The 492,344-nt window shown below is 39.6% G+C and overlaps 1 protein-coding gene and 1 pseudogene across 18 annotated transcripts; both read left to right on the forward strand.

Moving 5' to 3' along the window:
• The first annotated feature begins 1,678 nt into the window (after positions 1–1,678).
• On the forward strand, positions 1,679–480,777 carry SYNE1 (spectrin repeat containing nuclear envelope protein 1). 18 transcript variants are annotated; one of them, XM_044243752.1, is made up of 147 exons: positions 1,679–1,746; positions 10,552–10,834; positions 94,136–94,197; positions 112,469–112,564; positions 116,193–116,276; positions 122,849–122,869; positions 123,343–123,435; positions 130,855–131,033; positions 135,553–135,749; positions 139,230–139,339; positions 142,514–142,564; positions 145,129–145,236; positions 148,097–148,234; positions 149,411–149,575; positions 158,760–158,872; positions 159,426–159,594; positions 165,156–165,252; positions 166,004–166,206; positions 168,063–168,227; positions 168,691–168,843; positions 169,850–169,993; positions 172,452–172,625; positions 175,120–175,278; positions 175,582–175,746; positions 177,350–177,484; positions 180,005–180,163; positions 180,367–180,575; positions 181,427–181,535; positions 183,108–183,272; positions 186,360–186,527; positions 188,416–188,586; positions 189,552–189,692; positions 193,692–193,852; positions 195,829–195,979; positions 199,046–199,273; positions 199,671–199,769; positions 201,547–201,734; positions 202,126–202,249; positions 203,695–203,861; positions 206,043–206,196; positions 208,542–209,170; positions 211,763–211,942; positions 213,729–213,879; positions 214,136–214,294; positions 215,934–216,116; positions 218,860–218,961; positions 221,262–221,465; positions 222,468–222,675; positions 223,489–223,601; positions 225,149–225,354; positions 226,957–227,112; positions 230,207–230,498; positions 231,530–231,702; positions 234,376–234,685; positions 237,671–237,835; positions 242,266–242,622; positions 246,766–246,902; positions 247,112–247,289; positions 247,697–247,879; positions 252,101–252,244; positions 252,559–252,714; positions 254,219–254,383; positions 255,862–256,034; positions 257,411–257,564; positions 260,229–260,372; positions 261,179–261,343; positions 264,551–264,868; positions 266,448–266,603; positions 266,743–266,913; positions 267,526–267,852; positions 269,506–269,658; positions 269,968–270,135; positions 272,235–272,411; positions 274,760–274,906; positions 276,862–276,987; positions 278,599–278,775; positions 279,746–280,011; positions 282,131–284,291; positions 288,854–289,191; positions 289,387–289,531; positions 290,748–290,966; positions 292,611–292,870; positions 294,200–294,365; positions 295,069–295,224; positions 297,341–297,493; positions 298,087–298,269; positions 299,195–299,332; positions 303,576–303,761; positions 303,972–304,094; positions 304,353–304,535; positions 306,145–306,288; positions 310,554–310,748; positions 311,871–312,011; positions 318,922–319,089; positions 319,302–319,463; positions 327,707–327,913; positions 330,030–330,203; positions 332,801–332,992; positions 341,817–341,951; positions 342,959–343,068; positions 349,422–349,578; positions 352,440–352,571; positions 352,769–352,924; positions 353,491–353,700; positions 359,823–359,924; positions 364,925–365,044; positions 367,962–368,162; positions 370,526–370,699; positions 371,603–371,734; positions 372,410–372,606; positions 373,341–373,473; positions 373,804–373,986; positions 375,180–375,329; positions 380,642–380,818; positions 381,241–381,396; positions 385,243–385,398; positions 386,634–386,804; positions 388,597–388,730; positions 389,119–389,323; positions 391,249–391,431; positions 392,008–392,154; positions 394,061–394,215; positions 394,704–394,851; positions 396,574–396,668; positions 400,148–400,382; positions 402,110–402,304; positions 405,947–406,072; positions 410,079–410,234; positions 418,120–418,278; positions 421,337–421,503; positions 433,881–434,043; positions 444,299–444,486; positions 446,157–446,307; positions 449,170–449,352; positions 449,597–449,734; positions 452,391–452,582; positions 453,472–453,805; positions 455,993–456,061; positions 457,609–457,751; positions 460,540–460,666; positions 462,593–462,804; positions 465,209–465,409; positions 466,885–467,013; positions 468,809–469,021; positions 470,137–470,229; positions 471,597–471,655; positions 479,827–480,777. In XM_044243752.1, exons 2-147 carry the CDS (start codon positions 10,768–10,770, stop codon positions 480,065–480,067), a joined length of 26,502 nt encoding a protein of 8,833 aa, XP_044099687.1. In that variant the 5' UTR covers positions 1,679–1,746; positions 10,552–10,767; the 3' UTR covers positions 480,068–480,777. The 18 variants fall into 18 exon arrangements, with proteins under 18 accessions (XP_044099687.1, XP_044099777.1, XP_044099696.1 ...); XM_044243842.1 differs by having other exon boundaries at positions 453,619–453,805; XM_044243761.1 differs by having other exon boundaries at positions 341,820–341,951.
• LOC122896965 lies at positions 58,868–58,966 on the forward strand (annotated as a pseudogene).
• Positions 480,778–492,344: the final 11,567 nt, after the last annotated feature.

A 492,344-nucleotide genomic window follows, 5' to 3' on the forward strand; every position in this document is an offset into this window, starting at 1 on the left:
TCTTCTTGGAGGTTGGGGTTTTATAATTATTGGTGTGGTTCTCTGATGAATGCCTATTCCCAGTTATACGGTAAGCTCTGTGAAGGCAGGAACTGGGGCAGGTTTTGTCTGCCCCTGTAGACACAGTACATCAGGCATAGAGTGGGTGTTCAAACAACAGTTGTTGAATAATAGAGGCTACAACAAACCTCCCCTGAGATGGGGGATATGAGAAAGACAAGCCTTTTCCCAACGTCTGTAACACGCTTTGGCCTTGTGCAGGGGACGGAGATGAGCTGAGAGTGGAAGGTCAGCTCTTCAGACAACCAGGACTAGCCTGACAGCCCAGCCTCCAGGCTCCTCCTGAGCCTAGGGGGACAGTGTCTCGTAAGGGAGTTTCACTTGTTGGGGACCATGTTTCAGTCCTAGAATTTTAAGTATGGCCACTAAGAAAGCAACTGCTTGATACACCGAGCATTGAGTTTGTAAACTACCTTATTCTGTCTTCAAAAGCCTTCGGGGTGAATTGGCTTTATAAAGGTGGAGACTGAGAGGGGGAATGGAGTCTGATCCTTTCCTCTTGAGTGGCAGGCCTGGAAGTCTGGAACCCAGTCTCATGACCACACAGGAAGAGGGTGCTATCTGGAATGACTGGGATCTTCTCAGTTTTCTCCACAAGAAGCTCTGGGTATCCATTAAGTGTCACCCTGAGGCAGATGGAGGGTATACATTGAGAGTGAGTCCCTCAAACAGCACCCTCTCCAGGCTTAACTTCCTGGTGTAACAAATTCAGCCATTAGAGATTCATTCTTTGGTCTACAAAAAATGAAAATACAAAGAAAAAGAGCACATCAGATAGGTTTGCGGGATTCCTTTCAGATATTGTTGTTTTGATGAGATCTGGAAGAAAAAGGAGTTTGAAGAAAATGCACAGCTAAATCATGGAGTGTTGGCAGCAAGTGAGGGAAAGGCAGAAAGCAAAGACAGCCCCTCCATCTAGCAAATTTAGAGAATGGAAAACTGTTTCGTCAGATTAAAAATTTGATTCTTGCAACACAGTTTTCATTATTTTGGTTGCCATAATCCTGTTCGACTTGCGCTGCTTTGTTGGGGAAGGGAGACTGTGTTTGACTTTGCTTGGAGACCATAAAACCACAACAAAATAGATTCTGCTGAACGCTACTAGGCAACACCAGGATCTCCTCTGCACAACGGAAGGACTAGTGAAAAAGACAAACGGCTCCCAATGTGTTGCATGCGTACAGGGCGTCTTAAGAAACCGAAGGTGGTTCTGAAGCATCATCTTCATGAATAATCAGGAATAAATAGAACTAAGATGTCAAGTGACTTCTCAGGAAATCTGAGCTTTATAAACAACAACAAAGCCTATAGTCTCACCACTTTCCCCAAAATTGTTTGCAACTGATCTGACAGCCAAAAGGTCAGCTGCTAGGATCTTTTTGGAAGTTGATTTGAAAGGAGTGTGCTCAATGTCCTCGCTGAACTGCATCACTTCCTTCCTGGGACCATCAGGGAACCTCCCCAGCCTTTCAAGATAGGTTCTGCTTAGAAAGGTCAAGCGGGCAGTGGGAACCCCGGGCGAAAGTTGGCGGCTCGTGCAGCGCATCTCTGCCCCGGCGTTCTCGGCCGTTCCTTCTCCTCCTCTCCCCCCGGAGGTGGACCCCGTAGAAAGGTTCCGCCAGAGGGTGGGTCAGGGCTCAGGTTTGCAGCTGTGGAGAAGCGCCGGAGGCCGTGCATCTCCAGGAGGTAGGGAAAGCCTCCGAGAGAGCCTCCAGGCCCCCGCCCCCGGCTCTTCTAGGGACCCGCTCATCCTGGAACCCGGCGCGGGGCTCCCGGCGCGGGGCGCGGGGCCGGGGAGGGGTGTGGCGGCGCAGGGGGTAGGACCCGCAGGCTGCCGGCGGGGCGGGGGGGTCGCTGAGCCCGCCTGGCCGACCTCCGCAAGGAGCTTCAGTGCAGGAGGCGGGAGAGCGTGGAGGGGGGAGGCCTAAAACCTCAGGGTGCATACGAGGGGAGGACTCGATTGCAGAGGGAGGGCAGAGTCGCCGAGCAGCTGGGCGCAGGAGTGAGCGAGCGTGCGAGCGGCCCGGGGGAGCGCGGCTGCGGCTCTGCCGCGGGCAGGGAGCCGGCCGGCGCGTCGTACTCCGTAACCAGGGCGGCCCGGCTCCCCGCAGCCCTGCATCCGAGCCAGAGCTCCCGGAGCCCGCCGCCGGCCGTGCGCTCGCTTCGCTGCCGGGAACCTGGACGAGCCCGGGAGAGTGAAGGTAAAAGGAAAGAAGGAAGAGAGACAGAGAGAGAGATGGAAGGAAGGAGGGAGAGAGCGAGAGCGAGAATATGAGTGTGGGCGCAAGCCGAACAAATTGCAAATTGCAAGCAAGTTTGTACTTGCACGTTGGGGTTGTGCGTGCTTAATGGGAGGGAGAGGGCGGTGATGGTGGTGGTGGTGGTGTGTGTACGTGTCTGATACTCAGGGATGAGGAGATAAGGAGGTGGAGAGCGTCCTCCCCGCATCTCGTACGTAGATATCCCTATTAATATCCCCCTCTCGGATTGTCATTTCCGCTTGTGGCACTTCTTCTGGGCTCCCGTGATGCAGAAGCAAAAGGCAGCCACCCTCTTGTGATGGTCGGTCCTGTTGCTACTATCAGATGGGAGATGCAGGGCGTTGGGCAAATTCTAGGAGCCTCCCTTCCTCCACCCTCGACTATTTTAGGAAGGGCTGGGGGGAGGGGAAGCGGGTAGCACGGCCCAGGGCATGACGACGGCGCGGAGGCCGGGGCTCCAGACTGCTGGGGTGTCGCCGTGCAATTGCTTCCAGGAGGAGCCTTCGCTAGAGGGCAAGAGAACTTTGATCTCCTCTCCGAAAAGACAGGTTTCAGACGGAGATTTTGCAGGGCTGCCTAAGGAGTTCTGTGAAATGGTGGTTCATAGGGCGGCAGGTGCATGGCAAAGGGCAGAAAAACAGTGAGGAATAAAGCAGTTCTCAGCCGCTAAGCAAAGAAAGCCCTTCTGGAAACCGGGTTGGGTGTGCTGTCCCGGGGTGACAAGAGCTTGGAGGCTGCAAGTTCAGGCCCAGCCTGCGGAGAAACATCAGCCGTGAAACCAGGATTAGCATCCTGGAATGTTCATCTCTGAGCTTTTCAGTTTGGGGTGGAAAACCTGTATCCGACAGTCTTCCGTGAACGTACCAAGAAAGTTCTAAGCGAATTATTTTTCTCTTCTTGAGTGTCTATATTTTTGTCTTCATCTGAGAGCTTTTCCTGAAGGAAGCGCTTGTTTACCAAAGCCAGACTTGTGCAAGAGACAGTGTAGTAATTTTCAGTTAAACAACAATCATTAATATGACCCACAGCTGTACAAAATGCTGATCTAATTCTTAGTCATGAAGATTTTTCTTTCAGATGCTTGATGAAAAAGAAATAGTATGGGTAAAAAGTTACTAATATTGCCTGAACAGGGTAATAAATACACATAGCTATTTGTTTCTTGTGTTTTTGAGCCTGTTCCTTACTTTGTGGCAAATTTAGAACAAAATGTACCAGATCAATGCTAACTTAATACGTTTCATGCTGAAGATAAAGGCATGGCTTCAGACTGACTCAGATAGACATATTGCTAGCTTTTGATAATATTCGCTATTATCATCATAGACTCATTTTTATCTCTCTTAACTAATGATTTTTTCAGAAACTGGCTTGTTCCTGTTCTCACTGTCCCCATATAAAAATTCTTGTCACTTGATTCCTTCCTCTTGCAGGGGAGCAAGAGGTGGGAAAAGGCAGTTTATCGTTCAGACTCTTTCAAGAATGGCTTGTAGTTCAATGTGCAGGACAGGCTCTCTGAGAAGTCTGCAGCACACACAGCTTCTTGGAAATGAAAGGAGGTGTAACTGAACAGGATGTAGGAAGCCCTCGGCTAGGCAAGGTTGGTAACGTTTTCTCAGTTCTAGATGCTGCAGCCACACCCGTGGCCTGTGACTGTCACGTGGTTCCCAAGGGCTCCTGGGAGGGAATCTGCATTTCTCCTCCTCTTAGATGTGTTGTAGGTGCCCTTCCTTGTGATCTAATCCAGCCAGAGCTAGTGTTTGGCAGGCGGATATATATACTCTAGCGAAGTAGGGGAGGAAGGTAGCTGATCCCTTGGGGTCTGATTTATCCTCCAAGCTTACCAAAAAGTGTTGAACCATGACACATCGTATCCATCATGTTGATCAGCTCTGTACTTTGTCTTTTGCTTACTTGTTTACATTTTTGTTCTCCCAGAAAAAGGGCTGATTCTTACTTGTTACCCTGCACAGCTCATAATAATGAATAATTCACAGTACTGTTCACTGATAACCCATACACATACTTTAGTCGTGTATTTATATAACTCCAGATGTCCATCTCCTTCCCTACTGCTTAGCCATCTTAGTGTTTATTAATTAGTACCATTGCTAAAGGATGAATGCAGGAAAACAATAATTAAATTTAAAATTAGACACTTCATGTGACTCACTCCAGCAAAGAACTTAGATGTAAGGGGGTGGAGGTGTATTTGTTGGCTTTTTAATTTTTGTTTAATAACGATTTTTAATAGGGGTCTTATCCTTATACATATTTACACATCTATTTTAGTAATATTTATATTTTGTTCTGCTCTGATTCGGTTTGTGTTTTATGCTCTCAGCCCATTGTTTTCAGGTAGAAATGAACCACATCATCTCTGGTGGTCACAGGATTTGCAATTTTCTGCTGTAGTTTCCCAATACCTAACATTGTAGTTGCATTACTTTACCATGTGTTCTTGGGGCCTCACAGTGTTCTTCCCAGTGTTTTCTTCATGCATTTCTTTTTAGGAGCACAAACAAGAAACTCTTTTGGCAGCCTGTTGTCCATTTTGCTTAGAGACTGGAGACTGGGGTTGAGTTTTGATGATTTGCTGATTTGAGGTCAACAAATTTGATGATTTGAGATTTGATGATTTGCTCCAGTGCTTTCCACAGGTGCTGCTAGAAGAGTGTATGGTTCAGATAGGAGAAACCCCCCCCCACCACCACCACCCAGAGCAGACAGCATCCATTCCTCCTGCTTTCTGCACAATCAGTGCAGCAGCAGTGGTCATCGATTGGGCATTCAATTTGCTCACACAGTTCCATGGACAGAACTCACCCTACTTTGTTGTAGTATTATTGGTAACATCTCCCCCTCTAATAGGTGAGCTGGAAGAAGGGCTTATCTGTCTTGTTCATTGCTATTTCCTCAGTACCATTGTCCTTTATGAATAGTTTCTCCATACATTTTTGATGTGCGAAATAAGCATTGGGCTCTTAATTCTCTGCTAGCTGTGGTGGATGAACTTAGCTGCGGTGGGTTCCTAGTTCCTTCTCCTGGAAGGATTTGGAGCTCGTGCTGGGGACTGTTCATTGGTCATAATCTATCAGTGTCTACCTGATCTTCCCTTTCTGTCCCAGTACAGGAGCCGTCCCCACCGCACCACTGCCCACAATCTCCTGCACCTATGAAACACCTTTTAAATTTCCCTGAGAATGGTGAGCTTGTTGATGGTGCTGGACCTTCCTCTGGTGTTCTGGCTCTGTAGGTCCTGCCCACAACCAGAACACTGCTAGGTAATCTGTCACTTCCAGGAGTGAATTTCAAGCTCTTATGACCTTGTACGAGTCATTATTTCAGCTGTCACCTATGCTGCCATTGGCTTTGCAACTGACAAGCACACTGGAGAGCGTCTCTCCATGTTGGACCCACTTCACGTATTGCATATTGGAGAAGCTGAGGCCAGGAGAAGGAAAGTGGAAACCATATTTTTGCTGGAACTCTGTCACATGCCGAGTGATCTGCTAAGAATATTACATATTGATCTTTTTAAATCTAACTATACAGGGTGCCTGGGTGGTTCGGTTGGTTAAGCAGCTGCCTTTGGCTCAGGTCACGATCCCAACATCTTGGGACCGAGTCCTGTATCAACGAGCTCCCTGCTTAGCAGGGAGTCTGCTTCTCCCTCTGACCCCCCTTCACCCCCCTCACCCCACTTGTGCTGGAGTATGTGCACTCTCTCTCTCATTCTTAAAAATAAATAAATCTTTACAAAATTAAAAAATATATAACTTATGCAGGATAAAATCAAACTGAATTGGCAATAAAATAACTTCACTTTACAGATTAAGAAACAAGTGTTCAGGAAAGTTAACTTTTCTTAAGGTCATATGGACAAAATTTAGACTCTGTTCCAGATCTTTCTTAGTCCACAGTACGTGCATGTCCCATAGGTACCACACCCCCTGTGATAGGCCATTGTTGAGGATCTCCACACACACAACCAGCTCAAACTCACCCAGCCGACTGGAACAGAGCTAAACCTAGAACTCAAACCTTCTAATCCCCAGTCTCCTTTTATATTTGTTTTATTAATTTGAAATTTTTATATCATATGTCCCTGTAAGTGAAAGTATCAGTCAAAAAACAAGATACCGTAATTTCACAATGGAGGAAATGTGTGTATACATGAATGATGAAAGCAAAGATTTTATCTTATGTCTGAAAAAGGAAGGATATTGCATTAACTTCTTTTGCAGTGAGGAGGAAGACGTTTTCTGGGGGTTCTCTCATCGAGGGAAAGTATTATGAAGTTGACTCTAAGAACGTATAGATCAAGGGCTTAACATGTTTTTAGGGATGTATTTGCTATCGACAGTTGGGATGTTAAAACAAAGCAAGTTATAGACTCTATGCCTGCAGAATGCTCGCTGTCTACTGAGAGCTGAGGCTAACCACAGTGATGAGTAAAAGACAAACCATATTTATAATCGTATAGATTGCTAGTGCTGAGTCTATACTGGAGTGTTTAGGGACAGGTTCAAGCTGAGTGTGGGTCCTGGGTCAGGTGTTTAGGGATCCTTTGGGTCTGCTCAGCTGACAGTGCCCCACACAGGGGTGGGGGAGAGTTGTTTAGCAAGGATAGGAATGTATAAGGTGAAGAGTGTTGGAAGTAAAACCCACATAACCCTCCAGGCTGCTAAGCTCAGTTGATGGCACCATGGCCCACAGACCCTCAAGTCAGAATCCCAAGAGTCATTTCAGACACTTGGAGAACGCTACCAACCGTTTCCTAGCTCCCCTCCCTGATCAGTCAGCCAAGTCCTGCACATTTTGCCTCCTAACGATTTTAAGATTTTATCCTCTACTCACTCACTGTCTTGTTTCAGTCTGTCATCATCTCCTATCCTGACTCCTCAGATACTTTCCTAACTGAACTTTCTGAATCTTTCAGTCTTGTCTTCTTCAAACACACCCTTAAAAACTGTATCTAGAATAATCTAAATTATACTTGGGCACTTTCAGCTTAAAATCCCTCAGTGGTTTGCTGTTGCCTTCCAGAGAATCAGGACCAAGCTTCTGAGCATAGCACACAAGGCCCTCAACCATCGGTGCTACCTCCTTCTTCAGCCTCAGCTCCAGAATGTCACCTGGTAGAGTCCTTCATGATCTCCCTATTGGTACTCCCACATAGAATCAGGCCATTTCTTGTGTCCATGACTTGGCTTGAGCTATTCACTCTGACTGGCCTGTGCTTTCAGATTTTTCTCCAGACTAGCTCCAACTTGTTTCCGAAGACCCTGCTAAGACACTTTTGCGGAACCTTCTTATTGGTTTAAATCCCATCCTTTGCATTTTTCACCTCTACATTGGCACTTGCTCATGACATTGTTCTATTATTTTCTTCTATATTGTATCTTCCACTATGTTCGAAGCTCCTCAAAAAATAGAATCCATGTCATATTCATCTTGGGACCACCAGCTTTGAGCTCTGACATTCAGAACACATTTGTTATACTGTAGAAGTAAGACTGGATACATAATCTGCACTTCGACATAAGCAAAGAAATTCTGAGTTCAAAAGATAGGTATATATATGATGTATATATATCAAATATGTTTCAAATACTTGATATATGTATCTCATATATACAGACAAAAGAGGAGGAGAAAGAGTTAAAAATTAATCTATTGTGTAGTATGATTGTGAACTAGAAGAAGGAAGAAACATGGTGATCTGTAATGCAGTGACTTAGAGAAATCCTTTTTAATTCCATAATTCTTGATTGATAGTAGGAGCCACATCTTTCATGAACTCCAGTGCTGGGCAGGGGCTGGCTTGGGATAGCTGAGTTAAGATGAATTTCTTCCTTCATCACTATTTAGTATATATTTGTAGTTAGCTAGCTAGCTAGAGTTCAGAAAGTTGTATTCTTGCATTTGGAGAACTTAACTTTCTATTAGTTTAAAGGAGCCATTTGTAAGATTTTAGGCACTTCCCGCTCTTTACTAGTCTCCAAATTATGGTGGATTTTGCATGTGGGCAAGTGGAATATTTTCCCCCAGAGGATGAAGGCTGCTAATGGACACATAATTCCAGCAGGGCTAAAGGCCTTGATACGTGATAGGCTAGCCATAAGTAATTATTTATCCTCTGAGAATGCCTTAGAAAGCTACCCACTGTGTGTCACCTCTCTAGCCCAGAAGCTCACAGGTATTGGGTCCTCCTTCTACCAAATATCTTTTCAAGGAACCTAGAGAAGTTGGTCTGGGTCTTCTCGCCCATTAGGGCTGTTCACTACACCACTTCACCCTAACTTGCTCAGAGACCAGTATATCCTTTCTTGCTCCATATACCTCTCTGATGGTTTTGCACACAAGGAAGCCGCCATATGCAATGTTTTGCTTCCTTTTGGATATAGTATTCTAAAACAGGTAGTATCAGCTTTGCCTTCATGCATTCGAACCAGATGCCAATGTATACCAGTTTTAATCATGCCATTTAAAAATCAATTATAGTTTGTAATTATATTTTGTTACGTAACCAATCTCTCATAAATGATATTGCTTGTATGACCATATGGTCAGGTTACAATATCATTTTTGGTAACACTCCTAGACTCCTTTTGGTCTCTTTTTTTTCCTTTCTGGCAGGTGGACCATCCCACATGTATGTATTTTCTTTACAGGTTTGCCTTTACCATCCTCCCTGCCTCAGCCCCATCCTTTTTCTTTACCTTCATCCTCCTAAGGCAGAGATGCAGTGTGAGTTGTAATAAAGTGTCATCTCACATGGGCCACCTTAGTGTGGCCCCTTGGTTAAGCTTCTTTCCCTGGTCCCTATTCACCCTCCTCTCCTTTCTTCATTATTTATCCTCTCCATAGCAAAACCTTCTCTTCAACTAACACTAGGGTTAGGAAATCCTTATTAAGAGTAAATGTTTCTCAAAGCATAAGAGACTCTCAATCTCACAAAACAAACTGAGGGTTGCCGGGGGGAGGGGAGGTATGGAGAGGGTGGTTGGGTTATGGACATTGGGGAGGGTATGTACTATGGTGAGTGCTGTGAAGTGTGTAAGCCTGGTGATTCACAGACCTGTACCCCTGGGGCAAATAATACATTATATGTTAATTTTTAAAAAATGTAAAAAGAAAAAAAGTAAATGTCTCTCAGTATGAAGTTTTCATCAACTACTCTCCTGTCTCTATTTTACCTTGTTCAATCCAGAATGATGACTTAAACTTGATCAAAATAGAGAATTCAGGAAGGGGGTAGAAGGGATATGGCTTCTCTGTCCAGGCCACCCCCACCCCCCAAAACCTTAGCCTTCAACCTACTTTAGAGTCTTTCTGTATAGGAAGAAAAGTAGCTAAATCAAATCCATTTTGACCACTAAAAACAGAATATTTGATACTGATGTTGTTAGAATGATATACTTTTACATTTTTACTGTTTTAATTCATCAAATTGTTATTAGAAGTTAAGATTATCTTGTTATTTTTATTTTTATTTTTAAATTTTAATTCTAGGGTAGTTAACATTCAGTGTTACATTGGTTTCAGGAGTGCAATATAGTGATTCAGCAATTCTGTGCCTTACTCAGTGCTCATCTAGAAGCTAAGATTTAATCTCATTCCTGGAAAGTGTACAAATGAAACAGCAAAATAAATGTACAAAGCAGGCTGAAATAGCATCGATGAGAGAACTTGGGAATATTGAGAAATAGGACTCCCTGTTTTGACTTCATAATACATTCACTTTCATAGATCGATGGAGAAATTATAGTTTAAAAAGAAAACATGGAAGGGGCATCTGCGTGGCTCAGTTAAGCTTCTGCCTTTGGCTCAGGTCAGGTCAGGTCATGATCTCAGAGTCCTGGGATCCAGCCCAAGGTCATGCTGCCAGCTCAGCAAGGAGTCTGCTTCTCCCTCCTCCTCTGCCCTTCCCCCTACTCCTGCCCACTGTCTCTCCTCAAATAAATAAATAAATAAAATCTTAAAAAAAAAAAAAAGGAAAACATGTAATAAGGAAACATATCTTTCTCAGCAACCATCTTTTTATATATGTCTCCTGTACTTTGTCAGATCTAAAGACTCCTAGCATTTGCCAAGTACTTTATACATGTTTCACTTGGTAATGAATCATCTATTAAAACTGAAGAGAAATAGTTTTCTTTTTAACATTAGGGGGATCTATGTAGATTTTTAAAAAAATATCGTACCTTTTATGTTTGTTTTCCAGGCACCTGAGTTCACTTAACAGAACAGTCTTAAAATAAAAGAAGGAAAAGAAAAAGGGGTCCAGTCTTTGGAAGCGCTGACCCCTCGCTTGCTGCAGTGGGATTCACGTGCGACCCTATAGACCCAGGGAGGCCGGGCATGTTTCCCTGAGTGGTGTGCTGCGCCTGCGCCCTGGGGGAAGAGTCCCTGGTCAGGGTGTCCTGCTGCAGGAAGCACCATGGCGGCTTCTAGGACGGCCTCACGGTCTCCTCGGGACATTGCCAACGTGATGCAGAGACTGCAAGGTAAGGGGCAGAGCGGTCGAGACCGGTTTTGTATTTTTAAGTACACGTTAAAGTTCAAATACCAGCTTCACTCAGGGTCTTTTCAATTTGCTTGCACTTTATTTCCATTTTAGGAGACTGCAAGGAATCAAAAGGTGATGTCTCTTTTCCTAGCGTTTTCAGACTAGTCCCTGCTCTTTCCAGGTGCTGTCTTTTTCATGTTGCAAAAAGACAAAGATCGAGCTCTCTGTTTAGCTTGGCGTCTGCATTAGTGTGACCTTGATGGTTAGTCAGTGGCCTCTTGGGAATTCAGTGATGGTCAAACTGCCCTTCAGTCACCAAGGATGATTCCCCACTGTGACCATGCACAAGGTTATGATGATGGTGACAGAGATTGTACACTCTGGTCAAATAAGTCAACCAGTAGTTTACTTATCCCAACTAGAAAGCTCTACGAGATCTAGAAAGTCTTTAAGGAAAATGAGGCAATGAGGCCCAGAGGGTTTATGACATGACAAGACTAACAGTGAGGGGCAGCATGGGGACGGGAACCACATTCCCCACCACTGTTTTTTCTCTAACAGCAAATGATGTTCTAGAAGAGAATTAGCCCTGAAATGTTCTGGCAGCTTATGGATTAATTCTGTAATGAATAAGTTATGCAATTAATAAAGTCATTGTGAATCAGACATGCATTTAAACATGTATATTCCTTAAACCATGGAAATAATCATCTGTCAGCATATGAAAATATCGCTTCCTTGTCACCATCCTAATGCTGCCTCTCCCCAGCTTCAGAAGTATATTTTTAGAGACAAAAATAGCCAGATTTAACAGGGTTCTCTTCTAGTCTTTGTCAAGAGAGCTTAAAGGTAATGCTACACTTGGCTTGTTGTTTTTCGAGTCTTTCCAGCAAGTGATCACTGTGGTTTCGCACCACAGCCATCATAATAATCTCTAATAGTCCCACTTTCTCAGCTTTACAATGTATTTGATGTGCATAGCAGTCATTTCCAGTGAAGGACTCTTGACTTTCAAATACAGATGAAGACTGTGGATATTCACAGCCCAGGGCGTGCTCTCAACTAGAGAAAGCCAGGGAGTTTCTTCATGTCTGGCCAGGGACCACGAATTTCACTGAAACTTCTGTAATCACAAGGCTCCTGCTCATTTTGGTTGATTGTCTTGGGCTGATTTTTGATGCTTTAGTTCCAGTGATGCTTGTTTCACATTTATTGCTGGAAGACCTCATTGTCATGCCAGAAAGAGCCTAGTGGGATGAAAGATCAGATCCTTGCTGAATACGTGGGCACAGACCTCCTCAGTAGGCTAAAAAACAAACAAACAAACAAAAACAACCCTCTGATTGGGTCTACACAATGCCAAGGATCTCCAACTGAAGTTGTACATCTTTATTTGGGGAGATTGAATTCAGAACGTAGAGTTCCATTTTTCTGTCTGTGTCTGTCTTTGCTGCTTCCTGGGCACAAATTCCTGAACCATTTTGTGCCTCAGTGACCTCATTTATGAAATGATAGGAAGGAGCCTAGCAAGTTCCATACAAAACTGTGGGGAAGATAATTAGGTAATAAAGCAGATTTTCCTTTGAGTCCTTTAAATGTGAAAATTCTCTGGATGACATATATATATACACACACATACACACACAATAAAACAATAGTGTAGAGACTAAATTTGAAAAAATTTCAGAATCAGATTATGATTCTATGAATAGCTTACTCTTTATTCTTATTTTGATTTGAATGAAATTTTTTTTACTTAGGTAGTGGTTGGCATAAGAGGAGCGGGAAGAAGACTGATGCCTTAGTGTTTTATTATTTTCTGTAATGTATAGATAAGTGGTTTTTCTTGAAAGGTATGTGGAGTGGGGGAAAACACTGAGCCCCACTCCCCTCCCAAATCTGGACTGTGACAGTGGATGTCCTATGTAACATCTGGGCATTTGGGGACCCTATTTTAAAAATGTGTTCTGTTCTCACTCTGGATTGTTTCAAGATCAGTGAGATGATGATAAAAGGTCCTTTAAAAATCATAAAGAGTGTCATCTGGTGAGGTGTTCAAATGGTCATGGAAGAAAAGTGGATTAGGAGGCAGAAGCTTGATAATTTGTTGCAATTTTTTCTAGCCATGCAGACTTGAGAACAAACGTTAATGGTTTTATATATTACATGCCAACTAAAACTAGTAATTTTATTATATAATAAAGTGACTATACTCACTGTATTACTTTCCCCTTTCTAGTAAAAGAATGAATTATAACATGTCAAAGACTATCTAACTAGAACAATAAACTTTAATCATTCAGTAGAAGACAAAATTAATGAGCACTAGATATTTATTAGTTTTTAGCCTCAGTTATTTTTTTGTATATATATATATATATATATATATATATATATATGTTATTAATGGCAACAGAGTATAAGGTCTGCACTGCCCTAAGATGCAACGGGTCTAGCCTGCACAGGTGGAAACACATCGTAGAAGTGAAAGAGATCTGGCGGCTTTATCTGTCGGCATATGGATCTGCTGGGTTCCTTGTGCTGATTCAGCTGGCTAGGTCTTTGTCTCCCATGCATCTCACTCCTCATTGTGTATCCAACTGATGCCTGGAGTCCAAACAAGAGTCAACCTCCCTGGACAGAAGAGACCTGTTTTCTGTCAAAAGTATTTAGTGATTCTTCTTGCCTGCTAGAAACTCCAAACCAGTGACCGTGGTGCTAATAAATGGAGGGCTGGCATTATTGCCCAGATAATTGTGACAAATGAGGGGATGTATTTGAGGAAAAATCTATTACCTTAAATAGAATCAGAGTTGCTGTTCAAATCCATAAGAACATTCTTCTAGAATCTCCTTTCCTTTGCTTAGAGTGATAATCCAAGCAACTAATGCCTCCCCCCTTGCATTTCTTGTCATATCAGATCTGTGTATAACTAATAAAAATCATGTAGCTTTGGATAGCGGCAACTTGGCTCTTTGCTCTCTTGCTTATTTGGTTTGCAACCATAATTGTTGACTGTTTTTCTGCTTTTAATTTTTATTTCTACTGCTAGGGAATTGAAGCACACACAGATTGCTTCGTGATTTAGCTGCTACTGTAGCAGTTCAATATTTCACCTTTGCCAATATTTGTGCTTGTTTGAGCATAATGTTTTAGGCTGGGATTCTGAATTATGGATGAGCAGGCCGACTGCAATGCAGAGTTTCATTTGCTCTTAAGAATAATGAACGTTGGGGCGCCTGGGTGGCTCAGTGGGCTAAAGCCTCTGCCTTCAGCTCAGGTCATGGGCCCAGGGTCCTGGGATTGAGCCCCGCATCGGGCTCTCTGCTCAGCAGGGAGCCTGCTTCCCCCTCTCTCTCCGCCTGCCTCTCTGCCTGCTTGTGATCTCTGACTGTCAAGTAAATAAATAAAATCTTAAAAAAAAAAATGAACGTTTCTGTAACTTTCATCAACTTAAATATAACCTTAAAAGCAAATATGAGGCAATAGAATAATACAGGAGTATTAAAATTTTAAATGCTCTTTGAAGGCTAAGGGGACCCATTTCATGGTGACTTATGGAGTGCCTTTAGTTTTTAGTCATATCAGGAAAAAAATGAATGTCTGAACTCCTAAGATTATAAATTTCTTTAGGATACTGACAATAACTTTGTAAATTTCATCATGTTGCTGCATAACATCTGCTTATAAAAGATTTGTTGAGTAGCTTTTGTCAAATAAATATGTTTTCTTCATTTTTTTCATTTGAAGATAAACTGTCAAACTTTAAGGATTTTTAAATTAACATATTTAAATGTTTGTAAGATAGAGCAGTATCCATGCAATCTTACAGAGTGAAAAGATTCAAAATGGGCATACTACTGTGTCATATAGAGATTACTTGGATAAAAAAGGAGGATTATTGGTTATAAGTAGAGTTTTTATTTTTAAATCTGTGAATCAATTCAAAGAAAAAGAAATGAGAAAAGGGATGAATATGTCCTGTTTCAGATATAGCCAAGAAGTTTGCTAACTGCTCAGTAAAAGATAATCATGACCTCCCTCTAAAATTGCTTTTGTGACCAACCTTAAATTCTTTTGGTTAAATATAATATTTCCTATAAATCCATCATACTGTAAAAGAAAACCTCAGACTAACAGAAAGGTTAACTGAAAAGTAGAATCAGTAATAATAAATAGTGAGATAATTTTTGGTATTTTAAATTTTTTAAATTTTAATTCAGTTTAGTTAACATATAGTGTAGTATTGGTTTTAGGAGTAGAATTTAATGACTCATCACTTTCATACAACACCCAGTACTCATCCCAACAAGTACCCTCCTTAAAGCCCATCACCCATTTAGTGCACCCCCCTACCTGCCTCCCCTCTAGCAATCCTCAGTTTGTTCTTAATAGTTAGGATCTTTTACGGTTTGCCTCCTCCTCTGTTTTTATCTAATTTTAATATTTTTCCTTCCCCCCCACTATGTTTCTCTTGCTTTGTTTCTTAAATTCCACATATGAGTGAAATCATATGGTATTTGTCTTTCTCTGGCTGACTTAATTCACTTAGCATAATACTCTGTTCCATCCAAATTGTCGCAAATGGAAAGATCTCATTCTTTTCTGATGGCTGAGTAATATTCCACTACATCTGTCTGTCTGTCTATCTATCTATACTACATCTTCTTTATACATCCATCAGTCAATGGACATTTGATCTCTTTCCATAATTTGGCTGTGTTTGATAGTGCTGCTGTAAACACTGGGATGCATGTGTCCCTTTGAATCAGCATTTTTGTATGCTTTGGGTAATTATCTAGTAATGCATTTGCTAGGTCATAGGGTAGTTGAATTTTTAACTTTTTGAGGAAACTCTATACTGTTTTCCAGAGTGGTTGCACCAGTTTACGTTCCCAAGAAGAGAGTGTGATGGTTTCCTTATCCCTGTATCCTTGCCAACATCTGTTGTTTCTTGAGTTGTTAATTTTTGCCATTTTGATAGGTGTGAGGTGGTATCTCATTGTGGTTTTGATTTGTATTTCCTGAATGCTGAGCGATGCTGAGCATATTTTCATGTCTGTTGGCCATTTTTATGTCTTCTTTGGAGAAATACCTGTTCACGTCTTCTGCCCCTTTCTTAATTGGATTGTTTATTTTCAGGGTGTTGATTTTGACTAGTTCCTTATTGATTCTGGATATTAGCCCTTATTCAATATGTCATTTGCAAATATCTTCTTCCATTCCATAGGTTCCCTTTTAGTTCTATTGATTGTTTCCTTCACTGTGCAGAAGCTTTTTATCTTGATGAAGTCCCAATAGTTCATTTTGCTTTTGTTTCCCCTGCCTCTAGAGACATGTCTGGTAATCAGTCCCTGTGGCCGAGGTCAAAGAGGTTGCTCCCTGTGTTCTTCTCTAGTATTTTAATGGTTTCCTGTCTTCCATTTAGGTCTTTCATCCATTTTGAATTTATTTTTGTGTATGATGTAATACAGTGAGCCAGTTTTATTCTTCTGCATGTCACTGTCCAGTTTTTCCAACACCATTTGTTGGAGAAACTGTCTTTTTTCCACTGGATGTTCTTTCCTGCTTTGTTGCAGATTAGTTGGTAATACAGTTAAAAGTCCATTTCTGAGTTCTCTGTTCTGTTCCATTGGCACTAATGTGTTTGTTTTTGTGCCAGTACCATACTATCTTGATGATTACAGTTTTGTAATATGGCTTGATGCCTCCCAGTTTGATTTTCTTTTTCAACATTACCTTGGCTATTCAGGGTCTTTTCTGGCTCCATACAAATTTTATGATTGTTCCAGTTCTGTGAAAAATGTTGGTGTTATTTTGATCGAGATTGCATCGAATGTGCAGATTGCTTTGTCCAGTTAGAAATTTTAATAATATTTGTTCTTTAAATCTATGAGCATGGAATATTTTTCCATTTCTTTGTGTCTTCTTCAATTTCTTTCGTAAGTGTTCTATTGTTTTCAGCATACATAACTTTTACCTCTTTGTTAGGTTTATTCCTAGGTATCTTATGGTTTTTGGTGCAATTATAAATGAGATTGATTCCTTGATATCTCTTTCTGCTGCTTCATGATTAATGTATAGAAATGCAACAAATTTCTTTATATTTATTTTGTATCTTGCAACTTTGTTGAATTCATGTATGAGTTCTAGCAATTTTCTGGTGGAGTCTTTGGGTTTTTTACATAGAGTGTCATTAATCTTCAAATAATGAAAGTTTGATTTCTTCCTTGCTGATTTAGATGCCTTTATTTCTTTTCATTGTCTGATTTCTGAGGCTAGGACTTCCAGTACTATATTGAACAACAGTGGTAAGAGTGGACATCCCTGATATGTTCCTGACCTTAGGGGAAAAACAAAGTTTTTCCCCTGTTGAGAATGATATTTACTATGGGCTTTTCATATATAGCTTTTATGATATTGAAATATGTTTCCTTTATCCCTAATTTCTTTAGGGTGTTTACCAAGAGCAGATGCTGTATTTTGTCAAATGCTTTTTCTGTACCTACTGAGAGGATCATGTTGTTCTTTTTTTTTCTTCTATTAATGTGTTGCATCATGTTGATTTTCAGATAGTGAAACACCCCCTGAAGCCCAGAAATGAATCCCACTTGATTGTGGTGAATAATCCTTTTAATGCACTATTGGATTTGATTAACTAGTTAGTATCTTGTTGGGAATTTTTGCCTCCATCTTCATCGGGGATTTTAGCCCATAATTCTCCTTTTTAGTGGGGTCTTTGTCTGGTTTTGTAATCAAGATGATGACGGGCACATAGAATAAGTTTAGACGTTTTCTTTCCACTTCCATTTTTTTTTTGGAAGAGCTTCAGAAGAATACGTATTAATTCTTCTTTATATGTTTGGTAGAATTCCTCTGGGAAGCCATCCAGTGCTGGACTCTTGTTTGTTGGGAGACCTTCATTACTGATTCAGTTTCTTTACTGGTTATGGGTCTGCTCAAATCTTCTATTTCTTTGTGTTTCAGTTTTCATGGTTTATATGCTCCTATATATGCATGTCTTCCAGATTACCCAATTTGTTGGCATGTAATTACTCATAAAATTCTAATTATTTGTATTTCTGCTGTGTTGATTACAGTCTCTCCTCTTTCATTTGTTATTTTATCTACTTGGGTCCTTTCTTTTTTCTTTTTGATAAGTCTGGCTAGGATTATATCAGTTTTTAAAATTCTTTCAAAAAACCAACTTTTAGTCTTGTTGATTTGTTCTACTGGGTTTTAAAAATCTCTGTCATTTATTTCTGCTCTAATCTTAATTATTTCTCTTCTTCTGATAGGTTTAGGCTTATTTGCTGTTCTTTTTCTAGTTTCTTTAGGTGTAACGTTAAGTTGTGTATTTGAGACTTCTTGTTGAGGAAGGCCTGTATTGTTATATACTTCCCTTAGGACCACCTTTACTGTGTCCCAAAGGTTTTGGACTATGGTGTGTTCATTTTCATTTGCTTTCATGTATTTTTTAAAATTTTATCTTTAATTTTCTGGTTAACCCATTTATTTTTTAGTAGAATGTTCCTTTTTTTAAAAAAGATTTTATGTATTTGTTTTACAGAGAGAGAGTGAGAGAGCACAAGCAGGGGGAGCATTGGAGGAAGAAGGAGAAGCAGACTCCCCACTGAGTAGGGACCCCAATGTCGGGATCCATCCCAGAACTCTGGGATCAAGACCCGAGCTGAAGGCAGATACATAACTGGCTGAACCACCCGGGTGCCCCTTTAGTAGAATATTCTTAAATATCCATGTCTTTATGGTCTTTCCAAAGTTTTTCTTGTGATTGACTTCATGTTTCATAGTGCTGTGGTCTGAAAATATGCATGATATAGACTCAGTCTTTTTTGTATTGGTTGTCCTGATTTGTGACCCAGTATGTGATGTATTCTGGACAGTGTTCCATGTGCACTTAAAAAGAATGTGTACTCTGCTGCTTTAGGATGTCCATCTGGTCCAGTGTGTCATTCAAAGCCATTATTTCTTTGTCAATTTTCTGCTTAGATGATCTGTACATTGCTGTGAGTGGGGTTGTTAAAGCCCCCCCCATTATCATAATATTATCAATGAGTTTCTTTATGTTTGTTTTAATTGATTTATATATTTGGCTGCTCCAAGTTGGAGATGTAAAAACTTACAGTTGTTAAGATCTATTGGATAGACTCCTTTATTATCATACAGTGCTTATCTTCATCTCTTATTACAGTCTTTGGTTTAAAATCTAGTTTGTCTGATAGAAGTATTGCTGCTCCAGCTTTCTTTTGATGTCCATTAGCATGATAGATAGTTCTCCATTAACTGAATTTCAATATGGAGTTGTCTTTAGGTCTAAAATGAGTCTCTTATAAGCAACATCTTGATGGGTCTTTTTTTTTTGGGTCTTTTTTTTTTTTAAACCCATTCTCATAAAACTTTGTCTTTTGATTAGAGTATTTAGTCCATTTACATTCAGAGTAATAATTGACAGATAGGAATTTAGTGCCATTATATTACCTGTAAAGTTGCTGTTCCTATAGGTTGTCTCTGTTCCCTTCTAGTTTCTGTTGCTTTTGGTCTCTCCTACTCAAAGGGTATCTTTTAATAAATCTTGCAGATCTGGTTTAGTGTTCACGAACTCCTTTAGTTTTTGCTTGTCTTGGAACCTCTTTATCTCTCCTTCTATTCTGAATGACATCCTTGTTGAATATAGTATTTTTGGCTGCATATTTTTCCAATTCAACAAGTTGAATATATCATGCCACTCTCTTCCAGCCCTCCAAGTATATGTGGACAGGTCTTCTGTCAACCTATGTATTTAACCTTGTAGATTAAGGGCTTTGTGTCCCTAGGTGTTTTGAGAATTTTCTCTTTATCTTTGTGTTTTGTGAATTTTACTATGCTGTGTCTTGGTGTTGATCTGTTTTTGTTGATTTTGAGGGGAATTCTCTGTGTCTTTTGGACTCGAATGACTGTTTCTTTCCCCATATTAGGGAAATTTTCAGCTGTAATTTCCTTTTCTTCTTCTGGGACTCCTATGATACAGATATTATTGTGTTTTGTGGAATCACTGAGTCCCCTCAGTCTATATTTTTGATCTGATAGTTTTCTTTCCCTCTTCTTTTCAGCTTTATTATTTTCCATAATTCTATCTTCTATTTCACCTGTTTGTTCCTCTGCTTCTTCCATCCTTGTTGTGATTACATCCAGTCAGTTCTGCATCTCAGTCATAGCATTTTTTCTTATTTCGGCCTGACTAGTTTTTATGTCTTTTATCTCTGTAGCTAAGGTTTCTCTGGTGTCTTCTATTCTTCTTTCAAGTCTAGCTAGTATTCTTATGAATGTTGTTCTAAATTCCTGTTCATATATATTGCTTATATCTGTTTTAAGCAAATCCCTAGCTGTGATTTCTTCTAGATCTTTCTTTTGTGGAGAATTCCTCCACCTTGTCATTATGTCTAGGTTTCTGTCTTTTGCATGTTATGGAAGATTGTTATGTTTCCTGCTTCTGAGAATAATACTATATTAAGGAGTCATACACTATCTAGGGCTTGGTGCTTCAGAAAGTGTTTCTGGTGTGTGCTGTGTGCTCACTGTTAATGTATTTTGAGTGCTCTTTCCCAGAGGCAGTCCTCTGCAGAGTTCCTCCTTACTTACAATAGGGAATGTTTGGACCTTTAACTAGGTGTGCTTTGATTTGTTTGTTAAGGTAAGCCTGGAGGGAGAAAAACCTGATCCAAGAGAGAAAAGGAAAAGGAACAAAAAAGCAAACAAACTGATAAACAAAACAGATAAACAAAAAACTGTAAGCCTGATTCCAAAGAAAAAAGAAATAAAATTAAATTTAAAAACTAATTATGAAAACAACAACAACAAAAAGTCTGGTCCTATTTCCACCAGAACTGAAGGTACTGATTTGGAATACTCTGTGATCAGTAGACTTGGTACCTATGGTGGGGCCAGTGATGGTCTTCTGAGGGAGAGGCCTGATGTGCTGGCTCACAGTCAGACCTGCCCTAGTAAAGATGCCCCTGCAGTGTGGAAGGAGGTGGAGTTTGGTGTAAAGGACATCAGTTTCCACTGGAGGTACTGGGTTTCTCTCCGAAGTCTGACTATGCTGGTGGGCTTGGTGGGGGAAGGGGTGGAAGATGGTGTCACCCGGCATTCTCGTCCCAGTGGAGGGAAACTCACAGCCCCTGATGTTCAGGAGGCCATCACAGAAAACCAAACATTCTCCCCTGCTGTGTCTCAGGCTTTCATTAGATCTGTGCCCTCAACCTCTCTGTGCCCAGGCCATCTGGGAAACACAGTTCTCCCTGTGTTTTATCTCTGGCCAGCCTCTGGGTTCAAAACTCCAAATCTTAAATAACCCAGGAAGGCATGGACCTTATTCCTTCCTTGAGAGAAGAGCCTCACAGCACTGTGCCTGGCACCATTGTATCTCAGAAAAACAGTTCAATGACTGCACAGGTGCCTGCGGTCTACGGCGAAACACAGCAAAAAACTGTAACCACGTTATCTGCCCTGTGCATGCACCTCTGTCTCCTTCTATTCTAGGGCTACACACTGGTGCCCAGTGGGCCTCTTTTCCTTAGAGAGGCAATATACCCTCTTCCAAGTGTGCTCCAGGATGGGGAGCATTCTCTCTCAGTACAACCCAGGGCAGCCCCACACTGTGGCATCTTGCTTGAATCCTACATGCTGCTCTCTCTCCTGCTCCCTTTCTCTCTCCCTGACTTCTTTCGGCGAATAGGGTTCCCTCTCCTCTGTGGCACTGCAGCTTTTCTTGCCCTCGGTTTACATTTCTGAACCTCACATCTATTATGTTCTTTTCCTCCAATTGTGCAGATTGCTTCCTTAATCCTCAGATCAATTTCTTCATTGTTCAAAATGACCTGATGTTGATCTAGTTGTGTTTGAAGGGTGAGGCAATGTCAGGGTCCCCCAGCTACTCTGGCATCTTAACTCCTCCCCTTTAATTTAACATGAAACAAGCATCGGGAAAGGAAAGGCTCACCCTTTATGATGATTTTGGGTTCTTTGAGAGATTAAGTTCCAAATTTTATTGCTCTGACTTAATGACTCTTCTTATTAAACCTCAAAATATTGTCAAAAATCCATCTATTGTATTTAGACTGAAATTCTCTTTTTGCTTTAATCTTTCTTCCTGTAATGATTGTTGTATGCTAGTCCCTCAGGTTTAAATATTAAGCAAAACTCAGCACAAGACAATGATCATTTATTTATATTTTGGGTGATCATGGTTAAATAAATATTTAATGAATAAATGGATAATTCACAATCCCTAAATTAATGAGTTGAAAATGAAATTAGTCAAGACACATGTAAAAGCAAAGGGGAAAAAAACCCAAACTGAGTCCTACTTTACTTGCCCTCTTTAAAAGAAATTTTTTATCTGAGTTTTATTTTTAATTAAACTTGATTTCTGACCATAAAATCAGTGTAAGGACACTTATAAAATCTGAACAGTTTCCCATGTTGACCTTTCAGATGTGTGTGTTTTTTTTGTTTTGCTTTTTTCCTCATTTAATTTTATTAACATTTAAAAAACATTTTTACCTTGTGGCTCCTGGGTAGCTCATCAGTTAAGTGTCTGACTCTCGATTTTGGCTCAAGTCATGATCTCAGGATCATGAGATCAAGCTCAGTGTTGAGCTCTATGCTCAGTGGGGAGTCTACTTCAGATTCTATATTTCCATCTTCTTCTGCCCCTCACCCTGCTCACACACTCTCTCTCTCTCTAAAAATAAATAAAATAAGTCTTAAAAAGAACAAAAAAACTTTTTTATCTTCCATCTTCCATTTTTCGCTTATGTCCGTTCTAGGTTCCCATACCCTCTACTCATTTATCTGTTGTATTCCCTTTATTCTCCTAGTTTTTGTTTAAATTCTAGTTAGTTGATGTTTATGGTAAAATTGGTTTTAGGTGTAGAATTTAGTGACTCATCGCTTACATATAACAACCAGCTCTTATGGGGTGCCTGAGTGGCTCAGTCAGTTAAGTGTCCAACTCTTGATTTTGGCTGAGGTCATGATCTCAGGGTTCTGGGATTGAGCCTTGCCTGGGGCTCCATGCCAAGTGGGGAGTCGGCTTGAGGATTTTCTCTCTCCCTCTCTCTTTGCCCCTCCCTTGGCTGAAATGTTCTCTCTCTCTCTAATAAATTAATTAATTAAAAGCAAAACAACCAATACTTATTGTGTGTTGCTTTTTAATTTGAATGCTTTAAAAAATATTTTTTCCTTCCTAATGGTATATTACATGTTCATATTACTTTTAAATGCATTGAAGTATTCACATTTGAATAATACCCTGTCCTTCAAGCCTTTCTATTTGAAGAGCCATTTTATCTATCACATATCATGGAGAAAGTGCCAGAGGCTTGTGGGATTTTCAAAGGCCTGCACAAGTATTAGCTCTCAGATAGAAAAAGAAAACTGCGATATCAAAATTAACAAATTCTAAAATTATGTCAACTAGTCAAATGTAAATCAAGCTAATTCAAAAATTATGTATTATATGTGTAAACATATTTAAATATGCAGTGTGGGTGTACTTTATTGCTCTTGATATAGTGTGTGGCAGACCCCTAAATATAAGGGTATCTGAGGCCTACAAGTATAACATAAAGCATTCCTACACATTGCTTTCAAATTAATTCTTCTTAAAATACCACTTAATTTTATTACTTCTGTGATGAAAATCTTCCTTCACTTCTTGACCTCCCTATTAATGTCCCAATTTCTTGACTTGGCTTCCTTCTTCAAACTTCATCGTAACTGCCACATCTCTCTCCTCTAGCTCCCCTACTTGTCCCTAGATTAATATCAAATTCTGTGACTTGAAATGCTCTCAAGATGCCTGACTCTTCTCTGTCCTTCTGGGGCACTTCCAGAAATGAGCTCTGTTGATTGCTCCTAAAACTTGACTTACCTGCAAGGGTGACTTAAATTCAGCCTCCTCCAGGAAGGCTCTATTGCTGATATAATTAGAATTTCTGTCTAAATCCCTTTTTCACTTTGTAGCACTATTACTGAAATTATCTAGTATTGCTTCGCATTATGTTACATGTATGTGGCTAATCCACCCACTCAGAATATAATCACCTTGAAGGCAGAAATTGGGTCAAGTTCAGATCAGTGCCCTACACATTGACTAGGCAGTGCATTTCAATGTGGATACTCCATAAGTACTTGTTGAGTGAATACAGTGTAAATTTGTAATATCGTATTGTTTCTCCGTGGGGGAAGCAGGGTGACCAGGAGGAGGAGAATTTGGATAAGTCACAAGAGCGAGTAGAGTGGTACGGACTAGATGTTAAACAGTGGATGGGGAGAGAAGCAGTAAAAATCTAGATATATTTTGAAAGTAAATCTGAAATAATGTGCTCCTGGATTGGAGGTGGTGTATGAGAGAGAAGAAAAAAGTTGGCCCCGTCATTTTTCATTTTGAAATGAGATGAGACAAATGACTGTTGGGAATAGGGTTGAGGAAAACCGAAAGCTTTTTGGGGGTGTGTTACATTTTAGAAGGCTATCAGATAGCCCAGAAAGTAGCTGGGTATATATGACTGTAGAGATCAAGGGAGAGGACACAGCTGGAGAAAACACTTGGAGATCCTAAACACACAGGCAGAATTTAAAGCTGTGCAGTTGATTGACACCACCCAGAGAACAAGGACATAGGAAAAAAAGGTTTGGAACACAAAGCATCAACCATTAGTGGTAAGGGAAGGAGGAGAGTCCCATATAAGAGACCAAGAAGATGCAGCCTATGTGGTAAGAAAAAGAGGAGAGAAGGAAGATCTGGAAGCCAAGAGAAGAGTTCAAGGAGGGAGTGATCAAGTGTGTGTTAATGCTGTTAACATTCTTGATATGTTCCTGCTTCCAAATGTTTATGGTCTAAAAAAAGATGATGTGCTTATATATATAAATATCAGGGCTGAGTGAGCCAAGTACATGTGCATATAGTTTCAAATTCATTTCTGGAGGAGTAAAATAATAGTCTTGTGCATTTCCCAGAAAGACTTGCAAAATTCTTGGAAGTTCATTGGATAGGAGCAATTCCTTAAGAATTTATTAAATATAAGTCTGTACTTCATGTAGAGCCCAATCAGAAATGCATCCTAAGAATAAAATGTCTCTCCCTATGACCCTAATGAGTCCTCCATTCGTATGGAGCAGGGGCCCTGCTGTGAACTGACAGATGGTCCTCATGAGAACAGTGCTCACACTGATGCCATTTTATGTGTGACTGTTGCATCTCAACGCCTTCCTTCCTTGTGTACGTCCTTCCCTCACAAATTTCCACCTGCACCCCTTGACATATTTTTCTAGGTTCTTTACACATAATAAAATTAATACATTCCTCTCGTGTTTTGGAGAAAATCTCTTGGAGTCAGTGTCACATATTTTCATTGTTTTGGTCATTGTTTAATTAGTTTCTCCAGGGCATACTTTCTTGAAAAGAAATGAGAAAGCATGGCATTGTAAGTGTTTGGATTTTCTGAAACATACTGAGAACTCAGATTTTCTCTCCATCAAGAGCAGAATGCTACCCTTCCCCAAAGTACAGTATCTGAATTTGGGAAAATTACATTTGCATTGAGGGAAACCTGCAGTACTGATAGTTTTTTAATCTCACTTTTGTTGGATCAGACTGGGGCCTCGGGGTAACCTCTGGCAAGGATGAAGACCACACTGGTGCCCATGAACTTTAGTTCCATTAATGTATATTTAGGGCGATAGTTAGCCATAAAGGGAGAAAAATACTAGAGTCTAAATTTCACGTGATGGTGTGCCTGGGTGGCTCAGTTGGTTAAGGAGCTGCCTCTGGCTCAGGTCCTGATAGAGCCTAGGATCGAGCCCCATATCGGGCTCCCTGCTCAACGGGGAGTCTGCTTCTCCCTCTTCCTCTGCCCCTTCCCATGCTCACTCTCACGATCTCAACTAAGTAAAATCTTAAAAAAAATTTCATGGGATAAATCCCTCTTGTATCTTAAGAGCCTTACAGAAAACAGTTCATGTTCTGAGTAATTATTTTTTTCTTTTCTTTTCTTTCTAACTGGAGCTGGTGAGACTGTTGATGCATTCTTTACATGGTATTCACCCTAAATACAGAGTTCCTGTTCAATGCGTGACACTCTCTCATTTAATTAAGCAGCTATTACTCACAGATAGTCAGGAAATCATGCACTTATTTGAACAAGTGAGAAGACAGCATATAAGAATAGATGCAACTTTGTCATAATGCTGAGAATGGGCAAGTCATAACTTTTTGTTTGTTTCTATTTAAATAAATGAATGGAAATATCTGGGAGAAGGAAAATTTGGTGCCTGCCTCAAATAGGGTCTAGTCCAAATGATTTATGTAAGATTTTGAATTCCTTAGATATAGTGAAGTTTGCTTCAGTATTTTTAAAATGGTTTCTATGGTAACTTATGTTCTTTTTTTTTTTTTTTCATTGTTCAGAATGACCTTTTGCATCAAAAACAAACAATTCCTTCCTTTACTGATACTGATCTTTCATGTTTAGTAAACACTGGTCTCCACCCATGTTTAAAAAAGTTATTTACCTTGAATTTCACAATTGTTCTCCCTTCTTTTGCTTACTTTCTCCTCATGTGTTACCAGCCTTATTCACAAGGCACTTTGAATCCCTTTTATCTGTTTATTCTTTATTGTACCACTGAGTTGTTTACTAATTTGGGAAGACGCTTCAGATTTCCAGGACGGATCTTGTGTTTTTGTTTTTGTTACTGTAATTATTATTTTATAAGCCACAGTGTTCATTTTGCCAAGAATTAAAATAGTTACGTACTCAATGGCCCATGTTTTCAGCTCCTTCACTTTTCTCAGAGTTCTCAAAGGTTATCTCCTTTTATCCAGCCGTGGCTGATAGGAGCATTCATTGCCTCAATAGTAAACAGCAGATGTAGACTTCTTACCCAGAAACTGTGTATTAAATTAGACTGTACCTTTGATATTGTAACAAAAGAGATCTTTCAAAATGTAAAAACGATTGTGTTCTTTTTCCTGTTTTTTTTTTTTTTTTTTTTTTAGATTTTATTTATTTATTTGACAGAGATCACAAGTAGGCAGAGAGGCAGGTAGAGAGAGAGAGAGGAGGAAGCAGGCTCCCCACGGAGCAGAGAGCCCGATGCGGGGCTTGATCCCAGGACCCCGGGATCATGATCTGAGCTGAAGGCAGCGGCTTAACCCACTGAGCCACCCAGGCGCCCCCCTTTTCCCTGTTTAAAAGCCTACAATGACTCATCAAAACCTTCAAGATAAATTCATCACTCAAAAAGGATCTCTGTCATCTGGCTCCTTTTAGTCTTCTGTCTTCAGGATCATCCTCCACTGATTAAATCGTGGTGTCTCAGTCACTCTGAACCACTTTCACTTCTGCTCAAGCGGACTCTGATCTCACTTCCATGTCTTTTCATGTCCTCCACGACAGCCCCTCTTTTCCTTTTTTACTTACCTGGGCTTTTCCTCGGGCTTAAGACCCAGCTCAAGCATCGCCTCCACTGTGAAGCCTGCCCCAGCACCACCGGTCAAATTAAAAGGATTCCTTCTTTGTGCTCTGAACATGCTTTTATAAAAGTATTGATTACATCAGCTGATGGTTTTGGTTTTTTGGTTTTTTTGTCTTTCTGTGTCCCATTTGATTATTAGAACCTTGAGGTAGAGGCTCTTGTCTTACTCAACTGTGGATACCCAGCACTGAACATGAGATCTTCACATTTAGTGGGTACGCCGTTCATTCAAGTGTACATTCGTGCATTTAACAAATGTGTTTAGGGCGTCTGCTGTGTCCAAGTGCTCTGCCTACTGATGTGAGCATGTACAAAGTTCTTATCCTCATGGGGCTGTAGTCGTACCGGAGTGATGTGATAGTTAATGAAAAATTTATAAACTGGGTGATAGATATGATGATAGTAAGTGCGTGTTTGATGAATAAATTAAATTTCCACAAAAACATGGAGTTGGAATTAATTGACCAGGGTGGCAGACTGTTGAGTGGCCCAAATTATTTATTTTTTTTCTTAAAGATTTTATTTATTTATTTGACAAACAGCTCACAAGTAGGCAGAGAGGCAGGTGGCGGTGGGGGGTGGGGCGGGGAGAGTTATCCCTGCTGAGCAGAGAGCCTGATGCGGGGCTCAATCCCAGGACCCTGAGATCATGACCTGAGCTGAAGGCAGAGGCTTTAACCCACTGAGCCACCCAGATGCCCCATTTTTTTTTTTAAGATTTTATTTATTTATTTGACAGAGAGAAATCGCAAGTAGACGGAGAGGCAGGCAGAGAGAGAGAGAGAGAGAGAGAGAGGGAAGCAGGCTCCCTGCTGAGCAGAGAGCCCGATGCGGGACTCGATCCCAGGACCCTGAGATCATGACCTGAGCTGAAGGCAGAGGCTTTAACCCACTGAGCCACCCAGATGCCCCATTTTTTTTTAAGATTTTATGTATTTATTTGACAGAGAGAAATCGCAAGTAGATGGAGAGGCAGGCAGAGAGAGAGAGAGAGAGAGAAGCAGGCTCCCTGCTGAGCAGAGAGCCCGATGCGGGACTCCATCCCAGGACCCTGAGATCATGACCTGAGCTGAAGGCAGAGGCTTAACCCACTGAGCCACCCAGATGCCCCATTTTTTTTTTTTAAGATTTTATTTATTTATTTGACAGAGAGAAATCGCAAGTAGACGGAGAGGCAGGCAGAGAGAGAGAGAGGGAAGCAGGCTCCCTGCTGAGCAGAGAGCCCGATGCGGGGCTCAATCCCAGGACCCTGAGATCATGACCTGAGCCGAAGTCAGCAGCTTAACCCACTGAGCCACCCAGGCACCCCGATGCCCCATATTTTAATGTAATCTTTGACTCTGCCTTTGCTGAAAACACTTAGTTGTTTTTTTTTTTTTTAATTATAGGGGAGTGTGGTTGTTTAGATTGGAAAGGGACTTAGAGTACATCATATGATGTTCTTTATTTTGTAGATGAAGTAACAGAGTTCTAGAGCAGTAAAGTGACAAGCAAAAGTCATAAGTAGGTTTTTGAGGAATTCCAGTCTCTAACAGAATTGAGGGCTGACTCGATATTCATAGATTACTGCATATTCCTTCAAGGTTATTCTTTTGCACAGTTGCTGGTGGTCACTGGATCATTGTGGATAGGAGGCAAAAATAGCTACGTGATTTTTTTAATTTTGGCCCAGCTTAAAATCTTAAAATAAAACTGTATGGCCCCTTGTTCAACAGTTGTTAAGAATAATTAATAAGCAGCAGATCATTTAGCCATGTGTAAGGCCCATCGAAGTGCAGAGCCCTGTGCAACAGTTAAGTCACACACCAGTGAGGCTGGCACGAATAGATGAGATTTTGGAAACCTTGAGGCGCTAAGGATTTTAGGGCCATCATGAAAGGGAAATTAAGAGGTGGAAAAGGATGAAGAGAGGAAGCAAATATCAGACAGCCCTCAGCCATCTCAAAATTGTATCAGGGATCAGTCATGAATAAAAGGCAGGAGAAAAGAAGAGGACTATCTCTCATCCTCAGCTCAACACAAAGCTAGTCCTCAGGCACTACTGGTGCTACTAGTCACCTGCTCCCTGGGTGAACACGTTGGGGGCCAGGGGACCTTTCTGTCACTTACAACCTTATCTTTCTGGGTTCAAAATAACTTCTCACAAAAACAAATCCATGGCCTCTTAGTGAACTGAATTTGCTCATACATTGCATCAAAGAAAAGACCACTTTGAATATTAATTATTTTCAGAGCCAGTTTTCTACCGAAAACACTTAGGTCATACCAAATAATCATCATGAGAAACTAGCAGTTATTTTTCTTATTTCTAGAAATATTCAAGCTAATTATATCCCTTTAATTTCTCTATCCTTATAACTAATAACACTATAGTCAAATTCATGAGAAATGTGATATATGGTATACACAAAGATTTGGGGGAAATTTTTTGTCTTGCCTTCGTCCTACTCAGTGAAGTTGTGGAAAATCCTTAAAGAGGGCATTGCTCTTGTCTTTACAAGTCAAAAGGTGTTAAAACACTTGGCCGTGAAAGCATTGCCAAGTTCCTGGGTCTCGTACAGGAAGAGTCAGATATTTTGAGGTCATTTTGCACTCTAGTGTTACAATACTTCTTTATGTAATTTTGGTACCTACACCAATGCATAAATAATGACTTAAGTAAATTAATACAAGGCATCTTTAAATTTGACTTTAAATTTGAAATATGTATACAACTAGCACCCTTTAACGGTTTCTGTTTGGTTTTATACTTGTTTTCTGTGAAATACATGTGTCTCACCTTTGAGATAAAATGGCTCCTTTTCAAAATAATAACTCTCACAAGCACAACAGTAATCAGATAAACAAGAAAAGAAAGCTATTTCCGATGTTATTTTTTTTTAAAGATTTTATTTATTTACTTGACAGAGAGAGAGATCACAAGTGGGCAGAGAGGCAGAGAGAAAGGGGGAAGCAGGCTCCCTGCTGAGCAGAGAGCCCGATGGAGGGGTTGGTCCCAGGACCCTGAGACCATGACCCGAGCTGAAGACAGAGGCTTAACCCACTGAGCCACGCAGGCACCCCCCACCCCCGCCCTGCCGATGTATTTTAAAGCTCTGTATAGTCTCTCCTTTTGATACTTTGTACTTTCAAAAAGAATAGTTTTATAACAATATTGAGTCTTAAAGATACTTGTATGGGGATGCCTGGGTGGTTCAGTTGGTCAAGCATCTGCTTTTGGTTCAGTCATGATCGCAGGGTCCAGGAATGGAGCCCTGCCTCAGCTCCCCACTAAGTGGAGAGTCTACTTCTTCCTCTCTCCCTGCTCATGTTCTTTCTCGCTATCTCTGTCACTCTCTCTGTGTCTCTCTCTCTCAAATAAATAAAATCTTTAAAAAATATATACTTGTATGAGTTCAATATAATGATAGCAATGGTTGCATAAAACTTTATGAAATACCTATAAATATTTGGAAGATGGCAGTTATAGCAACAATCCAACTTTGGCTATTTAACTATTGCCCATACAAATATCTGCATTTTTTTAGATTTCCTAATTGATACTTACGGTCAAAATCTAAGGGTTCCAGAAGACTTAGAGAATCTCATAATTTTTGAGGAAAATGATCAACTTGTTTAATTCCAATTTTAAGGATAAATAATTGAGATTCCTAAAAATTAAATGACCTATACAAAGTTGTGCATTTAGTTGAGGCAAAATAGGACCAGAACCTAGACTAACTGAATCTCTCCAGAGTTAGGAAATTTTATGGAATTTTTCCCCTTGTGATAAAATTATATGGGTTTATTATTAAATATTGCCTTTTTGGCTCTGTTTTAAGTTGAAAAGCAAGATTTGTACTTAGTGTGTGCTTAGTTTATATGAAGTTATATACTTTGTATTCACCTCTAATTAGAGCACTTATTACAAAGAGTTGGAGCTGTTGAGGGCATCGCCAATATCTTTTCAACTTTGCAAAATATGGTGAATGTTCACTAAATATTTGTTGAATGGTGTTAGTCAATTCAGAGAGAAGGAGATTTGTGGAGAGGAAAAGAGGGATCTTTAGCTCATCACTTTGTTTTTCAACTGCTTCAGTGGGCTGTTGCAAAGATTTCTCTGTAGGTACAACTTACTTGCTGTGGTCCCTTCAACTAATCAATATCAACTGTTAGGCTGTAGATTAAAATAGAATGCTGTTCTCAAGGATACTTTTTCTTCTAAAAAGCTGTTATGTGTTTGATTCCTTTATTTGCTTTTATGTCATCTTTTGTTGTGAAATGTGTTAATGGGTGACGATCTGGCAGATATTCCATGCCTACAGCAAATATAAATTGAACGCCTCATGTGTTCTAGATACTGAGCTAAACATAAGGGATCTAACTCTGACAATGGTATTCTGGTCCTTCGGGACCTCCAAAGCGAGTGACTAGGTTGTAGCTATGATTGAATTTTGCAATGAGTCACCCTGCACAGAGGCAGAGGACTCGATAGAGGTTAGTTGAGATGCCTCCTGCGCTAGTTCCGGACAGTCCCAGGAGCCTCCCTGGCTACCGCTGTGCTTGGGCTCCAGCTTGGGCACCGGCCCTTCCTCATGTTAATTCTCATGCCAGGTTTTCAGAACTAGGCCACATTCTGACAGAACTGCCAATGAGCTCCCCTTCTTGTCACACTCCAGATGGGCCATTAGGTCTTAGACAACAAACTGTGGCTCCTTCTCTCCAAGCACTGCCAAGCCACAGACGGTGAAGATGGAGGGTTGAAGGATGTTCACTTTCCTCCCCACAGTGCATCCGTAATGTTAACCTCTTCTTCATTATACCAAGGCAAGTGGGCTTTTGGTCCATGTCCAAGACACTTAGTAATAATAATCGTTATTATTACTTTCCTGAACTTCATGTTTTAACTTTGGTTTGGGGAAGGTTTGGACTAGTTGAGTAGCACATGCTCCCCATGGTTTTATTTAAAACAGGGAACTACTGTATGAACCACACAGCTCCAACAATAATTTAAAACAGAAAAACAAAAAAACAACCTTTTTGAATTAGTAAAAGCCCTAAGCCTTAATCCCAACTATAAAAATATCTTCAAACATCTGCTTTTAGAAAAGGAAAGTTGTTCCTGTGTTCAAACTATATGGAGAGCCTTTCTTCCGAGAAAGCTCTGTGCAGTTTGAACCTAGAGCTGGTTTTAATTCACTCAGTTACTGATGCCTCAAAAAGTGGGGTTTTAAAAGAGAAAAGTTGAATCAGACTTAAGTGTAGACCACTGAAATGAAGTGCTGTAATGCATTTGTTCTTGGCAAACTTGCTTTATATGTTTGATAAAGAAAACTATTTCCTGTTGTCCAAAATAGCTTCTAATGTGGGTCAGATTATTGATGCAGAACATTAGACACTCCCTTTACATTTCAAGGACAATCAGTGCTTTGAAGTACCAAGTGGCCTTTGTTTCTGGTTTAAGGAAGGAAACATGAGTCCAGTTCTTCTTTGCTAGTAAGCTATTTAATAATTTAACATAGAAAATGTGATGCCTAGGAAATAGATTTTATCATTACTTTTTAGCCACATAGGCTAAAAGAAATGAATCCAAGTGGAAAACTAGTAAGATGTCTGTATTTAAGCCAAAATATTCTTCATAAACTGTAGTGATTGTTTTTCAGCATTCCATGACGTTAACCAAAGAATGTATTAGATAGGTTTCTGAAATTTTTCCGAAGTTTAAATAACTTGATTTTCCCAAATTATACAAATATATGTTTATTCAAATTCAACCAATATAGAAAATATTCTTTATAGAATAAAGTGGTAGTCTTTCCAATACCACTACATAGATGGGGAGACAGAGAGAGAAGAGATAATAGATGGACAGACAGATGATAGGAAGGAAGGAAAGAAGGAAGGGAGGGAGGGAGGAAAGAATAAATATTTTGGTGGACATCCCCGCAAGCGTTTTTCAGTGTACACACATACAAATGAAAGAAAGTGTTTTCACTATGAATGCTGTTCTATTCTGCTTTTTTTTTAATGGAGCGATGTAAATGTGCACATCTTTACACATTAATAAATACAACTCTACATTGACATCGAATGGTTAAGTACCATTCTATTTTAGGTAAGCCCTGCTGTTGGTTTAACTAATCTACTGTATCTAGTTTTTCACTATTTTAGGTAAGATTGAAAACCCCTTAAAACAGGATACTTTCTGCATTGAATTTTACTTTAAGAAACATTGACTGAGGGCGCCTTGGTGGCTTAGTGGGTTTAAGCCTCTGCCTTTGGCTCAGGTCATGGTCTCCGGTCCTGGGATCGAGTCTCACATCAGGATCTCTGCTCATTAGGGAGCCTGCTTCCCCGACCCCCCACCCCGCCTGCCTCTCTGCCTATCTCTGTCTGTCAAATAAGTAAATAAAATCTTTAAAAAAAAGAAACATTGATGAATATGAGATAGTTTATGACCTTTAAGAATCAGGTTTATAATAATTTTCAATGAACAAATTTCCCCAAAAAAATGAGATTGTGAGAGTCTGATAATCATTATCAGGGACTTAAAGTTTGAACGTAAGTTAAGATAAATTTCCCATTACTTATGGAGTATTTTTTTAAATTTTTAAATTTTTTATAAACATATAATGTATTATTAGTCACAGGGGTACAGGTCTGTAAATTGCCAGGTTTACACACTTCATGGAGTATTTTTTCAATGAAGTCCCCAAACCTTTTCTTCAGATATAGTCACACCTAACCCGGACCGAGTAGCGCTGGCATCTGTGTCCCCTTAAACAGGAACTTCTGAGAGGACATTTCTGTCAAGAGCTGATGCTTCCTTTCCTTCTATCAGACTGATTCGCATGTCGCTAAGGGCAGAGCCTTCAGCAGTGTGTCATTTAAAAGGGCACAAACGCTTTTGCAAAAGAACATGACCTCTGTTGTAATAAAACTGAAGTTCGTCCTCATATGCCGAATGGCACGTTGCAATCAAGGACATTGGCCAAAAAAGTCTCCAACTCCAATGCAATCCATAGGCCACTGAGGTATTGGAGTTTTATTTTCTGTTTCCTTGAATCACCCAGACAACTGAGCTCTCCGTTTTAGGCTGTGAGTGGGAGTGAGGAGTTGTGAGAAGTCATGAAAATAGGCGCCAAGATGCTAACGTCTCGCCTCATCTTCCTGGCAAGGATTGCTTCACCTGCAGGGCAGTTGCTCTGGTCTGAAACCCACGGCTCGTCTTCCCTGCGGGCCCTGCTGCAACACCACTGCATTCAGACCTGTGTCGTATTTACTTGGATTTTGTTCCTGGGCTGCTGGTTAATGGCTGCAAAGGAGCGCCTCCCTCTCCAAGTGAGCCCCTACAGTAAGACTCTGTCCTCCCTCCCTCCCTTCCGAATATTACCTACTTCACACAGGACAGGTATTCACAAAAAATAAAAAGCTCTAGGTCTAGTTTCAGATCATGAGGGATCTTTATTTATATCCTACTTGTTCCAGAAAGGATGGAAAATAACAAACATGCATATGACCAGATGCGATTTGTTTTTAAATGAGAAAGTGAGCAACTTGGGCCCGTGGAAAGTACTAATTAACAGTGCCTTCATTCTTCGCTTAGCGCAGATGTGTCCACATTTTTCTCAAGCTGAGGGTTGAGGGAGTTGGGCTGGTGGAGGAATGGAAAGTGAGGCGAACCACTGAGTATCTTATTTCCAAGCCGCTGACTGCCAACTTTGGTGTTGACCAAAATGAGTAGGAGTCAAAGGATAAGACAATCCAGGACAAATGAAAGTGGCCAGTGAGCCCTGGAGATGAATTTCCAAGGCATGAGTAGCTTGTTGCACATAGCCGGTGACTGATTATAGAGGGGCCAGTATGGAATCAGTAACCACACATGCACACTCCGTTTTGAGATGTCCTCGCATAGCTTACTGCTTAGATCTCACTATATAGAACCATTTCTCTTAGCACTGTTTAAATTCCATTCCTACTGGAACTACTGCTTAGTTTAGTGACTCTCAAGTCACTTCAGGTCATGACTTCAGGTTAGTGTCCAAGGTGCCTCTCTGCTCATGGTTTGCAATTCATCTTCACTCTGGAGCTATTCAGCCGGAATGTATCTCTGGGTTCCTTGTGCTTTGGTAAAGGAAAGCATTTGCATCCTTACCCTGCTGTGGTTTTCCTACCTAGCTTAGGCTGCTGTCTTTCATTTCCTTTGGTTGCCCCTTCCAGAGATCTCAATGGCATTGGTTATGGAAATTCCATCACAACCTATTGTTCTCTTTTCTTTGGCTTGTCTAACTTGTATTGACTAGCTCATGGTTAAGGATGAATACCCAGTTTGGTGAATCTCCGTTTCTTCAGTTAAGTTAGGCCTGTGCCTGGCTAGGTCTGCTGCTGTTCATGGTCTTGAACGTGCACCATTATCCATAAACCCTGCTTCTCCATAATCAGCAAAGTCTTGTCTTCTTTCTATTTTTAGGCATTTAACTCTCTGTTGAACTTCTACCAACGTTCCTGTTTTTGGTATAAATGAGAGCCCCCTAGCTTGGTATAAATTATTAGAATATACCCTGTATATTAAATGAACAGTCAGGTGAACAAGGCTTCCTCACCTTGGACAATCTCATACCAACAATATCATTCTAATTCACAAGTTCTCTTTGGTGTTTCAGATTTGGTAGGTGATCTTACCTTCCCAAATTATTTGGGTTTATGCTTGCAACTGTAAGACAACATAAATACATGGGAAGATTCATAGTAAGGGTTCTATTAAGAGGGAAGCTGTTCATACTCTCCCTGGGCATTGCGTTCCTTACTGAAATCATTTTTGCTTTACCATGGCTATATTTAAGTAAGAGCTTTTAGTTCATGGTGCATAAATTCTTACTTAGAATTTCTGAGAACTCTACAGATTACATTTTTTTTTCTTATGAAATAAAGAGGCATTTAGAGAAAAACTTTCCTCCAGTGATCCAACCCCTTTCCCTCTCAATTTCTCAAAACATCAAGGAAAATTTAGACTGCCAGAGGGCAAAGCCAAGAAGAAAGAGGAAACTAATTATAAGGAATAGAGCTAAAAGACTGTCATCAGTTAAAAGAAAAATACAGTGGCAAACTTTCAGTAGATTCATTTGCTTCCTTTTTTTTTGAATCACTTGCCAGCCAGCAAACACATCTCCCACAGGGGAGAAAGGTTACTATAGCTTCTACTTGGTCATGTCTGATCCTAAAATTCTGCATTCAATTTTCTATGAAAGATAAAGGAGATGCTACAAAAAGATTTTTAGTTGTTTTTTAATTAGGAAACCTCCTTTATTTTTATTTTTTTTACACAATTATCCCCACTTACTAGCCATTGAAATAAAAGTTACTGCTTAGATGGTACATTTTGTACTCTTGAGTCTCAAAGCTCTCCAAAGGTGAGGTTTGTTTGGACTATCAGTTCCTTCTCACATAGGTGGTAGCAGCTGCTCCTTGTTGCCTCTCGCCATCTGTTGTCTTGTTTTGTCACCTCTTCTAAGGTTTTTGCCACAACACATCTCTCCTGTTACTGTTGAACTGTTCGTCTTTGTTACTATATGTGACATTTTGGGGCTTGTCAACTGCTACTACATTTAATATCTTGGTCAGTGCTGTCTAATACTACTGGCCTTTGCTGCTACTCAAGGAGAGACATTTCAAATCAATTATTGCATCTTCTCAAGCTCTCAGTATTTTGGGATTCAACCCAACTAATACTTCCCATTATCCTGTTGGTTCCTATGTCTGTACTTACGTTGTCTTCTGCTTTTTACCCACCAGTTATCATTCCCTGTGCTTAATGCTGATCTGTTGACCTGCAAGAGCTTATCAGAGTGCAAAATACACACTTGAATGCTTGCCATTGCTGTTTTGGGATAGGCAGACAATGGAAGACAGGGTAGTGTAAATAAAATAATAACCCTAAACACACTTGACTCAAATGAATCTGACCCATGGATTTTAATTCTTGTCAGAGACAGGCAGTAGCAATTTAGTTATGTAAATTATCAGTAATGTGTTAAGAAATTGGGAGATTTTTACCAAAGCAAGTGACCAAGTCTCATGAACATTTTGCAGTTTATTCATCCTATCTGCAATTTGAAAGAAAAACACTGATCTATCTGGTTATGGTACATAATGTCCGGAGCACTAATTCCAAGATGCAGGTCTATGTGATGTTTAAAAATAAACTTGCCTCCAGGTACTTAAAGGGAAAACATCACATTGTTTCCAAACTCAACTGTCTGTTGGTTTATTAAAACATCTAGAATCTCCAAGCATCCATTTCACATTCAATTTAATAAAAATCCTCCACATCTTATTCCTTTGGGAACCAAGGGTATTTTTAGGTCTTTGATCTGAAAGAGTCACCTGTGCAGAACTGCTCTAGAGAGGGAAGTGAGGGGAGTCTGGAAAGCGTGTGGGTGTGTGATAACCTAGTGCCATCAGATAAGTAGACCCAAATAAGACTGCGAAAACAAAACAAAACAAAAAACCCCACCACTACTACCAACCCCCACCCACCCCAAAATCCATTCTTCTTCTGTATTCCAAGCACTTGCTAGAGTAAACCACAGTGATGTTTTCCTTGGCAGGCTTACAGAGCATTTATTAGCCCACGGGTTCTCCAGCCTAAAATTTATGGCAGTTTGAGAGACTCACAAGGGTGTGGACTGAGTGCTTTAAATAAATTCAGAGTGATAATTTTTGTCTCCTCTGAATTTTCATTATTGAAATTATTAAACAAACAGTAAGCTTTCCTAGACTGCTTTGCTTATATATCTTATGTGAAGCTTGCAAATCAAATCCCTATGTTTGCTCTCTTTTTTATTTTTTGAATGTTGTGGAAGACTTGGAAGACTCAGAAGAGACCTCTGATCTCTTACAAAAGAGTATGACATCACTTGAAATTACTAATTATTCTGCTTCTCTCTGTGACACAGATGAAACAACAGTAAAACATCTGGCTTAGTAGAGAACAGCTACATGAACAAAAACACTATTAATAATGTTGTAAAAGCTCTTGTTGGTCAGTGTATTATTTGTCAGATATAGATCAGTTATTAAATATATATGTATATATTACTGATGCTAGGTCTACCTGATTCCCTTATGCATAAAACAGCAGATTTACCCAGACTCTTACAAGCTGTTATTAGCTATCAACAGTGATGAGTAATTTACCACTTTGTCCCTTCCTCTCTTTTGTTCTATGAAGGATGAACTTCCTTTTACCCTTATAAATTAAGAGTATACCATGTCCACATGATGCTATTTTGAAAATCTTGAACCTGAAACCATGTTTATTTTGGGAGATCTTGCTAAGACACCATTGAGCTTGTGGAAAATTGATCAAAGTGATTAAATTATTTAAAGAAGAATAATCTTAATATTTTGATGCGTACATTCAGTTCCTGAATCTGAGCTCCCAGCCTGAGCTTTTTCCACCCTCTCAGCCCCAGGAGATATCTTCTCTTTCTTACTTTGCTATATAATTTGTATAATAAAAGGACAGTGCATTTGTTACGACTTCATCAACTTAGTTATTCTACTGAGTTAGAGGGAGCTCATGGATCAAGTCTTAAGTCTCAGAAAAAAGAGAAGTATGCACATAAAAGAATCATCTCCATATAAAGAGTAAATGATACCCAATACCATAGTTGCCATAGGAACTATGAAAAGAAAAGGGAGGTTTTCTAATGGAGAAAACCTTTCCATTTAACTGTAAAGTATATTATATATTCAAGCATGTATTTTACTTTTTTCCCTTTGAATATATTCATAATAATTACAACAAAAGAAAGAATTCCTCACATGTGGCTACTTTCTCATTAGACATATCCTGTACAATTGGATAATAGTGGACGTTGTGCCTGGAGCTTATATGCACTCATTCCGAGCAGAACAGCTATCTGAGCTACTGAATTTAATGCAACTGAGGCGTTTATCTTGTTCTCATTAAACCATATAAATTTCATAAGGGAGAAAATTTGAGGCAAAGAGGAAGATACTTCAGTGAGCTTGAGTCAGTGTAAGATGAGAGTCTGTTTGATGTTTAAAGATAAATTTGCCTACAAATACTTAATGGAAAAACATCATGTTGCTCAAAACTCTAATGTCTGTTCTTTATTAAAATATCTGAAGCTCTCCAGAGCAGTGTATGAAAATAAAATCCACCATTTCACATTTAATTTAAGAAAAAAAGTCATCATGTTGCTAAGATTTAATGAAAATGGTAAGAGTGGTTTTATTGAACTTTATCTACCAATATGATACCTACATTTTCCATAGACATATGGAAGCCCTCATGTTCCTGGCACAGAGGTCAGGCAGTTTTTGCCTGCGCCTTTGTCTGCACTTCTATAGAGAACTAGTTCTTTGTGCAATAAATCAGTGCTCCATTGAGTTAGAAAGCATATAATGCCAGATTTACTTAAGGCTGTCAAAATCAACAAGAAGGAAAAATAATAGGAAGGGAGATCTCTTTTAAGTTAATTTTTAAAAGCTTTGTCTTATGAGTTCCATAGTTAAGAAGATATAAGTGAATCAGTCCTATAAAAATCGTGCTTCTGTACCCTTTCCTTTTCCTCTTCTTGTATCTGACACTTACCATAAGCATAACCTAACTGTTAACAATTCCAGGCACCATATGTAGTGAAGGCTTAAATTAATAAGAATAATAAGGAGAATCAAGTTAAAAATTAAAAGTATAAACTATAACATTTTTAAAATAAGAAAATAATCAAAAATATCTGTGCACAAAGTTGGCCTTTAGGTATATATCAACAATTCTTTGTTTTTATTTTTTATTGAGATATAATTGACATACATTATGTCAGTTTCAGGTAACAATATAAAGATCTGGTGTTTGTATATTTTGTGAAATGATCACCACAATAAGCTTAGTTAATATCTGTTATACAGATAATACAGAATACAGAAATTTTTTCTTGTGATGAGAACTTTTAAGATATATATGCAAGTATCATGTACATAATACAGTGTTATTAACTGTAGTCACCGTGCTGTATATTATAGTCCCTGGACTTATTTATTTTATAACTGGCAGTGTACCTTTTGACTCCTTTTATCTATTTTGCTTCCAACCCCTGCCTTTGTTCACTGCAACTACCAGTGTCGTTATTTTTTTGGTGGGGGGGATTTTTTAGATTTAACATGTAAGTGAAATCCTGTGATATTTGTCTTTCTTTGTCTGACTTATTTCACTTAGCATAATATCCTTAAGTTCCATCTGTGCTGTTGCAAATGGCAAGATTTCTTTCTTTTTTATGGCTGAATAATATTCCATAAGACATATAGCACGTTTTCATTATCCATTTATCCGTTGATGGCTACTTAGGTTATTCTTACGTTGTCTTGGCTATTGCAAATAATCGATAATTATTTCTTCTCTATGGAAGATCCAGCCAAGGCACAGAGATCAGAGGAGCTTTTTTTTTAAAAAAAAAAAAAAAGCTCTCCTTTTGCTCCAGGTATACTTGGAAGAGAAGCACAAGAAATACTGAAGGAGCCTGTTGAATCAACCTCAGCTCTTTACTTCTTTTGGCCATGATTAGACCAGCCAGCTCTGCCCCTCATCTCATACATATGGCAAAGTCCCCAGTTAATTACTTGGGATAAAAAATATTTGAAACATAAAAGCATAGAATTTCAGAACTAGATGGGACTGTAGAGATCATCGCCCCAGCAGTGGCATCTTACAGGTGAGGCAATTAGATCCTTGAAGTTTCATGCTTTGTCAAAGCCTGAACTTTGGGTTAGCTGCTGATACCACATCCCCTTTATAAAATTTCCAAAGTTCCCACTAGGGGCAGACGCAGAGCCAAGTACATTTTTCTGTAACAGCTCTGTTAACAGATTTCTGTTCTAGTGATTCCAAATTCAGGAAAGAATATATAGTTTCTGGCAAGGCAGTTTGGAATAGCTCATAGCAGCATTTTTAAGTATTATGATAAAAAGAGATCCATGATTGCTCACTTATTCATTCACTAACCATTTAATAAACTTCTGTAATACTACTTGAGTTAAGGTTGTCGACAAAGGCTTGTGTCAGAGTTAGCATTTAATCAGAGAGCTGAACAAGAAGGATGGTCCTTGAAATGGTGTAGGACATTCCAACCTATGTGAAAAACAAACATAAAGCTTTGTGGAACAAATTTTGCCAATATATCTGGGGGATGAGGCATGGGGTTAACTGTTGTGCTTTAGAAATGTTCTTGTTGAGATGTTAAGTATCCAGTGGTGATGTTGAAAAGCTATTTCATCAAATGGGCTGGAGTTCAGGGAAGAATTCAAGACTGGGGTTAGATGTTTGTGGTTCAGGAGCCTAAAGATGACATTTCTCGGGATGAGACCTCCTGAAGAAAAACGGTCAGCAGAGAAAGAAGTGATCATTGCTTACTTGGTCCTCACCAGTATTTGCAGTTTGGCAGAAGGATAAGAGGCAACAATGGAAACCAGAAAAGAGGATAAGGAAAACAAAACAAAACAAAACAGGAGGAGAGATGGCTTGGATTCCATGTTAATAGAGTTTCAAGAATGAGGGCATAACTAGCAACATTAGTGTGCTGAGAGGTCCTGGGATAGGATACCTGTGAATTAAGTGTGAGATTTGGTAAGGTGTAGGTGTGGCGCTGACAAGAAAGTTTCATGGCTCCTAGTGGGGATGAAAGTCTGACTGCTGTAGGCTTAAGAGAGACTGGGAAGTAAGGTAATGTGAGTTGGTGTATTAGAAATCCCTTGGGATGTTTTTATTACAAGAGAGTAGGGAAATTGATGGCAGCTGGAAAGAGACATGGGATCATGTCAAGGGAGGTATTTACTCAATGAACTGATTTTAGTTATTTTTAGAGTAAATTTAATGCAGGATTCAATAATTTAAAATAATTACTGTTTGCTATAACTGAGTCCCATATATCACCAAACACACACACACACACACACACAAAGTTTCGTGAAGATTGCATAGATTTATATCAAGTTCAGAATAAATCCAAAAGGGAAGAGAGTCTGACCTCTTCTTAGACCAACACGTCTGTCAGTGAGGCAGTGCATGCTATCTTTGGAGAGACTAAACAGTCAAAACCAAGTTCTTCATGTCTACCCAACAGAAATATCTTCTTGTAACTGCATTTAGGTGTCCTCATTTTATCCCATTAGGCCACACAGACATTGTTGGGCTCCTACTGCTTGTGAGGTGACCCTGGTCTTCTTGGTATTTCTTTTTTCCAGGCTGATGCTTCCATTTTCCCATCCGCTCCTTGTAGGATATGGTTTCACATCCCCTTATCAGCAATTCCTTTCTAGTGGCCCATGTCCCACATAAGACAGTATCTCCTTTGTGACTTCAACTCCTAAAAATGACTCCCTTATTTAGCCGCTTATGCCTCTCCAGCATTCAAGTGAATAGGAATTGAGCAGAATGGGGAAAAAATGAGTAATTCTCTGATCTAAAATGTTCATAAAAAGAAGTTAATGAGAAGGTGGGTGGGTGCTTGTCAGTGATGAGTTTGGTACGAAAGAGCAGTCATTGTCTTCCCCTGACCCGACGAATTAAAGGACACCTTTGTGAAATCCCAGTTTACGTATAGGCTCAGAGTACATTTAGATGCTCTGCTAAGTGATCTTATAGAACTTTCACATCATTTTAAGCAGATGTGTCTATCCTTATTTAGTAAATGAGAAAATATAGGCCCCCAGAACTCTAAATAAATAGTCCAAAGTCACATTATTTGCAAATGGCCCCTTTGACATTAAACCCCAAACCTGTCTGACCTCAGAGGGTTTTTTAGGCCTGGCCTGGGTACTTGTCTGTGTACTCAGATCACAGGCGGGAGCACCTTGGCTGTTTTCCTTGCTCTGTGGTCCTTTAAGATGTGTCATTTCTTAACACATCACATTATATTATACTTTTTGTCGTAGCATGATTTTTATTGTACTCTACTCTTAAGATGTTTTATTTTGTAAAATATTTTTTAAAGAAAAGTAATAATTTTGCTACACATAGGAGGCTCATTTTTTTGGTGTGTGTGGGGGATTTATTTTGGTAGTTAAGAGAAATTATATTTGTAATTTTTTTAAAGATCTATTTATTTAAGAAAGAAAGAGAACATGAGTGGGGGGGGGAGGGGGGAGGGGTAGAGGGAGAGGGAAAGAGAATCCCAAGCAGACTCCATGCAGAGCATGGAGCCTGACTAGGACTTGATCTCACCAACCTGAGATCATGACCTTAGCTGAAACCAAGAGTTGGTGGCTTAACAACTGTGTCACCCAGGCATCCCTTGTAATTATTTTAAGAATAATTGTTTTTGCCTTTTTGACACTATGTAACATATAACAACCTCTTTGGAATATGACCTATTTGTATTTGATGGATTTGCCCCATCACTTACTTTTAACAGTTTTTTTTTGTTTTTTTTTTTTTGTAAGTTGAGACATTGTTATATCTTCAGGGAATTATTCCATAAGGTGAACACAATTTAAAAAATCATTGGTAATAACAAATAAGTGATATTTTAGAGGAAGTTAGTTCTAATTCTCCTATTGAGTGACGTATGTTTTTATATATTGAGACTATAGAATGAAACCAACAAATAAATGAATTGTACTATATATAAGAAAAAATAACTGATTTAACAAAGATTTGCTAAATCCTTTATTTCATTTTGAATTAATATACCAAGTGAATAATTATAATTCATATTTAGTTTAAAAAGCTCACAGTAGGTTGTCATACTGGTCCTTTTCTCTCCCCCCGATGTCCCTCATGATTCTTGCTTGACTCAAAACTGTCAAATAGTAATATTGATATAAATTGATGAATAAAATGCTGACTATAGACTTAGATGAAAAGCCCCCATTTGGTTCTATTTCTGTACCTTTCAGATTGTAATTTATGCCATGTACCTCTATCTGTTTAGATCCATTTCTTACCCAGACTCATTTTTGTGATTGATTTTCTGGTAAGAGGATGAAATTTTTTCAAGTTAATGGGTTTTTTATTTAAAGCCCATAAAAAATAAAAAAATTAAAGTAAAACTAGATTTATGTTAAATTTCCTAGTAGGAAATGGCTTCATGGATTACTAGTAGCCTTTACTACATAACCAAAACTATTAAAAGAATATTTCTTTATTACATATTTCTTCAATAAGCCCATGCTTACAAATGTCTAATAAATGCTCATGATTTCTTTTAAAAGGAAAAATTGAAATATAAGCATTTAAAACTACTCTGGGCTTTTCCGGCACCTGGGTGATTTGGTTAAGCAACTGACTTTTAGTTCCTGCTCAGGTCATGATTTCAGGGTCTGGAATTGAGCCCTGCCTGGAGCCCTGTGCTGGGCACTCCGCTTGGCTCAGAGTCTGCTCCTACATTTCCCTGTGCTCCTCCCCACTCTTTCTCTCTCTCTCTCGGGTAGATAAATAAATAAAATCTAAAAAAAAAGAAACTCTGGGCTTTTCCCAGTTTTGCTTTCACAATCTACTAGCTGAGCATCTCTCCTCCTATGAAAGCTGGCTGTCTCAGGCAAGTGCTTTTAGCTCTAGGTGCCCTTCCAAGGACCAAGCTGCGTGAGTTGTTCTAGGACAGTTGTTCACCCAGACCTCTGTGGATGCAGAATTGGGGGGTGGGGGAGTTACCTAGGAAGCTTTTATAAAATATGTGTGCACGTCTCCAATTGTCCTCCCTTGAACTGCAAGGGGAGGAAGACAAGGCATGTGTGTTTCAAAAGAGCTTCTTTTTTTTTTTTTAAGATTTTATTTATTTATTTGACAGACAGAGATCACAAGTAAGCAGAGACAGGGGAAACAGGCTCCCTGCTGAGCGGAGAGCCCAATGTGGGGCTGGATCCCAGGACGATTCCAGGAAGCTGGGATCATGACCTGAGCAGGAGGCAGAAGCTTTAACCCACTGAGCCACCCAAACCCCCAAAAGAGCTTCTTTTTTTTTTTTAATCTGTCTTTGTAAGTTTATTTATTTTTTAATTAATTTATTTATTTTCAGCATAACAGTATTCATTATTTTTTCACCACACCCGGTGCTCCATGCAATCCGTGCCCTCTATAATACCCACCACCTGGTACCACAACCTCCCACCCCCCCACCACTTCAAACCCCTAAGATTGTTTTTCAGAGTCCATAGTCTCTTAAGGTTCACATCCCCTTCCAATTTCCCCCAATTCCCTTCTCCTCTCAGAATCTTAGTAATCTCTTTGATATCAGCCATAGCAACTTCTTTCAAGATATGTCTCCAAAGGCAAAGGAAACAAAAGTGAAAATAAACTTTTGGGACTTCTTCAAAATCAAAAGCTTCTGCACAGCAAAGGAAACAGTCAAGAAAAAAAAGAGGCAACCCACGGAATGGGAGAAGATATTTGCAAATGACAGTACAGACAAAAGGTTGATATCCAGGATCTATAAAGAACTCCTCAAACTCAACACACACAAAACAGACAATCATATAAAAAAATGGGCAGAAGATATGAACAGACACTTCTCCAAGGAAGACATACAAATGGCTATCAGACACATGAAAAAATGTTCATCATCACTAGCCATCAGGGAGATTCAAATTAAAACCACATTGAGATATCACCTTACACCAGTTAGAATGGCCAAAATTAACAAGACAGGAAACAACATGTGTTGGAGAGGATGTGGAGAAAGGGGAACCCTCTTATACTGTTGGTGGGAATGCAAGTTGGTGCAGCCTCTTTGGAGAACAGTGTGGAGATTCCTCAAGAAATTAAAAATAGAACTTCCCTATGACCCTACAATTGCACTCCTGGGTATTTACCCCAAAGATACAGATGTAGTGAAAAGAAGGGCCATCTGTACCCTAATGTTTATAGCAGCAATGGCCATGGTCGCCAAACTGTGGAAAGAACCAAGATGCCCTTCAACGGATGAATGGATAAGGAAAATGTGGTCCATATACACTATGGAGTATTATGCCTCCATCAGAAAGGAGGAATACCTACTTTTGCAGCAACATGGATGGGACTGGAAGAGATTGTGCTGAGTGAAATAAGTCAAGCAAAGAGCTTCTTTGATAGGTCTGATATAACCCATTTCTCCCTCCTCCCCAGTCACTAGTATCCATAATGTAGGGGCAGCTTAGCCTCGGGGAGGATTGTTTTTTCTTCTCCCAGTTCAACCTTGACCTTGCTTGTCTTAGAACCAAGTCAAACACTGGTCAGAGCTCTCCAATTTGTATCTATTCAGGGCATGAAACCATAAAACAAATGCAGCAAAAGAACATGAATAGTTCTTGCCTTTCTATATGATACTATAATCACTGATCATTTCAATCTTAGGATATTTTATACACTGAATTGTGAACTGTATGTAAATGACCTATTTAATATAGGACAGTGTGAGACTCTCCTAGGTATAGATTATATAATAAACTTATTTGTCCTTGCTGTCTAGCACAAAGCCTCAAATTGGAATTTTTTTTTTTAAAGTTTCTGTGGTTCTTGTTGTCAGCATTGATCTTATTTTAGCCCCTACTGTCTGCCTTTGTGCTCAGTCTAATTTGGGGAATCTATATCTAATGAGGTAGACGGGTGGTCTGTGTTGAAAAGTCTTGAGAGGCAGCTGAACTGTTGAAGTCTATAGGTTCTTCCAGAAAAGGATAAATATGAAGACTTTTGAAAATATTGAGGCATCTATGTCTAAGACAGGTGGCCAGTAAAATTCTGGTATCATTATTCTTAAAAACAACGTAGATAAGCCTAAGATAGGAGCTTGCCTCTTTTATTCAGTGTCTGTCCACCTGACTGTATGTTGATATACTATCTTCATAAACATAATTTATGCTAGCTGAATTCCATGTCATAAAATGAATTCCCTCCAGACAAGTCTGATCTAAAACACATGACTAATGACAGCCTTAGTATCTTAGCATCTTACATGTTGAGTGACAGAGGTGTTCTAATTTCCCACAACAGTATTGCCACGAGAGATTCTGTATGAGAGAGGATGTGGGAAAGAAAACAAGAAGAAGGTACGAAAGAAGAGGAACTTGCTAAACAGATTAAGTTCCCGTTATACTCCTTTTGCCTGAGCAACTCACCCCATCAAATTAGCACACCTTTTTCATTATTCTACTACTCATTATTTTGTGCGCTTGAACTGGATTTTCTCCAGTCCTGGTCTTTTTTAAAAGTTTCTTCTTGTCAGTGGTATTTATCACAGTGAAAATTTGGGGCAACCTAAGTATCTACAAGTAAGGAGATTGGTTAGACAACCAACCACAGCCATCCGTTAGAGTGAAGGTGTAGGAGCTATGGTAAAAGATTGGGAGAAAGGTTATTTTTATATCATATGTCTCCCTGAGATTTATCAAAAACAATTAAAAAAAAAACACAGGAAAAATGATGAGAAAAAAAAACAGACTCTAGTAAAACGTGAAAACAGTCCTAGTCTAACTTCATTCAACATCTCTGACAAATAATACCAACATTTGGATCAGCCCAAGTGGAGGGCATTGAGAATGGGTGCACACTTCAACAAAGCTCAGGCAGAGCTGGGGACCCTCTGTTTTCACTTCCCTTGGGCGCCCCCAGGGCGCGGGGGTGGGGTCCGTGGCCTGCGCCGGTGCAGGACATCCTGGGAGCTTCCCGTGGCCGCCGTAGGCCGCTGGTGCTGCTGGCTGCTCTGTGGCCTCGGGGGCTCGTCCACGTCCTACGCAGACCCTGGTGCTGCTTGGGAGCTCGTGTTTCCCGTAAAAACGTGCAAGGGAACCAAAGCTCGTGCGTTTGTGTAAAGCGGCGCCCCTCGGAAACCGCCAGGCTCCCCCTGGCTGGCTGGACGGCCACCGCGCCACCGCGCTCCCACGCCGCGTGCCAGCCGCCGCACTCACACCCCGCCCTGCCGTGCTGTGGGGACCACGAGGCGCCAGCTCTGAAAGGGGGACGGTATGGCTCCCTTATCGACCGCTGCTTGGACAGCCCCTGGAAGCGGTGACCCGAGGGGTCGCTGGGAATTGGGAAGGATGCCACTGCTCGGCCTCAGGCACCCGAGGGACAGCCTGGAGGCTCCAGAGGCACCACGGATGGCAGGGCCAAGGTGCTGGCACTGAAGCAGAGAGAGCTCAGCACCATGGTCCACCCCAGCGTCGGGAGGGCCCCTCCCGGACACAGCTGACAGCTCCGTGACAGCGCGGCCTCCGAGGACCCCCAATGGCCCACCCAGGAGGCCAAGGCCCTTGGGACAAGTGGGGCCAGTCTGCAGCCGCACCCTCCATGGACGAGGGACAGGCCGAGAGGAGCAGTCCCCTTGGCGTGAATGTCCGTCCCTGGTCTCTTTTAGCTTAGATCCCCCTGGAGAGACTGAGGTCACCACAGTAAGGGTGTCACAGGTCTCTCTAAAAGTAAGCATCACGGTCCGAAACGACCCTTTTCAAAGATTCCACGACTGAGGCTCTAATGAGTCATTGTAGACAGGTTTATACAGATGTGGTTTCCTCACTGAAGCACATCAGATCATCAGGACTGAAAAAAGAAACAGAGAGGTATGTTTAGTCTCTCTAATCTTGAATGGATAGAATGTAGCATTTATTAGAATAATAATAATACACCACCAAATGGGGTTTCTTTCATTAATGTGGGAATGATTCAATATCATGAATGTTCTTAATATAGTAACTCAATGGAGAAAAACCATATAGTCACCCAAATGTGAATTAAGTTATATGAACTTTACCTTTAATTCTATTAAAATATCTTCGTAGCCAACATCAGGCTTAAGAAGTTTTAGAAACATTTTCACTGAAGTTAATAGTTGCACACCAGCCAGTGTAATCAGACAAGGATAAAAAGTATAAAGATTTGAAGTGGTATGACAAAGATTATTAGTTACATTAATATGAATGCATGACTGGAAAACACAAAAGAATCACTTGAAAAATTGCTAAAAACAGTAAGAGAATTTAGTAAAGTGGCAGATTTCAAATGCAGAAGAATTATATAAAGAAAAATTTGAACACCCTTCTGAGGAATATACAAAAGAGGATTTGATTAAATTGGAAGATATATGCTTTCTTAGGAAAACTCACTGTAAAGATGTCATATCTCCTTAAACTAATATTGCACTCTCAATCAAGATATTAGCAAGATTTTTTAAAATTTGGATTAACCAAAATGATTATGTTGATTTAGAAAAATATGCATCATGTAATACACAGAAAAATCTGCAGAAGAATTATGAGAGAATATTGTTTCCAGCGGACATTGGAATATATTTAACAGCCACAGTGATTTACCAGATCCATCCTTACAGCAGAATATGCAATCCAAAACAGGCCCATAGATGTGGGAGAGGGATATTCACCAAATCATTTGGAGACGACTGGATGATCATGGGAACCCGGAGGGAACCCACTGACTTATTGCTGCATGTCCTTACACATGCATAATTACACATTCTCTCTCTCTCTTTTACCCTTCTTCCTCTCTGTCCCTCTCCCTCCTTCCCCCTCCTCTCTCTCACCTAAGTTCAGCTGGACCAAGAATTAAATGTTTGTTTGAAGTTGACTTTTTGTAGGCTAACACCACTTGATTATTAGTGATTTTACATAGTTTAATGCAAATTTTAAAACACAAAACCACAGAATTAAAAGAAATTATAGAGATTATTTTTTCTCTTTTATAATCTGGTAGTGGAGAAATCCTTTCTTAGCATGTCAAAAACCCAGAATTAAAAAGGAATTGATTTGTATATTTCAGTATATAAAAATATCTGCACAAAACGTATAACTAAACAAAAAGCAAATGAAAAATTAGAGAAAAACATCTGTCGCACATGTTACATTACATATGTAATGGACAAAGATTTTTATAAATCAGTAAGAAAAAGAAAATCGAACAGTAGAAAATGGGCAAAGGACATAAGAAATCATCTGCATTTGGGCGACATTCCTCCAAGTGAAGATACATATAAATGTTCAGTCAACTATTTTGTTTGTAGATTTTATCCTATGGATCTATTTGCACTTGTATGCAAAACTAGATTACAAAGTTATTGATTGCAGCATTTTGATAAAAAAAACAAATATATATATACACACACACATATATATACACACACATATATATTTATATTTTAAACCTAGAAACATCCTAAGTTTCACAAATAGTAAAATGCATCCATATAGTGAAATATTATGGATCTGTTTTTAAAAGTGAAGATTTATATGCAATGTAATGTGAAGATGTGGAAGGATTTGTAAATACTTCATCCTAGAAGCAGTGTCTGTATATGTAAGAGTGTGTGATCATATGTCATATTAACTCGTTATATTAAACACTATATAGAAAAAATGTAAGGATAACCAAGAAGCTATTAAAATTTATTGACATCAAGATAAATTAAGTAGAAAAAGTTAGATATAATATGACCCTATCTGTCGTCTCATTTTTCTTCTTTCTCGCTTGCTTGTTTGCTATATTTATTAAAACTGTGTCAGGCACTACTGAAAGTGGTTTACATGGATCATCTAATTTAAACCTCACAATAACCTTATAACTTCTATTATTATGTCCCCAGTTTAGCCAATGAGTATACTGACACGTACAGTTTCATATTTTGCCAAAGATCACAGAGCTATTGAATACCAGAGCCGGGATTGGAAGCCAGGCAGTCTGTCGTCGGAGCTTATGTTCATAATCTTTAGGCAATAATGCTTTCCTGTACATAAATGCATAAAAGTCCATCACAGAATCACATAGAAAAACAGTCTGGAAGATATAGCTTTATAGTCCCTGGGTAGCATAGTATAAGCAATTGTTTTTCCTTATGATTTTTCTCTATATATTATTCTATAACACCAGGTGCATTTTTTACATGACATTTTTAATAGGGTGTTTTTGTTTAAATCATACTTCTGTGTATAAATTATATATTCTATGGCCAGGATACAGTTTTACTGTGCTACTACAGTTTTGTTTTGTAAATCAGGCAGGATCTTCTAATATGTGCTGTAAAAAAGCTCTAGCACACCCGGGCCTGCCTTGTCCTCTAGTGGTGAAATCTAGCATGTTACCCAGCAGCTGGTTGTGGTATTTTAAATTTATACTTTCCACTGAGAAAGCAATCAGATCAGTGCTTCCTTATGTTAGCATTCCCATGTACCTTTTATCAGTTTCTGTTTTCTTGGAGAAAAATTGCACAAAAAGTAACTATCTCTCTATTAAGAGTATCTGGGAACGTTTTTGTTGTTTCAGGCTGATTTTTATCCTTACTGAGTGTTTAAACAGTCTATGCCAGGATGCCTGGGTGGCTCAGTTGTTGAGCGTCTGCCTTCGGCTCAGGTCATGATAGCAGGGTCCTGGGATCGAGCCCCACATTGGGCTCCCTATTCTGCGGGAAGCCTGCTTCTCCCTCTCCCACTCCTCCTGCTTATGTTCTCTCTCAGCTGTCTCTCTCTCTTTCTCTCTGTCAAATAAATAAAATCTTAAAAAAAAAAAAGCCTTTATAAACAGTCTATGTGAAGTGCAGTTTTCTTAATCTTAATCTACGTTTCTGCCTATAATCCATTTTTTTCATTGCTTACTATTCCCGATTTGTCTAAAAATATTGATTTTAATTTTGAGACTCAGTGGAATGGTAGCATCTTGTCTTTGTTTCATGTTCATACTGCACTTTTCAAGGCTTGCCGGCTGACCTATCTTGGTTCATCATTGTCAAAAATACGTTTATTGGCAGACATTTATCTGTGTTTTGATTTGCTGTGACGGTGTGTAGAATGTTATCTGAGGTAGCTGTATTTCATCATTTTGAAGTTACATTTCCAAGTTTTCTGGACTGTTTTACAGATGAACCCCTGACTGTTTCTTGGGTACTGCTTACAGCCAAGCTGCTCCTGGGTTTTGCTCACACAGATCCTATGCAGAAGTCTTTCAAAATTTCTAAGCTTACAGGAAGTATTGTAGGAGTTCTTTGGCACGTGAAGTTCTTTTTTTATTCCAATGTGACTATTATGTAGTTATTTTTAGATGACTTTTTGAGACCTTTCCGTTGGTACAGAGATAGATGCTGAGTTTTTGCTTGTCATGGAATAAGTAAAGCTACTTTTTATCTACCTCAAGTAACTTTCTTTTTCAAAATCATATGCTTATGCCATAAAAGTTACTTGAAGGTGTGACTACATGGTTACAATCTAAAAGTCTTGTCCTCGCTACATACACGTCGCTAATGCTAACCCAGCGTTTGAGACAAAATCATTTTGCAACATCGGGCTAAAACAAAGTGTTTATTTACTTGGTTGACTGGTTGGGGAATGGTCTAGCTAGCCAGAGCCATATATCCATACGAACCTAATGTGTTTAATGTGTTTACTTTATAAAAGCTTTCATGAATTCTTATATAGTTATATTACATTTTTGTTTTTACCCCAGGAGGAACGAGAGGGAATCATAAATAATATGCCACTGGTTGACAAAAATACACAAATACAGTAGTCTCCTCTTTTCCACAATTTTGCTTTTTACAGTTACCCATAGTCAGCATAGTCTCGAGCAGATGACCTACCTCCTGACATGCTCAGAGGCTCCGTAATAGCCGAAAGCTTGATCACGGTGTCTCTGTCGTTCACTTCTCTTCATCCCATCATGAAGGTCATTTTATCATCTCACACCGTCGGGTGAATGAATATAGTACAACAAGATATTTTGAGTGAGAGACACCACAATTACACAATTTTTATTACAGTATATTGCTATAATTCTTCTATTTTGTTATTAATTATTAATCCCTTGCTGAGCCTAATTTATAAATTAAACTTTATTGTACGTATGTGTGTATAAGAAAAAACACAAGGTTTGGTTATATATAGTTTCGGTCATCCACCAGGGGTCTCGGAACATATCTCCCTTGGGTAAGGAGGGGAATTACTATGGGTATTCTACTCCAGTCCCAAGAAAGGTTTGTTTTTTTTTTTAATTTTAAAAATATTTTATTTATTTATTTGACAGAACAAGAGAGCACAAGCAGGCAGAGCAGCAGAGGGAAAGGGAGAAGCAGGCTTCCTGCGGAGCAGAGAGCCTGATGCGGGGCTGACCCCAGGCCCCTGGGATCATGACCTGAGTAGAAGGCAGAGGCTTAACCCACTGAGCCACCCAGGTGCCCCCAAGGAAAATAAGTTTTAGATACAAAGTAACTAAATAGAGAAAAATAGGCAGCATACTTAGAGGGACACTTTATATCCATTTTAGTGAGTGAGAGAAGCTTAATAGGAAAATAAAATAAGTAACATGGATCAAATATACTAATATATCATCATTATTTTGTTTCGGAAGTTCCGTATTTCCTCAGAATTTACAAGCCATGCTTCCATACATTTCCTCCTGCCTTCTCTGTCTCCCTAGTATTATGGGGGGGTGGGGTGGGATTAAGAATACAGGCTCTGTGGCCATCCTGCTGGATTATGACTCTCTCCTTTGCTACTTAATTGCACAACTTTGGAGGAGTTGCTTATCCTCTCTCTTCCTTTGTTTGGACATACATAACAGGGGGCTATGAAAAAGATAGACTTCCTGATTTGTTGTGAGGATTAAATGTTTATCCACATCCAGTGCCCAGAACCCATAAGCAATGTGTTCAGTAAATGATGCCAGTTTCATTATATTGATGTGAGTAAATTCAGCTGTATCTATTGAACAGTCCGTGATTGGAAGAAAGAGAAAAGACATTTATCCAGATGGTACGGTGTTCTGCATCTTCCTCTGATCCTGGAGCAAATTAGACAAGAATTGAGGTGGGAGTCTAGAGCCCGCTCTTCCCTCAGTTGGTCTTAACACCCACCTGTCTCTCAGCGCATGCGCCTCCCCTCCCTAAGTATGATTCTAGGCTTAAAGTTAAGATATTTGGGGTTGGGGGTTGGGTGAGCCTGGCGCGGGTACTAAGGAGGTCACCGATTGCATGGAGCACTGGGTGTGGTGCATACACAATGAATCTTAGAACACTGAAAAAATCAAGTTAAATTTAAAAAGAAAAAAAGAGATTTTCCTATGACGTGGCTAATACAAGCTAAGTATGTCATTCTATGAGATTGCCTTCATGTGACGGCTTTTGACCTACAAATTTCATGTGGTTCAACCTATTACGTTATCGAGTGCTCAGGTGGCAAATTCTTGGGTTCCATTTGCCTTGTTTCAGAATTTAATTATTGAAAAAGATAAGATAGTCTGTGTATTTTTTCCTCACTCCGATCCTGCCCCCAACTAGGGAGTATGTTTTCTGTTTTTCTCCTTCATTGTGTGGAATGTCTGTTTTTGAGGCAATTTTGAGTAGTAGAAATGTGTTTTTGACAACTCACTACCTCCAATCCGTACCTGTTTCTTTCTGCTCCGCCTCAGGGCTCATGCATCACTCACATCTGCTCTCTCAGGAAAACACCTAATAAATTCAGTCATGCAGAGGAACAAATGGCAAATAAGGCAAAGTGTTCTCCAAGAGGCATGCAGATTTCTGTAACCATCGTTTTCTTTAAGGAGGGCATGAACCACAAATTATGGACTGAAAGGCTTTACTTAGTCATTGGGAATTTTCATGGGGCCGGAGGCAAGCAGCAGGGGTTTGATGTAGAAGAGTTCCTGAAACCTATAAAAACACATATAGCCCATTTCCCAGCTTCTGGAGGTATGAGCTTCCCTGCCCCCCGCCTTTTTTTTTTGATAAAGACTTTAAGACCACACATTGAGATTGTGTAATAGATAACATTTATAGATCTCTTATTATCTTCTGTAAGCCTCACAATATCCTTTGGTAGCTGGTAGACATTATCATGATCCCCATTTTAGAAATGAGGACATGGAGACTTATAGCAGGGAGGTAACCCCCTCAAGGCCAGTAAGCTAGTGACAGAGATGTCACACAAAATGTAAAACTATGGGCTGGAGGTGTGAGAAAGAGAATGTTGATGGTGTTACCACTGCAAGCCCCTTCCTTCTGAGATTCCTTGATTTGAGGATGGGACCTTTGAGGCCATTGTGCTCCAGAAGTCCCAGCTTGCAGCTGTCTTTAATGGCGGTCATTATTTAGAATCTGAGTAAAGATAATTAATAACATATTTTCATGTATTCCCTTTAGTAAAAAATAACTTTCGTTTGGCTAATATATTACCAGAGAGTAGCTCTGATAAGCTTTTTCTGACCTGTAATATTTGTAGTAATTCAGAAGCTCTCTGATAAAAACATTTATTTAGTTACAAGAGCACTCCACGATTTTATCCATATTTATAAACAAACAAATGCTTCATAAAATAATTTGATAAAAAACAATTTAAAGTACTGACTGAGTGCAAGAAACTCGTGTAACACAGTTGTGCTTAAAGGAAAGTACACACTCTGTGTTGGAGGCTATAAATACTGATTTATTTATTTTGCCAAAAATAGAAGTATATTTTCTAGAAATTAATAAATAAAAGCCGGTTTCTTATCAGAGTGAGTGCAACCCTAAATTATATTTTGTGCTATATCATTTGTGAATCGAGATAGTCGTTTACACTTCAAAAGCCCTTTGAAATTAGACATTAGTAGAATAAATGATCACAAGGTGATACAACATGATTTGTTTCTGAATTTCCTGCTGAGATTACTTCATGTTTGTAGCTGTCCAGGACTGCCACCATAAATTATACATTTGCTCTTTCTTTCTAAAGTTAACTCTGTGTGTATATGTGACACACACACACACACACACACACACACACACACATCCTTAAGCACTTTTAGGGCATGAAAGGGGAATAGAATTGACATTATTACTACAAGGAAGGATGCACTACTTGGTGCTGTTCTACATAGCAGGAGAACTACTTCAGAAGTGTTTAAAACAAGGTGCTACTTATTTTAAGAGGAGGAAAGGAGAACTTCCAGATGTGATGGTATCTTGGGAGAACTTGCTTTTGTACTAGGTGCTAAGGAGGAGGAGGATTTTTACCAGAAGCCATAGGAGAGCTGGAGGTGTCCAGGGTGGCAGGGCCAGCCTGCATAAAGATGGGGCAGAGGCAGCTGGAGAGAGGAGCCCGGGCTGAGTTGATGAAGTGTGCAGAGGCTGCCGTTTGGTAGAAGCAAGCTGCAGCGCAAGAGAACTCTCTATGTGGGTTATTGGTGACAGGACTAGAAAGTAGGTTGAGGCCAGGCTGGAAAAAGTTTTGAGTCCTGGGATCTGGAAAAGAACCCTGCTAGGCAGTGGTAACCCATTTTAAGGTGGCAAGGGAATGGTGTTATCAGAGTTATGCTCTGAAAAATTAATCTAGTCTTAGTGAGTCGTATGAACCAGGCGGCAGATACTGGAGTCAGGGGGGGCTAGACAGATGCAGAACAATCAGCCGCGTTTATAAAAATACCAAGCCCGGGGCTACCAGTAGTGATTCCACAGTCAAATGCTCTACCACTGAGCTGTACCCCCGTGCCCCAGGAGTGATTCTGATTCAGTGATTCTGGAGTGGCCCAGAGGTCTGCAGTATCAACAAGGACCCCCATGATTCTCAGGCTGGTGGAGCACTGTGTAGTCTTTAAGGACCACCGAGGAAGAGTTAAGAGTATTTAAATCGAAACTGGAGTGGGAGAGGCCTGGGGCGTGACAGGCCTGAAAACAATCAGCGGTGACTTGACGTTGAGACTTGGTGCAGGAGAGAGGCCCCCCTGTGCTGAAGGGAACTGTGTTTTCATGGCCATTTCCCTACCCAGAAGTCCCTGCGCAACAAGGACACGGTGGGCGCTTGGTGAATATTTGTGGAATAACCATACTTTGCAGGCTCAGAAGCACCTGTACAAGATCTGGGCTCTTTCTCAGGAAACAGGTTGGTCATTCAGCTTCAGGTTCTGGTTGCCTTTGTGGCTGAGAGAGCAGTCTGGAGCTCTCCCCTGTCCCTGCCCCTGTCCCTGCAGGTGTCACCTCACTCCCAAGCGCAGGAAAATACTAGCCCACATCGGCCGTACAGGGTTGAGCGTACTCTGGTTGGCCCGGAATTCAATTAGTTGCCGGTGCCATGTGGAGAGCAATTCTTTGCACACCTCAGTTTACCCATCAGCGGTTCCTGAGGCCTCCTAGGAAAACTCTTGACAAACTTTCATTGGCCATGGCCAGCTTTGCAAGGGTAGACTACAGTAGAGTTTACCAAGTGGAGAAAAAACTGGTCAGTGGAGAAAGTAAGAAATTGTTTAAAAAGCCAAGAGAAAAGCAGCGCTATAAGATGTTGGTGAATGTTCCCTGTAAGTGTCAAATAGACCTTGTGTGTGTCCTCGTGTCTAAGTGCACGTGTGTTCTGGTTAGCCGGGTCTCTGTAACAAACTTGGTAGCCAAAAGCAATCTCTTAGGACACCTGGGTGGCTCAGTGGGTTAAGCCGCTGCCTTCGGCTCAGGTCATGATCTCAGGGTCCTGGGATCGGGTCCCGCATCGGGCTCTCTGTTTGGCAGGGAGCCTGCTTCCCTCTCTCTCTCTCTCTCTGCCTGCCTCTCTGTCTACTTGTGATCTCTGTCTGTCAAATAAACAAATAAAATCTTTAAAAAAAAAAAAAAGCAATCTCTTAGATTATGCTCACACATTTAATGGCTCAGGAATTTGGACCGGCCACAGGAGAGACTGCTTATCTCTGCTCCATCATGGCTGGGTCCTCAGTTTAAAGACTTGCTGGAGGCGGGAATCATCTCTGAGCTCTCTTACCACATGTGGCAGTGGATGCAGACTCTTGGCTGAGGCTTTTAGCTGGAGAACCTACATGTGGCTTCTGTGTGACCTGGTTGTCCTCCAGACATAGTGGCTGGGTTCCCAGGGCAAGTGACCCGAGAGAGCAAAGCAGAAGTCTTTTTGCCTGTAAGAGCTAGCCTCAGAAGTCACCTAGCATCACTCTGACATGTTCTGCTTATCACAGCTGTGCGCAAAGGCCACCCAGTTTTACGAGGACAGAAAACAGTCTCCCCTCATGGAAAAGGTGGCAAGGTTCTAAAAGAGCGTGTAGGACCAGAAGTGGTGTGACTGTCTTTTTCAGAAAATGCAATCCTCCACAATATGATTTAAAAAAGTAAACCTCTCAATGTTACCAAATTTTAACCAGTGGAGTCTATTTAGTGAAATGCAGCTGGTAAAGTATTATTATAATTATAAATTTACTTTGTTTGGTTATAGGCATATGAAGTCAAATCTCTTCTGAAACAAATTAGAATATTATATTAGTATCTGTTACCAAAGACTTAATAGATTTTTAGGTGGATAACCTGGAAATAAAATGTGACTCTTACTGCTAAAAAAATGTGAATGAAATAAACAGAGAAGGGACAGTGATGTAAAAAATTATTTAGATGAATTCATAGAAGAGGTATATGCATAGTACTTAGAGGTCAAAATTCTTAATTACTAAAGTTAACAGGAAAGCAAGGCTATCACTGTCACTGGGTTAACTAGCCTGAGAGCCTCCAAAGTTGGGAAACTTAGAATCAAAGAATATTAGAATTAAAGAATATGAAATTTTAAGACTATACTTTCAGGGATCATTTCTATAGTTTGTTACTAGAGAAGTTTCTCTGAATGTGTAGAGTACCTAAAGAATATGAAATTTTATATCTCGTGAGTTTAACTCAAGAAAAATAGTTTGCTATTGTTTTGGGGCTAATAATACAAAAAAAACCGTTTCTTCTATCTAGATTTTAATGATTTGATAGATTTAATAGAATCAATAAAAAATTTAATGTTTTAATAGAAAAATAATAAGACAGACATACACACACACACCTATACACCCACACCTATGCAAACAGTGCGTCACATTATAATATATGTAGGACAGGGAAATGCAGGAAGTAAAGAAGATGTGGGGCTTGTTCCAAGAACTGTGTGTTTCTAATGTTTAGTTTCTGAGTGAGGCATATTAGATTCAGTAAGTCTTCTCATAAGTAGGTACGTTTCAGTGTAATAAATAAGTAAATTATTTTATTGCCATATTGCTTGAAAAGCTAAAAAAAAAAAAAAAACAGTCAAGGCTACAATAATGAGATGTGAGACCAGTAACTGTAGCTCTTTACCCCAAATCTGATATGAAAAATTATCGTAATGATTAGAAACATTTCAAATATTTTATTTATTTATTTGACAGACAGAGATCATAAGTAGGTGGAGAAGTAGGCAGAGAGAGAGAGAGGAGGAATCAGGCTCCCCGCTGAGCAGAGAGCCCAGTATGGGGCTCCATCCCAGGACCCTGGGATCATGACCTAAGCTGAAGAGAGGCTTAACCCACTGAGCCTCAGATACCCCTAGAAACATTTCAGTGCTAGAAAATGTTTTTGATTTAAAATACCACAAATAGGTCAGTTTTAGATTCAGTTTTTTTCTAGGCTCTTAGTGAATTTTCTTTACCAGCAGCAGGATACACAGCCTTTTGCAAAGTATGTGTCAGTATGTCCGTATTTCTGCCTGTTAATATGGGCTTTGGCTTAGCTGGGTAACTTCTAAAGACCCTACATTAATTGTAGCTCCTAATAAAATTCCTTCTATTACTGAGCCATTTATAACAGGCTTTATTCTTGTTAAAGAAAAGAAAAGAAAAAAAAACCCACTTCATTAGCCCCAGTGATTGTAAGTAGCTTGATTTAATTTAAAGAAAAGACAAGAAGAATATCCCTTTTTAATGTAAGAATAATTATTACTGTCTGTGTCTGAAAGCTGGCGTGTCATGTATTCCTCCATTTCTTTTTTAAAATCCCTTCTTGCATAAAATGATCAGTGTATTAACACATTTTTTCTTTGGCTCCCAATCTGTTTTCCATAGATCTTTTGTTAATGTTCAATCACTAAGTTAAATTGTATCTCCATTTCCTCTGCTTGCTTTGAGGGTTATTTACTCTTCTTTAATCTAATAAGATTAGATTTGGGAAACACAGAAAAAAAGCTGGATTTTTCCACTGATTTTTGATAGCCAGATTTGGAATAATGTAAAATGGTTTCTGTACTTCCTCTAGCGAATTTTAATAGGAAGGTTGAGAATCTGGCTATTTATTCTTATACCTGCTGTGACCCAAAGTCTCCTGCCAAGGTTTTGAAATCCTTTTGGTCTATGTGTCATTGTCTCACTTGGAAATACCTGTGTCTTTTGGGGTAAGTCACCATTTCGTAGTAATGCTTCTTTAGCTACCTCTGACAAATTTAAAATAATAATACTTAATATCTAGTATTGTGTACTTTAGAAGTTATTTTGTTGGAAAAAGGAATAGGTTTAAAGAAGTGAAACACCAAGTTGCAAATGATTAGTCATTCATCAAGAACCTGGAGTATAATGTACTCTCAAACACTGATTTATTGAAACAAAAATAACACTGTATGGGAAAGTGTTGTAGAGTTGGCATAGCAGGACTCAAAACTCAAGACTAAACATGGGCTAGTATTTCTTCCCTATATGCCTTCTAGTCAGTTATCCCCAGTCTGTTATGGTGAGCTGTGACACAGTCATATCTTGCTTGCTCTGGACCACTTGAGAATTTGCTTACCCAGAACAGCCTTTATTTTCGATATATCCTATAGCTACCGAATGTGAATACATCCCAGTAACTGCCTGAGGCAAACAGCTAATGCAGATTAGATTTAACATTAGTAAGCAAAGATGGCTTGCACATGTGAAAAAGGGGAAGAAAAGAAATCTCAGCAGGAACAATGTAGTAGCTGGCTGCATGGCTACAAGAAAGGCATGCACAGGCCTGTCTGTGGATTAGTCAAACTCCACTTTGTTTTAGTGGGCAGATTATGCAACAGTTGTTTCCCAGAACATTGCTGATAACGCTGAGGAATTACAAGAGAAACTTTGTTTAAATTGAGCATTGTTAAAGAGATTATATGCACAGCAGGTTGCTAGAATGGAAGATAAGAAAGTTTACTGTAGATTAAGTTCCGGGCATGTGCTCTGTGTTTTATACAGACATTGCCCATTTAGCTTCCCAGCAGACCTGTGAGATAGTTGTTAGTTTCTCCACTTTAGATTAGAGGAAACTGATGCTCAGATAGGTTAAGGCACTTGGTCAATTTGGGAGCTAGCTAGTAATTGGTGGTGAACTTAGGTTATTCTGACTCCAAAGATCACGTTTATTCTCATGATACCATGCTCTAAAAACAGAAAGACATCTTAGATGATTACCAAGGTATATATTGAAGTGTGGTATCACTGCTCCCTTGAATGTTAGGGTAATTAACATAATTACATTATCATGCAGATATTTCAAGGATCTGACCACTGGTTTTTAAGCCTTAGTTTGGACAAGTATATGAGGGGTGTGTCCAAAGAAGACTTCTAAACCTTATCTGAGATCCTCATTTAGAAGATCTGGTGCAAAACCCAGGAATCTCTAGCAAGCACCACATTCTGATGCCAGTGTCCATGAACAGCATTAGACAGTAAAAAATCTCAAAAGCTAAAATCTAAAAAAAGCATCAAGAAAAGCTTCTTTTAAAATTATTCTGCTCCAAATAGTATTTCATTAGGAAAAACTTTAGCAAGTGGGTCTTCTTGAAATAGTGCTTCAGGAAGTTTATTACATTCCCAAATTGAAGACTACAATCTCGTACCATGGGGCCAGAAATAACCTCATCATCTGGCTATACTCCCAGGTGTTTTTCAGAGATATAATTTATGCCTCAAATATAGGAACTCTTACATTTAAGGTTTTGATATGTTCAATTATATTTATTTTTTTAGAAGAACATGATTCCAAGGGTTATTCTCTTGAAGCACTTACATGGTGGCTTAAAAGAACCTAAAACCATAGAGTAACAGAACAAAACAAAACAGAACAAACAGAAACCAGCTCAAAGTGAACTGAACTTCAACGCCCTCCCCTATAGGGACTTGAACAGGTGGAACCCAGAGTAATGCCCAGAATGCTGTCTTTTCAAGGAAACTGAAAGCATTTGTATTCCTGACAAAACCAGCAGTTGGGGGGCGCCTGGGTGGCTAAGTGGGTTAAAACCTCTGCCTTCGGTTCAGGTTATGATCTCAGGCTCCTGGGATCAAGCCCAGCATTGGGCTCTCTGTTCAGCAGGAAGCCTGCTTCCTCCCTTCTCTCTCTCTCTGCCTACTTGTGATCTGTCTGTCAAATAAAAGCAAAAAACAAAAAACAGCAGTTGGCTTACACATTGGGGCAAGTCACTTTGATTACCTCAAACATCTTGAATAATTGTTTAGGAACATAGTTAAACATCAAACCTATAGGTGATGTCCCGCTTGTACCACCTAAGAAACAACTTTGTGGCTGTTAAACAGCTTCAGTGTGGACTCCTCACCTGTCGAATTCATCCCCTTCTCTGCCCTCAAAGCTTCTTTAATGCAGTTAATGGGAGGAGATTGGGACCAGTGACCAGACCCTTCAAGCTAAATCAACTAACCAAGACGGGAAGAGAGCGGGACAGCCGTGAGCGTGAGGGGAGGTAAACGGCGTCTGACTCTTTTGTCCAATTCAAGCAATTAGCAGTCAGAAGAGGAAAGACAGTAACAAAAACAAAGAGGAGATACCCATGCAGTATTGAGTGTGTGGGGAGCCTTTGCTATACAAAGGTGTAGGCGCATATGGTAGACAGCTCTCCGAGATTCCTCTGCAAGTATACACGTATACATATTTCCACACGGTAGGTTTTGTCTCTCTTCATTCTTACCCCTGTTCTGAGGTTCACGTTGTCATTACAGAACACTATCAGTGCCCATTTTCACAGCTTGGAATGAGGAGATTCTTGCTTGCCTGAGCCTTGGGCCTTGTCATTTGTTTTGGAGAAGCTGTCACTGGTCAAGAGATGACTCAGACCTTGGATGAATGTCACTAATTTATTTTTTTCTTTTTGATAAAGTTAAAATATATTCTACGGTTCCAGCAGGTGGAACAGAGCTTCGGTGATAGTCTGCCCTGTTTGAAAATGAACCCATTTGGGCTGCCTGGGTGGCTCAGTGAAGCCTCTGCCTTCAGCTCAGGTCATGATCTCAGGGTCCTGAGATCGAGTCCCGCATTGGGCTCTCTGCTAGGCAGGGAGCCTGCTTCCTCCTCCCCCCGCCCCCCTCTCTCTCTCTCTCTTTGCTTACCTCTCTGCCTCTCTGTGATCTCTCTCTGTCAAATAAATAAAATCTTTAAAAAAAAGAAAAAAAGAAAATGAACCCATTCTGTTTCTTTGTCATGGAAGTTTGCCTTCTCAGATAAATGTTATTCTAGAACAGGTTGATGCTATTATCACAATTACTTTGATAATCAGTTTTTTAAAAAATGATTGACCTGATTTTTGAACATATATATGAGAGTACCCAAGTAGTGGACTTTTATGTGGGAAACCTTGAGCAAATTCATAAGGAAGTTATAATTTGTGAGAGTCCTAAGATTATGTGCTTAGCATTTCCTGAGGATGAGTTTTCTAAAAGTTTCTTGAGCATTTGTTCCTATATTCAAAATTGGAGAATAACGATTTGGTGCCATTGAAGGGAGGGGACAGTCGTGAGAAATGGAATTCAATCTACTTTTTCAGCCTCTCTCTCCAGCTTTTCTCTATGGAGACCTAAACCACCTCGAAGTGCCTCACCCTTAGAAAACTATGCCTTTCTCTTTCTTCACGTCTTAATTTTCAATGCCTGAGGCTATTCAGCGAGCAGTCCTCTAATTAGAGCAGTTGACAGTGAGGTGTGAATGACAAAAAGACCTGCACTTCCCAGCAGGTGTTGACATTCCTGAAATGTTTATCGGACCAAAAGCAACTCCCTGCTTCAGAATTCACTCCTGGCTGAGATATATTTTTATTCTGGGGTACTTTCCCCGCCTACCCTAGTAAGCCAAATGGCCAAGACAACACCTCAACACACATGAAAACACCAGTGAACAAAATTCATGGGATCCATTTTATATTATAGTTTTTTGGCATTACATGACTTAATTTTCTTTACTTCCGTTCCCTCGCCTTCGAGGTGACTCCTCATCCCCTAGCAGCAAGTGAGTCACCCTTAGAGAAAGACTTTTCTGTAGCTAATCTTTCCAATTACAGAAAAAAAGAGCTTTGGGGTGTCTGACAGCAATAAGCATTGTTTCTGGATTTCTGGGGCTTAACTGGTTTTATGACACGGGGCACATCCCAGATTCGAACTACAGGTTTTTCTAACCTGTACAAAGTACTCTAATTCTAGAGTTCTGCTATCCTGCAAGTTCCCTTATTCTGTTTGTTTTGAAGCCCTTCCAATCTGAATAATTTCTCCGTAAGGCCTGTGAAATGTGCAGTTTTACAAAAGCAAGCCATCTACAGCTCAAGTGAATTGTTCTAACAGCTAACTTGATTTCGTGCATTTTGAATGTGTGTAATTAACGGACACCACCTTTAACAGGGGGCTGAGAAGAGCTGAACATTAACAGAATTGGCAAAATACGAAAATACTTTGTAGAAACCTCAGTTTATGCAGATTGTTGTAAAAATTACCTTGGTATGGCTGTAAAATGCTAAGTGTTATGTATTGGCAAAAGAAATATCACCGGGGCATTAAAGAGTGTCATTAAAGATGTAGACATTTTATTTTTAAAAATATCGATTTCTGCTCACTTTCTAAAATGCTTAAGGCAAAAAGCCAGTCCAAGATTGTGGCTTTGAAGCTGCCCTCCCCATCCCTGCCTTATTCAGGAAGTGACAGAAAAGAAAATGGCCATTGCACCTAGAAACATGATAATCTCTTCTCAAGGGCATCGTGAAATTTTGTGATGATGCACAAACTAGCATTACATTTTTCAAAAACCCATTAGAAATAACAATTTAGTTGCTCATAACAAGTGAGAAAGAAGCAATTTAAAAGTTGAGCCCCATGTTACTCTAAATATTTGAGAAAATAAAATGCTGATATTGTTTCTAGCAAAGAAAATGCCCCTTCTGTCATAGTAATTGGTCCAATAAAAATATAGCTATAATTAGACAGTTTTGTTTCCATGACCAGTTTCTCTTCTTCCCTTCTTGTGGGCACTTTACAGTCACAGATTTGCAAACAAGTTAAATTGCACCATTTTTCATAAAAAGGTAGCATGCGTGCTCCCACCCCCACTCCCCGTTTTGGTTAGGGTAAAAAAGAGTGTGTGTGTGTGTGTGTGTGTGTGTACATATATATTTTTAATTTATACATGTATATATATATATATTTATATGTATGTTAAATATATATTCTCCCCTTCATCCTGCAGCTGTTACGAAATGCATCCAAAGGACGGAACTTATGTAGTTCTAACCAGTGTGTACACAAACACATATATGCTCCATTTTTTTAAGGAATCTTTTGGATCTTTTTTGTTTCTAAACATTGTTTTTCTTTCTTCTCTTGATTTTCTTTTTTCTGAATACTCAGATTCAACAGAAGTGCCAGTTCTCACTTAGAACTCATTGCCAAGGCTTGTTGTTTAAAAGAGCAAGTCTAGTCATGGGTACTTTGTTTCCTGTTCTTAAGCATTCTCAAGACAAAAACAAAAACAAAACAAACCTTAAAACAGCATTGCCATTACATTGGGTTAAGAGGGATTTCAGAAGTTAACACATTGTAAGATAAAGTTTACTGGTTAAATTTACTGAAACTAGGTCACTGAAATAAATTGTTGTTTGAAAAAATATCTGTGTATTCTTACCTCTGTCAAAAAGACCAGATTAACAATCAGATTGAAGAGCCAGTTTCATTTCTGACTTCAGTCCCTTCCCTTCTAGTTTTTCAACCAAAGGGATGAATCACCCCATGTCTGTCCCTTCTTGAGACTGGGCAGAGGGGTGTCACTCAAACCCCTTCAGACTGGGGAGTGTCTTGGCAGATGCTCACCTATTGACAGTCTCCATACTGCTGTAGGTAGGAGTTTGGTTTTTCCCTTGTCGGTGATGTAGGGAACAAAGACGAGATTTCATGCCATGGTCCTAGGGTGTGAACCTTCCTAGATAGCACTTTATGAATTTGAAGGAGGAAAGGAATCCAATCATGTCAATTACCTCTGCTCGTGGGAGGAGTTATGAGAGGGTGAGTCTGACTTCATGGTGGAAACAGATGGAGGACCACCCCTCCTGTATTTGTTAAGGGTAAAGGATAGGAAGAACCCTGCATCATTCCTTGTACTATGAGGAGACTAAAGATTCGAGATAGTCTCAGTGAGTCATGTCCCTAATGATGACAAGGCTGGGACTCACCAAAAGGTTAAAGTTGACTGCTTTGTTCTTCAATAACCTCCGTTCTTCGTGAGCCTCAGTGAATTCCCCATCTACCTGACCCTAAAGGCACAGGGAGCTCCCTGGTTACTCTGTTCACATGAGAGAAGCTGAAAATTAGACAGAGATGGAAAGGCATATATTTGGAATGTGATAGAGCAACTGTTTTACGGACAGATATTCAAAAGATTTTAGAAAGCATGACAAAAGATACTGTAATGTTTTAGACGATCAAATATCTACATGATATAGGATAAGTGTTAGTACTTTTTAAGTTTTGTATTATCTTAGTCTTGAGCAAGAATGTTTAAAAATAGAAAATATAAGATTGTGTTTTTCATTTATTTTGCTGTGACTTCATGATGATTTAGTTATTATTAACAGCTAAATAATTGAAGAATTCAGTGGAGTTGTCAGACAGGGTCTAGACAATACTGAAATAATTACCAGACTTGCACTTTTTGTTTTGAAATTATGTCAGTATTAAACTGTAAATCAGAGAAGTAAGTATTAATAGACTGAAACCACTGAGATTACATCTTCTTGACAGGCTAAGATCATACTTGGATCACTTATGAATTAATAAAGGGTTATTTATTATATCAAAGTATGGGCTCAAGCCATGTTTCTACAGCTACTTTATTAGCATAGAAAATCAAACAAACACTTTTTTACCATCAAAGAGAGATGTTTTAAATTCCCAAATTGTTTGAGACAGCGTAAGAATTCACACTTCAGGGTTATCTCTCTGAATTACTTTTATGTGACTCTCGTCAGAGTACCTGAAATTATTTCGGATGCAACCTATAATATCCCTTTGTCTTTCTCTCTCCTGTTCATCTCATCATTCATGAGCTGTTTACTTATCTAGGATCCTATTACAGATATGAACTTGATTTATCATTTTAATAGTATCTGCCTTCGGCTCGGGTCATGATCTCAGGGTCCTGGGATCGAGTCCCGCATCGGGCTCTCTGCTCGGCAGGGAGCCTGCTTCCTCCTCTCTCTCTCTGCCTGCCTCTCTGCCTACCTGTGATCTCTCTCTGTCAAATAAATAAATAAAATCTTAAAAACAACTTTTAATGCGGTCTTTTCCCTTTTTAAATAGAAAATTTTTTGGTTTTTTATTTGTATTTAACGACAGGACTAAACTATATACTACGTACTATTTTGTATGCTTTCCAGATATTAGCTCAAGCTGTCTTCCTAACACCCTTGTGCGGGGTATGTGATTATTATCACCATTTTACAGATGAGGCAACTGAAAGAGTCTGAATAATTTGCCCGAGTTGAAGCTGGAACTTAAACCAGGCATTTTGGACGCATGCTGTTTAACCACTGTGCTACAGCGTTTTATACAGTTTATCATCCGCACAGTGATCCCCATACCTGATTGTGCCTGAGAATCACCTGTCTTGTTAAAACAGATTACTGGTCTGATTCTGTAGGTGTGGGTTAGGCCTGGGGAGTTGACATTTCTGGTACGTTCCTGGTGATGCTGATCCAGACATTCTGAGAACCACCGATCTCCCATAATATTGAGGTTATGGGAAACACATAGCTAACCTACCCTTGTTGTTTAATCTTCATTATAATAATTGAAAATAAGAGTTTTTTGTGGCTCAGAATGTCTTTTTTTTTTTTTTTTTTTTTTAGTAAATGTATAATGTATTTTTATCCCCAGGGGTACAGGTCTGTGAATCGCCAGGTTTACCCATTTCACAGCACTCCTCATAGCACATACCCTCCTCAGTGTCCATATCCCCACCCCCTTCTCTCCCGTCCCCCCTCCCCACGGCAACCCTCAGTCTGTTTTTTGAGATTGAGTCCTTTATGGTTTGTCTCTCTCCCAATCCCATCTTCTTTCATTTTTTTCTTTTCCTGCCCCCTCAATCTTTTTTTTTTTTTTTTTAATTACCCCTCAATTGGGGGCCCCTGGGTAGCTCAGCTCTGGTCATGATCTCAGGAGACTGAGTCCTATGCCAGGTTCTATGCTAGACATGGGGCCTGCTTAAGAGTCTCTCTTTCCCTCTCTGCCTTTTCCCACCCTCTCTCTCTTTGAAAAGAAAAAATAATTCCCCCGGATTTTATGCTTATCTTATTGTTTTAATATCCATTTTTATTGAAATAATTTCAAAACTTATCTCACATATTTTAAAAGCCCATTTTGTGAGTTGCTAGTTCATACCTTTGTTTAACAATGCAATATACCTTGAGGTTTTTATCATTGATTTTATTTAAAATTTTAACTCTATTATTTTTTGGCAAATATTTTACCCATATACTGTTTGTCTTTAATTATGTTTAAAATTTGCTGGGTGTGCACTTTTTATTTTTTTTAAAGATTTTATTTATTTATTTGACAGAGAGAGAGAGAGAGAGATCACAAGAAGGCAGAGAGGCAGGCAGAGAGAGGGGGAAGCAGGCTCACCGCCGAGCAGAGCGCCCAATGTGGGGCTCGATCCCAAGACCCTGAGACCATGACCCGAGCCGAAGGCAGAGGCTTAACCCACTGAGCCACCCAGGTGCCCCTGCACTTTTTATTTTTATGCAATGAAATCTATGTAGCTTCTGTTACTTTTAGGCCATGATTATGCTTCCTCATTCAATAAACATAGGTATTTACCTTATTTTCAAGTACTTGTTACAGTTACTTTAATTCCTTAAACTGCTTGGAATTTATTTCGGTGTGAAGTGAGTCTCTAAACTGATTTTTCTATCTTAATTTGCCTTCTAATTTTGCCTAAGCCATTCACTAGATAATCTTTTTCATTAAAAAAAAATTATTTATTGGGACGCCTGGGTGGCTCAGTTGGTTAAGCAGCTGCCTTCAGCTCAGGTCATGATCCCAGCGTCCTGGGATCGAGTCCCACATCGGGCTCCTTGCTCGGCAGGGAGCCTGCTTCTCCCTCTGCCTCTGCCTGCCTCTCTGTCTGCCTGTGCTCGCTCTCTCTCCCTCTCTCTCTCACAAATAAATAAATAAAATCTTTAAAAAAAAATTAAAAAAAAATTATTTATTTATTTGAGAGCGAGAGCGTATGATCCCAACCGAGCACAAGTAGGGGACTGGGCAGTGGGGGAGGGAGAGAGGGGCAGAGAAGCAGACTCCCTGCTGAACATGAAGCCCCACATGGGTCTCAGCCCGGGACCCTAACATCATGACCTGAGTCCAGACCAAGAGTCAGAGGTTTAAACTACTGAGCCACCCAGGTGCCCTTCTTTCTCATTTTTATTTTCATAGGCTGGGGTCTCTTTCTGAACTATGTTTTCCATTCCATTCTTGGCTTGTTTCTTACCTATTATCACACTGCTTCAACTCACTTAGCCTTTTCTTATATTTGAATGTTTGGTAGAGTGGGGTACAAATATTTGCTGTATTTGAATATTTTGTTTTATTTGAATCTGCTCCCCTCGTTGTTATGTTTCTTTTATAGAACTAAGATTATCTTCATAAAGAATCAGACCTCTTTCATTTTTTTTTTTTAAAGAAAGCATTTAAGAAACTTTTTTGGACAACTTAATAAAGATCACTATTTTCTTGGATTTTTCAGAAAAATCTATAAATTCAAAGTTACTCTTAACAATAATTCTTTGGCACTGGGACAGCTGAAGAATTTCAGACTAAAGACATCATGATAGAAGAAGAGTTTCCGAGAATGGTATAAGGACTCAATGTTTCCAAAAAATGGAGACAAATAATTTAATAGAGGCATCAGAATAATTATATATATATATTAGATTATATAAATATACATATATATACAAATATATATGTATATTTTACTATAAGCTTGCAGTACAATCCACTGATAAAGACCTTTCTAAAAGAAAAATATGAGTTAAGGAGGTTAGAAAAACAAAAGAATATATAATTTTACATTATTGTGAGGAAGGAAAATGTTTCATTGTTGAGTGTTACCATGATTTGGTTAATGTTTAAAATAATATGTCAGCAACCAAAGGCTACTTTACAGGTCACAAGAAAACTGAGTTTGTGGGTTGCTTCTCCAGCCTTGAAATGACACCCTGAAATGGCGAGAGTCCCCCTTATCACTGCACTTGTTTGTGAAATTAATATCCGAGTCAGGCCAAGCTCTACGTGGAGTATCCTGTAAGGACACCTTGCTGAAAGTGAACCTGTGGTTTCTCTTCCTGCCTGATGTCCATTTGGCAGCCACACTCGATCATTCCACTGCGCCTTATCCTAGAGTACCATGAACTTGAGATTTACTGACAAAGTGCTATTTTAACCATGCTTTCAGTATAATTGAACAGTGGTGGATTGGACTAAAATTGTCTCTGAGACATTTTACTGCTCTTGCTTCTTCCTGTGCTTCCTTTGCACATCTTTCCTATCACACTTCGTTGTTGTTGCTATTTTTTAAGCCAGATTTTTTTTTTCTTTTGGTATTATTGTCTCTTCCTGAAAAGAAACAAGATTACCCTGGACAAAACTGAAAAGGGAAGGTCATGCTGTTTCCATGCTCTAGCTTGAGAAGAGAGAACATATTATTGGTAAACAAGCCAACATCTGCTTGCCCAAGTCAGTCCTTCCTTGTCGGCTTTTCTCTCTGATCTGAACACGATGAGGTGCTTCACTCTGGGCTCCCACATGCAGCACAGGCTCAAATTTTGGGAGCAATAAAATCAAAATGAGGCTATTATATTTGCTTCTTCACCTGACACATACATAGTGCTGTGTTCTTGTAGCAAGAAAAAAAAAATACAGAGATATGAAGGTAGTAAGTTCACAAAGAGGCTAGCTTTAGGATCTCTATCTTCTTTTTTTTTAACCCTTGTTCACTTTCACCACCCCCCAAATCATCAGTATACCCAGTTTGTATCTTGCACATAATTTGTGTGCAGTAAATCTTGCTTAAAGCCAGTTAAGAAATTTGGTCTTCCTGGAGGACTACAAACCCTCTTTAACTTGTCTTCTCCACATTTCCTTGCCCTTAGTGATTAATAGCTGCTTAGCAAGTAGAAATAAGGCTGAAATGAGAAATTTGAGAAAATAAGACATCCTATTTGTTGTAAATCCATTGTAAATAATTTCTGTCTTCTTTTCCTCTGTGTTTCTTAAAAATAATGCCCTTTTTTAGAAGAGCCTTTTAAAATTTCCCTTTTTTCAGCAACAGAATTATCTGAATAAGTGGAAAATTTGAAGTGGTAAGTTTAGCAAACTTTGAGTCTTTTGGTCTTGAGTGAATACGAGTGAAAATTTCAAGAATAATAAGGGTGAAAATTCAGTGTTGAATATATTGGGCTTGGGTGAGAAGGGATAGCCTCCCCACCCAGTAAATGATAAAACAAAAGTGCCAAACACAAAGAATATTGTTAAGTCCACACCTTCCATTGACTTTTCATTATAGCATTTGCCATATTGGAGGACAAACCCTTATAGGAAGAGTGGTAAGCCCTGATCTCAAGGCTGGAGGATTACTTCATTCCTAGTAGTTAAATAACTTACTCACTAGCCCTAAACATATCAAGATAAATCAGACTTCATGGCTCAGATTTGTTCAGTAAACCTATGTTGGAATGCCTTACCCTTCACACGAAGCTCTGATTCTTAGTATTTGGAAGCAAGTAAAGATAAAAGACATAAAAAAAAAAATCAAGTTTCTCCTGGCTTATAGAAATTTCTTAATTTTCCTGCCTTTGTTAAATATATTCTAGTAATAAAATCAAAGCAAGCAATGGTCAGTTCTTTTTGCTTAACACAAACTTTTATTATCATATTTAAATTAATGAGCGAAAACAAATGTAACAAAAACCAGCCTTTATTGATGATAAATACTATGTGGAAAGCTTTGGACCAAACATTTATGTAAGTTACCAAATTTAACCTTTACAGCAATTTTGTGGGGATTGTGTTATTTGCATCCACCTTGTGCAAATGAGTCAACTGAGGCATAAAATGACTGAGTCACCTCTTTAAGGTCTCACAGTAAATGCTAACACTGGGGATCCCAAATTAGGTCTGTTGCCTTCCCAGAGCTAAACATTCACTTCTGAGGAAATTAATCATTCCATTTCTGCCTCTACTAAGTGGTAGTTTTGTGGTTGTTTTCTGTAAGTCATGGTAATAGCTAACATTTTTCATAAACATACTTTATAATCAAATTTGGTATCACAGTCAACATCCCTTACTCTAAATGGGACAGAGGAATGAAAACAGTTCCATTACTACTTTCATTATAGTGTCATTTTAACAGGCATGAATATGGCTAAAATTAATTTCTATTTTACCCTGAAATCCCAGGTCAAGAAATTATTGTATTCTAGCTGGAGAGACACACAAATCTCAACCCACAAAAAAAAGTAAGAATTTTTACTTGGGGATCTAGTCTTAAGTTGTTTTAGGAAGCGTTAACAAGGAATTTTTAAAATAGTCTTTGTGGATTCTTGTGCCTCTTTTTTTTCTTTTGTATAACTTTTTCTTTAAAATTTTATGTATTTAAGTAATGTAAAAACTCTTTAATATTGTTTATACACACATACAAACTCTGTGTGTGTGTGTGTGTGTGTGTGTGTGAGTGTGTGAGTGTGAGTGTGATTCGCTTGGTAACTTCCTATAATTATAATGTATATCTCTAATGTGGTGATTTTTTTTAGACATTTTTTTTTTAATTTTTTATTTTTTATAAACATATATTTTTATCCCCAGGGGTACAGGTCTGTGAATCGCCAGGTTTACACACTTCACAGCACTCACCAAAGCACATACCCTCCCCAATGTCCATAACCCCACCCCCCTTCTCCCAACCCCCCTCCCTCCAGCAACCCTCAGTTTGTTTTGTGAGATTAAGAGTCACTTATAGTTTGTCTCCCTCCCAACCCCATCTTGTTTCATTTATTCTTCTCCTACCCACTTAAGGCCCCATGTTGCATCACCACTTCCTCATATCAGGGAGATCATATGATAGTTGTCTTTCTCCGCTTGACTTATTTCGCTAAGCTTGATACGCTCTAATTCCATCCATCTTTCACAAATGGCAAGATTTCATTTCTTTTGATGGCTGCATAGTATTCCATTGTGTATATATACCACATCTTCTTTTTTTAATTTTATTTTATTTATTTGACAGACAGAGATCACAAGTAGGCAGAGAGGCAGGCAGAGAGAGAGAGGGGGAAGCAGGCTCCCTGCTGAGCAGAGAGCCTGACGCGGGGCTCGATCCCAGGACCCTGGGATCATGACCTGGGCCGAAGGCAGTGGCTTAACCCACTGAGCCACCCAGGCGCCCCTATACCACATCTTCTTTATCAATTCATCTGTTGATGGACATCTAGGTTCTTTCCATAGTTTGGCTATTGTGGACATTGCTGCTATAAACATTCGGGTGCACGTGCCCCTTCGGATCACTACGTTTGTATCTTTAGGGTAAATACCCAGTAGTGCAATTGCTGGGTCATAGGGCAGTTCTATTTTCAACATTTTGAGGAACCTCCATGCTGTTTTCCAGAGTGGTTGCACCAGCTTGCATTCCCACCAACAGTGTAGGAGGGTTCCCCTTTCTCCGCATCCTTGCCAGCATCTGTCATTTCCTGACTTGTTGATTTTAGCCATTCTGATTGGTGTGAGGTGATATCTCATTGTGGTTTTGATTTGTATTTCCCTGATCCCGAGTGATATGGAGCACTTTTTCATGTGTCTGTTGGCCATCTGGATGTCTTCTTTGCGGAAATGTCTGTTCATGTCCTCTGCCCATTTCTTGATTGGATTATTTGTTCTTTGGGTGTTGAGTTTGCTAAGTTCTTTATAGATTTTGGACACTAGTCCTTTATCTGATATGTCGTTTGCAAATATCTTCTGCCATTCTGTCAGTTGTCTTTTGATTTTGTTAACTGTTTCCTTTGCTGTGCAAAAGGTTTTGATCTTGATGAAATCCCAACAGTTCATTTTTGCCCTTGCTTCCCTTGCCTTTGGCGATGTTCCTAGGAAGATGTTGCTGCGGCTGAGGTCGAAGAGGTTGCTGCCTGTGTTCTCCTCAAGGATTTTGATGAATTCCTTTCTCACATTGAGGTCCTTCATCCATTTTGAGTCTATTTCTGTGTGTGGTGTAAGAAAATGGTCCAATTTCATTTTTCTGCATGTGGCTGTCCAATTTTCCCAACATCATTTATTGAAGAAGCTGTCTTTTTTCCATTGGACATTCTTTCCTGCTTTGTCGAAGATTAATTGATCATAGAGTTGAGGGTCTATCAAGAATATCTTGAGCCTTTCTCAAGAAACAAGAAAGGTCTCAGGTACACAACCTAACCCTACACCTAAAGGAGCTGGAGAAAGAACAAGAAAGAAACCCTAAGCCCAGCAGGAGAAGAGAAATCATAAAGATCAGAGCAGAAATCAATGAAATAGAAACCAAAAAAAGCAATAGAACAAATCAACGAAACTTGGAGTTGGTTCTTTGAAAGAATTAATAAAATTGATAAACCCCTGGCCAGACTTATCAAAAAGAAAAGAGAAAGGACCCAAATAAATAAAATCATGAATGAAAGAGGAGAGATCACAACTAACACCAAAGAAATACAAACTATTATAAGAACATACTATGAGCAACTCTATGCCAACAAATTTGACAATCTGGAAGAAATGGATGCATTCCTAGAAACATATAAACTACCACAACTGAACCAGGAAGAAATAGAAAGCCTGAACAGACCCATAACCGGTAAGGAGATTGAAACAGTCATTAAAAATCTCCAAACAAACAAAAGCCCAGGGCTAGACGGCTTCCCGGGGGAATTCTACCAAACATTTAAAGAAGAACTAATTCCTATTCTCCTGAAACTGTTCCAAAAAATAGAAATGGAAGGAAAACTTCCAAACTCATTTTATGAGGCCAGCATCACCTTGATCCCCAAACCAGACAAGGATCCCATCAAAAAAGAGAGCTATAGACCAATATCCTTGATGAACACAGATGCGAAAATTTTCACCAAAATACTAGCCAATAGGATTCAACAGTACATTAAAAGGATTATTCACCACGACCAAGTGGGATTTATTCCAGGGCTGCAAGGTTGGTTCAACATCCGCAAATCAGTCAATGTGATACAACACATCAATAAAAGAAAGAACAAGAACCATATGATACTCTCAATAGATGCTGAAAAAGCATTTGACAAAGTACAGCATCCCTTCCTGATCAAAACTCTTCAAAGTGTAGGGATAGAGGGCACATACCTCAATATCATCAAAGCCATCTATGAAAAACCCACCGCAAATATCATTCTCAATGGAGAAAAACTGAAAGCTTTTCCGCTAAGGTCAGAAACACGGTAGGGATGTCCATTATCACCACTGCTATTCAACATAGTACTAGAAGTCCTAGCCTCAGCAATCAGACAACAAAAGGAAATTAAAGGCATCCAAATCGGCAAAGAAGAAGTCAAATTATCACTCTTTGCAGATGATATGATACTCTATGTGGAAAACCCAAAAGACTCCACTCCAAAACTGCTAGAACTTGTACAGGAATTCAGTAAAGTGTTAGGATATAAAATCAATGCACAGAAATCAGTTGCGTTTCTCTACACCAACAACAAGACAGAAGAAAGAGAAATTAAGGAGTCAATCCCATTTACAATTGCACCCCAAACCATAAGATACCTAGGAATAAACCTAACCAGAGAGGCTAAGAATCTATACTCAGAAAGCTATAAAGTACTCATGAAAGAAATTGAGGAAGACACAAAGAAATGGAATAATGTTCCATGCTCCTGGATTGGAAGAATAAATATTGTGAAAATGTCTATGCTACCTAAAGCAATCTACACATTTAATGCAATTCCTATCAAAGAAAAGACCTCGAATAGCCAAAGGGATATTAAAAAAGAAAGCCAAAGTTGGTGGCATCACAATTCCGGACTTCAAGCTCTATTACAAAGCTGTCATCATCAAGACAGCATGGTACTGGTAATTATAATTTTTAACTTGATGTGTCACAATATTAGATATTTGGATAAAATTCCGGCAAGTTCAAAGAACAAGCTAGAAATAAGTAAGAGTAAGAGAAGATTAAGAAATTAAGTAAGAAAATTAAGAAATAAGATGATCTTTTATATAAAAATGAACATGAGAAATTAAAAGTTAATATAATGTTTCCTATAAAGGATTCATTTCATTCTTTCTCCAGAATTCTAACAACTTTACATATACATCTAAGGTTATAATTTGGGACTTTTAATAATTTGAGTGATTTCTTTTCAAGCAAAAAAAAAAAAAACAAAAAACCTTATAAACTTTTAAGACCTTGACATAATAAGCCTGAATTCCTAAGTATAGGCAGAAAAAGGTGTTATTTTTTCCCCTGAAATGCATCTGAAGCACTTTTTATAAATCGATAGAAAAACCGTCTTTGTAGAAATGCTGGCATTGGAGAGTGGTGCATTTGGTCAGTAAGCAGGGGGTAAGGCTAAAGAATGAGAGAATAATATGCTATTATAGAGGCGTTGCTATAGGGATACTTTAGGGAGAACGCTGCTAGCTGAGTTGGAAGTTCCCTTGGTGAAAGCTGTGTTTGATGTTGATACTGATTGAATTAGGACAAGTTCCAAAAGTAACTATAATAGGTGGGATATGATAAAAACAAACTTCAAGACTCCTGGTGCGATAAAAGGTACTTTTGTTATTGTTGTTTGTGTGTGTGTGTATCTGTGTGCATGTGTGTGTGTGCACTTTTTCTTTTAATATAATTGTGTGTGTTACTTTTTCTTTTACTATAATTCCAGTCTGAATCCCTGGCACAGAAACATTAAGATTGTATAAAGTAGATTGTAAAGCAGCTCTAAGTTGAAGATTTTATCTTCTTATTTTATCTGAGTTGAACACTAATAGGAGTGAAATGAATAGTTCTGGTCTATGTTTGTGATTCTGGAAAACCTAAAACCCATATTTACAGTGTAAGTCTGAACAGTAAAAGTTTACCAGGAGTTCTAAGATAAAATAAGAGCCAACTTTCAGTGTAGGAATTTAGATGATTGATACATGTATGTTCTAAAGAAGAGGTCTCTGAAACCCAAGACTTATCAATGCATCAGCGTCTACCATTTATAACAGAACTTAATATCTCTTCAAGCTAATAAATAAAAATACTCTTGAAACCCAAATCTCCAGTCAAGAATTTTCACAGTCTGTTAATGGCTTAATTTTCTTTTTGCTTCCAGTACTATTGTTTTAAAATTCTAATTTTTAAAGTACATTTACTTATTTCATATCTTCATCTGAATGTAATGAAATTATTTCATCTTATTTTCAGACTTTTATAAAATGTAAGGATGAAAAGAAAAATAAAATAAAATAGAATAAAATAAAATAACATGTGAGGATGACTTACCTCTATGCATACATAGAAGGTGGTACCCAAATGCATTCCAGTTTGCCTCTGGGGTCACGAGAACTTTTTTTTTTTAGTGATGAGACCTCCAAACATAATTGGCTGAGAAATTTTTCTTACTAAGAAGCAATCATAGATACAATAGCAAGACTTATGCTAATGTTTGGCTACATGGAATATCCTGATAACAACAAGTTTGTTCTTAACCTAGATTCCGGTGATTCCCAAAGTTTTATAGAAAGGGTACCATGTATTCTTATAGCTCATTGGTATTCGGAATCTGGTGTTTGGTTATATAGGAATACACCAAAATCTTATGTTTATTTATATACATTTATCAAACTGTGTTTCCTTGATTTAAATCTTTACATAATTACAAGTAATGTTTAAGTAATTCTGATTTTTCTGAGTTTCCATGAAATATTTTAGTTGAGATAATGTACTTACCTACACACCAATTTAAAATACTGGGAGGTGGGGGTAGAGAAAGGGAACAGAAAACCTCTTCTACTCTTCTCAAGAATATAACAGAAAAAACCACATAACAACCATATAATATAGTATTTTTAATTAATATGATTATTATAACATATATTAATGTAACATATCACATATTATATTATACATTATATATGATATAATCTATATAGTTTATATATTATATATTCTTTCTCTAAGGATATGATTAAAATAGTTATATTAATATTTAGAATAGCTTCTTTTTAAATTGGGAGAGTCTTTATTCTGCTTGTTACCACTTCCTAAGATTTCTCATCATATTTTCCCCTTACCTGCTTCCAACCTGGGCATATATGGAAGTCAAGTCTTCCTTTTTCCTCGATGTCTGAAAGTCAGTTACCTTCAGGTAGTCCGAGAAGTAACTGGTCTAAGAAAATTGAGTAAAACTGGGAAATGTTAAGTCTCACTCCAAAACATCCTAGTTAAAACATTTTCTTAGAACACTGTTTAAAGAGAACACATTTTGGGCCCAGGTCCTGCCTACAGGTCAGTGTTGGGCCCTCCATTTCTTATTGGCATAGGCTCCTGGCCCTGCCTACAGGTCAGTGTTGGGCCTTCTATTTCTTATTGGCATAGGCTCCTGGTCCTGCCTATAGGTCAGTGTTGGACACTCCATTGCTTATTTGCATAGGTGCCTGGCTGAGCTGGGAGGAGCTAGAAGAGCAGCATCACCTACGGGGGAAAGAATCTGACAGGATGGATGGTAATATGGAGGCCAGACAGAGGGCAGGACTAGCCAGTGGTTGCTGGAGATGTCTGGTTGGAGAAGTAGAAGGGTACCTCAGATAGGAAGGCCCAGAAGGCCCAAAGGCAGAACCAAGCTTGCTTGGCTGGATTGAGAAAGTATATGAATTAGTGAGAATGCATTCAGACTGGTAGGACTAAATCATCTGGATGATTTGGAGAACCTGTCTAATGACTTTCTCATCAGAGGTGTGACCCTGCCCCTTTCTTTGCAATATCATCTTTGTGGCGGATGTAGCTCAAGCTGTGGGGTGCAGTGCAAGTCCCGTCCTTCAGTCCTGGGGCTCTCATTCCCTCAGCCACCCAGATTGTTGCCTGCTGGAGGCTCACTGCTAAACCCTCCCAGGATATGTCCTCAGGTCAAGGGATCTGCCTCATCCTACTTATACCCCTCCCCAGGTCGGCCCATATCCAGTGAGTGGTCAGTGCCTAGGTATAAAGCCCGGGCTCCTTGCCTCAATTTAGGACATCTCTGAAGAGATCCCAGCTTCAGAGACATAACTGCATCTCAGTTCAACATCTCTGTCTGTCCAGTGCTGCTTCCCTCATACCCTTAAAAATATTGTTTCTGAGAGCACATGCCCGAACAACCTCCTGCTAACAAAATTTCTTCACTTTATCTTAACCAAAAGGCCGAGGAGCGATGCAAACAAAATTTCTTCTAAAGTTGGTTTCCCTGTTGGCCTGACCTGTGACACCTGATAATACCAAGGCAGATACAAATATAAAGATGAAGAATAAAGAGGTGGGAAAGGTTGGAGAACTGAAGACAACAGGTCAGGGTATCACTGGGGAGAAGCAACCCTTATAGCATGTAGCTCAGGAAGATGGTACATGACCTAGCTTGGAGGCGCTCTATCTGTTGTCTAGATTCTAGTGAATTAGTTGCTAATATGGTGCAGGGGGACAAGGATTCAGACTAACTTGTTTGGCTAAGACACTCATTTGCTGAGACAATTTATTTATGAAACTTGGTTGTTTTATCTTGAGTTGGGTAGAGTATCACTGTTGAGTATCTCTAGGGTTTGGTAACAATCAGGTGGTATAAATAAAACTATTCTAGAAACCCCAATGGGCAATTGGAGGTGCAAGTAGAGTGACGTGGTTGAAGCCACAGGCTTTGGAAAGACACAGAGCCGTGCTATGCCACTGAGTGTCTTTGTCACTGGAAGCAAGTTGATGAACCTTGTTAGCCCATTTTTTGCAGGTAAAATCCAGGTGAGGGGATATTTTCTCTCAGGGTTGTTGCCAAGTTAAATTAGATTATATATATAATAAACATACATACCATTATGCCTGCCACGTGATACTTTCTAAATAGATGATAGCTGTTGTTACTATTATTTTAAAAGCTTAAGATACTGTATTACTCATAAGTACATGCACATATATTACACATAAGCTTGACCACTTGAGGAAGTTCCTTTGTGACACTCGCCACCTGTTTTCTCATGTGGAAGCCTCTGCAGTTGGCACAGTGGTCATAGCTTCTGTGATCCAGAGGATTGTCGTTTATGACCAAGGTCACTGCTGTCACTCCACTCCTGAAGCAACCAAAAACTGAATACCATCTGGGGCTCTGTTTGTGACTGCACACGGAATTCAGGTTTTCCAAGTGGCTAACTGAACATTATGAGCCAGGGTTGACTATGTTTGAGACTGGAATTTCTGGCATCTCCTCCTCAAACTTTGTGATCTGATTTTTTTTTTTCACTTTCACTGTTTTCAGCTTTTATTATTTTAAAAAAAGATTTTATTTATTTATTTGACAGAGAGAGGGATCAGAAGTAGGCAGAGAGGCAGGGAAGGCGGGGAAGCAGGCCCCCACTGAGCAGAAAGCCGGATGGGGGGCTCGATCCCGGGACCCTGAGATCATGACCTGAGCCAAAGGCAGAGGCTTAACCCACTGAGCCACCCAGGCACCCCTCAGCTTTTATTATTTTACCTTCTTTTCAAATTCTGAAATTTCGCTGTTAGAACTTTAGCTCTCTTTCCTTCTGAAGAGGACATACAATATAAAACAGAAGTGAAATTGTGTCAAATTATTGTATTTTGTGTTCAGATATTGATACAAGTAATGAAGAGGGAAAAAAAGAAATTTAGATCATAGGTCGAGACTAAGAAATAATATTAGCAGTAATTTAAAATACAAAATCCGCAAAGGTGGGATTGTAATCCTAAACCTGCTTAAGACAAAGGGTAGTAATTTAGTGAGAAAAACAAAATACCACAACTGAACTCTGAAGGTCCTAGATAGAAAAAGTCAGATTTATTTGAAAGAACTATATGCTTGTTGGGGTTTTTTGTTTTTGTTTTTATTTATTTGTCCGAGAGAAAGAGAGAATAGGCAAGAGGAGCAGCAGGCAGAGGGAGAAGCAGGCTCCCTGTTATAGGCAGGAGCCCTGTGCCGGACTGTGATCCCAGGACCGGGACTCAATTCCAGGACCATGGGATCATGACCTGAGCCAAAGACAGATGGTTAGTGACTGAGCCACCCAAGCACCCCTGAAAGAGCTATTTCTTTAAAAATTGCGTCTAAATATGGAACATAAAATATGTGTACACTGTGATCAACTACTCTCTGCTCTCCCTCCCTACCCAAAATAAAACACTGTATTTTGATTAATTGAAATTCTAGTGTTGAAGCACAATTTAATGTTTCAATAAAATGGTTGTATGAAGATGGTATTTCATGACATTTTCTAATATTGACTTTCCTTCTTTTGCACTCGTATTGCTAAGCACTCACAACAGGAAAAGATTTCAACATTGTGGTCCTTTCCTTGCAAAATCAGGAGATGTGCCACTTTTACCATTACGGAGCTACGTGTGGCTAAGTTCATCCAGCTCCAGCTTGAAACTTTTCTAAAGGCTTCTGTGCTAATTGGAAGTAATCCTTCAAGGAGATCAGCTCTTCTCACTTTTTTATATATCGAGTGACTTTATTTAAAAAAAAAATCAGTTGCAAAAGCAGCGTTTTCCACATAGCTCCTATGCAAGCAAACAGTTGGTGTTTGCTTTCACTTTTTCTACCGTTCAAGTTGCCTCTAATTTCATAGCTGTGGTCTCTTTTTCTTTATTCTAGTCACATATGCCAAGTTATTGTCCTTTGTTCTGCATGCACAGAACCTGGGCTGTGGTGCTTCTTAATGAGTCCTGTTCTCCCTTCTGGAGTGTAAGAAACCACACCAGCCTCCCAGAGTGTTTCCATAGCCAGCCAGAGTATGGTGTCCTCTCATAGTAGGGACGCAATGGTATTCATTAAATAAGTGATTCAAATAGCAAGTAAATTTAGTGGTAATTAGGTTAGACTAAGACTCAGATTCTTAGTGAGATGTTACTAAATTTTGCAAGAGTAACTTTAATAAAACAGGGCTTTTTAAATCTGGTCATTGGTTTCACTTAAAGAAATGCAATTCCAGTTCTAAAAATCTTAAAAGCTATATGTCATTACTGACATTTGCTTACAAAAAATTGAAGGAATGATCAGAGCACTCAACAGAGGCAAAACTCCCTTAAAATTCTCTTTACTCCATCTTTTTCCTCAAGCCAACTCCTCTGAGAGCTCTTGATCTTCTCCTCTCCTCTTCCCCTCTGTCCTCCTCAGTTAATCTATGCTTAAACATATGGAGAATAACTTTGGGTGTCCTTGTTCCTTAACACACTTTTCTCCTTGACTCCTTGACTCATCAGAACATCAAAGGTCCAGGAAATGGACCCAACCAAGCAAGCCAAGAAACCTATTGCAGAAGACAGGGTAATGGGGAAGGAAAAGAAGGATTACTTGTGCGTCTATCATACAAGTAAATGCATTTGTTGTAGTTAGCTATCGCTGTGTAACAAACCACTCCAATCTTAAAATAATCAGAATTCATCATTTTTCATAATCTGTGGGTTTGTTCACTAGTTCACAGTTAAATATGGATGGTTTCCTAAGGACAGATATATAAGACAATGTGCCAGGCAGTGATTTAGTCTCTAGGGATAGAATGATGGAGAAAGTGCTTTCTTGCCATGAGGCATTTGTGATCATGTATGTATGGGCCTGTGGGAGAGAAGAGGTAAGAGATGCATCAACCCTGAATCCTTAGGTCTCAGTTTTCTGGCTTCATCTGGGATGAGTTTATCTGCAGGCTTGGCTGAACTACATCCTCAATAACCTCACCCATGTATCTGGCAGTTGGCTCTGGCTATATGATGAGGCATCTCAGCTCTTCTCCACATGGACTCTTGTCCTCCCATATAGACTGCTTTCCTTACGTGATATTTTTAAGACAGAAATCCAAAACAGCCAAACTAGAAAGTACAAAACTTCTTAAGGCCTAGAATCAGATGCCATAAAGTCATTTCTGCCATGTTGTTGATCAAAGCAAGGATGATATGTCGCTCTCGCCATCAAGAACGACCCGGGGGCACACAGGGTGGCAAGCTTCTTTATTGCGCTCTCTTCATAGCCTCTCCTCCTGCGCCGCGATCTGGGGGCAGCCCTGTCCCTGGGACGCCCCGCTCGAAGCCGCCCCGTCCGGGGGCCCCGGGGGTCTCCGCTGTGCGCACCGCGCCGCAGCGCTGGGAACCCGTGCTGGTCCACCGCTCCCGGGGCCCCGCGCTCCTCTCCTACACGGAAGTTCACGCATATATATACAGTTTGCAACAGCCAATGAGCAGCCCTTATATGCAGCGCGCGCATGATCATTCCCTTCCACCACCTAAGGGTCACGCAGTGTTCATGCACCTCTTACATAAGCTGTCAGCCAATCACATCTAGTTCCTCAAAAGCGCATGCGCCATCTTGTTCTTGTTCTGCCAGCGTGGCTCCCAACAATGATACAAGATCAGATACAAGGAGGGGGGAATCAGTTCTACCCTTTGATGAGAGAAAGAACAAAGTCACATTGCAAAAAGAGGATGGGACCAGAGAATTTTGTGGCCATAATTTAAAATCTGTCCTCTGGTCACTATTACTTCTATTCTTTCTACATCCAAAGACATTTACGTCCTCTCAAGACATTGGAAATATCCAATGATGTTGACAAGCTCCAAATCCAGTGTCATGTGATCTGCCTTTGGTTCACATACAAATGAGCCTCCTCAGGTATAATTCTTCCCAATATGCAGGCCTATAAACTAAAAAGAGAAGTGGGTGCCTCCTCTTTATCCAATATGCAATGATGAGATGGGCCAGCGCCATTGCACTAGATGTCTCTGTTGGATGGAAGGCATCTAGTGCAATAGCGCTGGCCCATCTCATCATTGCATATTGGACAAAGGATGGAAAAGAGATAATAGTCATGGTCTGAAATAGTTCTGAAATTTAGCTAGGCACATGTGGCTAGTACCTTTAATCCGGGGACCAGAGGTATTCCTGTCTTTTTGATAAGAAGTGGCTTGTGTTATGGCTGATAGTTTTCTCAGCCGTCTTCCTAATCATATAAAGTTGTGGTTCCAAAGTCTTGTCTTCATTTTGAACTGTCCTCTCCCCTTAGTGCAAAGTGGTGGTGTTTTACTTAAAAGATTTGTTGATGTGGGGTCCCTGGTCACTCAGTTGCTTGAACATATGACTCTTGATTTCGGCTCAGGTCATGATCTCGGGGTTGTGAGATGGAGCTTGCCTTGTGCCCTGTGCTTAGCCTGGAGCCTGCTAAGGCTCCTCCCGCCTCCTCCCTCCTCTTACACTCGCTTTCTCTCTGTCTCTCAAATATGTGAAGTCTAACAGATTTGTTGACTTTCTAAAAACTTGCTTGAAGCTCATTCTGTGCCACTCAAATCCAAAATTCATTTTTTAAAAAAAAGATTTGTTTATGTATTTATTTGAGAGAGGGCGTGTGTGTGCAGTTAGGAGAGGGCTGGGCAGAAGGAGAGGGAGAGAATCTCTAGCAGACTCCCCACTGAGTGCAGAGCCCAACACTGGGCTCTCAGTCTCATGACCCTGATATCATGACCTGAGCTGAAATCAAGAGTCCAGCGCTTAACTGACCGAGCCACCCAAGAGCCCCTCAAATCCAAAATTTAAAAAAATTCTGGACCACAGATGAGGGTGCTGTGGGCAGTGCCCTTATGATTCTCAGAAGCTGGCTTATCTAGTTGAGAAGGTCAAGTCCATGCTACCTTTAATCTTTCTGAGTTCTTAAAAATGGGTCTTACATTAAAACCTGATTGATAAGAATGTGAATTGATTTAACCTCTGATAAAGGTAATTTAGTAAAGTTGGTCAAAATTTAAAATGTACATATTTTTTAACTCAACAACTAAAGTTCTAGTGATTTATCCTGAAAAAAAAAAAAATGGGTCTTACAGTCGCACTCTTGATTTATTGTTATGCTGAAGCTACTTTTTACTTTGCATATATTTTTCCAGGAAAGTCTGGGGATGGCAATTTTGTAATCCAACACAAATGAGAAAATGCCTTCTTTGGTTCATCTTTCTGTCTTCTTAGTACCTCATAAGAGGGCAGTTGATGCTTTCAGCCTTCTGCAGGAAAGGCAGTTGATGCTCTTAGCCCTCTCTCTAGCCAAATGCACAAGGTCAAGTTACTGCAGACGACAGGATCTATAATACATAAAATATATGTGGCTCTCCTGATCTCCGAGAGCAGAGTGCCACCACCCTTTTAGTCTCTACCAACAGTCTGTGTCCTTCTAGCCTCCTTCCTACCTGTTCCCAAAGCAATACCCCATGTTGTAGATTTTTGCTAAAGCACCACTATATTCCCCATAGCAGGTTCTGTTTCCCTTAGTTTTTGCTAAACCACCACCAAAACTTAGTGGCTTAAAGCAGTAACACATTATGGTTTCTCAAGTTCTGTGGGTGGGCTGGGTGTTTCCTCTGTTGGCTGTGCCTGAGCTCATTTACATGGATGCATTTAGCTAGAGGATCAGCAGGACTATTAGGTCCACTGACTTGGAGGTCTGACAGTTGGTGCTGGCTGTCACCTCTTCAACGTGTCTTTTTCCCTCTAGGATGCTGGCTCAGCTTCCTTGTGTGAGGTCTCGGGGCAGAGTTCTGAGAGAGCCAAAATGGAGCCTCAAGACTTTTCAAGGACCAACTCAGAAGTCATATAAAATCATGTCAGCCACATTATTGGTCACAGCAAGTCTTAAGGCCAATCTAGATTCAAGGGATGGGGAAATCCATTCCAGGTGTTGATAGGAAGCTCAACAAAATCAGATTGCAAAGGGTGTGATGACCAAGATAAGAGGAATTTGTGTACATAATTCATAATCAGCCACAGCCTGGCTTTGAATTTTTTTTATTTACATGTTTAACTTACAGATTTAAACATTGGATAATTACAAACTCTATTTTTTTATGTTGAAATAGTCAGTATACCATAAATCCTACCCAGGTATGACAAAGTTAGTGATGATTTTAGTAACCGTAGATCTACAATTGGGACCATATAATTCTGAACCCAAAACCAATAATTTGAGGCCATCTCAATGTGGCTGTTATTCAGTTAATAATGATTACATTGTCACCCGATGTTTTTGTTGTTTTTTCCTTCATAGCCATGTTATTTGGTTGTGTCAAAAAGTTCAATTTATGTTGTACTTTAAAATTTCTTTCCAACTTTTACTGAGGTGAATTCATCTGCTTTGGAAATAATGAGGAAACCTTATTAAATATAACTAAGAAATTATGATTTTAAACCTTTGTTTTAAATTAGCATTTATATTTCAGGTAACTAAAATCTGTAAGACTTTTATTTAAGCCATCATTGTCATTAAAGCACCTAAAGAATAAAATGATAATCAGCACACACAAAAAAATATTAATCATAACCTATTGTAAGCTACCAATGTATCAATATGTGATACACAAATATTTTTATAGAAGAGAGCAATTTCAGACTTAACAATTATATTTAGTTATTTTTTTATTTTTTTCTTTAAAGATTTTATTTATTTATTTGACACAGAGAGAGAGAGATCACAAGTAGGCAGAGGCAGGCAGAGAGAGGAGGAAGCAGACTCACCGCTGAGCAGAGCCCGATGCGGGGCTCCATCCCAGGACCCTGAGATCATGTCCTGAGCCAAAGGCAGAGGCTTAACCCACTGAGTCACCCAGGCGCCCCTATATTTACTTACTTAAATAGTCTTTCTTGCTGGTATTTTTATATTAATGTGACATTGATTAAGGATGGGTATACCCAGGAATTCAGTATTTTGATCTTTATGATTGTTCATGACTCTGATAAAAATATACAATTTTAGGTGCATACCCATTTGTGAAGTGCTCTAGCTCTCAGAAATAAGTTCTTAAAGAGATTTGTTAAATATATTGAAATATGTCAACTTCGATTATCGTTAGTATTTTTAAAAACACTCTGTTAGGGGGCACCTGGGTGGCTCCATTTGTTAAGTGTCTGCCTTCAGCTCAGGTCATGAACCTGGGGCCGGGGCTCTAATTTGGGCTCCCTGCTCTCCTTCTGCCCCTCCCCTTCTGCCTCTCCTTGTCCTTCTGCCCCTCCCCCAACACTTGTGCTTGCGCGCTCTCTCTCTCAAATAAATACATGAAATCTTTGAAACAAACGAACAAAAAACCCACCATCTGTGAGAAGGACATTGGCATGTATTTTAACTTTTTAAAATTTAGTAACGCTATTTAAAAGCTAATGAACATAGGGCTCACTTTCACAGTTTTACATATTACATATGGTAAAATGAAAATACAGTTAACCCGTTTGTAGGCAGCAAAATTTTCATGATTGATTGCAAAGGCTCAGAATAATCTGGGCTGCTTTTTACTGGTCTCTTTGCTTGCAGGTATATATGTAAGTCACTTGTGCAAAATCAGCAAGTCACTGTTACTATGACTCATCAGGAGGGAAACTGTTGACTCTAAGTCAGGTGTGACAGCTTGTTAATGGTCAAATTTAATCACTCTTGCTAAACTGGGCTTCGTTTTTGCATGTGTCATGATCTTATCCTAAAATAGCAAAATACTTTAAAAATATATACCAGGACAAAGACATAGAGAAATTGAATGTCAGAGCCGGTTCCCTTCATCTTTCGCTCATTTCTAGAGAGGGATAGTGCCTAGGAATTTTGGGATTATTTCTGACAACACCATTCCCCAGGGCCATGCTTGTACAATAGCCTTCCTTTATAGACATCTCTTAAGACCTAATGATTTCCAACTCCTGAGGTCTGTTGGACGAACTGTCTTTGAGATGGAACCAGTGATGGAGACAAGGGTGAAGGACTTAACTTCCATAACTAGTTTTGCTGTTTCTTGTTGCTTTTGTTATTATCGTTGTTTGCTTTTTTATTTCTTGTTTTTTACTCACACCGTCTGGCCTTTAGAAAGAAATCAAGATCCAAGTTTAGAGGGGAGGAGAGTTTGAGCTGCTTATGCCTGGTAATACCTGGATCAAAGCCTGGCCTTAAGCTGGCGTCTCTTACAGGTTCTTACCTGGGGAGCACCCACCTCCTAATCCAGGTTCTGAATTCTCAGCTCTTCTCTGCACTGACGCTACCATCTGACCCAGACGTTTCATGATGCACCTGCAACGCATCTGGAGCCTACTGCTTTTCTTTCCTTCTTTGATGAGTGACATAATTATGCAGTTACCTGTGATAAAAATCTAGAAGGCACCCTTAGCTCCTGTCTGACTACTTCTAGTAGTTACTGTGCAGCCGTCTCGTGCACCTCGTCCCTCTTGGCACATTTCGAGAACAGAATGCATCCCCTTTAACATGTGTTCTGCTGGTGTATTCCTAAATGTCCTACCTGCGCCCAGCTTCCTCTCCCTTCAGTTAAGCCTCTACACTACCATTGTAGTATGTATTTCTGTGTCTCAGGTCTCATATGATCATTTCCAAAACTGTTAATGGCTTCCCATTGTCCATAGATAAAGACCCAACTCTGGCATGCTATTCAAAGACTTGAATTAACCCGATTGTTGCCTGTTTTCCAGGCTTACTTACTTGTTTACCCTTCTTAAACCCACTCCACTTTATAATCCAGCTGTAATAGATTTTTACTGTCACTTTAGTATATAATGCCATGCTTTTAAAAGACGGCCTCTTTCTCCTAAAAGTTTCTCTACCTGCAAATTTCCACTTATCTGCTGATGTTTGACGTCATGGCACCTCCTTTTTTAGCTTCTCTGAATCTTCTAGCCTGTTCCATTGCCCTATCAAAGAATTACTTGCTTGTGTATTTATATTCCCTCAACATTTTATATGTTCCTCTGTTACAGTAGCTGACACATTGCTTTGAGACATTGTTTACATACTTGTCCCTTCCGTGTAGTACCAGTTCCTTAGAACAGCTCTTGTTTTCTGGTCTTTAGCCCGTCCTTAGCAAATGCATCCATTCGTTTCTTCATTAAGCATCTCCTAAGCAATAATGACTAAGGCGGTGATGGTAAATCAGACGCTGCCCATGCCGTCTCATCTAAAACTTAAATTCTAGTGGGAGAAATGAACAGGCATCCAAAAAATGATGGTTTCTTCACTAGATTGATCTTGATTGAGATGAGATATTTGAGAAACAAAACCAACAATTCCTTATGAATTTGTTGTGCAGGATGAGGATAAGTAAAGATCCAAGAATGACTTCCAACTGACTGGCTTAAGAAGTAGGTGGATTTTAGTTTGCATTAACAGAAATTACAGAAATTACAGATTACATGTAGAAATTAAGATTTATGAACAGGATTAACTTCTTATTCTCTGTGATTCCTAGAACTGGAGATCTAAGTTTACGTGTATGATGTAGACAGACGTCTGTGTTTACAACTAGCATTTATGTTCAGCTAAATGTCTTAATGAATTATTCTTTTTATAATTTTAGTGGAAATATTTAGCATGCATATGTATGAACACTCGATAAGAGCATATCATGTTGTTCTGAAAAGTGTAAGATAGAAAAATCACCATAAGATTAACAGTTAAATATGCTTACATAATGCTTCGTCAAATATAACTATGTATTCACAAGAACTGTAAACCTATATTATGGAGATTAGGTCAGTTCTTCATCAACAGCTTAAAATTAGACTTTATATTTTATAGAAGTTCTGAATTCTCTCAGATCTAGCTTGACTACTGAAGATTATTCTGCTGCTAAATGACTTTATTTATAGAACCTAAGGATTTTAAGGTCAAACTCCAATTGATTTAAGTATTAATTTATCATTTTAACATGATTAATATTTGATATGACTAATATAGTAATTTCTGTGCATCCTTGGGCAGTAGTATAATGGTGTAAGAACCTGACTTGTGGAGGTAAACACTTGGCTTGCCACTAGCTGGCTTTGGTAAAAATGCTTACTTACAGGTATGTGCCTTGGTTTTCTTATTTCTAAAATGGCATAATAGTTTGGGGCACCTGGGTGGCTCAGTGGGTTAAAGCCTCTACCTTCGGCTCAGGTCATGATCGCAGGGGCCTCGGATCGAGCCCCACATTGGGCTCTCTGCTCAGCAGGGAGCCTTCTTCTCTTCCTCTTTCTCTGCCTGCCTCTCTGCCTATTTGTGATCTGTCTGTCAAATAAATAAATAGGATTTTTTTAAAAGATTTTATTTATTTATTTGACAGAGAGAGATCACAAGCAGGCAGAGAGGCAGGCAGAAAGAGAGGAGGAAGCAGGCTCCCTGCTGAGCAGAGAGCCCGATGCGGGCCTTGATCCCAGGACCCTGAGATCATGACCTGAGCCAAAGGCAGTGGCTTAACCCACTGAGCCACCCAGGCGCCCCAATAAATAGGATCTTTAAAAAAATAGCATAATAGTTCTTGCTTGAAGATTTGTTATAAGAATTATATGAGTTTATAAGTATATATTACATATGATAGGTAATTATTGGTTTAATTAAAATATAGGATCTATATAGAGACATAGAGATAGAGATATCCATGCCTGGGTATACCTGAAACTAATATAACACTATATGTTAATTATACTAGAACTAGAAAATAAATAAATAAATAAAATAAGATAAGATAAAGAATGGTTCAGAAGAACAAACAAAACCCTGAATGCTCTTGTGTCTTAGGCAGTTAAGTGTCTGCCTTCTGCTCAGGTCATGATCCCAGGATCCTGGGATTGAGTCTCACACTGGGCTCCCTGGGGAGTCTGCTTCTCCCTCTACCCCTCTCCCCTGCCTGTGATCTCTCCCTCTCTCAAATAAGTAAATAAATCTTAAAAAAAAAAAAAAAAGAAAGAAAAGCAAAGAATAAACAGTACATTGACTTTGCCAGGAATATTTCTGTATGAAAAGAAGACATTAATAATTTTGATGAGGGATGATTGCATACACATAGATTCATCCAGAGTATTTGCTTGCTGAGTCATTTTAAACTGAGCAGTCAATAATTACTTTGATTCGCTGGGGAAATAACACTACTAGAAATAATTAAATGCATTTGGAACCAGAAGTTAAATGTGCATTATCACTTCCCCATACTGCAATACTGCAAATAAAAAGACTTGAAAACATTATGAGTCATAGTATGTGGGACCACAGAATTTCTATATTATAGGTGACAGTAAGCTGCTTTCGTGCCTGTTTCACTTAGCACTTGCCAAAATGATCACATTTTTGATATAATAAATTTTTTCTTCATTTTTTCCTTTATATCCTTCCTTGGTCATAAAAACATACAAAATGGAGTGATATTTTTAAAATTTGTAACCAAAGCATGTCATTTCGTGTTTTAAAACTTACTGTATGTAATTTCTAATAAATTACATATTTTCCTGTATATTTAGTTGTTATCTAATCCTCAATGTAACAGGACATTCATATCATGAAAGGTCTAAAAATAAATATTTTGGTTACAGTCAGTCATATCAGATAACTCAAAGGAAGATATGTAATCCAAAAAAATTAATAGAGCAAATTAAATTATTAGAATTTAGCTTTCAGCAACATTTGACACAACATTGTCAGGCGTCTATCCCATTCCATTACCTATTTTCTTTTTCTGAGAACAGAGGGTATATTTTGAGCTTCTTTTGTAGTTCAATTTGAGATTTTATCTGGGTTTTCCAAAAAGATCTACTTAGAAATCTATCTGCTTTCAAACTCAGCCCTCCACACATCCCATATAATTCTTAAATTCTTTGAAAATTAAAAAAAAAGAACAAAAATAAATATCTGTGCCTAGTACATTGCCTTTTAGTATACTGGTTTGTTTTTGTATGTACTTGAAAGTTTAAAAGCATATGCTTAAAGTACATTAGAAGTAATGGCATTCTGTAAATTCTATGGGTATATCCAAAATTTCTCTAAATTAAAATGCTTTGTTATTAAGTTTCCTCATTTCTTCATTGAACAGTATTTTTTGGGTCATATTTATAGGCATTGGGAACAAAGTTACTGTCCTCATAGGCTCATATTGTCAGATGTTCTCCGCTGAAGCCCAGGAGAGCTCAGCTCTAGGGATGTAGATCTGAGCACCATCCCTGAAAGGGTGAGGAATTGAAATGATGTCTTCGTTCAGCTGTGTTCCTCACAGCATCTGGTCTTGTGTTTTACAGACAGTTGATACTTGGTATATGCTGGTAGAATTAACAGAACTCATCCTTTCTTCAAAGATGTTAAACTGGCTCCTTGCTCTCTGGATTTCCTATCTTTAATGGCTCTGATTAAAGTCTTTCTGGATCCTGTATCCTATCCCCCCCCATATTAATTTTCTCTTGTTTCATAAGAAATTACAACAAACTTAACAAGTTAAAATAATTTTCAGGGGTGCCTGGGTGGCTCAGTTGGTTAAGCAGCAGACTCTTGCTTTCAGCTCAGGTCATGATCTCAAGGTTGTAAGATTGAGCCCTGAGTTGGACTCCACGGTGGGAGTGAAGCCTGCTTAAAGATTCTCTCTCCCCCTCTGCACCACGCTACCACGTTATCTCCCCATCTCTAAAAAAAAAAAAAAAAGAAAGAAAAAGAAAAAAAAAAAGAAACCAACCAATACACAAAACAAAACAAAACCCCCAAAACCCCAAAAAACCAAAAAAACAGTTTTCTTTTGTTATCCTCAAACTTTTGTGGGTCAGGAGACAATGTTTAACTTAGATGGATTCTCTGCTCAGGGTCACACAAGTCTGCAATTAAGTAGACAAGCCCGTAGTATCAGCTGCGTTGCATTTTTATCCAGGGGCTACAGGGAAGAATGCACTTTTGAACTCCGTTGGGTTGTTCGCGCAGAGTTCGTTTCCTTGTGGTTGTGTGACTGAGGGCCCCAGCTTCTTTCTGGCTTTTGGCTGGAGACCACCCTTCTCTAAAAACATCTCCCTCTTCCCTGCCACATGACCCTCTCCATGGGCAGTTTACAACATGGCTATTTGCTTCTTCAGAGCCAGAAGGAGAATTTCTCACTCTGGTCAGCCAAGATGGAATCTAACGTAAAGTAACATCTTTATAGGTAGGACTTGGCCACAGTCTGTTGATCAGAAACAAGTCGCAGGTACTACCGGTAGTCGCTTACACAAAGGTGCAGATTTCAGGAGGTGCTGGGATCTTCGGAGGTCATGCCGTCTGGGTGAAGTCCCTGTAATGCCTCACATACACAGCTCTGTCTTATTACATTACTGTATAATCCTCTACTATACCTATGCCCTTGCTTGTCTGTCTCTACTTCTAGATTTTTCATGGCAAAGATGTTGCCTTGTTGTTTTCTATCTCTGGATCTAACCTAAAACTTGGCACTTAGTTGGTTTCAGTGAACTTTTTCCAAACAGCTTTATTGAGGTATGATTGTAGATGAGCTTTGAATAAGTGAGTGAAGGTTAACATATGGCTAATATATTGAAAATTTGGAAGCATTTTCTGGTAATGTATAAAGAAGTAGTCAAATTGGAGTTTTACTGGCACTTCCTTCAAGACAACAATTGGCAAAATTGTTTTGAAGATAAAATAATATTATGATTACTTCTAGACTGTGTAACCCAATGTCTTTTAGGATACAACTTTATGATATACTGTGTCATCTAACTAGATTCATTTTCTTTTTTTTCCTTCTAGATGAGCAAGAGATAGTACAAAAACGTACTTTCACAAAATGGATCAATTCTCATCTGGCCAAGGTAAAGGAAACTACCTAGACTTCTATATTTTCTTCTTTGGAGCCAATAAATCATTAAATGCCAAATGTACTAAAGGAATGCTGTTGGCATCACTAATACTAATCAATGATATTGGAAGTTCTATCAGTTTAAGTGTTGCCTATCTGTGACATTTGCTAACACTGTCTCCAAGAGGAAATGAATGGATTGTTAGCATCAAGAGCAGTGACTTCATGTCAGTTCTGTGAATTCTGATCAAAATAGTTTGTTCAGTTATTTCTTCTGTACTAATGTGTATGTCAAATGGAAAGGCGAATTCGTGCTCATTTTTTTTTTTTTTAATGCACTTGTTTCTATTTGGGACAGAAAGAAGCAAGGAGTGGTCTGTCTTGAGCAAAGAATTCAGTCTGAGTAGATGATGGCAGCATCTGGGCTCCCCTCTTACGTGCTTTGATAGCAAAGTGACCATGGTGGCAGGACACTAAAAAGATAAATCATTCCGAGATTATCCACACTGACATTAGGATGTATCAGGTGACTGTGTATTTGTATATTGTAATGACTTGAATATAAATGCTACAATAAAACAAATCCCAGTATGGCATACAATCAAATTAGTCTCATAATATGCAGATGAAAAAATATGTGAACCAAAAACCATTGCATTTGTAAAAATAAACATAGACAACAGTACAGTTGTCTGAATTGAGTTAACGGATCCTTTTGCTGGGAGTGGTGCCTACGGTGTGCCAGACATAACCCTATGAGTAGTTTTTTATCAGGGACTTCCCCAAAGCCTCTTTTATAGTTCAGAAGCAAACAAAGCATGGCGATTTATTACAGTCCCATTGTGCGAATTAACTGCTCACTGCGTATCTAAGCTAGGCTTTGGAGACAGGAAAATGGTGAGACACTTTCCCAAGCTTGAGAAGCTCACAGTCCAGTAAAGACAGCAGACTAAAAGATGCATCTAGATACAGGATAAACTGGGATTATCTCCTCTATAATCTCTTTTCAAAAGCCCCTGATGAGAAGGGAATTCTCTCATACAGTGGTTGTCCCCAGAATCTGCCCTGTGACAAGGCAGTAAATGCCCCTGGGGGCTCATTTTCTTTGGTCTTGGCGGGCGCCAGCCGGCTATTACTTTACTACAGAATTGTCATTAATTGGGAAAGATTTCTTTTTTTCCAAATGAAAATAGAATTACTGTTTTTGCATATTGTTAAAAAGATTACATGTTAATTATAAGTAATATTAATGATAAGCCTCTTACACAGTGTAAAGAAAGTAGAAATCACCTTTAAATCTCATGATACTGATAAAACCATCACTAACATATCGATCACCATTTTTCTACACACAGACACATGCAATTTCGCAAAAACGGTTTTGTAGGATATTGTTGTATATGCCTCTGTTTTACTCACTATATATTTCCATGTTAATTCAGAGGTATGTAATAATTTTATTGGCTGAATTGTATTTTATTATAGATATAATTACTAAATAATTATATAGATATATAGATATAATTATATAGATATATAGATATAATTACTAAATAATTAAATAATTATTACTAATAAATTATGAATCATAAATTAGCCAGTTTCCTCTTGATGGTCATTTATGGGTTTCCAATTAGTTAATATTATATAAAATACTACTTTGAAAATCCTTGGGCATATTTCTACTTAGGATAAATTTCTAGAAGTAGGTCAATAGTCAACAGATTTGCATGTTTATAATTTTAATATATACCAAAAGTTTCTGTGAATGCCCATTTCCTTACACTATTAACACTCTGAGGTTAACTATGTTTTCTAATCTGATTGGAAAAAATAACTTATAATTAATTTGTTCAGGTTTTTAAAATCAGGAGTTGAATATCATCAAGTCTTTAAAGTAGAATTATTGGGATATGCTCATCTGTGTACTGAATACTTAAAAAGATGGGAAAATTTGACTGTAAGCCACGGCAGACAGTATATGAAAGGCTTTTGTGAAGGGATTATATGACAAGAACTTACTGTCAAAAATATTTTTGTCATTTTAGCTTTGCTCCAAGTTACTTTACATGTTATGTAATAACTGATTATTAGACTAGGCTTTACCAGTGTGCATGCTTTCCTGTTCTCTTTTCTAGCCCTGCTTTGTAAACTCACCCTGTAATTTCCCTTCTAAAATCTAAGCCCTACCATTAATGTGTGGTGCTAGGCCCTCCCACTCAAGAAGTCTTTTCTGACGACCTGGGAAGCAGTGAGCCTGCCCCCTAGCGGATGCTCTCAGGACGGTTGTGGCTGCCCCTGCACCCCCTCCTCCAGTGCCCATCCCTCTGTCTGCTCTGGTTTTCCTGGTCTGGTGAAGCAGAATCTAAAATGTAGCACTTCTCCAGAACCTATAGTATAGGTGGAGAAGTTAAGCATCACTTAAACTGTTTTGCACTGTGTATCTCTGCTTCCCAACAACCATGTAAAGTCTTCAAGGCCCATGCTGATTCTTAGAATTTCTTCATAGATCTTACAGCTCTAAGCACCGTGCTAAGTACCACGCAGAAGCGCATTTTAATACAACAAGAGCAGCAGAGTCTTTATGTTTTCTCACTTCGTTAGAATAGTAAAGATATCACATGGGGAAAAATGATTAGTTTCTGGTACTGTGCCAAGTGTTTTATACAGGTTATTTTGGCATTTTTATTTTTTTTAAGATTTTATTTATTTATTTATTTTTGACAGACAGAGATCACAAGTAGGCAGAGAGCCAGACAGAGAGAGGGGGAAGCAGGCTTCCCACCAAGTAGGGAGCCCGATGCGGCCCTTGATCCCAGGACTCTGGGATCATGATCTGAGCCAAAGGCAGAGGCTTTAACCCACTGAGCCACCCAGGTGCCCCTATGTTGGCATTTTTTAAAAAGATTCTATTTATCTGAGAGAGAGAGAGAGAGAAGAGAGAGCGCAGAAGCAGGGGGAGGGGCAGAGGGAGAAGCAGGCTCCCCGCTAAGCAAGGAGCCCTATATCAGACTCGATCCCAGGACCCTGGGATCACGACCCTAGCCAAAGGAAGTCGCACAACCAACTGCGCCACCCAGGTGCCCTGCACAGGCTCTTCTGTAGACACGTCTTCATATGCCTGCTAAGGGGCACTGCTGAGATTTTAATCCAGAAATGAATCTAAAGCCCATCTGTTTTCCCTACTTCACACATTTTTGTGTCAAGGGTGCTATTTTGAAAAAACCCAGAAACTTATCACCTCCGTAGCCGCTAGCTCCATCATAACCTTAATGTCATAGAGATTTTGTTTAGTTTTATTTGTTTTTTTTTTCCTTCTACATATTTCAATTTCTTTCTTTCTTGGGTCATCTTAAAACCCCAAAACTGAAGCAGAACAATGATAACTATAGTTGTTCTCCTGAACTTACCTCCACGGACGTTGTAGTATCTTGGAAACATAGCTAAACCCCTCACATTTCTTTGAGGATATGTTCCTTTTCTGATTCACTTATATCTGGAAAACATTTTAAACATCCAGTCTGACCCCCTGGCCCACCTTGGCAGAGTTTTAGGATAGCTGTGGAGTCAGTATTTGTCTGCATTTGTCTCGGCAGCTAATCACAATTCCCCACCATCCCCTCTCTCTTTCCCATCCTTCGCCCACCTTCATCCCTATCTGAGTTTTCATTTCTAGCCCTCTCTCTCTCATTGTCCCTCCCATCTCTTTCCTACCCCTGTACCATCTCTGTTTCTCCCCGCCTGTCTCCTATCCATTATTACTCCACGCCATCTGTCTCTATCTTAATTTCCCCATCCCCGTCCTTATCTACCTCTTTCTGTCTGTATGCCGCCCCTACAAAAACACATGCAACCTGCACATCCTGGGCTTCACGGTCTCACTGAGCTCCCATTTACAGGCACACCCAAACTGAAATGGAAACACACACTTCCCGCACCATGGCAAAGTGCACCCTGACTTCTGAGATGAGAATGATGATATTTCACTTGCAATAGAAAAAAAAGGCCAACCTCATATCTTTGACCTGGCCTCTGGATCGGGACACTGTGTCACTTTTCCAGCTGCCTCCATTGGAAGGCTTGTTTCCAAAGCCATCCTGTGTTGCTTGAGTGTGCTTGGTCCTGTCACTCTAGCACCTCATGGCCATGGACAGCGGGCATGTGCGCACACAGGTGTGCGTGTACACCCGTAGTCAGCTTAGCTTCACAAAAGTATATTTTAGGCCCAAGGTTTTACTAAGTCCCTTATGAAAGGAGCTTCTATAATTTTTGGCCTTCAGCTCCCAATCACTTATCAGCAACATCCAGGCTTTCAGTGACAGAGAAGTCCCAAGTACTCAGGATGAAAACATTTCTCACTAGAAGAAGTGACCCATGAATAAGCAGTTTGACCTGTCTCAACATTTTCTCTTTATCCCCCAAAGCTTTTGAAACCAACTTTCCCTCTTTCCTCTTGCTGATTAAATAACCAAAGCAGTGGTTTATCTTGTAACTAAGAGATAGTCTGCCCCCAAGAAGGAGACATAATTGCTGTCAGCTTTGAAAGGATGTGGTACCCTATAATTTCTTGGATCAGATTGAATCTGGTTTGATGGGTTGTTTGTATGTTAGGTTGTTTACTTTGTCCAACAAATACTTGATAAATTTGGACCCTGCGTTAGTCAACTTAGGCTGTTTTAACACAATACTGTTGATTAGGGACTTAGAGAATAAGCATTTATTCCTCATAGTTGTGAAAGCCCAAGAAGTCCTAAAATCAAGGTGATCAAGGTGCTGACAGATTTGGTTCCTGGCGAGAACCCTCTTCCTAGCTGGGTCCTCACATGGCAGAGAAGGAGAGAGAGAGATCTCTGTCTCTCTTCCTCTTCTCTAAGGACACTAGTCCCATCATGGGGCAGCACCTCTTGACCTCATATACAACTAATTACTTTCCAAAGCCCCCACTTCAAAATACTATCACAATGGTCAGTTAAGGCTGCAAAATGGGTTTGGGGGACATATAAACATTCAGTCTGTAACTGGCCCCAAGTTCATTCTGAGGTCTGGCTTGAAGAACATGAGAATTTCTTCCAAACTTATAAGGATGAAAATTCAATCCTGACCTGAGGATTTCATTTTATTGTTGGTGATCCCTGTAGTACATAGCTCTGTGCTCTGGAATCGTTCAGATAATCTCAGAACCAAACCATTTAAGGGGTTAAAATGCATTTTATTCCTTGGTTGTCTTCTTTTTCCCCGAAATTTTCTGTTGACATCTACCAGTAAAGGTAAGGGAATGACCCATGTCAAAAATATTTTTATGCCAGTAGCCAAGGTATTAGTCTTAATACCTTATTAATAAGTGAATTAGTCTTAATTCACTTATTTCTTATGCTATGTGTCAAGTTATTTTATCTCTAAGAACAAGAAAAGAGAAAAGTGCTAATAAGTTGGCAGAGAAAAAAAAAAGTTTCAACTTTTTTCTAGAATGTAAGTTGTAAATATTTGGCTGGATCTTAGTTGTCTGAGAGCTTTTGCAGAGTAGTCATGGGAATGTTTGGGATTTAAACTGGAATGGTAAACCATTTCACCTTAAGTTCCATGATAATATCTTACTACTACAATGTTGTCTTTAAAATTTTTAAGAAAATTTAAAGAATAAAACTTTTATTTTAAAGGACAATTTAAAAGACTCATTATTTAGATAGAAAACTTGTATCTATTTTCTATAAATTTTCTTTGGAAATTTAGTATATCTAGAAATAGCTTTAATGCTAGGTTGTATCAGGTTTTAACAGTGAATTGAGAAGTAGAGAAATCGATTGTTCTCTCCTAATGTCATTCAATCTTGGCTGCATTAGGAGATGTTTTAAAGATATCTAACAGAGATGGATTTAGGGGAGTGTTTTTAATGGGAAAATTTTAATTTTGTTCTTGGCTGCTCTGCTCAGTTGCAAATTAGCAAACTATTTACTTCTAATTAAATAAAATAACAAGCTCTTTTACTGATGGCGTTCCATTCTATTATAATAATTCTTTATAAATATTTTGACAGCTGTGTGAAGAGATTGGGTGCAAATAAGAGAGCAATCTGTTTAAAAAAATACTTTCCTTAAAACAAAAATGTTACTGAAGCAGGGAGAAAAACCAAGAATCTTCTGTGTATATGTGTTTTATGCCATTTTTAGTACACAGATGTAGATTTTCTGAACTTGTGGATGTAATTAGCAGTTCATTTTTTAAATGTTTGCTTTGTTTTCAAATTGAAGCCTTTATGGTTCTGCAATTATGTAAAACATTACACATCACAAATTGTCAATGTAATGGAATGTAACTAACAAAAATTAGTGAGTTACATTTATTTTATACACCTGATAATTCCTTTCGGGGATGGGGTTTCTTCAGACACGGACTCTATCATTTTCTTTTCAGGAAGATACCCGAATCTTTCTTTTCTGTTTGCCCTATTAGTGAAAGAAGGTATTTGTTTTTTTTAATTAGCCTGATGTTGATTTCAAGTAATGTTTTTTCAAAGTTAGATCCTGATTCAGTTCTAGCTTCTCATCACTCATTGCTAAAAATATTTTTTTAAATTGCATTCATCTTTTACCATGTGCCAGTTACTCTGCCCTCTCAACTCTGTCTTCTATTTAATTTAATCTTTACTATAAGAATCAAATAAAAGTATTATTTTCACCATTTCACAGATGATGACCCTGAAGCTTAGTGTTAATTATTAAATTCAAGATCACATAGCAAGTAGATAAAAAACCCGATTTCAACCCCAAGCCTCTTAAGTTTGGGCATTAACCATTGTGTTACCTATTTTCATGCTGCATTTGTTTCTTTAGCTATTTAGGCAGCAGATACCTTTTAAGAATATTGTATGCGTTAGAGGTTGTGGACACAGTGGTGAACAGACCCATTGTCCGTGCCATCCTAGAACTGATATCTCACAGGAGAAACAAACAATTACCATAAGGTGTGTGGTAGATGCCGTGAGAGGGAACTACAGGGTGTCAGGGAGCCCAGGGCAAGCACAGCCAACCACAGGGGAAATCTGAAGGAAAGCATCAGAATAGGCTTTCAGAGAAGAAACATTTTAGCTAAGGCTTGAGCAATGCCTGTGGGATTTGATACATGAAGGAACCAATGTTTTTAAAGTTGAGAGATGAGAAAAAACATGGTACATTAAAGGAAATGGAGGAAGTTCAGAATACCTGAATATATGATTCCAGGAGTGGGTTGACAACATTGGTCAAAGGCCAGTCATTAGGAGGATTTCACCTGTATTATGGGCAGTGGGAGACATTAAAGAATCTTAGGCAAGAGAATTAAAATTATCACCCTGGCCCTAAGCATCTCTGTCTCTCTCTGTCATAAATTAGAATAGGAACAAGTAACATTAATGGTGAAGTAAGAGAAAAGTAGACACACTGAAAGACATATAGGAGTGGACTCAGTAACTAATCAGAATCTTGAAGAAGAGCCAAGGATGGTATCTAGATTTCTGACATAAGCAATGATTGAGATCATTCTTAGACATAGAGAATACAACAGGCTTGGGGAAACCTAGTAGTTCATTTTTAGACAGAAATTACTCAGAGATAAACCCATTTAATTTGGCAGTGAGAAAATCATTGACCACCACAGGGAGTAGCCACATTGTAACAGAAATCAGATTCTAGAACACTGATGAGTAGATGAGTGGTAAGGATGTTAGAGCAATGAAGGTACCTTACATGTTCATGAGATAGAGTATTAGCTGAAACATAACACAGGGTCTGGTATGAGCTGTTTTAATAAAGGGTAGTTTTAAGTGTGTGTCTACTGAAAGGAATGATCCAGAACTAGTAGAGGGGAAGAGACTTCAAAGAAGGGGAGAAAAGTTGTTTCATGAACACGGGCTCTCAAGGAGGCAAGATGGGAGAGAAAATCAAGAGCATGCGTGGAACATGTAGATTTGTACCAAAGGAGAGATGTGTCCCCTTCTCGAGACCAAAGGAAATAAGAAGGATGAGTGTGGATGTGCCTGAATTTGGGATGCGGTGAGAGAAGGCAGCGAGATGAGGTGGACTTGAATGTGAGGGAATTCCTACCTAATGGCTGTTATTTTTTAGATCTGACAGAATAGCCTTCATTTCTGAGTAAAGAATTTAGGTTGGGGGCAGCTGGATGGCTCAGTTGGTTAAGCCTCTGCCTTCAGCTCAGGTCATGATCTCAGGATCCTGGGATGGAGCCCCACATCGGGCTCTCTGCTCAGCGGGAAGCTTGCTTCCCTGCCCCCCACCCCCGCCTGCCTCTTTGCCTTGTGATCTCTTTCTATCAAATAAATAAATAAAATCTTTAAAATAAAAGAATTTAGGTTGGGGCAAATATTTTAAACATTGACAGTTACAAAGATGTTAGTTCTTTCACATTTTAAAATTTATCTATCTTAGCAAATTCCTGAATTTCATGCACGATTCATAAGCGATGGTAATTGTATCGTGCCACTGTGGCCCCCAAAGGAAGCAACCTAAAGATGTGTTTTTCAAAAAACTTTCACAAGAAGTTAGATTTTTTAAAACAATTTTATTTATTTATTTGAGAGAGAGAGAAAGAGAGAGAACGCACACATGTGAGCACACCAATAGGGGGAGGAGCAGAGGGAGAGGGAAAAGCAGGCTCCCCACTGGACCTAGGCTTCCTAGGTCCTAGACTTCCTAGGACCCTGGGATCAGACCCTGAAACAAAGGCAGCTGCTTAACTGACTGAAACACCCAGTTGTACCCAGAAGTTAGATTTTTATTAGAAAAAGATAATGTAATATTTTTGACATTACCATTGGCTTCAGAATTTTGTAATTTCACATTTTCTCTCATTTCATCAAATGAGATAGAGTATTATATTCATATGTAAATCCCCTGATTCAATCTTTATGTTATTTGCTGTGAAATAAATCTGTGGTTTGACATTAAGTCCTTAGGGAAAAACAAATAGGTCTCAGATATCATTGTTTAGTGTTTCCATAAATGGAGCTGCTTTTTAATAAGAAAAAAACAGTTCTTTCTCCATCTGCCAAACTTAGATCTATGGGGCTATTAAGGATTGGCACTAAATATTCTAAATACGGTCTTTTGGATGACCCCAGGCATGATATGAGCATCTCCTCACTTTTTAGAAGAATTTTTGAAAAGCATTATAAAATGTTATTTAGATTCTGTTGTTCATTTGCCAAAGCTACCCTAACAAAGTACACATACTGGGCAGCTTAACATGGGAAATTTATTATCTCAGTGTTCTCAAGTCTAGACAGCCATGCTCCCTCTGCTACCCTGGGTAGAACCCATCCTTGTCTCTTTCTAGATTCTGGTGGTGGCCTGACGTACCTTCTTGGAAAACGCTGCTCTTAGCAATTTTCATGCGTCATAAAATTATTTTCAGTACATAGCATAAAAGAATCACTCTCCCTAAGTTATTTTATCCCATACAAAGTTGGGGTTATCCTTTCCTCTTTTCCTTTGCTCATACACCATATCTGCCCCATCAACAAACATCGGTGACTTTATCCTTCAGAATTCATTGAGAATCCAATCACTGCTCACCACCTCTGCTACTTACTACCTTGGTTTAAGCCACCGAGTCTGTTGCCTGGATGACTTGAACAGCCTCCTAACTTAAATCCCTCCTTGTGGCCTAGCCCCTCATCAGTCTGTTCTCAATGAGACAGCTTATTTGCTCTCTTTACTGTCCGTGTCCCTCATTAGTATATAAGCATCATAATGCAGGGATTATTTCTTCTGGTTTGTTCACTGCTACATTCTTTGTACCTAGATAAACAAGTAGGTTCTTTTATGCTATATACTGAAAATAATCTTATCATACCTGAAAATTGTTAAGAGCAGAGTTTTCCAAACAGATTTAAAGTTGGGCTGAAACAGTAGTCATTGCCTTTGGTATTTGGAATTAGATGTATTTGGAATTAAACTAAGTAATTAAGGAAGTGGAAATGATTATGCTGTCAGAGGAAATAAAAAAGAATGGGAACTGTCTCCTCACCTTTGACAAGGAGAGATGGAAAATCATCATAGCAGTGTTTTTATGAAGGCAGTGAAAGAGAAACAGATTACACATACAATTGTAATTACTTTACCTTGTTTCTGGAGATATTGGAACATCTAATTCGATTTTCTGAATAATGGCAAAACTTTTAGATATTGAGTTAATTTTATGTGGTCGCCACCAGTGGTTATAATCATGATTTTACCGTTCTGGTCCAGGGTACTTTGGCATTTTTAAACAATTTAGTGTGGTGGGCTCTCAGCCAGTCTTTGGGGAGGTAACTCACTCCAACATCTGCTGGTCAACCCCTCTTCCCTTCCCACTCCTCTCTGTTCCTGTTGTTCAGCTCTTTGCTCCCACCCAGCAGATAACCATCAGGGAATGAGCACGCTATAGACAGGCCCTGTGGTGGGATTTTTCTCTGTACACTTGCTCCTTCAGCCTGTGAAATAGTTCCTACCTGAAACTTACGGAAACCAGAGGTAGTTTGACTGGCTTTAGAAGTAATGGGTCATTGAGTATACAGAGGTTTCCAGAGTGCACGGAACACACCATGAGAACCTGCCTTTCCCTTGAGACCCCTCTACAGCCTGTGCAGAAGGCCATTTTGAGAATATTTTAGGTTGTGGTTATGTGTAATTTTCAGCAAGCCTGACAGTGCTCAACAGTGTGTGTGTATGTGTGTGTGTGCGTGCGTGTGTGTGTGTGTGTGTGTCTCAGTTGGAGTAAAGAGTCATCTGCGCCCTGTGCTTTTACTTCAGGCCTTTTCTAGTTCATTTTTATTGGTATCAATAGGTATCCAGCAATCACAATTTTAAACAGTAGGGTATTTAAAGTAAAATGCCATTGCTTTTTTGTGTGTCATAAAATGTTTTGAGAGCTCTTTCCCCACGTGGGAAAGCATTCAGTAAAAGACTATCCAACGGTTCTGAGATCCAAAGTCATGATCATAAATGAAGACCTGGGTTGGTCCTGGCATAAAACAGGAGATTTTGCCCTTTTATTTGCTCAAGACCAAATTCTTCACACTGTACAGCTCTTTGATAGCTGTGGGATACTTGAGGCTAAGGAACTCTAAGATTCTAGCAGATGTGTAGATATATCTGTTGATAAAGCAATAATATGCTAGTAATGTTTTGAGGTAGATTTGTAACCGTCTACATTTCTGAATGACTCAGACCGAGTGCTTCTTTCACTTTAACTGATGTGCATAAGATTGTCCTCTTACTGCAAAGCTAAAATGGTACAAATATTTTTAGTCTATTGCCATAAAAATGTGTTATTTTTGGATATAGGCATATAGTGGTCCATGTGAAATGGCTCTATTTATTTATTTATGCAGGAATGTATGTATGTTTAACTGTTTATCAGCAACATTCAGCTGTGTCTACCTTTGTCGTTTACCAGTATCAGTTGGTCAAAAGGTTATAAAACATCTTTTTGCACCAAATACAATTAGGTCCCCTGAAAAGGCACACTTTCATCAATAAAGTATTTTTGGTCACTTATGTGGGTCTGATCAAGGGGTAGGAGTGGAGGGGCACTGAGCCGTAAACTGTTACTCTCAAGACGGTGTTTATAAAGTAATAACAAAATGGACCCACGTGTTGGTTGTGCTTTATTTTGTTGCAAGTAAATGAAATGATCTTAAATTATTTAACTAAGAAGTGAAATCTATTGAAAAGACACACTCTCTGACTGGGCAGGAAAAGGTTAGCTCAGCAGGCTTGGGTTGCTCAAGCTCTGTACATTGCAAATAAAGACCTATCTTTAGGAACTGTCCTTAACTGGCTGCTGGGAGCTCACCTCTGAGCCCTTGGGAAATTCTACCTGATAGGAGTGTTTTGTATGCCTGGACCTTGGGCCATGCTGTTCTACTTTGATGAGATCAGTTTAACAATGCGTTTCATGGTGAAAACCTACCTGTTGGGAAGTGCGGGAGTAGCTGAGGCCAGTTATGTAAGTAAGCACTGTAAGCCTAAGTGACAGAGTCCAAATAAAAACCCAGGCAATGGGGTTAGAGCATGCTTTTCTGGTCTGTGACACTTCACATATCAATGCATACCATTCTGGGAAAAATTAGGCATGCCCTATGTACTTCTCCTGGAAGGTTATTCATCCATGAAAACTCATACATGATTTCTCTGGGACCCTACTTTATGAGCTTTGTCCCTTTGCTGATCGTAATGTGTCCATTCACTGTAATTAATTGTGATCATTAAGTATATGAGCTCTTCTGAGTCCTGTGGGTCCTTCTAGTAGAGTCATTGAGCTTAGGATGGTCCCGAGGAGCCTTGATGTACTGAGTGACCCAATCTTGAGAAAGACTGAGGCAAGTGGTTCTTGGGGCCTCAACAGCAGGACCTGGTGATAATCATATTTAGGCCATTGCCATGTGACAGCTTGATTCCAGCCAACTTCTGGATCCAAGCAGAGAATGTGATGGTGCAGCTCAAGTCACTCTTGTAACAGAAGATGGGGCTTTAGCACAAACATGACCACGAGGGGACACGGTGTGAATTAGGCCAACTATTTTCTATGCCAGTATGTATTTATATACATAATACTTCCATTATTACTATTTAGTCTTTTTTTATATCCATTCACATTTAAAAGTGGCCTTTTATTAATAATTTTTTTTTCTAGTAGAATGACCGGTACTTCAGCTGATTAGGTATTACTTTTCATATTAGTATTAGACAAAAATTACATTTACAGGTTTATGTATTATTCTGGAAACATTTATGTTAATACCTGGCTCAAAGTGTAATAAACCTGGGCTCAAATGTAATCACTTACAAGAGGTGTGATCTAAGCCAAAAATTTTTATTTCATGCCAATAGTTATGTCTGATATATTTTTTTGGTCGAAATTATTCTCTTATTCCTTTTCCTCTAAGTAACGTAATTGTTTCTAGGGGCATAAACTCAACATGTGGCAGAGCAAACATGGCCATCCTTTCATGAATAAAAGAATGAAAATAGATGGTAGGTAAGGCTTAAACATATACTGATGCTAATAGACTAGTAAAGTGACTCAAGATACACACACACACACACACACACACACACACACACACACAATATGAGAGAGTGGGTTGTCTTCCCCAAATAGAGGAAATGGTCAGGAGAAATTATGTCAAAGATACCTGTACTTTTATACTCCATAAAGACCAGGGATGGCTTTGAATCTCATCATGTGTCATTAAAGGAGCTGCATCGCAAAAATAAAGGAGGTGGAGAAGAAACAGAGAAAAAAGCTCCATGATGTCTGTTTCATTCATGGGTTAGCTCCCAAGGGTATAGCCAGGCACAGAGCCATGCTCAACTTCCCTGTGTTTCCAGGGACTTTTAGACCCAGGCAGTCCTCTGAGAGCCAGAAATTTAGGTTTAAACCTAGTTTTAGGAGAGCTGAGAGAAGGGAGTAGCTGCAGAAGTGACGTGCCTCCTTCTCCATTCTCTTTCCCATCTCTGTCTCCCTCTCCTCCTGACCCAGTTGGCAATTCTGTTCTTTGAATAGCCTCAGATTCAGCATGAATATATTTTGGTTCCACTATAGAACATCTAAGTGTGACTGTCAAGTCTAAGGAGAATATGATTTTTAAAAATATTGTACCAAAGAAAGATAAATGATAAAAAAGATAAATGATTAAATATAAATGATAAAAAATGATAATTATAGTTTTGAAATGTGCCTGATAAGATTTCTGCCTAGTGCTTAAAACTGAAAATTGGTAGGCAATAGGAGCAAAAGCACATTGTTTTTTTTTTTTGTTTTTTTTTTGTTTTTTTTTTTTTTCCAATTTATTTATTTTCAGAAAAACAGTATTCATTATTTTTTCACCACACCCAGTGCTCCATGCAAGCTGAAAAGCACATTGTTTTTGTTACTCCATTAAGTCAGGCTCCAATTAGTTACTTCCATTCCAACCCTTTCTTTTGGCTGCCAGTACCATGACCTGAATCCTGCCGAAGTATTCAGATTGGTGCTGTAAATATCTATATATGTGACAAGAAAGACTTTTTACCTAAAGGTTCCTTATTAAAACATTGTTCCAAAAATAACTGTGATATAGTCAAAATAATAAAGGTCTCCTCTATTTGATCATTTGCTACATGTAAACAATTCTTTATGCAAAATGGAACACCAAAACTTGTCCAGTAATCCCTAGAATGTTTTTATTCTGATGTAATTTTTGATAAGTGTTTTGTTAATTTTGCACAATATTTACATTATATGCAATTGGATAGAGCTTATAAAAATATGAAGATCATTCTCTATTATTCATTTCTGCCAGCTCTTTATAGTAAGTCTGGCCAGAAGTTTATTATTCCCCCTCTTTTACTAGTTAAGTAAAAAATCGATTACATCATGCTTGGTCCTATAATTTGGTGTGTTGAAAATATGTTACCTGTGCATTACAAATTAAATTGATACAAACATTTTTATTTTAAGGAGAAATATTTTCTCCCAATTTCTATTTAGACTGGTAATAGCCATCAGTCTACATGTCTTTACTTTGTGCAGGAAGACACTGGTGAAAAAATTTCCAGAAGCAACTCGTATTTCCTATAAAAAGAGAAATTCTGCATCATGACCTTATTTCTGTGTATCCCTAAGATTCCCAAAGATATTTGCAAATAAGCATCACATATGGTGTGATTCACTCACCATTTACATGATTATTGCCAACTAGTGCCAAGCACTGTGCCTGGTATTAGGTATATAATGATATAACCAACTTCTTTATCTTCAAGAAACTGCCCCATGATCTGAATTCCTAGAGACACAGATTTGTAAATAACCAATTGTAATGCAACATGATCATTCTAATCTGAACAATATATTTAGGGCAAAAGAGGTGATTTAATTCTAATTGGAAAACTGAAAAAGATTACGTATGATGAGCTGAATCATGAAAATTGAGCAGGAGTTTACGAAGCAGAGAAAGAGGGAAGTGAGGGAATTTTAGGTATCTGTTCTTGAAATAAAAACCATCTTCCCTTCTTTATCATGCACACTGGAAACTTCAGTCATTCCTTCGGCAAATACTTGATGAGTTCTTACTGAGAATAAGATACTCAAAAACAAGAAAGAAGGGCCATCTGTACCCCAATGTTTATAGCAGCAATGGCCACAGTCGCCAAACTATGGAAAGAACCAAGATGCCCTTCAACGGATGAATGGATAAGGAAGATGTGGTCCATATACACTATGGAGTATTATGCCTCCATCAGAAAGGACGAATATCCAACTTTTGTAGCAACATGGACGGGACTGGAAGAGATTATGCTGAGTGAAATCAGTCAAGCAGAGAGAGTCAATTATCATATGGTTTCACTCATTTGTGGAGCATAACCAATAGCATGGAGGACAAGGGGCGTTAGAGAGTAGTAGGGAATTTGGGTAAATTGGAAGGGGAGGTGAACCATGAGAGACTATGGACTCTGAAAAACAGTCTGAGGGGTTTGAAGTGGCGGGGGGGTGGGAGGTTGGGGTACCAGGTGGTGGGTATTATAGAGGGCACAGCTTGCATGGAGCACTGGGTGTGGTGAAAAAATAATGAATACTGTTTTTCTGAAAATAAATAAATTGGGAAAAAAAAAAAGAAAACCCACAAAAAAAAAAAAAAAAAAAAAAAAAAAAAAAAAAAGATATTCTGTGTTGAGTTGCAGTCTGATTGCCCGGAAACGAGAGCTTTTTCTTTACCCATTATTTATGTACCACATTTTAAGAGCCATTAATATGCACATAGGGGCTACAAAAATTTTTTTTTAATTGCATTTATTCATTTATTCAGTGAGTCATTCCACCAACATTATATATTGGGGGCCTGTCATTTACCTGGACAGAAGGATTCAAGAGTTATGTGTATCCAGATAGCATTCTGTGAAGAACAGAGGAATCAGGATTGATCTTGGTGATGGCCACAGTCAGAAAGAAAGGAGGGTGAACAAGGCAGACTCATCAAAGAGGTTTGGGGAAGAATAGATGAGGGAGAGGTTGGTCCCAGCAGTCAACGCAGAGAGGCTGATGAGCTGAGTTGCTCAGTGGTCACTACTGACCCATTGGTTGTGTCCATAAGCCTGTGCAGAAGCAACTGGTGGCGGGGGAAGGTAGACTGTGGGGCAGCCGTCGATTCAACAGGAGATACGTGAGTGGCAGAAGGGGTTCACAAGAAAATGGTCTTCAAAGTGGCAGAGACGAGTTTGTGTTTAAAGGCATGATGGGAGCTGCCTGGGTGGCTCAGTCCGTTGAGCGTCTAACTCTTGGTTTTGGTTCAGGTCATGATCTCAGGGTGGTGAGAGCAAGCCCCAGGCTCCGTGTGGAGTCAGCTTGGGACTCTCCCTCTCCTTCTGCCCCTCCCCCCCCATGCACAATCTCAAATAAATAAGTAAATCTTAAAAACAAAAGTAAACAAAGGCAGAATGAATGAATGGATGTGACTTGTTTTTGTTTCAAATTTCTTGGAATTTTTATCATTTCAAGAAAATTCCCTGCTCTATTTCATTTTCTTTATATATTTTCAGGTTAACACAGTATAAGAAAAACTTCATTTGCATTTGTTCACTGAATATATCACATATTTATTAACTTTTCCCTCGTTATTATGCTGCATTTATATTACTAGGATACAAATGGACATTTTGCATGATAAACAGGCTGCATTTTTAATGATTACATATAACCAATACAATAATTTTGATTCTTATCACACTGAATAGTTTTCATTATAGCTCAGTAATAATTTTATTTACATGTTTAGAATATAAAGTCATTATTACATTTTTGCTATATTAATAATATGCAGTGTGAATAGTGGAATATAAAAGAGAATGCCTAAAAAATGAAAACTCTGTTATTTTTGGACATGTATTTCACAGCATGAGAACAAAATGTATTCAGCTGTTCATTTTATAAAGAGAGAAAATGCATTTAAAATTAGAATTGTGCCGTTCAGGGACCGTAATTCATGCGGTTATAGGAGAAATATAAATGCTCCCTATCAGTGGGTAGAGAAAAAAAAGTCTCATTTCAGTAAAACATTTGGTGATTAAATATCTCTACATAGAACTTACCTGTCTTTTTTCTTTTTTAAAAAGAAAGACAATTGGATAAAGTCAGAAATACAGCATTAGGCTTTTAACATGTTTCAGTGAGAACCAGAAAACTGTAGAGCTTGAGCCCAGGTAATGAATGGAAAAGCTCTCATTCTGTGAGAAGTCTGAAGACCTCAATCCTCCACTCACCATGAACAATAGCATTGTTACTTCTTTCCTCCCTCCCTCCCTCCCTCCCTCCCTCTCTTTCTTTCTTTCTTTCTTTTGAGAGAAAGCAAGCACAAGCAGGGAGAGCAGCCAGCGAAGAAGTAGAACCCATGTGGGGCTCAATCCCAGAACCCTGGGATCATGACCTGAGCCAAAGGCAGACACTTAACCCTCTGAGCCACCCAGGTGCCCCTCTTCCCTTTCTTCTGAGCCAAGAGAGACCTTAATTCAAGGTTTGACAAAGCCTAGTACATAGGTATTTTAGTGATCTTTATTAAAAAACAAAAACAAAAACAAAAAAAAAAACCCTCAATGAATGGAGAATGGGCTTTGACTTATTTTTCCAGTAGTGGTGATGGATTTGTACTGATCAGTCTGTAATCTTGCACTTGTGATCCTCTGGGTTCAGTTCCACGTTCTGAAGGCAGCCGAACTGGATTTGTCAGGCTGTGCAACAGGACATGGCCAGCTCACCCACAGGAGATTCAAACTGCAGCCCTAGTTGTGCTAGCAATGCTCCCACAGCTGGCCACTGAGCTAAGGAGGTTGCTGTGGTGAGAACGGGCTCCAGTAAGCCGTGGTAACGTACTCGCCGGCAGTGAGGTTGGGAGGTTGATAGTTTATCTGGGGCACCTCCTCTTCTGTGTTTGGGCCCTGCATTAATGTCTCTCTTATCTTTTATGTTGATAGTGACTTATTTTCCTTCTCTTACCCCATAACATCTCTTTGACCCTTGCAAAAATTCCTTTATAGAAAGAAGCTGGTATGTATATGAAAGCCCAAGCATTAAGTATCCTGAGGTTTTTGAAGTTTCTCTTCAAAGGGTTGTTTTTCTCCTATAATTGGTAATTGACAATCAGATCCAAAATAATTCATGTATTTAGAAATTGTTCCTACAGATTTCACAAAAATGAGTGGCAAAAGTATGACAGAGAGAGAGAGAAGCATTTTTTGCATTTATTCTTTTTTTGGTTTGTTTTTTTAATCTTACAGCGGAAACCCCCACTGGCGGTAGATGATCTTTTTGAAGACATGAAAGATGGTGTTAAGCTGCTTGCTCTTCTGGAGGTTCTCTCTGGGCAAAAACTGGTAAGGACTTTTCCTATGACCGCACTTGTCAAGTTGTCCCCCTTTGGAATTTGGGGGTGTGGAGTTGGGAGTGGAAAGGGTGCTGTCCCTGTAAGACAAAGTTCTCTTCTTGTAGTTGGTAATACCCTGGAAACGCTAGCCTATCAGCCACTTCTGGGAGCTGAGAATACATTCCCTTTCGCATTCCGACACACCTTTAGTGGATCTGAAATGTTCTATATCATAGTGGCTCCCTGAGAATGCAGAGTAAAAGAATTTCGTCATTAATCTGTCATGTTCGTCTTCTGGCTCTGTGTGGCATCCAGGACGATGACTTGCAGATTAACACTACCTCAGCTCATAGTGTTTGCTTTCCATTTGGGAAGGATTGTTGGTGCATAACTGTGCAGTATTTATGTAGCTGTTTGTTGAAAATTAAGTTGGAAATCAGCATGACATTCTCCATACACTTGTGGACATCCTCCATCGTCAATCATGTGTCACAGGAACAGCTTGTTTTTAGGTGCGGTGGAACCAGCAGAGTGAAAAAAAAGCACATTGACTGTGAACTACAGAATGTCTTTTTCTACATTACTTAATAATAAAGTACAGACAGCCCCCAACCTACAGTGGTTCAATGTCATGACTTTTTGACTTCGTGGTGGTGTGAAAGCAGGACACATTCAGTAAAAAGCATACTTATAATTTTGAATTTGGATCTTTTCTTGGGCTAGGGACACACAGGATGGTCCTCTCTCGGGATGCTGAGCAGTGGTGCGGGCGCAGCTCCCAGTGAGCCACGTGATCATGAGGGTAAAGAGCCAATACACTTGCAAGCATTCTGTACCCACACAGACATTCCTCTTTTTCACTTTCAGTTCAGTATTGAGTAAATTACATGAAATATTAAACACTCCATTATAAGGTATGTTATATGAGATGATTTTGCCCAAATGCAGGTGAATGTAAGTGGTCTGAGCATGTTTCAGGTGAGCTAGGTGAAGCTTGATGTCCGGTAGGTTAGAGCTATTAAATGCATTTTTGGTTTGCAGTATGTCCAACGTAAAATAAGCTTCTCGGGGTATAACCCCGATGTAAGTTGAGGAAGATCTGTATTTCATTTTTCTGGCTTATCTTTTATTATTTCAGAGTAGTAGAGAGGTAAGTAGTTTGCAAAGATGAACTACTTATAAATGTTGTCTGTCATAATTACAAAAAGGTACCTAGGAAATAATCTTCAAAATATTGTCTAACATGTTAGACACAGAGTCCAAAATTGGGAGTACTCATCTTTTCTTTATCTACTGCTTCTTGGCAACAGCTACACCATCATTATTACTTGGGTAATTGAGTTTTTTAAGTGTTTTTGCCTAAACATCAATTTCCAGTTAATTTTGTGCAGAGTCCTCAGAATAGCTTTTGTAAAAGAGTTTGTTGGAAAATTACGAACTGATAATAACTTTGTGTAAATCATTTATCTAACAGGATGCATATTGTGGTGGATGCTTTCAGCTCCCCTTGTGACATCTCAGCTTGCTGCCCTCTTCAGTGAGTGCGATTTCAGACGGTGGAGGGCATTGCCCACACACTGTAGTAGCACCTTGCCTCAGGTCCTCTTAACAGGTCTCCAGGATTCCATTCTCTTGGCTTTTATCAAAGGCACAAGTTGCTTAAGGCAGCCCTGAACTATGGAAGGGTTAGTGATCCCTAAGGACCGTCAGCCAATGGAGATGGGAGTCCATGAATAAATGCTCAGCCTGCAATTTGTAGGAGGGACAATTCTGTGACATATTTTACACATATTTTATAGAGTGCTTGGGTCCCCAGCAGGACTGAGGCCCGGTCGCTCGCAGTGGGAACCCTCAAAAGCACTTTCCTTCTTCCCTGCCTCACTCTCCATACATCTCCTCACTCTCACTACCTATAGTCACCTCCTCAATAAACTACATGCACCCAAGACCTTGTCTCAGACTCTGCTTTGGGGGAATCAAACCAAACCCGTATGAAAAGCTAATCTGCAATATACAAGTATATGCATGAGCTAAATAAACTGGATTGGCATCCAGATGTGGGAGTCAGTAAACTGAAATATGTATAGCCTTGGTTTCCAGATATAGTTGGCCATCTTTATCTATCTTCCTGAATTAAGCTCTTTACTAGAAGGTTAAAGGAACCTTTGTTATAATTCAGTTGGTTATTAAAGAGGTATAACCTTCCGCATCAGTATAATTTTGCCAGTGTACTTGACCAACAAAGTACAGAAATCTTGATGGGCATTTAATTGCCAATCTAGATGATTCTAGAAAAAGTAAATATTTTTACATAAGAGCCTTACTTCTGTTTAAGTGCCATACTCATTCAGACATAGAATTATAAGACCTTGAAACTAGAAGACATTTCAAAAAGAATCTCAGCATTCTTACTTAGTGGGTAAGAAAACTGAGACATGCAATGACAATTTCCAACTTAACCTTTCTTATTTATATATGGGAGCCTTCAAGATTCTGAATTACATGAAATGAGATTACTCTGCAATTATAAATAAACCTTGGAAATGGTTTTTTAAATTTTGTGCACATCATTATGTCCAAGACCACATTAACATGAGAAGTATCATTTGAAGGAATGAGTATCCTTGGCATCTTTTTAGAGTTTTCAAAGGTAGAATGTAGGTAAGACCATTTCTCTCAGGAGCATTAATACTATTCAGGAATTCTATAATATCTCAAAAATAGAACTCTATTAAGAACACTATGCTTAACATCAGGGTTCATGTAGCCTGGGACTCTGACTCGGACCGCTATCATCTGGGAAATGGAGCCAAATGGGTTAATGTCCTTGAGCTGTCAGCATCTCTTGAGAAATCTCTATGATTTTATTTAAAGTCTTAGGGTATTTTTAATTTTTTAATTACTGTTCTTAGATTTCTCTACATTCTTTGATTATTATTTGTGGAACATTTACTCTTTAAATGAATCAGGGATTATATATCTTTAATTGCCCATAAATATAGGAACACTAAATTTAATTTGCACTTAGGATTTTTTTTTCAAAGAATATGATGAATTGTCATTGAAAAATTAGAATAAGAGTAGTGATAGGAAAGAGTTAAGGACTTCAGAGAAACTTACTTCTTACCCATTTGGTTAACCCTGTCCTTAAAAAACTCCTTAACACTTTGCATTCAGCAGAAACCTAACAATCCACTTGAGAGTGCACAATAAAAGAAACCAAGCACCAGTTCAAAAAGATGCATGCAACTCCATGCTCGTTGCTCATTGCAGCTTGATTTACAATAACCGCATGCACGTATGTACCAAGAGCACTTTTCATATAAGTGTTTCCTCACATGTAGGAGGGACGGTCTCAGTAGGCAACATGGGAATTTTGCAAATTTCTGCTCTTGGCATACAGAAACCTGACAGGCAGTTATATCAACAGATGAGCTGGGAATGAGTCTTTGTTGAGTAAATTAGTGTACCTTCCAGCTGCTGTGGCGATAATGCTCCTTTGTGTTTCTACTAAACTTTATAGAAATTGATGTTGTTCTTGAATATTCTTCAAGTCTATTTTTAATCCATTTAAATTCATCTTATAATTATATTTTTAGTGTGTGCATTTTTTTATTCCTATTCCTTCCTGTTTATAGCCTTGTGAACAAGGACGCCGTATGAAGCGAATCCATGCTGTGGCCAATATTGGCACGGCACTCAAGTTCCTTGAAGGAAGGAAGGTAAGAGACAAAACAAAACACCTTTTTAAAGAAGAAGGTGTGGGCATACTGATGTTTTTCAAGTTGGCTGTGCAGTAAAAACACTGCATGTAAATTATACAGTGAGACATTCCATATTATTGTAAAATAATCCTAGATTTACAGAAAAGTGGCAAAAAAGGGCAGAGATTTCCTGTCTATACTTTGGGCAGCTTCCTGTAATGTGAAGAACTTACATACCTAGTACGTGTTTGTGTGTGTGTGTGTGTGTACACACTCATATATTCATATATATACTTGTGCTATATACATAGCACAATTATTTAAGAAGGAATTTAAAATTGGTGTGATACCATTCATTAAAGCATAGACATTAGTCTAATTTCATCCATTTTTCCATTAATGTCTTACTTCTCTCCAGGATCCAATCCAGTACCACACCTTGCCTCTAATTGTTGTGGCTTCTTGGTCTCTTTCACTCTATGACTTTGTCTTTCCTTGTCCTCCACGACCTTGATAATAGAGTTGTTTTTGCAGAATGTCTCTCAATTTGGTTTTGTTTGATGTTTCCTCAAGATTCGATTGAGATTATTTATACACTTGTGGAAGAATTCCAAGGAAGTGATACTGTATTCTTCTCAAGGCATCATGTTAGCAGATCTAGGATTGCTAAGTCTTGCTGGTGATGTTAACTTCAATCACTTGGCAAGGTTTTCTGCGGTGTTTTTTTTTAATGATAAAGTTACTATTTTTTCCTTTATAATTGAGAAATAACTTAGGGGAGATAACTGATATTAGGCTGATATTCTGCTTCTCGGCAAACTTTGCTTACTGATTTTAGCATTGATTGCCTTCAGTAATTATTTCTGTGGCGTTTGCCTACTGGTGATTTTGTGTTTCCCTCAGTCCTTTCACATGTATTAATTGAAATTGTTCTCTGAGTAAAGGTTGTCCTCCCCCCCCCGCCATTTGTTTACTTATTCAGCTATTTATTTTGGCATGGACTTATTCTATAATTATAATTCAATTATTATTATTATTATCCATTAATGATAATAATACTCAAATTGTTCTAGCTTTGGCCATTGAGATTTCTTTCAGGCTGGCTCCTATACTCTTTTAATACGGCCCCATCCTTTTTTTTTTTTTTAAAGATTTTATTTATTTATTTGACAGACAGATCACAAGCAGGCAGAGAGGCAGGCAGAGAGAGAGGAAGGGAAGCAGGCTCCCTGCTGGGCAGAGAGCCCCATGCGGGGCTCGATTCCAGGACCCTGGGATCACGACCCAAGCTGAAGACAGAGACCTTAACCCACTGAGTCACCCAGGTGCCCCAGCCCCATCCTTTTTCAGGCATTTCCTCATTTATATTTTTCCTCTCCTCATTTTATATTTTTCAGCTTTTCCACATTGATATTTTCCCTGCTTCAGTTCTGGAATCTACCACTTCCCTAAGCAAGATTTCTCCTTTTTATTAGTGAGCGACATTTGGGTGCTAGGTGTGCTCATTGCTTCTGACGTTTCATTGCCCCCAGGCCCTCTCAACAGACAGATCTAGAAAATATGAATGTTTATTAATCCAGGCATATGCATATATGTTTCTCTGTCTCCCCCTGCCTCCCTTCTGTGTGTGTGTGTGTGTGTGTGAACCATGAGTTTAAACTGATGCTTCTGATTACAGTCCAATACCACAAGGTTCGTTAATGGTCTTCCATGCTTACGTGTTTCGGTTTTCTCTGACAATGAGATACCTGGGTCTCATCTCTAATGCATTCACCCATTTTTTAATCTGAGTATAGACATAAAATTATTTAAGAGTTGCTCGCCACACCCCTGTGAGAAACAGATATACTCACTGGAGAACAGTGTGTATGTATAGGTCTTTTGGTCTTTAGTATTATAGCATTCGGTCAAAAAGACTATTCCAGATTTACTTGTTACTGTTGTTCTTTTTTACTCCCTTCAGTGTGATTATGTTAGTCTTTTGTAATAGAGTTAGGTAACCAAGGTATATTCAGTTTTGAGTAATGCCTTCTTTCACTCACACACACACACACACACACATTCTAGTTGGTATTGATTATTATTATTGTTTTTATTTTGGGGAGACATTATGATGATTCCAAGAGTAAACGTCATGCTTAAAGAAGGCACCCCTTGTTATCCTTACTATTCCGTTCCCATCTTTCTCCCTTTCATTCCCTATCTCATCTCAGGGAACCAATCTCTAGCTTCTAATTTATTCTGCCAACATTTTTTTTTGCATAAATTAGCAGATGTATTTCCGTACACGCTCCTTTTTTTTTTTTTTACATGAAGGATAACATCCTGTAATACATTCTTGCACTTTGCTTTTCTCATTTAATAGTACATCCTGGAAATCTTTCAGATCGGTTCATGGAGATCCTCCTCATTCTTTTTCAAAGCTGCATTCATTATCTGGATGTGCCAGAGTTCATTCAGCCACTCTCTTATGAGGGGGCATTTATGTTGTTTCTAGTATTTTTCAAACACAGTGATGCAGTGATTGGCTGTCCAACCATACTTTCACTCTATTAGAAGGGTATTTTCTGGGTGAATTCCTAAAAGTGTGATTGCAGGGTCAAAAGTGTGTATGTGATTTGTTAGGTATTGCCATGTTTCCTTGCAAACCAGTTGCACCAACTGGTTTATATTTAGCCTTTTCCCAACTTGTGGGAATTCAGGTGTCTGTGGCTGTACCAAAACCACCTTTACAAATGGATATCTAGATACCCCTAGGAAATAGAATGATTCAACTATTTCCTTCAAAATCTATATATAATAAATTCATCTATTTACTACCCAAATGCATATGTGAGTACTTTCCATACAACAGGAACTCTAGAAAATACAAAAATACTTGATTCTGTTCATTAAATAATTTATATGTTGATCAGCTGGTAGTACAATGAAATGATATAAAGTCCAGTCAGCTGTGCAGACTCTGTGCCAAAGGGAGATTCTGAATGTTATGATGGTGTAGAAAAATGGTATTAGCTTCTTATAGAATATTGGACATTGTTTCCAGATCACTAATATCAGTATTAATGGAGTGCTCCTCTTCTTCCAGATTCTTCCATGAGTTTTTCATAGAAAGCTGAAAAAGCTATGTCGAACAAGATATTTATAGTCTTCCAAGTCATTGGGTCTCCCATTTTTACCTCTATAACTCTAGTGTCCTACTTTGTTCTGAGCTATCCTTCATTGGCTAGAATATAAAAATAAAACTCCTCTTGCTAATGTCTTGGGGAAAATTTAAGGACTTAACCTATAAAGGCATTGTTCACAAAAAAGACCAAAGAATCTTCTTTTCACAGAGGACTTGTTTTACACAAGATCATGTTCACAGAACAGCCCTAAGTAATAAAATTTGACTGTGGGGGAATGAGGTTTTTTGAGGCTCTTTAGCGCCCCCCTTCCTATTTATTTTATTTTTATCATCTAAGAACTTATATCTCAAACATATTTGACCTTTGGACTTAATTTGCCCTCATTTAGATTTTTTACTTTAGATAATAGAAAATCAATTTAGTCCTTGAATTCTGGCTTGATTTAAGGAATAAATCAATAGGATTGGAACCTGATAGGAACCGTGTAAATGTGATTCTAATGAGTAAATCCAGTACCATCTCCACCAGTTTCTTTCTCCAGGAAGGTACCATGTAGGTCATTCCAAACAGTAACGCAAGGAGCCAACCACTGACCAGTTTTTCTAAAACTTCCCTTAGTGTAGACAAGCGACATAAATTTAGGTTCCTGCAAAGTCAGATCAGATAGGTAATCTTGATGATGTGAGTTAGAGGCTAATTATGGAAACAGGAGAATTAAGCAAGTTTTGTGCCCTGTCCAGAAGATGGAAGCGAACATTCAGTTCCAGCTATAGTTGCCTCAGTGAAATGCAAGCACAGGGATCCCAGATTTTCCAATTAAACAAGAGAAGTCAGCAATCTGGATTTTTATTAAAATCTAATTATTTATTTAAGTAATTTATTAAATAATGCAGGTAGTTGGCTGCCTGTATCAATGGCTAGAATGACTTACTCTACACCTCATTGTAGAGAGCAACTAGTATAAAGTGGCAATGCACCCATGCATTAAGCTTTCCAATTTCTTTTTTTTTTCTCTCTCATACTTTTTTTTTTCCAATTTATTTATTTTCAGAAAAACAGTATTCATTATTTTTTCACCACACCCAGTGCTCCATGCAAGCTGTGCCCTCTATAATACCCACCACCTGGTACCCCAACCTCCCACCCCCCCACCACTTCAAACCCCTCAGATTGTTTTTCAGAGTCCATAGTCTCTCATGGTTCATCTCCCCTTCCAATTTACCCAAAAGCACATACCCTCCCCAATGTCCATAACCCTACCCCCCCCTTCTCCCAACCCCCCTCCCCCCAGCAACCCACAGTTTGTTTCGTGAGATTAAGAGTCACTTATGGTTTGTCTCCCTCCCTATCCCATCTTGTTTCATGGATTCTTCTCCTACCCACTTAAGCCCCCATGTTGCATCACCACTCCCTCATATCAGGGAGATCATATGATAGTTGTCTTTCTCCGCTTGACTTATTTCGCTAAGCATGATACGCTCTAGTTCCATCCATGTTGTCGCAAATGGCAAGATTTCGTTTCTTTTGATGGCTGCATAGTATTCCATTGTGTATATATACCACATCTTCTTGATCCATTCATCTGTTTCTAATTTCCAGCGAGGAATCTGAAGTTTTAATTTAAATTTTTTTTTGAAATTTATTCCCAATAATTGGAATATTTTTTGGAAGTATCTGTGGGCCTTGTATTAATCTGTTATGGCTACCATAACATTACCACACACTGGATGGCTTCAATAACAGAAATTTATTTTTTCACAGTTCTGGAGGCTGGAGATTTAAGATCAAGGTACCAGCAGAGTTGGTTTCTTTGTCTCTTCCTGCTTGCAGATAGGCACTTACTCACTGTGTCCTCTTGTGGCCTTTCCTCTGTGTGGGTGTGGAGAGAGAGAGAAAGAGCTCTGGTATCTCTTCTTCTCATAAGAACACCAGTTCTATTGGATTAGGGCCCACTCTTAGTACCTCATCTGACTTTAATTACCTCCTTAAAGGTCCTGTCTCTAAATATGGTCAAACTAGGGATTAGGGCCTCAACATGTGATTTTGGGGGAAATACACATCTGTCCATATGGGCCTCTAGCTTGCAAAATCAAATTTCCCCAGATTCCCTGGGCCATACATACCAGTTGTCTGGTACAGGATTCTCGAATATTGACATGCATCAGAATAAAAAAAAAAACCCTGGAGATTTTGTTAAAGCAGATTCTTGAGCTGTACCCCCAAGGTCAGCAGGTCAAAGGTGACTTTGATCAATGTGATCCCATTCTCTTTCTGGTTCCTGGGAATTCTTCATTCTCTTTTAATGTCTCTATTGCCCATCACACACTCCTAAGCTATTAAGAATTTAATAGGATAAGTTCCATAAGCCCAATAAGAATAAATTCCATAATCCCATTATGGAACACACAGTTTTTAAGAGAAAAAATAATTATGAAAAGCATTTCTTCTTCAGAAGTTGAGCAAAATAGCTTCAGGTTCTAGCAAAAGTTCAATATGTTAACTTCATAGTGAGGTAAAAAATTCAACTCATCATTTTTAAAAAGAAAGATGTATAAGGAAAGATAAATAATCTGCTATTTATGGAAGATATTAATCTTATGGTTATTAGCATGTATTATATAACTGTGTCCTGTGGATAGTAAAATGGATGTGGAGAAAATTCTGGAGAAGCTGCAAACCAGAGTAATTGATTTTGGACATTGCAATAGGTTCTGTCATAAAAGGTTAAAAAAAAATGATGTTCTTTGTTTTCCACAAACATGCATTATTTGTCTCATGTTGCGCTAGGTTTAAAAGAAATAGACACATAAGCCTGTAATCCATGAATTTCTGAATTTTTTTTCCCTGTCTCTAAACCTGATAAATGAATTTCATTCATAGGTATATTTCAGATTATTTACAGTGATTTTTGTGCTAATTTTTACTCTACTCATAAATTTAAACTGATTATTCCAGAGTAACGTATTTGTGGGATGATTTTACGCCTGATTTAACCATTTACAAACTTCTGAACTTTATTATTAATAACACAAGGTATTAAATCTTGTCTGAGAACTATTGAACTAGAAATCTAAGGATTACTTTATTTTTTTTTTCCCACTTTGTTTAGGGATTATTGAAATGATGGTGAGCAGTTGTTAATCATATTCTTTCGAGAATGGCTAAGATAGATGTCCATTTTGCTGGAACTTAGGAAATAACAGTTTTAATAGTTAGGAAGGTAATAATTAGAGACATCTGTAGACAGGTTAACATCTATCCGGAATGCTCAAAAGTCAGGAACTAAACCCTAATGGTCTCTTCTACTTTATTATTTCTTGCTTTCTTTTGTCTTTATAATGTATTCCCCAAATCTTGTTCTAAATTTATACCGACATTTTTATTCCCTTTGAACAAATAACTCTGATTTTAAAAAAATATTTATGTATGTATATCATCTTCTCCCTTTGTTTTTCATGTCAGTCCATGTACAGAGGATCACCGGTTAGTACAAATTTTAGAATTTTTAACTCCTGACTTTTATAGGTAAAAGAGAACATAAGTTTCATGCTATTTGGTAACAAACTTCAAAGTAAGTGCATTTTTTTAAACTACTCATCACAGTTTCTTTTAAGTTCCAGTCAACTTCTAAATGTAAAAAAATAACCTTTTTTTTTCCCTATGTGATGTTTTGTTGGTAATTTCCTGCATGATGTCATATTTTTTCAACTTAAAACAATTTTTTGATATTCATTCTATGGATGTTTTTATTGTGTGCACCTAATGAATGCTCCTGAAATTTCCACTGAAACCATGTACTTGTTTGTTTTGATGGCTCACCCAACTTACTCTTGTGTATCACTATAGAGGCATGACCAAATTGTCCAACTGATGTCTAATAAAGTGCTAATAATTGCATAATTTGATGGCCTATAATCTTCTAGTACATTACTAGTACAGTTTTTCTTTTTAAACAGATTAAATTAGTCAACATTAACTCCACTGATATAGCTGACGGCCGACCATCAATAGTTCTCGGATTGATGTGGACCATTATTCTATATTTCCAGGTATTGTACTGTATAGATCCCTTTTCAGTTGATGTAATGTCATGGATGGAGGTAGTAGTGGAAATTTTAGTAGTACTCTCATTTGCCCTACCTTTGGGGTTGATTCTCAAGTGAGCAGAAACTTGACTTTCCTATGTACATTGTTTTTTGTTAGCAGAAAAATTTCCTTTTCTTCCTTGCAAAGATGTTATATAGGGAACTCTGTCAGAGAACTGTGACATCGATACTTAATCTGAAAAGTGAGCAGGGCACAATGGAGATAAAATATTGGTGTAGAAAGAGTTGAGGAAATTTTTGTTGTTGTTGTCTAGAAGGGACCAGTTTTATGTTCCTATTAGAATTAAGGGGAGCTTGAGCAAATTCTCTCCACTTTCTTTTCCTTCTTTTTCCCAACCAACTTATCTTACCAACTCCTTTTTTAGAATTTTTAAAAATTTTTCATCTTTACAGTCATATCCAATCCTTCATTGTGTTTACCCTTATTTTTGTGTGTATATATATATGTTTTTCTTTCTTTAAAATTTTGGGAAGTAGTTTCTTCTAAGAGACCAAAATACACCCAGAATCAAGTGGGTGGCTCTGTTCTATTTACCAGTCTAATATATATATTTTTTTAACTTCTTTTTACCCCCTTTCTTCTCCCCACAATTTGGGGTCTTTTCTGATTTGGCTAATGCACATTTTTCTGGGGTCTTTGCCATCTTTTTAGTATTGTATTCTCTTGTTCATATATTCTTATTTGGATAAAATGACAAGGGGGAAAAACTCACCACACCAAAAAAAAAAAAAAAAAAAAAAAAAAAAAAAGAACAAGAGGCAGTACCAAAGGCTAAGGACCTAATCAATATGGATATTGGTTACATATCAAATCTAGAGTTCAGAATGATGATTCTCAAGGTGCTAGCTGGGCTCAAAAAAGGCATGGAAGATATTAGAGAAACACTGGAGAAATAAAAGCCCCTCTGGAGGAATAAAGGAACTAAAATCTAACTAAGCTGAAATCAAAAAAGCTATTAATGAAGTGTAATAAATAACAGAGGCTCTTGCTGCTAGGATAAATGTGGCAGAAGAGAGAATTAGTAATATAGAAGACCAAAGGACAGAGAATAAAGAAGCTGAGCAAAAGAGACACAAACAACTACTGGGCAATGAGGAGAGAATTCGAGAGATAAGTGATACCATAAGATGAAACAATATTAGAATAATTGGGATTCCAGAAGAAGAAGAAAGAGGGGAGTGGAAGGTATATTGGAGCAAATTATTATAGAGAATTTCCCTAGTATGGCAAAGGGAACAAACATCAAAATCAAGGAGGTGCAGAGAATCCCCCTCAAAATCAATAAGAATAGGTCCACACCCCATCATCTAATAGTAAAACTTACAGTCTTAGGGACAAAGAGAAAATCCTGTAAGCAGCCCAGGAAATGAAGTCTGTAACATACAGTGTTAAAAATATTAGGTTGATGACAGATTTATTCACAGAGACCTGGCTGGCCAGAAAAAACTGGCGTGATATATTCAGAGCACTAAATGAGAAAGACATACAGCCAAGAATACTATATCCTGCTAGGCTATCATTGAAAATAGAAGGAGAGATAAAAAGCTTCCAGGACAAAAAAAAAAAAAGCTTCCAGGAAAAACAAAAACAAAAACAATTTTCAAAACACCAAACCAGCCCTACAGAAAATATTGAAAGGGGTCCTCTAAGGAAAGAGAGAGCCTAAAAGTAGTAGACCAGAAAGGAACAGAGACAATACACAGTAACAGTCACCTTACAGGCAATGCAATGGCACTAAATTCATATCTCTCAATAGTTACTCTGAGTGTAAATGGGCTAAATGCCCCAATCAAAAGACACAGGGTCTCAGAATGGATAAAAAAACAAAACCCATCAATATGCTGTCTACTAGAAGCTCATTTTAGACCCAAAGGCATCTCTGGATTTAAAGTGAGGGGGTGAAAAACAATTTACCATGTGAATGGACATCAAAAGAAAGCTGGGGTGGCAATCCTTATATCAGATCAATTAGATTTTAAGCCAAAGACTATAATAAGAGATGAGGAAGGACACTATATCATACTCAAAGGGTCTGTCCAACAAGAAGAACTAACAATTTTAAATATCTATGTCCCTAACATGGGAGAAGCAAACTATATAAACCAATTAATAACAAATCAAAGAAACAAATCAACCATAATACAATAATAGTAGGGGACTTTAACACCCATCACTGAAATGGACAGATCATCCAAGAAAAGATTAACAAGGAAATCAAGACCTTAAATGACACACTGGACCAGATGGACATCACAGATATATTCAGAACATTCCATCCCAAAGCAACAAAATACACATTCTTCTCTATTGCACATGCAACATCCTCCAGAATAGATCACATCTGGGTTACAAATCAGGTCTCAACCAGTACCAAAAGATTGGGATCATTCCCTGCATATTTTCAGACCACAACGCTCTTAAGTTAGAACTCAATCACAAGAGGAAATTTGGAAAGAACCCAAATACATGGAAACTAAACAGCATCCTTCTAAAAAAAGAATGGGTCAACTTGGAAATTAAAGAAAAATTGAAAAAAAAATCATGGAAACAAATGATAATGGAAATACAATGGTTCAAAATCTGGGGGACACAGCAAACGCAATCCTGAGAAGAAAATATATAGATACAAGCCTTTCTCAAGAAACAAGAAAGGTCTCAAATACACAACCTAACTCTACACCTAAAGGAGCTGGAGAAAGAACAGCAAAAAGAGCCTAAGCCCAGCAGGAGAAGAGAAATAATAAAGATCAGAGCAGAAATCAATGAAATTGAAACCAAAAAACCAGTAGAACAAATCAATGAAACTAGGAGCTGGTTCTTTGAAAGAATTAATAAAATTGATAATCCCCTGGCCAGACTTATCAAAAAGAAAAGAGAAAGGACCCAAATAAATAAAATCATGAATGAAAAAGGAGAGACCACAACCAACACCAAACAAATACAAACAATTATAAGAACATATTATAAGTAACTATACATCAGCAAATTTGACAATCTGAAAGAAATGGATGAATTCCTAGAGATGTATAAACTACCAAAACTGAACCAGGAAGAAATAGAAAACCTGAACAGACCCATAACGAGTAAGGAGATTGAAGCAGTCATCAGAAATCTCCCAACAAATAAGAGCCCAAGGCCATTGGGGCATTCTACCAAACATTTAAAGAAGAATCAATACCTATTCTCCTGAAACTATTCCAAAAAATAGAAATGGAAGGAAAACTTCCAAACTCATTTTATGAAACCAGTTTTACCTTGATCCCAAAACCAAAGACCCCATCAAAAAAGAGAATTACATCATCATTAGCCCTCAGGGAGATTCAAATTAAAACCACATTGAGATATCACCTTACACCAGTTAGAATGGCCAAAATTAACAAAACAGGAAACAACATGTGTTGGAGAGGATGTGGAGAAAGGGGAACCCTCTTACACTGTTGGTGGGAATGCAAGTTGGTGCAGCCTCTTTGGAGAACAGTGTGGAGATTCCTCAAGAAATTAAAAAGAGAGCTTCCCTATGACCCTGAAATTGCACTCCTGGGTATTTACCCCAAAGACACAGATGTCGTGAAAAGAAGGGCCATCTGTACCCCAATGTTTATAGCAGCAATGGCCACAGTTGCCAAACTATGGAAAGAACCAAGATGCCCTTCAACGGATGAATGGATAAGGAAGATGTGGTCCATATACACTATGGAGTATTATGCCTCCATCAGAAAGGATGAATACCCAACTTTTGTAGCAACATGGACGGGACTGGAAGAGATGATGCTGAGTGAAATAAGTCAAGCAGAGAGAGTCAATTATCATATGGTTTCACTTATTTGTGGAGCATAACAAATAGCATGGAGGACAAGGGGCGTTAGAGAGGAGTAGGGAATTTGGGTAAATTGGAAGGGGAGGCGAACCATGAGAGACTATGGACTCTGAAAAACAATCTGAGGGGTTTGAAGTGGCGGGGGGGTGGGAGGTTGGGGTACCAGGTGGTGGGTATTATAGAGGGCACGGATTGCATGGAGCACTGGGTGTGGTGAAAAAATAATGAGTAATGTTTTTCTGAAAATAAATAAATTGGGAAAAAAAAGTTAAATACACCTATGTATTGGTTCTTAAAAAAAAAAAAAAAGAGAATTACAGACCAATATCTTTGATGAACACAGATGAGAAAATTTTCACCAAAATACTAGCCAACAGGATCCAACAGTACATTAAAAGGATTATTCACCACAACCAAGTGGGATTCATTCCTGGGCTGCAGGGTTGGCTCAACATCCACAAATCAATCAATCAATGTAATACAATACATTAATAAAAGAAAGAACAAGAACCATATGATACTCTCAACAGTTGCTGAAAAAGCATTTCACGAAGTACAGCATCCTTTCTTAATCAAAACTCTTCCAAGTGTGGGGATGGAAGGTACATACCTCAATATCATCAAAACCATCTATGAAAAACCCACAGAGAATATAATTCTCAATGGAGAAAAACTGAGAGCTTTTCCACTAAGGTCAGGAACACAGCAGGGTGTCCATTATCACCACTATTATTCAACATAGTACTAGAAGTCTTAGCCTCAGCAATCAGACAGCATAAAGAAATTAAAGGCATCCAAATCGGCAAAGAAAAAGTCAAACTATCACTCTTTGCAGATGATATGATATGTTATGTGGAAAACCCAAAAGACTCCACTCCAAATCTGCCAGAACTTGTACCGGAATTCAGTAAAGTGTCAGGATATAAAATCAATGCACAGAAATCAGTTGCATTTCTGTACACCAACAGCAAGACAGAAGAAAGAGAAATTAAGGAGTCAGTCCCATTTACAATTGCATCCAAAACCGTAAGATACCTAGGAATAAACCTAACCAAAGAGGCAAAGATTCTGTACTCAGAAAACTATAAAGTACCTGTGAAAGAAATTGAGGAAGACACACAGAAATGGAAAAATGTTTCATGCTCATGGATTGGAAGAACAAATATTGCAAAAATATCTATGCTACTTAAAACCATCTACATGTTTAATGCAATCCCTATCAAAATCCCATCCATTTTTTTTTCAAAGAAATGGAACAAATAATCCTAAAATTTATATGGAAGCAGAAAAGACCTTGAATAGCCAGAGGAATGTTGAAAAAGAAAGCCAAAGTTGATGGCATCACGATTCCAGACTTCAAGTTCTATTACAAAGCTGTCATCATCAAGACAGTATGGTTCTGGCACAAAAACAGATGCATAGATCAATGGAACAGAATAGAGAGCCCAGAAATAGACCTATAGTCAACTAATCTTCCACAAAGCAGGAAAGAATGTCCAATGGAAAAAAAAGACAGTCTCTTCAACAAATGGTGTTGGGAAAATTGGACAGCCACATGCAGAAAAAGGAAATGGGACCATTTTCTTATACCACACACGAAAATAGACTCAAAATGGATGAAGGACCTCAATGTGAGACAGGAATCCATCAAAATCCTTGAGGAGAACACAGACAGCAACCTCTTTGACCTCAGCCGCAGCAACTTCTTCCTAGAAACATCGCCAAAGGCAAGGGAAGCAAGGGCCAAAATGAACTATTGGGACTTCATCAAGATCAAAAGCTTTTGCATAGCAAAGGCAACAGACAACAAAACCAAAAGACAGCTGACCAAATGGGAGTAGATATTTGCAAATGACATATCAGATTAAGGGCTAGTATCCAAAATATATAAAGAACTTATCAAACTGAACACCCAAGGAACAAATAACCCAATCAAGAAATAGGCAGAAGACATGAACAAACATTTCTGCAAAGAAGACATCCAGATGGCCAACAGACACATGAAAAAGTGTTCCACATCACTCAGCCTCAGGGAAATACAAATCAAAATCACAATGAGATACCACCTCGCACCAGTCAGAATGGCTAAAATTAACAAGTCAGGAAAGGACCGATGCTGGCGAGGATACAGAGAAAGGGCAACCCTCATACATTGTTGGTGGGAATGCAAGCTGGTGCAGCCACTCTGGGAAACAGCATGGAGGTTCCTTAAAAAGTTGAAAATAGAGCTAGCCTATGACAAGGCAATTGCACTACCCTAAAGATACAAACGTAGTGATCTCAAGAGGCACGTGCACCCGAGTGTTTATAGCAGCAATGTCCACAGCTGCCAAACTATGAGAAGAACCTAGATGTCCGTCAACAGATGAATGGATAAAGAAGAGGTGGTATAGATACACAATGGAATACTACGTATCCATCAAAAGAATGAAATCTTGCCATTTGCAACAACATGGATGGAACTAGAGAGTATTATGCTGAGTGAAATAAGTCAATCAGAGAAAGGTAATTATCATGATTTCCCAGATATGAAGAATTTAAAAGGCAACATGGGGAATTTTGGGGGTAGGGAAGGAAAAAATGAGACAAGATGGGATCAGGAGGGAGACAAACCGTAAGAGACTCTTAATCTCACAAAACAAACTAAGGGTTGCTGGGTGAGGGCAGTAGGAAGAGGGTGGTTGGGTTTTGGACATTGTGGAAGGTTTGTGCTATGGTGAGTGCTGTGAAGTGTGTAAACCTGGCGATTCACAGACCTGTACCTCTGGGGCTAATAATACATTATATGTTTATAAAAAATAAAAAAATTTAAAAAGAATTAAGGGGAGAAATGAACTTGCCATTCCATCTAGAATAATTGTTCTAGTCATTCTGTTGTTTATTTATTTATTTATTTATTTATTTATTTGAGGATTTTATATATTTATTTGAGAGAGAGGACAAATGGGGTGAAGGGCAGAGAGAGAGGGAGAAGCAGACTCCCCACTATGCAGGGAGCCTGACACCTGGTTTGATCCTAGGACCCTAAGGCAGACAGTTAGGTTTTTATTATTGTTGTTGTTGTTGTTGTTGTTTTTAAGACTTTATTTTTTAGAGTAATTTTAGTTCACAGCAAAACTAAACAAAAAGTCCAAAGATTTCCCATATACCCTATGTCGGCTCCTCCCACAACCAACTCCTCCACTGGAGTGATACATTTGTTACAAGTAATGAACCTCTATTGAGACACCATTATCATTCAGAGTCAGTAGTTTTCATTAAGTTCCCTTTTGGTGTTGTATGCGCTGTAAGTTTGGATAACCATTATGTTTTATTTTAGTCATTCATTCATGTGTTTAACAAGTGTTTATTGCTGTGTACAAGGTAGTTTTAGATGCAGTGGGAAGTTGGAAGAAGAGTACAATGTCAATCACGTCCTTAAGAACTTACCTTGTCAGTGGTGTTAAGGGTGTGAATTTAAATTACTTTTGTTGGAACAGTGACATCCAAGGGAAGAAGAACAAGATAATTCTTATGTTTTTGTCACCTGTTAACTCACGAACAGATTGAGGAGTTGACCAGCAACCTGCCACAGCTGCAGTCTTTGTCCGGAAGCACATCCTCTGTGGACAGCACGGTTAGTGCGGAGACCGCCAGCCCCCCAAGTAAACGGAAGGTGGCCACCAAGATCCAAGGAAATGCCAAGAAGGCTCTATTAAAGTGGGTTCAGTACACAGTAGCCAAGTAAGTACCAAGAATTTGTTTAAATTTGAAACCTTGAATAATTTGAATTACCAATTTATTACTGAGTGCACCTGCCAATGTTGCAAAATTTGAACAGACATTTGAATGAACGGCGTTGCTTCAGCTGTTCTGTTCTTTCCTTAAATTAAAATATAAACAGAAATCATCACTAATACTGTTAGAAAATGCTGTAATCGACCTACTTCCTTCATTATTCATTGACTGGGCCCAATTAAGTTTTTTTAAACACACACTTGAATTGGTAATCTGAGGAGTAATTCTGTTTAGGTCATTGTTTGGACTTCCTGCTTTTATTAAATAATATTTACACAAAAAATTTGAGGTTTAAATGTGATGATCTCTTCATAATACTATTGAGTTCTATTTAATAATAATGTGAACTAAGGCACACTTCTGAAATAATTCTATTTGTTTTTGTTTCCCAAAACTTTCTAGAAATTTTATTTTAAAATTCTTTTTCCTTGGGTCTCCTCTTTTATTGGGAATATAGATTCCTTTATCAACTTCAGTTTTATATACTATGGATTTGATTTTGGGCATATTAAATTTATGTGTGTGTACATTCATGTGATACTCTAGATAGAAAATTACTACTCTTAGTGAGTATCTTTTCATAGCAATTTCAATAGCATTTTCAGTTGAGCATACCATTGTTTTGTGGTCAGATGTGGTCAGTGATAAGATCTCTTCACAAAGAAGTTGTGCTTTTGTGTGACTTCCGGGATGACATGTCAAGTTAACTCACTTTCTGTTTTGTTTTTGCATGCCTAAATCTAATCTGAATTCCCTACTTCTGGAAAATAGTTTTAAACAAGTACTTATCATTATAAAATATTGAAGCACTAAATGTAGGGAGTTCTATTTTTAAAGTGTTTGAAGAGCAAAAATAAAGAGAGAAAAACTAAACATAGAAAAGTTGTAATTAGTGTTACTATTTTACATCAACTTTTAAAGTGTGTTGGTGGTTTTCTAATTTGGGATATATTTTTATGATTCAACTTGTATTCAGAAATATTTCTGAAAGCAAAGCTTTGTGGCTTTTTAGAATCTGTAGTGGAAATGAAATGTTAAAAGCCTGACCACATTGCTGGTACACTGTTTGCATTCCATCCACAGTGGCAAGTACTAATCTCTTTTGCAGCTTAACTGGGCAGAAAGAAGAAATGTGCTAGGTAGGAAGAGACAGGTGACCACATGCTGCAACATTTGTCATCATGTTATTCAATAAAATTTTGTAATAATATCAATGGATACTCTCTTTCCCATTGTGCCACAAAGCATTAAAATAACCAAAAATAAATTGGTTTCCATTTAATATTATAGTAGCTTAAAATAAACTCAAATTTAATGCCGTTGGAGTTTTTTGCATTGGTTTTGTTTTACATATGGTGTGTTAGCTTTCAAAGATGTGCGGGGCTCTAATGGTAGCTAAAAGTCATTCCTGCAACTTGTATATTTGTAACATCAATGGAAGTTGTATTTTGCTTATCTGTATAAATGTCCAGATTTATGGATCTAAAGCATTTCCATCATCAGCTTATGAGTGAGATCCATTTATTTTATAGCTGCATCAAGTGAGGAGATTTGGGGAGCTGACTATCTAAAATAAAAATTCTGTGATGAGCACGTGATTCCATTATACCTGCCAAATTGTTGATAATTTTTCTAAAACCTGTTTTTTTTAATACTATCCCACTGTGTACTCCTCAAGCAACTTTTTACCTGATATGGATAATAGTCTTCAGAATCCGTACTCATTTCAGTTTATGACATGTTTTTAAAATTATAATCTGTGAGAATCTGTAGTCTGAATATTCATCAGCCTCACAATCCTGACCATGACAAGAAAGGACAAAAACATCCAGTAAACACCAAACATGTTGTCAGAATGTATTCACTGTTTTCATGTAAAATTTCAAATTATGTGAGAAATAAATAAGACCTGTCTCAGTAATGCGGCATAATAAAGCCTTCTCTGTCTTTTTAACGAATTTTCTATCCTATCACTATTACTCTCAGACATGAAAGCAGTAAATTGTAGCATATCTGATATTTACATACTTTATTTTGAGATGTCTAGGAAGAATAATTGTATTTTAAGGCAAAAATTAATAAGATAACAAGACAAATGAAAACATATATATCCAGGTCCATTCAAAATCACGTGAAGTAAATATGTATTAGAGATCACATCTGCCTGTAAACTGGATATACTTCATCACTTCTTTAAGTGATGTGTCCAAGTTTCTTTAAGTTATTGTATTGTTTTTTTAAGTGACATATCCAAGTTTTCCTAGATTTTGTATCTCAGATTCTCAAATGAGGGGTTTGGACTAAAACTAAAACTTTTAAGGAATATCACCTATTGCTTTGATATAATATGAAACACAATAGGTGTGTATGTGTGTGTCTGTGTATGTTCAACAAATATAGAAAAAGATGTAACGAAACTTGAAAAATTATTCCAACATAGTAAAATTTGGGAAATATTTTATATATTTATTGTTGAAGCTATCTGAAACAATAAACAAGCTGGGGAAAATCAGAAAATATCTAATACGTGATGAATATTTGCTAGCTCATTGTTTGGCTATTTACACGCGCCTTATTGCATTAAAATTATTGCAATAATTTGAGGTATCTGTGAATATGAAAACATTGTCAAATGAGGAAACGTGAGCAAAAGGAAAATGTAAGTGGAAAAATAAGATGAAGCCGGGGTAAATGTACGAAGCGAAGAGTTGACTGGAGCACGCTGAACTGTCCCGTCCGGGTGGGTTTTGCCTGTGTGTCAGACACCGGCTGAAAATGTTACTTGCAACTCCCAGAGACAGAAACTCTCAAAGAACTAAAAGCAGGTACAGGATTACTTTATAATCACTGGCATTTTACAAAATTGTTTTGAAAATATGGATCTATGAAGGCAGCGCTGAGATCCAGTGATGCTACTTTCAGCATAAGCTGTTTCATCCAAGCTGAATGTACATTGTTAGGAGAGGATTTAAATTGACTCTTAAGTTTGCAGAGATAAAATTTAAGGGCACTTACCAACTTTGTATATTAGTCAACGTATCAGTCAAATAGACCTTACGGTCCCCGGGAATCTTGAGAATATAGTAAAAAAGAGAGTTTGGTGATATTAAGTCTGCTTCATTTACAAAGAATGATAATGGGACTATTTTTAAAAAGATTTTATTTATTTATTTGACAGAGATAGAGAGGGATCACAAGTAGGCGAGAGGCAGGCAGGGGGGTGGGGAAGCAGGCTCCCCACTATGCAAAGAGCCTGATGCAGGGCTTGATCCCAGGACCTGAGACCATGACCTGAGCCAAAGGTAGAGGTTTAACCCACTGAGCCACCCAGGTGCCCCCTATTTTTTTTTTTTTAAAGGAAACTACCAAGATATTTATCCATTGAATGTTACCTAATTCATCACCTTCAAAGGCTCTATACTTAACCAAGAGATGCTGTTCAAAGACATTTTTGCATTCTCCTTTTTGGAGCTGCCTTTATATTTAGTTGATAAGTTACATGGGAAAAAAAATAATTGTGAGCTTGTATCACTTTTATTTTCAACAACAAAGCATTACTACCAATTTGAATGAATTCTTAATTATCATAACTGGCTTTGAATTAATCACATCCACCACAAAAGTGCAGAGATTTGCCACCAAGGCATTTCCAAAATGCCTCTCAAGGCAATTCCAAAAACAGAGTTTAAAAAACAATTTGATCGGGGGGGTAAATGGAAACTTGTCTGAACTTATGTGACGTGTGGGTTCCTGTGTGACTAGCTTAGAGATATGATCACAAGCATTTGCACTTGTTCATTCTAAAGCATTTGATAAAATTCATCCATATAATCTTAGTAGTTAATACCTGTGCACGTAGAACACATTTTTTTATCATTGTCATTAGAAATGTGCTAGACACTTCTTCAGAAATATACGGTGATGAATTACCATCAGTTTTGATGTTTTTAGAATTTCTGTTTTTATTTTTCCAGATATGTTTTCTCTATATTAGTTTCCTTTAAAAATGTGCTTTTAGGGGTGCCTGGGTGGCTCAGTGGGTTAAACCTCTGCCTTCGGCTCAGATCATGATCTCAGGGTCCTGGGATCGAGCCCCGCATCGGGCTCTCTGCTCAGCAGGGAGCCTGCTTCCTCCTCTCTCTCTGCCTCCTTCTCTGCCTGCTGTGATCTCTCTCTCTCTCTGTGTCAAATAAATAAAATCTTTTTTAAAAATGTGCTTTTACATTGAATATCTCAATGACTGAAAAGTCTGATGTAGAAAACTCAAGTATGGAACCAAAATTTCTCCTGCTTCTCTTGTTTCCCTCTAGAACTTTTGTTTTGCCTAATTTTTTTCAAGCAGCTCCCTACTATGACTAACTGCCCTTCAGTCATTCCTGAGGATTAGATTTTGCATTAGTCCTTGAGGACAGTGCATATTATCTCTTCAGAATGTGACATTATTGTAATTTTTTCTCACACTAAGGCAGACAGGAATCGAAGTAAAAGACTTTGGGCGGAGCTGGAGGAGTGGACTTGCCTTTCATTCCATCATCCACGCCATTCGACCGGAATTAGTGGACTTGGAGAGAGTGAAAGGGAGACCTAACCGGGAAAACCTGGCGGAGGCTTTCACTATTGCCGAAACAGAACTAGGAATCCCGAGACTGCTGGACCCTGAAGGTAAGAAGAGTCATTGCTGGTTCTTGCACACACACGTCAAAGCAGTAGTTTTCTATGTCTTAAAGGCAGAAATCACAGATGATTTCCAAGACCTTATCAGACCTTATCCAGAAAACTGTAGGAAAGCAGGAAGAAATAGTACCTTCCTGCACTGATTTTCTTTTGGAAAAAACATTTACTACTAGGTACGGGAGCAAAATATAGTTCTGTTGCCCCAAACAGCATTTTGACATTGGTGGTGTCAGCCAGGTGAAGTGTGGTAACTCCGTAGAGTAAGGGCGGAACGAAAGCTTTAGAAGTGTGCGTGTTAGTGCAAGGAGGGATGTTCAGGGTGACAGAATCACTCTGTTTACATAACAAAGAATCTGGAAGAAGCAAGAGGTTATTAATAATCTAAGATCGTATCTTTAAAATGTCAGTCATGGGGCGCCTGGGTGGCTGAGTGGGTTAAGCTTCTGCCTTCGGCTCAGGTCATGATCTCAGGGTCCTGGGATCGAGCCCCGCATCGGGCTCTCTGCTCAGCAGGGAACCTGCTTCCCCCTCTCTCTCTGCCTGCCTCTCTGCCTACTTGTGGTCTCTGTCTTGTCAAATAAATAAATAAAATCTTAAAATAAAATGTCAGTCGTTAGGAACTTAGAAATGTTGACCACCATCCAGTGTCCCGGTGTCAGTTGGGAAAACCATACAAATGGTCGACTTCTCTTTTTCATTAGAACTGTCTGGCACCTTTTTGGTAAGATTGTGAATTTTAAGATGTTATGGAGGGATGCCTGGGTGACTTAGTGGGTTAAATCCTCTGCCTTCAGCTCAGGTCATGATCCCAGAGTCCTGGGATCAAGCCCCACATCGGGCTCTCTGTTCAGCGGGGAGCCTGCTTCCTCCTCTCTCTGCCTGCCTCTTTGCCTACTTGTGATCTCTGTCTGTCAAATAAATAAAATCTTAAAAAAAAAATCTTTAAGACGTTATGGAAATGGATTAAGCTCTTCCAAGCCTGCAAAAGACCATTTTGATGCCTTTAATAAACTTTAGTAAACTGAATAAATTGTTATATTGAAATAAAAGGATTGAAAGTGAATTTTCCAGGGGCATCTGGGTGGCTCAGTTAGTTAAACATCCAACACTTGATTTTGGCTGAGATCTGATCTCAGGGTCCTGGGATTGAACCCTGATTCTCACTCTGCTCTCAGCAGGGAGTCTGCTTCTTTCCCTCTTCCTCTCTCTCCCTCTACCCCTCCACTGCCTGCTCTCTCTCTCTCTCTCTCTCTCTCTCTCTCAAATAAATAAATCATTTTTTAAAAGTGAATTATCCAAATGTCACAAACAGCTTATTTGGGTTGACTGTTATGGATATTTCTGTTAATGGATGTGCAGGAGTAAAGACAGAGGTGCCTGGGTGGCTCAGTTAGTTAAGCGTCTAACTCTTGATTTCAGCTTAGGTCATGAGATCAAGCCCCAGATCAGGCTCCATGCTGTGTGTGGAACCTGATTAAGATTTTCTCTCTCTCTCTTTCCCTCTACCTCTCCCCTCCAATTAAAAAAAAAAAAAAAAAAAAAAAAAAAAAAAACTAAGTAAATACAATGAAAGCAAGTTCTTTTCACAGATGAGATTTCACGGTGAGCATGCCTGACTTTAAAAGAGTGTCTAAGTGGAGACAGTTGCACCTCCAGGAGTAGGTTATAAACACCTACAAACCCCTGATTGACTTCCCCTGGGATGAGAGCTGCACGGAGATCCCTTGCCGCTTCAGGATCCTGTTGGGGACTCCCCAGATTCACTAGGAAAGCCAAGGTCTTTCCAGCTTGTTTCTGTGGACACACACACACACACACACACACACACATCAAGAGCGTTTAGCTCAAGGAGAAAGCCGTATGCACAACCCAGCCCTCAATTTTTTTGAGTAGGACGACAGGAGGGTATAAATGATTCTTTCATATCCACTGGACTAATGAAGCTTAATGTTCCCTTTGATGATAGAACTGAGGTCGCCCAGATACAAGGCTAGCCCAGATATAAGGTGATCTTTTGTTTTCTTCATACGAAGTCCCCCCCAACAGTTATTGATCTTAAACTTTTTTAATTAAAAAAATTAAACATAAAAAAATTAATTTATTTATTTTATTTTTTTAATTTTTAAAAATATTTTAATTTATTTATTTGTCAGAGAGAGAGCGCGCACAAGCACACAAGCAGGCACAGGCAGAGAGAGAAACAGGCTCCCCACTGAGCAGAGAGCCCGATGCGGGACTTGATCCCAGGACCCTGAGATCATGACCTGAGCTGACGGCAGTGGCTTAACCAACTGAGCCACCCAGGCAGGCATCCCAAATTAATTAATTTTAAAAGGTTATTTAGCTAACCAGGATGTATAAACTTTGAGGAATACGGATTAAATAGATCTATATCTATTACAACAATTAGTTTATGATTTAGTGACACATATGTTTAAATGCTGAATTACTGTATTAAATCATGTGTTACGTGTTTTTTTTCCACATTCATATCTCATGAAAGTTTTACTTGTTCTTCACATCTTCCACATCCTGATCTTGTCATTTCTACAGCCACCTCTGAGACATCCAGTGCTTTCAGAATGCATGACCATGGTTTCCTTTGAAGTCTTTTGAGCCGTAGCACTTTTCCAATCCTGCCTTGATAGTCCGTAGAAATTATTTCTCAAATCACAAGGCACATTTCAAAATATTAGTTTATATTTTGGTTTCCATGTCTTTTGTTTGTTTTGTCAGATATTTGTAAACTCCAAATGTAGTCACCATTTCATTGCCTTTAAAAGGGGTAATTAAAAAGTAATTTAAAACATTCAACACTTTATATGTTGCAGTCTTAGCCCCTCTCATTCTATAATGATGAGTAAACCTCTAATTAAAAATATCTTTTCAGGCTCTGTGTTTTCCCTCAGGGTACTTCACTGTTCAAACTGTAGTAATTTAGAGTACCATGCACAAGGGAGAGGTTATCCAAAGAACTGAGCATAAGGCATCTCCCTCTTTTCTAAAATAAAACTTGTGGAGGCAAGAGGGAGCTTATCTATATTTGTCCAGATACAGTATACAGGCTTTATGGGCATGGCATTTGTTGCCACACCTGTAACATTTTTTTTTTTACTACCTGCTCACCCCAGTTCTGAAATTTACATAGTATTTGTATTGTATTAATGACGCAGAATATCTGAATTACCATATCGTGTCTCAGATTTCTGGTGAATTATCGTTGAGATTATTTAAATGAAACATGTATTACTTTCCCAAAAGTTAGTAATTAAAATGTGTCATCTATCTACATCATAGCATTCCTATCACGTATCATCCAAACTAAATGGGTTTGCCCTCCCTCACCATCTCAAAATATTAATTTTCTTTTTCTTTTGCATTGGTATACTAGCTAGATTCCAAAGTCTGTGTTATTAAAATATAAAGAAGGCTGATTAACCTGTTCATATTTGGTTTTGGTTGTTCCAGATGTTGATGTGGATAAACCAGATGAGAAGTCTATTATGACTTACGTAGCCCAGTTTCTGAAACATTACCCTGACATCCACAATACTGGCACTGATGGGCAAGAGACTGATGTAAGTATTTTTTTCTTCAAGCACTGATAGCACACTCAGTGATAGTGACATAGACGTTTAAGCATGGTGCCTTCTAAAAATTAAATTCGGATGCATTATTTTATTTTATTTTATTTTATTTTATTTTATTTTATTTTGGAATGTATTTCAAAAAGTAAGGATGAGGCATCACCAACGGGGGGTAGATTATAGGGAAAGATTTTTCTGAAGTATATGTTGGATATATGAAAGAAAGCATTATTAATGATAAATGCTGGACATATAACACTGATGAATTAAAAGTGAGAAAGGTAGACATGTTGGGAGATTCATTTAGTAATCTGAGGATTGAAGTAATTTTATATTCATCATGTCATCTGTGCCTGTAGAGCTTGAGACCCCGTATCCTGTTCAATCTGAGAAAATCTGATTTTGACTTTCAGATTTATTATATAAGTCACTACTCACAGCAGACATACAGAAGGAAGGCAGACTTGTAAAAGTCCTAATTATCCACTGTGATTAGATTTTTTTAGCCTCTCAATATTTTAAATAATGTATTTTTATACTAATCCAATGACTTATGTTCATTGTCATAAAAAAGAAAAAGTGAAAAAAGGGAAAAGAAAATGATCTGTACTTAGATTTCTTCTAGAGAGACCCTATCCTAGAAAAAAATTAATATGTTGGTGTAAGCTTCCAACATTTTTCTGTATGTCTATAGAGATGTATAATATTTTAACAGAAATGGAATTATAGTACACATACAATTTCATCATTTTTTCTGTTAACATAAAAAATTCTTCCTATGCCATTCTCTCCAGGACATCATATAGTATACAATAATTTATTCAGTCTTACTTGTTGAAAATTTCTGAATTTTTGCCATTATAAAAAATGCTTCTAGGAACAATTTTAAAATAAAACGTTTTACTATTCTGTCTTAAAAGTGGAATCTCTAGGCTAAAGTGCATATAGATTTTTAATGCTTTTTGAATTTTTTTTCAAATTTTCCTGTAGAAAGTTTGTCCCATTTTACAGTCCAGCCAGCACATCAGAATGCCTGTTTTCACAGATTTTAATAATGGATATTACCATTCTTCTAATTTTTAAGTATTATTATTATTTTTTTAATTATAAGGAGGTGGATTTACTACTGAGTTTAAAATTAATTATAAGGCAAAATGACATCAGGAAAAGAAAGAAATGGAATTTTCAAGATATGTTAAAGAAAATATCTGTCTGACTTCAGTGCTCAGGTCTCACCTAGAGTTTTTAAAGCAGTTTGAGATTATAATGAAGAGAAACACTCCCCTCCCCCCCACAAAACCCTGAAAAACTTCACTTGGCTTCTAAACAAGACTTAGAAACAGGTCTATAAAAGGAAAAAGCCAAGGGTTCATAACCCCAGATTTTCAAATAGGCAAAGGCATTGCACTAATAGAAATCTGTGACTTCATAGAAATTAAGCAAAACTGGTGTTTCCTAGTTTGCTTGGACGATGTTAATTTGGCACTATCAAGTGTTCTATCAAGATCCATGTTTATTTTTTTAAAACTCTCATTCAGTAAACCTGTTTTGTTCCTTGACAAGATTCAGGCGCAAACGTTGACCAGCCGAGTAACTTCTCCGTAGTCAGCAGAGCAAATGTTTCCAAGGAGCATCACATGCAGACTTTCTATACACATCCTAGCATAGATTGATGCAGATGCTTTGGTGTCATTCGGGGCTTTCTGGGTTTTGAGAATATAATCCGGTGTGGATACTGCTGTGTGAATAAGAAACTCTATTAGAAAGCATATTAGACTTACCCTACACAGCCTAGACAAAGTCAGCGTTCCATGTGATTTTCATATCCAAGTCCTTGTGTTTCCCAATCGGGTTTATTTCTGATCAAGTTTCTGCGTTTGTACCGTTTTAATTTCTCTGACATTAATCGTCTCCCCAGATGAGTAAACTCTGTGACTGGCAGTGTCTGAGAAACAGAACGAGGTGCTTTTATTAATGTCCATGAGCAAGAATCAAATGCCAAAACTCCTCAGGATTTGAAAGACACACATTCCTGGCATAAGCTTGTTAATATGCTTTACTAAAGAGGCTTTATTATGAAGAGATTAATTTCATTATCTAGAAAATAAATTCTGATTATCCCTTTAAAACATTCCCTCTATCCCTTCCTGAAAAAAGAGTACATATAATTTCTTCCGGGTTATTTCAAAAATTGATTTTAAGAAAACACATTATAAGCGTTGTCCCTTTTTGTGTGGCATTTATAACATAGGGCATATGCATCTAAAAATGAACATTTTCAATAAGGAAAAAGGAATTTTATGTATTTTATATACTTTACATTTGCTTAATGCAGCTAAATGGCCTTCTAATTTTATCTAGTGAAACTTTTTAAGATTTTTATAGACTACACCCCTATGGGCTATTGATGCCATCATTTCATAATACTTAATATCTGTCTAATCAAGTCTTAGGGAATAGTTCTTTTAATTCACTTTTTAAAAAGCTTGGCAGCAACGTGTCTCCTAGGCTTCCATTTTTGGTGAGTTTGATTGCTGTGTCCTCATTATGAGTATTTAAATTAGATATTTTATAGATAAAATTTTTAAATCTGATTTTCCTATTGGAAATAGACATTGCTATGCCTTTCTTATTCCAACTGATAAGACTGATCTTTTTCCCTAAAGGTTTTCTATCACTCAATCATAAATAAATAAAATAGGCCCATTAGTTCATCTCTCTGAGCTATTCAACTTTAAGTTATTTATTCACTCATTCCTTCCCCTGCAACAAATACTGCCGGCTGCTCTCAGCACGGCACCATCTTGATTGGTATAGGGTAAGAGATGCATATTAGGAGTATATTTAAGAGAAAAGAACCTCCTCTCTACATAGTTCACCATTTAAAATGGTTACTATTTCAATCTATAAATATATGTGAAATGTAAATATTGCCAAAAATTAAAACAAAACATCAAATGCTAGAGTATTACATTGCCTTATTGGATTTGCACAGTTCGATGCTTTCAAAAGTTCCAAAAAGCTCTTAAAGTTACCATACCCATAAAATTACCATCTATTTATTTATGGACAGTTGTCTCTCCATTGTTTTTTTTCTTGTTTCCTGTATAACTTTTGTCCCTGATTTATATTATTTTTCTATATATTATCTTTTCATATTGTTAGGAAATACTTCCAGGTTTTCCATCTTTTGCAAATTCTATCCAAATTTTTAAGGTAAGATTTAAAGAATCTTGAATCAGTGACCTCTTTCAAGCATCCTATGTTCCATAGCTTATTAGCCATTCCTTTGCATGTATTTGTCCTTACCTACACATTTCTTTTAATGTATTAATTCTGTTATTTCCTTTTCCTTTCTAATTGAATAAATAACATACATGTTATTGAATGTTAGTTATAGTCTAAGCCACTCCCATGGGCTAATCTTTAATTATAAGGTAGCATCAATCAATTAATTTCTCTTTAATAACACAATAGCACTAATAAAAGGAAAAATTTATAATAACTATGGTTTCTTTGTATGTGATAGTAGAAATAAAAAATAAAGCTAAAGATTTATTTTTATATGTTAAAATATTAAGCAGGAAATGATTATATGGAAAAAGGTAAGTATTCATCTAGCTTGTATTCTGAGTTTTATCACATCTCCTGCTCAATATTTGGTCATATAGTTTATTTAGTAAAGTTCATGACATGTGGTAAGTGCTCAATATACTTGTGAAATTAATGATTATGAGCTCTTTCCCAATTCCATGTTATCCTGTACTTTTTCCACCTTTCTTTATGTTCCCTCTAGGCCTGAGGTTAATGATCTCTCAACAGAGTAGACTTTATGCCAACATTGGAATAACAATTAAAAGTAATTTTATATCAAATATTAAATTAATTTTTATTTCATGCTCCATGAATCATGAGTTGATGTACATATAAACCTACTACAGAACATGTAAAGATGCCTGTGTGTATGTTTGCATGAAAAAGAGAGAAAGAGAAAAAGTCATGAGAATATCGGCCATTTAGCTGCCTGGAGTTTAGGTGGTCTTCTGTAGGCGAATAGACCCCCAGGTCTTTGAATGCTTATGAAAGTTAACAGTTGAAGAAAAACCACAGACTAAATGCTCTCTGGGAATCTAAATATTGTTTGTACAGTATCTCCTCTTAAAAGGAGAATGTTGAGTGTGTGAATAGCCATATGCTTCTTACCTTATTGCAATTGGCCTGACACTGCCCCACCAGTGGAAAAGTCATTTACTAGATGAACTCTACTGAAGTTATTTTAAGAACATAATTCTTTGTCTCAGATGACTTTGTGAAATAATTTCAATTGGTGAGAAATGGGTCCCTGGAGGCTCATAGTGAGGTCCCATACTCATGTTGATGGTGCTCCCCCCACTTAGTGGTCACATTAGCTTCCGATACTTTGGAGGTAAACCAAGAGCATTTAGTTCCTCTGAGTGCCTAAGAATGTGTCATTTGTGCTTTTATGGGCATGATGGTCAACCAATGAACCTTTCTCACATTTATCTGCTCATGCAGAGGAGCCATCTTAGAAAAAGCTAAAGCTTTGGAGTTTTGGGCTCCTGTTCCATTTCTTTCTCTACTTATCTATATGACCAATCATTTATTCTACCATTATATATTGAGGGAGAATGGGCAGGCAAAACTGAGAGAAGGCATGCATCATGACAGCCCTGTGGGCCAGTCTCTGTGCGTGGTGTGCTGCCCAGGTTATCATGAATTTTCTCCCAAACTGGGAAGCAGTGTGTGGTGTCTACTCAGATGACAGCACAACAGTAGAGAGGATTTAAAAAAAAAAAAAAAAAAAAAGATGTGTCCAAAGTCACAGAGTTGATACTTGTCAGAACCAGAATTTGGACCAGCTTTGCCCACCTCCATGGCTGGCACTCTATCCCGTCTGCCACTTATCCTGTCATCAGTCACCTCGTCTGTGTCACACGGCTGTGACTGAGTGAGATGCTGTAGTTGGAAGCTATTTGTAAGTGCCAAGAACCATGTTAAATGTGTTTTTGATTACTTTGACATTCTTACCAGATAAGAAGTCTTTTGAAAGATTAAGGTATTTTCACTAAATCAACGCTAGAATGGCTTGTTATTATTTGTGGAAATAATGATATAAATCTCTGATGAGGTGGGTTTTTTTGTTTTTTGTTTTTTTTCATGTTTGAGATGTGTGTGGTAGCCTGGATGCATTCATTCAGGAAATATTTTGGCAAATATTCTTTAGGTGCTGTGTTACCAGGATCTGGTAGTACCATATTAAACAAAATAAATATTTTCTGTCATCGTAGAGCTTAAAATATTGAATAGCATTTTAAAATACTACTAGTCCACAGTGTTACGCTGACTTTAATTCCTTGGGTTCAGTCAAAATTTTTCTAATCTGGAATGGTCCTCTGGGGGTACAAATGACCTTGGGTTGAGAAGCACCCTTGGCCTATGTTTTCATAGGCCATTGCTCTTTCTGAGTATTTTTGTATTTAGGACATTTCCTCTTGAGCATATTTTCTTAATTAAATACTGTTTCTTGAAAAAAAAATAGAGGTAGATCATTTCAGTATTTAGCAAGATGATTAAGCTATTTTTCTAGAATTAACTTTTGTCTTTTATTCTCCAAAAGAGGTGAGGGAGAGGAGAGAGAATATTTTTCAGAGACAGTTGGAAGTTATTAAATACTCAGTGCATTCTAGAATCAGCCAGGTATTAAGTAATTAAATCAGTACATAGTTACTAATGAAATTGTGACGTCTGCTGGTTTCTAGAGAGAAGACAGGCTAATTTTGAAGGAAGCAAAAGTTTGGATAGAACAGTTTGAAAGAGATTTGACAAGGGCACAGATGACGGAATCAAATTTGCAAGATAAATATCAGGTAATGTATGAAAATGATTTCAATTTCTTGAATTCCTTTTTATGAGTAATATTAATATATGTCATTTAATCCATGTCCAATCTTTCAAATGATATTAATGAGAAAAACCTTTAAAGAAATACTATGTGTTATCTTAAGTTTGCATGTAATTTAATAATTGTGTTTCTGTATAAATAGGTAGTTCTAAAAAATTTAAGACATTCTCTTATAATATGATTGCCATCGTAGAGATAATTAACACCTCTGTCACACCACTTAAGTATTTCTTTTTTGTGGTTGGGATAATTAAATTCTAGTCTTTTAGCAAGTTGGATGAATATAATACAATATTGTTATCTACATTCACTCTAGGACTGACTTACTACTCGTTGCAAGTTTGTACACTTAAATAACATCTTTCCTATCTCCCCACTACCCTTGGTAATCACCATTTTCTTTCTTTTTATGAGTTTGGTTTTTTTCACATGTAAGAGATACCACAAATTATTGTCTTTCTTTGTCTGCTTTATCTCACTTAGCATAATGTCCTCAAGGTCCATCTGTGTTGTTACAAATAGCAGGATGTCCTTCTTTCTCATGACATTTATAGATGGATTGATCTGTCCATCACATCTCCTGTCATTCATCCATTAATAGGCACGCAGGCTCCTTCCATGGCTTGGCTATTGTGATCAATGCTGCAGTATACAAGGGAGTGCAGGTATCCTTAGAGGTAGAATTAGTAGTTTTAAGTTGTGTGTGTCCATTCTGTACTTAGAGCTCTGAGGGTTCATGACTCTTCTGGAACTCGGAGTCTTATAGATGACCCCAAACATAAACGTCTGATCATTGCTTTTCTATAGCTCATGATCTTGTAGATGTCACATAACAAAAAATTCCACCAAAAAATGACTTCAGTGCAAACAGAAAACTATTATAGAATAAGCCGTGTTTAATCAAGTCTCGCAACATGACTGTTTGGCATGGGCCCATCATGGGATCTGTTTCTGTTGCCACCTGCCTGGTTCAACACTGTAGCTCTCAAATTGAGGCCAGGGTAGTTGCTGCTGTAGTTCCCCCAGTCTCCTTACACCGCCATTACTTGGATTTCGGCTTTCAATTTTCACTCCTCAGACACAAAATCTTAGGTTTTCCCATGAAATTGTGATTTATTGCATGCAGCATTGATGTTTTCCTTCTAGTTACAATAGCATTGCATTTCAGCGGCCAAACTGTAAATATATTCTAGTCTACATTATATTTTAATCAGTCTTGCTACATAAAAGGGGGTGGTGATATGAGACTCAGCATGGCAGATGAGAAAGGATTTCGCCGTTGGCATTAATGTGTGGATTTTATGTAACAATATCTGTAAAGTGGCCCGAATTTAGATGGATGACTCCATCAATATTATATTTGTTGCACATGACAAAGCAATGTGTATGTGCGTATTTAATTGCTTTGACTCTCAGTGTAATCTTTTTATCTGAAATATAATATTTTCTGGATGAGCTTCATGAAAAAATGATTAAACCAGTAAATGGAGAATAGAAATACAAGAACAAATGTGACTATATTTATTAGACCATTGGTGAGTTTTAGTTTGGGCATAAATTATAAAAAAAATCAAGTCCAAATTATGAAGTTACCTGTTATACAGATGTTTGTATAAAGGGAAAACAGAGGATTAGAAAAGTATGAAACAGAAACACTCCTTTCAGGCCAAAGATGATCAGCTGTCTTTTTAAAAAGATCTAGGGACCATCTGAAATCTGAACACAGGGAACATTTTCCTCATTGGTGTGTTTCTTACAGAATCGGCATTTTCTGTTCCCACTTATCAGTCAATAGTTCATTATCCTGTTTTTTCATGCATAGAATTCTGTGGAACAAAACTGAAGATTGATCTTATGTTTTTGTTATTTTTAAATGACATTAAGTTAGAGGCAATGGAAGACAAGTTGTGGTAAACTATTGACTCACCGTCTCCCCCCAGTGTTCTTCTTGTGAACTGACAAGTTTGTTTATTCAGAAATTCTTTCAAATGTGTTACGGTCTAGATTCTGTAGGGACATTCTCATGTTCTTTAACATAATTGCATGTTTTAGTGACATTTTCAATTCATATTTGGACTTGGAGACTTGTTTTAGGATGTGTTAATTTAATAGGAAATGTAGAACTTTAATTGAAGTCAGTAGTTGTTAAGGTTAGTATCAGACATATGGTTAAGTCAACATATTACAGATTTATGTTTAACACGATGATAAAGGGAATGATACAGTAATTAATATTTTAATGCCATAAACTTAAATCAAAATATTATTATATAATTGAGGTCCCTTAAGTAAATATCTTTACCCCGGCTTACTTAAACACAAATTTAGTTATCTTTAAACCAGCATAATTTGGATATATATGATTTCTAACCTAAATTATTTGGTACTTAGAAGTAAAGCAACTATTTTGATTCTTATCATAGGTTTATATTCCTATTTACTATTATTTCTTGATGTACATGGACTGGCACATAGATTATTTAACTAGAAATGAGAAATCTTAGGTTTTCGTCCTACCTCTGCTACTTGTTCTTCCCAAGTTCCCTCTGGGCTTCCTGTGGTAATAAAAATAGAGTACGTCAGTGTTGTAGGGTTATGGAGAGAGCCCAAGGAATGATGTGTAGAGAGGAATTAGCATGGGACCAAGCTCATCATTGGGCTTGGGGCACAGTAGCTGCTCTCAGTATCATGACTGCCATCATTAGGTCAACAACATATATTGAGTGTTTTCCCACTATAAAGGACTGTTATTTAGGAAATGTGGTTTCCTTTGCATTTGCTGTTTTTGACTCATTTCCATGTTGTTGCTCTTTTTCCTCTTTTAGTCATTTAAGCACTTCAGAGTTCAATATGAATTAAAAAGGAAACAGATTGAACATTTAATACAACCTGTACATAGAGACGGTAAACTGTCACTTGACCAAGCGTTGGTAAAACAATCCTGGGACAGAGTGTCCTCCAGGGTAAGTTCTCTCGAGATTAATTTCATGAAGGCTGACATAACAGTCAAGAACATTTTCCATCATGTTTTTCTACAGAGCAATATTTCATCTGGTCCTACAGCCTCTGTCCAAGACAGGAAAGGCTTACCTGTGGGAGTTTTCCTCTAAGTTAGTGGAAGTACTCGGCTTAACAACTCTTCTGCTTTGCCCGCCTTGTACATAGTTCCCCCGTTGAGTAGATGATGGATGGAAATCCTGAAAGACTCGATTCTGGGACATTTAGAAGAGATGACTCTCCCGAGAATGGAGCCTCGACAATTTCCCTAAAGTCTATAACCAGGTTTCACCAACAGTCGGTCATCCGCCTATATGCACAGTCATTTTTACAGCCTTTAATTTAAGTGAATCTTCTTATCCAGTCCTTCACGAGCCTGAAGAAGAACTGCTCAATAACGTTCATGTTAAGATTCTGCAAACTTAAAGGCCAAGTTTTCGAAACCTCTGAAACTCCTATCACTAATCAGAATATTTGCCTTGAACTTACCCTATTATCTTTTTATTTTGTAATCTAATCCTTTTCCCACAAACTCTACCAGAGTCTAGGTTAGTTCTAACTAAGCACCTCAACCTCTCCCACCTGACATTCCAATAAGTCAGGAAACACTGCTTAAGAATTGTATAACGTGGTAGAAATTAAGAAATAGTTAGAAATTATACTATCATGGAAGCAATCCTGAATATTCTACTTCCTCCAGAGATGACTGGATGACCCTGACTTTTCTGGACCTGTCCTCATGTGGCAGATTTTAAAGGATACGCATCAGCTAGTGTATAATAGCTACATCCTTGAGCATTTCAGCAAACACAGTCCCTTCTCTTTCAGTGAAAGCCAGATTAAAACTCAGGAGGGGTTTCATGCTCCTCCTCTAAGAAGAAAATTGTTTAAGCTCTCCATAATGTCCTTCCATGTCTAAGATGTATTTTAAGTTTTATCAAAACTTTCTCATAACTATAATTTTCTCCTCATTCTCAAAGTATCAAATTCAGAACACAGATCTTGTCTTCCTTGATATTTATTAAGTTAACCTGAAATTATTAACTCAAACCCTTATGTGGGCCTTGGAAATTATTTGGGTGAGTTTTAGGAATTGTCTTCTGTATTAAAGATAATTATGTGTTTCTCCTTTTGTATTTCAGCTCTTTGATTGGCATATACAGCTTGATAAATCTCTCCCTGCACCTCTGGGCACCATAGGTGCTTGGCTATACAGAGCAGAGGTGGCCTTGAGAGAGGAAATTACTATTCAGCAGGTCCATGAGGAAACGGCCAACACAATACAACGGAAACGTGAGCAACACAAGGTAAAAATTCTGGTGGGGAAATCTTCTGGCACAGCAGTCCTAGTGTGATCTGGGGACGTGGCTCTTTAGACCTTCCATGGACACGGGTCTCTCAAGCATTGCTCATACCGTTTCAGAGATGCGGAACTTGCCTCACCCATGCTTGTGACTGACGGTCCCCGTAGATTCATTTTCTGAGGTATTTTCCAGTAGCTCCGTGGTATTTTTAAAACTGTGGTTATCTTTGTTATTGCTATTGTTGTATGTTATTTTTCAAAAGATAAGCCCACAGGCCATACACATTTATATCATAATGTGGTTGGCTTTTGGCTTTAGACCTCATTCCTGTCTCCACTCTCAATGAAAGACAAGCCAAGTTGACAAGTTCTTGGGTCCTGCGCTGTGGTGGGGCAGGGGTTGAAGGACAGTGGTGATTTAGGGAAGTGGTGGGATGAGGCCTTGGTGACTTTTTAGTCATTTATAAATGTTTCAGCTTATTGCCAAGTCAGTGGTACTTCGTGTAAATTCCAACATCCTTCCTCTTTGTGTTCTGTCATAGACAGACCTAACTAAAAATGCTATTTTTCATCAACATCAAATTAAACTCAGTCCTGCATTTTGTGCAATTGAATTTGTGAACCATATTTACTGTGTCATGGTGGGAATTACTATATAGGTGGAGAACAGCCAAGCAGAGATGACCACATAGGGGCAATTTATAGCTCATTTATATTTTCTGCCAAAATATTAACATTTTTAACACTGCTTCAAGGCAATAGATTGTTATATATTATAGACCAAACTGTAGAGCAAATTCATGACAGGTTTTGTCCCATGCCCCTCTCGGACCTTATTTTTGGAACCAGAAATGTAGAGGTACATTGGTGTCCTGCGGTTTCAACTCCTGGCCCTCTCAACTCGGTTCACTCAACCCAGACTCGGCCACCAAACAAGAGGGACACAGGAAGATTTTGTTCCTGTACAATTTGGGCCCTTCTTGTGTGGCTTCTTGGCCTCTCTTCAGTTACAATCAGTACCTCCAGACACTTGAGGTTTTGCTGCTTATCTCTTAGCCTTTCCCTTTCCTGCCACCATCAACACGCACAAAACACACAGAAAACTCCTTAGAATCCACTTCTCGGGTAAGAACACCATTTGGGATCTGTTCCATGGGTAGAGATACACACACGTAAAATTCAGGCCTGCTAGTCTGTACTGTCTATGGAGAAGGAAGATAAGAGATCAAGTCCCAAGAGTTTTTCTGGGATTGAACCAGGGTTGAGGCTTCTTAGAATCATAAAAGCCTAGGCTGTGTCCATATTGAGGTTCCCGGGATATTAAAAATAGAGGGAAATTCTGAAACAGTGTTACACAAATGATACCACTTTAACAAATTACAATTCATCCTAAATACCATGTAATGCATCGTGTATCAACTGAAATGATGTTTAACCGATATGAATATTTTACACAAAAGAAGTCACCTTAGGATTTAAAATCAAATGTAGAGTATGCTTCGATTATGGGTTAAATGTGTTAATTTAGCAAATATACACCAAGGGTCTACTGTGTGCTGGCTTTATACTCCAGAGGAACTGGGGGGATGCCTCCAATCTAGAAGCTTGAGATACAGCATGTATTTGTGGTTTACGTAACATACGTAAGTCTGACTTGAATGTTCCACCTTCGAGAAAAAGCCCAGTGATATTAGCTGTGCTCTGTACTAGGTGGTAAGAGTTAGCAGAAATGTTAATTTGCCACGCACTCTGGGCTGCCACAATCCCTGCTCAGGAGTGAGTTTTAAGTTGGATGCATACCTGCTGTCAGGGTATCTCAGGTATTCTATGACTCCAGGCTCCTCATGACCCTTCTGCTCCCTTGAGAGAGAAACCCTGTGCCAACCACCAAGTGTGCAGCGAGAACCATCCTTTTGCCAAAGTGCACTAAACAGCCATAAAAACAAGAAAAGAAATGGAGTAGAGAAAAGGGGAGTGGGAGGAATTGGAGGAGATGCTTATCTGAGACTAAAAATCCGGAGCTGGGGAATGCAGCAAAGAGACAACAGGAAGCAAGCAGAGGCATGTAAGGGCGAAGACAAGGTTCCGGGCAGATCTCCAGAATGATCTTCTTACTGAGGGAGGGACCTGTACTAGGTCTGAACACAGGTCCTTAAAGTCATAGAGTCATAAAACAATGTCATTGTCAGTTAGAACATCAATTCTCTCTCACTTAAAATATATTTATTAGGTGCCTAGAGTAAGATCAGCTTTGCTGATGTGGGCAATTTGAATCATTGTTGAAATAACTAAAATTCTAGGTCCCTTCAATAGTAGAAAAATCAGCCCATCAATTTGGTATTACCACTTTTTGCTGGTATATTGAGCTCATCTGGAAATGCAATATATACATCAAAAAGAGCACAGTATAGGACACATCAATACATAAGCAAGAAGGTTTTAGAATATTATCTTCCTATCGCAGTCTATAAGCAATGACGGCTTTGCCATGAAAACTTAGATATGCTATCAGGATCTAGAATTTTTGGTTTTCTGCACTACTCACATCTTTTAAATATATATACATATATATATATGTATACATATATATATACCACAGGACAATTGTTCATTGCTGAATACATAATAACTGTTGGAAAACTGGATTCAGATAATTTTTAAAATAGGTTTTTTGCAAAGAGGTCATTTTATAAATGGTTTTACCAAAGTTTTTTAATAACTTGCATGTATATAGAGTCATATTATTCTGAAAAGCAAGATACACCTTTGCTAGCTTTTCTATTCTCCAGATGCCCTTAGGCTTAGTTATCTAGGAAGGTAAGAAATAGAGTTATAGCTTACTATGATGGAGCATTTAGCCACATTTCTGTCTTCAGTACTTAATTTTGCTAAGCACTTGACATGTAAGATATGAGACAGGTAGTATTATCCTTATTTTGCAAATGATTAATTGTTAGGCAGAGAGAGGTTAAGTGCCTTGCCCAAAATCATATAGCTGATAATTGAGATTGTTTTATAATTTGTTTATTTATCAGAGAAAGAGAGAGAGAGAGAGCAAAAGCAGGGGGAATGGCAGGCAGAAGAGAAGTAGGCTCCCTGCTGAGCAGGGAAGCTGATGTGGGACTTGGTTCCTGTACCTGGACAGGACTCTGGGATCATGACCTGAGCCAAAGGCAGATATTTAACCCACTGAACCACCTCGACATCCCTAATCCAGATCTTTTAAACACTAAACTTAAACCGTGTCCACAAAGCTATCGCATAATACATGTAGAGCGATTAAAATTCCTAATTTTTAGTAGTAGTATTGCTTTGGACAAGGCTTTCAGTCGTAAGGAATCATAAAAGTAGCCATCAAACTCTACCACCTACTACCCATCCCTACTGTAGTCATCAGCCCTACCTAGATCACTTCTCCTCCTGTTTTGAAGATTTTATTTCTTGCATAACAATGCATCCATAATTCTTAATAACTTCAGTAACCCACAGATGATCCTACCAATAACCTGGCCTTTTAGTTTCTTGGTCTCTTGTCTTCCAGGGATCCCATCCTACACCCTCTTCTAGCCCTTCAAGACATAGGCATAGTCCGCAGCTTGTCATCACCCGTAACTGAACCCAGCCCCCCGACACACAAGCTCTTTTTCAAGCACCTGTCTCACTGTCTAACCAATTTTGCCCCAACTCTAAATTGCATGGACTCTCTGCCCTATAATCCATGATTTTTACTGCCTCTCCCCCTCTTCATGTCATCCTTTCTCTTGGTCTTCTACTTGAATTCAGTGCTGAATCAGTAAAGGCCGTCACTTGTACACACACTAGTTGTCTTGACCAAGTTTCCTCTGTCCTGTGGGCCTGGTTAAAATACAACCCTGGCTATAGCCCACTCACTGCCTAGTGCCCCCCCCACACACCATATGTAGCTGAGTGTGACTGCAGAGAAACACACCCCCAGGCACGATGACTAACCCAGCTGGGTCCCTAATGCTGCCTGGCACTCCAGAGGCATTTCCCGACTCCATCGCCTCCTTATTTTGGGGACAACTGTTCCACCTTTTCTCTTCAAATCTCCCACACCTCCTCCCATATCCTTACTCTCTGCTGGGGACACTGCTTCCTATTTCTCTGAGAAAATAGAAGCCATCAAAAAAGAATTTCCGCAGGCTCCCACGACCACATCAACCCACCTACATGCATCTGTGCCTGAATACTCAGTCTTCACTTCTGTTACTAGGGATGAACCATCTGTGCTCCAAACGGAGACCAGCCCCTCCACATGTGTATGAGCCCCCATCTTCCCTGCCTTCCTCCAGTAAACAATTCCTGCACTTCTTGCCTTTTTAAAATTTTTTTCCCCTCTCTCTGCTGGATTTTTTTTCCCACCCACGTAAAGTATATGCTGTTAATCCTCTTGTCTCAAAGACTCCTTTAAAAAGAATCAACAAAATTTAAAAAATAGAACCTGTCTTTCTTAACCCTCCCTTCCCCTCTGGTTACTATGCATTCTCCTCCCTCCTCCTTTTTCAATGAGGCTCTTTGAAAGAATTACCTGTGCTCATTTAGGTTTCAGGATTCTCTTCTCCAGTTCTTTTGAGAAGCCATTCCAGCCGAGCTTGCTCTTGCCTGCTGTTCAGGCCAGGTTCATGAGAGTCATCCTTCCTCTCTCGGTGCTCAATTCTCAGTTCTCATCCTACCTCGCCTATCAAAAGCACTTCACATAGTTATTTCCTTATCCTTGAACCACTTTCTTTCTTTTTTTTTTTTTTTCAGATTTTATTTATTTATTTGGCAGAGAGAGAGATCAGAAGTAGGCAGAGAGGCAGACAGAGAAGGAGGGGGAAGCAGGCTCCCTGCTGAGCAGAGAGCCCCTTGTGGGACTCGATCCCAGGACCCTGAGATCAATAGCTGAGCTGAAGGCAGAGGCTTAACCCACTGAGCCACCCAGGTGCCCCAACTTAAACCACTTTCTTCGTTTGGTTTCCTCATTTTCTTTCTACCCTTCTGGCTATGCTTCTAACGTTTCGTGGTCTTTCCACAGATATTTACGACATATTCTCTATCTGCAGAGTTATGTTCTCGGCATTTGTGATGCACCCGAAGAAAAACAGAAAAATTCCTACACTCATGTCATTTCCCTTCTAATGGGAGGAGGTGGATAAGAAATACTAAATGTAACTAAGTAATAGGATAAATTAGGTTAGGATGTATTAGGTTAGAAAGTCAAAGACAAAGAGTATCAAGGGTGTTGCAGTTTTAACTAAGGCTGTCACTGAAACCTTGCTGAAAAGATGTTATCAAACAGGCAAGCACATTCCCATCTGAACCCCTTTGCCCTTGCCATTGTTCCGGAATGTTCTCTGTCCTCAGCCTGAAACATTCTCGCATTGATTAATCTCAGTACATTCTTCCTCATTTCCTTTGGGCCTTTACTGAAAAGTCAACTCTTAGTCAGCATTTTTTCATCCACCCCTTTGAAACTACCACTCCTTTTCCCTCTTCCCTGCTTGATTATTCTCTTTGGCATTTATCTGCATTCTCAACCGCTATTTCCACCGCTATTTTAATTATGTATCTCATTTACTGCTTGATTTCCTGTACTCTAGTATCAACTCCCTAAGGGCAAAAATTATTGTTTATTTTTTTCCTGTTTATTCCCAGCCCCTAAAAATGATGAGAAATAGTCAGAATTTTAAGTGGGTCAGTATTACAGATTCATACTTCCTGGGAAATTGTCCACTTGACTAAGTTTTCAAAATCATTGGCATAAAATTGTTCAAAATATTCTTTGGTAATCTTTTTCATGTAGTTAAGCCCCTATTTTCTCCTCAATATTGTTTCTTTGCACTTCCTTACTTTCCTTAATTGTGCTTTTGGCACTGTTGATTTTCCCTGTCATAACTTTCTTTCCCATCTACTTTCTTACAGAAGAATGATGGTATCATTCTGTCTGTTATGTGACAATAGAGACTGGGTTAGTAATAGAGGGTAGAAGCCAGGGAACCAGTCTCAATAATCCACGTAGGGTGGCTTGAGCCCGGATTGTAGTTGCAGAGATGGTGAGAAATGGTCAGATTCTGAATATTGTTAAGGCAGAGCAATTTTTGGCATTCGATACTGATTATGAAAAAAAGGAGAGTCATATGAGACACTGTTTTTTTCAACTGAGCATTTGGAAGAATGGGGTCTCCATCAGTTGAGATGGAGAGACAGTAAAGCAGGTTTGGGGAAAGACCAGGAGTTCAGCCTGGGGCATAGTATATATGTGGCATATATGTATATTATATTATAATTATATTATATATATATATGGCACAGGATATGTGGCATAGACAATAAGAGATAAATGACAGGAGCTCAGGACACAGGTGTAGGATGGAGATAAATATTCAGACTCATCGGTGTATAGAAGGATGTCAGAAGCTCTGAGACTAAAGAAATTAAAGAAGTATATACAGAGGAAAAAACCTGTCAAGAACAGAGCCCTGAAGGGAATCTAACATCAAGAGGTCAAAGAGGAGAAGATGAACCAGCAGAAGAGTATGAGAAAGAGTGCTCTATGAGGTGGGAGGGAATCCAGCTCCTGTGCTCTTTTAGAAGCTACGGGAAGCGGTGACTCATGGGGGGGGCATTACCCTCATGGGTAACATGGCCACAGCAGTGCTTTTAAAATACAAGTCCGTTCATTTCAGCCCTCTCAAAACTTCCCACTGGCTCCCACCTGTTCCAAATAAGCATTCCCAAAGTCTTACAAAAGCCCATGAGGCCCACAGATCGGCCCCCATCTCCCCTTGCCTTCCCTCCTCTCTCTACCACTGCTACCCCAATTGTTCCTTCGCTTCATCTCGGTCGCCGAGAGAGGGGCTTTGGTAGCTCCCACAGCCACGTGGTTTTGTCAGTCTCCCTACAGTTCTATCGGTTTTTACTCTAAATATTTTGAGGCTTACTAGACATGTTCAAGTTCAGAGTTAAGATAGCCACTAGTAAATTAAAAGGCTTAGCCTTAAATGATTAATTACATATAAGGATTTTATTCTCAAATCTATTTTGCCCGATATTGTTACACTCCTACCAGTTTCTTTTTGTTAGTATTTAAGTGTTCTGGCTCATTAGAACTCTGAGTTTCATTGTTTTCACCTTCTCCAAGTTCCAAGACCCAAACTCCTACAGCAGTGGGTATAGATATTTGCCTCAAACAGTTAGCTTTTTCCATTTATTTTTGCTCACAGGTCTGTGATCCAGTTTGGGGGTCATATTTTAATGGGAGTTGGAGACCTAAAAGATTTTCCTTGCTTCCTGTGAGCCCACCCATGAGTGCAAGTCACATGCTGTGCTCAGCAACTAGCAGATTTTTAGTGCAATGGCCAGTGGCATCACACCAGCTATACTTCCTTTATCATATTTTTGAAAACATTTTTGTTTGTTCTGATATCTTGTCAAGATCCTTTTTTTTTTTAAGATTTTATTTATTTATTTGACAGGCAGAGATCACAAGTAGGTAGAGAGGCAGGAAGCAGGCTCCCTGCCAAGCAGAGAGCCCGATGCGGGGCTCGATCCCAAGACTCCAGGATCATGACCTGAGCCGAAGGCAGAGGCTTTAACCCACTGAACTACCCAGGCACCCCTCTTCTCAAGATTCTTTCCATTAGCTAGATACTGACTATAGTAAGGAAAGCTGTTTAGAAAACAACTGGGCATAGGAGTGTTCCAATAGAGTCCCAGAATCCTGCTCATATATTAACATGTAGTCATATATAATACATCAGAGCTGTGTGGGGTAATGGCTCTAAATTTGCTCTGCACTCACTTGTAGGAGTCTCAGCCAAGATCATAAGCCACAGAAGTGTGTCTAGATGTTATAAAGGAGGCAAGGAGTGACTACTCCCAGTCATTAGCTGTTTTAGGTTGGTCTTTTGTCCCCTGTGATCAGCCCCTGCACACAGCGGTCTCTCTCTGGGCATGAGTGGCTTGTGAATATCTGTACAGTTACCCATGCAAATATACCAGGATAGAAATACTATGGCCCTAGAGTTTTCTACAGTGTAAAAAGTAATGCCCTCAAGTTAAAAGGCACAAACACATATGTCTTTACATGAGCAAGCACATATAACCTTAACATTTTTAAATTATTATTTTCAGTTAGTCAACCTATAGTATAACCTTAACATTTTAAATTATATATGGGAGCCTTCATTTTTTCCCCTCCCATCAGTGTTTCTCTTAAGGCTTTAGAATGTTTTTTTGCTTCTCTTTTCTCCAATTAATCCACTAAATCTCAATGTGAGCTAAACACTGTTAATCTTAATGGATCATTCTGGTGGTCTAATCGGTCTTTTCAGTGAGTGACAAGCTATTGGGTATTTATTCTCATACTGAGAAACAAACTAAACTATAGAGAATATGGCATGAACCACATTTCGTCTTTGCTTCTGGGTGAGAAGTTGGCTAGGAACCGTGACATACCTGTAAGTCTTTATACAACTCAGTCTACCGACAGTGAAAAACTCAGAAAACAAATCTAGATAAGTTATTAAAATTTGTGTGGTTCTATATAGCGTACAAAGAATATTTGTAAAGATCACATTTGATCTTCCCACTCTGCTATCTATGGAACATTCCCTGTGCTTGTTTAAAATCTTCTAAACCATAAGAGTATTTTCATAATATTGTGATATTATTGACTTAAAGGGTGAACAAGTAGCACTGTATTGTAGTCCACATGCATTCAAAATAAAATAACAGGAGAGTAATATATACATGTGTGAATGTGTGTGTATTACCATTAAAGGGTTAAGCCAGTTGCCTTTAGTTTACAGCTTCTAAAAACCAGTTTATTCAAAATCAAGGAAGGAGGAAAATCCTAACAAATCTTTGCTTATAGCAGTAACTACATTTTCCTTTGGACCATGTGCCTTTAAAATGTCTGAATGCATTGCCGTGCAAGTGTCATGTGTGTTTAAAAGATGCCATAGTTATTAGATACAGCTCTAGCACAGGCCTTATAGACCAGCACCAGGGCTCCTGGACAAGGTAAAAACCTACAAGAGGCGCCAAGCCGCATATGGATGAGGCTGCACGATCGGATTGTTGAGTACATTGACTCATCGGTGCAGGCTGAAAATTATGCTTCTTAGCCTCCTGTGAACATGTTTTCTCATTTTTTTTCATTTTTTTTTTAAATTGTATCTTAGGATCTGCTTCAAAACACAGATGCCCACAAAAGAGCATTCTATGAAATCTACCGGACCAGGTCTGTTAACGGGATCCCAGTGCCACCCGATCAGTTAGAGGACATGGCCGAGAGGTAAGAGGACGGCAGATTATAAATGAAGTGTCTTTTTTTTAATGCTTGGTGGGTGTTTTTTCCATTTCTTTTCTTTTCAATGAATTGATTTTTTTCTTTACAGAGATGCTTTCATTCGGTACATAAAAATCGAGTTCCCGTAACCTATGCTAAGAATGCCAATGTTCTAATGTATTATTGTTTGAAAAGAGTAGACCTGAATATACCCACAGCCTGGAAATCACAGAAATGGTTTCTTCAGAGACTGTATTTTTATTCAGTACTGTGAGGAACATTATGTAATATTACAAAAACAGCTTATAAAAGAAACAGATGAGAGTTGCCTTGGCAGGGGAAAGAACTAAATTAAATACTTCACTCAATCATGATTTGCCTTTAAATCCAGAGCTAGAAAAGGAGTCAGATCTCCTGATACTGACTGATCAGCCAGAGTTTAGAAGCCCTTGTGCCTGCTATTATATTTAGCACTGACGTGCAACGTGTAACAGGTTAAGTAAGCACCGTTCTGTTACTATTAGTTACATTCTGTAAATTCTCCGTGTTTTATTTCTAGGTTTCATTTTGTTTCCTCCACATCAGAGCTGCACTTAATGAAAATGGAATTTCTAGAATTAAAGTACCGTCTGCTTTCACTGCTGGTTCTTGCAGAGTCAAAGCTGAAATCTTGGATCATCAAGTATGGGAGGAGAGAGTCAGTGGAGCTGCTTCTGCAAAACTACATCGTAAGTCTTCCTGGTGCTTTGAAAAAGAAATCAGAAGACACATGGGTTTAGCATTTTGTACCTACCGGTTTATTTGACACTATTATTTTTATCTTGAGTTTAAAGGTACAAGGGTGTTAAATGGGCTTGATATAAGTTAGCTCTTTGCAATAATCTGAAATATTCACCTATGTCCTTTGGAGCAATAGAAAGATTTTGCTTTAGTAACCATACTAAACCCATGTGACTGGCTTTATTGCTTAGGAAAAAAAAAAAAAAAAGTTTTTACATTGCATACCCATGACTTTGATTGTGAGCTCACCGTTGAAACTGAGTTAAAAATACTTATGTCATGTGTCTAAAAAACAATCATTCTCTGTTATTCACATGGGAACTATAATATGTATGTCTCCGAGTTTCATTGCTTCTCGTGTGCATGCAGGAAAAGTAAAATTCTTGTCTCTGAGTCTCTGTACCAATTTAATTTTTATGGATCATCATGTATTTTGGGCTATCAGTATGAATAATTCCATATCTACATAGAATAGTAGCCCTCTATTAATGAAGATATTAGGTTGTTCTCTAACTAGCAGTTTCTATTTACATGTAATAGAGAATTATTTATTAAAAGTAGTTTATTTCTGTTAAACAACCCTCCCACAAATTTATTAGCAATACAAACTTGCTTTCAAAGTTATTGTGCATAAGTCATCCCAGTCCTGTACTACTCCATTTGTTTTAATCATATATTCTAAATGAGAAATTAGTAAATTTAAAATCTAAGCCCATTTCTAATATGACTAGTCAGAGCAACTCTGTAACTGGTATGACTGAATGTTTGTTGAAACCATATCATTATTGAAGCATTCTAGAATCAGAATATATTTTGCTACATTTTAATGAGATTTTTAAAGTGATGAATGAACAAGATGCATTTGGGAAAAAATACATTTACAGTAGAATCTTTCTTTAGGGTTACTATAATTGTCTTGGAAATATGTGTCAAAAAATGTGAAATCTGTTATGATGTGCTCCCTTATTCTAATTATTTTGGAAAATAATGAAAAATCTTATTTTTTAAGTTTGAGCAATTACTTTAGTCTTTTAAGCATTAAGCACAGATAAGCATTTGTATTTTGGGGTTTAGTCATGTCAGTGGTACACAGTGAGCTCAGCAGGTAATTATGCAGGATCCATCTCTGTTCTTCCTATTTAAGGACAATCAGATTGAATGCCTAATGGGAGTGTTCCACTAGGTTAATGTTCTAATAAAAGGATGTTAGTAATTCTCTTTGAACTTCTCAAGTAAAAGATACATAAGTAGAGAGTTATATATTAATGATTTAAAAAATTAATGTTAATTAAAAAAAAAAAAACAAAAAACCTAGTTCTGCTTTCTCCATAAAGTAAAGAGAAGTTCACTAAGCTGCTGGTTTAAACTGCTTCATCACTTTTAACTACTGGTAAACTTGCCAGTTTCACAACAAATGTAGCACGTTTGAATGAACATTTCTTAATATTTTTATTCCATGGTGAAAAACACCTATTTATTGCTAACCCTTCTTTTTTATGAAGGGCCTTACAGTATTTTTTTTGTTTAATAGTTTTAGTAATTGTGGAATATTGAGTGTCGTCCCCCATGAACCCATTGTGTTCCCTGTGTCATCTTGTATCCTAGTGACAACCCTAGGGCATGGGCATTTCCATGTAGTTTCACTGAGAAAAATAGAGCCTTTCAGCACTCACCCCACATGTTCCAAGTGGCACAGTTGGTAAGAAGTAGACTCTTGGTAAGAAGTTGGTTAAGAAGAAGACTCAAATCCTGAAGAGTCAGGATTTGAAGTCACATCATTCCAAACCAAAAGTTTCGGCACTGAACCTGACTAACAAAATGGGCTGAGAAAGTTTTGTTGTTGTTGTTGTTGTTGTTTAACTTAAAAGACCAAATAATTAAAGCGATCTCCTGTAGCTTGGTGAACTAAGGAATGCAGCTCACATAAATATTAGTTACATTTAATGTTAGTTCATATTTAACAACATTTTACACTTACATACTGTAGCCTGATAGTGACGGTGACAGAAATAATAATTTCTTTTTTTTTTTTTAAGTTTTATTTATTTATTTATTTGACAGAGAGAAAGATTACAAGTAGGCAGAGAGGCAGGCAGGAGTGGGGGGAAGCAGAATCCCCGCTGAGCAGAGAGGCCAATGCGAGGCTTGGGCCCAGGACCCTGAGATCATGACCTGAGTTGAAGGCAGAGGCTCTACCCCACTGAGCCACCCGGGCGCCCCAGAAATAATAATTTCTGTTTAAGCATGATATTGGGGCAGAGTGGGGTGAAGTAGGGGAGATATTACAGTCTGGCCACCAGTCACATGGAAATGTGTTGAATTATAGTTCAACTACTTACAACCCATGTGACTTCCTAAATAACTTAATTTCTAGGAGACTTAGTCTTTTCCAAATTTTTAGTAATGATGATGATGAGGAGGATGATGATAGAATTATAGGGACTTTTGTAGGGAAGATGGAAGCATATTACTTTCCTTTTATCTCACACCCCCTATAGCTTCTCTCATCCCTTTGGAATTTGTGAGAAAATAATTTTCTTTAGGATGGACTATTTCAAGGAGTGAAGACTTCCAAATAAAATAATAAAGTCAGGTTCTTAAATCTAATCCTTTCCTTAGTTTCTAAAAAAATGTATTCTAATGAGCCATATGCTCTTCTACATCATCTATTAACCAACGTAATATGCAGGATGTAAAAGTTCCATAATTATCTTTTCCTTAGTTTGAATTTTCAATTCAATCTTCTTCATATGCAAAAAACCCACCATGTTTTAAAGGGTTAGAGAATCAGAAAACGTGCTTCCTACTTACCTCTGTACTAGGTGCTCAAGTGTGCAGCTGCTGTGTGTTTAAGAAACTCTTGGAACATACTCCCCAAATGCTTGCTAATTCAACCTGGGCCACATGCTATTCATAAGAGATTTCATACTGTACTATAAATCGGAGATCATCGGTTTGGATTTTGCTGTCATACTTGTTCTTGACATGACCATGCTTGTTAACACATGCTCCAGTTTTACTATGGAAGAAATAGGATAATTCATTCTTTTCCATAGAAGGAGAGCTCTTGGAATCGTGGCCTGTGTGAATGCAGCATAAGTAATGTGAACACTTATTTTATTATTTGTGATTATTTTATTTATGTAAGTAGGCAAGTCTGATAAAACCTCTTCTCAAGGATGATTTCTTAAATCTTAAATTACCTGGCTTAGCTCCGTTCAAGTGAAATCAATGAATGAAATTTATGTTTCTCTATATTTATCTTGTGAGAGAAGTTTGGTTTTCTTCCACTAATACTTTGGATTTAGTGGGATAAAGAGAAATCTTTTTCTTGAAGTGCCATCAACTTTAACGTGGCTTATTTGTTGAACTTGATAGCCAAATGTAAAACCTTATTTTTATTTTTTTAATAATTATATAGTTCTTTGTTTTTAAGATTTTATTTATTTGAGAGAGAGAGAGAGAAATGGCAGGAGCAGGGGGGAGGGGCAAAAGGAGAGGGAGAAGCAGACTCCCCACTGAGCAGGGAGCCCTAAGCAGGCGCTGTCCCAGGACTCTGCGATCATGATCTAAGCTGAAGGCAGACACTTAACTGACTGAGCCACCCAAGTGCCCTGTAAGCCTTATTTTTAAAGGAATAAATTAATCCTATCATTATTTTAAATATACATTTGCATTTTCTTTTGCACCCTTCTGAGAGACTGTCTAATTAGCTCATGGTAAAAAGGAGATTTAGCAGTCCTCCTGCTAAAATGATATTAATATGCAAAATAATTCATGCTATGAAATGGGTTTACTCTGTGTTCAGAAAGAAAAAAGTGTCAAAATAAATGAACAGTTAAAAGGTAAAATAACAAATAAGGTATCTTCCTTCAAAAATTAATTGCCTAGTCTTTCTAATAGAAAGGCTCAAAAACACTTTAATGAGTCCCTACAACATTTATAATATTCTTTAAAAATATCCTGTTTTTCCCCTTGGAAATGAAACTGGAAATAAACTTTTCTCTTGTTCATTCGTAATTAATTTGTAAACAATACAAGCAAAAGCATATTTAATGAAGTCTGTCCAATATAGGCATTATTTCCCATTCCTCGCACACTTAGAACAATTGTTTTCTCATTAGCTTCTTGAAATTTGTTCCAAAAATAAACAGAGAATATTTTTTAAGCATTGCCAAATAGATTATCTCTTCAGTTGTCTGCAATGTCTTGCACATTAGGTGTAACTTTCCTTTTCTGATCAAATTATGATATGTTCATTTGGTTTAGTTACTCCAAAATTAAATTGCCGTAAATTACTCTTTCCCTAGTTGGGGAACAGGGAGGAGTTGAACATGAGGCTAAATAAATCACTTAACCAATTAATTGCTTTACTTACCAAAGTAATACAGCCTGTTAAAATATTGAAATAAGTGTTCCTCATGGAACCCTTCATTCCAGGTAACTCACAGCTTTTCCTAGTCACTATATTCCTGAAAAGTAACTTATATATAGGTAAAGTGCTTTGTAAAGATGAAATGTTATGAAATATATTATGCATGGAATGTTTTTAAGTGTTATTTTAAAATATAAAAATTTATCAGTAAAATTGAGGGACGTCTATGACGTTATGAAGTTTTATATCTGCACTCAAATATTTTACATCTGTGTATTAAAAGTATTCATGAACATATCACACTGGACTTCAGCTGGTTTTTAAAAGCTAATTTTGCATTTTATAATAGAGACACTTATCAAGTATTTTACTGGGTTCAAATCATAGGAACTAGTTGTACTATTAAAACGTTGATAACTATATTTGCATTTTTTTTCTTACTACAACAGGACTAATCTTCAAAACAGGGGTTATTTCATATTTCCTGGAGTTAACAATAAAATTTACCTAAGGGTTTCTTGCGTGTTTTAAATTGTATAGTGCCCATTTGCTGATGGTGGTTCTGTTACATATGTAAATTACATATAGCTATAGACATGGCTTATCTGTAATTTTTACACTTGTGGACGGGCTGTGTGATTATTTAAAATTTTTCTACTTGTAAACATTTTTTGTACTTTTTCTTTTAAAGGAAGTGTGCAATGTGCCATTTATTTATAATCCAACTTTCTCAGAGCCATCATTCACCATAATTAATGTTCAAAGAGCAACAAAATCCCACAGCTCAAACACAGTTGGACAAGAAAATGTTCTTCCAAATTTAGTGCTTTCTAAATGTTAGCCCCAGGTTGTCTGGAGAGACTTCAGTCTCTTCTAAAAACAAACCCTTGTGTGGAGAAATAGAATACTTTCTCAATAGTGCTGAATTAGAATTAAAAGTGTGGAATCAATTTATAGCCTCAGAATAACCAGATCATTTTATAGGAGTTGAATTAATTTGCTGGTTTTTTTTTTTACAAGTGTGAGGTTGGCAAATTTGGGCAAAATACCCTTATTCCTCTCTTGAAGAAATGGACTTTGGTATTTCTTCTTATACCTAGGGTTTGCTGTCTTCTAACCACTCCCCCTTTCTAGTCTTTTATAGAAAATACCAAGTTCTTTGAACAGTATGAAGTGACATACCAGATCTTGAAACAGACAGCAGAGATGTACGTCCAAGCTGATGGGTCAGGTAAAACACATGATAGAACTGGCTGAACTGTTGAATGCAGTGTAATTTAGAACCTACAGGTTTCTGTGGTCAGATTTTTTTTTTCCCTGCTGAATCTTTCTGTGACCATGGGCCCAGAGAGCACGTATTGGCTTCAGTCCACTTGACTTTGTGCAACGCCTGTCTGACTTATATAATCGTACTGTGTGTGTGTGCATGTCTCTGTGTGTAATCTTCTGAGAAGAGGCAAAACAAACAAACAAACAAACAAAACCAAAGCATTCATTTTCTAAATTGCTATTTTCTAAACTATTTTCAATTCTGATGATTAGATAAAAAAGAGGTAACTTGAATATTATCAAGTGAATGAAAAGTTAGTGTGAAGTTTACATGTTGTAAAATATGTTTGCTTCATTTTGTAAATATGTCTGTCATGTTTGTCAAAAATGAATTACCGCTTTTGTGACCAATACTAGATATGTGACCATGTATTTGAGTGCATATAAAATGTGAAAAAATACATGTTATTCATTGCATTCCCATTTATCAAAAATTTTAAGTGTATTATCACTTTTAACCTTTATAAATGCCTGTGAATATAGTATAACATATTCCCAGCATTAGCTGAAAGAAATTGTAACATTTCATCTTTCAACTTTATAATCTAAAGAAGAGTTATAATTGAACACTAGTGTATAGACCATAGGGGGAAAAAAAACTTGGTGGATTTAAAATATAAAGTAAGGCTTATAATTTGTTGTATCTGTCTTAGTGGAAGAAGCCGAGAATGTGATGAAATTCATGAACGAAACCACTGCCCAGTGGCGGAACCTCTCGGTAGAAGTCAGAAGCGTTCGGAGCATGCTGGAGGAAGTAATTGCTAACTGGGATCGATATGGCAACACTGTGGCCAGTCTTCAGGCCTGGCTAGAGGATGCAGAGAAAATGCTAAATCAGTCAGAGCATGCCAAAAAGGTAAGATTGCCTCTCACCAAAGGAAAGGGATACACCCATACTTAACAAGGGACACAGCAGAGTTCTCTAGGGAGTGTTACATATTCGCAAATGGGACTCAAGATTCTTGACTTTGCCTGCTCTCAGCTTGATAGATTATTTTAGGCCAAGAAATACACCCTCTCTGATCAGTTCAGTGTTTTGCTTTTGCATTCAGAAAAGCAGGAACCTATGGAGGGACAGCCAAACCCCCAGGAAGCCCAGGGGGCAACAGAGGTTGGTGTACTTACCATTAGGTCTGTACCTGATGGGCGCTGATCTCTGTGGATTTCCTCATTTTGGAGAGGACAACATAATATTGATTCTGTGTAATGACACACACCAGCTGGACATCTGGGTCATCAGATTTTTTTTCTCTTTGGATATTCTTCTTTTGGATTTTATCAGCCCTCAGACAAGGGTTGAGAGTGGCCAAAGTGGGCAAGAGTGATATTTTTTGTTCATTTACAGGTGTATGTATGGGTTTAAGAGGTACCGTTTTACTTTAATGTCACCTACATTAAAATCTTGTATAAAATGGATTGACTTCTGTATATGTACTTTTTAATGGGAACTGATATTTTCTCATGAAAAATTAATTTATATGTAAAAGATATTAAAATTCCAGGCCTCCATTAAAAAGTACATTAAATACATTAGAATTAGTGCTTGCTATCAAGATTGGTTCTTCTATTATTGTGTTATGCAAGTAGATGCATAATTTTTGAATGTTTAGCACTCTATATTTCACATAGATTAAATATTCTTGTGTAGCTGAGGTTGATAAGAACTGTATGCCCATACAGATTTTGGCTTTTCTGATTAGACTGGCAGTGCCCTAGTAGATGTCATATGTGTTCATTTCATCCAAGGGATTATAACCACCAGAAACAGAAGTGTTCTCTTCTATTTATGTGGGAAGTCCTCCCACATATGGCTTATAAAATAGATTTTGAATTATCTTTGGTATCCTTGGTTTTTACTGTGGTGTGTATGTATATGTATGCACAAGCACATATATATTAACTTGAAATCAGCAGAAAACTACTTCATTGCCAAGTGAGTAACCTTAAACAAACAAGAAACAATATTACTGTATTAATTTTCTTTGGCCCAGATTTTTAATTTTTAAAAAATTTCCTTCAATGATTTATATCCATGATTGTTAATTATCTTCATGTGTTATATTCAGATTTTAAACCCCAAAATAATAGGTCAGTTTGTTTATAAGTTTTAAACAAAACTATACATTACTGTAAAATACCATACCTTTTATATGACCCTGGCTCTGGTATTTACCAGCCCGAAGACTATGTACACGTCCTTTACACTTACAGAAATTCAGTTTTTTCATCTGTAAAATAGGTACAACAGAAAATGTCTATCATGTTTCATTTTGTCTTCAGCAAAAGTTATGGCAAAAAATAAAATTTTTTCTTGTAATAAGACACAGCATTTTTAGTGTCTGTTTTTTCTTTAAAGATTTTATTTATTTATTTGAGAGAGAGACAGTGAGAGAGAGCATGAGTGAGGAGACGGTCAGAGGGAGAACAGACTCCCTGTGGAGCTAGGAGCCCTATGCGGGACTCGATCCTAGGACTCCAGGATCATGACCTGAGCCGAAGGCAGTCGTCCAACCAACTGAGCCACCCAGGCATCCCTTTAGTTCCTATTTTTGAACCTCTTTACTGAAAATTGTTTTTGTAAAAAGAGCTAACATTTACCTTAAAATGTGTGCAAATTTAGAACAAAGATACTTCTCGTAGTTTGGTTACTTCCATATCCTTTATTAATTTTTGGTCTGTGGTTTACAGTAGTGTGCATGGTATATTTTATAGGATTTTTTCCGAAATTTGCCTCACTGGATACAGCAGCATGCTGCCATGAATGATGCGGGCAATTTCCTAATTGAAACGTGCGATGAGATGGTCTCCCGGGATCTTAAACAGCAGTTACTACTGTTGAATGGGCGATGGAGGGAGCTCTTCATGGAAGTCAAGCAAGTACGTCCTTCAGTCCCTATATGCTCAGAACATGCACGTGTTATAAACGTGGAGGTGAACAGTCTGTTTAGAGACTGTTTTATTGTTGTAGCATGGGCTTATTTAGGCAGAGTATAGATGTGTTTAGAACCTTTATGTTTATTTTGGGCCCTTTATTCTTTCCCATTTATAATAGAGGAACGTTACAGAAATGTATGGTTTGTTGAAGGATTCTATTGACATATGGAGCCTATAGATATGGAACGACTCATGTTTGAAATCATAATTCTTTGCTTCTATGCTAGTTCCTTTTTTTCTTTTCACAGCAATTGGACTTCCTTCAAGTGTACTAAAATAAGAATCAGAAATTAGCATCTTTCTTAACGTATGACAATTCCAGAGAGTATGTGGATGTGAAGGTTACAGGCTCCCAGAGGTTTGACTTCATGGTTTTTCATGTTGTGCTCCTCCCATTTCTTAACAGTATGCTCGGGCTGATGAGATGGACAGAATGAAGAAGGAGTACACAGACTGTGTGACCGCCCTGTCCGATTTTGCAACTGAAGCCCTTAAGAAAATGTCTGAACCCGTAGAAGTCTCTTTTCTTAATGTCAAGTTATTAATTCAAGACTTGGAGGTGAGGGGGGGTTTCTGGACAACAAAGTGAAAACCTGTTCTGTTGGGAGACGGAAGATCGCCAAAGTTAACCCAGACCATTGCCACGTTGTCCTATGTCTCTTGGGCACCATTTTGACATGTGTGCATAACCTGGTAGGCACTTCAAAATTGAAAAAAGTGCACTTAAATAAAAAAATCTATTTGGATTTTTTTTAAGGATATGTTTTGACATAGATTAACTTCAAAATAGTTTTTTAATTCAGAGATTTTTTTTTTTACAACCGAATTACAAAGGACTAGGTGAAAACAGGAAACATCTACATATTGTACCTCTACGTAAATGCCTCTTCTACAAAGTGTTGCCTAAATGATTTGTGCTCTTTACATATTTTGAATACCTTAGAGCTCTCAAAAATGAAATAGTAAAAGAATATTTAATGACACGGAAAGTTTTTCTAATACACTATTAAGTGAGAAAAGCAAAAAAATTGTATCTTTTTTGGTAAATATAAAAAAATGGGTATAAGAATGCACAGGGGAAAACATTAATGAAGTGTAGTGATGGGGTGTGGGTCTGGTTATCACTGTGTGAGAAGACTACGTAATTAACATTTTTTATTATATCTGATTTATAAATTTTCTTTGATGACAATGTGTCACTTTTTTTAAGAAAAAGTAAGTTGTGTAATTTTGGAGGTCAGAGGAATTGGCCCAAATTAACATAATGTTTATATACTACATTAGCACACATATTTTGAAAGTGTACGGATTACTTCAGCTTGTCCATATGTTAATTTAAGGATTCACAGTGACTTCTGAAGGAAAGGTTTTATCTATTCATGTGATAGTATCGATAGATCATAAATTAGCAGTAAAGGAAAGCAGTAAGTGGAATCTCCAAAAATTTATTAGAAGTATAGCATTTTATACAGTACATATTGATTTTTGTCCAACCTTCTGTGGAATCCAGAAATGAAAAGGAAATGTACCGTGTATTCCTTTGACTGTTTCAATGATTCATGCAGGACATTGAGCAGAGGGTACCTGTAATGGACGCCCAGTACAAGATGATTACCAAGACTGCACACCTCATTGCCAAAGAGAGCTCCCAAGAAGAAGCTAATGAAATGTTTGCAACCATGTCTAGGCTCAAGGAACAGCTAACCAAGGTGGTAACACACTTAAATGCATGACACACTGTGCGGGACCGACTGCCTTCAGTGTGCTTTACGCCTCCTCAGTCACACCCAGGGGCAAATCCTTTACCTGTTAAGAGATCATGCTTTTGTTTTTTCCTGGGATTCTTGATTTAGTAACTCTGTCATTTAGTAACTTTGTCATGAGTTTTAAAACTGAAACTATGGAGCTGATGTCATGTTGATTTAGAAATACTAGGAGCTCTATTTAGAAAGATAGGTCTGTTCTGGAGGAATAAGAGGCCAGTTAAACGTGATAAAACAAAGGCAGGGGGAGAAAAAGAAGGGGAAGGAGGAGGAAGAAATCAGATATTTAAATGAGAAAGAATTCCCAAATGCCCTATTATTGAGTTTTATTTGATATCCCCCGGCTCTAAGACTATTTATGCTATTTTCTGCTGGCATGGCCATGAAGCAGCGAAAAAGTCTGCCCCTTTCAGCTCGTGGAGCTGACTTTAAACTTAAGATCTATACGTTTGTACCACCCGTGTACAGGGAAGCCTGTGGATACCAAGCACTAGCCATAAGACTTTGCTGTTCTGTTGAGGGACTTTCCTTAAGAACTTTGGAAGTTCCATTGGGTTTTTTTTTTTTTTTTTATCTACCTGAAATTGAAGATTTTATGAGGATGGTATTGTTTGTGATGGGGTAATTAATTTCTGACAGAAGAAAGGACTGACTATATAAATGAAGAGGAAAATCTTGTAATGAAGAATTGAGAAACAGAAAAACAAAGCAGAGAAACCGGTTATTTAGGAGACAGAAAAAGGAGAAAGAGAATAACCTACATGAAGTCAGTAGTGGAAAATTAATGAGGAATAAATGAGATCGGTGAAAATATGAAGAATATGGTCTTGAAAAAATGAGAAAATGTCATTTGCCAAACTGGTATTAATTAGAATGTTAATTTCTAATTCTTTTTATTTTAACATTGAAGTTAAGATTATTTACAGAGATTGGGTAAATTCAAGGTCGATGTTGTTGATTTGATAACCTTCAAGCTTTTAGAGCCATATCTTGGGCTTGTACATCTTAGCCTAGGCCACGTTAATGATTTAGGGCAACCTCAGAGAAAGCAAATTCCACCTGTACACCCATCTAAGTTGTTCAGCTTTTTAAAACTGCTCCTTCAGTTGTGGCATCTTAGTTAAGTTTCTGACTGTATCCAGGAAAGATTTCTAAAGCATACTTGATTTTTATGCATATGCAGATTATCTTCATTTTGTTCAGAGTCATTTCAGCAGAGCCTTGTTGCAGTAGCTTTCTTTGGCGAGTTTATCCTTCAGGCAGGGTATCCTACAGCATGAGAATGTTTATAATTTAAGAAAAAAGAGAATGGCGGGGCATCTGGGTGGCTCAGTGGTTTAAGCCTCTGCCTTTGGCTCAGGTCATGATCTCAGAGTCCTGGGATCGAGCTCTGCATCGGGCTCTCTGCTCAGCGGGGAGCCTGCTTCCCTTCCTCTCTCTCTCTCTCTGCCTCTCTGCCTACTTGTGATCTCTCTCTGTCAAATAAATAAATAAAATCTTAAAAAAAAAAAAAAAAAGGAGAATGTTGGACTAACAAGTACTCAGTTTCCTTTCCTTGGTTCCCAAAAGTATGAATAATATTTGGGGAGCAATTCTAAGTAAAATAAATGGGGACAGGGAGTTCTTAGAGAATGACCTGGTCCTGGATTCTAACATAAAGGTGATCAGGCAGAAACTTAATGGATCTCTTGATCCTCAGGAGTGTATGGCCTCAGTATTAAGATTAAAGAATGCAAGTGCATGAAGCAATAAGAATTTTTTCAAAGACAAATCACAAGAGGGCTGAGTCAGTTCAGACTAGAGAGATATTCCCTGGCATGTGGACCTTGTAAATAAGTTGGTACACGACTTGTTCACTTGGAATGAGTTAGCTGACGGGCAGAGAGTGGGGAAGCATGGAGCTGGGGGAGGTGGAAAAGCAGAAGGTCTGCCTGGGAAGAATGAGTCAGCCAAGTTACAGGTTTGACTAGAGTTAAGGATTCAAGTCGTAGAGACCCAGGAAATGATGTTGGAAGGTCAGTCTAGAGAATGTAATTCACGGTCTCCGGTCAAATTCTGAGGCCAAAGCGAAGAGGAGCTGCGTAGTTGAAGAGATGGAATTCGATGCCATCTGCCTCACCAACAGCATCGTTTAGATGGGAAAATGCCATCGAGATGGACCGTTTAGAGGAATCTTCATGGGGAATTTCTAGCATTTATTTGTCTCAGTGATAATAGTGGTATTGTTTTTTATATGAAAATGTAACAATACCTAGGAAATATCATTCAATAAGTGTCTTTGGAGATCTGTAAGCACCAGATGACAATGTCCCTGAAGACAATGTTCCTCAGAACTGTGAACGGTGCCCTGAGTTTGTGGTAATTAATGGCCTTTAATAGAACTTTTGTCTTTGTATTTTTAAAGGTCAAAGAATGTCACTCTCCGCTCCTTTATGAGTCTCAACAGCTGTTGATCCCATTGGAAGAATTAGAAAAGCAGATGACATTCTTTTATGACTCACTTGGGAAAATCAATGAAATCTTAACAGTTCTTGAGCATGAGGCACAATCTAGTGCTCTTTTTAAACAGAAACAACAGGTAAGGAGAATTCCCCTGGAGGAGACAAAGTTATTTTACAGCGTGTGTAACAAGACTGAGATGGTGCTTATAGTGGTAGAAATTCAGTTAGGACAGGAAACATTTTTCTAGAATAGCATCCCTGAGTGGCTGATGGCTCAGTCAGTTAAGTTAGTCATGTCTTTGGCTCAGGTCATGACTCCAAGGTCCTATGACTGAATCCCGCATCACTGGGCTCCCTGCTCAGCGGGAAGTGTGCTTCTCACTCTCCCTCTGCTCCCCCACCCCTGCTTATGTACTCTCTCTCTCTCAAATAAATAAATAAAATCTTTTTTAAAAAAAGAGAATAGCACTGGCATCTCAAAACAAAAATATGCATCTGTCCAAAGATGAAACCCCTTTCCCCTAACAATAGAACAGAAGTTTTATCTATCTATTAAATTTATATAGAGTTAACTTTTTATAAGTAAATTTTAATTTAGATACTTAGATATATATAAAAGCAAACAGTTGCATTCCATTTCTTTTTTTTTTTTTTTTTTTTTTTTTTAAAGATTTTATTTATTTATTTGACAGACAGAGATCACAAGGAGGCAGAGAGACAGGCAGAGAGACAGGCAGAGAGAGAGGAGGAAGCAGGCTCCCTGCTGAGCAGAGAGCCTGACGTGGGGCTTGATCCCAGGACCCTGGGATCATGACCTGAGCCGAAGGGAGAGGCTTTAACCCACTGAGCCACCCAGGCGCCCCTGCATTCCATTTCTATCCAGTGTCTGTAATCTGTGTCTTATGAGATCTTTTCTTTGCATCTAAGATTAAGTCTGATTATATAGTCACAGAATTCTGGAAATGTGTGTCGAGTGATAATCCTTTTTCTTTATGTCTCATTTTTAGTAAGCAGATCTCTGTGCAGAACAGCTTTGCACTCTTGCAGTTAATTGACTTATTTAGTTGGCTTATTATAAATGACCCTACCCATCAGAGGAGTGTGAAATTTAATGGGCAAACGGTCTACCACGCATTCCCTGAAACAGATTCCTGGAGGAAGGGCGGCATCACTTAGCAGAAAGGGCAGAGAGTATCTGAAATGAGTCAGACAAGTATTCAGATCTTAGATCTGATACAATAAATTACAAAGCCTTGATTAGCTTTTATTTCCTCTCCTTAGTTGAGAGCTTATTATGGAGATTACATTATCTATTCCACAATGTAACTGACACATAGTGGCACATAGTTGGCACTCTGTAACTGGTGGCAATTATTTTTATTTTTATTATTATCTTATTATTGTTCATAGTAAAGCCATAATGCTTATACCACCAAACCCTATTCTAGTGGGTTCTTGTCCTATTAGATAATGATTGTCTTTCACTCTGAGTCACAGTGCCATTTCTTGTATTCTCAAATTGCTGTAAATTGCCATCAAAGAGGTAAGTGCAGTGAATTGTGTAAGACTGAGGAATCACAGACCCGTACCCCTGAAACAAATAATACATTATATGTTAATTAAAAAATTGCCATCAAAGAATCCTTCCACAATTAAAATAACATTTGATATTTTAGTAATGATAGTATTGATAATATTTAATAATATCATTCTAACATATATTATTACTCTTTTGTGTCCTAAATCTTCAAAAGGAGAAATATGTCCTGACTTCCTTTTGCCAAAACAAATAAAACCTTGGTCTTAGTACTTGCCTCTGGTTACCAAAACTGGTATCCAAATGAGCAGTTTGAAATACTTTTCCAAAGCTGTTGAGGATGTTGAAATGCAGATAATGTGGCTTCAAGTTAGAAAATGACTGTTGGCCTTGGGCTGGATGATTTCCATGCTGCCAGTTGCAGAAATCACTATGATGCCAGGTTACTAAGCAGAGGTGGAAGGGCATGCATGGGTCACCATGGTTTCTCATCTTATGAACATGGGACAACTGCCGGTCCTCCCACACCCACCTGCCTTTGTGGTTAGGATATGAGGTCCACTGTTTTGTTAATGAGGTTGACAACTGATGAGCCTTAGGAATTCAAATGTTGTGCATTTGGAGATACACAAATAATACATCATTTGCGGCAGCTCTGTCAGTGAAGTATGTGCACTGGCATTAAATTTATTTAGTCAGATTAAAACCTAATACGTTGACTGATTTTGTGATTGTTCTCTCATTAAATCTTAGGCCTGTGAGTTGGACACATTGCAGGCAAATAACAATTTTGATGGCCTTTTGGTTTCTTAATGTTAGTAACACAGGCATGAAATTTAAAAAAAAAAAAAACTCAAAAAAACTCAATGTGACATTTAAATGCGTCATATAAAAAGCACTGACTTTAGTGATTGCTTAAAATTCAGATCTTCTCAATGAAAAGAAACACTTCCCTGTACTTTTGGTTTTACTTACAGCTGACTAAATGCCTAAAAGCTCTATAATGTTGTTCTTATTGTTTTGTAATGGTTATTCTCTTTCCTCCTCTTTCTCACCCTTTTTTTCCTATTGTTATGGGCTTCATGTCCCTGTAGGAGCTGTCAGCTTGTCAAGAAAGCTGTAAGAAAACCATGACACAAATTGAGAAAGGCAGTCAAAATGTTCAAAAATTCGTGACCTTGAGCAGTGTGCTAAAGCATTTTGATCAGACAAAGCTGCACAGACAGATTGCAGATACCCATGGTGCTTTCCAGGTAAGCTTGCTCCCTGCTACGGAGACCTGAGCCAGGGAAAATACAAAGAGGATATGTCGTCCTCATGTTTCATGCTTTCCCTCTTGCTAAACGCCTCTCCTACTGAAGTTTGGAAGCAATCACTTACTTCTTCTTTTGCTAATATTCATTCATGTCAAAAGAAGTTGATTACTCTCATAATAATGAAATGTATTCCTTCCAAGTGTTGTTTTTTTTTTTTTAAAAGAAACAGTACTCTTTAACAAAATGATGCTTTCAGTAACAAGAAAGCAGCATCACGTTGGCATTATTTTTTAAATCAAGAATATGGTGAAGAAGATTGGAGACTGGAAGAAACATGTGGAAACCAATAGTCGCTTGATGAAGAAATTTGAGGAGTCTCGAGCAGAGCTGGAGAAGGTGCTGCGGACCGCACAGGAGGGTCTGGAGGAAAAGGGAAACCCGGAGGACCTCCTGAAGAGACACACCGTGAGTTTGTCCCTCCTGGGGCACTTGACCTGAGGATACGGACAAGTGGTCTTGAGTGAGAAATGAAAAACAAACAAAAAACCAAAACAAAACATAACAAAAACTCTGTTCTAGTATTAAGTTTTTGAGGCAGTGGGGAAGAAGAGGTGAGTTAGGAAGGCCGAGACGTTTTAGATTATTAGACCCCAAAACATGGCAGCAGCAAATACAACAACAACAAAACAGCCTTTAAGAGCAATTGATGAGCTGCCTTATAATTGGACATTCCAAAGCCCCTGAAGTGGTAGAGAGTTACTGGATGTATAATGAGGCTCTCCTGAATTATTTAGCTGAGAAATTCTTGTGTAACTAACATGATCTCTTTAAGAGATCATTTTAGGTGGATGGCTAAGTCTTGGTGCTCATTTCATGAATCCGCCGTATCAAAGTGTGAGTACCACATCCCTTGAAGCTTGGTAGTTGATCCACAACTTGTCCTGTTGTGAAGTCATCTTCCTGTTAATCATACTAGTTTCAAACATACGGGTATTGAAAATGTTAGCAATCTCTTAAATGCTCTGTAGAGATTAGGGGCCCTCTGAGATCATGTCTTTGGAGCTCCGTTTCCTGAAACTCCGGTGGGTACTTGTATAAACCACGCTGTCATATGATTACCGCAATATATTTGTGCCGTAGCTGGCTGAAGTTCGGGTTGATGTCTCTGGCCACTCAGTTGATACCTGGTCATGCACATAGGTACACATGTGCCGTATGGGTCTGTTTGATCTGCCGTTGAAATATACACAGATTAGGTGGCTTAAGCAACAGGCATTTATTTTCTCACAGTCCTGGAGACTGTAGGTCTGAGATCAGAGTACTCGCATGGTTGGGTTTGGCGAGGACTCTTCCTGGCCTGTGGGTAGTCACCTTCTCGCTGTGCTCTCATAAGGCAGAGATACTAGGGAACAAGACCTTTGATGTCACTTGTTATAAGGGCACTGATTCCATCAGAAGGGTCCCACCCTCGGACCTCATCTAACCTGATTACCCCAACGGCTTCATCTCCAAATATCATCACATCGGTGGGCTATGGATTCAATATATAAATTTGGGCAGTTGGGGGGGGGCACAATTCTGTCCATAGCATGTGGGGTCATGTTGTACTTGTTTGAATGTAGAAATGGCTCATAATGAATCAGCAGGGCCTGAAACACATTAAATTAGGGTATGAGGAATTGTGAGGCTAAATGCTCCTTCTACTCTGCTCTTCTGACTTTACCAAAGAGGAAATGAAAACTCTATTCCTATGGAATCAAGGTTTTAGACCCCTTGGCCTTCCAGAATAATCTACCAAATTTGAAAACAGCAAAGATTTTTTTTTTTTCTAAAAAAAATGAAAAGCACTAGTTGAATTTCTGATGTGATGGCTTCTGACTCATAACTATAGATAATTATAGTTCATTCCTGGAAAAAAAAAAAAAAAGAGTAGTTGCCAGGAGGGTTTGAAGAGGGCAGCAGCTGGCTGAGGGGCTTGTGTAGAGGCTCGATTGCTTAACTGGGTAGTGTCTGATGCTGCCTTTTATTCTGCCCGACACTCTTACCCACTTCCTCCTCTCCATGCCAGGAGTTTTTCAGTCAGCTGGATCAGAGAGTGCTCAATGCTTTCCTGAAAGCTTGCGACGAGCTCACCGACATTCTCCCTGAGCAGGAGCAGCAGGGTCTGCAGGAAGCCGTTCGAAAGCTCCATAAACAGTGGAAGGTGAGTCAGGACATAATGGGACACACGCCTACGTAGGTGTCGCGTGTGACGGGAGAGAGCCCGAGAGTGTTAAGGTTCAGTTGGAAGAGAAATGTGGAAATTCATGCAAAACCACCACAGCTACTTCTCCCATTTAAAAAAAACTGAACTTGAATAAAACAATGAGAAAACGTGATAGGATTTTGTTTTTCTTATTTGTTAATAGCATTGATTTTCTCATATTACTCAGTAGTGCTCTCTTTTCCTGAGTATTTTTGGGGATAAGAATGGCAAGGGCATTTTACTTACTCGGTAACATTTGGTAAACTCTTCTCATCTAAGTAACTAAGGTACACTAACATTTTATATACTAAGTATGTACTATACTAAGGTATACTAACATTTTGTTGTTTTTAAGGATTTTACCATCTGGTTTAGATTATTATGATCTAAAAAATATAAATATGAACATTTATTGTTTAAGGGCTCAGTGACAAACACAAAAGCACAATCAATTTCTCCAAAGAGCTTAGAGTTAATGATCTCCATTAGGAGTTAATTATCTCCAGCAGGAGATAATTAGTTGCAGATAATGAAAGTATAATATATAATAAGTCCCCCCAAAATATAGGTAATACTTATGAAAGCTTTGGAAGAGAGAAGTGGCCCCACTTGGAGAGTAGAAAGGAATGAATCACGTAACTAGTTGTGAGCTAGGATTTTATTTATTTATTTATTATTATTTTTTTTTATTACGGCCAGTTAGCCACTGTATAGTACATAATTAGTCCTTGTTGTAGTGTTCAGTGATTCATTAGTTAAGTATAACACCCAGTGCTCATCCTAGCACGTGCCCTCCTCAGTATCCATCACCCTGTTACCCCCTCCCCACACCCTTCTTCCAGATTGTTTCTTGGGTTCTATAGTTTCTCATGGTTCATCTCCCTCTTTGATTTCTCTTTGGATTTCCCTCCCTTCCCCTGTGGTCCTCTGTGCTATTGCTTATGTTTCATATATGAGTGAAACCATATGATAATTGTCTTTCTCTGTTTAACTTACTTCACTTAACATAATCCCCTCTAGTTCCATCCATGTTGATGCAAACAATGGGTATTCATTGTTTCTGATGGCTGAATAATATTCTCTTGTGTATATGAACCATATCTTCTTTATCCACTCATCCGTTGAAGGGCATCTTGGGTCCTTCCACAGTTTGGCTACTGTGGACAGTGTTGCTGTAAACATTGGGGTACATGTGCGAGTAGGGGACGTAGGGATTCACTTGACTAGTCTAACTTGAGTGCCCCACATTGGGCTTGTCACCAGGAAGCCGACTCTAGAAGCTGCATGCCAGGGGAGAACTGCAGTGTAATGGAGACCCACCCAAGGCTGTTGTCTTCTAGCCAGGCTGGAGGAAGCCTGCCCTAGCAGCAGATTAATGAGTGCTATCACAAGGGAATAGCAAGTGACGAACTTCCTGTGCATTACGTGAAGTGCTCACAGGGTCTGGAAGATAGGCAGCTAAAATATTCTCCATCAGTTCTTGATGTTGTTGGTTTTTTTTTTTCACTCAGTAACATAGGCTAAAAAATCAACTCCAAGCACAGAAAAAACACAGTTAAGGACATATTTTGTTTACTTGCTAAATTTGAAAATTAAAAAAAGATTCTTAAAGAAACCCAAGCTTTTTGAGATGTCTTTAAAGCCTAACATATCATAAATATATTATGGAATAGAGATTCTAATGGAAAGCTATATGTATTTAATATATACATGTTACATTACATATACACACAAACATTAAGCTCTGTGGGACATAATCTGTTCTACTCTTTCCAGAGCCCCCGATCATTCTCATCAGTTATCTTGGTATTTTATTTTAAAAGTAGCCTTTTAAATGCCATAGGATACAAGCTGGATAAAATTAATTAATTGTAGGACTGAAGATAAGGATGTAGTTTATGCTTATATCAAAAAGGACATAAAACATTTCATGTTTGATGAGGCTGGCTTGTTTTCTCAAGGAATGCTCTAAGGAAGAAGGACAAGGCAGGTGGTCAAAAGTGTGGCCTGTTTGATCCTGGCTTCTTTACTAGTAAAGTTTTATCTTTGCCCTTTGTGTAGTGAGTATACATACGTTCTTCCTACCACACAAGGTCGTTGACAAAATTAAAAAGGACATATGCCAGGGAGAGGGTATGTGGAATCAGTGCATGGTTTACATATAGATTGAAATCTAGCTTTTCCACTTACCCCTGAGCCTCAATGGTCTAACGTATAAAGTAGAAATAGTAATACTGTGTGGGGCTATGGTAAAAATTAAAAAGAGTAATTACTGTAAAAAATCCGACCGTGCAGGTTGAGAGAATTCATTGCGGTCCCAGTCTTTGGAAAAGTACAAATCACAGCAGCCAGGTGCAGTTGATAGTGATTAAATCACATTGGCCCCAAAGGGAATATTTTTGGAATTTTGTCTCTCCAATTGAAAATGTGTATGATTGGAATGGCATCATATTTTTTGAATCTTCCTATGGAATGCAGGATCTTCAAGGAGAAGCCCCATATCATTTGCTTCATCTGAAGATTGGTGTGGAGAAGAATAGGTTCTTAGCTTCTGTAGAAGAGTGCAGAACTGAGCTGGATCGGGAGACCAAGCTGGTGGCCCAGGAAGGCAGTGAAAAGATCATTAAAGAACACAGGGTACGTCTGACACACCCCAAGTGCAGGCATGCAAAGTCACATTGTTACTTAAAAGATTTATCCCTGATACTTTGGTTGGGGTCTGAAAACACGAAATAGCTTAATTACTGTATACTAGTAGACTAAAGGGGAATTGTCTATGAAAGTATGGAAGTATTGTGTGGATTCTCACAGGCAGTTTATCAACGGTTTTTGCTCATTAGATTTTCTTCAGTGACAAAGGTCCTCATCATCTTTGTGAGAAAAGGCTACAGCTTATTGAAGAACTGTGTCTGAAACTCCCAGTCCGGGACCCGGTAAGGAACACACCGGAAACCTGTCATGCCACTCTGAGAGAGCTCAGAGCTGCCATCGATGCCACCTACATGAAGCTCGTGGAAGACCCAGACAAGTGGAAGGACTACACTAGCAGGTAGTTGGGGAACAGAGATGGACATGGTCTGTCCTAATACTTGTGAATTCAGACATCACCGCACAACAAGAAGTGACATGTGTTTCCTCTAAAGCAATAAAGAAAATCAGATTGTGTGACCTTGCCCGTGCTCTTATATAAAAATGCTTCATTTAATAAAAAAAAGAATGGGTTTCAGTCAGAAACAGGGTCAAACCCTTTATTTCGGGCGCCTGGGTGGCTCCGTGGGTTAAACCTCTGCCTTCGGCTTAGGTCATTGATCTCACGGTCCTGGGATCGAGCCTCACATGGGGCTCTCTGCTCAGTAGGGAGCCTGCTCCTCCTCTCTCTCTCTGCCTGCCTCTCTGCCTACTTGTGATCTCTCTCTGTGTGTCAAATAAATAAATAAAATCTTAAAAAAAAAAAAAAAAAAAACAGGAAAAAACCCTTTATTTCCAAGGGGCCCCGATGTTATCTCTCTGAAGCATGTTTGGCAGTTCCTTCCTCCCGGATATCCTCATATCCCCAGATGGCAACTTCTGCCTCTGGGTTCTGTCTCAGTCTGGGGGAGATCAATGAGGCCAGACCTCAGGTGGTGCCTTCCACACTCCCAGGTGCTCAGACCCCGGGAACACACCTTTTTCCTTAGCTGAACTCCATCTGCTTTGCTTTCTCTTTTCTCCAAGTAACCGCTCAGGAGAGCCACCCCTGCCCTGAGCTTCATGCCAAAGGGGCAGTTTCCAGAAAATGTGTTCATTGACTTGCTAATCAGTTGATTGTTAAATTTCCATGAATAAATTCCAAATAGAAAATGTATTTTATCCACTGAGATATTGTCTCCCTTTAATTAGAGAACACTTTTGATATTTCAGAATTTCCGAGTTCTCATCTTGGATATCTGCAAAGGAGACACAGTTGAAAGCGTTTAAGAGTAAACCCTTCGATACGGCCAACCACGGAGAGGTTAAACGTGCTGTAGAGGTTAGTTCTGGGCCATATTTTTCATAATAAAAAAATTAATGGTAGACAGTCTAACTGATGTATTGTTTTCTATCTGTAAAAAAATTAAATTGCCGAATAAACAATCCTAGGAATCCTCATGTTACTGTGGAGAAGAACAGGGGACTTCCCCATTGAATCATTCTTAGCTTTGAGATTTAGTCCTGCTTAGTCCTACCTCTCATATGTGTTTAGCTAATGGAAAATCCTGAGAAGAAAATCGCATGCATGGACGTATAACACAGCAGAGATTTAAGAATTGTTATGGAAAACAAGAACACTGGAGGTTTTTATACATTTTCAGCCACAGATCACAGAATTGGGCGAAGTTTCTAAGTTTCATTTCTATGTCACAGTTAGTCTGGATTGATCAGCTCTTTGAGCATGGGCACAGCCACATAAACCGAGTCAGGTGACAGAACCCCAAGCCCGAACCCAGTTCACGTTCTTTGAATGACATACAGCAACCCTCTCATCCTTAGTGTGGCTCTGCTCTGTTTTGTAGACACACACCATGGTGAAAATCCTTATCTTTCAGCATTTTGAACTCTTGTAAGTCACATAGCTGCTGTTAATGAGGACATATTTCCTTTCTATTCCTATCCTCTGAGTTTCATGTTTTTCTCTTAAATTTATAATACCATTAAATACTAGAGATGCTCAGTAATATCATGTTATACCTATAGAAGGATACTATTATTGGCTATTGGTTGCTGTTATATTAAAAAATATATATAGGCACAGCTTCAAATGAAGAGACCACTTGGTTCTGGAAGCGGTCATTTTCTGTGGGTGTGAATTTACCCTGTATGGTCTTCTGTAGCAACTTGCAAGGTTTCCTCATGCTTCCCAGAGCTGTGTAGGAGGAAGATGTTGTCCCAGTCAGCATTCCCACGGTTCCCAGACCTCACAAGGGCTGAGGCCCCAGAATCTTTCCAGCATTGTCCTGGTCAATATGCCTTCCCTTCCCAGATTGGAGCTGTGCTCCTTTTTGCACATCGTACTAAGTGGGTTATGGACTTCCAAGCTAACAAAAGCAAGGCATAAAATATAAGTTCATGAAGTTAAGATCAATTTTTAGGGCATCCATAATAGTATTCAACAACTAAACTCTTCGAATAAAAAGGAATCTGCTCTCTAAAAAAGGGATTCTTTCAACCTTTTTTTTTTTTTTTTCTAAAAATACAATGTTCCTACCAACTAACAGAAAATAGTATGTGTTATAGTTCCCAATTTTGGTATCTCATTTTCTTCTACGGTACTTTTAGAGGCATCGTTATTTGTGCTCAAGGGAATATCTGTAAATATCTAACCATCTAATTATGAACTAACCATCTAGTTAACTTTTCGATACAGAGTATTGATTTTACATATTAGGTATTGGCATTGGGGAAATTTTTTTTTTCTAGCACTTGTGAACTTTTGTTAAAGATGTGAACAAAAAGCAAAATAAGCAGGCATTACTGGTGAGTGAAGGGCTCTCTTGCCTCCACTGTATCAACTTTTCTCAGTCTGTGTCCATTCTGGATTCACAGTGTATTCTCTTCATTCCAGGAGATCAGGAATGGCGTTACCACAAAGGGCGAGACTCTCAACTGGCTGAAATCCAGGCTTAAAATTTTAATTGAAGTTTCTTCTGAGAATGAAGCCCAAAAGCAAGGAGACGAGCTGGCAAAATTATCTGGTTCTTTCAAGGCTCTCGCAGCTTTGTTGTCAGAGGTAGATCATTTGCTCACGCTCTAACTAGATAGTTTTGGGTGAGGAATCTGGAGGGTTCTTTGCTTTGGGTTGGGATTACACTGTAATTATATGAAGGAAGTATAGTTCAAACACAGCAGTTAAGATACTTATTCATATGAAGATTGGTGGGGAAGATATTTGAACTATGGTGTGTGCCATTATCAGATATATTAGTTCAGAGTAACAACCTGTATTTAAAGTATGAAACTTACCAGATCTACACTTTTTACTGTTACTAAAAGCATTGTTTCATGGTCAGTTGAAGGTGTACTTTGGAGGTTAAGAACCTAGGCTTAGGAGTCAGATGAAACCAGAGTTACAGTTTAACTCTGATAATAATAAAGTAAATAACTCTGATATAAAAATAAAATACAGTTTAACTCTGGTAATAATATAATATTCAATGTTCACAGACCAGTAAAATCTATTTTATGCAAGACTTACCCATTTTAAACTTCTTGATATATATTTCAGTGTTTATATTCCTATATGAATTAAAATGGACAAACCTCTTTACTTCATTTCTAGTAGACCCCTTCTACCCTTGGCGAGAAAATTTTTACCGACCAGGTTGTCATGCATGTCTAATGAGTCTGTGCATGGGAAGATAACTAAGAATGGAAAGTTGAAGAGACAGCTACCATTATTTCTTGAAGTCATTTATGAACTTGCATGGAAAAATGATCATCTAGGTGACTTAAAGTTCCCTGATTCTGAAGATTTGGAATTCTCTGGAGAATTCCCTAATCTAACAATTTGGTCAATTAACCTTTTATATTTTGAATGCATGTAGATCTGCTTACGACCCTAGCAGTGAATTTACATAAGCCGAAAATACTCTAAAGTGCACATGATTTTAGTTTTATTTGTGAATTTTGATATGATATATCATTTTTTCTGAACAGTTCTTGACAAAATGAAAATAGTGGTAGGATTAATCAAAGTTGGGGATGTGAGTTATCTCAGGCCTTCCATGTCCGTCTTTCACAGCACTAGTCCAGGAAGCGTAGCCACTACCATACTTTAAGTAAAATTCTGACATTATTCTTCTCTACTCTTTCTTTGATCAAGAAGGTAAGGAGAAAAGTAAGGATTGCAGCTTTAAAAAGTAAATACGTGGGGCGCTTGGGTGGCTCAGTGGGTTAAAGCCTCTGCCTTGGCTCAGGTCATGATCCCAGGGTCCTGGGATGGAGCTCCGCATCGGGCTCTCTGCTCCAGCGGGGAGCCTGCTTCCTCCTCTCTCTGCCTGCCTCTCTGCCTACTTGTGATCTTTGTCAAATAAATAAATAAAATCTTAAAAAAAAAAAAAAGTAAATATGCATGCAGGTGAGCTTTGATCCAAGACTTAACAAATAGTTTTAGTCACATTGATAGATGAGTTTATATTTTGTTGCACCCCCCCCACACACATAAAGCACTTTGTCAGCCTTTAAAATTAGAAATTACTAGTCTCCCTAACACTTTACCAAGGCTGTTTATTTACTTTATCTTCCAAGTACTCTCATGACACTGCCCCTGGGACTTGTAGCAAAAATCTGCCCCTAACAAGTACAGACATTAATTCTTAGCATACCTAGCTACCTTTTTTTTGTTTTGTTTTATAGTTTTTTAAAGTTTTTATTTGAATTTGAGTTAGTCAACATACAGTGTAATGTTAGTTTCAGGAGTATAATATAGTGACTCAGTAACATCGCAGGATACAAAATCGAGGTAGAGAAATCTAATACATTTACATAAAACAATAAGGAAGCAGCAGAAAGAAAAATCAAGGAACTTATACATTTACAGTTGCACCAGTAACCTAAGATATCCAAGAATATTATTTTTGTATGTCTCTTTATAAGGAACATAAGATTTTTGTTTCCAATAAATCCACTCTATTTTTTTTCTTATTTCTTTTTTCTTTTTTCTTTTTTAGAGAGAGAGCACACAATCACAGGGGAGAGGCAGAAGGAGAGGGAGGGTCTCAAGCAGACTTAACGCTGAGCTTAGAACCTCACCACCGTGAGCTCAGAACCTGAACCCTAGCTACCTTAAAGGTCATAGTTTATATTCATACCCTCGTATGCTACTCAATCATTAGTAAAACCAAAGAAAGAGGAAGGGAAACATTCATTTTGTTCATGTAGGGAATTTATATTAAAGGATGAATTTGACATTTTCAGTCCATACTTTGATTATAATCCATTTACTATTTAAATGAGTGTTGAACACCAAGTGTTTGCCGTTGTCCATTCTAAGAAAAGGCCGTGGTTAGACGGGCTTTATGTAAGGAGGAGTCACTTCTTTCAACGAAAGCTGTGATTTACTGAGATGTGGAGTCTGTGGTTTTCATCGTGTCCCCTTGCTGTTAGTTTGGAGCATAGCACACTCCCGTCGCCGGGGACAAACTCAGAGGAGAAGAAGATCAAAGAAAAAGATGGGATCAGAGTAGGAGAAACGGAAAGGCTTCCGTGGAACGCAAACGACGAGCCGTGTGAAAATGACGATCTTAATGAAAAGGGAAAGCGATAGACTTTGAATACAAAAGAGGCTGGTGACCCTGAAATAGTGGAAGCAGAAATGAGACAGAAAATTCAGGGAAAAGAATTTACTAAAGAACCACAGAATTAGCCATTGTATCGTGTTTTATGTAAAAATATTGGAAGTGCATTTTCAACAGATACTTTTCATTCTTTTCATTTTTCCCCTCCACAGTTTTTCTCCTTACTTAACCAGGAGGGACTCAGCTTTATTATACTTTATTTTTTAAATTTATGATTAGATTTTAGTTGTGGGACTGTCATGAAAGGGATCCAGGAAATAAGGTATACAGCATAGCGACTTCTATCACCCTGCTTTGACTGTCAGGTTGAGTGGACACAGAGCGCTGTATCCCTCGAGGCATGCAATCCCCATAAATGGCTATGCAGTTAATATAACTAAATAAAGCTCAAAAATATAAAAAAAAATAAAAGAGATCGTGTATATATTTCAGAGTTACTGAGATGGATTTTACACATATTCTTAGAATATTTAAGATTCCATGAGCATCATATGAGTTGTAATTTTTTCATGAAAATCCAGGTTGAAAAGATGTTAAGCAACTTTGGGGACTGTGTCCAGTACAAAGAAATAGTGCAAAGTTCCCTTGAAGACTTAATTTCTGGCTCTAAAGAAGTCCAGGAGCAGGCGGAGAAGATCCTGGACACGGAAAACCTGTTTGAAGCACAGCAGTTACTTCTCCATCACCAGGTAGGAGGCCCGTTCCCCGGGGCACTCATGCAAAGCTCATTAGCCACTGGCAGAGCCAGAGCGGTGACGAGAACTGTATGTCCAAGAGTAAGGACAAAGGGAAGGGGGGTAACAGGGGGGAGTCCATGCGAATGGTTAAAAAGAATCTTGGCACCTCTGTTCTCTGTTAAATATTAGGTATTTCAGAAGAGCCTGCAAGGTAAATTCCCGGCCTGAGTGATTTGATGACATCAAAAAGTTGAAAGAATAATTTAGCTATGAAAACCTTCATAAAACTTGCTCAGTTGTCCTTTTCATAACAGAGAAGGAAAGCGTAGAGATAAAATGATCCATATTTGAGATCACTCTTCTTTGCCGTTATGTTAACAGCCTGCCCTTCAGTTTACAACTTTGAATACGTCTCAGTTGGGAGAAGGATAACTTATATGAAGTATGAAACCTTTCAGGATAATACGCTTTTATGAAGGATTAGAACTGAGAGTAAAGAAATTCTGGTACATGTATTGATAATAAACAATTTTAACAAACTTACTTGCCAAACTCAATGTAAGTAGAAGTATGACTCAAGTATTTTAATGGCAAAACCTTAGCTAACGTAATGTATAGAAAAATGCTAGCTAATTTTGTATATAATAATATATTAAATGGCAGTGGCATTAAAAGTGTGTATAAAACAACAGCCTCTAGGCATTACAGATTTATTTAATAATTATAAAAAGGCTGAGTACAAAAAAATTAATGCTTGGCATTACATTGTTCTCAGTCATTTTAAAAGTTGTGTTAGGGTTCAATTTAAGTCAGAGAAATATGTAATTACAGATATTTACATGAATGTTTTAAAACTCTTACATTTCTTGGAACCGTGCTTGGTTTTATGTAGGCTTACTTCATGTAAATTCATATGTATACACCTGAGATCTACCATTGTTTGTACATTATACCTCAATAAAAAGTTTATTTTAAAAGATAACTTTCCCCATGTGTCTCAGCAGGTTTATCAGTCTGACTATACCCAGGAATTAAATTCTCTTAGTATCAGCATTTTTACAGCACAGATGATTTAAAAAAAAATTAGAGTTAGGAATTCATGTTTTTAGGCAGAAATAGTTCTTTAAGGAGAATCATGTCAAATGATTCAAAAAATGATTCAAAAATGCTTTTGTCAGATTCCTTCTGGAATATTCCATAAAATGCTAAGTGCCTAAATTTGCACACAGTTAAAACATCAATATCAAATTATGTTGTTTACCATTAAAAACATAAAATATTCTTAAATAATGCCCATTTTTACTAACAGAGTCCCCATTGCCATTTTAACTGTTCACATTTAACTTTTTTTGTTTTTAAGATTTTATTTATTTATTTATTTATTTGAGAGAGAAAGAGAGCATAAGCAGAGGTGGGGGGAAAGGGAGAGTAAGAGGGACAAGCAGACTCCACTGAGCCTGGAGCCTGAAGGGTGGCTTGATCCCAAGACCCTGAGATCATGACCTGAGCTGAAGGTGGACATTTAACTGACTGAGCCACCCAGGCGCCCCTGTTCACATTAACCGTTAAAAGGCAGTTGGGGGGGGGTGGTACCTGGGTGGCTCAGTGGGTTGAACCTCTGCCTTTGGTTCAGGTCATGATCCCAGGGTCCTGGGATCGAGCCTCGCTTCGGGCTCTCTGCTCAGTGGGGAACCTGCTTCCTCCTCTCTCTCTGCCTGCCTCTCTGCCTACTTGTGATCTCTGTCTGTCGAATAAATAAATAAAATCTTAAAAAAAAAAAAAAAGACAGTTGGGGCCCACGCTGCCGCGAAGTTGTACGTCTCTGTACCCCTATTAGACTGTAGGTGTTTCTATCCTGCGTAGTCGCTCACAGAGGATCTTTCATGCACCTGTTCTCCAGCAAAAGACAAAGAGGATTTCTGCCAAGAAGCGAGACGTGCAGCAGCAGATAGCGCAGGCTCAGCAGGGAGAAGGCGGGCTGCCCGGCCAGGCCCGGGAGGAGCTGCGGAAGCTGGAGAGCACCCTGGACCACGTGGAGCACAGCAGGGAGAAGCAGGAGCGCCGCATTCAGGTGGGAGACCGGACGTCTAGGGCCCTGTTCACGCCCAGGTCACAGCTGGCGCCTCCTCATGGAGCGGGCGTTGGTTCCCGCCTCTGACGCTCCGGCACTGTGCTAAGTATTGACACGAGTTCTCTCTTTTAATCATCTCGTCCAGCTTAGCAGAGAGGTGCTGTAATTAGCACATTTGCCAGAGTGGAAGCTGAAACAGAAACAGTTTGAGGACTTCACCCAAAGTCACAGAGCAGCGATCAGTGATAAAGCCAGAATGTTAACGCTCACTTGTCTGAGTCCGGGAATTAACCGTTTCACTCTGCTGGGCGGTCCAAACAGTCACATGTTTATTTACTTTTTTTTTTTAAAGATTTTATTTATTTATTTGACAGAGATCACAAGTAGGCAGAGATGCAGGCAGAGAGAGAGGAGGAAGCAGGCTCTACTGAGCAGAGAGCCCGATGCGGGGCTCGATCTCAGGACTCTGGGATCATGACCCGAGCTGAAGACAGGGGCTTTAACCCACTGAGCCACCCAGGCGCCCCCACATGTTTACGTTTTATTGTGATCTTGACACTCTTAAAAAGTTTTCAGTTCTTGCCACCTATCTACCCCCCACTCTCCTCCTTTCTCTTTCTCCCTTTTCTTTTTTCTTTTTTCTTTTTTTTTTTTGAAAGAGACTGGGAGGCTCTATTTTCCTTTATCCCTTATCCACATTTTAAGTAATATCCTTAGACTCCTAGGACTTTATAGTGGAGAGAAAACTCTGAGAATGCTCGTCTACACATCCTAGGTGAATTGAAACACAGAGTGAAATTCTTACAGGAGACATTAGCACCGTCTTTGTTCAGCAGAACTATGTGAACTTGGGGCAGAGTTAACTGGAGGTTGACAGCCCAAAAAATGAATGCAAATATGAACAATATTTTGTGATACATGTTGATAATTCATAACATGATATGTTCATTTTTTTTCAAATTTAGGTCACATTAAGAAAATGGGAGCGATTTGAAACAAACAAAGAGACAGTGGTCAGATACCTTTTTCAAACAGGTTCCAGCCATGAGCGCTTTTTGAGTTTTAGCAGTTTGGAAAGTTTATCTTCAGAACTGGAACAGACAAAGGTATATCAATCAGTCTGAGCGTACAGACCCTTGGTGCTCTTTATTCTGAAGCAAAACTGTTTTCTTTCTTCTTTTTTTTTTTAATTTTGAACCTGTTTTCATCCCTTATTACAATCAATTATTATAATTATTCATTTAATCAGTACTCTTGTTTATTGATCATCCACTCTTCAACACGCTGGTCAAGTTGCTCTGAGGAATGAAATAAATAATATTTAAATATCAAGAACTAAGAAAATCTTTTCTTAAAGTGGGAGAAGGTTAGTTCGCTCATAGATGAATTCTTTAAAAAAAATCTTTCTGAAGGCAGTAATATTTTTAACTGAACCTTGAAGGGCAGTTAAGACATAGAAAAGCAGAATGTGGAACAAAACATGAGCATTTCTATAATGGGAAATGGCATGAAGTATGACACTGTATGGAGATTCTGTTTTAAAGCAGAAAAATGGAAGTACAGCTGTAAAGGAAAGTTGGGCCATATTACAAAGATACTGGAAGGTCTAGGCCACATGGAACCCTTAAAGGTTTTTAAGAAAAAGAGTCACATGATCAGAGCTATACTTTACAGAGATGCATTTTTTTAAAAAGATTGATTGATTTAAGAGAGAGAGAGCATGCGTGCATGTATGTGCAAGAAGGGGGAGGGGCAGAGGAAGAGGAAGAGAGAGAATCCTCTAGCTGACTCGGCCCTGAGCATGGAGCCTGTTGCAGGGCTTCATTCCAGGACCCTGAGTTCATGACCTGAGTCAAAATCAAGAAACACCCCTCACCCGACAGACCCACCCACGTGCTCCTAGGGAGAGAGATTTTTCAGCAGTGTAGAAAATTGAAAGGGTGCAGGGCTTGCGTCATGGGATCCGATTAGAAATGTATTGCATGTCGGTATTAATATGGACATGAATTAGGGCAGTAAGGATGGCAGTGGGAACAGACGCAAGAGATAGAGAGTAAAGGAAAGGAAGCTATCCCGGGTTCTGAGCCCGACAGATACCCTGGGAGTGAGACAGGAACTTGCAGGAATGGCTGTTAGTTGAGGAAGATGACGGACTCAGTTTGGGAAAAATCGAGGTTGAGGCTCCGGTGGGACATCCAACAGATAATACTTAGTAGGCGTGTTTCACGAGCCCAAGCCTATAAGCCCAAACACCTTAGAGAGTCCGAGCAGACCAATACATTGTCTGAAGCATTTAGAGAGTTGTACAGGTTGTTTTGGTTCCCTTTGTACATATTTTGGGTTTACAGAATGACTTGAGTTAGTATAGAAATGTGTTAGCCAATGAATAGGAAAGAAGACTCCTATCCATGAGGTAGTAACCTTCAGCAAGTATACCCCTGTGCTGCTTTTTTCTTACCAGTAAAAGGCTTAAAAGGTTTCTGTCTCTCATCCTGCCAATTTTGTATTCTCTCTCCTATTATTAACTCACTGGGGAGTTTGAAGTCTTATAAAGCCATAGAATTTTTCAATTCTGTATGATTTTCATCATCCATTTAAATTAAACATCATTTTTAATTTTAATTTTAATTACTTTATGTATTAAAACTATATCAGGTGTCTTTTATAAATACAAACAAATCTATTGGGTTAATTACTACGTGGGTGTTCCCCCAGGTTACATCCAGAGTTTCTGATATCTTGTGGTCTGATCCCTTTGAATAGGTAGATGAAGATGTAGATGAAGCAAATGTAATGTTTTTAGTCTTACTGTTAAAATTTTCTTTAGCTAACAATCTTGCATACTTGGCGCTTGGTTTAATAATGAGGCGTAACATTTACTGAACATATATACCTATATATATAGATACATATATAGGTATAGACATATGCTGGTCTATTCATATGATATTTATCATCTTTAATCTCTAAAACAATCCTAAGAAATAGGTGTCACGATGAATCCTGTTGTGTAAGGAGGAAATATAAGGTACAAAGGTTTTTTTTAAATGATTTTATCCGAGATCTCAGGATGGCTCACTGGTGAGGTTGGGATTCAAACGTACGAGAGCTGAGCCCAGAGAACACACCTTCAGCCATTAGGTTTTTCATTGAAAAACTGAGCTACTTTACTGTTTCTGTATACTGTCGCACAAGCACATGCCGTCTAGAATAATCGTTCTCTACTTTTTCGCTCCCTCCACATTGCTAACACAGCCTTCATTCCATTTGTAGTCCTCGTGTGGTTGTGCTCAAGAGCTTGAGTGCATTCTGTCACTGTGGGGTAAGACGTCCATAGCAATATCATGTGTATTCTTTACAGCAAGCCTTGACTGATGAGGAAATGACAATGCAGAGGTCACACTCAAGGTCACACAGCTAGTGCAGGACAGAGCCTGGTTCAACTCTAGACCTACCTGATGCCAGAGTCCGTCCTTTCCTGCCGCATTGTACTGCCACTCATGGGTCTTCTTATTGGGACTTAGAGATACAGCCTTATAATATTATTCTGTTTTGGTTCAATTGGGTTTTTATCAATATCACTCTGTCCTTTGAATTCCTCTGCCTTGTGCTTTCCCCATACCTAGCTCTGACAGAAAGCTCTTAGAATGAAGGTATATAAGCATTTTTAGATTTAACACCACTTTCTCCATGATTTTCTTGAGCTCTGGGAAACACTGGGGAAAAAATACTATTTTATGCTTCTGATTCTGTTCATAGGGTTTGGAGAGATTATGCTGTGAATCAGGCTTCACAAATGAGTTCACCGTGACTCTAAGCCCATCACACCAACAGCGGACATTTATAACCACAGAATTTAATGTGACATTGGCAAATACCGATTTTTGGAATATTATAAATCTATCATGAAAAGGAAGCTGCACTTACCCATTTTTATTCTATCAAATTGCTGGGTCCTTCTCTGAAGTCATGTTGATATTTCTATGTGGACTTTAAGTCTTTCAAACATGAAGATACAGTAGTATTATGTAGTAACTATCTTACATTGGAATTATGTAATAATTCTGGGAGATACTCTGTGGGAAAAGGTGGCTGTCAGAAGTCTCACCTTTGAAAATACTTCCTTTGGATTTTTTCATTACCTATTTTGGAAAGAGGAGTTTCTGATCAAAATTTAAACCTCCCATGAATGTCTCTTACGTGAGAAGAAATGAGACATTAAGGTACTTTTTTTCACAAAAGATTATCTCTGCAATTAGCTTTTTTAATTCAGTTTTCAATACATTTACCTGACAAAATTCAGGTAACAGCTAAAATTTACCAGTGCCTCACCCATATTAAATTCATTTTTGAATTGAAGTAGTTCACTATTAATGAAAATCAATGGGTAAATTTTATAAATCTTTTTGTCCTCAAATTTATGAGACATAAAAAAAATGATAATAGGCACCTGCTAGAGTGCCAGACACTTAAAAATGAAATTGCTGATGAGCTGCTAATAGCAACCTTACAAGAAACCATTACTACCTGCATTTTATATGAAAGTCTGAAAAATAATTCACCAAAGTCAAAGAACTAGCAATTAGCAAATCTAGAGTCCAGGTCCAACTGGTTAAGAACTTATCTTCTTTTCATCATATAGTATAGGTATACAATGAAAGATTTAGCAGTAATGAATAAGATTTAACAATAAATAAGATTTAACAATAAAGATTTAAGATCAGATGATCTCTCTTTTCAGGGAACTAGTTAACAATATGCTTATTTATAGGTAAATATCAGTGATACATTGTATTGACTAAGATATCCTTCATTAAATAAAATATATTTATATTAATTGGCCTAGAAATCTCTTATCTATATGACTGAAAAAAAATCAATCACCATTAATCATTGCCTGAATGGGGCCTGTAATAAACTAACATATTTGTAGAGCAGTTAGTTAGTTATACTGCAGCTGAGAATTCAAAGCAGTAAACCCAAACTAGGGAACCATGGAAAAAGATTTTTGTGAGAATTGTTGGATAACCATGAAGGTAGATAGGATAGAAGATAGGATAGAAGGATAACTATGTCTTCCTAACAATGATAATCTCTTTTTCTAGGAGTTTTCTAAACGCACAGAAGGTATTGCAGTCCAGGCTGAAAATCTTGTGAAGGAAGCTTCTGAGATACCCCTTGGGCCCAAGAATAAGCAGCTGCTTCAGCAGCAGGCTAAGTCAATCAAAGAGCAAGTCAAAAAATTAGAAGACACACTTGAAGAAGAGTATGTGCTTGACAAGTCCTAAACTTTCTTCTCTGAGATAAAGTTTCATACAGTCTTTCCTGTATATTGTATTCAAAGCATTCCTTTAAAATCTCAAAAAGTGTCTGTGTATTTCAGCATGTTTTGAGGAAGCACTCACAGTTCAAAAGAAAGTGTCACCAAGACAGAAACTATCGTCTATATAACAGAGCAGAAAAATATAAAAGATGTGGTTTTTGCCTTGTAAACTGACTTGGTTGATGAGAAAGCCATATCTATTCAATTCTGTGGCCTTCATACAATCTGAAAAAGAATCAATATTTAAAATTTTTTTTTTACTGTATTGTTCTGTTGTCACCAGTTAGAGGGAAGAAGAGATATTTTGGTTGTGTAGATGCTGGGCCGAAATATGTGTGACACAGACCAAGTATCTCCATCTCCAAGAAGCTCACAGAGCATGTTCATAGTGCCTCCATATTTGAATTGTCACTGATTGATATGCTGTTTCCAAAAATTAACTTCAAAAATTTATTTTACTTTTTAACATCTAATATTTGTTTATTGAAAATGAAAGAAAAAATAGTTTAGCTTATGGTATGCTATTACATGCAAAATGAACACACAAAAGAATTGCAGGGAATAAATATATGAAGATATGGCCAATGTTCCTCAACATAATATGGCCATACATTTTTATTAAAGTAGATTTACTGGCAAATCACCGATACGTATTATTCTTAAGATATAGAATGTGATTTCTAAGGTGGATTTTTTAAACTGTAAAATTTGTTTTTAATACTAGTAACACCTTAAAATTAACATTGTACCTTTGCCTAAACCTTAAAATTTGTTAAATAATTTAAAGGAAATTATGACTCAACACCTTGTGAACTTTATATTAAATATTATCCATCAAGTTCTGGAAATAATGAAACTCAAGAGTTTATTAGAAAAGAAGCTGCTTTTATTAGAAATATCCATTTGAATCTATTTCATTTGAAAACTTGCAATATAATTTAGCTTGTGTTACCTGTACTGATAGGAGCATTAGGCACATCCAGGGTATACATTTGAGACTGCAGTATTATTGAATTTAATATTCAGTGATGCCATTGCATTCTTCTTGCTGTCTTCAAGTGCCTTTTGGTAAATAGGGAAATTGTTTCATTTTTTTTTAACCCAAGGATGTATCAGTTCAATGATATACTATTAGTTTCTTAGTCTTTTTCTAACTGAAAGCCATAATCATCTGGTTATATACACATAGCTAAAACAAACTGGACATCTCTAGCTGAAATTTTGTTCACTAGATTTATAACAAATAAAGCCCAGATTTTCTAAAAGCAGTTAGGGTGCTCATGTACAAGACTATATAGAGAGTCTTTTGGAATCAAGACTGGACCAACACGGGAGAACAGCTGAAATCGTTACAGATCATAAATTGCAGGCTTAGCTCCAATGATAGAAACAGTTCCTGTAAGGCAGCATGGGATTCAGAGTATAAGCTCTGTCTTGACTCGCAAAGGTACATTTTATAAAGATCTTTGAGTCTAGAGCATCCCTGCAGTATCTCTGCTCTGAGAGCAAAAGGACCTTGTCCATGAAAGCCGGACTGCTAAAAGTCTCCGTGCACTGGAATCTGTGTAGGCAGCCTTATTAAAGGTCCTGGCAACTGCTGGCCACATGCAGAGTTTACCTAGATTATACCTGGATTCAAACCCCTTTGGACCCAGCTATATTTTTTCGAAGCACAGTTCCATTCATAACATAGTGTAGATACTACCTCGTTAAATGCTCATTCTCAGAGGAGATAGAGAGGAAGACTTGAGGACTAAATACTCAGATCGAATGTGCATTTTTTTCCTGTTCCAGTAGTTTCAACTTTGATATCATCACAAATGCCTTTGCTGTCTTTTCATCTGGTGATTTAAAGGAAAATGTGTTGTTGTTTTCTATTAAAGTGCTTCATTTTATTTACTTAATTTGGTTAATTTTAGTATTAAAACCATGGAAATGGTGAAAAACAAGTGGGATCATTTTGGCAATAATTTTGAGACCCTGTCCGACTGGATAACTGAGAAAGAAAAAGAACTCAATGCCTTGGAAACTTCGTCATCTGCCATGGACATGCAAATCCACCAGATCAAGGTGATCGGCTCACACGTTACATTTATAATCCATGTCTAGCTTTTAAGAACTCCTTTCTTACATTTCATCAAGTGCTAGTTGACCCCACGATAAATCTTTCACTGCTATGTGACTCTATTAAAATTCAATTCACACAAAATGTTGAGCTGAGAGGTCTTGATTGATACTGGGCAACACTTTATAGCTGGAATTATGTATTAATATTTTCTGACTTATGCATTCAAAGTCAGTATTGTGTGCAATATCATTAAAATGTTTTTATGGTTACATTATTCTTTTCCTTGATTCTGAATTAACCCCATTGGAGTGTTCTGTTGATTCATCTATACCACCGGAAATGGATTCATCACCTACAGCTTTACTTTGTAAGTGTCATGCAAATGTCTGCTCCAGTATTAGTGGCATTTACCCTCACAAACCACAGGGGGGAGCAATTCCTTTCTTTAGGGGAAGACCTCAGACTGCACTGCTCAAACGCACAGACTGCATTTGGGCACAGACTGAGACGCTCTGATACCTATTGCTATCCCAGCTCCAACATGACCACATGCGTAGGCTGTCATTGTTCACTTCATTCAAATAGTTTAAGAAAAAAATGGACTGAAAGAAATGAATTCTTTCTTTTACAGTTTTTACGCAACACACTTTCAAAATGCAGCCACTTTCCTATCTATTTTTTTTTTTTTTTTTGGAATGGGAAAACCCTCTTCCATTTCATACAGTTAAAAATAGTAAAATAAATAGCAGGTAGTTCACATAATTGCTCAGAACAAGTCATTACCATGTTCACAGTGGAAGGGTGCTATGTCACTTAACTACGATTACATTGCCAGGTAGATTATCCTGGTTTATCGTGCATCTTTTGCAATCAAGGTTATGTGGAATCTGGTATATATGGAGTCTGCTTATGTCTTGTGTGGTGTACTAGGGAAAATAGATGTCAACCCACTAAGGAATATTCATGAAATATGTTTAATCTCTAAAACTGTTTTTAAAAGTTGTCATTTGATCATTTCACTACCTCCTAAGTAAACAAAGAATAGCGCCTTTAAATGACTTTATCAAAAATTTTCTTCCAAAAAATTTTGGCATACACTTTTTAATGTGTTTACTCTTGCTACAGTTCATCTTATTATTTAAAACTTAATTCAATTCCAGGGCTTCTGAAATATATCAGTGATCAACTGTCACCGCCTCTTTACTCTTTAGGAAACAAAATGATTACACGTTTTATTTTTAAATATATAAACATTCAGTTATAGATTTCCATGGCAGTAGATTAGAAATACATTTTAATATTCCAATATAGTATTTTGAAAACATCTAAAATGTGTTATACGAATATGAGTAATAGGAAAAAAAAAGTATTTGCTAGAAATAAGCAAAGATGGTGTGGAATACACTGGTGCTGTGAAATTTAGGCAAATAATTCATATTCTGTTTCCACTCAGAAGACCACACTATAGGAAACATTAGAAATAAGGTAACAATTGTCATGGTGTTTCCCTTTAAAACAACCTTTGAATTAAAATGAAGGAAGCATTTGCTTGTCATGAAGACATTTTTCTATAAGCCCACTTATAATTCTTCATTGCATGCTATTCCAAATTGACCGGTTTTCTTATTCTTAATTGATAATTTAGAAATAATAAGAACATACACTGGGTACCTCTTCCATCTTCCCTTTTTGGATTAGAATCCAACAATATGATTATTACATAGTTTACATCTATGAATTTGTTGGTAACATGTATTAATTACTCTAAAAACTAAGAAATTTTGTCTTATTTTAGATTGCTTCACTGAGCTAGTGCAAACAACTAGAACAATTTTGGCACATAGGAGACACCAAATATATATTTGTTGAATTTATGAGTGATTTTTCTAAAAAAAAAAACCATCTTGAAAAACAAAAAAGAAAGGCTGTATTCATGTTCAAATAACAAATATCTATTAGCTATACCACGGTAGTCCTGCCTGTGAAAAATAAAAATAAAGTAACGAGCACCTGGCACTAATCTAAATTATTCCTGATGGTCTCATCTAGACCGAATTTATTTTTGACTATGTTGTCTCGTGTAGACATAAGTCACATTTATTTTTTTCCGTAAGGTAACTGAGACTTGTCTGAATTTTTGGCTTTATTGGATTGGAAGATTTGGCTCTTTTTCTCAGAGAAATCATTTTCATTCTCTTATGCATAAATAAGCCTCTGTGTTTATGACAGACATGCCTCCTTGCGCCCACACACACATCCTTGGTGTCTTTCAGTACTTCTCATGTGTTGGCCGATGCATACAGTGTCTCCTGCTCTAAACGGAAATGATACTATGTAGCTTCTTCACTGTGCGCCCACAGCTAATGAGGAAGCAGTGGTTCAGAGCAGCATCGGCAGGATTAGCATCGCCTGGGTATTTTTTAGAAATGCAAAATCCTGGCCTCACCTTAGACCTGCTGAGCCAGGTGATCGTAACGTATTCCAAATTTGGAAACGACTGGCATAAAGACAATACATTTGAAAAGACTGGTTTTGCAAGAGTGGAATCAGACAAGCTTTTAGTTTGGTAAAGATGAAATACTCAGCTACATTTGAGGAAAATTAAACGAATGTCAACATTAGCATTTCTATGAGTTACTGGAACACACTGCTTCCCAGATCAGCTGGTACAAGGCATGACTCGGAGGATAAGCAAGGAATTCTCTTTACCTTTAGAGATACTTCTTGTTTGGTAAAACATGAAATACAAAAATGAAAAATATGAAACACAGGGACATCTCCCTGTTTACTTCTCTGCAACAGGGGTAGGTCTTTCTCTGATTCTTTATGCACGGAACACGACCACCATCACTTCATATTTTCCAACATTTATCTGCATTATCTTTCCTCCCCAAATGAGGTCAGGAAACTTACTGTGTTTGTTCCTAGCTGGTCTCTAATGGTCCAAGTGTGTTGAAATGTCAGCTAAGAAGCCCTCTCCTGATTTTCTCTCTGTGTAGAGAATCTGTTATTTCAGAAAGACAAGCTTACTCAGCCTATATTGTCATTTTTCTTGTTTTAACTATTAGGTCACAATTCAGGAAATAGAAAGCAAGATGAGCAGCATTACAGAACTAGAAGAAGCAGCTCAGTCTTTTGCTCAGTTTGTCACCACTGGAGAATCTGCTCGAATCAAAGCGAAGCTGACACAAATAAGAAGGTACTGGGAGGAGCTCCGGGAACATGCACAGTGTTTGGAAGCAACAATCCTGGGACATTTATCTCAGCAGCAGAAGTTTGAAGAGAATCTTAGAAAGGTAAGAACAGGTCCATGTGTGCGAAAGGTATTATTTCCTATTGCATTTATAATGAAATGCAGTAAGTAATCCAGAAATAGTGAACTAAGGGAAGACACAATTTGCTAATCATTGACCCAGTTGTCAATGATGACTAAGCTTTTAATTATTCATGTGATACCTTTTTTGAGGGAATATAAAAATGTCATTATCCATTGTGTTCAGATAGGCATTAAGGCTTATCTATTTTTTTCAAATAATAGGACACACTGATTTTAGATTTTTTAAAAAAAATGTGTATTTTAATAATTTTATTGAAAGCTATCAAAAGAGATAAGCATGCTGCTTCCTTGGTAACTTTTTCTGCCTCGATGTACATTTTCCCCGCCATTATCATTATATTTCACTGATGTTTTAGATCCAGAAGTCTGTGTCTGAATTTGAAGATAAACTTGCTGATCCACTTAAAATATGCTCTTCAGCCACAGAAACATACAAAGTCCTCCAAGAACATATGGTAAGAACGAGTTGATAATTCCTGCTTGAAAACATAGTAAATGTTTTTATGATGGTGAAAATTGAAAGGATTTTTATGTTACTTGAGGAATGACATATATCAAACATGTTTACCTAACACAAGAAGTGTAAGTTTACAAATAAGTTTTTATTAAAAATGCATAGTAAAGGAATATTCATTTATAGCATTTCTTTCTCATACTTAAGATGTGATTTTTTTCTGATTTTAGCTTTAAAATATAATGTTGTGAGCATTATAAAAAATTAAATGTGCATAAAAACATACATGCGCAATGGCAGATTTTATATTTTTAACCCACAACAGTCAGATATGCAAAGAATATGTCCTCACTAACCTTTTACCAATGGCTACCTTTTTTGGTCTGCTGCCTGAACTAGTGACTATTGATGGGTGTTCACAGAGCGACAGATGCCTTTGGTGTAATTTAGGGAAAGAAGCAAAGAGGGAGAATCAGGAGCAGAGAAAAACCCCAAAAATGTGCTAATTTATAAGAACATATCTGTTACCCCTATGTGCACGTGTGCCGAGGGAAGGAGCTGCAGTGATAGAAAACAAAGGGTTGACAAAAGCACATCTGGAAAGGGGAGCGGAATTTATAGGTTTGAATACTTACAACAAGAATTGGGGGGGCTGGGTTGCTCAGTCCGTTAAGCTTCTGCCTTTGGCTCAGGACATGATCTCAGGGGCCTGGGATCGAGCCCTGCATTGGGCTCCCTGGTCAGTGGGCAGTGGGGAGTCTACTTCTCCCTCTCCATCTGCTCCTCCCACTGGTGCTCTTTCTCTTCCTCTCTCTCCCTTTGTCTTAAATAAATAAATAAAATCTTCTAAAAAATGTGTTTTTGTGCTACTAGGTAATTCTTTTTAAATACCCAAAACCTGAGGAAAGGTGGGAAAACTGAATTTGATGGAATTATTTTTAATAGTTTACTAAGTTAATAATTGAGTATCAGAAAGGATACTATTTTTTTCTAGTATTTAGATTTTGTAAAGCAAGTTATTTTTCCCTGCCTTGATTGTCTGATCTCTAAAATGAGAATAATGAAAGAACATAACTGTTAAGATTCTTATGAAGATTAAATGAGTTACTGTATGAAATGGATTTAACATAGAACCTGCCACATCCTGAGACAGGGCGATATGATTATCACGGATTCCTGATAGTAGCTATGCCAGCCATAACGCGCACACGCACGCTCTCTCTATATATATTGGTATTTATTTATTTATTTATTTATTTTTAAGATTTTTATTTATTCGACAGAGAGATATCACAAGCAGGCAGAGAGAGAGAAAGAGGAGGAAGCAGGCTCCCCAAGCAGAGAGCCCAATGCGGGGCTCGATCTGAGGACCCTGAGATTATGACCTGAGCCAAAGGCAGAGGCTTTAACCCACTGAGCCACCCAGGCCCACCCCATATATTTTTTATAGAGGTTATAGCATGCTACATATAGCTCTTGTAAGTTAAACAGAGGTTTTTTAAGAAGTCATATTTGGCATAGAAGGAATAATAACTTTCACAAATGATCTGAATCATGAAAGGAAAGTTGAAATTATTCAGATATACAGCGGGTAATTCTTATTTGGGGAAGAGCCTTTCCATTTCGTTTTTGATTTCTGCATTCATGAAGTAACTCTCCTCACTTTGACTATGTCTCACAGAAGATCATGGACTGAGGGAAAAATTTTAGTGATGATGGGTTTCAAAAAAACTGTTGGCCTTGTTTCTTGATGTTGTGCTTTCTTGGCCTCCCGTTAGGATCTCTGCCAAGCCCTGGAGGCACTGAGTAGTGTGGTGGCCACTACCTCAGCCAGCGCCCAGAAGGTGGCTAAGGGAGGTTCCTCCGTCCAGGAGGCAGCGGCCCTGCAGCAGAGGTATGAGGAGACGCGGACTCGGGCCAAGGAGAGGCAGACAGCGCTGGAGACCCTGCTGGCCCACTGGCAGAGGTGAGCAGCCTTCCTTCCCGAGTTGGCAGTATGGATTTCAACTGGCACTCTTAAGTAGGAAATTCTGGACCAGCTTTTGGGAAATAATCATCCCAGATGTAAAACACATCAATGCACGCGTCTAATATGAGAAGATCTTGGTCTGTGTCAGAAGATGAAGATCCCTAAAATGGAGAGGATGTATGCATACCTTTCCTATGACATAGATATAAACACAGGTGACAAATACATATGAATGTGAGGGGAATGTTCTTTTTACCTTCATATCTAGGAATAAGAACCAACACTGTATTATTCGCAATGGTTAGTGTTGGACCTTCAAATTTAGAAAGGTTTCATTTTCTGGCATAATAATTTTGATAAATTTGTCTCTCATCTCTGCTTTCTTTAGACTGGAGAAAGAATTATCAACCTTTTTAACCTGGTTAGAGCGGTGTGAAGAAATAGCCAGTTCCCCAGAAATGGACATTTCTGCAGACAGAGTCAAGGTGGAGAGTGAACTTCAGTCAATACAGGCAAGTTCAAATTCAAATTTCTTCCTTCTTTGACTTTAAGGGTTTCCCACATTCTTGCTTCTCAATGACTTTCTAGTTCATTACACACTGACGTTCTGCAGTATTCTCCCCAAAAGTTGCTCCTCAGAAACCCCCAGTGACTGTTTCCTACCCTGAGGATAAAAAGCCATCCTTAGTCCACACTGAGGAAAAAAGTTCTTATCTTTTTTAAAAATATTATTTATTTATTTGACAGAAAGAGGAGACACAGCCAGAGAGGGAACACAAACAGGGGGAGTGGGAGAGGGAGAAGCAGGCTTCCCACAGACCAGGGAGCCCAATGTGGGACTCGATCCCAGGACCCCGGGATCATGACCCAAGCCAAAGGCAGATGCTCAACTACTGAGCCACCAGCCACTTTCCAAAAAAATTTCTTATCTTTTTATAAATATACTGTGAAGTGTTCTAAGAGGGGAAGTCACAGCCCCTTTTCTGAAAAATGACACAAAGCTATCTGGCCATGTAAAACTAGTCCTACACATCTCTACACAGAGAGTAAGTGCTCTACAGGTTAGGGGGCATGGAGGAGGCTGAAGCCTCTGTGACATCTACATCTGGGCCCAGTGTCCACCAAGCTGCCTCCCACTGTGTTCTGAACATCCCTTGTCCATCCCCATATTCTGGTTTTGTGTGTTTTGTCCTGCTTGGCTTAGGTCCCAGTTCTGTCTTGGAGCTCTTCCTGCCATCCATAGGCTGTGGTGACCCTTGTTCAGAAACCTTCAGCAGCTTTGCTTGTATCACACATGTGGCCTCTTTAAGAAGGGGGAGAAAGCACCCTGACAAGCATCTACTGTGTGTCATTCTACACTGTCATCCCATTTGATGCCATGTTATGCTGTTAGCTGTCTATATGTGTTTATCTTTTATATCTTATTAGATAGGGACTGAAAATTTTATGCCGCGCTCACAGCACCTTACAGTTCATTGCCTGATTAAAAATAAGTCATTCTGTTGTGTGAAAGCAAAATGGAGAGCCCTTAAGTTCTCGAGTTTGGCCTAACATAGTCTCTAAATAAAGAAGGAGACCCCATTTCTGGTACCCAGAATTGCATCTCTATTATTGTTAAATATGCACTGTTTCTCTTTAGCAATAGCTTTTCTTTGATTATCTTTACCTACACAGTTTGTTCATCTTGAAAGAAATTCTACAGCTTCTAAAGTTGCCTACCTTAATAGAACTCAGATTCCGGAACACTAATTCAGGTCTCAGTAGTATTTTAAATGTTTCATTAGAGGTTAAGCAGATCCATTCTAAATCAAGTAATAAAAACTCTCTCTAAGCCTGGTCCCAATGACCTCTGTGTTGCAGGAATGCAAAGTCTTTGGAGAGCAACCACCTGTGTCACATGGTCCTTCCTAGTCAATCCTGCTGGGATGAGATCTAGAATGTATTCTGTTTTTCTTAGGCACTGCAGAATGAAGTTGTATCCCGGGCCTCGATCTATAGCAGCCTTTTGCAACTGAAGGAGTCACTATTCTCAGTGGCCTCCAAAGATGATGTGAAAACAATGAAAGTACATTTGGAACAGTTGGATGAGAGATGGAGAGATTTGCCACAGATAATTAACAAAAGGTTGGGTTTTTTAAAAAGAATGTTTTTATATTGTTCATTTTTTTAATGGTAAGCATATAAATTAAGAAAGCAGAGATTTTTTGCTTTTACTTAATTAAACTATTCAAAAAGTATGGAAGGGAAAGAAATTACTTTGTTATTTGTGGTGGGTATTAAGGAGGGCACGTATTGCATGGAGCCATTTGGTGTTGTATATAAACAATGAATCTTGGAACACTGCGTCAAAAACTAATGATGTATTTTATGGTGACTAACATAACACAATAAAAATAAATAAATAAATAAATTTGCCCAGCAAAAGAAACAAGCAACAGAACTAAAAGACAACCTACTGAATGGCAGAAGATATTTGCAAATGACATATCCAATAAAGGGTCAGTATTCAATTAAAAAAAGGAGTTAGGATTCAAAATATAGAAAGAACTTCTACAAACCCATCACCCAAAAACCAAATAATCCAATTTAAAAATGGGCAGATGATATGAATAGACATTTCTCCAAAGAACATGGCTAACAGACACTTGAAAAGATGTTCAACATCACTCATCGTCGGGGACATGCAAATCAAAACCACAATGAGATGTTGTCTCACACCTGTCAGAACAGCTAAAACAACATGGGAGAAAAACAGATGTTGGCAAGGATGCAGAGAAAGGAGGAGCCTCTTTCACTGTTGGTGGGAATGCAAACTGGTGTAGCCAATGTGGATAACAGCTCCTCAAGAAATTAAGAATAGAATTATCATATGATCTAATAATTCCACTACTGGGTATTTAACCAAAGAATGAGAAAACATTAATTTGAAAATATATATTGCCCCTATGTTCATTGCAGCATTATTTACAATAGTCAAGCTATGAGAGCACCCAAATGTCCATCAACAGATGAACGGATAAAGAAGAGGTGGGGTGTATACACACACACACACACACACACACACACACACACAGTGGAATATTACTCAGCTGTAAAAAAGAATGAACTCTTGCCATTGGGAACAACATGATTGAATCTAGGGAGTATCATGCTAAGCAAAATAAGTCAGAGAAAGACAAATACCATATGATTTCACTCATATGTGGAATTTAAGAAGAAAAACAAACGAGCAAAGAAAAAAGAGACACTAAAAAACAGACTCTTAACCAGAGAGGGGTGAGTGGGGGGAGGGGTGAAATAGACAAAATAGACGAAAAGGATTAAGATGTGCTTACTGTGCTGAGCTTCGGATAAGGTACACGGTTGTTGAATTGCTGTATTGTACACCTGAAATTAACATAACACTGCATGTTAACCATACTGGAATTAAAATTTTTTTAAAAACCCTCAAGTGCTCAAAGATCAGCATATCTGATGAACCTCAGTCCCCAATTTTTGTCTCACCATTAGGGAAAATGACCAAACTAACTGAAAAATATTGAAGAGGGTAGGGTTGCTCGTGTTTGTATTATTTTTGCCCAAGCTGTTTGTATACTGGAGAAAAACGGTATTTAAAATTTCGCCTCCCATGGTATTCTCCACTGAGGCAGTGGCAGTGTGGAACAGGGCTGTGTCAGATGAGGTCAGAGGAGTGGATTATGTGGGGTCCCTCATCGGCCACAATAAGGACTTTTGAGTTTGCCTTCCTCTGTGCAACAAGTTGCCTCCGTGTTAGGCTTGGCAGACAATGTTCTGATTACATTATAGCCATTCCTGGCTATTACCTAGAGAGTGAACTGTGGAGACACAACGGTCTCCACTAGTCTCTCTAGTGGTCTCTAGTAGTCCACTAGAGCGTGGACTGTGGAGACAATGGCAGGAAGGAGGCCACGGAGGAGGCCACGCAAGAGGTGAAGCAATTTAGACCCAGGTGGGCTTGTGGAAATGGGGAGGAGAACACAGACTCTACTCTGTGTGTGTGTGTGTGTGTGTTACGGGGGTGGTAGATACAGATTAGATGTGATGATAAAGAACCAGGGGCATGAAAGATGGCTCAGGGGACCACCTTGGGGACAGTGGTAATGCTCAGTGAGATGTGGGAAATTGAGAATAAAGGGTTTGAGAAGTAGAAGACATCAAAAATACCGGTGTGCTCACGTATGACAACATCTTTTTGCCTTCAGTTAAGGTTATTGCGACAACAAACATATCATTTTTTCTGTTAACTTGTGAGACATTTTCACTTGAACACCTTTCTCTCCGCAGGATCACTTTTCTTCAGTCGGCGGTTGCTGAGCACCAGCAATTTGATGAACTGCTGCTTTCCTTTTCTGTCTGGATTAAGCTGTTTCTCGGTGAATTACAGACTACTTCAGAGATCAGCATAACGGACCAGCAGGCAGCATTTACTCGGCACAAGGTAAAGGGCAAACTTTAAGATCCAAAGAAGAATTTATTCATAAAAGAGCTCTGGAATTATAAAGAAAGCATTTTTTCAACCCAGCCATTCTGCACTAGTTTAACCTTGCATTCGTATGCAGATGTTTTAATAATGGGACCTGTGGGTCCTAGCAGTGTGTTACACAGATAAATTAAGCCGATAAAACCATTTCACATGAACTAGACAACCACATTAAGACACTATTTTTTCAAAATGGAGTGAGTGATTTCTAGGGTAAAGTGATGAGACTGTTTGTTTTTAAGCTTCTTGGTTTGTTCTGTTCCAATCTTGAAAACTAATAGGGAATTCCAACGCTTTAATGATGCAATTTTGCTAAATTACTGTTTAACTCAGAAGCTATTTAAAATTCATGATTTATTTTCCTTATTTGTAGATCATGCATACTATCTATCCTGGCATTAAAAAAATAACATTTAAATCAAGTGTTGGGGTAGTTGGAGATAAGCTACGTAATAAACTTAAGACAATATTTAATGATAAAACATTTAATATTTATAGAGTGCTCACTCTGCCCTGGGCTTGCTGATTGGTTTTACCAAAAGAAATAGTACTTTCTCGTATCTTTATGATCTCAAGTAGTTTGTGTCTTGTCACGGGACACACTTTGATTACATGGCCGTGTAAGCATGATGAGCCGGGGGGACCCTAAGGGGGTGTCATCACAGGGTCCCTCTCATTCACTTTTAGTCCTTTCTGCACGACTGCAAAGGTTCTTCCCGGCTTGCTCTCCTCTTAGCTTATCAGTACTCACCAAATGTCTACAAAACAAGCTCATAAATCAGGTCAACCAGAGTTTTCTTAGGGTAAATCGGTCAAGCATTTGTTCACTCACTGTGTTGGTTTCAAAAGGATGACCCCCCGCCCCATTGTCCTTCACAAACTTACTCTTGGGTTGTAGCTGTACAGGAGCTTTGAAAAAAAACGTGTGTCTCAAAAGGGCAGAGAACGAATTGTAAATTTTCTGAAGTAAATGTTCAAAGCTTCTTTCTAGAGTTTAACGGTCAAACAAAGGGGCATTTAAGGCCGTTGTGTTCAAGATTAAGTGGGGTGATAATTTCTCTTTAATGGGAAGCATGCTGAGATTGTTAGCAATGCTCTGAGAGATTTCGAACATGATTTATTGTGAGCAAGCCACATTGCCCACACAATGGTCTCGATGAGTTCATTTTTGTTTCTTTATAGGAGGCAGCTAAAACCTGTGTTCATCTGCCTCACGCACTGCCTCTGAAGAGAGGCTGATGCCCATCTCTTCCTAGGCTCCCTCCCTACAAGCTGTTAAAATTAACATTATTACATACATATTTAAAATTTCCAAACTTCAGTATCTTTTATATAGATAGATAGTAATATAATATATAGTATTGTTAGAATATAGGTATATATATTTGTATATATACGGTGTTGTTAAAAAACAAAAATTGACTGAGTAAATTTGAAGATTTAATTGGCTTTACGAAGTGATTTGTGAATCAAGCAGTATCTTATCTAGCAAGTAGAAAGGAGCTCAGGGGGTTGTAAAAAATGTCAAGTTTTCATTAAAGGAGAGTGAGGCACGGAAGTTATTAGTAAAAGAAAAGAAAGGATCATTTTAGGCAAGGCCACTTTCCCTTGGGGGTAAGAATGGGGGACTTATCTTGGCGGGGCGGGGCGGGGGGTGGGGGGGGAGGAGAGGGCCTCTGTGACAGATTATCTTATCTGTACTGACCAGAAAATTCCTGACTGACAAGCTAATGCTGTATTTCTGGAGGATTCTGAAACCGCAATTAGGTTAGGTATGAAGGACCAATTTGGTGACATGACCTACCATTAGTGACTCCATTTGGAGCCTGTGATTTGCTTTTTGCTGAGATATATAGATAGATGGATAGAGTTAGAGATAATATTTTGTTGAAATATATATAATACTATTATATATAATATAGTATTTAGGTATGACATATTATTTATACTAGAATAACAAACTTTATGTATACATATGTATTTTAAATCTTCCAAATTATACTTATATGTGTATGTATTTATATAAGATTTCCTTCTACAATTTCTATTCATGAAGACATTCTCTTCCATGCAATGAATTAGTTCCAAATCAGAGTTGTGTTTTATGTGAAATATATAGACGAGAAAACAGGAAACTCTAAGACCGTTTCTTAAAAAAGATTCACCACCGATGACCTTTAAAGCCTACAGCATCCATTGCACTGAAAATGGATCTCGCTCGACATGACAGACGGTGAATGTGTCTGTGTCCCTAGCCGCGGTGTATCTATCCGAGGACTCAGTGACCCGCTCTTCCCTTCCAGGACCACACGGCAGAAGTCGAGAGCAAAAAGGGAGAACTGCACCGTCTGCGGGATCACCTCGTCAAGCTGGGTGCTCTGGGTCGAGCTGAGAACCTCCCCGTCCTCCAGGGCAGGGCCGAGGACTGCTTCCAGCTGTTCGAGGAGGCCAGCCAGGTCGTAGAAAGGCGGCAGCTTGCCCTGTCGCAGCTGGCGGAATTCCTGCAGAGCCACGCCTCGCTGTCGGGGGTTCTCCACCGGCTGAGCCACACGGTGGAAGCAACCGACAGGATGAGTAAGAAACAGACTGATTTATTGGAAAAGGACTTAAATCGTGCGATTCAAGACGCTAAAGCGCTGGAATCCGCGGCCATCAGCCTTGACAGCGTTCTGGCCAAAGCTCAGTACCATCTTAAAAGCGGCAATTCCGAGCAAAGGACTTCCTGCCGGACGACAGCTGATCACCTCTGTTCTGAATTAGAGCGAATCCAGAACCTTCTGGGAATGAAGCAGAGCGAGGCAGATGCCCTGGCCGTACTGAAGAAAGCATTCCAAGACCAGAAAGAGGAGTTGCTGAGAAGCATCGAGGACATTGAAGAAAGGACGGACAAGGAGAGACTGAAGGAGCTTACCCGCCAGGCTCTTCAGCAGAGGTAAAAAGAATCGACTGGAACCTGGTGTTCCGTCGACTTTTTTTATTTGTTCTAGAGTTAACGGCAATGCTTTGATGGTGTCATATTTAGCAACTTCTTTTAATATTTTGAGGATAAAATTAATGACTAACTGGACACTTAAGAAGTACTAATATGGGGCGCCTGGATGGCTCAGTGGGGTAAAGCCGCTGCCTTCGGCTCAGGTCATGATCGCAGGGTGCTGGGATCGAGCCCCGCATCAGGCTCTCTGCTCAGTGGGGAGCCTGCTTCCCCCTCTCTCTCTTCCTGCCTCTCTGCCTGCTTGTGATCTCTGTCTGTCAAATAAACAAATAAAATCTTAAAAAAAAAAAAAAAAAGAAGTACTAATATTTTTTTGGTTTCCTGAAGGATTTTCCCAAGGGCTTTATCTATATAAGCCATGCTAAGATCTTATCTGTCACAGACAATAGAGATCATATTATCTATGTTTAAGCAACGTTTCACTGTTAGAAGGGCCTGGTGGTCTGTAGGACGAATGAAGGCAGAGGCGAGAGCGGGTGATCCAAGTAGCTCTGTCGTCCTCGTGGTGAAAGTAGGAGGGAATTCCTTCCTGGTGGCTGCCAGACCCTCAGAAAGCCTGAGCAGGCTCCTCAGACGAGAGTGAATGACAGGATATTGGCAGAGAGAAAATGGCATAAAATGGTTCTTTTGCAGACAGGAAATGGAAATGATATCCCTGGACCTTGGTAAGGTGATAAAGCGGCCATCTGAGATTCCCATTCCTTCACTTGAAGTGAAATCAGTCCGCTGGCCGAGGCGTTTCCAGCAGCCACCTCCAACTGTTTGCGCAGAGGTGTGGCAAAGGCAGACGAGTGGGTTTAAGCAAAGTTGGGGTTTTGTCAGTGCGTTTTATAGAGAAGTTAAGAGGTGATGGGTATTTTTCCTGCAGTACATTTGGAAGTGATTTTTTTTTCCTCTAATACTATAGCCTTCTTCCCAATCTTGTTTTTCCTCCTTAATAGAACTTTCTCCCCATTTGTGTTCTCAGGGATGTTTGTCTTCCATTTTTTCAGGGGGCAAGGAAACAGCTGAAATGCTGTCAAACTAAAGTGTCCACAATTGAGGATTTTGTTGACATGCAAGACCATTGCCATTTGCCTCCTTTAAATTGGAATTAAGCACTTAGCAAAGGCTTACCGTCAGATCGTAATGGCTCTTGAGGTTTCGTGCCTTTTGAGCACTAGGCCCACCAGCTTAACAGTAAACTAACAAAAAGGAGTAAGATTTGAGGAGGAAACGTAGCCTCCAGAATAAAGACAAAAGGAGGAGCCAAACATGGCAAAGGAGCAAACAGCTTTGCTGGCCCGCATCAGCCAAGCAGGCAGGAGATCCTGACATTGCTGGAGAAGAACGTCCAGGCTGGGCTCAAGAGCCACAGCCACATACCTAACACTGAACTCACCAAAGCCACGCAGAGGTGATGGAAAATGTTGCGTTCAGTTGATGGATTTATTAAAGCCCCCCATTCTTACGCGTCACTGTGTGCCTTCGGGCAAATCACTTGTTTTCTTATAAGGTGCAGATCATGCTAATGTGTGCTCCTAACCACTTCGTTTTGGAATTCAATGGAATCATGCATGGATATTCACTTTATAAACTCTACACCACTGTGTACCCAAAAGCAAGAATGCATGAGTCCATGGCCGCCTCTATGGGACCACGTTTTATGAGTACTCAAATATTAGTATATTAGGGACAAAAAAAAATAGTTATTTTTATTTTATTTTAATTTTAAAGGTTTTATTTATTTATTTGTCAAAGAGAGAGCGAGAGAGTGCACAAGCAGGCAGAGTGGCAGGCAGAGGCAAAAAGAGAAGCAGGCTCCCTTCGGAGGAAGGAGCCCAGTGTAGGACTTGATCCCAGGACCCTGGGATAATGACCTGAGCTGAAGGCAGCTGCTTAAACGACTGAGCTACCCAGGCATCCCAATTATTTTTATTTTAAATGAAACAGTGTACCCTTAAATATTATTTTACATGAATTGGACTTTGGGACACGGAAGGCCTTTTTACTAAAGATCTTTTAATAAATACTTACCTGCTTTGCCTACAAGCTCAGCCCTAGTCTTAAAACTCTTATAACCTGAAATCAAAATAGAAAAAGAATACAAACTTAGTGGAAAGTTGAAGATGAATGGTTAGAATGACTTTAAATTTTCCCAAGGTATAGTCTATAGTTCTGAAAAGTTCATTTTTATTTTTATTTTTTTTTAAAGATTTTATTTATTTATTTGACAGAGAGAGATCACAAGTAGGCAGAGAGGCAGGTAGAGAGAGAAGGAGGAGGAAGCAGGCTCCCTGCTGAGCAGAGAGCCCGATGCGGGCCTCGATCCCAGGACCCCGAGATCGTGACCTGAGCCGAAGGCAGCGGCTTAACCCACTGAGCCACCCAGGCGCCCGGAAAGTTCATTTTTAAAGTGTCTTTCACAGTTGCTATACATGAATTCAATTGTTGTGTTGAAAGTTTCTCTAGATACCTATAGGCATGCTTTATGGAGAAGAAATATCAGTCCTTACCCTTGGTAAATTAATAATAAGATGTTTTAATTCACAGATTGAGAGTCTTTAATCAGTTAGAAGATGAATTGAATTCTCATGAGCATGAACTATGTTGGCTGAAAGACAAAGCTAAACAAATGGCCCAGAAAGATGTAGCCTTTGCATGTGAAGTCGATAGGGAGGTAAACCGCTTAGAGGTTACCTGGGATGATACCAAAAAACTAATTCATGAAAAGTAAGTAAAAAAAAAAAAAAAATGGCTTTTTTTTTTTTTTTTTAAACTTTCTATCTTGTGGCACTGCGCTGTTGCCTGTTGATTTGCTTTGGTGTGATCAAGATTTGAATACCTTTTGCCACTTCTGTATTCTGTGTCTCTTTAGTACCGTTAGAGAGTTAGTCATGCAGAATTTTGTTGCGGAAGTTGTTGAGATGGCAATGACAGGTAAAATTCACCGGGGGAAAGCAGGAGCTGTCAACACTTATAAGGTGCTAACCAATGAGACTTAAAACTTTTGAGTTTCTTTTTTTTTTTGTTTTTGTTTTGCTGTACTTATTTGTCATTAAGGTATGATTTGCATATAGTAAAATTCATCCTGTATATGCCCTTAAACGGTATGAGTTTAATGCACATCTAGTTAATGAGTAGATACACATAGTTAATGAGTAACTATTATATCTAGTTAATGAGTACACACACATAGTTAATGAGTAACTATTATATCTAGTTAATGAGTACACACACATAGTTAATGAGTAACTATTACAACTATCAAATCTCATATAATCATTCCACCTCCTGAAAAAAATCATCTCATCGTAGTCAGCCCCTCCCCCACTCCTAGCCCCTGGCAAACTTTGATCAGTTTTCTGTGTCTGTAGTATCTTTTCAGAATCACATATAAATGGATTTTTTCCAGTTTGGATATTATAAATAAAGCATCTAGACATGTTCAGTTTTTTGTGTATACATAAGTTTTTACTGCATTTGGGTAAACAACTTCTTTTACTCAACACACTAGACATTGTTATGTGTGTTAATAAAATCCATTTTTTATAGTCAAATTGTATTCCATTTAATAGGCATACCGTACTTTACTCATTCACCAGTTGATAGATATTCGAGTTCTTTCCAGTTTGGATGACTATAAAAAGAAGCACCTATAAATATTCACATTCCATTTTTCATGTGTACATAGTTTTTATGACACACTGTGGATTATTAATGTAAGCTTCTAAAAATTTAACCATGTTGTAAAATTTTACCCCATGTTATTGAACATTCTCCTAAATTGTGATTTGTTAGAGATTGTACAGTATTCAGTTATAAGAAGGTATCAGAGTTTATTCACTTATTAGCCTATTTTTTTTAACATTTAGGCTATTCCTATTTTTTTCCTCCTATTATAAATATTGGTGTAAAGAGATAATTTTACATAAATCTTGTGCACATCTTTTTCTTTGGAAAAATTCTTATGTGTGGAATTGCTTGTGCCCACGGACATTTTATGCTTATAAACAGAAACCATCTTCTTTGTTTGACAGTTTTCAGAGGATTCATATTCCATGAAAATTTGTGTCATTGAAAATGGGAAAAAAAATCCTTGTGTGTATTTTACTTATTTAGCAGCAGTTTTTTGTTTGTTGGTTTGGTTTGTTTGTTTTTCTTCCCCTTAATATACACCATTATGATGTAGTTAAATAGTGAAAAAATTGAAAAGCAAAAATTTGTTGGCATCTACATAAGTTTTAGTTGTCAAGAACATATATTTTTTCTTGTCACTGAGGTCACAGATTTTGTTTTAATGGCTGTGTGCATTCTTTTCTCTTGGAGAGCAATTTGGATGTTAGAGTTAAGTTGACTTGACCGCATTCTTCATCCTGGTAGGTAGAAATATGGCTTCCTCTTGATTCCAGCATCCATCTAAGAATAAATTTACATAGTTACATATCAGGTCCAGTCATAGGGAACACTTACCTTTCATACATGATAATAAATGATACCTTTTCTTTAATTACTATAGCCAGGGTCAGTGCTGTGGACTTATTGACTTAATGAGGGAATATCAGAACTTGAAGTCGGCTGTATCTAAAGTCCTAGAAAATGCCAGCAATGTGATTGCAACCAGAAATACTATAAAAGATCAGGAAGATCTTAGATGGGCTTTATCCAAGGTAATAATTCAAAATGTATTTATTTTAGTAGACTACTTAGTAGATCTGATTTTCAGATCAGATATATATATATATATATATTTTAGGAATACTGATATCCTAGGATTCTAACAATCCAAAAAAATGTATAGTTCATTAATATCACTGGTTTCTGCATAAGGTCAACCATGAATTAAATTTCTTAGAGGCTAATGGTTTTGAATGATTGACTTATCACTGATTATTTTATTAATTAAGGAAACATTTATGTCCACAGCATGAAACCGTCAAGAATGAAATGTGTAATAAACAGAAAGAATTGGATAATTTTACCAGTAAAGGAAAACAGTTGTTATCCGAGCTGAAAAAAATTCACAGTAGTGATTTCGTCTTGGTGAAAACAGACATGGAGAGCACTGTGGACAGATGGCTGGATGTAAGATAATCCACCTGAATTGTATGAACAGTTTGCATTTTCATGTTTGTCAGTCAGTATTTTTGGGTGAAGGATTATTTAAGGATGTGAATTCCATTTTTAGCTTTTTGAAAATTTTTTTTTAAAGATTTTATTTATTTGAGAGAGAGAACCAGCACAAGCAGGGGGAGAGGGAGAAGCAGACTCCCAGCTGAGTGGGGAGCCTGACTGCAGGGGCTTGACCCCAGGACTCTGGGATCATGACCTGAGCCGAAGGCAGACACTTAACTGAAGGCAGATGCTTAACCGACTGAGCCACCAAGGTGTCCCTCATTTTTAACTTTTAATGCTAGTGTGCAAAATTATATTTTGAAGAAAAACAGTATTCACATAAAGTTTAGAATTAATAAAAAAAAAAGTTGTTTGCTTTATTTTCTTAAAATTTTGTGGGAGATTTTCAGGGGCGCCTGGGTGGCTCGGTCAGTTAAGCATCAGACTCTTGATTTCTGCTCAGGTCATGATCTCAGGGTCCTGTGATCAAGGCTGGGTTGGGCTCTGCACTGGGCATGGTAGAGCCTAGTTAAGACTCTCTCTTCCCCACGCCTTCCTCCTCCACCTCTTAAAACAAAACAAAGCAAAACAAAACAAAAACTTAGTGGCAGATTTTCTCAAATTTCACTTGGTAGCTTTAATTACAACATATTTATAACTCTAAATATTTTTTCCAAAACTCTAGGATTATGGATAAAAATTAAAGAATAATTTATAAGTATCTTACAGAATATGAAACTATAATGTGTAATAATTTGGGGCTATAAGACTATAATTTTGCATTGAAAAACATGAGACTTGTAGTCTACATCCTTGGGTTTTAGTTCTTGCTCTGTCATTTTCTAACTATGTGACAGAAGAACAAGTCACTCGATCCCTCTGGAGCTCTACATCTCAAGCCATACATATTTTATGTAGCATCCAGCTCAAAAATCCAGTGATTCGGTTGCCCTCCTGTTAACCTTCGCTGTATTACTGGAGGTTAAGTTACATAAGCTGAATTACTAAAGTTAGACATTGATAATTATGTACTGTAATCTAATAATCTGGGGACTGCAGAAAACCTTACCCACTTCCACTTTTAAAAGAACATTCTTATTACAGGAAGACTATTAAATACAAATGCTTTACTTTAAATCTACAAAGTTGGTTGATATCTTATGTATTTATTTATTCTATAAATATATTCAGGTCTAAGTAATGTCCACTTTTATGTTTCAGCCTTACAAATAAAAGTGTTTGCCATGTTACTTTTAAAAATAAACCCAACACTCCCCTTGGTGGGTGTCTATCTTATACAACTCAATCTAAGAATATGTTACAGTTGACTCCAATAGACCTGCTCTTAATTTCCCAATTTACAAATGAAAATCAAATGTCTCAGAAATTTGGTCAATTCTCCCAATGACAGAAACAATTTAGTAATGGTTAGCATTTGGTTGAGTCAAGTGCACTAATTCCCTTACAATCATTTTTGTAAAGCTTTGTTTTTCAGTGAAAATATAATTTTTTTACTAAGGCAGCATCAACATTGTTAATACTTTGGTGGGGAAAGAAGCACCTTAAAGCCCCAGATGAATAATGGTGTGGCTTCTGTTTTCCATCCCAGATGTCAGAGAAGATTGAGGAGAACATGGATAGGCTGAGGGTAAGCCTGACCATTTGGGCTGATGTACTTTCAAGTAAAGAGGAAATCGATGGATGGTCCAATAGTTCCGTTCCACAGTTGGCCGAAAGCATCAGCCACCTGAATAACAGCGTCAGAGCAGAAGAGGTCCTTAAGGAATTTGAGGTAAACTGACTATATCTACTTTTGTGAGCTGGTGAGCTCATTAACCAGAATATGAGAAAGTTGTATCCTTTTTGTTAAAGTTCTTTCTTTCAGAGACACATATGTATGCTACCGAAGTCTTAACTATCTTTGGCTATTTACCCGAGAGTTGAATAGGCAATGGTTAAGACTTATTCCTCCCATTTTTATCACTTCTTAGTTGGGGCTCTGTACTTAAAATATTAGTAAAAAAGTGAAAGCCCATAAAATCTGTATTCTTCCCACTTTCCATTCAGCTAAGACTATTACGCCTTCCTGCTGTAAAACCATGTTGAAGGTGTTTGTCATTTAGTAATATTTAGAGGAGTTGTTTTTTTTTTTTTTTTTTCACTCAAACAAGATGTTTACTGAGTACTTACCATGTGCCAAACACTTAACCTTAGGTGCTAGGTTCTTCTACTTCCTCTTCGGAAATGGGAGAAAACTGGAGACCAGAGTGTGACAGGTTTCCCCAGAAACTGGCCTTTGAAAGTTCTAGTCACCAGTTTATTTTAAACTTTTTATTTCCATTTCTTGCATTCATTTATTTATTCATTCATCAGATTCTTAATAAGCACCTAAAGTATGTCAGGCACTGTGGTAGACCCTGAGAATAAACGGTAAGACAGATAAAGTCCCTGTACTTGTGGCATTTACTTTATTTACATTTACACTATGTATGCAAAATGTGCAGTTGTAGTTAGGCTGGGATGAAAAATGAAGTGGATAAGAGGAAACGGTGACAAGAGATAACTTGTTTCATAAAGCATATAATCACTACTCTCCATGAGGGCACAGATTAGTCACCACTGCATGCTCGGGTGTTCAGGACTGTGCCCAGCACTCAAATGGAACAAGACACATACGTGACTGCAAGACACGTATCAAGGCAGATTTCAGACTGCAGTTTGAAAAAATGTAGGGGAATCAACTGTATGCCTACATTATCTACCTTTGATCCAAAAAACTTTCTAGAGATTTTTGAATCAAATGCCTATTTCTTTTTTTTTTTTTTTTAAGATTTTATTTACTTATTTGACAGAGAGAGATCACAAGTAGGCAGAGAGGCAGGCAGAGAGAGAGAGGGGAAAGCAGGCTTCCTGCCGAGCAGAGTGCCCAATGCGGGACTCGATCCGAGGACCATGAGATCATGACCTGAGCCGAAGGCAGAGGCTTAACCTACTGAGCCACCCAGGCGCCCCCAAACGCCTATTTCTAAGGGCAAACAGAAGTCGAGGAAATTAGCCAGACTGAAAATGCAATCAGGAGAGGGATACTGCGGTCTTTTAAGTTCTCTTTGATGTTAAATTAAGTTCTCAGAACAGCAGTACCTGCCAGAATAAGGTTCCTACCAGCTCTCAAAACTCAATTATTCAATTTTAAAGACATTTGCAAGCCGGTGTTAAACATAGCCATTACTGAAAATTAACTTACAATTAAATGATATTAAAAATCAAGCTAATAGTTACTTAAAACTTACCATTTTCAATTTCTCCTCTACATACAGCTATCATCTAGGCTCTTGAGCTGTAGGTATCCACTTGATCTGCACGGTGGGAATGTAAAGGCCCTGGGGCACAGCAGTGCTTTTCACCCTGGGCAGTGACATCATGTGTAGCTCAGAATGCTGGTCGATGCTGCAAGGCAGGGTCTTTTTTTTTTTTTTTTTTTTTTTTTGCGAGCTCGTTGTTTAATCGGCACACACTGCCCACCTACTGCTGATCTTTGGGATCCAGAAAGCCAGTGGGCATCAACCCCACATTCACGTCTAGGTTTAGTCACTCACAGGGTGGGTTTCTTTATGGTACCGACCACCTGTGTGGTACAGCAATCAATAACACGAGCAGACCGGATTCGGCCCAGGGCCTGACTGTGCATTGCTGCTGCAACTCAAAAATAAAGCATGTACATGTGCATGTGTAAACCTTCAGTTGTTCAGCCACTCCTGGAGGAAGCCAGGGGCCCCGGCACTTAGTTCATCACGTCTCACCGGGTAAGTAAGTCACTTTCTGGAATGAGGCTCAGGACGTTTGTTAGTGTCCACCAAGAACCAAAATGCTGTATTTAAGTTGAAAGGGATGCTTTATCAAGTGGTGCTTTGTGGCCCCAAATAAATAATGAAGTTTACAAGCATCTAATTTGTTCAGTAATGATTCTTTGTTCTACTTCTCTTTGTTTTGTGTTAGTGTTGGTGAAATCAATCAATCAATAGCCCCCCAAAAATAATTTTTAAAAGGTTTTTATTTATAATAAAGATATCTTAAATTTTTATTTGAAACATTTCTGATGTATTACGTATAGTCTACAGTAATGAGGCATTCCTAATGTGTATTTGCTTTGAAATGCTTCCTCAGAAGTGCAATGCTGCCATGGTAGCCAGTGATATTAATGCTAATGTATAAATGACGGTACTGAAAATCCCCACTGACTCAAGACTTTTTTAGTTAGTGTTTCATTTTTTCCAGGAGCTTCCCCCCCGCCCAATAAAGGACGGTGGGAAGAAAGTTCCGCACACTCCCTCATGTTCGAAGTAAAAGTTAATGATGACATTTTTCCACATGCATAAATAATGAGTCCTCAGAAAATCAGAGATTTTTTTTTTTTTTAAACTCTGGCTTGAAGTTGGGTTAACTCTTGGAGTTATTAAGTGCCAAATGTAATATGTCCATGTTTGCACAAGTTGTGCTTTTTCTTTTTTTTTTTTTTTTTTTTTTTATTTTGGCAGTCTGAAGTTAAAAACAAAGCCTTGAGACTGGAAGAACTTCACTGCAAAGTTAATGATCTTAAAGAATTAACTAAAAATCCAGAAACTCCACCAGATCTTCAGGTAAGTACTCGGGTTTGTAATAAGTACTACATACTAGACTCTCTCTCAAATATAATCTCTAATATAATTGACATATAATAACAATAAATAAATGTATGTATTATATAGAATACCTATGCATATATTCTCATTATTATCATCATCATCATTTTAAGCAGTCATGTGGATCTTACCATATAGGGGGTTAAAACATTAACATCTTTAGAACGCCTTGTGCTAGTATTAGTAGCATATTTCTAAGAGAAGTATAATAAGATTAGTTCCCCTTTTCCTTACTAAATTTTGGAAGTATTATCATCCAGCTTGCCTCACGGACCGTTTTCTGTCTGTACCAGAACAGAAAGCACACTTATGAATACTGATTTTTTTCTAATTCATTTAGTTGGTGATCGGGTTTGGCAAAATCACTGTTGCAAACCTCATTCGAGGACTCGCGGATGGCACAGGCCCACGGGGCGCACGGGGCAGGCAGGCTAGACCCGCTCTGACCAGCAAGCCTGGACTACATTGGGGGAGCTCTGGGAGCGACCAGTGGGGGGCGCTCTTTGGGCAGCTAGACCTCTAGCTCCAAGCTAAGTGTCTGCTGCCTTACTTTAAGCCGTGCATTTCTTGCTGCCCTCATGGATTTTCTCTACCTTTTCCTTCTTCCTGTTGGGCCTTTGTCCTTTACTCTCTGCTTCTTGCTAACCCTGTATCTTGCATGTTTATACATTCTCTCTGACCCGAGACTGTGCATCTGTCACTTAGTATCATCGGTGGATGATACACACATACCAGAATGTTAGAATTTCACTTGAAGCAAGAAGCAGCAAAGGGTGTTAATCATACAGGAATCGAGAAAGGAGTACTTGTGCCTGTCGCCTGTCACGGGTATAAATGGGCAACGGGTGGCCTCCCGCAGAGTAAAGATGGCGGCAGGGTTTGGGGAGAGAGCTACTGTTGTACTGTGACTCTCGTAACCCCCTGACCCCACACGTACTCAATGAAGAGGTGTTGGGGCACCTGTTCCTTACCTCAAAATCAGGAGAAGAGTTTCATTGGTACCATCTGGAGAGAATGACGTGCCCCTGCAGCTGGTGGACCCCGGAGTCCCCTCTCTGACTGCCTGAGAGACTTTAGGGGTGAAAGATGGGCTGACTCACTGTTGATGCTTTTGCCAAAAGAATTGATTGTTTTGGGTGGCGTGCATCTTAGAATCATCTGGTGTGAATGCCAGAGTGTGCCCCTGGCCCAGAAGTGAATTATCAGAGGAAAGACAAGGAGAAGGCATCGGTGTTGGGTATCTCAGGTTCTCTAGGAAGGCTTTCTGGAGGGGAACGAGCCTCAGCAGCCAGAAGCAGAGCTGCCTACAGGCTGTGGAAGGAGAAACAGGAGAACACTGCTCACATGCCGGCAATGCCAATGGGAGGTCCCCCGAGGTGAAGGGAGTCTCAGAAAACCCCATCGTCTAAGGCCTGTGACAGTAGAGAATGTGAAATGTCACCAGGCCTAGGAGCACAGATGTCAGCTCATAATAGTCCTCAAAAATTTCAGAGCCCCTCACCCACCTCCTGCTGGTCCAGGCCTTTACGGGTCAGAAGCTATAGGACGTATGGGAATAGAAATAAAGTAAAGAAAGACAAAGAGGCACTTGGCTCTTTTCTTCGTACGGGCTTCCTTTTTGTAGCAGATCTGAGCTGGGGATAAGAAAAAAGCCTTAACTTTAAGTTCAGAGTTTTGATTATTAAATGGGCCTAGATGTTTTAATTGTGGAATTGAAACCATTTTGCAATTTATCATGATTTTATAAGTCCTTTTGTTATCTGCAGGGCCAGAGAAGTCAGGAGCCCTCCCAAAACAAATCATTTGGGAGGAGAGAAGCAGCAGCCCCACTAAACACATTAAAGTGGGAGGCAGAAATAAAATTGCTTTATGATAAAATCTTGCGGTGGTGTTTGTTCAAAGTAGTGGTTACATCAGGGGATAAAATGTGTGCATGTTTCCCAGGAAGAAGTAAGAGCAGGGTTTGGGTAACCTCCGTGGTAACTGCGTAGGTTGAACTATGCTTTTGAAAACTGATCTTCCGTATTCCTTGGATCTCCACCGAACTGGCACTCTGGCATCCTTACTGTTTCCACATTCCCATCACTTACAATGTTTGACCACTTGTACACACTGATTTCCCTTCTTAGAAGAGTTGATTTAGCATCCCAGGTTAGGCTTATGTGCTTTTTACAATTAAGCTGCACACGAACAGATTTCCCACAGAAAGAGTGTTCTGGTCTTCACAGATTTTTAATGAAATCTTACTTTATGTTTAGTTTATAGAAGCAGACCTAAGGCAGAAACTGGAGCATGCCAAAGAAATCACTGAAGAAGCCAAAGGAACCTTGAAAGATTTCACTGCTCAGAGTACCCAGGTGGAGAAATTTATTAATGACATGACGAGCTGGCTAGCAAAAGTAGAGGAGTCGCTGATGAACTGTGCCCAGGCTAAGACGTGGGAAGGGCTGAGAAAAGCAAAGGTGGGTAATCAGCTATCATTAAGCCTGCACACCTCCAATGGTAATATTGTTTCTCCTGTTTTGTGGTGACTGGAATAAAAATGCAACCTTTGCTCTCAGTTATACCTGCATTAGCACTAGGCCAACTAATTCACGATGTTGGACACAGCAAGTAAGGTGTGTTTGGAGAAATGAAGGCAGGTAGTAGGAAGTTGAAGATGAATAATCTAGAAATAGAAAGCATGCGTTATTGTAGGACCTGCTCATAAGCTGCGCTTGTTAGTATCTTTTTCAGTAAATGGGTAAAGCCAATAGAAGATCTGTTTGAATTTCCGTGATTTTTCAAATTCGAATGCCAAATAGTTTTTCATTTCTTAATTTTTATTGGCTGGTATGACTGCTTTTATCTAGGGAAGAATATTTAAAAAAAAAAAAAAAGTTGAGAGATAGCATTCTACTTCCATGTCATCTATCCATAGAGAGAATGTTCCTGATCGACTGTCTGTCAAGCTTGTGAGCTGAGTGTTCAACATATGTGATCTGTTCTCTTTAGCACTTTTTCTTACTATACTTAAGAATAAGGATATATATTTTAGAACTACTGGTACTTTTTGTGTGGCTTGTGACCCTGAAGCAAAGCCCTGATGGCCCATCAAAAAATGTGAACTTGGGTTGTGACTCCGCTGATAGTTTCTAGTCATCTGACTAAATCCAAGGTCATGGGTTGGCATCCCTGAGAACCTGTTCCATTTGCTCGGAATCCTAGACTGTAATCCACATCCTAGTACCTTTCAACAACCATTTGCAGTTGGTCCCAAGGAGAGCTGGGCAAAATTCTGCAAGTCAACAGATCTATCACGAACACTTTAAAAAAAAGAAAGAAAGAAAAGAAAAAAGAAAATCCCACAACAATGTGTACATTACTAAGTAGATTTCAACAGCATCAGTTTCCAAAAAGCGCCACAGTGGAGTAGAGGGGATATTTCCCTTGAATATCCCTCATGGCATTCTTTCATTATGTAGGAGATACAAAAGGAACTTCAAAGTCAGCAAAGCAACATCAGCTCTACCCAAGAAAATCTCAACAGTTTGTGCCGCAAATACCATTCCGTTGAGTTGGAGAGCCTGGGCAGTGCTCTGACGGGACTCATAAAGAACCACGAAGCTGTGAGCCAGTTGTGCTCCAAGACACAGGCCACCCTGCAGGATTTTCTGGAGAAGCACTTCAGTGGTGAGCTCTGACGGGGCTTAGCATGAGTCGTTTGTTTACCAGAAAGAATCCAAACCACATGCTGCCTAGAAACTGCCAGCACTAGTTGGAGAAAACTTTCCAGAAGAAGATCCTTTAAATTCATTTGTGTGTCGAGATTTGAGCCGTGTAAGTGCTGTGCTCAGGCTCTCGCCATAAGCTGAGTTCTTCCCCTTTCTCTCCAAGAAAGTAGGAATCCACCATTTTGAGGATTCCAAATTTCATCTGGATTTTCTGCATGTAGCTCAGTTGTGTGGAAAATTACTTCCACTGCTGTGATGAAGTAATACAGTGAACTTGGAAATTAGGAGAGGCCATGAAATAGCAGTTGCCGTATAGTTTAGGAAATTGCCAGTCATACGTCCCCGACTGGGCTCTGTGCATCTGCCGTAATGACAATGCCGAATGATGTTCTAAGTCTGCTTGGCCGGAAGAGGAGATGGCTCCTTCCTTTGCCATAAAAATGGCCCGAGCCTTTCTCCCTTCGCTGTCTTCCATATTCATTCAATTATCTTTCTTTACCAAGAGGAAGACAGTGGGAAATCGGGTATTTCAGGAATACAAATTTCTTTTCAGTCTTTCCCCTGAGGTAATTTCTCAGTCCTGCCATGAACAGTCATGTTGCCGTCTACTCTATATTATTATTATTTTATTTCTGAAATATTTTGTATGGCAAGATGCAGTGAGCTGAAGGGCAGAATTAATTCATTGAGCCTAGAGGCTCATTCAGTGTTTTGGATGTATTTCTCATTTTTGTTACTTTTTTTTTTTTTTCATGTTTGTTACTTTCGAAAGAGTCTATGCAGCAATTCCAAGAGTGGTTTTCTGGAATAAAGGCAGCAGCAAAGGAATCATCTGATCGAACTGGCGATAGCAAAGTTTTAGAGGCAAAGCTCCATGAACTTCAGGTATGATCATCTCTTTCCACAGATCTTCTTGTTTTATTCGAACTTTTCTTCTTCCCTAACAGAACAAGATTTCTTGAGTCATTAGGAGTTTAGCAATATGGAAAGTAAGTTGAGAGAATAAGTCAGAGCGACAGAATTCTAGATTCCGTTCTTTTCTCTTTTAGCAAATTGAACATGTTTTGGAGTTCATTCAAAACTAAACCTAGTTTTCATTTTTCTGGCAGTAAAGACATAAATAATTCCATCTATTTCATATCACTATTGTGGAGGAGGGTTGTTTTGTTTTTAAGATTTTGTTTATTTATTGGAGAGAGTGAGAGAGAGAGAGAGAGCATGAGCAGTGGAAAAAGCAGGGTTTCCCCTGAGCAGAGAGAGTCAGATGCAGGGTCAGTCCCAGGGCCCTGGGGTCATGACCTGAGCCCAAGTCAGACAGTGAACAGACTTAGCCACCTGGTGCCTCATATTGTGGAAGAGTTTTAAAAAGAAGACATGACTTGTGCTTTTTAATAACCTATAATCCAATTTAGAGCTAGGGCACACTGAAAGCTATAGATAATACAGGTTTTACAGGTTTTATTGACTATGAAAAATATATGAATTCAGGAAGGAAAAAGCCATTGAGAAGTAGAGTTCAGAAGGGATTGACTCAACTTGAGTTTGGGACAACTTTTCCAAGTAGCTCATCTGAACAAAACACTGAGTTAAGTATTATTTAAAAACATTTTTTTTAGGGGCACCTGGGTGGCTCAGTTGGTTAAGCATCTGCCTTTGGCTCAGGTTATGGTCCTGGAGTCCTGGGATCAAGCCCCACATCAGGCTCCTTGCTCAGTGGGAAGCCTGCGTCTCCCTCTCCCTGATAAATACATAAATAAAATATTTTAAAATAAAATAAATAACTTTTTTAAATGAATGAGGAATATGAGGATCTTTGCAGTCTAATCAGTGAAGACAGTTATGTAGGTAACTCATGAAAAGCCAGAGTAGCAAGAGCATTATAAAAAGGAAGTTGGTTTTCCAGGAGGCATGGTGAATTGAAATGTGCAGTTGTCCCCTTTAAGCTTGTGTCCACGCATGTGATCTTTCAGGGAAGAGCTGTACATCAAGAAAAGAAGGGACCTGAGGGGAGGACTTTGTGTGCAAGGTGGACCAGAAGTGGGCTGCTCACTACACTGCTCACTACAGGCAGCTCTGTAGTGAGAAGGCATCACGTGACCCTGTGAAGAAGTAGAACCTGGGCTGGGCTGGGACAGTGAGAGTGGGGAGAGGCTGAGAGCAAGGCCTGGATGAGGACAACCTCCTTTACAGACTGGCCTTGTCACAGCTTATTCTTCAGTGGTTCCAGTCCTGGATGGCCCCGTCCTCCGTCATGAGCCTTGAGTCTACCTCGTTGTACCTTCTCACTCTGGCCTAAAGACTTTCTGTCTTCGGGCTCTGAGCTGTCTTCTCTTGCTTTTCTATCTCAACTCAGAATTGTGGTCAGTGCTCACACGCTCCAGGGTCCTTGAATAACAGCAAATATTTTCTAATACCTTTATTTCTTGAAACAGAACATTCTGGACTCGATCAGTGACGGACAGAGCAAGCTTGATGCTGTGACTCAAGAAGGACAAACTTTGTACGCACATGTGTCTAAACAAATTGTCAGCAGCATTCAGGAGCAAATTACAAAGGCTAATGAGGAATTCCAGGCATTTCTGAAGCAATGTCTGAGGGACAAGCAGGCTCTTCAAGACTGTGCTTTAGAACTTGGGAGGTAGGTTGTTTTGATAACATCATCACATACAGAATACGTTTTCAAAGACTTTGAGAAAAGAGCCACTGTAAATAAACAAATAATGTTGGAGAGTACAGGTTCATACTAGGATAACAATTAATTGCTTGAACTTTGATGGGACTGTGGCTTTATTTTCTACATAGAAAAAGTAAGGAACTATATTCACTAGTTATTGTAAATGGCCTACATGCATGTGTTTTTGTCTATTTGATTAAAATGACAAAATTTAATTTAATTTAAAACTAAAAGTCTGAGAGGTTTGACACACAGGTTTTAGATTATCCAAGTCCTTTCTTTGCTTCCACTTTTTTTTTTTTTGAAGATTTTATTTATTAGAGAGAGACTGCAAGAGAGGGATCACCAGCAAGAGGACTGAGAAAGGGAGAAGCAGGCTCCCCACTGAGCAAGGAGCCTGATTCAGGGTTTGATCCCAGGACTCTGGGACCATGACCTGAGCCAAAGGCAGACACTTAGCAACCAAGCCACCCAGGCACCCCTTTGCTTCCACTTCTTTTGGGTTTGAGTAATGACAGAAAACACTGGCCTAATTTCTATGAATGAAGATTCCAATCAGAAAGCTATGTCAACAGGGATGAATATAAAATTAGAAGGAAAAAAACGTAGGGTGGGTAAAGATGTCAGTATAATCAAAATACCTTTCTGGTCACAGAGTAATTTATTCTTGTCCAGGTTTCTTAGAAAACTTATGTTGTTTTCAAAACTTCTAGTCCTTGTGCTCTTTATGCCTATTCAAATCTCCATAAGATACAAAGACATAGAGATGACATTCCCTTCCTTTCCTGGGCTTCCACTGCTGTCCTTAACCCATTGGTACCAATTCAGAGTCCTTGTTGTAAGACACAAAGTCAAGTGCACATTGACATGGGAATGCAGTCTTGCTGATAACTACCAGCTGATTACCAGGAAATCAATTTAAGATAGGATCTCAAGAGAAAGAGTGAAATAAGCCAAGCAGAGAGAGTCAAATATCATATGGTTTCACTTATTTGTGGAGTATAAGGAATAACATGGAGGACATTGGGAGATGGAGAGGAGAAGGGAGTTGGGGGGAAATTGGAGGGGAAGATGAACCATGAGAAACTGTGGACTCTGAGAAACAAACTGAGGGTTTTGGAGGGGCAGGGGGTGGGAGGTTGGGTGAGCTTGGTGGTGGGTATTATGGAGGGCATGTATTGCATGGAGTACTGGGTGTGGTGCATAAACAATGAATTCTGGAACACTGAAAAGAAATTTAAAAAATAAATAAAAATAAAAATTAAAAATACATACATACATACATACATACATACCCACCCAGGTGGGAATCAATAAAGTTTTTGTTTGTGTTAAAAAAAAAGTATACACAGCTTAAATTAAAAAAAAAAGGAGAGAAAGTTCCATGATTTTTCATTTTGTTACTGAAATAAGTGGTAATATGGATGGGCTTATTGTTGAGTTTTCTTCCATACTTGGGAAATTCATGAGATTTTAATGGCCATAGACACCATGACCTCAGATACTAGATGTTACTTATCATAATGAGTGCAGAAGAATTTCTACAAAGTATTTTCTTTTCTGTAGCTTTGAGGATCAGCATAGAAAACTGAACTTATGGATCCATGAGATGAATGAAAGGCTAAGTACAGAAAACTTAGGAGAGAGTAAGCAGCACATTCCTGAGAAGAAGAATGAAGTCCATAAAGTTGAGCTGTTTCTAGGAGAGCTACTGGCTGCAAGGTATGGTGCTGAAAGGGAGCAGGTCTTTCCCTACTAACAAGTGTTTTTTGTCTGGTTGTTTGGTTATTGGGTTTGGTTGTTAATTGGTTGGTTGGTTGGCTGGTTTGTTAATTAGTGGTGATTGTGTATGTTTCTGTCCCTAAATGTCTAGAATACAGATGATTGTGCAGTGTTCTCTACAGCAGAGCGGTATTCTAGAGAGAACATAGGGATGGCAGTGTGGATCTACCTGCATCTGCCTCCCTTTGCTCAACAAACTGGATAGGCCGCCCATTTCCTGAACTTCTTGATATTAGCCTGTAAGCATTACACTGCTAAGGAATACCATACTTTTTTCTCAGGTTGTTAGGATTGAAGGTCCTTATAAAGGCACGCTACACTTACAGAAATAAGGCTGTGGAACCCATTTCCATATATTCTTCACACACTTCAACATCTACTTCCATTTTTTTCTTAAATGTATTTGTCAGAGTGAGAGATAATGAGAGAACAAAGCAGTGGGAACGGCAGACAGAGGGAGAAGCAGGCTCCCTGCACGTCCAGCCTGGTGCTGGACTCGATCCCGGGATCCCGGGATCATGACTGAGCTGAAGGCAGGCGCTTAACTGACAGAGTCACCCAGGCGCCCCTCTAGTTCCATTTTCTTTCTTTCTTTCTTTCTTTTTAAAGATTTTTATTTATTTATTTGACAGACAGAGATCACAAGTAGGCAGAGAGGCAGGCAGAGAGAGAGGAAGGGAAGCAGGCTCCCCGCTGAACAGAGAGCCCGATGTGGGGCTCGATCCCAGGACCCTGAGATCATGACCTGAGCCAAAGGCAGAGGCTTTAACCCACTGAGCCACCCAGGTGCCCCTCTAGTTCTATTTTCAATCCCCACCCTCATCCTAACAATGTCCTTAGTAAAGCAAAAGGTATGGTCCTTAAGTCTGACTATCCTGGAGGTTCCTCTTCTCCTCCGCGGTATTTGTCTCTTCATTGTTTCCCGACTAAGCCAACATTTGTGACTCCTGGCCCAGGCAAAGTCATCTGGACTGTGCTTTTAACTCCACCAGCCTTGGGGATTTGATCCCTAAATTCATAGTCCAACTGGCATTATCAGTTGCTTTGTTGTTACCTGGGTACAGCTAGACCCAAAACTTCTGATCTGTCCTCTTCAAAGCAGATTCACTCATCAGTGAAGCAGCAGAGGCCAGCACCCAGCCTGTTTGACCAGACACATCAGGAGCACCGATCAGTTCCAGTCTAATTCTAATCATACTCATTCCTTGTTTCTGCTGAGTCATCTTTTGGGTCAAACATGCCTAGTATGCCTTGCCTTAAAAAACAAACATTCAAACAAATACACAAACATGACCCATAATGACAGCTCTTATTGGTGTTTGAGTTTAATGAGTGTTACAAAATTTTGCTGGAATGCTCTGGTCCCATTGCTGTGAGCCCTTTCCATGGGGTAAACTCTTTGTTGACTCTATACATGCCAGCCCCGGACAGTGAGTTCCTCAAGGCCAGGGACCTTTAGGTCTTCATCACTGTTACAGTCGCAATGTCTGATATCGTGCCAGAAAAAGGACATATTTGCTGAATTAATAGGATGACAGTATCATTTTAACTATATAGCTTTCTGAAAATGACACTGCATTTTATTGCTTTTTAAATCTTAACTCAGGTCTGGATACAATGTAGCATGACCAGACCTACTTCTCTCTTCCAAACTTCTAAAATGACTTTACACAGTCTTCTGGAATATTCTTCTGTGATATTCCAGGATTGAAGGATAAGAGTCCTTCAGTGTGCTTGCTGCCAGGCTCTTTGTAACTGGTTACTTCTCCAGAGAATCTTAATGTACTCTGATGCTTCCCAGCTTCTCCAGGTGAGTTACCTCTCACGTGCTGGCCGCTTGATCCTCCCAGCCCTCTGGGCTTTCCATCATAATATTTCAAGTACTCAACTATCTTGGGGGATGCCTTTTTTTACAGTACCCCAGATTTGAGAATTATTGAACTTTTATCATCCATTAAGCTGTCCTTCTTGTAGTAACAAGTGGATGCACATTGTCCTGAATTATTTAACTGACATCATTGCTTAAGCCAAGTTCTTGTCTTACCAGATTATAAGAAATGGAAGTCAGAGTGGGTGCAATATTATATGAACAATAAACCTCCCAGAGGGCCCCAGGATGCTATATCCTTGGTAGCTGATCCAAAAAAAAAAAAAAAAAATGACAGACCTTGCAGGAGATAAAGTTTGTGTTCTTTTTCTACTACTCACAAGAGTTCGTGTTCACATATCTGTACTCTCTCTTCTGGTATCCTGGGAAGTTCCCGACACACAAGCTGAACTCTGCCAAACAAGATGAAGCCAGTCCAGCCACACAGGGCTGCACTTTCCCTGCACCTAATTAACATAACTCCAAACTGAGATGAGCCAAGTACGCAAGAGGCAACAAGGAAACCCATCAACACTCATATAATAGCCTTTTGATATGAGATGAATGTGATAACCCTGGTTTCTAGAAGTTGAAAGCCTGTGGATTGAGGCAGACAGGGTATTTGAGGAGACAGAATAAGATAGGGGCAGAGGGCACACAGGGGAGGACCCCTATACTCTCCTTCTCTTGGGGTATCAGGGAGGTAATGCCTGCCTAGGCTTTGAAGGGCCAACTGGGAAGGCAGCAAGGGAGAATCACTGGGTTTTCCCAAAAGAGGAATCCCCACATAGACCCCAAAAAGCAGAGGGTTTGGGGACATTTCAGGATTAGAGCATTCAGCCGGAACAGAGATGTCAGAGATGAGGCTGGAGAAGGAGTCTTGGGCCATTTTCTGCAGTGAATTCCTCATAATACAGCGGCCAGGATCTAAGCACAGCATAGATGGAGTGAAATTCCCTGATGTATACGGACTACATTCGCAGACGTATAGAGAAGGCAGAGCCAGCCTTGTGAGAGTCCCCGGCATCTTCATTTCAAAGGCATGTCAGCTATGAGCTCTTGTCTGGCGACTTCTCCAGGATCAACAATCACTCCTCACTCTGCTGCGTTCTAGAATGTCAGAATTCAATTTCTTTCTTTTTTTTTTTTTTTTACTGTTTTCTTTAGAGAATCTCTGGATAAGCTTTCCCAGAGAGGGCAGCTTCTCAGTGAAGAAGGCCACGGCGCTGGAAAGGAAGGACGCCTGTGCTCCCAGCTCCTCACAAACTACCAGAACTTACTCAGAACGACCAAAGAGAGACTGCGGAGCTGCCAGATGGCCCTGCAGGAGCATGAGGCCTTGGAGGAAGCCCTGCAGAGCATGTGGTCCTGGGTGAAGGGCATTCAGGACAGACTGGCCGCGGCAGAGAGCACCGTTGGGAGCAAAGACACCCTGGAAAAGCGGCTGCTACAGATACAGGTAAGCAGGGACCGGCCACACGCTGACAACTTGTGAAGATCCGTTTGCTGAATTCACAAATGTTCGAGTTGGGTCCCCGTTGCTCTGTGAGCCTCTAAGTGAAGATTTGAGGACACAATGGAGAAAAGATGATGTTGGCAAAAGGGATCATGGAGGGAGCCTGTTTCCCCTTTGTAAAGGAACATTTTTGTTTCAATAGCTTTAAGATAATTTTTAATGTCACTTAGTAAGTATTCAGCAAACGTGGAACCAAGCACCGTGCAAGTTGTTGGAAACGTCAAGGTGAAAATGACTGCTGGCTTTCTAGGTGTTCCCAGTCCAGAGGGAGAGACTAACCTGTAAACTGTAACTTGCAGTACCCCATGTAGTCAGGGGTCAGGGCTGAAGCAGACAAGGGTATCCTCCGAACACAGGGAGGCCACCAGCCCAGACTGCAGTCAGTGAAGGCAACCTTGGAAGACAGAAATTAGCCAGACGGTGATGGTAAAGCTTTTGACAGGTGTGTCTTCATTTTCAAAACAATTTATTTTTACTTTGAATCCAACTTTCAGTAAGTGTACAGTTTCAAGGTTAGTGGCCCCAAGTTTCCCAAGAATTTAAATGGGAGTTAATCCTTGACTCCCAGACTCTTGATATCTAATATTTAAATAAAGTATCATATTGCAGTAGGGTACAGAATTTGTTGTTGTATTTTCATTTTGTTGTTGTTGCTGAGTTTCCGTGTTAAAGGTGGGGCGCCTGGGTGACTCAGTGGGTTAAAGCACCTGCCATCGGTTCAGGTCACGACCTCAGGGTCCTGGGATCAAACCCCTGCAGGGCTCCCTGCTCAGCAGGGAGTCTGCTTCTTTCTCTCCCTTGCTCACCCTTTCTCTAAAATAAATCCATAAAATCTTTATAATTAAATACATAAATAAATAAGAATAAAATGAGTAAGGTATTCCCTACCTTGATTCTCATGGGAAACAACAGTTCCTAAAAACACGAGAAAGTTCTAGTGTTCTTACTGACCTGTATTCACTGTTCCTTCATAGGATATTCTCCTGATGAAGGGTGAAGGAGAAGTGAAGTTGAATATGGCCATTGGCAAAGGGGAACAGGCCTTGAGAAGTAGCAACAAACAAGGTCAGAAGGTAATTCAGACCCAGCTACAGACTCTGAAAGACGTGTGGGCTGACATCATGAGCTCCTCCGTCCACGCTCAGAGGTAAGGGAGCCTATTTTCAGTGTTTATTCGCCTAAATAAAACCCAGTGGCTTAGTAAAATGATGAAACAGTGCAGTATCCTGCGGTAGAGTTACCAAGCATCTTATTTTAGCTAGCTGTATACCTGCTTGTCTTTGCCTAGATTGTGTTTTCTGTGATGGCAAAGGCAGTTTTGTTTGCTTGCTTGTTGTGTGCCTGTGTGTGGGTGAGTGCGTAATATTTTCATCTCCTGTAAATTTCTCATGGCATCTTGTACACAACATGGGCTCAATAAGATACCTCCTTTCAGTTCCTCAAAGCAAGTGTTTAATAACTTTTCCCTTTTTAGAGGAACATACAAGAAATTAATTTGTTAGCCACTATTGAGCTTAAGTATGAATCTTTTTCTCAGCTAGAAGTCATGTCACCCGCAATGGGGCTGTGGAAATGTGCACAGGGTTTTTGATTGTCGCAGTGATGGGTCATCCCTGGCACTTAGAGACGGCGGCCGGGAGAGCTTATGTCTTAAGTGGGGGCGTTCTCACACAGCAATCAGCCTGCCCAGGGTTCCCTAGTGCCCCTGTGGAGAAGCCCTGCACCAGCCGCTCCTGAGCAGTTAGAGAAGAGACTGAGTGTTACACCAGGTGATGGTGTTGCTGTTACATTTATGAGTGGGAGACTCCTACCTTCCTCTCTTTTCCAAGTATCCACAAATAATCTGGCCGGCTGGTTGGACAAATGACCTGCAGTCAGAATTATACCAAAGTACCTTCCAGAAGCCATATCCTGAAAGTTAGATAGAGTGTTAGGTTACTGAAGAAGTGTGTGCTTAATAAAAATAAAGAAACAGCATAATAAAGAAGTGAAGAAAAGAGGAAAGTTCATCCCCAAACTAAACAAAGCAACACTGCAATTACCCACTCCGAAGGAAGCAGTGAAACATGGTTATAACTAAAATTTCGGAAGCTTTGTTTTGTTTTGTTTCCTTTAAATATGGAACATAAGTGGTGACTCCCAATGCCAGCAGGACTTTAAATCTCAGTAATAACTCATGGTGGTCTGCAAAGAAAGAAAACCCAGCTCCAGTGGTTCTAGTGGCGTGGACCACTGGAGCTTGAACTAACTCCCAGTGCTTGGCAATGGGCCAGCTCCAGAAAAGTGAGTAACAGTGCGGGTGAATGGTTTTCAGTGTTGGAATAAAAGAAGCAGATTCAAATCCTTGATTCTTCCTCTTCAGCAACAAATTAAGTTTGACAGCCACATATTGAGCAATAGCTGGGCTGCAATTAATTGAGCTAAAATGACGAATCAAAACAAAGTAGTGTTTGCTCCCTAAGTGCTCAGAGGCTAGGATAGCGTGCATCCGAAAACACTGACTCAGACTGCGTTACTAAGATACCCAGCACTGTGGGGTGGTGCAGGGCCTGGGGTTAATTCTGGAGAGGTGAGATTGATTTGTACCTTCTGGAAAATTCTTTGAGGAAAGAATAACACTTTAAAGCGCTTATGTTGAGGTTCCTATTGATGCAAAAGGAACAGTTTGAGAGGATGCTGGAGGTGTATTTACCACAGATTTAACTCCTGGATCATAGGATTATATGCAGGGGATGCTCGGAATGGTCACTGAGTATGAGTTTAGAATAGTTTGTAAAGATAAATAACGGAAGTTTTTTAAAAATGCCGGTCTGGAGAGCCTTTTACTTGACAATCTAGAGAGCTGTTTACTTGACTATTACTTATATGATTATGTTCCTTATATTATAAATAAATGAAGCTTTTGTTCCTTTACATGTTCAACTTCAAAGCACTAAACACTGTGATATCCTTAACTGAAAATCAATCTAAGTATTATTTATTTAGAAAGATACCTTAGGGGCACCTGGGTGGCTTGGTCATTAAGCAACTGCCTTCAGCTCAGGTCATGATCCTAGGGTCCTGGGATCGAGCCCTGTGTCGGGCTCCCTGCTCACTGGGGAGCCTGCTTTTCCCTCTCCCACTCCCCCTGCTTGTGTTCCCTCTCTCGCTGTCTCTCTTTGTCATAAATAAAATCTTTTTTTTTAAATTTTATTTATTTATTTGACAGAGCGAATGATCACAAGTAGGTAGAGGCAGGCAGAGAGAGAGGGGAAGCAGGCTCCCTGCTGACCAGAGAACCCTATGCGGGACTCGATCCCAGGACCCTGAGATCATGGCCTGAGCTGAAGGCAGAGCCTTTAACCCACTGCGCCACCCAGGTGCCCCATAAATAAAATCTTTAAAAAAAAAAAGAATACCTTAAATGCTGAATTCTAGTTAATAGTTATCAACTGATTTGAATAAGGTAAACTGGGTCCAAGAAAATTAAGAATTGATAAATACTAAATAAAATTTAATCGGTGCCCCGGGGCTGATATTTTTAACAACAAAACACAGAACTCTGTCTGTTTATTTAAGTCAATTGGTGTTTGAAAGACAAACCTCCAGAAGCCTATATGACTATAACATCTGACTTCAAATTCAACATAGATTTGTTTTCATTTAAAGAAGCTGTTTTCGTGGGTTGGAGAAGTAGTGTTTCTCCCTGCCCTTAAAAGCAGTGTTTTCATCACAGAAGAGCATTCAGTCAGACAGCTGACCTGGAGGCAGTGCCCTCCTCCTTGGTTTCAGTCGAGATGTCAAGATAACTTGTTTTGGTGACGTGTGACATTAATTCTAGCGCTTTGGAGGCTGTGATTGGCAAATGGAAGGACTACCTAGAGTGGAAACACCAGCTGGAGCAGTGGCTGGAATCGGTGGATCAGAAAGTTGAGCAGCCCTTGCAGCTGCAGCCCGGCCTGAAGGAGAAGTTTTCCCTCCTGGACCACTTCCAGTCCGTCGTGTCTGAGGCGGAGGAGCACGCCGGAGCCCTGCAGAGTCTCGCCTCGAAATCCAGGGAGCTCTACCAGAAGACAGAGGATGACTCTTTCAAGGAAGCAGCTCAAGAGGAGCTGAAAACGCAGTTTAATGATATAATCACTGTTTCCAAGGTTAGTGTTGTATATGGAAGAAAAATCTTCAAGGTTCAGGTAAGGAATATACGAAAGGTTCAGGGTGTCCGGGTGGCTCAGTGCGTAAGCATCTGACTCTTGATTTGGGGTTCAGGTCATGATCTCACGATTGAGATGGAGCCCCATGTTGGGTTCTGCACTGGGCATGGAAACTACTTAAGATTCTCTCTCTCCCTCTGCCCTTCCTCTCTGTGTCTCTCTAATTAAAAAAAAATTATATATATATATATATATATGTATATATATATGTGTGTGTATATATATGTATACACACACACGCACACACACAAGCACACGCACACACACAAACACATACATACATATACACACATACATACACTATGGGTTAAATTAAAGGGGACCCAGCTGCTCTTGAAGTATTTGTACATTTAGTGAACAGTTACTACAAGATCATACTTGCTTCTGGACGCCCAGGAATCCTTCTCTTTCTGCAGTCTTGGGATTATTTTTTACTCTTTGTTTTTTATCTTTCTCCACTTAGGGTGTTGGTCAGTCCATTTCTTTTCTTTGTAAGACTGAGCCCCAAATGTCAGTGTTTGTAGTTCTTTTTCTTTTGTTGCCATTTGTATTTGTTGTATTAAATGCAAGTCTGTTTACTTCCCAGATTTCAATCATGTACAGTGTATTTCATGCATTTCTTACTGTAGTATACTGCCCTTTCCTATTCTTATTCTCCAGGTATAGGCTCCTTTATGTAATATCAAAATTGGTTTTAATTCCCTCTCTGAATCGTTACTTTCCCTCATGATTTTTCTTTTGTGTATTTGTGACTATGTCTTTTTCTTGGGTTTCCATTTGGGAACTCTCTTTGTATTATTAATATAATATAATTTTTAACATATGTATTAGTTTATCTTAATTTTTATTTTGATAATGGTTAAGTTCTATAACTCTGGAGTCAAAAAGACCTAAATTTGAATTCTGGCTCTGTCCCTCTTCTTTTTTTGGTGGTGGGGGGGGGTGTTCTCGAATGTTAAAGCAGCTTTATTTTAGGGAAGCCTGGGTGGCTCAGTTGGTTAAGCGGCTGCCTTCGGCTCAGGTCATGATCCCAGCATCCTGGGATTGAGGCCCACATTGGGCTCCTTGCTCAGCAGGAAGCCTGCTTCTCCCTCTCTCTCTTCCTGACACTCTGTCTGCCTGTGCTCACTCTCTCTGACCAAAACAAAAACAAAAACAAAAAACAAACAAAATAAAACAAAACAAAAAACAAAACAGCTTTATTTTAAAAGAAAAAAAGAACCAGTAGGTTGCTGTACAGATTTTGACTCATTACTTCTGGAGTCAGAGCCTAGAAGGCTGCATTAACAAAAAATTTTTTTTATTAACATATAATGTATTATTTGCCCCAGGGGTACAGGTCTGTGAATCATCAGGCTTACACACTTCACAGCACTCATCATAGCACATACCCTCCCCAATGTCCATAATTCAACAACCTTCTCCCTACACCACCCCCCCACCAGCAACCCTCAGTTTGTTTTGTGAGATTATAGTCTCTTATGATTTGTCTCCCTCCTGATCCCATCTTGTTTCATTTTTTTCCTTCCCTACCCCCCAAACCCCTGACTTTGCCTCTCAAATTCCTCATATCAGGGAGATCATATGGTAATTATCTTTCTCTGATTCACTTATTTTCACTTATAACGAGTCTCTTCTGGTTTGTCTTCCTCCCGATCCCATCTTGTTTCATTTTTCCCTTCCCTACTCCCCAAACCCCCCACTTGCCTCTAAAGTGAATCAGGGAGATCATATGATAATTATCTTTCTCTGATTCACTTATTTAGCTCAGCAAAATACCATCTTGTTCCCCATTGCTGTCACAAATAGCAAGATTCCATTTCTTTTGATGGCTGCATAGTATTTCATTGTATATCTATACTATATCTTTATCCATTAATCTGTTGGTGGACATCTAGGTTCTTTCCATTGTTTGACTATTGTGGACATTGCTGCTGTAAACATTTGGGAGCACATGCCCCTTCAGATCACCACATTTGTATCTTTAGGGTAAATACCCAGTAGTGCAATTGCTGGGTCGTAAGGTAGCTCTATTTTCAACTTTTTGAGGAAACTCCATGCTGTTTTCCAGAGTGGTTGCACCAGTTTGCATTCCCACCAACAGTGTAGGAGGGTTCCCCTTTCTCCACGTCCTTACCAGCATCTGTCACTTCCTGGCTTGTTAATTTTAGCCATTCTGACTGGTGTGAGGTGGTATCTCATTGTGGTTTTGATTTGTATTTCCCTGATGCTGGGTGACGTGGAGCACTTTTTCATGTGTCTGTTGGCCATATGGATGTCTTCTTTGCACAAATGTCTGTTCATGTCCTCTGCCCATTTCTTGATTGGATTTTTGTTTTTTGGGTGTTGAGTTGTTAAGTTCTTTATAGATTTTGGATACTAGCCCTTTATCTGATATGTTGTTTGCAAATATCTTCTCCCATTCTGTCGGTTGTCTTTTATTATGTCTGGTTTTGGACATGTTACTTGATCTCTATAACCACTGTAAATGCCCTTTCCTACATATAGTGGTGATCCTAGCATCTACGTCCCAAGGATGTTGTGAGGAGTAAGTGAGCAAATGCATTTAAAGTGCTGAGCAGACTACTGTACATAGTAATTACATTATACTAAATAATAATAACATGCTGTATTATTGCCTGAATAATAAAAATAGTTATTACAATAATTTTTATCAAGTCAGTTATCCATGAGGGATGTTAGTAAACATTCATTCAGCATAAATTTTTGTTCTAACCCAGACTAAAGTAAATTTAAAGGAAAATGGTTGCTTCCTGAAAGCCTTTTAATCTAAGCTTTTCATGTTAAGAATGCAAACGGTTCAATAATAGGAATGACATCTTCTGAAATCATTAATAGATGCTGTTTGTCTGATTTCATATTCTCACTAATGCCTGCTAAAATAACCTTTTCTGTGTCTACTAGGAGAAGATGAGGAAAGTGGAGGAGATTGTGAAAGATCACCTCATGTATTTAGACGCGGTCCAGGAATTCACGGATTGGCTCCACTCAGCGAAGGAAGAACTTCACCGGTGGTCAGATATGTCTGGAGACTCATCAGCCACCCAGAAGAAATTATCTAAAATCAAGGTCAGAAGATGCACAGATATTATAACTTCATTGTTTCATTGGTTCTTAAGTATGACATACCTGTGGTTAAGATTCCATGGAGAGGATTGTTATTTAAAATGTTTTCCGTTTTCTATTTGTTGATCTTTGTTACCTTGTACCTCACAAATTATAAACATAAGTAAGAGGGAAAAGGGGAATTCAAACACTTTACACTTGTGAGCAAAATGGAACATTGTCTGTGTATACTTCAACATGCAAATATGCTTATGGCCATAGTTGGGGAGACTCTGAAAAATATGCCAGCTTGATGGGTTGATGGAACCAGACACTGTTTCCCAGCACAGTGATAGAAAAGTTTATAACATAACTTTGTTAAAGGTATTTGAGCAGTAACTTGGAATTGTTACTGTTTCCTAGCCAACAGTACAAGAACCTAAGGGAGGGCAGTGCTTTAAACGACATTTAAAAAGGGGCGCCTGGGTGGCTCAGTGGGTTAAAGCCTCTGCCTTCAGCTCAGGTCATGATCCCAGGGTCCTGGGATCTAGCCCCACAACAGGCTCTCTGCTCAGCAGGGAGCCTGCTTCCTCCTCCCTCTCTCTCTCTTTGCCTCTCTGCCTACTTGTGATCTCTGTCTGTCAAATAAATAAATAAAATCTTAAAAAAAAAGACATTAAAATTATCACCTAGTTTACTCCTCACAAGGACATCTTAGAAAATAGAAATTCACATATCTGAGGGAGCTACAACAAGTATATTTCTAGTTATTTGAATAATAAATTGCAATAATCTCCCCATGGAAATAATAGGCTTTAATTTAAAAAGTAAGCAATAATGAAATCCTAAATGATTTAGTAGTAGATGAAGAAATGTTGGGAATAAATAGTGTAATTGTGGTCAGGACTTTAAGATTCACACTGTGTGTGTGTTCTGATCCCTGGACATCAGAATATAAAAGTCTTAAAAATACTAGTTGATGATAATAGTAATAACTACATTTTGAGAATTTATTTTATTATTATTATTATTATTATATTATTCTAAGTGCTTAGAAATCTTGTAGTGACCATGTAGGTTTTAAAGGAGGTAATCACATAAACCAGCCTTTGAAATTCTTATTTTCTGTGTGATTCTTTAAAATATATCTTTGGTCCATTTTTCTCTCACTAATATTTTATTCATCCATCCATTTATCAATTTATTCAGCCAGCATTGTGCATTCCCTCAAGGAACCTGCAATAAAGTTGAGAACAATGATGTAAAAACTGATGTTTATAAAATAATACATTACATGTAATGATAGCCCACTATACTTTTAGAGCTTAGGATCTAGAATCATACCCTGATGGCTGTATTCTCCCTCTACTGCTTTTCTTTTTCTTTTTATTATTCTTACTCTTTATTATGTTATGTTAGTCACATACAGTATGTCATCAGTTTTTGATGTTGTGTTCGAAGATTCATTATTTACATATAACACTGAGTGCTCCATGCAATCCGTGCCCTCCTTAATACCCATCACCAGGCCAACCCGGCCCTCCGCCACCCTCCCTTCTAAAACCCTCAGTTTGCCTCTTAGAATCCACAGCCTGTACTGCTTTTCTAGCTGTGTTTGGTAAGTCACTTGAGGTCCTGAATCTTCAGCCTCTTAATTGGTAAATTAATAGTCCCTGCCTCACTGAGAGGTTTCGAGAACTAAATTAGATCATACACATAAAACTTTTAGCATTATGCTTGACCCATGGGACACACTCAATAAGAGAATTCAGTAGATTTGGTAAATGAGTGATTTTAATTGGCTATGGAATGACAGTGAGGGAAAAGTCCAGAGTGATTGTCTAGCCTTTATACTCTTTTTCTTGAAATACTTTATAAAATACTTCCGCAAATATGGGAAACGTAGGAGAAGGAGCTGGCAGGAAGAAATTGGAATTAGGGAAGGAAAACGTGAAGTCCGCATCAGGCTCTACTGGAGGCTGGTGCGTGGGTGAAGGGGAACCTTGGAGGAAGTAAACGGGCATCCTCTGTCTTTTGGTGTCGTCCCTCCTCACCCCCAAGAGTCAACACCAAGGACAGGCAACTTTGTAACCAAATATATGTGTGCAAAGGGTGTGTATGTGCATATGATATTTTTAAATAGTTAAGTCCAAAACAAGGAGATACATATACAAATCATTTCAAAACACTTTAAAGTGATGACATTCTTGGGGTGTGTGGTTGGCTCAGTCAGTTAAGTGTCTGACTCTTGGTTTCGGCTCAATTCATGATCTCATGGGTCATGAGATTGAGCCCCATATCGGGCTCTGTGCTCAGTGTGGACTCTGCTGGAGACTCTCTCTCTCTTTCTCCCTTTACCCCTCTGGCCCCCACCCTGTGTGCATGCACACACTCTCTCTCTCAAATAAATAAATAATTTTTTTTTAAATGATGGCATTTTTAAAAAGGCTTTATTTATTTGACACAGAGGCATAGAGTACAAGTAGGCAGAGAAGCAGGCAGAAGGAGAGGGAGAAACAGGCTCCCCATGGAGCAGGAAGCCCCACATGGGGCTCGATCCCAGGACCCTGACATCATGACCTGAGCTGAAAGCAGCTGCTTAACCCACTGAGCCACCCAGGTGTCCCATGATGGCATTCTTATTCAAAATCTGGATGACTGGGGGCGCCTGGGTGGCTCAGTGGGTTAAAGCATCTGCCTTCGGCTCAGGTCATGATCTCGGGGTTCTGGGATGGAGCCCCGCATCGGGCTCTCTGCCAACAGGGAGCTTGCTTCCTCCACTCTCTCTCTCTCTGCCTGCTTGTGATCTCTGTCGGTCAAATAAATAAATAAAAATTAAAAAAAAAAATCTGGACGACTGGAATTTGTGGCTGCAAATAATGGAATGTCCCATTTTCATGTGAAAGAAAACTGAGATAATGCATTAGAGAGTATTTTGAGAAACTGTTTTTTCACTATTGATATCCTTTAACTCCAAATTTAAGATCAGTCATAAAGGCAAATTATAAGTATTTAAATCCAATAATTAGACATAGCTCTTTTTAAAAAATCTATCTGTATATTTTTTCCACCAAATAACTACTTACTATATACACTGATAAACAAGACAGGTTTTTAGAATCCTGCTGCTGAGGAAACAGTGGGTGTGTGTATATTAAATGCTAATTGTGTGTAAGATTCATGTGATTGCCTCTTGGACTACAATATAACAATACTTTTAAATGATCTTTACTAAAAAGTGGCTCTTACATGTAATTATAAGAAGGTATATTTATTTCAAGCAAATCTAATGAAATATGAACAGTATTTGTAGATTAGTTAAGACACATTATGTTTGATATAATATGCTTCATACTTAATGTTACTATTTTTTATACACTCGTTAATTTGTAATTTTCTTTTTTTTTTAAAGATTGTATTTATTTATTTGACAGAGAGAGAGATCACAGGTAGGCAGAGAGGCAGGCAGAGAGAGGAAGGGAAGCAGGCTCCCTGCTGAGCAGAGAGCCTGATGCGGGGCTTGATCCCAGGACCCTGGGATCATGACCTGAGCTGAAGGCAGAGGCTTTAACCCACTGAGCCACCCAGGTGCCCCAATTTGTAATTTTCATCTTGAAAACCCTAACTTGAGTGATAGATATATTAATGTATAAACACCAGTGACAGAAATTTCAGTGGAAGAGTCTGTTCTCAGAAAGAAATGCCACTATTTTACCTAATTTGTAATGCATATTTGAATTTTATCTTGTCTTTTAGAGCACTGGTGTGCTTTGAGCCCAAAAGCTATATCTAAATTGTTAAATTTCTGGCAAGTTTCTTAAAAATAAAAATAATAGCAATAAATAAATGTAGTCTGAAAGTTACTTGGAACTTTCGACTGAGGAGGTCTGTGATTTATTCATTTTGATTACTATAAAAATGTTTATTTAAGGTTCTGAAGTGTGTGTAGTTGAGGAGGGCTCCTTCTTCGGTTGCCATGGCTCGGCCTGATTCCTCAGAGCATGGAACCGACTTAGGCCACCATCTTCTGGAAGAAAATGAAATGGAGCACAGACCCAGAGCGTTATTCTGCAGCGGTCCTTGGTCACTGTCTGTCAACTTAGGGAGAAGCATGGATTTGCATAATTGTAGGAGAAACACACCACAGGCGGATGTTTCTATCACTATCCAAACAATTCCACATATTCAAACCCTGCCCGACTCCAGGGTCCCCGTCTAGTCTGTTCCAGGACGTTGTGGGACTCCGCAGCTCATTTTGCCACAAACCTCAGCGCCGAGGAGGATCACGCTCTGCCCCTCGGACTCAGGGGCGGGCGGATGAGTTGATTCGGGTCCTTGGGGCACACTCGCCAAAACTTCCTCGCAGGACAGGGTCCCCCTCTGCACACATTCGTAAACTCGCCGCCCCAGTGACTCACAGCCTCCTTGGTTGTCATGACGATATTCCATTACAGGAGCTGATGGATTCCAGAGAGATCGGGGCCGGCCGCCTAAGCAGAGTGGAGTCGCTGGCTCCGGCAGTGAAACAGAACACAAGTGCCAGTGGGTGTGAGCTCGTGGACGCGGAGATGCAGGCCCTGCGCGCCGACTGGAAGCAGTGGGAGGACAGCGTGCTCCGGACGCAGACCAGCCTGGAGGACCTGGTGAGCCAAATGGCCCTTTCGGAGCAGGAGTTCTCGGGCCAGGTGGCTCACCTGGAGCAGGCGCTGGGGCAGTTCAGTGCCCTTCTGACAACCTGGACCCAGCAGTTAGCCCTCCTGGAAGGCAAGAACACGGATCAGGAGATAGTGGAATGCTGGCAGAAGGGACAAGTAAGTTGGCTTCCTCTTGTCTGTTGGTTATGCGAGCAATTTTGTTTGGTTCTCGCTGTTGCTAAAAAATAAATGAAGACACAAAATCCTGGCTAACTAAAACCATGCACCACTCAGACGTAAAAAGAAATAAGTACGTACCTGCCTAAATGTTTGAATCGGATTTGTTTCCTTTTCTCCTGAGTCAAACTACTGTAAAACAAGCAGTGGGGTGAAGGAGTTTTGATTTACTGTATCCGACACGGAGTGTTTGTGCAGACATTTTACTTTCATTCTTATGGGGCAAGAGTCTGTAAGACTGTATTCAGGCATTCAGCCCGATCACTCGCCTGTGGGCAGAGGCATACGTAGACGGAGAGTCAGAGCTGGTTTTCTGCCAGTGAATTATTTCCAACAATTAAATGCTTGAAGTTATAGCTTAAAAGAAGCATTTGGTAATCTCCTAAAGCACAACCATTAGTTTTCACCCTGATTAGCTCTCCTAGGGCTGGTTTTGACAGCCAGGCTCGAATTAATCCGTCAACAGAACTCCTGTGTCATGCTCACGGGTTTTCTTCCAGACTTTGTTTTTTTTTTAAACTAATGGCAGTTCTTTCAGAATATGACTGTAACAAAGCATAGAGGGGATCATGAAGAAAGAGCAGAAGCTTGAAATCCTTCCTCTTGCTGTTAAATGGTATCTTCAGAAACTGTTATTTGCAGCTTTATAACAGTTGGAACCATGGATGTCCTTAAAAGGAAGTTTCAGTGAAGTAAACTTCTCTGTTTCTATTTATGTTATAATCATTTCAAAATAGTTTCAGCCAGTGAGAAAGTCATGTAGTATTTCCAGCATTGTCTTGTTCTAAATCCAGGATTTCAAACAAATACGGCACACCATGAAATGAAACTTTATTATTATCTCTTTGAGCTACCTTATTTATAATGCTTCTAGCTTATTATTTTTTTTCCTGGTGCCTGTCCCATCTTATAGATTTAAGCACCAGAATAAAGTGTAGAAAGCAATTCTGTAAAAGGGAGACAAGGAAGTTGGTCATTGTTCCATGCGGTCAGTATTATTCACTCTGATAGAAAAAAAGAAATCAGTTATAATTTTGAAATTCTATTTTATTTCTCTTCCTCTCCCTACCATTAATATGAGGGACAGTTTTAAAAAGAAAGATTTGGGGGCGCCTGGGTGGCTCAGTGGGTTAAAGCCGCTGCCTTCAGCTCAGGTCATGATCCCAGGGTCCTGGGATCGAGTCCCGCATCGGGCTCTCTGCTCAGCGGGGAGCCTGCTTCCTCCTCTCTCTCTCTGCCTACTTGTGATCTGTCTGTCAAATAAATAAATAAAATCTTAAAAAAAAAATAAAAAATAAAAAAATAAAAAGAAAGATTTGGTGGTATTTAAGTTACATTACAATTTTGTGCTATCATTGTTTTTTGGATAGATACTATTAGTAAAAATGGTTAGTGAGACCTATAAAACATCCACATGATAATGCAAAAGTCCATGTGGGTTTTTAGTTTTACTGACGGTTCAAGGACGACAGTGCTCTGCTCAGCTCTACTTCCAGGTCTGGCTCCAGAGCTCATTCTTTTGATGACAGTAGTGCATTACCTCTCAATGCTCAGCTTTTCTCTTATTTTTGTTAATACTATAAGAAAGAAATGATAATTATGTGATGGGGTTGAGGTGTTAGCTAATGCTGGGGGGGAGGTATTCATCTTGGAATATATAAATGTATCAAATTAGCACACTCTATACTTTAAACTTATTACAATGTTATATGTCAATTATATCTCAATCAAAGCTGGTAAAAAAATTAATGTTTAAATGGAGATAACTTCCAATGGAAGTTCCACTGTAACTTCCATTACAGTGAACACAGGGAAAGTTTTACAAAAGAATGAATTTGTTAGGATCCTTTTAGCATCGTTCTGCTGTTGGAGAGGGCTTGACATTGTTGACAATCATAGTAATAGTCACAGACCTTCACGAGTGTTTACTTTCTCTTTTGCAATTAAGTGACGATACCCAAGAAATATTTCAAAATGTTAAAACGGATCATCTATAAACTATATAGTCATGATGCAAAAAATCATGTTTGTGGTGTTTGCAAAAGTCATCTCTTAATATCTATTGGGTTATTAGTGTTTGAAATTTAGCCAGTTTCTTAACCTTTATAACCCCTAAGGGGAAAAATGAGTTCTAGGACTTAAATGAAACAGAAATATATAACCTGATGTTTATACAATGAGACTACTAAAATGCTTTAATTTGTGGTAAAGTTATGGAAATTTATTTAGTGTAAAATTTTGGTCCAAAGCTTTTTTCTTTGGTATCATCTACCTTATAAATGACTACCTTGATTCTCTAATTTTTTTATTTGTTCGCTTGCTTGCTTTTTTACTTTTTTGGTATGTGGTCAAGTTTCTAGAGTTCTAAGTTCTTCCTTAAATAAAAGATACAATGTAGTATAAAATAATAGCTACTAGTTTAGTGTTTGGAGTTTCAGAAAGAAACTTTATAGTTATTATGAATTTTGTGAATAAAAATATCTTAGATTCCCCTAGCCCAGACGCTAGGATAAATAATTTTAAAACCAAGAGAGCACCACCCCTCTCTCAGAATCTCAGTCTAGATGGAAAAGCCAGTGAGTTCACAGCCCATGGGGATGCTCGATTGTGATGAGCTGCGTGTGTGTGTCCTCAAGCGAGGAGCCCTCACGAAGAGGTGGGAGAGAAGGCAGAGTCCTTAGAGAAGTTGCTAGTTGAGCTGAGTCTCGAAGTCTGTTACAAACTGACCAGCAGGGTGAGGTGGAGGGACAGTCCCAGGATCCAAAAGTAGCAAGGAGCAAGAAAACGCAGAAGAGAAAACTGGAGAACAGGTTTCACATTGAGAGGACATCGTGTCATTCCAGAAAGAAATGACAGATGTCCAAATGGGAGACCGAGTCGAGTGCAGAGGGAAAGTCGCTGAAGGAGAGCTAACACAGAACAGTCTGCACCTTGTTGTCTCTTGTTTCTTGGCAAGGCCAACATGGAGCTTGGTTTTCTGATGTAGATCAGTGGCAGGTCGGTGGAGCTATTTACTGGGATGAGGAATGCAACACAGACCTGGCTTGTTGAGAGGTGTGGTTTTCCTACAAATCTAGGCCATATCTAGATAAAAATCTGAGAACATGAATAGTAACATCAACACCCATCTGAGTAGTCACTCATCTTCTTGGCTCACCTCAATTAATTTTTTTTTCTCCCTGTGGCGATACCATTATTTATACAGTTCCACTTAACATTTGGGTGCTGTTGACCTGCTGTTTTCACTAGGCAGGCATTTATCCGTGTGCCGGGAATTGTGCAAGCACTTGACATTTGTGATCTCATTTTCTCCCTGTGACAGTCCCGTAAGAGCACGGTGTCCAACTCCGGGGATCACGGCCTGGGTTTTAGAGATGTACTTGTCAAGTCTCAAGACTTTATGTTGGGTTAGATAGTCTCGGTATCGTGATTATTCATGTGTCTCTCTCATCTGTTAAACTGTGAGCTCTTCTATTTCAGCATTCTTATCTTCATTCATTTTGGGGAGTCCTGAAATTCAGAAAAATGCTTGGCTCATGGCAGACATTTAGCAAATATTTGATGCCTGTGTGAATAAAACTATGAAATGGATGGATTGCTAGATAAATCAGACCTATGAGCTAGAAGCTATTTTTAGTGTGTAATACTGTAATATAATGTAATACTATTTAATAATCAGTGGCTATATATATTTTTTAATCCAAAATGAGTATCGCTTTGCTTGGAAATGATTTCTCTCTGCCTTTAAACAATATCCCTATCTTCCAATGGCCTAGTCAAACTGGTATTAAGCAATTTAAGTTATTTTCTCTCTCCTTTTTCTTGTCCCACTTTGACTTATATGACCACATGTGCATTTGATTACTTGGTGACATTTGATGCTAGAGTGCCTATCCATGCCTAGAAAAAGATACAAATAAGCCAGTAGGTCCCCTGAAAATAGGATGCATTTATTTGCTGAATCTATTATGTTGGTTCTTCCCTCACTAATAATTTATAATATGATTTATGCACGTGTAGTGTGAGGTTATGGAAACTACCCAATTTAGGTGTTTGTTCCTCTGTCTTGTTATTTCCTAATAGGAGATACTGGATGCCCTACAAAAGTCAGAGCCTAAAACAGAAGATCTTAAATCTCAACTGAATGAACTTTGTCGATTTTCCAGAGATCTGAGTACATACAGTGGAAGAGTTTCTGGCTTGATTAAAGAATATAATTGGTGAGCATGAACCTTATTGGTCTGCAAAAGATTTTTATACAAATAAGCAGCCAGAAGTGTGTTTATTTTAAGGCATGATAAATTGATCATTAACTACATTGCTAAATGTGACTGCATACTCTAAGAACTGTTGATTCTATCAAACTTTATTTTAATGTATATTTTATCATTTTTCCCCATCCCTTAAACATTTCAAATCCTGGTGTTAGTCTTTGTTTGCAAGCATCCAAGGGCTGTCAGAATAGAGAACAGATTTTACAGCAGCGATTTCGAAGAGCCTTCAAGGATTTCCAGCAGTGGTTGGTTAATGCAAAAATCACTACTGCCAAATGTTTTGATATACCTCAAAATATTAGTGAAGTTTCAGCAAGTCTTCAGAAAATACAGGTAAGAGTTCCTCTAGATCTTTCTATAAGCATATTAAATTTGTGCTTAAGAAGCTCAAATTTCAAATAAATCCCTGCTTGAAACAATTAATTTTGCATGTGAAGAGAAACTAGTCCATTTGCCCCAAAACATGCTATTTTTATATGTTAATAGGGATGTAGGAACTAATAAAAGTCCTTATATATGACAAGCACTGTTCCTGAGCACCCTAAGCAGATTTTCTCATTTAATTTTCACAATAACCATATCAAGTATATAAGATTTTTATTCCCAATATCTTAGTCATTTAATATATGCAATAAAAATGGTTTCTTTATTCTCTTTGTATCAAGAAATAAGTAGACAATCAATGTATTTGAAAGCATAGAACATTTTATTATGTCTAATCTTAACCATTTTCTTTGTAGGAATTTTTGTCAGAAAGTGAAAATGGACAGCACAAGCTAAACACGATGCTGTCGAAAGGAGAACTTTTGAGTACTGTGTTGCCCAAAGAGAAAGCTGAGGGCATCCAGGCCAAAGTTGCAACCGCCAAAGAAGATTGGAAAAATTTTCATTCAAATCTCCACCAGAAGGAATCTGCCTTAGAGGTATAATATAGCCAGGCACATGGATAAGTTCTCTGTGGTTTGTTGTTGTAGTCATCGTTGTCCGTTAAAACCAGACTTTATGTCCAAATATGGTTGCCAATGATTTTGGTCATTCCTCTATGAATACTAATGGGTAACCGGACAACTGTAAGAACCAGCTCGATTTTTGAAGTAGGAACCTCACTGAGGAATTTGAGAGCCTCTTGCCTGGTAGGGGCTGTCATCCTAGGCTTGCAGTATCCCACCAGAAATGATTGGTTTTTGCTCTTAAACAATATCACTTAGTCATTCATTTGAAATCCCTCAAGTCTGGAAGTTGTTCTAGGAGAATTAACAGAAATATCCATGTAAGACTACAAAATGCTATGGATGATAAAATATATGGCAACTAATGCAGGTAGCTAACAGTAGGCTTTTAGAAGTTAAGTATGCAAAGAGCCAATGGCTGTGCAAATTTCTTTTATCCAGAGACAACATAAGCTGAATTTATTATAATCATAATTACCGCCACGATGGAACTGTTTGTTTTTTCTTGTGAGATCACCTGTTTTGTGTATCAGCTCTTCTCTTAGAGGAAAATGTAGAGGCATGGAGAGTAATTGTTTCCCTTTCACCCAACACTTCCTGGCAGAATAGATCCTTTATTTGATGATGACCATAATTAATTCAGGATGGGAAAGAATAATAATAGAGAATTAATATCTGGAGAGAGAAAACGTATGTTCCCTCAATTCTTCCCTAGCCCAAGACTGTTGTAATTCTTGTTTGTCATGGCCGCTGTTCCTTCATGGCGGGCATCGTCCATTTACTAGAGAGTGATAACCATTGTGCATTGCCTAGAAATTTACTCATAATCTTAGGGAAATCTAAGTTACTGTAATGTGGCCTGAGTGCTGAAGCATTGATTGTTGAAGGTAGTACATCTAGCATCGATTGAATGATTACCTGGTCCAAGAGATTTCCAGGAGTGAATGGGCAGGTGAGGATTCACCTGCCTTTATGCCTTTCTTCCCTTCCTTCCCTTTTTTCTCTTTCCTTCCTTCCCTCTCTCCCTTCCCTCCTTCCTTCATTTCTATTAGGAATAAAATAGAAAACAATACGTGCCAGCCACTGTGTTAGGAATACAAAAGGGTTAGTCTCTTCCCTTTCCTCAGGGAGTTTACTTTCTAGCGAGGATAATATATAAAGAGATGACCGCAATGTAATATAGATACATTCAGGTTATGGGAGTCATTCAGAGAACGATGCAAGTAACTCCACTTGGAGAAATTGAGGCACGGTACAAGAAAGATGTCATTTTAATTGATCCTTGAAGGCTTAACATTCTTTGAATTTGCCAGACCTGACCTGTGTTTCAGCCAGAAGGATCTGGATATACAAGGCCAGGTGTTGTGAGTGTCAACGATGGAAGACTTTGAGAAATTTGACATCCACGTGGAGTTTTGTGGGAGGAATAAAAAAAATAAGATTGGAAATGAGAATTAGGGAAAAATAGGAAATGTCTTGTGTACTAAGCAATTTGATCTTGACTTTTATCAGGGTTTTTTTATCTGAACCCCTGAACAACATTTATGTTCTCAATTTCCCCAAGGATGTAACATAACCCGGACTGTTATACATGCATAGGAATGAGGTTAATTCATTACATAGAATGGATGCTTTAGAACACTAGGGCTTAATTCTCTCTCAAAATCCTACTTGAAAAAGGCTGAGTGAGGAACCTGCTGGTCTTCAAGCTGGAGACAAACTTGCTGGAGGGTCAACTGTGAACGTAGTGTGGATGAGAATGGGGAAGCTGTGAGACTGGAGAAAGCTTCTCATGATGGTTGAGAGGAGAGAGTTGAGGGCCTGAAGTAAGGAAATGATGATGGATAGAGAATTTATCCCTAAGGTAAGACACAACAGGATTTGGTAGTTAATTTCATGGAGGGGCATGGGGAAGAAGGAAAAGCTAAGTTTGAATCCAGTTTCTAGTTTGGAAGATGGCATGAATGGTGATGCGGTTATCCGAGACGTGAATATGGTAGAAAAGGTAGTTTTGGAGGGGATAGCAAAAATTAATTCCATATAATAGACGTTCAGTTAAATGGGCCTGGAAGATATTCAGTAGGTAGTGCCAGGAAAGTAGCAGCGACCATGAGTAGCGGTCCAACAGCGAGGGTAGCCGTCCAGCAGCAGGGCCAGTGAACACGGAGCAGAGCAGCACCAGCGTAAGCACTGAACATGCATCAGCGCCTGTAACCCTCATAACCATTCTCGGAGGTATGAACTCCCTTATTTCTGTGTCGAGGATGAGGAAACTAAGGCAAAAGTTGATTACATAATCTGTCAAGTTCTCAGTGCTAGTAAGTGATGGAGACGGGGTCAAACCCAGGCTTTCTGGCTTAAAGTGTTGCATAAATACAGTTCTGTAAATGTGGGGTTTTAAGAGTTAGAGGTGGTCATTGAAACCTTGGGAGAAGTAATTGGAAACACATGCAGAATAAACATTTAATAGGAAGTCTCTACAGCCCTATAGACGGGAAGCGTAGGAGAAATGTTAGGCGTCGTTTGACTTAGTATTAGGCTCTTCTTCCTGCTCCTGGGGCCCCCTGCTCACACCCTTTGTCTTCAGTCCTTACCTAAGGAACCCAACTATCTTGCCTTGGATGTCTAATGCTCTGCTCCGTAACTCTATTTCTTTGTAGAACTAAATTCCTTAAAATGTTCTCTAGTTTGTCCTTGGGGACATGAGAATCCACTAGCAGAATGATGGAAAGACCTTGAATTTATGAATTTATTTGATTATTCAACAAATATTTATTAAGCATCTTCCATCTGCCAAGGACTAATCTAAGGTCTGGAGATAATAGCAGTTAATACAACAGAAGAGAACCCCTGCCCTCATGAAGCTTAAGTTTTAGTAGAATGCTCTAGGAATTATCGTGGTGTCTTATATTTGTGAAGCACTCTAAGTTTTCCAAAGCATTCCTACAGCTACCCATGTCCCTAAGAGGGGACCATGGCAGGTGTGACTCTCCCACATTGTAGATAGTCTGGATCAGATACCAATGGAACCGTGAGCCATTCTCCCACAGGCTCCTGTAGCCCTTGTCACTTAGCTTTCCAGCTAACCTTTGTGGATTATTTCTTTGATAATCCATAAAGCTCTGATTTAAATTTAAGTTTAAATTTAAGTTTAAAAGCCTTTAGTCTGTTCACATGGTAAAATAAATTTCAAATTCTCTTCAGCTTGGCATTTTTATAAGTAATAGTGGATATGGACACCTTTGCCAAAGTTAAATGGCTCTGTATAAAACCTTATCAAATACATTTTATAGCTATTAATGTCTACAAAGTATCTGTGAAAGCAATCACAGCTTCTTATGTAACAAACAGAGAACACTATTTGGGTTTTTTTGGCGGGTATCATTATAAATTAAAATAAAGAAATTAATTATTAAATCCTAATAAACATAAAAACCATATGCTAGTTCTTGTCCCATAAATTAATCAAAATTGACAAAGTGTTAATATTTATTTACATTTCTACAAGGTACCAGTGGTGTGCCATGGGCCCTCCCTTTGTGGAGCTTAGAAGCTAGTGTGGAGACAGGGCATGTCTGCATGAGACGAAAACTCACAAACCTGCCCAGTCTGTGAAAAAACACATACTGGGGGCACCTGGGTGGCTCAGTGGGTTAAAGCCTCTGCCTTCAGCTCGGGATCGAGCCCCACATTGGGCTCTCTGCTCAACAGGGAGCCTGCTTCCTCCTCTCTCTCTACCTGCCTCTCTGCCTACTTGTGATCTCTGCCTGTCAAATAAATAAAATTTTAAAAATTTTCAAAAATTTTAAATTTTTAAATTTTTAAATTTTAAATTTTAAATTTTAAAAAAATTTTAAAAATTTTTAAAAATTTTAATTTTTTTTTTTTTAAAGCACATACTGACGGATATAAACAACAAATGTGACGGAAGTTGAGGAGTGGGTGTGAACTCTGGTGTGGGCTGGGTAACGAGGCCAAAACTCCTTGTTGAAAAACTTGTGCCTAAAAGGATGTTCAAACATTATACAGGTGCTAGGGTGAAAGTTAGAATGTCCTACACATCGGGAACAAGGAAAGAGGGGAAAAGGGCAAGGGGGCCGGACTGTGTGTGCTGGGCTTTCATTGCCAAGTGAAGGTCTTTGCACTTGGTGTTAAATTTTTTTTTAATCCCTAATGTAATCTAAAACCTCGTAGAATCTAAAGATCCAAATGAAGGACTTTGAAGTAAGTGCTGAGCCTGTGCAGGACTGGCTGAGCAAAACTGAGAAGCTGGTGCAGGAAAGCAGCAATCGCCTGTATGATCTTCCGGCAAAGAGGAGGGAACAGCAAAAGCTCCAGGTAATGACACCCTCCACCTTCTGGCCACGTCTTCACTCCCATCCTCTGTTCCCCTTGCATTCAGGCGGGCCCCTGGAGTCACGTTCTGCTGTCTGGAGACGGAGTGTACCCCTTCCCGATTTCTGAACAGATTTTAATGTTTTCTGGCTTTCCTTTGAGGTGCGATCTGTTTCTGTCCTGTAGTCTAAACCGCGTGTAGCCTGCGGGACACACCCGTCGCTCGCCTTGTTGATTTCCGTGTTGTTTGGACCCAAGCTTTGTCCGCGATGTGCTTTTCCCCAGCCTCTTAATAGTAACTTGCTTGTGCTTTTCAGTCTGTCCTTGAGGAAATAAACTGCTACGAGCCTCAGCTCAACAGGCTAAGAGAGAAGGCTCAGCAGCTGTGGGAAGGACAAGCTGCCAGCAAGAGCTTTATGCACAGAGTGTCGCAGCTGTCTTCTCAGTATCTAGCTCTAAGCAATTTAACGAAGGTAACGCCCGCCATGTGCTGTGTTTGTGCGTGTGTATGTGTGTGTGTGTGTGCGTGTGCATGTGCGTGTGTGTGTGTGGCACTGAGGCCACAGATCTGGAGTCTCGTTAGGGTTGTGCAAAGGTGTGCGCAGGGTCAGGAATAAGGTGTGTAAGTGTCCTTCCCCACCTTCCAGTCTGAGTGTGCTTTTGTGCTGCGTCACCGTAGTGTGGTTGTCTGAAAAGAAGCAGGGGTGGTTTCAAAGACTGAAGAGACTTCCAATCTCTACTACTGGAAATATCTTCTTCAATACTGAGATGGTGTGTTCCCCAAGGCTTTTAGCTTGAAGACTCAAAGTGTAAACATAAGGCAACATTCAGAGTTTGGGATCTAAACAATCTCAGATTGAATGATTTTAGAAAAACGTGAATTCAAAGCAGTTTAAACTTATTGGATTGAATATAATGAGTTTGGGATCATTTTTAAATCATAGCTGTCAAGGATGTGTTGATTGAGAGTTTCATTTTGGATTCCGGAGTAGAGCTCAAAATCAGCAATGATTTCTATCACTGATGAAGTATCTTTTCTAGCAGCTTAGGAAAAAGTACATGGGGCACCCTGGTGAGCTAACTTAGCGCATTCAACAGGCAGAAGGCAGGCTCATCTCGAACTTCTTGGGGCAGGACTACCTTGAGCCTTGTGGCTTCTAACATTTGTTCCCTAGATTTGTCTTCGGCATTTCAGATCATAGAAAGTAGGGAACCTGCCGTAACACAGCTTCACCTGTTTTGCTGTGGACTTGCTTCTGGTCTGCTGATTTGGGTCCTCAAATAGTCTATGTTTATAAATAGTCTAAGTTCACACCCATTTTTTTTCCTGTGAATAAATTACTTCTTATTTGTCCTCAGAAAAAATGGCATATATCTGAAATTAGAAAGAATTAAGGACATCTTCCTATTCCTTTGTATTTATCTAGATGTCAAAATCAGTAGATATGTGAATACTTTAAGAGCTGGAAACATAGTCATAAAATCCTCACTAGAGTCAGATATAACCTTTAACTAATAAGTAAAATTATATCTATGGTCCTGGTTTTTAAAATTTAGAGCTATTAAGAAATCTCTGATAGTTTTAGAACTGGCTACAAGGTAGGTCATACGGATACAGGGTATCGGTTGAGCCAAATGCGGTATGGGAAAGGTAGAAAATACTCTGATTCTCTCCAAATGAGGCATTAGGAAGAAATTGTGCTGATTCCAAAAAAAATATCACAGTTGCCATAAAAAAGAGCAGTGTTTAAAGTGGGGGGCAGTCAATTATCATCGTAATTGTTCTGGTTTTGACGCAGTTATTCCAAAGATACTCCCCACGTCTGCGATCAATGCAGACATGTATCATATCTGTGCCGCTCAGGAAGCTACGCCTGATGGCTGCTCTTTGAAACCAGTGGTTAGCTTTGTGACTAGAGCATCTGCAGGCAGTAGAGTGGTCATGCACAGCTGGAAAATGATTTCTGTCTTTTCCAGGAGAAAGTGTCGAGATTGGATAGAATTGTTGCGGAGCACAGTCAGTTCTCTCTCGGGCTTAAAGAGCTACAAGACTGGATGACGGACGCCGTTCACATGCTGGAGTCCTACTGTCACCCGACATCCGACAAGAGTGTGCTGGACAGCAGGATGCTCAAGCTGGAGGTGTGCACTTCACCGGGAAATGGCTCTAATTTCCAGAAGTTGTTTTTTTCACAATGTCTCAAAGCTCTGTCTCGTGTGATGAAGTCACACTCTTTCCGCAACAACTCTGAGACGGCTCTGGGGGTGCGACCCTGTTTGCAGAGCATCCCCGAGTCATCTGACCCCAGACATGTCCACTCATAAATGCTTTACAGAAATTAAACTCAAATTGCAACCCAGGGTCGTTACTTGTTTGATATAGTTAAGAGGTGAGTTTCAAATGATAGCATAGATAACATTTATTCTTGGAAAATACTTTGATGACATATTTTTAGAGCAAGATATTTCCCATCTTAGTCAAACTCACTCGTCTGCCTGTATCCTTTGGTCAATTCTTCTCTTATCCCAGCATGTTAGTTCTCTTTCACATTTGTGATAAAATTCTGCAGTCATTTGCCTGACTGTCGTATATTGGGCATCTTGTAGGAGATTAGCCCTCTGTCTTGATTTGAAGGACTCAAAAATGAATGAAATGTGGTCGTTGTGCTTGAGTTGAGGATTTCATGGTCTGGGGCTGGAGGATGCCCCAGAGAAGACAGTAGCAGCAGAGAGGGGGGTGCTCACGGTGCTGCAGATAAACGGGAGGAAGAGTGGGGTGTGCGGGAGGGACTTGGTTGGGATTCTGCAGAGCTTTCTCAGAAAGCCTCACACCCAGACTGAGATTTGAGAATGGTACCAGCAGAAGCCAAAGCCAAAGAAAACAAAACAGCATGGCGTGGGAGCAATTACTAGCAGTTCCTTCTTGCCGCAGCACAAAGTGATGGCAGTGCGGGGCTGACAGTGACGCCAGATGCTGGCAGCATCCGGATTAGGGAGGGGGAGGAACTTTGCTTTTTAAGCGGTAACACCAGCTTTATAACTTTGAATTCAAACTTCTTCTATAGACAAACAAGAGTGCCTGGGAAGACCTTGAAATGTCTAGATTAATATACAATATCAATTGACCTATTTCTTTAGGCTTGTTGTGCTAGAGACCTTAAGAATATAAAGCTCTTCATACTGTGACCTTTGAAAATCCATGACTTCTGTTGTAGTCGATTTTTCTCTTATCAAAAACCAGTAGCTATGGTGAGCACTGGGAGCTGTATGCAACCGACGAACCACTAAACTCTACCCCTGAAACTAATTAAAAAAAAAAAAAAAAGACTGTTGAGCAGACAAAAAAAGAAAACTCGTGGATTAAAATTTCAGTGGAAAGAAGGGATGATACAGAGAAAAATTGAGATCTGAAAAGCCAAGTCCATTCTGAGACCGGCAGGTGACTGGGGACTGGTTACTGACACCAGCAAATGACTCTCCCAGCTGCCACCCAGGCAGCCCGAGAGATTCATGGCTCAATGCAGTCGTATGTCATTCTACTATCTTCAGGAGCTGGGAAAGTTAAAGCCGGATACACTAAACATGCGAATGACAAAGGACTTCTGTATTGGCTCTTATAGGCTCTGTTATCAGTGAAACAGGAAAAAGAGATCCAGATGAAAATGATAGTGACCAGAGGGGAGTCTGTCCTGCAGAACACCTCTCCGGAAGGCATTCCCGCTCTCCAGCAGCAGCTGCAGAGTGTGAAGGATATGTGGGCTTCCCTTTCGTCCGCAGCAATTCGCTGTAAGAGGTAAGGGAAAATAAAGCCAGCTCCTGCCAAGCCATTACCAAAAGATCAGTATGACAGCACGGTAGAAGACTGCTCCTGGAGTTTTCTTCCCTTCTTTCTTTTCCTTCCTTCCCTTTCTCCCCTCCTTCCTTTCTCTCTCTCTCTCTCTCTCTTTTTATTAGAACAAAAGAAACTTACAGGTGTAATCTTACATTCACTTTGGCCTGCCATGCCTATGTTTTAATATAACTCCATGTTTCTTTTTGTTAGTGTTCATTGCTTTAAACGTCACAAGGTAAAGGTTTCCTCACTTAAAGATACATTATTTAAACCAAGTAGTTTACTTGGGAGGTAACCCCAGGGAAATACCAGTAGGGGCTTGGGGAGAGAGACGAGGAAGGAAGGGCCGCTGATCAAGGGAATGTTCTCGACCAGGTTAGCCCGCGGACAGCTGGAACTGAATCCGGCCGGGCCGTGCTGGGAGCCCGTGAAGAACAGGGGCTCAGAGTTCCCCAGTCCTTGTAAACAAGTTTCCCCAAGTGTCCGAGTGTCCGGAGGGCGGTGGAGAGCTGCTCCCAGGGAGGGCCGCCATCCCTGGCACTTCTCACCTATGTTGCCCTCAAGCTGGGCAGGCACCCGGAGCAGAGAATGCCCTTGGGCCAGGAGGGCGCGGGGCTGGCGGTGGGCAGTGTGTGCTGCGGGGGTGTGCTTGGAGCGGGAATGTGGGTGGAGCATCTGCCACCAAACAGCCCAAAGTCTGGGAGTGAAATTAGGCACATGTGATTAATGGGGTCGGAAACCGAACATCCATGTTGAGAGAAGGAGTGCGTGATTTATCTGGAAGAGAAGTAGTCAGGTTAGACCAGTTCCGAAAACGTGACCCTATTTTTCCGTTGTGGTTTTCTGATTTTTAAATCTCATGCGAGGTAGTTATGTGCTTGTTCTTGCTTGGTGCTTCCGTCTTTTATTTATTCCTTTTCGCTCTCCTCTGGATGTCCTGCGCAACTTGATGGAGTCAAGTGTTGCTTCGCTTCCTCTGTTAGGGTCTTGGCTCCAGAAAAGCCTCAGACAGTGGGTCTCTCCCAGTTTTGCCCTCACTCCTCTCCCAGGGTCTCGGGTGACCTGCTTAAGGCTTCTGAGTTTTATGTCCAGTCCCATGATTCCCCCTGCCAGCCTCGGCTTCACTGTCCTTTGCTTCTGGGGGTCATGCTTGCCCAGGACCCAGACTCAGATTCGATAAGGCCTGGCCATTGCGCCCCTCCCCCCAAGCCGGCCCCCGTCCTCATCTGCGGGCTCGCTGCTGGCGCCATGGACAGAGCAGGTGCAGGTAGAGATTGGACAGACTGGACTTTTACGGCTTCTCAATGTAGATTATTGCCCTTTTGCATACCTTTCAGTCAACTCGAAGGAGCTCTTTCTAAGTGGACAAGTTATCAGGATGACGTTCGGCAGTTTTCCAGCTGGATGGACAGTGTGGAAGCCGGCCTCAATGAATCCGAAAGGCAGTACGCGGAGCTGCGCGAGAAAACCACTGCTCTGGGGAAAGCCAAGGTGGGAGCTGGATTTCAGATGCCCTTTGTCCTCTGGCAGGCTTCTTCAGAATGCCCGGGTTACGTAAAAGTGGGACTACCTGGATGCTAGGGCTGTACATGTTGGTAAACGGTATTTGTGGCTTTTACTGCAATTTCTAATGGCTTCTTAAACCTGACTTTTATTTGTGACTATTTTATTAGTAAGCAAAAATCTTCTCTTCCAGGAAAACTGCATAGATGTTCTATGATATGTTTAAGATTTGGCAACTTGTCATATCTTTCAATATTTTTATGCTGATCATCATTAGGAAGTAAAAATGCTTTGTGTTTATGGCATCTTTTGTACTTTTGTACATTTTCTTAATGCTTATGTTGGTATAGTGCTACATATATTTTTAAAATAGATGATAGGTAGGTAGATAGAAAGAAAGATGATAGATAGATATTGGGGATATGTTAGAGTTCTTTTGTTCATAGTGGTGATCAAACAAAAAATTCTGGAGACCTTTGATTTATGTCCTTACTCCTGTGCATATTTTTGGGAGGACCTGTTCTACCTCAGCCTCATCATACCCTAAGCAGTGCGTACTACTTCTGCCCCCAATTCCTTCAAATTCTGATATTCTCATTCTGAGTTCATCTGTGTCATCCTGTGCTGAATATCCTAAATTAGAAATTTCATTATCTGCAGCTCCTTCTCTCTCTTCCCCACTTCAAATGAGGCATTAGGTCCAGCTGATTTCATCTCAGAAATGTCTCCTGACGATAATCCATCCTTCTTTTCCTGATTTGCAGCAGACTCCGAACTGCTCGTTTGTCTCATGTCTCCATCTACTGTTAACTTCATATAAGGGTGAATGCCTCGCTCTCCTGCCTCAGAGATTGTCTATGGTATCCGACCAGTCTTCCCCATCTAGTTTGTAAGAATTTTAACCATCTCCTTTGTCACCCTCATTTCCTTCACTCTCCTGCCCTCCTTCCACCCATGGCTTCAGCCTTACTATGTTTCCTGAAAATGCCACTCGCGATGGAACAAAGAGTCCCTGCCTCTGCGCTAATGATCTAACTCTGCTTCTATAGCCGGCAACTTTGCACTCACCTTTCTGAACAGACAGAAGTCTTTGCTAAGATACCACCACCCTAAGCTTACTTAGTTCTTCTGTTCTTCATATCTCTTTATCCATTATATTAAATATATGCCTACATCTCTCTCCCCTAGCAGATAAAGGTGCTTAATTTTTTTTTTTTTTGGACCCTACCATTTGGCTCTCTGACACAGAGAAAATGCTCAATAAAAGTAACTTGAATGACTAAATTGCCTTATGGGACCTATGCCAAGTCTCTTAACGTTTTAGGGTTTCATTTTTGCATCTGAAAATTAATTTAATCATAGTTATCTACCTTATAATAGTATTGTGGTAATGATTTATTGCCTAATTAGTTAAATTATTTATCTATTCAATAAATACTGATTGAGGGCTTGCTACATGCAGGCGTCATGCTCAATTCTAGGTAAATAAAACAGAGGACTGTGTTCTGGTGGGGAATTAAACATTCTTCCGAGTGCATGAACAGATCAAGAATTATAACTGGGGATAGGTGCTCTGAAGAAAGAAAGCTGTGAAAGGGGAATGTGTACAGAGCTAATGCAGATTGCTTGAGGTCAAGGAAGGGACAGAAAAGTCTCTCTGAAACAGCAGAGTTTAGACCATGCCCAAAGGAATGTCATGCCGAGAAATTAGTCTGGGGAGGTGGTGGGAAAAGAGCAGTCCAGATGCAGTAACCAGCATGTCCTCAGACCCTGAGGAGGGAGAGAGTCTGGCGCAAGAAGGGAACTAAAAGAAGGGCCACGTGATGCTGGAACAGAGAATAAAGAGGTGCGCTGGCTGAGCGGCAGGGCCCTGGCCACGCGTCGCCACGTGGGCTGGCCGGAGGAGCTCCCCTCGGTCCTGACAGCACGGGGAAGACAGTGGGTGCTTTGAGCTGAGGAGTGACAGGATTCTGTTAACAGTTTTAAAATGTTTGATCACGCAGGCTGCTGTGTGTGGTGGGGAAAAGGAACAGAGTGAGAATGGGTAGCCAGGAATCTGCCCGGCAGGATATTGCAGAAGTCCAGTAAGAGACAGCAGCAGCATGGGCTAGAGAGTGTACGGGACACATGGGGACAAGTGTCAGGACACAGTGAAGAGGTAGAACTAACACGGTTTCACTGTGGCTGGAATGACAGAGAGCTGGGAGAAAGGGCGACTTCCAGTGTTCTCAGATGGCCATTGGGGTGGCATGTGGTGGCATTTACTGCTTGATAAAAAAGACTGGAGGAGAAGGGGATTGGGGGTTTGGTGAGCCTGGGGAGGTATGGGAGTGGAAAGGAGCCCATTTGGGGACCAAGTAAGTCTCCAAACTTTGATTCTGAAGTTATTTGGAATCAGTATCTCAGACAAAGTTCTGAGCCAGGTACCAAATACATGAGCGTGCGCGCGCACACACACACACACACACACATTCACACACGCGCACACACACTCTCTCTCTCACACTTTATATGCGTGTATAGACGGATGGGTCTGTCGATCTACTTGTCTGTAGGTAGATAACCTAAGATCACTTGTCAACTAAACAGCTAAAATCTCTTAATTTTAGCAGTATTACTGGTACGATGGTGTTTCTTTTAAATGTTCTCTAGTTACTAAGTGAAGAAGTGCTGAGTTACAGCAGCTTGCTGGAGACCATTGAACTCAAAGGGGCTGGCATGACCGAACACTATGTCACCCAGTTAGAATTCCAGGACCTTCAGGAGCGATACAGAGCAATCAAAGAGAGAGCCAAGGTATGGCTGAACGTGTTCGCGGCCGACTCACTGAAATAGGAGGGGTTAGACCCATGCTTATTTAAAGACTGATTTATTTGTAGGAATGATGATTTGTGAAAGCACAGAAGAACAAATGAATTTTAATACTTTCAATGGCAGCAAACCCAAACAAAAACCTTCAAATACTGTTAGTATATGAGAGTTAGTAAAGGAAATTAATTCTCAATAAAAATTCCCAGAAATTACCCAATTTAAGAAAGAAATTGGACAGCTTCATAATGAAGATTCATAAATGTTTTTAAATGTCTGTCGATGAGAGTTTTCTAAAGCAATAAATAATCACAGATAACATTTGTAGTTCTTATTTAGGCCTCACCAAGAAACTAAAAATTTACTTCAAGCACATCCCATTTTATTAGACAAGTACATGGAAGATTAAATCCACAGTGAGTCCCAATCCTCACTTACAGCACATTATGAGAATTTCAGTTTCCTTCATTAGTAAAACTGTGTTATTAGTAAAACTGTGTTATTATAACACATAAAGTTAATTCATTTTTTGGCATATCCAGGTTACATTTCATAAGGAATTCAAAGATCAGGTAATTATTTCAAAAAAATAATCTTCAAGGCCCCTTTTCATCTTGCTAATATGTTTTTATATTTTTATATGTAAGCCTTGACCCTTTATTCTTCTAGGAAATCATACTTCAGTGATTTGATAATCATGTTTTCTTAAAATTCCAACATTACATTCTTCTAGTACATCACCACTGCATGTAGTAATGTTTTCCTAGCTTAATCATTTTAAATGCTGTTAATAGGAAGCAGTAACCAGGTCTGAAAAGCTAGTTCGCCTGCACCAAGAGTACCAGAGGGACCTAAAAGCATTTGAAGTGTGGCTGGGGCAAGAACAGGACAAGCTTGACCGACATTCCGTCCTCGAAGGCGATGCGGACAGTCACGAGACAACGTTGCGGCATCTTCAGGTAAAGTCTACTTCATCTTAAAGAAATTTTCATTCTGAACATGCAGCTATTATTTGAAGCAATGGGAAGTTAATATAACCTTGCATTGTATAAAGAGCGCAGAGTTACCAAGGGAGATCCTGATTCACGGGATCTCTGTAGTAGACTCGTGGAGATCTTTCGTGGGCAATTTAGACAGAGCAGGCCGGGACTTGAGGAATTTGTTCAGCTGTGAAGGCGGCCTCTGACAGCAACGGCTAATGGTCTAATTTATGGTCCTGTCTGGCCCGCCTGCCTGTGACTCCCTAGAGGATGAATTGGCTGTGGACCTTAGCAGCAGGAGTCAACGGAACACGACATTCCTCAAAGTGAAACCGATGACACCATCTAGTTTCAACCAAAAGCTCCCACACTGCTGAAGAAGGAATTAGAAGAGCTAGAAGACGTGTTGGCATGCGGGGCAAGAGGGCAGACCCAGTGGGTCGAGTGGTCCTAACCCTTTCACGTACTTACCCATTCTGCATTTCTTGAAGACCTACTGTTGTGCAGAGACTGCACATAAAGATGATTAAAATATATACCTGCCTTCAAGGAACTTGCCTTTTAGTGAGAAATGCAGACCTAGAGGCAGATCATTATGTATAATGTGATAAGGAATAGGCTGGTTCATGGGATCTTAGAGGAACGTCTAAGAGAGCCCCCCATCTTACCTAGAGAGATAGGGAGGGGTTAGGAGGTGTCCTTAGAAGAGACCACCAGGCACACACAGTAGAGAACAGAGAAAGGCCAATGACACAACGTGGCACCAGCTGTGCATTGGAATTTACTGACAAGAGTATCAGCCCCGATGAGAACTGGTTCAGGATTGAGCAGGATGTACCTGTAGCTTGCACAAAGCAGAAACAAGGACTGGGGTAGTTACAACCAGCATATAGAATTTCTGGCTATTTCAGAAATGTGGCTTTTGGGGAATATATAATGGCAGGAGCACAAGTTTGGGATTAGGAAGTTTGGACTCTAATCCTTGGAGGGAGCGGACACTGGATGGCTTTGGGCAGGAGAGAACCTCTCTCACACAGTGTCCTCCACAGAGCTGTCATGAGGAAGGATTAAATGAGACGGGAGAAGGTGCTCCATTCATGAAATATGTATGAAGCGGAAGTTAAAAGGGTCCAAATTTCAGCTTAAGTAAGGATCTAATCCATCCTGTTTCAAAAGAATAGGTACCCCCGTCGGCCCCATGTGGTTGTTGTAATTTATTTTTCTAGATTTGGCTTTGTTTTTGCTAAATAACCCCTCTCAGCACTTCACTTCAAAATCTTGGCAAGCACATACCAAGCTCTCTCGCCTTCTGGGTGGGAGCTGAGCCAATAAGTTACTCGTCACCAGCAGATGTTTCTCTTGTTCTGGTCAGAAGAAAGTATTTCCCTTCAGTCAGTAGTAGTGTGGCCCAAACTGATGCCCACCTCTCATTTCGCCATGCATTAGTTCTTACATTGTATTTTGAGACACCACAGATCTTAAAAAGGATGGAATATGCTAGTGGTGGTGAAAGGTGGTGGGAATTGTGATGTTCTACCTGCCCAGCAGAACTTCTTCAGCCTCCTGAGGTCCTACAGCTCGCCTCGTGGGGATGGGCCAGCTCTGTGGAGCACGTTCCCAAGCTATTTTGTGTAAACTGAAGGCCTAATCTGGGTCATTAGAACATATACATTATAAAAATGTTGAGCCATATATTTTTCTTCAGACAAATACTTGAAGCATGGGATATGTAAGAATTGACCTAATACAGTGTTGATTTGTGTAATAGAGATAACTTATAAAATATAGAAATAATGATATACTGGGAAGATTAATAAATTAGGGTGAGGGCCAGTAAACCGCAGCCAATGGTCACATGCTTACATTTTCAATAAAGTTTTATTGAGTCACAGCCATACCCATTCACTTATATATCATCTCTGGGTACTTTTGTGCTGAAATGGCAGAGTTTTAAATAGTTGCTTCAGAGAGTGTGTGGCGCTCAATGCCTAAAAAGTTTCCTATTATGTTTTGTATTACAAAAAAGTTTGCCAATCCTGAATTAAGAGAAAATACTGTATAAACTTAACTTTAAAGTAACTAAGAATATTGGAACAAAATTTCTGTTTGTGGACATTTTGGTTCATATTTTACCCCATATCTTATTCTTTTCCATTTTATAAAACATTCACATTACAACATTCTTGGAGTGGTGTCAGAGCTGAGGAAAAACATATCCATTAGTTTGAGCCATAAGAGATTGCTTTTTTGTAGATTAAAGAAATTGTCAGATATCAGCAATTTCAAATGGCATGAACTGATATTGAAGATTTTTGAAATGATACCATATGCTAATACTTTTAACATTTTTGGTGAGACTTGACTTGGTTCCTTTCAACTTTAGATGATCAGATGGAGTAACACTATGGATTCTTTAAATAGTAGAAAAACAAGTATATAATATAGTTTTGCCAACATCCTTGAGGATGTAACAGTTTTCCTTTCTATAAAAACTAGTTTATGTTCTTCAAGACTTGATTCATACCACATCAGCAGGGTAAATCGTTGGGGCTTATGCTTTGATGGAAGAAAAGGTACTTGTACCTGGGAGCCCCTCGTGGGCGGGTGTGATGAATAGCCCCCCAGGTCTGCAAGCCAGGTGCTCTCCAGGACCAACTTTTCTTGACCATCACATTCACTAGAACAGCTTTGACAAAGGGTTCCTCTTAGCAAAAACAAGGGGCCATGGTTCCTTTTTCAGGCACAAGCATAGCACGGATGCCACTCCATGTCAAAACAAGAAGCCTGGGACTGAGTACTTTATGAGCCATAACAAGCCTAGGTTATTCTTTTAAATAAAACCCCTTTAATCACAGGTGTTTTTGTCTGTAAGCTGGAAAGTCAGATTTCAGAAACTGCTTCGAATATGGAGTGTGTGTGTGTGTGTGTGTGTGTGTACCTTTGTGTATGTGTGCATTATGATTATTTTACTGGAAATATTTCTGCGTCTTTCCTCTTACTTGGGAAACGATGCTCAGTGTTAGATACCTGGTTTTTTTTTTTTTTTTGTATAAGACAGAATAAAATAATTCTTGTCTAAGGTGGAGCGCAGGCTGGCACAGGTAACTTGGGTGAGACATGGTAACTCATGCGGGTGTGGACTACGAATGCGGTGTGACAGCCGTGCCTTTGCCCTTTCCCCTGCAGGAGCTACAGGTGCGTTGTGCAGAGGGGCAGGCCCTGTTGAATTCGGTGCTGCACGCCAGAGAGGAGGTGATACCATCGGGCATCCCCCAGACCGAGGACCGGGCTTTGGAGTCTCTCCGACAGGACTGGCAGGCCTACCAGCAGAGACTGTCTGAGACCCGGACTCAGTTCAATAATGTAGTCAACAAACTGAGGCTCATGGAACAAAAGTATCAGCAAGTAGATGAGTGGCTCAAAACGCTGGAGAGCAAAGTGAGCGTCAGGACAGGACGTCAGGCTAGCCGGGCAGCCAAGGAGATGCAGTTACATCAGATGAAGGTACAACTCCTGCAAATTCTCGATCTTTGTCAGAGCAACGGTGACCTTGCAGTTTGTTTCATTGAAATAGTTAGTAACTTTTTGTCTAAGATTTACATTTTGCAAAATCTCTTTCTGCTTAGAACAAAGAATTACTGTAGAGGATGTTCTGCGACAGCATTTACTAAATAGAATCTTAAATTAGTCTTTAATAAGATGTAATTTAATGAAGTATTTTGTATTTTTTGTATTTTGCATTTCCCATACCCTATTACCTTGTTTTGTAAAGACGCATGAATGCTAGTATTGAAATCATTTAAGTTTAATGTTCTGATATGAAATGGCTCTAATGTAGTACATTGAAATAATACTTGATAATTAGTTTTTTACTAACTTTTATGCAAATTCAGTAGGCATGATAAAAAAATAATGCTTAGGCCTTTGGGATTTTTTTTTAAAGATTTTATTTATCTGAGAGAGAAGGTATATGCATGAGCAGGGGGAGGGGCAGAGGGAGAGGGAAAAGCAGACTCCGCACTACGCAGGGAGCCTGATGCAGGGCTCAGTCCCAGAACTCTGGGATCATGACCTGAGGTGAAGGAAGACACTTAACCAACTGAGCCACCCAGGTTCCCCAGGTTTTGGAATTTCTTATCCATATTCATCTACTTTAAGATTTATCTAACAGAAGATACAACAGTGTATGCCACTCTTTTTTTTTTCAAGTTTTAAACCAGTGTAATATATACAGAAAAGTATTCAAACTCATAAAGAATAGTTTTTATCATGTTATTATAATACAATTTTTCATGAAGGTTATATAAGACACGTTTTCAAAATTATATCTCAAATATATTCTAAACATACATTGACATCATTTCCTTTTAGGGTGATTTTATATATATATATATATATATTTTAAGATTTTATTTATTTATTTGACAAAGATCACAAGTAGGCAGAGAGGCAGGCAGAGAGAGAGGGAGAAGCAGGCTTCCTGCTGAGCAGAGAGCCCAATGTGGGGCTGGATCCAAGGACCCTGGGATCATGACCTGAGCTGAAGGCAGAGGTTTTAACCCATTGAGCCACCCAGGAGCCCCAGATTTTATATATTTTTATACTTTTTTCTTGTAATAAGTTCAGTATATACAGAAAAGTGCGCAAATAAGAAGTGTACAGTTTTTACCATAGTGCTATAATAAAATTTTTCATGAAGGTTATATATGGTATGTTTTCCAGAATTGTACCTCAGAATAAATAAATTTTGAACCTACAGTAAAATCATTTCCTATTAAGAAGATATATATAGGGACGCCTGGGTGGCTCAGCTGGTTAAGTGGCTGCCTTCAGCTCAGGTCATGATCTCAGCGTTCTGGGATCAAGTCCCACATCAGGCTCCTTGCTCAGCGGGGAGCCTGCTTCTCCCTCTGCCTCTGCCTGCCTCTCTGTCTGCCTGTGCTCACTCTCTCTGACAAATAAATAAATAAAATCTTAAAAAAAAAAAGAAGATACACACACACACACACACACACACACACATATTTTCCCAACACAGTTAGGCTTAAGATTGATCCTGTTCCTGTCATTTCTGTCATTTCAGAAGTGGCACGAAGAAGTCACCGCATACAAAGACGAAGTTGAGGAAGTAGGAGCCAGAGCTCAGGAGGTGCTGGACGAGAGCCACGGGAGCAGCCGAATGGGCTGCCAGGCCACCCAGCTGACTTCCAGATACCAGGCCCTTCTCCTCCAAGTGCTGGTGAGTGGGCTACCGGCCAGCAAATTTCACCAGCGAATGTTCTCCCTCGCATTAACTTCTGGTGAAGACACACATTTATCAAGAAACGCGCTGCTACAGGTCTGTAATTCACTGTCCGATTCTCTTTTTCCTTTTCAAGGAACAAATAAAATTCTTGGAGGAAGAGATTCAGAGTTTGGAGGAATCAGAATTATCCCTAAGTTCCTATTCTGACTGGTACAGCTCTACTCATAAAAACTTCAAGAACGTCGCCACCAAAATTGACAGAGTAGATAAAGCGAAGATGGGGAAAAAAATGAAGATGTTGGAGGTAGGTGTGCAAACATGGGACTTGTCCCTCAGCCTTTTTCCCAGACTGCTGTCCCATTCCCTCGCGCAGACGTTGTGGGCATGAATGTTTATCCCTGCCCCCGGATGAGTGATGGTCCGTGGCTCATGCTTCACTCCAAATATTAAGTTATAATCTGTGTAAGTCTAAAATCTGACTTTCAGTTACTTATGATGTGATGTCGTCTGAATGACTTAGACTTGGTTGCTTATGTCTGAATTCCAGTCTGACACTTAAATATTAGGAGAAAAAAAAAATTACCTCTGATTCCTGGCACCACGTATTAACAAAAGAGTCTTTACTCAGATCTTTAGGATTACTAAATGAGAATTTCGTCATGAGATGAGACAAGAATGAGAATGAGATGAAAAGAACATCATGTTCTCTGATTTGGAAATGACATATTGATGAAGACTTGTTCAAACCTATCTTAAATAAAGAAGAGAAGATTCCGCTTCCTGGCAGATCACCTCTTTATTAAACTCCAAGAACATGTCTTAAGGGGAAACTCGAGAATGGGGACTTGAAAGCCTTTTCTTTAAAAGGAGAGAAATACTAACTCCCTATTTGCTTCCTGCTCACTCTCTTCCCCAGGGTTTGCTAAAAGACATGGAGAAAGGCCATGGTTTGCTGAAGTCAGCTCGAGAGAAAGGAGAGAGGGCTCTCAAATACTTGGAGGATGGAGAGGCAGAGACTTTAAGGAAAGAGATCCAGGAGCACATGGAGCAGTTGAAGGAACTGACCAGTGCTGTCCGGAAAGAGCACCTGACCCTGGAGAAAGGCCTTCTCTTGGCGAAGGAGTTCTCAGATAAATACAAAGCACTAACTCAGTGGATATCAGAATATCAAGAAATCCTACACGCTCCCGAAGAACCCAAAATGGAATTATATGAGAAAAAAGCTCAGTTATCGAAATATAAGGTAATGTGTTGTTACTCGCTGACGCATGGCTGGGAAGGTCCCGCCCACAGGCAGCGCACGGGAGGAACGTGACTCCTGGCGGGTGTCTACCCGGAGTGGGTGTTGGAAAATATCCTTAACTTGTCCATCCTACTGGGGTGCGTGATGCAGATTTATTTGTCTAGGTATGCAATGTCAGACTTAGTTTTCCATTCGGGAATCATATTTGCCTGATATTCAAAGAGTGTATCACTAAGTGGAGATCTGCTCTACACTCTGACTCAGGCACAGGGCTGCTGCAGGTACGTCTTCCCGGCATCAGGATCTCACACATGTCCATTCTCTGCCTGTCATGTAGAGTCTTTCCTTCATCTTTTGGTACCAATGCCTATGAGATGATCTATGGTGAATTGAAAATGAGATACTATATGTGTAAGAAAAGAAATTCTAATTAACCAGCTGTAACTAAACATCTTAGAAATTAATTTTGGGGGCGCCTGGGTGGCTCAGTGGGTTACAGCCTCTGCCTTCGGCTCAGGTCATGATCTTGAGGTCCTGGGATCGAGCCCCGCATCGGGCTCTCTGCTCAGCAGGGAGCCTGCTTTCACCTCTCTCTCTGCCTGCCTCTGTGCCAAGTTGTGATCTCTGTCTGTCAAATAGATAAAAAAAATCTTTTAAAAAAATTAATTTTTGAAAGAATAAATGGTGACATGGTTGTAGCTATATATGTGTGTAGAGAGAGAGATTTCACCTGCTCAAATCTTTGAAAGAATTTGTGGAGGCTTATATGTGGAATAATTTATATTCCAAATTTGACCCAAATTATTAGCAGTATTTTTTTAAGATTTTATTTATTTATTTGACAGACAGAGATCACAAGTAGGCAGAGAGGCAGGCAGAGAGAGAGGAGGAAGCAGGCTCCCCGCTGAGCAGAGAGCCCGATGCAGGTCTCGATCCCAGGACCCTGAGATCATGACCTGAGCCGAAGGCAGAGGCTTCAACCCACCGAGTAATCCAGGTGCCCCTAGCAATATTTTTTAAGAATTAAAGTGTGATGGTTTACCTTGGAGATTTTCATGTTGGAAGCTTTTCCCTCCTCTAGCCAGTATGTCTATTCCTATCCCTCATTGTTTTGTTTTTTGTTTTTTATTTTTTTTCACCAAGGGTAGCAGTATGTCTTTGAAGGTGCCACATAAGATCACAACTACTTTGCCCTTTTTCCCCCTCGACTGAGTTTTTGTTCTATTTAAATAGCACTTTGAACCTCTCACAGCGACGTTGCAGCCGGAACCTGAGTGTGTAACTTCACATCCATTTCAAGCTGCTATTAACTTCATGAACTCGGCATCAAACGAGATCACCTCACTCCCTTTTGTGTTGAGTTTTCTTTCCCGGGTGCCAGAAATATGAACTAGGTTAAATTTAGCCAAAGGTAATTCTTTGCCGTGCATCCCTCTTCACGTGAGACGGGGGCTGTTCGATGCGTTGCTCTTACTCTGTATTTTAAAACTTGAGTAGCCATAAAAATTCGTCTCTAATACCTATTTATGAAATATACATCGGAGCGTTAGTTGAGGTAGGTCGTCTCGCATGTGGCACAGACATAGGCATATATTCACGTGGATCGCGTAGATGAATGAGCTGCCTCTTTATTTTTCCTCTTCGAACTTCTAGTCCCTTCAGCAAGTGGTGCTGTCCCATGAGCCCTCCGTCAGATCGGTGAGAGAGAAGGGGGAGGCTCTCCTGGAGCTCGTGCAGGACGTCACTTTAAAGGATGAAATAGATAAGCTTCAAGGTGATTACAAAGACCTCTGTGGTGCAGGAAAGGTAAGGAGAAAACAGAAATTCAATAAAAATGTGCTTTTTTTTTTTTTTTGTCAGAAAGGGGTCTTTCCTTTTTTTTTTTTTTTTTTAAATCTATCAGAAAATTAAGGGCTGGTATGAGTCAGTCTTTTTCCTTTTATTTGGATCGTCGTTTTAAATGGCATGATGCCTCCTTGTGTTTTTCCTGTTCCTAGTAATTTTTTGTGGCTGTACCTACCCTATGAGTTGCACGGGGTTTTTGTAAAAATATTAAACAGTTCTGAGTAGATTCTTGGCTGGAAAGTCATCTCTAATGGGCACCTGGCTTCACAGGAGCACGTCTGCAGCCTCGAGGCGAAAGTCAGGGACCACGAAGATTACAACAGTGAGCTGCAGGACGTGGAGAAGGGGCTGCTGCAGATGTCGGGCAGACTGGTGGCGCCGGACCTCATGGAGACGAGCAGTCTCGAGACCATTACCCAGCAGCTGGCCCGCCACAAGGTACGCCTCCTCCCGAAGAGCTGAAGAACGCAGTGCGGTTTTAGCAGCTGTGCCCGCGTGAGTGTGTGTGTGTGTGTGTGTGTGTGTGTGTGTGTGTGTGTGTGAGAGAGAGAGAGAGAGAGAGAGAGAGAATGAGCGAGGGAGCCCATGTCTCGATCACAATGACTTCCTTCAAGAATCCGGTCACCGTCTCAAGAGCATCTGATAACAGAATTGCGGAATTCCACATTTCAGTGAAGGAACAACAGTTAAATCCTGGCTTTCAGCTTCTGAACACATTGTGGCATTTTTCCCAGCTCACAGTTGTTTTTTTTTTTTTTTCTTTTCCCTCACAGAGTTTAATCTCTATAAAGTAATTTATCAGAGGAAGAGATTATCTGTAGTTTAGAAAAGTGTAGCCAAAGATAAGATACAGGCAGAGTAATGGGAAAGGCGGATTCTAGATTCTAGCAGACTCTGTGGTTCCCTCCTTTCTCTGTTCCGGAGAGAGCAGTGATGAGGGCAGCCCCGTCACAGCCATTGTGGCCCCACAGGTGACGATGTGCATGAAAGCATTTTGTAAGCCACGAAGTATGATGCCGAGATGCCGTGTTCTTCACTTTGTTAACATCTGTTTGTACTGCGGCGCCTGGGTGGCTCAGTGGGTTAAAGCCGCTGCATTCGGCTCAGATCATGATCTCAGGGTCCTGGGATCGAGTCCCGCCTCGGGCTCTCTGCTCAGCGGGGAGCCTGCTTCCTCCTCTCTCTCTGCCTGCCTCTCTGCCTACTTGTGATCTCTGTCAAATAAATAAATAAAATCTTAAAAATATATATATATATATTTGTAGTAATTTTATGTGCCAGACGACAGAGGTCATATGGTGACAATTTTTTGGACTAGTTTTGGTGACCTTAATGGGAAACTGAATTGTAGTCCCGATGAGGTGACATTCTAGTGTATCTGAGGAAAGCCAGGCTTTCCAAGCTTTCTGTAGGCTTCAGGAATCCTTCCATGTAGGAGGAGATTTTATTTAACAAATACGAATAGAAAAGTAACTATACAGTGTATTCTCTTGGGCATTGAGGAAATGCCCTCAGTCCCCTTATGATGTGGTCGTTCTGTAACAGCTCGAAGACAAGTGGCTCTTTTCCATACGGTGCATGTATGATAACTGTTAAACCAGCACCATCGCAAAAGTGACGGACCGTGAGCTGCTGGGGACCGCTAGAGTTTCTCTTAAATGTACTGATCTATCAACCCAAGAAATCTTATGTTGGGCTGTGCCACTTATATTAGTATTGCAGAGCATTAAGAAATTAAAGCTTGATTTAAAAAGTTGATTACCCACTCTAAGGGGTCTGTGAAAGCACTCACTAGAGGTCACGTGAGGAGTTAGTGGAGTGTCCGAGCTGGAGTCAGACAGCCCGGGGTCCAGAGGCTGGGGCTCTGACATTTTCTAGTTGTATGACTTTGAGCATGTTATATAACCTCTCTCTGCCTCAGGCTCCTTATCTGTAAAATGAGGATAATAATATACATTTATCAGGGATGTATATAGTTCCTGGACTATACCGGGTGCTTAAAAAATGTTGCATGGTGAATATTATCTTTATTAGTATAAATATTATTCAATGTAAGTTACGTATGATATAAATTACTAATTAGATATTAGATTAATATATCAGTGAGATATTATATTATTAGATAAATTAAATGTTATTAAATTAGGTTAAATAGTAATTAGATTATTTTAGGTATAAATTATACCAGAATTATAATTTATAGAGCTAAAAAATACACGAACATCCTTTTTGCTGTTAATAATACCATGGAACAGATATCTCTGTAACAGTAACTGAGATCAGCCATGAATTCACTCTGGTCTTAATGGTAACTACAGCACCCCTGTATAAGCTAATCCATTAAACTAAAAAATTCTTCCCATTAGAGTATCCCTGAATACATACATTTTTTTTGTTTGTTAGTATGCAGACAAATTACAAAATTCTTTAAAAAAATCATTAAACAGTGAAATTACTGATTTTAAACTTTGATAAATTTGTTACTTAAAAACTGAAAATGGAATTATGAAAACTCAGTATTTCTTTCACTTCTGCAGGCAATGATGGAAGAAATTGCTGGCTTTGAAGACCGTTTGAACAACCTTAAAATTAAAGGTGACAATTTGATCAGCCAGTGTGCAGACCACCTTCAAGCAAAACTAAAACAAAATGTGCATGCTCATCTGCAGGGCACGAGAGACAGTTACTCAGCTATCTGCAGTACGGCTCAGAGGGTGAGCACCCCTGGAACATTCTGCAGCGATGATGAATTAAGGAGGAATTCTGTACAATGTAGAGGTTTTTTTGTTTGTTTGTTTTAAGATTTTATTTATTAATTTGACAGAGAGATAGAGAGATCACAAGTAGGCAGACAGGCAAGCAGAGAGAGAGAGGGGAAGCAGGCTCCCTGCTGAGCAGAGAGCCTGATGCGGGACTCGATCCCAGGACCCTGGGATCATGACCTGAGCTAAAGACAGGGGTTTTAACCCACTGAGCCACCCAGGTGCCCCACAATGTAGAGGTTTTTAAAAGTACCTTTGATTTTCAGTTTTTCGGTTAGTTTTATTGTTTGTCCAGACAGGAAATAAGAGGATAGGTTTCCCAGTTTCCCTGTGGACACGAGAACTATCAGACATTTGGTGGATATGATGAAATGCTGAGTTTCAGATACTCAGTTTTACCTAATCCCTTTATTTCATAGATTAGGTATGAAAATTTAAAAAAAAAATTATTTTATTTGTTTTTATTCGCACACTATCAGTATTTCTAATTTGCCATTTATTCTCCAACACCCGATAAGTTTATTCTGGAGTTTTTTACAATTGTTAGTTTCTGTTTAACTCTGTGCTGCCTAAGTGCTACTCAAATTTAGTACTTTTATGAATTCATAGAGCAACTGGATGGAATTAGTACCAGATTTGAGTTATAATGTAACAGGTGTACTTCCACAAAAATGGAATTCCTAATGTTACAGAAATAAGTCTAAGATGAATGAGAATTACACTTCTAACAAAAATTGGGTAAAATATATGAATTGTTTTTTATTATTTTAGAATTTTTAAGTGGCTCCGCAAAAAGTCCCTGTATTTTTATTGTTGGGCTAGCCAGTAAGAAGTGGAGATGTACATGTGACATGGGAAAAATTCTCTGTCTTCATCATGATTGGAAAAAAAAAAAAAGTTGGGTGATGCTAGTTCACTTCCCAGACTTGAAAAATTCACTTTTGAAAGGTTAAGAAAAAAAGAGCAGCGGAGAGGGGTGGGGAATGGGGTAACTGGGTGATGGGCATTAAGGAGGGCACGTGACGTAATGAGCACTGGGTGTTACATAAGACTGATGGGTCGCTGACCGCTACCTCTGAAGCCAATAAAATATTATATGTTAATTAATTGAATTTGAATTTTTAAAAAGGAGAAAGAAGGAGGGACAAAGTAAATCTAACAGATAATTGAAAATGATGACACAGAGTGCCCTCCTCCAACAGAGACGATTTTGAACACTTCATAGTAAGCATTTTCTGCATATTAAGGATTTTGTAAATTTAAGAAAAAATGGGTCACTGTTCAAAAGACAAACACGTAGCTTGAAAATAAATTTTTTAAAAAAAGATGAAATTCTAAGAACATAATCAGAACCTCATAATTAAAGTGTATAAAAATGATGAAGAGAACAAAACACCTTACTTTTTTTTTATTTCTGCTAGAATAAGAATAAATAAGGGACAGTACCAATTATCAGATGAAGATGATGAGTTTAATAGAAGACAGAAGCAGAATCGATTACTGTTTAATTTATCTTAATAAAAAGCCAGGCTAACTTAATTTCCTTCTTTTTTCTTTCTTTCTTCCTCTTTTTTAAAATAGTTTGCTCAGAAAAACATTATAGGTAAATTTCACATTGCTTCCAAGGAGACACAAAATAGTTTCACATATGTCTATGGATAAAATGGAAATTGATTGGCTGATTGAGGATTAATTAATTAATAAACATACTAGAAAATATTTTGATTATTCTGGATGATTGTTATTCTGGAATACAGCTTTAAAATGAAATGAGGGCATTCAGCTATCCCTTTCCCTGTGTGATAGTTTAGTTCCAATCTGACCATATTCTTAAAGCAAAAGCATTTCAGTTAGGGAAGTATCAGTTACCTTTTCAGGATATGGTATCTTATCTTTATGTTTAGTTTCTATGTTCGACAAAAAGTGCAGTAATTATATCATGGCAGTTGGGAACTGAAAAACTTCTGATTTATGTCTGACAATTTACTTCAAAGATGTCATTATTCTAACACATTTCTACAGTAACATTAACCCTGCCCATATTCTCTTCCCCTAATCAGGCTATTACATTATAATATGTGGGTTGAGAAATCATACATTGTAGATGGTCACTGAGCTTCGCAAAATTTTGGAACTTATGCCAACTCCTTAGATAGGTAGATAGTACTGGGGAGTCCTGCGGGAGATATTCATGGACTCGTCCGCATGTTTCACTGGCATCCAATGATCTTTATAGAGATCAGCAGAGATTTTTTTTTTTTTAACACTCTCATAACGACAGCATGATTGTTTTGTCTCAGGTGTACCAGAGTTTGGAGCATGAACTTCAGAAGCACGTTAGCCGACAGGACACGGTGCAGCAGTGCCAGGCCTGGCTGTCTGCCGTCCAGCCAGATCTACAGCCAAGCCAGCATCCACCTCTTAGCAGGGCAGAAGCCGTGAAGCAGGTAGTAGACTAATAAGTAGGCACTACTTATTAGTGCCACATGTGTGCTGGCTCCTGAGGGCATAAAAGTATACATAAGGTTCTTCCTAGCTAGAACATGCACTTGACTAGAGCCAAGCTCCTGAGGGCATAAAAGTATACAAAAGTATACATATATATACCTATACATACACGTGGGGGCGGAAAAGCTGCTTTAATGTCTTTTCGGGGAACAAGCAGTGCTTGTCCTAGGAGCCCGGTCTGCATCTGAGCTGTGGAATGTTGGTTCCTGGAGAAGAGAACCTTCTGTTTCAAATAAAGAACATTTACTTTTTTTTTTTTTTTTTTTTGAAGGAGCCAGATAGTGAAAAATTTGAGGCTTTATGGGCCTTGGGGTCTCTGCCTTAGATAGTTAGTACAGAAACAGATGAGCATGGCCATGTTCCAGGAAGACATCTTACGGACACTGAAATTCGACAATCTTCACCTGTTAGGGAATTTGGTTTTTTTCTCTATTTAAAAACGTGCAAACTATGCTGAGCTGGTAGGCCATGCAGAAACAGTGCATGTTCTGAGCTTGACTCTAGTCAAGTGCATGTTCTAGCTAGGAAGGTGGACCCAATACCGATGGTCAGCCTGGTGGAAAGAGCTTGGGCTCTATGACCGAGACTTCAACTCTAATAACTACTCAGCGGATGACCATGGGTACGTCACTTAATTTCTCTGAGCCTCAGTGGTTTCATGTGTAGAGTATACTTATTTCTGAAAGTTATGAAGAAATTCAAACATCATACCACAATGCACATGATTTGTAAACAGAAAGGATGGGTGGTCAATGTCGAAAGACAGTTTTGTCTTTCACCCCTGGGAGGGGTGGACATGCTGTTAGTATCAGCCAGAGAAAAGGCTGAGCACCCTGCAGTGATCGGGACAGCCCTCCCCCCCCAACAAAGATTTACTTGGCTTCAAATGTCAGGAGTTCTGAGGTCGAAAAGGCGTAGATGCATGAACCCAACAAACTCAGATGTACGGTCACCTCCCCTGTAAGGTCGCCCATGGGTTGCCCCCCACCTCTTTGACCTTTGCTCCTACTGGGTCACTCAGGTCTTTGCACTGGCTGACCCCTTCTCACCCTATGGTATGATTTGCTCCCTCCCTGGATTCAGTCCTGTTCCTCAGAGAGGTCTTGGAGGCACATTCTTTCCAAAGAAACAGTGCCTTTTCATCATGGTTACTTCCCTTTATTCTGCTACATGGTATTTCTCACTGCAAAACATTGCACTGCATGTTTATGTGTTTGCATATTATCTGTCTCTATCATAAGAATCCAAGAAACAACGGTTTCGTTTTGGGTACTCCTTTGTACCAGTGTCTACCGTAGAGCTTGCATACACCGAGGGCGTCTTCACAGAAACACGCCTCTCTGTGTTTCTGCGTGTGAAGGTCCACCTGTACCAGCCTTTCTTGGGGTTATGGAAAGGGAAGAGCCCTGCGCGAACTTTCTGCAGAGAAAAAGAGCCCAGCCATCTGTGTTTTTACCAAACTCCAGTGAAGTCTACAAATGCACAATGACCTTTTCCCTTCTGTCTCCAGAATGTGCAAAACCATGTGAAGAAGTAGGCCAGGCAGGCTACTGAGCCTTTCTCTGAAGCGGAAAATACGCTAGAATGGGAGCCGGGAATCTGGAAAGGTTATAGAAGTTCCTTGGGTGTTCCCCTTCCCAGACCCCACAGACTAATTACACTGAGAAGCAGCTGCAGGACCAATGGGATCCCTGCCGGTGTGTTTCTAATGCCTTCCTGCAAGTCACGAATGTGTGTCATTTATAACAAGGGTGAAAATATGGAGCATGGCAAGGTTATTTTTGAAATGTCAGCCGAATATTACAAATAGTACAAATATTTGCTATCTAAAAATAGCATGTTTCTCTTTCACGCTGACAAGTTTGGTTTTGGTTTGTTTGTTTTTTTTTTCCAGGTCAAACACTTCAGAGCTTTGCAGGAACAGGCAAGGACTTACTTGGATCTCCTTTGCTCCATGTGTGACTTGTCAAATCCTTCAGTGAAAGCCACAGCAAAAGACATTCAACAAACAGAACAAATGGTAAAAAGTTTAAAACATCGCATTGGATTTGTCTGTTTTATTATGTCCTCTTGCCTGTTGCTGGATGTGACAGAAAATATCTCCTCGGATTATTCTTTCCTTGCTGCTCCTACGGCCATTTTAGTAAATAGATATTTGAGTTTCAAGTAAGTCACAGAAAGTAAGCACACTGATGGTACTAATGCCACTGAACTGGTACTTTGAGTTCCACGGAGCTGCCAATCATCACCTCCTGTTTTCTCCTTAATTACCATTCTCTCTTCCTCTTTTCTGATTTTTCCACTCACGTTTTAATTCTTTTTTGTTCCAACTTTTTCTTTAGGTAATACTTTATATAATATGGTTCCTGATTCTTGCTTTATATTAGGGATGGCAGAGAGCCTGCCCTCCGTCAGGACCTTCCTAATCCATGGGCAGTGCCTGAGGGTGGTGTTGAGAAAGATCTGGAAGCTGTATCTGGGCTCAGCGGAAAAAGGTTGTGAGGGGTTCACAGCACTTACCCACAGCAGATGACAGCATCCAGCTCATGTGTTGGCCCTTGCTACCTTCAGCTTGTCAAGGCAACACGTTCAGGTTTAAAAAAACAAAAACAAAAACAAAAACCTGGTTTTGATCTTTAATTGACTGAGTATTCACCAAATAGTAAAAGAACATAAAGGAAAAAAGTATTGAAGAAATTAAATAATTCAATAATGTAGATATTAAAATAATGTAGGGTTGGGTTTTTTTCTACTTTTATATTACCAAAGCAAATCTCTCTTTAAATCTTTATGAAAGATAATATGATTCATTTATTTTTTTAGAGAAATTATTTATTGAAATAAATTATATGGTTTTGAAAACCAAGGAAACTAATCTAAAAATATACCCAGAGTGTTCATTATTTGGTGTTTTGTAAGTATTGACACATGCACACTAGAGAGCAGTATTAGTCTTTTCTAATTAAGCCCAAAACCAGATTCATGAGTCAGTCAAGCAGATGTGTCCCCTAAAATGCCCGATATAAAAAACCACTAAGGCAGCTCTGACTTAATAAATTGTTAAAACTTCTAGAGCTTCTCAACTAATTGAAATCACATGGCCTAAGTCTTCTACATTTAAAGTCTTCCGAAAATATAATACTGAAAAAAATAAAATAAAATGCAAAAAAATAAAGTCTTTGGAAAATATAAATAGAAAAAGAAAATCTGGGCGCCTGGGTGGCTCAGTGGGTTAAGCCGCTGCCTTCGGCTCAGATCATGATCTCAGGGTCCTGGGATCGAGTCCCACATCGGGCTCTCTGCTCAGCAGGGAGCCTGCTTCCCTCTCTCTCTCTCTGCCTGCCTCTCCGTCTACTTGTGATTTCTCTCTGTCAAATAAATAAATAAAATCTTTAAAAAAAAAAAAAAGAAAAAGAAAATCTGCTTTTCTTCAAGCAAATAAAGAACTCATTTTGGATTATTACAGAGTGTGTGTGTGTGTGTGTGTGTGTGTGATGTGTGCAAATACATCACACGTGCACAGGTATGTTGGCCTGTGTGCATGGACGGCCCGAAGGATGCCACGTTTGATTCACTCAACCTAAATGTTTCTGTCTATTGCCGCTAAGTCTTGCCTCTGTGTTCTCTTCAGATTGAACAGAGACTCGCCCAGGCACAGAACTTGACTCAGGGCTGGGGAGAGATCAAGCACATGAAGGCTGAGCTTTGGATTTACCTCCAGGATGCGGATCAGCAACTCCAGAATATGAAGAGGAGACACTCAGAACTGGAGCTGAACATTGCACAGAACATGGTTTCCCAAGTGAAGGTAGGAATTAAGGGGTCTCCAGGGGAGATGAAGCAGACTACGGAATGTGGCCGCCAGTGCTTCCACATCAGTATAGCTATTTAAGGAATGAGATAGAATCAGAGCAACCTTCACTGGGTGCCAGGAAAGGACAGATGAGAAAGTTAACATGCAAGTATTTTCTTGGAGCTCCAAGGAGCTGCTTGGATCAAAGGACATTCACTCTGCAGTTTGTTTCTGAACAAAGGAATTGTGGTTTAGCCTACTGAGCAAGAAGACGTTTCCATTAAACAAGCACGAAGCCTTATTATTTACTAAGTTTTCATCACAATATTGCTAAAGCTATAGAACTATAAATATCAATTAATTAAATATACCTAAGCTGTAAAATTATATTAATATATCGTTTTAAATATAATAAAAATAGAATTTATATTATATATTTACACACAGCTTAAATGTAATAGAAAATTATTTAAATTATATTAACTTGATTGGAAGTTGTACCAGATTTTTAACAAACTTCAAGATTTGTTTTTGCCGTGGTAGTAAGCCAGTATATTTTCTACTGGAATATAGTTCACATAACCAGAAAAAAGAATAGAGATAAATTAGATTTTTTTTTCTCAAAAGAGAAATGAAGTTTAAACATTTTTAGAAAACTAGGACAATATTTTAAGGTACTACCTTTTTTTTTTCTTAATCACTATAGTATTGTTTCACATTTATCAGTTTTCTTTATATTTTTCAAAGTATAGGAAGTAAAGGAAAATATAGTTACCCTTTGATTCTTAGATGCCTAAAAACATGTATTCATAAAGAGGTATGATTTTTAGACTTTCTCTTTGTCCCTCATGACCCATTCATTATACAGTGTTTAGATACCTGAAGTGTTTGGAAGTATTGTGTCTATGTCTCTGTGTTTATTGGACAGGGGGACGGGGGATGGTTATTACACATCATTTATGTTGTTGTTGTTGTTTTCCTTCAGGATTTTGTTAAGAAGCTACAGTGCAAACAGGCATCCGTGACTGCTATTACAGAAAGAGTGAACAAGTTAACCAAGAATCAGGAGTCTCCTGAACACAAAGAAATAAGTCACTTAAATGACCAGTGGTTAGATCTGTGTCATCAGTCTGACAATCTCTGCTTGCAAAGGGAAGAGGATCTTCAGAGAACAAGAGATTACCATGACTGTATGAATGTTGTCGAAGTGTTCTTAGAAAAATTTACTACAGAATGGGATAACTTAGCCAGGTAACAGCAATTCTCCAGTGACTCACCAAAATGCTAAGCCAGAAATTTCCTCATTTTTGTAAAAATCAAAAATGTACATCTTAAACATCGTATTGTCTATTATGACAAATACTGATAAAACATTATTAAGAATCTAATGTCGTACGGTTGCAGAGTCACGGGTTCTTCTGCTCACTATTAACTTAACCAGCGAGTAGAAGGAAAATGTTTGAAAACAGTACCATTTTCCCCTATGACCTTAAGGGATATTCCAAAGACTGTTACACTGTAACCTCAAAGAATATCCCAACAGCATTTCTAGTTTTAATTATCAGTTATAAGACTATCATCTAATCAAGTTATGAAATAAATCCTTCTCGAGTCTATGTATACTATACATATACAGGTTTCTTGGCAATTCTATAATGTAGTATATTCTATATAGTTCAGTCAAATTGTCTTGTACTTGTGGAATTCTAGAAATTAGTGAACAATCCAAATTCAATTAATGTACGTCATTTGTGATTTTGTGGCAATTGAACCCCTCAGCTTGTTTTTGGAGAGGATTTCTTCACCACATATACTGGGTCATTATATGGAAATCTCTTCTATATCTCTGATCACTATAATTGTTAAAATCTACACTTCTTCTGCCTAGATTTACCAATTTATAAAAATTAAAACTGAAAATACTATTCTAGATGTAATTAAACAATAGTGGTGTTTTTATTTTATTTTATTTTTTTAATTTTTTAATTTTTTATAAACATATATTTTTATCCCCAGGGGTAAAGGTCTGTGAATCGCCAGGTTTACACACTTCACAGCACTCACCAAAGCACCTACCGTCCCCAATGTCCATAACCCCACCCTCCCTTCTCCCAACCCCCCCTCCCCCCAGCAACCCTCAGTTTGTTTTGTGAGATTAAGAGTCACTTATGGTTTGTCTCCCTCCCAATCCCATCTTGTTTCATTTATTCTTCTCCTACCCACTTAAGCCCCCATGTAGCATCACCACTTCCTCATATCAGGGAGATCATATAATAGTGGTGTTTTTAAAAGGAGGCGCTCTAGTTTCTGATTTGTTCCCTTTTCTTTGTTGCTCAGCATTCTACTAGTCTTTGGAATAAATCCAGTCAATACCAGCAAAAACCTGTATTTTGGGTTTATAGGAGGGACCTCCATCTGGTTGATCCACAGACACCCGAGAATAAGGCTTAAATAGATCTCACACTACCTCCCAAGCCTGTTCCTCATACTTCAGAACTGATCATTTTGTAATTAAAAGAGACTTATAGGATTCCTTTTTCTCCTGTGTGTTTTATAGTCAAAGGGTTGAGAATTCTTTTTTTTTCAATTTATTTATTTTCAGAAAAACATTATTCATTATTTTTTCACCACACCCAGTGCTCCATGCAAGCCGTGCCCTCTATAATACCCACCACCTGGTACCCCAACCTCCCACCCTCCTGCCACTTCAAACCCCTCAGATTGTTTTTCAGAGTCCATAGTCTCTCATGGTTCAGAATTCTTTGCATTTTACACTTACTTTTAAAGATTTCTGATGATACACAAAAAATATCTCAGTATACAGATGAGTGACTATTAAAGTCATCGACTATGTCTCACAGATAAACTAGTGCTGTATTCTTTATTGGAGCTTCTTCTCATAGGAGATTGCATAGCTTGCAAATAACTTAAGAATTTCTTTAAGGATGCAGTAGATCTTGTCAAAATTTAGAGTTTCCACGAATCAGCCAAGGACGTTGTTAATACGCAGGTCATGCTCAGTTGATAAGAGCCAGAGGAGGAGGCTAGAAGTTCATGTCAGATGTGATGGGAGGGCAGCATTAGCCAGAAGAAAAAGCACAGAGAAGTATCAAAGCATCTTATTTTGGTTCAGCTTCGATACAGAAATATATGGGTCCATAATGATCACAGAACCGGGGGTATAGCTCAGTGGTAGAGCATTTGACTGCATAATGATCACAGAACCTCTTCAGTAAACCATGAATTCAGCTACCAAAAGCTGAGAGCATCCACTTTAAGAAAATGTTGAAGTGTAATTTTAACATGGCATGAACAGACATAGATATTAACTAAAGCTAATTTATTTTTATATCTTTCGATATATTTATAGATCCGATGCAGAGAGTACAGCTGTCCATCTAGAAGCTTTGAAAAAGTTAGCCCTAGCACTGCAGGAGAGAAAGCAGGCTATCGAGGATCTAAAAGATCAAAAGCAAAAAATGATAGAACACCTGAATTTAGATGACAAAGAATTAGTCAAAGAGCAGACCAGTCACCTTGAACAACGTTGGTTTCAGCTCGAGGACCTTGTGAAAAGGAAAATCCAAGTGTCCGTCACCAACCTGGAGGAGTTGAATGTGGTGCGGTCCAGGTTTCAGGAGCTGATGGAGTGGGCAGAAGAACAACAGCCCAACGTTGCGGAGGCCCTGAAGCAGAGCCCCCCGCCGGATACGGCTCAGCACCTCCTCATGGATCACCTCAGCATTTGCAGCGAACTCGAGGCCAAACAGATGCTCCTGAAATCGCTCATAAAGGACGCGGACAGGGTGATGGCCGATCTTGGGCTAAATGAGCGGCAGATAATCCAGAAGGCGCTCTCTGAGGCACAGAGACACGTGAATTGTCTCAGCGACTTAGTGGGCCAGCGTCGAAAGTACTTAAACAAGGCCTTGTCCGAAAAAACCCAGTTCCTCATGGCAGTGTTCCAGGCGACCAGCCAGATTCAGCAACACGAGCGGAAGATAATGTTCCGTGAGCACATCTGCTTGTTACCCGACGATGTGAGCAAACAAGTTAAGACCTGTAAGAGTGCGCAAGCCAGCCTCAAGACTTACCAGAACGAAGTCACGGGACTTTGGGCTCAGGGTCGTGAATTAATGAAAGGGGTCCCAGAGCAGGAAAAGAGTGAAGTACTTGGTAAGCTTCAGGAATTGCAGAGCGTCTATGACACTGTTTTACAAAAGTGTAGCCATCGGCTACAAGAATTAGAGAAAAATTTAGTTTCTAGGAAACATTTTAAGGAAGATTTTGATAAGGCTTGTCACTGGCTAAAACAAGCAGATATTGTCACGTTTCCTGAAATCAACTTAATGAATGAGAGCCCTGAGCTTCATACACAGCTGGCCAAATACCAACACATTCTTGAACAATCTCCAGAGTATGAGACTGTCCTGCTCACCCTACAGAGAACTGGGCAGGCCATGTTGCCATCGCTGAATGAAGTCGATCATTCCTACCTCAATGAAAAGCTAAATGCTCTGCCCCTGCAATTTAATGTAGTTGTCGCCTTGGCTAAAGACAAGTTCTATAAAGTCCAAGAAGCAATTCTTGCTCGGAAAGAGTACGGCTCCTTGATCGAGTTGACAACCCAGTCTCTGAGCGAACTTGAAGACCAGTTCTTAAAGATGGGCAAAGTCCCCACGGACCTGAGAGCCGAAGAGGCTGTATCTCTGCAGGATGGCTACAGGGCCCTTCTGGGAGAGGTGGTAGGCCTCGGGGAAGCCGTGGATGAACTGAACCAGAAGAAAGAAAGCTTTAGAAGCACAGGTCAGCCTTGGCAGCCAGACAAGATGCTGCACCTCGTCACCTTGTACCACAGGCTGAAGCGACAAACAGAGCAAAGGGTCAGCTTCCTGGAAGATACCACCAGTGCTTACCAAGAGCATGAAAAGATGTGCCACCAGCTAGAAAAACAACTAGAGGCTGTGAAAACAGAGCAGTCCAGAGTGAACGAGGAGACCCTTCCCGCAGAGGAGAAGCTCAAAAAGTACCACTCCCTGGCAGGAAATCTTCAGGATCTGGGAATTGTCCTAAAACGAGTGACCGTGCATCTTGAAGATCTGGTCCCCCACCTCGATCCCTTGGCTCATGAGAAAGCCAAGCAGCAGATCCAGTCCTGGCAAGAGGAGTTGAGACGGCTGACTTCTGCCATCGGTGCAACGGTGACAGAATGTGAGAGCCGCATGGTGCAGAGCATAGACTTCCAGACGGAGCTGAGCCGCTCCCTGGACTGGCTGAGGAGCGTGAAGGCAGAGCTACGTGGGCCGGTATGCCTGGACCTGCGCCTGCAGGACATCCAGGAGGAGATCAGAAAGATCCAGATTCATCAGGAGGAGGTACAGTCCAGCCTGAGAATACTGAATGCCCTGAGTAACAAGGAGAAGGAGAAATTCACGAAAGCCAAAGAGCTGATTTCTGCCGATTTACAGCACACCCTTGCCGAGCTCTCAGAGCTGGACGGAGACGTTCAGGAAGCTCTACGCACCAGACAGGTCGGTACGCTAGGGCTTCTCTTTTCTTTTTTTCCGCTCTGCGTATTTGTAAACGGTTGTGAGAAATTCCTTAGGTTTTCTTTTTGGTTCCAGTTGCTTCATTCAGTATTTTTCTTTTTCTTTTCTTTTCTTTTTTTTTTTTAGAAAGAGAGAGAGGAGATAGGGAGGGAGGAGTTACAGGAGAGGAGGGAGGGAGAGAATCTCAAGCAGATTCCACACCCAGCGCAGAGCCTGATGCAGGGGTCAATCTCACGACCCTGGGATCATGACCTGAGTGGAAAGCAAGAATTGAACCTTGAGCCACCCAGGCGCCCCTGTATTTCTTTTCTGATGCTACATGGAATCATCTTTAGTATCTTTATTGCATGATGCATGTTATTAATCTCATACAGTCCACGTTTTGGTTTTTTCTTAGTTGGAACACAGTAATACCTTAGTTCTCTCCCACCTTCAGGAGAGAGAATACATGAAAGCACTAGTATAGTCAGTACCCCACATGAATACATTAATACTAAAATTGATTAATCAGCAATATATAATTAGTGGGGCCCTTTTTAAACCAAGTGAAGCCTGGCATTTCTTAGATTAGCGCTGGAGGAAGAGCCTGTAAAGGAGGCCTTGTGGACAGGATGCCGTCCTGACCTGATGCCGAGCCACATTTCCCGTGGGAACGCTCATCAGTTGCCCCTCCTCTCTGTCCTTTCCTCCTCTTCTCTTGCTCCCCTGCAGCATGGCAGAAGCAAGACTGTCAGATTCATTCATGCCTTGACCTGGGGAGAACTTCCCAGTTTGACGACCTGATTGCAGCCTGTTCTGAGGCTTGTGAGTTCTGCGTGTTCAAAAATAAGAGATATAATAGTGCCCAGGGGTTCACTTACTTATCCTTTGGGTTCTTTTTTTCCACATCTCTCCTCCATCCCTGGTTCTATGGGATTTCAACCAGCCATTTAAGTGAAAGAGAGTTATCATAAGGATAACATCGCAGCTAAAGCTTTGGAGTAAGGCACACGGGGGTTTTAATCTCGGTTATTTGACCTGGGGCAAATGACTTTCCTCCTTTAAATCTCCACTTCTGCTCTATGGAAGAAAGATAGTAATATTTCCTCCTCAGATTTGTGTTCTCAGTGTAGGGCCTGATGGAGATAGAAGTAGCACCTGATGAATCCTAACTATCATTTAATTTTATTTTCCACAGAGATTAAGGTTAACACCAAATAATAAATCTTTTTTTAGTCTTAACGTTTGGGAAAAATCTTGGGAAACTTCATCAGCTGAAGTTCTGACTTCTCAGACTACATTTAGTATACTTTTACATTAGCTGGTCAATTCAAGGTCACTGTTAAAAGTGGTTTTTTGTTGTTGTTGTTGTTGTTTTTTTTAATTTCCCTTTAATACCATAAAGTATTTACCCTAGAGTGAAGAATCAGGACAGAAGTTACCTGGAACTGTCATTCCGGGGAAACATCTGTCCTGTTAGCTTGTTTCTTTTGATTTTTTGATTTTGGAACCAAAATCTTGCATCTGTTAAGGTGTCCCTACTTCGGGCATCTTGTGATTGATGGTCTTATTGATTATCTTGGCCCCAGTGACTGAAGGTTGTGGTTCCCGGGGCATCACTCACCTCCATCACTGATTCTGCACTTGGCCACCCATATTCTTTCCTTATTAAGTGCTTTCCTTATTAAGTGTTCCTTAATAAGTTCCTTATTCTTGCCTGTACTTTCTACATGTGCTCGCACAGTGATGGCTTGTCTTGTCCAGTCCCTGCTGCCCAGTTACAATCTTCCCTTTCCTTCTGGTTTTGAATGGATTTTACTTTATGGGGTCATCTTTCCATTCTTAAATTTTCTGTTTTAGTCTCTGTTCAAGACTTAGGGACTACTAGTTCACTTCCAGAAATTGCTATTTACTCTGGTGAATGCCAGTTCAAGAAGTTAGGGGTTGTTATACTTCCTACCTCCCACTCCCATCTTTATTGAGGGTTAACTGACAAACAAAATTCTAAGGTATTTAAAGCATACAATGTAATGGTTTGATATACGTAAATACTGTGAAAGGATTTCTCCCATTGAGTGAATTAATACACCTATCACCTCACATTTTTTGTTTTGGTGAGAACATTTAATTTCTCATGCCTTAGCAAATTTCAATTATACAATATAGTATTATTAACAATAGTCATCATGTTGCACATTAGATCCTCAGGCTTTATTCAACTTAAAACTAAAAATTTGTGCCATTTTACCAACCTCCCCCATCCCCCGCAACAACCACTAGTCTGCTTAGTTTCTGTGATTTCACGTTTTTTTTTTTTCCTTCAGATTCCATATGTAAGTGAGACCATGTGGTATTTGTCTCTCTCTGGCTTATTTTACTTAGCATCATATCCTCCAGGTTTGGGGCACCTGGGTGGTTTAGTGGGTTAAGCCTCTGCCTTCGGCTCAGGTCATGATTTCAGGATCCTGAGATCGAGTTCCGCATCAGGCTCTCTGATGCTTCCCCTGCTTCCCCTCTCTCCCTGCCTGCCTCTCTGCCTACTTGTGATCTCTCTGTCATATCCTCCAGGTTCATTCACGTTTTCTCAAATGACAGGACTTACTTCTTTATTAAGGCTGAACAGTATTCATATTGACAATACTTTCTTTTTTTTTTTTTAATTGAAGTATTGTTGATATAGATCACATTAGTTTCAGGTGTGTGATGTAGTGACTTGACAACACTCTACATCACGCTATGCTCACCATAAGTGAACCTACCATCTGTCAACATACAACACTATTACAGTACCACCGACTGTATTCCCCAGGCTGTACCTTTCATCCCCCTGACTTATTCGTTTCATAACTCCAAGTTCAGACCTCCCACTCCCCTTCATTCATTTACCCAGCCCGCCATCCACCTTGCCTCTGGCAACCATCAGTTTTTCTCTGTGTTCTGGGGTCTGTTTCTGCTTTTTGTTTGCTCATCTGTTTTGCTTTTATATCCCACATGTAAGTGAAATAATATGGTATTTGACTTTGTCGGACTGATTTCATCCAGCATAATAACCTCTGGCTCCATCCCGCTTGTCGCAAATGGCAAGATCCCCTTCGTTTTTACGGCTGAGTAGTATTCCATTGTGTATATATACCACAGCTTCCTTATCCATTCATCTTTCGTTGGACATTTGGGTTGCTTCCATGTCTTGGCTTTGTAAATAATGCTGCTAGAAACATAGGAGTGCATATATCTTTTGAATTAGCGTTATCATTTTCTCTGGGTAAATATCCAGTACTAGAGATACTGGATCATTTGGTATTTCTATTTTTAAACTTTTGAGGAACCTCCATACCAGTTTCCACAGTGGCACCAGTTTACATTCTCACCAACAGGGCATGAGGGTTCCTTTTTCTCTGCATCCTCACCAACACGTGTCTTATTTATTGTCTTTTTGATGCTCTCCGTTCTGACAGGTGTAAGGTGATGGCTCCTTGTGGTTTTTGATTTCCATTGCCCTGGTGATGAGTGATGTTGAGCATCCTTTCATGTGTCTTTTTACCATCTATATGTGTTTTGGGGGGAAAATGTCTATTCAGATTCTCTGCCCATTTTAATTGGATTGTTTGTGGGGTTTCTGGTATTGCATTGTATAAGTTTTTTATGTATTTAAGATATTAATCCCTAATTGGATATATCATTTGTGAATATCTTCCATTCAGTAGGTTACCTTTTTGTTGATGGTTTCCTTTGTTCTGCAAAAGATTTTCATGCTATTGCCATTCTAAAAGTTCATTTTTGTTTTTGTGTCCTTTGCCTGAGGAGCCATATCTAGAAAAATGTTGCTAAGGCCAATGTCAAAGAAATTACTGCCTATGTTTTTTTCTAGGACTTAATGGTTTTAGGTCTCACATTTAGGTTTCTAATCCATTCTGAGTTTATTTTTGTAGACTGTATTTTCTTTAACCATTCAACTGTGGATAAACACTTAGGGTGTTTCCATATGTTGGCTAGTGAAAAATGCTGCTACAACCATGGGAGTAGAGATATCTTTTCAAAATAATGATTTCATTTATCCTTTGGACTAATACCCAGAAGTGGGATTGCTATATTCTATGGTGGTTCTATTTTTAATTTCTTTAGGAACTTCCATCCTGCTTTCCATAGTGGCTATGCCAGTTTGCATTCCCACTGGCATTATACTCCAACCCACTGAGACATTATTTCACGTTGGTAAATATTCAGCCTCTCCTATTTGCAAAGCATTATATATCTATTTTTAAAAGGGAGAGAGCAAAGCTTCAGAAATAGTGAAGGTCCCACCAAAAGATTTCTATTCTATTTCTATTTCTGTAGAGGTTTATTTATTTTAATGCCATAATAAAATCATAATAAGAATAGCAGAAGGAAAAGTAAAAGATAATGGTGAATTGCGTCTCAAAAAATTCCACCGACTTATCAGTTCCCTTATACACATATATCCACGTGACTGAGGACTGGAAAAGAAGCGGGAAAAAAAATTCTACTATTTCTAATAAATACACTGCAACTGAGAGTTGATTGTGTTTGCAATTACTGTTTTTCAGGCTGTCTTAACTCAAATATATAGTCAATGTCAAAGGTACTATCAGGTGTCTCAAGCAGCTAATGACTGGCTGGAGGACGCTCATGAAATGCTCCAACTAGCAGGCAATGGCCTAGATGTGGAGAGTGCAGAGGAGAATCTCAAAAGCCACAAGGAGTTTTTTAGCACAGAAGATCAGTTCCACAGCCATCTGGAGGAGCTCCAAGGCCTGGTAGCCAGCTTGGACCCACTCATTAAGCCAACTGGAAAGGAGGACCTAGCACAGAAAGTGGCTTCCCTGGAAGAGAAGAGCCGGAGGATAATACAAGACTCGCATGCCCAGTTAGATCTCTTGCAGAGGTATTAGAGTTGTTTTAGTTTTTCTATTTCAGGGAAATGAATTTTCACATGGAAAAGAGGAATATGGCAATGATGTACATTAGCACATAAATTCATTCTTCTTTCTTAAGTATCATTAGTCATATTGACATCAGAGCTCTGCACAGAAATGTGTGATATTGTGTTGCTTATTGGCTTTTATTTGACTTTTTCAAGATGTTCAGCCCAGTGGCAGGATTATCAAAAAGCAAGGGAAGAGGTTATCGAACTGATGAATGATGCAGAAAAGAAATTGTCTGAGTTTTCTTTATCGAAGACTTCTTCCAGTCATGAAGCAGAAGGAAAATTGTCAGAACACAAGGTTAGTTTTTGGTTGTTGTTTTAAATATACTTTCATTGTAATTGTAATGGGTCTTTGTCATCTGAGAGTTCCAGACAGGTCAGTAAGTCTTCATTTCCACCTGGATGCATTTATTTTTTATTTATTTATTTTTTAAGATTTTATTTATTTATTTGTCAGAGAGAGAGAGCATGCACAAGTAGGCAGAGAGGCAGGCAGAGGCAGAAAGAGAAGCAGGCTCTCTGCTGAGGAAGGCGCCCGATACGGGACTCGATCCCAGCACCCTAAGATCATGAGCTGAGCTGAAGGCAGATACTTAACTTAACCAACTGAACCAAGCAGGCATCCCACACTTGGATGCATTTAAATACAAAAAGGATATTAAATGTGAAACGGATACATTTAGTCACATTTCGCAGCAGTGTGAACTTAATTAAATGCTATCACCTTTTTAGGATTCCTGTTGAAATGCACAGCTAGTTTCACAAAAAGACCAGAGAAATTTGCTTCTGATAAGAATATTATTTGAATTTATTGAAGTTATTACCAGAACACTTTTACTGAAATTTATTAAGTGTCATAATGACACTTAATAAATTTCAGTAAAAGTGTTCTGGTAATAACTTCAATAAATTCAAATAATATTCAGATACTAATAACTGAGTCTCACTCATACATCACAGCAATATATGGTAGAATGTAACATTTAAATATCAAATTCAGTGCATTTATATTTTCTGCCCTTTGAAATTGAGAAAATGTTATCTCAAGTCACAAATAAACATTTCTTTTTAATAAATAAAATATTTTAATAAATAAATTTTCAGTAAAGACATAAATATACCTTATCTCCTTTAAAGATTCAAGCCTAAGTCAATTAAAAATTAAGTGTAGGGATGCCTGGGTGGCTCCGTGGGTTAAGGCCTCTGCCTTCGGCTCTGCCTTCATAATCTCAGGGTCCTGGGATCGAGCCCCGCATGGGGCTCTCTGCTCAGCGGGGAGCCTGCTTCCTCCTCTCTCTGCCTCTCTGCCTACTTGTGATCTCTCTCTGTGTCGAATAAAGAAATTTTTAAAAATCTTTAAAAATAATAAGTGTAAAAGTAAGAATTACCAGAGGAAAATAAAAATATGTAGGAACATTTCCTTTTGCAGGTTATTTTGGGCTTTATTGAAATCCATAGGACTTTTGAAACATCAGTTTCTCCTCATAACCTTTTTTGTCCTCTTTCTATCTCAGTCTTTAGTGTCACTAGTTAACTCTTTCCACGAGAAAGTTGTGGCCCTTGAGGATAAAACTTCACAACTGGAAAAAACTGGAAATGATGCAAGCAAAGCAGCCATAAGCAGGTCAATGACTACCGTCTGGCAGCGCTGGACACGTCTCCGTGCGGTGGCTCAGGACCAGGAGAAGATACTGGAAGATGCTGTAGAGGAGTGGAAGAGCTTTAACACTAAGGTAATTTCCACGAGTGACGGGCTCAAAGAACTGTTTCCTTGCTGAAAACAATGTATTTTGAAAAGCACTTTTTGTTCCCTTTTAGAAAGTGGCTTTCTGTAAAGCAACAAGCCTTTCTTTTTTTAAGTCTCTATTTCAGCGACATGAAAGCCAAATTATGAAATGCAATGTGCAATTTAATCCCAAATCAGGGTCTGACTATTTTTTTTTAAGATTTATTTATTTTTAGAGAGAGAGAGAAGGAGAGAGAATGAGAACAGAGGGACAGACAGAGGGAAAAAGAGAGACTCCCCACCGAGCACAGAGCCTGGCTCAGGGGCTCAGTCCCACAACACTGAGATCATGACCTGAGCCAAAATCTAGAGTCCGACACTCAACGGACTGAGCCACCGAGTCTCCTCAGGGTCTGATTATTTTAATGAGAAAACCAAGCAATGAATTTTGAAAGGAATCCAAGCCCACTTTGCCCCATTTGCTATGCTCTTCATGAAATCATCTTACCCCCCTCCCCAAATAAATAAATAAGTCTTAAAGAAAAATAGGGCTGCTGGGTAGCTCAGTCGGTTAAGCACCTGACTCTTGGTTTTGGCTGAGGTCTTGATCTCATGGGTCCTGAGACTGAGCTCCCAGTGGGGCTCCCCCACTCAGTGGGGGGTCTGTCTGAGATTCTCTCCCTCTGCTCCTTCATCCACTCTCACACACTCTTTCTCCAAAAAACAAATAAATCTTTTTTTTTTTTTCCAATTTCTTACCTGGCCTTGAAAAAGTATAAAATACTTTCTTTTAAAAAAAATTTTTTTAATACTTTGTTTGCCATGAAAATGAGTGGGAATTTAACTCATTTCCAAAATCATATATATATATATATATATATATATATATATATATATATATTTTAAAGATTTTATTTATTTATTTGACAGAGAGAGACCACAAGCAGACAGAGAGGCAGGCAGAGAGAGAAGGAAGCAGGCTCCCCACTGAGCAGAGAGCCCGACGCGGGACTCGATCCCAGGACCCCGAGATCATGACCCGAGCCGAAGGCAGCGGCTCAACCCACTGAGCCACCCAGGATATTATTTATTTGTTTGACAGAGAGAGATCACAAGTAGGCAGAAGTAGGCAGAGAGGCAGGCAGACAGAGAGGGAGAAGCAGGCTCCCTGCTGAGCAGAGAGCCTGATGTGGGGCTCAATCCCAGGAACCTGGGATCATGACCTGAGCTGAAGGCAGAGGCTTAACCCACTGAGCCACCCAGGCACCCCCAAAATCCTATATTTAATTCCTTTTATCTTTTAAGTAGGCTTCGGTGTTTTAAACCATAACTTTCTTAATGACTCAAAGGCACACATTTATTTTAACATAAATTTTGGAAAGAGTTTTTACCTTTTTAGTTTAAAAAAAAAAAGCAACCTTTTCTATGTTATGCCATCTGTAATTGCCCCATTATTTTGAGATTAAGTCTTAAAATGCAAAGATCTCTCCTTTTATGTTAAGGAGATTGTTCATGTCTAGTCCTTGAAATTTAGAGTTCACGCCATCAACTTTAATGTGCTTCGATGCCTTAATGTCAAATATGGCATTTATTGGAATCGCTCTCTTTTCCGTTTATTTTTGAGCTTCATAGTATATATATTTGTCATCAGGTTACAAAAGCCAGTGAAATGATTGATCAGCTGCAAGATAAATTACCGGACAGTTCAGCAGAGAAAGCCTCCAAGGCAGAGCTGTTCGCTCTTCTCGACCATCATGAGACGCTCGTTCTGGAGCTGGAGCAGCAGCACTTGGCCTTGGGCCTCCTGCGGCAGCAAGCACTGAGCATGCTCCAGGATGGGGCCACGCCGCCCCCCGGAGGGGAGCCATCCATCGTCCAGGAAATCACAGCCATGCAAGATCGGTGCCTGAAGTAAGCATACACTTGCTTTCATTCTCTGTTACTAACCTTGGCCATGGCCCAAAGGGATAAGCATTGTAGTAGAGTCTGGGGAGGCGCCCCATGATCCAGGGATCATTCATGCTGTCTTAAAAACGTGTGGAACTGTTCCCTTCATCCCTACTTTTCATTTTTCTTAACTCTTCAAGTATTGATCTGGCAAATACATACCGGTAGTATTTGGAATACAGTAACGAGCCACACAGATTCAGTCTCCACCTTCATGAGGTTTACAGTCAAACAGCAGAGACCGACAGCTCCAGAAGCATTTCGGCAGAGCATGGCGGTGAGGGCATAGGCAGCAGAGGCAGCTGCACTAGGAGAGGAATCAAGGAAGGCTTCCCTTCAGGATGGGTGCTTATGCTGAAGACTAGGCAGGACTGAGCTAGGCTGTGAAGAGGGAGGAGAGGTTAGCCAAGAGGGCAGTAGAGTGTAAGAGAGCTTGGATGTGATCCTGTCACTTTCAAGGAGCTCTTGGGGGACAGGGCGATTCCTGAGAAATGAAGCTCGAAAGATAAACACATGAGAGCTATTGAGAACTTCGTTTTGATGAAGTTTGATAACTCATTGGTGAAACTGGAGGACGGGGAGATCAGAGCAAGGGTAATATCAGAGTCCAGATAAATAATAGCTATTTCCTGATCGTGAACTTAGCGGAAAGAGAATGGTAGTCTTAATGATGTATAACCAGCCCGGTTCACTTACTGAGCTGGAGGGAAAAAAGTCGGTAGATAATTTTATCCTGTATTAACTAATCCTTTATTCACCTCTTGTACCTATAAACGAATTCAGGATAATCTGACTGCACTTACTTACACTCTTTTGCCAAACCTTTGTCAATTCAAATAAAAACTTACATTTTGGATGTTGAACATTATTAATTGCCAAATTCCAAAGCTTTATACTTTGTTTAGAGACTGATGTCTAATAGTCACAAATATTCCAATTACACATTACCTGTAAATGCTGATGATTCCGCACCATTTGAGTTCATTTCCAAAGAAGAAATGAATAAGCAAATGATCTCCAGTTACTTAAGAGAGGAGAATTCATTGTAATTTAGTGGCTTCAGAGTGTGCGAACTCTCAGTTTTCCGGGGATCATTCATTAACTTCACATTCTTCTGCTGTGCTTGGCTTACGTGTTACTGAACATTCTCTCACTGGGAAGCATCTTTACTTCCAGAAAAAAGATATGAAGCTTTACTCTCCTCATGTCTGTTTCTGATAAGAGGATGTCATGGGTAGGGACTTCCTTTCATTTCAAATCCTCTTCTGGTTTCTCCCGTTGCTGCTTCTGAAGCACACAGGACAAGGTGAAGCGTAACGGGAAGGCGGTAAAGCAGGAGCTCGAGGAGCGAGACGTTGTGGAGACTCAGATCAACTCAGTGAAATCCTGGATTCAGGAAACAAAGGAATATTTGGGGAACCCAACCATAGAAATAGAGGCTCAACTTGAAGAACTTCAGGTACCAAGCTCTCCTAGTTCCCTATACCCATCATTTAAAAATGTCATCTTGATTTTAATGAGATATGTTTGTTTATTTTCAGTGAGTATTGAATTAAAATTTTTCAGAAATGCAATATATAAAAAGATTTTATTATTTTATATTATACTATTTTATATTATATAAACATATTTTAATTTTATATTTATTTTATATTTACTATATATATTTTATATTATTATTTTATTATACATTTATATTTTATGTTATTGTTTATTTATATTAATATTTTATATTATTAGTGTTATTAAATATATTTTATTTTTAATTATAGTATATATTTTATTATTAAAATATTTTATATTATATTTTTATATATTTTATGTTATTATTATATTTATATTTAAATATATTTTATATCATTATTTTATTGTTATTTTATATATTTTATATTATTATTTTATATATTGTATTATTATTTTATTATACAAAACAATTTTATTATTATTTCAAGGTACTTTCTTTGGTCCTGTATCAAGGGTATCTGCTTCTCCCCAGAGACTAAAGAAAGGCTTGAGTTTGCTTTTTTTAAAGATATTTCTCTAAATCCAAACTTCATATATTGATGAACGATACATAGTCTTATCTCTGCACCCATAAAAATGAATTTCCTTATCAGGTTCCAGGAAGTTTCTAATTTTTTATCTTTTTTTTTTTTTTTTAGATTCTCCTAACGGAAGCCACAAATCACCGACAGAACATTGAGAAAATGACTGAAGAGCAGAAGAATAAGTACCTGGGTCTCTACTCCATCTTACCTTCTGAACTGTCCCTCCAGTTAGCCGAGGTGGCACTGGAATTGGGAACTATCCATGATCAGGTAAACCGAGGGGCACAAAGTATGCCTTTCCATTCTTTCAGAGGCTCAGGGCTCTTGTATGAGGGTTCTTGATTTTCACAGTCATGTCTTCATGAAAACAGTTAAAAACACATCAGTATAAAACAATAATATTATATTAGAGGTTTTATTTGTTGGCAAAAAATATATCAGATGATTGCAGATATGAATAGTAATGTCATACAATTAAAAAGTAACTTATCTACTTAGACTTTCTCTGAAATAAATGACTTAAAAATTTTTATAGCTATATTTCATGTATTCAACAAAAATATTTTGAGTCTCAGGATCTGCCAGGTACTCTTCTAGCTCTTATTTCAGTTCAGCAAAATATGAGTTAAGTAGGTAAAGATATGTGAAAAAGGAAGGAAAATCAAAGTAAAAAAGAAAAAGAGGTAAAGCCAGGGAAGAAGTTATTACCCAAAATGCACATTGGTGGGTCCTATAAAATATTTCTAGAGGAAGGCCCTTCAAATAAACCCTAGCTTTCAAATGACCAAAGAAGGAAGTGACATATGAGCCAATTCATGTCTATAAATTTAAAACAAATCTTTTTTTTTTAAACAAAGTGTTGCATAATCAGTATTAGCACTGAGATCAGAGGGAGAGTTCTATCTTAGGTCCCAAAACGAGAACATGCTTTCACATAGTGAAAATAGCTTTAGTAGCATCTGTAAGGACTCATAATAGCTTTTTAAGACCTCCCCGGTGACATCATGCTAAAGTACTGTTAAGTTGAAAACAGTCCATAGGGGACAAAGACAATATATAAGACAATATATACCACTAATTCTAAAGTTCTACATGAAATGGAAAATGGTGTCACATTGTAGCAATTATAAAATTCACACAAGTGCACTGCATTTTTTGGACCCTCCAATGTATAGTGCAAAGTGTTTTAAAAACTTCTTCAAAATCCAGTGCTACTACATCATGATATTGACCTAAGCTAAAATGTTATTTTCTGTCTCAAATATTTAATTGGCCTCTTTGGTTTTTCTTCTTAGACATTGGAAGGTCTACTGGGAAGGATGACTTGGCAAGTTCAGATCTTAAAAAATTTTTCTTTTTCTCTCGATAAATTTCTCTGTTAGAGTTACTCTCATGCATCCCACTTATGTTGGCACTCAACTCAAAATAATGAAGGCCAAAGAAGTATTCTTTTTTTTTAAGTTTATTTATTTATTTGAGAGAGAGAGAGAGAGAGAGAGAGCAAGTGTGAGCAGGGGGAGGGGAGGAGGAACACAGGGAGAGAGAGAGAGAGAGAGAGAATCTCAAGCAGAGTCCCCGCTGAAGAAGTGAGGGCCCCATCTCACAACTCTGAGATCTTGATCTGAGCTGAAACGAAGAGTTGGACACTCAACCAAGCCCCCCAGGCTCCCCCAAAAAGTATTCTTAAGGCATGTTTCCTCTATACTAAAGTACTTCTCACTTATGTAAAGACAATATTTCTTTATTGTTTTCTCTTAAGCACTTTATTATAAGCAAAAATATCACTGTTATCAAATCAAACCAAAGCTATTTGAAACTTATAATAGTTAATTGTACTTTTTTAACTTTTCTTTTTATTGGCTCTGCTTAACACTTTTTTGATATAGGGATGTACTTGGGAAGTTGGCAAAAGGGTTAAGAGATCACCAATAGCTAACTTATAAAAAGATGCTTGGGAACAAATCCAGATGCTTCCAGTGATCTAGCAGTGTTTCTCATTTTGTAGAGAAAAAGGCTTAAAGGAATTTGTACTCCAAAGTTGGTGAATGGAGAAGCTAGGATTCAAACTCAGCTGTATACATACTGTGATTTATGAGTATTTTATAAATATTTGGTGCATAGATCACTGTACATGCATTGCTTGTTCCTTTGCTGAAACAGCAGCACAAAGGAACAGTGGAGGCATAGAGGTTGGGGGAGGCAAAGCTGCGTGGAAAGCCATGAGAGCTAGTAACGACACGTGGCTCGTCTGACAAAGAGCATCAATGCCAAAGTAGTGTTAACCACGTCTAGTGTCTCTTGTCAACATCTTAAGATTGAGGTTTTTAGCAGCAGTTATGCAATTTTTAAATCATGGTTGATTTTGCTATTCTCATTGATTATTTAGATCCAGGACAAAGTAAAAGAAGTTGAACAGAGCAAAGCCATGAGCCAGGAATTCGGCCGGCAAATTCAGAACATAGCCAAAGATCTCACAACTATTCTAAGTAAGCTGAGAATGAAGACAGATAATATAACACAAGCTAAAACCGACCAAAAGGTAAGGAAAAAGTGGAAACATAAGAGGTGTTATTGAATGAATTTACTGTTTTTTGGAGTTAGTTTATCTTGGGGATATGGGGGGGCGGTTCTTGAGTAGCAAGCTTCATTAAAACCAAATAGTAAATGCAGGCAGTAAGACATTTTAGAAACATAACATAGATTGCTTACAGCATTACCTTGGATGTGTATTAATATAACTACTTACTCATGTGTGTAAGAGGGGAGAGCATCAAAGGAACAAATAATGATTTGGGAATAGAAATATAAAAATTCTAAAATGAATGGTCTAGGTGGTTAAATCTGTGTTCTCGCTCTGCTGATGAGGTAAGTGACAAATCCTTTTTGGGTGGGGCAGAAGGAAAACATTAACCTTCTCGCTCAGCCTCATAGGAAATAAACATTAGGATTACAAAACATCCTGCCTGCTCTGCCTTTCTAACCGAAGAAAGAGAAATGACCTGATTGGAGTCGAAGTATTCTTTATAATAGTTGGCATTTACAAAAGTCATTTAAAATATCACCCTTGATCCTGGAAAATCTGGAGAAATTTACTTTCTGTAGCTAATGTCCTTTTGTGTTGATTGCCATTAGGTGCTAGGAGAAGAATTGGATGGCTGTAATTTACAATTAGTGGAACTAGATGCAGCAGTACAGAAATTCTCAGAAAAGAATGGCCAACTGGGTAAACCGCTGGCTAAGAAGATAGGAAAACTGATTGAACTTCATCAGCAGACCCTTAGGCAGGCTGAGAACCGGCTCTCCAAGCTCGGTCAGGTATGTGTTCTGGGCCAGGAATCAAACTCTTCTAAGGCAGAAATTCAGTGGTCGCTTTTTCTTTTGAAAATTAATCAAAAGATAATATGGACAATGATGAGGGTAGTTAAGGGTAGCTCATTTTATACCACACCTGTGTCCCTAAACTTTACATGTAAGCTTGCCTTTATTTTGTATCAAACCGTATTGTCAGTACATTGACAAACATGATCATATAATGGACTTTGGAATGAGTATTTTGTCAACTGAAGAAGTAGTTTGTGGAATGAATACTCATCCAGTAACATGTTTTACAAAATCAGTATGAATTCAAATATCCTAAAATAATATATATGTATGTATAATATATATATAAAGTATATCTTTATATAAAAATATATTTAAAGGCACAAGACATAATATATATATATAATATATGTAAGACAAAAGATATATGTGTATATATGCATACATATATACTCTCACATTTACCATTGAATAGGTTCAGGTCACACATCCATCATAATTGTTGACTGTAAATTCACCTTCATAAATTGATTATGTGTTTTTTTTTTCTGTAATCAGGGACAAACTAAATCACAATTTGGCAATTAATGAATTACAGTACCAAGCCTCCTTACTCAGTGAGGGTGGAGTATGGGGAGGGAGAGAGGGATCCCAGACAGATGACTAAGAGATGAGAATAGGGAATAATTTTAGAAGACAGTTATTCAAGCATATTAAGGACTTGGACTTGATCCTAAAGTCACTGGGAAGTCCTTGACAGGTTTTCAACAAGGAAATGATTATTCATGTTACCTTTAGATATTACGGATGTTATAACAATCATCCCCTAGGATTACTGTATCTAAAGAGAAGTAGAAGACCGATTTCTAGCTCATGAAGCAGAGTTGACATTGCTATGTGAATGGTAATGATTTTTCAGGCAGCATCCCATTTAGAAGAATACAATGAAATGCTTGATTTCATTCTGAAGTGGATTGAAAAAGCTAAAGTGTTGCTACATGGAAAGATCACATGGAACTCAGCACATCAACTTCGAGAACAATACATTTTACATCAGGTAACTTTGGGAAAAAATCATTTTCAAAGAGTAAGAGAGAAATTTGATGTAACTGGCTAGACTGATAGAAAATTTAAAGGACCATGATACAGAGTTAATGCAGGTGCCAGAGAAAAAGAAAAGTAAGGTAGCCCTAATGACTTGTCCATGAAAAAAAGTCGTTACTCATAAGATTTCATTAGACTGTATAAATAATAGTATCCTCTATCTCCCCTAGACTTTTCTTTCTCCAAGACCCCAAATAATCAGCCCTTTGTAGGTCTCTCTTTTCTTGCGGCTTCTTTGAAACAATCACATGTTGTGGGGATATGGTGGAAAATTCTTCCCCAGGAAGAGATGTGACATGTGGAAAGATGATAGGCTCCAGTCCCAGGCAGATGGGAAAACCAAACTCTGCTCTTTAGGGCTGTGTGATTTGGAGCAAACTGCTTTGCCTCTCTGAATTCAGTTTTCTCATCAATCAGGTGGAGCTGTAAATGATATTTATATTGCAGAAGTATTAGGAGAATCAAATGGTTTAACATATGTGCAGATATCGGGCACAGTAGGTGTCACATGGTTCCTCCTCTCCGCATTCAGCCTGGTCTCAGTTGTCCGGCTTTCCAGAGGAAGCAGGGTCAGCTGGAAAGGAGCAAGGAGTCTGTATCACATGGTGGCTGCATTACTTCATTTCCGGAAGTTTTCTTCTGGTCATATCATCCAGGAAATTATTTCATCCCTTTATTATCTTTAGCTTGAATTAGATTAAAAATATCTAATAGCCCAGTTAGCTTACAATACAATACATAATGGTTTTTACTTAGTTGTATGGATATCCTGAGGTATTTTAGATTCTCTTTTATTCTGATTTATATATACTCATATCTTTTAAATCATTTATTTTTCCAATTCTGTGGACAGGTTTCTAGATCAAACCCCCATTTTCTGCTTGGAATGCTTTTACAGATGCTAACCAATTTCCCTATGTACGTGATTGTTCTTCTCTAATTAATCTTGTATACTCCTCTGGAATCTTTCTTATACTACGCAAGACAAGTCTTAAGTTACAGTTGGTTGTAAACAATGAAAAGATATTCAACCTCATTAGAAATCTAGAATGAAAAATTTAGAAGCGAGAGAGAGCACGCTATCAAATTAACAGCGTTTAAAAGTTATTTGAGGTTCATATTTAAAGAAGTGAGAGCTCTCAACTCTGAAGATTACTTGTTAAAATCTTTTTGAAAAACAATTAGTAAAATGTATCATGATCATCACAATGCTACTACTTCATAATCCAAAATGTATAAAATATGTGGTTTAATAACTATACTGGAATCTTATTTTTTAAAGATTTTATTTGAGAGAGAGTAAGAGAATGTGAGCCCGGGTGGGGGAGTGGTGGGTGGGTTGGGGGGGATGGGAAGGGGGGGGAAGTATCTCAAGGGGACTCCATGGTGAGTGTGGAGCCTGACACAGGGCTTGATCTCATGACCCTGAGGTTTTGAACTGAGCTGAAACCAGGAGTCAGATGCTTAACTGACTGAGCTACCCAGGCACCTCACTAGAGTAAAATTTCTTTTTTAAGATTTTATTTATTTATTTATTAGAGAGAGAGAGTGAGCAGGAGCAGAGGGGAGAAGCAGAGGGAGACAGAGAAGCAGGCTCCCCCCGAGCAGGGAGTCCAACATGGCACTCGTTCCTAGAACCCTGAGATCATGATCTGAGCCAAAGTCAGATGCTTCACTGACTGAGTCACCCAGGCACCCCTATAGTGGAATTTTAAAGAAAAATGTCAAGTCACTTTTCCGAATGACATTTTGGATATATAATAGAGTATAAATGTAGTCTTTAAAACAACCATCAGGGGTTTTAGTTTTGTCTTGTTTTGTTTTAAGTAGGTCCTGTACTCATTTATTTATTCAACAAACATTTATAGAGTGATTTCTTTCCAAAGCTGGGAATTTATTTATTTTTTAAAGATTTTACTTATTTATTTTGACAGATAGAGATCACAAGTAGGCAGAGACAGGCAGAGGAAGAAACGGGCTCCCTGCTGAGTAGGGAGCCCGATGTAGGGCTCAATCCCAGGACCCTGAGATCATGACCTGAGCCAAAGGCAAAGGCTTACCCCTCTGAGCCACCCAGGCACCTCTGAAGCTGGGAATTTAAAATACAAAGAATATTCCTTGTTCTTGCCCCCAGGGGGTTGATAAAGGGAGGTAGACAATTACAGACTGTGGTAAGTACAGGAGATGAGGGATCAAGGTGCTGAGGAACCCCACGGGAGCACGCTCTGCCCACACTGCCCGGGGTCTCGGGGAAGCTGAAGGAGGCCGTCTTAGGAAAAGGTGATTCTGGGCTGAGGCCTGAATGACAGGCTGCCTACTCGTGTGAAGTGCGTTGTAGACAAAAATGCATGTTGAAATCCCAGTAGTAAGAGTGAGGGGTGCTTTGGTGCAGTCGGGGGCGCTCCAGGGAGGAGGTGTGGAGGAGAGCTGGTAGGGAGAGCCATAAGAGGTAAAATTAGAGAAGGAAAAAGATCCAAAGTCCTGTTAAGAAGAACTTGGGCTTTAACCTACAGTCACTCTGAAGTCTTTGACAGATAGTCTTGAGGCAAACGACAAATTCAGGCTTGTATTTTAAGGAAGATGATTTAGCAGCCTGTGGAAATCAGACCGAGGAAGGTAAGAGAGCAAGGAAGGTGGCTTCAGTCCTAGCCAGAGAGTGACAGGGTCCCTCTTCGGAGGTTGAGAGAAGACAGAATCGAGGGCTATTACTGAGCTAGAATTCTGGACTCAAGAGACTCTTGGATGTGGATGAAAGAGTGGGGGGAGCCCGGGACAGTTCCCAGGTGTCTGACCTGGGCAGGCGGGGGGTCGAGTGCCTCCGAGACACGGGACGCCGCCTGTCCGTGGTGCTGTCAGATGCTCAGAGTGTCTCGAGGAGCTGTCGCTTACCTGCCCTAGGTCAGGCTGCCCAAGTTTAGCCAAAAACAGTACGCCGGGAGAATGCACGTGCTCCGTGGAAAGGTGGAAAAGAAAGATGGAAAATTTTACATATATTATGATCTCAGTTACCTAAAAATATGCCCACATGTAAGAGCAATTATCCCTATTTAAAATTATCTCTGATATTATGGAATATTTTTTCTTCTTTGTATTTTCAATATTTTCTAAGCTTTAATATATATATATATAGAGAGAGAGAGAGCGCGTTCCTCATGAGGAAAAAATACTGTACTTTATTATTTAAAAATGATTATTATTATAATTATACATAATATGTAATTGTACATATTATATATAAAAGTATATTATATAGTTTAAAATTATATAATTATTAAATTATTATTTTATTAATATTTATTTTTCCTCATGAGGAGAAAAACACTGTACTTTATTATTAAATAATAAAGACTTATTGCCTGAGAATCCTGTCCCAGCTCCCATTTCTCTTCACACACCCCATATCCAGTCCCTGCGCATTTTGTGCGCACTCTCTGTTCCCTTGTTTGTGCTCTTCCTTTCTCCCAGTCTTCCTGCAAGCAGGAGCACATCTCGTTTCTGTCATCTTTAACCTTTTCTCTCTTTCACTGTCCTCACAGAATGTGTATTACGTGGTTAACAACCCATTTGTGTCATCCGTCCCACTAGGTGATACCGTCCTGAGTGACGAGCGCTGTGTTTTGTTCCTCTTGGTTTCTCAAGTTGCTTCGACCCCCTTTGTCTCACTAAAGCAAGGGTTGAAAGGTTTTTGTTTGTAATGCTCTTGTGTCACGTTCATTTCTTAGACTAATAAGCATCTCAGATCTTAGACTTAGATCGGAGAGCTGAAAGGCATCTCCCGAGTTTAGATATGAGTAAAAAGGAGGCTCGGCAACCTGACAAGATGCCCCGCCTGTCAGAGCCTTGACGCTCCCGGGATGCTCAGGACCTGACCCTCACCAGGGAGCAGCTTGGGGACGGTAGATAGAGCAGGAGCCTTAGTCTCCAACACGTAATGACGTGTGGCCTCAGCTAACGGTTGACATTTCCTAAACGTTGATTTCTTTTCCTGTGAAATGGGGAGAAGAGTAGGTGGGGAGTAGGCACAGGGGTATGAGGGTTAAATGCAGGAAGACACACAGTTCTCCGCAGTGCGCCCGAGAACTCGGCAGGCTTCTCACTCCCTCGGGGCTGACGGTCTTCCACCACAGCAGACTGGTGACCTACGCGTCTGTCTCGGCCCACCGGTCATTGTCATGATTATTGGTAACTCGCTCTAGAGCATGCTAGAAGAATCTGAAGAGATCCACAGCCATCTGGAAGCAATGATTGAGAAATTACAGTACCTCGCTAGCGTGTACTCCACAGAAAAAATGTCTCAGCAAGTGGCAGAACTGGGGCGGGAGTCTGAGGAGCTGCGACAGATGATCCGAATTCGTATGCAGAATCTCCACGATGCTGCCAAGGTAAATAAATAATGATAATGATAACAGTAACAACAATAATAATGTTAGTGATTCTAATTGGAAAGTCTATCATTTTAAAAAAATGACGGTTTTATAGTGAGGATGTTGTACTCACCTCTGATAATGCCATCTTGACTGCGATGTTACTCTTCTATGACTTTGAACTTCAGGTGCTTATATACTGACGTTCATATTGCTTATACTCTGTAGGATATGAAAAAATTTGAAACCGAGCTAAAAAACTTACAAGTTGCTTTGGAGCAAGCCCAGACAACCTTGACTTCTCCAGAAGTCGGACGTCTTAGTCTCAAGGAGCAACTTTCTCATCGACAGGTAAGCAAGATAATTCAGAGGAAATGAGTTGAGGAGCTATATTTAAAAAAAAAAAAAAAGGAAAATAATGAGGAAAAATGATTTTCGAAATCAGTTATAGTCTTAGTACACTATACATTAAAGAAAAATTCCTTGGAAACTATTTATAACATGTGACAGACCTGTTATTTAGTAAATGGCTCTTATGAAATAAACTATTAAAATACACATTTTTTCCCCATGCTTTCCACGATGTAAAATGTGAACTCGCACTTTCAGCATTTGTTATCTGAGATGGAGTCACTCAAGCCAAAGGTCCACGCGGTGCAGATCTGCCAGAGCGCCCTCCGGATCCCCGAGGATGTGGTCACCAACTTGCCGCTCTGCCATGCGGCCCTGCACCTGCAGGAGGAGGCCAGCCGGCTGCAGCACACGGCCATCCAGCAGTGCAACATCATGCAGGCATGTGCGGCCGTCCCGGGTCCCAGCTGGGGACTCTTGCCGTCCCCGCGCCAGCAGAGCAACAGCAAATGAGTCATGGGCTTCTTTTCTTAGCGCTGTGTGGGCTCAGCCATCAAAACACATCCAGAGTGTTAAATCTGACAGATTGTTGTGGTTACATAAAATAAGGAGATGAAATGCTATCGTTTGCATCACCCACAAAAGCCTGGGGAAAGCTCTATAAAAAATATCCTTTGGTGAAAACTATCTTTGAGCAATATATTTTAGTAAAGAACAACTTATAAAGGTTAATTTTATCTTCAGTCATACATTTTTACCTCTTATTATTCATCTGAGAATCCTCTAAAGCCTTGTAAAATGCCTTTACTGCTAGTATATGTTACAGAATTTTTTTTTCAGATTTCAGCTTACTGATGCACCAAATGCATTTTCTTGCCTGAAAAGTACACCCAAGTGTAACTCTTAATCTCTTTAGCTAATAAGAGAAAAGTCATTTACTAGGAAGGAATGACATTCTCCAAGTCTTCTCTCCTTTCAACTAATACCTTACCTGCTTTACCCAAAAATTGCACACATATGTGCTCATTAAGTAGCCAATGGTCAACTTGGTCCACTCTCCCTGCTCCTTGGATTATCTCTTAATTTGTTGCACTGTAAATTCCTGAGGATAGAAGTCATGGTTACTTCATTTTTTTGTCTTCCACCCAGCATTTCAACAAGTGCCTTACATATATATGTATATATATGTAATATATATGGATATATACACATATATGTAATATAAATACTAAATATACATAGATAGACATAGATATGTCTATATCTATATCTATATATGTCTGTATATATATGTCTATATATCTAAGAAATACTAAATACTAAATATATGTATATTTAGTATATCTATACTATATTTAGTATATCTATATGTGTCTGTATATATGTCTATATATCTAAGAAATACTAAATATAGTATAAATATAGTATAAATAAATATATAAATATAGTATTTTATATAAATAAATATTTATATTTATATATTATATTTATATTTATATATTATATTTATATTTATATAAAAATGTTTATATAAATAAATATCTAAATATAGCATAAATATAGTATAAATATACTAAATATAGTATAAATATACATATATTTAGTATTTAGTATTTCTTAGATATATAGACATATATATACAGACATATATAGACATAAACATATCTATGTCTATCTATGTATATTTAGTATTTCTTAGACAAAAAAAAATGAAGCAATCGTGTTTTTCATACTGCTTCCCACCATGCCATTGTTCTGACCAAGACACGGCCATTTTCAGGACAACATGAATGGGGAGAATGAAGAGGATCTAGTCACTTAGCCATTCTGAGTGGGTCAGGAATCTTAGCAAACTCTTTTAGAGAGAAATCTTGGAACTATCTGCATACACTTGAGGACTTGAATCACCCAGGGATTTTCCCCATCATTTCTTTTCTCCCTAGACACACAGGAAAATACCAGTTAACACTGTAGACGGCCGCACAGAATAAGTCCCATAGTTACTGTTACCGAAAGATAATCATGCGGGTGTTTTTTCTTTCTTTCAAAGGAGGCTGTGGTACAATATGAACAGTATGAGCAAGAAATGCAGCACCTCCAGGAGCTCATAGAAGGAGCCCACAGAGAAATTGAGGACAAACCTGTGGCCACCAGTAACATCCAGGAGCTGCAGGCCCAGATTTCTCGACACGAGGTAAGACAGGAATGCAGGCGCTTGCTGAGAACATGTACTCGGTTTCTGGTGAATCACAGAGGAAGGTTTGCCCTGTCCCACACACAGTGTGTTCAGTCCTTGAGGAGCATCTCTGACTGTCTTTGCGTTTTCAGCCCTGTTTTTGCTGATCCTCTCCAAGACCCAAGAGCCTGAGTCTTTCCCTTTGAGGCCAAAACCTCTTTATATGTTACTGATGATGTAACTCAACGGGGACCCACCACTTGTCTCCTGCACCCAAAATTCTCAGTCAGTGACACCGAAACATAGTCCACTCTGTACTCAGAACCTGATAGAAACAGCAGTGCTCAAAGCTTTGCTGCTTTGATCACCCTCTTTAAAAAGAAGAGACACTTCATATCAAAAAATAATTTGCTCTTTCAAACGTAGATTATTTCAGTTCCTTCCTCCACAATCAGAGTATGGTCCGCGTTGTTTTGCTGATTTCCAGATCGTGTCTGTCAGCATCTTCCCCATTTTCAAATATGCCTTCTTTTTTTGTATTTATAACTTCATTATAAACTCAGGACTTGAATACTGCTTATGCAGACTTGGTCTCAGGGATCACAGACCTTGAGTGTCTTGGCCCATTGATACCTGCCAGTGAATTTCTTCTGACCTGTCAATTCCTGTATGCCTCACATTTACTCTTTCCCTTGGGGATTGGCTCACAGCATCATGAACTGGGGTAAGCAACAGGGCAGAAGAGTGTGTCTTATCTGCCAAGGGTAGATATTTATTTATTCTTCATCTGCTCTATTTTAACTTTGTTGTCATAAGAGCAACAAACCATTTTTCCAAACCAAGTTATCATATGAGTTTCTCAGAAGATTAAGTTGTTGCCTTTGAAGGATTCAGTATCTCACTACATACTCTCCAAATGCAATTCTTTAATATTTTGACATGGCCAATGCATCAGTAACTTACATTCATATATGATTTACAAAATAACATTGATAAACCTCTCACCTACATTTACTTCTACACTGCACATGTCATCTATGTTAACTATTGATTTCTCTTATGCCATTGGTTAAGTGAAAATACGTTACGCAAATATTTGAAACCACTGTTTATACAATTCATACATTAGGGTATATATTAAATTAATTTACTATCGAATGATTTTTAATGTCATTTTATAAGATCCAGAATTTTGTTCTAACAACTTTCGTATCACAGTACAGAAAGTATATATATTTTAAATATCTTGTCTGAAATAACAATAATTATCATTACTACAGTTTTTTGAGTTTTTAAAATAGTTTACAGGGTTTTTACATTATCTTTTATAACATCACTGTGAGGTAAGGATTTTTTTTTTAATCGTCTCCATTATACTGATAAGAGAACAGAGACTTATTTTTGTAAGTGACTTCCCAAGCTCCCAAATCTAGTAACTGGTAGAAACCAGATTCTAAGCCACTATCTGTGGCTCCAAATTCCATGATTTTTCGCCTGCAACAGAAACTATCTGGGCTACCTTATTGCACAGAAGAGAAGAATGATGGTCCAGGAAAATAAATGACTTGTCCAGCATCCCAGAGCTGGTGCTGAGCACAGTTAGCTGTAGACTGTCCTCCAGGGTCCTGTTCAGTGAGCCCCTCATTCTGTACCATTTTCTCTTTCCAGTGTAGATGTTTATAACTTCTGTCATGTGATTTAGAATGCATTTTCATAATAATAATGGCATTGTCCTGTGTGAGACTCGTGGTATGTATTAAACAAACACAGGAAGGAAAGTGCTGAATGGAGAAAGCCTGATTTATGATAACATAAGAATGGGGAAGGCTGCTTTTTCCTGTATTTTCAGTCTGCTTTTAATGAAATTTCAATTTCGAGGTGGATCTAATGTATAGAAGGATAACTTTCACTCCTAAAAATAATTGATAATTTATTCATTTCTAAGAAATTCACATTTTTCTATAATTTTTAAGTGTTGCCTTTAAGTTGAAAAAAATTATTCTGTCACTTTTTGATCATAGGAGAGAAAACTCAGGCTCTTTGCTTCTTACCTTACATACAAGGTCTTCTCCTGAGTGCAGGAGATTGCCCAGGAGAGGGTCAGCCACCAAACTTAGAACAGCCACAGTGTCTGCCATTCCTGCCTCTTTATGCTCATCCTTTGTAGTCATTTTCAGAAATATCCAGTAAAAATTAAAAATACATATGTTCCCTGAGAACAGAGAATACTTTAAGCCAGAGGGGCTCCATTTTAATTGAGTAGATTTAATCACCAGCCCGCCAAGTTATTATTATGATACGGACAGGTTTTATTCTTACAGAAGAAAGTTCTAAAGAGCTATTTCTCCAAGGGAGTCATATGGGATAAGCATAAAATGCTTGGTAAATCAAAATCCTTTGTGGAGACCAGAATTTCATTGTTAACGAACAGCCCAAATGAGTTTTATACACAAGAAAGTTGAGAACTCGAGGTTAGGAGGTGGGTGTACGTTGTCAGGTGGGCACACAACTTTGCGGTATACGGCAGTAGGGGGCACAGCCATCCACATAGGCAGAAAAGGGGAGGGACTAAAACTAATGCTGCTTCACAAAGATTCTTCAAATCTACCCCTGGAAGTCAAGCCATTGTAAGGCTTAGTGATTTGTCCTATGAAAACGGAATTCATGGAGTTCACTGAATTGGTAGATGTTTTACATATGTGCATGCTAATTATAATAGAGAAACCATGTAGTAGGCACTAGGCCAAATGTAGTAAAGAGCTGTTTAATCACTTTTAAGAAAAACAAAACCCTATTAGGTTTAAGTAAGTACCTGCAGCTTTAAAAGATGTGATGATTTCTACTTTTTAAAATTTTTGCTTTAAAAATTATTGTGCTATAGAAGAAGTCAGGAAGACAGGCTACTGGCTGAGTTTTGCTGGGTTTTTCCTTCCATTTAGTCAGTTTTGGCTGGCAGGCGTGTTTGTGTGTGTATGTGTACACCTATATATACAGATACACATGTATATACACATCTATACATACACACACACTCACTCATACACACATATGTACACGTATATACATAAACACACATTATATATAAAACTGTTATTTCGTTTGTGAACTTCTGAGTTGAAAGCTGTGGTTTGAATGTCAACATGTTTAAAATGATAGGATGTGCATACATATGTACATACAGGCGTAGTACGTATATATGTCTTGTGATTTTATGTATATACATACTATTGTTTTAAAGGCATTTAATGTTTTTGTCACAAAATGTGTTACATGCAAGCACTAAATGACAGCTTTTCAAGAAACACATATAAAAGGAACAGAAAAAAGTGATGGTTTGGTACTTTTAGGATTCATGTTTTGAATACACATCTTCATTTTTGTCAAACATGTATACATCTTTTAAGTAAAATATAAATTTAATATTTTAAAATTACCATTTTAGATAATTTTTACTTAATATTTTGGACAGCTACATACTGTCCAGAATCTATTTTCAGTAAGCTCTTGGTAGAAGCTTTAACACCTCTATCTCTTAAAACAATTTTTCAACAATCAATGGATTTAAAAGTCATTGAATTTGACGTGAACTTCAAGTTCAAAGCTCTGGTTTGAAACATCAGAAACATGTGAGGCATGAGGGAGAACTGGGTGAATGTACAAAACTTTACTGTGGGAACGATCTGTATAAAAAAATTAGGATTTCATATGTAATACTTAGCTTATGTACAAAAAAAAAAAAAACAAAAACCCACCCAACTCCGTGGGTCACAGGAATTGACACGCAGGTTACTTTTGCGACGGGGTCCGTAACCGATGACTGCTCAGTTTGCTGCATTAAGTATGGTGAGAGCTGAGCGTTGCATTTTTTGTAGTTTCAGTCATCACATGACCTAATTTCCATGGCATGAACCATCTGGCAGTTTCAGATTCTTTAGGCATTTTAAAGAAAGTTGTGAGTGCTTCACGTTACATAAGTCGCCGATTGCACCCGGAGCTTCTCCCGGGCGTGGACTCTCCCACCGCGGGGCCCGGGGTGTCCGGCCCGAGCCGTGCAGCGCTCTCCCGGCCCGCGGCGCGGTGGTCGGGCTGCGGCGCGCTGCAAGCAGGCTCGGCGGCGGCTCGCACGTCCACATCCTGCCTCTCGGCCGCGGCCGCTGCTGGCGGCTGGCGCAGCTCTGCGATTTCATTGGCCCGCGCTGGAGGAAGATGAACGCTACTAGTTGTGTTTCCTTTTGATGCTGCTCTGACACCCGGGGTGTGGGGGGGGGGGGATGTTTCCCCAGGAGCTGGCTCAGAAAATCAAGGGCTACCAGGAGCAGATCGCCTCTTTGAACTCCAAGTGCAAGATGCTGACGATGAAAGCCAAGCACGCCACCATGCTGCTGACGGTGACGGAGGTGGAGGGGCTGGCCGAGGGGACGGAGGACCTGGACCGGGAGCTCCTCCCCGCGACCTCGGCCCACCCCTCGGTGGTCATGGTAAGTCAGGGCGAAGGCCGGGCGCGCTGCGAGCCGCGCGCTCCCTTCTGACTGCACCCTGGCCGGGGGCTCCAGTTTGCTTCTTGGGGCTTGTTTTAGGGATCAGTGCTAGTAGCTCTTGCAGACTCGGACTGAGGAACAGTCTCCTTAACTCTCCGACTACATTTGGGCCAAGGCCAGTTTTTGATACTGAAAACAGTGACAGTTAAAATGATGCGATTTGCTTGAGGTGGCTGAATTATTTAAGGTGCCGAAGGTCGGCCCTTCATTTGTTTATAATTCGTCAATAATACTGAGAGGCTCTGTGCTTTAAAAAATAAATTAATAAGTAAAATAACATTCCTTTGCACGGTTTTCTACTGTTCTGGGGGATAGGAGAATCATGCTACACATATTTTTTGTGTGTATGTTTTCCAAACTAAAACTCTGGCCGACTAGATATACTTGTGTATTCTGTTATAATAAAATATAGAAGACATTTGATAAAATCTAGATGAAAAGGTGCTATTAGGAAAATAAGAAAACCGAAAATCCAAAGTTTAGTTTTGAATTAAAATAAAATAGTTTCCATTAATTTCTGTTCTGCAACATCACTTACCTGTCACTTTGTATCTAAAATGCATTACTTATTTTGGTAACTGTAACATTTTCCAGTGCTGCATATTTTTTCCACACATATGTGCTGTGCCTCAGGTGGTGTGTAACCGTACCTGGGACTCATTTGGCAAAATAGTACCTTGCGTGCATTTATTTCCCTAAAATATTTAGAATTTGAGATGGCCAAAAAAGACGCAAGGTTTATTTTGTAGACCGTTCCCTCACTTGGATGATTCATGATTTTTCTACTTGTTTATAGTGACACAGACATCAAAGAAAGGAAAATAATAATCAACAACACGAGTCTTTATTTTGATATGCACTCTCTTTTACAAATGGGCCCTAGGGTCACAGTCACTTGGGGACAAAACTCTTAAATATTACACAATTTGTATGTAGATTTGGGTCTTGGGGTCTCTAACCTATGTCATATTATTACTTTTGTTTTGACCAGTGCCTGACCAGGTCTTTTGTTAACATAGCTAACCGATGTTCTTGTCCTTTGGGCTACATTTTATGTGATAGATGACTGCAGGTCGCTGTCACACTCTGCTGTCACCTGTCACTGAGGAGTCTGGGGAGGAGGGAACCAGCAGTGAAATTTCCTCTCCACCTGCCTGTCGCTCCCCTTCACCTGTGGCTAATACCGATGCTTCTGTTAACCAGGTACCACCTCCAATTCCTCCATCTCTGATCTCTGGATGGTTGCAGGACTCCATTCTCTGTTTTTAATAGACTGTGGGCATGAATCTTGGACTTTGAGGGACACACCGTTAGGTGTGAAATTGCACAATCAGTGATTGTCGTGTGACACCACTGCCGGCTCAGCACATCGGCTCCTGTTCTGGGCTTCTAGCAGTGAGATGAGAAAAATTAGGTCACAGAAATTATAGATGGAGAAAGCCCTGTGTTAAGGTATTACAGTGTTAGTTTCTAACAGCGGTCTGTCATGGAGTACTGCATCCTCACAGAAAATGAAGTGTTTGTGTCACCATTGTAAAATAATATGATCTCTTTGTATTTTAACATTCATTAAACATGGTTTTGCTGGTTACCAGCTCAGATTTTGAAGTTGAAAAGCTTCTGCTCACCATATCACACTTTTTAAAAATTTGCTGTTGACCAATTTATGGGGTGTCTGCCAGTGTATATATTGGAATGCTTCAGTAGACGTGTGCTTTTTTGCTTATTTTAATAATCTTAGTAATTAATAATCTTAAATTTGATTTCCTATACAGGTAATACCTTGTGGTTATGTGGTGCACTTCACATGTATTGTATTAAATTTAGCTTGTACTAAATTAAATATGTCAAAGAGTTTTCATGAAAACTATTGGGTAGAAACAAAAAAATATGCTTTTACAATAGCCAAAATTTTTTAATGCACATTAAGTAATACCTTTTCTTCCTTTAGCCAGAATAACTTTTAAAAAGTTTAATTACATTACTATGAAATTATTTAAGTGTTCAAAAGAGTTGAGATTTATTATTTATTATTAGATTTTTTAATTTATTTATTAGATTTATTATTAGGAAAGAAGCTTTACACAGAGCAAATGTTCTATTACAAATCAATTACAATTATTTTTATTTTAAAGCAGAAGCATTTGAAATAGTATTTATGTGATTAAAAAAAAAAAACCCTCCTCCCCCAAAGGAGGAAAATAAAATTGATGAAAATTTTAGATAAAACAATTCTCTTGGTAAAAATGTATATAGCTCTAGGACGTTACCAATTTATTTATTCAGCAGACACATTCTAAGCACCTGCTTCACATGAAGTCTTGTGATGGGTCCCAGGTAGGTAATAAAGGAGAAGACAACAGTCCCTCTGCCCTCAAAGACCTTATAATCTAGAAAGAAAGATGGTTGCGGGATGAGGAATAACAGAAGTGTTGAGAGGAAATTAAAAACAAAAACAAAAAAAAAAAAAGGAGAAGTTCAGCGCACTCTGGGGGAAACTGTTCTTCAAATTCTGATTTTAAAATACATATTACTCATTCTTTGATGTTGTGTTCTTCTCTGTGGTCACAGATGTTATTAGAATCAGAGAAATGTGGCTATAGTCAGCTGTTTATTATATAGGAAAAAAATTACCCTATATAGTATACTTAATGTCCTTAAAATTTTCAAATTGAACAGTAAACACTGACCTTGAGATTAACACTGTGGGAAGAATAGCCCTTTTCTAAGATTGTCTGTCTCAGTGATACTTCCTGTAAAGTGTCTTTCAATATACATGTAAATAGGCCTTATGAATGATAAAATATGCAAATGTTTTATTATGGTTACTTTAACTGTCAAACTCAATCAGATCCTAAAACTATGAGATTTTTGCTTTAAATTCATTTTGATACCCCCTGCATCAAAGAAAAACATCAGTTAAATCACATTGTTAACTACTTTTATGTGATCCTGCAGACGAGCAAAAACTGGCCTTATGTCACAGGCGGCTTTACTCAGAGGGGGCTGTTAAAAAGCAAATGTGTTCTGCTTGGTGTTGTTCAAACACATCAACCCTATCATATGGCCACATGTTATTCTTCTCGTACAGTCATAGAAGTCAGAGGAAAATGAGCAAATACCCCAACATGGCCAACAAGCTTTCTCTGGAAGCTGAGGAGGACATTTAGAATCCCCCTAAGTTCTACTTTTCAGACTCAAAATACTGTACAGAATGTGCACAACTGTTTCGAGGGCAGCCAAATATAACCGCTTTATAAAATTGCAGCTGTTAAGAAAAGGTTTGGGGCTTGCTGCTTCTGCAAGTAGATCTTCATTATATAACTGATTCCTTCCCCACCCCACCCCACAGGCAGTGTGTTCCGCCTCTGACAGTAGCTATTAGCTGAAATGTGGTAATGGTGTAGCTTCCCAGAGAGTGGAAATAACCAGGCAGCCCCCAGGTCCCCCAGCCCCTGTCCCAGTGGCTGCAGGAGGAAAGCAGGAGTGGGGCTCCTCAGTAGGGTCAACGGAAGTCAAAGTTTGAAAAGCGCCGTCTTGTACCAGGCAGAGTGCCAGACCCCCGGATAAAGGCTTAGGACGGGGGCCAGGTCTCCTGCCTATTAGCTGAAAGGGCCCGCAAAGTCCCTTGGCGTCCTCTGTGATGGGAAGCAGTGCTTCTCAGTTCACAAAACTGTGGAAATTCAGCATGACGTGAAGCCTGAAAGTACTCTTTAACCTGGACCATGTTAATGAAATAGTAGCTATAGCTTTCCAGATGTAGGTTCCCAGGAATCTGCGGGTTAATGACTCTCCTAACGTAGGCACAAAGTGACAAGAGACATGTGTCTTATGGATGATTCCTCCCTGCCAGCTGTATGGGACTGATTCTATTTATTGAATCTATGTAGCCCTCAAATAGATACAAATTATTCATCTACAAAAGGTGATACATATTTTCAAATGCTTTAAGAATCCAGGAATTGTCAGTCCTGTTAAATCCACCTGAGTGATACACGTACACACCCACAATGTGTCACACACACACAGACACACACACAGACACACACACACACAGCAAAGAACCGGAGGGGGGGGGGAGAATTTTTTAAAATAACATATTTGTTTTATTCTGGCTTTTTTGAGGGGCTTCTTTTTCTATAAAAGAGTATTTAAAATTTTTACATTTAAAGCAACTTCTTGCTTTTCTTTGTGATACAGTAATAGTATTACCTTCTGTGTATGTAAGATGATAAATTTTATAAAAGCGATTTTACAGGTATGATTCCTTAGGGATGCATATGCCTGCCTGTTATTTGCCAGACTCCCTAAGGCATGCTCGGAGTCAAAGACTAAAGGCTCGGGATCAGAGTCAAAGACCGCAAGCTCACTCCGGTCTTAAGAGAGCTCACAGTCTGTGGGAGCAGGCGAGTTACCACAGTAGCGGGGGACAAGAGCCATGACAGTGGGAAAACTGCATGGTGAGGGTGTTCTTGGAGCAAGTGCCAGACCCAGAAGTTCGGGGTGGGGGGGTCAACGATGGCACCCAGAGCTTTCAGAAAGGAGTGCAAGTTAGGCAGCTGGTGCGCACTAGAGTGACGTGAAGTTTTTCAGACAGAGAGAAGGACCTGTAGAAGGAGTGCTGATTGCACGGAGGAGGAGTGCTGATTGCACGGAGGATAGCCCATCGAGACAACTGCAAATAGTACCAGGATAATTAGAGAACCAGATTTGGAGGAGGAGGGAGAGGGGGCAAGAAAGAGACTGGGGGACTGAAGGAAGCACATCACGAAGGACAGGACCGTGAAGGCCAGAAGCTCATAGTTAACCGCAGAGGGAATTTAACTAGGAGCTATGTGCAGAGGTCGGTTTTAGAACAGATGATCCTGGATCACTGTGGACAATAGAATAGAACCAGAGAAGCTGGTGAGGGACAGGAGTTGTGCACTCTGATGCCTGCCTGGGCCAGCACTGGTGTGAAGTTCATGAGAGAAACAGGTCGGGGGGTGAAGGGGACCTGAGCAGCACCTCCGTTCACGCACCAAGCAGCCTCTCCTCTGTTAGAACTGCTGTAACCTTGTGGAAAGAGCTGTGAATCTCGATTCTTATAAAGTCTCCCTAATTTGATGACATTTTCAACAATTTAATACACTGCATAAGTCAAGCTAAATGTATGCAGGCCAAAGGTAGCCTGCGGGCTGCCAGTTTGTGCCTGAGAATTAGGAAGTTGTTGCTCTAATGAGAACTTAAACCAGTGCCATGGCAAGGGTATATGTCAATTCAGTTCATCCTAAATAAGCAGTGGATGGAAAAGGAAAGAAGAAATAGAGAATCCCAAGTTCAGAGCTTTGGTGAGTAGAAGTTCCATTTATTGAAAGGGGGATAAAATGTTAGTTTTTTCCCCTAAATTCAGTTCTCATCCTGGATTTTTTTTTTTTTTGAAATGTCTAGTTTGAAGAGCATGTGGGATGTAAATGTACAAATGAATTTGTGAGTATGGAGCTTACAAATAGCCAATATTTCAGAGTGAGGGGAAGAGACAAACTACACGAGAGAAAGCCCGAGTGACCAGAGCTAGAAGGAGGACAGATTCAAGGGAAAGCGTTTCCAGAAGGGGACGGGCAGAAGTGTTGAATGCTTCTGAAAGGTCAGGCAGAAGAAGGGCTGAAAATAATCAGTTGGTTTCATAGTGAAAGAGTCATTAGGATCGAAGCTCAACCAGGTTTTTGGAAGTGGATTGAGGGTGAGAAAGTGAGCATTATCAAATGTAAACTGCTCTTCTACTACTACTAGAAGCTGAATTACCAAGCGAAAGGGAGAAAAGGAAGAAATGGTATCGTGACTGTGTGTTCACGTGTGATGACTCATAATATTACGATTTATGGACTTTTCCATTATGTGGTGTCCTATAAGAAAAATACCCCCCAAAATATGTTTTTAGACTGAAAAATATTGACTCTATTTATATACTGGAGAAAAAGTCATCAGAGAGAGAAAAGAGGAAGGTATTAACGGACGAATGTCCTTGAAAAAGCGAAGGTGGCTGGGATTCTGGAAGTAGGTGGGAAGATTATCCTTAAGCAAGGAAACTGGCAAGTGTAAGATAATGGTGAGTCTGAAAATAGACAGGTTTTTGGAAATTTGAGAAGTTTCGGGATGATCTCAGTGGTTTCAGCTATGTGTCTGTGCTTGTGTGTGGAGTGTGTGTGTGTGTATGGGTGTGAGCGTGCGTACACATGCACCCTGGAAAGTAAAATTGGATTGAGTCCTGCTTGGGATTTTCCAGATGGGTAAATCAGAGTTTAAGGGGAGAAGGAAGCAAAGGTGTTGGTGAGAGAAGAGCTTAAGTCACTTTAGACGTAGCTGTAAGTGCACATGGGGTGAACCAATTCACGGATGACAGGCTATCGTGTTCAAGAGCGTGGAGAGCGGATGTCCGGGGAGAGTAGGGGAGCATGAGCGCGGATGAGCCGAGCAAGGACTTGAGACTAGCAAGGGAGTCTACCCAGGATGGCGACCGGATGACAAATGAAGAGCAACCGTCTCCACATGCCAATGTCGTCAGTTCAGGTTGGGGACTTACCCAGAAGTCTCAACACCACCAACAACAGAATAGATAGATGATCCTCATGGCCTCTCTAATATGGCTTCCTTTACTCCTCTGAACTCCCCAGTGCTCTACAGATGAGGGAACCAATTCATGAGATGTGCATTTCTCCAATTACAGAGCTACTTAGGAGGAGAATTTCCACTGGAATCTTGGTTGTCCTGATTCCTCGGGTGTCAGACTCCCGTCGGAACTCCTCCTACTACACAATCCTGCTTTTGTCCTTGTACAGACCGCTAAATGCCAGGCCCCTTCCTGCTATTACTTTGGTTTTTCTAGGGGCTGCGACCTTCATAAGACATTATTATCCATAAGGCTCAGGTATTTTAAGTTCATATGCATAGTTTTCTTCAGTATAATTATAAAAGTAGTGAACTTTATAATATAAATTCCCAGAATATAAACATTACTCCCCAATTCAATTTCTATTAATACACAAGCATAGAAACAATTGAGAACAGATGAATTTACATGTCTTGAGAGAGTAGATTTCATTATGAGTACTATAAAATATGTAATGTTATTTATATCCCAAGAAACTAATAAAAAATGCAGAAGTTTGTTTTTCATCATTTAAGTTGATTATTTCTAGTCTACTTCCAGGAATTGCTTAGAAGGAATCCGTTTCACTATTTGTTTCTTAGAGTAGTTTTAACTTCTAAGCCATTACATTTTCCTTTATTTAATATTAAAATATTTTAATTAATTTCTGTGATTAATGGATTCACAAATACTGAAGGTCTGGCTGTATCTTAAAAATGACGTACAGATTGGGGCGCCTGGGTTGCTCAGTGGGTTAAGCCTCTGCCTTCGGCTCAGGTCATGATCCCAGGGTCCTGGGATCGAGCCCCGCATCAGGCTTTCTGCTCAGCATGGAGCCTGCTTCCTCCTCTCTCTCTCTCTGCCTGCCTCTCTGCCTACTTGTGATCTCTGTCTGTCAAATAAATAAATAAAAATCTTTTAAAATGACGTACAGATTTATTTAAATCAAGTGCTTCTTAAATTCAATTAACATATAATGTATTATTGGTTTCACAGGTAGAGGTCAGTGAGTCATCAGTCTTCTATATTGAATTTAAATAAAAATTAATTTTAAAAAAATGAATAAATAAGTACTTTTTAAAATTAGGTAGAGCTTTCACCAATACACGAAACAACATTTTGGGAAATAAGATAATTTGGATTCTCTTTTTTTGCCCTACTAGTTAATCAAGCTTTAAACATGTGTTCCGCTCAAATCATTTGTATCTTCATTTTACCAAATAAAAACTAAGAATGAGTTTTGCCAATTGAAATACTGGCAAATGTGTTCATTTTTTAATAGAAGCCAGAATTCAAAAGAAACTGTAATGTGCTTCGATATGATCTTTAAATTCTTCTCGTCACAAGAATTCTACTAGCTTCTATAGTTTATAGTCCCCTGGGACGGAGGGGTGTCCTGAGCCTTTCCTCCACGGGACAAAGAGTGCCCAGAGCATGTGAGCTCTGTCTTTCTCTGGAGCCTGACACTGGGCTTTGTCCCCACAGGACATTGCTTATTACCAAGCGCTGTCCCCTGAGAGGTTGCAGACCGATGCCGCCAGGATACACCCCAGCTCGCTGCCCCCTCAAGAGTTCTACGAACCAGGGCTGGAGCCCTCTGCTACTGCTAAACTAGATGATTTGCAGCGTTCTTGGGAAACCTTAAAAAATGTGGTAAGTCTCTGAAACGTGGCATTAAGTCGGCCAGACACGGATTACCTTAGCAACTGTCTTACGCAACATGCGCATCGAGTTTACACACTGGGTACACCGTTGAATACCCTCTGTTGGGCCACAGAGGTAAGAAAGTCATATGAGGAAAGAACTGTCATAATCACGGAGATAAGGGGCTAGGAAACATTTGGTAACGTCCTGTTCTTCTCCAGATCAGTGAAAAGCAGCGCAGTCTCTACGAGGCCTTGGAACGTCAGCAGAAGTACCAGGACTCCCTCCAGTCCATCTCCACAAAGATGGAGGCCATCGAGATGAAACTCAGTGAGAGTCTGGAGCCCGGCAGGAGCCCGGAGAGCCAGATGGCTGAACATCAGGTAATAATAGCAATGACTTCAGCTTCCTGCATGATTAAGTAGGTGCACTCTTAAGACTGACTGATCAGCCAGCCAAGCGGCCAAGCATGTGTTTGGGAGAGCAGACTGACTTCTTTTTTTTTTTTAAAATATCAGTTCTTACAGAGTAAACAAGATTCCAAAAGGTGGTTGTTTCCACCACTGCTTCAGGGAGGGATCTAAGAGGGGAAGATAGAAATTCAGACCTCGAACTTAATTAAAGAAAGCTGCCTGCATTAGTATTGCTTCTTTACTTCTGTCACACAGAGTGCCTTTCCTACTAGGTGCCAATTTATTTTATTGTTATTCTGAGCTATTGTTGTAGGAATAGAATGTACCCCACGTCCCCCTTCTGTGGTTATTGTTGTTTTTAAGAAATTTAGCCGGTGCGTGCCCAGCAGCTTCCCAGTATCATGAGAGAATAATTCTCAGGCTTAAGTGAACAAAGAAGCAGTAGAAGAATAGGATTATACCTATATTCAAAGTTATACCCTTAGGCTTGTCCCTGACTTGAGTCATTATTTAAAAGTTATGTAAACTAGGCAAAACTTCGGCTTTACATGAGAAACCGAGATGATTACATTAACCTAACTCCGAAAGATGTTAAAAATGCATCCATTTAAAATGCATGCGAAGAAAGTGCATATGTTAAAATCTAGTTAATGCTTCAGCAACATGATCGAGTGTGTTGTTAATGCACAATCGGGTGTGATGGGACCAAGGGTGCTGAGGTGGTCACCTAAATATGCAGTCACGCTGATGGGGGAAACACTACGGACCCCAAGCACAAAGAAGGAACATGTGATGACGCTATAAAAGGCAGAGGAAAAGGAAGGTATTTTTAGATGCAAATGAAGTGTTGTAAAAGCATGGCATGATACGCGTATCTGTCAAGTATGGGGACATTTATGAGCTTTAAGAGGGAAACTCTGTACTTTGTTTTTGGAATCCAGGATATCCTTGTAATATACTAGTTGTTCATATGTATAGTCTTCAACAAGATTTCATTCTTTTACAGTATAGGACCTTACAGTAGAACACAAAAATGAGAGCATTTCATCTAGAGACAACCTATTGAGAAATAGTAGTTTCAGGTTTTTGACACTCTGATAACTTCTTACGATAGAGACCAAAGTGGATACCACCCATTTTTAAGCCTTATTTTGATAAAACTGCCTTCTTTGGTGCTTTCTGCTGTCCCAAGGTCATCCATAGTTGGTCTGGTTTTGGGAGGGTGTTATAAAAATAGAAAATGAAAGGCTATCTTTGTTTACCTGGATAAACCAAACATGAGGATAACCAGGGACTTAGGTGACGATTACAGTGAAATTTTCTCCCAAGTGCCACTGTCCTCTTTGATACGGTAGCTGCCACCGCCTCCCTGTTATCTGAGGTGTTGTTTGTGTCACACCAGGGTGCTCACTAGGATTCCGTCTGCTCCCCTGCCCCCCCCCAGCCCTATGCCTGGAGTGGGGGAGAAAAACCACCTCCATTTGGTTCCAGTTTTCTCTAAGTGTTCAAAAGGAATTTGGCATAAATTATCCCAGGGGTGCATTGGAGTGAATTTAAGCATTGCCGGCTCAGATTATCAGGACCAGGGGTTCCAGGGAGGGTTGACATAGTTCAACTCTCTTAATGCTCAGGGTCATCTCCACCTTTGTTCAAAACCCATCATGCTGGGGCGCCTGGGTGGCTCAGAGGGTTAAAGCCTCTGCCTTCGGCTCGGGTCATGATCCCAGGGTCCTGGGATCGAGCCCCACATCGGGCTCTCTCCTTGGCGGGGAGCCGGCTTCCTCCCCTCTCTCTCTGCCTGCCTCTCTGCCTATTGTGATCTCTGTCTGTCAAAAAAATAAATAAAATATAAAAAAAAAAAACCAAAACCATCATGCTAGTGTCCTAGGTGACTGACCACAGCTTGCCAAGACCCTTCACTAGATCCCCCCAGGATTTAGGAACTGCGTGAGAACAGGATCCTGCTAGTCTGCCCTGACATTTCAGAGTTCCTAATGGGAGATGCAAATTAGCTCCCAATTAGGGCTACTGTCCCCTGCGTGGCTGGCATTAATATGAAAACATGTATGAGCCGTGTAGAACACAATTATTATTTTGTTCAAGGGATTTAATGGAGAAAACTCAGAATTACATGTTAATGCTAAGTATTAAATACTAGAAATGAATCTGAGTTTTCTTGTAATTAATGCCAACCACTTGACTTTCTGTATCTTTCCAAATTGGGAATGGTAATGTGAACAATGTCAACAGTGAGGAGATGTAGCTAGTTTCATGATGATTACACATCATTTGAACTTAATAACTATATTAATGCTCTAATGAGAGACAAAGAAAATATAAATAATGTAATGTTTTTCATATGATCACAAATCTAAAATTTTCCATCTGACCTACTTTTACCATCTGTACCTATGTTCTACAAATTCTGGGACAGAGCTGCCCACGTGAAAAGCTAACGGTATCACAAAGTCTAAATTAGTTCTTAGCTTCTGGAAGGCATTTTAAAAATTTCAAGAACTGTTGTAGAATTACTATTTCTAAGTTCCAGCTGAATGTGGATGAGGAAATCAGGTATGTTTTTTATATTTTCTAAAAATTAATAGAAACACTTAACTTGTTATTTCTTTCCCAACTCTCCCTTGGAAGTATTGATGTTTCTTTAAAGAATTCCTACGTTTTCCCTCTAAACATTTGTCTAAATCTGCTGAATTTGGGTGGAGTGCTGTGTCTAAATTGTATGGTAGATCTAATTTTAAGACATCCCTACAGTTCATAAGCTGACTTGTGGCTGTTCTAAGTGATAAGACTTTCTTTGATAGGGACCTTCATGGTCATGGACAGTTCATGCTTTGTAGGTGTGTGTTGTCTTTGCCACATTAAGCTCTGAGATGGGTAGTAAGCAGAGCTCTGAGGTAATTTTCTTTTTGTTTTTGCTTTCTCAGTATACATGACAACTCAAAGTTTGAAATGAGGTGTGCATAGTTCTGAACGTCGTAATAAAATTCATGTTTACCTTTGGTGTTAAACCAAGCATGAACTTCATGTTCTTCCCAAAATGAGTCATTTTAGAGAAGCCCAAGGTACTTCTCTAAAGCGCAGAAGTGTCATGCATATATCCTCCTTGCAAAAACAAGTCCAAAACCCAGAGATGTGCATTTCTTCTCCTTCTCTTAGTCTTAAGTCGGATGTTGTAAGGGAACAGCTGGCCACCAGCTGAGACAGAGTTATGGGGTGGAGACATATTTGACTGTTGGATCTTTTTGTTGAAATTCTCAAATCACATAAAATTAACCACTTTTTAGTGTGCAGTCAGTGGCATTTAATAATTTCACAATGTCATTCAACTACCCCCTCTATGTGATTTCAAAACATTTTACCTCAGAAGAAAACCCCATCTCCAATAAGCTTGGCTGCTGGACCTCAAAGTTTAAAACGATAGCTACCTTCTCAAAACCTTCACTCCCCCTTAAGAGTAAACTGAAACATTAATGGGGAGGCTTGACCCTAACAGGATGAAAACCAGCCATTCCAGGATTCCTAAATCACTTACTGCAGACCATCCAGAGAGCTGTTTCAGAACATTGTGAGCCTGAAACAGAAGCTGGTGACCTCACCGCACACTGGCTGGTCAGCTCCGCTGAGACTCAAGGAGGTGGCTTTTTTCTTTCTGGTTGCTTCATGATTCAGATACCTCTTTTATCTGTTGTGAGCTAGGATTAAGTCAGCTCGATGTGTGGAGCACCTACTATGTGCACAGCTGAAAAAAACACACACTTCTCATGAATATGTGATTTAAAAATATGCTTTTAGGGGTGAATCACCAACACATTGTACAAATAAAGCAATGAGATTGTGGGTTACAGCGATGGGAAGTAGATAAAAGGAAATTCAGGCCTTTTGGGAAAGACAGATCTTAAAAATTTATAGTGGCAACAGGAGTGGGTAGGAGGCGCTATAAATATAACCACATGTGAAGAAAGGCACAGAGTAGAGAATGGGAATGAGATAATAAGATAGCAAGGGGCTCTCCTTGCTCGTACAGAGGTTCAGTGCAAAAAAAAAAAAAAGACATAACGGGGTCAGTCTCGTTATGGAGAAGCCTTTGAAAGAGACCAAATAATATGAATTTTATGTATTTGACATTAACCAAAAATAGTTATGAATTAGTAGAAAATTTACTGAAGAAAAGGCATTTCAAAGTAAAACAAACAAGGTCAGTCTTTAAATTCATTACAATCTTATTAAAACACTTCAGCAAATTCTTTGGTGGAGATTGTCAAGCTAATTCTAAAATATTTTGCAAGGGGCACCTGAGTGGCTCAGTTGGTTAAGTGTCTGCCTTTGACTCAGGTCATGCAGCGGGGCTCTGGGATCAGCCCTGTGTTGAATTCCCTGTTTCTCCTCTGGCTCTCTTGCTCACTCTCACTTGCTCTCTCTGTCTCTCAAATAAATAAAATCTTATTAAAATTTTAAAAATAAAATATTTTGTACATGTATAAAAATATATATTGCAAATGAAAAGCGTCAAAAATAGCTAAGATAACCGAAAAGAAAATGAATAAGATTGATGGATGGATCCTACCAGAGAGTAGGACTTACAAAGCAATAATAGTTGCGATAGTGTGGCATTGGCACAAATACCCCAACTGAGTCAATGGAACAGAATTAGAAGCCATAAGTGCACAAACACCTACAGAGACACTTGGCTTATGTCAAATATTACACTGAAAAGCAGTGGGTGAAAACATATTTTCTTTTTTTTTTTTAAGATTTTATTTATTTATTTGACACAGAGATAGAGATCACAAGTAGGCAGGGAGGCAGGCAGAGAGAGAGAGTGGGGAAGCAGGCTCCCCGCTGAGCAGGGAGCCCGATGCAGGGCTCGATCCCAGGACCCTGAGATCATAACCTGAGCTGAAGGCAGAGGCTTAACCCACTGAGCCACCCAGGCACCCGAGAAACATATTTTCAGTAAGTCATCCAGAGTCAGATGTATATCTGTATAAAAAAAATTTTGACCCCTGCCTACCCTGGACACAAAAATTAAGTTTGGGTATATTGTAGATCTAAATATGAAGGTTAAAAAAAAAGTTTTGAAACAAAACTTCTCAAACTATCTGTAGTACTTAATTTTTGAAATTTCTGACCCATCAGATCAGTATTTTAGCAAAATAAAGTAAGATACTACTTAAGCATGTCAATGTCAAGTTGCTTTAAAAATTTCTTGAGGGGTGCCTGGGTGGCTCAGTGGGTTGGGCCGCTGACTTCGGCTCAGGTCATGATCTCAGGGTCATGGGATCGAGTCCCGCATCGGGCTCTCTGCTCAGCAGGGAGCCTGCTTCCTCCTCTCTCTCCCTCTGCCTGCCTCTATGCCTACTTGTGATCTCTCTCTGTCAAATAAAAAAAAAAAAAAAAATTCTTGACACCGGGGCACCTGGGTGGCTCAGTCGGTTATGTGACTGCCTTTGGGTCAGGTCATGATCCCAGGGTCCTGGGATCGAACCCCACATCGGGCTCCCTGCTCAGTGGAGAGCCTGCTTCTCTCTCTCTCTCCCTCTGCCTACCTGTGCTCACTCGTTCTCTCTCTCTCTCTCTCTGTCAAATAAATAAATAAAATCTTTAAAAAAAAATTTCTTGACACCTACATTCTCTCAATCTTGTTGTGAACTGGTAACAAGCATTTTGCAAACTGATACATTTCATGGGCCGTACTTTATTTAAAGTATCTTCTTCTAGAAGAGGACATGGAGAGATAATTCATGAGCTTGGGTAGGCAAAGATCTCTTAAATAGGACACCAAGTCTAACCCTAACTTTTCTGGTGAAGGAAAATGCTGCTATGTTAGACTATGATAAAATTAAGAACTTTATTATATTGAAAGGCAGCAGGAGGGAAGTCACTCCCATTAAGGGACAACTATGTCACAAAGTGGGAGGAGATATTTGCAATGCACAGAACCAAAAGGAACACTCACTCCTAGGACTCCACAAGCCCTTTTGACCTCCTCTCTGTTACGACCTACCTCCTCCCCAAAGATCACCACCATGTGACCTGTAAACATCACAGACTACTCTTGCTTGTTTTTGAGCTTTATAAAAATGGAATCATGCCTGAGGTGTTGTTCTGTGTCCGGCTTCTTTCCCTCCCTGTCACGATGATGGAAGTTGCTAATACTGACTGTGCAAAGGACTGGTTACTGTCACCTCTGTATGGTTCGCCACTGTCACCTGCTTTGGGGATCTTCTCCACCTAAGCCTTCAGAGGGTTCCTAGCAGTATGTCACTGTACTTGTAATTTGCATTTCCCTGATGACTAACAAGGTTGAGCACTCTTCCCTATGCTTCTTGGCCATCTGGATATCCTCTTTTGGGACTGCCCGTTAAAAATCTTTGGTCCGCTGGAGTCCTTCCTTTTCTTTTCTTACTTATGTGTAAAGTGGTTTCTATATTTTGGATAGGAGTGCCTGTGTTCCTTTTGGTTTCTTGATCTGAGTGGCGGGACATGGGTTGGGAAAATGTACAGACCGATACTTAGGAGTCTGTGCACTTCTCTAGATGTACAGAGTAACTTCAGTGTAAATATTTAAAAATCAATGGAGTGTGATGACACTTGATAGTAGGAGAAGAGAAGGTTTTTTCGTTGTTTGGCCTTTTAGTATTTGTTGAGAGCCCACTCTGAGGAGGCACTGGGCTTACCCCTGAAGCCCGCAGTCGGTGGCAGAGCTGTGAACCATCCAAGTACGGGGACGTTAGCAACTATGAAATATTAGTAAATAGGAAGGCTGGGGTAGCACCTGTTTTGTTTTTTGGGTTTTTTTTAAAGATTTTATTTATTTATTTGACAGAGAAAGATCACAAGTAGGCAGAGAGGCAGGCAGAGAGAGGGGGAAGCAGGCTCCCTGATGAGCAGAGAGCCCGATGCGGAGCTCGATCCCAGACCCCTGAGATCATGACCTGAGCCGAAGGCAAACGCTTAACTTACTGAGCCACCCAGGTGCCCCAGCACCTGTTTTTCCTAACATACCATTCAAGTCCTAAATAAGAATTTCTCCTGTCAAGATCCCAAAGAGCAAGTCATAATATACCAAAAGCCGAGAAATAAAAACCGTGTATAGAATCGTGATGGATGTGAATAAAGAAGTCAGTGTGCTATTTCCCCTAAAGACCTGGAGGTCCTAGAGTGAGTACAGGAGGCAGAAACGCCATGAGCAGGTACTTGGATGGTACCAGGACGGGCGTGGCGAGATCTACAAGTAGGGCAAGGAGTCTGGCTCTTCCTTTACAGGCAAGAAGCCACTAAGTATTCTAAAGCAGGGGAGTGAGAGGATCTGATTACCTTTTTAAACGCTCCCTCTGACTGCTTTGTGCAGAGTCGACGGGAGAGGCCAGGTAAGCCCGTAAGCAGGAAAGCCAACCCGTAGAGCATTAGAGCAATTCAGTGAGAGAGCTGGCTCTGACCCGGCGTGGGGCAGAGGCGACCTGCAGGATACATCCGGGAGGAACTGGTGCTGCCCCGGATGTGGCGAGTGAAGGAGGGGGGCTGTGAAGAGAGACTCCTAGGTCCTGAGCTTGGACAATGCTAGAATGTTACCTTCCACCGAGATGAGGAAGACTGAAGAGGAAGCAGGCTTTGTATGGTTCACACTGGAGATATCAGGAAACCTGTACATTGAGTATAAAGCCTAAAATTTAGGAGAGATGTCTGGGTAAGGGGTACACCCGTGTGAGCATCTAGTATTAGAAAGCATGTGAAGCCTCAGGAATGGACAGGAGACAACCAGGAAAGGGTGAGGACGTAGAAACAGGGGACGGATCTCCCTGGTCTAGAGTCATGTGAGCTTTGGGTTAAACTGCGGTGTTGTGTCAGACTTGGGGAAATGTGGAGTGGGCGAAAATCACGTAGAGGAAGAAAATAGTGAATTCTGTTTTCAACACGGAATCGTAGACTCAGACTGAGTATGACCCTTCTCCTTGGACGGCAGCTGAGCCTAACCAAACGTCAGGAGGACTAATTAACTGGTTCCGATCGGTTTTGAAGTCAGAAACGTCCTGGCATTCATTCTGGGACTTTCATTTCAGAGCTTTAGATAGTGGGACCCACTTGCTGGTTCAACGACTTGCCCGTGAACTACCTTCACTCATCTCAGGGTGAGACTCTGCTAGGGATGTGATTCCTCAGACCCCAAAAATACCTACAGCCGTGTGATTGCACAGTCTTCTCCACAGGCCTTGATGGACGAGATCCTCATGCTTCAAGATGAGATCAGCGCGCTCCAGTCATCGCTTGCGGAGGAGCTGGTGTCCGAGTCCCCCGAGTCCGACCCCGCAGAACGGCTGGCCCTACAGTCCACGCTCACCGTCCTGGCCGAGCGCATGTCCACCATCAAGATGAAGGCCTCAGGGAAGCGACAGCTTTTGGAGGTAACGAGTGACTCGGAAGGGGCCGCTCACGTCCACGTTCACTCCCCAACTTGTGTTGACAAGCGTGCGGGTTGTTTACGTGATCGACATTTTTATGGTTTCCCACTCAGAAGAAGCTGGTATTGTGTGTGTCTCAAGGAGGGTCCCATGAATAGAGCACTGAGTCAGTGTGGAGCCATGAATGTGTCTTTTCACCACTTTCTGACTCATTTCAGCATGAAAAATTGAGAATGTGGAAAAGCAAAACTTGGTAGACGTGAGCCTTGGGAAGGATAATTGTGAAAGGTTTGCATAATGGGTTGTTCTGTTTAAATAAGGGCATTTTATGACTAGTATTACTAATACTCTGAAGAGTAAATCTTTAGTCATCCTTAACCAATTTGAGCACATTAGTTCATGAAAATAGTTTTGCAATTCTGGTTCTCATGTTCCTTAACGTTAATATTATTTAATAGATAAATTTTGGTGACAGTAATATAGGTTACAAAATAAGTTATTTTGCTTTTTCTTTGTTTTCTTATAATTCCTGGCCCTAAATATAAATGATGTTCATATTGTTACTTCTATAAATTTGATTAGACTGGAGACCTCTTTTTTTTTTTTTAAGATTTTATTTATTTGACAGAGAGTGACATAGCAAGAGAGGGAACACAAGCAGGGGGAGAGAGAAAGGGAGAAGCAGGCTTCCTGCTGAGCAGAAAGCCCAACGCAGGGCTCAATCCCAGGACCGTGAGATGATGAGCCAAAGGCAAATGCTTAACCAACTGAGCCACCCAGGCACCCCTAGACTGGGGACCTCTTAAGGATTTTTCAAGTTTCTCTCTCCTGGTGTCTCTAGGGTGAAGCACCTTCTCTGGCACATAATCAGTTCTCAATACATTTCTTATTATATGAACTTAAGAGTATTTATTTAGCTGCTGGTTATGCTGTAATTCAGTTGAACATAGACCTGTTGTGTGTAGGCTCTTTCCAGTTTTACCTATTGTAAGATTAGTCAAATCATATATTCATGTGTTTTTTGTTTGAGAGAAATTTAAAATAATGTGTCAGCTATATTTAATTTCTATTTTCAACAAGCTTCTCTGATGATTCTAAGGTGACCCCAGAAATTTTAAAAATAACGACAATAATAAATTATTAATGAAATAATTTTTAAAATAAGGTATTTACAGTCCTTGTCTTAAGAATTAATTTTTGAATTCACTAATACTGTTCCTAATCACACTATGAAATCAAATTATGGAGTTTTAAAATGACGTGATTGGCCTGGATTGTTTTTAATATGAGTAATTTGCCATCATTGAGAAAATCCAAAGATGTAACCAAAAAATTTGAATTTCTGCTTTCACTCAAGAAACTCGTACCACTGAGCCCACGCTTCATGTGGGGAATCACGTGTCTGAAACTTTGCGGTGGTGATCTGTCCTCACCACTCCTTAACTGTCCCAGACATCGAGGTAAAGTATCTATTGCCGTTTACCACCTTCTGCCATTGTTTTGTTCTAATCCTTGGTTAATTTCCGTTATTTACATTATCTGCCTAGCCCCATAGGCATATTATGTAAGAAGCTTAAACTCTGGGTTCACATTAGATTCATCAGAGAAGCATTTAAAAAATACTGATTTTTTTTTTTTTTTAAGGTGACCTGCAAAGTTAAGGCAGGGATTTTCTTTCTTTCTTTTCTTTTTTTTTGTTTTTTTTTTGTTTGTTTTTAGGTTAGGTTTTTTTTGTTTGTTTGTTTGTTTGACAGAGAGAGAGAGCACAAGCAGGCAGAGTTGCAGGCAGAGGGAGAGGGAGAAGCAGGATCCCTGGGAGCCTGATGCGGGGCTCAATCCCAGGACCCAGGGATCATGACCTGAGCTGAAGGCAGTTGCTTAGCCAACTGAGCCACCCAGGCACCTCTAAAAAATACTAATCTTGAGACTCATTTCCAGAAACTCTCATTTGTTGCTCTGGGATGTGGCTAAAGTATGGGTATTTTTTTTTTTCTCTCTCTTTATAAGTCGCAGTGATTCTGATGCACAACCAGGACCAAAAAGAACCTGGTTCTTTTGTGTTGAATCCTCATGACTTTACCTGGTGGTGATCTAAGTTACATTTTACTTAATTCATTAGGAGAAGTTAAGTGAGCAGCTTGAGGAACAGAGACAGGAACAGGCTCTGCAGAGGTACCGCTGTGAGGCCGACGAGCTGGACCACTGGCTCTTGAGCACGAAGGCTACTCTGGACACGGCACTGGGCACAGCCACGGAGCCTATGGACATGGAGACCCAGCTGGTGGACTGCCAGGTACAAAAATGGCCTTGAAGGAAAATGCCAACATCAGAAAGTATACTGTTGAACTCTAGAAAACAAAATAGTAAAAAGACTTGGTATAGATATATGATTTTTCACAATCCATATGCTTTATATAGTTAGAAAGTAGAAAAGCAACACCTTATGAAAGCCTAAATGATATCCAAAATTGAATTTAGTCTTTTGAAAAATTTTACCAGTGGTATCTACTCTTTAGAAAATCTTTAGCTTCCTAAAAAGGACATTTTTTAAAGACCATAAATACCAAAAACACTTACGGTATCTATATTTAGTGGCCAGTAAGGACTACAGACCCAACGAAAAGAATTACTGTCAGTGAATCAGACTGTGGATGAACACAACAGGAGGTGTCTGTAGGTGCTCTGCTGTAATTTTGGTTCTAACTCTGATACATTGTTTGGAAAACTTGGAAAACTGTCCGTTATAAAGAGATAGACTAAACATAGGAAGGTTGTTTTTTGGAGCAGAAAATTAACTTCCTCTGATGTGAAGCCACTCGGAATTAATGTAAGGACTAATGATATTAAGGTTTTATTGTAATATTTTTTATCTCTTCATTATGGAGATTTTAAGACACATGTACTAGTATAGAGAATAGATGAACTCCCAGGTACTAGTCATGGAATTTCAGTGATTAGCAACATAATAGACTTCACACCTGGGTGAAGTGTATCTAGAAGCTCTTTCATTTAACAAACTAACACGTATCTAGAAAGATTTACCTAATCCGCAGCAGTAAGTATCAGTATGCATGACTTCATATGGCTCCTATTTAGAATCAGGAAATGTGCAAAAACCATTAATGAAGGAACACTGTCTTTTTTCTTAATATATAGTACGCTATTTTGATCGTTCCTTTTATGATTTGGGATTTATTGTAATAGTGATCATTGTAACTTGGATTTTAATCTCTCTAGCCAGCTTATCTATGTGTATTCAAAGCATTGTTATTCTCTGCCTGGATGGTAGAGAGTAGAGAGCCATGTGTGAGTGTTTCTGTTCTTTATATTATCCTTTCTTGCTGGAAAGAAGTGTCTATTTTTTGCGTTGCCTGCTAGTGCTTAAAATAGCACATGTACTAACTAGCGTTCCCAAATTATGTTTTACCATTACTCCTACCTCTCCCTTTTGGATGTCTCTATTTTTACAGCTATACATAAATTCCACAATTCAGATAATACATTTCAGGGTTTTTGAAGTATTGAAATGGTATTTTGACAACATTTTTAGAAACTAGAAGCATATGGAATCACACAAATGTACAGCAATTCCTCAGTCCATTCAATTGTAGTATTTAAGCCAGTCGTGGAATTAGAACTGTGGCTATTACTAGGGTCTCATTATAACTTTTGGGGCCCTGGACACTTGGCCTCTATGGGTGTCTTCCAATATAAAATAACAAAAATTATAATTTTATTTTATAACTGCTTTGGTATAAGAGTGAAATGATCCACGGTGGATTTATTAATACATTTTCATTATTATATTCATTTTTTCTTCTGATTTTAGAAGAAATTAAAATTAAGATTTTTCTTGGCTCTCTGAAGGTATTATGAGCTCTCAGCACTGTACCGGCTGTGCCTAATGGAAAAGTCTGTTTCGGCACAGAATTATATTAGTTTCTCAAAAATAATCTTCAGAAAATCATCCGTTAGTCCCCATTTTGCTAAACAGTTCACGCTTCCATTTAGTTCAAGTTTCTTGGTTCCAACATATATTCTTACAAGTTGATGGTAGTTTTTCTGATTTAAAATATCTTTTCTTATTAATATATTACTTTGACTGAATATAAGTTAGAGAGCATATTTTAAAAAGTTCAGAGTTAAGGAATATAAGAACAGAGTGATTTCTGCAGAAAATAAAATGGTTATTATTTGTTTTAGCTGTGATGTTTTTATTTTGTAATTTTTTAGTTTTTGTTTTAAATCTTACCTTGGAAGAAGGAAGACTAGTTTGCTCCTTCTCTAAATTTAGCCTCTATTTCAGAAGAAAAGGCAGCCCTAAAGAGTTGTCACAGAAAGTGAGAGTAAAATTCTTAGGAAAACTTTTGGAAATGCAAGGTTAAAAATGTATTATATAAAAAAAAATTAAAATCAAGAAATGAGAGCAGCAATCTGAAAAAAAAAAAAGCAGTTTCTTGAAAGAGAGAATCAGCTTTAAGTTGACACTTAAGGGTTGATCTTATGATGTCTTTACTCTTACCAGTCATAAGCATTACAATGTAACACTAAAATGATAAAACATTCATAATAATGGGATACCACAAAGGCATGGTCTTTTCCCCTTATCCGTCGGCTAGAAGAAATATGCTTTCCGTGTGCTTTTCCAGTATGTTTTCCATTATATAATATTATATGATACCTAAACTTAAAGAAGAGAAAAAAATTAGGAAGCTCAAGGAATTTTTAAAAATGCATAACCTCTCTCCAGGTCTGTCAGAGAAGTAGGGAAAAACCCCAAAGGCACAGTCTTCCAGTGAAGACGAAGGAGGTGTTGCGTTTCTGTGTGTGAAAGGATCTTTGTGGGACCCGCAGGGCGTGTGAATGTCATCTTCATTTCTGTTGCTCCAGAACATGCTGGTGGAAATCGAGCAGAAGGTGGTGGCCTTATCGGAACTCTCAGTCCACAATGAGAACCTGCTCCTGGAGGGCAAGGCTCACACGAAGGAGGAGGCTGAGCAGCTGGCTGTAAAGCTGAGGACCCTCAAGGGGAGCCTCCTGGAGCTGCAGAGAGCGCTGCACGACAAACAGCTCAACATCCAGGTGAGGCCTCCCGTCACCGCAGCAGCTGGCCCGGCAACACTGCTCAATCCTAGGGCATTGTTGCTGGGCCTTTTCTGTGCCCAGTGTCCGCAGAGGAAGATTTGGGGAAGGACACATATTTCCCCTTGGATCTCCTTTACACACATTTTGGCATTGATTTTCAGACAGATTTTGTAAGGACGGTGTGAATCCATAGACCTGAAGACTCCTTTTCCTATAGGAAAAGGAAAGAAAATGAAAATAAATACCCGCATTTAGCAAATATACTATTTTAAGATATTTAAACATAGGTCATAGGTTAAGATAGTCTATAACATTTTAATATTTTTCTTGTACTCTTCTGTTTCTCAGATATACTCAGGCTTTTTAATTTAGGGCTCATACCTTACAGTGTCATATATTCTAGGTGAATTGAACCATTTTACTCTCACGTGATGACCTTACAATCCCCAAATAGTGATTTTCTGTTTTATGTTTTTGGAGCTTTTGATTTCAGGAGCTTTTGGGGGGTAGTATTTGCTTGATGTATCCTTTAACTTTCCTAGGTTTTACCCTTTCTGTGTCCTTCTGTTTTAGATTTGCTTCTTAAAAAACTATTGGCTGTACTTTGTTGGTTTTAAACGTTTATCTAATCAGAAAATCTATGACTTTGAAAGGACGTGGTTAGTCCATTTAAGTTTAAGGGGATTACTGCTCTGTGTAGGCTTCTGTTATCTCATTTTTTGTTTTTTATTTTTTTGTTCTTCTCCTTCAATTTCTTCTTTCTCCCTTTTAACCTTTATTTTTAAGTGGTTGAATGCTTTTTCCCCTTATCTATTCTTACCACTCATACCTAACAAATTCTAAGTTTATTTCTTAATCTTCTTCTAGGTCAATATAAGAACCTCAGAACACATTCACCCAGACTTCTCCTCATGTAACTTTCATTCTGATACTGTCCGGTATTTTAATTTTGTTCTTTTTTAATCTATAAAAATTGGAAATTACTATTATTATCCCATACAAAAATTAAGGGAACATTTATTGAGAAGCAACTATGCGTCAGCTGCTCTTTTATTTAACAGAGTGAAGGAGGGTTGAAAATAACTATATTTGAATCTATATGCCTGTGTTTATGTCTATACATTCCTAACCTCAGAGGATTATGGTTGGGGGAAACAGAAATAAATAAAATTAAAGCCCATTATTATATATTAAGTTAGGAGATGATAAGAGCTATAGGTGAAATACCAGAACGTGAGTAGATGGAGAAAGGCAGTCTGCATAGTTTGGCGGTTCTAAACAGGGTGTCCAAGGAAGCCTCCCGAAGGTCACATTTGAAGGAGAAAACTTTGCTGATATGAAGGAGAGAGTTCTACACAAAGGGGAAAGCACGTGCAAAGGCCCCAAGTGGGATCATCCCCGGTCTCTTCGAGAAGGCCACTGTGGCTAGAGTGGAGTGAGCAAGGAGAGAGTGGTGTCCGTTAAAGCCCGACACAGGTAACGGGACATGGCGCAAAGGGTCTTACAGGCACTGTAGGCACTTTGGTTTTTACCCCGAAGGAAATAAGAAACCACTGGAGTATCTGGGAATGACAAGATCAAAAGGAGTGACAAGATCAGCCTTTATCCACTATAGGGGACCAGGGCAGAAGCTCGGACACCAGTTAGAGGGCAGAGTGTAGAGGTTGAGGTGATGAGAACTTCCTAGATTCTGTAAAGGTGAGAACTATCTGAGGAACAGATATCAGAGGAGCAGAAAGAGTAGTTAAGTCAATAGTCTAATTTTGTAAAGATGAAGTCTGAGATGCCTGTTCAGTGTCACTTCGTGGCTGGAATTCAGGGGTGAGGGCTAGACTGGAGTCCGCATCCTCTAGATGGTCCTTAAGGCGTGAGGTTTGATAAGATCCCAAGGGATTGAGGAGGGACGAAGACCCAGCTCCCAGAATCAAGTGCTGGAACACTCCAGTGTTAAGGGTTTGGTAGAAGTGGAGGAGCCCTCAAAATAGAATGAAAAGGAGAAACCAGGGAGCTGGGAGAAAGATGAAGAGTTTGTTTCCTGGAAGCTACTTGCAGGTCAGTGGGGCAAGAAAAGGATTGGGAGCTGACCACTAGATCTCATGACATGAAGGTCTTTGGTGACGTCAGCAGCAGCTGTTCCAGCTGCGTAGGGAAGGCTGAGGTACTCGGAATGAGAAGTGAGGACGAGGGGAGACAGGTTGGAGAGGAGAGTATGAATGACTGGGGAATTTCCCTATGAGGAGTGGCAGAGAAATGATAAGCTTAAGAAACATTTTAAGATCAGAAGAGTAATGGCATGCCTACATGGGGATGAAAGTACGTAGAAGAAAGTAGAGGAAAGAATGATGAAAAAGAAGCTGATGAAAAATGTGTAGGAGGGAGAAGATAGGGCCAAAGGGCAGGGTGTGGTCTTAGAACTCCAATACCAGGGAAACCTCCTATCTGAGTCAGATGCTGGCGGGGCACAGGACACCAATATCGTGGTGGAAACTTGACCGACACACACTCTGACTGCTTCTGTGTTCTCGGTGTAATGCCGATTCTTTTCAGACTAAACTATGTATTTTCAGTTCTTTTTGCTAATCATGTAATCATGTGGTCTGGAACATCAGACCTGATTAACAGAAAACTGTTAGAAGAAAAGGAAGAATTTAGTAAGATGACTGGCTTATTAAAAATAAAGTGGCGAATCCAGGGGCACCTGGGCAGGCTCAGTTGGCTAAGCATCGAACTCTTGATTTCAGCTCAGGTCATAATCTCAGGGTGCTGGAATCCAGCTCCATGTTGGGCTCTGTGCTCGGTGGAGAGTCCATTTGGGGATTCTTTCTCTCCTCCCTCCCTCTTTCTCTCTCTCTCAAATAAATAAATGAGTCTTTTTTTTAAAAAAATGGAGAATCCATAACTTTGCCATGTACAAACAAAAAACAACTTAGAGAAATAAGAATTTTCCATCTGTAATACCAACAAAATATGAAATATTTGGATTCTCAACAACTAACATTTTAAAGCCTGGGTAGAAAAAAAATGTGAAATGGACAGATAAACTTTATTCTTAAGGAGAAATACAACATTTTAAATAAAAGATGATTTTTTTCTGTACTAACATATAAATTTAAGTTATTTGGAATGTAACACAGTGATATAAAATGTGACAAAATTATTCCAGATTTATCTGGAACAAAATAATTGTGAAAAAACCATAATATTCTGAAAGTGAAGAGTTATAAGGGACTAATTTAATTTTACCGTATATTAAAATACAATATTGCAATAATTAGAATAGTTTGGCATTGGCACAATAAATGAATGAACAAAAAAATTTACAGAATAAATATTCCAGAAAGAGACTCCAATATTTAACGGACATTGATTAATGGTTAAGGTAGTATTTCAAATCAGTAGATAAAACAAAAATAAAGCATTAGGCAAACCACTTGAAATATGATAAGCTAGATTTCCTTTTCCATTCTTTATAGTAAAAAAAGCATCACAGATGAACCAAATATTTAAATATAAAAACTTAAACCTGAAAAGTTCTGGATATATATTTTTTAAAAAAAATCTTAAGATGGGAAGGATCTTTGTCAGTAAGCTCCACACCCAGAATTTTAGCTTCTTTAAAACTACTACGCAAAAATGAAAAAGTTCTATATGACCAAAAAATGACTACACAGAAATGAAAAAGTTATTTTTTAAAAATTTTTAAATTAACATATAATGTATTATTAGCCCCAGGGGTACAGGTCTGTGAATCTCCAGGTTTACACACTTCACAGCACTCACCGTAGCACATACCCTCCCCAATGTCCATAACCCCACCACCCCCCCTTTTTTTTTTAAGATTTTATTTATTTATTGACAGAGAGAGATCACAAGTAGGCAGAGAGGCAGGCAGAGAAAGAGAGGCAGGAGGAGGGGAGAGGTAGCAGGCTCCCTGCTGAACAGAGAACCGGATGCGGGGCTCAATCCCAGGACCCTGAGATCATGACCTGGCCGAAGGCAGAACTTAACCACTGAGCCACCCAGGCGCCAAAAATGAAAAAGTTCTATATGACCAAAGACATAGTAACATAGGAAAAGACAGAGAAATAGGGAAGAAACTGTATAATTCACATAACAAGGAATTAATTCCCGTAATCTCCACACATCTTTTATAAATCAATATGAAAAGGTCACCTAATAGAGGTCTAGACAAAAGATGAAGAAATGATTCAAATGAAGAGACATACAAAATGGTCCGGGAACAATGAACGTATGGAAAGATATTTTAACTCACTATTGGTTAAATAAATGCAAACAAAGGCAAAATACTGCTTTTTAAATTTAAATTTATATACTTTAAAATGTATATGCAATCTGACTTTACGAATTAAAGCAAAAAGGAAAATGTTAAAAATACTAAAATTAGGGAGTAGGGAATATAATTGGGCAAATGAAGATGATTTTCTGAGACGAAAAGTTGATAGTAATTTACTTGTTTTTACAAAAAAAATATTATCAATCTAATATAGAATGTTTTATTTTTTTTCCCCCTAATGGTGATAATGTGAATGAACCTTATTTCTAAAACCAGATCAAAGGGAAAGACTTCAAGGTTCCACATCTGGAATAGTTATTGAGAGAGCTGCAGTTATTGAAAATTACATCAAAAATGGATGATGTACTATATGTTGGCTCATTGAACATCATCATCATCATCGTAAAAAGGAAAGCTGCTCTTGTGCCCTGCCTCTTAGAGCAGATAGGAAGCAAGCGGAAAGCCTGATATGTTCGCAGGTGGCACATGTCAGGATTAAAAAGGAGGTTTGAGGGGTGGGGGTAAAGGGGTGAGGGCACAAATTCCAGGGCTTCAGGCCTGCCACAGGCATATAAATGAGCGAAGCAGGCCCAGTCAGGACCTTGGCGGGCTGGTCTCATGTCAAGCAGCTGTTCCTCGGCTTGAGCTATTGTCATACGAGAACTTAGAGGCAGCATTGCTAGATCTTCCAGAGAAGGGACATTCAGATTTATATCTAAAAATCTCCCAGTTTTAAAACACTGCCATTTGATTCTAAAACTTTAAAATAATCTGTGTGCCAAACAGAGGTCAGACTAGGTTCTTGGACCGTCACTTTGCAACTGCTATCCTAAAGTGTCCCCATCCCGGTGTACCTCAAGTTGTTCACTAGGTGACCTGGGGCAAGATCCTGGAACTTGAGGCCAAATAATCCGTTTTCTCATCTGTAAAATAAGGATGTTAATAGTATTCGACTTTCAAAAATCCTGAGGATTTCAATGCAAGTAATGCTCACAGGAAGTGCTCAAATACCAATGACTCTGATAACAACCTCCACCAGCTGTTTGCAAACCACATTCCCTGGGGGGAAAGCAACTCCGGACATGTTGGAAGGTTAGGTCTGAGATGGGTCAGGGCTGGCTGGGCCGAGCTCTGCAGCCGCTTGCAGAACTCACACCTGGTCTGCTGCCCAGGGCCACAGAAATTCTTCAGATAGAATAAAATCCTGACCCTGCCCACAAATGGAAGGACTCCCTGAGCATTGTAAAAAGTGTAAATACTGGAAAATACAGTGTTTCACTGAATCGAAATTGAACCTTGTTTATTTTTAAAGTATCTATAAATGTCCTCATCTTTTGTCGAATGAGTTTCCAACATACAAACTATTGATTTTCTTTTTTTATAATTCGAGTCATTTGAAGAGATTGTTTTTCCAACTGTAGGAGTGAAAGAGCCCTGTTTGCATTATTGTTACCATAAAAAGGATCATTTGCCTTCGTGTAAAAAAATTCATAGTTGATTTGAAATTAACTAATGTTGATTGGGGAAAAAACTGAATGTAGATGTCAGTGAGGTTGTACCTTTCGTTTGGGGCTTGCAGGATTCAGGAGATCCGAAGCCCCTTCCTCAGTGCTGTATGGCCATAAGCACACCATTTCTCAGTGCTTCATGGTCGTATCTATCATGGCCATCTTTTTTAACGAATTGGACTTCTGTATGTATCAAAGAATAACCAGTCCCTTTAGGGCTCCCCCCAAAAGATTTCTTCTCTTTGTGAAAGGACCCAGACATATGGGCATGTAATACTATCTCTTGAATTACATGGGATCTTTCCTCATAAAAAGTTTAGGTCATTTTCACACATTATCATCCTTTGAAGGAGCAGAGTTTGCTCTATATAAACAATGAAATGCTTTATAAAGTATTATTTAATGTTTAGCATTTCCAATCCTCACTAATCTTCCAAAGAATGTTCCTGGCAAAAGTGGTTACTGTTCTATTATTTCCAAAATAAACAGCTTATGTAGCCCCACCCTTGGGGGACTCTGAGGACCAAAACTGCCTTACTTCCTGTTTCCTAGGTAGGAGAGAAAACGGTTACCAGACCTACAAGAAGAGAATGTAATTATCATTATTCTATTTCTTCAATCGGTGCCTTCTCATCCCCTGAGGAAAGGGAAAGAAATTTGAACTGGATTCTTAATCATTTTTTGTTTCCTGTGGTCCAAGTCTTATGTTTCGAAATGACTAAATCAGTCAAAGAAAAATTTACTAGCTGAAAAATGGAACCTAACCACATAGAAAATACATACTAAACATCTGCTTTTGATGCTACTTAATTTTTGTTTTTCTGAAGCTGTGGATTCAATTAGTGAAATATGACTCCCCTTAGATTTTAGGTCTTAGATTCTGAATAAGTGTCTGGCTTGTAAAAGTAGTTAGCTGTTCTTAAGATCTAACATTTCCATCGTTATTTTTCTAAGCCCAAATTCAGCGTGAGGAATTTGGGGCGGGCGGGGGAGAAAAAACTCTCAATCGAACAGTGGTAACCTGTGTAGAAGGTGAGGTGCTGTCCCTGAGTAGTCACCACGTGAGTCTCTACGCGGGGCTCTGAAAACAAACCCTTACTGAAGAACAAAGCAGAGGGGAAGGCACCTGATCCCACATGAAGTGGCAGGTCATTGCCACGGCCACCGTTTTGTCAGTGGGGCAGCTCTCCCTGGGAACAAGTTTCCGCCTTGTACGCTGACTTCCTTGGTGTCATTCTCTGCAGGTCCCTTTTGACCTGCTGTCTCATCCTTATCAGAAAAGCCAGGATCTTTCAGAGTTTATGTTGAGTAGAGGTGCATTCTCAGATGGGAGAGAATCTGTTTCGTGCAGAAATGTGTGGGCTTCGTGCTGAAGAGTGCCCACTCACCCCATACCTCCTACCCTCAGGAGAATCACGGCTCATCTGTAAGCAGCATTCCTGGAGGAATGGGGAGGATATTGAACTGGGTGTCGCTGGTCCCCCTTTGGGAAGGTCCTGTGAAATGCAAATGGCGTACTTTAAACCAATGGTGTCCCCATTGTCCTCTATAAGCCATGTTCTCTTGCTGGGAAGCTGGATCATCTTAAAGGAAGGGAAGTCACCTGTGAGCTAAGGTGACTCCGAATCTGGGAGAGGATTATGTATAATATTACCTCTGGGTTTCACACTTTCCTTAGTTCACTGTACTTCAAGAATTAATACGAACACGGGAAAGTCCATGATCTGTACGTTATCTCAGACATTCGCAACTTAATCATGAGACTCTAATTAGTGAGACAGAAAGGTCAATAGACCCTATTTATCTCCCTGAATAGTTAGTGTAAAAATCTGAAAATGAGAGGAAGAGGAGGGTCTTCGTGGGTGATCAGGCTGGATGACCAGCAGCAGTGGGCTTTCATTCCATCATCAGATTTAGCCAAGGGACTGGAGAGGAGCAGCCTTGGGGCTCAAGAGCAGGACCCCTCCTCCATGGAAGCTACCTATAAACTGTCCCTCTCCTCTGCCCCGTGGCACAGCCACACTGGTCCCAAAACTGCTGCTGCTCTCTCTGAGATGCCCGATTTCTCTCCCTTCACCGTCTTTGGTCCAGCTCTTCCCTCTGCCGGGGCGGGGGGGGCTGCTCCTACAGCTGTGCCAGGCAGGTGGTTTCTCATCACCCGGTGCTCAGTGCACTTGTCTGCTATCAAGAGACTTTCTCTGACCAGCCTGGGAAACCTTTCCATCCCATTGTCTAGTTTACAGTCTTTGTTGCTCTTACCTCATCTTCTCGGTTTACGGTCTGCCTCCCCAGCAGGGCCCTTGTCTGGCTTCTTGGCCAAATATGCCTACAACAGTGGCTGACACACAATGTGTGCTTATTTAATAAGTGTTTAGTGAATTAGTTGTCTTAAGATTGTAGAATTTATCTTTTTGACATATATATATATATATACACACATGTGAGTAGAAGGGCTCTCATTCTGAGCTAATTGCATTCCGATATGCAGTATCAAATTCCATCAGAATAATGGAATTCCATCAAAATAATGGAATTCCATCAGAATTCTATCAGAATAATCATGCAGGATGGACAAACTCCTGCCTGGGTAACAAGGAATTTCTCTTGTCTTTCTCCTTTACCCAAACAACATCCACGCCAGCAGTGGCAAGAGATGACAGTGGGGTCTCTTCTGGGTGGCAGTGGTATGGGAAGTGAGATCTAGAGTTATATTCGCATGGAAAAAGTTCTGGAATATCTGGTGACCACATCAGTTAGCTTAAAAAGCCCAACTTCTGAGTAGACAGTTTCCCCTTCAAATATTTGAGTATAATCATCTATTTATTGTTCTCATTTCTGCAAATACCATAAATTCGGTGGGTTTTGTGTTACCTTTTTTTTTTTTTTTTTAAGTCTGGTTTCATGTCCAAATGGAACTACTTTGGTATCATTCTACAGACCACACCAAAGTCGCCTTCACTCCATTTGGTTAAGGTTTCTCTGTGGATAGTATGACTCTTGATTTCTGCCTCATTAAAAGCAGGGCACAGCGCAAGAGAAGGAGGAGAGCCATGCGGACCTAACGGCCAGCCAGAGCCCTGGGGTCCAGGACTGGCTGGCCCAAGCCCGAACCACGTGGGCCCACCAGCGACAGAGCAGCCTCCAGCAACAAAAGGTAAACCACTTCTGACCTCTCCGTCGCCTGCAGACCTGCTGCACAAACACCTTGAGAGACGTGTTTTAGGTGGACAAGTGACTTCTGCACTAAATACGGAGTGCCTCTTCATCTTCCCTTTGGACAGACAGAAGGCCTGGCTAACTGCTTCGGTGTACTTTCTTCTGACCCCTGGAATGACTGGTCATTTTCAAGCCTGATCTTTAAGAAAAGGTGGTGTTCAGGTTTACAAATAGCATCACTCAATTACAATCTGCCTGAGGAAGGTTACCAACTCTGTTCCCAGATTCGCCCCAATTTGAGCCTATTTTAGAGAATGCATAATCTCAGAAAGGCCTTTGAGAATTGGTAAAAATAAATAAATAAATAAATAAACCCTGAGTTACATGTTTCTAAAAAAAAAAAACTTGTTAAAAATGCAATTTTATTTCTCTCTTTTCAGTAAGTACCATCATAAGATAGGATTAAAAATTACTGCCAGTGAAACAAATGAGCTTTGATGAGTAAGAATGATTTCTCATTGACACTGTAGCATTATGTATGGGGCATATTAAAATATTTCCTTTTCTCAAATGCAAAAGGCATTTTTCACAAGTAGTGAAGAAGTAAAATCAAATCTGTTAATTGTCCAATTTACAAAGCAAGTGGGGGAATTCAAGGGAGCTGCTGCCCCCCAGGATTTATCTCAGCGGCAACAGGCAGTATTGATTTTGAAAAGTGAAAGTGTGTTGTGTACCACTTGAGGGCACCATTGCCCAGCAGAATTCTTTCTTTTTTCCATTAATTTTTTCTAAGATTTTTCAGAGATACCTTTTATAAAAGCCAAAGAAAGGTAGAGAGTACTTTGGAGACATGATTGTGCATTTACCTAAATCACACCTGATATGCAAAATCTGAATTTAGGAACTTACTACAGGCGTTCTCTGAGAATTTTCTAGACATAAAACCATGATTGTAGGTAATAAGCAAAGTAACACATGTTTTCATTTCTTCTCTTTCTTGAGCAGGAGTTGGAACAGGAATTAGCCGAGCAGAAGAGCCTCCTGCGGTCAGTAGCCAGTCGTGGAGAGGAAATTCTCACCCAACACTCAGCTGCAGAGACCTCTGGCAGTGCTGGGTATGTTTCAAAAACACTTACTCCCAGCTTGCCCAGATTTGAAGAAATGTAAACATCTCACTCGAAATTTTACTTTAAACATCTGCAAGAACTTAATCATTTTGTTTTCGCTTTGTGATATTAAATTTACTTGTATTTTGAACATTTGTTGTGCAACATGAGGATAGCCAGTAGCTAGGAAGGCTGGTGGCTGACTTGGTTGCCCTCTTTCCAGTATGCGGAACATATCTGTCCAAAGAAGATGCTTCTGGGGTCATTTTTTAGAATCAAATAAGAAATGCATTCTAAACACATTTCTGTGTGTTTCTGAGTGATTATATCTAACTGCAAAGTATTTTCCCAGCAAAATGAGCTTATCTATCTCTAACATCCCTCGGAAAAATAAATGTGTGTGCCCACTAAGCGTCTTCGTTTCTCTTGATGATGTCTGTCTATAATTTCTACATGTAAAGTCATTGAGTTTCAAGAGCTGGTTTGGAAAGGAAACGGAAAGCCTTGTACACAGCTGAGCACAAGTGTTAAAAATGAAGGAAGTTGGAGAATTTTCAGGTTGGAGATTCTGACTTAAAAGGCAGGACAGAAAATAAACCACAGCAGGGTTGCAGTATCCCTGTATTTTGAGTCAGGTCTGGGTTTTGTTCCATTTCTCTGGCAGTCGTCGTGGGAAAGGAACTCAGCCCTGAGCCCCCGTGTGCTCACCTCTAGGATGACAGAGATAATCAACTGCCTCCATCTCAGAAGGGTTTGAAAGCGGAGGATGCAGCGGAGAGTCTGTGGAGGAAAACCTTAAACTCCAAAATATTATTTAAAAAAGGTTTCAGTGAAACCACCTGTGCCTTGTAAAGATTTTGATTTAGTGGTATCCTTCCGCAACCGGGAATCGGCAAGTAGCTGGAACGCCGCTGACTCCAGTGTTGTCAATGCTGAACATTTACTGGAGGAAGCAACCAAAGGAGGAAATAGGTGCTATGGAGATGACTTTTGAAATATTATTTATAATACCAAGTAATAGAAAAGGAAGCAATGCCTGCTAGTATAAAAAAGCCTAAGGAAAATTTTATGCATATATAATCGTAACAAAAAATTATATAACAATATCAGAAAATGTGTGTGTGGTGCTACGTAAAAATGTGATATACAATTGTAGGTATAGTCTATGCGTGGATAAGAACCATTTTCGCTATTAGATTATTTATCAAAGCTAACCATTTTCGCTATTAGATTATTTATCAAAGCTAACTTTTGGTGGCTCAGTCAATTAAGTGTCTTGTCTTCAGCTCAGGTCATGATCTCGGGGTCCTGCGATCGAACCCCTCATCGGGCTCCCTGCTCAGCCAGGCAGTCTGCTTCTCCCTCTCCCTGCTAGTGCTCTCTCTCGCTCACTCTCTCTCAAATAAATAAACAAAATCTTTAAAAAGAAAAAAAAGCTAACTTTGGAGAGGACAGATTTGGAGACTTTTATTTTTTGCACTTTAATCAATGCTCCTGAAATGGTGCGGGCATACATCAGTGTTGACTATATGTATATATGTCTACATTTAAGAATAGCAAGTGCAAAATGATAGAAACCAAACCATGACATAATTGAAATAGACATATTATGACAAAATATATAGGAATTAGGATGTCATTCAAGAAAAGAAAAATGAAACAAAAAGACAGTAGAAATATTGATAAAATGAATAACTATCAATTTAAAAGGATACAAATGAAAACTATTGTGACATGGTTAGTCAGGAATTCCATTACAATAATCTTGAAACTGTAAAAATTGTGTTAAAATGTAAAAGAGTTTTCAAAATCCTGATGGTCCATCATGCTTACAAATACAGATAAGGCCATATATATGTGTTTCTGTATAAAGGCAACATGAGAAACACTGTTTCTTCCACACCGACTCTGAATCAAGACCTGCCTTTGCTTTTCATTTTCTATTCTGTCTCTAATTCTTCTAGAACATTTATTCATCCTTCACAATTTTCTGAATATTTTTGCCAAACTCTATTTTTACAAAGAACCCATTCACACATTGCCTTCTCATCATATGAATAGTTACAAAAAGCAACAGTAGGAATCTTCTGCAACTTTCTTGCCATGATATTTTTCTTTCCTTGGCCTTTAGCTTTGGAAAGGACCCAGATGAAAGACAAACAACTATAAATTGCTGTTTCAAATACAAAAATATTTTAAAGAGAAATTCGCAGTGCAGTGCTGCCTTTCTACACAGGATTCACTTCAAAGACTACTTGATAAATTTCACAAATTTTTAAATTTTTATACAAAATCTTTAGAAAAGTCACCTGTAAATCAGTTTGATTACAGTTCAGTCATTCCTTTCAAGCATCTGCATAAATAAGCCAAACAAAAAAAAAACATAAAATAAACAATATCTAGAAACCAAATGAATATCATATTATTTTAAAAGAACAGAATAACATTGCTAGGGGAAAAAAGTCCTTGTATTCATATTTTAACTTATTAGCTGATTTCTAAGACTATCAAATATATGAAGTAGTTTGTGTAAGAAAACCTCTGTGGAAGGATGATTTGTTTCCAGTGTACAAATTTAAAAAGAATAAGTACTATGTGACGTATAGAACTGTTGAAGGATAGATAAGGAAACTCAGCTGGACATTAATTGATATAAACATCAAAGGGAAAGAATATTTTTCATGGGATATAAAAGGTTTTGTTCTCATTTAAGACTGATTTGCTGCTGGCATTTTACATGTGTCAGTGATTAAGTTTATCCCCTGGTTATATACTAGATTGTTATATAAACATAAATGAATTAAAAATGATGTGCTACCATCCACCATTACAAAGTACATCACAATAAAGAAATTTAATCTCATTAAGACTTTAAAACTATTTTTTAAAAACACACAGAAAATGCCAGAGACTACCATGACAAATGAAATTAGAAGTCCCAACATGATTTTAGCACTCTTTCACCCAATATTACTTTTTTAAAAATTTTATTTTATTTCATTTTTTTTTCAGTGATCCAAAATTCATTGTTTATGCACCATACCCAGGGCTCCATGCAATACGTGCCCTCCTTAATACCCCTACCAGGGTCACCTAACCCACCACCCCCTCCCCTTTAAAACCCTCAGTTTGTTTCTCAGAGTCCACAGTCTCTCGTGGTTTTTCTCCGCCTCCAATTTCCCTCAACTCACTTCTCTCCATATCCCAATGTCCTCTGTGTTATTCCACAAATAAGTGAAACCATATGATAATTGACTCTCTCTGCTTGACTTATTTCACTCAGCATAATCTCTTCCAGTCCCATCCATGTGGATACAAAAGTTGGGTATTCATCCTTGTTATGGATGGCATAACATTCCCATTGTATATATGGACCATATCTTCTTTATCCATTCGTCTGTTGAAGGGCATCTTGATTCTTTCCACAGTTGGATGACTATGGCCGTTGCTGCTATGAACATTGGGGTACAGATGGCCCTTCTTTTCACTACATCTGTATCTTTGGGGTAAATACCCAGTAGAGCAATCACAGGGTCATAGGGCAGCTCTATTTTTAATTTCTTAAGAAATCTCCACACTGTTTTCCAAAGTGGCTGCACCAACTTGCATTCCCACCAACAGTGTAAGAGGTTCCCCTTTCTCCACATCCTCTCCAACACTTGTTTGCTGTCTTGTTGATTTTGGCCATTCGAACTGGTGTAAGGTGGTATCTCAGTGTGGTTTTGATTTGAATCTCCCTGATAGCTAATGATGATGAACATTTTTTTCATGTGCCTGTTACCCATTTGCATGTCTTCTTTGGAGAAGTGTCTGTTCATGTCTTCTGCCATTTTTTGGTGTGATTATCTGTTTTGTGTGTGTTGAGTTTGAGGAGTTTTTATAGATCTTGGATATCAGCCCTTTGACTCTAGTGTCACTTGCAAATATCTTCTTCCCTTCCATAGGTTGCCTCTTTGTTTTGTTGATTGTTTCCTTTGCTGTGCAAAAGCTTTTGATCTTGATGAAGCCCCAAAAGCTCATTTTCACTTTTGTTTCCTTTGCCTTTGGAGACATGTCTTGAAAGAAGTTGCTGTGGCCAATGTCGAAGAGGTTACTGCCTATTTTCTCCTTTAGGATTTTGATATATTCCTTCTCCACTTTAAGATCTTTTATCCATTTCGAGTTTATCTTTCTGTATGGTTAAGAGAATGGTCGAGTTTCATTCTGCTACATATAGCTGTCCAATTTTCCCAGCACCATTTATTGAAGAGACTGTCTTTTTTCCACTGGATATATTTTCCTGCTTTGTCAAGATTATTTTACCATAGAGTTGAGGGTCCATATCTGGGCTCTCTACACCGTTCCACTGGTCTATTTGCCTGTTTTTGTGCCAGTACCATGCTGTCTTGGTGATCACAGCTTTTTAGTAAAGCTTGAAATCAGGCAACATGATGCCCCCAGTTTTGTTTTTCTTTTTCAACATTTCCTTAGCAATTCGGGGTCTTTTCTGGTTCCATACAAATTTTAGGATTGTTCGTTCCAGCTCTTTGAAATATGCCAGTAGAATTTTAATCAAGATGGCATTGAAAGTACATTGCTCTGGCAGTATAGACATTTTAACAATGTTTATTTTTCTGATCCATGAGCATGGAATGCTCTTCCATCTTTTTGTGTCTTTTTCAGTTTCTTTCATGAGTGTTCTGTAGTTCCTTGAGTATAGGTCCTTTACCTCTTTGGTTAGGTTTATTCCAAGGTATTTTATGGTTCTTGGTGCTATAGTAAATGGAACTGATTATCTAATTTCCCTTTCTATATTTGCATTGTTGGTGTATAAGAAAGCAACTGATTTCTGTACATTGACCGCTATTACTTTTTAAAGCCAATCCATGTTAATGCAATAGATCGAGTTCTTTCATTTTAACTGCTTAATTGTATTTTATCTTGTGACAATAACTTGTTCACCCATTTTTTTTAAAAAAACTGATGGGCATTTACCTTGCTCCCCCCACCCCGTTTTTTTTTTTTTCCTTTGCTATTACCAGCGTTGCTGACATTAAATTTCCTGGGTCTCTCTAACTGAGCAGGTTGGGGAGATTCTCTAAGTTGTATCCTAGAAGTAGCATATCCTGCATTATAGCCTTATAGATAATTTTTAAAGACTTACTTCAGCAGGCTTACCTGAAGAAACTATTGTACTCAATACTTCTGAGATGAGTAGATTTCAGGGTAGTGTATAGTATTATCCTGCTAATGAACTTGTTATTTTTTTTTTTCACTTAAGCAAAAGTTCTGTCGAAATATTAATTACAATGTGGTATGTCTTTCAGATGACATAATTCTAGTTGTCTTTTTTTTAAAGATTTTTAAAAGATTTTGTTTAAATCTTTGAATTTTATTATTACTTTTTAAGATTTTATTTATTTATTTACATGAGAGAGAGAGCATAAACAGGCTGGGGCAGGGAAGGTGGTAGAGGGAAAGAGGCCGACACTCCCTGAGCAGGGAGTCCTATATGCCAGTGCTCTATCCCAGGACCCATGAGATCATGACCTGAGCTAAAGGAAGATGCTTAACTGACCGAGCCTCCCAGGCATCCCTCTAGTTAGCTCTTTAAAAGTCTTGACAAACTAGGATCTATTTGGAACTTGGGTCCCCCAGACTCTTATCATTAGACCCAATTTATCAATTGGCTATTATGTTCCTGGAAGGGTTCTAGGCATTGTGCATATCTTCTCTAAATTCTTATACTTCTGCAAGATAGGTACTATCTTTATTGTGAAGATGAGATAATTTAGGGTCAGAGAATTGAAGCAAATTACTCAAAGTCATAGATCAAATATGCTGGGACAGAGATCCCAACCCAGATCTGTCTCCCATAAAGCCATAATCTTTGATGCCCCCCTGTTGCCTTAATAAGGATGATACTCAATGCCTTCCTTTCTCCCTCTGTACTTCTGTTCCACGTCCTGACCTTGTCTGTAGCATTTTCTCTAAACTCAGGATAAAAGCTCTCAGTAGACTAAGTGGAATTTTTAGGGTTTTTTAATTATTCTCTGAGCTGTTGATGAAGGACACTAGTCTAATTGTACACTTTCTGATTGTAAATGTTAAAATTACCTTATATCTGTAATACTAAGCTATTTTCAATGAATTGTTAAATCATTATTGTCCTCATAGTTCACTTATAGTAGAAGTTAAGAATATATTTGTTTATAGTTGGTCTCAAATTTTCTATTTTAATTGACAGTTTGAAAGTGTAAGCTAATGACTAAAATAATCTAGTTCCAATCTTAGAGGTCAGATCTAGTACATACAGTAAGTTACCTAGAACTTAATGCCTTTTTGCACACATTGTAAACTTAGATTATTTATTCTTCTAATAGCGAAAAACCTGATGTGTTATCCCAGGAGTTGGGGATGGAAGGGGAGAAATCAGCTGCTGAAGACCAGATGAGAATGAAATGGGAAAGCCTACATCAAGAATTTAGTACCAAGCAGAAGCTACTACAGAATGTTCTGGAACAGGAACAGGAGCAAGTGGTATCCAAACATTTTGATTTTATATATTAACTAATATAAAATGTGTATAGCTTATGCTAATGAAATATATCTGTGCAGCAATCTATAATTTCATTATCAATTCAAGTATAAGACATAAAAGAAATCATTCATCTTATATTTTTCTTAGCAAGCATGTTTTGTGCTTCTCTTAATAATCATATATTTATATGTGTAAATTCATTTGATTTCTAGATACTCTTTTCCTCAGAGATGATTACTATCTGATAACTCATTAGTGTAAATCATTAACGGCCCCCTTTTTTTCCACAATCTTGAAAATAAAGGTTATAAGTCAAGAATATACGCATCTAGGACAAGAGAAACACAACAAATTTGATTATTTTACTAGAAGTAAATTGTCAAGTTATCTTATTTTCCATTGCTATTTCCAGGACTTAATGGTTTCAGACGATCTTAATGAGAAACATGTTGGGACATCAGTGGATCTAAAAGGAAGGGGAAGTCAGTGGCCAGCTAGAATAGTTACTGGCCCATCTGTAAGCTTGTTCCTAAGGTGGGCAAGTACTGTGTGACATTGGACTTGACAAAGCAAGCCAAGTCCAGTGGAATTGAATATAGCAACAGAAGGTTCTAGGTAGATAATAACTATTAGCTCACTATAAGCAGAAGCCAGAGAACATTTGAGAGTCGGAGGAATCAACCCCGTAGAGAGCTACTGCATGAGGTTGGAACCCAGCTGGCCTGCGATGTTTACCACAGTTGTGGCCCAGCAGGATTTTGAAGATAGAAGTCTAGTCCTGGGTCGTGGCCCCACAGTGCTCATCTCAGTGATTCTGTGACAGTAGTGTTATCAGAGTAAAGTTGAGGTCCTTTTCTGTGGATCTGAGGCAGCTGCTGTTGTCTCACTGATCTGACTAGGGCTAGCTTCAGTGCCAGGAGAGGCTGAACCCAGGAATGGAAGGATGTCAGTAACTGGAGTGCATCTGAGGCATGAAAGGCAGGAGCTGGCAGACCCGGCTCTATAAAGAAAGCAGATACAGCTTGCCAGGACTACCTGAAAAGGAGATAGTCCTAAGGTCACAATATGTCCCCTTATCTGTGGGGAGCCATGCTTCAGTGCCGGAGCCATGCGTGTCTGTCTCATTTTACAGAATCTTGTGCATGCCACCCTCTCTCACTCCTCTCCTGCTCTGGTCAGGATCCTTCTTTGTCACTGTCCACATGCATAGCCACCAGCAGTGGCCCTGGGCAGCATAGAGCACTCCATTCTTGGAGGTAGTTTTCCAGAATCCTCTACCACCCTGGCACGTGGTGCCTTGTAGCTTCCGCATGGACTTCCTACCTGTTTGAATTAATCTTTCTGCATATCCCGAGCAAACATTTAGACTCATAGTCTGAATTCTTGATTTCCGAGGTGGGTCTCCCAGTCTTGACCACTAGCTCACCTTCATGTTCTAGAATTCCCCATTCCTTTGACTATAAGGGATATTTACAGTCCTACATCAGGAACTGCAGTCTTCTCTGACTATCCTAGGTCAGATAAATCCAAGGTGTTTCTAGTAATAATCAGCAAATATTCTCTATCAGTTAAATGCTCATCCCCTGGATTCCACCTGTTGTCCTCTAGCTAGAGCATCTGAGTGGTTCTTGCAGCACTGCAGACTTCCTGGGTGTCTCATCCATGATCACCCTTATCTCGGAGAGCTATGTCTTCTGTCAATGCTGTGCTGTAACCCTGGCATCCTCCATGGGAGCCTACCACAAGAGCCCTGCCTGCTGCCACCGACATGCCTCTGTGAACCCCAAATGGTTCAAGTTTAGGTTCAGGTCCATAGCTCATTGCCCTTGGGAACTGGAAATGGAAAACATCGAATGTTCTTTATTTTATGGCCTTTTTTGGCAGTTGAGTGCTTTCTTTTCATAATCACTAGTCATTTTTACAAAGTGCCTCTGAGGTGGTTTTCTTCTCTTTGGCATGAGGAGGTGAGACAAAAGGTGAGGAAGAAGCAATTTGGCTGTGAGAGTTTCCAAGAAGAAAGGGTGATGATCACCTAGTGAACATATTTTGTGTTCTAGGTGTTATTTCTAACAACACTGTGGCGAGGGTGACATTACATCTGCTTTGTAGATCTGTAAACTAAGGCTTGGAGAAATTAGATGATTTCTTAGGGTCTTGTGTCTAAGAAGAGGCAAAGCTGGGATTTGGATGCAGGTCTGTCCAACTCCACAGTCCCTCCTTTTTCATACTACTTTCCTGACAGTTTTGTTTACTGGTAGTAGGTGTGGAATTTAAGGAAGTGGATTTTAAAGAGGTGTTATGTTGTGGGTGTTCTCGTTACAGTGGGAAATGAGTTGGGCATGTTTAGAGGATAATGAGTAATCAGCCTGAAAGGCAAAGTGAGAATGAGACATTTTATAAATTATAGGAACTGAGTTTGATGGGAAACATCTTTTAAAAGTCAGAGGGCTAAGCAACACCATGGTCTTTATCAGGCATTGTGTGTGTGCCTACAAGAGTGTAGGGGAGGTTGAGTGAATGAAGAAAGCATAGGGATCAAGTCTAGATCTGGTATCTAGGATGGATGATTTCATCATGGATAGTGTAAAACCAAGAAAACAAGTTGAGAGGAAGACCATGATAGAGTTCAAGCATTTTCCCCACCACTTTGTTTTTTTTTAAGTCCATCAGTGGAAACATTACCATCGCTGAATTTGGGCACAATGTTTAGTGGACGTGGTATATCAAAGAAGTCATATTTCTCTAGAAGAGCTTTTTATAAGGACACTTTCTCCAGCATGTGCTTCAATATGTAATGCTAGATGATGAAACCTAAACAGAGTACATATGCTGTTAAATAAGTGCACCTGTTTGCCTACAGCTCTACAGCAGGCCGAATCGACTCTTGTCTGGTGTGCCACTATACAAAGGAGATGGACAGACCCAAGACAGATCTGCAGTGACATCTTTGCTGGATGGATTGAACCAGGCCTTTGAGGAGGTTTCATCTCAGGTAGGGCTGCACTCTTGGCTTGCTTATGGATCTTGGTCTCCCGGAAGCTGTTCCACCTCTGGGCATGACTGGTCGAGACCCAGCACTCGTGATTAGCTCTGAAAGGCAGAGCCACTGGACCCTCACATCTCATCCTGGTATTTTTCTTGGAGTCTTCAAAGCACTATAATTAATTCTATGCTCTCCCTTTTTCTCAGGGTGGGGGGACAAAAAGGCAGAACATTCACTTGGAACAGAAGTTGTATGATGGGGTCTCAGCTACGTCTACATGGTTGGATGATGTTGAGGAACGTTTATTTGTTGCCACAGCACTTTTACCAGAAGAAACGGAAGCTTGCCTCTTCAACCAAGAGGTAAGATTGGCAGCTGATGTCTGTGAGTATGTGATATTACAAAGCACTTGAAATTTTGGTGTTGGATAATTAATGTATAAGGAAGGTCAACATAAAACAGTTCTAATAAAGTACAAATTAGGTATATTTCTAAGCTGCATAATACCAAAGTGAACTGCCTGATATAAAAAGCTCCCAGAGATACTCATGTTTTGCATTTTTATCCTCTATCTTGTGTATGTAGGAGGAAGAAAAAAAATGGAAGATTCTTTTTAGAAACTTGTTGTGTATTACAAACTCTCTTCACATGAAACACAGGCTAAAAATAGAGTTTCTAAATAGCCCTTTACAAACCTTACCTTTCACCAAATACATATCATTATTAGCTAATGATGTAAAATTTCTGAGAAAAATCTCTCCAGCAGCAACTTGCTAATATTTGTGAAAGTGGGTCAACTTACCTTAGATATAGTTACCACTGAGTGGTAAGAGAGATATGGTGGGCTTTCTCTGAGGAAATAACTTGATGTGTATATAGATTCACAGATCCAAACACTGAAATGTGCTTTCTCTTTTATCAACCCTAGACTCTTGCCAAAGATATTAAAGAAATGTCTGAAGAAATGGATAAGAACAAGAACTTGTTTTCTCAAGCATTTCCAGAGAATGGTGATAACCGGGATGTCATTGAAGACACTTTGGGTTGTCTTTTGGGCAGGTTGTCCTTGCTAGACTCAGTAGTAAATCAGCGCTGTCATCAGATGAAGGAAAGACTTCAGCAAATACTGAATTTCCAGGTAAGACATCATCAAGAGATGGTTGATAATCCTCTAGCTATATTCAGTAACAAGCAGGATGTCTTACTGAGGTATGACATAGACCTATTTTTTTTTCAAAAGTACAATGAAGAGCAAGAACATTATAGAAAAAGAAGGGACTAGAACTCTAGGATGAGGAAACTAAAAGGCTTATGTTCCTAGAAATGAAGGGTTGAGAAGACCAACCAAGTAAACTAAGGGCTGGATATAACATTAAATTCAACCAGTAATTTATATGACTATAATTATAATTTTCAATTGATAATTGTAATTTAAAACATATGACCAAAATTTATTAAAAACATGTGACCAAAAAAATATGTGGGAGAGCCACAATACAGGACCCTAGACTCTAGTGCCCATGGGCCACTGAGAATGACTATGGCCTGCTTCTGCCTGCATTAGAAACATACACAATTGGGACACCTGGGTGGCTCAGTCAGTTAACCATCCGGCTCTTGATTTCAGCTTGGGTCATGATCTCAGGGTCATGAGATGGAGCCCCACTTCAGGCTCTGTACTTTTGGCAGAGTCTACTTGGAATTCTCTCTCTCCCTCTGCCTCTCCCCATATTTTCTCGCTCTCTCTCTCTATATATATATATATATATAATAAATCTTTAAAAAAATATTTACGGTGCTACTTCCTAATCCTAACTTCTCAGATTTATTGCCTGTAAGCCCTAGACTTGTGTTCCATTGCCAGCTGACTAATTGTCTGCTTATGAAACTTTTCCTCTGACTATAAACTTCAGCAAATGCCAAAGCCACTGATAAACTTTTTTTTTTTTTTAAGAATTATTTATTTATTTGACAGAGAGAGCACAAGTAGAGAGGCAGGCAGAGAGAGGGGGAGAAGCAGGATCCCTGCTGAGCAGGGAGGGAACCCAATGTGAGGCTCGATCCCAGGACCCTGAGATCATGACATGAACTGAAGGCAGAGGCTTAACCCACTGAGCCACCCAGGCACCCACTACTGATAAACTTTGAGTTGATTTACATTCCTAATAAAAATCATCTTTTGGGAATACTTAAGTTTTAATTGAGATTTCTTTCTTTATTTATTTGTTTACTTATAGAAAGAGGGAAGAGAGAAAGATAAGGGGAGGGGCAGAGGGAGAGGGAGAATCCCAAGCAGGCTCCACACCCAGCACAGAGCCTGATGCAGGGCTCAATTTCACAATCCCGAGATCATGACCTGAGCTGAAATCAAGAGTAAGACTCTTAACCAACTAAGCCACCCAGGAGCTCCTAATGGAGTTTGATTTTTAACAAATGTATAAGATTTATAAAATAGATAACATGTAATTTGGACCAAGAGTTTGATATAAATGTTTGATTTGTAAAAAATACTGTTAAAGTGTCAGGTGTAGCATCAGTCAAGAAATGTGGAATTCCCTAGATATTCATCTAAAGGGACAAATCATCACTGCCATTCAGCAGTGTTCTTAAAACTACAAAGGAAAATTAGAATAATTTGTGTAGTATTTTTTATTCACAAAGAATTTTCACCTGTATTTTTGTCTTTAATCTTCACAACCTCTTTTTTCAATTTTTTCAAAAACTACCTCTTTTTTTTTCAATTTATTTATTTTCAGAAAAACATTATTCATTATTTTTTCACCACACCCAGTGCTCCATGCAAGCCGTGCCCTCTATAATACCCACCACCTGGTACCCCAACCTCCCACCCCCCCGCCACTTCAAACCCCTCAGATTGTTTTTCAGAGTCCAACATACCTCCATACCTCTTAGCTAAGCATTGTTCTGATATTCATTTTGCAAAAATTAAGAGCAGCCTCCAAAACCATCCCTCCTGGGTTCAAATTCTGACTTTGTCCCCTGCTACTATATACCCTTAGCTGTGTCTCTAAGGCTTATTAGAGTAACACTCATTCTGTGGTCTCTAGGAGTTCTTTGAGGATAAAAGTAGTTAAAATGTGTAAAACAGTTTGAACGATGTCTGAAACAAAGTAAGTACTCAGTCAGTTTTGTTATCATTGTCACTATTAATAGGAGTATTCATTATAACATACAGAATCTGAAACCAATATAAAAGTTAAATTAATTCTCTAAGATTATTTAGCCATCAAGAATTAGAGCCGGGATTTGACTCAAAGAATATTTTTATATTTTATATCATTAGGGTGCTACAGGGGTGATGAAGAATAGTAGACCTCTTCATGATGTATTTTAAAAGCAAAATCAACAAGAGCAGATTTGTTTGGGGATTGGATATGGGGAATGAGAGAAAAGGACACTGCTGAGGAAGTCCAGAGACCCCGGCTGACAGGCCTGGTGCAGAGCAGTGCCATTGACCCATGGGCTAGGCTGGATGGACAAAGATACTAGAGTTAAGATACTCAGCTGACTACTCAGAGTAGACATTTGGATATGCATGACTATGGCTTCAGGGAATGACCTAGACCAGGTATTTGCATTTGTAGAGGTTAGGTTGTAGAGCTCATAGAGAGGAAAGCACATTTCACTTGGAATCAGAGAAGCTGGGGTTCTTATTTGGGTATTTTGTTTTGGATGCAAGATCTGATCGCATGCCCATATATACACCATCTGTCTAAAATCAGCAAAACTTATACAATTGATGGAAACTTGTGTCATTACTCCAAAATCCACCTTTCATAAAATAATGTGTTGAGTTTTAACAGCATTCTAGTTGGTCTATCAGTCATGAATGGGGGGGGCGGTTAAAGGTACAAATGTTTGTATCACTTAGAAGCATATTTCCCTTTACAAATTGCATTTACTATGCTAGTGTCTTCAGCCCTTTTAAGTTTTTATTTGTAATTATAACCAGTCAGAGTAAAATATGAACAAAGCATGAATACTCTGGAACTGATTTTCTGTAGAGGATCAAGAGAAGAACATACAATTATGAAATTGTCTTTAAATCACGTTCTCTATTTTTCTTCTTCCAACAAGTTTCTACTTGTTGGTGGCCAGCTCACGGACAGCAACTGACATTTCAATGTGTTTGTGTTCCAATTTAGTTGAAAGAAATAGTTCCAATGTTAATATAATTAAAGGTCAAGTTGTAAACCATGTTATTTTACTTTGCACCAAGCACCTGGTATGCTGTCCATGCTCGGTAGTTAATGGAATGGTATACGTTTGTCTTCCACTTAACTTTTGAGTATTAGCTTTTCCCAGACTGGTAACATTATCCTCTACCCAGCAGAGAATCTGAAAGAACATGTTGATGTTATGTAAATGTATATTATCTCCATGGAATCAAAAGAAGTTACTCATCAGTAATTCTATTAAAAAAGTTTTTACCTAGAGACTTAATCCCAAATAAATTTACTGGACATTTTTATGATTGGGCATTTTAAGTTATTTAAAAACTGAAAAAAAAAAGAAAGAATTCTTTTTAAATGAGTGAGACAGCACAGATGATTCAAAAACTTGAAACCTTTGATGTACCTGTTTCTCAAAAAGCAATAATCCTGCATCTTTATGCCCTACAAGCAGTGCCCGTGACCATATGATAAAATTTGTGATTACTGATATTTGTATAATGTGGAGACACCTTAATTATCCTGCTGTGTCATATGCATAGTAACAAAAAACAGTTAAAGCCTTTGGATTTTCATTTTTAAGAAAATATCAACATCCATGGGGTGCCTTGGTGGCTCAGTTCATTAAGCATCTGACTTAAGTTCAGGTCATGATCTCAGGGTCCTGGGATGAGGCCCCCCTCAGGCTCTCCACACAGTGGGGAGTCTGCTTGTGCCTCTCCCTCTCCTTCTGCCCCTCCCCCATTTGTGCTTGTACAAATGCATGTCCTCTCTCTCTCAAATACATATATAAAATCTTTTTAAAAAACATTGGGGTGCCTGGGTGGCTCAGTTTTTAAGCATCTGCCTTCGGATCAGATCATCATCCCAGGGTCCTGGGATGGAGTCCCACATTGGGCTTCGCAGGAAGCCTGCTTCTCCCTCTCCCACTCCCTCTTCTTGTGTTCCCTCTCTTGCTGTCTCTCTGCCAAATAAATAAATAAAATCTTTAAAAAAGATAAAGTACCAACATCCATGTGGTTATTAACACCTCTCAAATCTCTTGTTTAGTAATTTTTAGATTAGTTGTATTCTTGGCTTTAGTGTCTTCTTGACTGGTCCTTTCCAATAATTAGTGAGATCTCCAGAAATGTGAACTCTGTTTTCTATTACCTTGAGTAGAATATAATTAAGACAGAAAATATGTTTTTAAAAAAATGAAGATGATGTACAGGAAATAGATCTACAATCTTTCTTCTTTCTTTCTTTTTTAGTTTATTTATTTGTAGATGTAATTTCTATACCCATCATCAGGCTTGAACTCATGACCGCAGTATTAGGAGTCACATGCTCTTCCAACCGAGTCAGCCAGGCACCCCCACGATCTTCATTTCTAACCCATGATATATTATTTAGAATTATCTACTCATTTAGATGAGCTGAATTAATGTTCTAAATATAGTCTCTAATAGAGACTTTTTCTTTTGAATTTGTTCAAATGAATGGAAACATCTTTTCCTAAGCATACAAACAGATAAATATGTCATCGTTCTAATGGCCCACATGGCCTCACCATGAGCACAGTTGAATAATACAAACATTGCTATAATTCATAAGCAAAAACCTTGCTTCTGGCAGCATTTCTCCAGGACTGTTACAACAGTTTCCTAGTGAATCTGCAGCAAGGCTTGCAGACTGGTTTGCATTTTGGTTAATGACAGTTATTGCCCTGTTGGATCCTGTGCTTTTCTCTAATGTTTATGTGCAATTTTTTTCTTTTCCTTTTTTCTTATTTTACTGCATAGTCCACCCACTGTTTTGTTTTCTAGACTTGCATTTTGTGATAAAAGGCTGGCTTACATCCTTAAAGATGCTTTCTTCTTCTTGGGTGTGATTATCCTTCTCCTTGTAGGTAGACAGATTCTTGCATCTTGATGATGTGTCCTTGTGTATAGATCAGCAGCCCCCAGTGAAGAGGACGTGTTGAGTCCAATTTCAGCTTCCACTGAACAGCCAGCCCGTCATATATGTTTACTGACGTTTCAGGGGGGAAAACTGGGAATTATATCATTCAAATTTTGCTCTAGTTCATTATTTCCTGTAGAACTGAGGACCAAAATTCTTTTTTTTTTTTTTAAAAGATTTTATTTATTTATTTGACAGACAGAAATCACAAGTAGGCAGAGAGGCAGAGAGAGAGAGAGGAGGAAGCAAGCTCCCTGCTGAGCAGAGGGCCCGATGCGGGACTCGATCCCAGGACCCCAAGATCACGACCTGAGCCGAAGGCAGCGGCTTAACCCACTGAGCCACCCAGGCGCCCCTGAGGACCAAAATTCTGATAGTTAACTTTTTTTGTATAAACATAACTCAATATAAATATACTTGGACTTTTAAGTGAGAGATTTTTATGAACAAAAGGCTTTGCTAGGTCTTTTTGTGTTGTCTCTTCATATGTCTTTGGTCATTATGGATAAAATTTATTTTCTATACTTCTGGGTGGCTTTTTATAAGCTTGGGCAAATTCTCTGAAAATAGAGAAAAGGAAGTATGAGAGAGAGGGAATGAAGGGAGAGGAAAGAAGGAATTATATTCTTCTTAAGAATCACATTTTTTGTTAAATTTAAGATGTAGTTTTAAATAATATTCGGACTTCCATGCGAAGTAAAAAATACAAAATAACTTGAAATGAAATAAAAGGATCCTCTTTTTTCCCAAGTAAGGGTAGCAGCTGTAGGTTGTTTCATTAAATAGAAGTCATTAGTGTAGTATTTCCAGTGCAGTGTTTAAATGTGTGCATTGATTTCAAATGTATCAGTGAGATTAGGGTGACTAGCATTGCTTTTTATTTGTATACTTCGTCACCATGTGTATTGTGTTAAAAAATGCTTTCTGTAACACATTCTTCCAAAGTCAGTTTTAACACTTAAATTGTCACCACTTCCTTTCTCCTTTTCCCAGGACAGTATTGTTTCTTCTGGACATTAAATTCCTACAACAATACATTATTTCTAAGGATGTGTGTTATACTTACAACCATTCTGAATTCTCGGTTACTCATATTAAGTCTTCTCATTTTTTTCCTCTTTAGAATGATCTGAAGGTGCTGTGCACGTCGCTGGCTGACAACAAGTTCATCATTCTGCAGAAACTGGCAAATGTGTTTGAACAGCCTGTGGCAGAGCAAATAGAGGTATTTATAGCCACCTTTTTCTAGAAGAGCAAATGCATAGAGTTGTTCTGATTTGGTAGGAGATTTCAGATATTCTGTAAAAGACTAGTGGCTTGCTATAACACTGTTACTAAAGAACTTATATTTTTGACAGACAGAAAGTGAGAAAAGGAGAAAGAGCATGAGCAGGCGGAGCAGCAGAGGGAGAAGGGGAAGCAGGCTTTCTGCTGAGCAGAGAGCCCCATGCAGGACTCCATCCCAGAACCTTGAGATCATGACCTGAGCCAAAGGCAGAGGCTTAACCCACTGAGCCACCCAGGCGCCCCTTGCTATAATATTTTTGTTTGTCATACATTTTGTCTCTAAGTATCATGTTTGAGTGACGGGCTAGGCGACATGGAATCTGTCACTTCTCTCTGTACAGAACTAGGAGATAGGTAAAGGTGTCGGTGGCAGATGATGACATGAAGAAGTTTGCCACCTAACCCTGAGATTAGACAGGAGCCTCAGGGACGCAGGGCAGACGGTCAGACTGTCCTGGGGTGATACAGATAAAGCACTATGGGCATTCAGAAGAAGGGCCAACTGAGGTAGGATCCGGGGAAACTTCGTAAAAGAAAATTAGAACCAGACTGAGAAATTTGGACACACAGAGACTGGGAAGAAAGATCCAAGTCAAGAGGACAACATGAGCAAAGGCTTAAGTGGTAGACAATTCAGAGCACTTCCAGAGAAAAGCAAGGTATCCTTAGATAATAATACAGGAGCTATATCCACAAATATATCTTAGAAAAGCAAGTTATCCTTATTCAGCTAAATGCTGAATTTATGATGAATGAAAACAATTGAGGGGAAGTAAGTTTGGATGAGTACATTTGAGGCAACTTGTGGGGCCTTTTGAATGTCAGAGCAATTTAGACTTTATTCCACAAACCAGTGGTTTCTAAACTTTATTGATGGCATATCTCATTAGTTTAAAAAAATAAGCACACCCCAAAAGTATATGATTATTTGCTTATTTATGAATTATAAGCAGGTGCTTTGTTATAAAGCATATACACAAATGAAAATTCAGAAGAATGTGGTTGAATAGAAAGGAAAAATGTAGTGTTTCATCCTCACCGGTCATCTCGTGCACGCGGGTCCTTGCCCTCACCTTGGAGACCACTGGCAGTGCAGAGTCCCTGGGGTGCTTTAAAGGTGAGAATGAGTCTCAGTGCCCGGCCCTGCTTCCCGGACAAGACCGTGTCAGGTCAGGAAGCAGGATATGCCTCTAGAGGCTTCATGTAGCTGCACTGAAGAGAAGGAAAAAGAATTCTAACTCCAGTGATGTCATTGAAAACAGCGGGGAGGATAAAATGGGAAGGATGTTACACATACTATCTCCTGTTTCCCAAGCTAAGTAATTATGTGTTTTAATAGAATTTCCTAATTTCAGTAGACCTCTAAGGGTTCTATGAGTAGGCTATAGAGAATCATCTGTGATAGAAATCTCCTGATATATTCCTGTAGATAGAAATAGAGATCATTCTGTCTATCCATTCATCTGTAAAATTACCTAAAATAATTTGCAAAATTATGTGAATGTTTATTTTTCTTGACCATAATTTCATCTGCTTTTTAAAACAAATCTCTCGGGGCACCTGGGTGGCTCAGTGGGTTAAGCCGCTGCCTTCAGCTCAGGTCATGATCTCAGGGTCCTGGGATCGAGTCCCGCATCGGGCTCTCTGCTCAGCAGGGGCCTGCTTCCCTCTCTCTCTCTCTCTGCCTGCCTCTCTAGCTACTTGTGATTTCTCTCTGTCAAATAAATAAATAAAATCTTAAAAAAAAATAAAAAATAAAACAAATCTCTCATTTCCCCCAAATTAAAAAAAAATTCTTCTATGTTGAAACTTGAACTTGAAAGGAACTTTTAAAAAATTTTATTCTTTTTTATTCTTGGATTTTAATATCCAAGATTTTAACATGCCTGATTCCAAAAAAGACTTCAGCAGCTGTAGCGATGATTTGCCTTGAATTTCTGAGGTGAAATATAGAGTATGTATGTATGATCACAAATAACATTTTTACTAATTATTGACCAGGATCACTAAAATGATTCCAACAGATAAAAATAAATAGCTAGACTATTTCTCTGAATAAATAGAAAGCACCAAAAAAAAAAAAAAAAGTGCTAATTTCACCCATACCCTTGTTGGGTTAAAAAGATAATAATAACGGGAGACACAAGGATGATATTTCTCAATATATTCATCTTTTGAGCGATGTCGTTCTGCTCTAGAACAGACTTGTCCCCACAAGCCTGGTACCAAGTTGACTTCCAGGGATCTCTCCCTTTTCCACTATTCTGAGAATTTCCATCACTTCTCTCTCTATTGGATCTTCTCTTTTCTGAGTCTCAAGTCCGTCTTTATTATATTGCTTCCTTGTTTTGTTACATATCCTTACTAAGAAAGGATGCATGCTAGATGTATTTTTTAGTATTTTGCCTATCTGAAAACGATCCTACACTGTGTTTGCTCTTTCTTGGTAACGTGGCTCACTGTAAAATTCCTGCCTGGAAATCAGTTTTCTATGGAGTTTTGAGGCACCTCATTGTTTTCTAGCTTCTGATGTTGGCTTGAGGAATCTAAAATCATTCTAATTCCCACAGCGGTATGAAATGTCACAGTGATATACCTTGGGAAGGGTCAGTTTTATCCACTGGGCTGGAGGTTCGGTAAGCTGTTTTTTTTATTTGGTAGCTCTCCTCTTTCCATTTCGGAAAATTGTCTAATGATTTAATATTTTTCAGTCCTCCATTTTATCTGTCTGTCTTTCTGGAACTCTTTTTAGGCAGATGTTGGATATTCTGGTCCAGTCTTCTAATTCTTTTATCAAGAGTCAGTCTGCTCTGTTTTTTGGAAGACTTCCTTGATTTCAACTCTCAACTTTCCTACTGAGTTTTATATTTCTGCTGTCATGAGTTTCATTTTCCCTGAGCTCATTCTGGTTCTCTAAATGATCCTTTTTTTGTAGCATTCTGTTCTTTTTCTAATAGATGCATTATCTTTTGTAATCTATCTGCATATGTTAGTGATTTTTTGGCCAAAGTTTTATTTTTCCCATATAGTGTGTTTCCCTTCAGCCTGCTTTTAGTTGTTTGTTTCCGTCTCCATCTTTTCATATTAGTGGCTTTTCTGAGATTACGGAAATTCTCTGGCTATCTGTTCACGTTTAGGATGGAGAATTAACAGCCAAATGGGAACTTTGTGTATGGATGTGGCTTGATGGTTTTGAGATTTATTGAATGTTGAGCTCTGTGGGCTATTTGTTGGAGAATCTTTGTGTCCAGCTTTTAGATTTTTCTATTGGTCTTTCTACATTTTCTCTCCTCTCCTGTCTGGAGACCGGAGGTCAGGCTCCAATACCTTAGAAGATGTGAGGGCTCCTCATTTAGCATTGTGTGGGCATTCAGTCACGTATCCTCTGTTTTCAGTCAAGTACTCAGCACTGCTATTCTGTCTGGTGCCCCTCAGTCCAGAGTCTTTTTTACCTTCTCTAGAAAATAAATTCCCCATCTTTCCCAGAGAAGGAGAAGGGTAATATGGAGTGAGAAAGAGGCTCTGGAAATTTCGCTGCTCTTTAAGAAGCTTTTTGCCAACTCTCCTTATCTGGCACCCGCCCTACCCACCCAGAGCGCCAGACTCCTGTTCCTGTAAGTCTGGTGATGGAGATCTCCCGTGAGCTTAGGATTCAGCTTTCTCAGATTTCTTTAGTCAGTTATCCCATATCCTTCTGAATTCCAGCTTTCAAAATGTTGTTGGTATTGCTTTCTTTCCTGTTTCTTTGTCCTTGTAGATTTATGGGCAGGAGGGGCACCAAAAAGCAAGCAAACAGAATTTTTGCTGTGGTGTAGCAGTGATTCGGGAAGGAGAAAATAAGACACATGGGTTTCATCTGCCATCTGGAGTCCATGTTCTTTTCCTCCTTCAGGGCAGCTGAGATTGTGTTTCTTCCAAAAGTCTACTTGGACGACCCCAGAATCCACTCCTGTATTTCTTATCCAGGCTCCTCTAACAGAGATGAATTGCATCGAGCTGAATACCTGATTGGTATTCCTGATTGGTATACCTGATTGGATTCACCCCTGTTTTGTTTTGCTGTGTTTACTCGGGCTTCCTAACCAGACTTCAGGCTCCTTGAAGGCCAGGAGAAGACCTTGTTCTCCTCCTACAGAACTCACACTGGGAAGACGAGGCCTAGTGCCAACAGCCACTTCAATAATTGTTAATCACTGCTTTCTCTTTTCTTTTTTTTTTTTTTTTTTTGAAGATTTTATTGATTTATTTGACAGACAAATCACAAGTAGGCAGAGAGGCAGGCAGAGAGAGAGAAGAGAAGAGAGAGAGAAGCTCCTGTTGAGCAGAGAGCCCGATGCAGGGCTTGATCCCAGGACCCTGAGATCATGACCTGAGCCGAAGGGAGAGGCTTAACCCACCGAGCCACCCAGGCGCCCCTATCACTTGCTTTTCTACTAAACAAAGAGTGAGATTTAGGGAAAGGACCATGCTGTGACATATTTTTCTCTTGCCTCACTGTATCTCTCTCCCAGGATGCTCGAAATGCATCTCAGGAAACCAGAACATGTTTCCCCCAGAAAAATCCTAAGCCAGTGCCTTTTCTAACCATGTCCTAAGTCACACTTCTTTTTCAGGTGTTTCTATTTACAAATTCCCAAATTTGGTTAAGGAAGCCATTGTTCTCCCAGCCCTGTGTGTGAAGTCCTTCCTACTTCCTTACCCGTGAGGTAGCTGACTGTGGTATAATAAAGGGCCTCCTCTTTCCTGTATACTAGAAGGCCATGGTTTTTATGCTGTATTAAATTGACTCCTTTTGTAGACATTGAAAATGTTTAATGTGGAGAGAAGAACAAATTGTATAAAAGTATAATAATAGAAGTAATAGAACAAACAGTAATCACATTTCGTGAGGGAAATTGCTTATGGAAGTTCTAATAAAGTGTCATAAATCTTACATAGGCGATACAAGAGGCTGAAGATGGGCTAAAGGAATTGGATGCAGGAATCATTGAATTAAAAAAGCGTGGGGACAAGTTGCAGATTGAGCAGCCGTCCATGCAGGAACTATCCAAACTTCAGGTATGGTTTTCTACCAGCAACATTTTAGCTTCAATGATGCACCCTAACTAGAAGTCAAGAAAAAATTATTTTCTATGTTTCCTTGGTTGTTCTCTATACAATTCATGTCATTTAGGTCCTAATCTTTATTTTAAGCAACACTTAGAAAATTTTCTGAAACTTTTACCAGGTTTAATGTGATAAAATAAATTGTGTTCTCAAACTTCTAAGATTTTTTTTTCCTGACATTTACTTTATTATTATTCCAATTGTAGTGTACCTCAAAAAACTATTTGTTTATTTGTTTGTTTATTTGATAAAGAGAGAGAGCACAAGTAGGCAGCGGGGCAGGCAGAGGGAAAGGGAGAAGAAGCAGGCTCCCTGCTGAGCAGAGAGCCCCATGAGGGCTTGATTCCAGGACCCTGGGATCATGACCTGAATCGGAGGCAGCTGCTTAACTGACTGAGCTACCCAAGTGCCCCATCAATAGTCTATTTTAAAGAAAAAATGCTCAAGCTAATATTTTTTAGAAAGTAGTTTTTCTCTGGTGTTCAAAACTATAGTTAATCTTTCATACATGTCTGAATGGAAGGGAGACACAGTTTTAATACCAGACCAACAGAAAAAAATAAACTAGAAGGTAGGTGAAATCTAAACTGATTTCCCAACATCCTCCAGGAGTAGGAAATAATTGGGGGTTAATTTGCTCTCTTAGATCAGGCTGCTAGGCAAAAATCCAACTTGGGATATTAGAACTGGAATATTAAACCAGCGAAATTTAGCAGTTGATAAGCAACATAGTTAAATTACATTAAGAGAATGGTGTACAGTGACACACACGTGTTAAGATTTCTCTGCATTACTGAGAACCACTGAGGGATTAATAGTGTAAGTCCAGCGTAGGGTCACAAGTTCTTCCTTTTGAGAAAATAAAATAGCTCTTATTTTAAAAAGAACATTTTTATGTTAACTGTCTCATTCCATTATCTAACATTTCACAATGTCGTAAGCCCGGTGCCCCCACTTTGCACTTAGACAGTTTTCCAACAGTGCTTAAATGTCAGGTGGAAGAGTCAAACATCATAGTTGTAAATGGGCATTAAAGTTGAACTTTTCTAGATTGAGCCATTTTGGCCTGCTAAACCTTAATATGATACATTAATCAAGTCCATATGGTTCAAATAAATTTTGTGTTTGGTGGATCATCATCTCCTAAAATGTCTTTCCAGTTTAAAGAGTTATTTATTTACTCCACCACATTTGGCAAAAACATTGCCTTTTTAAGTCTTAAAGCATTTCACTCCCATTAAATTCCTCTGTTTCTCCAGCTCTTTATTTAGTCCAAAATCTGATCATTATTTAGCAGACAAAATGTGGAAGATACTTTATTCAATTAATCTAAAATTATGTAAATGTTAAGAACACTATAAAAATAAGAATTACATTAGAAAATTAGAATTTACATTTAACATTTCCCTCAGCCACATGAATAACTTTTCAACATTTTAACCCCACATCCTACCATAAACTTTTGATACCCTGAGAAGAGAGCTGTCAAATCGACCTCACGTCATCCGTAGCAAATATTTTGCATATCCTTTGGAATTTGTAAATATTCAGCTTATCTTTTCTGAAGGAAGTTTCAAAGAGAATCATGAGAAAGATAGGCAGTGTTCTGCAGAGAGAGTATCACCACTGGTCAAATACCTGAGGGACTGTTCTTTGCTGGGTTGTGGACTTCGTGGGTAGCGTGCCTTTCGGCAAAGAGTCAACACGTGAGATTATGCTGAGTGAAATCAGTCAAGCAGAGAGAGTCAATTATCATATGGTTTCACTTATTTGTGGAGCATAAGGAATAACATGGAGGACATGGGGAGATGGAGAGGAGAGGGGAGTTAAGGGAAATTGGAGGTGGGAGATGAACCATGAGAGACTATGGACTCTGAAAAACAATCTGAGGGTTTTTGCTGGCGAGGGTGCGGAGAAAGGGGGACCCTCCTACACTGTGGGTGGGAATACAAGCTGGTGTGACCACTCTGGAAAACAGCATGGAGGTTCCTCAAAAAGTTGAAAATAAAGCTACCCTATGACCCAGCAATTGCACTACTGGGTATTTACCCTAAAGATACAAATGTAGTGATCCGAAGGGGCACGTGCACCTGAATGTTTATAACAGCAATGTCCACAATAGCCAAACTATGGAAAGAACCTAGATGTCCATCAACAGATGAGTGGATAAAGAAGATGTGATATATATATATATATATATATATATATATATATATAATGGAATACTATGCAGCCATCAAAAGAAATGAAATCTTGCCATTTCTGATGACATGGCTGGAACTAGAGGATATTATGCTTAGCGAAATAAGTCAATCGGAGAAAGACAACTATCATATGATCTCCCTGATATGAGAAGTGGAGATGCAACATGGGGGGCTTGGGGGGGTAGGAAAAGAATAAATGAAACAAGATGGAATCGGGAGGGAGACAGACCATAAGAGACACTTAATGTCACAAAACAAACTGAGGGTTGTTGGGGGGAGGGGGTTTGGGAGAAGGAGGGGTGGGGTTATAGACATTGGGGAGGGTATGTGTTATGGTGAGTGCTGTGAAGTGTGTAAACCTGGCGATTCACAGACCTGTACCCTGGGACTAATAATACATAATATGTTTATTTAAAAAAATTTAAAAATTATTAAAAAAAAAAAGAAAAGAAAAACAATTTGTGGGTTTTGAAGAGGCGGGGGGTGGGAGGTTGGGCCAGCCTAGTGGTGGGTGTTGTAGAGGGCACATATTGCTTGGAGCGCTGGGTGTGGTGCATAAACAATGAATTCTAGTACACTGAAAAGTAATTAAAAAAATAAAAAAAATTTTTTAAAAAGAGTCAACACATGAATTGAGAGTGAGTATCACTATCTCTATTTTGTAGGACATGTACGATGAACTGATGATGACCATTGGCTCCCGGCGGAGCGGGCTGAACCAGAATCTCGCACTTAAGAGTCAGTACGAAAGGGCCCTACAAGATCTGGCTGACCTGCTGGAGACTGGACAGGAGAAGATGGCAGGTGACCAGAAAATCATCGTGTCCTCCAAAGAGGAAATTCAACAACTACTTGATAAACATAAGGTAAAGAGAATGAGAGAGAGAGAGAGAGAGAATGTAGTTGTGAAAGCATATTCTCGCTCATTGATATGTATCTACCTAGTAAAACCTATTATTAATATTTTATGAGTTCCTCCTTGAATAAAACACTCTTTAAAATAGTTAACAAATGTATATTCAAACCTGTGGACACTAAATAACACAGAAAAATTATGGAGGATACATTCCTAGAACTTTGCGAGTTAAAAAAGAATGCAGAGGCACTTGGGTGACTCAGCTGGTTAAGTGTCTGACTCTTGATCTTGGTTCTGTTCTTGATCTCAGGGTCATGAGTTCAAGCCCTGTGTTGGATTCGATGCTGGATGTGGAGCTTAAACTTAATTAACAAAAAAAAAAAAAGAAGAATACCACCATTCCTAGTAATTTTAATTATCACCACTTCCTCATTAGTATAAACCAGGCTTTTCCCCTTCATTTACTGCAACCAGTGGGAAACTTGACTTTCTTCAAAGTGCTTAGCTTCCTTATTAACTCTTTTGATTTGTCCTTGTGTCTTTTATATCCATTTATTTATCTAGCCCTAAGTATTCTGGAGAGAATGCTTCTCTTGTCCTGGCCAAAGGCTCCTCATTGTGCCCTGGGAAAGCAGAGCTACCTACCCAGCTGTGGGACTGGGTATCTGTCTCGTATGTGCATCACTCGGCACTTCTGGCCAATAAGCACATGTTCCTCTGGTTGCTGTGGGCCTCAAAGAGTTTATTCCTGGGGACAACGAGTCCTTTTACTATGTGATCAAACATGGTATGCCTGAGGCTGCCCTATCAGTATGTCCCATTGCCAAGCTCAGGTTAGACACTGCTCCTTAGAAAAGGAATGCCTGTTTAATGTGCACACAACTCTTGCATTTTTGGAATGACTACAGAAGGAGTAGTTTTACCAGTCCAGAAACCCAAATTCTCAGACTGTAGGAATGTCATACATGGAAATTTTGAAAAGCCCGCTGGGATATAGATAGTTAACATTCTACCATTATGTAGCTCTGGTGGCTTATAAAGGTGAATTTTGGCGGGGAGGGGAGTGGGGTGTACTTCTTGCTATTTTTCCCAGAGATTTTTGTCCAAAACTTTGTGATTTATTAGAGCCTTATCATTTGGCTTTGAAAACATTGCTTTAAAGTTCACAGCTGGTTTTCTTCAAATCTCTGACAACAGTAATAAAATATCATCCTGAGTTATTCCAGAGAGGAAGCTAGGATCAATGAGTATAAATAACAGAGACGTAGGCCCAATAGGTAAAGAACTCTAAGAGGAACACTGCCATTGAGCAGACAACCCTTCTGGCCATGGGAAGACCATCCAAGGCCATTAGGGGGAGATCGGGTTGTAAAAGGAATATCAGTTTTTGGTGAATGTTGGGCTGAATGACCTCCAAGTTCTCTTTGAGCTTTAAGATTCTCTGATATAATAATGGTGAGTTAAAAAATGAAGATTCTGGCTTCTTTTGACCAGACTATTTCTGACAGAGAGCTCTGCAGTGACCTTGAACAAAGCATGTTCTATAGCTTGGGTGGTTCAGTGTCCTCACCCACCAAATGGGAAATAGAATTCCATACCTCGAAGACGTGTTATAAGGGTTAATGGAATTGGTCAGTGAAGCATTGGTGGAGTTTCTGCATATAGTAAGCACTAAACACTGTTATCAGTTTGCAGGTCTTCAACTTCACCCACAGTAGAGGGAACAGAAAATGGGATAAGCCCTGTTTACCTCCTCTAGGGCCTTTTACATATAAAAAGTAACATTTCGAAACACGTTTGTAGGACTGCCCAAGGCCTATCCTTCTGTTGTGTGTGGGTATAATATAAGGGAAATTTAAAACTGTGCAATACCAATAGGTACTTGTCGAGCTGTGCTTGGCAGTGAGTGTTGGAGCCCAGCGAATGCTCCGGGAATTTGGAAACTAGAGCTCCAGCCTAGACACCGAGGAAGGAAAGTCAGGAATGTGGAGAGTGAGGACATCCTGGAAGTACAGAGTAAAGACGGAGACCGAAGACAGGGGCCTGCGAGCTCATGTGTCCCGGGATAAGGAAGGCCAGTGTGTGTGCAGAACTCTCCCAGGGATGAGGCCTTGAGAGGGCAGAGGAACTGTGTTAGCAGCCGGTCACGCCTGAAGAGCTCTGTTGGGGAGGCAGAGCGTCTGCAGCCCGGCGTGTATAGGTGTCCTTGTGTGGAGGGACGGGAGGCCGGTGAGGGGACTGAAGCCCCCTTCTCTGCTGGAAGCTGTGAGTGCCTGCACGAAGTGGGGGGCAGCGGGCTGGAGAGACACTGCCAGAAAATGGGATAAAAGGAAAATAGGAGCCGCTGACCTCTCTGTCCCCGAAAACTTGCAGGAATACTTTCAGGGCCTGGAATCTCATATGATCTTGACCGAAACGCTCTTCAGAAAGATCATCAGCTTTGCAGTCCCACAGGAAACACGGTTCCACGCGGAACTGATGGCACAGGCTTCCGCGGTCCTGAAGCAGGCTCACAAGAGGGGCGTGGAGTTGGAGTACATTCTGGAGGTGAGACTGTCCACGGACTCCCTTCCCCACAGCAGACTGTGCCATTGAGGCAAGACCCGTTTACCCATGCCATGCACCTCGTGGAACTTTGGAACTCCCTCAGACCCAGCCGTGTGTTCTGCCTGTCCCTCTTGTCTTTCTGTTTCTAGTTGGATAAAGGCTCTGCCGCACCTTGAGTCGGCTAGCTTCCCTCCGTACTGACTTTAGTTAGGGCACGAAGATACTTAGGGTTTCGACAGTCAGACTAAAAAACCCTCGACCTCACTGTACAGGATTGAAAAAAGCTGCAAATGATTTTTAAAAAGATTTTCCAGTTTTGGCTAAAGTAAAAATCAGAATTTAGGAGTGACTGCTGTGGGATTTCTCCTTCGTAGAAAGTCTACACTGTATATGTCGGTCTCTCAAATGTCTGTGGTAGCTTTTTCTATTTGTGAATGTCACGTATTCACTTTACTATATGAAGTAAGCACCCTCCTCCCTTTTGCTTAAATCATACGCGCATCGCCACTATGGTAAAGAATGAAACCGTGCATACCAGAGGCCTGCTGTGTTCCAGGTGCCCTGGGTACAATCATTCCATTTAATCCTCATGATGGACAAGAGAGTTATATTAGCCCCATTTTTTTAATGTTATAAATGAGGGTCAGAGAGGTTTAGTAACTTGCCCGTGTTCACACAGCGGATTGGTTGCAGATCGAAATCCTGTTCACAGTGTTTTTGGGGGGCCGCCATCTGATTCACGTGCTTCAGAGCTGCCTTTTGCTTCTCAGAGCAAACCCCCAATATAAACAGCTCCCACATAACTTTAAAGAGAATCTGTTGAAAGCCTATTTTTGCACACAAAAGAGGATCCTGTTCCTGGAGGACAGTTCTTTAGCTCACAGACCGATACTATGTTTCTAGACATGGTCTCATTTGGATGAAGACCACCAGGAGCTCAGCAGACAGCTGGAGGCGGTGGAAAGCAGCATCCCGAGCGTGGGGCTGGTGGAGGAGAGCGAGGGCAGGCTCATCGACCGCATAACGCTCTACCAGGTCAGCGTCCGATGGCATCTCAGTGTGGGAAAAGAGGCCACGTCTTCTTTCGAAACTTTCCCACGGTTTTAATGGAATCTAAGCAAACTTGAAATCAAATATTTCATTAAGTACTTTTACTTTTATTTCAAGCTGTTGACATTGTTGAAAGCAGATAGATTTTAAGTGTTTGCTTTATAATAGAACATAAGAAAGATCCTTCTTCTTCTTCTTCTTCTTCTTTTAAACAAGAGAGCTCTTTGAAAATTCAGCCACCACCAAGCATTTTCTGCAGTATTATGCTGGTGTCATGGTATTCTTACAGCTTCATAGTTTTAAATGTACCTGAAGTTACTACAAAAAGAAGAAAGGAAAGAAGAGGAGGGGGAGGGAGGGAAGGGGAGGGGAAGGGAGGGGGGTAGGAGAGGAGTGGGAAGGGGAGGAGAAGAGAAGAGAGAAAGAAAAGAAAGAAAAGAAAAAAAAGGAAAAGAAAAAAGAAAAGGAAGAAGAAAGAGTAACATCTATACTTAGATATGGATGAGCCATTTCAAAGTTTCTAATCTTACTTGGAAGCAAATAGTTGAAGTCTGACTAACAGGGCGTGGGAACATTATGGGACACCAGAGATACTGTAATTCTTAAAGAGAAAAATTGCATCATCCAAACTTTTAACCCAGTACTTTCAATCAATTTTAGCATTTGAAATCCAGCCTTAATGAATACCAGCCCAAATTATATCAGGTATTAGATGACGGGAAACGACTGCTCATATCCATTAGCTGCTCAGATCTAGAAAGCCAGCTAAATCAACTTGGAGAACACTGGTTAAATAATACCAACAAAGTGTCAAAGGAGCTTCACAGATTGGAAACAGTGTTGAAACACTGGACCAGGTAACACGGTGGCTATTATATATCACTGTAGATTAGTGCTGAAAAGTCTTTATAGGGCATTTAATATTTAATATAGGCATTTAAGATCAGTGGGCATGAGACTTGAAAAAGATGATCTCTTATCTGGGCACTTATTTTGTATTTTGGAAAACAAAGGCAAAAACAAAACCCCCACTTGGATTCTTATGTAATTGTATAAACAAGGAATTAGAAGCGGGCAGGGAAGCAAGTGCCTAATGCACTTGAACTTGGACATTTGCCTAAGGACTATACATGGATGGTCAAAGTAAAACCTTAGAAGGAGAGGTAGAAGGAAAGTGTGTTTGAGAAAGTAAAGTTTCTCAAGGGCAGACTGATTTTACATAGTGAAATACTATTTCTACACCACCTTTATTTTTAAGAACTTTACTATTTTCTAAATAGCCTCAATGTGAAGGAGTAAGTATGTGTATATAGTAGGTATATAAAGGTGTGTGTGTATGTATATACATATTTATATGTGTGTGTATATGTATATATATACATATATATATATTTATATTCAGCTTAGAAATGGGAAAACTGAAACTAGCTTACAGTATAAATTTAAAGGGTAGTTGAGAGTGTGAATGCAAGAGATTATTCTCCCAAACCTGTCATGTCTCTTGTTTTAAAATTGACATTGCTGTATAAGATGGGTTAGCAGAAGAGATATATTGGATGTTTACTTAGTAGGCTCATTAATATAATTACAGATATCAAAGTGAATCTGCAGAACTTACTCACTGGTTACAATCTGCAAAAGACAGGCTAGAATTTTGGACTCAACAATCTGTGACAGTCCCACAAGAACTGGAAATGGTCCGTGATCATCTCAATGCTTTCCTGGTAAGTCTAAGGTTCTAAATCATTTGATTAAATTTTCTATACTTAGTAAGCCAACCCGGAGAGAATTTGTCCATGTTAACTATGTGTGGCCAATCCTTGTGCAAAATAATAGGCTTCAGCATTGCCTCATTAAAGCAGTTTTCAAGGAATGGCTATGTTGTTGGCTTTCGTTCAAGGCAATGGTGTGCTGCTTTTGTTTTTCTCTGGAGTGCTTACTGTAACTCCCCTTCAAGATGTAAAGAAAAATTGTTTACATAGTAAATGGTTCTCTTTCCTTAAATTAAAGGTCAGACTATTTACTCCCAGTTTGAACATTGCTACTTCATTTAGGAGTTTTCCAAAGAAGTAGATGCCAAATCGTCCCTGAAATCATCTGTTATGAGCACTGGAAATCAGCTTCTTCGATTAAAGAAAGTGGACACAGCTGCCCTACGTTCAGAGCTGTCACACATTGAGAGCCAGTGGACTGACCTGCTGACAAATATTCCCGTTGTACAGGAGAAGCTCCACCAGGTATAGAAATAATCATAAGTTTAAATCATAATAGTTGATTTAAGCAGTATTAAATGGAAAGAGAGCTAACCTGCTTATACTTAGAAATTTAAATCAGCTTTGTCATGGACATCGTGCCTTTTCTCTCTTTCATTGTTCTGCATACTAAAAGTGAACTGTTCTGTAAAGCCATATGTACAAATGTCATATCTTCCAAGGACTTCTTTATTGTCTGTGTGTGTGGGATGTAGAACAGAACCTTCATCTGGCCTTGTTTAAACTGTTTTCTCATGAGTAAAATGTGAGAGATTATACTTCCCTCATAAAGTGAGTAGTTCTGAGGATTCAATCACAATACGTATAAAAGACCTATAATTTCACCTATAATAGGACAATTGACATTCAATAAGTATACACTTTCCTTATCTGGAAATACACCTCCCTTCCCTGTATCCCAGACAGTGTATGTTTCTCTTTCTTTGGTATTCATCCATCTACCAGGTATGATAGCCATGTTTGATATCTGTCTTACCCTCCTAATCAGCAGCAATGCATTTCTAGGGGCAGGAAACATCTCACATTCATCTCTGTATCTTCCCACACCACATAGAAGTCCATAAATATTTTAAATGATGGTTTTTGTTTCTCTAAATCATTATAATAAATATCTGCAAAAATGTATGATAGATCAAGTAAGAGTCAGAATTCTAAGTATATTTTAGTTAAAGAGTAAGGAAATTGGCCGTGCTCTTAGGAATAAATATTAGAGTGCCAAAAAATCTAGAAAATGATAGTTTGTAGTGTGGTATTTTTCTTTCTTCCTTTAACATTCCTGAGTCATATACACAGAAATTTTTACAGGATAATTAATAAAATACATCTGTTGAGTGTTTTGTAGTTAAGTTTTTTTTAACTCATAAAACTAGCTATAAAATAAGAATAATATTTTCTTCTTACTGGTATTTTGATTAATTAGTTAATGTTTATACAATGTTTATAGTATTGGATGTCAAGTGAACATAAGATGACTATTATTGTTCCGTGTTTGCCTGATGTTTAATTTTAGGCTTCTAATGAGGTTAAGATCCAAAGATGTCATTAAGAATGGTTATCTCTGTTGGTACACTGGCAAGTATTAATGCAGAATTTTTAGGTTGTCAGGATTCCGGTTTGAATTTTAACACTTGCGTCTTGTTTTGTCTCTTATTGGGCAGCTCCAAATGGATAAGCTGCCTTCCCGCCATGCCATTTCTGAAGTTATGACTTGGATTTCTCTCATGGAAAATGTTATTCAAAAGGATGAAGAGAATATAAAAAATTCAATAGGTTACAAGGCAATTCATGAATACCTTCAGAAATATAAGGTAATGAGACATTTTTTTCTTTTATTTTTTCATATTTTAAAAGAATTCAAAAAGCTCAAATTATAGACATCAGATTTTGGAGCATATGTTTCATATATAGTGACCAGATAGGGGAACAAGGGTAAGAAAACTGCCTCCCTAGTTGTAGACATGGAAAAGTTGTCCGGTGTTAGAAATAGCTTTGAAGATGATTTTGTGTCATTTAAAAAATGATAAAACAAACCATGAGATTTTCCATATAAAGAATCATGTCATCTGCGAAGAGAGAGAGAGTTTGACTTCTTCATTACCAATTTGGGTACCTTTTATTTCTCTTTGTTGTCTGATTGCTGTTGCTCGGACTTCTAATACTATGTTGAACAAGAGTGGTGAAAGTGGGCATCCTTGTCTTGTGCTGATCTCAAAGAGAAGGCTGCAAGCTTTTTCCCATTGAGGATGATATTTGCTGTGGGTCTTTCATAGATAGATTTGATGAGGTTCAGGAATGTTCCTTCTATCCCTATACTTTGAAGCGTTTTAATCAGGAACGGATGCTGGATTTTGTCAAATGCTTTTTCTGCATCAATTGAGAGGACCATGTGGTTCTTCTCTCTTCTCATATTAATTTGTTGTATCACATTGATTGATTTGTGAATGTTGAACCATCCTAGTAGCCCAGGGATGAATCCCACCTGATCATGGTGGATAATCTTTTTAATGTGCTGTTGGATCCTGTTGGCTAGGATCTTGTTGAGAATCTTAGCATCCATATTCATCAGTGATATTGGTCTAAAATTCTCCTTTTTGGTAGGGTCTTTGCCTGGTTTGGGGATCAGGGTAATGCTGGCTTCATAGAAAGAGTCTGGAAGTTTTCCTTCTGCTTCAATTTTTTGAAACAGCTTCAGGAGAATAGGTGTTATTTCTTCTTTGAAGGTTTGGTAGAATTCCCCAGGGAATCCGTCAGGTCCTGGGCTCTTGTGTTTTGGGAGGTTTTTGATCACTGCTTCAATCTTGTTATTAGATATTGGTCTATTCAGGTTGTCGATTTATTCCTGGTTCAATTTTGGTACTTTATATTTTTCCAGGAATGCATCCATTTCATCTAGGTTGCTAAGCTTATTGGCATATAACTGTTGATAATAACTTCTGATGATTGTTTCCACTTCCTTGGTGTTAGTTGTGATCTCTCCCTTTTCATTCATAATTTTATGAATTTGGGCTTTCTCTCTTTTCTTTTGGATTAGTGTGGCCAATGGTTTATCGATCTTATTGATTCTTTCAAAAAACCAGCTTCTAGTTTCATTGATACGTTCTACTGTATCTCTGGTTTCTACCTCATTGATCTCAGCTCTAATCTTGATGATTTCCCAAAACCCAAAAGACTCCACCCCCAAACTACTAGAACTCATGCAGCAATTTAGCAACGTGGCAGGATACAAAGTCAATGTGCAGAAATCAGTAGCTTTCTTATACACTAACAATGAAAATACAGAAAGGGAAATTAGAGAATCGATTCCATTTACTATATCACCAAGAACCATAAGATACCTGGGAATAAACCTGACCAAAGAGGTAAAGAATCTGTACTCGAGGAACTACAGAACACTCATGAAAGAAATTGAAGAAGACACAAATAGATGGAAGACCATTCCATGCTCTTGGATCGGAAGAATAAACATTGTTAAAATGTCTATACTGCCTAGAGCAATATATACTTTTAATGCCATTCCGATCAAAATTCCACCGGTAATCTTCAAAGAGCTGGAGCAAATAATCCTAAAATTTGTATGGAATCAGAAGAGACCCCGAATAGCTAAGGAAATGTTGAAAAACAAAAATAAAGCTGGGGGCATCACCTTACCTGATTTCAAGCTTTATTACAAAGCTGTGATCACCAAGACAGCATGGTACTGGCATAAAAACAGATACATAGACCAGTGGAACAGAGTAGAGAGCCCAGATATGGACCCTCAAGTCTATGGCCAATTAATCTTAGTCAAAGCAGGAAAAAATATACAGTGGAAAAAAGACAGTCTCTTCAATAAATGGTGCTGGGAAAACTGGACAGCTATATGTAGAAGAATGAAACTCGACCATTCTCTTACACCGTACACAAAGATAAACTCAAAATGGATAAAAGACCTCAATGTGAGACAGGAATCCATCAGAATCCTAGAGGAGAACATAGGCAGTAATCTCTTCGATATCAGCCACAGCAACTTCTTTCAAGATATGTCTCCAAAGGCAACGGAAACAAAAGTGAAAATGAACTTTTGGGACTTCATCAAAATCAAAAGCTTCTGCACAGCAAAGGAAATGGTCAAAAATACAAAGAGGCAACCCATGGAATGGGAGAAGATATTTGCAAATGACAGTACAGACAAAAGGTTGATACCCAGGATCTATAATGAACTCCTCAAACTCAACACACACGAAGCAGGCAAACATATCAAAAAATGGGCAGAAGATATGAACAGACACTTCTCCAATAAAGACATACAAATGGCTATCAGACACATGAAAAAATGTTCATCATCATTAGCCCTCAGGGAGATTCAAATTAAAACCACATTGACTGGAAGAGATTATGCTGAGTGAAATAAGTCAAGCAGAGAGAGTCAATTATCATATGGTTTCAATTATTTGTGGAGCATAACAAATAATCATGGAGGACAAGGGGTGTTAGAGAGGAGAAGGGAGTTGGGGTAAATTGGAAGGGGAGGTGAATCATGAGAGACTATGGACTCTGAAAAACAATCTGAGGGGTTTGAAGTGGCGGGGGGGTGGGAGGTTGGGGTACCAGGTGGTGGGTATTATAGAGGGCATGGCTTGCATGGAGCACTGGGTGAGGTGAAAAAATAATGAATACTGTTTTTCTGAAAATAAATAAATTGAAAAAAAAAAAAACAAACCACATTGAGATACCACCTTACACCAGTTAGAATGGCCAAAATTAACAAAACAGGAAACAACATGTGTTGGAGAGGATGTGGAGAAAGGGGAACCCTCTTACACTGTTGGTGGGAATGCAAGTTGGTGCAGCCTCTTTGGAGAACAGTGTGGAGATTCCTCAAGAAATTAAAAATAGAGCTTCCCTATGACCCTGCAATTGCACTCCTGGGTATTTACCCCAAGGATACAGATGTCGTGAAAAGAAGAGCCATCTGTACCCCAATGTTTATAGCAGCAATGGCCACGGTCGCCAAACTATGGAAAGAACCAAGATGCCCTTCAACGGACGAATGGATAAGGAAAATGTGATCCATATACACTATGGAGTATTATGCCTCCATCAGAAAGGATGAATACCCAATTTTTGTAGCAACATGGACGGGACTGGAAGAGATTATGCTGAGTGAAATAAGTCAAGCAGAGAGAGTCAATTATCATATGGTTTCAATTATTTATGGAGCATAACAAATAATCGTGGAGGACAAAGGGTGTTAGGAGAAGGGAGTTGGGGTAAATTGGAAGGGGAGGTGAATCATGAGAGACTATGGACTCTGAAAAACAATCTGAGGGGTTTGAAGTGGCGGGGGGGTGGGAGGTTGGGGTACCAGGTGGTGGGTATTATAGAGGGCACGGCTTGCATGGAGCACTGGGTGAGGTGAAAAAATAATGAATACTGTTTTTCTGAAAATAAATAAATTGAAAAAAAAAAAAACAAACCACATTGAGATACCACCTTACACCAGTTAGAATGGCCAAAATTAACAAAACAGGAAACAACATGTGTTGGAGAGGATGTGGAGAAAGGGGAACCCTCTTACACTGTTGGTGGGAATGCAAGTTGGTGCAGCCTCTTTGGAGAACAGTGTGGAGATTCCTCAAGAAATTAAAAATAGAGCTTCCCTATGACCCTGCAATTGCACTCCTGGGTATTTACCCCAAGGATACAGATGTCGTGAAAAGAAGAGCCATCTGTACCCCAATGTTTATAGCAGCAATGGCCACGGTCGCCAAACTATGGAAAGAACCAAGATGCCCTTCAACGGACGAATGGATAAGGAAAATGTGATCCATATACACTATGGAGTATTATGCCTCCATCAGAAAGGATGAATACCCAATTTTTGTAGCAACATGGACGGGACTGGAAGAGATTATGCTGAGTGAAATAAGTCAAGCAGAGAGAGTCAATTATCATATGGTTTCAATTATTTATGGAGCATAACAAATAATCGTGGAGGACAAAGGGTGTTAGGAGAAGGGAGTTGGGGTAAATTGGAAGGGGAGGTGAATCATGAGAGACTATGGACTCTGAAAAACAATCTGAGGGGTTTGAAGTGGCGGGGGGTGGGAGGTTGGGGTAGCAGGTGGTGGGTATTATAGAGGGCACAGCTTGCATGGAGCACTGGGTGTGTTGAAAAAATAATGAATACTGTTTTTCTGAAAATAAATAAATTGAAAAAAAAAAAACCATGAGAGACTCTTAACTCTGGGAAACAAACTGAGGGTTGCTGAAGGGGAGATGGGTGGGGGTGTGGGGTAACTGGGTGATGGGCGGTAAGGACAACCTATGATGTGATGAGCACTCAGTGTTATAAGCAATTGCTGAATAACTGAATTCTACATCTGAAACAAAAAAGGTCATTCTAAAGAAGAAAATGGTATCATTTATAAATTTGTTATAGTGAGATTATACAATTTATCCAATTCTACATCCTCTACCTAAAATATGCCCATATATTCATATTCAACATATTTATAAATTCAGGATGGTCATATGTGATTTGTAATGAGCTTCTGATAGTAATGCATTATGTAAATATATACAGATTTTGCCACTTGGACTAAATCATGGAAATGATAATATTAATCTTTTTTTTTTAATTTTTTTCCCAATTTATTTATTTTCAGAAAAACAGTATTCATTATTTTTTCACCACACTCAGTGCTCCATGCAAGCTGTGCCCTCTATAATACCCACCACCTGGTACCCCAACCTCCCACCCCCCCGCCACTTCAAACCCCTCAGATTGTTTTTCAGACCATAGTCTCTCATGGTTCACCTCCCCTTCCAATTTACCCAAAAGCACATACCCTCCCCAATGTCCATAACCCTACCTCCCTTCTCCCAACCCCCCTCCCCCCAGCAACCCACAGTTTGTTTGGTGAGATTACGAGTCACTTATGGTTTGTCTCCCTCCCTATCCCATCTTGTTTCATGGATTCTTGTCCTACCCACTTAAGCCCCCATGTTGATATGAGGAAGTGGTGATGCAACATGGGGGATAATATTAATCTTAAGTTTACTTGAGGCTTCCCCATTCCTGATGAAATATATTTATATCCATAACCTTGTTTTCTTATTTTCTCCCTTCCCTTTTCAGGGTTTTAAGATAGATATTAACTGTAAACAGTTGACAGTTGATTTTGTGAATCAGTCCGTGCTACAGATCAGTAGTCAGGATGTGGAAAGTAAACGCAGTGATAAGACTGATTTTGCTGAGCAACTGGGAGCCATGAACAAAAGTTGGCAAATCCTGCAGGGTCTCGTAACTGAGAAGGTAAGCCTCTCCTGTCCATAGTTATATGAAAACGCCAAGAACAGGCACACTCTGTAAAGAAAATTCATTTCACAAGTAGCTTAGCTACACATAGCATGCAAACATTACTGCAGGGGACGCCACTGCATCCCATTGCTCTAAACACTCTTTACTCTTGTTAGTTATTTTCTCTTACACATCCTCTACTCTTCACCTACTACAAGTTGTTTTACTTTTTCTGAAGATGCCTCTTAACTTTGCCTTCCCTTTAAGTTGACTTCTTTACTTTCTTACCAACCCTAGCCACTGATTCACACTTGGTAAGATTTATTTCTTAATCATACAGACAATAAACTGTATTTGAAGAATTCTTAATTTAAAGCTAATAGTGTCGTGAGTTTAAAATAAAATTGCACATTTCATTTTGTTATTTTTTTTTTCAGATCCAGATGTTGGAAGGCTTATTGGAATCTTGGTCAGAATATGAAAATGATGTACAAAGTCTGAAAACTTGGTATGAAACCCAGGAAAACAGACTAAAGCAACAGCATCGCATTGGGGATCAGGCTTCAGTTCAGAATGCAATGAAAGACTGTCAGGTAACTTGTCCAGGTGGCTGACAGGCGAATGTCACGGTTTCATGGCATAGGCCAAAGGAAGACTCAGACCCTGGCAGTTGAGATGAAATACTGAAAAAAGTTTTGCTCAGTAATGAATTTCTTGGATTATGTTAGTTTATAGAGTTTTTTTTTAACCATTATGTACTTTCACCTATTTAAAATAATTTGAAATTATGAGAATTTCGAGACATACTCCTAAGTAGAGAGAATGCTTCTAACCCTTCTATACTGATCATCAGCTTTAATAGTTACGATTTTGATGTCTTTGCCTGAATTATTTCTTTTCTTAAATATTTTCCAGTAAACCCCAGATGTCATGTTATTTTCTTCCTGCCTACCACAATACACATCTCTAAGAAACTGACGTTTTCTTATATATCCATAACATCATTATCACCACAAAAACTTTAACAATAATCCTTTAATATCATTCAATGCTCAATTCATAATATTGTTTCTTCAGTTTTCTTTAAAATGTCTTTTTTTTTCCAGTTAATCTATCACATAAGGGTACAAAAATGTCCACATGCCACATTTGTTACCAGATCTCTAAAGCCTCTTTAGTATTTTTTTTTAAATACAATTAACTTTTGGCAGGACCTGTAGACTGGCCCTGATTTGGGATTAGCCTGTGGACTTCCTTTTAGATGTCATTGACATTGGTTTTCTCTCATCTGTATCTCCTGTAAAGGAAAGTTAACACTAGAGACTTAAAGGAATTCGGTTATCAGCTCTAAGGAGCCGAGTGCTTCACAGGTGACCGTGGTGCCTTCTCCCATGTTCCACGGGAAGCATTCAACAGCGTCTGCTTGTTCTGTTGTTAGTGATAAGAATCTCCAGTTCAGATGGAGTGAGCGTACTCTGAATGTCTTCCAGTGACTTTGGAACACTTAATATTTGCCCAGGTGTTCTTGTTTATACAAAAGAAATGTGAGTTATTACAGGTAGTGCTATAGTAAAATTTTAAAATAATACAATAATTTTTAATGTACAGATTAGCTGTGATGGTTCTCTGCAGTGCTTCCAAAGACCAGTTGAAGACTCAGCTGTGAAGTAGTTTTACAGAAACACTCCCTTCCCCAAATCTTGAGAGACCTTTCATAATGATCTTCCTTCCAACTAGCATTTTTTTTCTGAGGACACATGTAAAGAGAGATATATTTAAGCTCTTGGTGAAAGCTTTTCCATTCAGAAAAGGAAAAGCAGATGCCCTTGTGCTGGACTGACAATCTAATGGATTGTCATTTCCAGAGTGTGTAAAAGTGACAAAGAAAACCATCATATAGAGAAATACCTAGAAGTTTTTAAAAAAGACTTCACATCGGAAGACGGGTGTGTAGAACACTGAAGACTAAAACTATGTATCAACGATTCTCACTGCGTTTCCTGTTTTCCAGGGACTAGTAGTGTTTCTGATTTTGGCCACCAATTTTATATATCAAAATTTACACAAAAATCCAGAATTTCACAATTTTACTTTGAGAGAGAAGTCAGACCTTAAGTTCCTAAATTAAAATGTTTCCATTCAAGTTAAAAGATCATTTAAGTGTGAACATCAGTAAGATTAGTGCTTCTTTGTTATGTCCTTGTGATAAACTTTACTGTTAAAACTGAAATAATACTTTAACTTTTCCTTTTTTTCTTCTTTCTCTCCTACTTTTTCTCATTATTTTTCTCTTCTCTTTAATATACTTTTTTCCTGCCATTTTTCCATTTTGTTTCTTTTCATGGCCATGTCTTCTATTTAACAGAGGCGTTACTATCAGAAAATGTAGTGGAAGCTTGGCCAAGTTGTACTCTTTTCCAGACCCAAATTTTAGTCTCATAGAAGATCACACCAGGCAGTGTCAGGAGGAAAAGCTTAAAATGTGGTTTAAAGACCTTCACACACAATGCCAATTAATAATTTCAAATGTAGTCATTTTTTTTTTAAACAAAGAACGGAATGAGAGTAACCCACACAGTTATTTTGGGCATCACATAAAAATCACAACAGCTTAATGGCAAGTTCTATTTGGCAGTACCACAAACCTTGATAAAAATTTATTGTCATTTTTGAGAAATTGTTCCTCTGGACTGAAGTGTGAAATTCAAGCCAGCAGACTTAAATCGGCGACTGGATTTAAGCTTTATTTTGTTTAAAACATCTTGAATATTTTCCCACTTTTCAGAGGTGATTTATTAATTTAAACCAACATAAAAAATAATATTTATGAATTAACTTAGGTTAAGAGTGATTTATTGTAGCAAAAAAATGTTAGGTTTGGCCTTTTTCTTCATTGATCAGAAACAAAATCATCTTTTAATTATTATTAAAAGGAAAGGAAAACACATTTTCATTTTGTACAAAATATATATTTCAGTCTTGTTTCCTTCCTGGGATTTGCTTTGATGCCAACATAAGCAGGCAGGCCATTTTAGAGCTGTGTTTTTAAGCAACGGATCATTCATTTAATATTGTTCCTTAAAAAACTTAACATCTATGGATAAATAGGATAAATTTAATTCTAGTGGCTGGATTTTAGAATCATATTAAAGACATGTTGGAAGGATTGTTTATGGTTACCTTTTCAAAGAAGTAGAGAGAGAAATCCTTAAATAGTAAAATTAATGATGTTCTCCATACTGTATAAAGGACCCATAACTCTAGTAATCACTATATTCCATTCTCTGGTTAATTATCAAAGCTGTCAAAATATTGACAGAATTATGAAGTGGAAGTGAAAGCACAATATTAAAAACAAAAAATGATTTCCTCAGGCTACTAATTGCATGAATTTCTAATTAATACATCAAGAAAAAAATAGCCTCATGATAATTAAGGAGAGAAAAATAAATAAATCAGTACTGACTCATAGCTGATTACCAAATAACTGATAATACTATCCTACATTTGCCAAGTTTTAACAGCTTAAAGATGTTTTTCATGTCTATTTTTTGGGATTTTCTTCACTTTACCCTCCAAGGCCTACATATCTACATCTCAAGTTCTGGAGATATGCTTCTGAATATAAGAATGCACCCATGCTTTAATATATGACTTCTCACATCGCCCAAACTTGGGATTTACATCCTTTCCCCAAGTCCCATCTGGGGACTCGCCTCCAACACTGTGCTGGGAGTCAGTAGGCTCAGCAGGCTTGAGGTCTGATCCCAGCTCTGTAACCCAAGATAAGTTGTGTGACTTGATCTCCCATTTATTCATCCATAAAATGTTAATAGCAGGCTCAGCCTGCTATACTGAGCTTTCCAAAGTTTCCAATGGCATTAAAATGTAAGTGGGATTATAATGTATGATTAAGGATGATCTCTAGAACGTTGCCTCATTGTATTTTCTTTCTTGAAGATTTTATACTGTTATAAATGCACATCCCAAAGAAAGTAAGAGTTTGACTCATTAAAAAAAAAAAAAAGCCCATAATCTTTCAGAATCACATAGAATCAGAGAGAAAGAAAGGCTAAAAGAGATTCTGATTTTCTGTCTGAAGAAACAGACCCAGTGGCAGTTTCTAACTTAAAAGTGGCACAGCTTCATAGTAGCAGAAATGTAACTAAACTCAGATACAAAGACTACCGTCTTATTGCATTTTATCCTTTGGCCTAGGACTATGTAACTTTCCCGACATGAATTTAAGAATATAAATCATATTACCATTTCCCACATATATTTCTTTTCTTCTCACTTTTTGAAAAAAATTACACGTTATCATGTCTCTATCTATTAAGTAATCAAATTTTGCTTAAACTTGGGGGGATATCGGGCTGTCGTGCGCGCCACAGAGGTCCATAATAGAAAAATTTGAGATGACTATTTTAATCTTTCAGGATCTGGAAGATTTGATTAAAGCAAAAGAAAAAGAGGTGGAGAAAATTGAGCAGAATGGACTTGCTTTGATTCAGAACAAGAAAGAAGAAGTCTCTGGTGTTGTCCTGAACACACTGAGGGAGCTCAGGCAAACATGGGCAAATTTAGACCGCATGGTAATATTGCTGGAGGAGACCGGACTCCAGACATGTCATGGCGTTTTAGTTTTCCTAAAATAACTGAGTAAATAGTTACGGAACCTCTACATTATCTTTTTGTATTAAGTCTACTTCATTAACTGAGATTATTATTTATGTGTGTGAGAGAAAGGGAGAGCATGCATGCACGTACAGGGGAAGAAGCGGAGGGGAAGCAGACTCCACACTGAGTGTGAAACCCAACACGGGTTTCATCCCATCTCCCAACCTGGAAGATCTGACCTGAGCCAAATCCAAGTCAGATGCTTCCCGACTGAGCCACCCAGGCCACCCCTATTAACCTCTTTTTAAAAATAAAATCTAGCTTTGGTTATTTCCTATCATAAACCATGATTATGATGTACATTATTATGAATTATTATAAACATTACTCTTTTAATAACCTCAGGATTACATTTAGAAGATGAAGGGTGACATTTGGGAAATCCAAAGTAGATGTCTTTCCAAATGACACAGACCAAACTAAGAGCCTGAATTTTCTGTTGCAGATAAGTCTCAGGAAAGAATGTTCTTAGATGTTTTGTCTTAAGATATAAATTTGAGTGTGCGTGCGTGTGTGTGTGTGTGTTTGAGAACGTGCATATGTGAGATAAAAAGAGATAGAGGAGAATGAGGGAGGAGCTAGCTAGATAGCTAGATAGATAGACAGATTTTTATTTCATTTCCTGGGACCAGACTGCCTAGATCTCTCTTAGTCCAAAAGTATGATCTTAGGTGATTTTCATAACCTCATTGTGCCTCTGGTTTTTTATCTATAGGGTGGGAATTATAATCACACCCATCTCATAAGGTTGTTACAAGGACTAAATGAGTTAATGCATTTAAAATAATAACAATGTATTTAAAATAATGATATATTTCCAAATTAAATATATTGATCTTTTATCATTTTTATATTTCATAGATATATAGCATATATATTACATATATTTACATACAAAGGTTGTAAGTTACCTTTTAAAGCATTTTAATTTAGACTGAGTGGTCAAAATTCACGAAAAGACATACATTTCATTGTGGCTGTCTCTCTTTTCAAGTCTTTTTTTTTTTTTCTCTCATTTCTTTATAATGCCTGAAACCCTGATGAAGTTCTTAAATATTAATGTTTCCATCAGTTAAATATGTATTCTATCACTTTAAATATTTAAAATTTTAAATATGCAATTGTAAGTAACACCTATCTCTTTCAAAAGGTTGGACAATTAAAGATACTGCTGAAGTCTGTGTTTGACCAATGGAATAATCACAAGGTAGCCTTTGATGAGATCCACAGCTACCTCATGGAGGCGAGATACTCTCTGTCCCGCTTCCGTCTGCTGACTGGTTCTTTAGAAGCTGTACAAGTTCAGGTAGACAATCTTCAGGTAAGGAATGAATGTAACCCATCTTGATACTCTTTTGAATTTGAGAAAATAAAAAAAAAAAAAAAAGCAAACTTGAACAGCACCCCGGAATGTTGCTGTATATTGTTGGCATTTAATTATTTTTAAATATTTGAAATTAATCTTACCTGCTTTGTTTGTAACTTTTCCCGTTACAAACACCAAATTTCTGGATTGCTGTATAACTAAATGGTTTTTAGTTGCTATATAACTAAATGATTTTTTAAATTCTGTGATATAAATATCCCCATGAATACATTTTATAAAACGATTTTACATCCAGCCAACCTCCTTGATCTATTGCTGCTGCCTTTATGTCTTCCCTTTCTCTCTTTATCCTGCTTCTCCAAACATATTTTTTTTTTCTCCAAACATATTCTAAGGGAACAAAAAGAAAGCAAAGAGAAAGATAGTCAAAATGGTAAACGTGTAAACTATTTACCTGTTTTCTTTTCATTCGGTTTAGTATCAGTCATCTGTTCGATGCGTGCACATAAGCCTCTTTTTCTAACACTTCCTGCTTAGTTTCCTGGGTGCCTGTCATCACTGAACTCATACAGAATTGAGGCTGCTGTTTGACTGTGCAGAGCACTGTCTCCTACCTCAGGCCCCTGCCTTCGAATCAGCTGCTGCCCTCACTGCCCTGCACACCACTCACTGGGCGCTCTCTCACCTGTGGCCGCTCTTTCTCCCTGGCTAACTCATGCAGACAGGGACACAGGGACACGAGATGGGCAGGGTAGGCCCTCAAGGGATGGGACGCCAGCAAGAGCCCAGCATGTACCCTCCTGACATCTGTCCACTTCCCTGGCTTGGCTATGAAAGTTTCCATGTTGCTGACCTCATACACACATGCTCTGATCAGGGAATGCCTTTTCTCGAGGGTGGCGTAGGAGGGAGGAGAGATAAAATGTATATATCCACAATTTCTTTAAACCTTAAATAGTTGTTGTAGATACTGAAAATCATTAAAACTTGCTTTGAGACTAGTAAGTCTGAAAACAGATTTTATGATTTTGAGGTGATTAGAAGTACTTTTTAATTTAGCCTGTTCTGTATTTAACACCAGCACATGCTATCTTAAGATATGAAAGGGTTTTGATTTGATGGCAATCAGATAGTCTTAAATAGAACTGGGTTTTTGTAGCCTCCGTCACCTATGGGGTTTTATTAAGAACTGAGTCTAGCCCTCCAACAGTATTTGCAGGGGAAGTGCCTTTCTTTAAGATCCTTCACTAGTCCTTGGTAGAAGACTGTGCCAAGTCTGTAGTCTGTCTAATAAATATTCTTTGCAAGGAAGAACACCCAGAGATAGAACTTACAAGTGGTACTCAGAAAAATCAGGACTTCTTAAGGTCTGATTATCTGGAGTTTCCTATAGAAGAACTCTAGATATGTAATAAAATGGGGACCAGGGTTTTGACTTTGAATAGCAAAGAGAACCAGTGAGACAGACTGCGTCCAGATCATGGCCCTAGCTTCCTACTAAAAGACAGACAAGGGACTCATGTGAGCTTTCCCAGCAGAATTCCAGATGCTACTGTAAGAACGTTTAGCTGTTAGGAATCCCTTTTCACACTTTTGAGAACCAAATTATAAAAGAAGAAATGATGATCGAAAGAAAATTTACAAAGCATCAGAACAAAACCATGGTTTATATATTTATATGTACATAGTTATAGAAACAGCTGTAAATTACTTTTAAATGATTATTAGAATTTACATCCTGTCATGTCATCTGTGGCACTTTTTTTTTTTTTTAATTTTGGGGCAGAATCTTCAAGATGATCTGGAAAAACAGGAAAAGAACTTACAGAGGTTTGGTTCTGTCACCAACCAACTGTTAAAAGAGTGTCACCCACCTGTGACAGAAACGCTTACCAATACATTAAAAGATGTCACTATGAGGTATGGAACATGCTCATTTTGCACTGTTATGCATTATTTATATCACAGCCTTATGACAAATAACGATAGAATTAAAACTTGCCAGCATTTTGAATTTGAGCTTTCTACATTCTATTCTACTCATGTTTCAATGTTCACAAATGAATTGAAGGTAACTAAATGTAGTGAAGATACTTAGAAATAGATGAACACTGCTGTCTACCCAAAGATTACCTCATTTCTATTATCTGCCCTTGAACTGTGAGTGGGCATTGTGTCAAATAGAAATGAGACATCTCTGAATTATTCCCATATTCACATGAAGCAGGATCGTGAAAAATAAAAGAGCAAATAACAGCATTTGGTAAGAGGTGCTAATCTGCCCGTGAGTGTTGGCTATTGTTTCCAGATGGAATAACTTGCTGGAAGAGATCGCTGAGCAGCTGCACGCCAGCAAAGCCCTACTTCAGCTTTGGCAGAGGTACAAGGACTACTCGAAGCAGTGTGCCTCTGCGGTACAGCAGCAGGACGACCGAACCAACGAGCTCCTGAAGGCGGCCACCAACAAGGACATTGCTGATGACGAGGTTGCGACGTGGATCGAAGATTGCAATGTATGTTTGGCGATACTGGTGTTCCCCGCCCCCCATGCCATTCTCAGCCATCTCAAGTTTAGCAAGGCCAGGGCTGATATGTGCAAGCTTCTGGTATGCCTCAGTATGTGGGACAGCTATCCAAAAATGGTTTTAAGGACCAAAGAGCCTGCTGGGGTTTCAGAACCCAGTTGCACATGTATCTGATTTAAGAGGTCCCTCCCCCTGTTTCATTTTCACAGATGAGCTGTTTTCCCATCTTTCCTAATGGCACATCATCCTTGTGAAGATTTAGGTTGATTGTTTTTACATGTTTGCCAGTTCAGAAATAAGAGAGTATGGAGAATAATGTTTTATCTTTTAAAAATCCATCGTGAAAGGTATTACCTAGTTAGGTCCATTATTTCTTATGTAAGCATCGACATAATTATTTCTTCTAAGAATTTAATGGTGGAAAGAAGTCTTTCTCTCCTGATTTACTGGTGTGCTTCTTTTTAATAGCTTTTTAATATTTCTTTATTTTCACTGAGGTTGCCAATAACCTACTTTAGGTTTTCAGAAACAGTCTCTTGTTTCACTCATTACATGGTTCTTCTGCTTCTCCTTATTGGTCTTTATTTTAATGAACTTGTTCCAAAGATCTTCTTGTAAGCTTTCCCAAATCAGTTTATTAGAATTAAGCAAGTTATAAAAAGCACATAAATCTCAACCTATTTGGGGCGCCTGGGTGTCTCAGTGGGTTAAGCCTCTGCCTTCAGCTCAGGTCATGATCTCAGGGTCCTGGGATCCAGCCCCACATCGGGCTGTCTGCTCAGCAGGGAGCCTGCTTCCCTCTCTCTCTCTCTGCCTGCCTCTCTCCCTACTTGCGATCTCTCTCACTCTGTCAAATAAATAAATAAAATCTTTAAAAAAAAAATTTCGAGCTATTCTAATACCATCACACAAATACTAAATAATCACTTTAAAGCTAATGTTTAATACTAAAGACAACATAAGGCTTTTTTCTCCTCCTTCCACATAGTTTATCCTTACAGGATTTGTCATTTTTAATTTTCACCCCTCCTGAGTTGATACATCACACCTATTTTAGGGGGTAATACTCCAAATTATTTCTCTGAATTGTTCTAAGATCTGTGTCAAGGTCAAAGCTTCCTTCTGTTTGTTTTTCTCCCTGTCATAGGTGTTGCTGTCTAGCTAGAGCAGGCTCTACTCTTTCCACCATGTCAGGTGGAGCACCAGCAACAGGTAGAAGAACCAGTCATTTGTCAGCTCTTAGTGGTAGATGGAAACCAAGAAGCAGAATTTCCACTGGCTTAAATTTTGAGCATTTAGGAGTGTCCCACCAGAAGTGGAGGCAAGAGAAGCCATGGAAAAGGGTGGAGATGCCATCTGCTTCTGTCCCTGCCCACCAGGGCCATTGCTGGGGCTCCAGGCTCCCCTGAGACAAGAGGGTCTGTTGTAACCGTTGTAATGCGACCATGCGTGTGAAACACGCTGTTGGCGAACTCAGCCACTGTGTGTGCAGAATTCAACAGGAAAAGGCGAAATGTAGCGCTGTGTTTTTGATTTTGATTTGATATCAACTACATGAAAAGAGAGGAAAAACATGCCCAAATGCTTCCAGTTATTGGCTCTTCTTGTGGACGTGTCTTCTTATGTATGTTTCCCTGCGCTTCCCCCCACCCCCATGTCCTCGTGTCCTACCATGAACCTATGTGGCTTTTATTATAGAATAGTCCGTGTATGTCTAAAAATGTTAACACACATCCATTTTCAAAAATCAGATTTAATCCCTCATTATTTTTCTGCAGGTGAAGTGTATTTAGTGTAATAATTTGACAAGTAAGAATTGAGTGTTTCCAGATGCGTGGCCCTTTGCTGATTATCAGTTTAAGGAGTGCCCTTACCACGTTGTTTCATAATGGGACTATTTTCATCATCTGTAGGATCTCCTCAAAGAACTGGGGGTAGTGAAGGATTCCCTGTTTGTTCTGCGTGAGCTGGGAGAGCAGCTCAAGCAGCAAGTGGATGCTTCAGCGGCATCAGCCCTTCAGTCCGATCAGCTGTCTTTGAGTCAACATGTGTGTGCCCTGGAGCAGGCTCTTTGCAAGCAGCAGACCATGTTCCAGGTATGTTACCGACCTCATATTCCACATGTGTTGTCAGTTGGCTTTCTATAACATCTGAGCCTAACCACAGGAAAAGAAAGTTTTCTCATCATTGAGACAATGCCTTGTTCAAGACCAAAGAATTAAAAAGCAAATGAACTTGAAGTTCCAGTGGGGACAAGGGAAGGTGGGAGTCTTGTACTGTTCTTGACAATGTAATTTTGCCCCTAAAAGCAATGCTTCTTTCTATGATACTGGGTAAAATACATCCAACTAATAAATACCAAGTGGCTTTAGTGTTGTCATTCCTATTTATATAACAAGTTTTTGCCAAGAATAAGAGTATTTTTCTGTTTGGTAGTATATTTTAAAAATAATTGGTCAATTCATAAACAGTATCTAGAAGTAATTCTGAGTTTTCAAAAATATTTTTACATGAATGAAGAGAAGAAAAGTTAAGAAGAAAAGTTAAGTCATGTAGCCTTATGGCATTTGAGGATGGATACTTGACACAAAGATATGAAAAATAATTTCAATATCCAGTTGCCCTTTCATTAGATATCTAAATACCAATTTTCTTTTGTGAAAAAAATAAAGACTGGAGTTCTTGACTATGAAACCTTTACCAAGAGCTTAGAAGTGTTGGAGGCCTGGATAGTAGAAGCTGAAGAAATATTACAAGGGCAGGACCCAAGCCACTCATCTGATCTCTCAACCATCCAGGAAAGGATGGAAGAACTTAAGGTAAGTACATTCAAATCCTAGGCCTAGATCTTCTATCTTTTGTCCTCAAAGTCTTAAGGAATACTCACAACTCCTAACATTAGACCTACTTTTATTCTGAGCTCACAGAGAAACCCTTGCCAGCTCTGTTTTCTTGCAGTGTGCACACACTGATTTCATGCTCTGCGATGAGAGTCAGCCAGGGGCAACCCTAGGAGTCCGGGTCACTCCTCCCTCCCACCTCTCGTCCCTTCCCCGGCCCAGTGGATCCCCTCGAACTTCCCGTTTCCATCTCTACCCTCATCCACTCCTAGATAAGCCCCCAATGTCTCGGACACCATCAGTAGCCTCCAGGGTCCTCTCTGCGGTGACCCCAACCCCTCCAACCCACAGCTGCCAAAATGATCTTTTTCTTTTAAAGGGTTTTACTTAATTATGAACTGTTTTAAACATTCAGTAAGTAAAATGATAACAAAAGACACACCAGTTTTATCGTATCACTCCTCTGCTTCAGACCCTCCATGGGTTCCCACTGTTCTCAGGGTAAAGACCAGGGTGGACCATCACCCCCCAGTGGACCTGGCTTCCATCTTCCAAAGGGTCTCGTCTTCCTCACTGGTCATCTCAGTATCCGCCACCATGCTTCCTAGCCTTTGCACACCTAACGTCACCTTTTTCTGGAATTTGTCAGCTCCCTTCCCACCAAAAGCAATGAATTTTTGGTCATTTTGTTCAATGTCATTCTCTGAAGAAAGCGTCCTCTTTTCTTGAAGCTCCCCCATGTAACACTTTGATAGCACACTATTTTTTTTCTTTAAAAATTTTTACATACCATTTTAATGACATTCACGTGATTAGGTGACGACTCTTGTGGATTAGTATTATCGGCATAGCATCTTCTGTCTGGAAGCCCCATGAGAAGGACCACTGCCTGTCAGTTTCGTTCACTGCTGATATCTACCCATGACAGTTCTGCCATCTAATTGTTAATGCTTCTGACTTCAACAGTTGGAAAGATTTATTCTGTCTTTAGGGTAATGAGCCTGTTCCCGAGCATGTGAAGAGAAAATGCACACAGCAAGGATGTCTTCCCATTTACCTCTTCCTGTATTCCTAGATGGAGTTACAGGTGCCCACACATAAACCGGAAAAGACCGTTTTGTCCTGTGTTTGAGGAGAGGGAGGAGCCCTGAGAGCACAGAATGCTTTGTTAGTTGCGTCTCACCAATTTCAGGGTTGGGGCCAACGACCTAAAACTGAAGCTTCTAGGATATTGGGTGTTGCCTTCAAAGCTCAAAGGGAATCTCACTCCATCTAGCAAGTGCTCGGTGGCTCTTACTTACCCAGCTCTACCACGTACTGGCTGGGTGGCCGTGAGCAATTTACGAACCATTTCTGAGCCTCATCATTAAGTCAGAATAAGTCAGAATACTCATGGTACTTACCTTAGGGGATTATTTTGCAAATAAAATGAGTTATTACCTGTGAAGCTCTCATGCTATTATTTGATTCATTGCAAGTGCTCAAGAGATGTTAGCTCTTACTCTTATAATGGTTACCATTATAAATATTCTTATTGGTAATAGATAATAAAGGAGCAGAATAGCTTAGACAGATGGAATATAAAGGGTCAGAAATACGCCTTTTCAGTCATCAGCATAATTTTCATCCATCAGCAAGTAAATGATTCATGGGAACTACTAAACGTTCAGTGGGAGGGCGTGAGGAGCTATAGCAGCAGGGGAAACGGGTCAGGAGACGCCGCTTTTCTTTATTGGCAGCTCTGGAGATGACAGGTCAATGGCCCAGAAATACAGGGAGACCAAAGACCTGCTTCTTCCTGAAATCAGCAGGTCACTGTGAAGTTTGAAAGAACTCTGCGTTTTCTGACCATAGTGCTAAACTGACTTTTAAATCTTGTTTCCAGGGGCAGATGCTAAAATTCAGCAGCCTGGCCCCTGACCTAGACCGTCTGAATGAGCTTGGATACAGGCTACCGCTGAATGATAAAGAAATCAAAAGGATGCAGAGTCTGAACCGACACTGGTCTCTGATCTCCTCTCAGACCACAGAAAGATTCAGGTGGAGTAACCAAGAGATGTTTGGGCCACTCTGATATACCAGTAGATAGAAGTGCATGGCTTGTGCGTACTGATAAATTCTAGGTCTTTCCAATGGCACTCACAAAATTTGAACTAGAAATGGTGAACTGATTGTGAAGTGGTTTCCCATGCTTGATGCGTGAAATATTGTTTTAGCAAAAAAGAAGGAACTCTTTTACATAAAACTATATTAAAGGTACATACATAATTTTATCAATCTGAAAACCTACCGTTTTATTTGTGGGGCAGGGAGTTGTTGTTGTTGTTTTTGTGTGCCGAAACCTGGGAGAAAACCTACCATTTTAAACTTTTATTCTTTTTGAAACATTTGCTACTTAACATTGAAAGCTTTGTGGTGGTCCAGTTAGAATCAGACAGAGCATATTTTATAATCTAATTTTATATATTGACAGGGTAAGAACTAACAAATGACACTGTAATCGTGTTCTTTTTCCTTCATTTTATCAGTAAGTTGCAGTCATTTTTGCTGCAACACCAGACTTTCTTGGAAAAATGTGAAACATGGATGGAATTCCTGATTCAAACGGAACAAAAGTTAGCGGTGGAGATTTCAGGCAACTATCAGCATCTTTTGGAGCAGCAGAGAGCGCATGAGGTAAGGTATGCCGGTAGGGTTTTAGGTAATGAAACAGTCTTAGGGAAAGTCCGTGCACTGCCACGTGGAGGAGTTCAGGCACTGTTTATTGTGCTGAGTCTGCTCCTGTGTAGGCATTGTTTTGCCTTCTTTCTTAAGTTTGAGGTTTCTGTATCTTAACTATAAAAATGTGGTGCAGTTCTTTGCTTCCATAGTTGGTTTTCCAAATGTGTTAGGCTTCAATATCCTGCAATGTATACTACCAGAATTGTGGTAAAAGTCTACTTATGGGGGTGTCGGGGGAATCAGGGGTGTGTGCGGAAGGAATACAGAAAGTTAGACAATTTTCAAATTCAGTTACATACTATGTTAATATTGCCAAAGCTAGTTGCTTAAGAGATTTTGCTTTGATCACAAGTCTTTGATAAATGAAAGTTGAGTGTTCTGTAAAAGAAAAAAAAAAAATTCATTTTTTATACTTGGAAATCAAACTATCAAATGTATCCGAGAGTACCTCTTGATCAAATGGCATTATGATTATTTCTTAAGAAACACCAGCGAGAGAACTAGATACAAAAAGCAAATTAATTAATTTGCTGCTTGTCTCAATTTTGTTGTTCCCTGGTGTAAGCACATCGGCCCATGGGTTTCTGAAGTATACACAAATGGAGAAATAGGATTTTCCTAAAAGCAGAGAAAAGCTTAAATGAACTTAAAAAAGAATGATACTAAAAGTTTTTGCTTAAATTTTAACAATAAAGACTTTAAATATGTATAAGGTATTTTAAAATCCAGTTTTATCAGTTTGACTAAAGATGGAATAAAAGAAAATGAGTTAAAACTACAGTGAGTGCAGAGGAAGGGGAGTCTTCTTACACTGTTGGTAGAAATGCAAACTGGTGCAGCCACTCTGGAGAACAATATGGAAGCTCCTTAAAAAGTTCAAAATAGAACTATCCTATGACTCCGGAATTGCACTACTGGGGATTTACCCCAAAGATAAAAATGTTGTGATCCGAAGGGTCATCACACCCCAGTATCTATGGCAGCAATGTCCACAATAGGCAGACTATGGAAAGAGCCCAGATGTCCATCCACAGATGAATGGATAAAGAAGACGTGGTGTCTATTATATACAAGGGAATACTACTCAGCCATCAAAAAATGAAATCTTGCCATTTGCAACTAGGATGGAACTAGAAGGTATTATGCTAAATGAATAAGTCAATCAAAGAAAGACAATTATCGTATGATCTCCCTGATATATGTGGAATTTGAGAAACAAGGCAGAGGATCATAGGGGAAGAGAGGAAAAAAATGAAACAAGATAAAACCAGAGAGGGAGACAAACTATAAGAGACTCTTAATCTCAGGAAACAAACTGAGGGTTGTTGGAGGGGAGGGGGGTGGGAGGGATGGGGTGGCTGGGGGATGGACACTGGGGAGGGTATGTGCTATGGTGAGAGCTGTGAATTGTGTAGGACTGATGAATCACTGAAACGCCTGAAACAAATAATATATTATATGTTAATTTTAAAAACTTAAAGGACAAAAAATTAAAAATAGACAAGGGTAAAAAAAAATGCATTTTCCTATATTGCAGGATTTCGCATGTATCCAGATACAACTGGAAATATCTTTCAAAGCCTTGCTAAAGCCAGAATTTTTGTGGAAGTTACTAGGAAACTGGTCCCTAAAATTGGGAACTCTAAAAACATGTTTTTCTGTTTTTTCAAATAATAGTTGTTTCAAGCAGAGATGTTCAGTCGCCAGCAGATTTTGCACTCAATCATTATTGACGGGCAGCATCTTCTAGAACAAGGTCAAGTTGATGACAGGTAGGATCTTTGATATTATGAAGAAAGGTTTTGGTGAATTAGTCATTTTCTTTTTAATGAGCAAATTAGAAGGCATATGTCTAATCTTCCTAAGGCAATTGTACTGCAATGGAGCCCCAGTAATTGGAGAAAAGGCTCGTCTGAAACTCTGAAACGACTGAGTATTGAATCTTTTTAAAGAACTGCTATTATATTACATGAAGGACATAAAGTAATTGGAAATCAACTAGTCAGCCTTCTCCAGACCTCTGCAGGAGACTAGAATTAATGAATAGATCAGAACAAATTGTATCAATGATGTATCAATGGTTTGTAAACAGATGCTTCTAATTGTCTCATACAGTTACAGAAATTATATTCCTCAAAGGAGCATAGAGATCACTAGATCATCGTTATTACTTATAGATGAAAACTTGAGGCCCAGAAATGCAAACTGATGGGACCAAGGTCACTCAGGGTTTTAGTCAGGACCAGCCAGCTGGGTTTCCACACCAGGGTAATTCCAGTTCGGAAATGGTTGCTACCTTAAGTCAGCTGACACTCTGACACACTGAAATCCTGCTTCCTCTTCATTTACTTAGAAGATATCCTCTTTATTTAGAAATGAAGAGGTAATCTAGCTCCTCTTCTAACTTCCAGTATGTGAATTACTGATCCCGTACTATATTTACATTTCCTAGGAACAGAATCTAATCTATCCTATCTGCTTTATATAATGATATTTGGGGAATAACCTCATTGATACTTATATATTTACATAAGGACATCTTTCCCATATTAAAGACCAGTAACTGTGATTATAATTAACTTACTATTTAAAAAAAAAAAAAAAAGAAAAAAGAACATAAATCACTGTTTTCACTAAGAGGGTTTTTTAAATGTTTTGAAGCAATTTCAGTTTTAAGTGATATTTCTTTGGAGGTAAACATGAAAGATTTTCACGGTTAAGCTTGGAACAACAAAATGCGGTACCATATTTACTCTATTCAAAGTAAGCCAAACTTAAATGTGAGCTTTACTAAGAATTTAAGGCCTTCAAAATAAAACAAATTCAAATGCAATTAATGTATTCTTTGCTTTGTCCTCCTTTGGTCAACTCTGTAACAGTATTATAAAAGCCAGTAGGCAAAACAAAATTCAGAATTCATGCACAAGCCAACATCTATTAAATTGTAAATGTTAACAGTTAAGGAGAAACTCCAAAGAGGGGAAAATGGGAGGTTTGGATCGAGGATAATTCTGAAAGTTGCAGAAGAAAAAAAAATTCAGATTAGAGCATGAAGGCCCCAGATTACAAATGTATTGTGTCTTAAAAGTTTTATAAGTCTTGTGTTTTAGAGTTCAAGTTCAGCCATGTGACCAGGCTCCTCATGTGTTGAGGACGTCCTCATCTGGGCCGACAGGTGGCTCAGGACAGCTGGACTCTCCAGAAAGGGAGGACAAGAGCTCCTAAGAGATCTTGGAGAGTGGCCTGATGGGAAAAGCAGTGTGGGGGGCACTTTTCCTGTGGTCGGACAGTCTCAAGTCCTGCAGTGAAAGGTTTTCAGAGACGACAGATGCTTGAAACTTCTAGGGGAATTTCATGAACCTAATTCGTCACATTAATTCTACTGCAATTAGATGATTAACATCAGAATTTCCTTTCAAAAATGGAAGCACCAATAACACATTTAGTTACAAAAACCAAGGATTGAGAGTGGGCCTAGGTGATAGGAAGTGTCAGCAGGACAGCTGTCCAGAAGAGTAATTTCAGCTCAGATTTGAAGCCACCCTCAAGAGGAGAGAATAGTGTATCTAGGGAGGAAAAGCAAAACTCACACAATAGAGAAAAAACAAGTAATGTTACACTTTAATATCAAAATGTGAATAACATCGTAATTTACAAAGAAACTCATTCTATTTGGTACTGGACAAATCAGTTCTGGATCTACAAACGATGCATCAGTTCTAGAGCTACAAAACTTCCTAAAGAACTACTGACATTTTTTTTTCCAATTTATTTATTTTCAGAAAAACAGTATTTATTATTTTTTCACCACACCCAGTGCTCCATGCAAGCCGTGCCCTCTATAATACCCACCACCTGGTACCCCAACCTCCCACCCCCCCCGCCACTTCAAACCCCTCAGATTGTTTTTCAGAGTCCATAGTCTCTCATGGTTCACCTCCCCTTCCAATTTACCCAGATTCCCTACTCCTCTCTAACGCCCCTTGTCCTCCATGCTATTTGTTATGCTCCACAAATAAGTGAAACCATATGATAATTTTACAAGTAGAAAACACAGAGGTAGAAAGGGCAGACTAAAAGACCTGAGATTATTTAGCCTGAAATTGAGAACACTTAAGTACAATTTCCTATCTCTAAATATGCAGACAACCTTCATACAGACAGTGATGACTAAATAGTTTTAATTTTCCTAAGAACAAAATGAAGTGGGTTTAAAATGTAAAAGGGATGATTTAGATGAACATGTGGAGTAATTTGCTAAAGATTAGGACTGTTTATTGTGAGGGAATATGGAGCTTATGAATATAGTTTTAAAAAACATTTTTAGGGATACCTGGGTGGCTCGGTTGATGAAGTGTCTGCCTTCCACTCAGGTGATGATCCTAGGGTCCTGGAATTGAGTCCTTCGTCTGGCTCCCTGCTCAGTGGGTGGCCTGCTTCTCCCTAGCCCTCTGCTCCTCTGCCTTCCTCCCCCCACCCCTCCGCTCGTGATCACTCTCTCAAATAAGTAAACAAAAATCTCAAAAAAAAACCTGTTTTTAAATAACAGGATTTTGAGTGGCTTATGATTCTAGCTGAAAAAGCCACCGTTGTTCATCCAAACTGGTTTATAATTGTGGTTGAAGAAAGAGGTTTATAAGTAAGTTTGGTCCTCGTTTTCTTTTTTTTTTTTTAATATTTTATTTATTTTAATTTTATTTAGTTATTTGACAGAGAGTGAGAGCACAAGCAGTGGGAAAGAGCAGGTGGAGAAGCAGACTCCGCACTGAGCAGGGAGGCCAACGCGGGGCTCTGGGATCATGACCTGAGCCAAAGGCACATTGCTTAACCACCTGAGCCACCCAGGGCCGTGGTCCACATTTTCTCCCTCCCCCCGTAGCACTCGCAAGATGCGGTCCCCTGCTGCATACACTACTTAGGGTTTGGGCCCATTCCCACTGCATCTGCATCCCCTATGTTCCCTCCCTTCTTGCATTCAGGGAGGGTATAATTAGTGAACTTACAGATAACGCCTTTAACCTGTGCTGAGACATGAAAATGTTTGCAAAAACCAATAGCTGTTAATTTAAAAAATTACTGGAAATAGACCTGGTAAAAGATCATGGTGTGATATTCGAAAGCCTCTGCCTTAAGTCACGCCTCGGGGCTTATTAGCATCACCAAGGGTATGTACACTGGATGCATCCGTGGCTGATATGTAAATGCATCCAGGGTAAAGCGTTTCTTCCCTGCGTCATTATTTCTGCACCAGGGATGAATTCAACCTGAAACTGACACTTCTCAGCAGTCAGTGGCAGGGAGTGATTCGCAGGGCCCAGCAGAGGAGGGGTATCATCGACAGCCAGATTCGCCAGTGGCAGCGCTACAGGGAGATGGCTGAGAAGCTGCGTAAATGGTTGGTTGAAGTGTCCTATCTTCCCGTGAGTGCTCTCGGAAGCGTCCCCATACCACTGCAACAGGCAAGGACCCTCTTTGATGAAGTGCAGGTAAGGTGCAAAACACACGCTTCTGAAACCTCTTGTCCGTTTCCACTGTACACCTTACTCTCGCTTCAGTTCTTCACAAGGATCCTGGAGTGACACTGGAGTGAGGACCATCACTGTTCCAAAGTATCAGCAGGAACATACAACCTGATTGCATTACAAAGGCCTTATTTAGTGATGATAGTCTGGTGGGCCCAGCCTCTCACAGACCCTGTCCACGGTCCACACCAGTGCCTCTCAGCAGTTCACTAACCAGCATGGAGGGAAGGGCAGTGGCCAGGAAGGGAGCACTTTGCATTGATTATAACCAGGAGCAATTTAATTGTGTAACTTGGGTATTCCAGAAAAGATAAAAGTCTCAGTCCTATCTGAGCTCTTGGTCCCTTCCTGGTTTGGCCCCTTCCTTCCATCTGCCTAGGAACCGGGGCCTCCAGTCCCATAGATAGTTCCCTCCCAGCAATCCAATCAGTCGTCCCTGGTGTATTTCATGTCGCCTCTTGCTTTCAAGGTCATTGTTTGCTGCTTCTTTCTCCTGGAAGACCTCATTCACCTGTAGCTCCGTCTGATTCCTACCAGCATGGAAGGGCCAATGTGCTGTCTTCCAGTCACCTCTACCTCCCGAGCTTTTAAATTAACTATATTCAGCTGCATTTTAGACTTATAAATATACATGTGCAGCACAGGCGTAATATACTCCGTGAGTTCCCATGGAGCCTGTGATGTCCAGAGGAGCCATGTGGTGTCCCATGTCCCATGTCCCCGATTCGAGGAAATGTCATTACCAGCTGTCTGGTCTATCAGTTAGGAACCTCAGAGTTGCTCTAGGGCTTTATTCTTGTTCTCTCCCTCCCCATTTCTAATAACTCCCAGTTTCCATCCCCACTGCCACTATGTCAGATGAGGGGCTCTTGGTTTCTTACCTACAGAGACAACAGCTCTCTAACCTATTTCAGTATATCCAATATATGCCCTTTTCCATTCCATCTTCTACCCTACTGCAGAGGGTTTTAATCCAAACACATCGCTTCTCTGCTTAATATTCTCCTGTGAATCTCAGTCACTTGCACTGTTAAAAAAATTCCCGTGCTAGGTGTGATCTTGTATCATTGTCTGCTACTCTTTCGCATGCCCAGCCCTTGAAAACTACACCAGGGTCCTGAATTCATCCTAATGTTCTCATATAGTAACTTTGCCCGTCTTCATTTCTCTGCATGGAAGGACTCTTCTCCAACTCCTGGCCTTTGTCATACAAGATTCTTCTTAGCCTTAGTATGCATAGGTCCTCCAAGACTCATGAAGCCTTTTCCCTTTGAGGAAACCTGTCTTGCGTCCATGTGGGTTAGATATTTGAGCACTGGTCTTTCTTAGAAGAGGGTTGTTTGTATGAAATGAACATCACATACAGTTTTTTGCAGAAGAAATGAAAAGATCCTAATAAAACTTAAAACAAGCGAAACATGGGGCAGGTTGTTCCCTATGCATCTGTCTCCTCGAGCGGTTCCCATATTGCGCTGTGATTGTATTTAACTTGGGGACAGAAATTAAGCCTCTCCCTGTTGAATTCTCACTCGTTCATACAGTGCTGCACTCACGCCCCAAGTGCTAGCTCCATGAATGTTGGATAGAGAGGATATGCAATGTATGGAAAACTGTACGGTCACTTAAAAACATTGTAATGGGGACCTGGTAAAGAAAAGAATGAGAAAGTAAAAAGCTGCGGTTCCTTTCAGTTTAAAGAAAAAGTGTTCCTGCGACAGCAAGGCAGCTACATCCTTACAGTGGAGGCGGGCAAGCAGCTCCTGCTCTCGGCCGACAGTGGGGCTGAGGCCGCGTTGCAGGCAGAGCTCACTGAGATCCAGGAGAAGTGGAGATCAGCCAGCACGCATCTGGAGGAACAGAAGAAAAAACTGGCCTTCTTGCTGAAAGTAAGTTCTGCTCTTTCCTCCTATAGACATGATGCAATTTCAAAAGCCACATAAGTAGTGTGCTGCTCCCTCCTGTTAGCTTTCCAGACAAGGCGAAGATCGTTAAGTCCTACCCCGAAGTGTTTTGATCCCCTGCCCTGTGTCTTATTTAAGACTTTGTCCTGTCTTGCACGAACTGGAGACGTTTCCCAATTTTCAGCAATTTGTCTTTCAGAAAAATCCCCCAACAAAGTAGTTTTAAGTCTAATAAGGCTGTCCAAGTGATGGATTCTGATTAATGGTCGGTCGGTGCCGAGCCAAGAGCCATGTGATGATTTTATAAATCCAAACAGGAATGCAAAGAGTAGATTCCACTCCCTGATCTAAGACTCTAAAGTGGTTTTTAAGATTGGTATCTCTTATTTTACAGCAGGGAAAAACCTGTCCAAGAGGACACTCTTGATTTCATCCTAGTTTCTCCAAGCACGTCGCTATGAGATAAAATTCAGGAAGTATATTAAGCCTTTAGTTGGATACAGAGAGCATACTGAATCACACTGCAAGTCTAGAGAGATGAAGCTTTATCCAAACCCCCCCACAGGGTGCTTTCTCCCTCACTTTCCGTAACCATACTCAATACATAATCAGAAGGCATTGGAAAAAGGGCATGGTTTCTGAAGTCAGATCTATCCAAGTTGAAATCATAATAAACCAAATAACCTGGTTAACTCAACCTATGTGAGCCTCAGTTTCTGCCCCTCTAGAGTGGGCATGATTACCCCTCCTTTAGCCAGCATCATGAGGATTTAATGAAATCATGAAAGCAAACAGATGGCACAGGACCTACCCAGACTGAGCATGTGATAAATGATGGTCATTATCACTGTTGATATCATTATCAGATCAAAGAGTGAACAAGAGTGAAATGGTGAAGTTTTATATACATTGGTAGTCTCTAACTCTTCAACAAAATTATCTATTAAATTTGACCTGCCATGTTTTTGGATCACAGGTACTAACTAAAGGTAATGGAATACATTTTGCTTTTATAATGCTTCAAGTACACACCCGTTGGGTTTATTCTGCTGAATTTTATTTAATAACATATTACTTTCTGTGTAGGATATAATCAGTCAAAAATGCCACTGAATATTTGTTAAAGAACTGTTATTTGCTTGCAGCACAATTCATCAGTAATACAATATGTCTGATTCTTTTTTTCTTCTTTTTGTGCTTTCAGGAAAGGATTAAAAATGCTGTAACTCATTCTGTAGAGATCATTTTAATCATGTATTTTTCTTTACTTGTGATGTGATTTTTGGACATATTCCCAAAACTTTAATTAGGTGAAATGGCTGAGTCACTGCGTTTGCTTTTCTTGCCAGTCTGTTCATTGGTGTGTAAAACATACACGTTGATAGATGTTTGCAGACCATGACATTTTGTTGTTTCCTTGTAACTCATGTAATAAAAAGACTGGGTTGTAGCTTTGGAATCTAAGCCATCCTTGGAAAGGGGAATCCTTATTCTTCTCTTGTTAAAGTTTGTTATATTTTAAATCATACACTAGGACCCATTTGCCTAAGAAGGAATTTCTGAAGCTAAATTCTAATGTTAATGTCATTTTTCTTTATTTTAGTATATCTTTACATCATAGCTATAATGCTTATCTAATTTTAGCCCCTGATTTACTGCTCTGAGTCCATGTGCCAAAATACAGTGATTCTCATTCTGTGACCTTCATGTTCACCTGCTTCACTATGGCCTCTTAATTTTGTTGTGGAAAATAAGAAACTGACCTTTTCTCCTTTAGGTCAATGAACATTCACTGATGACATGTTGATAGGTTTCAGAATGTGTGATGATTTCATTGAGAATGCTGTTCTGTTTAGTAAGAGGACCTCACTGTGCTTAGCATTGATGAATTACTTGTAGCCTGGGAATACCGAGATACTTTAACAAAGGGGAATGGGAGCACATCTGACCAAGACAGACAGTTTGTGTTTTTTCTGGTACACAGAAACAGGGAATGTGGTTATGCACTCTAGGAAGTTCCCTGAAGGAATTTAAAGAGAAATGAGACTCTTGGGCCAAAGGCTCAGTTCAGTTAGAAAGCAGAAGACCTTTTGAGTAGGGAGGCACTTCAGTCAGCACTTCTGACAGAAGAAAGTTTTGGTCATAGCACCTATGGGTGGCTTGTGCTAAAAATAAAACATCAGGAAAGAAGACAGAAAGAGCCCAGACAAGAAAGGACTGTTGACAACGGAAGAGATAATGTGAAGGAAAAGGCGGCATGATTTGGCACCAGGCTCGCTACTAAAAGCAGTTCTAATTGTCTGCTTTTGGAGCGCAGTCATTTAAGTGGTAGGGAGCGGCCACTGCGAAGGGTTACTGGCAAGGCGGGGGGAGAGGAATGGGAGGTCATAGGCAAAATTAAGGAGATTTGTTGAGATGAATTTAATTTGAATTGTCACTGAGACACTAGGTAAGAGTTAATTTGTAGATCTAATGCTAAAAAGAAGCAGGTCTCCATTATGGTTCCTATCATTTTTTTTTCTTTTACTTAAAAAAGAAATACATGTGTCTGATTAAAAAAAAAATCAGGTAGTAATTAAAATACGAAGAGTGGAAAACAAAATTTCCCCTATACCCCCACCAAATCCTCTAATTTTCCACAGGGGTAAACACGGTTACGAGTTTGGTGCGTCATTGTCCAAAACACAACCACATGATATATGTGTTCTCTGTTACTCTGTGGAGATCTACCAGTTCTGTCCCTCTGTGGAGATCTACCAGTTCTGTCACTTTGTGGAGATCTACCAGTTCTGTCCCTCTGTGAAGATCTACCAGTTCTGTCACTCTGTGGAGATCCACCAGTCCACCCCGCCACGCTCTCCATGAGTAACCTGATGTAGCCTTCTTCACAGCTCTCATTACTACTGGACATACTTGATGTCTGTTTTTAAAATTTTGCCTTATCTCTCCGCTTCCACTTATTGATTGTTTTGGGTTTTGTGTGCTGTGTACTCAACCCTCTGGGATGCACGTGTCTGTGCCTTCAAGATGAGACCCACCTGGTACCAGCCTTTGGTACTTGGGATTCTGCTTCGGTAACAAATCAAATGTACGTGCCACATACTGTTCGTATAATGAATTGAATCAGAGTCAGGGTTATATTATTTTTTACTCTTCATCCTAAAAGAGTCCATATCCTCTTTCTTTAAAATCTCTTACAGAGCATTTGACATTGGGTAGACACCTTATGGATGGGGTTAGGAAAGAGGCAAAACACTGTGATTACATTTTACCTCTGCAGATTGATCCAAATGCAGATAACATTTTTGAGGACCCGTGATATTTCTGGGCCTTGTGTGTCGGTGTTCACACCCATTGCTTCCTCCAGTCCTCCAGCCTTTATAGAGTTTGTGGTTTGCCCATTTTCGCAGGGAAAACCGAGGCGCAGCGTATTACCTGCTAAAAGTCGCATAGAGGGAGCAGAGAACTCAGCTGTCCAGCTGCTGCCTACATGACGATGGATGTGGACTCCCCAGTGAATCTTAACTGTTTCTCTTGGATTAAAGAGAGGGTTTTTCTTTTGTTCCAGTTTCCTACCAAAGTTTAAAAAAAAAAAAAAAAGTGAATTTCTTTCTTCTCCCATTGCAGGACTGGGAAAAATGTGAGAACGGAATAGCTAATTCTCTGGAGAAGCTACGAACGTTCAAAAAGAAGCTTTCTCAGCCTCTGCCGGATCACCATGAAGAGCTACATGCAGAGCAAATGCGCTGCAAGGTAAACTGCGCCTGCGCTGAGCCGTTAGCCGTCACTTGCCTGTGAACTTGGTTGTCGTGTTGCCTTTGAAAGCTTAGCGCAGTCAGGCCGCTCCAGCTGCCCGCAGGAGGGTGCAGGTTCCCGGCTGTCGTGTTCGGGCAGACAGCTCTGGGGAGACCCGGTTGTTGTTTTATTGCAGTTGATGGAACTGTAGACCAGTTTATGGATTATCTTGAGAAATATAAACACAGCATTAAAAGATACTTAAAAGCAGGGCTCAAAGCAATAAACACTATCTCTTTAAAGCATCTACACTGGAGAGTTATTGTAGCAGACTAGTCTAGTTCGCAGAGAGAAGCGCGAGGCTCAGCAGCCTGGAAATCCCAGGCCCCTTCGGGTTACGCCCTCTTCGGTAAGGAAATCGGGAACTGTAAATAGCCAGTCTCAGGTATTGCACGGAGACACGTAGTCCTTCAGGGACTCAGGGCCCCGACTGCTTGAAAGTCACGATCCACACCTCAAGTCGAAGCTGGAAGCGGATCAGGGGCGAATACAGACCCCTCCCTGCATCGTGAGCTTGCTGAGACCGAGGGATGTGGGGGCTGTAGGATGTGTTCCATTCATTCCTGTACTGTCAAGTGGAGGATCCGCTAGCCGTTCTCTGCTGGGCCATACGCAGATCTTGTCAAAACGACCTTAGCGAATGTTTTTTTTCTTCCCCAAATAATACATGTCCTTGTGTTTCCCAGTCGTTTGCAAATTATTGCTGTAGAGTAATGCTGTGAAAACTTCACAGATCCTGGGGTGCCTGGGTGGCTCTGTCGGTTAAGCCTCTGACTCCTGGTTTCTGTCTGCTCAGGTCATTATCTTGTAAGTTGTGAGGTCAGGCTCCATGCTCAGTGCTCAGCAGAGAGTCTGCCTGAAGATTTTCTCCCTCTGCCCCTCCCCACACGCTCTCTAAAGTAAATAAATAAATCTTTTAAAAAGAAACTTCAAATACTTAAGTGATTTGGATTTTAATCAGAAGGTCTCTGCTAGGGGCACCTGGGTGGCTCAGTGGGTTAAGCCTCTGCCTTCGGCTCGGGTCATGATCTCAGGATCCTGGGATTGAGCCCCACATTGGGCTCTCTGCTCAGCAGGGAACCTTCTTCTCCCCCTCTCTCTCTACCTTGTGATCCTTCTCTCTCTGTCAAAAAAAAAAAAGTCTCTGCCTTATGCTGGCTATGAAGTCATAAACATTAAAGAAAAACTAATTTTTTAAAGAAGTCTTGAAATCACAAAAAGCATGGATGTAAGAATTTTTCTTCAGTATCAGAATTTAAGGATATCCTTTGAAACTCAAAAGAGGCAGATTTGTGGGGCACCTGGGTGGCTCAGTCAGTTAGGCATCTGCCTTCGGCACAGGTCATGATGCCAAAGTCCTGGAATCGAGTCCCGCCTCAGGTGTCTGATTCTCCCCCTCCCATTCCCACTGCTTATGCTCACTCTCTTTCTCTTTCTCTCTGTGTCAAATAAATAAATAAAATCTTTTTTATCACATTTTTTTAACATTTTATTCATTTATTTGACAGAGAGAGAGATCTCAAGTAGACAGAGAGGCAGAGAGAGAGGGGGAAGCAGGCTCCCTGCTGAGCAGAGAGCCCGATGCCAGGCTTGATCCCAGGACCCTGAGATCATGACCTGAGCCGAAGGCAGAGGCTCTAACCCACTGAGCCACCCAGGCACCCCAATAAATAAAATCTTTAAAAAGAAGAGGCAGATTTGGGAAAAAATAAATCTTAGGAGGCATCACGGATGATGGCAAGTGAGGAAAATATTATCTTGAGATGTAAATTCAGAAGTACGCAAAGATTAAAAAGTTTGCTTTAAGTCTGTGATAGTAAATTTCTAACAAATGGTTAAAGAAAACCGTGACAAACAGAAATAGGCATTTATTCGTCTCCTCTTACGTGGCAGGACTATATGAGCATCATCTCAGTGGACATAAACATAAGCTCACGTGGACAGTCTGTTATTTCCCTTTTACAGATATGAAAACTGAGGTTTCCAGAAGTTTAATAACATTTCCAAGTTAGTAAATATCAAGGCTCCCTGAGTCCAGAGGCTGTATTTTTAAACATGGACTCTTCTAATGGAGTCTATGAGTCTGAAACAGTTCTTGTGCTGGAATTGTTTCTTTTATAATCCCTATACCATGGACTATGTCTGATATTTGAGTTAGGGGCTAGAAATTGGCATAAATAGTGAGAAATCTTTACACTGGTATGACAGCTTGATATGTGTACAAATATAAGCAGAAATTCTGCGTATTTACTCCCCCTGGATGGTTCGCTTTTTCAGCCAAATGCTGTTACCATGGGACCTCATCTCCCAAAATATAACAGTTACAATCATACCCGGCTATTAAATTTGGAGATTAAAAGGATGCATTTTGGTCCAGCTCTCTGCTACTCTTCCCCAAACCACCCTTAGCAGCAAAACAAAGCAATTACCTAGAAAATTCGAACTAAAACCTTGTTTGCCTAAATTGCCTGAGAAGTAAGCCTCAAACAGTACCGTTAATTGCCTTTCCTTTGGAAACTTGTCTCCTGTGTGAAGAGACAAAAAGAGAGGGGAAAAAAGCCATGTGAAATACTCTATTTATACACAAAATTAGCTGGAATCTAAATGCATCAACAGCTGGCAAAAAGCAAGAGTTGTACAAATTGCAAAACTGGTCAGCAGTTCGAAGCGTTGCAAAAACCTATGTCAACTCGTTCAAATGTTGTCTTGTGGATTTTTCCTTAAATTATTTCCCAAAAGGACAGAGTACATAATACTTTTCTTCCGTAACCTGAAGAGATCTGTGTTCCTGCTGGAAATGAAGTTTTTCAATTATTTTCAATTGAGTAAAAACAGCAACACATCATTTCAGCGATGACATTATTAAGTCTATATCACAGAATGTAAACGTACAGTGTTTGAGGATGAAAGTTAACCTAGGAGTTTGTGGTTTTTTTAATATTTTATTAACACGATCAGTTAATTTGAGACAAAAATAAAGGCTGGATTAGCAGTTTATGAAATGAGCTTAAAAGTAAAGAAGATCATACAGTGAGGAAACTTCAGTTTAGAAAAGATGAGCCGGGAGGTGCTGGGTGGCTGTCAGTTAAGCGCCTGCCTTCAGCTCAGGTCATGAGCCCAGGGGCCCGAGATCCCCTGGCATCTGGCTTCCTGCTCGGTGGGGATCTTGCTTCTCCCTCTGCCCCTCTCCCCACTGTGTATGCTCTCGCTCTCTCTATCTCCAACAAATAAATAAAATCTTAAAAAAAAAAGAGAGAGAGAGAGAGAGAAAAGGTGAGCCAAAATGATCAGTTAAATGGTAAATAGATACAGAGGAAGATTCTTCAAGCAGCCTGGGTTGTTTTATTTTTTAAGATTTTTTTTTTTTTTAAGTTATTTGAGAGAGAGCGCATATGTAAGAGAGAGAGCATGGTGGTTGGAGGTGAGGAACAGAGGGAGAGAGAGAAGTGGATTCCTTGCCAAGCAGGGAGCTAGGCTAGGCTCAATTCCAGGACCCTGAGATCATGACCTGAGGTGAAGGCAGACCCTTAACCAACTGAGCCACCCAGGTGCCCTGCAATGTGAGGTTTTATGAGAAAAATTTGATGAAGTATCAGACAACACCAGAACAAATAAAGTAGACCAAGTGAGATGTTGAAATACGATGGTGTGGAAAGGAAATTGTATCAAGAGGGGATTCCTTGGATGGCTCAGTCATTAAGCATCTGCCTTCGAAGCCCAGGTCATGATCCCAGGGCCCTGGGATTGAGCCCCACAACGGGCTCCCTGCTCAGTGGGGAACCTGCTTCCCCCCTCTCCCTCTGCCTGCTGCTCCCCCTGCTTGTGCTCTCTCTCTCTCTCAGATGAATAAATAAAATCTTTTAAAAAAATTTAAAAAAATTTTTAAAAGAGGATTCCTAGAACACTTCAGGATTATTGATGATAGATATCCATGGGCATTCACATTTTTGTTTTTTTAATCTAGGAGTTGGAAAATGCAGCTGGGAGCTGGACAGATGACTTGGCTCAGCTGACCCTCTTGAAGGACACCCTCTGTGCCTACATCAGTGCTGACGATATCTCCATCCTGAACGAGCGCATGGAGCTTCTGCAAAGGCAGTGGGAAGAACTCTGCCACCAGGTAAGACAAACTGCGTGGAGCATTAGCTCGGAAAGGTGGAAAACCGGAAGACGACTAGGAATGTCAAATGGCTTGATCCGTGCTTGGACCTATCCTATAATTCAGAGTATACATGGAGAAAGAATTCTGGTTTTTGTGGAAAATATTTCAGATTAAGACAATTGTATCTTAACATTATATTTGAGATGCATCTCAGCTGGATTCTCTTGCTGTCCCTTTCGCTGGCTGGCATAATATTGTAAAAGAAAAAACATTTTTTTTTTTGGTTCATGAATGTGGTCTTGCTAGGGACTGGTGCTCTTTTTCTTACTTTAAACATGTGAAAAACCTTTGTTTTATTTGCAGTTTTTGCTAAATACTGTGGAAATGTTTTTTGTATTTGGAAAAATTGTGTCTGTTGATTGACCATTATTGTTTCCTAGTAATTCATGTGTCTGGCCTTTTTAGTTATACGTGATTCATTTATTAAGTATTTCCCTTGAACGTAATACTATAAAATTGAGATCCCAGGTTGGATTTTGATTTTGGAATGAAAGGCAGAGATCTGTGGAAAGGCAATGAGAGGGCATCAGAGGCAAAGAAGAACATAGATTAAAGGCCCACAAGGGAAGAGCAGGTTCTGACTGATGGCCTGTAGACCGTCACCTCCAGGAAGCTGGGAGTGTGTCAGTAGTGTCCCTTGCTCTACCTGATTGCTCTGCTTGGCCCTTAATAGCCTGCAGTCCGTATTTGTTCAGTGAATCAGTCACATTAATGGTAGACTTCACAAGCTATAGTAGATGTTCCTACGTTGAGTTCACAACAGAGCTGAGACGAAAATCAGTCCAGAGGAACCTGTGCAGTGAAGAAGGAGATTGGTATAAACAAGTTAAAACAGTGGCTAGTGATATAAGCAAACTAACGACAGTGTGCTTTGCAGGGAATAAAGGAAATGTTGTTGCAGTAGATAAATCTTGAGCTGACCTTTGAGAAGGGGAGCAGAAGAGACAGGAGGGAGTAAGTGGATGGGTTGGACGAGGTTGCAGCTTGAGTAAAGGCACAGGAGTGGATTAGACAGAGACCTGGCTGGGGAGAAGCAAGTGCTACAAGGTTGAGGAATGGGCTTTTGAGAAGGGGTCTCTTTCTACCTCCCCAGTTTCAGGCCAACTGTGCCATCCTAGAGACCTCTTCTCCAGCCTCCTCACTTTCTCTGACTTTAGAAGTGCTTCCCTTCATGCTTCAGAAAACATTAAACAGAGTTTACGAGGCTCATAGCCTCGTGAATCATTTGACATGAACAAGAAATTTGTTATTAGGTCAATTTTTCTCAATGTTTAGATGAAAAGCAAGAATTTCTCAGACCACTAGCCAAAGGGAAACTCTGGAGCACACTTCCTAAATGGGTGAATAGTTTTCTATGAATCTATACTTTTAAAAGGAAAGTGTAAGAGGTGATTTTTATAAACATGCCAGTGATTTGAGCTCAAAATTAATTTAGCCATTTTTCACTGAGCTTCATATTCTTAGTGAACACAATGAGAACTCATGCTGAACGTGCTAATGCTAATCAGGGTACGTTATTCTTCTCTGAATTATTCAATCCAAAATCAGTATGTAACTATCCAGTAAATTATTATATGATTTTATCATCCAAAGACTTCATCATGACATAGCATATAAGTGCAAGAAAACTTGATGTGTACAAGTTATGGAAAATGATCACAGCTGTGTTCAGTTACTTTTATGAGCCTTATTCATTTGTCTTTCTTAAAACTGAGAAAAATCTAGCACTACTTGCTAACTCAATACTTTTCAGCATATTCTGTGAAATTAATTATACTATATCTATTTCTCTGGCTAATTGACGTCTTAAAAGCTGTCAGGGTGGGGCGCCTGGGTAGCTCAGTAGGTTAAGCCTCTGCCTTCAGCTCAGGTCATGGTCTCAGGGTCCTGGGATCGAGCCCCACATCGGGCTCTCTGCTCAGCAGAGAGCCTGCTTCTCCCTCTCTCTGCCTGCCTCTCTGCCTACTTGTGATCTCTCTCTGTCAAATAAATAAATAATCTTAAAAAAAAAAAAAAAAAGCTGTCAGGGAGATAACAATTTAGATAATGGCTTCCACTCACTTTCCAAACCTGCCACGAATTGCCCTACCCCAAGACCTTGTCAGACCACTCTTCCTGCCTACACTGACTGTTCCTTTCCTTATGATTTTAACCCATCTTTTTTCAAATACCACAACCCCTATGATGCCATTGTTTGAGATGCTCAAACCTCAATATTTCCTGTTCCTCTGAATGCCCATTTCCCTTTTGGCCTATGCCATCATTTACCAATGATGTCGTCATCGTCTTCTTCTTCTTCTTTTAATGGTTTTGACTTTATTTCAAGACTACAAGGCCCTTGAGAATGAAGACCATTTCTTTTTATCTCCAGTGCCTCGAACAACTAACTGTTCATATTTACTGTTAATAATTTAAGGAAGACTTTAGGGCATTTGTTTTATGTCATGGTACTTACATTCCTTTAAATGTAAAATAATGATAGGGTCTTTGACTATTTTGAAAGTTAAAAAGATTATGATTATGCAGTATTTTTTGATTTAGGAAAACACGCACTGTATAAAAATGCCATGACGTAGAAATGACACAAATTTCCAGTTATAAGATGGGGATCTAATGTATAGCATGGTGACTATAGTTAGGAAGACTTATTAGATTTTTGAAAGTCACTAAGCGAGTAGATACTTGATTTTTTAAATTAATTTATTTGAAGTTTTATTTGTTTTTAAAATTTCAAAATCATGAACATACAGTATTATATTAGTTTCAGGTATACAACAGAGTGATTGAATATATCACTCAGTGCTCATCAGTATAAGTGTACCCTTAATCTCCTTTACCTAGTCACCCTTCCCCCTCACCTCCCCTCTGGCAGTTTGTTCTCTACAGTTAAGTGTCTTTTTTTTTTCCTTGTCTCTTTTTCTTTGTTCATTTGTTTTGTTTCTTAAGTTCTATGTATGAGTGAAATCATATGATATTTCTTTCTCTGACTGACCTATTTCCCTTAACATTATACCCTTTAACTCCATCCATGTTGTTTCAAATGGCAAGATTTCATTCTTTTTCTTATGACTAATATCTTAAATGCTCTCACAGTACACACAGAAATTGTAATTGTGTGACATGATGGATGTGTTAACTAATCTTGTGGTAATCAATTCACAGTATAAATGTGTATCAGATCACCACATTGCACACCTTAAACTTACACCATGTTCTACATCAATTATATCTCAAAAAGCTGGAAAAAGAAAAAAGGGGACAAAAGTGTCTATGTTTAACGTTGCTCCCCAGGCTTAGATATATCTAGGCAACAGTCTGTTTGGAAATACATTGTGAAGGCTGCTGTTGGTCACATGATATGCTGTGTCAAGGCTAATACCTTGCATCTGTGAGTGGACTAAGACTTAAGTAAAAAAAGAGGAAGTGCATTGAATACAGAGTGTTTCTAGAAACTTTCTAAATCGAATGTCTTAGGCATGAAACGAAAGCATCTGATCTCCCATTACTTCAGTCTAAAAAAATTATTTGACTCCGGTGAGATTTTAGTCATGGGCAGTCCTACCAAAGGTGACAGGACCTAGCTGCAAGTAGGAATATATATTAGTTGCTAGTCCTCGAGCTAGTGTTTCCGGAGTACCGCCGTCGAGTCTGAAACCACAAAAGGAAATGAGCTTGAGCCTATGGTCTCATTCTAAAAACTGAAAACTATAGTCAAACCTGGCACTATCCCACGGTTAAAGAGCAAGTAGCCCGTTCACAGTCCGATCGAAGCCGTGGGTGGGAAGGCAGGAGTTCTCGGAACTGCGGAGAAGGAGGAAAACTTGCCGTGAGTAAGTGTTTCAGAGGAGAGTTCATGTAGGAAAGTACACCGTTCACAATTAGACTCCCCGAATGGTTTGCTGTGTCTGCCGACAGCCAGAGCTTCTCTCCAGAGCTTCCCATTTGGGTTTGTAGATCTGTGTGTAATTCTAGTTGAGATATAAATATATCATCATTGTGATTGCTTGGTGTTTTTCAAATTGTCATGGTAAAAATATGTGAAGTCGAAAAGGATGTATTTCCTGTTCAGCTGCCTCACGCTCTGGAGGTTTGAGCCGGTCCTTGCCAGCTATTGGCAATGAAAAGTGCTTGTAACCTTGAGAAAAACCCAAATATATGCTGAGCTAATAAATAACTCGAGGGTTTCAGCTGACCCCAAAGAAGGAGAGAGTGATGTTCACTTAACCATATGGCCTAAATGTCAGTTTTACAAACCAAAAGGAAAACGCCGCCTCCATTATGAACTGACATCTCTTGAGCAGCTCTGGCTGCTGCTTTGCATCCAGCGCTTGTGGTCCCCCTGCGTCTTCTTTCAGCGGTTGCTTTACGGTGAGCAGATGAAGGCAACACTTCCGTGCCCCGCGGTAAGCACCAGAGACATAGTCAAGCTGCTCAGTGGAGGTACCGAATACCTGAATGTCAAGAGGGAAAAAGATTAAAAACTCAAATGAACCCCTGTACCAGTAGTAGTAGGAGGAGGAGGAGGAGTAGTAGTAGTACTCATAGTAGTCGTCGTCGTCCATTAATGGCCAGCTTCCTTTACATCTTTGGTATGTACTGGTTTCTTTCTTATTTTGTTTGTATTCTACTACGAGCCTATTGTTCCTAGACAAGCGTCAGTGCTTGGCACAGAGCAGACACCTGTTTACTGCAAACAGTAAACATTTGTTTAATGAAATTTGGAACAGATGAAAAATTCATTCACAAAGGAAGTAAGATGTAGAGAAGATGATTCCCCCTGCCCTGGTCATATCGTTAGCAAGTGATAGAGGCTGTTTTTGAATCTTAGCTGCCTCTGGGTATTTGATCGTAATGTTCCACGGCAGCCTGTGTCAAAGACTCAGGCTTTGCTGGTTCTGTCTCATACGGACTACAAACAAATGCCTCAAATTTATCTAACCTTCTCTCTTCTTCACTCTAGAATGGGGATAATAAAACCTACCTCTCAGGGAAATAGGTAGTATTTTTCTGTTGTGTGCTCCTCTTCCCTGTGGATGTTGTGGGGGAAAGCCTTAGAATTCATCCTTGCTCGCGGCCAAGATTTGGGGGAAGAGGAAAAGAGGAACCACACATAGCAAGAACCTAGTTAATTTTAATTAAATCTGAAGGGCAAGGGCTTTTACTCTTGTCTTAAAAAGCAGTTGCTTTTGGAACATGAAAAAAGAAAGATACAAGCATGTGTGTGTGACTCTAGCTGTGTAAAATGAAATATTTACAGAATAAAATCTGAAAAGACACATACTAAAAAACAAAAACAAAAAGCAGTTGTTTTGGGAGGTCCCAATTATGAAAACATAATTTCAGTTTGGACATCCAGTTGAATCAGAATTTTAATGACCAACCACACTTTTGACTCTGATGCTGTGTGAATGAAAGGGAAAAAAAATCATATCCACCAAAAAATTCCACATTTTAGCATTCCTGCCAAAGATCAGAATCCACTCTTCTATCACAGTTCGAGAGGAAAGGGGGTACTGGAAGAATCGTGCTCTTAGCTGCATCTCTGTCTTGGTAGAGCTTATTGTAGGTGAACTTTGTCTCCAAAACTCTTTAACCTGTGTTTTCTTAGCCTTTTCCATTCCTACCAGTATCCACCCTGAGTAAGTTCACTGCTTTTGGGCTATTCTGTATTTTTCTGCCTCAATGAAAACTTAATGATAAGGTGACTTGTACTAATGAGGAATTACTTAATGGATTCATCAGTGTCACCCTACCCAGAAAATTTTTATTTTAAAAGATTGTAATTAATTCAAGAGAATGCATTTGTACTGTTGACATTCAGAAACTGTTAGGTTATGGGGCCCACTATTTAAGTGACCCATATGACTAGGGCTAGCCCCAGCATAGGGAACCTGGTGTCAAAGCCTAATTACCAGGTGTTTTCTTAGGCATAGAATCCTAGACATTTTGGGATGTGTAGGACCTTGACTATTAATAACCAAGTCATTAACAGAGCCAACCCTAGCCAGAACTGCTAACTAGGAAGTGTATAGTACCTTAGAAATATTTTCATTTTCATTTTTAAAAGGAAATTGGTTTGAAGTGCATCACAAAGTAAAATGGAAAAATGGATTGATGGATAAAGGAATACATGTATTAAAGCAAAATGAGGCAAAATGTTCACAATTTAGAGTCTAGTAAGTGTATTATAGTTCTTTCTTACCCTTATAGTTCTTTCAGCTTTTCTGTATGTCTAATGTTTTTCATGATAAAATGTTAGTGGGGGGAAAAGAAAATTAAGAGATAGATGTTTAATGCGATGGGATGACTGGTGGAATGTCTAGCATTATCAACAGGAGTGTGTAGAACATCTATAAAAAAGGTCATCTTTATGCCGCTCAAATCCCATTATATTTTGCTAACATGTAGCTTAGCTTAATTAAAAATATTCCTTAGGATCTATACCAGCACTGCAAAAAGAAGAGTACTTTGAAATCATATGCAATTTTAAAATACCGGAAGGGATCACTCTAGACTTAGAGATAAGAAACAGGCCCCTTGTGTCTCTAATGCATAAAGAACTATTACAACTCAGTGCTAAAACAACAAACAACAAACAAAAAACCCCATTCAAAAATGGGCAAAGGATTTGACCAGATAGTTGTCCAAAGACTATATACAGGTGGCCAAGAAACATGAGAAGATTTTCAGCATCATTAGCCGTCAGAGAAACGTGAATCAGAACCATGGTGAGATACCACTTCGTGTCCCTAGGATAACTAAAATCAAAAAGACAGATACTAGCAAATGGTGGTGAGGATGTGGAGAAATGAGAACCGTGCTGCTGGTAGGAACGTGACTGGTGCAGCCACTTCGGCAGACGCTCTGTAGTGTCACCAGGAAACCCGGCAACTCTGCTGTGGGTGTGTACCCCAAAGGCAACTAAACGTGTGTCCCCCTGCACAACAGCAGCATCATTCATAACATACGGAAGCAACCGAAACACCCACCCACAGATGAACTTTTAACTTTTTAACTTTCCTTTTAACTGCTGAATATAGTCCATCAGATGTCTCTCTGTATGACAGACTATATCCAGCAGTTAAAAGGAATGAAGTAGAGACACATGCGACAACATAAATCACTTTGAAAACTTTAATCGGAGCAAAATTAGATGGTATGTGAATTATGTCTCAGGAAACCCTTATGCACAAGGAAGAAGGAAAGGAAAAAGACACAAACGGAAATGAATTAAAAAAGAAAGCAGGAGGCAAGTGAGAGAACTTGCGTAAAGTAAAAGGGTCGGTACAGAGTGAGCCACAGGGACCCGACTTCACTTCTGACCTCTGGGCACCACGTCCCTCTGCTCTGCTCGCTCGACACCACCTGCAACTCAGCTCGCGCTTCCTTTTCTCTTTCCTTCCCTTCTTTTCTTCCTTTTCACTATTCTTCCTTATTTTTCTTTCTTTCCTTTTCCCCTTTTTCCTCCTTTCCTTCCTTCTTTCTCTATCCCTTCCTCTTAACGATTTCTCCCTTCTCTTTTGGTACAAGTGCATTCAGCGACGCTGTAGAAGTCTCCGCAGAACCAATTGCCGTGTGAGGCTGGGTTGTTCAGAACTTTGATTGAGTGAAGGTGCATGCGGCCCTTCAGGAGGGAAGCAGAGGGCTGGCTGCCTCCCACTGTCGTTTCATAGCGGGTCCTTGTGCAACTTCCTAGATCCCTCCTAGGACCGTACAGTGACCTAAGGAGATGCGCAACTATTGCTTATTCCAGTCCACCCAACTCCATTTATTGGCTTTTTTCCTCTGGTTACCTGTTCTGCTCTGATGATCCTTTTATGTGTTCTCCCATTTAAACCTTCAGCTCTCCCTAAGGCGGCAGCAAGTAAGTGAGAGATTGAATGAATGGGCGGTCTTCAGTGAAAAGAACAAGGAGCTTTGTGAATGGCTGACCCAGATGGAAAGCAAAGTTTCTCAAAATGGAGACATCCTCATTGAAGAAATGATAGAGAAGCTCAAGAAGGTACAGAATGCGTGGCTATGTATGCTTTCCCCGTTCGTAACACGTAGGCATACTTTTAACAGGTATAAAAGATGGTTTTACTTATTATTAAACTATTAAATTCCTGTCCTGTAAAAGCACTATATTTTAAATGTTTTCTCTTTTTAATATGAAATAAACTTGCATGCAAAGACCTCCTTTGCACACAATATATATGGATATGCTGAAGTAAATTATCCGCTGATAGAGAAATGTTCGGTGTGTACCGGTTTTAGCTACCTGCCCAGAAGGAATTGTTTATGTGTATTAGTTTTCTTTTGTGTCGTTTGTTTTCGGTTTTAGAGAAGTAAAATCGCTAGAGTGGGACTAAAAGAAAGAATTCCTAGGATTAATTAAGCTGACATTTTCTCTGTAAAACAGAACGCACGGACAGTTACAGGAATGAAAACTTTTCCGAGGTTCCTGGATAGCTCAGTCGGTGGAGCGGTTGAATGTCAGACTCTAGATTTCAGCTTGGGTCGGGATCCCAGGGTCAGGGGATGAGCCCTGCATTGGGCTTTTGCTCAGGGTGGAGTCTGCTTGTCCCTCTCCCTCCCACTCTTTCCCTCTGCCCATCTACCCACTCATGCTCTCTCTCTCTCTCTAATAAATCTTTGAAAAAAAGGAAAATTTCCTGAGAATTTTGCTTCATATTTTTTTCCAGTTATGTATGACTATTAAATTATAGTCATATGGTTACAGAACATTTTTTGTGTCTGTGTAGGGCTGATCAAATTTATTAGCATTTAAAAATATTTTTGATGGGGCGCCTGGGTGGCTCAGTTGGTAAGCATCTGCCTTAGGCTCAGGTTGGGATCCCAGCATTCTGGAATCAAGCCCTGTGTGGCATCAGGTTCCTTGCTCGGCGGGAAACCTGCTTCTCCCTCTGCCGGCTGTTCCCCTTGCTTGTGCTCTCTCTCTCTTTCTCTGACAAATAAGTGAAATCTTTTTAAAAATAAAATAAAAATAAATTGAAATGTTTTGAAAAAAAAAGAAAAAAATGTTTTGGGTAGTATCATTGATGCTTCCACATTATTTTTAAATAATTATTGATCGTATTGATTTATTTCAGTTTGTGTTCCTTGTTAGCACACATCACTGTCTGGTTCACAACGTACTTTCCCTATTTACTTGTTGGTTCTTTGTCTACAGTGGGAGCCCCACTGGATTGTCAGCTTTGCTAGAAATGTCTTTGTCTGTTTTATTCATTGCTGTGTCTCCTGTACCCAGAGCAATGCCTGTCTTCTCTTAAGTACTCAGTCATTACTGAATACTGAATAAATGAATTATAGCCTCATTCACTCTAAAATAAATGCAAATAATTATTAGGAAAAATCGTCCATGCATATACGTAAAGTAAAAAAACTCCAGTGTAAACATGCAATATTAACAGTTTTAAGGCTTTCTACTTAAAATGTCAAATTCTAGAAATGAGCATTTTTATATTTGATATTGTAAACCTTTAAAATGCGAACTAAGATAAAACAGATTTCATTTCAATATCTGCCAATAACTTTGAACTTTGATAGTTTCTGGATATCAGAGAATGCTCCACTGGACATGATTAATGGACTGTAGGTATTATAGGGAAGCTTGCTATAGAATCAGTCTTTCTTAAGTGCATCTCTATTCTCATTGATTTTCTTCATGAAATTTAGAATGCATATTTTGGGGTGTGGAAAAAACTATCTCTTGGACAAAATACAATCACAACTGAAAAATTAGAAAAATTTTAGTTTTTCACATCATTTTGTTAAACGATTTGGCACAATGTCAGAAATAATCTTTAAAATATTAGCGATGCTATTTTGTGTATAAAATGAGCTATGAGATTTCGGAAGAAGAGTTTATGAGCTTGACTCTGTGGGGTCAGGACATCTATGTATCGCTCACATAACCCCTCTGTGTTGAAATAACATAAAATGAGAGAAGATGGGGTGGGGGTTGCTTGGGCCGAAAGAGAGCACTTGGCACTGAGATAGGAAAGAGCTGCACTGGCTTCTCCCATTTTGGGGGCAAGGGGGGGGTCCTTCTTGCTTTGATAACTGACTTGAGAGGAAATCCCTGTTGCCACACTAACTTTAGAGCAGGGGAGGGTTAAAATATCCATGACCCTGTAACCTGTCTTTGTGTATTATTTTGTTGAGATAATATTGGCTGCCTGACAGCAGTTAAGCCCAAACAATGAAGGAAAGGCAATTCTAAAGATTGGCTTCTGTCACTGTGGCCGGAGTGAGAGGATCATTGGTCAGGCTGTGAGGGTTGGGGAAGAAAGATGTCCATTCATCATCACTTAAACCACGCCGGTCAGTGGCCTTTCTCTTGCATAGGGAGCCAGTGTTTCCTTTTCCAAAACAATCTTTAAGAGAAGTGAGTACAGCAACTGGGTAAATGAAAAAGGTTGAGACCTATTAATCCCTTAAGACTAATGGTTATTATGCTTGGGAGCTAGTTCGCCATTGATCTATGTGTTATACAATATTGACACTGCATAGAGGATAGCTCATTAAAATGAAGGTATTTGTTCTAAAGCATCTGCACAAGTGATTGAGAGAAGCACATCTATACTTTTACATATAAATACACATATATGTCCGTTGAACATACGTAATTGTGCACACACATACACACAACTTCTAAGCCTCTTAGCAACTGTTTATATGAGGATTGATTCTAAATATAACACTCAGGTCGGTGATTATAACAATAAGGTGTAATTTCTCAGTATTAAAACCCTTCAAGTTTTGTCTTTCTGTATGTACATGGTTATTGATTTTTTTAATGCCTATTTTAAGTAAATAAAAATATTTCCATTTTCTTTAAGAAAAGTTCTATGAAAATTCAATCTAGAGTCTGTGCACATCCCAAAAATAATAGGGACCCCTAAGTCTTGTGTACATGGACTGATACTCACACAGCATTCCTCATGCCCAAACATTCCAAGCAATACAAAACGGTAATTATCGTGTTTCTAGTGGAGCCGGGCTGAATGCATTAAAAATATGATTTCTGATCTCTGTGATTGCTATTTATTATGCAGGATTATCAAGAGGAAATTGCTGTTGCCCAAGAGAACAAAATACAGCTCCAGCAAATGGGAGAACGCCTTGCTCGCGCCAGCCATGAAAGCAAAGCCTCTGAGATTGAATACAAGCTCGGAAAGGTCAACGACCGGTGGCAGCATCTTTTGGATCTCATGGCAGCCAGGTAAAAAGGATCCTGTTCAATGGGACACGTGTGTGCAGAATTTTAAAGCATTCAGTCCACCTTTCATTGCAGCTGAAGATAATCCAACGCATCTCCGTCTGTGCTCGTCATCCCAACATTTGAGTTTATGCTTTTCTCGTAAATGTCACTTTCATTAACTTTGAGATTCTCCTTCTTAATTAATAAACTCAGTGGTGTTTGCATTGAGCTGAGAGAGAGAAAGTCATATCCAAACAAAACCCATTCCCGAAAGAGAATTCTTGATTTCAGGGCTGCATGGGTATTCAGGGTTCTATGAGGAAGGAGGTAAAACTGCTGACGAGTGTCCAGGGATGGCATTTTTATCCACGGTAGGAAAAAAAAAAAAAAGTATATATAGAAAATCACATTCCTACTGTATTTCTGGCTAGCCGAGTGTGGGAATAAAGCTAATTATTGCCACTCGGCATAGTTGTAGAAATAATCTGTATTACTGCAATTTTGTTTTTAGCTTTAATAACTAAGTGTCTGCCTTGTATTTGAGAGGAATATTATATTCGGTTTCTGTTGCAGAAGGTCAGGTTGAGGAAAAGAAGTAAAAGTAAGGAAAGAAAAAATATGTAAGAGTCTTTATGAGCATTACACAAGTCTGATAGAGCGAATGAGACACTATGTTATTTGATATAAAGGGAATGACGACGTAAATGCTTTATTTTAGGTGAACTTGGTTTCACGCAGTAATGTAGGCTCCACAAGGGCAGTGGACATCCTTGTGCATGCTAGTCACCGTATATCATGAGTACCAAGAGCGGTGCCTGAATGCAGTTTGTGCTCAAAACATATTTGAATGAATGAATGAATGAGTATGTGAATATTTGAATGGACATGCTTTGCATGGCAGTTAGAACAGTTCAGATGTTCTATTTGTTATGGATCCTTCTGATTCATAGCCGTTTGGAGCTAACTGACAATACACTTTTAAAGTCTGGGTTCTTTTCCTTAGCACAAATGAAATAGCGCCCTTTGAATACCGTGTGCCCACAATAATTGCATATGGGCATGGCAATTGCATGTGTTGATGTTGAAAATACCTAGCATATTATTTGTTCTCTAAGGGAGTTTTAGAGAGGAGCTGATTTAGGAAGAAAATGAGATTATTTTTTTTATTTTAAAAATAATGAAGTATTTTAAGAATAATGAAACAAAAATGGAGTAAATGTTTACCAATTTTTAAAATGTTTATCAAACAGCACTGTGGTAGCTGACGCTTATTGAACCCTTGGTATGTGCCACTGACCATGCCACAAGCTTCATATGCATCTTCTCCTGTGGCGTTCACAACACCATTTGAGGTGGGCATTATTATTATACCCATTTTCCAGATGCAGAAGCTGAGGCTCAGGTTTGCCCATGGTTACACGCATGCTGAGTGGCAGAGCCTGCACTCTGTGACTCTAGAAGCCATGCTTGGGAGCACCACATTCTCCTGTATGCCAAGTTTATGACTTCCTTGTCCCTGATCTAAAGGAAACTAGGCTCTGTAATTATTTCAACAATCTAATCTTCCCATCCTTTGTAAAGGGCTCATAGCAGCTCTGAGATATTTTGAGGCTACAAAGACAGAAGCCACTTTCCTTGAGGAGTTCATGGTGGATATCTAGACATGCAAAGACATCAAGTAAAGTGACAAGCTAAATGCCCTGGTAAAGGTACTACAAAGCAATGGTAACATACGGTTGAGCTCAACTACTCCAAGGCTTCCAGCATATGTAGGTTTTAGAACCCCATTTGCTATGTGTAGCCTCACTTCTCAGACTGTGATAACCAAATCTTATTTCAGAAAGACAAATCGAAGCTCTTTGTGCTATAAATACCCTTCTTAGGGAAGCTGCCCAGTTGGTAAACATCCTGGATTTTTTTGGTTAGATTATGACTCACGGGTTGGCTTGCATTGGCATGTACAATCCAGCTAAACTAGTTAGTGTTCTTTTCTAATCTTTAGTGGCTCAGGGGTATGGAATATGGGGGATACACTGTGTCAAAGATGTTTTAAATTTAATTTAATAGAGTTTATTCGTAAGATGCTAGCTTAAGTGTTACGATCAGTCATTAGCCAACTTTACATCTAATGAGTTAGGTGCTTTCTCCTCAAAGTCGTTTATTTGTAACTTTCCTGCTGTCCAAGTGAGGATTTTCTAGATGTTATTTATCTTTCCAAAGACATGTTAGTAACGTTTGAATCAATTAAATGTTTTTGGATATGCCTACTTTGCACTATAGTCACTAAAATGCTTATATGTTTCTACTCTAGTAGAGTCTCATCATGCACAGATGTAGATTTTTGTAGATGTGCTGTCCATTTTTTATTGCCTCGTTCCAAAGTAAACCAGATGGCTGGTTCTAGAGCTGAATCTGGCTGGTGCCAGATTAATAAATTTATAGTCTCTCTGAGGCCTCTCCTAAATGACACTCAACCATCACATTTATCTTCCATTTCCTTGTTTATCAGCTCTTCAAAAGTACACACACCAGGTGACTGTCCCCCACACCCATCTTCAACTATGAGCTGCCTGCTCAAGCATCAGATTTCTGTGGGTCAGTCCCATTCACCCCTCTTCCCTCTTCCTACTTTTTCTCACACTGATATATTAAAGCAGAACACAACTTAGTTGTGCCTTTTGATATTTCTAGATGTTATTTTGGTGCTCTTGTGGGAAGGGAAAGGTTATTTTTGAAGATCGTATTTTCAGGTGAACAGTTTCCCAGCTAACAGAAACAGGAGAAAGGAAAGAAAGATTTACTGATAATACACCTATTGCATACAAAGAGAATGCATAACTTTGAGCCACCTTCCTGTCACTAGTGAATTAGCTTGGACCATGCTGAATACAAAATAAATGTGTTTTGTGTTGAATTTTTAAACTGTTACTAGGAATTGTCAGCTTTTTAGGGCAACGAGATCTGTTTAGTTTTTCTTAGGTCTCCACAGTGGATAATGCTCTAGTACCCTGTCCGTGCTTTCTGTAACCTTCTCAGTTTAATTTAGCAGTCATTAGCTACCCGTGGCTATTTAAATTAACTGAAATAGGATGCAATTAAATTACAGTTGAATTTTTTATTACAGTCAGTTGTGCTAGTCCCATTTCTAGGGCTTAATAATCATATGAGGATAATAGCTACTTTATTGGGCACTGTGGATACAGAACATTTTCTTTATCCCTGAAGATATTTTCGGTCGATAATGGCCAAGACAATTGGCCAAGGCGTTTCTGAGCTGTTGGCTTTTCCTTAAGAGTAAACATAAAAGTCACTTATGGTTTGTCTCCCTCCCTATCCCATCTTGTTTCATGTGGGTTGCTGGGGGGAGGGGGGTTGGGAGAAGGGGGGTAGGGTTATGGACATTGGGGAGGGTATGTGCTTTTGGGTAAATTGGAAGGGAAGATGAACCATGAGAGACTATGGACTCTGAAAAACAATCTGAGGGGTTTGAAGTGGCGGGGGGGGGTGGGAGGTTGGGGTACCAGGTGGTGGGTATTATAGAGGGCACAGCTTGCATGGAGCACTGGGTGTGGTGAAAAAATAATGAATACTGTTTTTCTGAAAATAAATAAATTGGGGGAAAAAAATAAAATAGTGCATAGCACAAAAAAAAGAATATTACACAACCATTAAAAAGGATGAGATTGTACAGTTAAAAAAAAAAGAGTAAACATAAAAAACAGTAATTGTTGTACTTATAGTTTCTATAAAACTGTCTGCTAGGATTCTGGCTCTCATTTTGTCTCTGAACCCTATGAAAAAACCCACATAGTACTTTTTCTAGCTCAGGATAACAGGAGCTCTGTCGTTTAGAATTAGTTGTTTGGTGCCTTTTTTTTTTTTTTTTAAGATTTTATGTATTGACAGAGACAGAGAGAGAGAGACAGAGAAAGAGAGACAGAGAGGACAAGCAGCGGGGGCTGCAGGCAGAGGGAGAGGGAGAAGCCAGCTCTCTGCTGAGCAGAGAGCCCAGTGTGGGGCTCAATCCCAGGACCCTGGGATCATGACCTGAGCCAAAGGCAGAAGCTTAACCAATTGAGCCACCCAGATGCCCCATTCAGTGCTTTTTATAACCATTGATGTTTTATTGAACATTCCTACTCGGGTATCTAGAAAGGTCAGACTCAAGTTGTATGCTCTGTTGTAATGATGTCTTCTAAAAAATTAACTGTATTCTCTAACAGAATACAGTTAATACAGTTCTGTTCCCTCTACTAAACCTAAATCCTCTTCACCAAAACAAAAGTACACTTTAGTTATTTGGTACTTTATTTTCAGTAACAGCTTTATTGAGGAATAATTCACATATCATGCAACTCATCTATCACAAGTATAAATCATTTAGTGATTTTTAGCATATTTACAGATCTGTGTCTCCATCACCACAATCAATTTTAAAACATTGTCATCACCCCCAAATAAAAGACTTAGTCATCCTTTTCCCCTCCACCCTCTCTCCTTCCACTGGCCGCAGGCCAGCACAGATCTGAATGTACATGGAGTCATACAATATGTAGTCCTTTGTGGCTGTTTTTCAACCTCCTATTTATTATAATTCCCTTAAACACTTCATAAAAGTAGAGCGACAACAAATATAATTTTAAAAAATGCCTGAATGTCCCCTGTGTATGAAGTACTGTGGACGTTGCTACAGGCTGGGATTGGCCATCCCTTTGCACAATACTATCTAGTTAATATTTTCGGCTTTGTGGGCCAGACTAAGTCTTTTATTTGGGAGTGATGAAACGCCTCCGCCATATTGCAAAAGCGGCCTCAGAGAGCATGGAAACATAAAAATGCAGCTGAGTTGCAGTAACATTTTATTATCAAAACAGGTGGCCGGCCATAGTTTGCTGACCCCAGATCTAGTGAATGTAGAAGACGAAAGAGAAAATGGTGCCTCACCAAGTAAGGGTACGGAGCAAGTGTACACATGACTCAGCCCCCGCCTTCCTCCTTCTTTCACATTTGCCTGCTCGTGTCCTGCCCCCCTCCGGCCTGGCCCGCTCCTAATTGTTCTTCATGTGCTTCCTATTCTTTGGATTAAGTGAGACTCTTCTTGCCTTCTCAGCAAGCTTTCCGACCTCTCCTTTATAGAATTTCCCTCTGTTGTAATAAGCATCTTGTGTGATCAGTTGTTTACAGTTTCATCTCTCAGCGACACTGTAAGCATGACCGTAGCATGACCGTAGTGAAGCCGGAACCCAACGCACAGCTCTTTGCATGTAATGGTCACTCCAGTATTCACTGCATTTCTGCAATCTAAGACAGAGGATGCAAAGTGCTACCCCTACAGATAAGAATAAAGCAGGGGCACCTGGGTGGCTCCGTGGGTTAAAGCCTCTGACTTCGGCTCAGGTCATGATCTCAGGGTCCTGGGATTGAGTCCTGCGTCAATCTCTCTGCTCAGTGGGGAGTCTGCTTCCCTCTCTCTGCCTGCCTCTCTGCCTACTTGTGGTCTCTCTCTCTCTCTCTCTCCGTCAGATGAATAAAATCTTAAAAAAAACCAAACAACACACTGGAGTGTGATGCCTCCATCAGAAAGGAGGAACACCCAACTTTTGTATCAACATGGACGGGACTGGCAGAGATTATGCTGAGTGAAATCAGTCAAACAGAGAGAGTCAATTATCATATGGTTTCACTTATTTGTGGAGCATAACAAATAGCATGGAGGACAAGGGGAGATGGAGAGGAGAAGGGAGTTGAGGGAAATTGGAAGGGGAGGTGAACCATGAGAGACTATGGACTCTGAAAAACAACCTGAGGGTTTTGAAGGGGCGGGGGGTGGGAGGTTGGGGGAACCAGGTAGTGGGTATTAGAGAGGGCACGGCTTGCAGGGAGCACTGGGTGTGGTGCAAAAACAATGAATACTGTTACACTGAAAAGAAATAAAAAGTTAAAAAAAAAAAAAAAAAGAACAGAATAAAGCAGAGCATGGGCCTCAGGCCTCACCTGCCTGAATCACCACGTTGTTCTGCTTCGCCTGCCCTGCGATGCTAGACAAGTTCCTTCCCTCTCAGTACATCAGCTACCACCAGTGTAAAAGGTTTTAGGCGGCCTAAATGAGATGGTCCCAGTAAGCCACCTCACAGAGCCCTCAGCTAGTGGCAGTTCTCGACCCAGAGGGAGCTTCGAGGCTGTGTAGGTAAACCGTGTATGCAGTGCAAGGAAGGCGTTGTGAAGTTGGAGCAGCTGCCCTTAGAAGGGATTTCAGTCTAACAGCAGTTCCACTAGAGGAGGAAGAAAACTTGGAGTGGTCAATTCGGAGGTCTCTGGCCAGGATCAGGAATGCACTGATGCAGCACGCATGGAAACAGCGCAGAACCAATCAGGAGCCCTGACTTGAGTCCACCGTGTTCAGGCTGTGTGACCTAGGGCTCACTGCATCGCTTCTCTGAGCCCTAGCTTCCTCATTTTCAAAGTATTCATTAAAATAACTGCCGTAGCTCCAAAGAGACAATACAGAGGGAAGGACCATGTATACCACAGAATGTCACATGTGACCGTCTTGTTCTTTTAGAGAGCTACAGAGTATTCCAGAGTATTTAATACACCATGATTTATTCCATATTTTCCCTAGTGATGGACATTGATATCGTTACCATATTTTGATATTACAGTATTACAGATATTACAGTAACTGTGAGTTTAGAACTTCGCTTTATTTTTAATTTGTTGCAATAAATATATTGTCCTCATGATAATGAGCATGGGAAAAAAAATTGAACCCATGAGAAAAACTAGAAAAAAAATTAAACTAGGAACATAATGGCAGTACAAGGTTTTAAAGATCTCAAGTTACTGGAAGTGTTAGTCATAATCAAGAAAAAATAAATTTGCCTGCTGTTATGGAATCATGACTAATATATTCCTTTAACCAAAGCTTATATATTTTTCTTCCTGATTGCTAAAAATAATATATTAGAGGACTGATTGTTTTATAAAGAATTCACAATTAGATAGCTTTAAGTAGCACTATTTGAAAAATACTTTTATTTATAAGTTTTTCCAGAGTGTATTTCTTATGTAAAAAGTAGGTTTGTTGCTTTTAAAAAAGAAATATGTTTCTGTTTTAAAAGGCATTACCTCACACGATCAGACCCAAATGCTTTGTTTTATTTTGCAGCTCATCAAATAGGGCTTTTATAAAGAACTTAACAAATATTCATCATTTATTTATTTTTTTGTAATCTATTTGTGCATTGTATCTATACCTTCATCCAAAAAGGACTTAAAGCAGCTAGCATTCACCACATTTTATTAAATTACCAGTAATTAATAATTTGAGAGCTTACTTTTTTAGAGCCTAGATTGTGAAATTCATATAGATTCAGTACAGAAAATTTGAAACTCTTGAAATCCACAGAAAAAGTTATCTGAATCCCACCAAGCAAATGAACAGATAACCTTATTTATTAATATCTTAAAATGAAAATGTTACTTTTGTCACTTTCTATCGTTATTTTTAAAAGGACAAAGGTTTGGAATATGTAAGGGAAGAATAATATTTCTTTCATCACTTTTATTTTGTAAATAACCCTTTCAAAAGTGAAGACCAACCACTGTTGTACGGAATATTTTTTCCATCCCACCTTCCCAAAGAACCTCTAAAACTCCTACTTACACCATTTAGCTGGCATTTCAAACAGAAGGGGGAAAAAGTTGCTTTTTTTGCTACACAACTTGCTGTATTTGTGGGGGTTTTGTTTGTTCATATTTGGTTGATTTATCTTTATCAAAAATCCTTTCCAACTTAACAAACAGCCTAGGAGAAGAGTTGCCCGTCCTTCCAGAATGGCAGAGCGTCCACAGCCAGCCTTATTTTTGATGTCCTCCTTTCTTTAGAAAGCCTCCCCCTCCTTGCAGATTACACTGAGCCTTTCCCCTTCTTACACCCGTGGCCTACATTCCAGGAGATCAGGCTTGGCACATGTTAATGAATGTAGGTTTTATTTAGAAACATGACCACTTGTCACTGTGCAGTGTCATATTATCAGGCAGAGACCTCGCCACATTTGTTTAGAGCGAACATTTTCATACTTCCATACGCAGACAAGGGGAAACTTTCATCCCCACGCAGGATTTAGCTTTTTGCTGTGCAGACCTAACTTTTGCAAGTTGGAAACTTCATGGTGGTGGCAGAAGATCTGTGTGCCCCGAGGATGGCAGAGGACGGCTCTGTGGACGCAGATCTTCCGGAATGTAACTGCGATGTCACAAGGCAGGCATCTCCTTGAGGTTCTTCCGTTGTGCATAGCTGTCATGTTACGTGGGCTTCGTGGGTTGGATGCTGGATCTTTAATCCGTAATAGCTTTGGCCAGCGTGAAGTCGAGATGCTTTGGTGCTGGGAGCTCGTTAGCCATGGACTCCCAAGAGTTCTTTGTTGGTTTGTTTTCTTGTCCCCCTACTGGGCATGCGGAGCTGGAGGGGAAGGTTAATGGACTTGGTTATGGCTTGGTATTCCAGTTGTCTCTGGACTGTATGCGTCATGCCCGGGGAATGCTACCTTAGCCTGAGACACAGGAAAGAGAAGACCCAGTTGGTCCATCATCTGCTATTTAAAGGATGGGGCTCCTGATGAAACTGGAATTCAGCCTTAGCCAGTTTTCAGCTTTGTAGCGGGAAGCTCTCCCTTTATTAAATAAAAATCTGCTCGTAGTGTGGGGGCCTGGAGGGTTTTGTGTATGAGAAAGAGTTGTTTCTGTTTAGGTTTGTCAGGAAGTTTTGGTCACATGACTAGCATAAAGGTTTTAAAACATATACAGCATGTAAAAATTTATGTCTAAAGTAGTAATTTTGTGCATTATACAAATGTTTATTTCATAAGTTTTTTCAGTTAGAACAACATTAGGTCAGGGATTTTAACTTCATTTTTAAGAATATTATTCTTATACCATAACATTCCCCCCAGATAAACTCCTGCTGGTAAATAGGATTTCCTGATGGTACTTTTAGTCCTGTTACATTTAAAATGTGACCTTTTTTTTTTTGTTTTGTTTATAGATTTACAAAATTAGTTTGAAGGAAAGTAGTGATTAAATATATACATGTAGTGTATATGTGTGTATATAAAATTGTCTGTGCAACTGGATTTAGTAGTGATTCCTTCTCTGGAAGGTGAAGTCCCAAGAGGCACCCCGGATGGTGAGAAGACCGATCGGCTACAGGAACTTTCAGATGCACAAGATTTGCTAAACTTACCCAGACTTGTGACATCTGCAAACATCCATTTTGAATTATAATCCTGGATGCTACCAAAAAGAATGTTGCTCAAACTTCTTACAATGATAGATAAATGAAAATATTGTGACACTTCACACAAAGATTTCCTTTAAAGAAATAATGGGAAAAAGATGGGATATTGTTCTTAAAAAAAAAAAAAAAGGATGATCTATGTCCTGCAAATATCAAGTTTCATAAGTTCAAGGAAGATGTTTGGGGCTTTTCTACCCATTTCCCCCAGCTCACATCTGCTTCCCCCAACACACACACATAATGCATTTTGCTATTTGTACTCAAATACATGTTTAAAAAAATGAGAAAAGGAAACCACTTAAATGTTCACCCCCATTGACTTTACAAAGATTCACTCACTCATTTGAAAGAGGAACTTGTCCCTAATGGACTATATGAACAAGTATTTCCATGTCACGATGCCCTTGACATATTACCCACTAACTGCTCTGACTATTGGAACCCATTCAATATCATACAAGATTACTAATCTTGTAAATTATTTGACTAGTGTAGACAATATCCAGTGGAGGAGTGTTCACACACATTCTTTTGTGCCTTAGCTCTTTTGGTCATTTTTGTACATGAAATTTTAACCAAGAACATGAATAAATTTTAGTACTTGACAGACCACTTGCAAATGTTGGTGTAAGGGAAAAAGTTAAGTATACATTTAATATCAACTAAATTAAGAATAAAATATGCTAGCTAAATAAAGGTATTTTACTTAGAATACTAATTATTTGAGTTTATCTGGCATTTAAGTAGTGCTGAACTTTGTGCCAAACACTGAGGGTAGCATTGCAGGGGAAGGTGAAAACCAAAAGCAGAAATTCACAGTTCTAGTTTCCCAAGGAATTTAACATGGGAAGAGGAACTTGTGCATAAATAATACCAGGGAGTTAAAATAAGGGAAAGCAGGAAGCAAGCTGAATGAAGTGTTCTTCCAACCTCTAGCTCCACACCAAACCCTGATGATATTATGAGCTTGCTATAAAACCCCATCCCAGAGCCCTGTCAGCATCCAGATCCTACCAGATCCGAAGACAGGAAGCTGGTTAAGTGGGAGACGTTCCCAAAAGGACTTTCTTACAGAGGTAAAACCAGGACAGACGTCTCAGTGCAGTGAGCCACTCTGGAGTCCTATTCCCATGTGTTTATTGACTGGGGACTGTCCTTTCAGCCTGGGCCACTAAAGCAGGATGGCCAGGGCCACGTCGAATTCCAAGCCCATGGTGTGGTCATTGATAAAATGTGCACCCAGGGCTTTGCACCCAGTAGCTGTTCTAAAACTGCTATTCACTGACCGACGCTCAAGTGAATTTTGTTTTATTTATGAGAAAAATGTGAGTAGGTTGTATTTAAGTGTTCTTGGAATTATTGTTCAAGGCCAGTGCCTTGAACTGCCCTGGGGACAGGGTACAATTTGTACTTACAAAGCTAATTAGAGAAGTCTCACCTTGAATGGAATTATGAGTCATGATAAAGAGCGACATGTTTTCGGTTTCCTATTAATAGAATATGTTGTGGAGTATGAACATAATTTTTTAACATAATTTTTTTAAATACACATTTTTTTTTGTCAAAACAATGTAAGTTAGTGCATCTAAGAGTGTCTTTACCAACAGAAAATGTTATTCAAATGTTGGTATTCTTATACCTGAATGGACTTCCACATGAACCTCCCTTCAGACTTACTCACTCAGAATCAGACCTGATCTTATCATTCCTTGGTGGACACGTCCCGGCAGAGTTCCTATTTTTCTTTAAACTGCACACAACGCCATTGTCATGTCACTGCAGGACCTGTGTAATCCCACTCCAGTCCGTCCCACACACATCCGCTTGCCTCAGCACAACCACAGCCCTCTTCGGCTTCCCTTCCCCACCCTCCGCACCCCCATCCCTGCTGACATTACCACATGATGCCTTCAAATCTTCTTCTTTTCCCTACGTTTCCCAGGCTAGAAATATTCAGCTTGGCTTGTATCTACCTTTCAAGATGCAGCTCTAGTATTACTTCTTCATTTCCTTTCTTTCAGCAGAGCCAAAGCTGCTCCGTGACAGGGTCAGTCATTGCTGTATTTCTGTTTCCTAGCTCCATGCCTACCTAGCATCACAGAAGTTTGTGGAAGGAATACAGACATGAACAAATGAGGAATGAATGAGTGAGTGATTACTGAAGTGGCCAAACGAATTGATCACTCCTTATTTACTAGCCAGGGCCTTGGTCCATTTCTTTAATTTAGTTCTTACCACATTACATGTTACATTTCATTTGTGTGTGTGTCCAGATTTTCAGTCTGATTGTACGTTTCATCAGGAAAATAATCAAGTTTTATTTATTTTGTCTTCTCAGCATCTGACATATAGGATGTCCACACATGATTGTTAAACGAGTGGCAATTTTAAACAATTTGGTTTTTACTCCTTCCTGGAAAGAATGGGAAAACATTTTTTTAAAAAAACATGCTGTGTAACAAATACGGCACCGAACTAGGCTTTGCAGGTGATGACTTGCCTTGCATCTGCCCTCTGCCACTGGTGGCCCCGCAGACCCTCAGTCACCTTTAACGTGATCGGGCATGAAAGTGCAAATCATCACTCACTGGTAGTTCATCTCAAGTGTGCTTTCTTCTATTAACTGAGTTTCTGCCACAAGGGACTGAAATCGATCCCGTCCAGGCTGGAGTAATCAGAACTACAAATTCATATTCTGGTGACAATCCATTAGAAATATTCCTTCTTTCCTCTTAGGTATTCTTCATATGAGTATAAATTACATAATGGGTGGAAATAACAATCTTTATGACGTCATGAGGCTTCTGTCACTGTTACGTAATTGTCGCCATGTTGAACATCATCACTGCTGACACTTACTGAATGTGTTCTGTGGACCCTGCATTATTCAACCCATTCAAATCTCACAGATACTTCTCCTCTACTTTTATATTATAGATGAGGCAACAGAGACACAGGAAGGGTGTACAGTTTCCCAAAATCACCCAGCCACTAACTGGCTGAGCTAGGCTGGACTTCGGCTCTAGGCAACTTGGCTTTAAACCCAGTGTTCACTTCGTCCACAAGGGAATCTCGAGTAAAGTCTCTCCTCTGCCCACAGGGTGAAGAAGCTAAAGGAGACCCTGGTGGCTGTGCAGCAGCTAGACAAGAACATGAGCAACCTGAGGACGTGGTTGGCTCACATCGAGTCAGAGCTGGCCAAGCCCATAGTCTACGAGTCCTGTGACTCGGATGAAATACAGAAGAAGCTCACTGAGCAGCAGGTAAAACTCAAAACGACTAGAAAAACCAAGTAGGCTCCTGAACCTCTGTGCTCCTGGCCAGGATACAGAGACAGATGTGAGATGGTGAATCGAAATGGAAAATTAGGAGGAAGCTAGACAGGATTGCCGAGAAAGGGGAGGCTTGGGCAGGACTAACATTTGTGGCAAACAGGTCCCTTGTCACCAAGCAGTTGAGTCTAGAAGATAGATACACTCTCATAGGTTTACTGTCACTGGTCCATCAAGAAGACATCCTAAGCTCCCTGAGCCTCAGTGATGGTCCCAGAAGACAGCTTGTGTTTTGTTGATTTTTTTGTGGGTCATGAACGCACTACAGCAACCTACACAGAGTAGAGACTTTTTTCCCCTGCATATAGTGTTTGAAGTATATTCTTAGAGTTTTTGCAGTCTAAAGCAGTTTTGTTTTACAAGAAGTGTTACGTGATCTGCAGAGCACACACTGCAATTCTACCTTCGTTTCTGTAGCAAAGACAGCACCTTACACTGGCATACAAAAAAAAAAAAAAAGACAAAAAAAAGTGACCATGAAAAATGCATACAGAAAGGATTTTTTTAATCTCCTATTCCCCTTCCTTATTTTTACTAAGCATGTCAGACTCCAGTAGTTAGTGGTAAATGCCGCAAATGCCCCATAAGAAGTATTGCTATTCCATGCCCTTAGATTGTCCTTGAAAATTCTTCCCATACTCCAGTTACTTCCATTGCATTTAGGCCATGATAGCCAAGTTACTTAACTTAAAAATACTATAAAATATAAACAGAGCTGTTTTATGAAATATTAGGAAATAGTTTATGTACTTACTTTATTTTACAAACTACTTAAACCAATACAAATAGATATTAAAATACAGTAATTAGATATTGGGATTATTTTAAGAGCATTTCTTCTTTAAAATATTGTTAGCGGGACATTTTTCTTTTTTTGTAATATTAAAGCCCTGTGATAGATTCTCTCATATTTGAAATTCTGATAATTGAGCTGTTGGGGCTATGGTTGACCCCCAGCTCCCTGAATACTCCTGGAGAACATGGTAATGATGTCTATCAGTGAGAAGTGTTAAAAACAATTAAAATCCTAATAGCCAGTATTGTAATTTAGCAAATACAGGTTTGAACTGTGTGGGTTCATTTATTTGTGGATTTTTTATGCAAGAAAATGTGAGTACTATAGATTATTTTCCCTTCTTATGATTTTCTTTTTTCCAGCTTGCTTTATTGTAAGAACACAGTATATAATACATATAACCTACAAAATATTTGTTATTGAATTATTTATGTTTTTGGTAAGGCTTCTTCTGATCTGAAGAAGGTCAGATGGGAGGAGTCAGATGTTACATGCCGTTCTTCAACCGTGTGTTCATGGGTCAGTTGTACATCCAGAGCACAAGTCCTACAAAGGCCCAGGAAAATTAAAAACAAAACAAATCACTATAAAATTTCAGAACGTGGGAGACAAAGAGAAGATCTTGAAGGTTTCCAAGATGAAAAAGTCTGATTTCTCCAAAATAATGGTTGAAGCTAAAAGATCATGAGACAGTGCTTTCAAAAAGCTGAGAAGATTATTTAATTTAGGACATTGTACCTGCCATTTACTATATAAAATACTTACCCCATGTATACATGCTAATGAAAGGTAGATCACACATACTAAAATGAGAAGAAAAATAATACTCAACACGAGAGAGAGAAGAAAATTCCCAGGGTAGATGGTAAGGGAACGCCCCAGATGCCAGCTGCCCCACAGCCTAGAGCATCCCTGTTCAGACTGGAGTAGGGAACTGGGTGCTGTGGGAGGGATGTCTCCAAGGAATAAGACAGTCGAACTTGATTACCTGATGGGCTTAACCATACTGGGAGGAGCTTTATTAGCTCCATAGAGAGAGGATAGAAGCTAGGGATATTCATGGTTTAAAGAGAGGGAGAAAGCTACTGATTCCATATAACACAGAAAGTTATATAAGAAGAGAAATAAAACCGTAGCATAGTCTGTTGCTCAGATGTGAAAAATATTAAGGAACCATATTAAATGACCAAAATCATCCAAACAATCATTATTGCTCCAGCTATAAGATGTGCTGAAACGGCAGTGGAACCACTTTTTTTTTTTTTTTTTTGAGAAAAAGTTCATTCTGTCTCTACTAGAGAAGCATAGATAACGTCTAAGATTTAAAAATCAAGAACCAGCAACATAAACGTGCCACTTAGAAATTCAGAAGTTAAAACCAGAAGACAGAGCTACAAGAGATGAAAATGAGAATCAGGAGGGAAAAGGGAACTACTTCACTGGAAGCTTAGCAATAATTTTTGACCTGTTAATATAGTAATATATGTTCATACTGCCTTTTAATTCAATTTTAAGTTAAAGTTGAAAACAAAACAAAACAAAAAAACAACAAACCAAAAGTAAGGACTCCCAGGGGTAAATTTGCAGTTCACTACTTTTCTGCATGACCTGAATAACAAACTGTTTTAACCCTCACATAGGATGCCTGGGTGGCTCAGTCGGTTAAGTGTCTGCCTTCAGCTCAGGTCATGATCCCAGGCCCTGGGATGGAATCCCGCATCAGGCTCCCTGCTCCACAGGGAGTCTGCTTCTTCCTCTGCCTCGTCCCCCAGTCATTCTCTAGTCTGTCTCCCTCTTGAGCTCACTCTCAAATAAATAAAATCTTAAAAAAAAAAAAGTACTTTAAAAGAAACTTAAAAAATTTTTAAAAACCTTCATGTATATAGAATGCTGCTGATGATCACAGTGATATAAAAATTAATGTGAAAAACACTTAGCACAGCACCCAGCACAAAGTGGGTGCTTACTAAATTTTATTTTAATCCTATCATATTCACCACAGCTTCCTTTGTGGCAAATGTTTAACCATGATTCTGTAAAAATTATAGCATTTAGAATCCATTTTGTAAAAGACAGATAAATATTAATCTGTCTCCAAAGCAGAAAATTCTCTTAAATATTTAAAAAGAGATTAAACTCATAAGAAATACATTTTCCTCTATTCCTCCCTGTGGACTTTCTATATGTTTCTCATTGCCTTAAGGATGTACTTAATCCTCACACACTTCATTGAGCAGAAATATTTGTAGACTTGAGATGGCTTCAGAGGACATCTTGTCAGATTTCTCTGTGTTATGGATGAAGAAGTATAAATTCAGAGACACTATGTGTCAATTCAGGACCATTACTGATGGATGTTAAAGCTGAGACTAAAATCTTTATCTGCAATAGAGCACTTACCCATAATTTTAACCCCCCTCAAGCTTATTTCATATAATTGATTTTAACAAACACTTTTAAACAGATATACAAGGGGTCTTTTCTTTGATATTTACTCTGGGAACCTGGTTGAGCTCCTGGAGGTAAATTTCACAAAATTGTGCAGCCCCCTCCAATGACTGGAGCCTCTGGAATTTTTAACTCAGTTGTCTACACTGAGCCTCCAGAAATCCATCAGTTACAGTTCTGGTTTTCATACCCTGGCCCCAAATCTGCTCACTGGGGTAAATCCGAAAGTTTGTGGAAGAAAGAAGCGCATCATCCAGATGGCCACATAGGTTATTTATGACTTAAGTCCCCCTCCAAAAAAGACCAATGAGCAACTATCTATAGGCAAGGCACCATTGTAAACCACCCCCAACCCAAGGATAAGCATGAAGCACCACTCTGGACCCCAGAGACCAGGAAGACCACATTAAAAGGGTAAGAAGTATGGTCACACTGTGACCGCATCATCCTTCCTGGCTGGAATGGAGCTGCACCAAGAGGGCACCACTTGGCCAAGATAGGTATCTAGCTCCCCAGCTCCCCCATCCTTCCCAGGAGGCCCACTTGGCTCTCAACTTATGAGAACCACTAAGGGAACTTCTGTAGCTTGATTACTGGGGATCAAGTAGTGAGAGAGAAGGGGGCTGAGGCTCACTGCCACCAGGACTCATACCTTAGCAAATTGCATTCCCATTTGCAGCTGGACCCAAGCAGAGGTCCCAGCCTGCATCTCTGCCCATCTGCAGAGCCCAGCCAGTGGCCCTATCTGACCTGGGAGTTCACTTGGCAGTTCTGCCTGATTTTGGTCTCCAGACAATGGACCAAACTGACCTTGGAGCCCTTTCTACCATCTGACCTGGGCAGGGAAGCCAATTCCCAGCCCCGCCCAACAGCTGAGCATGGCCTTCATCTTCCCCACCAGAAGGCTTGGCTAGAGAACCCAAGCAACCACGGAACCCATCCAACAGCCCTGCTTGACCAAGGAACCAAGCCAGCAGCCCTCCCATCTGCTGAGCGTAGCCTCTGGCACTGCATAATCAGGGAGTCTGGACAACCTCAGAGCTCAACCTACAGCCTAGCCCAGCCACAGAACCCAGCCTACGACCCTAGCTAGCCATGGAGCCCAGATGACAAACCTACTCAGCAGTGGAATCCAGCCTATGGTCTTGTCCGTTTGCTGAACACAGCCTGCAACCTTATTCAGACAATGACCCCCACCAATCACCAAGCATATCCTGTTCCTCCACATGACAAGAAAGCCTGGATGGGGACCCAGCTTGACCATGGAGCATAGTCTCTAGCTCCACATCCTTTAGGATACACCTGGAGACACCTCCCTATCAGAGAACCCAACCAGTGACCTTGTCCAATAGGGTAGCACAGTCCGTGGCCCACCTGATGGCAAAGCCCAGACACCTCACCCAACTGCATGGCACAGCCGGCAGCCCTGCAAAATCAAAGAGCCAGCCTGAGATCCGGTCCAGCTGCAAAGCCCTGCCTATGGCTCTATGAACAAAGAGTCCAGCCAGTAGCACTGTCTGGTCTAAGATCACAGCCTGCTATCCCTCCCAACCAGAAGTGGTTGCAGAGCTCAGCCTGTAGCCCTACCCAATCAGAGTCCAGCCAGTAACCCCTACCCTGACAGGGAGCATAGCCTGTGACCTCATCCAGCCAGAGCGGAGTCCAGTCAGTGGCACCTCAACCCCTACCTCAGAGCATGGAGCATTTTCCAGGATAGATTATATGTTAGGCCACGAATCAAGTCTCAACAAATTCAAGAATCTGTAAATTATATCAAGGATCTCTTCTTATTACAATGAGGTGAAACTAGAAATCAATAACAGGAAGAAAGCTAGAAAAATCACAAACACATGAAAATTAAATTAAACAATACTCTTCTGATCAAAGAAGAAAACAAAAGGAAAATTAAAAAATATCTTGAGACAAACAAAAAAAGAAACACAACATACCAAAACTTAAGGGGCATAGCAAAAGCAGTGCTAAGAGGGGAACTTACAGTGATAAATGCACACATGAAGAAGAAGAATCTCAGATAAACAATATAGCTTTCCAGTTCAAGGAACTAGAAAAGAAGAAAAAACTAAACCCAAAATTGACAGAAGGAAGGAAATAATAAAGATCAGAGCATAAATAAATGAAATAGCGTATAGGAAAACAATATAAAAGATTAGCAACACTGAGCTGGTTCTATGAAATGATAAACAAAATCGACAAACCTTTTTAGCTAGACTAACCAAGAAAAACAAAAAAGGGTGTCTGGATGGCTCTGTCAGTTAAGCGTCTGACTCTTGATTTTGGCTCAGGTCCTGATCTTAGGTTTATGAGATCAAGGCCTGTGTTAGGCTCTGTGCTCAGCATGGAGTCTGCTTGAAATTTTCTCTCCTTCTCCCTCTGTCCCTCCCACTTGTGCATGCACTCCCACGCTCTCACTCTCAAATAAATGAATCTTTAAAAAAAAAAAAAAGTGAGCCCAAATTAATAAAAATTATAAATGAAAGTGGAGACATTACAAGAAATACAAAGGATCATAATAGCATACTATAAAGAAATGGATAAATATCTAGAAACATGCAACCTATGAAGACTGAATTATGAAGAAATAGAAAACATGAACAGACCAGTAATGAGTAAGGAGGCAGAATCAGTTATCAAAACCCTCCCAACAAAGAAAAGTCTAGGACCAGATGGTTTCACAGGTGAAATGTATCAAACATTTGAAGCCCATTCTTTTCTCACTCTCCCAACAATATGAGGAGAAAGAAGTACTCTCAAACTCATTTTATAAGGCGAGAAATACGAAAGCTAGATAAGGATACCACAAGAGGAGAAAACTATAGGCCAACGTTCTTGATCAATAGAGATGCAAAAATTCTCAATAGAGTACTAGCAAACCAAATTCAACAGCACATTAAAGGGATCATACACCATGATTTAGTTTGATTCATCCCTGACATGCAAGAATGATTAAACATATGCATATAAAAATAAATATGATACATTACTAGAATGAAATATAAAAATAATATCATCTCAATAGATAGAGAAAAAAACATTTCACAAAATTCAAAGAAGAATAGCTCTCAACCAAGGGTGTGTGTAAAAGAAATGTACCTCAACATAATAAAGACTATATGATATCATACCCAATGGTGAAAGGCTGAAAGCTTCTCCTCTAAGATTTAAAACAAGACAGGGATGCCCATTCTCACCAGCCCTATTGAGCATGATACTCAAAATCCTCGAGAGACTAATCAGGCAAGAAAAAAATAGAAGGCCAAAAAAATATATATATACATACATACATACATATATATATATATATATATCATACATACATACATATATATATCATCAGAAATGATTATATAAAATTTTTTATTTGTAATGACATAATCTTACATATAGAAAATCCTAAAAATCCCACCAAAAAACTGTTAGAATGAATAAATTCAGTAAAGTTGTAGGAAAAAAATTTAACATGCAAAAACCAGTTGCATTTCTATACACTAACCATGAATTTTCTGGAAAAAAAAAAAGAAAACATTTCCTTTAGAATGACATCAAAAACAACAAAATACTTAAGAATAAGCTTAACCAAGACCTGAAAGATCTCTACATTGAAAACTGTAAGACTCAGGTGAAAGACATTGAAGAAGACACAAGTAAATGGAATGCCATCCCACAATTATAGATTGGAAGAATGAATATTGTTAAAATGAACATACAACCAAAGCTATCCATAGATTCAATACAATCCCTATCAAGATCCAATGGCACTTTCTATAGATAGAGAAAAAACAACTCTAAAATTTGTAAGGAACCACAAAAGACCCCAAATAGCTGAAACAATCCTGAGAGAGAACATAGCTGAGGGTATCACACTTCTTGATTTCAGACAATGACACAAATCTGTAGTGATCAAAACTGCATGATGCTGGCATAAAAACAGACACATAGACAAATGGACAAAGTGAGAGCCCAGAAATACTCCATGCATATGTGGTCAACTAGTGTTGGACAGGGGATCCAAGAATACCCACTGGGGAGAGGATAGTCTCTTCAGAAAGCAATGTTGGAAAAACTGGATATTCATTCACATGCAAAAGAGTGAAACTAGTCCCCTATTTTACACCACTTACAAAAAATTTATGTATTGCATATGTAAATTAATATGTAAAATTATGCATTACACATTAAGTATTACATATTACATATACAAAATAATGTATTAAAGACTTAAATGTAAGACCTGAAACCATAAAACTCCTAGAAGAAAATGTAGGGAAAAGCTTTTTGACATAGATCTTGGCGATGATTTTTTAGATATAACACCAAAGTACAACCACCAAAACAAAAAATAAACAATTTGGAACAAATAAAACTAAAAAGTTTCTGCAAAGCAAAAGTAATGATCAACCAAATGAAAAGGCAGCCTCTGTGATGAGAGGAAATATTTGCAAACCACATATCTGATAGTGTTAATAACCAAAATATATAGGTAATATGTAGGTAACTCCAACTCAACAGCAAAAAAACAAAACAAAACCAAACCAATAATCCAACTTTAAAAATGGGCAAGAGACCTGAATAGACATTTTTCCAGAGGAGATATTAAAGTTGCCAAGAAGTACATGAAAAGATGTTCGATATTACCAGTCATTATGGAAGTGCAAATCAAAACCATGATGAGATATGTCCTCACACCTGTTAGAATGGCTATTATCAAAAAAGACAAAAGCTAACAAGTATTGGCAAGGATGTAGAGAAAGCAGAACCCTTGTGAACTATTGGTGAGAATATAAATTGGTATCATCGCTATGGAAAATATTATGGATGTTTCTCAAAAAATTAAAAACAGGACTACCATGTGATCCAGGAATTCCACTTCTGGGTAGGTTTCAGAAAGAAATGAAATCACTTTTTTTTTTCCAATTTATTTATTTTCAGAAAAACAGTATTCATTATTTTTTCACCACACCCAGTGCTCCATGCTTGAAATCGCTATCTTGAAGAGAAATCTCCACTCCCCACGTTCACTGAAATGTTATTCACAATAGTGAATGCATGGAAGCAACCGAAATACCCATCAGTAGATCAATGGATAAAGAAAACGGGGTATATATACACAACGGAATATTATTCAGCCATAAGAAAGGAACTACTGCCATTTCCAACAACATGGTTGAACCTTAAAGTCATTAGGCAAAGTACAGTAAGTCAGTCAGACAAAAACAAATGTTGTATGCCTCACTTATATGTGGACTCAAAAAAACTGAACTCACAGAAACAGAGTGGATGAGTGGTTACCAGAGGTGGGAAGATGGTGAGGGAAATGGATGAAGGTGGTCAAAGGGTACAAACTTCTGGTTATAAGGTGAAGATGTCCTAGAAATGTGACATTCAACATGGTGACTGTTGTTAACAATACTTTGTTGCATATTTAAAAATTGCTAAGAGAGTAGATGTTAAAAGTTCTCAACACATGCACTCACATGCATATTGTAACCATATGAGGTGATAGATATGCGTTAAACTTCCTGTGGTAATCATTTCACAATATACACATATATCAAATCATCACATTGTGCATCTTAAACTTACCCACTGCTGTTCTAAGTCAATTATATCTCAACAAAGCTGGAAAAATCAGTTTTGAGTACTTGGGGGAAAGTACATCAAAATGCTATAACATTTTAGAGTGCATTGATTATGTTCCTATACGTAACACTACTTCCAAATGTATATCCTTGTATGTAAGGCACTTTAAGACTTAGAATTTACTTAGTGTCTCATTCACAGATGTGTCTGTCTTTATCTTTGAGCAAATATTGAGTTCAGTTTTATATTTTTTAGACCAGCAGTTCTTGTGATAACTCCCACATAGCTGGAAGGGGTTACACGAGAGATCTGAAAAGACTGTTTAGTGAAATAGAGATATTTTTTATAGAATCTATCTTCTGTCTAGGTCATAAAATCTCCAAATATTAATCAAAGGCACCGTTACTGCATTTGACAATGAGCTAATGTTTGCACGGAAGACATTGAAACGTGGTGTTAAAGAGAAAAACAAGAAAAAGAGTACACATACACAAACATAAATTTCAGCTATTTGAATAACTTGAGGATTTATCTTTAGAACAACCGAAAAGCTAGGCACATCCAGGAATTGTTTTAAAGATAAGGAAAATACATTAAGAACCGTGATGCATACGGCAAGAAAAATACCAGTAGCCTCACTTTTAATAATGAAATTCCTTGAACCAAGTGAGTTAAAAGCTCAATGAAAAAAATAATGTACATTTTGCATTTATATTACATGCAGTTAATGACATGCAGTTAATGTGAAGACTGTACATGTGGGATACTGGGGAAATTCAGTGCCTCACTTTTCATCATCTTCTATTTCTGTCCTACCTTTAAAATGGCTCACTGGGGAAGCTGTTGATGTTATGATGTCCTATAGGATATAGAACTTCAGTCTTTTAAACCCTGGTACTTTTTAATGGTGGAATTAACTGTTTAAAGAGTTTGCAGAACTTTGGAGATGAAATCCCCATTCTTAAGTGCCAGCGCCTAACAAGAATGCATATTCCTTTGACTGACTGTCTGATCAATGCGTTGAAATGGAAGTGATCTATCTGTAGAGTCTGGGGCAAGATTTCTTGCTCAACCGCTACAAAAGCCAATATTACCCTTCATGTAGTCTATTTCATTTGTTCTGTTTATATCTTGGCATTGCTCACATGGCCAATATATCTCTAGCTTCACTTTCTCCCATCTTTGAGCTCGCCATTTTTCATAAACGACATTGGAGAAACCTTGTGCATCCAAGGAAAGGAGATACTTGTCAAGGGTTGGCCTCACCACATTTTAGTGAATCCAATTGCAGTTTCTCTCATCTGCATCCAAGTATTTGAATAAAGCATGTCTCATTCCCCACAGGAGCTTCAGAGAGACATCGAGAAACACAGCACAGGCGTGGCGTCCGTGCTCAACCTGTGTGAGGTCCTGCTGCATGACTGTGACGCCTGTGCCACAGACGCAGAGTGTGACTCCATCCAGCAGGCGACGCGAAACCTGGACCGGCGGTGGAGGAACATCTGTGCCATGTCCATGGAAAGAAGGCTCAAGTAAGGGGCACAGCTCAAAGAGCTGGGAAAGAGGAAGGACCCAAAAGAGGGGCAAAAAAAAAAACCCGGACTATCCCATTTACCATTTCCTTTTAGTTGCAGCGTCTAAAAGGAGCACTGGTGTCCCAAATTTGCCATCATCTACATTTAGTTGGGAAGATAAGTAGGCATAAAGGTCCTACAGTAGTCACCCCACCCCCACCCCACCCACCTTATCCATGGTTTCTCTAACCATGGTGTCGGTTACGCAGGGTCAAGCAGGATCCAGAAGGAGAGGATCCTCCTGTTGTACGGTGAGAAGGTCCACAGTAGCCCAACACTAGCCACAATGCCTACATCATTTGCATAACTTCATCTATCACGTAGGCATTTTATCATCTCTCATCATCACAAGGGGGGTGAAAACAGGGGTGCTTGGGTGGCTTAGTCAGTTAAGTGTCTGTCTTGGGCTCAGGTCATGATCACAGGGTTCTGGGATGGAGCTCTGTGCCCTGTCTTCAAGCTCCCTGCTCAGTGGAGAGTCTGCTTCTCCCTCTCCCTCTGCCCCTCACCCCTACTTATGCCTTATCTCGCATGCTCTCTGTCTCTCAAATAACTAAAATCTTAAAAAAAAATAAAAAAGGATGAATGCAGTACAGTAAGATACAAGAGACTACACTCACATAAGTTTTATTACAGTATAACTGTTCTGTTTTATTACTGGTTATTGTTGCTAATCCCTTACTGTAACTAATCTATAAATTAAACTTTAACATAAATATGTCTAGGATGAAACGTAGTATATATAGGGGTTCAGTACTACCCACACCTTCATGCATCGACCAGGAGTCTTGGAACAGATCTCTCACAGATGGGGGGAGGGCACTACTATATATAAATATACTGTATACAAATACAATATACTGTAATGTCTAAAACAGTTATGCCTGACCTAACAGTTTAAATATAATTCAGAAAGGTAAAAATACAACCCTGCTGGATAAGTCTATTGTTCTAGAACTGGTGGAGTGAAAAGTAATATTCTTTTACTAAAAATGAAATAAGAACACAAAGACCTTATCCTTGTTTAGAAAAACCCTTTGAAATTCAAGGCATAAGCAATAGTGATGGGTTAGAAAATAATCATAATGATTTACAGCATATAATCTTTTTTGATTATATGTTTGGAGAACTCTGGAAAGATTAATATTTGTCTTGCTGTGATAGGTTAACGTTGAGGAGGGTGAATTTGATGTCCGAACTTACATGCATTTTGAGACCTTCGTTTTATTTCAGTGGAACCATGACACGAGAGTGCCCTGCACACCCGGCCTTACCCTTCTGAGCTGCCCTGCACGCAGACAGGACAGTTTATGTTACGTGCTTGTAAGGCACAATTTGACTAATTCCAAATCCGGAACTCCAGGATATGTATTTAAAAAAGCAAAAACCCAAAAGCAAACAAACAAAAACATCCCCAAACTCACAGCTGTTCCATTTTCGCTCAGACAGTTGTTGTCTCTGAGTGTGCTCGCGTTTGGCTGACGCACCATGATGGCTTGGCACCATCCTCGCTCGTTTGTGCACTCTCCATCCCACGGCAGACATCAGGGTTCTGGAGCGGAAACAGTCCCAAACAATCAGAGCCTGTTTTTTGTTTTGTTTTGTCTTGCTTTCATCTTCTGTCTCAGAATCGAAGAGACGTGGCGACTGTGGCAGAAGTTTCTGGATGATTATTCGCGTTTTGAAGATTGGCTCAAGATTTCAGAGAGGACAGCTGCCTTCCCCAGCTCCTCCGGGGTGCTCTATACGGTTGCCAAGGAGGAACTAAAGAAATTTGAGGTGACTTATCATTCCAAATATTTGATCCTTATTTTACTATGATCACATCCAGTTAGTGGTTCGTGTCTCGAGACACACACTGTTCACCTGCGCGGTATCTGTTCAGACAGATGGGTGGTGACTTGCGGTGATCTTTATTACCGCCCGACAGGTAGGCGAAGAAAGGGGGAAGAGAGGTTTTTATGTTAAGAGTCTCAAGAATTACAAACAAAGTCATACTGGCAAGAAATTCTATTACAAATCACAAATCATGGTTCCCAAAAAAAGATCTTCGCATTTTTTTTTTCATTTTACAGTCCTTTACTATCAGATATCTGAGATGAAAATATGACGTTTCATACTAGGAAAATCTCTCTTCCAAATTTATTTTCTTGATTTTCATTTTATCTAATTAAAGAACAGGTGTGTATATATATATATATTTTTTTAAATCATTGATACAGTAGAGTTAGCTCCAAAATTAAATAAAACACTTGAATCATAAGCCACTTCTAACTAATAATGAAAAGCAGTGCCATTCTTGGGTCCGCAGGACTTTTCCGTCACAGAGACAAAAATAGCAGCAGTATAATCATATTCGCAGAGGATCTGCCCGGTAACTGCCTCTTGCCTGCTTGTGCAATCTTGCGTCCACTCTCCCCGTGAGATGATACATCCCAAGCAGCTGCCCACCCCCCACCCCGTTTTCACGGAGGACCAGACATCGCCTAAAGATGAGCATGTTTTAATTTGAAGTTTGTTTTCCATCAGTTCCTACCGACAGGCGGCTATGTATCCATAGATACAGACGGCAAAGTCCTGATGCACGTACCTTACCAAAAGCATTCTTGGTTGCTAATTCTGCCGCAAGCTCCCTGAGATGCTTAAAAGTAAAACTAAAAATCCAGCCAAATCCAGCCGAATTTATTTTTACCTTGTAATGTCAGTTTACCTGGCATTTCCTGAGGCCTATTAGAGTAAATATGAAGTTTGGTTTCTGTGCTTGTGGGATTTAAAATCAAGGAGTTTTAGATGAGCAGCTGTAGGAATCTTAAAAAATAAAAATAAAAATGCCCCAATACTATGTAAAATAAATAAGAGTTAGTCGGATGTCAGAATATGAGCTTAGGCATTACTATACCACCAAATTCCAAGAAAATAATTTCGTATCTAAAATGTTTTCCCATAGAAAATTTCTGGTGAAAAGCCACAGTGGGCGCACAGTCAAGTTCAAGTCGTCCTGGTGTGAGCTAGAGCCAGGGAGGCATTCATGTACTCTGTCTCGCACACTCTGCTTCGTAAAGGTTAAACCTTCTATAATTGGCTTATACTACAAAGCAGATTATGTTTGGTTGTTTTTGATGCTATTTTAGACTCTCAGATTTTATGGCAAAAGTTAGCCATATGGTTAGCTTCTATAATAAATGATTTTATCATTTATCTTTTAATGTTCTTTCTTAAGAGAAAAATAAATTTCATAATAAAAAAAATGTTGTTTGAGGACAGTCTTTTCCTGTTCAAATGCATGAAAATTTGGGATGGATCCGTGTACCCCTGTGGGGTGCCTACCATCACTCCAGTGGGAAAACACATTCTATGACTCCCGGTAATGGCAAAAGCTGAACTTTTCTTATTGCTTCCTTTTCTGGGGAAGTAATTTAAATTGTTTCATAGAATAGGAGGTTAGACTTACTAAGACAAAGTCTCTTAAAGCAGCTCTCAGAAGGAAAGCCATATCAGAGGCACAGATGTGGTAGCAACTAAACAGTGTATGAATGAAAGGAAGCGGAATTTTGTGATTTAGATGAGTACAGATCACTTGACTGTCCAGTTTTCTGCCCAATGTCAAGATCAATGTCAGTCATAAATCATACACATGAATTTGGAAAAAAAAAAAACATTTTATTTTGGTCAAATGATTCTTACGGTAGGACTGTGTTACACTGCAGAGAGAAAGAAGAAAGAGTGTTTTACTTCAAAAATTCCAAAATGTACATAGGGGAACCTTAAAAATAAATAGACACAAGTGGATTGGACTATGTTTTAATCATTTAAAAACTAACTTTTCATCATTAAAAGTGATGGTGTAGTTATGAAATTTGCTCAAGATATGCGAACTGGGCCAGGAATGGAGTACAATTGCTAGCACATGGTAGAAATAAGCGATTGTAAAAGAAAATTAAATAAATAAGTAAATAAGTAGACACTACCATGTAAGCTGGTACATATCAGCTCTAACATGTTTTTTAAAAACTGAGTAATTCATGGGAATGACAAAAAAGAAACAGAGCATGTTCCAAATTTTCCTCTATTTAAGGTTACTTGTGTTTTACTAAACTGGTTTTCTTAAAAGCTAATAAAAACTTGCCTTCAGACATCTTCTGCAAAAAGTGGGTTTAATTATTTTAACGGACTTCAGAATTAAAGATGTGTCTGGGTTTTTAGGAGGTTACATCTTTCACAGATAGAGCATTCTTTTGCGGATATCTTTTCTCTGTGTTGACATCAGAGATTTCTGAGCCTTTCAGACGCACATTTCAGCACACATAGATATCTGGGTAATCAGTTTTTTTCACGTGAGAATTTTTTCCGGAAAGTTAAGTATTTTAAAAGCTGTAACATAGGAACATGTATACATCATACATATATATGTGTTTGTGTATATAGGTATATTGTTTTTCCTATTTACCAATTTCTTTCGTATTTTTGTTCGCTCTACGCCCTGTCCTTAAGCCACAGTGATCCCGTTATTCTGCTTTAATAAGGGGAAATAAAGTCTCTTTTAGAAATTGTCCTTTCCCTCTCACTGCAGGATGAGGCCGGGTGCCCTTGCTGAGAGCCCTTCACTGACCCCCTCCCTGACATGCTTCTCTGCGGTCCTAGGCTTTCCAGCGACAGGTACACGAGAGCCTGACCCAGCTGGAGCTGATCAACAAGCAGTACCGTCGCCTGGCCAGAGAGAACCGCACCGATTCCTCCTGCCGCCTAAAGCAGATGGTTCACGAAGGCAACCAGCGATGGGACAACCTGCAAAAACGTGTCACCTCCATCTTGCGCAGACTCAAGGTCTTTATCATGCCTCCCCTGTCGCTTAGAGACCCAGAGGGCCCTTCGAACATATTAAGACGTAATCTCAGTGGTTCTGTAAGGTTGGGATGGGGAGAGTGGTTTGTATGGTAGTTTGTACGGTGAAGGATTACAGGGTTCCCCTTGCTCGTTGAGACTTTCCAGAAGAACATCGCAGTTGGCAGTGTCCTCTCCATATGCACAACGTGGATTCGGTTTTTTATCATTTTCTTTTCACGTCCAGCATTTCATTGGCCAGCGTGAGGAGTTTGAGACCGCGCGGGACAGCATTCTGGTGTGGCTGACGGAGATGGATCTACAGCTCACGAATATCGAGCATTTTTCTGAGTGTGACGTTCAAGCTAAAATAAAGCAACTCAAGGTAAGATCGTAGAGATCTTTCAAATTGGGAAGAAGATGTGAAGAGGAAGGGATTTATAGATCCTTTTGTAAAGAACATAGTAAAGAACTCTTTTTTTTTTAACTTTTTAAAAAATTTTTATTTTTTGCAATAGTTTTATTTATATAAACTATTTTTGTTTTACTATTTCAACTGGATATATTTAATGTGAAGTATACATTATTAATTCTTCTCCACTAATATTAGCTTGCCTATAGTGCTATACAAGATATAATACAAATATTCTAAATTATAATGTATTAATACACTAATACATTAATTTTGAGTTTTATAAGCAAATGTTTGTTGCCTGATAGAGAATACTTTTTTCCTTGCTTTTACTAAGTACCCAATAGGTTTCTGAATTTTTAAAAGTTTATAATAATGTTATGGGCTAGGAAATATTTCTGTTATCAATTTGTTATACGATAAAAGCCACAGAGAGGTTAATTTGTTTGATCAAAGTCACAGAGCTAAAAATTTCTTCAGTAACTGTATGGGTGCATTTCCAAGTTCAATTATTCCATTATTCCACTCTTCATTTATTTCAATAAGTTTTACTTTGCAAAAATACAGTATGCTGATGGAACCATATCAAATCCATGGATTTGTGATTTAAAATTATTACAAGCTTGTGACTGACTGCAGGGAATTCATTTGATGAATATTAAGGAACTATTTATGTACTAGACACTTTAATACTTTGGAAGTTTGAAAAATAAAATATAAGGCTACCTGGCTATTACTTTTTCCAAAAAAATCTCGTCTAAATCATTTGTTCAATAGAATCTGCACATACAATTTCCCAATTTTCTGTATTTTATTAAATTGAACTAGTTGGAAAATAAAATTTTAAATTATTACAAAAAAACCTAGGATTTTTTATTACAAAAAACCCCCAGTCATTTAAAGTAATAAATAATCAAGTAATTTAATGGAAAGGGTCATTATGAAAAATATTTTTTTTCATTTTAACATTCTAGCTACCACTAAAATTATTAAGCTAAAATAGTTGAGTTTTATTTTAATTAGGTTAAGCATTTGTTTATAATTATGTTTGATTATAACATAAATATTCTTAGCAGGCCTATTTCATATGAATTAAACTCTAATTGGCTTCAAGTCATTTTCAAAAGAATCTGAATTAGTTGATGCTAATCTATGTGTATATATTCTTTTTTTATATTCTTTTTAATAATTTAATTTAATTCTTTCGTGCATGTTCCAAAATTCACTGCCTATGCCACACACCCGGTGCTCCATGCCGTACATGCCCTCCTTAATACCCACCACCAGGCTCACCCAAATCTTGAAAAAAATTAGTTCTTGATTGAAAAAAAATTCAGAAAATACAAAATATATTAAAAATGAAATAAAGAACATTACTCAGAAATAACTACCATTAGTCTATATAATTTTAGTTATTAACTTCATTGCCAGGGTATTAGGAATCTTTTTGGGGGGGTGTTGTTTTTGTTTTCATTTTCCTGCTTTGTTTGTAACACCTTCAAATAGTTTGACCTCCACGTTCCAACTGGTTCGTGTTAGGGTTTCATTCCACATATTCTCCATCCTTAGATGCCAAGTTAATTTTTAAACATATTTGATATGTTTCACCCACAGTTCAAACACAGTGGCTAATTAAAAATTTAAATAGGAGTGATACGCGTTAGATATGAGGAGTCCCTGGAAAGGACAGTGTTTTAGCAACTTGAGTATCATGCAAGGATAAATACTCAGGATGAAAAAAATCATAGATTCTGATAGATTTTCAGGATGAAAAACAAAATGGTAAAATAACAAAGCCTGAGAGTGTACCGACCCCTCCCCCACTGACTCTTCGGAGTCTGAGGCCTTTGGCAGACAAATGGGAAACAAACAGGAAATTTCTACCAAGTGGTAGCTGAATCTTTTCTTTTTAGACTCTGGCGAGGTCTCAGAACTCCCTACCGTGCTCCCTTCCCCCCAGCAGCCTTTTCATTCGTGAATAATTGCAACTGTCCCAGAGTTTATTCTTGTACTGAATTAAAATTTAACCCCGAAATCTGACGCCACCAGCTTACCTCTTTTCAACTTTACAGAATGAGTCTAAATAATCCCCCAGAATTCGTTGTTTTTCACATCTTCATAATCTTTCCTGATTATGTCCTGAACCAATAAAAGAATCATCTGAGAAGAATTTGTGACACTATCATTTGAATGGTTTCTCTTAGTCATCTTTGACATATGATCAGAAAATCTAAAATTAAAGTATTTAATTAAGTCTCTAAAATAAATTTATTTCGATGGCACTCTATTGCTTGCCATGGCTTTTCATTAGGGATAACCAGTGCTATCAACTTTATGATGGGTTTAAATGTTTTTTCCTGTGATTCTTTACCCACACTGTCTGTGGCAGTAAATTTCATTAGCCAAAGGCGCCTTTCTGGTCATGGAATTCTGACGATTCTATTTCTGAGTCCTGTTCTGATTTAAAATTTTTGTGTTTGACTTCAGAAAGTAATAGCTTCTTGGCTTGTCACTGTATATGGTAAATTCAATATCCCCTGCATGGTTTTTCTAAATATATATCTTATAATTATTTATGTCCCTGTGAACAATAAAAAAAAAAAAATTACACGAGATTTGTGTTCCCTAGGCCTTTCAGCAGGAAATTTCACTGAACCACAATAAGATCGAGCAGATAATTGCCCAAGGAGAGCAGCTCATAGAGAAGAGCGAGCCGTTGGATGCCGCAGTCATTGAGGAGGAGCTGGATGAACTCCGACGTTATTGTCAGGAGGTCTTCGGGCGCGTGGAGAGATACCATAAGAAACTGATTCGCCTACCTGTATGTGATCTGTTTTTTGTTTGGTTGGTTGGTTATTTTCATTTTCACTAAGTCTAAAGAGAAGTAGTTGCATGGGGTTAGTTAGCACTGGACAGTGGCCAAAATCCCAAGGTCAGGAGCTCTGAGCTCTGATGCATGTTGGCTACGTAACCTTGGGCCAAGTTACTCCCCATCTCTTGCCTTGGTGTCCTCAAATGTGACAGTGGTTTAACACTACCTGGTAGACAGGATTGCTTCGGGTATGAAACAAGTTAATACATAGATAAAACCTTAAGGAGTACTCGGCTCACATCGTCTGTGGAAGATAAAGATGCTTCTAGAAGAAATAGGGAGGCGAAAGTGAGAAATGGAAACAGTTGCTCAATTGATGAAGTTGTTTAGTTGAATTTTTTTTTCTTCCCCTTTCCTAACTGCCACCATAACCACACCACAAAATGTTATTAGAATATTTGGAATATTCTGTGATAAAAAAAATATTTTGCATCTGGGATATAAGGTAAAAAAGGACCAAGTAAAGTTTTTATTAGTAATTTCCTTTTGTTTGTGAAATGTGCCATATTGTGTAACTGTTGTGCTGCAGGCAGGCTACTAGGCTGCCTTTATTTACATTATCTTATTTAATCTTAATTATTTGAAGTATGTTTTAATATTATTTCCATTTCAACAGGGATAAAAACTGGAGCTTTGGTAGGTTAATTTATAAGATATTTCTAAAAGTGATCGGAGGATTCTTACTTATTTGCTGATAGAAAGTTATAAATTAGCCCCCTGAGGTAAGAATATGGCCCAGATGATCCGAATACTGAGACTGGGTGAAAGGCAGAACAGGAAGTGGTAAGGGCATCACCTGACTGCTGCGGTAATGGAGTTGGCTTGACTACATTTCTAGCTCCCAGATGATGAGCATGACCTCTCTGACCGGGAGCTGGAGCTGGATGACTCCGCAGCTCTCTCCGACCTCCACTGGCGTGACACCTCTGTGGACGGCGTGCTTTCCCCCCAGCCTTCCTCCAACCCCTCCCTCTCACTCGCCCAGCCCCTGCGGAGCGAGCGGTCGGGACGAGACACCCCTGCCAGTGTGGACTCCATCCCCCTGGAGTGGGACCATGACTATGACCTCAGTCGTGACCTGGAGTCTGCTGTGTCCAGAACGCTGCCCTCTGAGGACGAAGGGGGTCAGGATGATAAGGATTTCTACCTCAGGGGAGCTGTTGGCTTATCAGGTAAGAAAGAACTCTTCCGATAGGCCAGCTTGAAAGAAAATAAAAGGGACTGCATATTGTATTTGAAATGTGTAAACGAAGCACAATCCTCTTCTTCCTTTCTCCATGAGAGTAAATTGCACATCATAGAATAATCGGGTATTAATGTGATTACCAGAGACAAAAATTGGCATGGCCATTGGTTTATCCCAAATACACTTACATTCTTACTGTGTGACAAGCACTGTGTTTGTATTAAGGATACATGGTTCCTTTCGTTCTCAAAGAGCTGACACTCTAGTGTGAAACACAGACAGATAAGCAACACCTATGTGAAGTGTTGGTGCTCAGACAGTAACGGACACAGACAGGGTGGCACAGAGACACTGCCAAGCGGTGACCAGCCAGAGCTTTGAGGAAAGGCTTTAGGGAAAAGACTCTTGAGCTGAGACTCAGAGGTCACAGCAGTCGGTCATATAGACACAGCGAAGTTCAGAGGTGGAGAGGAGAGGGTGCCCACCTAGCTTTATGATCAACCACAGAGCTTTGGTCACGCAAAATTTGTCTGGAATGACAAGGCTGTAGCCTGCAAGACACAGAGCAAACAAAGAGGAGGTGGAAAGGCAAACGAAGACCTGGTCGGACAGCAGCCTACTTGCCGTGGAAGGGAATTCTCTCCCGAAGACGCTGGATTGCCATCGCAGATCTCTAAGGAGGAGGTGACATGACCAGAGATGACCAGATACGTACTTCCACCGGACCTGTCTCAGTACGGTAGGGAAGGGATCGCATGGGAGAAGGGCTCAGGTGGAAACATTTTATGATCAAGGACAGAGAGACCATGGTGGCCTGAACTAAGGAAGAACACTAGGGATGGAGAGAATGGAAGAGAAGTGACAAATCCTGACAAGTCTCTTCCTTACGTCATGGTTGATTGAACTGGGATTGAGGCAACTTTCGGACTTGGGTATCTTGGGGAAAGGTGCACGTTGCCAAGGGCCCTGAGGACCTCAAGAGGGAGAGAAGGTTGTGGGTGCCTGTGGGCCGGGGGCAGGGCAGCGAGAAAAGGGTGCTGATTCGGTTGTGCACACCCTGAATTTGAGATAGAGTAGAATAGACCAAAGAAATACCCAGCAATAGATGCATGGTCTGAAATTCCAGAACTAGAAATGCGGATTAGGTGACAGTCCACATACACATGGTAATTGTCCCTGAGGGAAGGGAGGAAATCACCCAGGAAAAATGTATAAATCAAAACAAGAAAGACAAAACCCCAGGAAGCACATATAGTGAAGGGGTGGGCAGAGAAAGAGGAACGTTATAAGGAAAATGAGTAAAAATAGAACAATCAGAGGCAAATCCACGGCACTTATAAATGTGTCTCACACGTTCTCCAAAAGGCTGTATCTGCTTGTCTCTGGTGGTTCACATTTGGATTCCCCAGGGTATATCACTGTCTAAAAAGAAAATGATTTCCCTCATTTCTGTTTAGTTTTTACAGTAGCACCTAATAAGCGTTTCTTGTCTATAGCTGAGCTCTCCAGTATACAGCCATCAGCCACATGTGACTGAACGTACTGAGCCCTGAAATGTGACCACGCAAAATGGAGATTTGCCGTGTCAAATGTACTTACGTTTTACAAGTTTCAAAGACTCAGCACAAAGAAAGAATGTAAAATAATAATAATATTTATGGTAGTTACACATCATAATTTAGATATATTGGTTTAGCAAAGTAAAGCACCAAAATTATTTTCATCTGTTTCTTGTTACTTTTTTAAATGTGGCTCTTAGAACCCTTAAAATGACATGTGGCTCACTTTATTTCTCCGAGACAGCGCTGCTCTAGAGTCGGTCTGGACTGAAATCTCAGTTCCGCCAATTACTACCTGTTGATACTGGGAGAGGTCGTTGAATTCCTCTGGATCTCAGCTTTCTCGGCAATAATATGGGAATAAGACTTCCCTGAACCCTATAGGGTTTCTTCAAAGATAAACGCGTGCTTAGAACAGTGCTTGGCTCCAGAAAGCACCCTCAGTGGGAGCTCTGACGATTTTATTTTAGGAAACCTTTGGTGTGTGTGTTCCCACTCCTCTGCATATTCAAGAGCTGTCTGTCTAGAGTGACTAACTTCCTTTTTTTCCCTAGGAAGGTTATTTCCCGCCACAAGGAATCTAGCTGTCAACTTAGACTGTGCTCTTTTTGCAGATGTAATGATCCCCGAAAGTCCTGAGGCCTATGTAAAACTCACAGAAAGTGCAATCAGAAATACCTCTGGTAGGCACCAAAAGCCAAAGCAAGCCCCCCTTCCTCACCCGTAACAAGCCTCCTCTCCGAGCACATCTGCTGCCCCTCCTGCAGCTCTGTGGCACCCGCATGTTAAGGAATCACCACCTCCTCCTCTCACTGCTGCAGTAGAAACAAAGAAACAAAACCTAAAACTATTCTGTTGATCAACACCAAGAATTAAGACTTTAGTAATCAAGCTGCAGTGAAATAACTTCTCAACTTGTTAAATGGGAATGAGTCCCATTAGGTACAGACCTCTGCTGCCCACGCACAGCAGAAAGTACTTGATGGAAGCACTAGTGTTCGGCATCTGTGCCCCGGCGCTCTGCTTCAGGGTAGCCACGCTGACTTTATAACTTCTGGGGCTCGGGGCTCCCGCCCCACGCCCCCCAAGCCTGCACATGTGACCTCGGGTCCCCCATTCATTCTCCTCATCTCAAGAGCCACATACAAAACGAGGGGTGAGACCAGATGTGTGGCTCTAAAAAAAATTCTAATTGACCTTAATAAGTCATACTGCATAAAATAAAGAAAGGAGAATGGAACCAATTTTGTTTCATGTTACACTAGATTAACTACAGTTCAGCATAGCTGAGCAGTTTGGGGGCAGGTGGAGAGAATAGGGTTCAACCACAGCGATGAATACTGAATTGCAAAGGTGTTAGTTTACACTTCGTCTTTGAAGCAAAGTCGTGTCAGCGAAACAGTGACTTTCTGAGTGACCCCAGGGAGAGACCTCATCCAGGTGTATTTGGAAGCCTTTTAAAAAAATAATTCATAAAGCTTACTAATACCTGCTCTGCTCTCACCCTGTGTCAGCTTCACTCTGACCACCAACGTTCTTGCTCAGTTCGTTCAGAAATCCTAGCACACGCACATTTTGCACGCACACACCTCACACTTGGGAAGGCGATGAGCCGAGAGTTCCGGGCTCTGACTAAAAGCATGCTTCGAGCCAAATGCTGAAATCTTGGCTTTCTCCTGGTTTGGGTTTGGGTTTTAAACAAAAGCCAGCCCTTGGTCGTTTGGCATATCCACCCATACGTAACCCAAGCCAGTCTTAAGTGAATGACGCAGCCACGGGTGACTGTCTGCCACCGAGCACGCGGTCTTCTGTTGAGCTGCAGAAAGAAAACAGAGGATTGTGCCTTTTTCTGCTTGATAAGTGCCTGCAGAGGGAATATGAGACATAACTGCCTCTTGGTTTGGGGGAGCAGAAGGCACCATGTTAGGCTTCTGGAGAGGCCTTCCACAGCTTAGAGCATGTAGATTCTCAGGGAATCTGCTGGAAGCAGACAGGACACCCAGGCTGTTAGAGCCCGCTGCAGAACCTCTTTGCAGTATTGGGCCTGGTAGCCAGCCACATTCAATGATCGGTCTGGTCTTTGAACATCTAACTCACCAGCAGGTAGTACTAAATTTGCTTTGTAATGATGCACACACACACCATTCCTGTATCGCCTTAGCCGAAGTAATTTCTCTAACTGCTGCTTGACTGTCAAGCGTGTTAAAGGTTCTTGTGGTTAACACCGCAGGAGCTCCCAGTGCCTTAGAGTCACAGATCCGACAACTGGACAGAGCCTTGGATGAGAGCCGTTTTCAGATGCAGCAAACTGAAAATATGATCCGCAGCAAAACTCCCACAGGACCAGAGCTAGACTCCACCTACAGGGGCTACGTGAGTATCCTGAGCCTTGTCATCCCCGCATGTACCTGGGAATCATAGCTGTGAGACAGAGAACAGTCTGTCTGCAGCACACGGCTTTCTGAGCTATGGAAGCACCACGCCGTCCTTGAACTCACACAGTTGGGTGTAGAAAACAAAGCCACACTAGCAGGTTACCTTTTGAGTAAAACTGGCCCATGCTCAGACGCACTGACCTGCTGCAGTGACCAGCCTGTTCCTTTACATGGAGAACTGAGTGAACCCCATTTAATTGAAAGCAACAAAATGCTTTGGCTCCCAAAAGTGATTGGCTTTTTTCCAAGTTCAGCTAATAATTTGGGGGCCAAAGTTATCCTTGGAACAACAGATTTAGCTGATAGATTACTAACATGAAATACACACACACACACACACACACGTGTATGCATACACATTTTTTTTTTTTTTGGTTTATTGGTTCACTTACTGGATTTAGGAATATTTTTATCCTCTGTTATGTGTGCTTATTCTGGAGAAAATAAATCAGACTAACAAGAAGGATTTGAGGGAAAGATGGCAAAAGATTGTACGTATTACTAACTTCTGTTTTCGAAGTTCCTACCTAGTAAAGTATATACTAAGTTTATTTGCTCCGCTCAAGTTACTGATCAAATAATTTTTCCTGGGGAACTACCCATTTTCCTACACATGCTTAAGCAAGAGAATGGACATTGGGAAGGGGATGTACTATGGTGAGTGCTGTGAAATGTGTAATGCAAGACTGATGATTCACAGACCTGTACCCCTGAAGCAAATAACACATATGTTAATAAAAATAAATAAATACATAAATCTCTTCCATGGCTCATACTTTCTTTTCACACCCAAAAGACTGCCTAGTAAAAGGAAAGAAAAATTAATTTCCCTAAATCTAATAACTCCACTGTACTGCTTTTTGAAACCAGGGAAGGTTTAATTGTGAGGAATTAATGCAGACATTAATATCCTCACAATTACAGAAGAGTAATCAATCATGAGTTTATTTCCTGTCCAGTTGAGCCAACTTCTGTTATAGTGAAACTTCTTTTTTAAAAAATATGATAAGATTCCCAGCACTATTTATTGAAAAGATTGTCTTTTTTCCACTGGATATTTTTTCCTGCTTTGTGGAAGATTATTTGCCCATAGAATTGAGGGTCCATATCTGGGCTCTCTACTCTGTTCCACTGGTCTGTGTGTCTGTTTTTGTGCCGGTACCATGCTGTCTTGGTGATCACAGCTTTGTAGTAAAGCTCAAAATCAGGCAACATGATGCCACCAGCTTTGTTTTTCTTTTTCAACATTTCCTCAGCAATTCGGGGTCTTTTCTGGTTCCATACAAATTTTAGGATTGTTTGTTCCAGTACTTTGAAAAATGCCAGTGGAATTTAGATCAGGATGGCATTGAAAGTATAGATGGCTCTAGGCAGTATAGACATTTTAACAATGTTTATTCTTCTGATCCTTGAGCATGGAATGGTTTTCCATCTTTTTGTGTCTTCTTCAATTTCTTTCATGAGTGTTCTGTAGTTCTTCAAGCACAGATCCTTTACCTCTTTGGTTAGGTTTATTTCCAGGTATCTATGGTTCTTGGTGCTATAGTAAATGGTATCAATTCTCTAATTTCCTTTCTATAGTTTTATTGGTAGTGTATAAGGAAACAACTGATTTCTGTGCACTGATTTTGGATCCTGCCACATTACTGAATTCTATATGAGCTCTAGTAATTTGGTGGTGCATAAACAATGAATCTTGGTACACTGAAAAAATTAAATTAAATTAAAAATACATACATACATACAAATATTTGAACCATTGAAAAAATATATGGTAAAGTTTCATGGTGACCGTGCTGACATCACTGAGATTGTACTCAGTCTCAGTCAAATATAGTCCAATTTCATAGCAGTGTGATTTGTTAAAGGCTTTGACACAGAACTTTATGGTTAGTAGAGCAGGAGTTCTTTGAATGCTGTACATGATACTAAACTTGGAAGATTTTCCTTTGATGTTAGAATTTATTCCCTTAACACCTATTAAACTTCTCTTAAATTTTTCTTGTGAAATAGCTGGCTTTAATAGTACTTTCTGCTTCTAAGTATTTTAATTATTTAATGCAAAAAAATGTTCCTTTGGGATTTGTGGTGATATTATTGTTCCCACATTTCAATTTAGGAAAGAAGAAGCAACTTGCCAAGAATTATATATTATATTGCCAGCTGAAGGCTCTGAGTTTTAAATCCCAGATTGCTTTTTAGTCTGTTTTGTCTCAGAGATGTAAAAGAAATTTTGAGGGATTCTCATGCAAAACCTATTATGTGATGTGTATCTTCAAGGCATGGCCCTGCGTGTGTATGAATGTGACCTATGTTGCAGAAACATATTTTTTTTAATTAACATGTAATGTATTATTTGCCCCAGGGGTACAGGTCTGTGAATCATCAGGCTTACACATTACACAGCACTCACCACGGCACAGACCCTCCCCAATGTCCGTAACCCAACCACCCTCTCCCTATCCCCCACCCCCTGGCAACCTTCAGTTTGTTTCCTGAGATTAAGAGTCTCTTATAGTTTGTCTCCCTCCCAATCCCATCCTATTTCATTTTGAACTTGATTTTTTTGTTTTATTTTGTTTTTAGCAAATTTTTTCCCCACAGAGCAGTAGAACACAGCCACTGTCCTTTTTAAGGAACTAGAAAGATATTTCCCCCCAGAAGCTCTTGCCCTTATGAAAATCTGAGAATTCTGAGCCGGGGGCCCGTTTTCTGTGTCTCGACAGATGAAACTGCTGAGTGAATGCAGCGGCAGTATCGACTCCGTGAGGAGACTAGAACGCAAACTGAAGGAGGAAGAAGAGAATTTCCCCGGCTTCGTTAACCTGAATACTACGGAAACCCAAACGGCTGGTGAGTGAGTGGAGCTCAGTCCAGGAAAGAGGGAAATAGAAGATCCTGAAATACCTTGCTGCCCCTGTGTGACCCTGTGTGGCTCATCTCACTTTACACGATTCTCCCCTGAAAGCTTCTCTCCATGTTACAATGATCTCCTGGCGGAAGGGGTGGGGAGCATCACCACCGTGTTCTCGTCCACGTCCCATTTATTTTAATGCATTCTCTGAAACATCTCTTGTATGGTGTTTTATTTTATTTTATTTTATTTTATTTTTAAAGCTTTATTTATTTGAGGAAGAGAGAGAGCGTGGGTGGGGGAAGGGGGAGAGGAAGAGGAAGAGAGAATCCCAAGCAGACTCCACACCGAGCGCAGAGCCCGATACGGGTCTCGATCTCAGAACCCTGAGATCATGACCTGAGCTGAAATCAAGAGTCAGCGTTTAACTGACTGAGCCACCCAGACTCCCCTCGTCTGGCATTTTATTTGTGTGGCTTTCTGAGTTCTGTTAACCAACTGAATATTATCTTCAGGCACATTACTGCTTATTACTTCATACAGGTCTTTATGGGATTAAATCCTATGTAGTTGTTTTTTTACCCCATTATCATTAAAAATGCAGGTAGGATAAACACAGCCATTATGCTGTTTTGTTTTGTTTTGTTCTTACAGCTGACAACAACAGACGTGCCTGTTAGAATTACTTTTCCTCACATCTTCTCCAACATTTGTTATTTCTTGCCTTGTCAATTTTTGCCGTTCTAACTGGGGTAAGGTGTTGGTGGGAAGGCAAGCTGAGGCAGCCACTTTGGGAAACAGTGTGGAGGTCCCTCAAAAAGTTAAAAACAGAGATACTCTGTGACCCAGCAATTGCACTACTGGGTGTTTACCCCAACGATACAGATGCCGTGAAAAGAAGGGCCACATGCACCCCAGTGTTCATAGCAGCAACGGCTGCAATAGCCAAACGGTGGAAGAGCGGAGGTGCCCTTCAACAGATGAATGGATGAAGAAGATGTGGTCCATATACACAATGGAATATTACTCAGCCATCAGAAAGGATGAATACCCACCATTTGGATGGACATAGATGGAACTGGAGGGGCTTATGCTAGATGAAATAAGTCAAGCAGAGGGGCGCCTGGGTGCCTCAGTGGGTTATGCCTCTGCCTTCGGCTCAGGTCATGATCTCAGGGTCATGGGATCCAGCCCCACATCGGACTCCCTGCTTAGCAGGGAGGCTGCTTCCCCACCTCTCTCTGCCTGCCTTTCTGCCTACTTGTGATCTCTGTCTATCAAATAAATAAATTAAATCTTAAAAAAAATAGAAGTCAAACAGAGAAAGACAGTTATCATATGGTTTCACTTATATGTGGAACGTAAGGAATGGCATGGAGGACATTAGGAGAAGGAAGGGAAAAATGAAGGGGGGATATCAGAGGGGGAGATGAACCATGAGAGACTGTGGACTCCAGGAAACAAACTGAGGGTTTCAGAGGGGAGGGGAGCCTGTGGATGGGTTGGCTCAGGGATGGGTGTTAACGAAGGTGCGTATTGCATGGAGAACTGGGTGTTATACACAATGAATCATGGAACACTGTAAAAAAAGAAAAAGAATTGGGGTTTTTTTTTTTAGAGTTTTTTTTCTTAATTTATTTGACAGAGACACAGCAAGAGAGGGAACGCGAGCTAGGTGAGGGGGAGTGAGAGAAGCAGGCTCCCCGCTGAGCAGAGAGCCCGATGCAGGACTCGATCCCAGGACCCTGGGATCATGAGCTGAGCAGAAGACAGATGCTTAACAACTGAGCCTCCCAGGCGCTCAGATTACTTTTCTTTTTGTTGTTACTTATCAGTCGCTACCCATGTATGTTTAAGGCATTTCCCGGACATCCTGTGCAGTGAACTGCAGCTCACTAACCTGTGTGTGTGTCGGGTCCCGCCAGGTGTGATCGACCGGTGGGAACTCATCCAGGCCCAGGCCCTGAGCAAGGAGCTGAGAATGAAACAGAGTCTCCAGAAGTGGCAGCAGTTCCAGGCGGACCTGCACAGCGTCTGGACGTGGCTGGGGGAGGCGGAGCAGGAGCTGGAGCAGCTGCGGCGCGTGGGGCTCAGCACCGACATCCAGGCTATCGAGCTCCAAATCAAAAAGCTCAAGGTAGCTGCCCTCACTGCGACGTGCGCTGCCTGCTCCCATGAAACCACTTGCTCGAGCTGATCTGTTGTCACCCAGCCACAGGGAAGCTGCGGACAGAGACAGACACGAACCCCCTCCTCTCCCGCCACCGTCGCAAACCAGTACCTACAGAGCAGGCTGGGAAGGGCAAAAGATGGACCATGTCGTAGAACCAGCCCCCACGTAAATAGACAATCACGTATGAGTTCATGACTTGGTTCTTTAGGAGTGACTAATCGTAAAAGTTCATGAAACACCCAGGAACTTCTGGGACCTGGTTAGCTTCTTTTAAAGGAAATGCAGGAACGACCTGGTTCCTGCAAGTCCGTATCTAGAGCTGGAGAGGTTTCCTCTCCAAGACTGCATCTCTGTGACTTTGTGGAGACGTAGTAAAATTGTGGGACACTCTGGAGGTAGCAGAACATCTGAAATCGATTATAACAGTCACAGAGGAATTTGCAGTGTAATGAATACAGCAAAACAAAACTGTGGAGTAATTAGGGCTAGAGCACCTGGCATGTGCACTTGAGTCTGACCTGGATGGCTGTCCGTCCACACAGGATCGTGTCTTTTAGCTCCATCTCTGGGTCTTAACTCTCCTCCTTAGCAGAGTTCTGAAATGCATTACTGTGCGGAGACTTCGGGAAGCATACTCTGGACTGAGAGCCCAGTTTGTTTTTGATAGCTCCTTCGGTCTTGTCTTTTCATTTGGAGAACATCGAGATACACTCTTCCTCAGAATGGAACTACCTAGGCTCTCCAGGCTCAAGGGTCAAGTGTGCTGCTTTTGTGTCTCTCGGGTTTCAGGTGTGTCATTTATTTTGGAGTGAGGTTTTGGTGGCTTGTTTTGGTTGTTGCTTGTTTTAAATTTCCAGAGAAAGGAGTCTTCCCCACTGTGGCTCTGATTTCTTCTTATAGAACTAGCCTCTGCACTAGCCCCATCGATTTCTGGTTGAAGCATCCGATAGGAGATGTGACTTATATTATCTGGATTATAAAATACGGTTCTCTCTAGAGTACTTAAATTATTTTAGTTCCTCTCTGGGAAAATATAAGGCGGTGTGTATGATGACAGACTCCTTAAAAAGCGGATAAAACGAATATTGGCCAGAGTGTGAGACCTAAGTGAGATTAGGGTGGGAAAATGAAACCTTGATCGTCAGCCCCTGTGATAAGAAGCAGCCCCCCTCCACGTGCCTTCCCAGTCCTTCTTGTCTGTTTCCTGAGGATAAGTCTGTGGAATAACCAAGTATCTTTCCACAGTATACCTTGATCTTACAATATCTCTGTGGTCAAATCTATATTACGGCATTTTAAGAATCTTTTGGAAAGTGAAAAATTAAGACAAGCTGGCAACATAACAGAAACGTTGAGAACTTAGAAGAAAATGTAACATGGGCAGATGTGGTTTGCAGGATCACCGACCTGAAACTAATCTAGGGATGTTTCAACAATACCCCAGATACTGAATCATTAATGTGTAATCATGTGCTATGCACGTTCTTGGGATAGTTTTAGATTTCTGGGAAAGGCATCGTGCAAAAATCAGTTGTCTAGTTTCTTGTGAAACCAAACTGAATTGGTTCGCTGTTGAAATACCCATCCATTCTCTCAGCCATCACAGGAATGTGGCCTGGGACAGCAGCAGGACTCTCCCCTTCTGGGCCACTAACTCCCTGTGCCTGTCAAGTCCAAACAGCTGGAGGCTGAGGCCTGGGAACCTGCCTACTTTCAAGTTTCCCATTTCATTCTTCTGCACACAACTTGGAGTCCCATTGGTCTAGTGATGAGATTCTTAGGCCAGAACATTCCCTCTTGACCAGAACTCTTCGAGCCAGGGCTGGGTGTGTGTGTGGTTTTATCGCTGTTGGACCCCCATTCTGTGAGTTGAGTTCATCAGCTCCTTAGTTCATTGCACAGGGTCATCAGCGCTTCCTGCGAAGTTCCTCTTAATTGTATTTATTTATCCTTTCCCCCCACTTTTTGAATTTCCATTCCTGAAGCCTATGGCAAACCTTCTTAAATACCGAATGAGTATTCATTCATATCTGCCTGAAAAATGTGGATTTGTGTGGGTTCGTGTGCCTTTTAAATCACATAAATGCTGTTCTATTGCATATACTGTTCTGTTTCTGACTCTTTCACTCTACACCATATTTTAAAACCCACTCAAGTTGCCCAGTGTACATCTAATCCATTTCCTTTATCTATATAATGTGGCCCTCAGTGGTGTGCACCACAGTCTCTGATCTAACCGTTCAGTTAAGGTCAGTTTTAATGAATGGATCTTTTAATTTGGGTGAAGCATCCCCTATGATCTTCAACCGTGCTCTAAATGTTTTTATTGTTATTTCCTTTCTTTTGTGGTTCTCCTTTCTCTTTGTAGGAGCTCCAGAAAGCCGTGGACCACCGCAAAGCCATCATCCTCTCCATCAACCTGTGCAGCCCCGAGTTCACCCAGACCGGCAGTGAGAAGAGCCAGGATCTGCAAGACCGCTTGTGCCAGATGAACGGGCGCTGGGACCGGGTGTGCTCGCTGCTGGAGGAGTGGCGGGGCCTGCTCCAGGACGCACTGATGCAGTGTCAGGTTCGTGGGAGTCACACATTTCCAGGGTAGCTGAGTCTGGGACTTGATTTATCCAAGGTCACTTCAAGGGATGCCATTATTCCCCAGTGCCAGGATGTGAACGAGATAACTTCGTGCCCAAACTACTCATTATACTGGAGAATCTGTACATCGGAACAAGCGGCTGGACCCTGTGTTGTATCCAGCTAACTGAACTAGTCCCACAAGTTTATCTCAGCCCCAACCTATTCATTCATTCATTCATTCATTCATTCATTTATTCAACTGATACTTAGCATGTTGGCAGACATCTCCTGAACACAAAAGTGAGCGTTACAAATATTGGCTCATCCATTTTACCGTAATTATTTGACGAGTGCCTACTCTCTGACGGAGCAGTCAGGCTACAACACAGCCTCTACTTCTGTTGGGGAAGACAAACAGTAAAATGCAAGTATTGCTGGGACGCCTGGGTGGCTCAGTTGGTTGGGCGTCTGTCTTCGGCTCAGGCTATGATCCCAGGGTTCTGGGATCAAGTCAGGCTCCTTCCTCAGAGGGAAGCCTGCTTCTCCCTCTTTCTGTTGCTCCCCCTGCTTATGCTCTCTCTCTCTCTCTCTCTCTCACACACACACACACACAAATAAATACATTTTTTTAAAAAATACAAGTAATTGCTTAACCAAAATGCTTGCAAGTGTTGATGATAAGATGAGAAAAGCCACTTTGGGATAGAGGTCAGGGAACTTCTAGGAATCTTGGAGCCGACGCTGGAGGGATTTTGCCAGACAGAGCCAATGGGATGTCCCATAAACAGGAAAGGGCTTAGTGTCTTTAAGGTCGGAAAAGGGGCCAGTGGGATCAGAATGCCGTCAGAGAGGCAGGGAGTGATCAGAAAGATCAGGGAGATGCTTAGCGACCGGATCATGCAGGGCCCTGTAGGTCCGAAGCGGGAGCGGAGGGTATCTGAATACAGTGCAGACCTGCTTCCTGGGTCTGCATGTGCTCCAGGAATACCCTGAAAGCAGGTGCGCAGGCTATTGTTTCACCTGTGGGCCCCCTCCCTGTCCTGCGCTTAAGAGATTTTCAGTGACTACGTGTTGAATAAATGAATGAACAAATGGATGAATGAAGGGCATGGGGAGCTAAATTAAGGCCTTACAACATGGGAAGGTTTGAATAGAGGTGAAGAGCCAGGAGCGGAGTTGTTTTCCTTCCAAACTGTATAGTAACCCTAGAAATTAAGCACCCGATGCCAGTGTTCCTTTATGTCCAAATTCCCCCTCAAACAGCAAACTAGATGCTCTTGGTGAGAATGTGAACTCAGATCATTGCCACAGCAATGGTGCCTTTCTCAGAAAGGAGTTGTGCCTCAGACCTTAAATGCAACATTTTTTCGCCAGGGGTACCAACTGTAAAGACTAGAAATTGAAGCTGCGAGGGAAAGAAAAATATATTATTCAAGATGATTTTATACTCCATTTTTTTTTTCTCCATAGGATTTCCATGAAATGAGTCATGGTTTGCTTCTTATGCTGGAGAACATCGACAGAAGGAAAAATGAAATTGTCCCTATTGATTCTAACCTGGATGCAGACACACTTCAAGACCATCACAGGCAGCTCTCGGTAAGACTGTGAGCTCTGGTAGCCTGACTCACCACAGCAGTCTCCATTTCATGCACAGAAAAAGAATGTGGGTGACAATATGTGTGTGTGTGTGCTTACATTTTGCATACGGGTCTCTAACTTTCTCTTTTTTATTTGTTATAGTTTCTGATCTGGGGGAGGCAAACATGCTTATAGGAGACGATGTCTACCAGCTTTAGAATCTGGTTCTTTAGTCATTGCTCAGTTGTAGAAATCTTAGATGTTCTTCGTCTTAATGAGGTTGTTTTTACTAAAGCAGATCTTTGGCAATTACACTTATTTTTAATTTAAACTGTGTTTGTTACATCTATGCATAAAATAAGAGTATATTGGGTGGCTTAAATTTTATTTTTTTTCTCTTTTTTTTAAAGACTTTATTTATTTATTTGACAGAGAGAGACCACAGGTAGGCAGAGAGGCTGGCAGAGAGAGAGAGAGAGAGAGAGAGGGAAGCAGGCTCCCTGCTGAGCAGAGACCCTGACACGGGACTCGATCCCAGGACCCTGAGATCATGACCCGAGCCGAAGGCAGCGGCTTAACCCACTGAGCCACCCAGGCGCCCCTTAAATTTTATTTTTATGGACATTGAAACTATTATTTAGAAAGAGACCATTAAGACTTCTAAGAAGAAATCAAGTGGGGTCACCTGAGTGGCTCAGTCAGTTAAGCCTCTGCCTTCAGCTCAGGTCATGACCCCAGGGTCCTGGGATGGAGCCCCACTTTGGGCTCCTTCTCAGCGGGGAGTCTGCGTCTCCCTCTACCCCTGCTCATGCTCCTTCTCTCACTCACACTTTTTCAAATAAATAAATAGAATCTTAAAAAAAAAAAAAGAAAGAAGAAGAAATTTAGATTTAACAGTAACCTTGTCATCATGTTTTGTGAAAATGAAGACAAAAAGGAAAATGTGAAAAGTTATTTTCATTATCTGAGGCGAAGAAAACATGCCAGTTCTCAAGGAGAAAGAAACTTTTTCTAGCACTGAATTCAAAAGGAAATTTGCAGAATCTTGACATAGATTCTTATGCAAAGAACTTTAGATAATATAATGTACAGTGTACTTAGGAGATTTTATAGAAGATAAAGCAGTATATTTGAGTTCCATTAGGAGAAAATGATTTGCATTTTGTAGCTTTCTATGTTTTCAAAATGTCATTTCTCAACATTTAATGCTTACTAACCTAACCAACAGAATTGATAGCTTTTGATTCAGTACCATAAAGGTCTTAGAAACCAAGAGGGAATAACTATGCAGTGGCATTTTTACTGACGTTTGACCTAAGATAGTAGTTATAAATAATGAATCGCTACTATAGCCTTCAAAAAAATGTTGAACAAAGATCAGCGTATACTTAGACATACCTGAATTTTGCTATATTTGTATGTTAATTTTTCTCTTTCTGTATAAAAGAATATCTTATGTTTCTTTTGCTAAGTACTTGGTATTTTAAGCACTTTCATGTATAATCACCAATTTGAACCTTTTAATATACTTACTGTGAACCAGGCAGGAAAGAGTATTATCATTTTCTGAAATGAGAAAACTTGAGATCAGAAAGGTTCAGGGGAGTTATAGACTATTTTTAGCAGAGGCAGGGTTAGAACCCAGACCCAATTCCCAAATGCCACAGGCTGCTTCATTCTTCCTTATGTGAGCACAGCATTCGGATCTTTGGGTTTAATTGCCCGCTAAGTTAAACTGATGTCATTCTGCCTTTTTGGAATTTTCCCCAAATATCAAAAGTTGTTAGTAAAGCATTTCTTATCATGCACGTAGCAAATAAGGAATGAGCTCTTGGAATCCCAGCTCAGAGTGGCCTCACTGCAAGACATGTCTTGCCAACTCCTGGTGAACGCTGAAGGCACAGACTGTTTGGAAGCCAAAGAAAAAGTTCACGTAATTGGGAATCGGCTCAAACTTCTCTTGAAGGAGGTCAGTCGTCACATCAAGGAGCTGGAGAAGCTATTAGACATGTCAAGCAGTCAGCAGGTAAGCTCTAAGCAGACATCATTGTGTGGCATCTCTTAGAGAAAACCAAAGAAGCATCATCTTAATCCATTTTTTAAAGTACTTTGAATATAGTACTTGTCAAAATAAAGCGCCTGCTCTCAATCACTGCTCTCACAAGCCCTGTCTGAAAATTCAAAAAAGGAACTCATAAACTTTTATACTAGGACACTGCTTTTGATTCTATTACATCAAAAAAAAAAAACCTTTTACAATTGCTACCACTAACCCTTTACCGTCTCTACTGTGGTATTGTATTTTACCCTGTTTATTTATGAATTCACACGTTTTCACATTTTCATTCACATGGCTGCGGTAGATAGATCATAACCAGTCATGGCGTCTGAGTTTTGTTTTCAAACACTGGAAGGCATGAGATCTCCTGACATAGATGGCAGTTCATTCATAGAGAATGTCTTCTGCTCATTTACTTTGTAGATTTTTTTTTTAAATCTAGATTTTTAGATTTTTTTCTTAAATCTACTGCATCATGGCCATATTACTGGTTTTGAGAAATGCGTCTGTAGAGACAGAGGGGCTTGGTGAGACTTCAAACCATCAGTTACGAAATCTTGTTTTGAGCACACAAACACCCCGCCCCATCGTAAGCCTGCAAAGGACCAGTCTCCTCTGAAAATCAGTAGCGCCAGACTTACTACAAAAATGCCCTGCTTTTGAAATGAGAAAACTTGAGATCCACCTGGATCCATCCACCCGGATGACTCTATTTTGTTTCTAACTCAAATGAATTGGTCTCTCCCTGGCCCGAGAGACCTGGAGTGTAAGACCAGTTCCTTCCCCTCCTTCCCTTCCACTCATCCCCATCTGTGTCATCAAGAAACGAGAAAGCTGTAAGTGAGCTAGGTGTAGCAAAACTGTGCCTGTATTTTCCAGGAGGAACAAATTTAAACCAGAAAAGTCCTGACACATTAGAAGAATTAGGTTCTCTTCTTACAGTTGCCTGTTTCTATTTTGCCCAAGGAATAGTTTGATTTTACAGAGGATGGGTGGGGATGGGCTGGTAAATGCATTGGGGATGACCAAGCCATCATGGCCTTGGGACACGGAGTCATTGGAGGAATCTGTTTCCTACATAGGATTTGTCTTCCTGGTCTTCAGCTGATGAGCTGGACACTTCGGGATCTGTGAGTCCTACTTCCGGAAGAAGCACCCCAAACAGACAAAGAACGGTAACTTTCCACTGGTCCTTCTCAGTTGGCCCACGGGAGGGAACACAGGGATGCGACACTATCTATACCTACCTCAGGGTCCATAGGCTCCCCCTGGGGAGAGCAGGAGTCCCCCTACAGAAGAGGGTTGTCACACAGTAACCCAGCCAAGTGGTGTTTCCTCAGCCCTGCAGCATGCCCTCCCCACGTGTACTCAGGAATGGAAAAGAGCATTCTGTTTTTCCAAAGAAGGAGGGCTCAAGGTGTGGTTGGTACAGGGAGACAAATTATTTCTCTTGCTCCAAGGGCCATCGATAGCACGGTGTTTCCTTGTTTCTTTGGTGGCTCCTGCCTTCAAACCACTACCACCAGAGTCCACCTAAAAACGTAGGTTCCAGGTAAAGGGGCGTCTCAGCCAGAAGCAGACAAAACTGAGAGCGTCTCATGAGACCCGTGAATGTATGAGACAAGTGGAGGTTCTTTTGAACTCTCAAGCGAAGAAGCTCCTGAAGGTGGTTCTGACGGTTTTGGGCGACTGTGCTGCCCACGCAGAGGCAACAGCTCAAGAGGCCTCAGCCATAGAACCTTCGGGAGGCTGCCTCACTGGCATTCTGTGAGGACGGAAAGACGAATCTGGCCCCTACTACCCTCTATACTTTGATTTCTCTGTGTAATTAGAAGCTTGTTTTTGTTTTGTTATTTTTTTGTCCGGCTTTATGATTATATTCATTTTTATTACATCCCATTTTCCTTAGTTTTTAGAAGTATTGATTTTGTTTGTACTATTTTTGTTATAAACACTTAAGTTCTATGCTGATAAATGTTATTATCTTATTTAGGATTGTTTTTTACTACATTCACTAGTTTCCTATAGATCCTAGTTTAAGAATGTGAAGGAATACTGGCTTTTCGAGTCAAATTCTAGCCCTGATTTAACTTGTCGGGTCCTCAGCATTCTACAAAGAAAAATCTCATATTGCCGTTGTTATTTTTTATCTGCCGAGAATTTCAGTACTCTTTCAGTGTTCTAGAAGACAAAGAAATAATGGTTTGCCAAGTCATATTGACCTTCGTAGTTATTGTAAGTGAATCCTTGGCTGGTGTAGTCACCTGTGTTTAGACCATGAAAAATGGGGGAAAATATACCCACTATAGTGGGAACTCCAGACCCCCACTGTTTGTTTCCTCAGTGACCAATGCTAGAGATTTGAATTTGTTTCATTTCTTCCACAAAAGAAAAGCCAGTTTCCTGAATTCATGGGTACTGATCATTTCATTTGATTTATTTTTCCTTTGCCGCACTTTTAGTTTATTTTTTTTTCAGTAGCTTGTCTTTATTTGCCTGGACTGAACATTCTTCTTTCTTTACCCCTGTTCATTGCAAACAGCCACGAGGCAAATGTAGTCTCTCACAGCCTGGACCCTCTGTCAGCAGTCCACATAGCAGGTACCTTATTCTCCTGGTTTCCACACTGTTCTAGAACTCCAAGAGGATGATGAAAATGGTCCATGATTTAGGTGGGCCTCTATCTGGTCTGCCTCAGGGTAGCTGAGAAATTTCTTGTTTCATCCACACACCCTTTTTCTAGTAAATTGGAAGAGACTTTCCTAAGTGCAAAGTATAAGTAAAGCCCGGAGCCCAAAATATTTGGATCCCACCAGAATTTCATCTAACTCTACATAGGCCATCTGGTACTTTTTGTCCCATCGTATTCTGTGTGCGTGGAAGGATTCGGTGCCGTGGATGGCACATTTGATTCATGGCAGACTTTCATCATCCTCTTTATTTCTAGATTTTACAATAAGACAGGTAATAGATCAATGAATTATTTTACCACTCACAGAACCCACAAATCTGAATAAAATATACTAACATCCCCAGCTTTTTATTTTATTTTCATGTTTTATCCAGATTGTGGGTTTTGAATTCTCAAAACGGCAAGTCCTAATTTGGTATTATTTAACATTTATAAGCACCTTCTCTCTTTTGCTTATCCCAAAACTTCTCTTCTGCCAGCACACTCAGTCACTCACCTTCCTGACACTTGGCAAGCTCTTTCACGCTAGAGACGAGGGAAGTCAGCGCCCCTGCCCCGGGCGCCCAGAGAGCCCACGCACAGCTGCCACTCCGTGCTTCACGCCTGGCTTCCAACAGCCCCTTGTTTCTGCCCTTACTGGTGCTTTGCCTTCTTCGTTGTTGGTGTGATGTCTGTGCTGCTCTGCCCTTTCACTACTCAGCTCGTGTTCCCCTGGTTGACTTTTTAGACATGAAAATACTGTCCCTGGAGCTAATTTTTCGTTCCAAGCCCAAGCAGACTGTTCACATAGTTTGCCCCTCTGGAAACTTACCATTCCTGAGCTGGAATCTCAAGAGGGGCCAGGAAGTGTAGAGCTGAAAGCGATCCCTGAGTAATAGTTTTCATTTTCCAGCTGCGTGATGAAGGGACTGGATGTTTGATTTGGTGATTCCTACTCAGCTGAAGCAATACAGAATGTACTTTGATGTGCTTTTTGGTTTTAAGCCTTCACTTGCGCTTTTTTTTTTTCTTTCCCTTTGGTTTGGTTTGATGACAGTTTTGTGGGTTTTCTTTTTTTTTTTTTGTCTATAATACATCAATAATGAAATATGAATGGAGAAAAGCTCACAAGGATTTTTAAAGATAATGATGGAGATCTACAGCTGCTCTGATGTTCTCTTAGTCCCCTGTGAAGAAAAGCCAATCACGTACTAAAGACAGATTATTATTTTGTCCATCTTGTCCACTACCAATTGTTGATGCGCCATGAACAGAGATGGGCAGTGTCCCTCTTGCAGTCCTTTTAGGATGCCAGAGATCAGTTCTTTGGTTGACATCAATGATGGTCTTTTACGTTACTATACAACGCCAATAGCAACCACCTTTTGGTTCCTAAATATCACATCAGTCTGTAGCCCCAATTCTTTCAGTCACATGGGTCTTCTGAAAATGTCCGAGGCATCATCTTCTAGGGCAGCAGGTGCTTCAGTGTGTCTCCTAATGGGGCTTTGCGGCTGGGACAGCCACCCTCTTCCTGTGACATCCACAGGTGCCTTTCAGCTCTGCTCTGCCCAGCGCTATTTATTAACATCTTTCTGAGCACACAGCACAGTGTTTACTTTGCTCCGTAGAGGGTCTGGAATACAAATGATCTACGCCTGAAGGGCAGATGTCATCAAACCCCTTGGCAGCCAGGTTGTGGTTGAACATTCTTGGACTTCTTAATTTCTTGGCACCTCTGTTTGGGGTGCACCCAACCCCGACAATGGAATGCGGAGTCCGCTGGGAAAGAATTAACTTCATTCATTATCCAAGCTGTCATGGTGTTCCTTTACGTTGAGACTTGAGGGTACCTTGTGTTTGATCTTGCACTGGTCCAGCAAATTTGAAGGCACACAGAGTTTAGAATGTTGACCCCAGCGATCTGCCATGGAAAATGGTAGACACATATTCTTTCAAAGAGAGGAAAGAGGCTGAGCTGGAAGAAACCGTTTGAAGGAAGGGGGTTCTTACATTGTTTTTGTTGTTTAAGGTCTGGTGTTCACGATACAGTTGTTTACCTGCTGTTTATCATTTCAGGTTGATCTTATAGCTACAGTTCTGTGTCCTCGTATCTAATATTCTAAGCCTACATATAACTTGATGCCAGTATTTACTGTATTCCTACTACATTTATGTTCTGGGCTTACAAAATCACTACCACATGGTCCTTGCCATGTGTCAGAACCTGCAGATTCCCAAATCCATTACAAGGAGCTCCTCAAGACTCCCTGAAAATTATGAACATTTGAAAGACATTCATAGTAATCATTCATCATTTTTAGATTAAATAGATTTAAGAAGGAATGTTTATGGTGGTCCAGCTGCATTTTATTTTTCTGCTTTTGACTTAAAATCATCTAACGCAATCACCAGTAAGTCTTCCCAACTCTACTGTCGATTATTTAAAGATGACACACGGGAAGATTTTACTCCAGCTCCCAGCAAGGCAAAGGAGAAATTGCTCTATAGTGTGGATAGAGTGAAGTGATGACTTCATTCCAAAAGTTAACCACAAATTCTAAAACATATTCTAAATATTCAAACATGCAAGTTTCCTCAGACACCTTTGGTCTCTGTCACCTTCTACACAGAGAACTAAGGTGGAAAGAGAAGCAGCATATGAAAGGAAAGGGAAAAACAAAAAACTGTGAACACTTTACTGTAAACACTGTCCAGTTTCTTTTTTTTTAAATAAGCATTTTTTAAAGATTCTATTTATTTATTTGACAGAGATCATAAGTAGGCAGAGAGGCAGCAGACAGAGAGAGGAGGAAGCAGGCTTCCCACGGAGCAGAGAGCCCAATGTGGGGCTCAATCCCAGGACTCTGGGATCATGACCTGAGCTGAAGGCAGAGGCTTTAACCCACTGAGCCACCCAGGTGCCCCCACTGTCCAATTTCTTATGGAATTTTTTTTTCAAGTCTTTTGTCAGGCTCTGATGGGATCTACTTATCCCTAGGCTTTCAGAGAGCCTCGGGCTATACCGGTGTAGTACTAGGACAGGCTGGCCGCCAAGGCTGAGAACAGTTGTAGGGTAAAGCGCCAATGTTTCTTTTCTGATATTTTGAGGTATGCACTCCCAGTGTTCCCCAGGAAAAGGTCAACCACTTTGGCAAATGTATCACGTCTTTGAAAGAACTACTAAGAAATCAGGACCCTTCTCCTGGGAGACAAGGCTATATACAACCAGTCTCTCACGGTATGAGTTAGCACGCCTCTGCTTTAACAATGATGATAAGGGGCACCTGGGTGGCTCAGTGGGTTAAGCCGCGGCCTTCGGCTCAGGTCATGATCTCAGGGTCCTGGGATCGAGTCCCGCATTGGGCTCTCTGCTCAGCAGGGGGCCTGCTTCCCTTCCTCTCTCTCTGCCTGCCTCTCTGCCTACTTGTGACCTCTCTCTGTCAAATAAATAAATAAAATCTTAAAAAAAAAACCAATGATGATAAGTTAATAATGGTAAATTGTGACATTTATTTAGCGCTTAATGTATCCTAAGCACTATGCTAAGCATTGTATATCTGGCATCTTATTTAACTCTTATCACAACCCCGTGGCATGGCTGTATTCCCAAAATCACAGACAGGGATGCCGAGGATCAGAGGCACGAAGATTATAGATCTGAATCAGGCCGACCTGACTCTGGATCCTAGCTTGTAAATCCCTTCCCTCTGCCAGAGAATGGGAGGGCTCCTTTACACAACAGTTCTAGACCTTGGGCTGCCCAAGGCTTAGGACGAGCCGGGTCATTTTTTTTTTTTTTTTTTTTAAAAGAAGACTGAAATCCTAAATTGATTCTGGAAATTTGTCTTCTGAACCACACATCCAAGGAACAAAGGCCATCCACACTAGAGCAGACAGCAAGATCATATACAACCTAGCTACTTTCTCACAATAAATTCCTATTAGGACACTGCCACTGTTAGCAAACAAGGAACAAAATGCATTGAAAGTTTCTCTTCACTTGCCTTTAAATAACTGATGCCCAAAAGTAATTCATTTTATTCTCCTTGATTATATAAAATTTTTGAGATGAGTCCTACTTTGTGCAAACTCTTCAGGCTTTTGCAATCCCTGGATCATCCTTTCTTGTGTATGGTGTGTTATTTTGTCCTGGTTCTTCCCCTACCATCTTCCTTCTTCCACAACTGTATGTATTTAGGGAAAGAGATGAAACAACTCCTGGGCAGCTATTTACCCAGAAATTCGAGTGAGGGGAGAGAGAAAAATGATAAACTAAATATTTACTTGGAGAGAATAAGCACATTTTTGCTGGGCAGAATTGTCTGGAACAGCTCCATGGACTGAGTTTCTTGGATAAGTTCACACATTTCATTTTTCCTCTATAAACACAATCTCAGCTCGCATCTATTTATGTAATAAGGCCATCGGAGAGTGATGAGTGACTAGTTAATGAGTAGTCTTTGTTCTTTCCCTTGTCAGATTTCCCAAGACTCTGGAAACAGGTGCCCTTAGGTCAATAGATAAATATTAAAAGTACCCTTTTACTGGGCACCATTATCCTGCTGGTACTAAGAGCTCTAGTACAGGTTCGGCCTAGGAGAGGCAATTTTGGGCATGTTGATACCCTGATAATTGTCCCAAGGGGGTGGCATTTATTTCAGTAGGTAAAGTAGACATTTCCAAGAGCAGCCAACTGCACGGAAGCTCGCTCAGCACTGTGTGTTCTCTCTGTCCCTATCTCAGCCCATTACTTCTCCCTAGGTTAGCATTCTTCAACGTTAGAAGGCACATGCTAATTAAATTTTAATAAGAAATGCTCTGATGCTGTTAAATGTGCCATGTCCTTCAACAGACTCTGTAACACATGAGCCCATATTCCAAAGATGGTGACCTTTCTAGTGTTTCTCAGGAGCGGACTTGTCAAAGTGCAGCCCCTGTTTTCATCTTGATCTCTGGCTTCCTTGCGCAGAGAAGGGAATAATTGACAAACGGGCTATTCGCCACTGTCAGTCAAATTGTACTGTTAAGTATATGCACAGACTTGCCCGTAACTAATGTCCTTAAATATCTGTCTTCGAAAGAAAGAGACTGTTAGAAATCAACTTCATTTTATTTAAATATTGAATAAGGAGGAAATGTAGAATTGGCTTTGGTGCTCCTGTTATAACTCACCCAGGGACAGGTGATGAGTGGTGTTTGCCAGGGCATGTTTTCAGCTCAAAGGAAAAATACAGTGAAGGAAAATTCAATCCAGAGTTCATGGGTGACTGTCCCGTTCTTCTCGACACACTTTAAGGCAAACCATTGAATTCATACACTGTCAGACCCAAAATGATTTGAGAAAATTAATGCACCCCTTGTCTTTGCAAATGAGAAAACTGAAGACAAGACAGACTAAGTTACTTGCCCAAGATTGTACAATAGCTTCAAAGCAAAATGCTCTTATGTCCATAATACTAAGTTGGTCTGTGGGATACTCTGAGGCTTTACAATTAGAAGCATTTATTTCAGACCCAAGGAAACCACTCACCTCCAGATATTTTAGGATACAAGTGTTGTCTTCTTTGCTTCTACATGTGAGATATGTGAGTATGGCCTGGACGACCTTCATTCGTGTCATCAAACAACAAAATGTTGCAGAGAGGGTGGTAGGGCATGACTTGGGAACCCTGCTTCCTGCTAGAGCTCTCCATTTCACTGTGTGATTTGGGGCAAGTGATCCAGAGAGTCCAAGTTCTGGGACTTAAAGATCTCAGGGTTGAAATCTTTTTTTTTTTTTTTTTTTTTTTTTTTTTTAGATTTTATTTATTTATTTGACAGAGATCACAAGTAGGCAGAGAGATAGGAAGGGAAGCAGGCCCCCTGCTGAGCAGAGACCACGCCCCCCTGGGACTCGATCCCAGGACCCTGAGATCATGACCTGAGCGGAAGGCAGCAGCTTAACCCACTGAGCCACCCAGGCGCCCCTCGGGGTTGAAATCTTAATGCTGCCACTTGCTAACTGTATAACCTTGAGCCGGCTACTCATCTGAGTCTCCTTTTCGTCATCGCTAACGGTAATGAGCACATGGAGACTATCAAAGGGATTAAGTGAGAGAATAAGATAAATGCTTAGTGTGTTGCCCAGTGATTAGATGAGTAAATGTTAACCCTCCTTAGCCACTTATGTATGGAGTTAGAAGATGAACTAGATATTCCCTAGATATTTCAACATGAATATTTTATAATCTGGAAGCTTGAGAAGTTTCTGTTTTCTCCTTCCACTAATAGATATGTGACATACTTCATGTATGTTCTACTATATTTTCACAAAAATATACAACCTTTCCTACTCCCTTTATGAGGAGTAGCTTGGTGGCCTGAGCATTAAGGGCAGTTAATCAGTTTGACCACTAGATGGTGATTAAACTCTTAGGGCCTCCCAGTTGGTAGCCTATATTGACCAACTTGTAGAAGACATAAAATGTATAAAATATGGAACTTTCAAGTTGGAAGACCATCTAATCTAATTTGGAAGGTTTGAAGCTATTGACACTCAGAAGTGAAGTGAGTTGTTCAAGGTTACACAGATGTTAGTCGTAGACCTTGGACAAGAATACAACAATTTGGGCCAACAATTTGTTTGTGGGTTGTTTTGTTTGTTTGTTTGTTTCATGAAACTGCAAGAACCATTCTAGAAACACAGTGTGGTATGTGGCTGTTTGAAGCTCCTGCCGGAGTACGCTGCTTGTCTCATGATGGTGTAACAAGAAAGCTTCGAGTACTCCCTCTGTTCTCTTTTAAGGGATTTGTGTCTGTTTTTTTGTCTTAACATTTATTTTCTTTGGTGCCACCCCTTATCCCTCACTGATATGAATGTAATCTGTTTTCAGAAATTAATGGCTTCTAGGATACCTGGAAACATAATGTTTTCTTATGAGAAAAATGTAGAGTAACCAATATAGTTTTTAAACTTTCTTATTTCTCCAGTGGCCTCATATTCAGTGTCTTTACCCTAAGTGATATTATAACACTTAGTGATATTATCACCATTAGGAAATTCATAGTAGGTATGGGGGAATGTGTCTCATTGGTACATATATTCTTTTTGTTCGTGGAGTGTTTTGTGTGTATGTGTGTACAAAATGCCTCTTGTAAATACCATTTCCTTCTACGGCTTTTCTGCTCATAACCACATAAGACATTAGTGGATACTCACAAAGAGAAAATAGTGTACCTCACCCAGGACTTCACTTCCATATTCAGAATTTTGCAGTCTTTCTTAAGAATGATGAAATTCATACTTAATCTCTAGTGTACTATTTAAAATTAGAAGGGAAAATGGAAGTAGATAGGAAAACTTGGAACTGTGAGTCTAGAAGGAGCCTTCAAGAAGATCATCTATTCTCCGAAAATGGTGTCTGTTTCCCAAAGTCACAGAGCTAGCAATAGATAGGATTGGCCTAGAATCTACGCCATCCCACACAAGTGCTCTGTAGGATAACTCTGCTGCCACCATTTCACAGACAGCTTTGGGACCCACATGGCTCAGGGTCAGATGCTGATTCAGTGCAAGATGAAACCAGGGTCTACTCTAAGACTATTTGAACTTTGACTCTCTTCAAAATGGCTGCCGCTGTTCTTAACCTTGCTGCATAGGTTTTGGCCAATCCAAGATGGCACGATGGGATAGTTTGCATAATTCTGACGGCAACTAATTTTGCCTAAGGGTGCTACCAATACCCTTAAACCAAAATGTCCTGCATCAAACATCCACATTTTAATTATCCTGGATCTGCTTAATCTATGCTGGTCGGATGTGTGTAGAGCAGTTATCTTTGTGGATGGAAAGTGTTTTACCAAATTAAGGGATGGGATTTGAAACCAATTAGTTGCCTTATGTTGACTGACTAAATGTTTATTTTTTCATCAGTGATGTGTCCAAAAAAAAAAAAACTCTTCTTGTGGTGGTGGGGAGATCAAGCGGGCATACTACAGAAGGCCGCCCGCTCATTGCCAGGACGGGTTGGGTTTAGCTTTCAGGAAGGTGAGGAAGCAGAAAGCAGCATCCATCCAACACTGGAGATACTTGAGTTATTTATGTTGATTCTCCTCTCAGGTCCATAAAAGGTGGCTCCGATTCCTCCCTTTCTGAGCCTCAGCCCGCTCGGTCCGGCCGAGCCTTCTGGTTCAGAGTCCTCCGAGCGGCTCTTCCGCTTCAGCTTCTCCTGCTGCTCCTCATCGGGCTCGCCTGCCTCGTACCGATGTCAGAGGAGGACTACAGCTGTGCCCTCTCCAACAACTTTGCCCGATCATTCCACCCCATGCTCCGATACACAAACGGCCCTCCTCCGCTCTGAACCAAGCAGACGCCATCTGCAGCGGTGCTGGTAGCATAAGGAGGGTTTGGCCAAACGCGATCCCAAGCTAGCAAAAACAGGACCCGAATCTTGGCGAATGCCCTCGGTGCGGCAGCTTTAGCTCTCCTCCATGTCCCGTGGGTGAAATCATGGCTCCGAAGGTGGATGGTGAACAAGGACAGGAGGAGAGCAGACAGACACACTCTGAGCCTCAGCGCTAAAGAGATTGAGGACCTCCAACGTTCTCTGGACGCATGAATTCTGGGCCATTGGCTCATCCTATGCACACCCAAGACGTCACTAGACTGAGCAGCTCTCCCACGGCGCTGCTCCGTCCATTCAATAAAGGACTCTCCTGGGAGCCATGTTGGCATCGAGCAATGTACCAACCAACCAGTGCTGATGAGATTTTAGAACCTTGTAACATACAGTTTTTAAGAGCTTATATGGCACCTTTCTTTTTACCTTGTTTCCTTTGGGGCATGATATTCTAACCTTTGCTTTAGAAGCACAAGCTGTAAATCTAAAGGCACTTTTTTTAAAGGTATAAAGAAAAACTGGATGTAATAAATAAGATCATGAAAGGCTTTATGTGAAAAAAAAAGTTGAATGTTACAGTCAAAGAAAAGTTATTTATGTATGTACAGTTTGCTAAAGCCAAGTTTTGTTTGTATTGATTTCTTTGCATTTATTATAGATACTATAAAATATCTTGTCTGTGCTTTTTTTTTCCTCCCCCCCTGGAGAAATGGCTCTAAATTTACATACTAAGCAGGCACTTAGCATAGCACAACCTAAATGATCCTTTGTGGAGAATAAGAGAAGCTGAAACGTAAGTATATATGAAAGAAAAAAAGATGATCGCAGGTAGCGCACATTTAGACATAAAGGACTCTGGATGATTTCTTTCCCTTTCCCCTTCCCACAGCTAATTAAATCCACTGACCTTTGACTCCCCAGCATTTTTCACAGCCCCCTTTCTTCTCCATTCCCTTTGCCCAGTTGGAAGAAACCCCACATTAACCTTCTCACGGAGAGCACATGTCCTTTCCATCCCAAGGCTACTCACCAGCTATGTGGCTTTTCTTAAAGCTCTCTTGTTCGCATCCCTACTCTACTCCAAAACCTTCTGTTGCTTTTCATTACCTGCTAGAAGAAATAGAGTTTTCATCCACCATTCAAGTCCAAATATAATAAGGTTTTATTCTGCCCCTCCGATCTTGCCAGCCAGCGGCCATCGTGGAATTGCTTGGTGCTCATGGACTTTTAATCCATCCTTTAATAGCTGGAAGAGGAGGATTTGTATAAAGCCCAGGTTTCAGGCTTCCCTTGAACATGGAAAGCTCTGGTACCTTGGGTATATACTCTTGCATACCAATCATGGCAGGGGTGACGTGGCTGCTGTCACTTGAAGAGCACGAAGGGACAGTTTTTACATTTGCCTTTATATCCTATTAACTCTGCCCACTACCTGTCCCAGTCTAACTCCTGTGGGCACTTAGTGCACAAATCCTACTTGGAGAATCTAAACCAAACTGAGGTACTCAACCTGAAGTTGCCTGCCATGGTTTCCATGATGTTGTAGCCTGAGTGACATCTCAATTAGGGTTCCTTGAGGATTATTAGTTCTCCCAGTTCCCGGGGTCACTACAGAACTTCTCATCCCATCTCTGGGGGGTATGACCTGGGGGCTTGCATTAGAAACAGACACCTGACATGATTTTAGCCTGACTGTTGAAAAGAACTTCCCCATCCCCTCTTACCTCCACAGTTCTGTTCTTACCACTCTTTCTATCCTCTCCGATAAGACTCAACTCACAAAGCCACCGACTCCCTGAAGACTTCGCTGCCCACTGTTAGGCTATCTTCAAGACTTCCCCCTACTGAATTTTCCTCACATGAGCATTCTGTTTTCTTTCTTTTTTTTTTTTTTAAGATTTTATTTATTTGACAGAGATCACAAGTAGGCAGAAAGGCAGGCAGAGAGTGAGGAAAGGAAACAGGCTTCCCTCTGGCTTCCCCTGGGCTCCATCCCAGGACCCTGAGACCACGACCTGAGCCGAAGGCAGAGGCTTTAACCACTGAGCCACCCAGGTGCCCCGAGCATTCTGTTTTCTACTGTCAGATGATTCCTATCTCTTTTCCCCAGAATGTCGCTGAGGGAACAGATCAGAGTTGACTTGTTCTTATTTTAAATAAGAGAAACCTGTGTTAGTTTCCCATCCTCCTGCTTCTGGAAAGGCTGTGAGCTGTGGCAGAGAATGAGCTGCAGGCGCCCTTCGAGGAGATGGGGCCACGCTCTTACCTCACTTCCCCGCTGCTCCTCCCAAGTAGTGGGGTCGGGGCAGTCCAGCCCTACAACAAACAAATGTTGCTGCTCTCAGGAAAATCGCCACACAAGGAGACATTACTCATGGAGACCAGCATCAAGAGACAGCAGGGTCCTTGCTTCTCCGCGTTATGATTACTTGACTGACCAGGCATCTCCCATCACGGAAGAATCAAGTGTTAAATGTGGCTGAGAAAAAAGTTCGGGTTTGACTAAGAAAAATCTTCTAATCTTTCTGTGCCTTTCTAAATAAGCCTGTGAAGCACCCAGAGGGATGGGTGAGGTGCATTTCTATTTAATTTTTGAAGACTTCATCCAACGTTGGGACAGAACAGAAGTGGAAAGTCCTGACGGGTGGAAACATTAAAGCCGTGAGGTCCTGGTTTTTCCCCAGGGGGTGATACGACCAGTCTCTTAAGGACCAAGCCAGCCACCAGTGGGGCTGGTACATCTGCCTGGAGCCCTCACACTCTTACCTGCCTCTTGAGAAAGGGGACACAGGACAGCATCAGGAGAACCCTTACCTGCACCCCAGCCAACCCTGGTAAGAAAGAAAGGATGTTTGGGGACAAGAGGAGGGGGTTTAAAAGAATATTGAAGGGGCAAAAGGGCCCTCATTTTTGGAGTAAAGACTGCCAAGGGCCCTGCTATGGCCTGGCGGTAGCCGGTGATCCCAAGAGTGGGGGACGAGGAGGGGCAAGGCACAGAGCCACTGGCTGACTGTGAACGTGGTGAGATTGCGCAGACAACCGGGAAAAGTTAGAAGTGGTGAGGAAAGAGAAAAACCTGTAGAGCTAACATGGAGAAGTAAAGGCTTGGAGACCTAAAAGTAGAGACTTCATGAAAATTCCAAGGAAGAGTGAAAGACTTTTGGGAAAACCGCCCCTGGGAAGCAGGAGTGTTGCCTCCTGGAAAATGGGGTGGCAGCAGCTTCCCTTGTTTTTGTACGAAGAGAGGAGAGACACCTTCAAAAGGCTTGGATGAGAAATTCAGCAAGCTGAGGTCTGGGATTTCCTGTTCAAAAAGGCAGGTTGTGGTCAACTGATTTACAGCCTATGATCCGGGGCCAATTGTTAAGAAACTAAAGCTAAAGAACTTTACTGACAAGCCACGGAAGATACCGTAAAGCAAAGAGAGGTGGAGTGGGTTGTTTTATGCAAGCTGATCGTGGCCAAAAACACAGGGTCTCCAGGCGCTGGTGTGGGTGAGCCTGTGACCAGCCACGCTGGGTGGGCTTCCTTCCCCGCTGCCCACCGGGCTGGCATCACCAGATGTATCCTCGGGGAACTGTGGAGAAGCAAGAGGCCCGGAGGGCGCCCTGAATAGGTCCAGACACGCCAGGCAGAGCACATTCCCTCCCTGTCACGGTGTTTATCCAATGCCCACTGTGGTGCGTGACCTGCGCCAGAGCTCAGGAGGCCGGTCTCAGCCAGGAGGGACACCATCCCTTCTTGTGCAACCCTCACAGGTCCTTTGAATATGGAAGAATGTGTACTTGGCTCCACCAGTGATGTCCTGAAACCGGGGTTCAAGGTCAATGAGACTAGAAGGGAACCAAACAGAAACAGTGTTTGATTTAGGGGAGAAAGGGGAGCTTAAATCTATTGCATCTGTCTTTGTCATTTCCTAGCAGCAAATTTCTTCTTTTTGCTTCTTCGTCACCTGATCTATGTGACGGTGGCGTGTGTGTTTCTTTTTTTTTTTTTTTTAAAGATTTTATTTATTTATTTGAGAGAGAGAGAGACAGTGAGAGAGAGCACGAGCGAGGAGAAGGTCAGAGAGCGAAGCAGACTCCCCATGGAGCTGGGAGCCCGATGCGGGACTCGATCCCGGGACTCCAGGATCACGCCCTGAGCCGAAGGCAGTCGTCCAACCAACTGAGCCACCCAGGCGTCCCGTGTGTGTTTCTGAAGAGCGTGAGTGTTCGTCGGCGGACGCAGGGGCAGGTGAGGCGATGGACGGGCATGGAAGCCGTTTGTCGTGAACAGCACCAAGTTCAGGTGACGCGAAGGGACATTTTACCAAGAGTGGTCGTTTCTGTTTTAGATTTAATAATACACTGTGGTAAGAGGCTGACTGTCAGACTTCCATTAATCCAGAGACAATGAAACTGAAAAGGAATAGCTTTTATTTTTCAGCTCCTTGCTTCTCACTGACATCTCCCTCAGAGTTTAAAAATCTCTTTCAGGAATCCATTTGGGAATGCCACAGAGGAGCCTGAATTTGGGGAAGAATCCTCATTCATATGAGTCAGTGAAAGGAGAGGGTGAATCGGGGGCATTTCCTGCCACTGGGCAGGACACTGGGCAAGGGCAGGCTCCGGAGGAATTCACTGGAACTGCTGAGGAAGGAGAATCTTGGAAGGCTGGAGAAGTCGGACAGTTGAGCATTGCTAATAAAAAACACAGCGACATGCTGTAACCCCATACCATTTGCTGAACGAGGAGGAACATTTAATCTGGGGAGCCGAGGAAGCCAGTTGGGACAGGGGTATAATCCTTCTAAAATATAAAGGTCACAGGAAAATAAATCAACCTTGCCATTTTTTTTTTTAAACCTGTTACCTAATACAGGAGCAGGAACATAACAATTTGAAAACTCTCATTTATCAGAAGACAGTCCTTGGTAGGCTGCGGTACCCATGACGGACTGCATCAGTGCCACAGGCGGTGGAGAAGAAATCCGGGTCCTCCTGCCCCACAGTAGGGTCGGCGCCTCACAGATGTGCTTTCCAAGCCCAGGCCCAAATCCTGCTGGACACATTCTTGAGGCAGTTGCTGAGCTCGGAAAGTGAGGCTGCCAAGCAGCTGTCAACACTGCCGAGCGTTCCCAGCGGTGCCCCCAACCCCAACCCCCCCCAGCACAGCTCACCTCCCTCCCCTTCCCCACCTCCGTGTGATTCGCAGGTTGACCGGAAACTGCAGGGGCGCGGTCTGTCCGGGCCAGGGCCCTCCAGGTGCGGCTCAGGTGCAGGACGGCTGTGCTACCTGAAAACTCATTAGCCATGTACCACTCTGGGCTCTAGGCCACCACCTGCCCTAGATTTCTCCATCTTGGGACTGGTTCACTCTCCCTCGCTGGCCACAGAGCCCACATTTGTTATAAGCGATTTTCCCATCTTCCCCCACAAACTTATCCATTGCATCAAATAAGTATTCGCATAAATCTGGATTTTTCTTCTGGACTCTGGTGTGCTGTTGATCTGTCTTTCCATTGCTGTCTTAATTATAACAGTATATGGAATTACATGGAAAAACTGATTACAAGCGTAATGTGTATATCTATATTATATCTGGCTACAAAGTTATAATGTATATATCTATATTATATCTGACTACATATTGATATAACATAGATATATAGTAAATAATATAAATATAACCACTAATATACTGACTGGCACGGTATATCAGTTACTTTATTATAGATTTTATTTATTTATTTGACAGCGATTTAGAGAGAGCACAAGCAGGCAGAGTGGCAGGCAGAGGAGGCAGAGAGAGAAGCAGGCTCTCCACTGAGCGAGAAGCCCAATGCGGGACTCGATCCCAGGACTCTGGGATCATGACCTGAGCTAAAAGCAGCCGCTTAACTGACTGAGCCACACAGGCGCCCCTATTATAAGTTTTAATACATCTAAAGACAAACCCCATTTCTTTCTCTTTTTTTATAAGTGTCTACTTTAAAGGCTAATTGTTAAAGTCAACCATTTGAACTACAAAAGATTTTCCTGTTTCCTAAAGAAAAATGAACAGTTTCTGACCTCCTTCTCATTCCTCTCTCTATTTGGTGTTACCTTTCTATGCTTTTTGATTTCGTTATTCAAACAGTACACACATACTGCTTTTAAAGATGAGCTCTATTTTTATTTTTCTGTGTCTTGCATTTTTAACTTAACAGTGTTCCGCAGACCTCAGTACATACGTGTTTATTTTACTGGACTCCTCAGGATCTTCCTTCAACGGTGGGTTCCTTCCAGATTTTTCCTGTCAAACTATGCTGCTGTTGACTCCATGTATTTGCATGCATATCTTTGGGTATTGCTGCCTTTAGTTCCGTAAGAGCATTGTTCTAGGTGGAATTTCTGAATCAGAAAGGTATGGACATTGTAAATTTCAATAAATTTGCCAGGTTATTTTCTGAAAAGTTGTAGTGATTTATAATCCCCACCCCCCACAATGGGGAAGAGAACAGTATTTTCACTCCCCACTCCCCCTAATCTAAAGCAGTGATTTCTAAGTTATGGGAATCATTCCTAAGTTATCAATGTCTAAATTCTGCACATTAGAATCTCTCAGGGAACTGACAAAAATGTAAAATCCCATGCCTCACCTTAAGACAATTAAATCACGAGCCCTAAGGATCAGTATTTGTCGGTAGCTCTCTGGTGAGTGCCACACCCCAGACAAGTTTGGAAGAGCTAGACCAAATGTTACCACTTTTCTAAAATATTGCCCAACGGAGGGCAACAGTATAGCTCATTGTTTTTAAGATTTGCATTTCTGTGACCTGTTTATATGATGATTCTGTTTTTGTTACCTCTGTGTTTTATTCATTTGTCTTCCATAGCCTCTACTTTTCTCTTGTTTTTCTTTCACTTTTTTACAATTTCCGAGGAATGCTTTATATATTAGAGAAATAAATAACCCTGTATATCATTTGTCTTGACTTTATACAGTCCTTTAGTTACACAGAACGTTTTAATTTTTATGTCCTCATATCTGACAGGTTCTTTCTCCTTTATAGATTCTGGATAGTCTATAGTAAGGAGGTCTTTTCCTCTCCGAAATTATGAAAATGGTTGCTTGCATTTTCTTCCAGTAGGTTTCTAATCTATCTGGAGTCATTTTTGTAGTTTTAACGTGAAATAAGAAGCTACTTGTCAACTTCCAGACAATTGCCCCAGTGCCAGTAGGGAACAAGACAATGATACTTCCTTTTATCACTAGCTTTAGCAGCCAAAAGCCAGCATGGGGCTTGTTGAATAAATTTGACTGCATACCTAATATTTACTATAATGCAACTATTTTTTAAAATGAGATTAATCTATATTTATTGAGGAAGATGTTAATTTTTTTTTAAAAAAAGCTCTGGAATAGTGTCTAAATACTTTCCCATTTTTGTAGGAAGAAAACCCATGTTAATTGCCTAAGGCAAGGAAAATTTTAGAGAGATATATGAAATTAAAGGCTTCACATTGTGAATAGAATCATCAGGGGGAGAAACTATTTGAAGTATATTATTTAAATTGTGACAAGGAGCATGATTTGTTTTTGAGATCCTAATTGCTGTAATACTGATAATTTTAAAATCAGCCAAAAGGGTACTTCTGTTGTTGCATGAGAGACATTTGATTTGCTTTTTAATTAAAAAAACAATTTGGATATGCTCAGCATAAATGTCTGGGGATCGTTTATTAAAAGTACCATCTTCATGGCTGACTTCACTCTGGATGGTCATTCTGAACTTAGTGTGGGTTCTAGTTCCAGGGTGGAAGGGCCACAGTGGGCGAGCCCCCAATTTCAGACGAGGAGACTCCCTAATGGAGGGTATCCAGTGAACCCCAGAGAAGAGCCTTCCTGGGAGAGAGGTCCTCCCAGTGAGATTCATTTGTTCAAGTAACACCTCGGCTTTCTAAACTACTCTCTGCTCCAGAAGTTTCCACCTGCGGGTGAGATCAGTCCATCAGGGACAGCATGGCCACCGGAGGTGGTGGGGGCGGGGACACCAGCAGCCCCTCGGAAAGCCTGGGCGGCTTCTAATATGCCTTTCCTCCCCGAGACAGTCTTCGAAGATTCACTTGCTTGACTTTTTCCTTAAAATTTGCTCCTAATCAACAACCTGCTTTAACCATTCTGCCTCCTTAAGCCGGGCTTGGCATGGGGCTCGGCCCCTCTTGTTCTCCACCACCCTCACGGATTCTGCTGATCAGAATGGAAACCTGATAGAGGAACGAAGGTCCTGGACGTTTATAAAGTCCTCTGTGTCCAAGTCTTATGAAGGAGGCTCCCCTGTAGCAGAGACTCAAGGGCCACAGGCCCAGCCAGCTCAACCCGGTAGCTGGACCACCTCCTAGTTGTGTAGTCTGGGCAAGTTACCTCACCTCTCTGGTCCTCGTTAGCCTCCTGAGGAACAAGGCTAGTACCCACTGCAGGAGGTTCTGTTGAGGACTGAAGACATCAGTGTGTGTCCTGTATGGTGCTTGACAAGAAGGGACAGATATGCTGGCCATTTGATGATTGTTTCCTCTAACATCAAACTGATTTCAGAAATAGCTATGGGAAGAGTTTCTAGAGCGCATATTAATTTTCAGACTTTTCTGGGAGGAGAAAAGCTTGCCCACCCAGGAGTTGCCCAGGAGTAACAACATGGCTGCAGGGCTATTCTCAGCGTGACCCTGGGGCCAGTCAGACTCCCAAGTCCTGGTAGGATTGCTCAGCATGGCATCCCTGCTGGGGTAGCTCAACACTTGATCAGCCCTCCCGTACCTCAATCTGGCTACCTTTTGTGGTTCCTCCCTCTATGGCTTCCATGGAACATTCTTTCTTTTTTTCCCCCCAGTTGTTTTTGTTGGGTTTTGTTTGGGGGACAGGGAGGGGGTAGGGCGAGGGCTGCAATGTTCTTGCTTGGAATGGAAATGACATCTTCGCTCCTGGGTGGTAGGCACAGAAAGTTCTGCAAATCCTTTGGCCGGTCAGCAATCACGTTGTTTGTGTCCTAGCTGGAGCATCTGCCAGGTTCTGGGGTCCTTGGTGTTCCCTCCACTGTGAGTGCTGGCATCAGGAGGGCAAGGGTTCTGGCCCCTGTGCAGAGCTCCTTTCTCAGAGCTGGGGACTTCCCACTGGCAAAGACAGGGCACCCCTGGCTTCCCAGAGCTCTGCAGGAGTGGGAGGTTGGGGACTTGGATGGTGACCCAGATGGTAGTCAGGCAGGTGATAAGCCTTGTTTGTTCAGGGTTTTGGATTCTTTTGATTCTGTGAGGTCCTGGCACCCCTTCCCTGGGGTTTCATTGAGCAGTTTCTTCTCCTGGAAGCCTTGTGGTACCCCCAAGGGTGAGCTGCCCTGCTGGCATCAGAGAGCGCAAATCTCCAGTATCAGAGGGGTAGGGGGCTGGAGAACAGGAGGACCCACTTGTCAGGATATTTTAGTGGAAATGGAACACAGGAAATTTGAGAGGGAACCCATTTTATCTTTCTGCCTCTATGCAGTCGTAGAGAATAATGAATAATCTCTGTATTGCTTTAAGTTCTCTGATGTTGACTTCCCATTATTATTTTTTTTTAAAACATGGTCCAAAGCTTAGCAGTTTTTTCCATAGTGTGAAGCTTGGAGCTGCCTTGGGTTCCATTCTCTTGGGATCCTGGTCTTTCTTCTTCCTGCACCCAGGGTCTCATGGTCCTAGGCTAGAAGGGCTTGGTACCAACCTTGCCAAGTAGTGAAAACAAGATTCTCTATGCAAACCTCCCAGCTTTTTTTTCCCCCCATAAATCCACTAATGCTTTTCTTTTTACACATTTTATTTTTCGCATTCAAGAATGGATTCGATTATAAGGATTGTTTTGTGTGTTTGTTTCGTTTAAGTAGGCTCCATGCCTAGCACGGAGCCCAACGTGGGGCTTTGAACTCATGACTCAGAGATCAAGACCTGAGCTGAGATCAGGAGTTGGATGCTGAACTGACTGAGCTACCTGGGTGCCCCGATGGTAAGGACTGTTAAGAGACGTTTTTCAGCATTTAATAATACATTCAAAAATAAGTGAATGGGTGATTTGCTCTGGTTTATAATCCATCTCCCATGAAGCAGGGGTCAGTTCCGGCTTCGCACATTCAGCCCTTCCCTTCATGTTGAAGGACAAGCTTCCCTGGTATGGTTGAACCCCAGAAAGCCAGCTGCACCCGGTGTCCTTGTGGCACTAGGATGACACACAAGGCGGCTGCCACTGGCAGTGACAAGATTCCCTCCTGTGACCACATCCTCTTGTTGTTCCTGCCTCATCCCCAGCCTGGGTTTGGGCATCCTCGGGATTCCCACGTGTTCTTTCTGGTTGTAAATGTGGAAATACTCGAGAACCTTCATGGCTGAAACTCTGTTGAGCCTGGGACGAACTCAAGAATTCAGTCATCCCATAAAAAATATTTATCAGCTCACAAACCTTTCATTGGCTTTTCTCACAGTTTTTGATGTCTTGATAAAAAGACATCTGCTGACAGGTCGAGTGCCGCGGAAAGGCCTAGCAGGGCACTGAGTCCAGAAAGTCACGCAGAGTGCTATCTCGCGGCCTTCTGAGTGACTGGCCCATGGCAAAGAGTCCAGAACCGGCCACTTTGGACTCTTTTCCTCTGCTCCGCAGTTGTCTGGCCACTGAAGCTTCCCACCCAGTTTCAAAAATCACTTTAGAAAATGTTTTCCCAAAGGCTTCCTTGCTTCAGTTTTTTTTTTTTTTTTCCTTGTCTTTCATCTAATTGGGATGAGAGCCACTGTTTTGTCCCTTCTACCCAGACACTAAGTGCCTTGGCTGAAGGCCATGGTCTTATTCCTGGGCCATGAGATAGGTGCTGGTCTTGTGACAGAGAATGGGAGTGAGCCTCACCTAGGTACAGTCCCCTCTAAAGCCCCACTTCTGGTGGGGAGCCGCTGCCTCAGACCTCAAGGTCTCGGGTCATCAGCTAGAAATAGTTCTCCCCCTGGTGCCAAGGTGCAGAGGAAAATCACTCCTCCCCCGCCATTCCTGGCAGAAAGCAGGGGCAGGAAGGTGTGCCTGGTACAACCTCAGAAACCAAAAAGCTCTGGCACAAGTGTCAGGGACGGTAGCAAAAGAAGGGCTTTGCAAGCTCTGCTGGCCAAGGGCCACCCATCGGAAAGGGAGGGGGACACATTATTTTCAGAATTTGAGGGACATAGCATTAAGCTTCCTATCCAAAATGCCCTAAGACTCATGTTTTGCCTTAAAAGTTCATGTGAACTTTTCTACTCATAAAATGTCAACTTGGTTAAATAAAAAATTAGCACATTCTCTGATCTTGATTAAAATTTCACATGTATTGGGGCGCCTAAGTGGCTCAGTAGGTTAAGCCTTTTTCTCTTGGTTTTGGTTCAGGTCATGATCTCGGGGTCATGAGATGGAGCATTGGGCTCCGTGCTCAGTGGTGACAGTGTTTGGGACCCTCTCCCCCTCTCCCCCTGCCCCTCCCCCTGCCACACGCATACCTGCACATGCTCTCTCTCTTTCTAATAAATAAATAAATCTTTAAAAATTTTTTCACAGATGCTATATGGCTTTAACTTCCAAGAACCTCAAACCCAGTTTCTGAAATGGGAGTCATGTTTACAGTCCGGAGAAGTGATCAGGTGTCTGCTATTCCTGAGATTTCTGATACTATGGAAACCTTACTTAACTGCGTTCTCAGTTTCCTCCCTGGTAAGTAAGGGCAGTAACATATCTACCCTCATATCATAACTAGATAAAGATTACCTAGAAAAATTTGTATAGAGCTAGTATGTGGCATTGTGAAGCACCCAGTAAATGGGACTTTGCTGTGTGAGAATGTGCATGTGCTATAACGCCGGTGGAAAGGAAAATCAAACATCATTCCTTATGCGCAACACATTTTGGCTTAGAGGTTATCTCATCCACACAGAGGAAACTCCTGCTAAAGGGAAGTCACCTCACCTGTACTTTCAACCAGGTGTCCCAGATCGTCTGCAGGCAGTGCCGGTAGAAAGCGTATCTCTGTCTTGAGTGACCATCGCTTGCCTGGACTTAGCACTACTTTTTTGGTGGTAGCTCTAAATCTTGTAATTTTAAGCAACCATGAATGTGAACATAAAACGAGCTTTTTAATGCACATAGCCCTTGGTGTAAATACTACAAGTTGTGAACATTTGCTCCCCTGAGGCATATATTCTGTATTTGGGGAGAAACAAATCTAAATATGGCAAGTCTTAAT

The sequence above is a fragment of the Neovison vison genome, chromosome 1 (genome assembly GCF_020171115.1).
Source record: "Neovison vison isolate M4711 chromosome 1, ASM_NN_V1, whole genome shotgun sequence".
In the NCBI taxonomy this organism is placed as follows: Eukaryota; Metazoa; Chordata; class Mammalia; order Carnivora; family Mustelidae; genus Neogale; species Neogale vison.

Coding starts and splice junctions, on each gene's coding strand:
- SYNE1 (XM_044243752.1), top strand. CDS start 10,768: ATGGCGGCTTCTAGGACGGCCTCACGGTCTCCTCGGGACATTGCCAAC. Junction 209,171..211,762: donor CGCCAGGCTCTTCAGCAGAG/GTAAAAAGAATC, acceptor TTTAATTCACAG/ATTGAGAGTCTTTAATCAGT. Junction 252,715..254,218: donor CTCTAAGCAATTTAACGAAG/GTAACGCCCGCC, acceptor TGTCTTTTCCAG/GAGAAAGTGTCGAGATTGGA.